General features: G+C 43.5%; 9 protein-coding genes and 1 pseudogene across 25 annotated transcripts; 4 read left to right on the top strand and 6 right to left on the bottom strand.

The window, feature by feature from the left end:
* The first annotated feature begins 7,429 nt into the window (after window positions 1-7,429).
* On the top strand, window positions 7,430-12,331 carry LOC135553713 (desumoylating isopeptidase 1-like; annotated as a pseudogene).
* A 71,004-nt stretch (window positions 12,332-83,335) lies between these two features.
* Window positions 83,336-164,843, top strand: LOC135554194 (protein shisa-8-like). 2 transcript variants are annotated; one of them, XM_064986330.1, is made up of 5 exons: window positions 83,336-86,234; window positions 109,480-109,595; window positions 146,388-146,504; window positions 157,206-157,283; window positions 157,460-164,843. In XM_064986330.1, the coding sequence occupies exons 1-5, from the start codon at window positions 85,693-85,695 to the stop codon at window positions 157,993-157,995; spliced, it is 1,389 nt and encodes a 462-aa protein (XP_064842402.1). In that variant the 5' UTR covers window positions 83,336-85,692; the 3' UTR covers window positions 157,996-164,843. The 2 variants fall into 2 exon arrangements, with proteins under 2 accessions (XP_064842402.1, XP_064842401.1); XM_064986329.1 differs by having other exon boundaries at window positions 157,457-164,843.
* A 3,092-nt stretch (window positions 164,844-167,935) lies between these two features.
* LOC135554193 (myocardin-related transcription factor A-like) lies at window positions 167,936-216,196 on the bottom strand. 6 transcript variants are annotated; one of them, XM_064986323.1, is made up of 19 exons: window positions 215,987-216,196; window positions 214,379-214,528; window positions 213,494-213,544; window positions 205,703-205,899; window positions 192,540-192,605; window positions 179,376-179,431; window positions 179,151-179,226; window positions 178,710-178,925; window positions 174,600-174,877; window positions 174,210-174,463; window positions 173,920-174,085; window positions 173,367-173,819; window positions 172,451-173,251; window positions 172,096-172,305; window positions 171,872-171,988; window positions 171,375-171,524; window positions 171,179-171,268; window positions 170,966-171,023; window positions 167,936-170,865 (listed from the first exon to the last, which is right to left on the bottom strand). In XM_064986323.1, the coding sequence occupies exons 4-19, from the start codon at window positions 205,860-205,862 to the stop codon at window positions 170,270-170,272; spliced, it is 3,747 nt and encodes a 1,248-aa protein (XP_064842395.1). In that variant the 5' UTR covers window positions 205,863-205,899; window positions 213,494-213,544; window positions 214,379-214,528; window positions 215,987-216,196; the 3' UTR covers window positions 167,936-170,269. The 6 variants fall into 6 exon arrangements, with proteins under 6 accessions (XP_064842395.1, XP_064842397.1, XP_064842394.1 ...); XM_064986325.1 differs by lacking the exon at window positions 214,379-214,528 and having other exon boundaries at window positions 213,494-213,547; XM_064986322.1 differs by lacking the exon at window positions 214,379-214,528.
* A 5,130-nt stretch (window positions 216,197-221,326) lies between these two features.
* si:ch211-237i5.4 (slit homolog 2 protein) lies at window positions 221,327-224,097 on the bottom strand. Of its 2 annotated transcripts, none has more exons than XM_064985664.1 (3): window positions 223,797-224,097; window positions 222,987-223,357; window positions 221,327-222,762 (listed from the first exon to the last, which is right to left on the bottom strand). In XM_064985664.1, exons 2-3 carry the CDS (start codon window positions 223,257-223,259, stop codon window positions 221,983-221,985), a joined length of 1,053 nt encoding a protein of 350 aa, XP_064841736.1. In that variant the 5' UTR covers window positions 223,260-223,357; window positions 223,797-224,097; the 3' UTR covers window positions 221,327-221,982. The 2 variants fall into 2 exon arrangements, with proteins under 2 accessions (XP_064841736.1, XP_064841737.1); XM_064985665.1 differs by having other exon boundaries at window positions 223,801-224,097.
* Window positions 224,098-228,124: 4,027 nt separating this feature from the next.
* Window positions 228,125-238,055, bottom strand: LOC135554192 (protein LSM12 homolog A). The gene is made up of 5 exons (XM_064986321.1): window positions 237,892-238,055; window positions 231,203-231,336; window positions 230,537-230,646; window positions 229,831-229,957; window positions 228,125-229,725 (listed from the first exon to the last, which is right to left on the bottom strand). The coding sequence occupies exons 1-5, from the start codon at window positions 238,016-238,018 to the stop codon at window positions 229,633-229,635; spliced, it is 591 nt and encodes a 196-aa protein (XP_064842393.1). The 5' UTR covers window positions 238,019-238,055; the 3' UTR covers window positions 228,125-229,632.
* A 410-nt stretch (window positions 238,056-238,465) lies between these two features.
* On the bottom strand, window positions 238,466-326,609 carry hdac5 (histone deacetylase 5). 6 transcript variants are annotated; one of them, XM_064986319.1, is made up of 26 exons: window positions 326,449-326,609; window positions 309,996-310,233; window positions 290,340-290,422; window positions 269,444-269,739; window positions 269,194-269,338; window positions 267,230-267,338; window positions 266,765-266,898; window positions 265,604-265,735; window positions 264,508-264,620; window positions 261,200-261,319; window positions 256,090-256,327; window positions 255,773-255,978; window positions 255,314-255,616; window positions 252,733-252,886; window positions 251,418-251,551; window positions 249,450-249,570; window positions 247,516-247,565; window positions 247,163-247,270; window positions 246,869-246,924; window positions 246,583-246,670; window positions 246,232-246,449; window positions 245,948-246,066; window positions 245,488-245,621; window positions 245,229-245,313; window positions 244,924-245,089; window positions 238,466-244,708 (listed from the first exon to the last, which is right to left on the bottom strand). In XM_064986319.1, the coding sequence occupies exons 4-26, from the start codon at window positions 269,705-269,707 to the stop codon at window positions 244,669-244,671; spliced, it is 3,237 nt and encodes a 1,078-aa protein (XP_064842391.1). In that variant the 5' UTR covers window positions 269,708-269,739; window positions 290,340-290,422; window positions 309,996-310,233; window positions 326,449-326,609; the 3' UTR covers window positions 238,466-244,668. The 6 variants fall into 6 exon arrangements, with proteins under 6 accessions (XP_064842391.1, XP_064842390.1, XP_064842392.1 ...); XM_064986318.1 differs by lacking the exon at window positions 290,340-290,422; XM_064986320.1 differs by lacking the exons at window positions 290,340-290,422; window positions 309,996-310,233.
* A 23,349-nt stretch (window positions 326,610-349,958) lies between these two features.
* LOC135554189 (transmembrane ascorbate-dependent reductase CYB561) lies at window positions 349,959-358,842 on the top strand. 3 transcript variants are annotated; one of them, XM_064986313.1, is made up of 6 exons: window positions 349,959-350,239; window positions 351,087-351,300; window positions 353,552-353,650; window positions 355,781-355,884; window positions 356,087-356,244; window positions 357,147-358,842. In XM_064986313.1, the coding sequence occupies exons 2-6, from the start codon at window positions 351,090-351,092 to the stop codon at window positions 357,340-357,342; spliced, it is 768 nt and encodes a 255-aa protein (XP_064842385.1). In that variant the 5' UTR covers window positions 349,959-350,239; window positions 351,087-351,089; the 3' UTR covers window positions 357,343-358,842. The 3 variants fall into 3 exon arrangements, with proteins under 3 accessions (XP_064842385.1, XP_064842384.1, XP_064842386.1); XM_064986312.1 differs by having other exon boundaries at window positions 351,083-351,300; XM_064986314.1 differs by lacking the exon at window positions 353,552-353,650 and having other exon boundaries at window positions 351,083-351,300.
* Window positions 358,843-358,897: 55 nt separating this feature from the next.
* LOC135554188 (protein TANC2-like) lies at window positions 358,898-499,199 on the bottom strand. Of its 3 annotated transcripts, none has more exons than XM_064986309.1 (28): window positions 498,774-499,199; window positions 463,641-463,749; window positions 429,650-429,746; window positions 403,893-404,075; window positions 384,163-384,311; window positions 382,172-382,367; window positions 381,572-381,811; window positions 375,195-375,320; window positions 373,893-373,928; window positions 373,186-373,467; window positions 372,297-372,418; window positions 370,326-370,557; window positions 369,887-370,131; window positions 369,468-369,671; window positions 368,981-369,312; window positions 368,695-368,803; window positions 368,451-368,573; window positions 368,116-368,352; window positions 367,731-367,916; window positions 367,562-367,655; window positions 367,332-367,465; window positions 367,046-367,169; window positions 366,640-366,815; window positions 366,290-366,422; window positions 364,708-364,799; window positions 364,443-364,589; window positions 363,360-363,460; window positions 358,898-362,846 (listed from the first exon to the last, which is right to left on the bottom strand). In XM_064986309.1, the coding sequence occupies exons 3-28, from the start codon at window positions 429,711-429,713 to the stop codon at window positions 360,875-360,877; spliced, it is 6,039 nt and encodes a 2,012-aa protein (XP_064842381.1). In that variant the 5' UTR covers window positions 429,714-429,746; window positions 463,641-463,749; window positions 498,774-499,199; the 3' UTR covers window positions 358,898-360,874. The 3 variants fall into 3 exon arrangements, with proteins under 3 accessions (XP_064842381.1, XP_064842380.1, XP_064842383.1); XM_064986308.1 differs by having other exon boundaries at window positions 498,802-499,199; XM_064986311.1 differs by lacking the exon at window positions 373,893-373,928 and having other exon boundaries at window positions 498,802-499,199.
* Window positions 499,200-506,953: 7,754 nt separating this feature from the next.
* On the top strand, window positions 506,954-507,833 carry LOC135553711 (gamma-crystallin M3-like). The gene is made up of 3 exons (XM_064985663.1): window positions 506,954-506,980; window positions 507,164-507,403; window positions 507,558-507,833. Exons 1-3 carry the CDS (start codon window positions 506,954-506,956, stop codon window positions 507,831-507,833), a joined length of 543 nt encoding a protein of 180 aa, XP_064841735.1.
* Window positions 507,834-510,035: 2,202 nt separating this feature from the next.
* Window positions 510,036-515,585, bottom strand: LOC135553710 (zinc finger BED domain-containing protein 4-like). The gene is made up of 3 exons (XM_064985662.1): window positions 515,509-515,585; window positions 513,308-513,647; window positions 510,036-513,190 (listed from the first exon to the last, which is right to left on the bottom strand). The coding sequence occupies exons 2-3, from the start codon at window positions 513,636-513,638 to the stop codon at window positions 511,806-511,808; spliced, it is 1,716 nt and encodes a 571-aa protein (XP_064841734.1). The 5' UTR covers window positions 513,639-513,647; window positions 515,509-515,585; the 3' UTR covers window positions 510,036-511,805.
* Between the last annotated feature and the right edge of the window lie 9,788 nt (window positions 515,586-525,373).

Here is a 525,373-nt window from a genome sequence, read left to right as displayed (position 1 = left end):
AATAAATAAATAATAATAATAATAATTTTTGCTAATTTTCTACGTGAGGATTATTTGATAGAATATAACTTTCGTAATGTTTAGGTTGTTGCGAATGCACTGATATAAGTGAACACACGTGGTATTTCGTCAACTGAAAAAAAACTACTTTATATTGGAGTTGTGCCTCTTGTTCACACGCGTCTCTGCCCTCTCATTGGTTAGAATGGTCCCACCTGATCGCGCCTTCTCCCGCTGCCTTCCATCTTTGAAGACATGCATTTCCATTGTTAGAATGGCCACTCGACTATCTTGTCAATATAATTGATCATCTTTGGCATGCCCGGGTCTTTCACTATTACAAAACACATTATTTCAATAATATGTGTATTATTCTATAAACTCTTAAATGCGTTTTATGGGTTGTTTTCTTTAAATACTATTGAGGAACATCTGTCCTATTTTTGGCACATGACTGTTTTCCATATTGTTAAAATATCCAGGATAATTATCTAATGTCAACATAATTCCAGGTCCCATGTGATGCTAGGCTATCTATTATCAAGCTACGTACATGCCTCTATCCCGAATTAATAGGAAAGATAGGTACTAAAATTATGAAATGAGATGGTGCCTATTTTATTTCCCTATTCATATGGAATTGATGCATAAACTGTAACTTGATCTACACAACAGATGGCATGAAACAGGCTCATCTCAACATTGAACCAACAGAGAACGTGCTTAAAATCTCTTTAAACAATTGGGGATCTGATATCCAGAAGATGTCTGTGCACCTATTTGTGTGATGGTTAGGAAATTATATTGTATATTGCAAGAATATAGTTTTATGTAACAGTTGAATGGACAGGAAAGATCTGAATTGGAAATGAAAACCTTCTGCAGTTTGGTTGGGGAATGTCTACACCTCCATCTGTGTGCATAAATGGTTCCAAATATAGCACTCCGGCCATTAATTACATAGCAAGGGGCTTCTAAAATAACTAAAAGAAGGCATATTTCTTCTACAGTACATGTAACCAAAAACCAAACAAGATAAGTACAAGATTGGAAAAACGACAATGGTTTCTAAAGGAAATAGGATGATGTTTTTCAACCAAAATATGTAGAGCCTCATTGAATAATAATTTGATTGATAACACAAATAATTTTCTTACACAGACTTGCCCCAACCACACTCTTACCGTAGGGTAATTTGATAGAATGTTTATTTCATTTCTCCATGTACAACACACAGTGGTGACCCGCCATATCGGGTAGGCCTACCAGTTTTTTTTGTGTGTGCCTGTTTTGCATGTTATTTTGGCCTCAATATGTGTCACATATCAGTTTGCAAACAATGTAAAAAAAAAAATTAAAATAAAACAATATAATTGAGTTAATAAAGCCACATACAAACATGGTCTCTTTTTTGCTTTTTTGAATGAGGCAGCTCCAAAATGCAGGTGTTTCAGCCGAGCTCAGTGCTTTCTGTGGTGGTGGGGCAGCCAGCGAAAATACAGAGCGTAGGGGTTGGTAATGTTCTCTAGTTGCACCATGATTGGCTCAGGTCATTGGCCACAGATACAATTAAGTCAAATCACGTTATATCTGCAGTAGCTTTAATTGGACTGATAATGTTTACATCATATTTCAAAATCTTAGCTAGCAGTCATCATCATGAATCAAGTTGACAATCTACTGGTAAATCCTTGTCATATGAAGAGAAATTATAGATAAAACGTATTGGTGCTCATCGCCCATTGGACATAAACATTACACAACAAGTTGGAAATTGCAAATTCAACAATGAGTGGTTTAGAAGGAATCAGTGGCAAACTGCAAGCATTGCAAAGCAATCACTAGCATGCTATTCAGTGGAGTGAACAGTCATCCAACTCGGAATTCCAAGTCGGAAACTCGGGCCTCTTTCTAGAGCTCCGCCCTGAAGATCACTAACGTCATGATTAGACCTTGCTTTTTTTCCGAGTTCCCAGTTGTCTTGAAAGCACCATAAATCCAGAGAATGCCAGACTTTGATGACAAAATTTGCCCACGAAGGACTGCCGCGCCACCTTCCTGTTCAAGTGAGCACAGCACAAGGTGAGACCTTTTTTTTTATTGTATGCTGCTGCATACATGATGTAATATGCCAAGGATATATGTATACTGTAGCTAAGAAAGTAATACTAACTGTATGTTGTGTAGTAAGCTGTTAGTAGACGATGTGCCTCACCCTAATAATTTGGTCGCTTTTCCTCTCATAATTTAGCCTACTGTTCTGACCTGGTGGTTCACATGTAGTCTATAGCATGTTTTAGAGAAATGTCATCAAATATTGTAAGAGCTTTCATTGTCTGCGTTTATGCCCCCTTTATATGCTTATTTGACCCCTAACCTGGAAATCTGTAAGAACGGCCCATGTTCTGAATTCTGTCGCTGTACATTCCAAAAGTGCAGATTAAATAATTATATTGACTATGTCCATCCTAACTCGCTCATTACTGTCCTAATCGAAATTACGGATTGCCTCATATCTGCTCGTCATTCCCTTATGCCATAGTTTGTACATCTCCATTATCAGTACAAACCACATTTATTTAAGCAAGTCAGCCATATCAGGTACACTACCATTCAAAAGTTTGGGGACACTTAGAAATGTCCTTGTTTTTGAAAATAAAGCAACATTTTTGTCCATTAAAATAACATCAAATTAATCAGAAATACAGTGTAGATAATGTTAATGTTGTAAATGACTATAGTAGCTGGAAACGGCTGATTTTTAATGGAATATCTACATAGGCCCATTATCAGCAACCATCCCTCCTGTGTTCCAATGGCACGTTGTGTTAGCGAATCTAAGTTTATCATTTTAAAAGGCTAATTGATCATTAGAAAACCCTTTTGCAATTATGTTAGCACAGCTGAAAACAGTTGTGCTGTTTTAAAGAATCAATAAAACTGGCAAGTTGAGTATCTGGAGCATCAGCATTTGTGGGTTTGATTTTAGGCTCAAAATGGCCAGAAACAAAGAACTTTCTCCTGAAACTCATCAGTCTGTTCTTGTTCTGAGAAATGAAGGCTATTCCATGTGAGAAATTGCCAAGAAACTGAAGATCTCATACAACCCTGTGTACTACTCCCTTCTCAGAACAGCGCAAACTGGCCCTAACCAGAATAGAAAGAGGAATGAGAGGCCCCGGTGCACAACTGAACAAGAGGACAAGTACATTAGTGTCTAGTTTGAGAAACAGATGCCTCACATGTCCTCAACTGGTAGCTTCATGAAATAGTACCCGCAAAACACCAGTCTCAATGTCAAAAGTGAAGAGGCGACTCCAGGATGCTGGCCTTCTAGGCAGTTCAACAAGCTGCACCTTTGAAAGCATCTTGACTGGCTGTATCACCGCTTGTTATGGTAACTGCAAGGCAGCTGACCGCAAGACGCTACAGAAGGTGGTGAGTACGGCCCAGTACATCACTGGGGCCAAGCTCCCTGCAATCTAGGACCTCTATACTAGGTGGTGTCAGAGGAAGGCCCAAAAAATTGTAAATAATTCCCAATCCATAGACTGTTCTCTCTGCTACCGCATGGCAAGCGGTACCAGTGCACCAAGTCTGGAAGCAGCAGGATCCTAAACAGCTTCTACCCCAAGCCATAAGAATGCTAAATAAGACTGATAAATAGCTAATCAAATGGATAACCAGAGTACTGCATTGACCATTTTTTACACTAACTCTCTTGCACTGACTATGCACACACACTGGACCACACAGTCACACATACACACACTACATACGCCCACACATGCATACTGACTACACACACACACACACACACACACACACACACACACAACTGTCTTATCTATCCTGTTGCCTAGTCACTTTATAGCTACCTCAATTACCTTGTTCCCCCGCACATCAACTCGGTAGCGGTACTCCCTGTATATAGCCATGTTATTTTTTACTCATTATTGTTATTTATTATTCACTGCATATTTATTCCTCGTGTCACTATTTCTATTTGCAATTTTATTTTTTATCTTTAACTCTGCATTGTTGGAAAAGGACCAGTAAGTAATCATTTCACTGTTAGTCTAAACCTGTTGTTTATGAAGCATGTAACAAATACAATTAGATTTGATTTGAATCTATTGGGGAAGCCCCAAGCTGTATCCACTTTTGTCCCAGGCTTTGCCCCATTGTTGAAAAGCCTACATACTCCTCCCACAGCATCCTCTTTAGACCTGGGTCTCTTGCATAATCGACAATCTCCAGATGTCATGGAAACTGTTTCCAAGGTGACCAATGAAAAGCAAAAGGAGGTGTTGGTAGATCAACCTCTCTACTTTAACCTTTGACCTTTGCTAGAGTACAATAAAACTACTGTTTTTATCATTCCAAAATGGATAATACATGATACATTGATTGCTCTACTGGACTGAACATGTAAATGAAAACAGGCAGGATATGACTCATGCAAGCACAAGCGAATGGCGTGCGCACACACAAACACAGTGCTATATTGGCACCCCTATTAAAATCTATAAATATTCCTTTTGTGATATAGTATAACACTGATATACAGCATTGTTCAATCACAGGTTCCAATATGACTTATGGTCTGGCTGTGGACAGTCTCTTTTCAAGAGTGAGTAAATTTACTTTGCAAATCCTTAAGTGGTCTAAACAGTTCAGGCAAACAGAGCCGATGGAGTCTGTTTGCATCACTCTCTACGTAGTCTATGTACATTTATGTGTCTGCATTTTTGGAACGCGATGTAAACGGACCTTGGTCGGATCCATTTGCGTAGACTGTGTAGAGCCCTTTACAGTGGGTATCATAAGTATTCACTTAAGAGACTGTCCCCAGTCCACCTGGTCGTGCTGCTGCTCCAGTTTCAACTGTCCTGCCTGTGGCTATGGAACCCTGACCTGTTCACTGGACGTGCTAACTTGTCCCAGACCTGCTGTTTTCGACTCTCTGTCTCTAACTCTGAATGATCGGCTATGAAAAGCCAACTGACATGTACTCCTGAGGTGCTGACCTGTTGCACCCTCTACAACCACTGTGATTATTATTATTTGACCCTGCTATGGACGTTTGAACATCTTGGCCATATACTGTTAATCTCCACCCGGCACAGCCAGAAGAGGACTGGCCACCCCTCAGAGCCTGGTTCCTCTCTAGGTTTCTTCCTAGGTTCCTGCCTTTCTAGGGAGTTGAGTTTTTCCTAGCCACTGTGCTTCTACATCTGCATTGCTTGCTGTTTGGGGTTTTAGGCTGGGTTTCTGTATAGCTCTTTGTGACATCGGCTGATGTAAAAAGGGCTTGATAAATACATTTGATTGATTAATTCACCCTCCTTTTTTCACCCTCGTTTGTTGAGTTACAAATTTTGATTGAAATATTTCATTGTGTGATTTTTTTTTTGTCATTGATCTACACAAAATAATTACATTTCAAAGTGAAAAGGAAATTTAAATTTTTTATTTTTATTTTTTTAAATTTTACCTTTATTTAACCAGGCAAGTCAGTTAAGAACAAATTGTACAACAATTAAATAAATGTACAACAATTAAATAACTAAAATAGTCATTGCATAAGTATTCACCCCCCTTGTTTAGGCAAGCCTAAATTAGTACAAGAGTAAAATGTACATGAACTCACTCTGTGTGAAATTAATAGGGGTTGGAGTGATTTTTGAATGACTAACCCTTCCTCTGTCCCCCATACTGTACATACAACATCTGTATGGTCCCTCAGGCAAGTATTGAATTTCAAGCACAGATTCAACTACAAAGACCAGTGAGCTTTTCGAACACCTCTTAAAGAAGGGCAGTGATTGGTAGATGGGTAACAACAACAAATCAGACATTGAATTTCTCTTTAAGCATGCTGTGGATTATACTGTATATTAAACCACACAGAAACAGTCGTCCTTCTGAACTGAGCTGCAGGACAGTAAGGAAACTGATCAGGGACGTCACCATGAGGCCATTGGTAATTTTAAAACGGCTACAGAGTTCAATGGCTGTGATGGGAGAAAACTGAGGATGGATCAACAACATTGTAGTGTCTCCACAAAAATGACCTAAATGACAGTGAAAAGAATAATACAAATATACAGAATACAAATGTTCCAAAACATCCATCCTGTAAGCATTGCTAAAGTAGGGCAAAGGAATACAATTTTGGCCTAAATGCAAAGCCTTATGTTTGTGGCAAATCCAACACATCACTAAGTAACTGCCTCCTTATTTCCAAGCATGGTGGTGGCTGCAGCATGGTATGGGTATGCTTGACATAGGCAAAGACTGGGGAGATGCTTCAGTCTGCTTTACACCAGACACTGGGAGAGTAATGTACCTTTCAACAGGACAATAACCTACAACACAAGGCCAAATAACCCAGACAGAAAGACCACGCCACTTTGACAATAGAGTATATTGTGTTGATCGTTGACAAACAAATTACAATTAAATCCATTTTAATTCCAATTTGTAACACAATAAAATGTGAAGAAATTCAAGGGTGTGAATACTTATGATAGGCACTGTATGTGACAACAACCTTCAGACACTTATTTAGTGAGTAAACCTGTGGGTGAACAAAGTGGGAGTGAACTACAAGTTCCTGATGGATCATAACCGAATATGTAGAGGGTTGTGTTATGCCAACCAAAAGTATACAAATGTAAAAATAGTTTTATATGAGACACTTGTTAGAACCCTTAACTCACCTGTCAAACCTTGTGAAGTCTCGAAATGCAATCAATGTTGGTTTTGCTGTCCAATTCCATGATGTCCACAACACTGCAATCACTATGCCCTTGGATCTGAAGCTTAGACTCAAGTGCAACAATAATACACACAGAAATATGGGTGTATTGTATTTACTTGCTTTAGACTTGGTGGAGGACAATCACATCACCCCCAACTAACCTTTGCACTATGAGGACAAATGAAGATGCTGATGCACTTTCACCTCATAATAGCTAGCCCATTACTAAAGGCTGCCTTGATTTTGGTTGGGGTAAGTCTTACATGTTGATGGTGTTTGAAGGGCTAAGACTTCGTGAACGTTGTCATGAGTGTAGAAAGGTACGATGTTGTTCAAGTAAACAAACAGGCTAAAAGCAGCAAAATGAGATTCAGCACCATGGACAGCGGCGGGAAAAGTAAATCCGAAATTCGGCTCCCGGACAGTGGAGAGCGACTGTCTCGCGCAATGGTCACTCCCCAGTCCACACTGGGTGAATCCCATTTAATAGGCTAGAAGGACTATTGATAATGTTCAGATGCGAGGAGCTGTAGTTGGGGATTTGATAGAGAATACCATGGCAATGCTTTTTTATAAGAGAGACATTCTACCACAGAACCTCTACAGTGCTATATGGACGCATGGAGGCGCTGATGCACTACCATGCCCATGAGATGCCAATCTGCAATTTAATGGGGGACAACTGTCTCTGGCAGCCAGGGTACTTGTACATTGTAATCAGACATAGAAATATCTAACGTCATAGATACAACGTTCAGGTAATTTAGCTGATAATATAATCTCGTGACATTTTTCAGTAGACAAGCAACCTTGCAAAACCAGCAGTCAGTAGAAAGGCAAGACAGCTAACAAACACATATTTGGGTGTTTAACGTAATGGATAAAAATGACACAACAACATACAGTGTACAACTGTGTATATATACGACCTGTCAAGAGGAGTGGCTCGCAATCTCAGCCCCATCATGTTAGGTAAGTGAAGCTCAGAAACGACACATTCCCCAGATAATGAAGCTGTGTAGCTATAGTAGCTAGGTGCCGGTTGAGATTGATTGAGCACGTCGGCAAGCCTTTGATCAAGTTGATGGCTAGCTAGCTAGCTGGGTTGGCCAACATTACTCTTGCAATGCATCATTTTTTGTTTGTTATTAACTTGATAGCTAGTTCCATACAACCTGCCAATTGAAGTACGTTTGAGCTTGGTTTATACAGTGTGTATAGTCGAGCTATTCAAAGGCTTATTCTTCAGAATTTCAGCTCAACAATATTGCAACCTTAGCTAAAGGTTACGTTAGCTAAAATGCTAGCTAGCTAGCTACACACAAGACAAGAGTGAAACAGGTGTGTGCGAGCTTGATTGACAAGCATGCTAATCAGCAGCATCAAGCCTCGGTCACACACATACAGTTGACGTCGGAAGCTTACATACACTTTGCGCATGACACAAGTAATTTTTCCAACAATTGTTTACAGACAGATTATTTCACTTGTAATTCACTGTATCACAATTCGAGTGGGTCAGATGTTTACATACACTAAGTTGACTGTGCCTTTTAAACAGCTTGGAAAATTCCAGAAAATGATGTCATGGCTTTAGAAACTTCTGGTAGGCTAATTGACATCATTTGAGTCAATTGGTCTACCTGTGGATTTATTTCAAGGCCTACCTTTAAATTCAGTGCCTCTTTGCTTGACATCATGGGGAAATCCCCCAAAATCAGCCAAGACCTCCACAAGTCTGGTTCATCCTTGGGAGCAATTTCCAAACGCCTGAAGGTACCACATTCATCTGTACAAACAATAGTACGCAAGTATAAACACCATGGGACCACGCAGCTGTCATACCACTCAGGAAGGAGACAATCCCAGAACAACAGATACAAAAGTATCTATATCCACAGTAAAACGAGTACTATATCGACATAACCTGAAAGGCCGCTCAGCAAGGAAGAAGCCACTGCTCCAAAACCGCCATAAAAAAGCCAGACTACGGTTTGCATCTGCACATGGGGACAAAAATCACACTTTTTGGAGAAATGTCCTCTGGTCTGCTGGAACACAAATAGAACTGTTTGGCCATAATGACCAACGTTCTGTTTGGAAGGCTTGCAAGCCGAAGAACACCATCCCAACTGTGAAGCATGGGGGTGGAAGCATCATGTTGTGGGGGTGCTTTGCTGCAGGAGGGACTGGTGCACTTCACAAAATAGATGGCATCATGAGGCTGGAAAATGGTGGATATATTGAAGCAACATCTCAAGACATCAGTCAGGAAGTTAAAGCTTGGTTGCAAATGGGTCTTCCAAATGGACAATGACCCCACGCATACTTCCAAAGTTGTGGCCAAATGGCTTAAGGACAACAAAGTCAAGGTATTGGAGTGGCCATCACAAAGCCCTGACCTCAACCCTATAGAAAATTTGTGGTCAGAACTGAAAAAGCGTGTGCGAGCAAGGAGGCCTACAAACCTGACTCAGTTACACCAGCTCTGTCAGGAGGAATGGGCCAAAATTTACAAACAATTTAAAGGCAATGCTACCAAATACTAATTGAGTGTATGTAAACTTCTGACCCATTGGGAATGTGATGAAAGAAATAAAAGCTGAAATAAATAATTCCCTCTACTATTCTGACATTTCACATTCTTAAAATAGTGGTGATCCTAACTGATCTAAGACAGGGAATTTTTACTAGGATTAAATGTCAGGAATTGTGAAAAACTGAGTTTGTATTTGGCTAAGGTGTATGTAAACATCCGACTTCAACTGTATCATGTTGAATCATGTATTGAATCATCATCATCTATTTTAATGTGTTTCAGGAAAACAACTTGATGGCATTTGGTAAGAATTCTCCCACCTATATTTTTGTGACAATACAATTAATCCACACAATGTTGTCTTTACTGTCACTGCAATCCTTCAAATGATTATTTTCATGTCCATATTGTAACCATCCATTACTGTACACTCAGTCTTGTGTTTCAATTGTCACAGGCACTCTGCCATTGTGGTTTATGGAGACGAGTTCTACTTTGGAGGAGTGGGTATTTCCAGCTGTTCACTGGTAAGCCTAAAATGATGTATTGGCTAATATCCTCCTAATATTTGTTAAGACCTACTTCAGTGTGCCCTCTACTCTTTATCATAGGTTTGCACTAGCTGACAGTAAGACTCGGCCTACATTGGTATGACCTTCAAAGAGGAGGGAAGTTAAACACATTGGATATACAAAGAAGTTTTGGGGGTTGGTGTTTTGTTGGATAATATGGACCTTATGCATTTTAGGGTGGAACAATGCTTGGTTCCCCAGACATTGTGGTGAAATTGGGAAACACAGAGGTGACAGAGGAGATCTTCATGGACTACCTGTCCTTGCTTGGAGAGAACACATACAGGTGTGTATGTGTCAGAAAAAAAGTGTTGTTTTTGGGTAACTCACCTCATACATCACCACCTTGGTGGACACATCAGCCATGATTTAGATCTGAGATTGCTTTCTGTTGTTATTCTTCCATAGAGGTGACAAGTATAGGTTGTTTGAGCACAACTGTAACACCTTCACTAATGAGGTGGCCCAGTTCTTAACAGGCTGGAAGATCCCTTCTTACGTCACAGACCTGCCCTCCGAAGTGCTCTCCACGTGAGTCTACATACTTAATAGCTGAGCGACAGATACTAGTAATGCATTACTGACTTGTGTACCTCTCTGACCCTCTGACCTGTTCCTCTGTCTAACCATTTAGACCCTTTGGTCAGATACTCCGGCCTATACAGGACTCCATCCACATCGCTCCTCCTGGGGGGGAACATCATCAACGGTCGCCACAGCTAAACTGCCTGAGCTGCACACAGTAGAATTTAGATATGTTCACCTCAAAATGGAGGTGGGTTATTGACAAAACCGTGGAGGGTGAATCTCAGTGAGTCTAGTCAGTCACACTGCTTTTGTACTGTGTATGCTTGCTTTTAGTATGATTGTTTTGTAACTCCCCACCAGCATTGCTCTTGCCTTTTGAGTATATTTAAAAAAAAATGTCGATTCAGTTTCTAGTTTTTGTTTACGGACCTTCCTTGTTCAAATCAAATTTATTTATATAGCCCTTCGTACATCAGCTGATATCTCAAAGTGCTGTACAGAAACCCAGCCTAAAACCCCAAACAGCAAACAATGCAGGTGTAGAAGCACGGTGGCTAGGAAAAACTCTCTAGAAAGGCCAAAACCTAGAGAGAAACCAGGCTATGTGGGGTGGCCAGTCCTCTTCTGGCTGTGCCGGGTGGAGATTATAACAGAACATGGCCAAGATTGTTCAAATCTTCATAAATGACCAGCATGGTCAAATAATAATAATCACAGGCAGAACAGTTGAAACTGGAGCAGCAGTACGGCCAGGTGGACTGGGGACAGCAAGGAGTCATCATGTCAGGTAGTCCTGAGGCATGGTCCTAGGGCTCAGGTCCTCCGAGAGAGAAAGAGAGAATTAGAGAAAGCATACTTAAATTCACACAGGACGCCGGATAGGACAGGAGAAGTACTCCAGATATAACAAACTGACCCTAGCCCCCCGACACAAACTACTGCAGCATAAATGCTGGAGGCTGAGACACCTTATTGCCTCTAATGGTATGATCCTGATCTGAGGGAAAGTTGCACAACATTAACTTTCTCACAGATCCTCCAATATCATCAATATGATTTATATGAAGGTTGGCGTGTATCTCAAGTCAGGGTTTCAGCATGACTTCCAATGGACTACTCCACCTTCCACCAGATGGTGTGTGCTTTAATATACACCTCTATGCCTTCACCTCTCTCACCTTAGTGTTAATGATGCTGATAGTGTGATATGAATGCTGAAGTGCACAAAATCTACATTAGTTCTCTGGATGAAGAAACAGACCATGCGTATCTTGTATGTGTTTGAAATCATCTCAGAAATGTGATTTATTATGAAAAAGTTTGTACAATTTTGGGGTCAAGTTTGGCGTCAAATCATACATATTGTATAATTTTCATTGGGCCATCAGTGGGAGCAATAACTCTTCACATATCTATACTTATTAGACTAGGCATTTCATATAAGTCCTCTTATTAAATGCACATATTCACTGCAACTCCTAGCACTGGTTAACTATAGCGTCATTCAGTAGAACAGTACAGTAAACTGTATGTTCTGTAGAAGACAGCACCTCTGGTATCGCATCAGACAGGTAATTACAGCATAGCATGTCTCAAATGCCACGGTGACACTATCTCTTCATAAAAGAATGACTCCACCAATAGGTGCTTGTATCTTTTAGTGAAGGAGACAAGGCCCTTCACCTTGGTATGTTGCTCACATAACCACCTTCAACAATCAACCTGACCAATGAAATGTATTGCACACCTCATCCCTATGTGTAGTTTTATTTATTTCAGAATCAGTTGCTGGCTGCTAAATGTAATGATACATTTAAGTTAATAAATATGAATACAATATTAGTTAGGTATGGATGAAATTGTTTTTGAACATTGTTTGCTTGTTGTTTTGTAATTATATTTCTAAATAAAGCCATTCACTCCAAATATTACTATGTGCGCAGTTCTGCGAATGTGTCGGTGTTACTCTTCCAGTGTTAGGCAAGCAAAGTGTTGGTCCCTCAATCTGAATTTGAAACATGTTTTTGATCCATTAAAGGAACTACAGTTCATTAGATAAATGGTCTCCATATTATATCTAAAGAACAACTTTAGACTGACAGCTTCCTGTTTTGATGTTGATTAGATGTTGCAGTTCACACGGCTGTTGTCAGCAGGACCAACCAGATCACTAGTAATCATGTGAAGGATAAATTGTCCAAACAAACTTCAGTGTACTTGCAGTGACCTTGACTGAAGCATCATTTGCTCAGGCTACTGTCACAGTGTGTTAGAGGACAAAGTCTTCAGTCATACTTTTTGCATGCTTGTTATGTTTGTGTCATAATATAATAGTTGTTCTGTTGTCATGGCCCTGTCTCTAAGTGTTAGTAAAACTTCATATGAAAGTACAGCTGTCAACAAGATTGCGTTTATCTGCTTCTTATCTGAACCTAGAAATCCACAGTTCATTGGAATAACAAAGCATTAATGGATTTTATTTTCATGCAGAATATGGATGATAGTATGTAGAAAATGTTGTTGGGGAAACTAATAGTCCTTGTTTTATTACCTCATTGCTCCATCCTTGTAAGAGCTGAAGACGCACAACGCACCCATGGATAATTCAAGCGCATGTGAAGAGAGAGCACTTGGGCTGTGCTTTGGTGATAGACCTGTCAAGACAAATAACACCATGTTTGCATTTTGGGAACACAAAAGTAGGTATGAGGCTTGGTGCTGTTCTGGGGAAGGCTACCTTGAGGTGCTATGGCTATTTATCTTTACCTCAATCCCCCCATCTCTGCTCTTTACACCAACTTCTTAGACTGGTGTCGGAAATGTTGAGGGGGCAAAGTTGTTAACATGACACTACCTCCGTGAGAGAGACTCTGAGTCACACTCAGTGACAAACCGTTATTTGACAGACCTTTTTTATTTATTTCCTTTAATGTGACTCAAAGGGGTCATGGACGAGTATCCAAAGGGATGGAAGTTGGTGACGAAGAGGCAACTCTAAGTAAACACCACCTACAGTGGTTGGAGTTGGAGTTCTGGTCATGAATGCCAGGAGGAGCCACTGTATTAGGAACTTGACTTGGACTGCTACGTTTGCATAAGTACATGTAGGTGTTGCTAGTTAATATTCTGTGTGTGAGGACAGATGATGGGAGACGAGAAGCAAGTACAGGGAGTGAATATTTAATAAATTACAGACATGAAACAAAACATGGACCGCATCTGGACAAGGGAAACATAACGACATTAATGCTGACACTGGGATCAAACAGGAATAGACAGATAAAGAGGAGGCAATCAATAAGTGATGGAGTCCTGATGCACGTAATGATGGTGACAGGTGTGTGTAATGATGGGCAGACTGGCGCCCTCGAGCACCTGAGAGGGGGAGCGGGAGCAGGTGTGACAGTGTGTGATAATAGTTCATTACAAAATAAGAATTCATAATTAAAACCTCAGGCCAAATAATTTGAGTTTGCAGATTGCCCTAATACATTTAGGATTAATTAACTCAAACCAAAGGTTAGGATTTTACTTGAATGTGTATACACACACACACACACACACACACACACACACACACACACACACACACACACACACACACACACACACACACACACACACACACACACACACACACACACACACACACACACACACACACACACACACACACACACACACACACACACACACACACTACTCCTAAATACTCCTAAAACACTGCTTGTTCCTGCAGCTATGAATTTCACATTGAAGGATTACATAACGGATAAAATTACACTGTTGCACAATACTACAGTATAGTACAGAGTACATGGAACTCTCTCCTGTATTACTTTGAATTTATACAAATTGTAATTGATCACGTCCAAGCACCCCATCACGCAAGTGCTCCACCATGTAGCAATCACATTTAGTTTGATGTAATGTTTATACTGTCCAATCAAGCTTGTTTAAACATCTCTTCATCTATCTTACGTGTCAGTTTGCATGACTGACAATTTTGTCACTCCATCCTCTCTCCAACATCCAGGGATTTCCGTTCTCCCCTCCCCCTCAGCAAATTTGAGATTCCTTATGTAATGAAACATACTATATAAAATACATATACATTATTATTATTAACCATTTGTGTCCTCTCAAATCCAACATTCAATTTACACTTTGTTTGTCTCAATGTGTGAGAGTTAAATTTAGTCTCAAAGAAATGTAGCTTTTATCATGACAAAACAAATGCTAATTGTTTAAATAGAAAGAACCTTGACTCTCCACTTCCTCTCTCTAACTTTCCACCTCAGGAAACGCCCAGCTGTCAGGGTCACCATATGGGAGATCCCATGAGAAACAGACCTGCCTGACCTCAGAGTTTGAGTCACGGCAGATACTCTAAACTCCCATGCATCTGCATACATACATAAATATAAGCATCTTTGTCCTCTCCTCCTTCTGGTGGGTCCATCACTGAGCCATTTCCTGAAATGCCCTTGGGTTGTCCCATCCGGAGAATGTGTGTGTGTGTGTGTGTGTGTGTGTGTGTGTGTGTGTGTGTGTGTGTGTGTGTGTGTGTGTGTGTGTGTGTGTGTGTGTGTGTGTGTGTGTGTGTGTGCGTGCGCATGTATATGAGAGTGAATGAATGCTCTATAATGGGAGCTCTGTGCAACCTTGCTAATGCCTTTAATAGTTTTGTTCATCAGATCCTAAACGTTCTACCCTCTGGCAACTACCTGCCAGTATACATATTGTAATGGCTTGCTGCACATTTCGTACATATCCCCAAGCACGAATGTATGCACACAGGCGATCAAGCACACACACTACAAATGTACCAGCGCTTTGAGATTTGTGCTGTTATTCTTTTTTTCTTGGGACAATACCCTGCTCGGAGGACACGATTGGAAAGCATTGCATCAAAATGAGCTGGATTCAGGAAATTGCCTTTTTCCCCCATCCGCACTTACAGTACACAGGGTCGTTCCACCAATTAGGTGCCTTTTGTCATAAAGAGCACATATTCAACTTAATAAAACATTGTTTTTCCCATCTCAGGAGGTTTAAAAAAATACTATAGTAAATGTCTATTAAGTGTCAAATAAAGTAACAGGGTTGACCGTAACAGTGTTGTGTGTATGATTTCATCTTAAATCAGCCATAAATCCTCTTGTGACAGGGGGAATGGAAGCTTGTTGTGTGTAACATGGAGGGGCAGTTGACAAAAACAATAGAAAACATTTCTAGCCTGTCTATCTATGGGTAAAAGGGTTGTCGTGTTATGCTCATTTTCCACCACAAAACACAAAACAATTCCCCAAAAACCTGCTTTTACACTATTACTTGACTATTAGATGTTCAATGTTTCTTTAGAAACAATGATTTAAAAAGCAATAGTTTCACCATATTAAAACACAAAGGTTGACCTTGAATAGTTTCACCATATTTAAACAACAGGGTTGACCTTAAAATTAGGGAAATTATTATAGATTTTTTTACAAATAATTGGAAACAAAAATATAAAAGATAAATAATAATCTTCAGAAATGCTTTGTCAAAGAAACAAAATGACTCGGTCTTTACAGAGGATACACAGAGGGTTCAAATGCTGACTTTTGGCACATTAGCACTTTAGTCTTTGTTCAAATATAAAAATCTATCAGATTTACTGAAGTTTCCATGTGGTCTATATTAGGCTTTTAAAATATTTGAGCACAATTTCTACTTAAAATATAAAATGTACGCAAAAGGTACTCATTTTGTGGAACGACCCAACAGCAGTGGCAAATCGATCTACAGCTATCCGCTTTGGCTGCTATCGCAGTAACACAGAGCTTTACTCTGTATGACATGCCAAATCCAGAGAGGTTATATACGATATCGACAAAATGCAAAATGGAAGGCTCATGGTACTTCACATGGAAAGCTCTGTCGTTGCCTCTGCTCATGTCACAAAGAGCTGAAAGGCAATAGGTTCTGTAAGGCAGTGGTTCCGTAACAGTTTTTTAAGGAACTCAGTCCGGCTTTCAACGTACTCTTGAAAGTTGTAATAGTAGAATGCACAAGGTGCAATTCCAAAATTGGGTAGTGCATCGTTAGTTTTCCTCTTGTCATGTCAGTCATTGCATACCTTAGAGAGCTACAGTGCATTCGGAAAGTATTCAGACCCCTTGACTTTTTCCACATTTTGTTACATTACAGCCCTATTCTAAAATTGCTAAAAACATTCTTCTCTGCAGATCCTCTCAAGCTCTGTCAGGTTGGATAGGGAGTGCCGCTGCACAGCTATTTTCACGTCTCTCCAGAGATGTTCGATCGGGTTCAAGCCTTGGCTCTGGCTGTGGCTGTGTGCTTAGGGTCATTGTCCTGTTGGAAGGTGAACCTTTGCCCTAGTCTGAGGTCCTGTGCATTCTGGAGCAGATTTTCATCAAGGATCTCTTTGTACTTTGCTATGTTCATCTTTCCGTCGATCCTTACTAGTCTCTCAGTCCCTGCCACTGAAAAACATCCCCACAGCATGATGCTGCCACAGCCATGCTTCACCATCTGAATGATGATCAATGGAAACAGGATGTACCTGAGCTCAATATCGAGTCTCATAGCAAAGGGTCTGAATAAGTATTCAGACCCATAAATATGGTATTTGCAAAAATTTGCTAAAACCTGTTTTCACTTTGTCATTCTGGAGTATTGTGTGTAGATTGCTGAGGAAAAAAATGTATTTAATCCATGTTAGAATAAGACTGTAATGTAACAAAATGTGGAAAAAGTCAAGGGGTCTGAATACTTTCCAAAGGCCCTATATGTATAACTTGTCAGAAATGTCCAGATCAACGAGCCCATGTCAGCTAATGTTTTTTAGCTGGGTATTTTAGCCCATATATTTTGTAGTAATGTTCCCCAATACTGGAGGGTATTGAAAAGTTTGGGAACCCCTGCACAAGACACATTACAAAACAGACCCTCTCTCTCGCTCTCTCTCGCTCTCTCTCTGGCAGAACTAACATTCAGAAGGTATTGATATGCTTAATGGTGATGGGATTGACACAGCAGCCTGTGTTTGCTTGTGTATGTGAACAACTGAGTGTGTGGAATTTCCCCCTTGTTGCCATGGCTAAAACCCTAGTCTTGAAAACCTGACCCAAGGCAACACGGTGACTAGGGTCTGGTTTCAATGATGAACTCTTTCCCGTCAATAAAATACAAAATAGTAGCTAGGAAGTTGGAGGTTATTTTTAATGAGTGCATTCAATTCACATCTACTTTCTTAACTTAAACCACTGCAAAGCAAAAAAGGTTTTGCTTGGATCTTTGGCATGTCTGCCTCTTGATTCGTTGGGAGAATTCCTGGGACATTTTTCCCTTTATCGACTTAGGCAGTGACGTAGTTCCTCTATCCAAAAAGAGTCCATCATTGAGACCAGACCCCAGTCACTGTGTTGCCGAGTCACTGTGTTGCCTAGGTTTGAGTTTTCAAGACTACTAAAACCCCTCCATTCTCAAAGTCCCCCCCCCTCACACCGCTTCCCCTTCAAGTTAAGTGAAGGAAATGCAATGAAGGCCCATTAATTCCACCCATTAAGAGAGGTCTGCATAGTGCACACAGAGATGCTATGTGTCAGCCTTAAGGGAGCTGCTCTGGTCCCCAAAGTCCCACTTGCCTCTGGACTGGAGGCACCGCTTAGAGGGCAGCTCTAATTACCCATGGGGCCCTGGGTCAGAAAGAGGGAAACCAAGAGCTCCATCATCAGCACTCTGGATTTTTCCCAGTGTTTTATTATTTATTCACATTTCATCAAGCATTAGTAAAACACCAGCTTTCCTTTCCCCCTGAGCTGCCTTACAAGTGACTCTGTGACCTGCACTCAAGGACACCGCCAATCTCCACTCTATTAGAGAACCAGCTAGTTGAAATATGGCTGTTTAAAATTCCACTATGACACGCCGTTTAGATAATACGATGAGTATGCTTGGCTGCCACTGGGTGGCGCTAGCTGAGAGCAGTTGCAATGGGGGAGCCACTGATGAGGCTCTTTAATGGAGCGATCTCAAGGCTATAGGATCTGAGTTTGATACATGTAGTCCAGAATGACATAACACTCTTTATGGTTGCTATAGTGTTACTTAAGTTCATGCTTTCCATTGCAACGGGAGACCCATCTCTCTTACTTTAATTTGAATGGAGGGAGAAGTGGCATACTTTGTGAAGTGATTACGTTCACCCTTGTTTAATGGGTTGTGAGAGACACTCAGGTTACAGAATCTATTGATACACACAGTGCATCATGGATCCGACATCAATTCATGTTCTCAACTTAGCGAATGGGAGCATCTGTAATAACCTTCCCTTTGTTCTGTTTTTGGGCAGATTGATGATGAGAGTTCCCTCAATGTTTCTTAAACATTTCCCCCTGCATTGAATGTGAAGAGTATCAACACTGGGTTGCAGAACTGGTTCCTGACATGTCTTTCTCTCCCTGCATGACGGCGACACGGGAACCCAAGAGCAGCTGCTGACCTGTGAATCAACAACATTGTGCTTTAAGACACAAGAAACACTACAGCTGAAAAGTATTTAATTAATTCAACACCCTCTCTCTCAACTTTAAAAAAACATATGCTGATGGGATGGGATGAGATGGTGACACAGTCACTCCATAGTGGTACCAATACCATTGCTGCTTTCTCTGTGGAGAGCGAAAGGGTTTAACCACGCCTACAATCTGTGAGAATTGTTGATGAACTCGTTGACTGCAGTTCTCTATGACCTGAAGGACTTACCTGCAGAGGAGTTCTTTCTGATGAAGAAGGCAACTTCTGGCGGATCCAGCTGTGGCAGGGTCAGAGTGTGTTCTCAGCAGGGTCATCGGGTCAGCATTTGTATGGGATGATGGGTAGCGGAGCAGCGCGGTGTGTCTCGGTGTGGGAGAGGGGCATGACCCATAAAGGGAGGCTGACAGATGCCCGCTGTAAATAGGACATTAACTGGGGTGACCTGAGAGAATGGGGGGTAAGGAAGAGGACCTAGACGAGAAGAAAACAGAGTGATTGGGAGAGAAAGAAATGCTTAGTGGGCAATTTCATGGAGCTTATAACTGAGGGGAAGCAATCCCATAGTCTCTGCGCAAAAAGTCAACCAAAACATTTATTAACTATCTGTGTCAGTGGACACCTGCAGACTGTCCATAGTCAAACATTGTTAAAAGTTTTCTTGAGGTACTGGAGATGCTTTACTGGTGTTGAGTTTCTCTATGCTCGATAAAATGATTTTGGCAGAGGACATAGATCTGAAGGAATCCAGGATTTTAAATAAACTGTGAATTAAAAAAAGATATTAGCAAAATATTTCATCTCCACCATTATTTAGCTCATAATCATAGCTTGAATGTGCTGAAACAAAACAGAGGAATGAGAAGTCAATAGCTGAACTAGAAAAGCAAGGCAGGGGTATTGTCATGATACAACATGTTTAACTATTTTTATTACTCCAAATGAGTAGCCTTTAGCCAAAATGTGACAACAGAGAGCAAAAGAGAGTGAGAGAGAGATGAGGAATACGTATTGGGCCTTCAGACTTCAGGGCGTCACTACCACTGAAGATACTACTATTGTCAAATGTTGTTGTTTAATTGGATCCAACCATTAAAAGAAAACATGCTAACATGTTTGCAGGGAGGGAGGCAGGGACTGTGAGAGAGAGAGAGCGAGAGAGAGAGAGAGAGAGAGAGAGAGAGAGAGAGAGAGAGAAAAGAGACAGTCAGTCAGAATTAGTTGTTCCACTTTTCATAGGAGCCTGAGCCGCTGTGTGTGGCCCTCGTTAGCTCTCCAGGGACCCGGCAGCAGTGCTGGAATGGATGGATATATGGAGGGATAGATGGCGATGGGCTTGTTTTGTTGCTCTGTGCCCAGAGCTCTGTGGGCGCTCTGAGTGAACGGGAGGGCCCCCGAGCAAAGAGTGTACCAGAGACAGATCGCAATGCACGGCCTCGCACTCATCAGTCTCACCACAACATCAACCCTTCATTCTCCACTCCCAACCACCAAACATCTCAGCTCATCTCTACTAAAATACCATTTCACATCTCAGCCCTGACATACATTCACATTATACTGGATCTTATTCACTAATTAGACACTCTTATCTACACTAAAGCCACTTCTAGCAATGTACCTTTTACTACACTTAATGACCAAAAGCGCCCTCTTTGATTGACCTCATGGGTGGAATGTTATTAATATTTTTATGTTATTAAAATCCGGTGTTTCTATGTCAAAAGGTTTTGTTATATTTCAGTCTTCCGTGATGTATGTAAGAGAAATAATGGGATGCATACTCAAAATTGAATACATTTGAACTCTATATCTGACAGGGTACAGTTGTCTTCTTCAACAACTTTGGATGAAATGTGAAGCCACAATCCAAAGATTTCTGACTGAACATTGACTCCTACTGCTAATCTCCATTCCGCACCCTTTGCTTCCCTTCATTGAATGGGGCTCCGTTGTTCTATTAAAAAATATATATATTTAACTAAGCAAGTCAGTTAAGAACAAATTATTATTTACAATGACAGTCTACTCCGGCCAAACCCTGACGGCACTGGGCCAATTGTGCGCCGCCCTATAGGACTCCCAAACATGGCTGGATGTGATACAGCCTGGATTTGAACCAGCTACTATAGTGACACCTCTTGCACTGAGACACAGTGCCCTAGACCGATGCGCCACTCGGGAGCCCAACCAATGTGTTCAAAGGATAAAAAAGGTTTGAGACTGAAAAGCGGTGAAAAGCCCTTGACCAATGCGTCCTTCAGGATGCACAGCCACCAGCTATGGTTTTCATGCCCTGGCGAAGGATGCTGTCATGCAAGTGAGGTGATTGGAGTTCAATGGTCCCCAGTGGTAAGTATACCGGTAGCTAGACCATACACTACTGGTTTTATACAGTGCATTCGGAAAGTGTTCAGACCCCTTCCCTTTTTCAACATTTTGAGTTTCAGCCTTATTCCAAAATTGATTCATTAATGTTTTCCCTCATCAATCTACACACAATAGCCCATAATGACAAAGTGATTTTCTTTGCAAATTTATAAAAAATACAAAACAGAAATACCATATTTACATAAGTATTCAGACCCTTTGCTATGAGACTCAAAATTTGCTCAGCTCAGCTGCATCCTGTTTCCATTGATCATCCTTGAGCTGTTTCTACAACTTGATTGGAGTCCACCTGTGGTATATTAAATTGATTGGACATGATTTGGAATGGCACACACCTGTCTATATAAAGCCCCACAGTTGACAGTGCATGTCAGAGCAAAAACCAAGCCATGAGGTCGAAGGAATTGTCCATAGAGTTCAGACACAGGGTTGTGTCGAGACACAGATCTGGGGAAGGGTACCAAAACATTTCTGAAGCATTGAAGGTCCCCAAGAACACAGTGGCATCCATCATTCTTATTAAATGAAAGAAGTTTGGAACCACCAAGACCCTTCCTAGAACTGGCCTCCAGGCCAAAGTGAGCAATCGGGGGAGAAGGGCCTTGGTCAGGAAGGTGACCAAGAACCTGAAGGTCACTCTGACAGAGCTCCAGAGTTCCTCTGTGGAGATGGGAGAACCTTCCAGAATGACAACCATCTCTGCAACACTCCACCAATCAGGCCTTTATGGTAGAGTGGCTAGACGGAAGCCGGCCCTCAGTAAAAGGCACATGACAGCTTGCTTGGAGTTTGCCAAAAGGCACCTAAAGGACTCTCAGACCATGAAAAACAAGATTCTCTGGTCTGATGAAACCAAGATTGAACTCTTTGGCCTGAATGCCAAGCATCATGTCTGGAGGAAACCTGGCACCATCCCTACGGTGAAGCATGGTGGTGGCGGCATCATGCTGTGGGGATGTTTTTCAGTGGCAGGGACTGGGAAACTAGTCAGGATCGAGGGAAAGATGAACAGAGCAAAGTACAAAGATCCTTGATGAAAACCTGCTCCAGAGTGCTCAGGACCTCAGACGGGGGCAAAGGTTCACCTTCCAACAGGACAACGACCCTAAACACAGCCAAGACAACACAGGAGTGGCTTCGGGACAAGTCTCTGAATGTTCTTGAGTGGCCCAGCCAGAGCCAAGACTTGAACCTGATCAAGCATCTCTGCAGAGAAGTGAAAATAGCTATTAACTAGCAGCATCAAACTCAAACCAACCCAGTGCCATAGTAAAATACGTCACAGTTTGTTGCATAGTGTAACGCCTTCACCGGCCTGAATCTAATCCAATCTGGAGCCAGTCAGTCTACCTATGTAAAGCATAGCATTAGCTTCCAAACAAGGTGATGTTATTTCTCAAGCTATGTTTATAATTGAGGGATGTTGTTGCTGTTTTTCTGTTAGACAAAGTGCACAGCTGGGTGCCAAACGGATCCCCTGGTCATGAACGGAGGCCGAGACCTACCAGAAGGAGCAAAGGTGGGTGTCATAACATGTCCAGCAATATGGTTGCAATGGTTTACCGACCTCAAAAAAATAATTGTATTCACTGTTCACTTGTTACTTTCACAGCTTGTCAGGCAAGACCTCAGAATAAAACCGTGTCATGCGACAAGTACCCTCTCCTAAATTGTTGCCAGTGTCTCCCTTGACTCCCATGAAAAGGACACGCCATCATGACGCTTCTGATAGTGACCCGAGTTACTGCCCTGATGACACAGACGGCGTCATCAACAACGACAGGTAATGTGTGTTATGTACAAAGTTGTATTAAAAAATACCCAGCTTGATAATATATTAGGTTAATTCCTCAACCAATCAGAGTAATTTGTGCATTAGCCAAAAGCTTTGTCCTTTCTTTAGAACAAAATGCAATTTACCACTTGGCTATTTATTGCATCAGCCTTTCTCTGACTTTTTGTGCCAGGGACCAGCAAGACAATGGCCTTCTTGTTCTGGGGACTGCTTTGGGGAAAAAAACGTTGGCACTCGCTTTTTCTTTATAAAAAAGACTGATTTCATTCATTTCTTTCTTCACACAAAATGTATGAATTATGTATTTTCTTGGCTGCCTTCATGGTTTGTTTGTGCCATCTTCATGGGCAGTGTCTCTCTATGCTTTCTTCATAGGCTGTCTTCAGGGGATGTTTGTTTGCCAGTCTATTTGATGGGCTGTCTGTTTACCTGTCTATTTGATGGGCTGTCTGTTTGCCTGTCTATTTGATGGGCTGTCTGTTTGCCTGTCGATGTGATGGGCTGTCTTCAGGGGATGTCTGTTTGCCTGTCTATTTGATGGGCTGTCTTCAGGGGATGTCTGTTTGCCTGTCTATTTGATGGGATGTCTGTTTGCCTGTCTATTTGATGGGTTGTCTTCAGGGGCTGTCTGTTTGCCTGTCTATTTGATGGGCTGTCTTCAGGGGCTGTCTGTTTGCCTGTCTATTTGATGGGCTGTCTTCAGGTGATGTCTGTTTGCCTGTCTATTTGATGGGATGTCTGTTTGCCTGTCTATTTGATGGGCTGTCTTCAGGGGCTGTCTGTGTGCCTGTCTATTTGATGGGCTGTCTTCAGGTGATGTCTGTTTGCCTGTCTATTTGATGGGCTGTCTTCAGGGGCTGTATGTTTGCCTGTCTATTGATGGGCAGTCTTCAGGGGATGTCTGTTTGCCTGTCTATTTGATGGGCTGTCTTCAGGGGCTGTATGTTTGCCTGTCTATTTGATGGGCTGTCTGTTTGCCTGTCTATTTCATGGGCTGTCTTCAATGACAAACAATACAAACATTTACAGAATCTCCATAATTATTTCTATATACGTTATTAAAAACATGAAATTCTACAAGATGATTGACACACCTGAGTGGCACAGTGGTCTAAGGCACTGCATCTCAGAGCTAGAGGCGTCACTACTGACCCTGGTTCAATCCTGGGCTGTATGATGGGGAGTCCCATAGGGCGGTGCACAATTGGCCCAGTGTCGTCTGGTTTAGGGGAGGGTTTGGCTGGTGTAGGCCGTCATTGTAAATAAGAATTTATTCTTAACTGGTGTGGCTGTCTCTTGGACACCAACACGATGGAGGAGAGGGACACTCAAGGTGTTTTCAACAGCCAGTCTGCTGCAACATTTAGATTTTGTTGCAGCAAGAGAGGAGAAGCTGGTACATCTTAAGAATGTAGAATGAAAGGGGATGAAGGTCTTCACTGCCATCTTGCTGAGTTGCGGGTATTCTCCATTGCTGAACAGCCAGACCATGGACAGGCACATCTCATTAAAGCAAAGCTTGGTCACAGGACAGTTCCAATAGTTTATCCTCAAGAACCGGTGACAATCTGTGAGGCTCTTCAGTGCTGGTTAACAGATTACGCATCCACTGCTTTCCTGGGAGTAGATCAGATTGTGAGGGAAAGTAATCCTAGAATTTAAGCTGAGTTTGGCTCAGATGTGATCCATTTCTACATCACTCTCGTCAGCCAGAGTTGAGAATAGGGGGAACATATCGAAAATGCCTCTATCCACTCTGTCTCTCCAGACTAGAAGTTGACCGATTATGATTTTTCTACGCCGATACCGATACTGATGATTGGAGGACCAAAAAAAGCAGATACCGATTAATCGGACAACTTTTATTTTTCATTTATTTGTAATAATGACAATTGCAATACTTAATGAACACTTATTTTAACTTAATATAATACATCAATTAAAATCAATTTAGCCTCAAATAAATAATGAAACATGTTCAATTTGGTTTAAATAATGCAAAAACAAAGTGTTGGAGAAGAAAGTAAAAATGCAATATGTGCCATGTAAGAAAGCTAACGTTTAAGTTCCTTGCTCAGAACATGAGAACATATGAAAGCTGGTGGTTCCTTTTAACATGAGTCTTCAATATTTCCAGGTAAGAAGTTTCAGGTTGTAGTTATTATAGGAATTATAGGACTATTTCTCTCTATACGATTTGTATTGCATATACCTTTGACTATTGGCTCACTGGAGAGACGCTATCGGAGTCGGTGCAGCCAGCTGGTTTCTCCACGCATCGCGCCGACAGAAACAAACATCATTCTGGTAAGAAGAGGGGAGGGGGCGTATGCCTTATGGCTAACGAGACGTGGTGTGATCACAAAAACATACAGGAACTCAAATCCTTCTGTTCACCTGATTTAAAATTCCTCACAATCAAATGTCGACCGCATTATCTACCAAGGGAATTCTCTTCGATTATAATCACAGCCGTATATGTTCCCCCGCAAGCAGACACATCGATGGCTCTGAAGGAACTTTATTTGACTCTTTGCAAACTGGAATCCATACATCCTGAGGCTGCATTCATTGTAGCTGGGGATTTTAACAAGGTTAATCTGAAAACAAGACTCCCTAAATTGTATCAGCATATCGATTGCGCAACCAGGGCTGGCAAATCTTGGATCATTGCTATTCTAACTTCCGCGACATATATAAGGCCCTGCCCCGCCCTCCTTTCAGAAAAGCTGACCACGACTCCATTTTGTTGATCCCTGCCTACAGACAGAAACTAAAACAAGAAGCTCCCACGCTGAGGTCTGTCCAAAACTGGTTCGACCAATCTGATTCCACACTCCAAGACTGCTTCCATCACATGGACTGGGATATGTTTCGTATTGCGTCAGACAACAACATTGACAAATACGCTGATTCGGTGTGTGAGTTCATTAGAACGTGCGTTGAAGATGTCGTTCCCATAGCAACGATTACAACATTCCCAAACCAGAAACCATGGATTGATGGCAGCATTCGCGTGAAACTGAAAGCGCGAACCAGCTGCTTTTAATCAGGGCAAGGTGACCGGAAACATGACCGAATACAAACAGTGTAGCTATTCCCTCCACAAGGCAATCAAACAAGCTAAGCGTCAGTATAGAGACAAAGTAGAATCTCAATTCAACGGCTCAGACACAAGAGGTATGTGGCAGGGTCTACAGTCAATCACTGATTACAAAAAGAAAACCAGCCCCGTCACGGACCAGGATGTCTTGCTCCCAGGCAGACTAAATAACTTTTTTGCCCGCTTTGAGGACAATACAGTGCCACTGACACGGCCTGCAACCAAAACATGTGGACTCTCCTTCACTGCAGCCGAGGTGAGTAAAACATTTAAACGTGTTAACCCTCGCAAGGCTGCATGCCCAGACGGCATCCCCAGCCGCGCCCTCATAGCATGCGCAGACCAGCTGGCTGGTGTGTTTACGGACATATTCAATCAATCCCTATCCCAGTCTGTTGTTCCCACATGCTTCAAGAGGGCCACCATTGTTCCTGTTCCCAAGAAAGCTAAGGTAACTGAGCGAAACGACTGCCGCCCAGTAGCACTCACTTCCGTCATCATGAAGTGCTTTGAGAGACTAGTCAAGGACCATATCACCTCCACCCTACCTGACAATAGACCCACTCCAATTTGCTTACCGCTCAAATAGGTCCACAGACGATGCAATCTCAACCACACTGCACACTGCCCTAACCCATCTGGACAAGAGGAATACCTACGTGAGAATGCTGTTCATCGACTACAGCTCGGCATTTAACACCATAGTACCCTCCAAGCTCGTCATCAAGCTCGAGACCCTGGGTCTCGACCCCGCCCTGTGCAACTGGGTACTGGACCTCCTGACGGCCGCCCCCAGGTGGTGAGGGTAGGCAACAACATCTCCACCCCGCTGATCCTCAACACTGGGGCCCCACAAGGGTGCGTTCTGAGCCCTCTACTGTACTCCCTGTTCACCCACGACTGCATGGCCACGCACGCCTCCAACTCAATCATCAAGTTTGCGGACGACAACAGTGGTAGGCTTGATTACCAACAACGGCGAGACGGCCTACAGGGAGGAGGTGAGGGCCCTCGGAGTGTGGTGTCAGGAAAATAACCTCACACTCAACGTCAACAAAACTAAGGAGATGATTGTGGACTTCAGGAAACAGCAGAGGGAACACCCCCCTATCCACATCGATGGAACAGTAGTGGAGAGCGTAGTAAGTTTTAAGTTCCTCGACATACACATCACAGACAAACTAAATTGGTCCACCCACACAGACAGCATCGTGAAGAAGGCGCAGCAGCGCCTCTTCAACCTCAGGAGGCTGAAGAAATTCGGCTTGTCACCAAAAGCACTCACAAACTTCTACAGATGCACAATCGAGAGCATCCTGGTGGGCTGTATCACCGCCTGGTACGGCAACTGCTCCGCCCACAACCGTAAGGCTCTCCAGAGGGTAGTGAGGTCTGCACAACGCATCACCGGGGGCAAACTACCTGCCCTCCAGGAAACCTACACCACCCGATGTAACAGGAAGGCCATAAAGATCATCAAGGACAACAACCACCCGAGCCACTGCATGTTCACCCCACTATCATCCAGAAGGCGAGGTCAGTACAGGTGCATCAAAGTTGGGACCGAGAGACTGAAAAACAGCTTCTATCTCAAGGCCATCAGACTGTTAAACAGCCACCACTAACATTGAGTGGCTGCTGCCAACACACTGACTCAACTCCAGCCACTTTAATAATGGGAATTGATGTAAATTGATGTAAAATATATCACTAGCCACTTTAAACATTGCTATCCAATATAATGTTTACACACCCTACATTATTCATCTCATATGTATATACTGTACTCGATACCATCTACTGTAGCTTGCCTATGCTGCTCTGTACCATCACTCATTCATATGTCTTTATGTACATATTCTTTATCCCCTTACACTTGTGTGTAAAAGACAGTAGTGTTGGAATTGTTAGTTAGATTACTTGTTGGTTATTACTGCATTGTCGGAACTAGAAGCACAAGCATTTCGCTACACTTGCATTAACATCTGCTAACCATGTGTATCTGACAAATAAAATTAGATTTGATTTACTTATAGACACTTTAGTATTGCCAGTGTAACAGTATAGCTTCCGTCCCTCTCCTCGCTCCTACCTGGGCTCAAACCAGGAACACATCGACAACAGCCACCCTCGAAGCAGCGTTACCCATGCAGAGCAAGGGGAACAACTACTCCAAGACTCAGAGCGAGTGACGTTTGAAACGCTATTAGCGCACACCCACCTAACTAGCTAGCCATTTCACATCGGTTACACGAGCCTAATCTCGGGAGTTGATAGGCTTGAAGTCATAAACAGCGCAATGCTTGAAGCAAAGCGAAGAGCTGCATGCAAAACGCACAAAAGTGCTGTTTGAATTAATGCTTATGAGCCTGCTGCTGCCTACCATCGCTCAGTCAGACTGCTCTATCAAATCATAGACTTAATTATAACATAATAACACACAGAAATACGAGCCTTGGGTCATTAATATGGTTGAATCCGGAAACTATCATCTCGAAAACAAAAAGTTTATTCTTTCAGGGAAATACGGAACCGTACTGGATTTTATCTAACGGGTGGCATCCCTAAGTCTAAATATTCCTGTTACATTGCACAACCTTCAATGTTATATCATAATTATGTAAGATTCTGGCAAATTAGTTCGCAACGAGCCAGTCGGCCCAAACTGTTGCATATACCCTGACTCTGCTTGCAATGAACGCAAGAGAAGTGACACAATTCACCTGGTTAATATTGCCTGCTAACCTGGATTTATTTTAGCTAAATATGCAGGTTTAAAAATATATACTTCTGTGTATTGATTTTAAGAAAGGCATTGATGTTTATGGTTAGGTACACGTTGGAGCAACGACAGTCCTTTTTCGCAAATACGTACAGCATCGATTATATGCAACGCAGGACACGCTAGATAAACTAGTAATATCATCAACCATGTGTAGTTAGCTAGTGATTATGATTGATTGATTGTTTATTGTAAGATAAGTTTAATGCTAGCTAGCAACTTACCTTGTCTTCTTACTGCATTCGCGTTACAGGCAGGCTCCTTGTGGAGTGCAATGTAGTTAGAGCGTTGGACTAGTTAACTGTAAGGTTGCAAGATTGAGTCCCTGAGCTGACACGGTAAAAATCTGTCGTTCTGCCCCTGAACAAGGCAGTTAACCCACTGTACCTAGGCAGTCATTGAAAATAAGAATGTGTTCTTAACTGACTTGCCTAGTTAAATAAAGGTGTAAAAAAATCATGTAAAAAAAATCGGCGAACTCGGCGTCCAAAAATAACGATTTCCGATTGTTATGAAAACTTGAAATCGGCCTTAATTAATCGGTCGACCTCTACTCCAGACGCCCATTGAGTGTTCCCCTCCTACATCCCTCTGACATTTAACCTGTTGGTGTCCAAGAGACAGGCATACCAGTTAAGAACAAATTCTTATTTACAATAACGTCCTACCCCGACCAAACCATCCCCTAACCCGGACAACACTGGGCCAATTGTGCACCGCCCTATGGGAATCCCGATTCAACAGCCTGGGATCAAACCAGAGACTGTGGTGAAGCCTCTAGCACTGAGATGCAGTGCCTTAGACCGCTGCCCCACTTGGGTGAGTCAAACATCTTGTACTATTTAACGTTTTTTAATAACGTACACTGCTCAAAAAAATAAAGGGAACACTTAAACAACACAATGTAACTCCAAGTCAATCACACTTCTGTGAAATCAAATGGTCCACTTAGGAAGCAACACTGATTGATTGCTTTCACTCTAGTGGTAGCATGAGACGGAGTCTACAACCCACACAAGTGGCTCAGGTAGTGCAGCTCATCCAGGATGGCACATCAATGCAAGCTGTGGCAAGAAGGTTTGCTGTGTCTGTCAGCGTAGTGTCCAGAGCATGGAGGCGCTACCAGGAGACAGGCCAGTACATCAGGAGATGTGAAGGAGGCCGTAGGAGGGCAACAACCCAGCAGCAGGACCGCTACCTCCGCCTTTGTGCGAGAAGGAGGAGGACTGCCAGAGCCCTGCAAAATGACCTCCAGCAGGCCACAAATGTGCATGTGTCTGCTCAAACGGTCAGAAACAGACTCCATGAGGGTGGTATGAGGGCCCAACGTCAACAGGTGGGGGTTGTGCTTACAGCCCAACACCATGCAGGACGTTTTTAATTTGCCAGGGAACACCAAGATTGGCAAATTCGCCACTGGCGCCCTGTGCTCTTCACAGATGAAAGCAGGTTCACACTGAGCACATGTGACAGACGTGACAGTCTGGAGACGCCGTGGAGAACGTTCTGCTGCCTGCAACATCCTCCAGCATGACCGGTTTGGCGGTGGGTCAGTCATGGTGTGGGGTGGCATTTCTTTGGGGGGCCGCACAGCCCTCCATGTCTCGCCAGAGGTAGCCTGACTGCCATTAAGTACCGATATGAGATCCTCAGAACCCTTGTGAGACCATATGCTGGTGCGGTTGGCCCTGGGTTCCTCCTAATGCAAGACAATGCTAGACCTCATGTGGCTGGAGTGTGTCAGCAGTTCCTGCAAGAGGAAGGCGTTGATGCTATCGACTGGCCCGCCCGTTCCACAGACCTGAATCCAATTGAGCACATCTGGGACATCATGTCTCGCTCCATCCACCAACGCCACGTTGCACCACAGACTGTCCAGGAGTTGGCGGATGCTTTAGTCCAGGTCTGGGAGGAGTTCCCTCAGGAGACCATCCGCCACCTCATCAGGAGCATGCCCAGGCGTTGTAGGGAGGTCATACAGGCACGTGGAGGCCGCACACACTACTGAGCCTCATTTTGACTTGTTTTAAGGACATTACATCAAAGTTGGATCAGCCTGTAGTGTGGTTTTCCACTTTAATTTTGAGTGTGACTCCAAATCCAGACCTCCATGGGTTGATAAATTTGATTTCCATTGATAATGTTTGTGTAATTTTGTTGTCAGCACATTCAACTATGTAAAGAAAAAAGTATTTAATAAGAATATTTAATTCATTCAGATCTAGGATGTGTTATTTTAGTGTTCCCTTTATTTCTATATACACTGCTCAAAAAAATAATTATAAAGATTCAGTTGTTACATTGTTTTTATTGACAGCACAGGTCATGTTATTGTGTATAATGACTAAATAATGTTTTTATTGTTTTGTCTATGAAATCTACACTTTTTTCATTTGAGCTGAGTTTGGAAAATGACACGTGCTCATCCCTGCATGGATAGGCTGAGCAGCAGTCTCATCCGTACAGATCCATAATACAACAGTCCCATCATATTCCATACCCCGTTATGTACTCGTTCAGAAGACAGAATATGTCACCTGCGGTTGTATTCTGAGGCAACACTTTGCAACAAATAAATTAATAATGTACTGTATGTATCGAATATATACAAGAAGTGGACATTTATAATGTCAGTCGTTTCATCTATTTGGATTGCAAACCAATTTGATGTGCGAGTTCTTTTTAAAACCTGAGATTTCATCATCTGCCATATCCTGGATCTTATGTGTCATTCTACGTGTCATTAGAAAGTGTGATGATGCTGATCTTCGTAGCTGCAGTTGGGCCTAAAACCTCTCAGCAAGTATCCACGACTGAGGCTATGAACAGCTTTTCAACTATGGTGAAAGGAGCCTGGCACTTGAAAAATGCTATGAGAGAGTATGAAGCCTTCAGTAAATTCTCATAGTCTGTGAAATTATTGTGCAGCATTTTTGTTTGGTATGTCATCTCTTTTTTTGTAAAACAAAAACCGTCTGGTTTATCCTTGAGACTTGGATGGTTTGTTTATACATTTCTGTGTATTTTCGATGGCTTCATAGCATCATTGCAAGTCTGACATATCACACAGACCGGTTTTGGCAGGCAGCTGTCATTTGAAACAAATCCAGGGAGACTGAGAGCGTGCAGCCTGCTCAGCAGGGCTAGCTTGTGTGTGTGTTTGGTGTAGCTATACTTAGTCATAGCAACACAATTTGTTTACTGCAGCATGCATAGTTCAGTGCATTGTGCAAGTAGGCCTACAGCAAGCATTTATTCGATGTAAATACATGTATTTATTTATGACGTGGACCAAAAAACTCCCCAATCATATTCAAGACAAATACGCTGTGGACCAGCAATGTCACGACTTCCACAGATGTCGGCTCCTCCCCTTGTTCGGGTGGCGTTCGGGGGCGGTCGACGTCACCGGCTTTCTAACCTTCACCTCTCAGTGGCAACAGCTTTCAAAGGATAATCATTTGTACAAATACAGAAGGTAACCCACTTCATTACTTTGATACATTTGAGAGCCCAATTGTAAAACATAATATGTAAACTGACATTATTTGTTGCTTATTTTCTACTTATTAGGTGCATATAATAATAGCCAGATCAACTCTATTTCAAAGGAGATGTTGTACTGCATGAAGAAGCTCATGCAGCATGACACATCTCCTTTGCTTGGAGTTCATCCGGCTGGTGGAATGTTGTCCCACTCCTCAGCTTTCTCACACCAGTTACTGACAGTTTTTTTTAATCCACACCCCAGCCCTTACTTTTTTTAAGGTACAGTATCTGTGACCAACAGATGCATATCTGTATTCTCAGTCTTGCGCAAATCCATTAGAGCATAATTCATTTATTGTATTTCAGTTGGCTGATTTCCTTACATAAACTGTAATTCTGTAAAATCTTTGAAACTGTCGCATGTTGCGTTTATATTTGCGTTCAGTGTATATATACAGTGCCTTTGGGAAGTATTCAGACACCTTGACTGTTTCCAATTTTGTTAGGTTACAGGCTTATTTTAAAATTGATAGACATCCTATAATGACAAAGCTAATTTATTACAAATTAAACTGAAATATCACATTTACAGAAGTATTCAGACCCTTTACTCAGTACTTTGTTGAAGCACCTTTGGCAGTGATTACAGCCTTGAGTCTTTTTGGGTATGATGTTACACGCTTGGCACACCTGTATTTGGGGAGTTTCACCCACTCTTCACTGCAGATCTTCTCAAGCTCTGTCAGGTTGGATGGGGAGCATTGCTGCACAGTTATTTTCACGTCTCTCCAGAGATGCTCGATTGGGTTCAAACCCGGGCTCTGGCTTGGCCACTCAAGGACATTCAGAGACTTGTTCCGAATCCACTCCTGCGTTGTCTTAGATGTGTGCTTAGGGTCGTTGTGCTGTTGGAAGGTGAACCTTTGCCTCAGTATGAGGTCCTGAACATTCTGGAGCAGGTTTTCATCAAGGATCTCTCTGTACTTTTCTCCATTCATCTTTGCCTCGATCCTGACTAGTCTCCCAGTCCCTGAAAAACATGCTGCCACAGCCATGCTTCACCGTGTGGATGGTGCCAGGTTTCCTACAGACATGAAACTTGACATTCAGGCTTTAGGTGTCTTTTGGCAAACTCCAATTGGGCTGTCATGTGCCTTTTACTGAGGAGTGGCTTCCGTCTGGCCACTCTATCATAAAGGCCTGATTGGTGGAGTGCTGCAGAGATGGATGTCCTTCTGGAAGGTTCTCTCCACAGAGGAATTCTAGAGCCCAATCAGAGTGACCATCGGGTTGTTGGTCACCTCCCTGACCAAGGCCCTTCTCCCCCGATTGCTCACTTTGGCCAGGGAGCCAGCTCTAGGAAGAGTCTTGGTGGTTCCAAACTTCTTCCATTTAATAAGAATGATTGATGCCACTGTTTTCTTGGGGACCTTCAATGCTGCCGACATTTTTTGGTACCCTTCTCCAGATCTGTTCCTTGACACAATTCTGTCTCAGAGCGCTGTGGACAATTCCTTCGACCTCATAGCTTGATTTTTGCTTTGACATGCACTGTCAACTGTAGGACCTTATATAGACAGGTGTGTGCCTTTTCAAATCATGTCCAATCAATTGAATTTACCACAGGTGGACTCCAATCAAGATGTAGAAACATCTCAAGGATGAGCTCAATTTCAGTCTCATTGCAAAGGGTCTGAATACTTATGTAAAAATGGTATTTCTGTTTTTAATACATTTGCAAAAATGTCAAAACTGTTTTCACTTTCTCATTATGGGGTTGTGTGTAGATTGATGAGATGTTTTATTTATTTTATCCATTTTAGAATAAGGCTGTGACATAACAAAATGTGGAAAAAGTCTAGGGGATATAAATACTTTCTGAATGCACTGTATATATTTTTCAAGAGTTTTGGAAATTCTCCACGACCCAATTTTCATATCAGGTGACTCCACATTGGGTCGCAACCCCTAGTTTGGGAACCGCTGCCCTAGAGGCCCCAATCAGGTCAAGAGAAAGCATCTGGATCTCCCCAAAGAATTCAGAGCCGTGGTGAGGAATTCTGTCCGCAATGATATGGGACATTTAGGCTATGAGAGGACTCTTGATCTAGCCCATGCTTGGTTCTACTGGCCCTTCAGGTCCAGAGACATTGAGTTTCACTGCAGGTCATGTGCATGGTGTGTGCAGTGGAAGACACTGCCCACTAGATTAGCAGGTTTAGTGAACATCACCACTATGGTCCCCCTAGAGTTGGAGTGTATAGACTTCCTCTCTCTGGAGAATGACACGAAGAACATCAGTAACATCCTCGTAGTGACAGATCACTTCACTCGCTAAGCCCAAGCTTACACCACTAAAGACTAGAAAGTCAGCACTGTGGCCATGGTGCTTTGTAAGAAGTTCTTTGTCCATTATGGCCTGCCTTCCTCCATAAACTCAAAGTAGACTCATCCAGGAGGTCCTTCAGCTGGCTGGGGTGAAGAAGTCATGTACATCGCCTCCCGCATTAACTTATAGCAGATTAATCCAGGAGGTCCTTCAGCTGGCTGGGGGGAGGAATTCACGTACATCGCCATACCATCCTCAAGGGAACCCACAGCTGGAAAGATTTCATTGCACACTGCTCAATATACATGGAACTCTTGGATCCAATCAAAAACCCACAAGGGGTCAGCAATTGGGGTTCCTCATCCATGCCTACAACTGCAACCGAAACGACACTCCCCTTACTAACTGATTTTTGGGTGGGAGGCTAGACTGCCATTGATCTGTGCTTCTATGTCGACCCGGATAGCAACTCCAACCAAGACTACCTAAAGTACAGGTCCACCTTAACAGAATAGCTAAAGGAAGCATATCAACTAGCCTCCACAGCAGCTTCGAGCAGAAATAAGGCGAATAAAACAAAATATGACAAACGGATGAGACATCAAGAGCTCCAGCCTGGCAATCGCGTCCTTGGGAGTCCCAGGAAAGAACACAATTGCCAACAGGTGTAAACCTGAATAACATGTGATAGTGCAGAGGCTACCTGGACTGTCCACATACATGTATCAAGTACAGCCCAAAAGAGGAGGACCTATGAGGACACACTATCGAGATCACCTGCTTCCCATTGGCCAGCTGACTGGTGAAGATGACAGTGAGACCATACAACCTAAAAAAAAAGGATGGAGACACGTCATCAAAAGCATCTTCAGCCCTTTTCAGTTTCTGCCACTAAAGACCAGAAAGCCAGAACTGTAGCCAGGGTGCTTTGGGAGAAGTTATTTGTCCATTATGGCATGCCTTCCCACAGAAACTCTGATCAGAACAGAGACTTTCAAAGTAGACTCATCCAGGAGGTCATTCAGCTGGCTGGAGTGAAGAAGTCACATACATCGCCATACCATCCTCAAGGGAACCCACAGTCGGAGAGATTCAATCGCACACTGCTCAATATACATGGAACTCTTGGATCCAAACAAAAGTCCACATGGAGTCAGCAGTTGGGAGACCATAGAACCTAAAAATAGGATGAAGACATGTAATCAAAAGCATTAATGGTCCATCTCAGTTTCTGCGCCGCCATTTGATGAAGATAAGGAGACAGTTCTGTAACTCGCTAAGGGAGCTCGAATGAGGAAATGGGATTCTCTGAACCTCCAGTGTTGGATTTTGTGGACACAGTTGTCCCAGGAGCAGGTGCTAGTACAAAAGCCCCTCCTTTGGAGCAAGTTGAACCAGAGTGCCCCTCTGAAGAGGAAAGTGAATAAGTTTCTGAACTGGCAGCAGAAGCTCAAGTGACCTCTGAAGAACAATTAAATGGCCCTAGTGTGCAACAGTCTCTTGTGTTAAGCCCTAGTTCAATCCCTAGTTCAGAGTAGGTGTCTAATTCAGCAGTTCCCAAACTAGGGGTCCCTGATATGAAAGTGTGGTCGCAGGAGAATTTCCCAAACCCCCGCCCCCCAAAAATATATCTATTATAATATTGTCTTTGTCTCTCAAAATCATTGTAAGGTTGTTAACCTTAAAAATCTAAATTAAAATTATTCAAATCTAAAAGTAAAAATTCAACCAGAGAGCACCCTTAGATCGTGGGAAATGGCAGCGCTTTACCATTGCACTTGAATCATTCCCACGGGGAATGGCTAAGCCCCCTACGCTATGAAACCACACACTGTTGCAGAGACTTTGATATTACCGGCCGCAATTGATATGCTTAAAACAATGTGAGGGGAGGCAGAGGCACAGAAACTCACATCAATACCTTTGTCAGAAACACTGTGAAACTAAGAATTGATGCTATAGCTAGCAACCAAGAGGAATCTGACTGAACAACTCATAAACCCCCAGATTATGCTCTCCAAATGGACGTTAGATGTCAGGGCCAAGATGCCGGTGCATTGACTTTTGCTTGCTACATGTTGGGTGATACTATTCATGAGGACATATCATTCTGTCTCACGATTCCCGAGCATGAAACGGCACTGGGGATGTTCAGTGTGTTGCATGGCTATATTTACGGAAAATACAGATTCCATGGGACTGAATGGTGGGCTTTTGCACAGATTGGACTCCATCTATCATGGGACAGTGGGCAGGCCTCTGCACTCTAGTTATGAATGTGTCTCCCTCTGCCATATGAACACATTGTGTGACACACCCACTGAGCTATAATGAATACACCTGGAGCAACTGGTGGCAAAAGAGCTGAGCGCAGAACTTTGCTTGTGAACTACATCGTGCACTCCTGTTCGCAAAACTATGTGGAGATATGGGATCAGAGCATGACAATGTTCTATTTCACAGCGAGGCTTGGTGGTTTTCAAGAGAGGAACTGTTGTCATTCGCTATGGATGTAAAAAGAACTGACTGTTGACTTTCTCTGTAATTAAAAGAAAATGTGTCTTCTTGCCTATGTAACAGACATATTTGGGAAACTGAACAAACTGAATTCAAGCATGCAGGGGAAATACAAAAAAAAATGATACAGGTGATTGACTGAATTAGCTAAATCCGTTTGACTGTGTTCCTGCCTCAGTTGACATGCAGGTAAGTGACATCGAACGGCTGATCGGGCTGTCATGTGACCGAATGTGGCAAACAACCCATACACGGAAAACTGTGTATGGGTTGTGCTCGTCTGCATTAAAACCTATCGATCCAGGTTGGATGTGAGAGGAGAGACGTGCACTGTCGACCACACCCCCTGACTTTGAGAATCTCTGACGTGACATGTATCCAACGCGCTCATGTCATTAGTGGTGGTGAGATACTGTAAGATAAATTATGTCAGACTAATTTGCAATTGACTGTCAGAACCCCACCTTAAAAGTATATGATGGTGAGTTGAGAATACAATCAGAACTACTGTTAGACAAGCGCCAAACTTCTTAATATTATTTTCGGGGCGTCACATGGTTTTCATTGTTTGTAAAATTTTAGATTAGAGCTTTAAAAGATTTTTTAAGTTTGCTATCTTTTAAGACTATTTCTAATAGTTTTGAACTAGCTTCAATTTCTAGGGTTCTAGCAAGTAATGTTAGCTACAGTACTTGTTCTCCAACCTTCAACTGTTTACAGGGTTTCCTCCATATTTTATACATGGTTGTACATTTGCAATACTGTTGATTTTTTAAATGTGTTCATTGTCCTTTGTGATAATTGCTATATCCTTAAATGTTTTGCTTTTACATTCTAAATTCTCTTTGACCATTATCTTTAGTTTGAATAAATTCCACTATCATGGAGGAAAAGGGTACTTGTGTTTGCTATTGTGTGGGTTTATCATATAGTTTCACAATAACCGAGTTATAACCTTTAACGTGTTTATTAGGTGAATCCACCGCATTATTCTATACATGGTACATATATGTCTAATGGTATATATTCTGGTATATCTTCCCTCTGTATCGTTCATGGGCATACTGACTCATGGTAATACAGTGTCCTGTAGGCCTACATGATACCTGTAAACACCCCACCTGATAGAACCTAGGTCTATATATCTCTATATTAGTACTAGCGTAGTTAAAGTCATAACGAAACTGCTTGAAGAAACAGGGGTCACATACAGTACAGCACAAATGTCCAGTAATAGCAACCCCCTTTTCATTCCATGTGTCACTGATGAACTCTGCCTCAACTCTGCCTTTTTCTACAATGGACTGTAGATGCTTTTGCCAGATGGCAGCCTCACTCAATTGATGTGGAGACCATAATTGGGTAGGTTTTATCTGACCAGTTCAAACTTCTCCTGACCTATCCTGACATTGGTAATAGAACAGTGACAATGTGTGTATGTGTTCACATAAACGTGTATGGAGCCAGCACATAGAGACTTGCAAGATGATGTTGTGAAGTCCAGACTGACAGACACGCTTGATGCTCATGTCTCTAAATGCAGAGAGACCTGGCACTCGGAATTGACATATTACTAGAGACAACTTTTACATGTATTGTCTTTTTTAATGAATGAATGTAATGGTATCAGTCAATATGGGGAGGGAGAAACCTTGTGTATTCTGCACCAGGATCAGGGAATTCCTGTTGTATACGGGACACCACACAGGAAGGTATGACCACACTGACATGTTTGCCAAAGTGGCCACATTACCACCAGACAAAATATCAATAGGCACAGTATCTGTGTTGGCTGGGAATGACAATGAAAGATGAAATGTGCATATTGTTATATTAGCAGAACACTGCTTCAATGGTACTATATCAAGAGTTGTTTATTCTACATGGACCGGTTACTAAATATGAAGGTTATTAAAACACTTACTCTGTAGGCTACTGACCTATTCAAAGCTTCCTTCATCTCACCATACTTCTGCCTGTAGTTATTGAAGTCAACCTGCAGGAGGTTTGTTTGTTGGGGTTGAGTGAGGGGGGAACAGCTGCTGCAAGTCCTGACAGATGGGTGTGTCTTGGTGGTGGAAAGGAGACACCCAAGAAACACCCACATCAAACCACAACCCCAAACCAACTCACGTTTGACTTCTGTCATGACCGCCAGCATTTTTTGAGGATCAAGGCAAAAAAACAAGGCCAAATCAGCAGGTGCAGTTCCCCTTTAAGTCAATCTATTTAAGTTGAAGTTTTATCCCAATTTCAATGCTTAGATGAAAACAGTACAGGATGATTTTTTTTAAAAAATCCAAAGTATTTTCCACGTTGATTCCGTGTCACATTACATTGACAAACTACATTGAAACAACACTGATTCTACCAGTATGTGCCCATGGAATATGATGTACAGGATGACATAAAGACATGACATGGTATGTCGATCCATTAAAAGTCATTATGTTGATCTGTATTTCAATAACACATGTTAAATTGTATTTTAAAAAACACATGCTGAAGGTGTGGCAAGCTGAACATGTCCATTGTTTGGACATTTCTAATTAAAAAAATTATGAACTCAATGAAACCCCAGAAAGTGCTGACCTTTAAAAAAATTATGCATTTCCGCTATGGGATCCCTGCTTGTAGCATCTGTTTAAGTATTGTTTACTGAAGAAAATAAGTTATGAGTTAATGCCCAATCCATGTCACGGATCCCTCCGGAACTGTGTCATTACGCACACCTGGTCCCCATTTCCTTAATTAGTATTGTATAAGTGTGCCCTTTGTTCACCATGGACTTGTCGATAATTGTTACAATGTCCGTTGGTCGTGTGAGTACCTGTGCTTTGTTGTTTTGGATTTCGTGCCGCGTGTATTGAGTGGATGATTACGGGTCTCGTCCCGTGCAGTATCATTGTACACTTGTGTATTTATTTGAGGTACTCCTCGCTCTTTTGTTTGGGTCTCAGACCTGTGTTTTGTATACGTGTTTGTATGGTCTTCGTCCCCGTGCCTTTACATGGCACGCTATAATTTGGGTAAAATAAAAAAACTATTACGCATTCCTGCGCCTGTCTCCCGACACCTTATACCAACGTGACAATCCACCCCCATTGATCATAACATATGTTAGACCTTACCAGACGATGGACATTGCAATGCAGAATGAAATAACTCACTGTTCACAGACATAACCCGACATGTCCTCCAGTGTCAATGACTAAAATCCAAACCTAAAAAAGTGCAGGATAACTCACCATCTAGAGAGCTCTGCCCTCTTTGGCAGCCATTGACTGGTTATGTAAGAAAACCCTTTTATAATACAGCTCCTAGGTTACATTAAGGTTATGCAACGCTTATGACACCCAACTATGGATGTGGTACAACATTGTTAACAAGAGGTTGATGTGAAAAAAACTAAATCAAGAATTCACCTACCCACATGCACACAATGGGTAAGCAAATGGCGCAATAAGATGATGGATGATTAATTTGTAGCGCTCTGAAAGTGAGTCACTGGAGGGTGACGATGTTTGGGAGACAACTGTGGGGAACAGCACAAAGCAGAGCAGAGCATGCACACACGCCGGCAGTTTACACACACAAAGACTTATGTATGGGCCTATTAGATGGGCCTTCAAGGCTATGTCGTGTCTTAGGCTATGCCGGATTCAGTAATATGACATGCTATTCTATGAAATAATTTCTCTGTAATTAATATTACCTGATTAAGCTAATAAGGTAAATAATTACCTAGAAAGTTGGGGCACCACGAAAGAATGTTTATAGAGCTGTTATCTTCCGAATAAACTCTTAAAGACCTAGTAATCTTTTACATCAATAGCAGTCAATATTTAATCGTTCCCATACCTTAAGGGAACATTTCGACATTTTCTGTATGGTTAGTGAGACAGTCCATATTGCAAATGTACCGTCCCTTACTAGACGTCCGAAAACATTTGTTAAATTCGGGGACGGCGTCGGGCCGAGCGGCAGGGCCAGACCTACCGGGAAGTCATCAAATGAACTTTGTCGGACATTCGGTTTTCGTTTTATAAAATAATCAAATTTTGGTCATTTTTCCGCTATCCCGGAAAATCCCACAAGAGGGCATAAGCAATCATACTGCAATTTGACAAAACATCACAAATCACGACGGGCCTTATCTCGAAAACTGAAAATATTTCAAAGCCGAAACTTGGTGAGCATAGGTTTGGCATAATGGGCAGTTGGCCCCGAACAAGATGGCGTCTAGGCCTCAACGGTTTTTGAGTTATGGCCATTTTTCTGGGATTAAAGGTCCAAAATGAAAATAGAGAAATTATTTTTTCACTTCACGTCAAAGTCAAGGAGCCTCCGGTGTCAATAACAAAAAAAATCAGCCATTTATCTATTGTCTTTTAAGAGAAATCGTACAATGACAGATTTGTGATGTTCAAATATAGGTGTTTTTTTTTCAACAGTTACAGATCCAGTTGCAGGGTGTTCATACGAATATTTTTAAAGTGTGCTGCGGAGCTCTGCGAGATCTCTGTGATTTTCTATGATTTTCTGAAATAACACACACTCACTAAACCCTCCGTAAATAACTCAGTTCTGAACGTAAAGACTTAAAACTCAGGATTCTGTAAAGGCATACCCCAATGAGGATATGAGTTTATTTATAGCTTCCTGTGCCAACAGGAAGTGCTTTAAATGGTGTCATAGTGGCTGTATCCAAGGGTTAAAAGGTCAGATCTTTTCAAAACTTCATATGTGTGATTAGGCAACCCTCCTGAACTGTAAAATCAGCCATTTCTCCCAACAGATGTCAAAGAAAAGCTCTCACACACACACACAGCAAGGATGGAGTGACAAAGCGCGGTGTTTAAAGACACAGAGAGCAGGCAATGGCATAAACATAATCCCAAGGCCGTGCCGAGTTCAACGAGACGCCCCGCTTGACCGTAGCTCGCTCGGTCTGAGCGCAGCGACCATGAGAAAAGTAGGCCCAAAATGAAGCCTGCACCACAATGTCATTTGATTTTGGGTGACAGTGGCGGAACCGTTAGGTTTAGAAGGACAATTCAAACACAGGACTGTTCCTAAGGTCCTCCCGATCTGTGCAAGCCTAACGTTGACCGTGTGGCATTAACCCTTCACAGTTAAAAGAAGGTGTTTACATCAAACAGTTTGCATTGACTTCTCTCCCCTCCTCTAAATTCAACCTGAGGCCTATGTGGGTTATGAATGCCTTATGAACCTGTCTTCTATGACAGTCCATCAGACCACTATGAGGTCTACCTGTGTCGATTCTAAGCTTCCTGGAGCAACCGGAAGTGGTTAAATTCACCCAAAAGGTATTTGGATGTACATCACCAGTAAAGGTGAAAATGACTCTGCATTCAACCCTGTGTAGATCAGTCAATTCTCAACTTAAAGACTTAAAACTCAGGATTCTGTAAGTGTCTATGTCAATCAAGACATGTGTTTACTTATAGCTTCCTGTGCCAACCGGAAGTGCCTTTAATTGGGTCACACTGTCTGTTTTGAAGGGTTAGAAAAGTCACATCTCTCCAAAACTTCATATGTGTGACTAAGTTACCCTCCTGAACTGTAAATCAGTCATTTCTCCCAGCAGATGTCAAAGAAAAGCTCTCTCTCACACACACAGCAAGGATGGAGTAAAAAAGTGCGGTGCCTAAAGACACAGAAAGCGGGCAATGGCATAAACATAATCCCTAGGCCGTGCCGAGTTCAACGAGATATCCCGCTTGACCGTAGCTCGCTCGGTCTGAGAGCAGCGAGCATTAGAAAAGTAGGCCCAAAATGAAGCCTGCACCACAACGTCATTTGATTTTGGGTGACATCGGCGGAATCGTTAGGTTTAGAAAGACAATTCAACCACAGGAATGTTCCTAAGGTCCTTCCGATCCGTGCAAGTCTAAGTTTGACCGTGTGGCATTAACCCTTAACAGTAAAACAGGGTTTTTTGATCTCATAGAATACAATGATATCTCTCCCCATAGGAATACATTGCCTGCTCCACTAAATTCAACCTAGAGCTTATATGGGTTATGAATGCCTTATGAACCTGTCTTCGGTACCAGTCCATCAGGCCACTATAAGGTCTACCTGTGTCGATTCTAAGCTTCCTGGACCAACCGGAAGTGGTTAAAATCACCCTAAAAGTGTATATCCATAACCTGCCTGCAGTTTGATAGACATAGTGCATTCAACCCTGTGTAAATCAGTCAGTTTTTATGGTAAAGACTTAAAACTCAGGATTATGTAATAGAATACCCCAATGAGGATGTGTGTTGAGTTATAGCTTCCTGTGCCAACCGGAAGTGCCATAATTGGTGTCTCATGGGCTGTTTCGAGGGGTTAAAAAAATCAGATCTTTCCAAAACTTCATATATGTGATCAGGCAACCCCCATGAACTGTAAATCAGTCATTTTTCCCATAAAATTTCAAAGGAAAACTAAATCACACACACACACAGCTTGGAAGGAGGGACCCATTGGGGTGCGTAGAGACATACACTCCCTGCATTAGTTAACCTTGTTGGAACTTTTAAAGAACCGTCAGACCTAGAGTTCCGAAACTTTAGAATCCTGTTCTAGACCTCAGGTCGATAGTGTGTGGTGAGTTACGTCACTCTAGAAGGTTCTCGGACCGAGAAACAGCCTCGTACATTTGCAATGGCTTCAATTCATTTTGACCATTACAAAAATGTCGACATTTAGAAATGTCCCAGAGTCACAAGACTAGGTGCATTGTGACCGTCTCGGCCCATAGAGACAGAACCCAACGTTTCTGTCCGATAGCTCATTCAAGGACCCCGTAGCAAGTCATGGAAAAAAGTGGATTTTCAGCACCAATTAGGGTTTTGCTCGGACACCAAATTACCTATCAAGCCGAAACTTGGGATTAGGGGTTGCCTCAGCTAGGCCTACACATAACACAAGAAATGGACCCGCAGCTAGAACGTAACTACGTGTTTTATGTTTTTTTTATGGTTTGAACCGAAGGCGTTGTGAATTTTGGGCCAGCTCTGAAGTATGTGATACTTGGCTCCTAAACGAGTTGGGAAAAGTGGGTTTGGTGTCAGTTTGTATCAGTTTGGTGTCAGAATGATATCAAATTGACTGATGGACGGTGACTTGCTGGTGACTCTTGTCCATTTGCAATGTGTTTAAACGGTGAGGTACCATCACCAAAAGTGACATTCTGAAATCAACCCTAACGAGCGATGGAGAGGTACCAGAATCACTGCCCAGCCATCCCGAGTTCATCGGGCCAGTCAATTTGGCATTCCTGCACGATTTTTATAGCATGACAAATTTGTGATGGTGAATGCCCAGTTAACCATATTGCAAATGCACAGTGACTTTGCAAGAGTGAGAAAACATAAACAAATGGAAATTCTGAAATCAACCCTAACGAGCAATGGAGAGGTACCAGAATCACTGCCCAGCCATCCCGAGTTCATCGGGCCAGTCAATTTTGCATTCCTGCACGATTTTTATAGCATGACAAATTCGTGATGGTGAATGCCAATTGAACCATATTGCAAATGCACAGTGACTTTGCAAAAGTGAGAAAACATTTGCAATATGTTTTAACAGTGAGGTACCATCACCCCTAACGAGCGATGGAGAGGTACCAGAATCACTGCCCAGCCATCCCGAGTTCATCGGGCCAGTCAAGTTTGCATTCCTGCACGATTTTTATAGCATGACAAATTCGTGATGGTGAATGCCCATTGAACCATATTGCAAATGCACAGTGACTTTGCAAAAGTGAGAAAACATAAACAAATGGACATGATGAAATCAACACCACGAGTGATGGAAAGGAACAACAATCACTGCCCGGCCATCCCGAGTTCATCAGGCCAGTCAATTTTGCATTTCTGCAGGATTTTTGAGCATGTCACATTTCTTATGACATTTGGCCCCCACAAAACATATGCCTTATGCACAAGTAAAAAAAAAAAAAAAAAATTATGATAATAAAATATGACTAAAGTATGTTGATACAGTTCTTATATGTGTGTAATTGACATAAAATTCTAAAGAATTTCGAAAAACGGTCCAGAAAGCACTTTTTAAGGGTGTGTGAAGTGTTTTATAAAATTGAGCTATTTTTGACTTTTGACTTCCTATGAAATCATATTCCAAATGGAGAAAACATATGCCTAATGCACAAGTAAAAAAATAAAATAAATTATGATAATAAAATATGACTAAAGTATGTTGATACAGTTCTTATACGTGTGTAATTGACACAAAATTTGAAAGAATTTCGAAAAACGGTCCAGAAAGCACTTTTTTAGGGGTGTGTGAAGTTTATGAAATTTTGCAATTTTTGACTTTTGACTTCCTATGAAATCATATTGCAAATGGACAAAACATGTGCCTTATGCGCAAGTAATTAAAAAAATAAATATGAGAATAACATTGGACAAAAGTATATTCATACAGTTCTTACACATGTGTAATTGACAAAAAAAGCGAAAGAATTTCAAAAAACGGTCCAGAAAGCACTTTTTTAAGGGGTGATAAGTTTTTGACAAAAAATTCATTTTTTCAAAAGTTGGCCTTTGTATGTTGACTTGGGGTCCATTTCCTTTATGAAAAACCATGGTGGAGTGCACACGCAACCTGTTGGATTTTTGAAGTGTTACAACTGGCAATTGCCATATGGCATTTGCAAAACATTTTGCATGAATCAACGCCGATTTGGGTGGTATTGTCCATCGTGTACATGGTTTGTACTATGCCAATGTTTTCCCATTCATTTTTGTCCATTTCAGGGGGGAATTCCCTTACTTATTTAGTCACATCTGAAAGTTGAAAAACACAAACCCTGGCTAACAAGTTGAATCAGCAATACAACATTTGGTTAAATTATTTATTTACTAAATGCCTAAATAATCACACAGAATTACATATACACAGAATGTATCATACATTGATTACAAATTATGTCATAAAGGAAAACGTCCCTAGCGGACGGAACAGATATTACAGCTGGTTACACAAAGAAAGGGGGTTGGGTTTTGAATGAAAGAGCAGGAAGACAGAGGAACAAACGGAGATGCTATAGCATCGGAGAGATAATACCCTCACAAGTATTACACAATCACCATTGACTAAAGCTATCGAAGCCCACGCTGAGTCCTGTACGACTACATTATTCTTAAAAGTATACCAGTGCTCACTAGTGTAAGTGTATTCATACAGACACACATACAGTAGGGTGGAAGGTGTGGCTGTAGTCTGGTTGGGTTTGAAATCCGTGTTGCCTGAGCCCTGTGAATAAAACTCTCAGAGGACTAACCTGCTTGAGGAGACACCTGATTAACTCAGTGACATGAAACATGGAAAAGAGGGCTGAGCTGTCAGCTTCTTTAGCCCTCTCCGTCTCTACAGTATCTCCCCCTCCATCCCTCCCTCTCTCTCTCATCACACTATCTTGCTAACTCTCCTCCCTTCCCTCCCCTTTCCTCTGTTTCTCAGCTACCCTCTCCCATTCTATTGCTCTACTTTCCATCTCTCACCTCCCTCTCTCACAACTCCTTCAATCGTTCACTCTCTCTCTAACAGCTCCTTACCACTTCAGGTGACATGCTCACACACACTGCATGCACAAGTTCTTACACGACCACTGTGTCTCCCTGTATGCAAATTCACACTCGCATACACACACTTACTAAATCCATCCCCAGAGCTTCTCAGCACCACGAGGCCGGGCCGAGACAACACGCCGTGAAGCAGCCAAAAGTGAATCTCCAGGAGCTTTGATGCGATTGGGTGGAATTGGTGGGGGGCCTCAAAGCCCCTCTGAGAGTGACGTCAATGCACGCCAGTGTGTCTACAACATATGCACACGCACACACAGGGAGGAGCTGGGAGGCTGCAGCTGGAGTTGACGTGTGGGCATTCATGTTCCTTATGGGGGTGACATTGACAGCGTTGATGTTTTGCTTTGTTGTAGCGTGTGCAAGCTGTCGTTATTTCTGACTAGAAATATGCCACCTCCGCTGATGATGATGAGAGTGTGAAATGTAATCTGGGCGAGAAAGGGGTTTAAAGATTATTTTTGTTGTGCTGAATCTGTTCAAGTCCCTTTTGGGAGAATGACAGGCAGAAAGCCTCAGGGTCAATATCATCTGGCTTAAAATGACAGAAACAGTTTGAAGTGGCAAATATCATTCTGAAATATCCCTGCAATGCCGGAGCGAGGCCTACTCTGTTCGAAAGCTTATACCTAATTCTCATATCCAGCTTGAGATGTATGGATTGATGGGAACTGAAGAAGAAACTGCATGCCGAAACATTGGTTCGGTGTACCCATTGAATTGTTGGAAGCACATTTAGTGTGCTACTTTATTTTTATTGATATGAACTGATTAAAATGTGCTGCTACAGACTGGTTAAAGTCTCCCCCTACACCAATTGAGAGAACAACTCTACTATCCCAACCACAGATACAAATTCGCCATCATCTTGCCTCCTCGAAACTACTAGTGCATCGTGTTACTGTCTTCAAAGATACTGACAGTACATGCAATGTAAATGCTGACGCCATGTCACTTCAATTCCATGCAGAGAGAGAAAGAGAGGGAGAGAACGAGGGGACAGTGGTAGAAGAAAGAAGGAAGAGAGATAACGTGTGAGGTGGAGTGGGGTGGGGGGGGGTAGATGGGTTGGGAGAGGAAGGTGGAATGGGGAAGACAGGGGGGCAGGAACATTTTAATTCCACCTCGACCTGACTGCAGTGCCTGACGGGCTGACGGCATTGTTAACGTGACAGACAGAGGAAACGAAAATAGCCCCGGCCCATTATGACCTCCACTAACCTGGCTGTCTCTCTGGCTTCTAATTACTGCTGAGAGTCAGCAGGAATGACACATTCATAGGTGGGCTGTGTGTTTATGTTTCTGCAAGTCTCTACAGATGTAGGATCTTAACTTGAGTCAGTTTGCTACAGCAGGGAAATAATCCTGCAGCAACAGGAAATGTGAATTATTATGTGGATTATAATCAATGGGCATTTTTGTAGAGGTTGATACAAGGGGAAATCAAGTCTGACATCAAAGTGGAAATTACAAACTTCAGAAGACTTTTTAAACCTCAAATACACTGCACGTTTCGCATTTCAGGCATTGCAAGAATGTTCTCTTGCAACAGAGTGATCAAATGAAGATCCTACATCTGTGTTGATATGTATGTGTGTGTCTCTCTGTATATGTGTGTATGTGTGCTGAGATTATAACTCATACATTAAACCGCCCAAAAGAGCAGGAGCCTGGTGAGAGGGCTTACAGAGCATCTAATCCACTGTCTTAATACGACGGGTGGATTTCTCTGAAACTGGCATCATTATTAAACTGTTGAGCATGTCTGAGATTTGCAAGTGTGTACTTGAATGTGTGTGTGTGTGTGTGTGTGTGTGTCTGCTTAAGCAGCCACTGAGAGCAATGTAGGTCAGGCGCTCTGCAATTTGTGAGTCTGTTCTCTTACTTTTGCCTGAAACACAATGTTAAACAAGATTATACAGACATACATGCAAGTTGCACACACACACACATATGCACGCACACACACGCACACGCACACATGCGCACACACACGCACGCACGCCTGTAAGGCCCAATCGTATCTAGGTCAGTCTTACGGTGGAGACAGCACTGACCTTTAGACACACAAATAGGATCAGTCTGAGTGCCGCCTGGTTCTGAGGGCGTGTGGCTATCAGGGCGTGTGACAAACAGGAGCTATGCCCAGGTCTGTCTCTGTCTACCTGTGGCTCTGTGCCAGGATGAGTATGACTTCTCTCTTATTCATGATTAACTACTGCTTTACTACTGTCTTATACCTTCCTATAAAGATCCTCAAAATCATCAATAACATCAACTTCCCAACCATCTAAATGACCTTCATTGTCTCTGATGACATTACATATATCTTGTTATTCCCGGTAACAAACTAGAGTAATGCTCTAGGATGAAGTTGTGTGTGAGAGCTTACTTAAGGGCGTATTTACAGTTAGTTTTTCTTTCAGTGCTTTGTAATATGACTGTGTTCTGCTAAGCCTATAAGCTAAGTTAATGTGAGAGTACATGACCCCTAACGAACAGGGTGCTACGATCCACAACACATATCACATGTGGTGGTGGACATCTCCATCCTTTCCTTCAAACATCGGATTTAACGTAATTAGTTTAATGTTGCTCTTTGCATACTTTGACATTTTGAACTTTTGTGTCTTTAGAATTTTTTAACTGCACTTTCTTATTTTAGCCTTTGTTACTATAATCTTACTTGCGATGTTTGTGTTATGAGGTTGTTTCACCTCCCTTGGTTGAATGCTCTTAATTGTAAGTCGCTCTGGATAAGAGTTCCTGCTGCAGTAAGTAACTAACATGTAAATTGTGAATGTACAGTACATGGAAATACACTCACAAGTAAGATACAGAGAGGGAACGAGATGGAGGAAGAGAAATATAATGATATATATATGTATGAGAGAGAGAGAGAATGCCTTAATGTCTTCACCATCAATCTCTCCCCATCCTTGTTAAACAGCAGAGGCAGCATCATATGCTAGGTGACAGCTCCCATTTGTTTCTGGATGTCTCCCTGAAGTCCCTCAGCTCAGCAAAAAGACTCAGCTCAGCATATTTGATCAATCTTTCCAGTGAGAATCATGCTAGAGACCCCCATTAAGTCATGTGACGTCATAGATAATCCAGGTGTACCTCCACTCAGCCAGATAACTGATGTCCACTCTGGCACCCATAGGATCCTGGCAGAGGGCTGTGGGATTAGTGATGGCGTGGGAAGCGGAAGTCCCACTTGACATGTGAAGTACTGTGTAGAAGTTGTGCTCCCTCCAGCTCTCTACGTTAGTAGGGCGCTCCTGCAGCTGAACTCAGACCACGGCTAACTGAAACCCCACAACATGACAGCATTGTCAAGTGTGGAAGCACAGATGTTCAACCGAGAAATGCTTTTAAGATGGCTCCCTGTTTGCATACCGTTCCAATTTCTTAAGCAAATATGCCACTCTGGGCATCATCAAGCTCTTGTTGAAACTTATTAAAGCTGAATGTGGAACAGAGAATGCAGATTACTGTCAATCAGAATTTGGACCCTCCTCTAAAACAATTTATGTGCCGGGGGTTAAAAATACACTTACAGTTTTCAGAGAAACAGAAGTAGTAAATGATTGTTCATGTCTGCCTGTCTAGATACACAGTAACAGGAACATATACAGTGTATGTACAAGGTATGGTGTGTACTGTCTGGCTATATGTGGAAGTGTGTGGACCTTGTTATGTGTGTGTGTTGGGTGGGGGGGGTTGGGGGTTGGGGGGAGGTACATGGGAGGTCCACCCCTCTCTTTCTCACTCCTTCTACACATTCCTTAATTTCCTCCCTTTTCCTCTCACAACCTTTTCCTCTCAGAACCACAATTTCAATTTCTAATATTTTTTTCACAGGCCAGAGAGGAGCCTCTCAAGTGTTGCCAAAAGCTAAGAGACAATGTGACTGAGTAGTGATGCCTGCTGCCGAACACGCACAGGAAATCACTACCGCAATGAGCCTTTCCACTTCACCCATTTCACTATCCTCTCCCTCCGTCATGATTGGACTCACACCTCTTCTCTCTCCACCTCTTCTCTCCACCTCTTCTCTCTCCACCTCTTCTCTCTCCACCTCTTCTCTCTCCACCTCTTCTCTCTCCACCTTCTTTCTTCCCTTCTTGCTCTCTCCATCTATTTTCTCCCTGTTCGAGGAAATTATAGTTGAAATGATTAATTATGTATACATTTTTATTAGAACCATTAAGTTTTAATACTATTATGTTATGGTATGAAATGTATGGGTTTTTGGTTAAACTAGGACTGAAAATATAGGTAAAACGAATGAATTGTCTGTACCTTGCGGGTTTAAGGGAGAAGGAGGGTATATCTCTTTAGACAGATAAGAATGTTCTTTGATGTTCCATTAGTGGAGGAGAGTATGTCTTTTAGACAGATTGGAATGTTTGCTTTATGAGGGGAGTAGGAGACAATCTCCAGACCTGAAGACACTGCGCTATTGTGTGGATCGGAGAGAGTGTGAGAACTGATGACGTCATTTTTATCTTCTCTTTAAAATGTAATGTTCTTTGTATTTTGGGTCAGTACTCATCAAGAATAAATGCTGAACTTGTTTTTAAGACTGGTCTCTCGCTATTTCATGCAAAATGATAAACTTACAACTTATCATGAAATAGATAGAGTGTGAATATGGTTTTGGCTACAAAACATATAGGAATTTAGAATTCCTCTAACAATTGGTCCTTGAGCCGGATCTAAATACCCCTCCCTGTTATCTGGAGGTAGTATGCCGAAAATCGTGCACGGACGGGTCTTGACTCGTTTACAAAAAGACCTGGCCTCCGAATTGAGGTTAAAATACAGGTCTGCGTATTACCACAGAATACAGGAAAGGTGACTAGATACAACGAACATTGCTTTCCCAGTCGGTGATAAGGTCTTGATTAAGAGGGAATGATTTAAATTATCATAGGATGGATTTAAGTTGTTCTCGGATTGAAAGTCAACTCTACAAATAGGCTATGCTTGGAGCGACATTTTAGTTCAAAGTCTTATAGGAACAGCGACTTACTGTATATTCCTACAGTGATCACTGTATACGAGTGAAAACTAATGTCAGATCGAACGATGAATGGACGGGGGGTCTTTCCCGGTTTTCAGTAGTCTGTGTTCTTGATAGTGAAAAGTGATTGTGTGGTTGAGGTTCCGGGGAAGAAACGGAACAGGTGATTTCATACCATCAGCTTTCAAGAATAGACACTGCATGATTGGTTTTGGGACTGGCCTCGGTCCATTTGTTTTCGGTCAACTCTACAAGTAGGCTATGTTTGGAGCGACAGAGTTTAAGTCAAAAGACCTATAGGAACAGTGATTACTGTATACGGGGGAGTTAAATGTCAGATTGAACAATGTATCCAATGGAAAGACAGAACAAGTGACCCCATAGATATATAGTTCTTGATAATAGACACTGCAGGTAAGTGGTCTTTATTTAGATTATGGGGAACAATTGAGTTGCTTTCCGTTGGTCATTTTCATTCAACTCTACAGATTAAGCTATATTTGGGGCGACATTTTAGTTCAAAGTCTTATAGGAACAGCGATTTACTGTATATTCCTACAGTGATCACTGTTTACGAGTGAAAACTAATGTCAGATTGAACGAAGAGTGGACTCTTGAGCCTCTGTCTATTTGTCCTCGGTCAACCCTACAAGTAAGCTGATTTGGACCAACAATTTTAGCAGAAGTCCTATAGGAACAGTAATGTATTGTATACGGGTGAGACTTAATGTCAGACTTTAGTAGATGAGGATTCCAATAAAGAGAAATTAACCATAAGGTGTTAAATATTGGAATTACTAGGCGTGAGTAGATAAGGATTCCAATAAAGAGAAATTAACATAAAGTGTTGAAGATTGAAATTATTAGGAGGGGCAGGAATTTATTATAATGGGTAGTAATCCCTCTAAACTGCTTTCTGAAGAGACGGAAGATTACCGTTATATGAAACAAAAAGATCGAAGGAATGTAGATTTCTATACTAAATGGGGAAAAAAAGGTATGGTTTTGACGGACGCCTAGATGTCGAAAAGTTTGAATTTCTGATAAGACAAATATACAAGGATTGTGACAAAGATGTGAAGAAGCAGAGTAAACTAGGTTTAAACATAGCTAGGGCCTGGCTCTCGGAAGCTAGGAAGAGAGTGGAAAAAAAAGAGACGAAAAGAGCCAAAATATCTTGCCCTCTGCTCCCATAGCTGGAAAAAGTGATCAATTGGGTGGGGGTGGGGATCAAAACCTATACCCTTCTATAATAGACCAAGTTTACAGGGATAATCTCGATGATGAGGTGGTGGTGACTCAGAGGAAAGCAAAATTACCGCTTCGTGCTGAGCCCCCCCAGTTTATGACCTGGGAGCGGATGGCGTGAATACAGAGGAATTGATTAGGACAATATTGAGAAAAGTGGATAAGGCGAGTCAAAAGAAAAAGAGAAAATGTTTTAATTGTAACGAAATTGGACATTTCGCCCGGGAGTGGAACACTCCCTGCAAAAGACGTCACCACCAATATTGTAATTTAACTGACGGGAAGGTCAGAGGCGACAATCGGGTAAAGAAAAATAAGGGTCAGATACAAAGAGAGCGAGATTAATGAGAATCCTAACTGAGGGAAAACTTTGGGCGTTTAAATTAGGGCTATTTTCTGTTGTTCAGATGCCGGAGTAACAAATACAGATAACTGTAAAAATGGGTCTATTTGCGGAGAATCTCAGTCAGTTCCATACCATTGGTGGTATAGTGGTGAGCGTAGCAGTCTTACGAACTACAGTCCAGGGTTCGGATCCCAGCCGAGGCGTTAACTAAAAAAATATATATATATATCTGAATTTTTGGTTGTAATTAAACTAATTGTTTTGCAGAGAAATTTATAGTCACTAGTATTGGTATAAGATATAAACTGAACTTTTTAAATTGTTTGTTTGGTTCAAATTGAAAGACTAATTCATTCAACTTAAAATAAGAACGAAGCGAATTTTGATGCAAGACGATGTCTGTTCACTAAATGATCTGTTGGGAATAATATATTGGGAATAGAGTCATAATTAAAATGTTAAATCAAAGATGAGACAGTAACTTAAATCAAATGAATTCTGAATAATAACGGAGAAACAATTACGATAGATTTGTGCCCATCGAAATGTTCTTATAAAATTAGCGAATTGGGAGGTGAGAGATGTTGATTGATGTTGTAAACTATAATTCAGGATTCAACAGATGTGATAAATTATGTTTGGTTTATCGAACCCGAAATACTGTTGCTGCAGACAGCCAACAATTATTTACAATTCATTGAAAATCGTTGCGAATTGAGTCGAGGTTGAGCGCTTGTTGATGACATCACTCACGAGGCACTTTTGTCGCCACGGAAATGATGTCGTGACTGGGGGTAACGGAGAAAATGGTTTGTGTCTTATAGAAGGAAAATGCGTGCATTATTGTTTTGAGTCACTTTTCAGAAGGTGATAAAAATGTCCATATACATTTTTAAAAGGAGTATGTGAGTCGTCAGAAAAGATGCTAAAAACTAGCAGCTGATTCGCTAGGTGGGCATCATTGATTTGTGGCGTTTATTTGGAATGTAATTAGGCTATGAGAAAGGAAGATTGAATGTCTGAAACCCTGGGTCTCGACCCCGCCCTGTGTAACTGGGTACTGGACTTCCTGACGGGCTGCCCCCAGGTGGTGAGGGTAGGCACAACATCTCCACCCCGCTGATCCTCAACACTGGGGCCCCACAAGGGTGCGTTCTGAGCCCTCTCCTGTACTCCCTGTTCACCCACGACTGCGTGGCCACGCACGCCTCCAACTCAATCATCAAGTTTGCGGACGACACAACAGTGGTAGGCTTGATTACCAACAACGACGAGACGGCCTACAGGGAGGAGGTGAGGGCCCTCGGAGTGTGGTGTCAGGAAAATAACCTCACACTCAACGTCAACAAAACTAAGGAGATGATTGTGGACTTCAGGAAACAGCAGAGGGAACACCCCCCTATCCACATCGATGGAACAGTAGTGGAGAGGGTAGTAAGTTTTAAGTTCCTCGGCATACACATCACAGACAAACTGAATTGGTCCACTCACACAGACAGCATCGTGAAGAAGGCGCAGCAGTGCCTCTTCAACCTCAGGAGGCTGAAGAAATTCGGCTTGTCACCAAAAGCACTCACAAACTTCTACAGATGCACAATCGAGAGCATCCTGGTGGGCTGTATCACCGCCTGGTACGGCAACTGCTCCGCCCACAACCGTAAGGCTCTCCAGAGGGTAGTGAGGTCTGCACAACGCATCACCGGGGGCAAACTACCTGCCCTCCAGGACACCTACACCACCCAATGTTACAGGAAGGCCATAAAGATCATCAAGGACAACAACCACCCGAGCCACTGCCTGTTCACCCCGCTATCATCCAGAAGGCGAGGTCAGTACAGGTGCATCAAAGCTGGGACCGAGAGACTGAAAAACAGCTTCTATCTCAAGGCCATCAGACTGTTAAACAGCAACCACTAACATTGAGTGGCTGCTGCCACCACACTGACTCAACTCCAGCCACTTTAATAATGGGAATTGATGGGAAATTATGCAAAATATATCACTTGCCACATTAAACAATGCTACCTAATATAATGTTTACATACCCTACATTATTCATCTCATAGGTATACGTATATACTGTACTCTATATCATCTACTGCATCCTTATGTAATACATGTATCACTAGCCACTTTAACTATGCCACTTTGTTTACATACTCATCTCATATGTATATACTGTACTCGATACCATCTACTGTACCTTGCCTATGCTGCTCTGTACCATCACTCATTCATATATCTTTATGTACATATTCTTTATCCCCTTACACTTGTGTGTATAAGACAGTAGTTTTGGAATTGTTAGTTAGATTACTTGTTGGTTATTACTGCATTGTCGGAACTAGAAGCACAAGCATTTCGCTACACTCGCATTAACATCTGCTAACATCTGTGTATGTGACAAATAAAATTTGATTTGATTTGATTTGATTTTAAAACATCGTGATAATGGATTCTGAATGGTTATTGATTCCTGGTTTGATTGTTTATGTAACACCAGTGAATTTGAGCACTGTTTCCATTATGTGGAACAATGTTAGGGTATTAATGTTGAAAAGCAACCTCTATAGTAAAACATAATTGCATATGTTTCGGGAAACTAGCTAGGTTGAATTTGGTTATTTGAGCTTTTCCCTTGATACGTAGACATCTGTAACAGGGGCAAGTTGGTTTTTCTGGAGGAACACGCAGATGATATTTTGTTTTATTGAGATGTAAACGTGAGTCTCTGTGTAATTTTGTCACCTGAAGCATTATAGTAGTGAGTTTTTGCTGATAAAAGTGGTTTGTTTATTTGGTTACTGAAGATTGGTTATTCTAGGAGTTGATTTAACTTAATTAAGCATTTGTTCTGGTGTGTTTAAGTAGGATTCTTCATACCGGGACGGATGGAAGTTATCTAAAATATGTGAGTTGAAGGAGCCAAGGGGAAAATACGTTTACATTTTTATTAAATATCTCGGATTAAATTACGGATTTCTTACACTGAGAAATGTACGACATTTGCGGCAGAGGAAAAAAGTAATACATTGGATAATAATGTCATCGGGCTAATTGTATCTAAGGATAGCATGTTCATTTAAGTAATCATATACATTGACGTTGTTTAACTCAAATCATTAATCATAAGTTTTAAAGGGGAATTATCATTAGGTTTAGTTTATAGTTCACTTTTGAGGTTCTGAATCGAAGTAGCATAGTGAATGCGAGTTAGGAGTGTTGTGTTCTTCTGGGAAAATTGATGTTTAGGTGTCTCAATTTTGGATGTTTCCTGGGATTATAATCTTGGGGAGAATGAGGCCATAAACGACCAAATTGAAAAAAGGCCTGGAAGTTTTGATTAATCATTAAGGTTTGCAAATATATACAGATAAAACATTTGTTAGGACTATTTGTTTTAGTGCAAAGGTATTTTAAAGAGGCACGCTCACATATGGAACTTTATGAGTTTTTATTTTATGAGTTTTAATTACACAAGTGAATTGATTGATTTTAAGGATAAAGGGTTCTTTAATATATCTAATGTAGTATGGAACATTACTATACAAGGGTGGAATGACCTTATCGTGACTACTTACCTTGACCTTATCGTGACTATCTTTTGAGGTCTGATTAGCCTCAGGGGAGAGTCATTTGTATAATGAATGTGGTCATAATGAGTTACTAGTTTTAAGGTAAATTCATTATAATGGAGTTTTGGTTAGGGGTTTAGTATTATTGTTTGAATCACTGAAGAGAAAGTGTTTCAGGATTCTGATTTACGATTTACAATATTAGCTATGACGTTTTTGAATGGGCTATTATTGAATTGTTATTATAACAGGGAAAATATTCATATTTATCATTGAGAATAAATAGGGGAAGATAGTTCATGGAAACATGTTATAGCTCACATCATGTGAGAAGGCTACATAAATCTACATACCCAGCATGGAAGGAGATGGAGTGTAGTGAAAGTAAGGGTTTCAGTTGATAACCTAGTGCATTCCAGGTGGAAAAAGTTAGAGCAGCTGATTGCTCTATAGTCAGCAGAATACAAGCAGAGTCCCTGACAAAGCAGATACTGACTGTGGAGTTGTCCAGAGCCAAGAGCCGGTGTGGATAGTTCAGAAATCAAATTATTCACCTAAGGGGAACAGCCTGTATGGTAAAGCTATTCATGGAAGCAGGAAAGCCAGATAATAAGTTGTATGGATTTGCACTATTTATATGCACTATTTATATCCACATGTTCCTCTGAAATCTGAGCTTCCTCCTTTCACAGAGGCAATGGGAGACTGTTTATTATTTGATTCAGTATAGTACTCCTGAGAAATATGTGGGGCAAAATCAGTACTGCAATAGGACAGATAATGTTACTTCTGATGCGACCAATGAGTGATTTGGCAGGCTGGTTGAGATCTGGGGATTTCAGTAAGATAAGGAGGCCCAGGGCTCACATCTGTTGATTGTGTGGGAGAATGACATGATGGCCGAGTATTACTGGCTAATTGAACAGAGGTATGTGTACTGGTACATTTGAGAATGACATGGTGTTGACTAAACGGGAGAAAAGAAGTACTCCGACTGGGTCTTTTGATGATAGGGTTTGTATTAATAACATTGTGGTTCCAAGGGTGGCAGATGAGATCAAAGCTATAAATTAGATCCTGGTAGGACTAGAGTCAAGTATTTTTTGGTGGTCCACTCTCAATGAGAATGTGGATTGGATCAATTATATCTATTGAAAATCCACAGCGCTTCACCAATTATATTAGAGATGTGTCACGCCCTGGTCTATATTTATTATGTTATCTTCATTTATTGAGTCAGGCGAGGGTTTCGTCTTGGGGTCAGGTTTCGTCTTGGGGTTGTGTGGGGTGTATAGATTAGTCTATGGCTGCCTGAGGCGGTTCTCAATCAGTCAGGTGATTATCGTTGTCTCTGATTGGGAACCATATTTAGGTAGCCTGGGTTTCACTGTGTGTTTGTGGGTGATTGTTCCTGTCTCTGTGTTTGTTACACCAGTCAGGGCTGTTTCGGTTTTCGACATTTGTTGTTTTGTATTGTTCGTGTTTTTTCATCATTAAAGATGTATCGAACGAATCACGCTGCATTTTGGTCCGATCCTTATTCCACCTCTTCGTCAGAGAAGGAGGTAGAAGAAACCCGTTACAAGATGTAATGAATGACTTGACAGAATAGAATAGTCTTGGATGTTTGCTGGCTGAAGAGGGTGGGAGTGAAGGGGATTTGACTCCGGGATATACAGTTGGGATGGATCAGTGACCAAGGCCTTGTCTGGTTTACACACCCTAGTTCACGAGTTGGAAATTAACTCAGGGGTGGATACTTCTCTGAATAATTGTGTTGACAGTGTGTTTGGAAGATGGAAAAATTATGATTACTGTGGTATGGCCTACTTTCACCTTTGTGACTGTGTTAGTTTTGTACGGACGTGGTTGATTGCGTGTATGAAAGTTATCATTTCCAGGACTCTGGAGAAATCGATGACACTTCAGATGGAGATATATGGACCAATCCTAAGCTCTGACCAGTAGAATACAAAATACATGGCTTGGACGTAATAGAAGAATCTGGATCCTTTCACTCGCGAGGAGACCATATTTGATGTTTAGGAAATTTAGATGTTTTCTTGTTTCAATGTATAGACTGTTTTTTCATGAAGATTAACAGAAAATCCTGATAAGTAGAATTAAAATTCTGATGTAGGGTTAAAAACAGTTGGTGTTAAGGTTAGATTTGATTAATGATGGGTGAAGAGTCTGATAAACCTTTATAATAAGGTTAATTATAAGTCTATTCGTATGATAAATCTGATAAACCTTTATAATAAGGTTAGTTATAAGTTTATTCATATTTTTATTTTTTATGTTTGATAAAACTAGATGTAGATTTGAATGTATAATATTTAATCAAAGGGAGGATTTGTTGGAGGAAATTATAGTTGAAATTATTAATTATGTATAAATTTTTATTAGAACCATTAAGTTTTAATACTATTATGTTATGGTATGAAATGTATGGGTTTTTGGTTAAACTAGCACTGAAAATGTAGGTAAAACAAATTAATTGTTTGCACCTTGCGGGTTTAAAACTTCTTCAGGATTATGTACCTGTACAGGAACCAAATCAGCGGAAATTCCAGAGCGCCAACTAAAACTAAAACTCACATTTTCATTAAAATTCACATGCAGGGTACTCAATTCAAGCCACACTCGTTGTGAATATAGCCAACATGTCAGATTTGTAAAATGCTTTTCGGCAAAAGCATGAGAAGCTATTATCTGATAGCATGCAGCCCCCAGAAACACACAAAGGGGACGTAAACAAAGAAATTAGTGTAGCCGGCGCTACCCAAAACGCAGAAATAAAATATAAAACATTCATTACCTTTGACGAGATTCTTTGTTGGCACTCCTATATGTCCCATAAACATCAAAATTGGGTCTTTTTTTCGATTAAATCGGTCCATATATACCCAAAATGTCCATTTATGAACACCGAGAAATCCATGGAAAAAGTCACGTTTCCGAACGCGACGTCATTTTATAAAATTCATAAAGTTGCCTATAAACTTTGACAAAACACTTCAACCTACTTCTGTAATCCAAGTTTAGGTATTAGTAAACGTTAATAAACGATCAAATTGATCACGGAGAGATCTGTATTCAATAGCTAGAAGTTTACAAAACGAAGTCCAGTTCCTCACGGACATTTTTTTCAGTTGCGCACCTGAAGACCGGATGTGCTATTGACTAATATGACCAAGGATAAAGGGCCCTGGTAATCACAACACTGGCGACATCGTGTGGAAGCTGTAGGAATTGCAAACACAGTTCCATCATTTATGGCAAGCCATAGACAATACAAAGACTGGCGGATGGATTTTTTCTTTGTAGATTTTGTGATCAGGTTTTCTTGCGATTTTGACAACAGAACTCGTTCTGTTATAGTCACAGACACCATTGAACCAGTTCTAGAAACTTCAGAGTGTTTTCTATGCACACATACTAATCATATGCATATACTATATTCCTGGCATGAGTAGCAGGACGTTGAAATGTTGCACGATTTTTAACAGAATGTTGAAAAAAGTAGCTCGATCTCCAACAGGGAGAAGGAGGGTATATCTCTTTACATTTACATTTAAGTCATTTAGCAGACGCTCTTATCCAGAGCGACTTACAAATTGGTGAATTCACCTTCTGACATCCAGTGGAACAGCCACTTTACAAGACAGATAAGAATGTTCTTTGATGTTCCATTAGTGGAGGAGAGTATGTCTTTTAGACAGATTGGAATGTTTGCTTTATGAGGGGAGTAGGAGACAATCTCCAGACCTGAAGACACTGCGCTATTGTGTGGATCGGAGAGAGTGTGAGAACTGAACTGAACTGATGACGTCATTTTTATCTTCTCTTTAAAATGTAATGTTCTTTGTATTTTGGGTCAGTACACATCAAGAATAAATGCTGAACTTGTTTTTAGACTGGTCTCTCGCTATTTCATGCAAAATGATAAACTTACAACTTATCATGAAATAGATAGAGTGTGAATTTGGTTTTGGCTACAAAACATATAGGAATTTAGAATTCCTCTAACACTCCCCTCCACACCCCCCCATTAACAGCACCCCCAACCCGTAAAACACAATTAAAACCCTCTTGTTATTTCTCTCTCCATCTCCCTTAATGTATCCATTATTCTCTTTATAGTTCCTGAGCACAACAGATGCACTCGCTCCAAGGCACTGGAGGCAGGTTCACACACACACAGAAAAAGACAATAATAGGAAGACAAATAGAAATGGGTAAAGTGAGCGGTATTAATAGTAAGATGGAAGGAGAGGGGACAGTTTGAGGAAGCCAGTGAGTGACGTACAGTATATGGAGTGAGAGAGAGATACAGAGTGATAAAGGACATGCTATTTAGAACTTTTCTAAAACTTAACAACGAAAAACATCTTACGACTCAGACCCTCTCTCACTGACCCCACCGCTGGAACCCTCATTCACGCCTTTGTTTTAGCATGCCTGAACTACTGCAACGCCGTTCTTTACCGACTCCCCGCCAAAGCACTGGGCACATACACAAAATTCACATACTCAAAACTGCATGAGTACTCACACACACACCAGACCTTGGGACCACATCACCCCCACTCTTGTCAAACTCCACTGGCTCCCAGTTCAATACAGGATCATCTTCAAATTACTCATGATCACCTACAAAGCACTCAATGGACTGGCGCCCACATACCTTACTGACCTCATGCACCCCTACACTCCCACCTGTTCACTGCACTCCTCTGACACGGGCCTCCTCACCATCTCTCCTACCAGGCTCCGCTCCATGGGAAAACAGGCTTTTAGTAGTACAGCGCCCCAAATCTGGGACTCCCTCCCTGTCAGAGCCTTTGTGAGTCGTGAAAAGCACTTAACATTTATTATGACTATTTTTGTTATTATTATTATTAATATTATGTCTACGTGGGGAGGCCATGACATGCTTTCTCAGGGCTAACATGGCACAGGGCTTTATTGTTGCCAGCCTGTGTGCAAGAGAGAGAGGCCCCATGTGGAGTGCCACTGTGCGGCTCTAAAACTTCTTCTCTCCAACCCTCCACCTCCACGCTGCTAGCCTCTCACCACCTCTAATGTACTCTGGGTACCGATGATGAAGACTAGGGAAAACTCACTGAGACACCAGCCAGGTGTGGGCCGTCCTCACCAGCACCACAGTAATTGGGGAGACACCCCAACCGGGAGGGCCGATGGGGGGCCCGGCGTCCTCCAAGAGCTCATCTCTCACAGCTCAGCAAATCCTTTCATGGTACAGGTGGCACGACGGAACTGAAAAACACAACTAGAATTCAAAGCATGATTGTGACTGTTGCAGCATTGTCAGGGTTTTGATACTGTATATTACTACGGCAGCTCTGGGCACTAGCATGAGCTAATTGAAATCAATAATTGTGGATATTGGCGATGGAGGAAAATTGATACAGTTACATATCGGGATATTATTGTTGATGATGATTCATGTCGTAGTGTTTTGACAGTATTTCTCAGCCCTAGTGGATATAATTACCTATTAAGATACAGGTGGTTGCGGTTCATTAAGAATCAGCAACTCGTTGCTTGAAAATAAATGATCTCAATTAAGACACAGGGAAGCGTTGATCTTGTTACCACTGTGTGACTGTTAACACTGTTTTAAGGCGGAAATTACATTTGAACGATTTCTCATGTGTTACATTGGCCTTATCAAATCCCTCTTCAACAATAGCACTGAATCCCATCTGACATCATAGATATGACCGTCGTCACAGACATAAGACGAAAGACCCCTTTAAATCCTTTCGCTTTGCATAGAGATAAGAAAGGAAGCTCTGTGAGAGAAGTTCATTTTAGCGGGAAGAGTATCAGCAGTCTTAGTCTTTCAGTATCCAAACGGCACGGGAAGTGTTACGTCGTCGCCATAGCTAATGTTAAGAAGGAGCATGGCAGTGGAATCGCTTATCAACAGATTGAATAAGACATTATTAAAACAAGAACCTAAACCACAGGGAGTATTTCATTACATTTTATATTACAGGAAACATACTCATTGTTTTGATCAAGTCACGGATAAAGCGAATCACATGACTTAACCCATTGTAGATAGTCAGCATCCTGAACGTGGGCATGCATCCATTCATTCAATGTCAATTAACTTTTTATTGAAAAACACTGAGCCAATGTCATGTCGGCAAAGTTTCCAGAATAACACTCAAGTAAGAGGTCACAAGATCAGTAGGGTCATTGAACAAACATGTATAGGTAAAACGATAACGACTAATGTCTGCGTGCTAATCATGCATTTTCCTTTCCAGGGAGTTGCAGTAACAGGGATATTACAGAGGCCTGTTGGTGGCTTGCATGCACAGAATTTATTTCCAATATATGCGTTAGCAGACCAAGCTCTTTGTGCCAACTCACTGGTACTTGCTGTCCACAACAAGTAAACACATATGCCAATCAGTACACAAAACATGCAGCCATGGATACTGTTGTGCAGGTGTTCTACTGACCATGCCTTTAGAAGATAGAAAGACATGGTTACTGCACACTGAGTCAATATACACCAGCAGTCTTCAGCCATTACATTTAGAGAATGAATGGACTAATGAGTCAAACATAATACGTAAACAAAACGAGACATACACTGAATGTACAAAACATTAAAAACACCTTCTTAATATTGAGTTACTATCCCCCCCCCCCTTTTTTAGCCCTCAGAACAGCAGTGGCATGGACTCTAGAAGGTGTCAAAAGCGTCCAACAGGGATGCTGGCCCATGTTGACTCTAATCCTTCCCATCCTTGGGTGGTGGACCATTCTTGATACACACGGGAAACCCAGCAGTGCAGCATTCCTTCCTACTACCAATCCCCCGTTCAAAGGCACTTCAATCATTTGTCTTGACCATTCACCCTCAGAATGGTACACATACACAATCCATGTCTCAATTGTCTCAAGGCTAAAAATCTTTCTTCAACCTGTCTTTTCCCCTTCATCTACATTAATTGAAGGGGATCTAACAAGTGGCATCAATAAGGTATCATAACTTTCCCCTGAATTCAACTGGTCAGTCTATGTCATGGAAAGAGCAGGTGTTCCTAATGTTTTGTACACTCAGTGTAGATACGAATGGTAAACAGTTACGTCATGGTTAATAAACAAATTCAAACTCATTTATAAGCAGTTAATGAGTGTTCCCCAGAGCACACAGGAAACCAGAAATAACTCAACACATCCACAGCCCCAGCCTACCAAAGCATAAACCAACAATCCAGCCCATATACACTACATGTTATGTGGAGAACAGAACAGAACATAGAACAGCGCTGAACATTCTGATCCTCGTGTGAGTGGAGCAGTGGGTTCCCTTCCCAGCAGCCTCCTGGCGGCGATAAGACTGCCGTTTTCCATGCGTCTCTCCCATGGCGCAGGCCGTTTGAAGTCACAAACACTGGCGGCTCACTCAGCTATCACCTCCACGCTTGTTATTCTGATTATTACCATAGCATCAAAATATAATGCGCTAAACTGCAGCTTTGGTATTTTAAGAAGGAAGGTTAGGGTGGGTGAAAGAGCAAGGGTGGTTTGGTGGGGAAGGGAAAGAGATGGAGAGTGGGGTGTCTTTGTATTGTGGAATTGAAGATCACAAAAGAAGATACAGGCAGGAGATGGTGGAGTTGTGGCGAACCAACATAGCCAAGCAACCATATAAACTCAGCAAGAAAAGAAACGTCCCGTTTTCAGGACCCTGTCTTTCAAAGATAATTAGTAAAAATCCAAATAACTTCACAGATCTTCATTGTAAAAGGGTTTAAACACTGTTTCCCATTGTCACAACTTCTGCCAAAGTCGATGCCTCTCCATGTTCGGGCGGTGCTCGGCGGTCGACGTCACCGGTCTTCTAGCCATCATTGATCCATTTTTCATGGGTTTTGTCTTGTCTTCCTACACACCTGGTTTCAAGACCATTAATTACCTGTTGTGTATTTAACTCTCTGTTTCCCCTCATGTCTTTGTCAGAGATTGTTTGTTGTTCAGTATTTGTGTTGTTTGTATTGGTGCGCGACGGGTCCTCGTACCCACTTTGTTTTATTGTATTCATGGTTTTGGGGTTATGTTTTTTTAAAGTTATTAAACTACTCCATTTCACCAAGTGTGATTCCATTCTCCTGCCCCTGACTTCCCTGCCACCCATACACACGACTCTGACACCCATGCTTGTTCAATGAAATATAAACATGTAATGAACGTGCATCTGTGGAATGGTCGTTAAGACACTAACAGCTTACAGACGGTAGGCAATTAAGGTTACAGTTATGAGAACTTAGGACACTAAAGAGGCCTTTCTACTGACTCTGAGAAACACTAAAAGAAAGATGCCCAGGGTCCCTGCTCATCTGCGTGAATGTGCCTTAAGCATGCTGCAAGGAGGCATGAGGACTGCAGATGTGGCCAGGGCAATAAATTGCAATGTCCGTACTGTGAGACGCCTAAGACAGCGCTACAGGGAGACAGGACGGACAGCCGATCATCCTCGCAGTGGCAGACCACGTGTAAAAACACCTGCACAGGATCGGTACATCTGAACATCACACCTGCGGGACACGTACAGGATGGCAACAACAACTGCCCGAGTTACACCAGTTTATACAAATATTCATGTTAAATACATGCTAAGTTTGCTGAGAATAAACACAGTTGACAGTGGGAGGACGTTTCTTTTTTTGCTGAGTTTATAATTAAGCTGCAGCATTTAAGAACATACAATTATTTGACTCCTGCTCTCATGCAGACAAACAAAATGCTAATGACAAGGCCCAAAAATCGATGTACATCGACAGCTATCCAGCAACAAACAAACACACACACACACAGCTTATCACAGCCTATCACATTCTATCACAGCAGCACACAGTGAAAATGCTGATGGACACAACGACACGGGAAGTATAATAGCAGGACAGTGAATGAGTGGGGGATCAAAAATACTAATCAACACAATTTGCATTGACCCCAAAACAGCCTTGCTGCCGGCAAATATTACGAAGACAACAATCACAATAAGAGCTCCATAACAGATAGTCAGAGAAGGTGGGAAGTGAGAAACAAGTGTGATCAGAGGTGAGAGAGGAGGTATAGAGAAAAATGGGAGCGAGAGAAGAGAGGGGAAATGTGAGAAAGGGAAAGGGCGACACTAGTCCATTGTACAACTGAATGCATTCAACTGAAATGTGTCTTAGAAGAGAGGAGACAAAATACAGGGGCTCTAAATTTAGCAGCGGCGCTATTGTTTTCAGGTTGGAGGGGATCGGGGGGGGGGGGGGGGGGGGGTGTTGGTGCACCAGCGTTTTGCAGCTCTGAGCAGACGGTAAAGCTATCCAACAGATCACCCCCCCCCCCTACTCTCCTATCCCTCACGAGACTGTGCTCCTCTTTTGGCTTTTAAGCTTCAAAAACAGCCGCAGCGCATCACATTATTATGATCATTATTCAGACGCTTAGCAGACGACCTTATCTCACGGTGATGTATGGGTGCAAATATATTCTCTATGATATACTCTATTAATATCCACCCGCTGTTTGGCTGGCAGCACCTCCTAGGCAAAGTGGTTTGTGACAGTTTACTGTTGAATGTTAACCTTGGCCATCCCCCAAAAGTGCCTTGATCAAGCACACACAGGAGTTTACACAGGTAATCTGGGGAATTCAAATTGGGAAGTCAACCTGCAACCTTGTGTTACTGAGTCACAGGCCTATTTGCTAGTCGATGCTTACAATACAACCTCCGGTCCCATTTCATCTCACAGTATGGGATTATGACCAGACGTTTGTGTCAAAATAAGATGTGTGTTGTACATTCACTGTCATTAGCATTGATTGGGCCTGTCTGGTCGATGGATGGGATGAGAATCGCGCATGACTCCACACAGGCTGCTGGAAGAATCGATGCCCATCCACCGTGTTATGCAATCAGGGTTGACCCCAGATTTTGCTCCCTGTGCCATATTCTCACCTTTTCTCCTATTTTCTTCTTGTCGTGCTTCCATTCTCTTCAACTCTGTTCTCTTCCCTCCACTTTCTTTACCTCTCTTCTCTCCTCTCCTCCTTTCTCTTTACATTTCTTCTCCTCTCCTCTCTTCCTCTTCCTCCACTGGCTGGGTAAATACTCTGGGGCTTAACCCTCTTCCTACCACCTCTTCCTGGTCTCCACAGTGACAACTAAATGGTTACCAGGGCCACTACCAATCACGTGACACTGTGAAGGGCAGACGGTACAGTCGTCCACTGCTTCTGTCAAGAACACCAATCAAAAGGTGTTATGGTCAGTGGTATGGTGTGGTGTACTTGAGGAACTGTACTTGTTACCATCAGTTCCAGATCCCCAGTGACAGAGCTGATCAGCGAACCTGTGACTGAAGCTTATTCACTTCACTACTCACATCCTGTTGGATGAATATAGTGGGAATAAAACTATCCAGAAATTATGACAGGTTTGAGCACTGGGCACTAAATAGCTTTAAAAACCTTTAAAATCTTTGAGACCTTAAAATGACCGCCCTCCCTCCCTTTTCAACCTTTAGTTGAGACATTCAAAAAATCAGAATTTTCCAATGTAGCCTTTTTTTATTGCAAGTGCGCCTCAGTGGCACGGTGATTGCACAAATAAAACAAAAACAACAACTGACCACAAAAATTCTGGAATAATTTAGAGCTACACACAACTTTGACTGGAGTAAATCAAGCTGAGGACTACATAAAACAACAGTCACTGCTTCACAGCTGTTTGAAGGAAGGTGGTGGGGTGTACACTAACTGCACTAAGTTGAGCGTTGCATAAATGGAAAATATATTTAATTGCAAAATAATGGGATCCCGTTCACTCACTGTGACAAAACCCTAGTGTGTGTTCCGACCGCCAGTCTCTCCTTATGGCACTTTCTTTTGTGGCAAACCTCTTCAAGGTTAGGAGCGTTTGTCACAAACTAAGTGGTAAACTGTCACCAAATCACCCAAGAATGAGAGTTCTTTCGAACAGGACAGTACCTGTGTGTTTGTTTCTCCGTCCCGTTTATTAGTTCTGCTCTCACATATCTGCCATTTACCACTCGACGCCCTTCTTTGCCACACTTTATATCGCTTTTATACTGCTAATTCATTCCTATTCTGTCACTAATTAATTTGCCACCACTAATTAAACAAACAATAATGAATGCCAAAATAACATTCAAAACAGGCAAACATATATATATATCATTTAATTGAATGTATTTTTATTTGACTAAACAGGAGGGGCTCAAAACTCTGTCCCACCTGCCCTGAATGAAGTCATTGACCCATTATGATGTTATGGTCAGTGGTATGGTGTGGTGTACTTGAGGAACTGTACTTGTTACCATCAGGTCCAGATCCCCAGTGACAGAGCTGATCAGCGAACCTGTGACTGAAGCTTATTCACTTCACTACTCACATCCTGTTGGATGAATATAGTGGTAATAAAACAAATTAGACAGATTTGAGGACTGGGTAAGGCACTAAATAGCTTTAAAAGACCTTCAAATCCGTGAGACCTTAAAATCACGTCCCCCCATAACCCTCTTCTCAACCTTTAGTTGAGGCATTCAAAACATCTGCTTTTCCAAATTGAGCTTTTTTATTGCAAGTGCAAAAATACAACAAAACACAAAAACGATGGAGCATTTTAGAGCCACACACACAACTTTGACTGGAGTAAATCAAGTTGAAGACTATGAAAAAACAACAGTGGCTAGTTAATAAAAGATATTTGGACTAATTGCACAATGTTGAGCGATGCAGAAAGGAAAATACATTTAATTGCAAAATAATGGGATCACGTTCATTCACTGCCAGTGTGTGCTGGGACATTCAGTCACTCCTTATGGCCCTTTCTTTATAGCGCTTTTCACTGCTAATTAATTCCTATTCTGGCTCTAATTAATTTGCCACCTCTAATTGAACAGAGGCACCTTCCATTCAGGCTCCCCTCTCTTTCTATCTTTCTTTGTTTTTGTCACTGAACAATTTAGATGACAAACTCAGTAACTTGATCCCTGGCGCTGGTGTCAACTCAGTAACTCGTTCCCTGGAAGTGTCAACTCACTAACTTGTTCCCTGGAGGTGTCAACTCAGTAACTTGTTCACTGGAGGTGTCAACTCAGTAACTTGATCCCTGGCGCTGGTGTCAACTCAGTAACTTGTTCCCTGGAGGTGTCAACTCACTAACTTGTTCCCTGGAGGTGTCAACTCAGTAACTTGTTCACTGACGCTGGTGTCAACTCAGTAACTTGATCCCTGGCGCTGGTGTCAACTCACTAACTTGTTCCCTGGCGCTGGTGTCAACTCACTAACTTGTTCCCTGGAGGTGTCAACTCAGTAACTTGTTCACTGACGCTGGTGTCAACTCAGTAACTTGATCCCTGGCGCTGGTGTCAACTCAGTAACTTGTTCCCTGGAGGTGTCAACTCAGTAACTTGTTCACTGACGCTGGTGTCAACTCAGTAACTTGATCCCTGGCGCTGGTGTCAACTCAGTAACTTGATCCCCGGAGGTGTCAACTCAGTAACTTGTTCCCCGGAGGTGTCAACTCAATAACTTGTTCCCCAGAGGTGTCAACTCAGTAACTTGATCCCTGGAGGTGTCAACTCAGTAACTTGATCCCTGGAGGTGTCAACTCAGTAACTTGATCCCTGGAGGTGTCAACTCAGTAACTTGATCCCTGGAGGTGTCAACTCAGTAACTTGTTCCCTGGAGGTGTCAACTCAGTAACTTGATCCCGGGCGCTGGTTTCAACTCAGTAACTTGATCCCTGGAGGTGTCAACTCAGTAACTTGTTCCCTGGAGGTGTCAACTCAGTAACTTGATCCCTGGCGCTGGTTTCAACTCAGTAACTTGATCCCTGGAGGTGTCAAACTCAGTAACTTGATCCCTGGAGGTGTCAACTCAGTAACTTGATCCCTGGAGGTGTCAACTCAGTAACTTGTTCCCTGGAGGTGTCAACTCAGTAACTTGTTCCCTGGAGATGTCAACTCAGTAACTTGTTCCCTGGAGGTGTCAACTCAGTAACTTGTTCCCTGGAGGTGTCAACTCTGTAACTTGTTCTCTGGCGCTGGTGTCAACTCAGTAACTAGTTCCCTGGAGGTGTCAACTCAATAACTTGTTCCCTGGCGCTGGTGTCAACTCAGTAACTTGATCCCTGGAGGTGTCAACTCAGTAACTTGATCCCTGGAGGTGTCAACTCAGTAACGTGATCCCTGGAGGTGTCAACTCAGTAACTTGTTCCCTGGAGGTGTCAACTCTGTAACTTGTTCTCTGGCGCTGGTGTCAACTCAGTAACTAGTTCCCTGGAGGTGTCAACTCAATAACTTGTTCCCTGGCGCTGGTGTCAACTCAGTAACTTGATCCCTGGAGGTGTCAACTCAGTAACGTGATCCCTGGAGGTGTCAACTCAGTAACTTGTTCCCTGGCGCTGGTGTCAACACAGTAACTTGTTCCCTGGAGGTGTCAACTCAGTAACTTCATCCCTGGAGGTGTCAACTAAGTAACTTGTTCCCTGGCGCTGGTGTCAACTCAGTAACTTGATCCCTGGAGGTGTCAACTCAGTAACTTGTTCCCTGGCGCCGGTGTCAACTCAGTAACTTGTTCCCTGGAGGTGTCAACTCAGTAACTTGTTCACTGGAGGTGTCAACTAAGTAACTTGTTCCCTGGCGCTGGTGTCAACTCAGTAACTTGATCCCTGGAGGTGTCAACTCAGTAACTTGATCCCTGGAGGTGTCAACTCAGTGACTTGATCCCTGGAGGTGTCAACTCAGTGACTTGTTCCCTGGTAACTTGTTCCCTGACACTGGTGTCAACTCAGTAACTTGATCCCTGGAGGTGTCAACTCAGTAACTTGATCCCTGGAGGTGTCAACTCAGTAACTTGATCCCTGGAGGTGTCAACTCAGTAACTTGTTCCCTGGCGCTGGTGTCAACTCACTAACTTGTTCCCTGGAGGTGTCAACTCAGTAACTTGTTCACTGACGCTGGTGTCAACTCAGTAACTTGATCCCTGGCGCTGGTGTCAACTCAGTAACTTGATCCCTGGAGGTGTCAACTCAGTAACTTGTTCCCCGGAGGTGTCAACTCAATAACTTGTTCCCCAGAGGTGTCAACTCAGTAACTTGATCCCTGGAGGTGTCAACTCAGTAACTTGATCCCTGGAGGTGTCAACTCAGTAACTTGATCCCTGGAGGTGTCAACTCAGTAACTTGATCCCTGGAGGTGTCAACTCAGTAACTTGATCCCTGGCGTTGGTGTCACATAGCACAACAACAAAAAATGTTTTCCCTTTTTATCCCCCTACTGAGGATCACTCTGCCCGGGGTGATGTTCCTTAACTTTAGTACCATATAAGCTCAAAATTCATAGTTGCTATTATAAAGATGTCTCTGCTAGGCAGAGTTCAGTTTATTGTGTTATTAGCAGCTAGTTTCCCAATCACTCTTCCCCTTATTGCTATCATGTGCTAGCAGAAGTAAGACTGGAACATAGCAACAACAGAAACTCTTGGTTCCCTTTATCCATCTGTTACTCAAAGTATAGTTTCAACACACAGACATATGACTTTGTACAGTTCACCTTTTCATGCACTTGCAAGGTCTATCACTGATCCTTAATCTCAAGCGAAAGCAAAACATCAATCATTGTGCTTTTGTAATCACAAGTAGAATTATAATGTATAGATATAATAACAGTTCTTACAGAACTTGGAAGAGTCAGTAAGGGTTTGACCTGAGGGGGTTAACCGGATGAAGTAAGCTACACACATGATTACTGCTTCATTGTTTTGTTTTTTTGTTGTTGAATTTTTACCCCCTTTTTCTTCCAAATTTTGTAGTATCCAATTATTAGTAGTTACTATCTTGTCTCATCGCTACAACTCCCGTACGGGATTGGGAGAGACGAAGGTTGAAAGTCATTGCACTGCACCCGGCCCGCCACAGGAGTTGCTGGTGCGCAATGAGACAAGGATATCCCTACCGGCCAAACCCTCCCTAACCCGGACGACGCTCGGCCCATTGTGCATGTGTGTGTGTGTGTGTGTGTATGTGTGTGTGTGTGTCTGTTATGGCTGTGGATAGGTTTTGTTCCTGCAATTGATTATTGAGCATTCAGACATTCTACATACAGTACATGTATCTGTATCTGAACAGTATTTGTACATGAACTTTAATTTGAATCTGAAGAAGTGTCAATGTTCGCCTCGTGTGTGACCGTCCATGTGTGCATTTGCAATCCACCTTTTTGTGTCTTTCGGTAGGTTATACCAAATCATAGATCGATTGAAGAATATGTTGATATTAACAAGTTGGATGTATTTGTTCTCAGTGTTTAATGTGTCAATATTAAATTCCAAACAGCACTATACACATCACTTCTATTCATGATACATCTATATTCCACATTCAATTACTGGTTGTATCCATGAACACATGTTGGCTGGCTACATTCCTGTTCCCTTTCAGGATGAGGTGACATCCCTGAAGGGGCCATGATGTTCATGAGGGGGGGTCATGATATTCATGAGGGGGGGGTCATGATATTCATGAGGGGGGGTCATGATATTCATGAGGGGGGGTCATGATATTCATGTGACTGTAACCAGACACACTGAACACCTGAGAGCAGCTCGTCTAACATGTGGGACCACTGGACTGGCTCCTTTTAAAACTAAATGACGTAGTGACATGTGTGACAAAGTCTGTCCTCTATGGAGGGATGTCAGGTTTGATCAACAGCTTTCTGCTGACACAGCGGTCACCATGACAGGAGTACCAAACCTGTCCTCAGCCTCAATGTGGAAATGAAACTGAAACTGTAACTCAAGACGTTCAAGGTAGGAGGTGTAACTGTGGGGTTGCTAGGCTAGCTGTATAGGTCAGCTATTACTGACAGTAAAGAGAATAATTAGAATTCAACATGAATGCTTTGTTAAACCTAACATACGCATTTTTCGATAAGACTTCCACAGTTTAGGAGACAGATCAAATGTATATATTTGGAATCTGTCCAGTTATCCAAGTCTCTTGAGTAAGATATAGTTTAGTCTTAAGGGGATAGTTCAGGATTTTGGCAATGAGAGGGGGCTCATGGGTAGGCATCAGTAAGAGCTGGGAGAGGTGAGATGAACTGGAGAGTGAGAGAGTGAGGCAGAGGGAGACAGAGGCAGAGAGAGAGAGGGAGGGGTTGCAGAACATAACAGTATGCCAGTGGAAGGGCGGACAGTTGCAGGTGACCCATCAGTGGTTTGTGACGAATATGATTTCCAATTCAGTTGCAGTAATTACGAGTTTTAATCACGTAATTATGAGTTTTAATCATTTAACTAATAAACACACAAATCACATTAACTGATTGGTAGATCTACCATTACTTGTTACTTCGGTGAACATTCATTATTCTCCCTCCTCAATAGGGAGAAAAATGAGAAATGATATACAAAAGTATGTGGACACCCCTTCAAATTAGGGGATTTGGCTATTTCAGCCACACCCGTTGCTGACAGGTGTATAGAATTGAGCACACAGCCATGTAGAATGGCCTTACCGAAAAGCTCAGTGACTTTCAATGTGGCATAATCATAGGATGCCACCTGTACAACAAGTCAACTCACAGAACAGGACCGCCGAGTGCTGAAGCGCTAAACGTCTAAAAAATCATTTGTCCTCAGTTGCAACACTCACTTCCGTGAACTGTTCATCTGGAGCTTCATGGAATGGGTTTCCATGGCCGAGCAGTCGCACAGAATGCCTAAGATCATAATGCTCAATGCCAAACGTGGCTGGAATGGTGTAAAGCTAAACGTCACTGAACTCTGGAGCAGTGGAAACGTGTTCTCTGGAGTGATGTATCACGCTTCACCATTTGGCAGTCCGACGGACAAATCTGGATTTGGCGGATGCCAAGAGAACGCTACCTGCCACAATGCATAGTGCCAACTGTAAAGTTTGGTGGAGGAGGAATAATGGTCTGGGGCTGTTTTTCATGGTTCGAGCTAGGCCCCTTAGTTCCAGTGAAGGGAAATCTTAAGGCTACAGCATACAATGGCATTCTAGACAATTCTATGCTTCCAACTTTGTGGCAACAGTTTGGGGAAGGCCCTTTCCTGTTTCAGCATAAACAATGCTCCCGTGCACAAAGCCAGGCCTAATCACCAAACATCAGATCCGACCTCACTAATGCTCTTGTAGCTGAATGGAAGCAAGTCCAACATCTAGTGGAAAGCCTTCTCATAAGAGTAGAGGCTGTTATAGCAGCAAAAAGGGAACCAACTCCATATTAATGCCAATGATTTTGGAATGAAAAGTTCAAGAAGTCGACAAGTTCGAGAATGAGAAGTTTGAGAAGCCCATATACTTTTGATCATGTAGTGTATGTGGGTTTCTGGTAACAGAATTACAAGGCACGAGCCAATATTCCTTAAACTTACAGAAGGTTAACAATTTCTCTACAACTCATTTTAAGTGTTGATATTAGTTGAAATATGTATGCCAAGTTGGAAACTTACATTCAAAATTCAAATGGTTAGCCATTATGTGCAATAAGTTGTGATGGTAAGATAAAATCATATACTTTGCAAGCTTTTGTATGTGGTGTCATAGGGAGTGAGTGTATTAAAGGGATAGTTCCATGGAGTCAGATAAACTTCTGGATACCATTTTTATGACTCTGCGTCCAGTACGAAGGAAGTTAGAGGCAGTTTCAATTAATAATAACTAGCATTAGTGCTATCTTAGCGTGCATCGGGTACAGCATTGCTAACTAGCTTATCGCAAAGATGCCCTCACTCCCTATGACACCACATACATAGACGAAGTGTATGATTTTAATTTACCATCACAACTTATTGCACACATTTTTCAATCGAAACATGGCTATCCATGTGAATTATGAATGGAAGTTTTCAACTTGGAATAAATATTTCAATAGACTGAATGATTTATTTGGCCTAATTTTGAATATTTCAAAGTGAAAAGTGAAAAGTGAACATTAGATAAAAACTTTTGGACTTCCCTAGGAATCCCAAATTAGATTAAGATGAGGACCGGCTTATGTGAGAGAGTGGTATAAGGACTGGGTTATGTGAGAGAGTGGTATAAGGACCGGGTTATGTGAGAGAGTGGTATAAGGACCGGGTTATGTGAGAGAGTGGTATAAGGACCGGGTTATGTGAGAGAGTGGTATAAGGACCGGGTTATGTGAGAGAGTGGTATAAGGACCGGGTTATGTGAGAGAGTGGTATAAGGACCGGGTTATGTGAGAGAGTGGTATAAGGACCGGGATATGTGAGAGAGTGGTATAAGGACCGGGTTATGTGAGAGAGTGGTATAAGGACCGGGTTATGTTAGAGAGTGGTATAAGGACCGGGTTATGTTAGAGAGTGGTATAAGGACCGGGTTATGTGAGAGAGTGGTATAAGGACCGGGTTATGTGAGAGAGTGGTATAAGGACCGGGTTATGTGAGAGAGTGGTATAAGGACCGAGTTATGTTAGAGAGTGGTATAAGGACCGGGTTATGTGAGAGAGTGGTATAAGGACCGGGATATGTGAGAGAGTGGTATAAGGACCGGGTTATGTGAGAGAGTGGTATAAGGACCGGGTTATGTTAGAGAGTGGTATAAGGACCGGGTTATGTGAGAGAGTGGTATAAGGACCGGGTTATGTTAGAGAGTGGTATAAGGACCGGGTTATGTGAGAGAGTGGTATAAGGACCGGGTTATGTTAGAGAGTGGTATAAGGACCGGGTTATGTTAGAGAGTGGTATAAGGACCGGGTTATGTTAGAGAGTGGTATAAGGACCGGGTTATGTTAGAGAGTGGTATAAGGACCGGGTTATGTGAGAGAGTGGTATAAGGACCGGGTTATGTGAGAGAGTGGTATAAGGACCGGGTTATGTTAGAGAGTGGTATAAGGACCGGGTTATGTTAGAGAGTGGTATAAGGACCGGGTTATGTTAGAGAGTGGTATAAGGACCGGGTTATGTGAGAGAGTGGTATAAGGACCGGGTTATGTGAGAGAGTGGTATAAGGACCGGATTATGTTAGAGAGTGGTATAAGGACCGGGTTATGTGAGAGGAGGAAAGAGTTTGTTACTTGACTTTTCAGAAACTAGGGCGAATCAAAAACAAAATACTCCTGAAATTCCATTTTCATTATTTTACCCCTTGACTTATATACATTTCTCTCATACTACGTGTTTGTGAGGACTAATCTTTCCCCCCTTTAACTGGTAACACAGACTGACCCTTGAAGTGTTTGCTTACTCATCTATAACCACCAGTTATTATAGTCCATGAAACAGTTATTGTACTATAAGTAGCAGAGCAAAACAAACAGCCTACAGCAGCAAAGGGGAAAATATGTGTGATGTCACCAGCCACAGCACTGTCAGATGTATGTGGATCAACCAGATGTAGGAGATGTATGAGTCATCAACCAGCTTAAGACACAAGGACTAAAACAAGAAATCTGACTCAAATAGACTAATCCCGTAATGCACAAACACAAACATCATGCCCATAAACAGGCCACTGATGAATGTCAAAAAGAAATCACATAAAACATCAGCTGAAAAAAAGAAAACAGCAATTACAAAAACACATATTCTAAAAGTTCTAGATGAATAATACGCATATTGCACAGATACGCTTGCCGTGTTGCAGATACAATCTGCAGTATTTAAATGGTGCCAGGGTGGCAGAGGCAGACACCGAGATCTGGTGTTGTCCTGTGGCAAACATAGGGTTACATTGTGTCATGACCCCATGCTGTGTCAAAGCGCTTCAGTAGCAGTGCTATTCTGGCCGCAGGACTTGAGAACCATTCTTGATGGAGCTGCTATAGGCACAGACTGATATCTCTAAAATAACAATCTCACTTTATTGATCTCTCTTTCTCTTTCTCAGCTTTCTCTCTCTGCCTGTGTCTCGAACTCCTCTTGCTCCCTTGCTGTTCTCTCTATCCATCTCCCTGTGTGTTCCTCCCTATCTCCACTGCCACCTTGGGCCTCTCTCGTTGGCCCTCTCGGACCATTCTTTCTCTGTGTGCGGGGAGGCTGGTGAAAGATCTCTTTTTGGCTGATTGGTTTACTGGTGCCAACACCGTTGATGGGGCCAGCCATGCAGGGGTAGTAAGACAACTTTGCAGGGGTATTAAGACCACAATGAGAGAGATGAATACAGACAGATCTCATGGCCTGGCCAGGAGGTAAGTCCACTCTATAAGTGATGAGAGACTGACTGACTGACTGGCGAGGTGCATCAATACTGCAATACATTAGCACTGCACTGTTCTCATTGAGCTGGGTCAGGGAGGGAGGGGACGAGTGGGATAAAACCTATTAATGGTTGAAATATGGAGAAAAGGGAGGACAGAGAGAGTGAACATGCAAAGGGTCAATGATGATGAGATGTCATGAAGTGATGGGAGTTTTGAAGGATTTAATAACATGCCATTTTACACAAGAATAGCTACAAAACAAAAGGTTAATTATACACAATTAGCTTGATGTATAATAACAACCACAAATAAATACTAACAACTTCTTCAAGGTTATTGGTCAAAAATGCAAGATGTACATGTCACATTCTGACCTTTATTTCCTTTGTTTTGTATTTATTATTTAGTATGGTCAGGGCGTGAGTTGGGGTGGGCAGTCTATGTTTGATTTTCTATGATTTGGGTTTTCTATGTTTCGGCCTAGTATGGTTCTCAATCAGAGGCTGGTGTCATTAGTTGTCTCTGATTGAGAATCATACTTAGGTAGCCTGGGTTGCACTGCTTGTTTGTGGGTGATTGTCTATGTTAGTTGCTTGTGTCAGCACAGTCCTTATGATAGCTTCACGGTCTTTATTTGTTTATTGTTTTTGTATTCAGTGTTCAGTCCTTTCTTTAATTAAACATTCATCATGAACACATACCACGCCGCATTTTGGTCCTCTGATCCTTCTCGCCTCTCCACTTCAGATGAAGAGGAGGAAGATCGTGACAGTACAATAGATTTTTGTCCCACATTATCTTACAACCTGAATAAATTCAATCACCTTTCACAACAGATTGGGTTTCTGGGCGGTTTCCAAAGCCCAGTCTTTCCCTTTGGAAAAACACTGGGCCGGAAGACTGAGATATTAGAGCAAATGGGCCTGACCTGTCACACATTTCTGTACTGGCAATAAGTGGGCCAGTACATTTAGCAAATGAATTAAATCTCCATTCATTACCATGAGAGAGTTTCTCGGCCATTGACAAAGCTCTCTTGTTTATAAGTGTTAGGTGTGTATATGGGAGGCAAAGTCAAATGCAGGAGAGCGGATTAAAGTAAACAGGCGCATTTTAATACCGGTCAACAACCAACGACAGCACATAAAACATACTAGTGCCAAAAACACCTTAATAACCGTGTAAAACGAACACACAAAGGTATGTACACACCATGTGCTCACACGCAAACACTTTTTCTCGCACAGGAATGAACAAATACTGGAAGTGCTCTGATTGTAACGGTAAGCCATTCACAATCTCCCTCTACTATACCATGTCACTTCTAATTTTCAACCCCTCCTTCCAATCATCCTAGGAGGGGCACAACCTCCTTCAAAAAACAAACAAGATATGAATGTCTGGAGCGGACCAGATCAATGCTGGGTGTGCAATGTCTATCCCTGTAGTCAAATGCGTGGGTGTCGGGGGGCCACTCGCTCGCATCGGTGCTTGCAGTATCAGAGCGATCAGGAAAAATGGTAGAATAGCCAAAGACATCAATCAGCGTCCAGACGTAACAGTATTTTAGGCAATAAACTCCCACTGTTTCCTCCCCGAACTCGGCCTGGCAGCTAGGGCCTCTGAACCAGACAATATGCTCCTCTCTCTCTTGGTTTAGACTGTAGGCAGAGTTAAGTCATTAGAGTTGGGTTCAGCCCACCTCTTTTTCTCAATTTTCTCCACCTGTCCATCTCTCCGTCTCTCTTTGTTTTTTTTTCTTTCTAGCTATCTGTTTCCCGCCATCTCTTCCTCTCACACCCAACATCCAAGAGACCAGAACCAAAACAAATCTATAGTGAGTGACAGTTACTGACTATAGGACTGATGCTCTGTCCCCTGGCTAGAGAGAGAGACAGAGGGAGGGAGAGTGACAGAGACAGAGGGAGGGAGAGTGACAGAGACAGAGGGAGAGAGAGTGACAGAGACAGAGGGAGGGAGAGTGACAGAGGCAGAGGGAGAGAGAGTGACAGAGACAGAGAGAGAGAGAGACAGAGGGAGAGAGAGTGACAGAGTGAGGGAGAGCGACAGAGACAGAGTGAGGGAAAGCGACAGAGACAGAGGGAGAGAGAGTGACAGAGACAGAGAGAGAGAGAGACAGAGGGAGGGAGAGTGACAGAGACAGAGGGAGGGAGAGCGACAGAGAGAGGGAGAGAGAGTGACAGAGACAGAGGGAGAGAGAGTGACAGAGACAGAGGGAGAGAGAGTGACAGAGACAGAGGGAGGGAGAGTGACAGAGAGAGGGAGGGAGAGTGACAGAGGCAGAGGGAGAGAGAGTGACAGAGACAGAGAGAGAGAGAGACAGAGGGAGAGAGAGTGACAGAGTGAGGGAGAGCGACAGAGACAGAGTGAGGGAAAGCGACAGAGACAGAGGGAGAGAGAGTGACAGAGACAGAGAGAGAGAGAGACAGAGGGAGGGAGAGTGACAGAGACAGAGGGAGGGAGAGCGACAGAGAGAGGGAGAGAGAGTGACAGAGACAGAGGGAGAGAGAGTGACAGAGACAGAGGGAGAGAGAGTGACAGAGACAGAGGGAGGGAGAGTGACAGAGAGAGGGAGAGAGAGTGACAGAGGCAGAGGGAGAGAGAGTGACAGAGACAGAGGGAGAGAGAGTGACAGAGACAGAGGGAGGGAGAGTGACAGAGAGAGGGAGAGAGAGTGACAGAGGCAGAGGGAGAGAGGAGAGAGAGAGGATGGGGAGGATTAAGAGGTACCGTATAGTGGACATAGGGGACAGCGGGTGGAGGGAGCGAAATGAATACAGAGGGATGGAAAAAGGAATGATGATGACATGTAATATATTTTGACATTCATCTTTTATTTAGAGCGATGAGAGGGGGAGATCCAGCATGCAACAGGAACAGCTCTCCACTCTCTGTTTAGGAGGGTTTTTTGATGGGAGCAGATTGGTACAATGTGTGCTGCAAAGGCAAAACCAGGCTAAAAGAAATATGAGTGCCACAGGGGTGGTATCAGACCCGGTGAACGGAAATAATAAAATGATTAAAGAGAGAACTCTCATCTAGCCTGTACCCTCTCTGCCCTCTACCACCCCCCCCATCCTACCATTCCATCTTTCTGCCGCACCATCCATCTCATCTTTCCCTCTCTCCACTCCTCCCTCACTCCTTCTCCCCCCTCCATCTCAATAGATAATTGCAGGCAGCAGTAAACACGAGTGCAATATTTCACAGAACAGCAACATTGCCTGACGTCTTTATCAACAGCATACTTTCTTACTGCAGGCAATTTCACACTAGACCTACAGTCTAGTATGATCCTCAACACTGGGGCCCAACAAGGGTGCGTTCTCAGCCCTCTCCTGTACTCCCTGTTCACCAATGACTGCATGGCCCAGCACGCCTCCAACTCAATCATCAAGTTTGCAGACGACACTAGAGTGGTAGGCTTGATTACCGACGAGACGGCCTACAGACGAGACGGCCTACAGGGAGGAGGTACGGCGAGACGGCCTACAGTGAGACGGCCGACAGGGAGGAGGTGAGGGCCATCGGAGTGTGATGTCAGGAAAATAACCTCACACTCAACATCAACAAAACAAAGGAGATGATCATGGACCTCTCCTTATCCTCATCAACGGGACAGTAGTGGAGAAGGTGGAAAGTTGTAAGTTCCTTGGCATACACATCACGGACAAACTGAAATGGTTCACCCACACAGACAGCATGGTGAAGAAGGCACAACAGCGCCTCTTCAACCTCAGGAGGCTGAAGAAATTTAGCTTGTTACCGAAAACACTCACAAACTTTTACAGATGCACAATCGAGAGCATCCTGTTGGGCTGTATCACCGCCTGGTATGGCAACTGCTCCGCCCACAACCACAAGGCTATCCAGAGGTTAGTGCGGTCTGCACAACGCATCACCGGGGGCAAACTACCTGCCCTCCAGGACACCTACAGCACCCAATGTCACAGGAAGGCCAAAAAGATCTTCAAGGACAACCCCCCCCCCCCCCCAAAAAAACAGTTTCTATCTCAAGGCCAAAAGACTGTTAAACAGCCATCCCTAACATTGAGTGGCTGCTGCCAACATACTGACTCAAATCTCTAGCCACTTTAATAATTAAAAATTGGATGTAATAACTGTATCACTAGTCACTTTAAACAATGCCACTTTATATAATGTTTACATACCCTACATTACTCATCTCATATGTATATACTGTACTCTATACCATCTACTACATCTTGCCTATGCCACACGGCCATCGCTCATCCATATATTTATGTGTACATAATCTTATTCATTCCTTTACACTTGTGTGTATAAGGTAGTTGTGAAATTGTTAGATTACTTGTTAGATATTACTGCACGGTTGGAACTAGAAGCACAAGCATTTCAATACACTTGCATTAACATCTACTAACCATGTTTATGTGACCAATAAAATTGGATTTGAAGTCAGAGAAGAAAACAAACATTAATGAGAGGTTGATGAGATGGAGGAGATGTGAGACTTGGAGAAAGAGGGTATATGTTGCGGCATGTTGCGGAGTTTGTGTGTGTGCATGTGTGTGTGCCAGAGTGCCTTAGTGTGTGTATGTCTGTATGCGCTCTGCCAGAAATCCGAAGTGAATTTGGGAAAAGAGGGTTGGTAAGGGTGAGACAGAAGGAGATGCTGTGCAGGGAATAGTGATGGGTAGGCGAAACGACAGTGGCTCAAAGAGAGAAAGAAAGAGATGGAGAGATGCAGATATACAGAGAGAGAAGAAGACGGGGGCAGTGAAATTAAACAAAATAAGAGGGAAAAAAAGGAAAATATGAATATTCAAAAGGAGTATAATGTCTACAGCTTTGAAACAGAATAAAATATTTAGCAGCATCCCTTCACTATTTTGCTATGTATTCTGATGAGGATGCACATTCGCCTAGAACACACGAAGAAGACCCAACAGCACTTCTTCTACCAAATCTAGTTCATGTACTACATTAAATCAGGGATTATTCCAAATTCATACAATTTTGCATCTCTCTCTCCTTTCTCTTTGTCCCTCTCTTTTCATCCTAATCTCTCAGGCCTTGCTCTCTGCCTTTCCTGCAGAATATCCTTTTCCTAGCCTTCAATTATCTCCTTTTCTCTAATCTCCCACGCCACCTTGTCTCTCACTCTTTCGTCTGTTATCTATCTTCCCTTCCTCTACTACCTGGCTTGCTCCCTCTCACTCTCCATCTATTCCTTCTCCTTTCCTTAATCCCCCTCCAATCCATCCCTCCTGCAATCTAATAATTCCTCTCCCCCCTGCTCTCCAGTCCCTGTTCCGTTATTTATTTATTTATTTATCTCTCTCTCCCTCCCTCTCCCTCTCCCTCTCCCTCCCTCTCCCTCTCCCTCTCCCTCTCTCTCCACTCTCCTTTGCTCACCCCCTCCCTCCCCTCTCTCTCTCACTCACTCCCTCACTAAATCAAATCCTGCAGCACATGTTAGAGACATGCTCACACAAAGACCAGGGGGATGCATAGGCATTAGCACAAGCATGCTCACATAAAGACCAGGAGGGTACATAGGCATTAGCAAATTCACGCTCACACATGGACACATGCAGTCAGCACCACTGCACTCATCTGTTGAACCGAGGGGGGTTTAGAAAGAGAGGAGGGGGAAATGGATAGGGATAGAGGATGGAGGCAAGGTAAACAGAAAAGGTTAGACAAGGGGGTACAAATAAATGAGGGGATAAAAAAACAAAAGAGAACAGAACGAGAGAAAGGAAGAGAGAAGGGGAAAGATGTAAAGAGAGAGATTTGGAAGGAGAGAGTACAAAAAACATGGGACACAGCCTAGGGAGGAGGGTGTCAGTGACAGAGAGAGAGGGGGGAGGGGGAGTCAGCAAGAGAGGTGCGCTCATTCGCTCACGAGAGCGAGTGAGAGATAGCGAGAGAGAGAGCGAGAGAGCGTGTGAGCATTTAGTCCTGCCAGAGCACAGTAGTGCAACATCAACGGAAGACGGGATAAAGAAGCTCTGTGCGAGGGACAAGGGAAACAGAGGAAGACAAGAAAAACAAAGAGGGGATGGAATGAAAAAAAGCATCCTACTGCTGTTGGTTATCCTGTTTCATCCCATTTCTGTTGGAGAATTCCATAAGCAAAGAAACAGAGAAAACACATACATGTGATATATATCTAAAATTCCTATACATATATATCAAATTATGCCTGTTTTCACAGAAGCTGCTTTGGGGGAAGGACTGTGTTGAGGTCCCTTGCATAACAATTGGAAGACTGCTTTAATGTGCAGCATTTGGTAAAACTGTTGCATATTAATGCTTTTTGCACATGAGCGTGATAAAAGACCACAAACAACACAAACAGCTTTGCTGCAGTTCCCATTTTTGAAGGCTTCTTGAAAACAGGATTTTGCATTGCCTTTTGTTGTCGCCTCTCCAGTTATCCTGCCCTTGGAACAGGCTGGGGAGTTGAGGCTTGGGTGTGTTGCATGGACCGCAGTCCACAGGCTCAGTAATACCCTCCTGTATTCACAGCAGTAACGCGGCAGCAAGCCTGCTCTTTAGTTGTGTCTGAAAGAGGGAGAGGTAAGTGAGGAAGACAGAAGAAAGCAGAGAGCAAGAAACAACAAAAAGCATCAGAGAGGGATTATGGAGTCGTGGTAAATAAACGAAGACAAGGAAAGCAAGGAAGGGACTACAGTAAAGAAGTGGGACACTACGTAGAAATGTAATTACAGCACATGTTTGCTCAAAAGTGAGCTTCTCATAAATTTAGACTAGGGTGGACTGGACTAGACTCCACAGGCTGGGGGGATTGTTCAGCACGCTACCCTTGTCATTCCCCTATCCCCTGCTTGGTAGCACTTGTGGGGTTGTAGTTGTCTGGCAGCAGAGCTGTATTGGTGACCCCATCCTTTTAGGTTCCCTCTCAGGTGTGGTGTGGAGCCGATCCGACAGCACCAAGAGAAACCCACAACAACAGAGAGTGACTGGAACCCCATCCCTCTAAACCCATTAAGCCAAACTGACACTGACGGAGCGCTGTCGCCTATGGATTTGAATGTGTGTGTGTGTGTGTCTGTGAGAGTGTGTGCATGTGTGTGTGAGCGTGTGGGATAAAGGCTGCCTGCCTCAGGTGCTGAGGACTGCTTTTAAATCTGGACTAAATCATGATTTCAGTTTAGATCTCGTAGGACAATATTGAAGAACTGCAGGCTGTGCTTCCGCTGGAGGGGGTGGAAACAAAAACCCACATACTTTTTTTTCTGGCATAATACAATATTGAAGACCAATTGTAGAATAGCATCTAACTGGAATTGCACATCTGGAAAGGAAAGGAATGAGAGCATCATGTTTCACTTAGCAAAGGGATTAAAAAGGTCTACAAGAAAAATAACAAAGAATCAAATGAACATTCAGGTGAAGACCAGGCAGTTGCTAGAGGCAAGATAATCTGAGAGGTGAATATCAACAACTAACATATTTATAGATTATGACAAGTGGATTATCTAGAAGTTCCATTGCTTTGCCCTTTCCCCATCTTCAGCATTGATTAATGCTTGGCAGGGCAATTATTAAAATCTGTGTGTCCCTCTCCTAAATGAAGACGTTTACAGAAAGGAGCTTGGAGCCTTGAGGAATCTGCTTTTCCGCTGGCGCTGCTGGGATTCCAAATCTCTCTGGTTTACGGATAACATTTTTTCTATTGTGGTGAGATTTCTTTTAAATGCAACGGGCCAGTTCATTTCTGGGTGACACCTCCTAAACTGGAGGTGCTCCAGATTTCAGATCACATCTGCTATTGACATTTGGCAGAAAAGGGCGGTATTTTTGCAACGCTGCCAGAACTGTGTGTCTGAGTCTGGGACTGAATCACTGGGGACTCATTCGTGAGGAGCAGGTTGAGATTCGAGGTTAGTTTGTTTCACTTACTTGCTCATCCCCCTTCTTGATGGCAATTTATTACTTCACAAAGAGCCTCCTGTACCTGAGTGTCGTAATAACTCTCAGCAAGGTAATTGAAAACTATTATTCTTTCAGGCAGCTGCTATGAATATAGGCTAATCCATAAGCTCTCAACTCCTTTCCAAATCTCTAGTGTATGAAATACTGAAAAGGCTATTTTTCCATGTAAATTTTTTTGGGCCAGTAAGAAGCCTGCGTTTCTGAAGTTGGTGTTAATTGGCCTGCACCAGCTTTGAGACACTTCAGCAACTGAACAGAAGCAGCATCCACAGGTATCAAACATGGCTGCCCATTCTGTGCTCATCTGCCTCGCCTTCAGCTTTCTGCTGGGCTTCACTTCACTGGGCCAGAACTCTAGGGAGGCTGGGGCCGATGCCCAGGCCACCAACCAGACGGCAGCCACCTCTAATTCTCTGGAGGCTACGCTGGCCACGCCGGTAGCGGAGGACCAGACCATCCCAATGATAGGCAGCCGCTGCCGGGGCTACTACGACGTCATGGGCCAATGGGACCCACCATTCAACTGCAACGCGGGTGTCTACCTGTTCTGCTGCGGCTCCTGCTTTTACCGCTTCTGCTGCCAGTTCAAGGTGCACAGCCTGGAGCAGGAGTCCTGTTCCAACTACGACACGCCCGTCTGGGCCAACACCGGCAAGCCGGCGGTCCCCGTCACTGAGGTGCAGGAGGAGCCCGACCGAGACCGCACCCACATGATCGTCTACATCATCTGTGGCGTGGTGGCCATCATGGTGCTGGTGGGCATCTTCACCAAGCTGGGCCTGGAGAAGAGCAGAGGTGGCCAGACAGACATGACCAACTCTAGGTAAGAGAGTAGCAGGGGTCATGGGCCAGTGGGACGGGGTAGCTGGGGGCAAGGTGGATGTGGTTGTGTTCTTACAAGCGATAATAGGTGTGAACATGGAGTGTTTGCGTAAAGCTATTTGTGGAGAGCCCAGACTATGGCTTCTAGTACACTGTGAGGGAATTCGAGCTGTTTTTTTTTTTGGTGGACTATTGACATGCGCTGGCTGGCGCACTCCCAAGGGCTAATTCTAGTTCAGCGAAAGTGAAGGGAGGGCTGGGTGTGACTGGCCGTACTATTGGTTGTTAAGAATTAGACCACAGGGATGGCGTTAATACAAGTCATTACCGGATCTCTCAATTGGGGGAGGAGGACTTCAACCACACCAGTAATATTATTGAGAGAAAAGAGGGCCCAGTAACATCCTCGCAGGCTCTGTTTTCTCAGAGGAGACAAGCTGCAGGGCTGAGGGGGTGAGAGAGAGAGACAGGAGCCTCCAATACCCGAGTCATCTGCTGTGTTGATGAGTCCAATGACAAAGGTGGGGGGGAATGGAAAGGCAATCCGTTGGAGCGCCAGGCTGGGCAGCCATAATTTCCCCTGATTTACTGTAGTGCGCAGGGTTGTTTTTACGAGACTCGATGAAGGCGTCCTGCCATCCTACAACAGGCGGGGTGTGGGGGAGGGGGACAGAGAGAGGGGCAGAGGGTGGTATCCTATTGATCAGCAGGGAGAAACCCAATCAGGTCAGTCAGCCAGTTGTCCCAGTCACTGGGCCCATTGATTCACTGAGACCCCAATTTCAAGGTTGTGGGCGGCTAAAACACACACACAAACATTGTAGATGCCTGGGGATAGTTTTAATTACGTTACTTGAACAAAAACATACTTTAATAAACTATGACTTTCCAAAGTGTTTTAGCTATTCCTGAATTAATCTATTGAGCCTAAGTTGAAGAGAATAGATTGATTTAATTTGATATCAGAAAGGGTATGATCATAAGTATGAAACAGGGCCTTTAGATCTGTGATATATTAGAAGGAAGGAGACAGTTGTCTGTGGGAAACTGTCATTCAAGGCCAATCTCTTTAGTTGTGCTGTGAGTGGCTCATCACAGGGGTACTGTATCTGGAATTTGCTTCTCTCTCTGTGTGTGTGTGTGTGTGTGTGTGTGTGTGTGTGTGTGTGTGTGTGTGTGTGTGTGTGTGTGTGTGTGTGTGTGTGTGTGTGTGTGTGTGTGTGTGTGTGTGTGTGTGTGTGTGCGTCCTGCGGTAAAGCTTTCTTACAGCGTAACAGAATATGTCTGGTGTTTGTTGTGCATTCAAAGAGTAATTGATTTTATTTATTCAAAATGCCTTTCAACGGCTGAATGTTATTGAATGCTGTATACTACAGTATGGATGGGAGATTGAGTAAGATGAGCACACATTTTAAGAACAGTTTTCTGTTATCAGATATTCTATTGTTGAAAGTGTAGTAAACTACCTGTGAAATTGATAATTCATGCTTTCTAAGTTGGACATGTTTCTAAGATAAAGAATGTAAGTGTGATGTACCAGTCAAAAGTTTGGACACACCTACTCATTCAAGGGTTTTTATTTATTTTTACTATTTTCTACATTGTAGAATAATAGTGAAGACATCAAAACTATGACATAACACATATGGAATCATGTAGTAACCTACCTGTGAAACTACCTGTGAAATACATTTGGATTTGTTGAAAACGTTTTTGGTTATAACATGATTCCATATGTGTTATTTCATAGTTTTGGTGTATTCACTATTATTCTACAACGTAGAAAATATTTAAAATAAAGATAAATCCTTGAATGAGTAGGTGTGTCGAAACTTTTGACTGATACTGTACTTGTGTGAGAGAGTGTTTTTATAGGCCAAGTACTGCTCAGCTTGGGAGAGTTTACCATCACTGTACCACTGCTTGCAAGACACATATCCCATCATTCCCTCAGTAGTTCTTTCACCATTTTTATTCAAACCACTTGCGTTTGAACCGCATCCCAGGCCTCCTTGCAGCCCTGTTCTCCTGCACCACGGTTCTCCTGCACCACAGTCCCCCTGCACCACGGTTCCCCTGCACCACGGTTCCCCTGCACCACGGTTCTCCTGCACCACAGTCCCCCTGCACCACGGTTCCCCTGCACCACAGTCCCCCTGCACCACGGTTCTCCTGCACCACAGTCCCCCTGCACCACAGTCCCCCTGCACCACGGTTCTCCTGCACCACAGTTCCCCTGCACCACAGTCCCCCTGCACCACAGTCCCCCTGCACCACAGTCCCCCTGCACCACAGTCCCCCTGCACCACGGTCCCCCTGCACCACGGTCCCCCTGCACCACGGTTCTCCTGCACCACGGTTCTCCTGCACCACGGTTCTCCTGCACCACGGTTCTCCTGCACCACGGTTCTCCTGCACCACAGTCCCCCTGCACCACAGTCCCCCTGCACCACAGTCCCCCTGCACCACGGTTCCTGAGCGGGTACATGTGTTTGTTTGTTCGCTCATAGCGAGCCTCATAGTCTCCAGCACACATTCAGTGAAATGCTACACAGAGATATAAAACATGCATCATGTCCTTTAATGCGCTGATTCCGGTTCGGGTAGAGAATTATTAATGTGCCAAGCCAACTTCAACTCAAGCTAATCTCGTGCATGGCTTAGTCTGATGTGGATGAGCGGGGAGAGAGTGCGCTGCGTTTCCCTCCAGATTCGCATATCGAACTGGAGGGGATTTATGGCCCACACCATTAGCTCCTGACGTTTCTAGCAGGTTGTATGTGCAGCACAGCAGTCTTAGTCCCTCGATGAGGACAAAACATTTCATAGTTTGAAGGGTGAAATATTTCAGCTCTGTCTCAAGCTTTAAGAAATGTCATTTAATGTCCTGTGTGCTTACAAGATGCTTTTACCTACCAGTGAGTGGCTCACCTGTTTAAATACGTTACAATGGCTATTCCAGTAATGCGGCTGGATATTCACCTTGAGCAATTCAGCTTATCCTCAAGGGCACGGCAGCAGCCTGACCCACCAGGAATCTAAACAGCCAATACTCAGAATACTATTCTAACAATTCCCACCACTGCTCTTGATCATTCATATCCAATGGTTGCCTGGCTACCCATCCACATCTCTCTGCCCAACTGATGTTTCTTTTCTTCTTTGCCTCCCTCCCCGACGATTTCTAGAATGCAAACACACTCTGACCGCTTGATTGGTCCCAGACAACGATGGGTTGGGCCAGAGCTGGCCTACATGATGACATTATCAAATTTGATACTCTGATTGGTCAGACTTGTTAGAGACGATCCAATCGCTGATTCATTTCTTTGCCCCTCATTTTGAAGTCACACAAATGACTTTAGGATGGAGGTTTTAAACTGAATGTATGTAGTGATCGATAGAGCAGTGGAATTCAATGCAGGGTGAGTCATCAGGCAAAACCAATGTCAGCTTTGAAGGACAGAAAAAAATATGCAAATATTTGAAAACAGAGAAAAGAATGAGTGGTTGCCTTCACAAATTTAAAGGACAACAATTGATGCGAAGGATATTCCTCCAGTATAGTCTTCAACAGGGGATTTAACATTATGAATACTGTCACCTCTTTCTCCACAGACGTCCCTGATGCAGTAAAACAACATTCTCTGCCCTATTATTTTCCACTAAGCGCTTAAAACAAAAACCCAAATGAACACTGATGCTTTCTCGAACAACAAAATAACCTCCCTCCCGCAGTGCAGTCAGACCAAATTCTTTATCTCATGAGCCCCCGCATTCGGTGTAGCTGAGCGAAAGAAAGAATCAAACTTATTCCAATTAATAATGCATGGGGGCTTGAATGGAGCCATGCATCGTCTGCGGCTGGCCTTGTGGGACCGAAGCCACTGTCCGTCACTTCATGTCAGTCACTGCACCCTGAGTGTACTTTGGTGCTCGATAACGCTCTATTGGAAAATAAGAGGCCTCAGACAATGATTCACTGACAGCCAGAAGCTCGTCTGATTTGTGGATCTACTCAGTGAGGGGTTGAAATATTGTTTCCCGGGGACAAACATTGCCATCCATATATTGAGGCTTGAAAACAGAAACTCTACAGAGGAATCCATGCGAGGGCAGAGCCATTATGGCTCGGGTGTGGACACTGTAGATCAGAGATGCCAACAGGTGAACGACTTTAGGCTTGAGTGCAAAAACTGGTTCCAGTGTGGAGCAGTCATGCACAATCTTCTATTTACCTTCTGTGGACACCCACCCGCTCACACATGCACACATACACATGCACACACAAACACGTGTTCATAATAATTGATTCTGTGTGCACTTCACGGAAACATTGGCAATGCACCATTTACAGAAATACACCAGCCGTATACCTATGACGACATGGTTGCTAACATGTATCAGGGCTCAACACGCCCTAGAACACCTTCCTAATACTGCGTTGCACCCCACCCCCACCCCCATTTGCCCTTAGAACAGACTCAATTCGTCAGGGCTTGGACTCTACAAGGTGTCGAAAGCGTGCCCATGCTGACTCCAATGCTTCCCACAGTTGTGTCAAGTTGGCTTGATGTCCTGTGGGTGGTGGACCATTCTTGATACACACAGGAAATTGTTGAGCGTGAAAAACCCAGCAGGATTGCAGTACTTGACACAAACAGGTGTGCCTGGCACCTACTACCATACCTCGTTCTAAGGCACTTAAATATTTTGTCTTTCCCATTCACCTTCTGAATGGCACACATTGAAGTGTTTTTAACAAGTGACATCAATAAGGTATCATAGCTTTCACCTAGATTCACCTGGTCAGTCTATGTCATGGAAAGAGCAGGTGTTCTTCATGTTTTGTATACTCAGTGTATTTTTAATTACTGAATGAATTACTCCAATCAGAACTGGATAAGAGGCCAACATTGGAATAATATTCAAATCTATTTTTCATGTTCTAGGGAGTTTTTCCCACTGTGCTTCTACATCTGCATTGCTTGCTGTTTGGGGTTTTAGGCTGGGTTTCTGTACAGCACTTTGTGACATAAGCTGATGTAGAATAGTTGAGGGAATTATTTTATAAACATTTACTTAATATGCCAGTGAAACCAGCATTTTTTTCATATTCTATTGGTTTTTAAATCAAGGTGATTGTATTGTCAAAAGGCATAATCCTAGTCACGTTAGAAGGGTGGTGTGTAGTTAACAACCCCGCTAATAATCAGAAAAACACTTTGTCAGTATTTTTTTTTAACACATTCAGTGGATGCCACGAGTCTTGCTCAACTGTTTAATTCACTCAACAAAACCATTGAGATACTTTGATCTAATATTTTGTCATTTAGAAAAATATCCCCTAGGGCAATCAATGCAAGTCAATGGCACGTATACTAGCATTTTTCAAATCATGTCCAAATCAACTATAAATTACTTGAGTTACACAATCAATTTTGAGATACTTCAGGGTGATTTAGACAGGAAGATCAAAAATAATCAAATAAAAACTCATAATAGTGAGGATATTAACAGTGAGATGTGCAATGTCATTTTGTTCCAATATTTAATTATTTAATTAAAATAAGATAACTAGACTTAACTTCTAATCCGAAATAAAACTTGTAAAATAGATTTTAACACACTAGTTTTCAGGGGGCGTTTTGCACTGATAGTGGGGCAAAATGCCCCCTTTCTAAAAAGTTTTAGTTTTTATTGAATAAAAACAAAACATTTGCTCACTTATTTCGCTTCAAATTGTGTGCCTAATGATAGCCAGTATACACATATATCTACATCTTACCAAACTAGACAAAATAGACATTTCCTTTAATGAAAAATTAACCCAAAACCAATCCTTCCCTTAATTTACAGTGACAAATGACACTCATACTTGAGAACAATATCTTTTGGAGAACAAATTTTTCATTTTGGTATTATAAAAAGGTCGGTAGCAACATGGAATAACATTGTTGAAATCTGTAGCATCTCAAGTTGACTACAAAATCCAAAATGCAACGCTCTATTGGGTGACTGGCTAGCAAATATAGCTACACAGAATAATACCAAAGACAATATCAGCATGTAAAGTAGATAGTTAGTTGTAAAGTCACCTAAACAAACTGCACTATCAATTTCCGAGTCTACAATCTCACCATGTTCAACCTGCAGATCGATGTGCCTCTCAGAGTGGAGACTGACATTTGCAACGGCAGACATACTTTTGAGGAGAACATTACAATACAAGACTTTTTGAACAATTAAAAAATCTGTCCTACTAAAAAAATGTAATGTCAAGCCCTGATGTATGCACACAAACTCATATGCCTACACACACAGACACACACACAGACACACAGACACACAGACAGACAGACACACAGACACACAGACACACAGACAGACAGACAGACAGACAGACAGACAGACAGACAGACACACACACATACAGATAAAACACTTTTGACAGCAGGTGGTCCCTAGGCTTTTCCTTTAGCCTTTCCTGGTATATCACTCCTCACTTCGAATTGTCCTGTCCTTTCACTCCCTTCATCCATTGTCTCTATCCTTTACTCTCGGGCCCCTTTCTGGTGGCCCCCTGTGTGCCGTCTGTCGCTCCAGATCAGTTCGGGGGAGCGGTCCGTAAAGCAGTCAGGAGAGATAGGGAGAGGCTGCTGCTTCAAAGTGGATTTTGCATTTGGTGTGTCCTGGATACGGTGGGACTGGGACCACCTCCAGGGTGTAGGTAATGAGGGCAGGCAGGGACACTCAGATGTGCTATGTGCGCGGCATTAGTTGCAGTCTTTTCCACGCATACACACACATGTGAGCATACAATAAAACTCAACTCAAACTGTCTGCTAGCACTAATAAGTCCTAGAACACCTAGACACCACAGGAGGCTGGTGGCACCTTAATTGAGGAGAACAGGCCGTGGTAATGACTGGAGTGGAATAGGTGGAATGGTCTGATTCCATTTGCTCCGTTCCGGACCTTTATTATGAGCTGTTCTCCTCTCAGCAGCCTCCACTGCTAGACACTGTTAAATGCTCCCAGTTTTACTACACCAGGATTTTATACAGAAACAACCCCAGAACGTTTTATCCCAGGCTTTGTGGGAGTGACATCACTTAGAAGGCCACACCACACCCCAGTGCAGAGCCTCACAGTGAGAGCTGCAGAATACTGAGGACCTCTCACACACATTATCCTAAAGGCAAACTAACACAGCATAGATAGACGCATACAAGACATGAGGTTTACTAAAACTGTACTACAGCGTGGTTTTGACTTGAATATGAAGGTCAGTAGATAACTCTTGATAGTAGGCTTTTTATTTATGTAACTAGAGACTAACTGCTAAAATACTGTATTTTTCGTTGTGAGACAAGCCATTTGAGTAGATGGAACATGTGCATAGTAACACATAACACTACAGTAATAATTCAGTATAGGCTTTGCAAATAGTGAGGACTACAAACTGCCGCTATGTGTGTGTGTGTGTGTGTGTGTGTGTGTGTGTGTGTGTGTGTGTGTGTGTGTGTGTGTGTGTGTGTGTGTGTGTGTGTGTGTAGAGAGTGCATATGATTGTGTACACCGGCGGCTGGGACATGCAGTACAGCCCGGGTCCTGTTTTCACTCGACTGGGCTGGGTAATGGGCAAGACCAGGGAGGATTGACACAGTGCCCAAGCCACAATGACAGAACATCAACAGCTAACTTGTAGCGATTTGTTGGAGCGGACTCAGTACCAAGCACTATCAGAGCCTCAGTCTTTATCGGACCAGCAAACCCCAAACCCATCAGTTTACCCTCCCATCCATCCTCAACCCTCTCTCCATCCTCTCAGTAATCACCTAGGCCCTTATCGTTCACACCATCGGCTAGAGCCTGAAAAACACAGCAGACACAAGAAAAAACAAGAGAGAGATGAGTATCAGTGAAACTCTGCTCGGGCCTCGAGGGGGAAACGGGCAAAACAGCGTACTTCTTTATTTTCCTTTCATCTGTTTCTCCCTCCCTTCCCCTCGTTCCTCCTCATTCCCCCTCGTTCCCTCCGCTCTTCCACTGCTCATTCATCCTGAACTCTTCGGTGGTGTTAGGGACGGCAGTGTGACTGAAGGCCTTTCTAAGACCAAATGCCGTGTAAATGGTCACAATGACAGACCCATTAGGGTTAATTTGCTGTGGTGTAGAGAGACCAGAGACTGACTGACCCCACTGCAGGGAATAACGACCCCGGGGTAGGACCGGCCATGGCTAGATCTGCACATCGCCTGGTACTGATTTATCTTTTGTCCATTGTACTGTGCTCTCATTTCAAGCTAAATGTACAGAATGAAAGAGGAGCATGGTCTGTAAAGCACACATTGAGAAATATTTTCAGAACTGTAAGTGAAGGGACCCTGTTGAAAACCAAAGCACCTCTCTGCTTCCAGTTACATTACATAGCCTGGGCTTCGACAAAATATCTCTTTCAACGCCTAAAGCCTCACCTGAATGCGGATGTCCACTCTCAAAATGCCTTGTGGAGTAACGCCCGTCTGTCTGGTATAATCACCCCGGCAGTTTCTCACTTTTTCGCTGGAATGCAGTAGTCATTCATCTTGACTGGGCTAGATTTCCCTCACGATCTCACTCCGATGTTTGCTGAGGCTTTGGTGCACTGTGATTGATGGCCAGGCAAACCCACGGCTGGTGCAGACAACCCCGGTAATCATAGTCTCTCCAGCCGGTCTGGAGACGCTCCGAGAGACGGCCCCTTGTCTCCCAGGGGGCACTTATGTTTGAGGGAGGTTATATCTCTAATATCTCCTATATCAAATGGAGGAGGTCTGGACAATCAAGCGTTAGCATGGGGGATCCAAGTGGTTAAAAATAGCACTCAGTTCCATCCAGTGGTGTATCTTATGAGATCTGTGAATGGTGGGCGGAGGCGTCTGTTTCTGGGGATTCAGTTTAAAAGGAACTTGATACACTTCTTAGATCCTCAACGTGGTGAAGGGGTCAAAACACTATCTCTCTGATCTTAATCACTCCTTTCATCTGTTTCAGGGTTCTTAATGACGACTAAGACTTCCTTAGTGTGATAATGATTAAATACACTGTGCACCACTGCACCTAAATCCTTAAGCACCTCCTCAATAGTGATGCACGGGTCAACTCAGAACCACAGGGCCCACGGGTTTCAGCAGTGTTCAGGAGTGTATTTTTAATCATGTTTTATATTCTCATACACCTGCAAGATACTTACTAGAAGTACATCCCTTTTCACTTGAAAGATTTGTCATTATGATACTAACTCTACTACCTTGACTCTTTTCATTCAAAATACTATGTAAACACTGCCCTTCGCACTCCATAAACCATGCTGCTTTCTAACTCCGGAGGTTTGAAAGCTGTTGTACAGCTTGTACAGCAAAATTGTACACACAGTGAAGTTCAGCAAAAGTGGTACTGCCAATACTGTTATGCATAATAATTACTCTGTGGTCATATCAATGTAGCCAATGACAGTGTCACAATGTCGCAACAATCAGATCAATGACAGAGGGTTCCCACACTGATAGCTACTGTATGTGTATGAGTGTGAGTGAGAGAGAGAGAGAGAGAGAGAGAGAGAGAGGGGGGCGATGTGCCCTTGAGCTGGACACAGGACACAATATAATACTCCCATTGGCCCAATGAAAAATAAGAAGTCAATGAGAAGCGACATGAAAACTAAGATACAACTATACCAACGACCACATCCCCCACACCCCAACAGCACCATGGCCAACCCCATTGTACATATGCTTCTGTTTGTTCCTTAAATGGAAGAGCGAGTAGAGATACTATGTTACATAGCATGGGACTTGGCTTCAGTGAGAAGAAGAGAGAGGACTAGATAGAGAGAGAAGGGAATAGAACAAGGGAGAGGGAGAGATGTCAGGACATAAGTCATCTGATCACTCTGTTGCAGGAGAACATGTCAACTTTAGGTTTAAAAAGGCTTCTGAAGTTTGTAATTTCCACTTTCAAATTTCAGACTTGATTCTCCCCTTACGAAAAATGTATTAACCTCTACAAAACAAATTCCATTCATTATAATCCACATAATAATTCACATTTCCTGTTACTGCAGGATTGTTTTCCTGCTGTAGCAAACTGGCTGAAATTAAGATCCTACATCTGTATGAGAGATCAAGCCCAGAGGACATCTCCTCCTCCTCCCTCTCCTCCTCATCCTCCTCTTCCTTCCTCTCTTTGGCAAAGCTAAAGCACATGCTTTTTGATTACCAAAGAGTTGTTGTGTGTCTTGTGTCCTTTGCTGCCGGCTCTCAATGTGACTAACCCCCTCCTCTCCCCCATCGCCCTCAACCCCTCCTACCCTCACCCTCTTTCTACCCAGATCCCCCTTACGTTCACAAGGCATCAAAAAGAATGTGAGTCACCCTGACATGTGTTGGGGGGCATTCGCATTCGGAGCACATAGATCTGCCCTCCGCAGAAAATATAATGATAAACCATGAGGAGGCCTGCTTTGGCAGTGGGAGACTTTTCAAAAAAAGCCCTCTGTCTTCCACACCACCCTGTTCACACACTTCTGAGAGCCGTCCTCCTCTAGATGCAGCAGCCTTCAATTCAAAACCAATCCTCGGTTTTTGGCAGGTGCAAAGACTGTATAAGTCTGTACGAAAACAGGAAGTGTCTGTTGTGTGGCTCGACAGACATGATCATTTTCTTCTCTCATCCCAGTGCATTCCATCTGCTCCAAATACTCTCGCCACCACAAACATGAGCAGACAATACTGTGGCACGTGTAAAAACAACAAGTCCCTCCTTCCCCTCCCCTTTTGAGTGGCTCTTTTTCCCCTCTCTTTTCTGATGTAGCGTGTCTCTTTGCTTTCTCCCAAAACTCTTTCTGACGTCTGCAGCCCTGAAGAGCGATGAGTGTATGATGTGCTCACTTAGTTTGACACGGGGGCAAACACAAAAACACGCAGGAAGAAAAACACACTTAACACTAAATCACTGGACAACTTGCGTACACAGTCGTCACGAGCACATTATTAAAGCACACGCACGCACGCACCCACACGCACGCACGCACCCACCCACCCACCCACCCACCCACGCACGCACGCACCCACCCACCCACCCACCCACCCACCCACCCCCACACACACACACACACACACACACACACACACACACACACACACACACACACACACACACACACACACACACACACACACACACACACACACACACACACACCAAAAATACAAATACACCAGGTCTCCTCAGCAAACAGATGGATGCTCTGCATTACAGCAGGTCACTAGACCAAGCATGTGAACTGCTCCTCTGCCAGTGGTGCGGTTTTATTTAACCACTGCTCTAACCGTGATCCCTCGCTCCGTGTGACGCAGAGCACTTGACAATTGTGTATGTGCTGTCTGTGCCGTCGTGACACGCTGGGCTGGCCACCTATTTATGAGCTTGGGGACCGTTTGCCCTAATGACTCTGTCTGGCTTGGCTGGACTGGCCTCGGCCCAGTTTGGTGTAGCTGTCTGTAAGTGTGTTTCTGTTTGGTTGAATATTTGGGTGTGAGAGGATGTGTGAGCTGACCCTGGCTACGCAGAGTTGTGTTTGGGTAAACAGCGGGACAGCCCTGCGAGAAGACTGCATAAAGGAGTATTGATTGTGAGTGGGAGATGTCAGCATGCTCCTGGAGGGACTAGCCATAAATCCCCTTAATGACGGGATACATTATCAACGGCTTAGCAGGTGGGACAGTCATCACTTAGAGGAAGAGAGGCAGAGAGAAAGGAAGGAGAGAGAAAGATAAGAAATGAAAGAACGAGGGATAATATGAAAGAGATGGAGTGAGGGACAAGGAGATGAAAAGGGAATGGCAGAGAGAGAGAGAAGGACAGAGAGAGTGCGTGCGCGAGAGAGAGAGAGAGATATATAGAGGAAGGGGTGTGCTCTTGGATATTTGACACAAACAGACAGAGTGAGTGGGGGAGTACGGTAAAGCTGGTTCAGCCCCATTAGCAGGATATTGCATATGTTAGCATTTTAAAGCACTAACGTGATTGCTTTATGATCTCCTGGCTGTGAGTGGCCATGCCTGCCATAGAAGAAAATGTGCCGGCTGCCTTCACACATCTTGACTTTAAGCGTTGCTTGTTAAATGTATGTTTTACAGTTTACAGTAGATGCCAGTACACAAAATATGTGCGCAAAATGTAGGAATGCAGGTACGCGTATGTCTAACTCTTTAAAGATGCTACAGTTTGCCTCCACATCTGTCTAAAACTATGTCTCCGTGTGCCTCTGTAGAAATGGACAACCTTTTAAGCCAGTGTATGTTTCTGTGTGTAAAAGGCCAAATCTGTGAGTGTGTGTTTGTCTGTGAGTGATCTTTGCCCAAGAATGTCCTCTGTGTGTGTGTGCGTGTGCGTGTGCGTGTGTGTGTGTGTGTGTGTATGTGTGTGTGTGCGTGTGCGTGTGCGTGTGTGTGTGTGAATCAGAGGCCAGTTTGTCATGTTGCTGCTCCAGAGCCCTGATCCAAGCTGACAGGTGAAGCTGAGCGCAGCTAAACAGCACACGTAACAGGGAAGGAGGGAGAGAGAGCATGAGAAAGGGAGAGAGAGGGAGGGTCTGTGGGAAAGTAGAGATTAACTATAGAAGGAGATCGAGGTTAATTGGCATTTTATCAGAGGTTACTGGTGGATGTTCATTTTTCATGGCTACATTTTCTCTCCCGTGGCGTTCTATTATTGTCTCTTTAAACTCATTTGTCAAGGCATGAATATTATTGCCATGCCAATCAGTCACTATGAGGGGAATGGAGTCACACAGAGGACGGATACTCAATTTAATTGCTGAATGACTGTAGCATACCGATACAGTCAGTGGACATAGCTCAAGGACTGCATGGAAGACCAGAGAGTGGGGAAGGGAGAGCGAGAGAGAGAGAGAGAGAGAGAGAGAGAGAGAGAGAGAGAGAGAGAGAGAGAGAGAGAAGGTTGGACAGGTTGATAAATTACAGTCATTGATGTGACCCACCCAGTAGATACACATTCACTCATGTAGAAAGAGTAGTACAGATAAGGCATGTTTTTGCTATTAGGAAAAATGAGAAGCAACCATTTGATGTGAGTGTAATATGCAATAGGATATTGTCCTGCATTGTCAGAGTATGCTTACACTACTTCTCCCCCTCATATTGGTATTTGGGTGGGTGTATTTGAATAAAAATCATGACATTCTGTATTCTGAGCGTATCCTAACTCTGTACATGCATGGGAATACTCTGATATTATGTATTGTGAGAGGTATACCCATCTGTGTGTGTGTGTGTGTGTGTGTGTGTGTGTGTGTGTGTGTGTGTGTGTGTGTGTGTGTGTGTGTGTGTGTGTGTGTGTGTGTGTGTGTGTGTGTGTGTGCGTGCGTGCGTGCGTGCGTGCGTGCGTGCGTGCGTGCGTGCGTGCGTGCGTGCGTGCGTGCGTGCGTGCGTGCGTTAGCATTAATGACTTTATAGGTCTACGGATGGTGTATTTTTGTAAGTGGTACATTGCCAATGTTTGTGTGAAGTGCACACAGAATCAATTATTATGAACACATGTGTTTGTGTGTGCATGTGTGAGCGGGTTGGTGTCCACAGAAGGTAAATAGAATATTGTGCATGACTGCTCCACACTGGAACCATTATGGATTTGCACCTGCATCCATGCTTAAACCCAGTTTCTGCATTGAGGCCTTAAAAGTCATTTATCTGTTTACATCTCTGAGTACAGTTTTTAAAATAAAATTAAAATAAAAACATTATTTCTCCTTTATTTAAAAAGGTAGGCAAGTTGAGAACAAGTTCTCATTTACAACTGCGACCTGGCCAAGATAAAGCACAGCAGTTCGACACATACAACAACACAGAGTTACACATGGAATAAACAAACATGCAGTCACTAGTACAATAGAAAAAGTCTATATACAGTGAGTGCAAATGAGGTAAGATAAGGGAGTTAAGGCAATAAATAGGCCATGGTGGCGAAATAATTACAATATAGCAATTAAAACACTGGAATGGTAGATGTGCAGAAGATGAATGTGCAAGTAGAGATACTGGGGTTCAAAGGAGCAAGATAAATAAATAAATACTGTATGGGGATGAGGTAGTCGGATGGGTTATGTACAGGTGCAGTGATCTGTGAGCTGCTCTGACAGCTTGTGCTTAAAGCTAGTGAGGGAGATATGAGTCTCCAGTTTCAGAGATTTTTGCAGTTCGTTCCAGTCATTGGCAGCAGAGAACTGGAAGGAAAGGCGGCCAAAGGAATAATTGGCTTTGAGGGTGACCAGTGAGATATACCTGCTGGAGCTCGTGCTACAGGTGGGTGGTGCTATGGTGACCGGTGAGCTGAGATAAGGTGGGGCTTTACCTAACAGAGACTTGTAGATGACCTGGAGCCAGTGGGTTTGGCGACGAGTATGAAGCAAGGGCCAGCCAACGAGAGCGTATAGGTTGCAGTGGTGGGTAGTATATGGGGCTTTGGTGACAAAACGGATGGCAATGTGATAGACTGCATCCAATTTGTTGAGTAGAGTGTTGGCAGATATTTTGTAAATTACATTGCCGAAGTCGAGGATCGGTAGGATGGTCAGTTTTACGTTTGTTTGGCAGCATAAAATGCTTTGTTGCAAAATAAGAAGCCGATTCTAGATGTAATTTTGGATTGGAGATGCTTAATGTGAGTCTGGAAGGAGAGTTTACAGTCTAACTAGATACCTAGGTATTTGTAGTTGTCCACATATTCTAAGTCAGAAAGTAGTGATGCTGGACAGGCGGGCCGGGTTGGGCAGCGATCGGTTGAAGAGCATGCATTTAGTTTGACTTGCATGCAAGAGCAGTTGGAGGCCACGGAAGGAGAGTTGTATGGCATTGAAGCTCGTCCGGAGGTTAGTTAACACAGTGTCCACACCAGAGCCATAATGGCTGTGCCCTAGCATAGATTCCTCTGTACAGTTTCTGTATATAAGCCTCAAAAGATGGATGGCAGTGTTTGTCCCCAGGAAACAATATTTCAACCCCTCACTGTCTCTGTTGGTTTGCTGTTGCTCACTGAGTAGATCCACAAATCAGACGAGCTTCTGGCTGTCAGTGAATCACTGTCTAAGGCCTCTTATTTTCCAATAGAGCGTTATCGAACACCAAAGTACACTCAGTGCGCAGTGACTGACATGAAGTGACGGACATTGGCTTCGGTCCCACAAGGCCAGCCTCAGACGACGCATGGCTCCATTCAAGCCCCCATGCATTAATAATGGCGGAAGGTTGGAGTCATCCTTTGCTCAGCTGAATGTGGGGGCTCATAAGATACATCATTTGATTTCACTCTGCACTGCAGGGAGGAGATTATTTTCTTGCTCGTGAAAAGCATTGAAGTGTTTATTTTGGCTTTTGGGTAAAGTGCTTAGAGGAACGTGTACTCATATGGGTGGATGTATTTGAATAAACATTGTGACATTCTGTATTCTGAGAGTATCCTCACTCTGTACATGCATTGGAATACTTTGATCTTATGTATTGTGAGCGGTATACCCATCTCTGTGTGTGTGTGCAAGCTATGAGCTTATATAGAGTGTCCTGTGTGTGTGTGTGTGTGTGTGTGTGTGTGTGTGTGTGTGTGTGTGTGTGTGTGTGTGTGTGTGTGTGTGTGTGTGTGTGTGTGTGTGTGTGTGTGTGTGTGTGTGTGTGTGTGTGTGTGTGTGTGTGTGTGTGTGTGTGTGTGTGTGTGTGTGTGTGTGTGTGTGTGTGTGTGTGTGTTGTAAGCCTAAGGTTTAGGGTTGGGGTTAAAGTTAGGCTTTGGGTTAAAGATAGGATCAAGATTTAGGGTTAGGGATTAACGTTAGGGATAATGTTCGGGTTAGGCTAAGGGGTTATGGAAAATAGGATTTTGAATGTGTTTGTGTGTTGATGGCAGGAGGGTCAGGACAGAGGTATGACTAATTAGATACGTGAGATTCCCCTGTGGGAGGCGTAATAAATCACCACAGAGCATTTAGGAGTGCTGCTACCATGCAGGAGACTGATAACAATCGGCTTTAAATGGGATTTACGAAATGGGGATGGACCAGGCGGGCTGGACACAGGGAACAGGAAACAGCCACAGCACTCGGCAGAGCAAATGGCCACTACGCCATGTGTCCCTGCGGTCAAAACAGGTCTGTTCACCTCGCCCGCTAACATGCCGGAAGGCTATTACAGGGCCATTACATTGACATGGCGAATGGAACGATGCTATTGTTAAGTCATGAAAACCCTGAGCCCCGTGGCAGGTCGGTAATATACAGTGACATCTTAGGCATGACACGGCCAGTATGGGACTGGAACAGTTCTATAGGAAAATGTCAGGGGGAGCATTGATCGCTTGTCCATACAGTGGAGATGGATGTGTGTGATAGAGCTGATGATGGGTCATGGAGCGATAAGGCTATGTGCTGGGGCAGGTTGTCATGGGGATGATGGTCAGACGACGGCCAGTCTGTAGCGTCACTTAGATAGGGACAGTATTAGGGCCATGTGGACCTTAGTGTGTCCTCATGGGATGACTGTATCCCTGGGAGAGGGTCTGTGTGTTCTAAAGACCCAACATTCATTTGAGTAGGAGTCAGTGGTTGACATTAATTAGCTCCTATTAGGGTTGAATGGCAGGACCCGGTTACCACGATTTACTGCCCAAAACCACTCCCTTTTCCTGGGATAAATAACTGCGAGAAACAAATTATACATAATTATTTTTATGAAAAGCATGTGTGAAATGGAACTTAAATTATATGTGATGTCTAAACCTGGCTTCTCTATGGCCTCTGTATGATGAATCATCAACGCTCAGGGTTGGGACAGCCCATCTCAATATTGAGTACAGTTCACAATGTAGACCTTGCATCTCACCATGGTCACTTTTTTTCTTGTGAAAGTTAGGCCTTCATTTGCTGCAGCATAGTCTATGCTACAGTAGTATAAAAACTGAATACGTTTCTAATTTACCCATCTCTAGCTGGCTATCGGGGGTCACCTTATTTTTTTACTTGTAAAGATTTTTTTTTTAAATGTTTTGCAGCTGCAGAGTTTTAAAACACTCAAATATCATTGCTTTTTAAATCAGTGCACACGCAAGCACTCTCTCGCATTCTCTCTCCATCAACTCCATTCAAATTGCCTCCAAAATAGATAATCCTGTTGTAGATTGATATATAGCCCTATATATAGCCTACCTCTTTCAGGTAATACATTCAATGCAGCATTAGCCTTCTATTTAGCTAATTAATGATGGGTTATGCATAATAAGCTTCTAACTTATAGCCTCTGTCTCTTGCACAATACACACACACCTGAGCTCCGCTGGTCTGTCTCCTTAAAAAAACACTCCTTAGCTCTTGGAGTCCCATGCAGGAAAAGCTATACTAGAAGAGCTTGCTGGACGTTATATTTTTTTGCATTTCTTATACCAATAGACTATCCGAAGAGGGACGCAAGTTCTTGTTAGCTGAATGTTAAATACACTAGCCAATAGAATTCAAGGATAGTTTGAAAGAAGAGTGAACGAGCGATGGCGGTAGGCTATAGCAGTTATTTATTCAGACCCATAACCATTCAATCTTTGTGAATAGAAGTGAAAGCCTTCTGCATTTAAATTGTAGTCCCATACTATTCAAGCACGTCATTAGAATGATGACGATAAGGACAACTAAACATATTTCATTTAACTGTTGAAAGAGATGAAGGAATGATGAAACAATAGAGAGAGAAAGAGAAAGTAGGCTAATAACATTAGGGGAAATATTATGAATGGCATATATGTGACAGCCTACTAATTATACAAATAGACCCTGTTATATTCAGACATTTAAATCATTTTCGCTATCCTATAATTGTAACTTTGTAGGCCAGATGTGCTGCACCAGAATTGCATGTTCTCTCCCTGCTTTATCATGGTTTGAATAATGTGCGTAATTCCAGTCCATATAATACAGTATAATAAAATATAGTACAGTAATACAGTTCACACTCCAAAAGACTACTGGAGCTAGTTTTTACCCAAGAGAGCATACAGCTATCTGTGGGCTTTTATGTTTTTTTGTCGTGCATAATGAGCAGTAGTCTATATCACATAGGCCTATGTATTGGTTAACGGCACATTTATTTTGGGCTCATTAAATGTCGTTCATGTAGTGCTCATTAAACTAATTTAATGTATGGCTCCTCAGGCTCAGGTAGAATCAGGCTTGAATTTTCTATCAAATTGTAATCAAATCCAGACATAGGCCTATATGCTTTATAACACTTTCTGTTTTGGCTGAAAATACCGGGTTACCTGGGAGAAAAGTGATTTATTCCGGGAATGGAACATTGGTAAGATACAGGGAATATATTCAACCCTAGCTCCCATGACATCTTTGCCCAAAGCCTAGCTTGATCTAAGAGGTGCTCCTCCAGAGTCCAGTCTATCCAATGGTTGAATGTGAATGAGGTGCTGGAATTAATTTTCATCCTAGGAATGATGATGGGTGTAACAAATGGTGTGTGTGTGTGTGTGTGTGTGTGTGTGTTGTGGAGACGTAGCTTCAGCAACTACATGTACTATACACATTTCACATACAGTGCACACACACACAACTCCTCAGAAGGGAACTAGGCCACTGCAGACAGCACAGTCATGCCCACCCACCCAAATACAAACATAAACATACCCTGGTATAGTCACACAGCCATGCTAAGAGGCACTATTTGGCAGCTGTCGCATCCAATACCAAAGTAGGGGAGACAGTGGCAGGCAGCTGCAGGCACTAACACTGCTGGGGCTCACTATCTGGCAGTGGTAGCTATAGCGTCAGCCTCCCTGGGTGAGAGGGTACTTGACTCTGAGGACCGGGGGCAGGAGACTCAGTACCCAAAACACAGGGTGTCAATTCTGCTACTACATCCCTCCCTTAGAGAGCACCAGGGAGAAACAGCCTGAATTATTGATCAAGGGAAACAGGGTTTAGGGAGAGCTGTTGGTTCTGTCAGCCTAGAACACCAAGACAAAGAAAGAGCAGAGCTACAGATGAGGAATGTGTACAAAATGACTAAACTTTCACGCCTGGTGAGTGACGCTGGCTGTTGGGCTCTATGATGGCACTTCAAATCAAATCAAATCACTTAGGGAATGAAATAATGTGAACCAAGCCATTGTCGCACCATGCAGTCCAGAATTAGTTTTCTGCGCTGGAGGGTTTATTTTATCTTTTTGTTTGGGAAACTTTTCTGGTAGCTCAAGTTCCCCACCCACACTTAGCCTCGGCAGCACACCCTCAGTGGGATTTGGGGGTGACTCAGTGGGGTGTCCTCATAATAACCCCGGTGGACTGAACACGAGGTGGGGTGCCACAGATAAAACCCCACGTAGAAATAAGACAAAGTGTATTAACAAACACTATAGCTAGTGGTGGATGGTAGAGGCAAATAAAAACACACTAACCTGGTGTGACAGTGGTGGTGATTCAGACACTACAGTGTCAAGAACAAAGGATTTCAAACATACTCCAGAGCAGTGGAGAGTAAAGGTGATATAAACATGCAGAAGTGTTCTGTAATTTACGCCTTCAAAGGACAATAAACAAAAATCTTAAATCTGAATTATTTTCTATTTTACTGTACTGTACAGTAGTGGACAGCAGCTGGGGGTAAACAGTGAGACACCCTGGCTTCTGGCTGGGACTGCAGGGGGTCACAGCAGGCCTCTTCTGCTCAGTGGGCTCCAGCTGTCTGGTGGTAATGAACTAAAACACAACACCACTCACTTTGATTGTGGCCTTACCACCCACAGGGAGTGGAGAGGAGATAGAGAGGCCTCACCCTTACCACCCACAGGGAGTGGAGAGGAGAAAGAGAGGCCTCATCCTTACCACCCACAGGGAGTGCAGAGGAGATAGGCCGGCCTCACCCTTACCACCCACAGGGAGTGCAGAGGAGATAGGCCGGCCTCACCCTTACCACCCACAGGGAGTGCAGAGGAGATAGAGGCCTCACCCTTACCACCCACAGGGAGTGCAGAGGAGATAGAGGCCTCACCCTTACCACCCATGGGGAGTGGAGAGGAGTTAGGGAGGCCTCACCCTTACCACCCACAGGGAGTGGAGAGGAGAAAGAGAGGCCTTATCCTTACCACCCACAGGGAGTGCAGAGGAGATAGGCCGGCCTCACCCTTACCACCCACAGGGAGTGCAGAGGAGATAGAGGCCTCACCCTTACCACCCACAGGGAGTGCAGAGGAGATAGAGGCCTCACCCTTACCACCCATGGGGAGTGGAGAGGAGTTAGGGAGGCCTCACCCTTACCACCCACAGGGAGTGCAGAGGAGATAGAGGCCTCACCCTTACCACCCATGGGGAGTGGAGAGGAGTTAGGGAGGTCTCAACCTTACCATCCACAGGGAGTGCGGAGGAGATGGGAAGGCCTCACCCTTACCACTCACAGGGAGTGCGGAGGAGATAGGTAGGCCTCAACTCCAACCTGAACCCCCACTGCCTCCAAGAGGGCGATGATAAATTCTCAGAGTAACAGGACCTTCATGCCCATCCCAGAGCCGTTTATAATTTAATATAATTGATCTAAGAAAAGGAATCTAAGTAGCGTTGCCTCATGCCTTTGTTCTTGTGTAGTGCATCAGCAAGAAACTAAACAATTAGCGACAGATGGTTGAAATCACAACAGAAGTTATCATTAGCATAATTTGATTCATGCTTGAACAATACCAGAGGAATCCAGCTTTGAGTATCAGACCTTACTACAGTCTAATTAATTTTACTCTGTAAACCTGCGTGCACTACACTAGCATCCATCAATGAGTGAAGCATCTCACAAACTTAACTGAGTGTAAAATCGTTCAAAATAATTGAGTCTATGTCCTTTGTTCAATCATTCAATCTAGTTGTCTGTGGCGTAAACAAGTCCTCGCCTCACCTCTCCTAGAATAGCTGTGTTTCAATGATTGTAGTCGTTTTCACACGTCACATGACCTCTAGGTGCTTCAGTAGTGCTCCCTCTATGTGTGGACAGCACAGACAATTTCATTAGCTTCATGTAGTGTGAGAACCTAGTTGGGGGACTTTCAAACGGCTGGTTCCAGGCTTATACGGCTCTAATTAACACAAGACAATCGTAATAATTACTTTACTGAATTGTGATGGTTTAATTAAGGGCAACATGTTTCCCCTTAAGTTGACATGCTGTGTGAACATGATTTAAGATCATCTTTTTCTATAAACCACTGAATAATCAATGATTGCGCACAGCCAAGATGTGCGCTTGGTTGAGAAGATGATGGATAGATTGTGAAATCCATTTGATGTAATTACCATCCATATTTAATTGGTGCGCCAAAAACACATTTGCACAGAGGCTTTAAGCTCTTTCGATTTGTAACCATTATGAATTTTACCAGCCGAGTAAGTGCTGAGTTTCCACCTGTCAATGTTTTCACGTGTTCGTTCCCTTCAAATGCCCCTCAAAGCAACTGTGGAAACCCTGTCAACCCTGTGGAAACCTCAGACACTACTACTACAGTACTACAGAAGTAATCATCATCAGGACCGGCCAACCAGCATATGAAGGAAATAGCAACGTTATGACTCAAGAATTTCCGGGATCTTGCCTCATACAGTAAAGCCCCTCAGGTCGAACTTAAACTTTCCCAACTTAACTTTTCTCTTTTCTGCTGACACACTACCGCTGATGAGGGAGCACCAAACTTTATGGGTATCTTTAATTCATTAATCGATTCATTTCCTTTCTTGTATTACAGCACACAATCCATTTTAAGTAATTAAACTGCAAATGAATCTCTCATCTGTGGCCCTATCTGACTCAACCTCAAGATAACCCCTGTAATGTATAGAATCTGGAAAACAATGTTGCCCCCTCTCTTAACGAAGTGGCACAGTGTGTGAGTGAGAGAGTGAGAGAGAGAGAGAGAGTCTAAACATACTAATGCCTCAATGAACATCTTCAGTGACAAACTACAAGGGCTTTTTGAAATGTACAAAGCCATAAAATCACATTTTCTAAATCTGAGTAGCTGACATTTGACCACTGCAGTAGAATTGGAAGAGCTATCTAACACAATTTCCTTTGTAACATTCCATTGTAATGTTTGAAACAACACCCAGAGAAATACTGTATTTCTGTCAACCCTGAGAATTGTGTTTGAGGAACACTGGCTTGTCCAACACTTTCACAAGTTCTTATGATAAAAAAGACAGATCCCGATTGGCTGTGCATGGGAATGTATCTGTGCATGGGATTCGCCAGAGCACTTGGCTGCCATCGTGGTTTAAACATTTCCTTGCCCTTGTAATGTCTGAGCCTAAGAGAGGGCTCTGGGAATTTTTCTGAAAAGTCTTGCAATGTTCTCACATCAAATCACATCATCCCTTTACATCTTTACATTAGCTAGGAGATGTGACAGTCCTGGGGGGTTAGAATACGGGTTCAGAGAGCTGACAGCTGTGTTGAGAAGGTGGAACAACCAGCACTCCACAATAACAGCACCCTCAGCAATGCCCGAGAGAAAAGAAAACAGAGAGGATGAGAAAGAGAGAGAAATGCTTTAGCCAAGCAGGAGGTGGATGAAACAGAGGGTATGAGTGAGAAAGACAGACACTAGCCAGACAGACAGAAACTAACTGGTGGTAATGAGTTAAGGAGTAGAGTGTATGTTTGTGTACTGCTGAATGGGTGACTGGAGGGCATTTTGGAAAGAAACCCAACAAGTGAAAAGAAAAGCATGAAAAACAGAGGGACAGTATATCAGCATGGCCTCGGGACTTAGTCCTTGTCTATCCCTGCTGTCATTCAGTCTGTCAGCATGATCTACATATTAACCCTCTTTCCTATCACAACAGTAATGACCAGGGCTCACGTTTAGCCAGCTAAGCTGTCAGCAGGCATGGACCATTTAAATTCAACCGATTTCTTTAAAAAGTTCCAGCGGTCAGTACTATACTACACTATGATTAAAGAGTTTGTTTTACACACCAATGGACATCACATATAAGAGGGCTTTCATTGGGATCAAATCACACAGATTAGGAAATGCACACTTCCATTTGATTTGATGTTGTAGAAGGAGTTTAATTCTATGGTGATCTCAATCAATTTGACACAATGTTCTCTCTTCTTACTGATGGGTGATCTTTAACCTAACACTTGTCTTTCTCTCTGCAGGGCCTTGACAGAGTTGTTGAAGCAGCCCGGAGAGGTGGGCGGAGTGGGCGGGGCCGGGGGTCACCACCCCATAGGGACCAATGGGATCTCTGGCAGGTCACTGCGCAGCAACAACGGTAAGCCTGTTTCTTTGGGAGCACATGGGTTATTACAGGAGATGTCTCTCAGTGTTATTAAGCATATCGGATACTGATCCAGCAGAGCTTTGCAAGCACTCTCACAAGGGCTCTTTTAGTGCTCAATGTACTAATGAGGACACTACTAACTCTGAATAGGGTTCAACAGACTATTTCAGACTCTGGCAGTCAGAATTGAGGATTATTCAGTCGTGGCCAAAAGTTTTGAGAATGACACAAATGTTAATTTCCACAAAGTTTGCTGCTTCTGTGTCTTTAGATATTTTTGTCAGATGTTACTATTGAAAACTGAAGTATAATTACAAGCATTTTCATAAGTGTCAAAGGCTTTTATTGACAATTACATGAAGTTGATGTAAAGAGTCAATATTTGCAGTGTTGACCCTTCTTTTTAAAGACCTCTGCAATCTGCCCTGGCATGCTGTCAATTAACTTCTGGGCCAAATCCTGACTGATGGCAGCCCATTCTTGCATAATAATCAATTCTTGGAGTTTGTCAGGATTTGTGGGTTTTTGTTTGTCCACCCGCCTCTTGAAGATTGACCACAAGTTCTCAATGGGATTAAGGTCTGAGGAATTTCCTGGCCATGGACCCAAAATATCGATGTTTTGTTCCCTTAGCCACTTAGTTATCACTTTTGCCTTATGGCGAGGTGCTCCATCATGCTTGAAAAGGAATTGTTCGTCACCAAACTGTTCCTGGATGGTTGGGAGAAGTTGCTCTCAGAGGTTGTGTTGGTACCATTCTTTATTCATGGCTGTGTTCTTAGGCAAAATTGTGAATGAGCCCACTCTCTTGGCTGAGAAGCAACCCCACACATGAATGGTCTCATGATGCTTTACTGTTGACATGACACAGGACTGATGGTAGCACTCAACCTGTCTTCTCCGGACAAGCTTTTTCCGGATGCCCCAAACAATCGGGAAGGGGATTCATCAGAGAAAATGACTTCACCCCAGTCCTCAGCAGTCCAATCCCTGTACCTTTTGCAGAATATCAGCCTGAACCTGATGTTTTTCCTGGAGAGAAGTGGCTTCTTTGCTGCCCTTCTTGACACCAGGCCATTCTCCAAAAGTCTTCGCCTCACTGTGCGTGCAGATGCACTCACACCTGCCTGCTGCCATTCCTGAGCAAGCTCTGTACTGGTGGTGCCCCGATCCCGCAGCTGAATGAAGTTTAGGAGACGATCCTGGCACTTGCTGGACTTTCTTGGGTGCCGTGAAGCCTTCTTCACAACAATTGAACCGCTCTACTTGAAGTTCTTGATGATCCGATAAATGGTTGATTTAGGTGCAATATTACTGGCAGCAATATCCTTGCCTGTGAAGCCCTTTTTGTGCAAAGCAATGATGACGGCACGTGTTTCCTTGTAGGTAATCATGGTTGACAGAGGAAGAACAATGATTCTAAGCACCACCCTCCTTTTGAAGCTTCCAGTCTGTTATTCAAACTCATTCAGCATGGCAGAGTGATCTCCAGCCTTGTCCTTGTCAACACCCACACCTGTGTTAACAAGAAAATCACTGATATGATGTCACCTGGTCCTTTTGTGGCAGGGCTGAAATGCAATGGAAATGTTTTTTGGGGGATTCAGTTAATTTGCATGGCAAAGAGGGACTTCGCAATTAATTGCAATTCATCTGATCACTCTTCATAACATTCTGGAGTATATGCAAATTGCCATCATACAAACTGAGGCAGCAGAATTTGTGAAAATTAATATTTGTGTCGTTCTCAAAACTTTTGGCCACGACTGAATTTTAGATGCACACACACGGTACTGGTACCCTGTGTATATAGCCATGGTATCATTACTTATTGTGTATTTATTCCTTGTGTTATTATTTTTCTATTATTTTTCAATTCTTGCCCGTAAGTAAGCGTTTCACTGTTGGTCTACACCTGTTGTATACGAAGCATGTAACAAATCAAATTTGATTTGACGCGCACGCATGCAGACACTTGTTATGAAGCTAGTTGGAAGGCTCAATTCCATAGAAAACCCTGCTGTCTCTCTCCATGGCTGAGCGTAAGTGCAGGGACAGGCTGGTCATCTTTAATGAAGGTGTAATTATCTTTTTTCTGGACCGGAACCTGTTGATATAGCACCACGCAGTTCATCTGTTTACTAATTAGATCCCCTTAAATCCCTCTGAATCCCATTCCTCTCCTACACACACACACACACACACACACACACACACACACACACACACACACACACACACACACACACACACACACACACACACACACACACACACACACACACACACACACACACACACACACACACACTTTGCTTTCATCTTCACTCTATTGCACAATTCCTTACTCTGTCACGTTCATGCCAACCTACACCGATCAGTCTCCACCTTCCCTCATCTCTACTCCTCTTAATTATTTTGCCAAACAACACTCACTCCCCATCTCTCCTTCCTTTCTCCTGTCTCTGATTAGCGTTGACCATTAAATGAGTCTTTACTTAAGTGGTCATTATCGGTGGAGGGCTGATATAGTGGTGCGTGGAGGCCTGAGAGACCCGTCTGTGTGCCCCCCCCAGCTCTCAGCATGGTGTCCCCGCTGGCCACACAACCACAACCTGCCACCACCTGCATGACCTTCATGAAGAGCCACAGACCAGAGAGAGAGAGAGAAAGGGAGGGGGAGATGGAGCAAGATGAAAGAAATGGCTCATTTGAGAGAGAGTGAGAGAGAGAGAGAGAGAGAGAGAGAGAGAGAGAGAGAGTGAGAGAGGGAGACAGAGATGGATGGGGACAGAGAGCATGTGTGTGAGAAAAGGGGGCAGGTAGAAGTAGGGAGATGGAGTGCAGAGGATGGAAGAGGAAGAGGTGGAAGAAAGGGAAGGAGGAGTTGGCAGAGAGATAAGAGGGGGAGATGGATTTCTGGAACAAATATCAAAGGAGAGGGCAAGAAAGAAGTGACAAGGTGAAAGAATGGGGTGGAAATGAGGGAACGTAGGGATTGTAATAGATAAGGGTAAAAACATAAATGCAGACATTTAAAAAGATGAGAGAGACAGTAATGATGGGGTGAAATATCCATTGAGGAATTCCCAGAAAGATATAGGTAAAAAAACAAATAAAATAATACCACATGAAAGAAGGACATTGACTGGGGTGTGACATTGTGTCATGATGAACATTAAAGAGAGGACCTACAGGTGCTGCCTAGTCTACTGAGGTGGATGAGAATGTAAAACTCTGGCTCTGCACATGTTTTCATTATTGTTATTCCACCCCATACTGCTCTGCCCTGTAATCTCAGTGCTTTATCTGACATGATCTGGTTAAGGCTGCATCTAGATCAGTATCTGAGAGTGTGAGGATGTGTATGTGTGTGTGTGTGTGTGTGTGTATAAGTGTTTGCAAGTGTGCTCTAGTGCCTTTGCAATAACAACTGAATATACTGTGCTGAGTGTTGAGACTGTTCCCTGAACAGCTCAGTATGTACCATATGTGAGGCCAACGTTGGTAGAGAATTATAATGTTTGTGCATGTGTGTATTATTCTTGTCAGTGAGTGGCTATAAGCTGGTGATTACAGTGTAGAAGTATCTACATGAGTTGTGATGGAATTGAATTGTGTGTTCCTGTGAGTGTGAGGGTGTTTATATTAGAGTGTGTTTGGCATGTATTATATGTACTATAGGCTTATTTGAATGTAATGTGTGTGTGTGTGTGTGTGTGTGTGTGTGTGTGTGTGTGTGTGTGTGTGTGTGTGTGTGTGTGTGTGTGTGTGTGTGTGTGTGTGTGTGTGTGTGTGTGTGTGTGTGTGTGTGTGTGTGTGTGTGTGTGTGTGTGTGTGTGTGTGTGTGTGTGTGTATTCTCATGGCAGTGAGTGGGACAGCTGGACAGAGCTGCTCTGTGTGGAGAGCTGCCCTGAGGGTCAAACAGCCCCCAGTGAACAGGCCGTGCGTGTTCCTCTGTGAAACAACGGAGGGAAAGAGACAGAGACAGAATGACAAATGAAGAGACTGACATTTTATATCGATTTTGGGGAATAGAGAGAAAGACGAGAACATGAAGAGAACGAGAGGAAATTGGGTAAGGACAGAAACAGAGGGACTGAAAGCAGGAAGTGAGAGGCTAACAGATGGAAAGAGAGAATGATTGAGAGAGCACAAGGGCTAGCCTATCCTAATCCCACTTGTTTCTGCTGTCTGTGAGCTGTATTTGAGCACCATGGACAGAGCTAATGGTTCATTACAAAGCAATAGACTGGCTGGTCTAAACTCCTTAGAACTGCACCATGAATTATTTAAACTTTACTATATGCTTCAACAGACCAATCTCAACATTCATCATTTGTTAATGTTTTGGCAATAACGAGAGTTACACTACTGTTATTGAACACGATGAAGACAATGCCCCTGATGTTGTTGATGACGCTGATACTGTAGTGATGACAAAGTTGATCCTGCTCATATGGTGGCTAACCGTTATCTAAACAAACACGTTCAGAGGAAAATACCCCTGCGGGGAATAATCTTGGCTGGGCGGACTGTGTGAAACTTCTATATTGGCACTGTTCCTGCTCTCTTTGTAGATAAGGGGGATCTGCATTTGTGGAGCGTGTGTAATTTACATGTTGCAGAGGCAGTCTGTGAGGGCGAGAGCGATAGCATCAGTGGGACATTGAAATCAAGACAAGAAAACAAGGGAATTGTGATAGGAGGAGGGGGTGTTAAGTGAAAGGGGGGGTTGTATATGCATGTTCATTTCTATGTACAGTTGAAGTCGGAAGTCTACATACACTTAGGTTAGAGTCACTAAAACTCATTTTTCAACTACTCCACACATTTCTTGTTAACAAACTATAGTTTTGGCAAGTCGATTAGGACATCTACTGTGTGCATGGCACAAGTAATTTTTCCAACAATTGTTTACAGACAGACTATTTCACTTATAATTCACTGTATCACAATTCCAGTGGGTCAGAAGTTTACATTCACCAAGTTGACTGTGCCTTTAAACAGCTTGGAAAATTCCAGAAAATTATGTCATGGCTTTAGAAGCTTCTGATAGGCTAATTGACATCATTTGAGTCAATTGGAAGTGTACCTGTTTTTCAAGGCCTACCTTCAAACTCAGTGCCTCTTTGCTTGACATCATGGGAAAATCAAAAGAAATCAGCCAAGACCTCATAAAAAACTATTGTAGACCTCTACAAGTCTGGTTCATCCTTGGGAGCCAAACCCCTGAAGGTACCGTTAGCAGCCGTCATACTGCTCAGGAAGGAGAAGCGTTCTATCTCCTAGAGATAAACGTACTTTGGGGCGAAAAGTGCAAATCAATCCCAGAACAACAGCAAAGGACCTTGTGAAGATGCTGGAGGAAACCGGTAGAAAAGTATCTATATCCACAGTAAAACGAGTCCTATATCGACGCTCAGCAAGGAAGAAGCCACTGCTCCAAAACCACCATTGAAAAGCCAGACTACAGACTACGGTTTGCAACTGCACATTGAGACAAAGAATGTACTTTTTGTCCTCTGGTCTGTTTGGCATAATGACCATCGTTATGTGGAGGAAAAAGGGGGAGACTTGCAAGCCGAAGAACAACATCCCAATCGTGAAGCACGGGGGTGGCAGCATCACGTTGTGAGGGTGCTTTGCTGCAGCAGGGACTGGTGCACTTTACAAAATAGATGGCAACATGAGGAAGGAAAATGATGTGGATATATTGACATCACAGTCAAGGTATTGGAGTGTCCATCACAAAGCCTATAGAAATCCTATAGAAAATTTGTGGGCAGAACTGAAAAAGCGTGTGGGAGCAAGGAGGCCTACAAACCTGATTCAGTTACACCAGCTCTGTCAGGAGGAATGGGCCAAAATTCACCCAACTTATTGTGGGATGCCTGTGGAAGGCTACCTGAAACGTTTGACCCAAGTTAAACAATTTAAAAGGCAATGCTACCAAATACTAATAGAGTGCATGTTAACATCTGACCCACTGGGAATGTGATGAAAGAAATAAAAGCTGAATTAAATCATTCTCTATACTATTATTCTGACATTTCACATTCTTAAAATAAAGTGGTGATCCTAAATGACCTAAGACAGGGAATTTTTACTAGGATTAAATGTCAGGAATTGTGAAAAACTGAGTTTGTATTTGGCTAAGCTGTACGTAAACTTCCGACTGTATTGAGTGTGTCTGTTAGTGAGTGTGTCTGTTAGTGTTTGTTCTGTCAGAGTGTGTCTCTTAGTGTTTGTTCTGTCAGAGTGTGTCTGTTAGTGTTTGTTCTGTCAGAGTGTGTCTCTTAGTGTTTGTTCTGTCAGAGTGTGTCTGCTAGTGTTTGTTCTGTCAGAGTGTGTCTCTTAGTGTTTGTTCGGTCAGAGTGTATCTGTTAGTGTTTGTTCTGTCAGAGTGTGTCTCTTAGTGTTTGTTCTGTCAGAGTGTGTCTCTTAGTGTTTGTTCTGTCAGAGTGTGTCTGCTAGTGTTTGTTCTGTCAGAGTGTGTCTCTTAGTGTTTGTTCTGTCAGAGTGTGTCTGTTAGTGTTTGTTCTGTCAGAGTGTGTCTCTTAGTGTTTGTTCTGTCAGAGTGTGTCTGCTAGTGTTTGTTCTGTCAGAGTGTGTCTCTTAGTGTTTGTTCGGTCAGAGTGTATCTGTTAGTGTTTGTTCTGTCAGAGTGTGTCTGTTAGTGTTTGTTCTGTCAGAGTGTGTCTCTTAGTGTTTGTTCTGTCAGAGTGTGTCTGCTAGTGTTTGTTCTGTCAGAGTGTGTCTGCTAGTGTTTGTTCTGTCAGAGTGTGTCTCTTAGTGTTTGTTCTGTCAGAGTGTGTCTCTTAGTGTTTGTTCTGTCAGAGTGTGTCTGTGAGTGTTTGTTCAGTCAGAGTGTGTCTGCTAGTGTTTGTTCTGTCAGAGTGTGTCTGTGAGTGTTTGTTCAGTCAGAGTGTGTCTGTGAGTGTTTGTTCAGTCAGAGTGTGTCTGTGAGTGTTTGTTCTGTCAGAGTGTGTCTGTTAGTGTTTGTTCTGTCAGAGTGTGTCTGTGAGTGTTTGTTCGGTCAGAGTGTGTCTGTTAGTGTTTGTTCGGTCAGAGTGTGTCTGTTAGTGTTTGTTCGGTCAGAGTGTGTCTGTTAGTGTTTGTTCTGTCAGAGTGTGTCTGTGAGTGTTTGTTCGATCAGAGTGTGTCTGTGAGTGTTTGTTCGGTCAGAGTGTGTCTGTTAGTGTTTGTTCTGTCAGAGTGTGTCTGTGAGTGTTTGTTCGGTCAGAGTGTGTCTGCGAGTGTTTGTTCAGTCAGAGTGTGTCTGCGAGTGTTTGTTCAGTCAGAGTGTGTCTGCTAGTGTTTGTTCTGTCAGTGTGTGTCTGTTAGTGTTTGTTCTGTCAGAGTGTGTCTGTGAGTGTTTGTTCAGTCAGAGTGTGTCTGTTAGTGTTTGTTCCGTCAGAGTGTGTCTGTGAGTGTTTGTTCCATCAGAGTGTGTCTGTGAGTGTTTGTTCAGTCAGAGTGTGTCTGTGAGTATTTGTTCAGTCAGAGTGTGTCTGTGAGTGTTTATTCGGTCAGAGTGTGTCTGTTAGTGTTTGTTCTGTCAGAGTGTGTCTCTTAGTGTTTGTTCTGTCAGAGTGTGTCTGTTAGTGTTTGTTCTGTCAGAGTGTGTCTCTTAGTGTTTGTTCTGTCAGAGTGTGTCTGCTAGTGTTTGTTCTGTCAGAGTGTGTCTCTTAGTGTTTGTTCGGTCAGAGTGTATCTGTTAGTGTTTGTTCTGTCAGAGTGTGTCTGCTAGTGTTTGTTCTGTCAGAGTGTGTCTCTTAGTGTTTGTTCTGTCAGAGTGTGTCTCTTAGTGTTTGTTCTGTCAGAGTGTGTCTGTTAGTGTTTGTTCTGTCAGAGTGTGTCTCTTAGTGTTTGTTCTGTCAGAGTGTGTCTGCTAGTGTTTGTTCTGTCAGAGTGTGTCTCTTAGTGTTTGTTCGGTCAGAGTGTATCTGTTAGTGTTTGTTCTGTCAGAGTGTGTCTGTTAGTGTTTGTTCTGTCAGAGTGTGTCTCTTAGTGTTTGTTCTGTCAGAGTGTGTCTGCTAGTGTTTGTTCTGTCAGAGTGTGTCTGCTAGTGTTTGTTCTGTCAGAGTGTGTCTCTTAGTGTTTGTTCTGTCAGAGTGTGTCTCTTAGTGTTTGTTCTGTCAGAGTGTGTCTGTGAGTGTTTGTTCAGTCAGAGTGTGTCTGCTAGTGTTTGTTCTGTCAGAGTGTGTCTGTGAGTGTTTGTTCAGTCAGAGTGTGTCTGTGAGTGTTTGTTCAGTCAGAGTGTGTCTGTGAGTGTTTGTTCTGTCAGAGTGTGTCTGTTAGTGTTTGTTCTGTCAGAGTGTGTCTGTGAGTGTTTGTTCGGTCAGAGTGTGTCTGTTAGTGTTTGTTCGGTCAGAGTGTGTCTGTTAGTGTTTGTTCGGTCAGAGTGTGTCTGTTAGTGTTTGTTCTGTCAGAGTGTGTCTGTGAGTGTTTGTTCGATCAGAGTGTGTCTGTGAGTGTTTGTTCGGTCAGAGTGTGTCTGTTAGTGTTTGTTCTGTCAGAGTGTGTCTGTGAGTGTTTGTTCGGTCAGAGTGTGTCTGCGAGTGTTTGTTCAGTCAGAGTGTGTCTGCGAGTGTTTGTTCAGTCAGAGTGTGTCTGCTAGTGTTTGTTCTGTCAGTGTGTGTCTGTTAGTGTTTGTTCTGTCAGAGTGTGTCTGTGAGTGTTTGTTCAGTCAGAGTGTGTCTGTTAGTGTTTGTTCCGTCAGAGTGTGTCTGTGAGTGTTTGTTCCATCAGAGTGTGTCTGTGAGTGTTTGTTCAGTCAGAGTGTGTCTGTGAGTATTTGTTCAGTCAGAGTGTGTCTGTGAGTGTTTATTCGGTCAGAGTGTGTCTGTTAGTGTTTGTTCTGTCAGAGTGTGTCTGTGAGTGTTTGTTCGGTCAGAGTGTGTCTGTGAGTGTTTGTTATGTCAGAGTGTGTCTCTTAGTGTTTGTTCTGTCAGAGTGTGCCTGTTAGTGTTTGTTCGGTCAGAGTGTGTCTGCTAGTGTTTGTTCTGTCAGAGTGTGTCTGTTAGTGTTTGTTCGGTCAGAGTGTGTCTGTGAGTGTTTGTTCGGTCAGAGTGTGTCTGTTAGTGTTTGTTCTGTCAGAGTGTGTCTGTTAGTGTTTGTTCTGTCAGAGTGTGTCTGTTAGTGTTTGTTCTGTCAGAGTGTGTCTGTTAGTGTTTGTTCTGTCAGAGTGTGTCTGTTAGTGTTTGTTCTGTCAGAGTGTGTCTGTTAGTGTTTGTTCGGTCAGAGTGTGTCTGTGAGTGTTTGTTCGGTCAGGGTGTGTCTGTGAGTGTTTGTTCGGTCAGAGTGTGTCTGCTAGTGTTTGTTCTGTCAGCGTGTGTCTGTTAGTGTTTGTTCGGCCAGAGTGTGTCTGTGAGTGTTTGTTCGGTCAGAGTGTGTCTGTGAGTGTTTGTTCAGTCAGAGTGTGTCTGTTAGTGTTTGTTCGGTCAGAGTGTGTCTGTTAGTGTTTGTATGACGGAAGCCTCATCTTCCTTTACTGTGTTTGTGAGTTGATGTAATGGCTGCCTGGCTGTGTTCATGTGTGTGTTCTCGTATGTGTCAAACGAGGCAGATGTGTTTGATCACAGCACAGCTTCTCTCCAACGCCTCTGGCACTCTTCTTCTGACCCCTCCAGCTGTCTTTACAAAGCCACAGACCTCCTACTCTCCCCCTCAATCTCTCCCCCCTTCCTCCCCCTTCAGTCCTGCCCAGGGGCGTCTGCAGGCTATAACTGCTGGTTGCTTCTGCTACGTCTCAACAGGCTAGACTGTGCAGTTTAAGGAGGGTTGGAGAGGGGAATAGGATTATAATGTGCACAGGGCTTTTGGAGTGCAGCTAATACAGACAGTGCCCCCAAGTCAGTTCTATTTTGATACCCTTTCAGCCAATGAGGTGTAGATTTGCATAGAGCAGCAGGTCCTGGACCAGTGCTGGGTCGTCTCTCAGTGCCCTGTTGAGGATTTGGACTGACAGTAATGCACTGCCACTGAGCTGTGGTTGAGGGGATTTGCATCGCGTAGATCCAGCACCCGGGGTCCTTTCACTCTGTCATCTCAAGGACATCTCACACTACGGGCTACGGATGACACTGTAGAGTCTTAAGTGATGCAATATAGACAAATTATGGATATGGGGCTATAGGCACACTATGGACATGCTCTTAACCTTATCGCCTCCTCCCCACTCTCCACTGTAGCTTTGGGCTCCAACAGTTATGGATTGACACAGTTTTAGCTTGACCTTAAAAGGGCTGTAATGGTGATTGGGCTGAAGCAGGCTTTTCGTCGATCCAGTGTGTCTGTGTGTAGCTGATAGGGGGGAAGCTGAGCCCCTCAGAGATGTGTGTGGCTATACATGAAATGACTGGGATAAGCCAGGCTGCCGCCGTACTGACATTATGGCTTCCGGGCGGTTGAGTGGGGATGTGGCTCCATTCTGGCTCTGTTATTCCGTCATAATGAGACCTAACCCTTTCATAGATGAGCCTCCATAGCCAAAAGAAGTCTACAGTTTCCACCTAACCCCTACAAGTCTCAAGCCTATCATTACCAGTGGGGTTATGTGTTTCCGATTGGATGTGTGCTGAAGAACAAGCGGCAGAATCCTCAACATACACTGAGTGTACAAAACATTAAGAACACCTTACTCATAGTGAGTTGCACCCCTCCCCCTCATTTTGCACTCAGAACAGCCTCAATTCATCGGGGCATGGATTCTACAAGGTGGCGAAAGCATTCCACAGGGATCTTGGCCCATGTTGACTCCAATGCTTCCCACAGTTGTGTCAAGTTGGCTGGATGTCCTTTGGGTGGTCGACCATTCTTGAAACACACGGGAAACTGTTGCAGTTCTTGACACAAATCGGTGTTCCCGGCACCTACTACAATACCCCGTTCAAAGGCGCTTAAATCTTTTGTCTGGCCCGTTCACCCTCTGAATGGCACACATACACAATCCATGTCTCAATTGTCGCAAGGCTTAAAAATCACTTTTAACCTGTCTCCTCCCCCCTTCATCTGCACTGATTGTGAAGTGGATTTAACAAGTGACATCAATAGGGATCATAGCTTTCACCTGGATTCACCTGGATTCACCTGGTCAGTTTATGTCATGGAAAGAGCAGGTATTCCTAATGTTTTGTACACTCTGTGTATATTTCAAGGTCACAGCGTGTTCCCGTAATAAACACCACAAATTGTTCTGTGTTAGACAGAGTCATGTCCAGCCTGAGTGTCATTATCAGGCATAATGTTACACATTGTAAAAGAAAGTGAGACCACTTAATGGCCCAACATAAAAGCAGAACTTAGTGAAGAACCACATGGGGGAATGAAAGAAACTGTGACAGGGTATCTGTTTCTCTATTTCATGAGATCCTAGTCCCGTCTAGACTGAGGATGCACCTACAGTCACCACCAGGGAGGTTATAGTTCAGTGCCTGAGGCCCAGAATGATTGATCCCAGTACCAGTTATAGGGAGAGTGATGTTTGGAGCGTACAGCACCACGGTCCAGGACCCATCCATCCATCACTGGAGAGTGACAGGAAGGGAAGGGCTTGCTCCAGAACCCATTCAGAGGGAGTCCATCAAAGTGCTGCATGTGCACTGCTGTGTGAGAGACAGACTTCATTTGTCAACAAGCCTCTGCTACAGCACTAGAGCTCTGGAACAAAGGAAGTGACTGTGGACAACCCAGGTTTTAGTCAAGAGAAGAGGATGGAGAGGTCTCCAAAACCACAACTGGAAGGGTAGTGCCCATGCTTGCAGTGTGTGTTGCAGTACATTCATTGCCATGATTGTATTTACCAGACAGTCTTGTCCAAGGTGAAGGTGATTAAGAAGGGCTACCTGTCAAAACACATGGGACAGAACAGCAAGAGTCATTGGTGACACACGGAGAGCCAGTGTCAAACACAGTCACTCGGCACAGTGTTAAACTACAGTGTGCTTACTCAGACTTCCACTGTTTTGATAAGGGTGTACAGAGAGTGGATTTTCAGATCTCAAATCTCTGAGCCATGCAAGCGCTCGGAGGAGTTGGTCCAGGGAGAGAAGCCCCCTCGTGGAAGTGGTATTGATCTTAGCACACAGTGCCTAGAGAGGTGTTTGCAGAGAGTCGGATCTGACACCACGATCAGGCAGCATTATGGGGGATCAAAGAGGCCCTGGCCTCCCAGTGATCTGACAACAGCAAGGGAGGAGTGAGAATTTCCTGTTGACTGACGCTCCAATCCCGCGGCTGTCGTCGAATGGAGCCTCTCTCCATCCAGCCTCTCTCATTCATCCGAACACAGAGGAGGGTGGGGAGACAGATATGGAGAGAGCGGAGGGATACAAGAGGGATACAAGGGAGACAGAGGGATGGAGGGGGGAGGGTTTGTGAGGTGGCAGAAGAAGGTGAGAAACAAAGAGGGACTAAGGGAGTAAAATTGGAAAGAAAATAGAAATAAATAGCAAAGAATGAAGAGTGGCAGAGGTAATAGAAACTGGTATGGAAGACCATGCAGGAGGGTTAGGGGGACAGAATTTATAGAGCCATTGGTCAGTGTTCTGGAAAAGAGACCCCTGGAAACCCATTCGACCCCCCTCTCCCTCGTCCTCTCTGTCCTCGCTCTCTGCTGCAGTGCTGCTTAAATGTCATTGGACAGCTTACATGTGGTGGGTGCAAAATGGGTGAAATGTCAAGCATGGTAAAGGGTGGCGTGCCTGTGTGTCATTGTGTGTGTGCCATGTGTGTGCCTGTGTGTTTGTGAGAGTGCATGTATTTGCCACATGCATGGAGTGTTTAATTAAGTGTGAATTCATGTAGTATTCTATCTGTGTACCTTAGTATCATTCTGTGTGTGAGAGCATGTGGATAGGCAATATAAGGTTCCAAGGGAGTCTTTACTTGAGACATGTGTAGGTCTATGTTTTGTAATAAACCCTGCAGCTGTACACTTCATCTGCTTTCGTCAAAAGGGAGCTGAATCACTGATTAAAAATGTCACGGGCAAGTCTTTGGCCTATGAAGTCAGAAAAATAGTGCTATTATAGCAGCTGTTGGAATTAAGTAAGGATGACGTTGTAAAAACATGTACCATTCATTTTAATGCTGCTTTTTATGATATGAAAGTTTGTTTATCTTAATTGCAATGCCTCATTCTACTTTTTATTATCAAGGATGCATAATAATAAATACAGATGTTATGTTAGAAAGACAACAGTTGCACAATGATCTCATTAGAGACATTAAACACATGTAATTACTATGCGGTGCACAGAGCCTGTGTCCCAAGCCTCACTATGAGATGGAACAGCGATTCCACAAATCAGAGCCTTAAAGGCTCAATGCAGCTGTTTTTAATCGCCATATCAAATCATTTCTGGGTAACAATTAATTACCCTACTGGGGATTGCTTTCAATTAAAATGGTCAAAGAGAAACAAAAATAGCTTCTTAGCAAAGAGCAATTTCTCAAGCAAGAATTTAGCTAGGATTGTCTGGGAGTGGTGTGTGGAGTGGGAAACTGAAAAATAGCTGTTATTGGTAGAGATGTTATCTTATTGGTCTATTCAAACACCTCTTACACTTAAAGGGCATTATAATAATGTTCACAACCTCATCGTGTGGAAATATATTTTTTTAAACAAGGAAAATCACGGTTGACTGCACTGGTTCTTTAAGAGAGTGGGAAACAGAGAGAGAGAGAGAGTAAGAGATAAGAGATAACAAAAATGAGACAGAGATAACAAAGAGATAACAAAATGTGAAAGATGGAGAAAGGTCAAAAGAGAGAGACATGTAAGTCCAGGAGAAAGCATGATAGAAATAGAGACAGGTTGAGCATCCACCAGAGAGAGAGAGAGAGGGAGAGGGAGAGGGAGAGAGAGAGGGGGATAGAAGCAAAGTATGAGAAGGGAACCATTACAACAAGGGGAAAACATGAAAAGAGAGTGATCGTTATTCTCAGTGACAAGAGAGCAGCTGGACGCTGTGATATACATTTCTCTCAGTCTTCCTCTTTTTAAATGTCTCTGTTAGCCATCTGCTCTCCCTTTTTTCCATGTAGTGTCCCTCTCCCAGTACACATTTTTATGCCTTGTGCTATTCCGCAGTTCTCTCACAATGAGCCTCTCACCCTTTCCCTCTCTCCTCACAGACACGAGCAGAGCGTACAGTGTGGTATATCATCTGCATGGGGGCTTGTTAAACCCTAACCCCCGCCCCAGCCCCCAAGCCCCCAAGCTCAGTGACCCATTCCGACACCACACAAATCAGGTTCTAGCCAGAACATACCAAGTCAGGAACAGAAATAGGGGGTTGACGAGGTAGGTGATTTGAAGGTCAAAAGACTGGGCTGTCTGTTAATGCGTCTGCAGTACATCAATCACAGTTTGCAATGGTGCGTGGTCATGCAAACAGAGTGCACACGCCTTGCACATGCTTGAGGGCTTTGCCTCAAATCAGACCGTGTGTGTGTGTGCGTGCGTGTGTGTGCGTGTGTGTCAGTGTCAGTGTGGTGCAATATAGAACAAAGAAAAGTCCCAATATTGAATCTACTGGTTAACACAGGATGGGTTTGAACACCAACTCTCGTACCAGAGCTGATGTATACTGAACAAAAATATAAGCGCAACATATAAAATGTTGGTCCCATGTTTCATGAGCTGAAATAAAAGATTCCAGAAATTTTTCAAAAGCACCAAAGCTTATTTTTCTCAAATTTTGTTAACTAATTTGTTCACAAATTTACAAAGCATTTCAACTTTGCCAAGATAATTGATCCAACTGACAAGTGTGGTATATCAAGAAGCTAATTAAACAAAGCTGATTAAACAGCATGATCATTACACAGGTGCACCTTGTGCTGACCCCTCTAAAATGTGCAGTTGTGTCACACAACACAGTGTCACAGATGTCTGAAGTTTTGAGGGAGCGTGCAATTGGCATGCTGACTGCAGGAATGTCTACCTTAGTTGTTTCAAGGGAATAAGTCACCTTTTTTAGAGAATTTGGCAGTACATCCTACCAGCTTCCCAACCACAGACGACGTGAATGGCATGGTCGAGTGGTTTTCTGATGTCAACATTGTGAACAGAGTGCCCCATTCCATGGTGGCGGTGGAGTTATGGTATGGGCAGTCATAAGCAACAGACAATGAACACAATTGCATTTTATCAATGGAAATTTGAATACAGAGACACTGTGATGAGATCCTGAGGCCCATTGTCGTGCCATTCATCCGACACCATCACCACATGTTTCATCATGATATTGCACGGCCCCATTTCCCAAGGATCTGTACACAATTTGTGGAAGCTGAAAATGTCCAAGTTCTTCCATGGCCTGCATGCTCACCAGACTTCACCCATTGAGCATGTTTGGGATGTGCTGGATCGACGTGTACGATAGCGTGTTCCAGTTTCTGCCAATATCCAGCAACTTTGCACAGCCATTGAAGAGGAGTGGGACAACATTCCACAGGCCACAATCAACAGCCTGATCAACTCTATGTAAAGGAGATGTGTCGCGCTGCATGAGGCTAATGGTGGTCACACCAGATACTGACAGGTTGTCTAAGCCACGGCCCTACCTTTTTTTTTAAATACAGCTGAAGTATCTACAGTTGAAGTCGGAAGTTTACATACACCTTAGCCAAATACATTTAAACTCAGTTTCACAATTCCTGACATTTAATCCTAGTAACAATTCCCTGTCTTGGGTCAGTTAGGATCACCACTTTATTTTAAGAATGTGAAATGTCAGAATAATAGTAGAGAGAATTATTTATTTCAGTTTTAATTTCTTTCATCACATTCCCAGTGGGTCAGAAGTTTACATACACTCAATTAGTATTTGGTAGCACTGCCTTTAAATTGTTTAACTTGGGTCAAACGTTTCGGGTAGTCTTTCACAAGCTTCCCACAATAAGTTGGGTAAATTTTGGCCAATTCCTCCTGACAGAGCTGGTGTAACTGAGTCAGGTATGTAGGCCTCCTTGATCCCACACGCTTTTTCAGTTCTGCCCACAGATTTTCTATAGGTTTGAGGTTAGGGCTTTGTGATGGCCACTCCAATACCTTGACTGTGATGTCCTTAAGCCATTTTGCCAAACCTTTGGAAGTATGCTTGAGGTCATTGTCCATTTGGAAGACCCATTTGCGACCAAGCTTTAACTGATGTCTTGAGATGTTGCTTCAATATATCCCACATAATTTTCTTTTCTCATGTTGCCATTTATTTTGTGAAGTGCACCAATCCCTCCTACAGCAAAGCACAACCACAACATGATGCTGCCACCCCCATGCTTCACGGTTGGGATGGGGTTCTTTGACTTGCAAGCCTCCCCCTTTCTCCTCCAAACATAATGATAGTCATTATGGCCAAACAGTTCTCGTTTCATCAGACCAGAGGACATTTCTCCAAAAAGTACGATCTTTGTCCCCATGTGCAGTTGCAAACCGTAGTCTGGCTTTTTTTATGGCGGTTTTGGAGCAGTGGCTTCTTCCTTGCTGAGCTGCCTTTCAGGTTGTCGATATAGGACTTGTTTAACTGTGGATATAGATACTTTTGTAACGGTTTCCTCCAGCATCTTTACATGGTCCTTTGCTGTTGTTCTGGGATTGAGTTGCACCTTTTGAATAAAAGTACATTCATCTCTAGGAGACAGAACGCGTCTCCATCCTGAGCGGTATGACGACTGCGTGGTCCAATGGTGTTTATACTTGCGTACTATTGTTTGTACAGATGAACGTGGTACCTTCAGCCATTTTGAAATTGCTCCCAAGGATGAACCAGACTTGTGGAGGTCTACAATTTTTTTATGAGGTCTTGGCTGATTTATTTTGATTTTCCCATGAAGTCAAGCAAAGAGGCACTGAGTTTGAAGGTAAGCCTTGAAATACATCCACAGGTACACCTCCAATTGATTCAAATGATGTCAATTAGCCTATCAGAAGCTTCTAAAGCCATGACATCATTTTCTGGAATTTTCCAAGCTGTTTAAAGGCACAGTCAACTTAGTGTAAACTTCTGACCCACTGGAATTGTGAAACAGTGAATTATAAGTGAAATAATCTCTCTGTAAACAATTGCTATAAAAATGACTTGTGACATCCACAATGTAAATGTCCAAAACTATAGTTTGTTAACAAGATATTGTGGAGTGGTTGAAAAACAAGTTTTAATGACTCCAACCTAAGTGTATGTAAACTTTCGACTTCAACTGTGTCTGTGACCCACAGACGCATATCTGTATTCCCAGTCAAGTAAAATCCATAGAATAGTGCCTCATGAATTTATTTCAATTGACTGATTTCCTTATATGAATGGTAACTCAGTATAATCTTTGAAATTGTTGCATGTTGTGTTTATATTTTACTTCAGTGTAGTTAATGTATGAGGCGTCAGATTGAGCGAAAACGGATGAGCTAATCCTCTGATGGGCTCTGGCGACACACACACACACACATTCTGGGGATAGCATGATGGAGAGCTTGTGTCTTCCACCTCATGGAAAAAGCTGTAGCTTTAGCTCTGCACATTTGCCCATACACTCACATCAGGCCTACAATTAGCCAGAACACGTCTGTGAAGCTCACAGCTCAAAGTACGGTAGCATGTTCCAGTCATGGCGACAGCATGAAAGGTTAACAACGGCACTATCAAACATCCATGACCTTACATAGACAGACGCACCCACACACAGTGACATGGATACACGGCATCATTTCACCAGGGACTGTATGAGAATTACAAGTCAAATCAAATAAATGTATTAGTCACATGCGCCGAATACAACAGGTGTAGACCTTACAGTGAAATGCTTACTTAGGAGTCCCTAACCGAAGTGCAGTTTCAAAAAATACAGATAAGAATAAGAGATAAAAGTAACTAGTAATTAAAGAGGAGCAATAAAAAAATAACATATACAGGGGGGTGCCGGTACAGAGTCAATGTGAGAGGGGCACCGGTTAGTTGAGGTAGTATGTACATGTAGGTAGATTTAATTAAAGTGACTATGCATAGATTACAACAGAGAGTGGCAGTGGTGTGGAGGGGGGAGGGGGGGGGCAATGTGAATAGTCTGGGTGGCCATTTGACTAGATGTTCAGGAGTATTATGGCTTGGGGGTAGAAGCTGTTTAGGAGCCTCTTAGACCTAGACTTGGCGCTCTGGTATCGCTTTCCGTGTGGTAGCAGAGAGAACAGTCTATGACTAGGGTGGCTGGAGTCTTTGACAATTTTCAGGGCCTTCCTCTGACACCGCCTGGTATAGAGTTCCTGGATGGCAGGAAGCTTGGCCCCAGTGACGTACTGGGCCATTCGCACTACCCTCTGTAGTGCCTTGCCATAGCAGGCAGTAATGCAACCAGTCAGAATGCTCTCGATGGAGGACCCATGCCAAATCTTTGCAGTCTCCTGAGGGGGAAATAGGTTTTGTCGTGCCCACTTCACGACTGTCTTGGTGTGCTTGGACCATGTTAGTTTGTTGGTGATGTGGACACCAAGGAACTTGAAGCTCTCAACCTACTCCACTGCAGCCCCGTCGATGGGAATGGGGGCATGCTCGGTCCTCTTTTTCCTGTAGTCCACAATCGTCTCCTTTGTTTTGATCACATTGAGGGAGAGGTTGTTGTCCTGGCACCACATGGCCAGGTTTCTAACCAACTCCCTATAGGCTGTCTCGTTGTTGTCGGTGATCAGGCCTACCACTGTCGTGTCATCGGCAAATTTAATGATGGTGTTGGAGTCGTGCCTGGCCGTGCAGTCATGAGTGAACAGGGAGTAGAGGAGGGGGCTGAGCACACACCCTGAGGGGCCTCTGTGTTGAGGATCAGCATGGCAGATGTGTTGTGTTGTTACCTGCCCTTACCAACAGAATTACAAGTGGTAGTGGAATGACATTGTCAACAATTGTATTACTAAATGTAATATTAGGCTTATTTATTTTGTTCAGCAAACAAACATAGCTTCATCTATGACTGTCAAATTGTAATCTACATAAATGAGTTTGATTTGTGTACAGACTTTGTGAGATCTAGTGATCTTTCGGAAACCATGACACTGTCATTCTTTTTAGATGTGTGTGTTTGTGTGTGTGTTATTTCTCTATGGTGTTGTGTGTGTGAATGTGGCTATGAGAGGCTGGATATGTGTGACAGTGACATAATTGTTACTATGGAGAAGCAATTGCCAGCAGCGGGAAAGGCCCTCACTAACAAGCAGGGGGCAATAGGAGGAAACAAAAACTACTCGACTGAGGGTTACCCCACACACAGACACCACATATCACTGTCATCTACCATTAAGCATCAAATTACATCACAACAAAACCTTTCCAACTCACCGCCAATGAGATGAGCCAAAAGGCAAAGGAGAGCTGACAGCTCTTATATAACAATATACCACATTCACAATTTACACTGTGACCACTAGACAGCCCATTTGAACAATTCGTGGAGTAGAAAACCACCATCACCACCAACAAGCTGTGTAGTAGGCCCTACGTAGGGTACTGCAAAACTCTCTCTAATCCACTTCACACCTCCCCACCCCGAGTACTTTCCTTTGCCTTCAACGTTCTGGCTAGTAATATTTAATAGAAACATTAATATGCATACTGACTGCTCTTTCTTCTTGTGTGAAACCATGAATAATGAATTAACAGCTCAATGTTTCTTGCTTGTATAACTTCTAGAAGATTAGGAGGAAGCATGTCCTCTGAGCCTTTTTGCCCTGAAATGACTCTCTCATTATCCTCTATTAAAATATCTGTCGCCAAATGATGCTGGCATGACATCAAGTAGACATTTGACATTCATCTAAAATGATAGATTATTTCTGTCTGAAACTGACTGCATTACCCTTAGGACACTGTGCTACTTTGGCTAGCTAGCCTACTTGTAGGTATAAACAGGGTTAGCCCAAGGGCGTAGGACTTTTGCCCTCTAGGGCCTATGAAAAGTTGTGTTCTTCATCAATAATTGATTAATACCCTGCAGTTACCTACCTGCCTTGGCCTTGCGAAATACATCTTGCGTAGACTAACGGCCGGTAGATGGCGCTATTATTCATTTTACATCGTTTGTCATCTGCGTCCAACTGGAATGTATGCAGTTGGCTATACACTCATGTCCCCTGGCGACCGGCTCGTACATAAAACCTCCTCAATTCATGCTGCAAGGGCGTCAGTTTCCTCCTTAACTATCTGGAAAAATATGCGTACTAAAAAAAATGAACTCTTTGCCACCATCATACTAACTTTAGAGTTGCTAATGATACTTGCACATGGCATTCAGCCGGTGGTAAACAACAGGCTGCTTCTACCTGATTGGCTGAACATCAGGAAGTAGCATAAGACACTCTAGCATCATGGTGGAAAATTGTGTTTTATTAAGACAGTACACGTTTTTTTCATTTTGTTTTTGAGAGTCTCCACTTTCCATAAAGTGGAATAATAATTTAGGCCAAACCGTTCGGACGCTACTGTAAGGGTTCTCGTCCTCCTCTTCTGAGGAGGAGTAGCGAGAAGGATCGGAGGACCAATGCGCAGCGTGGTAAGTGTCCATAATGTTTTTTAATAAAGACAATAGAACACTCGAACAAAACAACAAACGATGACGTGAATATACAAAACCGAAAACAATACCGTGTGGACCAAACACTCACACGGAAAACAAACACCCACAACCCAAAAGTGAAACCCAGGCTACCTAAGTAGGATTCTCAATCAGGGACAACAATTGACAGCTGCCTCTGATTGAGAACCATACTCGGCCGAACTCAAAAACCAACATAGAATAACTAACATAGACTGCCCACCGAACTCACGCCCTGACCATACTAGAACAAAGATATAATAACAGAACTAAGGTCCGAACATGACAGCTACAGACGTTTTTGTGAGAAGACTGACTTCTGGGATGTCTCATGGTCTGACAAACACCACTGTAGCTCGGCCACCTTCCACCGCAGATGTGAACGGTCGACATAGATGGATGTGGTGGGATGAGACGCAACCCATACAAAAGAAATGTATCTCAAAATTAAACTGATGGATTTTGATGTGGATTTAAAAAGTGTTTTTACTCAGATTGAAGCACAGGTGCGTCAATAGACTCTTAAGGATCTTAAATATTGTAATGTATAGCTTGGGCTACTTCTGGCAATCGCTAAACTAAGTCCCTGTTGTTGTTGGAATAATTGTCAAAAAATACGTTGAAAGGCTAAAACATTAAAATAACAATACTAGGCCCTCTTTGGCATCTCTTGCCAATTAATCCCAAAATTAAAAGGTGTTTCTAAAATGTCCATAAAATATTTATCCAGCCAAAAGAATGGAACCTAATACGAGGCTGTTGCTTAACTGGGGTTTCTAAGTTCTCCGCTGTATAAACTGTCTGTAAGGGAAGCTTGAGATGATTGTGCAATTCAATTACTTATTTTAAATGATTAAGTCCTTTGAACTTAGAAGGGAGCACCCGGAGGTTCTGTGTGTTGTTACTTTCAGGGTGAATTATGCATCTCGATCGATCGATCGTATTAGGTTCCCTTCCCGATCGATCAATCGATAGATGGAAGACTCACTTATTACAAAGGGAATTCTATCTGGGAGAGATTCACTGGAAAATCTGGTTGAATCAACTGTGTTTCCATGTCATTTCAACAACAAATATCTATGTCTATGACATCTAATATCTATATCTATGATGTTAAATCAACTTGAAAAACTGATTGGATTTGCAAAAAGTCATCAAAGTAAGGGAATTTAGTATTTTTTCACCCAAATCCAATGTCGTAGAGAAATGTTTTGCTGATTTCATGTTGAATTCACATTAGTTGACAACTGACCTCTGTGCCCAGTGGGAAACCCTCAAACACGTCATGTATTCAAACAAGCGCATTATCTTACTCACAGTGATAGGATCTTAGGAAGTTATTGATTAAACTCGGTGGCCAGTTTATTAGGTACACCCAAATAGTACCGGCCCCTTTGCCTCCAGAACAGCTTGAATTTGTCGGGGCATGGAAACGTTGCTCAATTGGTATCAAGGGACCTAACTGGTGTCAGCAAAATATTCCCCAAACCATTACACCACTGCTACCAGCCTGTACCGTTGACACCACGCAGGATGGGGACAAGGACTCATGCTACTTATGCCAAAGCCTGACTCCGAGATGCCACTCTGAGTACTACTATTGTACTGTGCTGTTATTTTCCTGTTTGTGGGCCACCTGTTAGATCAGAGAAAGGCAAGAATTGTCCTTCGATCTCTCATTAACTGGCAGTTTTTGCTACACATGAGAATAGCTTTGCAACTATACGTGTGTGTGTGTGTGTGTGTGTGTGTGTGTGTGTGTGTGTGTGTGTGTGTGTGTGTGTGTGTGTGTGTGTGTGTGTGTGTGTGTGTGTGTGTGTGTGTGTGTGTGTGTGTGTGTGTGTGTGTGTGTGTGTGTGTTGTGTACATTGATAACTGTAGCACAGAAAGATGTCTCAGCACAGCCCTGATGACTTTGACTCGCGATGGTGCACTGAGGGGGAATTGACTTTAATGGACTATAATTCACCACGGCGTGTGTTTGTGTGTACAAGACAGAAGGTCAGAGGGGCCTTTTAAATCACTAAGTTGGGCTGGTCTGTGCTGACCGCAGCAAACCCATTGTCCTGGCTAAGCCTTCAATTCAGTCCTCCTCTCAGGTGGAGGGACAGACAGGAACTGAGAGAAAGAAGAGATATAAAGTAAACTAAAGAGAAGGAAGTGGCAAATATATGGCAAACAGAAATCTAAAATGGATGATGTTAAGAGATAGATGGGAGGGGTTGACTAATAGCAACAAGATAACAAATGTAAAACATACAGGGTCTGTAAAATGTATATAGGAACTTTTGTGAAATAGCACAGTTACAAATAGAAATCAAATTGGATGGACATCAGAAATAAATGAAGAACAGGACTAAAAACAAACCAAACATAACTATTGTAAAATTGATTGTGTCTGTAAAATGTATATAAACTGGAAGTAGAAGACTGAGTGTTATTGTTTATTAGTTTACTCCAATTGAGGGAGGGTTTCTTTTTTTAACCTTTATTTAACTAGGTAAGTCAGTTAAGAACAAATTCTTATTGGGGACTGGTAGTGAGTGTACCAGGAACAGCAGGTTAACTGCCTTGTTCAGGGGCAACATGACAGATTTTTACATTAGGGATTTAATCCAGCAACCTTTTGTTTACTGGCCCAATGCTCTAACCACCAGGCTACTTGCAGGGAATAATAAATGAAGGTATATTAAAAAAAGTGTGTATATGTACAGTTGAAGTCAGAAGTTTACATACACTTAGGTTGGAGTCATTAAAACTAATTTTTCAACCACTCCACACATTTCTTGTTAACAAACTATAGATTTGGCAAGTCGGTTAGGACATCTACTTTGCGCATGACACAAGTAATTTTTCCAACAATTGTTTACAGACAGATTATTTCACAAAAATTCACTGTATCACAATTCGAGTGGGTCAGAAGTTTACATTCAGTAAGTTGAATGTGCCTTTAAACAGCTTGGAAAATTCCAGAAAATTATGTCATGGCTTTAGAAGCTTCTGATAGGCTAATTGACATCATTCGAGTCAATTGGAGGTGTACCTGTGGATGTATTTCAAGGCCTACCTTCAAACTCAGTGCCTCTTTGCTTGACATCATAGGAAAATCAAAAGAAATCAGCAAAGATCTCAGAAAAAATTGTAGACCTCCACAAGTCTGGTTCATCCTTGGGAGCAATTTCCAAACGGCTGAAGGTACCAAGTTCATCAGTAGAAACAATAGTACGCAAGTATAAACACCATGGGACCACGCAGCCATCACACCGCTCAGGAAGGAGACGCGTTCTCTGTACCGGTTTCCTCCAGCATCTTCACAAGGTCCTTTGCTTTTGCTATGGGATTGAGTTGCACTTTTCGCACCAAAGTGCATTAATCTCTAGGAGACAGAATGCGTTTCCTTCCTGAGCGGTATGACGGCTGCGTGGTCCCATGGTGTTTATACTTGCGTACTATTGTTTCTACTGATGAACGTGGTACCTTCAGGCATTTGGAAATTGCTCCCAAGGATGAACCAGACTTGTGGAGGTCTACAATTGTTTTTCTGAGGTCTTGGCTGATTTCTTTTGATTTTCCATGATGTCAAGCAAAGAGGCACTGAGTTTGAAGGTAGGCCTTGAAATACATCCACAGGTACACCTCCAATTGATTCAAATGATGTCAATTAGCCTATCAGAAGCTTTCTAAGCCATGACATATTTTCTGGAATTTAAAAGCTGTTTAAAAGGCACATTCAACTTAGTGTATGTAAACTTCTGACCCACTGGAATTGTGATACAGTGAATTACAAGTGAAATAATCTGTCTGTAAACAATTGTTGGAAAAATTACTTGTGTCATGCACAAAGTAGATGTCCTAACCGACTTGCCAAAACTATAGTTTGTTAACAAGAAATGTGTGGAGTGGTTGAAAAACGAGTTTTAATGACTCCAACCTAAGTGTATGTAAACTTCCGACTTCAACTGTATATAGATATATTTACCACAAAAATATAAGGGATTGGAAATGATGCAGACAATTACACCGATGGAAGCAACAATCTATCTGCAATTTTAAAGCTGATCCACACCTTAAATAAAAGAAAGAAGAAAGAGACAAAGGAAAAAAATAACAAAATAAATAGAGAAGAAAGTGGGGACTGGTAGTGAGTGATAAAGAGAGAGAGCGAGTTGGATAAGACAGTGTGATGTGGAAAGAGCTAGAGAGTGAGAATGAGCAGCAGAAAGCTGATCTCCCAAACACATCCCTATAAAGCTTTTCAAGTAAGCACAACAGATGGCCCAATGCACACTCCATCACAAGTACAGGCAGGCAGGGTACTTAGCGCTCTGGAAATTAGAATCTTCTCATGTTTATATAGGGAGGGCTTACTTCAGCTGCCAAACCCAAGCCACATTTGTGTGAGTTTAAATTGAGTAATTTCAGTATACAGAAAGGGAGAGTCTAATGATAGTAACATATGTCTGTGTGAGAAAGAGAGTGATTTCATTACTTGAGTTTTAGTTGTTAGATTAGAGAACTAGGCAGGTGTGTGTGCTTGAGAGAAAGAGAATGTGTCTGTGTGAGAGAGAGACAAAGTGTGTACAGTATGTATGTGAGTGTGCGCACACATGCGTGTGTGAGTGTGAGACACTGTGATTTCAGTGCCCCAGTTGTAGTTGAGAGGAGAGGAGAGGCAGGGTCATTTTGTCACAGCACAGGAGTTTATTGCTAGGTGTCTTAATCTGCAGTGTAAGGGCATGCGAATGCTTTTCAGGGCTAATCAGCTTACTGCAACAAACTGCACTAGACGGAGAGCTATAGGGGGAAAGAGATCTGTGAAGCTGAACAAGAGAGGCAGGGAGTGAGAGAGAGATGGAGAGGTATAGAGGGGGTAGATGGAAAGAAAGATAGGGAGAGGGAGAGATGGCGAGGGGGGTAGAGGAAGAGAGATGGAGAGTGGGGTAGAGGAAGAGAGATGGAGAGTGGGGTAGAGGAAGAGAGATGGCGAGTGGGGTAGAGGAAGAGAGATGGAGAGTGGGGTAGAGGAAGAGAGATGGCGAGTGGGGTAGAGGAAGAGAGATGGAGAGTGGGGTAGAGGAAGAGAGATGGCGAGTGGGGTAGAGGAAGAGAGATGGCGAGTGGGGTAGAGGAAGAGAGATGGCGAGTGGGGTAGAGGAAGAGAGATGGCGAGTGGGGTAGAGGAAGAGAGATGGCGAGTGGGGTAGAGGAAGAGAGATGGAGAGTGGGGTAGAGGAAGAGAGATGGCGAGTGGGGTAGAGGAAGAGAGATGGAGAGTGGGGTAGAGGAAGAGAGATGGCGAGTGGGGTAGAGGAAGAGAGATGGAGAGTGGGGTAGAATGAGGAAGAGAGATGGCGAGTGGGGTAGAGGAAGAGAGATGGCGAGTGGGGTAGAGGAAGAGAGATGGCGAGTGGGGTAGAGGAAGAGAGATGGCGAGTGGGGTAGAGGAAGAGAGATGGAGAGTGGGGTAGAGGAAGAGAGATGGCGAGTGGGGTAGAGGAAGAGAGATGGCGAGTGGGGTAGAGGAAGAGAGATGGCGAGTGGGGTAAAGGAAGAGAGATGGCGAGTGGGGTAGAGGAAGAGAGATGGAGAGTGGGGTAGACTGAGGAAGAGAAAGGGAGAGGGATGTGTTTAAATGAAGTGAAGCATATTTTCTGTTTATTGGGGGGAGGGGGGGTGCAACATGGCAGAACAGCCTGTCAGTGACAGATGTCTCTCTTACCCCCACTTTCTCTGTCTTTTTAACATCTTCCCTGTGGAGTTCTCAATTCTCTCTTTCTCTCCCTCTCATGCTCTCCCTCTCATGCTCTCCCTTTCACTTGCTTGTCTGCTCAATCTCTCATATTTTCTCATGAAGTGTAAAACGCCTCTTGCTCTGCGATATCAGTATTTAATCTATTGATGGTGTTGTGCACAGTCTCTCGCCCCCTACTCTGTCTCTGTGTTTCAGAGCCATGTCAGTGGCAGCTCTGCTGAAACCCTTGCAGCACTAGAGCCCTTTGAAGTTCAGCCCTGCTGAATTAGGCCATCACCCAGCAGTGTACTGCACACCAGCTCCGACTCATTCACAATGTGTACACACACACACACAAATCCAAATCTCTCCCTTGCACTCACTCTCTTTTACTCTCTGTCTTTTCTCTCTCCCCCTCTATCTAGCTCTCTGTCACACACACACACACACACACACACACACACACACACACACACACACACACACACACACACACACACACACACACACACACACACACACATAATTTGAAATTCATATCAACATACAAATCCTTATTTGCAGAGGCACTCACACTCGTACCCACTTCAAAACCGTACACTCTCTCTAAACCTTGTTCTGTGCGTACAGACTCAAGGAACCTACGCACAAACTTCATTAAAAAAAAGACACTCTCATATCCGTGGATATTCAACCCCATCATTGCAGCACAGATGGCCATCACACACAGTGTGGACACAGTGTCCAGCCCCATCCACACCACGACTACCACCACCACCACCCACCACCCCATGTCACCAGCACATAACCCTGTGGTCAAACTGGACAGAAGCCAAGGATTTTTTTTATCAATTCAATTTGTTGATTTTTCTCTCTAGATATGTCTCTCTTCACCTCTCTCTCTTGGCCTCTCCTCTTTCCACTGCTGATTAGTCAGTTAGAGTTGGATGATTTAACAGCATAACGGCAGAGTCATGTCTTAAGTGTAAAACTAAGAATGACTCAATAATTCATGCCTTCTGTGAATGCTCTAAAGTCTGGAAGTTATGGGCGGAGTTAGAAAGTTAGTTGTTAGTAGGATTACAATGTAAATGTACTTTTAACCTGTCAAAAATAAATACAAAGATACAAACAAAAGAATAATGAAAAAGAGTTGGATTTAACAAGCACCAAGCTGTGAAGACTCCGAGTGGGGCATAGCTCTGGCCAGCCAGGCAGTCGAAGTGCATTCCAGAGTTCTCAGTCAGAGGGGAAAGGGATTCCGAGGGAATCTTTGTGAGAGACAGAGCTCATTAGGGGTGCCAGCTCAGATGACTGCTGGGATTGCAGAGAGACGGGCCCCTCTTGAGAGGGAGAACTGGTGGGAAATGTCCTGCTCGCCAGAATCAAACGCTTCACAGCTCATCAGCCAGGGAGCGAGTGAGCCTTGGTGGCCGGCGCCAGTCTCACTATTCTCCTTGGGGTGGAGTGGAGTGTAGAGCAGTGGTGCATTGTGGCACGAAAGACAGTCAATTTTGCGCATGGCTCCCTCAGTGTGTGTCATAATCACATATCAATTGCACGGGGATGTGAAGATTAATTTCTAATTCAATCAGTCAATTTCAGTGTCATCCTTCCCTCGCCGCTCTTCTCTACCGCTCCTTTAGTCTCCTTGCATGGTTTCCATTGATGCGATACATAACATGGCTCAGACGATTCAGACCCCATCCAGGGCTACTGTATTGCTCTGTGTTTGGTAACTTTTCCTGCCACTAAGTGAACCAGACATAACAATGCCTTCCAAACATGTTGTACATTGTTACATAATGACCTGGAAGCACACATGGTTCACTTACAAAAAGTTATCATTCTATCTATTCACTGAAATGTGAAACATATTTAGTGACTATTTTAAAATGTCCTCACCAGGGACACACACAACAGCCATGTACAGTAACTATATAGCTTTATATAATTTAAATGAATATCCAATGACTAGTAACCTTTCAGAGAGTCTAACAATGATGTGTGAATCAATTATATTCTAAGTTGCAAAGATGCATCTAAAACGACACAAATATTTAACCCTTTGTCACCCTCTGGTGCTTACATTTGGGCAACTGTCGGTCATCTCAGGTCAGGTTGCTGTTGTTGTCATGCTAGCTAGCTTCCTCTCTTGTCATTGGCCTGAACACCAGCATCACCTCACTGGATTGGTGAGCCTGCTAGAACTTGAGGACTGCAGGGTTTCATTTGCTGTGAAAATAGGAGAGGGCCAGAGTGAACCAGCCTCTCTGCCTGTCACATTTGTTCAGTGTAAACTTTTGAGTCAAAATGTTTAGAACACCTACACATTCATAGTTTTTGTGAAACTATGAAATAACACATATGGAATCATGTAGTATCCAAAAAAGTGTTAAACAATTCAAAATATATGTTATATTTGAGATTCTTCAAATAGCCACCCTTTGCCTTGATGACAGCTTTGCACACTCTTGGCATTCTCTCAACCAGCCTTATGAGGTAGTCACCTGGAGTGCATTTCAATTAACAGGTGTGCCTTCTTAAAAGTTTGTTTGTAGAATTTCTTTCCTTCTTAATGCGTTTGAGCCAATCAGTTGTGTTGTGACAAGGTAGGGTTGGTATACAGAAGATAACCCTATTTGGTAAAAGTCCATATTATGGCAAGAACAGCTCAAATAAGCAAAGATAAATGACAGTCCATCATTACTTTAAGACATGAAGGTCAGTCACTACGGAACATTTCAAGAACTTTGATAAGTTTCTTCTAGTGCAGTTGCCAAAACCATCAAGTGCTATGATGGAACTGGCTCTCATGAGGACCGCCACAGGAAAGGAAGACCCAGAGTTACCTCTGCTGCAGAGGATACGTTCATTATAGTTACCAGCCTCAGAAATTGCAGCTCAAATAAATGCTTCACAGAGTTCAAGTAACAGACAAATCTCAACATCAACTGTTCAGAGGAGAATGTGTGTATTAAACCTTCATGGATGAATTGCTGCAAAGAAACCACTACTAAAGAACACCAATAAGAAGAAGAGACGGTGGAAATGTGTCATTTGGTCTGGAGTCCAAATTGGAGATTTTTGGTTCCAACAGCCGTGTCTTTGTGAACGGATGATCTCCGCATGTGTATTTCCCACCATATTTAGGAGGAGGTGTTATGGTGTGGGGGTGCTTTGCTGGTGACACTGTCTGTGATTTATTTGGAATTCAAGGCACACTTATCCAGCATGGCTACCACATCATTATGCACCGATACACCATCCCCTCTGGTTTGGAATTCGTGGGACTATCATTTGATTTTCAACAGTACAATGACCCGAAACACTTCCAGGCTGTGTAAGGGCTATTTTACCAAGAAGGAGAGTGATGGAGTGCTGCATCAGATGACCTGGCCTCCACAATCACCCGACCTCAATCAAATTGAGATGGTTTGGGATGAGTCGGACTGCAGAGTGAAGGAAAAGCAGCCAACAAGTGCTCAGCATATGAGGGAACTCTTCCAAGACTGTTGGAAAAGCATTCCAGGTGAAGCTGGTTGACATCAAGGCAAAGGATGGCTATTTGAAGAATTTCAAATATAAAATATATTTTTATTTGTTTAATAATTTTTTGGTTACTACATGATTCTATATGTGTTATTCCATAGTTTTGATGTCTTCACTATTATTCTGCAATGTAGAAAATAGTAAAAATAAAGAAAAACCCTTGAAAGAGTAGGTGTTTGTGTGTATGGTAGTGTGTACGGCATGTTCCACTTACAGAATGTTTAAAATCACAAGCCATACAAAAATGTCACTGTTGAACATACCGTATTAGGGCAGTTGTGGTGTCATTTCAATTATGCTTGTGTAGCAGTCACCTTACCATTATGAACAAATGAACATAGTGGATACAATCATGTTTTTTAATTGCTACATGTCTTTTGTATGTTTACATGTTGTACCCTATGTGTGTCTGATGGAACACACACAGCATTGACCCTGAACCTCCACTAGATCCCTGGCTTCCCGCTCCACATAGCCAGAACATATTAGGCAGAACATATTAGAACATAGAGGGCCAACTTAGGGGTGGGGGCCACACAAAAACATGACTCATTATGAGGTGCTGCAGTGGCTCGTGGGTTGACATGGGCTAATTGAGTGACTGCTGATGCACAACCAAATTTCAAAATTCCACCTTACGTATTCTATGCCATGTTAGCTCCCCATTAACATTACATGGGAAATATTTCAACAATGTCATGTTACTGAATGTCTAGAATGAGCATTATGATATATTTACATGCCACTTTAACATTCTGTGGCAGCCGTGTTAGTTCACCATTAACATTACGTAAGGAATAATCAACGAGGGGCTATGTGTTCTATGGAAAATAATAAACAACGTGGAAGGTGTTGGAGTTGCATTATTTTCCAGCCTAGAACCCCGAGTTGATTATCCCTTTTATACAATTCCTATAATTAACACATTTGCTCCTAGAAATGTGTTAATTTGCCAGTAGAAATGTGTTCAACATCCACGGAAGTAGCAAGTTTACTAGATACAGTTGAAGTCGGAAGTTTACATACACCTTAGCCAAATACATTTAAACTCAGTTTCCCAATTCCTGACATTTAATCCTAGTAAAAAATTCCCTGTCTTAGGTCAGTTAGGATCATCACTTTTTTAATATTTATTTATTTTAATTTTTTATACATTTTACCCCGTTTTCTCCCCAATTTCGTGGTATCCAATTGTTTAGTAGCTACTATCTTGTCTCATCGCTACAACTCCCGTACGGGCTCAGGAGAGACGAAGGTTGAAAGTCATGCGTCCTCCGATACACAACCCAACCAAGCCGTACTGCTTCTTAACACAGCGCGCATCCAACCCGGAAGCCAGCCACACCAATGTGTCGGAGGAAACACCGTGCACCTGGCAACCTTGGTTAGTGCGCACTGCGCCCGGCCCGCCACAGGAGTCACTGGTTGCGTGAGAGGACAAGGATATCCCTACCCTCCCTAACCCGGACGACGCTGGGCCAATTGTGCGTCGCCCCACGGACCTCCCGGTCACGGCCTGTTACCACAGAGCCTGGGCGCGAACCCAGTCTCTGGTGGCACAGCTGGTGCTGCAGTACAGTGTCCTTAACCACTGAGCCACCTGGGAGGCCCCTCCACTTTATTTTAAGAATGTGAAATGTCAGAATAATAGTAGAGAATGATTTATTTCAGATTGATTCAGAATGTATCATCACATTCCCCATGGGTCAGAAGTTTACATACACTCAATTAGTATTTGGTAGCATTGTCTTTAAATTGTTTAACTTGGGTCAAACGTTTCAGATAACCTTCAACAAGCTTCCCTCAATAAGTTGGGTGAATTTTGGCCCATTCCTCCCGACAGAGCTGGTGTAACTGAGTCAGGTTTGTAGGCCTCTTTGTTCGCACACACTTTTTCAGTTCTGCCCACAAATGTTCTATAGGATTGAGGTCAGGGCTTTGTGATGGCCACTCCAATACCTTGACTTCGTTAAGCCATTTTGCCACAACTTTGGAAGTATGTTTGGGGTCATTATCCATTTGGAAGACCCATTTGCAACCAAGTTTTAACTTCCTGACTGATGTCTTGAGATGTTGCTTCAATATATCCACATCATTTTCCTGCCTCATGTTGCCATCTATTTTGTGAAGTGCACCAGTCCCCCCTACAGCAAAGCACCCCCACAACATGATGCTGCCACCCCCATGCTTCATGGTTGGGATGGAGTTCTTTGACTTGCAAGCCTCCCCCTTTCTCCTCCAAACATTGTAAGTCGCTCTGGATAAGAGCGTCTGCTAAATGACTTAAATGTAATGTAAATGTAAACATAATGATAGTCATTATGGCCAAACAGTTCTATTTTTGTTTCATCAGACCAGAGGACATTTCTCCAAAAAGTATGATCTTTGTCCCCATGTGCAGTTGCAAACCGTAGTCTGGCTTTTTTATGGCGGTTTTGGAGCAGTGGTTTCTTCCTTCCTGAGCGGCCTATCAGGTTATGTCGATATAGGACTTGTTTAACTGTGGATATAGATACTTTGGTACCGGTTTCCTCCAGCATCTTCACAAGGTCCTTTGCTGTTGTTCTGGGATTGATTTGCACTTTTTGAACCAAAGTACGTTCATCTCTAGGAGACAGAACGCGTCTCCTTCCTGAGCGGTATGACGGCTGCGTGGTCCCATGGTGTTTATACTTATACATAATATTATTTGCTCAGATGAACGTGGTACCTTCAGGCATTTGGAAATTGCTCCCAAGTATGAACCAGACTTGTGGAGGTCTACAAATTGTTTTCTGAGGTCTTGGCTGATTTATTTTGATTTTTCCATGATGTCAAATACATCCACAGGTACACCTCCAATTGACTCAAATGATGTCAATTAGCCTATCAGAAGCTTCTAAAAGCCATAACATAATTTTCTGGAATTTTCCAAGCTGTTTAAAGGCACAGTCAACTTAGTGTATGTAAGCTTCTCACCCACTGAAATTGTGAATATTAAGTGAAATAATCTGTCTGTAAACAATTTTTGGAAAAATCACTTGTGTCATGCACAAAGTAGATGTCCTAACCGACTTGCCAAAACTATAGTTCGTTAACAAAACATTTGTGGAGTGGTTGAAAAACAAGTTTTAATGACTCTAACCTAAGTGTATGTAAACTTCTGACTTCAACTGTAACAACAGTAGTTACTATGGTAACCAAACAATACAGACAATACAGAGTTTAGCTAACAAAACCGTAAGTTCTAGCTTGTAATTATGAACATCGAATTCAACAATGCCAATAACGTTTTCAATTCGACTTTTGCTTTCAAAAGCAGCTCAAACATAGAATGTAAGTATTAACTATTGAATTCTACCATGCATTATAGGGTATTATAAACTGGGTGGTTCGAGCCCTGAATGCTGATTGGCTGAGAGCCATGGTATATGAGAACGTATACCATGGGTATGACAAAAAGTTTATTTTTACTGCTCTAATTACATAGGTAACCAGTTTATAATAGCAATAAGGCACCTCGGGGGTTTGTGATATATGGACAATATATCACAGCCTCTGTCTATTTTTTAAAATGCCTGTTTACTCTGTTCCATCTGACTGCGCAATCCACTGTCTCATCAACCCAGCCAGGCAATTTATAAACTTGATCTCCGCTATAAAAAGACATTATCTCACATTTCTTTTAGACTAACATTTTGTTTTCAACAGAGGAGATTTGTATAAACCTTGCTGTCTGTCTCTCCAACATTTGCAACATTGTTTCAATATTTAAATTTGATCTCCAATCAGCATAATTGTTATTGATACATAAAAAGAACTATCAATAAAAAACAGGTCAAACAAAATTAAGTGCATCTACTTTGGTGTCTTTCCATCTTCAGTTTGAAGTTATTGCGTTAGTTGTGTTGTTGGCTAGCTCCTCTGAGCAACAGTGTACTGATGAAAGAGCACGTTTTCTATGCCAGACAAAATTGTGCATGATTAGCTCATTGTTGTGGATGTATCCAAAGAAATGTCACTAGAAAACTGCTTGAACAAGCGCAAATGCAGCTAAATGGGCTCTCCTTCTCCGTGGCCGACGTGAGTAAGACATTTAAGGCTGCCGGCCCAGGCGGCATCCCAATCCGCATCCTCAGAGCATGTGCAGACCAGCTGGCTGGTGTGTTTAAGGGCATATTCAATCTCTCCCTATCCCAGTCTGCTGCCCCCACATGCTTCAAGATGGCTACCATTGTTCCTGTACCCAAGTTGGCAAATGTAACTATAATAACTATCGCCCCGTGGCACTCAATTTTGTCATCATGATGTGCTTTGAGAGGCTAGTCAATGATCATATCACCTCCACCTTACCTGCCACCCGAGACCCACTTCAATTTGCTTACTGCCCCAATAAGTCCACAGATGATGCAATCGCCATCACACTGCACACTGCCCTAACCCATCTGGACAAGAGGAATACCTATGTCAAAATGCTGTTCATTGACAAAAGCTCCGCATTCAACACCATAGTACTCTCCAAGCTCATCATTTAGCTTGAGGCCCTGGGACTCAACCCCGCCCTTTGCAATTGGGTCCTGGACTTCCTGATGGGCCGCCCCCCAGGTGTTGAAGGTAGGAAACAACATCTCCACTTCGCTGATCCTCAACACAACCCCACTAACGTTGCCAGCAAGTATTGCAATGGAAAATTTAGAACGAACAACTGGGTCATGTTCATAGATACAGAACAAAAAGGCTGAACGACTGGGCCGATAGAATGAATGACCAGCTAGCTTGGGTAGCAACCCTAGATTTGTGTCGGGATTATGTCTTGTGGAAGGATGAAATAGTATGAATAAATTAATCAAAATAACGTTTTGAATGAAAATATGTCAATAATTATTTGAATATGTTGGTAACCCGTTGTATAAAAGTGATAATGCCCTCGAAGCTGGTGTTTGGAGTATATATTGGCATGGTTTGCCTAACAACACCTGTGCCAATATATCCTCCAAACACTGGCTTTTCGGGCATTATCACTTAAATAATAAACACTCTAGAATGCCCTTCAAGCCAATCAGAAAGGAGTATTCAACAATGCCATGGTATTATTAATAATAATAATATTGATTTAATATAGGGTTTTTCATTCCAGGTAGAATCTCAAAGTCGCTTTAAAAACAAAACAAACTAAAAACGATTTAACAAAACAAATGTAGGGATCTGGCAGTTCTTGGGCGATGGTTTAGTTTAGTTTTTTAGGATCTCCATTATCTACTGCACATGCAGCAGATACTCTTCCTGGGGTCCACATAAAACGTACAGATACATGACAAAGTATAGAACAGTGATAGACAAGAACAACATAAGATATTACATTAAGTAAACACAAATAAAATTGTCTTCCATAGCTTTGGATGAAAGGCAGTTTGGAAAAGGAAGTATCTTAAGAGGAGGGAGCATAGTTGGTACAGCCAGGCAGGGAGATAGAGACATCTGACAGACAGGCCACAGAGCTCTTCATCGGGAACCTAGTCGTCTTCGTTAGTCACAGCTCCTCCTCCGTAGACAGACTAGATTGTCCTGAAATGTAGCAGCCACCTGGGTGATGCTTCAGAGATGGTATAAGCTCCAGTAAGACGGTGTTGATCCGGTGTTGCTGCATCATTCAAATCATATGAGCAAAGCTAGCTAGACGTGACATAATCAGTCCTGCAACTCCGTGGGTCACCACCAGATATTACAGTTAATCTATCAACAAGTTATTCAAAACAAAAACAATATGTACAATCTAAATATACCATAGGGAATATTTAAACAATGCTTTGTAACTGAATGTCTAGAATTCTAACAATATTCTAAAATTCTAAAAGTTGGCATAACTCTCTAAAAATATGGCTCTGGGCAGAGTTTCCATCTGCATGTCGATGCTTTGCATGTGTGTACCACAACAAACCATCCGGCCTCACACCGCCACGGGGCAGATAGAGAGGCGGTGCTCATGCACGCCAATGAGCGCCACATCCGGGACTGCAACCACTGGGCCACATTAGCATCCTTAAACTGTTCTACCTGGAACAAAAAGTGGTTCTCCAAAGGGTTCTCCTATGGGAACAGCTGAAGATAGCAAAACCTTTTCTAGTGTAGGGGAGGATATTTGACTGCCTCAATATTACAAAGGACAGTGTGGTCACATGTTTTTCTCAGCATGCATCCTTATCTTCACCAGCCCCCACTATGCACAGAGTAGATGCATAAATATACAGGTCATTAACCATTACTCACACATGGTGGTACACATGATGATACACAAGATGGTACACATGGTGGTACACATGATGATACACATGATGACACACATGATGACACACATGATGGTACACATGATGACACACATGATGGTACACATGATGGTACACATGGTGGTACACATGATGACACACATGATGATACACATGGTGGTACACATGATGACAGACATGATGGTACACATGATGGTACACATGATGATACACATGATGATACACATGGTGGTACACATGATGACACACATGATGGTACACATGATGACACACATGATGGTACACATGATGGTACACATGATGATACACATGATGGTACACATGATGATACACATGATGACACACATGATGGTACACATGATGGTACACATGATGATACACATGATGACACACATGATGGTACACATGATGGTACACATGATGATACACATGATGATACACATGATGATACACATGATGGCACACATGGTGGTACACATGATGACACAGATGATGGTACACATGATGACACACATGATGGTACACATGATGGTACACATGATGATACACATGATGGTACACATGATGACACACATGGACTAAGGGTGTAACAGCAGTTCATTCTCTCTTCTTCTCTTGCTTTCTTTATCTCTCTCCCTCTCTCTGTCTTTCAGATCACAACCACCTGAATAACGCTGCCCTCTCACCCCTGGGTCCAGCGATGGCACTCTCACACCCTCACAACAACCTTGGTCTGGGCTTTAACAAGTGCGCCTCCCTCAAGGCTGTGGGTAAGCAACTCACCACTCACTACAGACATCCTTTCACATGCACTGTCTATCAACAGACCAGTTCACATAGACAGAAATGCATTAAAACCTATCCACTCATGCAAACTTAAATAATATAAACATATTTTATGCATTTGAATATTTCTACACATGTGTATTTGAGAACTGCTGTCAATATTACGTGAGACACAGTGCCTGTGATACTCCAGTACTGAACAGAGTGTTTGTTATATGTTATATAATGTTAATGTATGTTAATGTATATTATAAACTGTGTAGCTGGTGCCCGATAAGCCTCTACAGTATTTCACATATTATTTTCTCATAAATGGAGTAGACAGCCGTATGATCCTGCGGACACACACATGTGTACGCGCAAATACACACACACACACACACACACACACACACACACACACACACACACACACACACAAATACTTGCTGATTGGCCACGGGTATGACGAGACATTTATTTTTACTCTCCTAATTACGTTGGTAACCTGTTTATAATAGCAGTCACGCACCTAATGGTTTTGTGGTATATGGCCAATATACCATGGCTGGCTGTATCAGGCCATATTGTATTGGCCATATACCACACCCCCTTGGGCGTTATTGCTTAATTATAACATGCCTATACTTTGCTCTCGAAAACATGGGTGACTGTGTGAAACGTGAGAAAAACATCTGTGACTGTGTGAAAGGTGTGAAAAACATCTGTGACTGTGTGAAAGGTGTGAAAAACATGTGACTGTGTGAAACGTGAGAAAAACATGTGTGAGTAATCAAGTAGAGCAGGGCTGCCCAACCCTCTTCCTGGAGATCTACCGTCCTGTGGGTCTTCAGCCCAACCCTCTTCCTGGAGATCTACCGTCCTGTGGGTCTTCAGCCCAACCCTCTTCCTGGAGATCTACCGTCCTGTGGGTCTTCAGCCCAACCCTCTTCCTGGAGATCTACCGTCCTGTGGGTCTTCAGCCCAACCCTCTTCCTGGAGATCTACCTTCCTGTGGGTCTTCAGCCCAACCCTCTTCCTGGAGATCTACCTTCCTGTGGGTCTTCAGCCCAACCCTCTTCCTGGAGATCTACCTTCCTGTGGGTCTTCAGCCCAACCCTCTTCCTGGAGATCTACCTTCCTGTGGGTCTTCAGCCCAACCCTCTTCCTGGAGATCTACCTTCCTGTGGGTCTTCAGCCCAACCCTCTTCCTGGAGATCTACCATCCTGTGGGTCTTCAGCCCAACCCTCTTCCTGGAGATCTACCTTCCTGTGGGTCTTCAGCCCAACCCTCTTCCTGGAGATCTACCTTCCTGTGGGTCTTCAGCCCAACCCTCTTCCTGGAGATCTACCTTCCTGTGGGTCTTCAGCCCAACCCTCTTCCTGGAGATCTACCTTCCTGTGGGTCTTCAGCCCAACCCTCTTCCTGGAGATCTACCTTCCTGTGGGTCTTCAGCCCAACCCTCTTCCTGGAGATCTACCTTCCTGTGGGTCTTCAGCCCAACCCTCTTCCTGGAGATCTACCTTCCTGTGGGTCTTCAGCCCAACCCTCTACCTGGAGATCTACCTTCCTGTGGGTCTTCAGCCCAACTCTTCCTGGAGATCTACCTTCCTGTGGGTCTTCAGCCCAACCCTCTACCTGGAGATCTACCTTCCTGTGGGTCTTCAGCCCAACCCTCTTCCTGGAGATCTACCTTCCTGTGGGTCTTCAGCCCAACCCTCTTCCTGGAGATCTACCTTCCTGTGGGTCTTCAGCCCAACCCTCTTCCTGGAGATCTACCTTCCTGTGGGTCTTCAGCCCAACCCTCTACCTGGAGATTTACCGTCCTGTGGGTCTTCAGCCCAACCCTCTTCCTGGAGATCTACCTTCCTGTGGGTCTTCAGCCCAACCCTCTTCCTGGAGATCTACCATCCTGTGGGTCTTCAGCCCAACCCTCTACCTGGAGATCTACCGTCCTGTGGGTCTTCAGCCCAACCCTCTTCCTGGAGATTTACCGTCCTGTGGGTCTTCAGCCCAACACTCTTCCTGGAGATTTACCGTCCTGTGGGTCTTCAGCCCAACCCTCTTCCTGGAGATTTACCTTCCTGTGGGTCTTCAGCCCAACCCTCTTCCTGGAGATCTACCTTCCTGTGGGTCTTCAGCCCAACCCTCTTCCTGGAGATCTACCTTCCTGTGGGTCTTCAGCCCAACCCTCTTCCTGGAGATCTACCTTCCTGTGGGTCTTCAGCCCAACCCTCTTCCTGGAGATCTACCGTCCTGTGGGTCTTCAGCCCAACCCTCTTCCTGGAGATCTACCTTCCTGTGGGTCTTCAGCCCAACCCTCTTCCTGGAGATCTACCTTCCTGTGGGTCTTCAGCCCAACCTCTTCCTGGAGATCTACCTTCCTGTGGGTCTTCAGCCCAACCCTCTTCCTGGAGATCTACCTTCCTGTGGGTCTTCAGCCCAACCCTCTTCCTGGAGATCTACCTTCCTGTGGGTCTTCAGCCCAACCCTCTTCCTGGAGATCTACCTTCCTGTGGGTCTTCAGCCCAACCCTCTTCCTGGAGATCTACCTTCCTGTGGGTCTTCAGCCCAACCCTCTTCCTGGAGATCTACCATCCTGTGGGTCTTCAGCCCAACCCTCTACCTGGAGATCTACCGTCCTGTGGGTCTTCAGCCCAACCCTCTTCCTGGAGATTTACCATCCTGTGGGTCTTCAGCCCAACCCTCTTCCTGGAGATTTACCGTCCTGTGGGTCTTCAGCCCAACCCTCTTCCTGGAGATTTACCTTCCTGTGGGTCTTCAGCCCAACCCTCTTCCTGGAGATCTACCTTCCTGTGGGTCTTCAGCCCAACCCTCTTCCTGGAGATCTACCTTCCTGTGGGTCTTCAGCCCAACCCTCTTCCTGGAGATTTACCTTCCTGTGGGTCTTCAGCCCAACCCTCTTCCTGGAGATCTACCTTCCTGTGGGTCTTCAGCCCAACCCTCTTCCTGGAGATCTACCTTCCTGTGGGTCTTCAGCCCAACCCTCTACCTGGAGATCTACCTTCCTGTGGGTCTTCAGCCCAACCCTCTTCCTGGAGATCTACCTTCCTGTGGGTCTTCAGCCCAACCCTCTTCCTGGAGATCTACCTTCCTGTGGGTCTTCAGCCCAACCCTCTTCCTGGAGATCTACCTTCCTGTGGGTCTTCAGCCCAACCCTCTTCCTGGAGATCTACCTTCCTGTGGGTCTTCAGCCCAACCCTCTTCCTGGAGATCTACCTTCCTGTGGGTCTTCAGCCCAACCCTCTACCTGGAGATCTACCATCCTGTGGGTCTTCAGTCCAACCCTCTTCCTGGAGATCTACCGTCCTGTGGGTCTTCAGTCCAACCCTCTTCCTGGAGATCTACCTTCCTGTGGGTCTTCAGTCTAACCTACAGGACAGTAGATCTCCAGGAAGAGGGTTGGGCAGCCCTGAAGTAGAGGGTGTATATTGTATATGAACAACAATGATGTTACTCCCACACATCATCCACTGCCCTCCTCTATCATGACTAACTCATTAACACACAAACTGATGCTACTACATATCCCCAAAACACATGTGGAACACAGACACATGTGGAACACAGACACATGTGGAACACAGACACATGGTGCAGTAACCCTGCCTGTAGCTCAAGCACAGGCAGTCAGGATAGTGAGTGACATGACTCCCTGTTGAGTGGCTGACAGTATGGGTCTGGATGGGTCAGAGCCGTACCCTTTGGCTGGCCCCATGGCCTCACACACATAAGCACACACTCACACATTCTTACAGTACACTGACTCCAACACACACACACATGCATTCTGACCCCAGCATACACACATGCATACTGACACCACACACTCATACACACTCAGACTCACACTCAGACTCACACACACACACACACACACACGTGATTGTATCTGATCACTCTGGAAAGACAAGGACACACTGATGATTATTTGGAAAGACAGCACGACACAGACATGCTTGCGCCATGAGATCATTGCATGTCATTAGAACTGCTCACGAGCTCCTCCTATTCTAAAACCACTAATGGCAGGGATGGAGGAGTCCACTTCATTATGCTGCTCACTGAGTAAATAAGTGTGATTGCACCAAAGGACCGTCAATAGAAAAGACAATGGATTCATATGACGTTGTCATTGACATTTGCAGTGAAATACTTTTCATCCAATTGTGATGCAACACTCTTTTTCTCCATATTCCTTTCTGCTTGATGAAAGCACATTTTATAATCCCCAACCCTGTCACCAGGAGGACCCCAAACAGAATACGGTCTGCTCTTTAATGTAGTCACTTTTAAACTGCATTCATTTTTTTAGACACTGTACACACCACACACACACTCACACACGCATAGCTGTATGTTGTACAGACAATGGCGTGGCTGCCATCCGTGGTGCCAGCCGGGGCACGGGTCCTGTGGCACAGCAGGTTGGCATGCCGGCTCATCGGGCCCTTGAGAAGGGCCCACCTCACGGCTGGTGCATTACCACAGGCAGTTGCTTCGTATTTACATCTCATTTGAATCCATTGATTTTAAGAGAGGGGAGTCTCTCTACACCTCTAGGGTATTTCACTTGTTATTTCCTCATGAATGGAGCAGACAGCCGTATGGTCTTGCGGACACACACATGCGTACCCACAAATACACACTCACAAGCACAAGCACACACACTCACAAACACACGCAAGCTTGCAGATGGCCGGAAAAGCAGGTTGACGCATGAGATTCTAAACAATGGTAATGACACATGGAAAGGCATTGAGGTACAGGGACACATACAAACGGACACACACAGACACACTCACAAGCGCACATACAGACACACTCATAAGGGCACACACAGACACACTCATAAGGGCACACACAGACACACTCACAGACACACACACAGACACTCATAAGGGCACACACAGACACACATAAGTGCACACACAGACACACTTAAAAGGGCACACACAGACACACTCACAAGGGCACACACCGACACACTCATAAGGGCACACGCAGACACACTCATAAGGGCACACACAGACACATTCACAAGGGCACACTCATAAGGGCACACACAGACACACTCACAAGGGCACACTCATAAGGGCACACACAGACACACTCACAAGGGCACACACAGACACACTCACAAGGGCACACTCATAAGGGCACACACAGACACACTCATAAGGGCACACACAGACACACTCATAAGGGCACATGCAGCCACACTCATAAGGGCACACACAGACACTCATAAGGGCACACACAGACACACTCACAAGGGCACACTCATAAGGGCACACGCAGCCACACTCATAAGGGCACACACAGACACACTCACAGGGACACACACAGACACACTCACAAGGGCACACACAGACACACTCACAAGGGCACACTCATAAGGGCACACACAGACACACTCATAAGGGCACACACAGACACACTCATAAGGGCACACACAGACACACATAAGTGCACACACAGACACACTGATAAAGGCACACAGACACACTCACAAGGGCACACACAGACACACTCACAAGGGCACACTCATAAGGGCACACGCAGCCACACTCATAAGGGCACACACAGACACACTCACAGGGGCACACACAGACACACTCACAAGGGCACACACAGACACACTCACAAGGGCACACTCATAAGGGCACACACAGACACACTCATAAGGGCACACACAGACACACTCATAACGGCACACACAGACACACATAAGTGCACACACAGACACACATAAGTGCACACACAGACACACTGATAAAGGCACACATACACACTCACAAGGGCACACACAGACACTCATAAGGGCACACACAGACACATTCATAAGGGCACATACAGACACACTCACAAGGGCCCACACAGACACACTCACAAGGGCACACGCAGACACACTCATAAGGGCACACTCATAAGGGCACACACAGACACACTCACAGGGGCACACACAGATACACTCACAAGGGCACACAGACACACTCATAAGGGAACACACAGACACACTCATAAGGGCACACACAGAAACACTCATAAGGGCACACACAGACACGCTCATAAGGGCACACACAGACACACTCATAAGGGCACACACAGCAGCTCATTTGAGATATAGGCTTAGCACTCTCATCTCTTCACAAGTGATTGTACCCCCCAGCAAGCCAATAAACAACACGGCACGTCGCCACTCGCTGTGTTGGCAAAGTCATTGAGAGGACATAGTGTAGTTCAGGGGCTTTGGCTCAGGCGTCAGCCAACTTCTGCCAGGTGTACCAGCAGGTCCTTGGACCAGGATGTAGTTGTAGCCCTGTATCTTAATTAAACACTAACGACCTGAGAATTTCTGATAGGGCACAAAGGGATAGTGCGAAAAAGTGATGGAGAAGGCGAGAAATGGACGGAGAGGGCAGCAAGGCCTCGTTGCTGGTCCCCCGCCTTCAGTGCATATGCTCTCTCACCGTGCACTTCCTGTGCAGTCTGCCGAGAACGTCAGTGATTCCCCGTGACAAAACGCATGCTGCTGCAACCCTGAGGTCACTTTCGTGCAAATCTTTCTTAGCAAGCATAGTTGTAGTTGGGTAGAACGGGTTTCGAGCATCACTAGTAAGGATAAAGAGTAGTAGTTGGGTAGCATTGGTTTCGAGCATCACTAGTATGGATAAAGAGTAGTAGTTGGGTAGAACGGGTTTCGAGCATCACTAGTAAGGATGAAGAGTAGTAGCTGGGTAGCATTGGTTTCGAGCATCACTAGTAAGGATAAAGAGTAGTAGTTGGGTAGAATGGGTTTCGAGCATCACTAGTAAGGATAAAGAGTAGTAGTTGGGTATCATTGTTTTCGAGCATCACTGGTAAGGATAAAGAGTAGTAGTTGGGTAGAACGGGTTTCGAGCATCACTAGTAAGGATAAAGAGTAGTAATTGGGTAGCATTGGTTTCGAGCATCACTAGTAAGGATAAAGAGTAGTAGTTGGGTAGCATTGGTTTCGAGCATCACTACTAAGGATAAAGAGTAGTAGTTGGGTAGCATGGGTTTCGAGCATCGCTAGTAAGGATAAAGAGATAAAATGTCAGTCTAGTCTGGTGCAATATTGTTTGTTTTTTCCTTTGTCTAATTACAGCACACCCCTACTTGGCCTCAAAATGGCTGTGGTGTGGGGATCAATGGAAGTCTTCAGAATGAATGACTTGGCACCTGATAGACTTCTTTAGAGAAGCCATCTGACAGTGTAAACCCTGTCACATGGTCTGCTGGAATCAAGCTGCTTATCCTTTTAGAATATTTAGAATGTATAAACACATGCCTGTATACAGTTGCGTTGGCAACATAGCCATTTAATCCTCCCATGACTTGCCAAACTTGTCACATGCCACAACATGAAAGCAGGCCTTTTAAGAGCACTGTCATTATCAGCATAATAGCCGTTTAATGCCTCGCGTTAAAATCATTTCCTGAAATTGCAGTGATTAGGCCATTTAAAGCAGCTTTATACATCTGTAGTTTTTCTCCTTTGGAAGAAGTGAGAACTCTCCTTAACAACACAGAGTAAGTGTTATAATGTTCTGTATTGAAGAACAATTTCCACTTTTTGATCGTTTTTCAAGGTAATGAATGTTTTATGATCTTCAAGAAATCCAGCTTTTCTAGAAGACTGGTCTGTGGTTTGATGATATTGAGTTTCAGGAACAATATACAGGTAACTGCCAAAATAAAGAACCTAATTGGGCTTTGGGCTCCCACCAGCTTCCAGAACAGCTTCAATATGCATAGATTCTAGAAGTATCTGGAACTCTATTGGTGGGATGCAACACCATTCATCCACGAGAAATTCCATCATTTTTTGTTTTTAATTTTAAGGGGTGGATCAGCTTAATATTGCGGAAAGATTGTTGCTTCCATCAATGTAATTGTCTGCATCATTTCCAATCCCCCATATATTTTTGGGGTAAATACAGTGGGGCAAAAAAGTATTTAGTCAGCCACCAATTGTGCAAGTTCTCCCACTTAAAAAGATGAGAGAGGCCTGTAATTTTCATCATAGGTACACTTCAACTATGACAGACAAAATGAGAAAAGAAATCCAGAAAATCACATTGTAGGATTTTTAATGAATTTATTTGCATATAATTTAAAAAGCAGGTCACTAGGTGTATGCAAAACCATAATCAAATAGGTAAACTGTGATATGACTAGAGATAATCAGGGCTATTATTCCACAAATAGACAGGAATTTTCTTTCCATGGTAGCAAGATCTTATCTATTTTTGCTAACTTTCTATAAAAAATTATTGGAGTGAGATAATTTCTTTCTTGTGGGATTTGTATACCGAGTATGTCCACACCTCCGTCAAACCATTTAATTGGTAAACTACATGGTAATGTAAAATTGGCTTTTTTTAGTGATCCAATACGTATTATCATAATTTGGTTTTAATCCAGAGAGGATAGCAAAAGTATCTAGATCCTCTAAGAGGCTGTGGATAGATTCTAATTGTGGTTTTAAAAGAAACCATGAATCATCAGCGTACAATGACACCTTAGTTTTTAAGCCACGGATATCTAATCCCTTAATATTATTATTTGATCTAATTTTAATAGCTAACATTTCGATGGCAATAATATATAGATATGCTGAGAGTGGACAACCTTGTTTTACTCTTCTAGATAGTTTAAAACTTTCTGAGATGTAGCCATTATTTACTATTTTACACCTAGGGTTACTATACATAATTTTAACTTATTTTATAAGAGATCCCCCAACATTTAAATATTCTAAGCATTTATATATAAACTCCAGTCGTACTTTATCAAAAGCCTTTTCAAAATCATCTATGAAAACCAGGCCTGGTGTCCCCGATATTTCATAATATTCTATTGTTTCCAGTACTTGTCTTATATTATCTCCAATGTATCGTACATGTAAAAAACCTGTCTGATGAGGATGAATAATATCTGACAATTCTTTTTAAATTCTTTGCACGCCCAATTTTTCAGTTTTTGATTTGTTAAAAAAAATTGAAATATCCAATAAATGTCGTTCCACTTCATGATTGTGTCCCACTTGTTGTTGATTCTTCACAAAAAAATACAGTTTTATATCTTTATGTTTGAAGCCTGAAATGTGGCAAAAGGTCGCAAAGTTCAAGGGGGCCGAATACTTTCGCAAGGCACTGTACTTTCCTACCGGTTTCCTCCAGCATCTTCACACGGTACTTTGCTATTGTTCTGGGACTGATTTGCACTTTTCGCACCAAAGTACGTTCATCTCTAGGAGACAGAACGCATCTCCTTCCTAAGAGGTATGACAGCTGCGTGGTCCCATGGTGTTTACACTTGCATAGTATTGTTTGTACAGATGAACGTGGTACCTTCAGGGGTTTGGCTCCCAGGGATGAACCAGACTTGTGGAGGTCTAAAAAATGTTTTATGAGGTCTTGGCTGATTTCTTTTGATTTTCCCATGATGTCAAGCAAAGAGGAACTGAGTTTGAAGGTAGGCCTTGAAATACATCCACATGTACACCTCCAATTGACTCAAATTATGTCAATTAGCCTATCAGAAGCTTCTAAAGCCATGATATAATTTTCGGGAATTTTCTAAGCTGTTTAAAGGCACAGTCAACTTAGTGTATGTCAACTTCTGACCCACTGAAATTGTGATACAGTGAATTACGAGTGACACACACACACACACACACACACACACACACACACACACACACACACACACACACACACACACACACACACACACACACACACACACACACACACACACACACACACACACAGAGGCTGAGGGGGAAAAGAAACAACAACCAGGATCATTTTTTCCAACAAAATAGGGGAAGAAAAAACCTAAATGACACAACAGTGAGGCGAACAAGGTTGTTAGTGTCTGAGGGCTGAGGGGTTTGCGGCTGTGACCTCATGAAGCAGCACTCAGGGCTCCCTCACTAATACGACACGACACACTAAACCCGCTCTATTTTTACTCCCCTCAAAACTCCAGCTTATCCGCCAGTTGCTGTTGCTTTTTTTACTTATTTGTTTTCATTCAACGTTAACGTTACTGGGCTTCAGGCTTTTTAACCCCCCTCTCAAGCACACACTCATACACAGACACACACAGAACCAAGCCCCTGTGGGTGTAAGCCGCTGTACACTCTGTGCAGCTCTACCTCCATGTCATTGTAGGTTTACCTGACAGGTTGGCTGGTTTAGGGATGATGGTGTAAAGCTACTAGTTCCTTTCATGGTATATAATACACAGCCAACGGCACAGGGATTAACACAGGGGGAGAGGTGTCTCACCTTAATTCTTCCCTTGGCAGCAGAATAGCGTACAAGTGACTCCAGAAAGGGACACAATGTCTTGTATAAATTGCCTAAGTGTGTACATTTAATTAAAACAGAGAGGTTGGGCGAGGTTAGTGATATGAAGTGATATGAGTGGGGTAACTCAACGCATTCTATTCATCTGTGCGCTTCAATTCCAGCATATTTTACAGCCACATTATGATGAGGTCTATTACGCGGCTATTACAATGTGTACAATGTAATTACCTGGAATCACACTTGTCTTTACAGCATAATAAAGTAGGGAGGAGATGCTTGTGCAGCAGATCCTTACAGATTTTCATTGTTGTTTTGTTTGTTTTAACTTGGTTTAGGGGTTTGGCCACTGGATAACAGAGCTCTTACTGTATCTGAACAAAGGAGGACATTGTTGAGGTCTCTGGGGGTACCAGGTAGATATTCTGACCCATATAACTCATTGTGGACCTACAGGTTGAGTGGATACCATGTCAAAGGAAAAGATTAAAGGTATTTGTAAGGTATTTTGACCTCTATACCATTAACTGCATTCTTCTCTCTCTCTCTCTCTCTCTCTCTCACCTTTGTCTCCTCCCCCTTCTCGCAGCAGATACGGCAGCAAGAGAAGGGTACTACAAGGGCTACCCCATGGTGGACTACTCCCGCCATCACTCCTCGCCCCCCACCTTCCAGCCCATCGCCTTTCACAAGGACAAGCCCTTCCTTCCCCCTCCAGACATCCACGCCCCACTGGCCATAACCCTCACCGCCGCCCAGCTCCCCAAGCCCAAGGTCTCCAAGCCTAACACTCACCCGCTTCCCTCCAGCTCAGCCTTCAAAGTCTGGGACCCTAGTAAGGGCCATGTCCAGCATCCAACGGCTTCCCACATCGGGCAGGCACAGCAGCAGCATCCGCAGCATTTGCAGCATCCTCAGCATCAGCAGCATCTGCAACATCAACAACATCAACAGCAGTTACATCAACAGCCCAACAGCCGCCGGCAGGCCTACTCCAACAAGCGGCAGTTCAGCATTGAGACACTCCCGGAACTCTTCTCCCAGCCCCTGGGCTATGGACAGTCGCCCCACATGCACCCCAAAAACAAAGGGCTGCCCACCAACAGCAAGACAGAGGTCACAGTCTGAGCATGAACATTTGGAGAGCAGGAGGGCAAGAAAAGAGTCTATAGGACTGGGAGTAAGGCCTGGGAGCGAGAGCTTTTTGTACGAATCAATGTCGTGTTGATGGCTGGGGGGATGAACAGGAACAGGCAATCTTCTATTGCTATTTTAATTGCAGGTTTTCTTTGTTATTGATAATGTAACACCCAAAAGGGAAGGTAATGATCACATGAAGTGACTTGCTCTCTTTAAACCTGGTTCCTTTAAATTCCCTCTCTGTCCCAGCGTCCTCCCTGTTTTGTTTTGTCTCCTCTTTGCTCCCCCTGGCACCACTACTCTACAAATCCCCCCCCCCCCCACACACACACACACACTTACACACTATCCTACTGTTTGCAGCCTGTCAGAGTGGTACACATGGGTAAAGCACCTCCAGGACCCTGAACAACAGCAGTGACAATGCCATTGTCTTGTCAGCTCCCATCACCCTCCATCCAGAACAGAGTGAGATACCATTCTGGCAAATCTGTACCAGCGAGAGAGAGAGAGAGAGAGGAAGAGAGAGAAACAGCGGGAAAGGAGGGGCTTGTTATTCATCCTGAAGCGTAAGGGATGAGGAACTAAGCCGGACAGAGGTTTGGTGCGGCAAGCACCTCCTGTTCCTCACCTGCTGGAGAAGAGCCCCGAAGTTTCAGGCCCCCTGGTCGTCAAAACTGGGGAATCTCACACAGTGGTTGTGTCTGGAGACTCCCTGGGGATCGTCAGCGTCCAAGTCTCTCAGCGTTGTGTTGTTTGTTGTTATCTTAATCGGTGACGCATGCATCGGAAAGGGCAAACAGCACAGGTATCAGCAAGGTCACCACAGTCGTGTTAAATGGAACCGTCTGTGTTAGTGAAGCTTCAGCAGAGGCCCGATGCAAATCGCAAGGGACAATAGGCGCCTGCAAGAGGGCAGGACAGGTCACTGTGTCTGTCCTGGGTAATATGGTGCCGAAGGCAATACAAGGGTGGGAAGTTGTAGTTGTGAAGTAAAGGTCATTGCTTTTTTATTTTATCTTAGCTTTGGCTTGCTGTTGAAGAATTTATCAAAACATGAATGCACAAAGGTCAGGAAGGAAGGAAAATCATACAGAGTATTTTATTAAAGTATGTCTTCCAGACTGGCAGCAATTCATGTGATGCATGCATATATTATTGTAATATTAAAATAGGCTTTAATATGATCATTTTGTTGAATGCAGTTGTATGGTTCATCTATATGTATAATGAGTCACTGTAAATGCAGCTGGGTTGAAGCTAGTGGCTAAACATAGACATTACAGTAAGTCTTTCCCAACCACAAGGATTATTTCCAATAGTCAAGCTACAGGAGAGCAAGCAACTCCTCTTGGCTCGTTATCATTTTACACTTGACCGCAAGGTACAATATATGCATGGAAATCTGATACGTCTAAGTTCACAGAAGCGCCGTCCTTCACCGTACATTTCAGTGGACTCTCCTTCAATTTAGCCCAAGCCTCAAGCTTAATGTATTATCATAAGTAAACAGGTTACGCCGCAGTGCATACCTACGCCCAGGGTATTCCAGACAGGTGGAACCGTATCAACGGATGGCAGCCAGTCAGTCGTGTTTACTAGAGTCATTCACCATTTGCTGCTACTGTTGCTCCTCCCCACCAACCAGCTTCCAGTTTGTTCCTGAGCTCCACCAGACCCCCTTTCCTCTGCTCTTCCTTTCCCCAGTGGGCTTGACTTATGGTGGGAGCCTCCAGCATCCAACCCCTGCATGGTCTTCCAAGCTGTTCCCAGCCAGGGGACACCATGCCTCCTCACGGGGGGTGCAGCCATAACTAATGATACCCAATCGCCAGCATGGCAGGCCCTCACACACTCTCACACACTAGGCATGCATGGAGTGGAGCAGGGCTTTCACAGTGTTAAATGATTTGGAGATTCATTCGGCTGCTATTGTTGAGCCATTCTGTGTTATGGACAGACACCAAGTGGTTTCACTGTAGCCTATGCAGCAGCATGATATGGAATATAGGACATTTTAATTGATTTAAACTACGTGCAGCCGATGGAGTCATTCGTGTTGGAATTGGAGACAATTATGGGTTAATGCTTATGTTACATTTCATTGGGGATTTGAATTATCTGTTCACAGTTCATACTTCAGGATAAAGCTGTTATGTAATCTACATAAGACCCACTTGGAGTTGTTGTTGTTTTTATGATATGGTTGAATAAAAGTACATCAGAAATAGAGAAGTGTTGGGAAATGCACAGTACATGTGTAAATATGCAGCATGCACATCTGCACTCATAGCTACCGTATGCAGCATGCACATCTGCACTCATAGCTACCGTATGCAGCATGCACATCTGCACTCATAGCTACCGTATGCAGCATGCACATCTGCACTCATAGCTACCGTATGCAGCATGCACATCTGCACTCATAGCTACCATATGCATCATGCACATCTGCACTCATAGCTACCGTATGCAGCATGCACATCTGCACTCATAGCTACCGTATGCATCATGCACATCTGCACTCATAGCTACCGTATGCAGCATGCACATCTGCACTCATAGCTACCGTATGCAGCATGCACATCTGCACTCATAGCTACCGTATGCATCATGCACATCTGCACTCATAGCTACCGTATGCATCATGCACATCTGCACTCATAGCTACCGTATGCATCATGCACATCTGCACTCATAGCTACCGTATGCAGCATGCACATCTGCACTCATAGCTACCGTATGCAGCATGCACATCTGCACTCATAGCTACCGTATGCAGCATGCACATCTGCACTCATAGCTACCGTATGCAGCATGCACATCTGCACTCATAGCTACCGTATGCAGCATGCACATCTGCACTCATAGCTACCGTATGCATCATGCACATCTGCACTCATAGCTACCGTATGCATCATGCACATCTGCACTCATAGCTACCGTATGCAGCATGCACATCTGCACTCATAGCTACCGTATGCATCATGCACATCTGCACTCATAGCTACCGTATGCAGCATGCACATCTGCACTCATAGCTACCGTATGCAGCATGCACAGTCACCATTTAGCTTTCTCCAGCTTCAATTCGTAAAAGTGGGGGTGGGGTTTAGACACAATGATTCTTAGCTTAACAGCCCAGCCATATAAAGTATTCTATGGAGTCTCTCCTCTATCGTTCAGGATGCATTACTGGTTGTGAACAAGCAATGGATGTGTGCAAGTAACAAGCAATATGTTCTGTCTGCAAAGCAATAAGTACCCATCTATCTGCAAACCCTCTCTCTGGAGTCTGACTTTGGACCATTCCGGAGTCCTTTAAGTGTGGGGAGCTGAGGTGGGAGCAGAGCTACATAGACCAAGATTTTTCAGGCTCTTCTGAAAGGTATTATTAAGGACTATTTTCTCAGAAACCAGACCACGGAGCTTTTCACAGAGCTTATTTTCATTTTTTCTTCTGTCTCCTCGTGCGCTTCTCCGGCAGAGGAAGTTGCATTAGCGAATCAGAACTCTGAGAACCCTTTCCACTCAGAAAAAAAGCTTGATTAGCTCTCCATGACCTTTTACTATTGGACGGATTCAAATGTTATTTTACAGACACAATTCCAGCAAGGCCATACTAAAGAAAACACAAACCTACAAGCAGTTATCAGGGCTGGCCTGCAAGAGTGGACACCTCTGAAACCTCAGCTGAGCTCTACAGGCTGCAGGCACTAGGATAGTTTTGCTAATGCTAGCTGAACAATGCTGACATTGTGACACATGGATCCTTCAGGCTCCGGGGAGTCTCCATGAGGAGGGTGAGTCTCTGAGGCCTCAAGGACAAACACAGCCTGGGGCCAAGCTGACAGCTAGCGAGGCACCAGGATGTTGCCAGGCTAGCGCCTTGGCTTGCCTCCTATAGTAGAACGAAGCACTGTAATTGGCTGAGATTCCACCTTAATGTCCCTCTTCTTCCCATCCTAGTGCTGAGCGAATGTTGACCCGCAGGTATATCTGACTCACGGGAGACAAACACTGCTGACTGTTCTAAACAGTGACACCCTACTTGAGTATCATTTACCCGGTGAAGGGCCTTTTTGGCCCACAGATATGCCAGAGTCTTTTTGCCGCAGGCCTCCGTACAGTGAATCCTACACCAATACTGTCACAGTAAGCCCGCTGGTTTTGGATTGCCTCAGTCTGTGTTGGACAGTCAAAAGTGAATTAAAGCTGTCGAAGGCTTACTGGCCCAAAGTTTTGCCTCAGTTTCTCAACACTGGACGAGGAGCAGGACAGAGGAGCCATGTATATCTCACAGTCGTCTATTCTGTGGTTGTAGGTGCTGGACCAAAATAATTCTTATCAGGAGAAATTGAGTACACGTAACTGTAGCACACAGTGGGAATGTCAGTGTGGACCATCAGCTTAGTGTGCATACTCAATCTCTATGATTACACTGTATATACGGCACTCTAAAAGAGCTGAATGACTGTTCTTTGTAAAACTTCCTTAAACGCAACTATTCTACAACAGGTTATCTGAATGCAACCTGGTAGACATACTTGGGTTTCATCCTTAGCAATATATTGTGTATAATTTTTTTGTACTGTATTTGGATTGGAAGTTCTTTCAAAAAAGTAGCGTTTGACTGACGAGAGATGAAGTGCTTTCAGATTCAAAACTTGCCACGCACAGAAAACGTCCTGTGTTTGAAGCTTGTGCTTTTTCGGATACTATGTATGGTACATACACACATGTATTCATGTCAAAAATGCATTGTATTCAAGTGCTTTGGCAACACATTAGTTAACAATGACAATTGAAGATTTGTGATTCCTGTGCAACTTATATCTGCAAATCATGTGTTGTTCCATACTTTTGGTAGTAGACTACCTTTGATTGTTACGTACTTGTGTATATATATTGTACCACTTGTCTTCTGTAAAAATGGTTAAATACTTGTTTGATATAAGGGCTTTTTTATAGACTTAAACCAGAAAAACACATCTTTCTCTCGTTTTGCAGTGAGTGGAGAGCTACCGGTGTTTGGGTCACCCAGATTGCGGTGTCCAAATTAATTTGTTTTGACATCTCCGATTTGGCCGAATCTGTTTCTTTGGGTTGTTAGCTGGCAGAAACGTTTCAAACCCCTGGTGTATGTGAAGTTATCTGACAACATGCGAGGCTAAGGAGGGGAGGCCTACTCCTCGTTCTATCAGCTAAAAGTCCCCCCTTCCCCACTCTGTAAAGCAGGGCAAATACTGGTACTATTTTTAATCTTAACCTTACGAGGGGGCCCAGTATCAGAAAGATTTCTTTACCATTAAGCCACCATACCCACCTCTTCCCCAGCACCATGAAATAGTATCCGTGGGTGCGTAAACAAGAAGACAAGAAGAAACCATAGGGAGGATTTTAATTGACGTCCTTAACCAAGCATCTATCAAGTACCTTTGCAATGCCTGTAGACTTGGTCAATAAAATAGCCCAATTATAAATGTAAAATTGGATTGTTTTAAATGAAATTGTCATCTAATTTGATTTATATTCAAGGTCCATGGCTTTTAAATTAATCCAAAAATTGGTTTGGACACCTCTTAATATGCCCAGGCTGTCGAGATAGAATGGAGATACAAGGTAATTAAGGTGCTGGAACATTGCATGTTTTGACCAGAAATGATATTAATACTGCCCGGGCAGTGTACTAATTATACTGCCCGACATCTAAAAATAATCTTTGTTGTTGCAGGTGTTCTTATGTTCTCTGTTTACATGTGGTTTTGATTATGCAGTTCTTTATTCATAGTTAAAGGCCACGAGAAATGGAGCTAAAAATGTATATTTAATGTCTAGAAACATGTGTAGGCCTACATGATGTGAATAAATGTGTACACACAAACACACATGCACTCAGTACAGTACACACTGACACAGTAAACACAATTCCAGAAGAACAGGAAAGACAAATGAAAAGCATATTGTATGTTAATTTGGAGGCTATCATTCACATTGTATAAGGAAGACAGGCACTGTCAACAGAGGAAAAAAAATTGAAGACCAACCCTTTGGTCTGCTGGGCATGTTCTCCATGAGTTCAGCATTTATCTGGGCATCCCTTTCTCCTAGTGCCCTGCATTTGTTTTGTTCTGCCACCCCATCCCAAACAGAGACCCATGCCAGCTGTCACTGATGTTTCACTTCATTTATATGTCTCCAGGGTCTGGACTGACTCCATCAGAGAGAGCAAAGAGCCAAACTCCACAAACCACATCCCTGTCTTGCTCTCTCTCACATCCTCCCACTCCAGTAGTGGACAACCTGAGGCAATGTCCTGAATTAGGAATGTTAAATGTTCAGGTTAAAAGACTCTGAAATACATAGCAGCACACTCCTATTATAGAGCATTAATATAACTACACTAAAGGTTTACAGGATGTTGCATTTGGGCAGCAGATCAGTTGATAGGAGTGTTCCAATGAGCTCCTTCCACAAAGACAGAGGACATTGATATGAGGGGAATAAAATTAAAAAAACTCCCACCCAACCTTAACACTTCAGTCCTATGCAGATTCAATCGGTCTCATAAAGACACCATCATAGCCTCAATAGGGTCCTTTCATTCCCTAGCTGTTTACTTACATTTTAAAAGAGGTTATCATTGAGGATGACGATGATGATAATGACAACAATGATGAAGATTGTTTCCATTTTTACAGCACTAATTACAATAATTTTTGAGGAAGAGTCAAGGTCAAAGTTATTGTCTGGCTTTTTAACCATCTCTTTTTAGAGGAAACCTTACTAAGTGTTCTTTGTATGAACTTGATAAAAAATGAAAATGGTCAGAGAAACCTTGTGTCTTGGCATGTTTGTGTGAGTGTCTGTCAGACAGGGAGTAAAAAAGAGAGAGAAAAAGGCTTTCTTATAGTTATTCCTAAACCAATACTGTGGTCCAGTCGGTACAAAGTACATTTCTGCTTCCTGCCCTCAATAAGTTTCACTAGCAGCTGACATGGTTTAGACCAACCTGGTCTCGGAGCATTTCATGTTATTCTGTATGTTAATCCGAGACACTCCATTTAGTATAATCATACAATACATTTCGTATGGTATGTATTAATTTGTGGATGTCCATCATCCATTTCATATGAAATGTTACAAATTACAATATATTCAGAATTTGCAAAACGTATGATATGTTACCGATTCCACTTTGTTGTGGCTAAAGTTCGCTAGATTAGGTGTTCAAATCAAACCAAATTTGATTTTCCACATGCGCCGAATATAACACGTATCTTACAGTGAAATGCTTACTTACAAGCTCTTCACCAACCATGTATTTTAGAAAAATACGCGTTAAGTAAAATAGATAAGTAAAAAAATACTAAATAAAAGTAACAAATAATTAAGGAGCAGCAGTAAAATAACAATAGCGAGGCTATATACAGGGGGGTACCGGTACAGAGTCTATGTACATGTAGGTAGAGTTAAAGTGACTATGCATAGATAGTAAATAGAGAATAGCAGCAGTGTAAAGGTGGTGGGGGGGGGGGCAATGCAAATAGTCCGGGTTAAGGTTAGAAGTTAGGTTAGTTAGGGGAAGGGTTAGCTAACATGCTAAATAGTGGCAAAGTATCTCAAAAGTAGTAAGTAGTTGCAAATTAGCTAAAATGCTAAAGTTGTCCATGATGAGATTTGAACACGTAACCTTTGGGTTGCTAGACGGTCGCATTATACTCCCACCCATCCACCCGGATTGACCATTCACCCTTCCTCCTTTTGTTTCTTGTCTTATGTAAACATACCAAACGCAACATATCATACTAATTTCAGTCTCCAGGCTTTACATTTACTATGTTACCCATAGTCTGTGAGACCAGGCTGTGTAGATAAGGGAGACCATGAACACTAAAAGGGACTGCAGTCAATAATGAAGGAAATGAATAAATCATAAAGCTATGGGAGAGGAAAAGAAAGAGAGCAAGAATAAGACAGTATGGGACAATGACAGAAGAAGCAGGACGAACGGAAGTGGGGAAAAAAGGATTGTGACATTTCCAGAAGGAAAGAGGGAAGCAGAACCGAGGGAATTGAACAGGAGAGACAAAGACAGACAGCACTAGATTAAGAAACAGAGACAAGAGCGAAAGCAAAACCGGAGAGAGCTGACTAAGAGAGAGATAAGCCCACCACATGAGGAACCAGCATTGTGATTGTAATACTGCTGATTGATTGTTAACTGTGCGGCAAGAATGGGGGGCCTTGAGGGACGGCTGGGCCTGAGGGGAGGGAGCAGAACAAGGGGTTTGAGACAGGCAACAGTAAGGGGTGCTTGGACTGCAGTCGGAGGATATCGAGCCTTTCAAACCTCCCTCTCCACACATATGCTCTCGCACACACACACACACTCACATGCCATACACTCTGGCACTCAAATACACACACGCCCAAACTCTGCAGGCCAGCGACAGCTCCATCAATCTCATTGGCTCAGTGTCTGCACAGAGCAGCTGTCAGTGCACAGGCAGGAAGGTCCCAGGCTGCAACGACAGGCTTAAGAAAAGGGAGAGAGGGAAGTGTGTGGATGGAAAACATGGAGGACAAAGAGAAATAGATAAGAGCAGACACGGGTCAAGTAACTGACATATGCAGGCGTTGTGCTCTGAGTGGTGTGGTGGTCCTGTAATGGTCAGTCACTCGGGCCGTAATAGTGTGTGGACGGCTGGACACCCTGTCTGTCTGCAGAGGGGCATCGACAGCGACCTCAGTATATTAGATGGATGGGCTCCATCGATCTTCCCATTCACCGTTTCATAAACTCAATTCAATTTGAGCACTCCTGAAGAGCTGCATAGTCCCCCTGCATTGCTATTCTCCCATTTGGAAGGAAATCAGGCACCCTTTACTTGAAGGTCACATCACACCCTGTTGGCCAGAAGAGGTAGCACAGGAAAGAAAAAAGGATTTGGTTCCCTTCCAAGTCTGTACTGTACTTCTGTCAATCAACTCAATTTGCAGCTCTACCTCTACAGGACTCCCCAATAATGTCAACCGGAGGATTGTCATTTGTCAAATTAATTCCAGAGGGAGATTGCTTCAATCCCCCAACATTGGCAGGTAGGTACCTCCACCACTTCATAAAACACTAGTGACCCTAATCAATATGTATGGTTTAAGAGGGTTGATCTGTGATGGAGTAGTGGGTGGGGTTGGGCAGCCCATAAAACCTGATGGGACTATTTCAGTGCAGAAAATGAATTAAATGGATGAATTCATTGCGATTGGATGCACCTGGAATGACTTAAGCGGGATGGGGTGGCGGGGGGTCTCGAGTGACGTTTTCAATTAGTTGGCAGAAATAAAGTACCCTGCTCAATACTCAGAGACCTGCACACTATTGTTTCAGCTTCAATTACAGTCAGGAATAGAGTAGCAAGAGGAATTCAACTGAAAAGATGGGACACTTCTTCACTGACAAAATAAAAGCTTAAAACAGATTAACTTTGGTAATTGGCCGGAAAATTAATTGGTGTTCCAGATTGGTTAATTAAATGAAAGGGACAATATGGGAGGGGCTAGAGGAGAGCTAGAGAGCTTTCAAAGAATCCTTTAATGGTTCCTTAAAAACGTTTAAGGGGGGGGGGGGGGGAAGAGGTAAGGGAAGAGGACGATGGCTGCTGTGACTGAGTCCTGTAAGGTTTTTGAGAAAGCATTAAATAAAACAATGTATACAAAGATGATACATGTGATCTACATAACATGTGGAAAACCGATACCAATAAATATACACCTTTGTGTTCCTCCTCATCAGTAAACCTGCAGACACACAGACAAAACAAAGTGAGCACATGAAAGTGGGCAGTTGCAAAGCAGGGTCTATACATCTATGGACTAGTTGTAATACAGTAGTTTGGTCATTCTAGGGCAGGGATCATCAACTAGATTCAGCTGCAGACCAATTTTTTATTGAGTAGATGGTCAGGGGACTGGAACATATTTACAAATATATGACAAAACAGATGCAATCATTTCAAACCTTGCATACATTTGTATATGAACACATACTGGATATCTCTTATGCACGGGAATTCTTTGGAACAGACTTCCAAAATTAAAATAACGAAGCAGATTTGCTCGTGTTTTTAGTCTTTTATGTCCAAAAAAAATAAATATTGTATTTTATTTTGCTCAGAAAATGTGGGGGGCCAAATAAAATCACCCACTAGCCAAATTCGGGACACGGGCCACCAGTAGGAGAAAACTGCTCTAGGGGGATTCTGGTGCTAAATGATGACGTCACAGTATCCGTTTAAAAAAAAAAAGTTCATCTCCAACCCTCATTCCATGCTGTGGCCCTGTAAACCACAATTTATCAAATTTAACCAGTTTCCCTCCCCAGAGCAATCCCCAAATCCCTCAAGTGTTGACAACATAAAATTGAGCATTTCAGAATCCCTAATACAGCAGATCGGGGCTGACTGGTCTACAATCCCTCTACCATGGAGGGTTTTCCATTCAACAGCACCAGTCAGGCCACCATAAGGGCAAAACGTCAAAGAGGAGGATATACTGGACAGAAACTGCCTGTCCGCCCCCACCACAAACACACAAACGGGAGAAGTGAGAGAGAAGCAAATCTTGAATGTATGTTTGTGGTGATATGCAACAAACCATAAAAAGGATAATACATTCAAACAAGCAAGCGATGCTCAAAATTGAGCATGTGCACATGTGTGGGTGCAGTGTTGTGCGAGTCTGAGGCCGTGCAAATGCAGACTATCACATCCAGCCGTGATTGGGAGTCCCACAGGGCGGCACACATTTGGCCCAGCGTCGTCCGGGTTTGGCCGGGAAACTATTTGTTCTTAAATGACTTGCCTAGTAATATAAGGTTCAATAAAATACAAAATTGGTTTTCTAACTCCGGATACAGAGTTCACACTGTTGACAGAATTTGTCACAGTAAACCATGTACTTCATAGTGCTCCGTTGCCTAAAATGGAAAAACACTGCATTATAATACATTTTCAGTGTCTAAATTGGTATATTACAGCAAGAATTTATAGGGAGGACATTATTATAAAATTGTTTGGCAAAGGTACTGATACAGTACATATTAATAATAATACAGTCATGATGTTAAGGGGCACCCAAAATAATAACACAGCATTCGTGATTCACCAACGCAGCTCCTGGTTCAGTAGGCATCACTATAATTGATGGAGTGGACTACAGTACACACGAAACAGTCATCTCTGCATACTTAATTGCTTATATAGGTTCAAATGAAACAAACATTCCCATCTTTGCAATCTCTTAACCATAACTTACTTTAGCCACAGCACTGGCTGACATATAGTTCTGTGCGTCTATGAAAATCAACCTACGTCCAAGGGAGATAAAGTACACTACGTAGCAGCAATACCTCTGCTACAAAAAAGCAGGTTCTTATTTTTATCAAATATATCAAATCCTATCACGCCTGTCATAATGTTCTATAGCGATATCATTAAAGCTAAGAGGGTACGACCACGTGTTCTAAAACACAAAATCATGTTTCCTGGCATTTTCAAATATATTCCAAAATACATCCCATATTATGGGAAAAAAATACATCATAGTCAAATGTCACTGTCTGTGTGTCTCTCCTCTGTACCGGGCCCCTCCTGCAGTTATCCTACTCAGTCAGAGATGCGGTCACCAGACTGCTACACTGGAGCCACGGTCTGACACCTGCATGCATTCATGCTAACAAATAGCTACTTGATTCTCCGTCACCTTGGCTTCCCTGATCATCTCCTCTAAAGTTCTCATGAAAATAAGTAGGTTGTGTTTTTTTCCCCCCCCTAAAGCTGCTAGACAGATGTGATTATCGTCTTGTCCTCACATTACTGGTTCAACATTGTTACAATATCGCCATACTATTACTAATATCACTAAGGGCAATAATAAACGTAGACAATAGTCTAGATGGGTGGCTACGGTAAGCTGCTGACTGGCTCAGATGAAGGAGCATCATCAACTACAGTCCGCAGGGTTTGTTAACAAAGGTATTACTGTATAAGCTACGCGTGTAAGAGGGCCTGCCTTATAGAACGTAAGGGTTTGCACATAAGAAATCTATCAAAGTGTTATTCAGTAAGAGGGACTGAGTTCAGAGTGCAGTAGAGCCCGTGTGTTTTTGAGTCGTTGTACCGTACGTTGAGAAAAGAGAGAAAGAGTTTGACAACGTAACATCAGCATCCATCCGTGTGGATGACACGAAGACTGTCCAGGGCTATAAGCAGGCGTCCCAGTGGAGCTGCAGGTCTGAACTGTCCAGAAAGTCTGCTGAGAAGACGCTAGGGGGAGTGTGGGGGCCCAAGGGACCCAGTGGGGCGAGCCCTGCAATCTCGTTGCTCGCTCCTCCCATGGTGATATCCAGCCAATCCATGCTGTCCAGGGCATGGTCTCCGAAGTCCAGGCCAGGGGGGTTGGCCGTGTAGCCCGACAGCTCATAGGTGTCCATGGGCGAGGATGTGTGGTCCAGGATGCTGGGGGTGCTTAGCATTTGATTGTGAAGGTCGTCAATCAGGGTCAGGGGCCCGCCAGGCTCCACCCCCAGGAGGGGTTTGCCCGTGGTGCTCTCCAAGAAGTCCTCCAGACGTCCACTTCCAGTGTGGCTTACAACCTGATGATGGGTGGCAGGCGCCTGCAGCTCCTCCTCCTCCCCTTGGTCTGGCTGGTGGGTCTCGGGTTCGTGTGGGGTGGAGGGCGAGAAGTGGAGTTGCAGCTGGAGAGGGGAGGGGGCCTGAGAGTGGGAAGGGGAAGGGGTGTTGGGGCGCAATCGCGCCAGGGAAGGGTCGGGCGCTGGTTTGAAGGTTGCTGAGATTTCTGGGAGAGGAGGAGAGAGAAGAAATGTCAACCAGTAGGAGACAAATATTGAATCAGGAAACCAGGAGGAGCTCTTCTTCTATCGGCATTCAACACTCACCTCCTGTCTGAATCAGGATGTCGAAGAGGTCGTCCATATGCTGGGTGGATCCATTATCCTGGGAGCAAGACACAGGGAGAAGAGTAAGTCCTGAACCAGCCACTGAGTTGAGAGGTGAATACAGAAGAGCAAGAGTCTTGGCATGGTTGTCCATAATGAGACCTCTGAGACACAAACATAGAAACAGAGAGACAACCAGGCGGCGTGGGTTACCTTGTCATCCGGTGGGTTAGGGGAGGGCGTCTGTTTGGGAGAAGGAGGGCTGAACAGGGGTTCATGGTCAAGACCTGGACTCAAATCCTCCTGATGGAAATAGAACAATGTTCTCATGTCTTAAAAATGTATACTATTAACTTGTCCCTTTAGAGAACCACAATTACAGTACAAGTTTTAACAAGTTCACAATTACCGTTTGAGCTGGAGGAGAGGGGGAGGTGTCTTTTTCAGAAGGGGAGGAGTCATCATTGGGGAAGAAAGGCTGGAGATTGGGCGGGGCAGAGAAGGAGAGAGCGACCCCTGGGGAGTGATTGGTTGACATCTGCAGCCCCGCCTTCTGTCCCTAAGCAAAATGGGAGATAAATCTTAATTAGCTGAGATGCAAATGAGCTGAAATCTTCATTCTGAGCTTAAAACATAAATCACAAAGATGAGGAATATCATTACAGCAATTACCAGAATAATAATCACTATTACATTGCATTAGTTATCAGCGCTTATATATATACATCAAGGATTCTGTCAGTGTATTACAGGGTTTACATCATTAATTCACATGACACATTATTGGAGTCACCGGGGCATTTCTGAATGACTCTCTCACTTAATGGGACATTAGCAACATATCAGTCAGTTGACCTCTGTTCAATGGCCATCCTACATATCAGGCTTTTAGAAACCTTCCCTTACCTTTCTGGTTGGCTGTTTCACGAGGCCTGGTTGAGTTTTCGGTTTTGATTGGGTGTCACTGCTGGACAACTGAAGAGGGGATTGACTGGGCAGCTTGGTGGGAGTTGACTGCAGTCTCTGGTTAGACCAAGGAGAGAAATAACATGAGAAGAAAAGTAAGCAGCACAAGGAGTCCCTAAACAAAAACATTAGGTTGGAGTGAAAGAGGGATTTAAATGTTTTACCTGCAGTATGATGCGATTGGATGCTTTGCCCTGTGGAGTGCCTTGTGGCATATCACTCCCGTGGCTCTCGGCACAGTGATTGGTTAGTGCGATGAGGAAATGGTTGCCGTTGCTGTCAGTCACCAGGGTAGGTGTGGAGTGTGTCTTGAGGAGATCCAAGGGGAAGGAAGTGGTGGAGCGCGACTGTTGATTGAGGAACATCTGAGACACCTGGAAGAGACAAAAGGCATTAGTCAGTGAGAGACTAACACAAGGTGACACACTGACTATTTTGACTGGGATCACATTTGTTTTGCTGTCACTGTCTGCAGCTCTTGTTGTGACAAGCCGTTGAGCTGTTTTGACTGCCACTGACCTGTTGTGACTTCAGCTGCTGCTGTTGTTGTTGTGCCTGCAATATCTGCTGATGTTGATGCTTTGACTGTAACAGCTGTTGGTTCTTTGATTGTATCTGCTGTTGTTGTTGGGAGAGTAGCTGTTGCTGCTGCTTGAGTTGTTGCTTGTGGGACTTCTTCTTCCTCTGCTGTGAGCGGTGTTTCTGCAGATTCTGCTGGTTCTGCTGTAGGAGCAGCTGCTGCAGGGCCTGCTGCTGTGCCAGCTGCAGCGCGTTGATCTGCTGTGTCTGCTGCACCTTCAGCTGCTCCAGCTGCTGTGCCTGGATCTTCTCCAGCTGCACCTGCTGAGGTGGGGCTTCCAAGGACGGCTCTACGGCCTCTTCCACATCCCCGACCTCCTGCTTGATGGTCATCTTGGTGACCTCCATGTGGCACTGGGAAGGTGTCGGGGAGCAGGCAATGGGGCAAAATGTGGAGGGGATGCTGGGGATGTCTGGGGGCTCTTCCTTCACCCTGACAAGGCTCAGGGGTTCTGGGGGGGCATCCCGGCCCCCTCTCTTGCCTTGTTCCAGCTGGACGCGCAGGGTCTCCACCAGCCGCTGTTTCTGTCTTAGCATGCACGTCAGCGCCTCGATCTGCTTGTCCTTCTCCTGCAGCATCTGGTCCTTGTTCACAGACGGGGGTGCTACTTGCAGGCGTTTCTGCAGAGCAGCCATGGAGAATTGGCAGGCTGTTGGGGCCGAGCCACTCAACTCCTCTTTGATAGTGCCACAGTGCTGTGGGGAGGGATGGAGGCTTAGCTGGGTGAGGGGAGAGCTTACCTATTTGGAAAGAGAAAAGTAGTCTCAAGATTCAAACCATACAACCTGATATCTGGGCACTATAAAAACATATAAAAAAAAGCAAGGACACATCTGATATAGAAAGGAGACCTACCATCTCCCCAAATGAGTCTCCATTACAGCTCGGCTCGTCTGGGCTCATCCCAGCTAGCGAGCGGTCCGAGGGGGCAGGAGAGACTGGCGGGGAGGAGCTAGTGCTGCCAAAGTGCATGATCTGCTGTGGAGCAGTGGTCATGAACGGGAAGGTTGCCAAGGTTACCACACCTGCATCTCCTGATTGGTGGACCACAGACGACAGGGCCTGCTGTTGGGAAAGTTGTTGTTGCTGCTGTTTTAGTAGTTGTTTTTGTTGTTGTTGTGTTGGGTGGTTGGTTTTGGAAGCTCCGGCCCAGGGCCCTGTGGCACCCCCTGCTGTTGTAGTTGTTGCACTACCACCACCCCGACTGTTCTGCTGAGCCTGGTAGTTCCTCAACCGCTCGATGAGGTCATTCTTGGTGCCTGATACAGGCAAGCTCCGCAGTTTGAGCTCATGCTTCAGTTCAGCCACCTGGAGGACAAAAGCAGGTGTCAGAATGTGAAATGTTTAGACACACAGTTGGTTTTGTCAACACAGTCAACTCTTGATAAATGCAACGGCTTTTACTGACCTTCAGGTCATCCAGGTTAGGAGGCAAACAACCTGGTGTGGCCCCTCCCACATGTGTGACATTCTGCCGGCTTGGTGCACTTTGACTGGAGGAGGATGTCGAGGAAGCGGGCACGGCCGGAGAAGGAGAGGGGCCATTGGTGGGAGGTGGTTGATCTGTTAGTGGTCTGGAGAGAAAAAAACGAGAGTCAAAACGATGATAGGATAAAGGCTGGAGTTGATGGGTATGTGAAGCAGTTGTATACACACACACACACACACACACACACACGCAAACACACACTCACTCACTTGGGTGGTGCAGGAAGGATGGTGTGGTAGTTATAGTGTTGCTGCTGCTGGTTGAGGATCTGCAGCTGGAGAAAGAGCTGCTGCTGGTGGAGGATCTTGGCGTAGGTGGAGTCCAGCTGAGGGGGCGGCTCGTGGTCGGCCTTCTGGTCCGGGGGGATGTACTGGTGGTACTTCAGCTTCCTCACCTTGGGCTTGTTGTCCTTGGGCTTCTTGGATCGCTGAAGGGGGCGCTCTGAGGTGGGCTTTGGCTGGGACTGCAGGGGGAAGAATCATTGAAACGTAGTGGATTAAACACTGGACTAGTCTACTGTTAACAGAAGTAATGCTAAACTAATAATACAATGGACTTTGGTACAATACTCAGAATTAGCTGTGACAGCTGCCACTAACCTTGATCAGTACAGGGGCGGTTCTCAGAACTGCTGTCCCATTGCTCAACTTCACTGGTTGGCAGGGCCCATGGAAGGGAGGAAGAGGAGGAGGTGGTGGAGGAACCTGAGTGAGAAACTGTGTGGGGGTGCTGTTGCAAGCTAGGACGTCGGGGGGAGAGGGCAGAGGGCCGTGGCCCAGCGGAGACTCCTGACCAATGGGCTGCTCAGGAGAGAGAGTATCACTACTGTCCTCATCAAAGGAGGATATCTCCCCAGCAACCTTGGGGAAGTCTGTCTCTGAGGGAGAGAAAGTGGGATGAAGAGAAGACGGAACAAAAGAGTGAAGAGAGAAGAGGGGGGGGGGGAAAGAGGGAGATAAACAGTGAGAGAAAGTAGAATAACAAGCCACCAGTGACAGTTCAGCCATCGTTGTTGTGATGTAGTGAGAGAGAGCCATGTAAAATTTTAAAAAGCCAGGCTTTGTGTCAAAATTAGCCATGCCATCATTCCTCTCAGCAGCCAGTCAGTCAGTCAGCGTCAACAGAGATTCCTGCAGTGGCAGCAGGCAGGCAGCAGGAGGGGATGGAGGCCTGCTGGGCCCAGGGCTTTATCATCACATTGTATATGGCTGGTACATCCCCACGCCTTTGATAAAGACCATTATGGATCTTTTATTTACAGGAGGCAGGCAGTTGGAGCGCTCAGCGAGCACCGTTGGCTATTCATTTCCCATCAGTGGGAGATGATGAATAACCAATATGGGGTTTCATTCTCTTCCTGAACCATGTGATGGCTTCCCCTGTGTGTGTACCACTGTGTGTGTGTGTGTGTGTGTGTGTGTGTGTGTGTGTGTGTGTGTGTGTGTGTGTGTGTGTGTGTGTGTGTGTGTGTGTGTGTGTGTGTGTATGTGTGTGTGTGTGGCTGAGCGTGTGGAAAGCAGCACATGTCCCTGTTCTGTGTGAATACGACTGCGTGTAATTTGATTGTTGTTATTAAGAACCACTGACAGCTGGGGCAATCCTCTGAGATTGAACCATGCTTATTCATCTCATTTATCTCACGGTTTAACAGCACAGTAGAGACTACCTGTTATGTGAAGTCTGGTCTGGCAGTACATTTACTTTACATCTAATCCAACCAACTGTGCCAAGTCATGTCTTGATGCGTGCACACACACAGCCACACACCCACACAAACTGACACTCTCACATATTATAGTGTCGTGTGAAATTGAAATCAACATGTTTCTGTGAACCGTGAACGCACAAATGCGAACAAACATTAGTATTATTAATATAATTTGCGCCCATGAGGGGCCCACAGTGGGGAGGTGGGCAACGAGGTTGGCCCCTGCTCATCAGAGTCATGAATGTACAGTATGTGTGTAAATACATATCTAAGGTTAAGAATGATATCTCCATGCTTGGCAGCAGCTTAGAAGCATCTGAAGGCAGGCAATGCCCTTCTAGATGGGCATGGTGGGAGAACACCGACTTGAACATCAATATGTTCATTTTGACTGGAGGAGATGGCCAGGAGGGACAAGCAGAGGTTCTCACGTTTAACACTCATACAGTGCATTCACAGTGTATTCGAGAAGTACTTAGACACTTGACTTTTCCCACATTTTGTTACATTTACAGCCTTATTCTAAAATGGATTCCACTTTTTTTTTTATCTCAGCAATGAACACACAATACCCCAATGACAAAGCAAAAACAGTTTTTTTTTAGAAATGTTTGCAAATGTATTAAACTTATGTAATAAGGTATTTTTGTTTAAGTATTCAGTGGACGGCTAGTCCACTGTTCATCCTTGAGATGTTTCTACAACTTGGAGTCCACCTGTGGTATATTCAATTGATTGGACATGATTTGGAAAGGCACACACCTGTCTATATAAGTTGACAGTGCATGTCAGAGCAAAAACCAAGGCATGAGGTCGAAGGAATAGTCCGTAGAGCTCAGAGACAGAATTGTGTAGATCCACAGATCTGGGGAAGGGTACCAAAATATTTCTGGTCCCTAAAAACACAGTGGCCTCCATCACTCTTAAACGGAAAGTTTTGGAATCACCAAGACTCTTCCTATAGCTGGCCGCCCAGCCAAATCGGAGAAGGGCCTTGGTCAGGGAGGTGACCAAGTACCCAATAGTTACTCTGACAGAGCTCCAGATTTCCTCTGTGGAGATGGGAGAACCTTCCAGAAGGACAACCATCTTCGCAGCACTCTACCAATCAGGCCTTTATGGTAGAGTGGACAGACGGAAGCCACTCCTCAGTAAAATGCACATGACAGCCCGCTTGGAGTTTGCCAAAAGGTACCCAAAGACTCTCCGACCATGAAAAACAAGGTTCTCTGGTCTGATGAAACCAAGATTGAACTCTTTGGCCCGAATGCCAAGCGTTCTATCTGGAAGAAACCTGGCACCATCCCTAAGGTGAAGCATGGTGTTGGCAGCATCATGCTGTAGGGATGTTTTTTAGCAGCAGGGGTTGGGAGACTAGTCAGGATTGAGGGAAAGATGAACGAAGCAAAGCACAAAGAGATCCTTGATGAAAACCTGCTCCAGGGCGCTCAAGACCTCATACTGGGGGCGAAGGTTCACCTTCCAACAGGACAACGACCTAAGCACACAGCCAAGACAAGTCAGGAGGGGCTTTGGGAAGTCTCTGAATGTCCTTGAGCGGCCCAGCAAGAGCCCGGACTTGAACCCGATCGAACATCTATGGAGAAACCTGAAAATTGCTATGCAGCGACGCTCCCCATCCAACCTGACAGAGCTTGCGAGGATCTGCAGAGAAAAATAGGAGAAACTCCCCAAATATAGGAGTGCCAAGTTTGTAGCATCAAACCCAAGAAGACTTGAAGCTGTAATCACAGCCAAGGGTGCTTCAACAAAGTACTGAGCAAAGGGTCTGAATACTTATATAAATGTGATATTGCAGTTTATTTTCAATAAATTAGCAAACATTTCTAAAAACCTGTTTTTGCTGTCATTATGGGCCATTGTGTGTAGATTGAGTGGGGGGGGCTGTAACTTAACAAAATGTCAAGGGGTCTGAATACGTAAGTCGCTCTGGATAAGAGCGTCTGCTAAATGACTTAAATGTAAATGTAAATGTTCCGAATGCACTGTACATACACACACTGAGACACACACAGATGCACAGTATTTATATGACGTGTGACTGGGTCCAGTGTGAGCAGAGTTCATATGAGAATTTATTCAGTAGCTGTTCCTGATGACCTTCATATAGAGTATCACTGGGTGGACTATTTTTGCTTATTCAGCAGATGTTCACGTCACGCGAGTGAGCGAATTTGTGAATTGTGGCAATTGGAAACATTGGGCTTGTGGAATGGAGGACTTGTTACAAGAACCTGTTTGATGCTGTTGAAATGATAGAATAGTGTAGTGATCATGAGAGCTCATTTTCTAGTGTGGCTACATAATATGGAGTGGTACTGTGCCAGCTTGATACTGCTGCTTTAGTTACCTACGATGGCCTGCTTGATGCTGCTGCTTTAGTTACCTACAGTGGCCTGCTTGATGCTGCTGCTTTAGTTACCTACGATGGCCTGCTTGATGCTGCTGCTTTAGTTACCTACGATGGCCTGCTTGATGCTGCTGCTTTAGTTACCTACAGTGGCCTGCTTGATGCTGCTGCTTTAGTTACCTACGATGGCCTGCTTGATGCTGCTGCTTTAGTTACCTACGATGGCCTGCTTGATGCTGCTGCTGCTTTAGTTACCTACGATGGTCTGTTTGATGCTGCTGCTTGAGTTACCTACGATGGCCTGTTTGATGCTGCTGTCTGTTTGATTCTGCTGCTTTAGTTACCTATGATGGCCTGTTTGATGCTGCTGCTTTAGTTACCTATGATGGCCTGTTTGATGCTGCTGCTTGAGTTACCTACGATGGCCTGTTTGATGCTGCTGTCTGTTTGATGCTGCTGCTTTAGTTACCTATGATGGCCTGTTTGATGCTGCTGCTTGAGTTACCTACGATGGCCTGTTTGATGCTGCTGTCTGTTTGATGCTGCTGCTTTAGTTACCTATGATGGCTTGTTTGATGCTGCTGCTTTAGTTACCTATGGTGGCCTGTTTCATGCTGCTGCTTTAGTTACCTATGATAGCTTGTTTGATGCTGCTGTGTACAGGCAGGATGTTCTTGTGAATGAGCTCCATGGGGCCGGGCCGGTGGGAGATCTTGTCGTTGAGGTCGTCAGCCAGACGGGCCCTCTTCAGCTGCAGTTGTTTTGCCTGGAGGGAGGGTTCCACCGACGTCTCTGAACACACAGCACACAGCGGGTTAGCCAGCCAACAACCATCAGGCACGTGATCTTTATCAGGGAACCAGGAAATCAAAGCTGTGAGTTTCAACATCAATGCTTATGTAATGATGCAGATACGAAGGTACAAGCACACAGCACAGATACCAGTTATGGCACTCAATATCAGCTAATGGAATGGAAGAGCAAACAATTGAGGGAATTTATTTTGTAGCCTACATTTTTCAGGTGCAGCACCCTATGGCTCAGGGAGGGGGCGCTGTCTGAGAAACTCACCCTCCAGAATGTGCATCCTGACCAGCTCCGACCTCTCCGGCCGACTTCGGATCTTCCTCTTTAGGTAGTCTTCAGTCTGGGAGAGGGGAGAAGAGGAAGAGAAAAGAGGAAGAGAGAAGGGGAGAAATGATTCACTTTTTAACCAGTTCACCGTTGAGGGTCAGTTTAAAAGTGTTCATCTGACAGACACCACAAAGAGTGAGAGGAGTATGAAGAGAAACTTACCCGCGCTCGCTCTAAACTTCGTCTCTGTTCGTGGAAGGCAGCTGGACTTTTCAGCGCTGGAGAGAGAGAGAGAGAGAGAGGACATTAACAGGGCAAAGTGTATGTTCATGCTGATGTTAAAAAAACAAGTGGCTAGACACTTATGTCCTCATGTACCAGGCAATGACTTCATAATGTACTTTACATTTTACACTTGACTACTCAAAACCAATAGCACATCAGTATGCCTCTAGTCATGCATGAGTCAAACAGCAGGTTTCTATTTTCATGGTCTGACATCGTCACAAGGTGGGAATGGAATGGAGACATCGAAGGGTTCTCCCTGAATGTGATTTTCCACTGTTTGAGAATTACTCCAGCCAATAGAGGTTGCGTCCTGGTCTATAGAGTAATGCATGTATTGTATATTGAGCTATCATATAGGTACCTGCAGTACCTTGTTTCTGTGGGGAGAAGTGACATGTAACCTGCTTCTGCAGTCAGAGCAGACACAAGACAGCAATAAAGAGAGTGCTAGCTAGATTGTCAGTCACGCATTAGCCCCCCCCCCCGCAATGCAGTGTGTGTTCTGACCGGGCGGGTCAGGTCAGTTGGCCGCAGGTCAGCCTCATAGTACCGACACAAGCCTCAGTTCACCCCGTTGAACATGGGCACATCACTGTTACCCCCACACCCCTAGGACTCGACCCCCGTGGCCCCTAGCCTCCTGGACGAGTACATGACCTCCTCGGGCGGTGCGGTTCCAGCGCGCCTGTCTGTCAGTGAGGAGAGAGGAGCAGGAGGGCAATGATGAGGTCAGAGCCAAAAGCCCCATTTATATGCATGAGCGCCCACATCACCGGCCTCCAACCCCCTCGCTGCTGCCACAATGCCCTGCTGTTAGGGTACAAGAGGGACTGCTACGTAGCAGTTATAACATGTAACGGTCCTGCTACGCTACAGCCATCTCAAACGTTTGTTTATTCTTCCTCTGGGGTTGATTTGAAAATTCAACTATTGTAATGAAGGGGGCGGCTCTCGGGGGCTGTGTGTGTTTAAGTGAGAAAGACACAGAGGAGAGCCAACCAGTAAACAGCACAGCCCCCTTCATTATCGAGGCATTGTGCTGACAACATCAAAGAGCCATTCCAGGATCTGAAGTCAGGAGGCCTTTGAGAGTTAGGTGTTTTCCTGAATAGTTCACATCTGGTTGAAGTCTGTTGTTGTGTTTTTATAGTGGAGTTGAACGTGTTTAGCCTGACGCTGGGTGTTTGTCTGTGCAACTAACTGCAACTAACCCCACTTTCACTCTCTTTTTCACTTCCTGTCTGGCTTCCTCCCCAGCTTCCTCCCCTTCCTTCTAGTCACAACACCCCATTATGTAACCAAGACGTGTGGGCTGAACAAAATGACCCTCATTACACCTTGTAATTGAATTTATGAAAGATAATAAAACAGTAATTGCTGTTGCTCCCACATTCTCATAGCATAGCACCCTAATCTTCTTTAATGCAATGTTAATTAGGTATTCATTGTTGAAAGAGTTTCCTGAACCGTCCTTCACCAAATAATAAAGAAAAATATACCTGGCGTCTTGAGCAAACCCCTGTACATCCTGACCACTCGCCACTGAACGAAATGCACATGGGGAAAGAATCCTTCGCTGTGCTCCTCAATGGACTGACTGGGTCTGTATCTGTGGCTGAGCTGATGAACATCATGGACCGTGATGGATTTATGAATGCAGAATAACGAGCGTCACCTCAGTGCATCTGTGAGCGTGAGGACGAGTGTTTCATGCATGCTGGTGTGTGGATCACGTCTTCTCTGCAGTTCTACTAGTAGCAGTTCTACATGTAAAGGTAGGATATCACCAGGTCTGCTTATTATAGCCCAGTTTCACACAGTGTGACACAAAACACACCCTTACACCACAGCCGGCTAACCATGCAAGCAGTCGCACAAGTACTGTTAAATGATTTCAACCATGAGAAACATGGTTGTTATTTAATTCAATACACAGTATGTGATTTCACTAGCTATAACAGCCATCTAATAAAAACATGTCAAATCATATAAAACAATAATCAACTGTCATTAAACTGTCCAAAATGGGCAATAAAGTATCTATTCTATTTTAGAAGGTAATTTTGATTCCTGTAATTGAAGGCTTGACAAAGTTTCATTGTTATCTTGAATTAGACAAATGCTTCAAATTGCAAAAATCTAAATTTCTCTCCACAGAGACATGTGCGCGCGTCCTGAATATGCTTCACTGTTTTCTACTTTAGCGCGTACAGTATACGCTATGGAAAATCCCATTACCTGGACCTAGTAATTCATTTACATACACTCGTAACAATGTGCGTAAGCAAACATATGACTGTTAGCCAATGTCCTAGAATGTTATATTATCCACCCAACAGTGCACATTCAGGCTAATGTTGGTCTGGACAAAGAGCCATTTGGCTGACCACTATTTATACAAAAGTATGTGGACACTCCTTCAAATTAGTGGACTATTTCAGCCACACCCGTTGCTGATAGGTGTATAAAATCTCCAAAGAGAAAAATTGGCAGCAGAATAGATTTACTGAAAAGCTCAATGACTTTCAACGTGGCGCCGTCATAGGCTTCCTGCCCCAATGCATAGTGCCAACTGTAAAGTTTGGTGGATGGTGAATAATGGCCGGGGCTGTTTTCATGGTTCGGGCTAGGCCCCTTAGTTCCAGTGAAGGGAAATCTTACCGCTATAGTATACAATGACATTTGAGCCGATTCGGGTGCTTCCAACTTTGTGGCAATGGTTTGGGGAAGGCCCTTTCCTGTTTCAGCATGCCCACATGCACAAAGAGTTCCATACAGAAATGGTTTATTGAGATTGGTGTGGAAGAACATGACTGGCCTGCACAGAGCCCTGACCTCAACCCCATTTAACACCTTTGGGATGAAATGGAACGCCGACTGCGAGCCAGGCCTAATTGCCCAAAATCAGTGCCCAACATCACTAATGCTCGTGGCTGAATGGACGCAAGTCCCCATATTAATTTTCCAACATCTAGTGGAAAATCTTCACAGAAGAATGGAGGCTGTTACAGCAGCAAAAGGTGGAACAACTCCATATTAATGCCCATGATTTTGGAAGGAGATGCTCAACAAGCAGGTGTCAACATACTTTTGGTCATATAATGTACGCATCTCTGAGGCGGTGAGTAGAAAATGTTGCACGCCTCCGATTGAACCAGTCCTCCTGTCAGCAGTGATCACTAACACTCATTTAGCTCTTCTCTTTTTCTGTGGTTCAAACAAAAACATTGGTTTTACATGAGACCACTTCCTCACTGCTCTCTGATTGGATGGAGTGGTGCCACCCTGGGATTGCATAAGACAGATTGTGTGTCCCAAATGGCACCCAAAAATGTAAGAGGGAATGGGGGGAAAGAGAAGTGGCTGTCTGCACACTGACAGTACCAGCAAGTAGGACCTATTTTGCAGTATAGTCTCAGACCTAGGAGGTTAAATATGTATTCAGGAGGGAAGCGAGAGAACGAGGGGGAGCGAAGGAAGTAGTCAGGGGACATGATGACTCACCTGCCGTCAGTGGTCGTTTAGCAGACCACTGCCTTTCCTGTGACTGCTACTCTTTCCCTCTCCTATCCTCTCTTCTCACACCCTCTCCTCTGCCATCTCCTCATGCCCTCTGCTCACGCCCTCTGCTCTGCCATCTCCTTACGCCCTCTGCTCTGCCATCTCCTCACACCCTCTGCTCTGCCATCTCCTCACACCCTCTGCTCTGCCATCTCCTCACACCCTCTGCTCTGCCATCTCCTCACACCCTCTGCTCTACTGTTCTCTGCCATCTTCTCACACCCTCTCCTCTCCTGTTCTCTACCATCTCCTCACACCGTCTCCTCTCCTCTACTGTTCTCTGCCATCTCCTCTCACCCACTCCTGCTCTCTACCATCTCCTCTACTGTTCTCTGCCATCTCCTCTACTGTTCTCTGCCATCTCCTCTACTGTTCTCTACCATCTCCTCTACTGTTCTCTGCCATCTCCTCTACTGTTCTCTGCCATCTCCTCTCACCCTCTCCTGCGCTCTACCATCTCCTCTACTGTTCTCTACCATCTCCTCACACCCTCTCTACTGTTCTCTGCCATCTCCTCTCACCCTCTCCTGCTCTCTACCATCTCCTCTCCTCTACTGTTCTCTGCCATCTCCTCTCACCCTCTCCTGCTCTCTACCATCTCCTCTACTGTTCTCTGCCATCTCCTCACACCCTCTCCTCCACTGTTCTCTGCCATCTCCTCACACCCTCTCCTCTACTGTTCTCTGCCATCTCCTCTACTGTTCTCTGCCATCTCCTCTACTGTTCTCTGCCATCTCCTCTACTGTTCTCTGCCATCTCCTCTACTGTTCTCTACCATCTCACACCGTCTCCTCTTCTCTGCCATCTCCTCACACCGTCTCCGCTCCTCTATTGTTCTCTGCCACCTCACACCGTCTCCTCACACCGTCTCCTCACACCGTCTCCTCTCCTCTTCTCTGCCATCTCCTCTACCATCTCCTCACAGTCTCCTCTCCTCTACTGTTCTCTGCCATCTCACACCCTCTCCTCTACCATCAACTCACACAATCTCCTCTCCTCTTCTCTGCCATCTCCTCTCACCCACTGTTCTCTGCCATCTCACACCCTCTCCTCTACCCTCTCCTCACACAATCTCCTCTCCTCTGCCATATCTTCTCACCCTCTCCTCTACTGTTCTATGCCATCTCTTCTCACCCTCTCGCCCTCTCCTCTCGCCCTCTCCTCTACGCCCTCCCCTCTACGCCCTCCCCTCTACGCCCTCCCCTCTCGCCCTCCCCTCTGCCATCTCCTCTCGCCCTCCCCTCTGCCATCTCCTCTCGCCCTCCCCTCTGCCATCTCCTCTCGCCCTCCCCTCTGCCATCTCCTCTCGCCCTCCCCTCTGCCATCTCCTCTCGCCCTCCCCACTGCCATCTCCTCTCGCCCTCTCCTCTCGCCCTCTCCTCACACCCTCTCCTCACACCCTCTCCTCACACCCTCTCCTCTTCTCTGCCATCTCCTCACACCCTCTCCTCTCCTGTTCTCTGTCATCTCCTCACACCCTCCTCTCACCCTCCCCTCTGTCATCTCCTCACACCCTCCTCTCACCCTCCCCTCTGCCATCTCCTCTCACCCTCCCCTCTGCCATCTCCTCTCACCCTCCCCTCTGCCATCTCCTCTCACCCTCCCCTCTGCCATCTCCTCTCACCCTCCCCTCTGCCATCTCCTCTCACCCTCCCCTCTGCCATCTCCTCTCACCCTCCCCTCTGCCATCTCCTCTCACCCTCCCCTCTCCTGTTCTCTTCCATCTCCTCTCACTCTCCCCTCTCCTGTTCTCTGCCATCTCCTCTCACCCTCCCCTCTGCCATCTCCTCTCACTCTCCCCTCTCCTGTTCTCTGCCATCTCCTCACACCCTCTCCTCTTCTGTTCTCTGTCATCTCCTCACACCCTCTCCTCTCCTGTTCTCTGCCATCTCCTCGCACCCTCTCCTCTCCTCCACTGTCCTCTGCCATCTCCTCATACCCTCTCCTCTACTGTCCTCTGCCATCTCCTCATTCCCTCTACACTCTCTCAAACATCCTCCCTCTCTTATGTTGAATGAGACCCTGGCCTTGTTGCTTAGTCTGGCCCCATGCAGACTGGGGTTCTCTTCTGATCAACGTAAGAAAGGAGAAGTAAACATAACAGAGAAGCAGCAATAGCAGATATAATAAGGTTGAGCAAAACAGCCCAACAAAGCTGCTACTGTGACTGTCTAACACTGTTGCATTTTAACCACTCAGAATATTTCTTTACTGTGGTATCCAACGTATCAGAGCTGTTAATAGTAGAAGGAAATGCAAGCCTTTTTTGTGTTGGCCGCACATTGAATTCAATCCCGCTGCACACAACACTGTGTGCCTTTTCACTTGTTACCAGCAAAGGTTCATGAAGAGTGCCCAGGGATGGAAGACATTGAAGATGACAACTCAAATGACTACTCTAGCCAAGTCTGACAGCCACTACCACACTGTCTGAACAGAGTGTGACTAAATTCAACAGCACCCTTTGTCTCAACATCACTAATAGAGGAGTAGATTTGAATTTGTTTCTTCTCTAATACTCCAAAAGCATGGACAATAGGCATTGTTAAATACTTGTCTAAACACTAAGGTAGTCTGTGTCAAACCATAAGACAATGAATGAAATGCCAAAGAAAAACATGTCTGCTACTGGTTTATTACTTATAAACCCAATCATGTCCATAACGGAAATGTACAATTTCCTTTGGTTCACTTGTTCTCTGAGCTTACTGATGGACATTTTGTACCGGCCAAAGCATTTGTCTACAATATGAGGTTTTGATATTGTACTATATTTAGCCTTTGGACTCATGGAGTTAATGTCTTGTTCAAAATGATCAGATCTTAATTTTTGGTACTGTATATACAGAGCCCTCCGTAATTACTGGGACAGTGAAGCATGTTTTCTTATTTTGGCTCTATACTCCAGCACTTTGGATTTGAAATTATACAAAGGACTATACGGTTAAGAAATTAAACTTAAGAAATTACAGCACTTTTTGGACCTGAAAATAGCTGTGTAGCGACGCTCCCCATCCAACCTGACAGAGCTTGAGAGGCTCTGCAAAGAAGAATGGGAGAAACTCCCCAAATACAGGTGTGCCAAGCTTGTAGCGTCATACCCAAGAAGACTCGAGGCTGTAATCACCGCCAAAGGTGCGTCAAAGTACTGAGTAAAGGGTCTGAATACTTATGTAAATTAGATATTTACATAATTATATTTACGTGCTGTGCACTTCAGCACTCGGCGGTTCCGTTCTGTGAGCTTGTGTGAACTACCACTTAGTGGCTGAGTCGTTGTTGCGCTTAGAATTTCCCATTTCACAATAACAGCACTTACAGTTGACCGAGGCAGCTCGAGCAAGGTCGAACTTTGACAAACTGATTTGTTGGAAAGGTGGCATCCTATGACGGTGCCACGTTGAAAGTCACTGAGCTCTTCAGTAAAGGCCATTCTACTGACAATGTTTGTCTATGGAGATTGTATGTTCATGCTCGATGTTATACACCTGTCAGCACCGATGCACATACTTTTGTATATAGTGTATTTTTGTTCAGTGTGTATATAATAGTGGGGCAAAAAAGTATTTAGTCAGCCACCAATTGTGCAAGTTCTCCCACTTAAAAAGATGAGAGAGGCCTGTAATTTTCATCATAGGTACACTTCAACTATGACAGACAAAATGAGAAAAAAATCCAGAAAATCACGATGGTGGAAAATAAAGTATTTGGTCACCTACAAACAAGAAAGATTTCTGGCTCTCACAGACCTGTAACTTCTTCTTTAACCTCTTACATCTATGGGGGCGCCATTTCATTATTGGATAAAAAAAACGTGCCCGTTTTAAGCGCAATATTTTGTCACAAAAAGATGCTCGACTATGCATATAATTGACGGCTTAGGAAAGAGAACACTCTGACGTTTCCAAAACTGCAAAGATATTGTCTGTGAGTGCCCCAGAACTGATGCTACAGGCGAAACCAAGATGAAACTTCAAACAGGAAATGAGCAGGATTTTTGAGGCTCTGTTTTTCATTGTCTCCTTATATGGCTGTGAATGCGCAAGGAATGAGCTTGCCCGATCTATCGTTTCCCCAAGGTGTCTGCAGCATTGTGACGTATTTGTAGGCATATCATTGGAAGATTGACCATAAGAGACTACATTTGCCAGGTGTCCGCACGGTGTCCTCTGTCGAAATTGGTGCGTCATCTTCAACTGCACGTCTTTCTCCAAGCGATTCAGAGGAGAAAGTAGACATCCACGAACGATATATCAATGAAGAGATATGTGAAAAACACCTTGAAGATTGATTCTAAACAGCGTTTGCTGTGTTTCAGTCGATATTATGGAGTTAATTTGGAAAACAGTTCGCCGTTTTGATGACTGAATTTTCTGTTTTTTTTTGGTACCCAAACGTGATGTACAAAACAGAGTGATTTCTCCTACACAAAGAATCTTTCAGGAAAAACTGAACATTTGCTATGTAACTGAGAGTCTCCTCATTGAAAACAACTGAAGTTCTTCAAAGGTAAATAATTTTATTTGAATCCTTTTCTGGTTTTTGTGCAAATGTTGCCCACTAAATGCTACGCAAACGTGAACAAAACGGAGCAATTTGTCCTACACAAATAATATTTTTTTTTAAACTGAACATTTGCTATCTAACTGAGAGTCTCCTCATTGAAAACATCTGAGGTTCTTCAAAGGTAAAAGATTTTATTTGAATGATTTTTTTGTTTTTGTGAAAATGTTGCTGGCTGAATTCTAGGCTTATAGCTATGCTAACTATCAATACTCTTACACAAATGCTTGTTTAGCTATGGTTGAAAAGCATATTTTGAAAATCTGAGATGACAGTGTTGTTAACAAAAGGCTAAGCGATTTTCATGAATAGTTAACGTTGCATTATGCTAATGAGCTTGAGGCTATACATAGGATCCCGGATCCGGGATTGCTCGACGCAAGAAGTTAAGAGGCGCCTCTGTCCTCCACTCGTTACCTGTATTAATGGCACCTGTTTGAACTTGTTATCAGTATAAAAGACACCTGTCCACAACCTCAAAACAGTCACACTCCAAACTCCACTATGGCCAAGACCAAAGACCTGTCAAAAGACACCAGAAACAAAATTGTAGACCTGCACCAGGCTGGGAAGACTGAATCTGCAACAGGTAAGCAGCTTGGTTTGAAGAAATCAACTGTGGGAGCAATTATTAGGAAATGGAAGACATACAAGACCACTGATAATCTCCCTCGATCTGGGGCTCCGCGCAAGATATCACCCCGTGGGGTCAAAATGATCACAAGAACGGTGAGCAAAAATCCCAGAACCACACGGGGGGACCTAGTGAATGACCTGCAGAGAGCTGGGACCAAAGTAACAAAGCCTACCATCAGTAACACACTACACCGCCAGGGACTCAAATCCTGCAGTGCCTGACGTGTCCCCCTGCTTAAGCCAGTACATATCCAGGCCCGTCTGAAGATTGCTAGAGAGCATTTGGATGATCCAGAAGAAGATTGGGAGAATGTCATGTGGTCAGATGAAACCAAAATATAACTTGGTACAAACCCAACTCGTCGTGTTTGGAGGACAAAGAATGCCGAGTTGCATCCAAAGAACACCATAACTGCTGTGAAGCATGGGGGTGGAAACATCATGCTTTGGGGCTGTTTTTCTGCAAAGGGACCAGGACGACTGATCCGTGTAAAGGAAAGAATGAATGGGGCCATGTATCGTGAGATTTTGAGTAAAAACCTCCTTCCATCAGCAAGGGCATTGAAGGTTAAACGTGGCTGGGTCTTTCAGCATGACAATGATCCCAAACACACCGCCCGGGCAACGAAGGAGTGGCTTCGTAAGAAGAATTTCAAGGTCCTGGAGTGGCCTAGCCAGTCTCCAGATCTCAACCCCATAGAAAATCTTTGGAGGGAGTTGAAAGTCCGTGTTGTCCAGCAACAGCCCCAAACAATCACTGCTCTAGAGGAGATCTGTATAGAGGAACGGGCCAAAATATCAGCAACAGTGTGTGAAAACCTTGTGAAGACTTACAGCAAACGTTTGACCTCTGTCATTGCCAACAAAGTGTATATGACAAAGTATCGAGATAAACTTTTGTTATTGACCAAATACTTATTTTCAATTTGCAAATAAATTCATTAAAAATCCTACAATGTGATTTTCTGGATTTTGTTTTCTCATTTTGTCCGATATATTAAATATTACATTTTGGCCGATACCGATATCCAATATTTTTTTAAATAATACTGATTTAAATGTTTTTTTTGCTGCCTTTTAATTGTTTCAGTACAGATAAATAGTTAACACACACATGGACACAGCGGTCTAAGGCACTGCATCTCAGTGCAAGAGGCGTCACTACATTCCCTGGTTTGCATCCAGGCTGTATCACATCCGGCTGTGATTGGGAATCCCATAGGGCGGGGCACAATTGGCCCAGCGTCATCCAGGCTGTCAATGTAAATAAGAATTTGTTCTTAACTGACTTGCCTAGTTAAATAAAGGTTACACAAGTTATTTTGTTAGCATTTACGTGTATCCCCATTTACCAGTAAAACCTAATCCAAACCCATTTCTTTCACTTACGTGCTGTGCTGTTTCGTTGCTCATTTGTTCAGTCGTATCATTCCCAACCAGGATTTCTAAGGAACGCCGTTTGGGTCTTTAGGTGTCAAATAACACAACAACCTGTTTCAGTAGCTATAGTTAGCTAGTTAACTATATAGCTATGTGTCATCATCTAAAATAACTAATTTATAAGACAGTTCTTATTTGATTAATGGTCGTCGGTCCCATCTATGTGAAGCTAGGCAACTGCTCCGCCCTCAACCGTAAGGCTCTCCAGAGGGTAGTGAGGTCTGCACAACGCATCACCGGGGGCAAACTACCTGCCCTCCAGGACACCTACACCACACAATGTTACAGGAAGGCCATAAAGATCATCAAGGACATCAACCACCCGAGCCACTGCCTGTTCACCCCGCTATCATCCAGAAGGCGAGGTCAGTACAGGTGCATTAAAGCAGGGACCGAGAGACTGAAAAACAGCTTCTATCTCAAGGCCATCAGACTGTTAAACAGCCACCACTAACATTGAGTGGCTGCTGCCAACACACTGACACTGACTCAACTCCAGCCACTTTAATAATGGGAATTGATGGGAAATGATGTAAATATATCACTAGCCACTTTAAACAATGCTACCTTATATAATGTTACTTACCCTACATTATTCATCTCATATGCATACGTATATACTGTACTCTATATCATCGACTGCATCCTTATGTAATACATGTATCACTAGCCACTTTAACTATGCCACTTTGTTTACATACTCATTTCATATGTATATACTGTACTCGATACCATCTACTGTATCTTGCCTATGCTGCTCTGTACCATCACTCATTCATATATCCTTATGTACATATTCTTTATCCCCTTACACTGTGTATAAGACAGTAGTTTAGGAATTGTTAGTTAGATTACTTGTTGGTTATTACTGCATTGTCGGAACTAGAAGCACAAGCATTTCGCTACACTCGCATTAACATCTGCTAACCATGTGTATGTGACAAATAAAATTTGATTTGATGATTTGATTTGAGACAAATACAATTTGATTTGATTTGATTAGCCACAATAAGGATTAGCCACAAAAGTGGACTTTGCGGTTTGCCTTCAAAATAAAAGGAATAATTCTACTACTTGTATTAATTTACATCACTGTCAATGACATACTTTTATTTTGAAGGCAAACTGCAAATTCCACTATTATGCATAATCCTTATTGTGGCTAGCTTCACAACACATAACCCGGTCCAGGTAAAATCCTCACTAACCAGATGAAGCTAGCTGGCTGCTTATAACGTTAGCTTTGGGCAACAGGGTTAAGTAGCTGGCTAGCTATTTATTTATTTTCAAGAACTGAAGTTCAATTTCAATAGGCGAACAACAAAGTGGCAACCTAGCTAAAACCTACTCACAAGGATTCCTAAATCATTGCTAAGAATAATGAAAATGACTGCAGTTTCTACTGGTCATTATTTTCAGGCTGGTTGTATTAGTGCGAGCTATTTACCAAGCTAAAGCTAGCTACCCCAGAAGTTGCGGTCAAAAAAAATGATGCGTTATTACCAATGCGGTATTGTAAATACATCGTTCGTGGCCAGGTGTTTGCTGACTTTTTTGTAAAGCTTTGACGGTGCTACTATCTTTTTTGACATGCAAAGACCCAAATGGCGTTCCATAGTATGCATGTTGTGAAGCTAATAGCAGTGACGCTATTACGGTGTAACTCCGGTAGGGCAACATCTGAAAAATAGCGCACTTGGTAGTGTTAACCGGTGCTTGACGAGGCGGCGAAAATCAACACACCCAAGACGGAGAACGGTTGATTGTCAAGGGCAATGAATTCCATTGTCTTGGTTTGAATGGATTTCGCCTTCGATTTGTTACTCTTTCAAATGACTACTTGACTACTCGCTCCACATAGCAGACATTGTGGGCTAGTTTAGGAATGCTGTGTTGCATGTGTAGCGCCAAATTTCACGTGGCGTCATTACGTCATGTACCTTCGTTATATAGGTATGCACGTCAGCTTTGACATTGGTTTTGTATATCGGGCTTTAAGCTCGACATCGGCCAATACCGGCATTCTTAGCTAATATCGGCCGATTGCGATATGTTCACCGATATATCGTGCATCCATAATATAAGGTCTAGGCAATCTATAAAACGTTTAAGATCTGATAATTTTAACATATTTACATGACTTTATTCATGAAATGTGTAAAAAAACAGTAACCCCATGTGTCCATAGTACAATACAGAAACAGCTGTAGTTCACAAACAATGAGTTGAATCATATATTTGGGCATAGAACAGGTCCTCTGTATTTACTATGTTGACACCAAATTTCATGCATTTTACAACAAACAGAATGTGTTCTGTGGCACATTCTGTTATTGTACTAAATATAGTTAGAGGATGTAAATTGGTTAAAAAAAGGTTCCTGGAACTAACTTGTATGAAACAGAGAGGAAGTCTATCTTAGCAATGTAAACATTCATCGACTGTGCAATGAACAGAACAAGTGTAATAGCTCAAAATGAAATGTGGCAATGAATTAAACATACAGACCCCAGTACACACTGAATGAGTTTAGCATTCAAAAGTCAGAAGCAGAGGAAGGAGCTCGATGCACTTTGCTTTGGAGACTGACAACGACATTTCTCAGAAAAAAGACGATTTAACCACATGCATAATTGTCAGTTTCTCTAGAACCTTAAAACATGAAGCAAAGCATTGAAAGCCATGTAAGACACTATACTGTTGTATATTAAGTGCCTGTTATGAAACAAGTGAGGTGACTACAATGGAGTAGCTTTACTGATTCTTATGGGCGTGAGGTTCGGTCAACAAACTATCCATTCACTTTGAAAAGCAAGCTAATGAGGTGAGGTAGCAGCTAGAGGAAGGGGAGATTGGTTTGGGGATGAGGTAGTTGACGGACGGGAGAGAGTTACTTACGTGGCATGATCCCCTGACTGACCAGCTCCTCACGGGTCCGTCTCTGCTGGAGTTTGAGCTGGAGCACTGCATAAGAGGGACAGCAAGAGGTCAGGTACACTACAGACAGAACCAGCAAGGGCAACAACCAATAGTGAAAGCCCAAACGCCCTACAGTCAGTTTCCATTCCATGCTCTTCTCCTTGGGAGGAAATACAAGGCCGGTAACAGCCGTGTTGTAAATTAATATTGTGCATCTTTCTGGGAGGTTGAAGCCAATAGTTGAAGAGTACCCTACTCACTGCTCTTCTGGCCCTCGCTCTCTCCTCTCTCCACCCACAGAGTCGTCTGACAGCCGATACAGAGGTTATCATCAGAGGCAGGGAGGAGAAATAGCGGGCAGATGGTCCCTGTCACACACACGCGCTTCCTGTTTCTACACTCAAACAGCAGCCGGGTTGTCGCGTTTTGACAACTTCTACCACACAGAGAGAGATAGATAGAGCGACACTTCCGCATGGCTTGAACAATGCTAATGCACAGAGGACTTCTTGTAAAAACAGGAAGGCCCACATTCACCACTCACAATTCAAAATAGAATGAGGTGTTATATTGAGAGATATGTACAGATAAATGGTAATACTTGGTATGGTAATACTGACTAAATGTATATGACATGAATAAATGTGTCTTGCTAACAGCTGCCTAATCTCAGCTGGACCAAGCCTATAGAAGGAACACAGAAAGCTAGTGATGGAGACCATGTTCTCTGCATCACATCATCATTGCATTGTGTTTACACTTCAGCCACAGCAAGTTGAGTGAAATTAGAGATGTGATACTGTACATATGAGGGGAAGTTAAGATGTTACAGTATACTACATAGCCATATAGTATGTGGCCTGGTGTTCATGTGTGAGAGTATGATTGTTGGACCAGTCCATTGTACTGTATACAAAGTGATGCTTGTGTGCACCTCCTGATGTAGTTGTGTTTGTAGCTGGTCTGCTGCCTGCATGTGAACCACAGGGAAGCATACTGACTAATAGGTCAGAGTGAGATCAGTGTGGGTGATGTGTGACTTCTTTCTCATGGTCTCAGTCTCTCCGAGCTCTGCCTCCACGGTTTTTCACATCTCTGACCAGCGTCAACATTTCTGACAGTCCTGGCTGTCGCCGCCTGGGCCAAATCATCCTCTTCTCTCTTATATGGGCGCTTGACGTAGCACTCCCAATAGTCCCGGGGGGGGGCACAAATCACAGACACTCCTCCAGTGGCAGATGGTTTGCTGGTTGTGCCAAGGACTGACGGGGGAATGATGCCAGGTGCTTATACAGAATATTTTCTAGGCAAACGCTCACTCTGAAATGCCACAATTGGAATTCATTACCGTTCTCTGTACCTTGCTTAATGTGATGTAAACGAGAACATTACATTTTCCTACCACCTGTCCCTCTCCATAACTCCCTTTGTGCTCAATTTATGTATTGTTACCGTTCTCTGTGCGTCACTTCAAAACTTCCTGTGCACTTTTTCTACAATCGCCTATTCAATCGTTTACTTGTTTGAGAATATTTCCAAAACCTTCCCTTCATCCCAACCCTGAGATGAAACCCATCCTCTCCCTGCTGGTTTCTATTTGTGTCCCACACTGTAATATTTGGGAACGCTATCTCTCTGCCCGGCCCAGCCTGTTGAATTACACGGAATATTACTGTAAATCACCCGACGCTCAAACTGCTCCGAAGCAGAAATCTAAGGCCTGGGCTCGGCCTGGCTGAATGAGGGGACACATGTGAACAGACACCCTCCTCAATCAGGGCCAAGGTATGCTGTCCACCTTTGAAACTCTGTGAAGTCAAACCGGCTGCCAAGGCAGGTGCCTTTGGGTTACCGCATCATACAGTGTCTCTGAAAGACTGTACGTCTCGGTGCAAATAACCTCTCGGTAAATCACAGTCTGTCTCAATGGTTCCAAGTCCATCTCAGTGTCTCCAGCCTGTCCCTGTTTTCCCCCCAGCGTCCATCTATGTCTTAGTATCTAAACCGCTCTCTGCGTGTCACACTAAACACCACAGTATCTTCACCAGTCTCAGTATTCCTCACCTTAACTCAATGGGCCAGCGTATCTGCCTCACAGCACATTTATGTTTCTCTAAAAGTCAGTGTGAGATTCTCAGTGTGTCACGACTAAGTCTGTTCAGGCTCTTTTTGCTCCAACTCAGTTGGTGTCACGGCCCTGGCAGCACCCACAGGTGCCTGAGCATTGTCCACTGGGCACAGAGTCCTGGCGCTGCCCCATCTGTACCAGGGCCAGAAGGTCCACTTAGTACCTGACCAGCAGCCCAGAAGACACCAGACACCCACTCAGCCGGCCTGAGCAGCACAACTCAATACACACGATTCACTGAGAAAAACTCAACTGTAAAGCTGGGTGTGTTTTGTGGAGAGCTATGAAACAAAAGCCAAGTAAGGAAGAGTAAGGATAATAAGTATCCATAATGATGCTATATCAAAAAGATCTGTTTCAAAATATATACAAACAAAGATATCAACGAAACCATATCTTCCACATCTCTTATTATAAAGATTTTGTGTGTATTGTGTGCGTAATATGAATCCCACCTTCCCTCAGGCTCTGGCAAGCCCGGCGTTCTAACTCCAATCGTATGCGTTGCTTATCCATGCTGTTGCTGATTGGAGGGTGCCCAAAAGAGGTGGGGTCTGTGTGAAGGGACGGGTTGGTGTCCAGCATGGTGATCAGGTTCAAAACAATAAATAGGTATTACTGAAAGACTGTGGTCCCATCAAATAATGTCCAAAAACATTCAAATGTAACAAAAATATAATTCTCTGTTCAGTTCTGTCCAAAACAGTCCAGTCAATATGTATTATCAGGTGTGTGATATCGCCTGGAAAAGTCACAGAGATTCTGCTAAATATATTAATGCAGGATGTCGCCCGATGGACCGAAATAAGAGCATTAGAATAGAAATGGTCCTTGTGCAAATGACAAAAATCATGAGAAGATTGAAGTTTTCCAAAAGTCCATATAAAGTGCTCTATACACAACTGTGTTCTCACTGACTTCTCCTCTTTCTCTTGTTTTTTAGCAAACAAAGTTCCGAACAGTTCAGAAAAAATCTAATTGAAAAAACAAAAACAAATTAAAAATATGGAAAAAAAGAAACGTAGAACGTGAAAATGTACAGCTGCTATGAGTTTCAAGAGCCAGTATCTACTGCAGCCAGACGAGTGAGTGAGGTGAGTGTGTGGGTCTGTGAGTGTGTGTCAAATGCCTGTGAATCCTTGATCAAGCACCGTCACAGCTGTTGCTGCAGCCACTCACTCCGCCATTGACAGACACCGACACACTTCAGCTAAACCTTTTCCTCCTATCCACAATCAAATACTTCCTCCTTGGCACCTGGGACCTCTGCTCATTCGTGCCAACATAAGAGTGCACACCTGTGAGCTTTGTGCACAATCTAGATGCCCCATATTCAACTCGTGGACTGCGGTCTGGATCCGGTCCCAGAACGGGGTCAATACAGGCCGTGGTCCAGCCTACAAAATAAATAAATAGAAACTCAGCAAAAAAAAAAAAAAAACGTCCTCTCACTGTCAACTGCTTTTATTTTCAGCAAACTTAATGTGTAAATATTTGTTTGAACATAAGATTCAACAAGACATAAACTGAACAAGTTCCACAGACGTGACTAACAGAAATGGAATAATGTATCCCTGAACAAAAGGGGGGTCAAAAGTAACAGTCAGTATCTGGTGTGGCCACCAGCTGCATTAAGTACTGCAGTGCATCTCCTCCTCATGGACTGCACCAGATTTGCAAGTTCTTGCTGTGAGATGTTACCCCACTATTCCACCTGCAAGTTCCAGGACATTTCTGGGGGAATGGCCCTAGTCCTCACCCTCCGATCCAACAGGTCCCAGACGTGCTCATGGGATTGAGATCCGAGTTCTTCGCTGGCCATGGCAGAACACTGACATTCCTGTCTTGCAGTAAATCACTCTCAGAACAAGCAGTATGGCTGGTGGCATTGTCATGCTGGAGGGTCATGTCAGGATGAGCCTGCAGGAAGGGTACCAGATGAGGGAGGAGGATGTCTTCCCTGTAACACACAGCGTTGAGATTGCCTGCAATGACAACAAGCTCAGTCCGATGATGCTGTGACACACCGCCTCAGACCATAACAGACCCTCCACCTCCAAATCGATCCTGCTCCAGAGTACAGGCTTCGGTGTAACGCTCATTCCTTCGACAATAAACGCGAGCGACCCCGACGATCACCCCTGGTGAGACAAAACCGCCACTAGTCAGTGAAGAACACTTTTTGCCAGGCCTGTCTGGTCCAGCGACGATGGGTTTGTGCCCATAGGGAAAGTTGTTGCCGGTGATGTCTGGTGAGGACCTGCCTTACAACAGGCCTACAAGCCCTCAGTCCAGCCTCTCTCAGCCTATTGCGGACAGTCTGAGCACTGATGGAGTGATTGTTCGTTCCTGGTGTATCTTGCCATCATGTACCTGTTCCGCAGGTGTGATGCTCGGATGTACCGATCCTGTGCAGATGTTACACGTGGTCTGCCACTGCGAGGATGATCAGCTGTCCGTCTTGTCTCCCTGTAGCGCTGTCTTAGGCGTCTCACAGTAAAGACATTGCAATTTATGGCTCTGGCCACATCTGCAGTCCGCATGCCTTCTTGCAGCATGCCTAAGGCACATCACGCAGATGAGCAGGGACCCTGGGCATCTTTCTTTGTGTTTTTCAGAGTTAGTAGAAAGGTCTCTTTAGTGCCCTAAGTTTTCATAACTGTGACCGTAATTGCCTACCGTCTAAACTGTTAGTGTCTTAACGACCATTAAGGTGCTTGTTCATTAATTGTTTATGGTTCATTGATGGGAAACAGTGTTTAAACCCTTTACAGTGAAGATCTGTGAAGTTATTTGGAGTTTTACTAATTATCTTTGAAAGACAGGGTTCCGAAAAAGGGATGTTTCTTTTTTTGCTGAGTTTATTTTTTGGAAGTAGGTCAAGCTTTGACCCCTGGTATCACATAAAACACACATAAGACAGGCAGGCAGAATAATGGCCCTACACAGTACCCCTGATATAGGCAGACACAATAATGGCCTCACACAGTACCCCCTGATTTAGGCAGACACCATAATGGCCCCACACAGTACCCTGATGTAGGCAGACACCATAATGGCCCCACACAGTACCCCTGATGTAGCCAGACACCATAATGGCCCCACACAGTACCCCTGATGTAGCCAGACAGCATAATGGCCCCACACAGTACCCTGATGTAGGCAGACACCATAATGGCCCCACACAGTACCCTGAATTAGGCAGACACCATAATGGCCTCACACAGTACCCCCTGAATTAGGCAGACACCATAATGGCCTCACACAGTACCCCCTGATGTAGGCAGACACCATAATGGCCCCAGAGAAGAAACTGCCACCACACAGATCCCCAAACAGAAACATGTCCCAAAGCCAAGACTGGGTCTTTGACGGTTTCGGTCTTCACCGTTCAACTTTCGTAAGCAAAACATTTGCTAGACAGTGACAGAGAGTTAGAACATTAAAATGTGAAACACGTTTTTGTCTGCCACTTCTCATTAAAACATCAATGCTAATCAAAGCCTTAAAATCATTTTCTAAAGATGAAGTACAAACACCTGCCAAAACAGATATTTAAAACCAGAAATGTATCCTACAGCTGTGTGTACTGCCAAAGTTACCATTTGTATTCAATTAAATGATGGATCAGGTGAGCTAAAATAAAGTTGGGAAGTAGCCTGGGGGTCATAACAAAGAACTATGTGAGGTAGAGGAAATCCCCAGGGAAGCGCTTCTTGATTATTATTGGCATTCACTGTGTGTTTTAGAACAGATTTGTGTAATGGCCTAGCTTTAGAGAGCCGGCCACAATAAAGGTGAACATAAGAGACTATTTACAGATGCCCACAAACTGTGTGTGTGTGTGTGTGTGTGTGTGTGTGTGTGTGTGTGTGTGTGTGTGTGTGTGTGTGTGTGTGTGTGTGTGTGTGTGACACTGGAATCAGGGTGCACAATCCTCAGGCAAAGCTCACTTTGACAAGGAAGGGGAAAATGAATCAAGACTGATCCCCCTTGCTGCAGATAAGGCACCAAACATATGCTTGCAGGGATAATCCTTCTTTCGTGTGTGTGTGTGTGTGTGTGTGTTTATGTCAGCCATAAATACTGTTGATAGGAAAAGCTAATAACTCACACGGGCTCTAAGCATATCCAAAATACCTAAAGTTGCATTCTGCTGTTTCAGTGAAAGTGGTAATAATCCATGTTAATCCGACTGAAATAGAGCTCCCTGTGGGCATCCTCTGAATACTAGATCAGTGATGTTTATGTTCGGAAATATACATGGTCAAGGTCAAATTAACTGTAAGTTAAGAATCTAGGGTCAAAATCAGCCCATAGCCCGGAACTAAATGCAAACCAATTCCCGCTATTGCCAAACAATCCGATCAATTCCTTGCTGATATAGCTAGAGAAAAACACAAAATAGCTCGAGAAAAAAACTCTTCTGTGAGGCTACTTGCCGATCCTACTGTACATGGTTATAAAGTACTGAAGCCTTATGACTTCTGAAAGGAGGAAACTGTATATAGAGTTGACCTCTGGTAGTCCCAGCAGGGGTAGTTCACCTACCAGCTGTTTCATAACCAATCCCAGAAGATGCATTTAGCCTGCAGGTTTAGTGTGACCAAGCACCGTCAGACAGGGAGGTAAAATAATCACATCTCCTAGAAGCAGTCTTGGGGGGGGGGGGTCTTTAAATGGAAGTGCTAGGACATCGCTGAGGAGAAATTATGATCTTCAGAGCCAGAGGTAACAGACACTGACAATTGTCATCATTCACTGTGTGTAATCAGGGTAACTCCTATTCCAAGACCAGGAGGAAACCACTAGGGTATCTGATACCGGCCTGGGTCCGGTTTCCCGATAGCGATGGAAATTAGACTAATGAGTGTTTTAACGATGAATCTCAACAACGGCAGAAGATCTAACATGAGTCTCCCAAAACACCACAGAGAGAGAACATTCGCTAAGTGTGTCGTTGGAGCATGTGGCAATACTGATAGGATTGAAAGAACGGCAGCGCTGCTCTCAGAGCAGCTTTCTCCATTCAAATCTTACCATAACATTCTAATTATTTCACAATACTGACGATGGGTCAGCTCCTAGAGAGATTTATTACCACATTATGGTTGCAAATAATGAGGCAGCTTATTCTAATGCTAACCTGACAACAATGCACTAAATCAGTTTGGGAATATAATTGTGCACATTGTTACACATCAAAATATGTTGAGTCAAAAATGACAAAAAGTAGCCTACAATTAGCTACTGTAAATAGAACTCAATACGATTCCAATATATAGCCCTAGGGCCTATACTGTATGCATCTCAGTGTTCATTTGAAGCATCGTTTTATCCTTCACTTGTTTGTAACAACTACAAAAACACTGGTAACTTTGTATTTGTAGTCAACTTTGTTCCGATGTTATCTGCGGTCACAGAGACAGATAAACATATTGTTTCTATGTTTAGCGGAGACCTGTGTATAAAGTGAAGCAGTATGGAAACAAATGCATCTTACGACCGACGCAATTAGCTGTTAAGAGTGGTATGAGGCAGTCGGTAAATAAAGAGGTGCAACTTTAGTAACAAGGCTTTTGGGAAACAGCTTGGAAATCTAACCATGCTACTACGAAGGTTCTAACCATGAACTTAATATGCTTTTGGGAAACTGGGCCCTGGCGTCTCAGTATCTGGTGGGCCTACTGTGCTTGAAACAAGATGGAGTCCACATTCAAACAGTTTACTGCTGCTGCCTTCACACCTCTTCATCGAGGTCTTACTCAGGAGGAAGGGTGTGGGGTAAACACGTCTCAAATTAAATCCTTCTCTCTGGGCCTGGGCTCCAGAATGTGAGCACCCCCCCACCAAGCCTTCCCCTCGGGCTGACTGTTTTAAATAGTAGGCCAGCTGGCTATGGGGGCTATATCCAGCTACCCTTCACTGGTGCAGACGGCGGCTAGGGTTACTCACAGATATCCCTGCACACACACAACCTGACTCCACACATATCTTGTGTTAAAGATCTAGAACCTGTTCAATATCCTCAGTGCATTTGAACACATAAAAACCCAAGTTAACACTGAAAAAGACATTTCGATTACATTAAGAGAACTTCCAAGCTTTGAGAATGAACCTCATCTCCTGGTACATAGGACATGTTGCATACATGCAAACGTCCATATAATGTGCCACAGTACTTCAGTTCCCTGTCCTTCCTCTAATGCTGTATGGCCAGTTAAAGTGTTTCTGTCAGCCACAAGATGGCAGCGTGTATCATCCCAAACAACACTGATAGTTTTAGTGGTCCACAATGTTCAATCCAGCTGCTGTGTACATATGGCAGCATGTGTTCAGGGCCAGAGATGGAAGAGCAAGTAGGGGACATGGGACTTCAGGGTGATTAAACTCTTATGAACTCTTCGTGCAGTCATCCTTACTGTCACGTCCCTTATTCCTGGTCAATCACATTCACAGTACATGAAGTCAGCTACATGGTTCAGGTGTCAAGGTTTTCCACTAATGTTTCACAGTTTGAAAAAACAACACATTTAGACTCATAGCAGCGGACTTTAAATGCCTCTTGATCTCATCTCTCTTTGCTGCCCCTCGTTCATAATCTGTTTCCTCCCAGTCATCCCCTTCAATTAATCTCTGTTCCTCCTTCTCTCGTTTGACAGCCTCGATATGTGTAAACATATCAAAATATGAACAGATAAGGAATTGAGGATACATCTACGTCGAGAACATAACTGTCGGCTGCAATTATCCAAAAATCCACATGCCAACAACCACACTCACACAATTATAGAAAAACACATCAATCAATCGCTTAATTATTCTCTGCTACGTAAGGCTCCTCGAACATGAGTGTTTCAGATAAACGCCAGGAAGACATTTCTGTTTCCATGGAAACAGACGTCTTGGAGGGTTCGGGTTCAAGTATTTTGGCCTAGTGGGAGATCTATCAACGTGCCTGTGAGCAGGGCATTGACCCTGGATACTTCTGTGTGTCGCTCTGAATGGGAGTCTGTTGGATGACTGGTATGATGTAGTTGTTGAGCGGCTTCACTGCAAGTATATTGTAGGTTTCGGATATTCAATTAAAAAAATATAAAAAATAACAGATGTCCAGTGTCTATGCTGAGAATCAACTCGGTGCTCTGTGTGGAACAGTGTCAGGAGGAGACAAACCATTTTTAAACATGGAGGAACTCGCTGAACTAGTTCATTAAGAGCACAGATGTCTGCCTCCCATTAGGAAAGGGTTATCTATGGTGTGCCGTGACCTATTAAACACGACCCAGGCACCTCATCACACCTGACTCCCTACAGACACTTCACACTCCTCCCCTCACCTGTCAGAACACCAGACTAAACGTGCACAGCATGCTCACTCATAATGGAGCCTATGTGTGCTTGCTTATCGGCAAACGTACACTGACACCCATACACCCCAATTAGCATGCGATCCATTGGTGAACATTCAGTCACAGAGCAAGATGGAGATCAGAGTGGAGTAGAGCACAGTGTCAGGGCAGCAGTGTCGAGCCCTGCTGTGTTTTGAATTACAACTGCGGTCTGGGTGTGAATGCAGTACCTCGACAACCACTACACACTTGATCTTTCAGGCGTCTTCCATAGCAAGAAGGTTGGATCCGGGCCAACTTTGTCAATAAACAGTCATGTTGAGCTGCCTGCACTTCAGTGAAATATTGGGACAAGTATGTAACCTCTAAAATCCTAAAATAATTGAGCATGTGCAGTGTTGGGGAAGCTAATCTGAAAATATAGTTTACCAAGCTACCAATTACTTCACACTGGAAGAAGATAAGCTACATTAAAGCTACCCCTAAGAAAAATATAGTTTACTGAACTAAAGTTACTTTGAACAAGAGGTTAATTACATCAAATCAAATTTTATTTGTCACATACACATGGTTAGCAGATGTTAATGCGAGTGTAGCGAAATGCTTGTGCTTCTAGTTCCGACAATGCAGTAATAACCAACAAGTAATCTAACTAACAATTCCAAAACTACTGTCTTATACACACAAGTGTAGGGGGATAAAGAATATGTACATAAAGATATATGAATGAGTGATGGAACAGAGCGGCATAGGCAAGATACAGTAGATGGTATTGAGTACAGTATATACATATGCGATGAGTATGTAAACAAAGTGGCATAGTTAAAGTGGCAAGTGATACATGTATTACATAAAGATGCAGTAGATGATATAGAGTACAGTATATACGTATACATATGAGATGAATAATGTAGGGTATGTAAACATTATATTAGGTAGCATTGTTTAAAGTGGCTAGTGACATATTTTACATCATTTCCCATCAATTCCCATTATTAAAGTGGCTGGAGTTGAGTCAGTGTGTTGGCAGCAGCCACTCAATGTTAGTGGTTGCTGTTTAACAGTCTGATGGCTTTGAGATAGAAGCTGTTTTTCAGTCTCTCGGTCCCAGCTTTGATGCACCTGTACTGACCTCGCCTTCTGGATGATAGCGGGGTGAACAGGCAGTGGCTCGGGTGGTTGTTGTCCTTGATGATCTTTATGGCCTTCCTGTAACATCGGGTGGTGTAGGTGTCCTGGAGGGCAGGTAGTTTGCCCCCGGTGATGCGTTGTGCAGACCTCACTACCCTCTGGAGAGCCTTACGGTTGTGGGCGGAGCAGTTGCCTTACCAGGCGGTGATACAGCCCGCCAGGATGCTCTCGATTGTGCATCTGTAGAAGTTTGTGAGTGCTTTTGGTGACAAGCCGAATTTCTTCAGCCTCCTGAGGTTGAAGAGGCGCTGCTGCACCTTCTTCACGATGCTGTCTGTGTGGGTGGACCAATTCAGTTTGTCTGTGATGTGAATGCCGAGGAACTTAAAACTTACTACCCTCTCCACTACTGTTCCATCGATGTGGATAGGGGGGGGTGTTCCTTCTGCTGATTCATGAAGTCCACAATCATCTCCTTAGTTTTGTTGACGTTGAGTGTGAGGTTATTTTCCTGACATCCAAAGTACTTTGTGATAAATAATCATTTCTAAATCTGAAATTTCAGATGACAAATTGCAAGAAGTTAACAGAATGTTTTTAGCCTATTAAACACACAAACTGTGTTTCAAGTGAGAATTAGACAGGTCTGATGCCAAAAAATAAAAAGGAAATTGCCTACTTCAGGGTAGCCTAGTAGTTAGAGCATTAGACTAGTAAACTAAAGGTTGCAAGTTCAAATCCCCGAGCTGACAAGGTACAAATCTGTCGTTCTGCCCCTGAACAGGCAGTTAACACACTGTTCCTAGGCCGTCATTGAAAATAAGAATTTGTTCTTAACTGACTTGCCTAGTTAAATAAAGTAAAAAAAATAAAAATGTTTTTATATATATTATCTTTTAGCTGAAAAAGTAATGTAGCTAGCCTCAAGGCAAAAAAATTGCGTTCAACTACCACCAAGCTACTGCAAAATGGAGTTAAATGACTAGTTGAACTACATGCAGTTCACTACTACAACACTGAGCATGGGCGTGTACGCTCGGGGGGATAACACAAAGTTAGAGCTGCAGTTTGCTGCTTTGGCTGCGGTAATAAAATGTTAACTATGTAAACTCACACAGCATCTGATGATCGCATGAGTGGAAAGGGTGAGATGAGTGGAAAAAGTGAACACGATTAACTTGTATTGCTCATGAGAGCATGCTGCTCTTTTTAACATTTGCTTGTCTCACAGCTCCCCTTCGCTGAGATGCTTGTGGTTTAGGATGCTAGTGTGATTTGGTGGAACAAAGTGTTTTTCAATGTTTCCAGTGCTGCTGACTGTGTTGCTCAGAATTGTAATCGGTGAACCAAAAGGCTTCTCAACAGCTTTCACCCCCAAGTCATAAGACTTCTGAACAGGTAATCAAATGGCACCTCCCAACCCCTCTTTTACGCTGTGCTACTCTCTGTTTATCAAATATGCATAGTCACTTTAACTATACATTAATGTACTGTACCTCAATTAGCCCGACTAACCGGTACCCCCGAACATTGGCTATCCGGACTATCTGCATTGTGTCCCGCCACCCACCACCCCGCTCTTTTATGCTACTGCTACTCTGTTTATCATATATTAATAGCCACTTTAACCATGCCTACACGTACATACTACCTCAATTAGCCCGACAAACCGGTGCCTGTATATAGCCTCGCTACTGTATATAGCCTCAATACTGTATATAGCCTCAATACTGTATATAGCCTCAATACTGTTATTATTCACTGTCTTTATACTGTTGTTTTTTATTTCCTTATCTATTGTTCACCTAATACCTATTTTTTACTTAAAAATTGCACTGTTGGTAAAGGGCCTGTAAGTAAGCACTTCACTGTCAGGTCTACACCGGTTGTATTCTGCGCACGTGACAAATAAAATTTGATTTGAAAAGGAGAGTCGCCCCCATGTTTAAACTTTATTGCCTACACCCACACACACACACACGTTCCTATTTTCCTCATGTCTGTAAAAATAATTTCATACACAAGCTCTTCCTCCTCATGACTTAATGAGAGAAGCTCAAGTTCAGATGGGTTTTATTCCTGCACACCAGCTTCTACTCCTCTTCCTCAAGTGCACTTTTGCAAACTGCATTCCAGGTACCCTTTGACCCAGAGTGCACATGGGTAAGACAACTCTCATCCCCCTCATTGAGCTCTTTCAGCTGGAATTCTAACAACTTTGCCATATAACTCTCCCTCCTTGACCAGAGACCACTGTGGATACTGTGCCAAGTGAGAGGATTTATGAGAGCAAACTAACGGTTCTACAGTTCTACCTACATTATACAAGTGTTTACACAACACAAAGACTCAGACTGAGTAACCTGTCCATACTTCATGGCTGCAGTCTTGGTTTTCATTTTCTACAGTTCATACCAGTAGCTTTCTGATGAAAGTGGATGGTCTTCGCGCCATATAGCATCAGTCCACCTGGGTTTTAATCTCATCAGTGGGCTTGATAGCAGTTGCCTGGAATCAGAACGGGCACTCACCGTTTTTCCTGTCTCTCAGGGGCAGCAGGTTGGGGGCGGGCTGCAGCGACAGCTCTTGCAGCTCATTGGTCACTGCCTCGCTATGTGGGCTGGGGGCGGAGTCAGACGATGCAGGAGCCGAACCACTTGGGCCTGGCTCCTCCCCTGCTTGGGCCTCCATGATCGCAGGGGTGACAGAGGGTGGCTGATGTACAGACCTGAGAGATAAACAAAATAACACATTCATCAAAAATGCCTAGAAGTCTCTCGCTATCTTACTAAACTGGATAGAACATCCCTCCTTTACTTGTATCCCCAACTGCTTCCTGCCTTACATCACCTGCCTGACACATTCCCAGGGCTCCCCTCTAGTTCACTAGCCTGACAGAGTGTATGAGCCCTAATCCAATAGGTTAATTGGTCGAGCTGCAGAACGACCAGCCTATCCCCATGGCAACCCACCATAACAGGCAGGACCGCAGATGAAACACTGGGCCCTGCCAATATTGCGGAGGACCAGCTCCTTGCCATGGCAACGCCTTACATAAACACCACCCAATGCAGAGAAATGTACAAAATCACACGCTAACGGATTCAGAGGAGCAGCCTAAAACAGACATAGCCTTGGAATGAGTGCTCAACTTGCTACTGATGGGCCACAAAGGTGCTCTTGCAAACCTCCAGCTAATCTGTCACTTAGCAGTGTGTACCGATACAGTCTCCTACACTAAATAGCAATGTGACTTGATGGAATGCAGTCTGTATCCACATGCCATTTTTGCATTAGTCATGTGGTGAGCTTTACTCATAATGCATTCTTTGTCAAACTTATTTGCAGTTTTCTCAGCAGGTAAAACAGCAGCATAGCTAAATAGCTGTGTTTTACAGAATTTGGTGCAGCAGTTAATTTTGCTGCTGTGCAATCTACTGTAATATAATGCTTTACATAGTGTTACACTGCCATCCATTGTCTTCTTGTTTAGTGCCTCACCCCATGGTTATAGGCCAAGTGCAGCCATAAAGGTGATATCCCTGTGTTTTATATATACACAAAAATATAAAACGCAACATGTAAAGTGCTGGTCCCATGTTTCATGAGCTGAAATAAAAGATCCCAGAAATGTTCCATATGTACAAAAGGTTTATTCCTCTCAAATCCCTGTTAGTGAGCATTTCTCCTTTGCCAAGATAATTCATCCACCTGACAGGTGTGACATATCAAGAAGTTGATTAAACAGCATAATCATTACACAGGTGCACCTTGTGCTGGGGACAATAAAAGGCCACAAAAAAATGTGCAGTTGACACAACACAATGCCACAGATGTCTCAAGTTGAGGGAGCATGCAATTGGCATGCTAACTGCAGGAATGTCAACCAGAGTTGTTGCCAGAGAATTGAATGTTCATTTTGTTTTAGAGAATTTGGCAGTACGTCCAACAGGCCTCACAACCGCATACCACGTGTAACCACATCAGTCCAGGACCTCCACATACAGCTTCTTCACCTGCGGGATTGTCTGAGACCAGCCACCCGGACAGCTGATGAAACTGTGGGTTTGCACAACCGAATAATTTCGTCACAAACGGTCAGAAACTGTCTCATGGAAGCTCATCTGCATGCTCGTCGTCCTCACCAGGGTCTTAATCTAACTGCAGTTTGGTGTCGTAAACCCACTTCAATGGGGGAAATGCTCACCTTCGATATCCACTGGCACGCTGAAGTAGTATGCTCTTCACAGATGAATCCCGGTTTCAACTATACCCGGGCCACATGGCATGTGGGTGAGCGGTTTGCTGATGTCAACATTGTGAACATGGTGACGGTGGGGTTATGGTATGGGCAGGCATAAGCTAAGGACACAACTGCATTTGATCAATGGCTGTTTGAATGCAATTTAAACGGTTGCGAACAATGAAAATGATGATATTTGGATGAAACCAGTTAATAGTACCCAATGATGAAAAATTATGAGCTGGTACGTTGACAAAGTTGAACATAAAGTTACTGCCCCCCCATGTCAAACACGTGGATCCAGGAGGCAGGATTTACTACCAGCTTTATACAACGTCACGTAAAGATGGAATTGTCAAACACCTATGGTAGTCTTATAATCCTAACTCATTTAAATATGTAGAACCGGAACAGTCATCACATGAGCACATCATACGGCTTTGTTTACAAACTGTAAGATAGCTGAAGCAGAATGATACATAATCCTTGTCAACTGTGACTTTTAGCAAGCAAGCTACTTACCAGCATGCTGGAAAAAGCACACTGTGTTGTGGCTGGATGCCAGTGTTAATTTACCGTTACACTATTCTCAGAAGAATGAAGACAGCTGACAGCAGTGGTTGCTTTTCATTTCAGGGGGACAGGCTGCACCGAAAATTACAATCAAGTTGCTTTATCAATTGGGGAGAACATTGCATGGGCCTTGCCAGGAAGCTAATCCTGAAGACGGCTGCTGTACCATCATGGACAGTGGATCAGTGGATGTTACAAGCTCTGACCATAATGTACGTAACAGAGGTTGAGGAGTCTGACACGGTGGCTGAAACTGTGGCTGTTTTGACTGTATATTTTCTGTAACACACCTGATAGTCACTATATGGTTTTTGTTCTTCCATCCCTAAACCACCCTAAGGTACGTATAGTATTTGTGATTGACCTCTGAAAATCATATTTTTAACATTCCATTGTGTGGGTTGTTGTCTTACAGTTAATGTAGCTTGTGTCATTGGGGCTAATCGTGATGATTAAGGGGGGTATTATTTCCATCTCCTTTTATCTTTCCACTCATCGAGCTGTAATAAGACACTGGAGAAACTCCAACATCTACCCTGTCTGCACTGCTTCCCAGGCAACCACCGCAGCAGGAATGCTGTGATACTAAATCGGCTTTAGCAAGAAAAAGGGGGATGTGCCGTAGGAATGGGGATGTGCCGTAGGAAGGGGGATGTGCCGTAGGAATGGGGATGTGCCGTAGGAATGGGGATGTGCCGTAGGAATGGGGATGTGCCGTAGGAAGGGGGATGTGCCGTAGGAAGGGGGATGTGCCGTAGGAATGGGGATGTGCCGTAGGAAGGGGGATGTGCCGTAGGAAGGGGGATGTGCCGTAGGAAGGGGGATGTGCCGTAGGAAGGGGGATGTGCCGTAGGAAGGGGGATGTGCCGTAGGAATGGGGATGTGCCGTAGGAAGGGGGATGTGCCGTAGGAAGGGGGATGTGCCGTAGGAAGGGGGATGTGCCGTAGGAAGGGGGATGTGCCGTAGGAAGGGGGATGTGCCGTAGGAAGGGGGATATGCCGTAGGAATGGGGATGTGCCGTAGGAAGGGGGATGTGCCGTAGGAAGGGGGATATGCTGTGAAGCCAGACCCAACATACTGAAAGTCATAGTTATTAATTTCAAATATAGAGCATCAGGCACTCAAAAATTCCAAATGCAAACATTGAAAAGTTTCACTACAAAGTGCACGGCCAAACCCGTCTGCCGGGTCAAATGACTTCGAACCATTTATTTCTCATGAGTATTCATGTTGATCAATATTTCAGCTATGCTGGCCTATTGCAAATAATAAAATAAACATCTGATCAATACATACAATTCTGAACATATTATCCTTTATAATGCTAATGCAAGGGCACCAATAAATTGTAGAGTATACTTATTGTATGCTGTTTTCATGTACATTCCCCTTATGTCTAATGTGACTCAGGCTTTACTAATTCTGGTGAAGAAGCGTATCAGTGAACTGTAATCTGTAATTAGTTACAAAACATGTGGTCCATTGTTTACCTGGTCATCAATAACTCGTGGCCCATTGTTTACCTTGTTACCTGGCAATGCACACAAGGATGTTTGAAAGAGCTGTCAGTCAAGGAGAACACATGAATGTAAACTCCCCGCCCACTCAGCCAGTTCTTTCGGGTTTACTGATCGTTATAGATGAGAAGGTAAAATGTATTAAATTCTGAGCATGTTTTAGTCATTAAAAGGCTACTTTTACTTGGGAAATAGGTTGACTGTGCAGGACATTTAAGTCAACATGGCAGTAACCTGAGAACCGATGGACGGATTAACACAGCTGCCCTCTGTGAACCAAAATCACAACAATAGCTTCCTGCCACTCGAGCCATGTTCCAGAGGCTTCCACCCTTACAATCTAGCTACAACTGTTGGAACAAAAACATATTATGCTGTCAGGACAAGCGAACGCCACCACTCCACACATTTCAAGCTGAAGGAGAGGTCACCAGAGAAGCACTGCATGGGAAGCCTGAGTTCACACAACCTTTGAACTCCACTGGTCTTGACTGGTGACCTTCCCCAAGGCTTTTCAATCCTTCAAGAAAACAGGTTATTTTCAAACCGGGCTCTTTTAAAAAACAGGTTCATAATATACTATGCCAGTTTCCATGGCAACCCATCCCCTTTCGTCAAACCTGTTCCGCTGCCCTCATCCACCTCTTGCCGTAGATAGATGTAGGCCTAGGCTATGTGCTGAAAGGGTGCTGCTTATTAGTAGCGAGCAGAAAATGAGTTATCCATCTTTAACAAACTGTCACACTTTTGGTTCAAATTAAACAGTGCTTTAATCAAATACACTTATGATAATTCAGTTCTACCAAAACCATCAACACAGTACATAATTAAATGGAAATAGTTTCGCTTATATTTAACTAAGCCAAATGATGCCGCAGGGACTGTCCAGGAAGCTCTGGTGAAAGTGACATGGTAACCTGAAGGGTAGTTGTGAACTTGTGATAGATACAATGATACCCGATAACAGAAGACAACAGAACGATAGCTAGAGGAGCCATAAGAATGATAAGACACTGGACTGTTGTCCAGATAAACCATGTTGACTTGACAACCAGTTGGGAAAGTCAGTCAGTCATCCCAGAGAGGAAGTCCTGAGACAAAACAGCTGACAGAAATGTTTAAACAAACCCAGAATTATTCAAAACAACAATATACCCAGAGATCCTACAGACACACTTTAATCCTGTACTTTCAGAGACCCGTTTTACTTATTATAAATGATCTTGATCATGTGCTGTTGGAGAGTTTTTTTACATTCCCTTAGAATGACAGCACGCCACACCTGTAGCATGTACTGAGCACTAATAGAATGTATCACTTACAGCATCCCTCAACAGGACCACTATGTGACTTATTTCATCATTTCAACATATTAGGCTAGGTGTTATTGTGCTTCAGTATCTTGTTCATATAATTTCTCCCAATATTTACTCAACTTTGGAGTCTTTCACCTGGAACCCAGATAAATCCCTTCATTTGATAGACACTGATCTCAAGACCCAGAGCATTGAGCTTACACTGTAATGCTCTCCTGTTATCAGAACTCTCGCCATCTGAACACTTTTTACTACCTGGGATTCTGGCTTTGGCCTTAATGGTATAGACCTACAGTAGTATATCCCCTGCCAGGTTAATACTCAGTAGCCTAATGTTCATTCTAGCATTAAGAACTCTAGAAGGATCATCCTAGATCTTTAGATTGTTTCTTGAGTTGCAAAGCAACTGCAACAGACAGAGCTTATCTTTCAAGACCTTTATTACCAATACAACTTTTGGAGATAAAGGCCATCATGTCAGGAGACCGAAACCAACTCCACACGGGCATCTACCTGCCTACCTATGAAATACAAATAAACACTGTCATAAAGTTGGCCTGGGGGTAGGTTTATGATACCTCTGATGTCAGTTCGGTTGTCATCTGAGACATTATCATCAATGATAAGATGACAAACTCTACAGTGTAAAGTCTACACATCAGAGTTATCGGATTCACATGGAATTGTTTATCAATTTAAATGTTTGAATATGAAATTATTCGTGATTGGATGAAATGTGTTTTTAGCTTCTAAAATGTGAGAATTGGGTTTTCATGGGTGAATTAGGACGTATCCAATTAACCAGCAGAGACATTCTTCAAAGGACAAAGGACTTGGTTGTGAAATACGGCCTTCCACCTACCACCAACCTACCGAAGCGCAGTTCAGAGTAAATATTTATTGCATTTTCCTTTTCCAAATGGGCGGTAATTTAGAATGCAGAAGATACTGTATTTACGATAGCACAGCTTTTCCCTGTGTCCCTCAGTCTTCCCGCTCTTTCACTCAAACCCAGCCCTTTTCCTCTGTGTAACAAGCGGTCATATCTGTTCCGCCTGCTAGGGACGTTTTCCTTTATGACGTAATTTGTCATTTTCCTTTATGACGTCATTTGTAATCAAGTTATGATTAATTATGTGTAATTCTGTGTGATTAGTTAGGTATTTAGTAAATAAATAATTAAACCCAATTTTGTATTGCTGATTCAACTTGTTAGCCACAGGGTTTGTGAAGATTAATGAATGAAGATTAATATTGACTGCTTTTGATGTAAAATATTACTAGGTCTTTAAGAGTTTATTCGGAAGATAACAGCTCTATAAATATTATTTTGTGGTGCCCCGACACTAGTTAATTACATTTACATGATTAGCTCAATCAGGAGAAATTGCGGAGAAATTATTTTATAGAATAGCATGTCATATCACTTAATCCGGCATAGCCAAAGACACGACAACACCCAGGCTCTCACTTTCTATTTCAAACAAACTTCATATTCTGTGAGGAAGTGTAGGGTCAGATTTTTGGGGTGAGACAAAAAACTGATGTTAAAAGCTGTGCGAATCTGACTGGCACAAAAAGACTAGCCTAACAACACCCAAAGCCTCTATGTCCCCTACTTTACACAACACTGCCTAACTGTGAATCCTCCTATCCCAATTCCTCACCATGGACAGTTTTTTCAACGATTCATGACAGTCGGCACCTAGAACAAGCTGGACTGAATTTGACGTGCACGGTCTGAGATTCAATGCCTTAATCATTTCCCCTGCCAAAGCAATGACATCGGAGCCCGGGCCTCTCTGCATCCCTCATGTTCAGACAGAAAAAGTCCTGCGTCACCACCACGTGGTCCGCACTTATTTTCCTACACAGTCGAGAAATAATTCAAATCAGGTTTAAGGGTTCACCATTTGTTGTGATGCATGGGACCATTGGGGCAGCATGTAGACAGCATGGCAGTCTAAAGCCCTTCCTCCTAGGCCCCTATTGGGAGTAGCCGGAGGACTTGCTGTCTCTGATGATGTCACTGGGTCACAATGCCACGTAGTCTGCCCGACATCTTAATTGCATGTGTGTAATCCCTGCCTGATGGTCCAGTTCCACTACTGACAGAACTGTCAATCATATCTACAACCAACACACTGATCATTGACATGGCATTAGCAAACCAAAACTAGCCCAGTACATGCTGTGTTTACGTACCAAGTTGTACATAACAGTGTGTGTGGAACAGTTACTAATTCAGAAAGTGGGTTCTTATTCTTAGCATTAATGTTATTATGGTGCAAACACAGTACAAGGTGTACAGTGCAATATATCAATCAAACTGTTACAAGTTTCAGCCCCAGTAATGAAACATTAGGATTCAAAGAGATTGACACTTCTATGCCAAGATTCAGATTGTATTTCAACTACCTATAATCTTGTTCACGTTGAAGTGAGATATGAACTGAACATGGATGAGCTAAATGAACTCAAGCCATGATTCAGTGGAGATGAAAGATGAAAAACTAGAGGAAAACAAAATAACAAGACCTTCGTGGTTGAAGAAAAGGGATTCACAGCACAAGTACAGCAACATGATGATGACAGCAGTAACAGAGCATAAAACTTCAACCAACAGGAGTGTGTAATCGTGAGATTATGAGAGGTGTTTGTGCATAGCATACCTGGTCTATTTCCTGTTTAACAAGGTCCTGGGTGTTTCCATTTCAGTGGGGCTGCTCTCATTGTGAAAAAGTGAAAGGAGAAGGGAGGTGTAGTGAGGATAAAAGAGAGAAAGAGATACATTTGTTACAAAATGTAAACAGATTACATAAGAATCTTAATCTCTAAACCTTAGATAAGATTTATTTTAGATCCTAATTTGTTTTATTTTAGATCCTAATTCATGTCCAAGGAGCAGGCCAACTGTTTCCAGGTCTCTTATTTACACAAAGCTCAAGCTTGATAGAGATCAGATGCTAGGTAGACCCACCCCACGTAAGTATAATACAGCATTTAGATAATCCACCTGTTCATAGGCACTGACAATAGAAAAAGTAGGCCAAGTGCAGAGGATCAGAATGAATAGGGTTATCTGTGAGCCAAATAAATATGAAGCACTTATGTCATGGCAGGCAAATAAAATCTAGAGATATGATGCAAGGATATGTTTATATTTTTAGCCAAATCGACACAAATCGAAGCCTTGAGAAAAATAAGAGGCAGGCTGCGAATCCACAACACGAGCCCGCTCCACTTTTTACAGGCAGTATTAATGCTAATTTATAAACTGGGTGGTTCAAGCCCTGAATGCTGACTGGATGACAGACGTGGTATATCAGACCGTATACCACGGGTATGACAAAACATGTATTTGTACTGCTCTAATTACATTGGTAACCAGTTTATAATAGCAATAAGGCACCTCAGGGATTTGTGGTACATGGCCAGTATACCACTGTTAAGGGCTGTGTCCAGGCACTCTGCAATATGTTGTGCATAAGAACAGCCCTTAGCTGTGGTATATTGGCCATATACCACACCCCCTCGTGCCTTATTACTTAACTAACCCAGTTCAGTTGAGAAGGGTGAAATTGCATTCTGCAATTCCTGCATGTGGGCATTCCTGCATCTGCAGGAGCCGGCAGCGCTCCAGTACAGTAGTTGGCGTTAATGCACAATAACGTGGGATGCTCGCCTCCGTCCTCCCAACGAAGGGGCTGGGGCGACAACAGTAATAATACTGGTAAACAGTGCATCAAACTGGTTGACTCTGATCTTCAGTGCGTAAAAAAAATAAAAATAAAAAAACGTTTTGCAGGCCATCTAATAATTTAGGTAAAAATGTATTGGATGTGCATTTCACATTATGGTAGCCTACCCTTTTGGCTTTACATTGAAGATTCACTTTTTTTCATGGCTCTAGGTCAATTTAAGTATTTTGAACGAAGAGCCATTTGGGGGTCAAATGAGCCAGCTCTTTTACATGAACCGAGCTCAATGCCCATCACCACGCAGAATATGTGATTACCTAGAAGGAGCTGTGCGGCCACATACAAGTTCAAATCAGACATTCACGCTTGCCATAGAGTTGAAATATTTATACTTAGCTAGCTACACATCTACCTCTAGTGCACCTGCTGTCTCGACCTCTGAATGCTTGACTATGAAAAACCAACTCCCCTTTACTTGTTGCATCCTCTATAACCACTGTGATCATTTGACCGTGCTGGTCATATAGCTATGCAAATCTTGAAAAACGATAAGGTCAGATGTCAAAGTGTCTTACCTAGCAAGTCACGTTAGCAACGGTGAGTGTTTAGGCTACCATTGTGATTGACAACTTGATAGATAGCCGTCAAACTGCACACTAACGTAAACTCACCCCATCCCGTACAAATGTGTGCAACCGCAACATTCAAACGAGGCTAAAAAGAAAACTAATGGGGCTGTAGCGACTGTGTTGACTTCAAAATCGGGGGTGTGAACTAGGTTTTTATTCAAGCGTTGATTGACATGGTAATGGCTCTATAGTATTGGAGAAAAGTTGACAAAAACGGCCCCTCTGTTACACCTAGACGTGTCATGTCGTAACGTACAGCACGCATAATGCAACTATTTCTGTCTTACAATCTCTCTCCACCAGGTGTAGCACTTCTCTCATCCTTTAAAAGAAATGGACAGTGACAGGGTAAGGGGGATACCTAGTCATTCCCCACCCGCCATTTAAAAAAAAAAGACCCGACTTGTCTTCTTCAATTATGCAGAAACGGGCAGCGTTCAGGTCATGTAATTGATTCTGTTGGTACGGGGAGAAATTGTGCTTTACAATGGTATTGACATTACAGTTCATCTGGAAGTATTACGTTTTGGGGCGCTAAAATAAGGCCAATTGTACGGACCAAGGCGATGTAAGAGTTTACGTTAGTTCCCTAAAGTTAGCCATCTAACCATTGTGGTAATTGTGCTGTAACTATTACGTAATGCGCTCGCTAGATGCTAGCTACATAGACTCATGGCTCGTGCAAGTGCAGCAGTCATAAACCAGATTTTAGCCCCGCGTAGCCAGATGTGGGTGCACTGTTTCTAAACTGACTAATCACTAACCAGCTCCCTAGTCTGATTGCGATTATTTGATAGCTAACCTAGTTGCTAACATCATTAGCGGTTCAACTCACCTCGCAAGAGGCACACGCTGCTGCAGTGCTGGTGGTATGGAACCGAGACCGCAAGCATTCGAGTGGTGACGGCAGAAAAGTTATGGTCGACATGTTCTTCGCATTTCCATTGGTCTTCAATCAAATCGATACTTTACTGACCGTTGTTAAAGCTAGCTAGCTAATAACATTCCCTCACAAACTGCTCACGCAAACGAATGTCAAACCAGCAAGAATAATAATCCTTCAGAATAAAAGTTATGTCCTGTAGTCTTAAAGTGTAAATTATTAAATAAGCAAAACAATTATGGACAATATCTTAATCATCGATATCTTACAGCAGTTAAATAGAATTAATTATATATTTGTTTGGATTCAATTGTTTCGCCCAAATGATAAAACAAAAATGTGCTTGTTCTTATATGAACTATTTCTAATGCGTGTCAAAATAAAAGTCCTATACACATTACACATCCCATTCCAGGCCCACAATATCAATTGTCTCTACACCAACATCAGTACAGAATTAGGGTTGAAAGCAGTTAAAATACCTCTTAAATCCCGATGTCTTCTGCTCAAGCAAAGATCATACAGCTCTAACCAATGATTCTCACTTTAATGGCCAGATGTTTGGGGAAACCATATTTCAGTGTTCCAACTTGCACTTGATCTACTTCCATTATTAGGATAACACCTTTGGTGTTTGGCACCACAGTAAAAATACTACTTTTATTCACATTTTTAACACAAACCATCCCCACATAAATACACCATACACTGATTCTATTGATTTTCTGGACATTACGGTTTTTCTTTTTTCCCCACTAGATGGAGAAATAATCTTCAAACCCAAAGTAACCTTAAATCATCAGATACACACTTGGAGAAGTATGCCCTCTCCTCGACTCTTTCAGAGATACTTTTGAGATGGGAAACTCCATTGGAATCGGATTAACGCCCATTGTTTGCGTAGTCCCCGTGTCGTCAGTGGGAAGTTCATTCTGGGCGATTCGGGGACAAGGAAAGCTCTTCAAGGAATCGGAGTTAATTGGGTGCTAGCCCAGATGCCTGTGTTGTTGTCCTACTAAGTACTAAGCTAACATATGGAATTGTTTTAAGATGGTCATTCCACAGATAATTTAGCTATTTGATTTGGAATTTTAGGACCCCTGAGATATAAAACAAATTATAAAAAATGTTTTGACAAAAAATAGAATTTGGACTACTACTATAGCCTATAGAAACACAGAATAACACGTTCATAAATGGCAACAAAAAAAAAGTCATAAAATGTATACTAAGGAACAAGGCTTTGAAGTGTCTGTCCTACATCTAGGAGATACTGTATAAGAAAGCTCAGGAGATAAGTTTTTTTGGAGACATTTAACCCCTTATTTTTGTTGCCACAAAACTACCTCCATACTTCCATTTGTTTTTATTTGTAACCTTCAAACAAGTCCCGTGACACTTGTGTGGGTGGTAGAGCAAAACAGAGAACACCCATGTTTGTGAGTCTCTCCCCTTTCCATAGAGTGTAGGATGTCTCAGGGTCTGACAAACACTGCTGTAGCTCAGCCACCTTCCAATGCAGATATGGAAGGCTGACATAGGCGGATGCAGTGATATCTGTAGTTTAAAAACTGACAGATTTTTATGCAGATTTTTTATTATGTTACTTAGATTGACGCATTGGTTAACAACTGGGGAGCAAGGAGAACCCCAGCTCCGCTAAAACCATTTATAACTATGTGCCGTTTTCAAGGGATTGTTAAATAAATGTCAAATAACCATTTGGTATGTAGTTAGCGAGCTAAACATCAGCTAACAGATCGCTGCAGCTATACATTGTCCAATTGTAAATAGCGCACCCAATCACCTACCTCATCCCCATATTGTTTATTTACTTTGCTTCTCTTTTGCACACCATCATCTGCTCATCTATCACTCCAGTGTTAATCTGCTAAATTGTAATTACTTTGCTACTATGGCCTATTTATTGCCTTAACTCCTCATGCCATGTGCACACACTGTATATAGACTTTTTCTATTGTGTTATTGGCTGTACGCTTGTTTATTCCATGTGTAACTGTGTTGTTTGTGTCGCACTGCTTTGCTTTATCTTGGCCAGGTCGCAGTTGTAAATGAGAACTTGTTCTCAAATAGCTTACCTGGTTAAATAAAAGGTTAAATAAAAAAATAAAAAAATAAGGAAACACGTCATTTAACTTGCATCATCAGAGATTAGGCTTTTGAAAAGAGCTTGACATTACCAGGACGAGGACCTGCCAAAGTTATCAGTCGGACTACTGTCATCACTTACTTATAGGCAAGCAAATCAAAACATATTTGGATATAGCCATCTACTGTAGCTTATCCCCTTAATGTCAATAAATCCTCTTAAGGATTAGCCCCTTTTAAATTTTCGCCTAAAATTACTTACCCAAATCTAACTGCCTGTAGCAAATATATGCATATTCTTGGTACCACTTGAAAGGAAACATTTTGAAGTTTATGGAAATGTGAAAGGAATGTAGTAGAATATAACACAATAGATCTGGTAAAAGAGAATACAAAGAAAAAAAGACATATCATTGGTTAGACTTAGAACCAAATTCAGTCTGGTCCATTTGCAGTTCCTCTGACATTCATATTTCTCTAGGACAAAATGCTCCCACTAAACTAAATACAACTTATAAAGGCTTCATAAGCACTACATAAAGCCTTAACAAATCTGTACGCATTTGTCATACTCTATAAATGGTGTATAAACATACATTGTGCATTATGTAACAATTGTAAATCAACCCTACAGAGGAAATGGCTATGTCACCCTTAATGCATCATTTATAGAGTATGACATAGTTAGATTATTTGTGAAGCATTTATGTAGTCCTTATTAAGCCTTTATGTATGCTCAGTGGTGTAAAGTACTTAAGTCAAAATACTTTAAAGTACTACTTAAGTAGTTTTTTTGGGGTATCTGTACTTTACTATTCATATTTTTGACAACTTTTACTTCACTGCATTTCGAAATAAGATATTGTACTTTTTACTCCATACATTTCCCCTGACAACCCAAAGTTCTCATTACATTTTGAATTTTTAGCAGTACAGGGAAATCATGAAATTTAAACACTTATGAAAAGAACACTTGGTCATCCCTACTGCCTATGGTCTGACGGACTCACTTGCTGTGCCCCTGACTATCCATACATTTTTAAAACCAGAAAATGGTGCCCGTCTGCTTTGCTTAATATAAGGAATTTGAAATTACATATACTTTTACTTCTACTTGATACTTAAGTATATTTTAGCAATTACATTTACTTTTGATAATTAAGTATATTTAAAACCAAATACTTTTTGACTTTTACTCAAGTACTATTTTTTTATGACAATTCTGTACTTTTCCCACCACTGTGTATGCTCTACCTAGTACATTTGGGACCGACAAAATCATCTCAAATGGTGGATTTGGCGCCCCTATCTGTCAACAGTTTCCACAAAATGTCATTTAAATAGTTTCATGCAACGTGTGCCAGAATTGGGGACACCAGAAATGCCCTCCTGGCTAATCTTCAACAGCACATTAGATCCATTACCAAAGAATGACAAAGACAACATTACTAATACATTTTAAAAAAATAGGAAAACGCATTAGAAAGCTTAAAGGAATAGTTCACCAAAATTGGTTTCCTTACCCTTTAAGAAGTCTATGGACAAGGTACGATAACCATCCATGCTTTGGTTTTACTGGCCACTGATTCAAATGCAAATTTTATAGTATTTGTGGCACAAATCCAATGCAAGTCAATGGTTCCTATATTAGCATTTCCACACTTTATGTCCAAATCATCCTATAGTATCTGAAAATGTATTGTGTAACTCAAGTTACTTACAGATTATTTGGGTTGTGGACCAGGATGTGGACATGAAGCTACAGTTATGATTCGGTTTAGGGTTGTGGGTTAGGGTTGAACTGGGATGTGGACACGAATCTAGGGTTAGGGTTGTGGGTTAGGGTTGAACTGGGATGGGGACACAAATCCAGGGTTAGGGTTGTGGTTGAGGCTAGGTTAAGTTTGAACTGGGATGTGGACACGAATCTAGGGTTAGGGTTGAACTGGGATGAAATGGGGACACGAATCTAGGGTTAGGGTTGAACTGGGATGGGGACACGAATCCAGGGTTAGGGTTGTGGTTGAGGCTAGGTTAAGTTTGAACTGGGGTGTTGAAGGTAGGAAGCTAAGGAAATCCTCTGGGTTGATTATGAATACTTTAATGTCATAAAATCCCATACTATTTTCTCTTGGCTAAATTAGAGAGGTTTCTTCAGAGACAGTGGCATCTGGTTTCTGTTGTGCAATATGAGCGAATGGAATTTATTCATGTAATTTATAATACCTTATTCTGTCCTGTGTTTAAGTAAAAGATGAGAGCTAGTGGGTATTAACACGCCCTACGCCAATCTCATCTGTCTGCACTGGGTTCTGACAACTAAAACATTGTAATACTGGTGGTAGTAGACGGTTATTATGCCACTGTTATATCATATCATTGCTATCTGATAATAGCTTTGGTCACATGGGTGTCTGGCCCATATCGCCATTGCTGAATCGCTTCTCCTTATCCAGATCCATTTATAAGGCTCCTGAGCAGAAACAGCATCAGTACTGATACAGGTTCAATTTCTGGACATTATCCTCCTCTTAGATAAGGTCTGCCCAGGGGATTTGAGCTGAGTGGCTGTCTGTTTTCTACCCGTGGCAGTCGGTTTCCTCCTCTAGTTTTTAATCATAGCCGTAATCTGCTGCTGTTACTCTGGAGGCCAGGCCCATATGCCACATTCTCCCTGTGACCTGGATTCAATCCTTTTAAACCCTGCAGCAATTTGTTTCTGGGCAAAGACCGGTGTCAGAATATGAAATCCTTCATGTCCTTTATTGGAGTCTAAAGCAAAACCGTGCACTTCCTAAAATGAAGTACTTCAAAGTGTTTGATCTGTGCTCTATTTCAATATCACCAAACCCACAGGAATATGATGTGGTTGTGGCCGAGGTCTGGCTTCTCCAGGCTGGAGGCCAAACCCACAAGCAAAACGCATGTTGCCAAACGCACATTGTCATCTAAAAGGGGAGAACATTTTGTCACATCATGGCAGACCAAGATAGATTGACACTGTCTTTAATCTGTGTGTGATCTGGAATAGAGGTGATTAATTGGTGAATAATCTGACATTGACTCAAGCAGATGTTGATCATCGAAGGGTAGTGTTTAACTCTAGTGCAGTGCATGGAACAGGGAAAGTGGAGACCCCTATACTCAAATCTGGCAAAGATTTAATCCAGGTACATCACAAGGTAGAGTCAAAAAAAAGAATCATACTTTATTACCATCTGTATACAATACATTCACTATCAAACCTATGCATGTGTTAGAAGATAATCATTCATGAGACAAAAATAACTACTGTACTTTGAGTATAGGCCTACATTTGAAACATATGACACCCATGTTTTCTCAACAGCGTGCAGAAATGGAATAGACATTGAAGAGAAAATGTTGAACAGAAAAAGAAACACTGTACTGTACCTTTAAGAAAGAAATTAACAGGATAAATTGTAGGCAGTCAAACACTTCGGGTAGTTAAATGATACACCGAAAAATAATGATGTCCCTTCCTCAAGTTCCACAAATCATACAAAACTGCTCATACTCTAAAATATTGTTTCTCAGGCTTGGAACCAGAATAGGCCATACGTTATGACCATGATGAAGTAGAAGAGAGAAGGAGTGCCTCCAACAAGTTCAACTAAATGTTAAGGAGCAGTCTGAGCCTGAGGTGTGTTATGAACTCTCACAGTCAGTTTGCTGCAGATGGGAAATGGCCCTGTTCTTTTTTTCTTCTTCAAACATAAAATGACCAGGGAGCATGGTGTAAAATGGGATCCTAGATCAGTGAGGGAAAATGCATCTATGGAACTTACTACTCACTCAGTGTCCCTCCCTCATGACAGTCACCTCTCCTGGGTCTGCGACTCAGCATCCCAGCTCTTGCCGCCATGTTGGTTCTTCTTCCGGGTGTGCTCGGCCATGACCACAGCTGCCAACACGGTCACCAGCACCGTTACGGTGATGACCAGCACGGTGGCCGTCTCTGCCATGCACAACTGACTGTCCACCCACGCCAGCGAGGCGCCCGCCAGCTGCAGAGGCTCATGGCATGTCACGTTGTAGTAGTCGTCAACGTGAAGGTGGCGCACACTCAGCAGCTTGCTGAAGACCCGGTGCAGGTCGCAGTCGCAGTTCCACGGGTTGCCAGCTAGCTGCAGGTGGGTGCCGGCCGTGTGGAGGCTCAGGAAGGTCTTGAACTTAAGGTGCTGCAGCTGGTTTCCCTCAAGGCCCAGAAGGGTGAGACTGTGCAGGGGAGCCAGAGCCTCCGTGTCGATGTGAGTGATGTTGTTCTGACCCAGCTGCAGGGCCTCCAGGACGGGCAGCATGGACAGGGAACCATGGCGCACAGCTCCCAGCTGGTTGGCATGGAGGTAGAGGTGGCGTAGGCGAGACAGGCCCCGGAAGGCTCCTGGCTGCAGGAAGGTGATGTGGTTGTGGCTGAGATCCAGCTTCTCCAGGCTCTCCAGGTGCTCCAGGCTGGAGACTTCTAGCCACTCAAGGGTGTTGTGGTCCAGCCGGAGCTCCCGGACCGAGGACAGACTGTGTGAGAAGTCCAACGGCAGCCGGCGCAGTTTGTTACGGCTCATGTCCAGCTTCTCCAGAAAGGAGAGGGAGTAGAAGGCCTGGGAGAGGAGGGTACAATAAATTATGAACATGAAAAAGTAAATCGGTATCAAACCCTCATATCCACCATCAAATCCTTATGCTAAACTATGCCACTAATGTTATCTAATGCATAGGCTATTGCAGTGTTTCTCAATCCATTACTAGTGCTGGGCTAGACCAAACATATACACAGTAGGTCCTCCATTTGTATATGACATTATATGGGTTTTGCATGCGTTACCTCGGGCTGCAGCAGCTGGATTCCACTGTCAGACAGCACCAGGACCCGCAGTGACCAAAGTCCGGCAAAGGCACGGCTCCGCACTTCCATCAGCAAGTTGCCACCCAGGTCCAGCAGCCAGGTGCCATGGGACAGGCCATGGGGCACTTGGAGGAACCCGCGCGCTCGGCAGTCCACCAAATCCGAGTGTTCGTAGCAGAGGCATTGGTGAGGGCACTCTTTTGAACCTAACACCGAAGACAGCGCCAGCAGCAGCAGAGCAGGAAATAACATATTACTTGCAAAAATGTGCACCTAAACTGCTTTATCACAAGGCTTGAGGACGTTTGGAGTGGAGTATCAGAATCCAGATAGGAATATCTGAGGAATATCTGCAAAATAAGGCACACAACCATTAGACTTAAGGTTTGGAGATACAGTATTAAACGCTGTCGCTGAGTAGTGAGTATTCGGTACGATAGAGGAACATGCACATTTAATAGCTCTGTAAACTGTAGGCTTTTAATAGCTTGAACTAGTCGACATCTCTTAAAAGACAAGATGGAAAACAGTCAGAATCCGTTACTGTACACAATACCAGCAGTGAGACCTTTGCACGTAATGTTTTACGCATAGCCTACTTTAGCGGTTTTAAATTATACGAGCTGTGGGTATTGTTGGTAATTGCAGAAATACACAATTACCTTTTTAAATACGTTACAATGTAAATAAAGGTTACTTTTTAAACCGACAAAACAGCAAGCCTATTCAATGAACGATAACAGCAACGGCACATAACTCGTAAGTAATTAAATTAAAACAATACTTTACCTACAATATTTATATCCAATCAACAATGAAAAGCGCTGGCGCCGCATCAGTAAACTAACTCCTGTGTCCTCATTACGCTCCCTCCCGCTTTTTCCGTAGAGATTAAATCCACAAATCATCTGCCCTACAGATGTTCCCATCTAATAATGGAGTTTTTTGTTGTTGTATAATAATGGAGTTTTTTTTAGTACTCCTTAGTCCCCCCTTTCATTTCACCAAAATGTATCCAGCATCCCCTTAATAGCCAGAGTAGAATAAACATCCCAGTTACCAATTGAAGACCCCTCGTTTATCGAATATGAAAAACTGACGATGGAACATCTGCCCTGCAATCCCCCAATTTTAATATTACACAATGTAGTTTTCGTGAATTTCTTCTGAACAAATGTCATTGCGTCGTATAAAATCACATTTACGCAGAGGTTACATGGTGCATCCATCAAACAGTCCAATAGTTATATACAGTGAATTCAGGAAAGTATTTGGACCACTCCACATTGTTACATTAGTCTTATTCTAAAATTGATTTAATACGTCTTCAATCTTCACACAATACTCCACAATGACAAAATAAAATACATTTTTGCAAATGTATATAAAAAAAAACATTTACACAAGTTAAGACCCTTTGCTATGAGACTGGAAATTGAACTCAGGTGCATCCTGTTTCCATTGATCATCCCTGAGATGTTTCTACAACTTGATTGAAATCTACCTGTGGTAAATTCAATTGATTGGACATGATTTGGAAAGGCACATACCTGTCTATATAATGTCCCACAGTTGATAGTGCATGTCAGATCAAAAACCTAGCCATGAGGTCAAATGAATTGTCTGAAGAGCTCCAAGACAGGATTGCATTGAGGCACAGATCTGGGTAAGTGTACCAGAAAATGTCTGCAGCATTGAAGGTCCAAACCGTGGCCTCGATCATTCTTAAATAGAAGAAGTTTGGAACCACCAGGACTCTTCCTAGATGGCCGCCCGGCCAAACTGAGCAATTGGGCTGAACAATCGGGGGATGGTCAGGCCTTGGTCAGGGAGGTAACCAAATACCCGATGGGTACTCTGAAAGAGCTCCAGAGTTCCTCTGTGGAGATGGGAGAAACTTCCAGGAGGACAACAATCTCTGCAGAACTCCAACAAAAGCAGGCCTTTATGGTGGATCGGCCTCAGTAAAAGGCACATGACAGCCTGCTTGAAGTTTGCCAAAAGGCACCTAAAGATTCTCTGGTCTGATTAAACTAAGATTGAACTCTGGCCTGAATTCCAAGCTTCACGTCTGGAGGAATACTGGCACCATCCCTACGGTGAAGCATGGTGGTGGGAGCATCATGCGGTGGGGATGTTTTTCAGCGGCAGGGACTGGGAGACTAGTCAGGATCAAAGGAAATATGAACAGCGCAAAGCACAGAGATCCTTGATGAAAACCTGTTCCAGAGCGCTCAGGACCTCAGACTGGGGCGAAGGTTCACCAACAGGACAACAATCCTAAGAGCCCGTACTTCAACACAATCGAACATCTCTGGAGACCTGAAATCAGCTGTGCAGCGACACTCTACATCCAACCTGACAGAACTTGAGAGGATCTGCAGAGAAGAATGGGAGAAACACGCCAAATACAGGTGTACCAAGCTTGTAGCATCATACCCAAGAAGACGAGGCAGGAATTGCTGCCAAATGTGCTTAAAAAAGTACTGAGTAAAGGATCTGAACTCGTATATATATAACACACACTGCTCAAAAAAATAAAGGGAACAATTAAACAACACAATGTAACTCCAAGTCAATCACACTTCTGTGAAATCAGACTGTCCACTTAGGAAGCAACACTGATTGACAATACATTTCACATGCTCTTTTGGAAATTATAGGCAATTAGCAAGACACCCCCAATAAAGGAGTGGTTCTGCAGGTGGTACCACAGACCACTTCTCAGTTCCTATGCTTCCTGGCTAATGTTTTGGTCACTTTTGAATGCTGGCGGTGCTTTCACTCTAGTGGTAGCATGAGACGGAGTCTACAACTCACACAAGTGGCTCAGGTAGTGCAGCTCATCCAGGATGGCACATCAATGCGAGCTGTGGCAAGAAGGTTTGCTGTGTCTGTCAGCGTAGTGTCCAGAGCATGGAGGCGCTACCAGGAGACAGGCCAGTACATCAGGAGACGTGGAGGAGGCTGTAGGAGGGCAACAACCCAGCAGCAGGACTGCCACCTCCGCCTTTGTGCAAGGAGGAGCACTGCCAGAGCCCTGCAAAATGACCTCCAGCAGGCCACAAATGTGCATGTGTCTGCTCAAACGGTGAGAAACAGACTCCCTGAGGGTGGTATGAGGGTCCGACGTCCACAGGTGGGGGTTGTGCTTACAGCCCAACACCGTGCAGGACGTTTGGCGTTTGCCAGAGAAAACCAAGATTGTCAAATTCGCCACTGAGACCCTGTGCTCTTCACAGATGAAAGCAGGTTCACACTGAGCACGTGACAGACCTGACAGAGTCTGGAGACGCCGTGGAGAACGTTCTGCTGCCTGCAACATCCTCCAGCATGACCGGTTTGGCGGTGGGTCAGTCATGGTGTGAGGTGGCAGTTCTTTGGGGGGGCCGCACAGCCCTCCACGTGCTCGCCAGAGGTAGCCTGACTGCCATTAGGTAGCGAGATGAGATCCTCAGACCCCTTGTGAGACCATATGCTGGTGCGGTTGGCCCTGGGTTCCTCCTAATGCAAGACAATGCTAGACCTCATGTGGCTGGAGTGTGTCAGCAGTTCCTGCAAGAGGAAGGCATTGATGCTATGGACTGGCCCGCCCGTTCCCCAGACCTGAATCCAATTGAGCACATCTGGGACATCATGTCTCGCTCCACCACAGACTGGCCAGGAGTTGGCGGGTGCTTTAGTCCAGGACTGGGAGGAGATCCCTCAGGAGACCATCCGCCACCTCATCAGGAGCATGCCCAGGCATTGTAGGGAGGTAATACTGGCACGTGGAGGCCACACACATTAGTGAGCCTCATTTTGACTTGTTTTAAGGACATTACATCAAAGTTGGATCAGCCTGTAGTGTGGTTTTCCACTTTAATTTTGAGTGTGACTCAAAATCCAGACCTCCATGGGTTGATAAATTTGATTTCCATTGATCATTTGTGTGATTTTGTTGTCAGCACATTCAACTATGTAAAGAAAAAAGTATTTATTAAGAATATTTCATTCAGATCTAGGATGTGTTATTTGAGTGTTCCCTTTATTTATTTTGAGCACTATATACCAATATATTCCAAACTTGCCACACCACAGCATTTTCTTTATCTAAAAAGCATCCATTGAAACGGTATTCTGAACAAGATTAACATCATGCCACCAGTTGCTACAACAAAAATTAATAGATGGACAATTATTTGCGCCTGGAGGGGTTCTAGGTGATGATAAATGGGAAACTTGCTGTGAATAATAGATTTATACACTGTCCAGCTGACCCACACGTGTAGGGTACGGTTTCAGATCTGTTTCGCCTCTTTCCATGGAGTTCTGGAAAAAAGGAACACTATTCTCAGCATGAATTAATGATTTAATTGAGGTTAAAAAAAAATGTCAATATGAGTGGCTAAGCATGCCATTCTATAGGGAAGAATAATTCCTTTAACTGGTTGAGTGAATCGCCTTTGTATTTTTGATTATGTGGAGTAGCCCACAAGTGCCCCTAGAAGCACTCAATTTCTCATGGCAGGTAGGCAGGCCTACTCTAATTCATTAAGTGAGTGAATAGGGAACATACAGTATTTCAACACCCTTTGTGGCATTCACCAAATTGATTTTTTTTAGATTAAATGTCATTATGTACAATTCTAACAATGTGCCATGGTTCTTTGTTATGTGGATACAATGTTTATTGAAGGCAAGACCTCAGAGCTTGGCTACTGTCTGATATGACCTATTGAATGGACATGGTCTTTGCTTGTTCACCACATACATCTCATCTTACCACCTTCATTTACATCTTACCCATACATCTCATGTCCCACCTTCATTTTCATCTACATTTCTATGATGCCCTCTGCTGACAATTTGAAGGCATAGCAAAGAACAAAAATGGTTTGGATAACTGCTGCAATTCATCCATCCCAGATGATCCTGCTCAATAAAACCTGGCTATAAAATGTTGAAATAATGCATTTGACAAAACAATAATGAGTTGAAGATTAATTCCTTTTTCATGAGAAAGGAATATTTTGATACGAGTGTGAACGAAAGACTGATTGCTACATCAACTACTAGAAAACCATGAACACCAAATACCAAAAAACACCAAGAAAGAAACGTGACAAACTGCAAACTTCGTTTTTTTCTCTTTTTTATTTCCATGTTACTAGTTATTTAAAAATAAAAAATAAAATACTGGAAAGGAAACTTGGCAACGGCAGCCTCGTTGGCACACGGTGGACGGGTAAACAACGCGGATGCCTGTCACAACTTAACCCCACTGGCCGAGCCTCCAATCAGGCTACATTGTTATAAACACGAGGCTGGGATAGGGGCCTTTGGTCCATTTGGGAACCCTGCTCCCCATCCCAGTCTCAAACATGGCAAGGTATCTTTAAGTACATTTTTTCCAAAAGTGAATACAAAGCATCCCATACAGAACTGAGATCGATCTCATCGCACACGGTTCAGTGGCACGCCATATGATATTGGCCAACGTGGTTAATTAATTTGTTTTTTCTTGTTCGAACATGGGAGGAATGCATTGAGTCGGGCGGAAGAGCAGATTTCACCTGCCAAAGTATGTCAATGGTCGGTAGACAATAGGAGTGGGAGATGGAGAGTAAGAAAAGAGCTGGATTTCAATGTGGTCCCATCGTGGAAGAGGTACTGTATTGTAGAATCAAAGACCATGAGGGACAAGGATGAAAGGGAAGAGGAAAACAGCCCAGCCTCTACTCTAAAATAACATCTTTAGCTTCCAGAGTTAAAACTATAGACAGAAAAACAGAGCAAATTTAGTTCAGGTGGGACCATGCAGCAAGAGCTTATGGGTAAAAGCGGACAGTAATGTCTTTGGAAAAAAGGAAAGCATTTCATGAAAATATTTCAAGCTACTAGAACCAAATGGGTGTTCACAACTTGTATTTTTTTAATGAAAGGACAATGGGGTATTTCAACTCTATTTTTATGTCAGATTAATAATGTTAACACAATTTGAGTGTTTCCCCAGTTGAGGGAAAACAGCAACTTCAATAACCTACTGGGTGCATGTTTGTAAGATTGAGAGAGTTCATTCACACGGCGTCACGATTGGCATCCTTTCAGTCAGCTGTTAAAAAAATAACCATGTGCTTTCAAGAAAGCTATTAAAATTTGTGTTCTTGTCAAAACAGTATTTCAATATTAGAAAAGGTCCTTTATCTCTTACCATAAATTTCTATTCTTGAAATTTACGAAAAATGACTAGAAAATAGATCAACCAATGAACAGAAATCAAGTAACTTTTCTCTGTGAAATGGAAGTGAGGAGCAGGCTTGATGGCAGGAGGAGAGAAGAAACAGAAGGAAAGGTAAGAGGTCAAGAAGAGGAGTGTGGGTGGGGAATGGTGGTAAATTGAGATTACTTTTGTTAGATTATCTTTAAAAATGAACTGGATATTTCCCTCTCGGTTGGGACCCCCTTTTGTTCTGTTCAAAATGTTGGACACCTATGATGGAGGTGTGTGTGGGGGGCGGGGGAACACTGGCATTGGTCTGATGTTGAAGAGAGGGGAAGAGAAAAGAACAAACCAAAACTTCCTTTGCCGTTGTGACCTCCCCCAACCAATTCCCCCTCCCACACACCCTACTGAACCTCCGGCTCAAGATGATAAAGTGGAGTCTTTCTGTGTTTGCTGTGCTTGTGGCCGTTGCACTGACTTCTGGCTCTCCACATCTCTAAAATGTTTCTCCACCTGCAGGGGACAAGACCAGTAAAGTTTTATCCTCAATCAACTTTCTGGTACTGCCATTCCTGTATTCCCTTCAATAGTGAATGAATGGTGGGAAGGAATACTCACTATTTTGCGTACGTGACTTAAAGCACTACCCTCTTTGCCTTTGCAGTTCTCCACCTGGTAAGGTGGGGATATGACCACGTCGTCCATCACCATGATGTTCTTCTCCTGCCATTTGCAGTCTTTGATGCTACAGAGAGATTGAGAATGTTTTAGAAAAAAGCACCCAGTAGCTGCCTTCAGTCAGGATACTGGGGTTAAAGGTTTCAGGTCACACATTTAGACAGATGACTCCATGCAGCAGGTATCGGATGGTGGACAGGTGCATATCGAACAGCAACAACACTGAAGAAAATGTACAAATAAATTAAACAAAAGAACATTACAGAATGAACAGCTTATATCAGAAATTGGTCAATCAGTGTTGGTACTGTAAGACTTACGGTCATAGGTCACTCACTGTAGTCTAGGCCAAATCAGGGATCAACACTACAATTGCATTACAACCAAGAGGTATAATGGAATGCATACGATTTGATATGGTTTAAAACAAAACATTACTGAATCAAAGACTGGCATTCAAACTGGTCAATTAATCAGTGAAGGCAATTTCAACATCCAACGAGACTATTTAAATGCATTGGGTAGCACATTTTCTTTAAAACAGCCTTTCCTGGCCACTGGGGACCGTCATAGTAAGTAAATAACGGATGTTTCTATAGATGGAGGCAGCAGAGCCCCAGTATTAGAGACAGGAGACGATACTCACGTTTTATGTATGGTCTGGAATAGCTGTTGGCCCTCCACAGAGACTCCAGCACTAATTGCATATGCTTGGGATAACTTGTCTTCCTTTTCCGACCGTGCTCTGTTGGCAAGCTGCAGGCGTGTTGGAAAAGGAGAACCAAAACGTTAGAGCTGTTTACAACTGAGAACCCCAAAAGCCCTTGGAAGTTAAAGTATGTAAAAGGAAAAAGTTATGTTTGGCATTGAAAGGAACTAAGGAATTTCCGTCCGTTAGCAATACAAATAATTAGAAACTGCTCACTGATAATTTTAGTCAAATGTGGAACAGGTGGGTTTTGTTTTATGCCGACAAACGTTGAAGGATATGGTGATGGAACATTTCAGGATTTTTTGGGGCAAGACAATTGCCATTCATTCTTTAAATATGCAAACAATCCATTCAGGTTAACCATATGGTTCCAATCAACATGTGAAAGCATCCAGAATTACACAATTCGTTGACTCTGTGTTGGGACAAAACAAATGAGTCTTTAGTCTGACTGAACCACAATTAGCTGAATCAAGTGACTTAGTGCAGGACTTATTGCTAAAGCTAATGACAAAATGACCAGATGTCTGATGATTCGTCACTACTTGGTATGAGAAGGTGTCAAGGAGGGTGTGAGGAGTGGTGATTGGCTGGTCTTACCTTGCTGACATTCAGAGATGCTAGTGGAGGAGGAGTTTCAGTGCGGTCATTAATGATGTCCACCTCAGACACGTAGGCTAAGTTAATCAGAATCACGTCGCTGACGTTTGCCTTTCCACTGGAGGGGGCGCATTCTGAAAGGTCAGTGGGTCAAGGCAAATAGGCTGTACGACACATTCAGAATGGAGGTCAAATTAGCAGCAGTTAGCATTAGACTAAATATACATGCAGGACTTGTATGTGAGTGAAACAATGGATCAGCTGGAATCATAATTCTATCACTTCTTCCACAAAACATTAGGCTATGCCAGACCTGAGGTAAATCAACATTTTTATGTTATTGAGCTTAGGGAGAAGTCAGAACACACATTCTAAATGGCATACTGCAGCTAGTCACAATAGTGCAATATAGTCGCTCAATAGTGAACTGCTGACAAAATAGGCCTAATAAGGGAGCACAACATATGCTGCTCTAGTAGAACACAAAATCAAAGCACAGCACCAATCCAACTTCGCCAGGTGCTGGAGAATCTTCCTCTTTTTCCCCCCCCCCTATTCTGCCATTCAAGTTCAGCCTCCTCACAACAGAACATCCTGGGATCATGCTTCCCCATAACCTAGGAAACAGGTCCAGGGTTCACCACGGCACTCCAGGAACAGCCTCTTGCCCAAGAAACCATGCAGACAGTTACAACCCAGAATAGAGGTCCTAAACATAGGCTAAGCTCAGGACTTAGCAGTCAAACAACCCACCAGCAACTAAACAAAATTAATAGCCCACTCAGAACATCTCAAAGGAGATGTTAAGAAGCAAGCATTTCACAGTCTACACCTGTTTACGAAGCATGTGACAAATACAACATTTGTTTTGAAGACGGCATGAGGTGTATGCACTCCACCCGCAGGTCCCCTTTCAAATCTGCTAACTTAAGTGAGGGGACAAAGAGTCCAATGCATTGTTTGTAAGGGAGGAGGTTGGGTACAAATGAGCCACAATTCATCATGTGGATATCAGAAATACTGTGGAGCGAAAGATGGCAAATAGCCTACTAGACGGATACAAAATTGGCATACAAAGCACAACTGCCAAGAGTAGCCTTCACGAACACCCAACTGTGTTAAGAAAGCTCAAAGAATACTATCTAGTAGCAGCTCACTGCCCTTGAGACACGGTTTATCGTCTGGTGACAGACAATTCACAGAATCAGTCTGTGACCTCATGCAACAACAGAAGGAAGCACAGAACTTGCCCTTCAACTGATTTCCCGAAAACACCCTCAAACCTGAGCCAAGCTAATTATTTTCCTAATAAAAGCAGGTTGGATATGAGTTAGGGAAGTAGGTCTGTGTCTTTACTATGGTTAGACACGTAATCCCATTACAAGGCAGACAGAGGTAAAGTGCTCAGAGCTGAACTCATTCAGGTTCCTTCATTTTATGGCTGCTGCACTTCCTCCATAACAGTAGAGAGCTGTGGATTTCCTGTCTGACATCATGACCTTTCAGTGACTCACCAGCCTCAAGGGAAACAACCCAACATGCCATGAGGGTATGACTGGATCTAGAAGCTTTATTTACCCCCTGCACTATACTATGCAATTGTGTCACCCTGAAAACACATCACACTGTGTGCTTCCATAAGCAAAATACCTCAAGTGAATAGGCCTACATGATACACATCTTGAAGAGTGACTTGTCCCCTTTTACCTGGGCCTTAGCATTGTGAAAACACCCTCTATGCACCTCACAACATCCACAAAAAAAAGTAGACTGGATTTAACAACCGTAACATTGTAGATCTGTACTCCAGGCTAGTCATCAACTGACATTGATAAAATGCCTCTAATTTAATAAGATCAAATGAGCAAAGTCTGAGGATTCTGAGGCAGTGCTACCTTCCAGCCAGGTAATGGAGACCTGTTTGACATCCACCGGAACGTGAAGGTATGGAATGCACACTGTTGAAATCCACAATGCTGATGCAGTGTGATAACAGCTGACTGACAGACATCACATTCTTTCCCCTGGCTGTGGCTGCAGTTGTTCCACTACCACAGAGTTGTCTGGCTCTGGGCCGTTCTGTCCTATACCAGGCAGAGGTGAAAGATTGGCCCGCACAACCAGGCAAACAGAATTCTTAGTGCTCTGCAATGTATGTCTGTGTGAGCAAATAGTCCACATCAAATGGCTTACTTAGAGTTCTGCAGCACTTTTCATGACTGTCTATTTCTCTAAGCAGTGCTCCGTGCAGGCCTGAAAAGGAATTTAGCTGGGCTAAAGGGCTAAAAGCACAAGTTAGTGTGCAAGAGATGAGGTATTATACACAACTTCACCAAACCTATATTGTATGAGGTATTCTCCAAATGTTGCCTGTAAAACATCGACATCCCTCATGACTAAGTTTGTTTTACTCACTGCTTTAGCCTACTCCTCCAACCCTGATGTCCTTGCTGTGTCTGAATCCTGGCTTAGGAAGGCCACCAACATTTGAGATTTCCATCCCCAACATCTTCCATCAAGATAGAACTGCCAAAGGAGGAGTTGCAATCTACTGCCTCATTGCCTGCATCCGCTATTGGTCCGCTGTCAAATGACCACCCCTCATCACTGTCAAATGCTCCCTTAAACACTTCTGTGAACAGGCCTTTCTAATCGACCTGGCCCAGGTATCCTTGAAGGACATTGACATCCCGGTCGTTCTTTAAAAGTAATTTCCTCACAATCTTAAATAAGCATACCACTTTCAAAAAATGTAGAACTAAGAACAGATATAGCCCTTGGTTCACTCCAGACCTGACCGCCCTCGACCAGCACAAAAACATCCTGAGGCGGATGCACTAGCATCGAATAGTCCCCGCGATATGCAACTTCTCAGAGAAGTCAGGAACCAATACACGCAGTCAGTCAGAAAAGCAAAGGCTAGCTTATTCAAACAGAAATTTGCATCCTGTAACTAAAGTCCATAGAGAATAAGAGCACCTCCTCCCAGCTGCCCACTGCAAGGAAGCTAGGACACACTGATAAATCCACCCTAATCGATCATTTCAATAAGTATCCCTACGGCTACCCCAACCCCGGCCAACAGCTCTGCACCCCGCAGCATGCCCAAGCCTCTCCAACTTGTCCTTCACCCAAACCCTGAAAGCAGATGTTCTGTAAGAGCTGCAAAACCTGGACCCTTACAAATCAGCTGGGCTCAACAATCTGGACCCTCTCTAAAATTATCTGACGCCATTGTTGCAATCCCTATTACCAGTCTGTTCAACCTCTTTCGTATCGTCCGAGATCCCTAAAGATTGGTGAGCTGCTGCGGTCATCCACCTCTTCAAAGGGGGTGACACTCTGGACCCAAACTGTTACAGACCTATATCCATCCTGCCCTGCCTTTCTAAAGTCTTTGAAAGCCTAGTTAATAAAAAGATCACTGACCATTTCGAACCCCACCGTACCTTCTCCGCTGTGCAATCCGCTGTGCAATTAAACAATATAACCGCCATTGATAAAAGACAGTACTGTGCAGCCATCTTCATCGACCTGGCCAAGGCTTTCGACTCTGTCAATCACCACATTCTTATTGGCAGACTCAACAGCCTTGGTTTCTCAAATGACTGCCTCGCCTGGTTCACCAACTACTTCTCAGAAAGAGTTCTGTGTGTCAAATCGGAGGGCCTGTTGTCCGGACCTCTGGCAGTCTATGGGGGTGCTACAGGGTTCAATTCTCAAGCCGACTCTCTTCTCTGTATACATCAATGTCGTTGCTCTTGCTGCTGGTGATTCTTTGATCCACCTCTACGCAGACGACACCATTCTGTGTACTTCTGGCCCTTCTTTGGACACTTAACTTCTCTGGGATAGGGGCAGCATTTAGAATTTTGGATGAAAAGCATACCCAAATTCAACTGCCTGCTACTCATCCCCAGAAGATAAGATATGAATATTATTAGTAGTTTTGGATAGAAAACACTGAAGTTTCTAAAACTGTTTGAATCATGTCTGAGCATAACAGATCTTATGTAGCAGGTGAAACCCAGAGGACAAACCATTCACTCTTTTCAATGGGTTCATTTGGGAATCCAGATTTCTAAGGGACTTGCTTGCAGTTACATTGGTTGAGGTTATTCCTTTGTGTAATGAAGTACGGCCATCTTGAACGGGGGTCACTTCTTGTGTACTGTTTGATAGAGGCGCATGACCAGAAAGCATGTTTCAGTTTGTTTTCTTCCTGTATTTAACACAGATAATCCCGTCTTCAATTTTATCAATTATTTACTTTACAAAATACCCATAGTTGTATGAAATGTTTTGGCAAAGTTTACAGGTAACTTTTGCGCAAGTTGGAACCAGTGTTTTTCTTGCTCAAACGCGCCAAATAAATGGACATTTTGGATATATATGGACAGAATTAAATTTAACCAAAAGGGCCATTTGTGATGTTTGAGTGCCGACAGAAGAAGCTCGTCAAAGGCATGATTTATATTTGTATTTCTGCGTGTTGTGTCGCACCTGCAGAGTTGAAATATGTTTTCTCCCTTTTGTTTATGGAGGAGCTATCCTCAGATAATAGCATCGTTTGCTTCCGCCGAAAAGCCTTTGTTGGCTGGATTCACAACCCATGTAGCTTTAATTTGGTATCTTACATGTGTGATTTCATGAAAGTTTGATTTTTATAGGAATTTATTTGAATTTGGCACTCTGCATTTTCTCTGGCTTTTGGCCAAGTGGGATGCTACTGTCCCACATATCCCAGAGAGGTTTAACAAACCTCCAGACGAGCTTCAATGCCATACAACTCTCCTTCCGTAAGGAAGTAAATGCATGCTCTTCAACCAATCACCGTCCGCCTGTCCAGCATCACTACTCTGGACAGTTCGGACTTAAAATATGTCGACAACTACAAATACCTAGGTGTCTGGCTAGACTAAACTCTCCTTCCAGACTCATATTAAGCATCTCCAATCCAAACTTAAATCTAAAATTGGCTTCCTATTTCGCAAAACAAAGCATCCTTCACTCATGCTGCCAAACATACCCTCGTAAAACTGACCATCCTACTGATTCTTGACTTCGGCGATGTAATTTATAAAATAGCCTCCAACACTACTCAAAAAAATTGGATGCAGTCGATCATAGTGCCATCCGTATTGTCAGCAAAGCCACATATACCACCCACCACACTGCGACCTGTATGCTCTCGTTGGCTGGCCCTTGCTACATATTCGTCGCCAGACCCACTGTCTCCAGGTCATCTATAAGTCTTTGCTAGGTAAAGCCCAGCCTTACCTCAGCTCACTGGTCACCATAGCAGCACGCGCTCCAGCAGGTATATCTCACTGGTCTTCCCCAAAGCCAACACCTCCTTTGGGCCGCCTTTCCATCCAGTTCTCTGCTGCCAATGACTGGAACGAATTGCAAAAATAGCTGAAGTTGGAGACTTCTCCCCTCACTAACTTTAAACATCAGCTTTCTGAGCAGCTAACCGATCACTGCAGCTGTACACAGCCCATCTGTAAATAGCCCAGCCAATCTACCTACCTCATCCCCATATTGTTTTAATTTACTTTCCTGCTCTTTTACACACCAGTACTTCTACATCTACACATCTATCACTCCAGTGTTAATTTCCTAAATTGTAATTACATCGCCACTATGACCTATTTATTGCCTTACCTCCTCACGCCATTTGCCCACTGTATATAGACTTTTCTATTGTTACTGACTGTACATTTGTTTATTCCATGTGTAACTCTGTTGTTTGTGTTATACTGCTTTGCTTTCTTGTCCAGGTCGCAGTTGTAAATGAGAACTTAATGAAATAAAAAGGTGAAAAAAATAAAATATATATATATATTTTTAAGGTTATAAAATACAAGTCTGCACATTCACATAACCTATTTCACATCTTCCAATATAGCTACAGCTATGAACATGCATATAGCTAACGTTAATGTATTTCTCAAGTCCGCTACAAAACACTTGACATGGGCCAAGGTACTTGGGTAGGCAGTTACTCCCTCACTACGAGCTAATGTTAGCTTGAGTAGTTAACCCAATAACTGGACAGTCACTCCTTTCTAAACTGTCACCGGTGAATCCTTGCGTGTCAGTTTCGACAATGTAAGCTAACTTAGGGTGGGTAGCTAGCTACATCATTTCATGACTAGCCATCAATAATGTTCTTTAAATAACCATTGTTTTAGAGCATAAGACAATTCTAAGCGTGATCTGCTAGTTAGCATGCAGCTAGAAAAAGAGCTAACCGTTACTAAGAATTTGCCAGGCATAACGCCCCTTGGAGCTGCCAGATAGTGATCCATACAAGGACTGACTGTGCTATCGCTGACCACAATAGCTTGTGTTAGCAAGTTAGCTAGCATTATGACACAATACCATGCCAACTTCGATAGCTAGCTGGCTAACAACAAACATTAACTCAAGATCATACCGATTCTAAACTTACCATGCCTGACATGAAATAGAGAGTAACAAGGTTTAAAGTAACTGAACGGAACAGTATTAAATCGTGTGGTTAGCTACGTTTTGATCAAGAGTAAGCTAGTAAGCTCCCGAGCTAGTCTCTTGACTACGCTTGCGCGGATCTCAATTTGGCAAGAGCGACCCGTTACCCCCAGGCCCCTTGCAGCCTGGAAGACCACCGATTTAGTGACAACGGAAAATTGTAAAAAGGATACTCAAAGTCAACATCTTGGACTGATAGTCAAAGGCAACGACCTCTCCTTGCAATTGCTGCCCCAAGCAGGTGAGGCAGGAGACATGGCTCCCGACACTGAAATACTCCCCCGGTCCAGGAGCCGCCATCTTCTCCGCCAGGAAACTGGAGCGCCAGATTTACGTAAATATACGCCGTGGCGTCACTGACTATCGACAGGGAATGTTGATGGACGTGTCATAGATCATTAATCAGTCATGAGGTGATGAATTGGACCGCCCAGGGAAGTGTGATCAGAGTTGAACCGATCTGGACCTTTAAATTGTCCTGATCTCGTAATATTTTATTAGAAGTCCTTCTCGCCACAATTAAAGTCATACGTTTTTTCCTTGTCAAATAAATTAATGTCAGACTTGCTAACTGGTTGAACCCGGCACGTGTATAACTGCAACCAGTTAACAAGTCCGACTACTAGCACATGAACGGCGGCAATAGTACTTCTCAAGATGTTGCAATATTGGTGGGTAGACCTATGCATAAAAACATTTCGTTAATTCCCCCCCCCCCCCATCCCACAACCGACAATGTAAATGAAATATTTGTACTCCTCTTTGTATTGGAGCAGTGAATCGCTTTATTGAGTTTCAGACAATTAACAGGCCCACTTTAAAAAATATTTACTCAAATAGGATGTCACAACATTACAATGAGTAATAAAAAAGGGCTTTAAAATTTACACAAAACCTGAAATAAAACAGTAATCAGACTCAACATTCCCTTTAAGATCCTTGCTAACCCACAAGGTGGCGTTGTGCACAATGCAACTCATGAAAAAAATTCTTAGGGACAGCGATTTTCATCCATAATAGTCACAGTAATAGATTGTTCAAATAGCGTGTATTGCACATGTGTACACATATATGCACTTATACACGTGAGTAGCAATTAGTATAAACACATTTGTATTGTCGCAACAGGAAAGCATTTGAAAGAATACATGAAATTAAGGAATGTGCTTTGATCAATTCAAAACGTCTGCATTAGTTATGACCAGAAGAGATAAAGAATATATTTAAAATATAAGGTAAAAGACGGTCACATATTCAAACATCCAACCACAGAAAGTGGAGATTGAAACACCAGCGCAGTGGAAGGACAATGTAAGAGACACACTTCTCTTTCCAAAGTCAAAAAATATACAATTACTCTTTGAACCTTGACGATCATAGGTTACTACATATACACAACGTATGAAATATCAATAAATATACATTATTTACTGAATAGCAAAATAGTGTGGCAGCAACAATAAAGCTATCTTCAATGGTGGATAAGTCGATATAATTTACAAACTTGGATGTCTTCCAGTATCTGTTTAATTTGCATGGTTGCCACTTGTAGTAGTTGTTTTGTCTAAGGCAACACACAAAAACATCCCTTTATTCAGAGTAGACTTTCTTGATTTGAGTGTTGTTTTTTGCTGCCCCTCCAATATACCCACAGGAAAAAAGCTCTGACCTCCAAAACACACATCAGTTCAATTAAAGAAAAATGGGTAATTCTGTCATGCCATCTCACCTACAGGACAGCCCAATAACCCTTATATGCCATACAAGGTGGAGGTACAAAACTATGCACCAAATCTCAAAAGGTCAATGATCTACATCAAAACATAAAACAAGGTCACAGTAGTCACATGTACTGAAAGCACCCCCCACACCATAGCCACATGTAAAAGGAAGTAGGAACTACTGTGTACATTACATATGTGAGTACAGTGGCATCCACCAACAATTTCGCAAGTGTAGAGTGTTTCAATTCCTACTCTGGTGACATGATTGTGACAACACCGTGATTAGAGTTCGTTCAAATGGCGAATGCCTGTTTTTTCTGTGACATCAGGTCACATGTGCTCCGTCTGGGAAGTAGTACCACTGGAGAACACAAAGAGCAAACCATGGTCGGTATGACAACGGGAGCTATGACGTTAAAGGGGTAGTTCACTCACCATTCAAAGTTTCAGACCTCAAAGGTGCTCCAATGTCAACATGATTCCAAGTCCCACACCATTGGTTAAGTAGCTCCAGCTGTAACGTGCATTTGGAAAGTTATTAGACGGCGTCACCGTTTCCATATTTTGTTACATTACAACCTTATGACATTTATTAAATGGTCCCCCCCCCCCTCAATCTACACACAATACCCCATAATGGCAAAGCAAAAACAGATAAGATTATACATTAAAAAAATAAAACGTAAATCACATTTACATAAGTATTCAGTCCCTTTACTCAGTACTTTATTGAAGCAACTTTGGCAGCAATTACAGTCTTGAGTATTATTGGGTATGACAGTACAAGCTTGGCACACCTGTATTTGGGGAATTTCTCCCATTCTTCTCGGCAGAGCCTCAAGCTCTGACAGGTTGGATGGGGAGCGTCGCTGCGCAGCTATTTTCAGGTCTCTCCAGATGTTCGATCGGGTTCAAATCCAGGCTCTGGCTGGGCCACTCAAGGACATTCATGGACTTGTCCCGAAGCCCCTCCTGCATTGTCTTGGCTGTGTGCTTGGAAGGTGAACCTTGACCCCAGCCTGATGTCCAGCGCACACTCGAGCAGGTTTTCATCAAGGATCTTTGTATTTTGTGCTGTTCATCGTTCCATCGATCCTGACTAGTCTCCCAGTCACCGCCACTAAAAACCATCCCCATAGCATGATGCTGCCACCACCACGCTTCACCGTAGGGATGGTGCCAGGTTTCCTCCAGACGTGATGCTTGGCATTCAAGCCAAAGAGTTCAATCTTGGTTTCATCAGACCAGAGAATCTTGTTTCTCATGGTCTGAGAGTCTTTAGGTGCCTTTTAGCTAACTCCAAGCGGGCTGTCATTTGCCTTTCACTGAGGAGTGGCTTCCATCTGACCACTACCATAAAGGCCTGATTGGTGGAGTGCTATGGTTGTCCTTCTGGAAGGTTCTCCCATCTCCACAGAGGAACCATCGGTTTCTTGGTCACCTCCCTGACCACGGCCCTTCTCCCCCAATTGCTCAGTCTGGCTGTGCGGCAAGCTCTAGAAAGAGTCTTGGTGGTTCCAAACTTATTCCACTTAAGGATGATGCAGGCCACTGTGTTCTTGGGGACCTTCAATGCTGAATAATTTTTTGGGTATCCTTCCCCAGATCTGTGCCTCGACGCAATCCGGTCTCAGAGCTCTACGGATAATTCCTTTGACCTCATGGCTTGGTTTTTGCTCCGACATACATTGTCATCTGTGGGACCATATTTTTAACAGGTGTGTGCCTTTCCAAATCATGTCCAATCAATTGAATTTACCACAGGTGGACTCCAATCAAGTTGTAGAAACATCAAGGATGATCAATGGAAACAGGCTCAATTTCAAGTCTCATAGCAAAAGGTCTGAATACTTATGTAAATAAGGTGCTGCTGTTTTTTTATTTGAGATACATTTGCAAAAATTCTAAAAAGACAAGTTTTTGCTTGGTCATCATGTGGTATTGTGTGTAGATTGGTGGGAATTTGTTTTTTTAAATACATTTTTAGAAGGCTGTAACATAACAAAAAAAATCAAGGGGTCTGAATACTTTCCGATAGCACTGTATGCTTGAATCCCAAATAAAATGGGAAAGATTATCTGATTTCAACATTTTAGACAGTGCCAGTGTCCAACTTTCCCATTCATTTGGGATTGGAGCATAACGCTTGATCTACTTGAGATGGACATGGAGTCATATAGACTTCAAATGACAGGGCTGAAAACCTCTAATACAAACTTACATTTTGTATTGAACTCGGCTAGCCCTTTGTGTTCCATATGAAAAAGGGTAACTAGTGAGAGAGTTAGGCGTTGACACCCATTTAACGTTCATGAAAACGTCGCCACTGTATAGTTATTACAGTATGTAGAAAAGTTCAATATACAGTTGTGTGACAAAGGGACAAAAGTACCTTACGATGGTGAGTGGACAGGTAGAGAATTAAATATATCGTTACAGGGAAAAACTAGAAATAACCTATTCCTTAATGATAGTTTACCTCAATAAAGAGGACAGATGCAGAAGACTTGGTCAGTGTTATGTTACATTGTTTGAAATAAAACAAAATTATCAATGTAGACAAGCTCTGCACCACACATTATCTGCTGAGAGTATGCTGGTTAAAAGAGATTCTCCGGTACTTTTTAACCGGTAGCTCTGAAAGTTGTGCCAACGAGCAAAAAGTGTCCCCCAACAATTGTGTATTACGTCACATATGCGCAGATATGTGCACCATGTCATTGATCTCTCTTTCTCTGCTGTTGGTGTACCATGTACATTTCGCTAGCTGACGAGGGGCAGAAGCTCATTGGTTTTACTCAAATTGCTAGGGGGCTGGCCCAAGTGGGGGAAAATAAGGAAAATGCTGCAGCACAGCATCCCCCCAATAAGTGGCTTTTAAACTAGGGATTGCGTAGCTAATTGAGGTAAGACAGTAATCTGCTCATAGATTATGCATGCATGAACTACACATTGACACATCCTGCCTAAAGCCGGAGGTTTAAAAAAATACTTAGTAGTCGCCAAAGTTCCGGAGCATGTCTTTAAGGGAGGTGTCGGTTACCATTCTCTAGTAGATATACTTGATTTGTATGAATTCCTCAAGCATGATGATAGATTGGAAAATATATTTTTCAGTGGGACAAAGACATCTTAGTATTTAATTTGTTTGATCATGTGTCAAGTGCAAACACTTTTCATTGATTGAGAAATATAAATATTGATGACAACAACAGAGACCAGATAACACAGCACCTGGACACTAAGTCAAACAAGGGGTTTATGACAACTGACAAGTGGGCAACAGTTGAGGGATTGGGGTATTGCAGTGTAAACATCTAAAGTGGTGCTTGCTCATGATTATTTGCCAAATGAGATTAATCCACATGTCACCAAATCACAATTTCTGTTGTCTTTGTTTTTTGTGTGGAAAAAACAAATGGCACTTAGAAAAAAGGACAAAACATTGATAGCAAATCTAACACAATGTGTGCTTAGGTGGCTTTAACATTAAATGTTTTTTTTGTTTTTTACTCTTCTCAAATGTAATATTCATACCCAATTTGATAAACACTTATTGTCATTATTCATATACATCTTAGATTTGATTTTTTACAAAATAAAACAATTTTTTTTTACAAAAAAGTGACCATGTTCAGTCCTTCCTCTCTAAATAATTGGAAAAACAATGAGTTCGTTATTGAACCGTCTCAAGTTGAGGGGTTTGCCAGAGCAGAACAGGATGCAGTATTTACAAGTGACAGGAAGTGACATAGCAAAGAAAGTTGGTCGTTGTAGCATTCAAATTTCCTCACAATCATACCGTCAGCCGCATATGTACGGGTCCGGATTGATAAAGGACGCAAAAAAACCTCAGTTGTTAAGGCCACACTGACCTTTGACCTAGAGTATTACACAAACCCAGAAAGAGTACATAGGATTCTACTCCCATCTCTGCGGAGATAGCTAAAATGGTGCATTCTCTGGAGGAAATTAAGGCATTTTGAAAGAAACAAACAAGCAAACAAATATATACAAAACAGACATGAGTGTAACAAGTGTGTGGATTTGTCTTTCTGTCCTGTGTTCTGCTAAGTGGTGGTGTAGTTGGTGTTAACAGGGATATTTAATATAAAGGCACCAAGTTCTTCTAAAAACGTAATTCTCCAGTCTCATGACCACCACAAGTCTCGCAGTCGCAGCAGCAAGCGTGAGACAAAAGTTTATAATCTAAGCATTATTCCACAAAATCCTTCCTCGTCCAATCCATGGCCTTCCATTGCACCAAGCGGTAAATTTGATTCTGGGTATGCATGTGTCCTTTTTTGATAGTCCAAACAAAGTAGAATGGTAAAAACCACCTCAAAATGCATTCTGTCCCATACAAAGTGGAGGGAGCTGAGGCTTCCTGAAGAAAAAAAGAAAAGGCTGTATTGGAGAGATATGTTGTCTCCTTCAGCCAGTAAGTCCCCCTTGGCAGGATCAACAGCTCGACCTCCACAACCACAGCTGATATCGGATACAGTGAAAGGAATATACAGTGTGTAATATATATATATATATATATAAACACACACACACAAATATACATATCATATGTTTGTGTGCTTCTTTGAACAGATTATTGAATAGACGCACGATAATACCAAACGACAGACAAAATAGGAACAGAGGTCCGCATGCTCTGAAAGGAAGAGCATTATTCATTGATACAACCCCATTGTTGTTCCGCTGTCGGGAACTTAGTGTGTATAATATAATGCGGGTGTGTTTGAGTGTATTTGTGACTGTTGAAATATTTTTGCTGCTTGTTGGCTTTTTCAGTTCTAATGTTCCTGAAAAGTATAAAGTATGACAAGAAATGTACAAAGCTTCTTGGGCCCCAGAGCCGAGGTACCCTCCTGGATCCACTGCCTTCTGCTTACAAAAAAAGATTCAAAAGAAAAAAGCAAGACACACAGGCTCCTCAAAAGGTACCGCCTCTTCCTGCTTTTCCACCAATCACGGATATCCGCCGCTGCCCTCTTTAGGTCTGTGTGTTCCCGCCTCTCCTCTCCCACACACACACACTTTAACAAACTCACCTCAGTGAGTTGGAAAGGGAGGCTAGTACAAGTCCATCATTCCTCAGGAAATGGAAAAAGGTGAGGCGAGAGCTGGAAAGAGGAGAGGATGACAGGAGAAGGCTAGTGCCGAAGGACTTGGAGACAAAGGTGTTGCGCTGTCGTGACAACTCCCCGTTTCCTCCTACAAGACAGGCTCCTCTTCCATTGGCTCTTCTGTAGACCTGCAGGTACACGAAATAGGAAACGGCATGACAGACATTAGCCTCTTAGTCATGCCAAAATAAAAGCCCTTATCATATACGTTTTGCACGACCTTCTTTGGTAAGACTCAGTGGACCTTCAGGCCCACGGCCTTGTGAATGAATCTGATATCTTAAAAACAGCCATTCCAAAACCACATAAAATCACCAAAAGAGTGAATGGTGCAGGTGTTTACCTGCTGGTCTCCGTGGAGACGGTGGAAGCGGCGGCCTGCTCAGTATCCACGGTAAGCGATGCCATGGCGGTGACCGTGTCGGCCTCGTCCTTCTCTCTCCGCTGGGCATCCATTAAGGACTGGCCCACCGTGGGAGCCAACCTTTGGAGAGAGCTCCAGTGTTTACCTGCAGGGAGAGAAAGATAAGGGAGAGAGAAAGTCGTGGCAGTTTTAAGGGTGACGTGATACACATGACGCAAACACAACTAAGTGCATATGTGCATGAAAAACACAATGATAAATTTGATTTTAGCGAACTAACTCACTCTGTATCTCGATGACCCTCTCCAGAGAGGCAGCAGCTTTTGGACAGGGCTTCTGTTGCAGGACAGCCTGTGGCAGGGGGTCCAACTGACAGAGAGCGTGAGACAGAGTGTGTGAGAGAGTGTAGAAGGAGGGAGATCGACAGAATGGGATGTAAAAACAAAGAATTTCCTCTGAACAATTACATCCATCTCTACCAAATAACATGTAGTGTATGTGACATCACGCCACTCTCCCCTCCTATAGCAGATGATGTCATACCTCATCGCCGAGCAGGGCCGCCACGCAGGACTCGGAGGCGTCACAGATGGCCGTGAGGTCGTGACCTCCTTCTAGCGCCAGGACCACACGTCCCCCTGCCAGCTTCATCAGCTGCTTGGTGAGGTGGCTGAAACCTGAGGATGGTTCAACACTGTACTGACCCTGTACTGAGTATAATCTGAATAAATCATGAATTGATGTAAATAGGAGAGGTCTGCACGGGAATTTTAGTTTTGTGCAGGTTTATGAAGTAAAGGCCCCTTATGATAGGAAATAATTGACGTACTTCAATATTCCTATGGAGTCTCTGGCTTTTCTTCTAGTGGTTAAGTACTATTCTACCAGCAGGGGGTAGTAGTGTATATACAATTAGCTGGAGGACCCTCCTATAAAAGCACAAACTATGGAAAAGGCTAGGCAGAAAAACTGACACGTAAAGACGGAGTAATGTTCAACTTACATTTAGCAGTGACGTTGTATCCTCCCAGAGGGGACTGGTGGCCCTCCACGGCATCAAACCCAGCGGACACTAGGACCACGTCAGGGGAGAACTCGTTGGCTATGGGCATCACCACCGTCCTGTTTAACAGACAAGATGGAGAGCGACATTTTAATTTCTTACGTTTCCAGACCATCTGCAAGAACTAAGCAGCGTGCTAAATAAGCAGAGCCTGTTCATATGAATGAAAGATCAGTGCCAATGTTGCTGCTCGTTCAGCTAATGACCAACAACCATCTGTTCACCTGAAGGCAGTCAGGTACTCCACGTCACCCATGGGCGGTTCTACGCCCCCTGTCCAAGCGATGTTTGTGTTGAAGCCAACACCAGGTCCAACCCCCACCTCTTCAGGAGCCCCACTGCCGGGGAAGAAGTTTCCATCGTCGTAGCGATGCATGGAAATGTAAAGTACATTGGGGTCGTTGTAAAAAGCCTGCTGTGTCCCGTTACCATGGTGAATGTCCTGGACACAGAGAATGGATATGTGAATAATAATACATGACCTGCATTGATCACATAATGTATGGTATATATTTTGGTATCATGACAACACTAGCACATAAAGGGCATCGCTGACAACATACGACCCCACTCACCCAGTCCACGATGAGGATCTTGCTCACTCCTAGTTTCTGCTGTAGCAGCTTGGCTGTGATGGCCACTGAGTTGAAGAAGCAGAAGCCCCTGCAGACAAAGACAGACAAAATATGTCCATTTTTCTTTTATCAGCAGAAACAGGGAGATTGTTGTAGGGCACTGCCCAGTAGCTACTCAAAAGAGACGTTATTGTATCAACCATCGCACAGGCCACGTCTCTATGGAACTGAAACCAACTCCCTTGAAGCCCCCTAGCCACACCCATGATTCCCTGGGTGTACTCACATGGCAGTGGATTCCTCAGCGTGATGGCCTGGTGGACGCACCACGGCAAAACCGTTCTGAAACGGAGAGGAGAGAGAGAAACAGTTTGTGAGAATGTTGAGTAGGCCTATCCATCATCAAAATCAAGTGATTAAGTGCTTATTGATCAGGGTACTACAGTGTCCACCCATGAACAAACCCACAGGGTATAGTACATGATTATTACATATTGTTTGTTTTAAATTAAGGTGAAAGGTTGCCCCTGACAACTTTCAATCAAACAGTAGTGGAACGGAGAGAGGCTGGTAATGTTACCTTCAGTTCCCCGGCGGCCACTTTGAAAGCCAGCTCGATGACGCAGCCAACAGCCATTCTGACAGCGCCGGAGGAGTGCATCTCGTTCCACACAGTGTCACTGTCCACCTGCAGAGGGCAATAGAGAACACACTCATCCCCACACTGCTACTGTTCTTCTAACACTGATAACCACATGATGATGACACTTCTGTAGGTGATGTAATGCTCTGCTTTGTGCTGCTTATGTTGAATGAATATACTACAATTAAACTGCACGACTTTCTGATACTGTATTATCGAATCTCTACCTCTAAATAAAATGCAAATGTAACTCCATTATGAATGGATGGATGGATAGATGGAACACTCACCCCAATGCCTCCACAGGGCAATACAGCATACATTTTCTGACTGATTGGACCTTAAGGAGCCAATCAGGGAACAAAGATTAGGTTGTAGTTTAAACAAGTTAAACACTATTTAGCTATATTTCAACATTTTATCACACACCTTTTAGCCTTCCAAGCAGTGAGTTCTTTTCCCAAGATGCTCGGGATACAGTGCATTCGGAAAGTATTCAGACAGACTTTTTCAACATTTTGTTAAAGCCTAATTCTAAAATTGATTATAATCTTTTTTCTTTATCAAGCTACACACAATACCCCATAATGACATTTTGGAAAATGTAATTTAAAAAAACATCACGTTTACATAAGTACTCAAACCCTTTACTTAGTACTTAGTTGAAGCACTTTTGTCAACGATTACAGCCTTGAGTATGACGCTACAAGCTTGGCACACCTGTATTTGGGTAGTTTCTCCCATTCTTCTCTTCAGATCCTCACAAGCTCTGTCAGGTTGGATGGGGAACGTCGCTGCACAGCTATTGTCAGGTCTCTCCAGAGATGTTCGATCGGGTTCAAGTTCGGGCTCTGGCTGGGCCACTCAAGGACATTCAGAGACTTGTCCCAAAGTCACTGCGGCGTTATCTTGGTGGTGTGCTTAGGGCCGTTGTCCTGTTGGAAGGTGAACCATCACCCCAGTCTGAGATCTGAGCAGGTTTTCATCAAATGATCTCTTTGTACTTCACTCCATTCATCCTTCATCATGTGCCTTTTACTGAGGTGGCGCTTCAGTCTGGCCTCTCTACCATAAAGGCCTGATTGGTGGAGTGCTGATTGGACATGTGAAGTGCTGCAGAGATGGTTGTCCTTCTGGAAGTTTCTCCCATCTCCACAGAAGAACTCTGGAGCTCTGTCAGAGTGACCATCGGGTTCTTGGTCACCTCCCTGACCAAGGCACTTCTTCACCGATTGCTCAGTTTGGCCGGGTGGCATGCTCTAGAAGAGTCTTGGTGGTTCCAAACTTCTTCCATTTAAGAATGATGCAGGCCACTGTGTTCTCTTGGGGACCTTCAATGCTGCAGACATTTTTTGGTACCCTTCCCCAGATGTGTGCCTCGACAATCCTCTCTTGGAGCTTCCTTCGACCTCATGGCTTGGCTTTTGCTGACATGCACTGTCAAATATGGGACCTTATATAGACAGGTGTGTGCCTTTCCGAATTATGTCCAATCAATTGAATTTACCACAGGTGGACTCTGTCCAAATTTTAGAAACATCAAGGATGATCAATGGAAACAGGATGCACCTGAGCTCAATTGAGTCTCATAGCAAAGGCTCCGAATACTTATGTAAACAAGGTATCTTTTTTTTATATACAAACATTTCCTTATGGAGTATTGTGTGTAGATTGATGAAAAGCTTTTAAAATCCATTTTAGAATACGGCTGTAACAGAGCATATTGTGGAATAAGTCAAGGGGTCTGAATACTTTCCGAATGCACTGTATAATTGTTTTTTTTTTAACCATCGATGTCTGCAAGTCCTGTTCTGCTCAGCCCCGCACAGAGTGAACTCACTTTGAAGTGTGTGTGTGTGTAGTCGACGGCTCAGTCACTGCAGTGCTGTTTTGCAGCTGATCCAGTCATCCCCCCCCCTCCTCTTCTATGAGACCCAGCCTAGCTATGAGTCACCCAGACGTGGGTGGACGGGCGTCTGGGGCCCTTTCCCCTCGACCAGCAGGTCTAAAAATACCCCCCCTGCGCCTGTCAGGGAAGCTAAGCCTTCAAACAATCCACCTGACTGCGTGTGAGTGTGTGGGTGGATGGAGGGGAGGGGCAGTCACTACTTTCAAGGATGCTTGGGGCAAATCTTGTTTCCACCATTCGAGCAAAATGGCTAGGGAAACACACACACACAAATATATCTGAGGAGTAAAGACATGAAGAGATGAGGTTAGGCACCTAAGAGCTTCTTGCTGTCTAGTTTCTGTCTGTTGAGGGGACTGGTGCCATACAGCAGGGTGTGGTATTCTGAATGCACAGTCTGGATCTCATCCAACGTGGCCTTCCTCCCCCGAATCCTCTGTACACGGTAAAGGAAAACGCACGTAGCACACAATACATCAATTTCATTCAGGGTTATGTTGTATTGCTAATTGGGAAGTGATTTTTAAAATGAACTTGAACTAATAATGGCTAAAGCTCATTCTCATTTCCACAAAAACAGTGGGGAGAACAAGTATTTGATAACCTGCAAAATCGGCAGTGTTTCCTACTTACAAAGCATGTAGAGGTCTGTCATTTTTATCATAGGCACACTTCAACTGTGAGAGACAGAATCTAAAACAAAACTCCAGAAAACCAAATTGTATGCTTTTTAAGAAATTAATTAGCATTTTATTACATGACATAAGTATTTGATACATCAGAAAAGCAGAACTTAATATTTGGTACAGAAACCTTTGTTTGCAATTACAGAGATCATACGTTTCCTGTAGTTCTTGACCAGGTTTGCACACACTGCAGCAGGGATTTTGGCCCACTCCTCCATACAGACCTTCTCCAGATCCTTCAGGTTTCGGGGCTGTCGCTGGGCAAAACGGACTTTCAGCTCCCTCCAAAGATTTTCTATTGGGTTCAGGTCTGGAGACTGGCTAGGCCACTCCAGGACCTTGAGATGCTTCTTACGGAGCCACTCCTTAGTTGCCCTGGCTGTGCGTTTCATGTCGTTGTCATGCTGGAAGACCCAGCCACGACCCATCTTCAATGCTCTTACTGAGGGAAGGAGGTTGTTGGCCAAGAGCTCACGATACATGGCCCCATCCATCCTCCCCTCAATACGGTGCAGTCGTCCTGTCCCCTTTGCAGAAAAGCATCCCTAAAGAATGTTTCCACCTCCATGCTTCACGGTTGGGATGGTGTTCTTGGGGTTGTACTCATCCTTCTTCTTCCTCCAAACACAGCGAGTGGAGTTTAGACCAAAAGGCTCTATTTTTGTCTCATCAGACCACATGGCCTTCTCCCATTCCTCCTCTGGATCATCCAGATGGTCATTGGCAAATGTCAGACGGGCCTGAACATGCACTGGCTTGAGCAGGGGGACCTTGCGTTCGCTGCAGGATTTTAATCTATGACGGCGTAGTGTGTTACTAATGTTTTTCTTTGAGAATGTGGTCCCAGCTCTCTTCAGGTCATTGACCAGGTCCTGCCGTGTAGTTCTGGGCTGATCCCTCACCTTCCTATGATCATTGATGCACCACGAGATGAGATCTTGCATGGCGCCCCAGACCAAGGGTGATTAACCGTCATCTTGAACTTCTTCAATTTTCCAATAATTGCGCAGTTGTTGCCTTCTCACCAAGCTGCTTGCCTATTGTCCTGTAGACCATCCCAGCCTTGTGCAGGTGTACAATTTTATCCCTGATGTCCTTACACAGCCTTCTGGTATTGGCCATTGTGGAATGGTTGGAGTCTGTTTGATTGAGTGTGTGGACAGGTGTCTTTTATACAGGTAACGAGTTCAAACAGGTGCAGTTATTACAGGTAATGAGTGGAGAATAGGTGGACTTCTTAAAGAAAACCTAACAGGTCTGTGAGAGCCGGAATTCTTACTGGTTGCTAGGTGATCAAATACTTATGCAATAAGTCATGCAATAAAATGTTAATTAATTACTTAAAAATCATACAAATGTGATTTTCTGGATTTTTGTTTTAGATTCCATCTCATAGTTGAAGTGTACCTATGATAAAAAATTACAGACCTCTACATGCTTTGTAAGTAGGAAAACCTGCAAAATCGGCAGTGTATCAAATACTTGTTCTCCCCACTGTAGCTACCACTCTTGTTTAAGTTACTGGGAAGAAATTCGCTTTGTAAATAAGGAACGGAGCTGGTCGCCATTCTAGCTGTAGTGTGCAGGGAGCCCTCACCTCACAGCGGCCCAGGAGCCCAGTCTCCTGCAGCCGGGACCAGACACTCTGGATGCGGCCGGCATGCTCTGGGTGGATGTGGGTGTTCCCACACATACACTGGTGCTTCAGCATAAAGGTGTCGTACACCAACCCTGAGATGATAGGAGAGGGAGAGAAAGAGTGCAAGAGAAAGATGGAAAGAAAGGGATGGCGTGAGTGAGATGGAGAGAAAGATAAGGGAAAGAAAAAGAGAGAAAGATGGAAAGGAGAAAATGTAGCTTTTCTAGGCAGGAAGAAGACCAACCACAGGGCAACCTCTCTTCAACTTCTCTCCCAGAACAAATGGTGACCACACCGTTCATAACCCCATTACCCAGCAGGTCAGAGCATAATAAGACCATCATCTCTAATGGCTTTTTTCATGTTAGGACTGTTGGAGATGTTAATGATTCCATGGTGGAGGATGGCTCAATGTCATCCTGCCATCCTGGTTTCATCAGATCCAACCCTGCAGGCTCTCGCTATTATTATTATCTTCTCTGCTGAAATAATTACACCCAGGCAGGCTGCTTGCCTCAGCCCTTATTGAACTCACTTAGTACACGGGTTCCTAAACTTTTTCACTCAGGGCCCGCCCCCCCCTTCCAGCATTGGGGAATGTGCACACAACCATGTCTATTTAAAGCTTATTTCCTGCAATTCTACGCATTCTGCTATTGGTTGCAAAGACAATTTCAGTTTTAAAGCTATGTTTTGGGCAATTGTATTCAATTTTTCATGTCTAATGAGTATATGTGATATTTGAGTGACTAAAACAATTAAAATAATATGGCCTAAAAAACTTTAGCCGACATGGGCTAGTTGATCTGGACATTTCTGACAAGTTATAAATAGCTCTAAGGTATGCATTGACTGACATGACAAGAGGAACTAATGATACACCACACAATTTCCAAATTACACCTTGTGCATTGTACTATTACAACTTTCAAGAGTAAGTTGAAAGCCGGACTGAGTACCTGCCGACCCCTCGCCACGCCCCACAGTTTGGGAACCACTGACTTAGTCAACACATCCTATCCTGCAAGGTCATTTGATCATGGACTGGCTAGGGGAGTGTTTGTTTTCTGAAAGTGTCTTTTCTAAGGCCAATGGCTTTCGTTGGAGTTTAATGGGGATTCATTGCCACAAACTCTACTATCTACCACTATGACAAAAAAAAAATAGAGATTCAGATAGATAACTAAGTTGAGGCAGTGTCTTTCATATTGTTCAATGGGTCCTGATCATCTCACTTTGTATGTCATCTGTTCCAAAAACCAAAGAAGCGTACCTGTAGTGAAGAGGTGCTTGATGGGGACCTCACCCATGGGAGCCCCCTTGATGCTGGCAGTGGCAGGGGAGGACTGGGCCCTTCCCAGAGGTCTGTGGGGCATGCCCGAAATGGACAGGGATGCCTGGAACACATTGAGCTGTTGCAGGTGATGCTGGTCGGAAAAATCGGGGACAAAATAACATACATTTTTAATACCAACTAAAACTTTGAATAATGTCTCATCATGAGACACTGTCTGGACTTCAGTGTGAGGGGATGGACTTAGTAAATAAAATGAGCTCTGTGGCTTTCATCATTTACATCAGATAGAAATACTGCAACCTTGAGAAGTGACATTTCACAATAGCTGCAAACTGAATCTGCCACCTCAGGCCAATGGATCGCAAAAGGCAAACACATATCCCCATACGAGCCTCAAAAGGCAGGGCAGGACAAGGACCGAGCCTTCCCAACAGCCAAAAGACTACTCTGACAATTCCCCAGCTGTAAACAGTGGCTGAGCTAACGGGGCTCTGCTTTCTGTCAATGGGAGACGCACTACACATCCAGACAGGAGCTGTGTGAGCTCTAGGAAAAAACTAAATGCGACAGATGCTCCTAACAGAGATCAAATGACAAGGTTCACGGTTCATATGCATCTTTTTTAAACTGCGGACGGTTTGTTTCAAGACCTTGAGATGGGAGCTGAGTTTACACTCGCGGACACACAGGTCCGGCAGGCCCACACCTTGCTAACCCCTTTTTAAACGAGAGATCCTAAGGCAATGCGGGCTCTCTTATGCGTCTCTCACTGTCTTTTCTCTCTCCATTGCACACGGCGGCTCAGATCCATTTGTATTCAAGGCACCACAGCAGACAAGTAGAGCAGAGTCAGAGAGAAAAAAGTTCAGCGGGGAGGTGGTGTGTGTGTGCAGGGAGGGGGGGGGGGCCCTTCCGTGTCACTGACTCGAATGCCAAAATAGGTTTTTGAGGTTGTTGTCTCTACAGAATGACTGCATACACCCCAGCTCCCTCCCTCCCTATGCCCCCCATACCCTAAAAACTCCTCTATCCCCCTAGCCCGTCACAACAGAAATAGTACTGCAGCAGCATAGCTCCCTGGTGGGAGGTGAATTGGTGTAAAGTGCAGGGGGGAAAAGGGGGGAGAAAAGGGCTGGTATGGTGAAGAGGGGGGGGGGGGAGGAGGGAGAGGGGAATGATTCACCAAGGAGAGATGAGTCACAGATGAGTCCATTCACTGAAATGAAAAAAAAGCAGCAAGGGCAGGGGAGGGAGGGTGTGTGAGCGCGCGTTGTGGGGGAGAAGACGCAGCCTGAATTCTGATGCTTTTCTCTCCTCTGATATTTTTTCTCAATGGTGTGTGGGAGTAGAAGAGGTTTATTTTATAATCTCCCTCGCTGCATTGGATCTTCCTCCCTCCAACACACAAACAGCATTTCTTAGAGGAACGTGACCACAAAACATGTCCATTCTTTTCCCCCCTCTTTTTAACATTACGTATTAATTGCTGTCAATGACCATAATTTAGAGCCAAATATGGTAACCAACAGCAACATAGCCAACTGTGGCCATTTACTGTATTATATTATAATGTTTAGGTCCTCAAAAGAGTATGAGGTGATGATGAGGATCCAAATGCATATCATCAACTACCGAGTAGAGTAGCTCTGTCTCGGGCAATGACAGCTAAACCCAAATTCAATCCATCTTGGTGATATATATATCTATATTTTTTTTTAAATAGGCCACTTGTCCTTTTGCAACTTTTGTTTCACAACTTTTAACTGGAGCTGCTTATCCTCTTGGTAATTTGTGAAAGAACTGCAGGCGATTCATTCTCGAGAGCTTGTTCCTTTATTTCCTGCTAAGTGCAATGGATGACTCACAGGTGGGTGGGAATTAAGGCTCTCGCTCTTCTGTAGGGAGCTATGACGACGATGCTTCGCACAGCGCAGCCACTCTGCCCTCCGAGAGGGGATACCCTTTTCTAAATCACCAGGCCCCCGTAAAATTCAACCCATCACTTGAACTGGGTGTGAACGCCAATCTATGTAGCCACATCGCTAATGATGACGTTCCTACCTTTTCAACTGCATAGCCTTTGCTACTGATCTTTTGGTAGGTAATTTCTGCAATCTACAACCCTCCCTGGAGTGATTGGTCATTCTAGACAGTTTCAAGTCATAAATGGCCCATTATAAGAGGTACAATGACGAATCAAGTCACAAGGTTAGTAATCACAATCACGTCACAGGAACAGATTTGGGAAGTTCAACAACGAAAGGCGTCTGAATATTTTTACTGCACTGTTTGGATCAAATAACAAACATTTCATTGCACCCGCTACAACGCCAAAAAACTTTGATTTGATTTCAGCAGAATTAATCATATTACAGGGAAAGACAATAAAACTCATGGTTTATAAATAAACAATTTGCACCTCTTATTGGCTCTCTGATTTTCTTACAGAAAGTCATCTTAATTAGTGTTAAACTTGCAAGGCAATACATTTTGTTTTTCCCTATCAAAGTTAAATTAAATGCAAAATGTCTATAAAAATAAATAAATCAGTATTTACTTGGCCGTAAGGTACGCCCTCCTCATCACACTCCCTCAGCTCGATGGCCTCGTCTTCATCATCCTCTTCCTCCAGGTCGCTCTCTGTGCTCTCGCCCTTCAGGGGGGTCAGCAGGCGTTCTGAAGGGGGCGACGTCTCCCCCGACTCTTCCTTCTGGAGCCTCTGCTCCTGAGGACGCCCCTCCCCCAGACGCTCAGACCCTGCCCCCTCCTCCTGCATCTCCTGCGTCTCTGTGAGCTCCTCCTCCGTCTCCTCGGGGTGGGTGGGCGGTTGGCGAGGAAGCTCCACCCCTTTTGACAGAATCTGGTGTGGTTGACAGATAGGGGGTTAATCACTGCTGCCACATGTAGAGTATACTACACCCCCCAGTCCAGCAAATGGCATACAACACTTTTTTTTAACCTGCAAACAAACAACCATAACCTCTAATACTGTAGAGTTTCTTGTGGTGCCCCCTACCTTGTTGAGCTGGTACTGCTTCTGCTTCTCCAGGAAGTGCTGGTGCTGCTGCTGCATGACGAGCTGCTGCAGGGCCTGGGGGCTCTGGGGGAGGGGTGCAGACTGTGTGCGGCTCAGGGGCCGGTGGCGTGGTAACTTGTTCACCGTGCGCATACTGTTGGACACCCGGTCCCCCGTCACCAACGGCGACTGACCGTACATGGGGACTGGAGAGAGGAAGAGTCAGAGAGATGTGTTTCAGAAGAGGCAGTATGCATTTATCTATATTTACCTGCAAGTAGGGATGTAAGAGTATAAATATATGTTGGTAGATGTACCTGAGAGGAGGGCACTCTGCTGGCGGGCCTGCTCCAGCAGGAGGACGTGTTGCAGTAGGGAGGAGTGACTGCTGTGGCTGTTGGGGGCCTGGGTGGAATCTAAGTCGTGTTGCATCCCAGGTGGCAGGCATGATGCCGGCAGGGACGAGGTGCTGACAAACTTGCCCGTCAGAGCCCCACCCTGACGCATGGTCTGGATGGCCTGCCTCTCCGCCTCCTGCAACAGCTTCTGATTGGCCTGAGGATGGAAGGGGGGTTAACTAAGTCAGATTGTCTACATTAGAGGGCAACTCTGGTTCAGGGGAGTGTGTGCTGGTTTCTATTTTACCTCAACTCAGTGGAATGGAGCAGGGTGAGTTTTTCTTTAGGAGTATTTGAAAAAAACATTTAAGAAGCTATTTTAGGCCAGCACTGGAAAAAAATGTGCACATTTATCTTTATGCCAACAGTGACGGGTTCTGACTTCTAAACTTGAAATATTGTTAATCATCAAGTATCCCATGTAAAGGATAAGGGCCACAGTTTGGTTGTTACAGCAGAAGTTAATGGTCATCTGGTGGAGGAATGTAAGGTTGGATATGAGCTAGGGGCTTGGAATGTACTGAGTTAAGAAAAGGCAATCACGTAGTTGTGGTCATTGTTAAGGGTGGAGAGCTGTAGATTAATGAGGAATGGGGGTTGAGGTCAGGGAGAAAGAACAGTTTATCACCCACATCACTTAACTTCCTGCCTAGCAATAAATATGTAACCTTTAGAGGGAAGGAGCAGACTTCACCTATATTGGAGTGTGTGTGTGTGTGTGTGTGTGTGTGTGTGTGTGTGTGTGTGTGTGTGTGTGTGTGTGTGTGTGTGTGTGTACGTACAGTGGGGCAAAAAAGTACTTAGTCACCAATTGTGCAAGTTCTCCCACTTAAAAAGATAAACCTGTAATTCTCATCATAGGAACACTTCAACTATGACAGACAAAATGAGGGGAAAAAAATCCAGAAAATCACATTGTAGGATATTTTATGAATTTATCTGCAAATTATGGTGGAAAATAAGTATTTGGTCAATACTCAATACTTTGTTATATACCCTTTGTTGGCAATGACAGAGGTCAAACGCTTTCTGTAAGACTTCACAAGGTTTTCACACACTTGCTGGTATTTTGGCCCATTCCTCCATGCAGATCTCCTCTAGAACAGAATCTCAACTCCCTCCATAGATTTTCTATGGGGTTGAGATTTGGAGACTGGCTAGGCCACTCCAGGCCCTTGAAATGTTTCTTACGAAACCACTCCATTTCCCGGGCGGTGTGTTTGAGATCATTGTCATGCTGAAAGACCCAGCCACGTTTCATCTTCAATGCCCTTGCTGATGGAAGGAGGTTTTCACTCAAAATCCCACGATACATGGCCCCATTCATTCTTTCCTTTACACGGATCAGTCGTCCTGGTCCCTTTGCAGAAAAACAGCCCCAAAGCATGATGTTTCCACCCCCATGCTTCACATTAGGTATGGTGTTCTTGGGATGCAACTCAGCATTCTTTGTCCTCCAAACACAACGAGTTGAGTTTTTACCAAAAAGTTCCATTTTGGTTTCATCTGACCATACGACATTCTCCCAATCTTCTTCTGGATCATCCAAATGCTCTCTAGCAAACTTCAGACGGGCCTGGACATGTACTGACTGAAGCAGGGGGACACGTCTGGCACTGCAGGATTTGAGTCCCTAGCGGCGTAGTGTTACTGATGGTAGGCTTTGTTACTTTGGTCCCAGCTCTCTGCAGGTCATTCACTAGGTCCACCCGTTTGGTTCTGGGATTTTTGCTCACCGTTCTTGTGATCATTTTGACCCCATGGGGTGAGATCTTGCGTGGAGCCCCAGATCGAGGGAGATTATCAGTGGTCTTGTATGTCTTCCATTTCCTAATAATTGCTCCCACAGTTGATTCATTCAAACCAAGCTGCTTACCTATGCAGATTCAGTCTTCCCAGCCTGGTGCAGGTCTACAATTTTGTTTCTGGTGTCCTTTGACAGCTCTTTGGTCTTGGCTATAGTGGAGTTTGGAGTGGGACTGTTTGAGGTTGTGGACAGGTGTCTTTTATACTGATAACAAGTTCAAACAGGTGCCATTAATACAGGTAACGAGTGGAGGACAGAGGAGCCTCTTAAAGAAGAAGTTACAGGTCTGTGAGAGCCAGAAATCTTGCTTGTTTGTAGGTGACCAAATACTTATTTTCCACCATAATTTGCAAATAAATTCATTAAAAATCCTACAATGTGATTTTCTGGATTTTTTCCCCCTCATTTTGTCTGTCATAGTTGAAGTGTACCTATGATGCAAATTACAGGCCTCATCTTTTTAAGTGGGAGAACTTGCACAATTGGTGGCTGACTAAATACTTTTTTGCCCCACTTTATGCATGCATGCATGTATGTATGCATGCATCTGTTCAGCTGTCTGACTTATTGGGTGAATAAACTTGGTTTGAGCTCATCATAGTTGTCCGTGAGTTTTTTTACTCAGTTTAATTAGAACCTAACAGCAGCTTTGGCTAATGTATTATAACCATTACATATAACAAATCCTAAATTGCTAAATTGCCTCTTACATACATACATACATATACAGTTGAACTTTACATACACTTAGGTTGGAGTCAATAAAACTTGTTTTTCAACCACTCCACACATGTTTTGAGAACAAACTATAGTTTTGGCAAGTCGGTTACGACATCTACTTTGTGCATGACACAAGTAATTTTTCTAGCAATTGTTTACAGACAGATTATTTCACAAAAATTCACTGTATCACAATTCCAGTGGGTCAGAAGTTTCATACACTAAGTTGACTGTGCCTTTAAACAGCTTGGAAAACAATGCCATGGCTTTAGAAGCTTCTGATAGGCTAATTGACATCATTTGAATCAATTGGATGTGTACATGTGGATTTATTTTAAGGCCTAACTAAGTGCCTCTTTGCTTGACATCATGGGAAAATCAAAAGAAATCTGCCAAGACCTCAGAAACAAAATTGTGGAACTCCACAAGTCTGCTTCATCCTTGGGAGCAATTTCCAAATGCCTGAAGGTACCACATTCGGAGGAAACCGGCATCTTCAAAAGTATCTATATAAACAGTAAAACGAGTCCCATATCGACATATCCTGAAAGGCCACTCAGCAAGAAAGAAGCCACTGCTCCAAAACCGCCATAAAAAAGCCAGACTACGGTTTGCAACTGCACATGGGGACAAAGATTGTACTTTTTGGAGAAATGTCCTGTGGTCTGATGAAACAAAAATAGAACTGTTTGGCCATAATGACCATCATTACGTTTGGAAGAAGGGGGGGGGGGGGGGGCTTGCAAGCCGAAGAACACAATCCCAACCGTGAAGCACGGGGGTGGCAGCATCATGTTGTGGGGGTGCTTTTCTGCATGAGGGACTGGTGCACTTCACAAAAGAGAAGGCATCATGAGGGAGGACAATTATGTGGAAATATTAAAGCAACATCAGTCAGGAAGTTAAAGCTTAGTCGCAAATGGGTCTTCCAAATGGACAATGACCCCAAGCATACTTCCAAAGTTGTGGCAAAATGACTAACGAAAATTTGTGGGCAGAACTGAAAGTGTGTGGGAGCAAGGAGGCCTACAAACCTGACTCAGTTACACCAGCTCTGTCAGGAGGAATGGACCAAAATTCACCCAACGTATTGTGGGAAGCTTGTGGAAGGCTACCCAGAACGTTTGACCCAAGTTAAACAATTTGAAGGCAATGCTACCAAATACTAATTGAGTGTATGTCAACTTCAGACCAACTGGGAATGTGATGAAAGAAATACAAGCTGAATTAAATAATTCTCAACTATTATTCTGACATTTCACATTCTTAAAATTAAAGTGGTGATCCTAACTGACCTAAGATTGGGAATTTGTACTAGGACTAAATGTCAGGAATTGTGAAAAACTGAGTTTAAATGTATTTGGCTAAGGTATGTAAACTTCCGACTTCAACTGTGTGTGTATTTTTTTCAGACAATAAAAAGTGCTATTTGAAGTTAATTTATTGAAACCGTAATATGAACTGGTTATATTATATTGTGGAACACAATCTTCAAAATGGCAGCACCCTCAGCAGTGGCGCTTGCTTGTAGAAGCCTATGTCTGTGCAATGACAAAGCATTGTTTTGTTCATTTAGCAGGCAAAATGCTCTTATTTCCAGAACAAATCAAGAGACCTATTTTATTGTAAAATAAAAAAAAACATGTAAAATAACTAAATAATACATAACAGAATATTGTTCAAAATGAAAAAAAGTGATACGCATCTCACGTCTGGAAATTATTCTTACAGAGTGATAATTTGGAATGGGGCTCAATTTGGCGAGGTGAAATCATTTCAGGGTTACAAACCAAAATCTGTCTTCTTTTCGATATACAGACATTCAAATGTGTTTATTCAGCCTGTACTTTGGTATTTTCCAAATGGATTAACAATTCCACATTGAACTCTGCATGGGGATGAATCTGTTTGGTGAGTAGGCTTAGGCTTAATGATTCTGATAAAAATGTTTAGGGTGGCTATAGCCTAGGCTAACCAATTCTCAATGGCACTAGTAGTTCAAAGTAGCATAAGTGGAAAATAGACAGGACACAATCTTTCCAAAACTGCAGCGCTCGTTGTTGGAACATATTTCCCTACTTCAGCCAAGCAGTCCATTAAGAATTTGTGATAAAACTGTCGTCATTTGGCAAGGAATGAAGCTTGTGTATCCCATCAGTTAGATACGTTTTTAATAGGCCTAACGGGAGCTTGAGCTTGAGTGTGTGTGTGTGTGTGTGTGTGTGTGTGTGTGTGTGTGTGTGTGTTTGTAGAGGGAGCGGTTGGAACGCAATTGAGTGAGTGAGACACGGAGGGGAAAGGGAATTTAGGGAGAAGAACTGTGATTCTTGGCTTGGTTTTCTTTTTGTTGTGCCACGCAAATGCACATGTACAACTGGAACTAGAGTCAAAGCAAATTAACATGGTTTTCTAGACAACATTTTGATGGAGTTTTTACATCCATTTGAGTACTCATGCCCTATCCCTAGTTTGTGTTGTTCAGAATGTCAGTCCAGTACTCACGGTGAGGTGCGAGTTGGCTGGTAGGCCCAGGGAGATGTTGGGCAGCGAGGGGGATGTGTAGAGGCTCAGCGGACTGACTGTCCCATCGGCGTTAAGGGTCTGGTGGAGGGACCGCAGCTGCTGCACAGAAAAGAGGGAGGAAAAAGTGATTGAGTGAGAGAGAGCGTGTGAAAGGGAAAAGGGCGAGAGAGAGCGAACAGAAGAGGAGCAAGGGAGACAACCAGCAGGGGTGTTGTCAAAGAGAGGGAGAGAGAGTGAAGTCTTCCAGCTCACTAAAACATCCCATCAGTGCATGTATATTTAATCTACCCTAGCAACAACGAGAGGGGAAGAAAGGAATCCATCTTGTGCTCTCTGACCCTCTGCAGTATAAACAGATAGGACAGGAGCTCTAACCGTAGTGTGACTCATTCTTTCAGCTTGCACAACATGTTTCTCTCCAGAGGCCGCCGAGGCTTCCAGTTCACTTTGAACAAACGGCTGTTATTTGATGTTTGTGCAGGTGCGCTAGCTAGTACCATTTCAGGAGCTTTTCTTACTTGCCATTTAGACTTCACCTGGCTAACACTGTACAGAAACCCCACATACTGTAGGCTGTGTCCGAAATCGGTCTTGCCTACTACTTACTAAAAATACATACTGTGTACTAATAGTACTACATACAATTTAGAACGTATGCTTTAGTAAAAACGTATGCCATAAGCAACAAATATCAACATACTAATCATCCATTATGAGAAGGCATCATGTAATGTGCAATCGCACTTGTTCCCTGCCAGTTGTTTATTTTAGTAGGCCATATTCTGATTATCAGCTGTTGTCAAACACAAGGGAACGCAAAAAAGACGATACTCTTCCTCAATAGTGTGCAGCGATTTCTACTCGACGAAAAGATGAAATGAGTATTACATCCTAGAATTTAATTATCAGCTGTTGTCAAACACACGTGATTTTTTTTTAATGTTTGAAACATTTTACACACATTTTACTTTATTTTCACATAACCATATTGTGTTCTAAATATAATGCTTTTTGGGTACTTGGACACAGCCATATTTCTCCCTGCCTTCAAGGGCCCTTCTCTTTTTAAGAACCCCCCCAGCGGGTGTCAGCCTTCTTCACACGTTCTCACTGATAATGACGTTATTAGGGGAAGACTGACTCAACAGGATCTTGAAACAGGGAAAATAAGGGGGTAAAAAGTCACCATGCATCCCAAATAAGGTGTTGATACATGGCAAACTGCCCTATTTGTTGTTAAAACAATGTCAAAGGCTCTCCTTTGTGTGCGTCTGACCATTTATCGGCCCGGATCTGCTGGGGCGGCGATGACGCAATAACGTTCTGGATGAGGGTGGCTATTTGGGAAAGTTGCACACAGCAGGCTAACAAAGCACTTATGTCATCAGCGGTCGACTGTTTCTCCGCTTCGAGAGAATGGCAGTAATCAAGTATTTTCAGGGAGGGGGGGGTAGGGAAAATAAATGGTCTCGGAGATTGACTATTGCTTTTTATTTTTGTTGTCCTACTTTTGGAGAGAAGAGACAGGAAGTATTTTTGGGTGTTATAAAATGGCAGGGGGAAGATGGCTGTAAATTGAGTGTTGAGAGAGCGGTCTGAATGAGAGGACAAATGCTCATTTGAATTCAAATCATCAATCATGTTCTACCAAATAGAAAACACAGTTATCCATTAAAACACAGGTCTTCTAAAACAGATATTTGAAGAGGTAGATATGGAGAGTAAGAGTACCTGAGAGCTATAGTGTTCCAGCTACAGCTATTCTGTAAGTAGCCTGACTACCAGGAAAAACTCCCAGAGAAAGGAACTGGAAGTTCTGATCAGTGAACTTACAGTATGTTCTGCAATGAAATAGCTAAGGCAGCTAGGCCTATATTTATCTTGTCTTACAAAATGAACAATGGATCAGGTTTTATTATCAAAATGGAGGATAGCAGTCATTCAGAACGCTATGGCTAGCCCTATGTCCCGCCTACATCCCCTCGTCATCTCTCTCGCTCCCAAGGTTAAGATGCTCCTGGGGCCACTTGATGCTCAGTGTGCATCAGACCAACCCCCCCAGTCTACCAAAGCTTATTTTCAGGCCTTATTCACTGCACTCAGCTGCTATCCTCTCGCCCTAGTTTACAATTCAGCCAAGCGTAAAGAATAAGCTACTATTAGCCCTAAAGAACACAGTCTAACTAGTCATGTAACACTCCTCATAAGTCCCCATTGCATTTGATCTATAACTAACAGCAGGGTTGATAAAAACTAAACCAAGTCACCAGGTAGCCTATTGAATCCCCAAGCGGACAAGGTTATAATCTGTCGTTCTGCGCCTGAGCAAGGCAGTTAACCCACTGTTCCCCGGGCACTGACGACGTGGATGTCAATTATGGCAGCCCCCCACACCTCTCTGATTCAGAGAGGTTGGATTAAATGTGGAAGTCACAATTCAGTTGAAGGCATTCAGTTGTACAACTGACTTTCCCAATCAGAATGGGTTCCATTTGCATCTGTCTTTCAACACTTTTATACCAATGCTTCTAATGTGATGAGACATTTTATAAAGCATGCACTCTGTTGGTCCCTGGTACCACAGCAGTAGGTCATGGATTTTCCATGGTGTGTTATAAAAATGCATCACAGACAAACAGCAACACATATTTCAGAAGGTAGAATAGAAGGTAGAATTTTATATATATATATATATATATAAAAATTCTACCTTCTATGGAACTTATATAAATACATATATTTTTTTTGTGTGTGTGTTGAATTTTACCCTTTTTTCTCCCCAATTTCGTGGTATCTAATTGTTTTAGTAGCTACTATCATCACTACAACTCCCGTACGGGCTCGGGAGAGACGAAGGTTGAAAGTCATGCGTCCTCTGATACACAACCCAACCAAGCCGCACTGCTTCTTAACACAGCGCGCATCCAACCCGGAAGCCAGCCGCACCAATGTGTCGGAGGAAACACTGTGCACCTGGCAACCTTGGTTAGCGCGCACTGCGCCCTGCCCGCCACAGGAGTTGCTGGTGCGCGATGAGACAAGGATATCCCTACCGGCCAAACCCTCCCTAACCCGGACGAATCTAGGCCAATTGTGCGTCGCCCCACGGACCTCCCGGTCGCGGCCGGTTACGACAGAGCCTGGGCGCGAACCCAGAGTCTCTGGTGGCACAGCTGGCGCTGCAATACAGCGCCCTTAACCACTGTGCCACCCAGGAGGCCTGTAGAATTATATTTTGCAGAGGCGAGGCCCCCCGAGCATCCTCCCGCAGCCCTCCCCTCTCTTACCTCTGCGTGAATGTTGGGGACGGAGCCGCTGGAGCCGTTCTCTGCGATGGCGCTGTTGGAGCTGTTGGGCGAGCTGGGCCCGGAGCCAGGGGCACTGCTGCACATGGAGGACACTGCAATGACAATGGAACAGGCCACTCAGACAGAACCAACCCAGCATCCCAGGCAGACAGACACCACCGCCAAAACCATTGTGTGGTATGGCCTTTCTCCAATCTTGCATCAAACTGTACAAATGTGAAGATTAATGTCTAGGTTTTATCAGGCTGTTTTCTATGAGTATACAGAAAAGGTAGAAACAGAATAGACCATCATTGGTGACATATGACTTCCTGACATTTCTTTGACTGTTTCAAGAGGCCAACATTCTAAGTCCTAATCTGAACTTCCCCAAAAACCCTGTTCCCCTTTTCCCTGCTCCACTGCCAGCTAACACCCGCCCCCCCAAACCCATCCCCTTTTGTCCTATTCAAGCCTTATGTATTAATCTATATCCTACCCTATAGTCCCTGCTATTTTTGTTTGCCTCCAATAAGTCCCTATATTTTGACCCAGAAAAGTTTCTGCTTTCATTAGCAGATGAAACGGGCGAGTTAAATCAAAAGCCTCTATAAGCATAGCTTCTGTTGTGGTCTCGAGAACAACCAGCATTTATACGATCTCATATGTTTACATACTAGTTGCCCATGACATGGAAACTGGCTAATAGGGCAAACCCTTAAACCTAGCATATGGTAGCGAGCTCCAGTACTTGGTCTGGAAAGGCACTGTGTGGCATGTGTATATAGCCAACCTGGCTAAGTGGGTTATGTAACTAGGTCCTTCTGGGAAATGAGCTTGAGTTGTTGAGTGCCGTGGCCCCTCCGGATGTCTACTTTTACCATCAGGTAAATGACCATTTTATGTTAAGTAGGGTGCTATTTTAGATGGTTTATGGTTCACCCAACCGGATGCTTCTCACTGGGGTTGGTTTACAACTATGGAATGGCACAGGGTGTGGAATTCCAGTTAAAGAGTGTACAATGTATTTGTATGCGAGTATGTAAACGCATGACGGATGAGAGTGTAAATGCATGGTGTGTGTGTGCGCTCTCACCAGAGATCTCGATGGCTCTCTTTTTGAAGGTGCTTATCACTGTCCCGTCCTTCCTCCTCAGCAGAGGACTGCTCCGCCTCTCTGCTACCTTCTGTTTTAACCGCGAACGCACCTTCAGATTGGGCTCGGAGGCTGTCGAAGAGAGAGGGCGCGAGAGAAAGAGAGGCGAGTTTAAATGAAAAAGATATACAACAGAAACCATAAACGAGCAACAGCTCATACAGAGTCTATTCAAAACTACTATGGACGGCTACAAATGGGGCTATTTATACAGCTTATTGACTGGGGACACCAAGACTGAAATAAACGTCCATTTGCAACTAACCCCTCCTTCACACAACTGCTTTTTCAGCCCATTGTTGATTCGATGAACGACAGACCAAATTAGACAAATGGAAGTAAATAAAAACAGAGGGATTGGACCCCAGGAAGAATACCTGCTGCTTTGGCAAAAGCTAATTTGTATCCAAATAAACCAATAAGGAGGGAAGGGAAAAAATAGGAATTGGGGCAATTAAGCAAAAGCCCCGGGTTTAATTTAATTAGCCTCCAATAGCGGTGCTTTCCACTGGACGTCACACACTCCACCCACCTATGTAGACCAGCCAAGACCTTTAGCCCTGATAACATCATGGGCTTTAGTATGGCTTTCATTTTATTTGAAATCAAAATGTTTGGGGTGAGGACGATCAGAGAGAATAAGTAAGGAGAATGCACACGCACTCAGAGTTATACCTTTCAGTCACAAGTCCCAGTAAGCACAAGCTAACAAGTCTATGGAAACAATACCAAACAACAACACGCAATACAATTACATCTAGATCCACAGCAAGCATATATTTAAGCATGTGTCATGGGTCATCTTCTCAGACCCAGATTAAGCTTAATGCTGGACTAAAACACGTTCATTGGAAAGTCTCCAACCTCCATTTAGTAACCACCCCACTCCATTGGCTTGTCTGTGGGTGGGCTTAATTATTTATGTGAGTGAGTGTGTAGCTATTGCCCACCAGTCTTCACCAACACTGCTGCGATGACTCATTCTGACTCATACCAGCAAAGGAGAAACACTAAAATGTACACACATACCTACTGTCAGACATGGGTAGGTGCCTCAAAGTAATGCAGACCTGCAACCACACACACAGTGCATCCACTCACCAGTCTTCCGGAGAGGGAAATCATCCCTGACCTCGTAGGACCCCAGTAGCGGGGGCAGTTTGTACGAGGGCGGCGTTCCCGGAGTGTTACTCTGAGGGGGGGAGTTGGGGTCCAGAGAGGTGTGGTGGGCCCCCCTGATGAAGCCATAACAGGTAAGATAGCAGAACTAGGTGATACTACTTGTGATGTAGACAAGACATTCTCTGACTAGATTAAAACCTCTTTATCCATTTGGCATGACACCCGCTGAGGAAGGTAAACAAGACATACCACTCTCAGAAGCTCCAAGTATTTTTTAACAGTTCACTCCGGGTCAATGCATGTGTAGGAGCTCTAAGAGTCCTCGCTAAGGTGTAGCCCTTCCTCCATATTCATTAACCATTAACGTCCATGGCTCTTGGCCAGTCTGCCAGCTAATGTTAGCCAGCCTCAGAACTCAAATTAGATGTTGATGGTTAGGCTCACCAGCATTTCTGGGGGAAGGAATGGTTTAGTCCGCCAGGTGCACCAGGCTCTTTTTTGCTCAGGAGGAACTCCTGGAGCTTCAGCTTCACCTCCGTACTGGCAATGGCACCTTCCGGAACAAACCATCACAACACAAAGCTATTATAACTCTAACAAAGACCAACAGCTATGGAGTATGAGGATCTAAACTAGAGCAATAACAGTAGCACTGTATAACTCTTAAGTAAAAGTGTCTGATAAGACATAGCTACCGTATATTTCAGTGTTTACTTTCTGAAAGCTTCTCCTCATACAGTGCCTTGCGAAAGTATTCGGCCCCCTTGAACTTTGCGACCTTTTGCCACATTTCAGGCTTCAAACATAAAGATATAAAACTGTATTTTTTTGTGAAGAATCAATAACAAGTGGGACACAATCATGAAGTGGAACGACATTTATTGGATATTTCAAACTTTTTTAACAAATCAAAAACTGAAAAATTGGGCGTGCAAAATTATTCAGCCCCTTTACTTTCAGTGTAGCAAACTCTCTCCAGAAGTTCAGTGAGGATCTCTGAATGATCCAATGTTGACCTAAATGACTAATGATGATAAATACAATCCACCTGTGTGTAATCAAGTCTCCGTATAAATGCACCTGCACTGTGATAGTCTCAGAGGTCCGTTAAAAGCGCAGAGAGCACCATGAAGAACAAGGAACACACCAGGCAGGTCCGAGATACTGTTGTAAGAAGTTTAAAGCCGGATTTGGATACAAAAAGATTTCCCAAGCTTTAAACATCCCAAGGAGCACTGTGCAAGCGATAATATTGAAATGGAAGGAGTATCAGACCACTGCAAATCTACCAAGACCTGGCCGTCCCTCTAAACTTTCAGCTCATACAAGGAGAAGACTGATCAGAGATGCAGCCAAGAGGCCCTGCAGAGATCTACAGCTGAGGTGGGAGACTCTGTCCATAGGACAACAATCAGTCGTATATTGCACAAATCTAGCCTTTATGGAAGAGTGGCAAGAAGAAAGCCATTTCTTAAAGATATCCATAAAAAGTGTTGTTTAAAGTTTGCCACAAGCCACCTGGGAGACACACCAAACATGTGGAAGAAGGTGCTCTGGTCAGATGAAACCAAAATGGAACTTTTTGGCAACAATGCAAAACGTTATTTTTGGCGTAAAAGCAACACAGCTCATCACCCTGAACACACACCATCCCCATTGTCAAACATGGTGGTGGCAGCATCATGGTTTGGGCCTGCTTTTCTTCAGCAGGCACAGGGAAGATGGTTAAAATTGATGGGAAGATGGATGGAGCCAAATACAGGACCATTCTGGAAGAAAACCTGATGGAGTCTGCAAACGACCTGAGACTGGGACGGAGATTTGTCTTCCAACAAGACAATGATCCAAAACAAAGCAAAATCTACAATGGAATGGTTAAAAAATAAACATATCCAGGTGTTAGAATGGCCAAGTCAAAGTCCAGACCTGAAACCAATCGAGAATCTGTGGAAAGAACTGAAAACTGCTGTTCACAAATGCTCTCCATCCAACCTCACTGAGCTCGAGCTGTTTTGCAAGGAGGAATGCGAAAATTTTTCAGTCTCTCGATGTGCAAAACTGATAGAGACATACCCCAAGCGACTTACAGCTGTAATCGCAGCAAAAGGTGGCGCTACAAAGTATTAACTTAAGGGGGCTGAATAATTTTGCACGCCCAATTTTTCAGTTTTTGATTTGTTAAAAAAGTTTGAAATATCCAATAAATGTCGTTCCACTTCATGATTGTGTCCCACTTGTTGTTGATTCTTCACAAAAAAATACAGTTTTATATCTTTATGTTTGAAGCCTGAAATGTGGCAAAAGGTCGCAAAGTTCAAGGGGGCCGAATACTTTCGCAAGGCACTGTACATACACCAGATATCTACTGCTCAGTGTATGAGTGTGTGTCCTCTATGTGTACTACTCACTCTCTTTGCCCTTCTCCTTGTTGCGTAGCATGAGGAGCTGCTGCTCCAGCCTCTGTTTCTCCAGCTCTTCATGCCTCTGCTGCTCCAGCTTCCTCTTCTGCTCCAGCTCCTGCTGCCGCTTGGCCGCCAGGATCTCCTGCTGCTGCTGCAGGGACGCCAGGGGGAAGGAAAGCCAGAGAGAGGGGATGTCAAATGAAGCTCAAACTGACTGACACCCCCCCCCAGCCTTCCTGAAGCGTATCCCCATTACCTTCAGGTGCTCCTGCAGCTGAACCTCATGCTGGCGTGTCAGCACCTCATGCTGCTTCTGGAACTCAGCAAAGAGGAGCTGTTTCTGAAGCTCCTGCTGCTGCTTGAGGAGGAGCAGTTCATGCTGCAGTTGCTGCTCCCTCATGGCTGGGTCCACCCCTCCACCTCCTCCGCCCAGGGGTCCCAGTCTGGGATCTGTCCTCAGGTCCACGGGACCGCCGCCACCGCCAACACCCTGCTCACTGCCGCCCACAGGGCTCTGCATCCCCGAGGGGAGAGTTGTCTTCACCTCCACAGCTTGATGGAGGAAGGGGTGGAGAGCGGAGAGAGTGGGAAGGAGACAGAAGGAAATGAGAGTAAAGGAGGGAAAGAAGAGAGGGAGACATAAGGTAAAGGAGGGGAGCAGACAAAGAACAAGAAAATAGTTTGTTAAATGGTGATCAAATAAACCACAAATAAAGATGAAGTACAGCAGTTCAAAATAGTTTTTTTCCCCCAATCGGAAACAAAATCTTCTGATATTGCGGAAATGTTGAGGTTAAAGTTCAAGGACTGAAGTAATTCCCTTTGATAGAAATTACATTTAACTTAGTTTGACTACCATAATACATATGTCTTTTAGCCATGAGGCTTGGCACAGATCTACTGTATCTCACTGAGTGAAGTCAACAAGGGCACACCGAGTAGGTTATAGACATTCATTGCAGTGATAACCAGTTTCTATAAGGACAAATATGTCCCATCTAATAGAGTGACCCTGGAAACCGGTCGGGTCCATCTTTCAGTGTATTACTGCTTTCAGAAATCAGACCAGGAGTTCAATAATGTTTGGCATGCTAGCTCTCTCTGGAGCAATTGCATAACTCCACCATGACAGTGTTCAGTAGAGTTGGACACACTACTGTCGTACAGTACACACATCAGGAGGAATAAAGTTTGGGGCCTGTTCTCTCTGCTGGCAAAAGTATGAAGGGTGCAAGTTGTATTTAGAACACTTAGGAGAGTGTTTAAGTGTACTATTTTAAATGTATGATTCCACAGAAGTGTGTGAGTGCTTATGTGGTTCCTGAATAATTAAATCACAGTATGTACATTTATACAGTACATACTTCAATGACTGAAGGAGCGTTCTTGGAGTGTTTCCGTGCGACTTAGTGTTACGCAAAGAGTCATCACTTCATCAGCTAATGAAGAAGAGTAACACCATTCATGGTTTACTAGTTATTCATTTTGTATGGCACATGTTATCGCTATGAATTACAAGGAATCCATCCCTATCACACTAGGTAACTCTATACTAGTGTGTCGATGTATGCATTTTGCTCAATAGGAGACAGTATTGAACGGTAGGGATGGGAGCGGACCTTGCTAAAAATAGCCAGGGCGACTATCGATACAAAGAGGGCACATCATTACATAACCTGGGAGGACCACAGTAGGCAGGGCCGGGACGAGGGCAGAAGCCAGGGTAGAGCCAAGACCGGGGCAGAGCCAAGACCGGGGCGAGGGCAGAGCCAAGACCGGGGCGAGGGCAGAGCCAAGACGAGGGCAGAGCCAAGACCGGGGCGAGGGCAGAGCCAAGACGAGGGCAGAGCCAAGACCAGGGCAGAGCCAAGACCAGGGCAGAGCCAAGACCAGGGCAGAGCCAAGACCAGGGCAGAGCCAAGACCAGGGCAGAGCCAAGACCAGGGCAGAGCCAAGACCAGGGCAGAGCCAAGACCAGGGCAGAGCCAAGACCAGGACGAGGGCAGAGCCAAGACCAGGACGAGGGCAGAGCCAAGACCAGGACGAGGGCAGAGCCAAGACCAGGACGAGGGCAGAGCCAAGACCAGGACGAGGGCAGAGCCAAGACCAGGACGAGGGCAGAGCCAAGACCAGGACGAGGGCAGAGCCAGGGCACTCTACGACACTCCAGGAGCTTTGTCTCTGATACATTAAGCACAGAGTTGGCAACAACGCACAGCATCCCAAAGCCACTGGCAAGTGCTGCTGCCAAACAGACAAGCACAGCCACCTGGCAAGGGCAACGCTACTGTTTTAGACCTTTCCTTAAGTCGACAGAGAAATCAGGGATTGGAATGGGCTATTGGGCTATTGTGTGCCCCAAGGTGGCTTCCAATGCACCCAACTGTTTCCATTATCCATTTGTTTCACATTTCATTAACCCTCAATGGCCACAAGGCTTGACATTGGTGCAGGGTCAGAACTGAGTAGGACAAGACACTAAGGTTTAACATCTCAAACAAATGCAGAAAAAAACAATGGAAGAGATTAGTGGGCAGGCAGAGAAGCACTCAGTCTGCAACAATAGTCAAGGGTAAAGAGGTTGACTGCCGCCCATGCATTGGTGGATGTAGAGTATTGGATCCCAGCTGTAGGCTAGGACCTAATGAGAAGGCACCGATTCTGTGTCACAGATGGTTAAGTCACTCAGTGACCAGATAATGAGAGAGAAGAGATAGGCTAACTCCTGTGGAAAAAAGAAATGGGAGACTGAGGGAGCAGCTAGCACTAGCTGAAAAGCACTGCTTTGTGAGTTTGATTCTGAACGCAATGGCATCTATGAGTGGACCTCCAAGCCTGGAGAACTAAACCAGTTATTTTTCATCGAAGTTGCATGCAGTTAAAGACAATTATAAATAAAATAAAAAGTAATCTAGGGTCAGATAAGGCTGGGAATTGCCAGGGACCTTACGATATGACACTTCGGAACCGATATGTATTGTGATTCACACACACACACAGCAATTCGATTCTGTGATTTTATTGTGATTTGAAGTTCCAAACATATTGCTCACTCATGGTTTAAATTAATCTTAGATTAGACCTAATCTAGAGTTTGTAACTAGGTTTATATAATTAAGCAGATGTTTTGCACCATTTACTTTTTAAAGACTAGATTAGTAAAACACTAAACTACAGGTGTATTTCTAAATTCAAATCTGGAGTGCCAGAGTGTGCTCTGGGCAATCATAAATCCAGAGTGTTTTGCTCTGGCTGAGGAGTAGGGTTGATCCGAGCGTTCTGGCACTCAAGCACCCAAGCTAACTGGCTAATGTTGGCTAGCTACTTCCAGACACAAATGAGAGAACACCTCACTGACCATTTTACTCACCCAAGCAAAGCTGGTTAGGCTGTTTTCATGTTATCCAGAGCGTTGGTGACTCTGTGCTGCTGGCAACAATTTAATTATGCTTTTTGCCCATGTTTACTGACACCGGCTATATTCAACGAGTGTTGAGTCTGTCAATTCATCAGTTATTCTGCGCTCTGGCACACTCAGACGAGAGTGCTCTGCTACTGCAGGGCAGCTCTCTAGGCCCTCTACTCTTTAATATTTTTATCAATGACCTGCCACTGGCATTAAACAAAACATGTGTATCCATGTATACTGATTATGATTCAACCATATACGAAACCACAGTTTATGAAGTCACTGAAACCCTTAACAAAGAGTTGCAGTCTGTTTTGGAATGGGTAGCCAGTAATAAACTGATCCTGAACATCTCTAAACCTTAAAGCAATGTATTTGGTACAAATAATTCCTTATGTGCTAGACCTCAGCTAAATCTGGTAATGAATGGTGTGGCTGTTGAACAAGTTGAGAATACTAAATTACTTGGCGTTACCATAGATTGTAAACTGTCATAGTCAAAATACATAGATTTAATGGTTGTAAAGATGGGGAGAGGTCTTGCTGTAATAAAGAGATGGTCTGCTTTTTTGACACCACACTCCAAAAAGAAAGTCCTGCAGGCTCTAGTTTACTCTAATCTTGATTATTGTCCAGTCGTGTGGTCCAGTGCTGCAAGGAAAGATCTAGTTAAGCTGCAGCTGGCCCAGAATAGAGTGGCACGTTTTGCTCCTAATTGTAATCAGAGGTCTGATATAAATACTATGCATGCAAGTCTCTCTTGGCTAAGAGTTGAGGAGAGACTAACTGCATCACTTCTTTTCATAAGAAACATTAATGTGTTTAAAATCCCAAATCGTTTGCATAGTCAATTTACACACAGCTCTGACACACACACTTATCCCACCAGACATGCCACTAGGGGTCTTTTCATAGTCCCCAAATCCAGAACAATTATATAGAGCCCTTATTGCATGGAACTTCCAAATAAACAAACCAGCTTTTTTTAACTGGTAAAGCAATGCCACTCCCCTATTTGACCGAGATAGTGTGTGTATGCATTGATATGTAGGCTACGTGTGCCTTTTTTTAAATTAATGTAGTTCTGTCCTTGTCTAATGATGTCATTCTGTATTATGTTTCATGTTTTGTGTGGACCCCAGGAAGAGTAGCTGCTGCTTTTGCAACAGCTAATGGGGATCCTAATAAAATACCAGAAAGCCAGAGTGAATTTACAAATGTACCCTATGACTAGTGAAACATGTCAATGGATTTACCATAGAAATAGAATTTGAACATATTTCTACAGAAACAAACCAGCACTGGTCATTGTTAGTTTGTTAGCTAGCAAGCAAAGTGAGTTTTCACTTCGGGCTAATGATTAAATAAATTTTTTACATTTACATTTGACACTTCAGTCATTTAGCTGACGTTCTTATTTTTCATCTAGTCGACTCGGGTTACTGGCCCAATGTTCATAACCGCTAGGCTACCTGCCAGTCAAAGAGTGAGCCTGCGAGTTGAGTTGTTTATCAACTGAAAATAAAGATCATACAATGACATTTGATTATCTTAAAACCTCCTCCTTTGGTAGTTTTTATTTAATCCCTAAACTAAGTTTAACAGTTATTTTCAAAACAATGGCACAACAATATTATATTAGAAGTCCAAATGAAAAGTCCAAATGAAACTTAGTTTAGAAGGATTAAATGTAACTATGATTAGTTTAAAACTAGGTTGAAAAACTTGGTGCAACAAGATAAGAGTTAATCCATGTTGGTGCAGCCCACCCTATATGTCAGCTGCAGATAGAAGAGAGCACAAAAAAACTAATTTTGATCAGGCAGTGCTGAAAACATGTTAGATCAAAATTTTAAAAAGGAAAACAAGCTATAGGATGAAAAAAATACCTGAGTTTTGGCACAGGTACAAATATCGATATATTGTCCAAAAATAATTTTGCAATATGTAACTAAAACTCTCCTCCCCCCCCACCACCCTCTTGCTCTCCCTCCCAGGTGAATGCTGAGTAGGGTAACTATGCCAGACTGAATGATAAATGAGTAGGTACAACTGTGCTTCAGAGGTAGCCCTTTATCAAAATGCAAAAACGAATGATTTTGGGTGTGAAACAATTACTTAAATCAGTGTTTTTGTCCTGCAAGCAAGTAAGAGTCCAAAGTCAGCAACTACCCATTAAGATTGCAAAAATGCTAATACAGGGAAAATAAAATGGATATCGATGACGGTAAAGTGGAATAACAGTTGTTAACCACAATAGCAGTTTGCCTCAAGTACTTTAGGCCAGAGGCTTAGGGTTTGGAGCACTTTGGGATTAGGCTTCTGAGGTAGACCAGAGAATAGCATACTTACAATTTCATATTTGGAAGGTGTTCCTAATGTTTTGTATACTCGGTGTACATTCACATTGTATGTCACAGCATTAGGCAGGATTTTCACCTTAGAGCTTGCTGATTGGAGCATGCAGAGTTAACCAACAGGGTAATGATCCAATAGCTCTGTTGGTGGTCTGGCGGAAGCTTTCGGCTTATTCCAAATAAGATTACTATCCTTTATCAGTCGGCTTCTAAATTGAACCGTCCAGACAATTGTGTGTGTCGTGTGTGTGTGTGTGTGTGTGTGTCAGCCATTTGACATCATTGCATCCCTTTCTTAAGTCGCCAGGAAAACTTTGGTTGTTGGGTGCCAGCCAACCAAATGAGCTTAACATCGATCACCCAAAACACCTCAGAGAGAAAATAGGGGAGAAGGCATTGAATGAATGAGCCAAAGGGAGAGTGCCTATTGCGATGTACCAGGTATGCCAAATGATCGCCGAGGCCTTCCATTCGAGAAACAAATTTACAAATCTGAAATCTGTACATCAATAATGACTTGTAAAAGCCATCAATGGTACTCAATTACACCAACTTTGGTGTGACAAGATTGGTTGTTGTCAGAGTGGTGCAATGTGCAAAGAAGTATTGGGCTGCTTTGCAGTGTTCAAATCCTCAATGAATTTGTAGGCACACAAAATACATCAATGACACTGTCTGACTGTGCATTCAAAGGGAATCATTTGGTGTTGCCTGCCCCACTCTGTTTCGAGACAGTGAGCAGAGGGAGTCTGAGGAAAGATACATTTTGATGATCGGCCCAAATTATCAAACGAGGGAACAGCCGCCAGGAGAACTCACAGGGGAGTTGCATCTGAGGCGGAAGGAACTACCATCAGTCCCATATTAGCAAATCAGCTGTGCCAAACAGGTGTGGCTTTAACTCTGCAGCAAAAAAATAGAGCAACACTTTCTATGAGGTGCTGCATGGTTAACTACAGATGAATAATACATTTCTTCCTAGCCCAATTGATTATCGAGGCGATAACATGCTTGAGGCGTTCATTTTTCATCCAAGAACTCCACCACCTTGTCCTAGACAGACAGTTGCTAAACTTCTGGGTTCAACTTTGGTTCAGAAGTCTACTTCAAAAGAAACAAACCAGACAAAACAAAAAAGCACAAAAAAAGGGAGGGAAGAAAAAGATAAACAAGAACCAACAGACTATTTTTGGTCAGAAATGGGAAAGTAATATGGATCTTTCTTTTTAAATGAGGCAAAAAGTTGCTTGTAAAATCCTTGGCCTTTATTTAACTAGGCAAGTCAGTTAAAAGAACAAATTCTTATTTTCAATGACGGCCAAGGAACAGTGGGTTAAACTGCCTTGTTCAGGCGCAGAACAACAGATCTTTACCATGTCAGCTCAGGGATTCGACCTTGCAACCTTTTGTTTACAACTCTGACGCTCTAACCACTAGGCTACCAACTTTCCTGCAACAGTATCTACCAGGAATTGTTTAAGTTATGCTTGTACTCACCTTTAAATTTAAACCACAATTTTCCTCTAAGAATTCTAATGATATAACCAGAGACGTATTGTAATTTCTAAGTTTACTGTAACTAAGCTCTATTCTTTACCATGCGAGTCCTTAAAACAATAATTAAAGAAAGCGAGGAGAATGCTCTTGGAGAAACAGCTAACTCAGAATTTAAAGTTTACAAAAAAAACATATTACAGTGTGTTCGCAACCTGACAAGGTGAAAATAGAGGCAAGGGTTGGGGGGGTACCTCCTCGTTAAAAATAAAAGATATTGCATTGTGTGGTGTTTCAAGGCAGAAACAGAGGAAGAGGTGGGAGGGAGATTTCTGGATAAGGAAGCCAACTAGGCCTAATCAATGAAAGGGTAGATACCCTGGGGGAGGGCCAGGAAGCAGAGCACTCAAATTTACTCAGATTATATTTTACTCCATGGATTACTGTAATCGCCTGTAAATGAGTCTAAAAATAGCACTCCCCCCGTCTCTCCCCCCATGATGATGGCTGTCTGCATAAAGGGTGTGTGTGTGTGTGTGTGTGAGTACACACACGTTAGAGGGAGATGGAGAGTGTATGCAGGATTTTAGGGTTAGCTCAATATTAACTTGGCTAAAGCCGTGTATCTAGTCTGTGATAAAATCAAAACATACTGTATTCACTCAGTGCCCCTGCCTTTGCCAACAGGCAACACGAGTAGACCTAATATTGAAACTATGCTCAGCACTCTTACAACTGATGAGAGGCCTTACAGTGCAATTGACTGAATAAAAGGGTCTATTTAAATGCTTTATTTTGTGTGCCATCATTGGGGAGAGGAAGACCAGTAGATGGAGACCAGCTAGTTTGCCACAGCCTTTATGTACGACAACCAAAGTTCCCCCAATTAAGACAGAAAGATCCATCTCCCAAGCGAGTATTCTGGCTTACACACTCCACTGCCAGCTTTGTGTCGCCTAATTATGCCAACCACTCCCGCTCTTCCAGAGCTGGGGGTCATTTTAAACCTCCACTCAAAGCCGTTAGTTAAACGAAACGCTGTCACACAAAGACATGGATTATGCCTCCTCTGCCCCTTCTTCCTCCAATAACATGGAGGATGTGAGTCTTCTGGAGAGAGGGCTAGAGGAAATCATTCTTTCTAATCAAATCATCACATTAATTAGGCCCTAGCCAGACAAGGAGAGGAGAGCTACAAGCCAGGAGAGCATAGCAGGAGTACAATAAGGGTACAAAAAAGGTTTGACATCCAGGGTACCCCCGGTCCCCTGTTCAGATTGTCGGACTGGATGGATCAAAGAAAAGTATCAATGAGATCAATTTTGTTGCCGCCATGAATTATGCAAGCCATTCAATTCAGCCAATAGACGAGCACGCTGCTGCTAACTGGATGCAGAAGCATTTTAGACTCCAGGGTATCTAGTGGGAACCCCTGCTGTGTTTGACATTGGTAATTTTATTTTTATTTAACTAGGCAAGTCAGTTAAGACCAAATTATTGTTTACAATAATGACCTGCCCCGGCCAAACCCTAACAACGCTGGGCCAATTGTGCACCGCCCATCACGGCCGATTGTGATACAGTCTGGAATCGAACCAGGGTCTGTAGTGACGCTTCTAGCACTGGGAAGCAGTGCCTTAGACCGCTGTGCCACTCGGGAGCCCCAATAAACATGTCAGTAAGTAAGAAGTGTCTTTTGGTCTTCTTGTAAAAGGCTTCAATTAGTTTCAAGTTGCGGCTTGTCACGCAATATGTACATTTTCAATTGATATTGTACATTTACTTCTCCGAGGAACCCCTTTGTTTACTCTCAAAATGGCTGCACCATAGATAGAAGCAGATCTAGGCTATACTATAGCTGGAGCCAACGGCACTCTCCCTACACCTGCAATCCGTTCCTTCTGCTCCTCCATTTTCAGAGCGCCCCCGACACTCATCTCTCGCTCTTCCCTTTCTCTCTCGCTCCCAGCAGAGATTAGACACAAGCAGCGACAGAACAAAGTCTGCCTGCGAAAAATGTCTGTTATAAATAACCCTGGATTAATAATGCACTGGGGGGGGAGAAGGGGTAGCACACTGCGCTTTTAAAAGCGCACGCTTCTATTTTGGGTTTTTCCAAATTTTTGATTGCTGCTCGCTCAGTAGCTTCCAGCTCATCCCTGCTATCTCCGTCTTGGATGCGGATGCTGCAGAGGCAGCTACAAAAGGGAATATGGCATTCCCTTGCAGAGTACAGGCTTTGATCTAGCTAGATCTGGTTATGTGGAAAACACAAAGAGCGACTGCCCCTAAAAATAAAATAATCCCTTTGAAAAACAGAGTCAGAAACATTTATTATAGTGTGAAAATTGACTACAAAGTGTAAATAGGATAATTTGTCATAAAAGGCAGTCATCTAAAACGGAGTATGGAGCCTCAGTGCGTCACAACGCGTAAATGAAGGTTGGGTTTGGATTACAATTGTCAACAGTTCATGCCCACTTTTGCCAAGCTCCATGTGCAAAACGCCCCCCGCCCTCTTCCCTTCATTGAACGTGGCTCCAATATTTCATCACCCCCAACACGTTCCAAGGATCACGTGCCCTATACGACGAGATCATGCCTCCACAGCCAAAGATCTATGTTTTGCATGCCCTGCCGAAGGAACCTAGCTAGTATGTGGAATAGACCTAGCTTGTGTGTGGAGTGCTTCAGTCCCCAAGTCTGCACCAGTAACGCTAGGATGATGTGCAACGACCGGTGGTCGTGAGTATAACCAGAGATAGTGGATAGTGCCTTCAGAAAGTATTCATACCCCTTGACATATTCCCCAAAAATAAATTGTTACAGCCTGAATTCAAAATGGGTGAGAAAAAAAAAGTATTCCATCTACACACAATACCCCATAATGACAAAGGGAAGACATGTTTTTAGAAATGTTTGCAAATTTAAATAACTATTCACACCCCTGAGTCAATTCACGTTAGAATCCCCTATAGCAGCGATTACAGCTGTGAGTCCTTCTGGGTAAGTCTGTCCATTAATATTCTCTAAGCACTGTCAAATTAGTTGTTGATCAATGAGAAACAACCATTTCAAGTCTTGCCATAGATCGTCAAGCAGATTTAATCAGCTATTTGTAACGTTGGAAGACATTTTCTGACCGATGCATGCTACATTTGGTTTGGGGTCCGCAAACCGATGCAGTCGTATCTTAAAACATTTGAATTGGGACCGATCGTTACATCCCTACAGATATTCGAACAGTTTGTTGGTTTGGGACTGTGGACTGGGGATTATATGGTGACTAAACATAAACATCAGAAACTTAGTCCCCTGTCTAATCACAGAATGGATTTAACAAGCCAGCCAGGACCAGAGTAATAAGCTTGTAGGGGATCTTGCCTTTGTGGACTCATTAAGCTAGTACTGCAATGACCAGCTGCCCAAGATACTAAACATCACCCCTTCAGCTATGATTAGCCCGTCCCTTAATCTCCCCATGCTTCCAAGTTAAAGGAGGTCCAGATGGTACGCTACATTGAGGGAGAATCATGGGTGAACGGAGAGCATGTCGGGGAGAGGACTGAGGAACTCTCCTTGGCTGCCCTCATTCTAGTCAGTGGCTGTCTCAAGAGACTCACTCTTTAATCCAGAAATTGAGGTGCAGAACCATAGCCACCAAAGTCACCGAACAGAGCTCAGTGCATGCCGGTACACTCAGTGCATGCCGGTACACTGACAGGACTCAGTGGCCAGCGGAGTGGCACTAGCAAGGTGGGAGGCCCTGGGAGGGACCTGAAGGTTCATTTTTTTAAACACCATGCTCACCCTGCGGACTGCGCATTCATTAGGCTCTCAGACAGCAAGGAAACATTTGCGAATCTTATCGCACCATAAAAACGGGGGTGACAATGGCTCGGCCCACAGTGTGCTGGAATAGAAGTACAATCTGCTTATTTGACAAAAATGGTCAACCTCTGTACACAGTCCAAAATTCTGCAAAAAGTACAGGTCTTGTTAAGAGTTTTATTAGCATAAGTATAGCTAAGCACTATATTTATCACTGTTGCGTTCTCTCTGTCCATGAGTCAAACACATGGCTGTGTCAATAGTCAAGCATGTGCCACCTCCTCGTGACGACTGATCGATCATTCCACTCAGCTAGGAACGTAGTCTGAAGTGCAGCCATATATTATTCAAGTTGTTACAAGCTTTCTTTACAGTCTCTTTTTTTTAGGTCTGCAAAACAGAGGGTGCAGCTTACGTCATGGTTCTTTTCTTTAGCAACGCTACACCAACTACACTTTGGAAAGACGAGAGAGTAAGCAAGACACAGGGGGAAAAAAACACAGAAAAACAGCATGAATATTGCTTTCCAGAAATAGCACAAAGCAACATGAGGTAGGTTGCCCTGTCAAATCTGCTCTGCATCCTCTCCTTGTTAGCCACACACAGCGAAGAGAGAGAGCGGAGAAAGAAGGAGGCTCGAAACAGAAGCTGGCCTGATCTGTTCAGTTTTGTCAAAAATGGTGCCCAGATTAAAAAGTGGGAAAGACGAGAGAGAGAGCACAGGCAGGGTGATAGCCTATATTTACGTCCTTTGGAACAGTCTTATAGCGGTCGGAGCCTCATCCTGATGCTAATAGGAGAGGAGGTTGTAAATAGCCTGTGTGATTTATGTGCCTCAGGAACCCCCAAAGCCTTGGCAGGCCTTCTGCAGGGGTTGCTCCTTGCTCTGGGAAAACAAGAAACTAGTTTTTTTCTGAGGAAGCCCCCCCCCTCCCAAAAAAGACACTTATTGCTATGGCTTGGTTGTAAGCTAACATTTACCCAGTAGCTTGCCTGTTCCTTTGATATGCAACTGTTGATCGCCATGTAGCAATGCATGGATGTTCGAACATAATGGGCCTGGAGCGGATTACAGATTGCTGCTGCCCGGATAGAGTCATGCGACGGGGACATGGCTAGCTGAAATTCAGGCCTTCACCCAGATTAAAGAATTTGAAAGGAAAATTCTGGGAGCATTCTGAGTTTTCCTACAGCAAACAGCTCCCTGTTGCCGTCTCCGTTTTACCTGAACCATAAAGAATGTTGAGCCTTGAACATAAGGCACTCTCCTCCAGCACACTCCAAACACTGTCCCATTCAAATGAAGTAGCCTACACAAACACACTCTGGTGCACACAATCCCTGAAGGGTTGATTTGTTAGACACATGGGATAGCCTTCCTTTTGAAAAGAGGGGGGGAAATTATGGAAAGCATAAACATTGAGACGATGAAATGTCATCGCTAAGCACTGACCTGAGAGTCTGCCACTGTTTACATGTTCTATAAATGTTCCGGCATTGACGTCAAACGCTTGCATGAGAGGAATGTTGTTTTCTGGGTAAACTTCTATGTGTGGTGCGGAATTCATTTCATACCACTTTTTGCGGTAGGGGAGGGTTTGGCTCGGTTTGAATATATCCCAGTTGAAATAGAGCTCCTCATACCCAAATAAAAAATAAAACAGACCAGCATTTTATAGTGACGCACGTAATTATTTTGTAGTAATATGATCCCTCAGAAGCTGCAGCTGCGTATTGGCAGTGGCTTAATTTACAAAGAAAATCCCTGAAACATAAGTGAGTTTTTGTTTTGAAGCGTATCCTTTTCTTTAAAAATCTAGTGTCACACTCTCTTAGGGGAACCTTGGAAGCTTCCAAGGAAAACATTTGTATAGAAACATTCATCATAGACCTCAACTTTAAAAACAAATTATCTTGGGCATAGCCAAGATAGCCAGTAAAGGCCTCTTGATATTAATGGGTGTGTATTGTGGCCTGATCCAGAGAAAGTCCTTCAGTTGCCCATCTGCTCAAAAGAGGGTACCATCCCCCTGGGCTAAAAGCAGTGATCATGGACCCCTTCAGGATTCACACAACATTATTTGTCAGCGATATAAATAGTACCAGCCTTTAATGAAGTCTGACTTTCTCGGAGCTAAAATAGAACCCCTGTGGCCTCGCTGCTTCTCAGCCACAACAGTGGAGTCTGCAGCAGGATCAAGTTACATGTTCACACACAGAAACACGTGATACCAGTGTACTGGAGACAAGAACCAAGAGAGGTTGAAGTGTGTGCCACCTCCTGCTGGATTCAACAGCAAAGCATTTTGCCCTCCTTGGCATCTGGGGTGTCCATGGAACGTACCCATATAAATGCCAATCCATTTGGGTTTGAATAGTCACCACAGTGATTTGTAATGTAGTCAATTGCTGCGAACCACTAACCTCAGATGCCCAAGATAAATTTGTCCAACACCACAATAACACATGCAGACATCAACACACCCTAACATTCTCTCTCTCTGTTGGATACACATTTTATAACAGTTGCCCTTCAAAACAGATATTAAAAGACAGTCCTTGGGTTCACATGCAGGAGGCAAAAAGGCGCTGAGAGGACCCTGGTCCCTCCCAGAGGGAGCTCCGCTCAGTGACAGTTTCAGCACAAATGCATGAATCAATATTTGGAGAGCAGATCGAGTCCCAACTGGAGTTCCCTGGCCCGCAGCGGAGGACTCTGTGTGGGTAACGAGAGTCTGGGGACAGCTGGTCCGCCAGGGCGTCTCTGGTGTCAGCCAGGATGAATGCTTCAGTGCACCAGCCACCCACCCACAACCCTGCCACGCCACCAATGGGACACTTCCTATTGAGGTAGTCCTGGATCCCCGTCCCAGGTGTGACGGGCAAAATTGCACATACTTGTATCCGATCTGTCTAGGGCTTTGAATGCTAGGAGGGGAGCATCAATAGTTGTATCCAGGTCTGGTCTGGTCTTTACACCATTATTTTTTATCTTTATTTAACTAGTCAAGTCAGTTAAGAACACATTCTTATTTTCCATGACGGCCTAGGAACGGTGGGTTAACTGCCCCGTTCAGGGGAAGAATGACAGATTTTTACCTTGTCAGCTCGGGGATTCAATCTTGCAACCTTACAGTTAACTAGTCCAACGCTCTAACCTCCTGCCTTACATTGCACTCTGTGAGGAGCCTGCCTGTTACACGAATGCAGTAAGCCAAGTTAAGTTGCTAGCTAGCATTAAACTTACCTTATAAAAAACAATCAATCGCAATCACTAGTTAACTACACATGGTTGATGATAGTACTAGTTTATCTAGCGTGTCCTGCGTTGCATATAATCGATGCGATGCGTATCGTTGCTCCAATTTGTACCTAACCATAAACATCAACGCCTTTCTTAAAACCAATACACAGAAGTATATATTTTTAAACCTGCATATTTAGCTTTAAAAAAAATCCAGGTTAGCAGGCAATATTAACCAGGTGAAATTGTGTCACTTCTCTTGCGTTCATTGCACGCAGAGTCAGGGAAAATGCAACAGTTTGGGCCTCCTAATTTGCCAGAATTTTACATAATTATGACATAACATTGAAGGTTGTGCAATGTAAAAGCAATATTTAGACTAATGCATGCCACCCATTAGATAAAATACGTAACGGTTCCGTATTTCACTGAAAGAATAAAACGTCTTGTTTTCGAGATGTTCGTTTCCGGATTCGACCATATTAATAACCGAAGGCTCGTATTTCTGTGTGTTATTATGTTATAACTAAGTCTATGATTTGATAGAGTAGTCTGACTGAGCAGTGGTAGGCAGCAGCAGGCTCGTAAGCATTCATTCAAACAGCACTTTTGTGCATTTTGCCAGCAGCTCTGCTGTTTATGACTTCAAGACTATCAACTCCCAAGATTAGGATGGTGTAACCGATGTGAAATGGCTAGCTAGTTAGCGGGGTGTGCGCTAATAGCGTTTCAAATGGTGACGTCACTCGCTCTGAGACTTGGAGTAGTTATTCCCCTTGCTCTGCATGGGTAACGCTGCTTCGAGGGTGGCTGTTGTCGTTGTGTTCCTGGTTCGAGCGAGGAGAGGGATGGAAGCTATACTGTTACACTGGCAATACTAAAGTGCCTATATGAAGATCCAATAGTCAAAGGTTAATGAAATACAAATGGTAGCGAGAAATAGTTCTATAATAACGACAACCTAAAACTTCTTACCTGGGAATATTGAAGACTCATGTTAAAAGAAACCGATATAAGATACAATACTGTGCAGCCGTCTTCATCGACCTGGCCAAAGCTTTCGACTCTGTCAATCACCATATTCTTATTGGCAGACTCAACAGCCTTGGTTTCTCAAATGACTGCCTCGCCTGGTTCACCAACTACTTCTCAGACAGCGTTCAGTGTTTCAAATCGGAGAGCCTGTTGTCCGGACCTCTAGCAAGTCTCTATGGGGGTGCCACAGGGTTCAATTCTCAGGCCGACTCTCTTCTCTGTATACATCAATGTCGTTGCTCTTGCTGCTGGTGATTCTTTGATCCACCTCTATGGAGACGACACCATTCTGTGTACTTCTGGCCCTTCTTTGGGGCGGCAGGGTAGCCTAGTGGGTAGCCTAGTGGTTAGGTTGGACTAGTAAACAAAAGGTTGCAAGTTCGAATCCCCGAGCTGACAAGGTACAAATCTGTCATTCTGCCCCTGAACAGGCAGTTAACCCACTGTTCCTAGGCAGTCATTGAAAATAAGAATTTGTTCTTAACTGACTTGCCTAGCAAAATAAAGGTAAAAAAAATAATAAAAGAATCTTTGGACAGTTAAACCACCAGCCTCCAACTGCTCTTAAATGCAAGTAAACGAAATGCATGCTCTTCAACTGATCACTGCCTGCACCTGCCCGCCCACCCACCCAGCATCACTATTATGGACGGTTCTGACTTATCTGGACGGTATTTGTAGCGGTCCACATATTCTAGGTGTCTGGGTAGACTGTAAACTCTACTTCCAGACTCACATTAAGCATCTCCCATCCAAAATTAAATCTAGAATTGGCTTCCTATTTCACAACAAAGCATTTTTCACTCATGCTGCCAAACATACCCTCGTAAAACTGAGCATCCTACCGATCCTCGACTTCAGCGATGTCATTTACAAAATAGCCTCCGACACTCTACTCAACAAATTTGATGCAGTCTATCACAGTGCCATCTGTTTTGTCAAAACCCCATATACTACCCCCCACTGTGACCTGTATGCTCTTGTTGGCTGGCTCTCGCTTCATATTCGTCGCCAAAACTACTGGCTCCAGGTCATCTACAAGACTTTGCTAGGTAAAGCCCCGCCTTGTCTCAACTCACTGGTCACCATAGCAGCACCCACACGTAGCACGTGCTCCAGCAGGTATATTTCACTGGTCACCCCCAAAGCCAATTCCTCCATTGGCCGCCTTTCCTTCCAGTTCTCTTCTGCCAATGACTGGGACAAATTGACCCCCCCCCCCAAAAAAATAAAAAATAAAATAATCACTGAAGCTGGAGACATATCTCCCTCACTAGCTTTAAAGATCAGCTATCAGAGCCGCTCACAAATCACTGCACCTGTACATGGCCTTTCTGTAAATAGCCCACCCAACTACCTCATCCCCATACTGTATTTTTCTAGCTCCTTTGCACCCCAGTAGCTCTACTTGCACATTCATCTTCTGCACATCACGCCAGTGTTTAATTGCTATATTGCAATTATTTCACCACTATGGCCTATTTATTGCCTTAACTCCCTTATTTGCACACTGTATATAGACTTTCTACTGTATTATTGACTATGTTTTGTTTATTCCATGTGCAGCTGTATTATTGTATGTGTCGAACTGCTTTGCTTTTATCTTGGCCAGGTCGCAGTTGTAAATGAGAACTTGTTCTCAACTAGCCTACCTGGTTAAATAAAGGTAAAATAAAAAATTAAATAATTTGTGGGTTTGATTACAGGCTCAAAATGGCCAGAATCAAATAACTTTCTTCTGAAACTCGTCAGTCTATTCTTGTTCTGAGAAATTAAGGCTATTCTATGTGAGAAATTGCCAAGAAACTGAAGATCTCGTACAACGCTGTGTACTACTCCCTTCACAGAACAGAGCAAACGGGCTCTAACCAGAATAGAAAGAGTAGCGGGAGAACCCGGTGCACAACTGAGCAAGAGGACAAGTACATTAGTGTCTAGTTTGACAAACCGACGCCTCAAGTCCTCAACTGGCAGCTTCATGAAATAGTACCCGCAAAACACCAGTCTCAACGTCAACAGCGAAGAGGCGAGAGTGGGATGCTGGCCTTCTAGGCAGAGTTGCAAAGAAAAAGCCATATCTCAGACTGGCCAATGAAAAGATTAAGATGGGCAAAAGAACCTAAGTTTGTGGTGCTCGGATAACAAAGAACATTCGTGAGACGCAGAAAAAATAAAAAGATGCTGAGGAGTACTTGACGCCATCTATCAAGCATGGTGGAGGCAATGTGACGGTCTGGGGGTGCGTTGGTGGGAGTAAAGTGGGAGATTTGTACAGGTTAAAAGGGATCTTGAAGTAAGGCTATCACTTCATTTTGCAACGCCATGCTGTACCTTGTGGACGGCGCTTAATTGGAGCTAATTTCCTCCTACGACATGACAATGACCCAAAGCACAGCTCCAAACTATGCAATAACTATTTAGGGAAGAAGCAGTCAGCTGTTATTCGGTCTATAATGAAGTGGCCAGCACAGTCACCGGATCTCAACCCTATTGCGCTGTTGTGGGAGCAGCTTGACCGAATGGTACATATGTGCCCATCAAGCCAATCCAACTTGTGGGAGGTGCTTCAAGAAGCATGGGGTGAAATCTTTTCAGATTACCTCAACAAATTGACAACTGGAATGCCAAAGGTCTGCAAGGCTGCAATTGCTGCAACTGGAGGATTCTTTGACAAAAGCAAAGTTTGAAGGATACTTTTAAAAAATGTAATCATTATTTATAACCTTGTCAACATCTTGACAATATTTTCTATTAGTTTTGCAACTAATTTCATGTATGTTTTCATGGAAAACAAAGGACATATCTCAGTGACCCCAAACTTTGAGTGGGCGCACTCACATAACTGCTTTTCTGCAATAATATCCTGCCTCTAAATATACCCCCCCAACCATAATAGAACTACTCTAATTACTACCACTAACAATATCAGGTAAGAGTCAACTCCCATTACGATATTTTTAGCATTAGTATGGGATAAAATGTTTGTACATTCCTATTATTGATGTTTAAGAATTTCTGATCAGTAATGGGCCTACCACAATCTAAAAATCAGAAATTATTTTAGATAAAGAGTTGATTAAGAGAAAGGATTCAGCAGATATGACTTCTATTTGACCAAGACCGATTGAGTAAATTACACAATAAACCTAATTATAATCCAGTCAGCTCAACAACATAGCATATCTAGAGCGAAGGTTGTCAGAGACTGTTGGTCAGTAGGTAATGCTTCATGACAGCCAGCTGAGGTGAAGACAGTTCCAGGACAGTATCTGTGACACATCCCATTGATCGTGGAGTGCAGGGCAGGTAGCAATGTAGGTAAGGTAAGAGATGATTGTCTGGGAACACACCACGCATGTACAGACAAACACACCCACCCAACTCCACCATCCCAGAGATGGAAGAGAGCACAGCAAGGGGCTGGTAAACAGGCGTGACATGCCTGGGCGCCCATTATAGCACTGGAACATAAGAGGGGGGAGTGCTGCGGGTTGACAAGCCCTGGTGGTGACGGGGGTGGGGGGGCATTGCTATATTTAAATTTGTCTTAATTTAGCAACCTCTAGGAAGAAAACAAGCTTAGTACTCAAATAATGCTCTGAATATTCCCCCACACATCACTGTTGGTAGGTAGCAAAGGTCCTCTACTTGTGGAGGTCCTCTACTTGTGGAGAGCAGACTATAAGACTCATGTACAGGACAGCAAGAACACAGCAGGCCTGCTCCGCAGTCAGTCCCTCCATACATTTTTACCCCTCACATAACTCTTGCATCCATCTTGAAACTGAAAACATACAAAATTCATAAAAAACTGTTACCCAAGGCCCCATATGATTCATAATGCGGTTTGAATGGACTAAATAAGCCATTTTGGATCCGTCAGGAAAAGGACCACAACAAATCAAGCAGCGTATGACTAAACGACAAGAGGCTTTAAGACAACCCTTTAATTAGGCCTATCACAAGGCACATCTAATTTGAGCATGGCACATTGAAACTAAAATCAGGGATTTCTAAAAAAGATTAGGCCTACTAAATTAGCTACAATTCAAACTACCAATCATAATATCCAAGGAACCAGCCAAGCCTAGTACCTTGCCTGCATAGAGTGGAAGAATGAGGGCTAATGGTGGGATCATGGGTTGTGGGTGTAAGTGGGACTATCAAACATTCCATCTCAATAAGGATCTGGGCCACATGAAAGGCCCTAGTGATTCCTGGTTGGATCACAGTTCCGACGCATACGTCTGCACTTGCCTGCTCATAATTACAGGTCCCCGTTGCAGTGAGGGTTGTGGGCAGCCCCCAGCAGCTGGCTGTAGTGCGTAGCCTCGTGCTAGCATATTACCTGCTCTAAGAAAAACATCTGCAAATGCCAAAACCGTTTAGACGTAGCAACCGGGCAAGAGGCTCAGAACATGCAGGGCTTTAAAAAAAATGGCTCCAACTGTATAGCTGGATTGCAACAGTCATGACAGAGTTGGCAATAACTGAACTCAGGTTTCAATACGAGCCTATTAGCTTCTCAGCCTGATTAATTGAGTCTTATTGAGAAGAACGTTTTTCAAATATGTACAATTTGCATCGTGATTACTGTGATCACTTTGTGACCAATGGGCCAAAAGGAGGAACAAGGCAGTGAACAATTACAAGGTAGTGACTAGTGACTGAGGCATAACTGTGACAAAGCACCCTGTGCCACTAAACCAATTGGTTAAAATGCATGACTGTGAAAGTGTTTTGTGGCCTAGCGACCTTGTTCTTGGCCCTATATGTAAGCCCCAACAATCCCTTGTTGACATCACCGCAGCATCATTCAAAGAAACTGGAACAAATCAATGTTCTACCTCTTCCAGTGAGAATAGACCTCTGACCACTGTACAGATGTACAAAGCAAAGTGGAGGGTGGTGACAGCCAGCTGCAGGAAGAGGGTGATAACATAATGAAGTCACAGGCTGATCACTGAAAGTTATCATGTTGAAGTGAAATGACCAAGAGGGAGAAACAGATTCATGTTTGCATGCCAGTGATTTCACATGGTGTGTTACAATGATATAGCCTAATGATGATATAAACCTCCAAGACAATATCAGCTTTATCAGATCTCCAAGTGTATGCTGCTCCCAAGTCTAGCCACTAAGTCTAGCAAGACGAAGGAGCTGATCGTGGACTACAGGAAAAGGAGGGCCGAACAGGCCCACATTAACAGCTTCCACCCCAAAGCCATAAGACTGCTGAACATCTTATCAAAACGGCCACCCGGACTATTTACATTGACCTCCCATTGTTTTTACACTACTGCTACTCGCTGCTTATTATCTATGCATAGTCACTTTACCCCTATCTACATGTACAAATTACCTCAACTAACCTGTACCCCTCTACACATAGAGTACAAGATAACCCCTGTATATAGCCTCGTTATTGTTATGTAATTTTCATGTTACTTTTAGATTTTTTATTTAGTAAATATTAACTATTTATTTTAACAGCATTGTTGGTTAAGAGCTTGTGACAAACATTTGAAGAGTTAATGTTGTGCTGGAGAATGTGCCGTTTACTGTTAAATCTCTTGAAATACAGTAAACATTGAATAAGTCTGAACATCTCTTAAATTTACTTTAACACGCAATGACATTTCTGATGCTGATTCTTAAAATACAGGACAAGTAGCCTAGTTTGTGTGCATAAACATGTCGACAACTCAGTAAGTTATATAAATACAGGAGGATTTTCAGGAGACCAAGCCAGTGACAAATCAATCTAGTTTATTTAGCTTACCTATCACCTAGCTGTAATTGCCACCCGACTAAGGAGTTCACTCATCATTGATTTTGTCTTTGAAGAATGTCAGTGTGATTTGTCTGAAACAGAATGGCAGGTTTGACAGGGTCAGGTATCTGGTTGCTGCAAATTCATTCAGTCACCCATTCAGTTGCAAATCTGTAATCCATCTAATCCCAAATGATTCCCTCTGATCTGCAGCAGTAAGTGCTGCTTTTCCATGTTCTAAATCAAGGTTTGATTAATACAAAATATTGCCAAGCCTCTAAAGTGTCGCAGCGGTCTTCGGCACTGCATCGCAGTGTTGCGGCGTCAATAAGGCCTGGGGTTCATTCCCAGGCTGTGTCATAACCGGCCGTGACCGGGAGTCCCGTAGGGCGGCGCACAATTGGCCAAGCATCGTCCGGGTTAGGGGACAGTTTGGCCCGGGGGGGTGGGCTTAACTTGACTCCTCTCGCTCAAGTGACTCCTTCTAGCGGGCCGGGCGCTTGCAAGCTGGCTTCCGGGTTAAGCGAGCAGGTGTTAAGAAGCACGGCTTGGCGGGTCATGTTTTGGAGGACGCATGACCCGACCTTCACCTCTCCCGAGCCCATTGGGGAGTTGCAGGGAGAAGATGGTGATCATGAGATTGGGTATAAAAAGGGGGTAAAAATGACCCACAAAAAAACAAATAAATTACCATATGCAGCAAGAGTCTACTGCACTGGTTGAGCGTCAGTCACAGACAAAGCCTTTTCCTGTAAACTAGAATGCAAATCAGACAGAGCCATCTGTTGCCCACAGTGATAGTCAAACCAACACACACACACACACACACACACACACACACACACACACACGCCACCTGATGACACTTTTTCTCCAGTGACAAAACAGCTTACTGCATGCAGCTTACACACAAACAAATACACCAGGCACAGAAACAAAGGCAAACCATTAAAAGGTATAGGGTAGACAGTCGTACGCCTGCTACTTATATAACCACAGTTCACATCATGGAGTAAATGGCAGATGAGTCTCAATACGTCAGGGCATATGGAAGGAGCAAGGGCATAGATTCACTTCCAGCTGATTAGAATGGTCAGCACCAGTTATGGAGCCCTTCAAGTCACTGATATCATGGAGGTTGGATTATCATACACAACCGTTCAAGTTTCTGGTCACTTAGAAATGTCCTTTGTTTTCCAAGAAAACATACATGAAATCAGTTGCAAAATAGGAAATATAGTCAAGAAGTTGACAGGGTTATAAATAAGGATTTTAAATTGAGATAACAATTAATAATAATTGTGTTCAAACTTTGCTTTTGTCAAAGAATCCTCCAGTTGCAGCAATTACAGCCTTGCAGGCCTTTGGCATTCTAGTTGTTAATTTGTTGAAGTAATCTGAAGAGATTTCACCCCATGCTTCCTGAAGCACCTCCCACAAGTTGGATTGACTTGATGGGCACATATGTACCATACGGTCAAGCTGCTCACACAACAGCTCAATAGGGTTGAGATCCGGTGACTATAATGGAGTGGCCAGCACAGCTAGAATAACAGCTGACTACTTCTTAGCTCCAATTAAGCGCCGTCCACAATGTACAGCATGGCGTTGCATAATGAAGTTATAGCCTTACTTCAAGATCCCTTTTAACCTGTACAAATCTCCCACTTTACTCCCACCAACGCACCCCCAGACCGTCACATTGCCTCCACCATGCTTGATAGATGGCGTCAAGTACTCCTCAGCATCTTTTTATTTTTTCTGCGTCTCACGAATGTTCTTTGTTATCCGAGCACCACAAACTTAGGTTCTTTTGCCCATCTTAATCTTTTCATTGGCCAGTCTGAGATATGGCTTTTTCTTTGCAACTCTGCCTAGAAGGCCAGCATCCCACTCTCGCCTCTTCGCTGTTGACGTTGAGACTGGTGTTTTGCGGGTACTATTTCATGAAGCTGCCAGTTGAGGACTTGAGGCGTCGGTTTGTCAAACTAGACTAATGTACTTGTCCTCTTGCTCAGTTGTGCACCGGGTTCTCCCGCTACTCTTTCTATTCTGGTTAGAGCCCGTTTGCTCTGTTCTGTGAAGGGAGTAGTACACAGCGTTGTACGAGATCTTCAGTTTCTTGGCAATTTCTCACATAGAATAGCCTTAATTTCTCAGAACAAGAATAGACTGACGAGTTTCAGAAGAAAGTTATTTGATTCTGGCCATTTTGAGCCTGTAAATCAAACCCACAAATGCTGATGCTGCAGATACTCAACTAGTCTAAAGAAGGACAGTTTTATTGCTTCTTTAAAATCAGAACAGTTTTCAGCTGTGCTAACATAATTGCAAAAGGGTTTTCTAATGATCAATTAGCCTTTTAAAATGATAAGCTAGGATTAGCTTACAACGTGTCATTGGAACACAGGAGTGATTGCTGATAATGGGCCTCTGTACGCCTATGTAGATATTCAATGAAAATTAATTCCACCGTTTCCAGCTACAATAGAAATGTACAACATTAACAATGTCTACACTGTATTTCTGATCTATTTCATGTTATTTTAATAGACAATTTTCTTTGCTTTTCTTCAAAAACAAAGAAACTTCTAAGCGACCCCAAACTTTTGAACGGTAGTGTATGTCTGGAGAAACAGTAAGCCCATATTAGGCTATCAGATTTATCATATGAGAAAACCACTGATATGGTGTGAGGTTGGATCATCATAAAACCTATATGTCTGGACTGAGCAACGGTAACCCTGCTAAAACAGGTGCAGCCAGGAAGCTTCCGGTGGAGGGTAACCATTGTTGCCGCAGGTCAGGTCCCCGTCACGTTATGATCCTGGTTGAGCCGATCAAAGGACCTGGCATTCCTTTATTTCCTGTGGTCTTAATGGTGGAGCTTTTTAATAAACATGTTACGTGTTAAGGACTTGTCTACTGCGTCTCAGTGGGCAACAAAGATCTCCCTTCACAGGGTCCAGTTTTGGTAACAGGCTGGCATTTACAAACCTGAGCAAAAACACCTTCAGTAGCACCTCACACTTCGAGGGAAATTCTACTAAAGTTACTAAAACTTTTCACAGGATTAAAGTACAAGGTGTCAAGACAGTCAGAGCAGAAAAACCTTGGTGCATTTTGTAAACTCACTACTTTTTCCCCACTTTACTAGCGCCAACTTTATCTTGAGCATAGTCCTTGACACGATAGAACATGTATGCTCATTGTTGTAATAGGAAACACCTTATTTAAAGAAACAGCCTTTGCCTAGCCTATTATCTACCCATCCATCTATGACCTATTTTACAGGAAAACACAAACCAGGTAAAGTCCCCAAAAAGGTCCTGTCCCAGATTCTAATAGCTCTTTAAAACATGACTAAATCACCATTACCAAATGTTAGCACTATCCGGTCGTGTTTTTCACAATTTAACCGTACCAAGGTCAGTGCCAGTGGGACAATTCATGAAGGTTAGAAAACCAAAGGAAATGCGCACATCCACTTATTTGAACAGGTGTCGGGTAAACAAGGGGAGCATATGCAAGAGAACCACCCACATGCTGCTCTATAGCCGCTCTGCTCTGTTGATTTAAGCACGGGTGAGCAGTAAATCCATCCCCCCATCCTCTCAGCGCACACTAGGACGTAGAAGCTGTAGAAGACAGAGTCCAAAACTTGAGTGGCCGTAGTCAGTTTCTATGCATTCCTTTTAAAAAGTCCTTCCCTCAAAAGCAGCCTCAACAATAACATGGGGTGACAGACAAAAACACTATACCACTAGTCACAACAGTCCTACAAAAAAATGACATCCTCTCAGGTGCTCAGACATGCACCCACCCCCTGCCCTCAACCCCCTGCATGACTCACCAGCACTGGGCATGGCAGACACCTGGGACTGGGGCAGCAGTTCCAGAGGTTGCTCCCTGCTGGACACGGCGTCTGAGGAGAAGCAGGACTCGGTCTCATAGATGGTCTGCAACATTGCGCACAGCCCCGGCACGGTGGGCTTTAAAAGCATGCCAGTGCAAGGGTGTCCTTCCAACACATATGAAAAAAAAAAATGAAAAAAAAAAAGAAAAAAAAACACTATCCAGGCAAGTATAAGCTAGCAGAAAATGAGAGAAAACCTTGGACTAGATGAGAAGGTGAACACTGCGAAATCCCTCTCAGATCTTTAAAGAAAACTCCATAATTCCTCTTCTAGAGATTAAACTACTGATGGAGAGAGATCCTTGAAGTTCCATGGCTCAAACAGAACTGTAGTGTCTCCAGGTGAACAGTGAGAGATGTTCCCAGCAAAGGCTACAGAAGAAACAAGACAAGTAGTTTGGCCAGAGGCGAGCAGACCAGCACTGAACCACTCAGAGGAGCAAAGTTAAAATACACACCGCCCTCTTAGAGTTACGTAGCCTTCTCAAAACACCACGAATGAAAAACTGTCAAGCTGGGGAAAATAAATAGCAGGCAGCACACAAAAAAAGTCTGCGAATCTCATCCAAAAAGCACCAGTCGTCTGTGTCGCAAGCAGAGTAGACGTGGACACAGTCAGCTCAATAGTCTGGCTGTCACTGTGTCGGCGAAGATCTGAGAGCGCCACGGGAGAGATCAGCGAATGGCGAGAGGAGAGTGAGAAGGAGGAGCGAGATAGAGAAGAGGGGGAGAGAGAGTGAAGCTGAAAATAGATCACTAGGAGGTTGTGTAGACGGTGTTCGGGAGGTAGACTTTTGTTGACAGCATTGAATGTTAACCTCCTAGTCTCTCCTCCTACTGCAGCGTGTCCTCCTCGTTCCCGTCGCAAAGGCAGCGCTGCTGCACTCTGCATCTGCCACAGAGGAGAAAGCAGTCAGAACGTGCCAGAACCACCCATCACCTCAACCAGTGGTAGACGAATTAAAACCTGCAGCGTCTTTCCAAAAAAGGGGTTGTCCCCTAGCCTAGATCTCCTTTTATTTTTTTCATTTGTTCATTTATTTTTCCAGTAACTTCTACCCCCCTCACCCTCCCCGCTGTGTTGCAGATCACAGAGGTAGAAGAGGAGCAGTAGAGTTTACAAACAGACTGGGCTGCTCAGGGCGGCTGGAAATAGCTGCCGAGTGGCAGGGGAGGGGCGGGGCTAGGGCTATAAATAGAGACGAGAGCTGAGGGTGTTTGAGAAGGCAGGGAGGGAGAGGGAATGGAGGGGGCCTTGTTCATTCAAATAGCACTGAGCCAATCGAGCGCTGTTCCCAGTGGCGAGGTGGGGTGGGGGGTTGCTGATGGAAAGGGGGGGGTTACAGTGCCACCATTGGAACCTTGAAGTGCGAGGACAGACAAGCAAAAATGGCTAATGCAGGCAGACACACAAAGTCAGTTAAACACTCACATCCTGCAAATGATCAGAAAAGCTTTGCTAGCACCAAACGCTTCTGCACATTAGGGGTAAGTAATTATTATCGAGGCTAACTGCATCAGCAGCTCACTCGTGTCACCATTCCACCAACACAAAGTGGGTTAGACTCTGAAGCAATCTGTCCACAGATGTCAAGTGTAGCACAATTTGTTGCACCAGATATGTTAAAAAGTTATTTAATTAGTTAGCTGCTTCTGGATGAGTAGCCATTAGGCATTTACAGGCTAAGTACTAACCAGCAGGACAAAATGCACATGAAAATAAATTTGCATCAACATTTTCATATCGTACCATCACTGTATAGAATCAAAGCAAATATATCTATATATACACACACACACACACAATACTGCAAAATGATTCAGAATAAAATGCCACAAATGATAACAAACACTTCGATCATAATATTGTCTGTGACTCCACCAAGGGCAGCAGCTGGGCTAATAAACAACTGTTAATGGCCTGATGTGTTCAGATTGGAGTGAAACAATGGATGACATTGCACTAGGAATCCCAAAAATCAGCCATACCTGGCTATGTTAGCCACTTTATTCTCAGATGGTCACAGCGCCATTTTAAACTTAAACGGTTATGAGGGACTTTGCCCCTGGGACCAATCAAATGGGGGCTTTCTCCAGTCCCCATTGGACCACAGCAGATGTGATAGGACTTTCCAGCCGTGCCAACTAAAATGCGCCCTATTAAATGTGTAGCCAAACTCTGTGTGTGTGGTAAATCTCCTTCACTATAGTGATATATGCATATTAAGAAGCATCCCCTTCTCCTTAACCAGTAGCTCTGGCCTCGTTGAAATACATAGCAAACACAGATTCAAAATGAAAAAGACAGTCTTAATTAGAAGTTAACTTTCTCTTAAAGACAGAATCCATGGTACAATTTAAAGACAGTTGCTGCTTGGCATATTGACAAGAGCCAAGTGCTTTTTTGAACTTCTGCCACTGGGCTGACCCATTGGGCAACCAGCTCAGACCACCTCCGACCAGCTGTGGCTCTCTAAGCTGTGAATAGACTGGATGCACCACCTGCCACTCCAAAACGACCATGACTACAATTGGCTAAAAGGCAGTTGGTGAGAATTCCCACCTGACAAAAGGAGAGTGGGATTCAGCTAGGTATCTCAGTTTGAGAAAAGAGTAGAGCTGCAGTCTGTGCATTGCCAAAAATCTAATCCAAACCCCTGCCATTACTCTCCACTCACCCCCATTATTTACAGGTGAATGTATCTTTCTGGCTTCCTGACGTACATTGGGCTTATATTAGCTTGAGGCAAATGGAGGGGTGGGGAGAGGCAACAAAGTTGTTTTTTCTGTACCTTTTTTGGGCATAGGATGAACTTGCGCAGTTAATGTCAAGGACTTTGGCGGCTAACTTTGTTTGACAGAGGACCTCTGTGTTTGGCTTAAGCTGGGCTTGACCCAATTAAGAGCTAACCAATCCAAATAGACAACCCTCACCTGCAAGAAACTGGAGGGAGGCAAAACACGCTGAACAAACTGAGGTTTTGTAAATCTTGGGCTGTGGATCAAGCTGGGCTCTAACGGAGGAGATTGGTCTCAAGACTGCATTCCTCTGCAGTCTTAAGGCCAGGGCTATTCTACTGGCAGCCCAGATACAGCCCATTTATTAATTTCGCCCTGTGATCAATTTTGAAAATTAATAAAAAAGACCTGAAAAAAAAATAAACATCCCTGCCAAAATACAGACATTCAGTGCCAAAATGACAAGTACTTTGGTGGTCGTCTATAGTGTAGTTTCTAGCGTCTATTTTTGTTCATATGAATTTGTGGCTAACATTAGAACAGTTTAAACTAAAATATTATGACCCCATTCCTGAACTCTACGACTCAGGAACACATATTTGCCTTCTGTTTCCCTCAGACTCACAAATACTCATTAGAAGGGAGTGTGAGAAAGAAAATTTAAGACAACCCTAATGACTGAGGGAAATGAATTCAAAGAATAGTCCCTTCAGACCGGAATTTGGCATGACCTGATTTGACATACGTTTGTGTTATTTATTGAGATGCTTAGGTTTTCAGATGGTCATTTTAAAATTATCTTTAAACTTCTTCGGGATCGGTGTCCCTTCCACGGGACGGTTGAGCTTACATAACATTAGCCTGAGGAACATTTCAGAACATTTCACAGGACAAACATATCCGATATTGGCAGAAAGCTTAAATTCTTGTTAATCTAACTGCACAGTCCAATTTACAGTAGCAACTAGTGAAATAATATCATGCTATTGTTTGAGGAGAGTGCACAGTTTTGAACATGAAGTTATTAATTAACAAATTAGGCATATTTGGGCAGTCTTGACAACATTTTGAACATAAATGCAATGGTTCAGTCGCTCTGGATAAGAGCGTCTGCTAAATGACTTAAATGTAAATGTTCATTTGATCAGTCAAACTATGCACACTGCTGCCAGCTAGTGGCCAAATTCTAAATTGCAGCTGGGCTGGAATAATACATTATGGCCTTTCTCTTGCATTTCAAAGATTTGTATTTTTTTGTATAAAGATTGTTTTCTTTCTTTAAATTTTTACCATATCTATTGTGTTATATTCCACAATCTAAAAAAATATGTTTCCTTTCAAATGGTACCAAGAAAATCCTTGATTCAAGGCCCAAGTTACAGGCAGTTAGATTTGGATGTCATTTTAGAGGAGAATTGAAAGTTTAAAAAAGGGGTGGATCCTTATCTTTTAATAGCTAAAATAGTAAGCGAGCACTGCGCCTCGTTCTTTACAATGAGAAAAATGTTTTGGATGCACCTCAACTTACGTTGTTTGAGCGCCCTCCACTTTCATTTTAAGAAAAGTGCTTTATTGGTGTGTGGGCTCGCGCTTCTTTTTTTAATACATTTCTTCGAAGAATAACTGCATGTGGAAAATGTCTGGACTGCCTGCAATTCACTTTTCTTTTTTTTTCACACACATCTGGCCCCCGTAAGAATATAGTTAAATAGCCCTGGGCTAGGCTGTATCAACAACTCCTCAACAGTGCGAAAGACAAATGGTCATATTCTGGAGCTTATTCAACCTGAATCTGGGAAGGTTCTAGGGATTACTCAAGACTGAAGGACAATGTCTGGTCTTGAATTTACATATACACACACACACACACACACACACTTGAGGAAGGAATCCCAAAGTTTAAGACCAGTGAAAACCTCCTGAACGTCAATACCAAAATTAAAGCAAAGCAGCAGAGATAGTCAGACACGGAAATGTAGTCATGCCGTAACAAAAACAAGAAAAAGAGAAGCTAAAAAATAAAACACCCAAGATGGACTGCAAGCAATTGCAGGAAAGGCCTGCAATGATTCAGAGCCATGAAAATCCTTTTGCGACATTCCCATTCACACTTCCTCAGTGGGTGAGTTTACTGTGAGAGAGGTGCAGATAACTGCCCCACTGAGGACCGGCTCTGACGTCAGGGCGCGCAAATGCAGAACTGACACCAACAGTGTCAGAGCACGTCAACACGTCAAATGTGATCTATATGACTGAGCAGAACTCCCCTATCAATATAATGGTAATTATGAAACTAACGGTTAGAGAATATATTTCGCTAACAGATACTTGCAAGAAACAGAGGATGAATTTGTCATTTCCCAATTTGATCAAAAATGCTTCTTTGCCCACATAACCAATAGGGCTGGGAATTGCCAGGGACCTTTCGATAAGATATTATCACGATACTTAGATGCCAGTAGCATATGTATTGAAATTCTCTTGATTCTATATGTATTGCGATTTCATGTTCCAAACATATTGCTCACTATATGTATGCTACAGAGAGAGGAGAGAGAATGGGAAAAACGAGTTTCAGTCAGGGAAATAAACGTGCTGAAAACATTGGCTCAGTATTTAAAAATAATCTTGAGATCAAGCTATAGGATGAAAATACAGGAGTTTTGGCGCAGGTACAGACGACAAGCTTAAATTTTTTTAATAAAAAAATAAACCCCCCCCCCCATTACTAAAACTCTAGGCCACATAAGCCGCTGCTAGTCAATTGACCCCTACCTATACGTACAGTACATCGCTACCTCAATTACCTCATACACCTACATATCAACTCTGTTCCGTTACTCCCTGTATTTAGCCATGTTATTCTATATACAGTAGAGGTTGACCGATTAAATCGGAATGGCCGATTAATTAGGGCCGATTTCAAGTTTTCATAACAATCGAAGGAAAAAAATATATCGGTGTACAAAAATATTTGGCCATTTTGTTTTTTACACCTTTATTGAACTAGACAAGTCAGTTAAGAACACATTCTTTTTTCAATGACGGCTTAAGAACGGTGGGTTAACTGCCTCGTTCAGGGGCAGAATGACTGATTTTCACCTTGTCAGCTCGGGGGATCCAATCTTGCAACCTTACAGTTAACTAGTCCAACGCAATAATGACCTGCCTCTCTCTCATTGCACTCCACAAGGACACTACCTGTTATGCGAATGCAGTAAGCCAAGGTAAGTTGCTAGCTAGCATTAAACTTATCTTATCAACAACAATCAATCATAATCACAACTACACATGGTTGATGATATTACTAGATATTATCTAGCGTGTCCTGCGTCGCATATATTCTGACTGAGCATACAAGCATCTAAGTATCTGACTGAGCGGTGGTAGGCAGAAGCAGGCGCGTAAACATTCATTCAAACAGCACTTTCATGCGTTTTACCAGCAGCTCTTAGTGGTGCATCAAGCATTGCGCCGTTTATGACTTCAAGCCTATCAACTCCCGAGATGAGGCTGGTGTAACCGAAGTGAAATGGCTAGCTAGTTAGCGCGCGTTAACAGCGTTTCAAACGTCACTCGCTCTGAGCCTTGGAGTGGCTGTTTCCTTGCGCTGCATGGGTAACGCTGCTTTGAGGGTGGCTGTTGTCGTTGTGTTCCTGGTTCGAGCCCAGGGAGGTGCGGAAGCTTTACTGTTACACTGGCAATACTAAAGTGCCTATAAGGACATCCAATAGTCAAAGGTTAATGAAATACAAATGGTATAGAGGGAAATAGTCCTATAATAACTACAACCTAAAACTTCTTACCTGGGAATATTGAAGACTCATGTTAAAAGGAACCAGCAGCTTTTATATGTTCATGTTCTGAGCAAGGAACTGAAATGTTAGCGCATATTGCGCTTTTACGTTCTTCTCCAACACTTTGTTTTTGCATTATTTAAACCAAATTTAACATGTTTCATTATTTATTTGAGGCTAAATTGATTTTATTGATGTATTATATTAAGTTAAAATAAGTGTTCATTCAGTATTGTTGTAATTGTCATTATTACAAATACATTATTTTTATTATTATTATTTATTTTTTCTATTTCTTATTTATTTTTTAACCGGCCGATTAAATCAGTATCGGCTTTTTTGTTCCTCCAATAATCGGTATCGGCGTTGAAAAATCATAAATCGGTCAAACTCTAATATAATAGCCATGCTATTTGTATTTGTTCTTTTTATCCACGTCACCATTTCACACACATTTTTCTTTAACTCTGCATTGTTGGAAAAGGACCCGTAAGTAAGCAGTTCACTGTTAGTCTACACCCACTGTCTACAAAGCATGTAACCAATTAAATTGTATTTTATAACTACACCAACCCCCCCAAAAAATTAAAAAGCTAAGACAATTTAAAAAGAATAAAACCTTATTTACATTACATAGTCAGATATTTTGCTATGTGACACAAAATTCAGTTCAGGTGCATCCAGTTTCATCCTTGAGATGTTTCTACAACTTGGAGTCCACCTGTGGCAAATTAAATTAATTGGACATGATTTAGAAAGGCGCACACAAAATGTCCCACATGGCTGAGCAAAAACCAAGCAATGAGGTCGAAGGAATTGTCCGTAGAGCACCAAGACAAGATTGTGTTGATTCACAGACCTGGGGAAGGGTACACAAAAAGAATTGTCAGCATTGAAGATCCCAAGAACATAGTGGCATCCATCATTCTTAAATGGAAGATGTTTGGAACCGTCAAGACTCTTCCTAGAGCTGGCCAACCTGAGCAATGAGTGGAGAAGGGCCTTGGTCAGGGAGGTGACCAAGAACCCGATGGTCACTCTGACAGAGCTCCAGAGTTCCTCTATGGCTATTATGGGAGAACCTTCCAGAAGGACAAACATCTCTGCAGCACTCCACCAATCAGGCCTTTATGGTAGAGTGGCCAAACGGAAGCCACTCCTCAGTAAAAAGGCACATGACAGCCCGTTTGGAGTTTCCCAAAAGGCAACTAAAGACTGACCATGAAAAACAAGGTTCTCTGGTCTGAAGAAACCAAGATTGAACTCTTTGGCCTGAATGCCAAGCGTTCTGTCTGGAAGAAACCTGGCACCATCCCTAAGGTGAAGCATGGTGGTGGCAGCATCATGCTGTGGGGATGTTTTTCAGCAGCAGGGACTAGGAGACCAGTCAGGATCAAAAGGTAAGATGAACAGTACCAATTACAGAGATATCCTTGATTAAAACCTGCAGAGAGCTCAGGACCTCAGACTGGGGCGAAAGATCACCTTCCAAAAGGACAATGACCCTATACACACAGCCATGACAACGCAGGAGTGGCTTCGGGACAAGTCTCTGAATGTCCTTGAGCAGCCCAGCCAGAGCCCGGACTTAAACATCTCTGGAGAAACCTGAAAATAGTTATGCAGCGACGCTCCCCATCCCACCTGAAAGCGCTTGAGGATCTGCAGAGAAGAATAGGAGAAACTCCCAAATACAGGAGTGCCAAGCTTGTAGCGTCATACCCAAGAAGACTCGAGGCAGGAATCACACCTAAAGGTGCGTCAACAAAGTACTGAGTAAAGGGTCTGAATACTTATGTAAATATATACACTGCTCAAAAAAATAAAGGAAACACTTAAACAACACAATGTAACTCCAAGTCAATCACACTTCTGTGAAATCAAACTGTCCACTTAGGAAGCAACACTGATTGAAAAAACATTTCACATGCTGTTGTGCAAATGGAATAGACAACAGGTGGAAATTATAGGCAATTAGCAAGATACCCCCAATAAAGGAGTGGTTCTGCAGGTCGGGACCGCAGACCACTTCTCAGTTCCTATGCTTCCTGGCTGATGTTTTGGTCACTTTTGAATGCTGGCGGTGCTTTCACTCCAATTTGTAAGTCGCTCTGGATAAGAGCGTCTGCTAAATGATTTAAATGTAAATGTAAATGTAGTGGTAGCATGAGACGGAGTCTACAACCCACACAAGTGGCTCAGGTAGTGCAGCTCATCCAGGATGGTACATCAATGCGAGCTGTGGCAAGAAGGTTTGCTGTGTCTGTCAGCGTAGTGTCCAGAGCATGGAGGCGCTACCAGGAGACAGGCCAGTACATCAGGAGACGTGGAGGAGGCTGTAGGAGGGCAACAACCCAGCAGCAGGACCGCTACCTCCGCCTTTGTGCAAGGAAGAGCACTGCCAGAGCCCTGCAAAATGACCTCCAGCAGGCCACAAATGTGCATGTGTCTGCTCAAACGGTCAGAAACAGACTCCATGAGGGTGGTATGAGGGCCTGACGTCCACAGGTGCTTACAGCCCAACACCGTGCAGGACGTTTGGCATTTGCCAGAGAACACCAAGATTGGCAAATTCGCCACTGGCGCCCTGTGCTCTTCACAGATGAAAGCAGGTTCACACTGAGCACATGTGACAGACGTGAGAGAGTCTGGGGATGCCGTGGAGAACGTTCTGCTGCCTGCAACATCCTCCAGCATGACCGGTTTGGCGGTGGGTCAGTCATGGTGTGGGGTGGCATTTCTTTTGGTGGCCGCACAGCCCTCCATGTGCTCGCCAGAGGCAGCCTGACTGCCATTCGGTAGCGAGATGAGATCCTCAGACCCCTCGTGAGACCATATGCTGGTGCGGTTGGCCCTGGGTTCCTCCTAATGCAAGACCTCATGTGGCTGGAGTGTGTCAGCAGTTCCTGCAAGAGGAAGGCATTGATGCTATGGACTGGCCCGCCCATTCCCCAGACCTGAATCCAATTGAGCACATCTGGGACATCATGTCTCGCTCCATCCACCAACACCACGTTGCACCACAGACTGTCCAGGAGTTGGCTGATGCTTTAGTCCAGGTCTGGGAGGAGATCCCTCAAGAGACCATCCCCCACCTCATCAGGAGCATGCCCAGGCATTGTAGGGAGGTCATACAGGCACGTGGAGGCCACACACACTACTGACCCTCATTTTGACTTGTTTTAAGGACATTACATCAAAGTTGGATCAGCCTGTAGTGTGGTTTTCCACTTCAATTTTGAGTGTGACTCCAAATCCAGACCTCCATGGGTTGATAAATTTGATTTCCATTGATAGTTGAATGTGCTGACAACAAAATCACACTATGTAAAGAAAAAAGTATTTCATTCATTCAGATCTAGGATGTGTTATTTTAGTGTTACCTTCATTTTTTTGAGCAGTGTATATAGTGGGGCAAAAAAGTATTTTGTCAGCCACCAATTGTGCAAGTTCTCCCACTTAAAAAGATGAGGCCTGTAATTTTCAAAAAAATTCTGAAAAACACATTTCTAATGAATTTATTTGCCAATTATGGTGGAAAATAAGTATTTGGTCAATAACAAAAGTTTCTCAATACTTTGTTATACACTCTTTGTTGGCAATGACAGAGGTCAAACATTTTCTGTAAGTCTTCACAAGGTTTTCACACACTGTTGCTGGTATTTTGGCCCATTCCTCCATGCAGATCTCCTCTAGAGCAGTGATGTTTTGGGGCTGTTGCTGGGCAACATGGACTTTCAACTCCCTTTAAAGATTTTCTATGGGGTTGAGATCTGGAGACTGGCTAGGCCACTCCAGGACCTTGAAATGCTTCTTACGAAGACACTCCTTCGTTGCCCGGGCAGTGTGTTTGGGATCATTGTCATGCTGAAAGACCCAGCCACATTTCATCTTCAATGCCCTTGCAGATGGAAGGAGGTTTTCACTCAAAATCTCACGATACATGGTCCCATTCATTCTTTCCTTTACACGGATCAGTCGTCCTGGTCCCATTGCAGAAAAACAGCCACAAAGCATGATGTTTCCACCCCCATGCTTCACAGCAGGTATGGTGTTCTTGGGATGCAACTCAGCATTCTTTGTCCTCCAAACACAACGAGTTGAGTTTTTACCAAAAAGTTATATTTGTTTCATCTGACCACATGACATTCTCCCATTCTTCTTCTGGATCATCCAAATGCTCTCTAGCAAATTTCAGACAGGCCTGGACATGTACTGGCTTAAGCAGGGGGACACGTCTGGCACTGCAGGATTTGAGTCCCTGGCGGCGTAGTGTGTTACTGATGGTAGGCTTTGTTACTTTGGTCTCAGCTCTCTGCAGGTCATTCACTAGGTCCCCCCGTGTGGTTCTGGGATTTTTGCTCACCGTTCTTGTGATCATTTTGACCCCACGGGGTGAGATCTTGCATGGAGCCCCAGATTGAGGGAGATTATCAGTGGTCTTGTATGTCTTCCATTTCCTAATAATTGCTCCCACAGTTGATTTCTTCAAACCAAGCTGCTTACCTATGCAGATTCAGTCTTCCCAGCTTGGTGCAGGTCTACAATTTTGTTTCTGGTGTCCTTTGACAGCTCTTTGGTCTTGGCTATAGTGGAGTTTGGAGTGTGACTGTTTTGAGGTTGTGGACAGGTGTCTTTTATACTGATAAGTTCAAACAGGTGCCATTAATACAGGTAACGAGTGGAGGACAGAGGAGCCTCTTAAAGAAGAAGTTACAGGTCTGTGAGAGCCAGAAATCTTGCTTGTTTGTAGGTGACCAAATACTTACTTTCCACCATCATTTGCAAATATAATCATTTTTTTTTTAATCCTACAATGTGATTTTCTGGATTTTTTTTCTCTAATTTTGTCTGTCATAGTTTAAGTGTACCTATGATGAAAATTACAGGCCTCATCTTTTTAAGTGGGAGAACTTGCACAATTGGTGGCAGACTAAATACTTTTTTTGCCCCACTGCGTGCGTGGGACATACACACAAAATTCTAAACCTTTATTTGCTTTGTCATTATGAGGTATTGTGTGTAGATAAGTCCCCCCCCCCCCACCTCAATCAATTTTAGAATAAGGCTGTAACAATTTTTTTTTGAAAAAGTCAAGGGATCTGAATAATTTCCAAATGCACTGTAGATAAATTATAGATCTTAACTAATTTTGACTGACATCAAAGCAGGATGAGGTTCACTTTTAGTACAACTGTGCAAAATTGCTCACACATAGAAACTATACACACACACACACACACACACACGAGGACTCAGAGATTCAATTTCCTCAAATAGAACGCAGTGATGACTCATTCTCTGCAATGTTCTGCTGAAGCAGATGACACCTTTATTTATTAAAATAAAATGTTCAGAGAATAGCTTTATCCTAAAAACAAAAATTAATTTACCGCACTTGGAGTTCTAAGAGGCGGAACTGTCAATATTTCACACTGCATTATTGACATCCCTATTTACTTCCTTGAATGATATTCCAATTAAGATGCGAGTCATATTGTAAACATAGCCATAGAAATGTGGAGGAGTTACAAATAAGTGATGATTTGGAATATTAATTGACACAGAAGTCATTTAGAGAAATCCAGTCATTGAAATATTCATGACCATGGTAGAAAGTTGAAAATGGCGGGAAACAGTTCACCTGGTACAAGTCTGAATCCAAACATTACACTGTAGATTTTATGTACATTTACTGTACTTTTCACAGCATTTGTCAATAACGAAATCTGAAAATACTCTGTATACATTCAGTTACATAATAAGAATATTCATTGCAGTTGGTGCAAGAAGGGTTTGAACTCATACAAGTTGCGTGTTCTCTACTCAAGTTACTCTGCAACGCTCGCAGTAAGCATGTAACGCATGTCATCCTTTGGATCAAACATAGCGATCATAAATGTTTATACTGTAAATTACATGTTGTTTTCAAATATGGAAATGTTAAGTGCACATTTGGACTCACAGGTGTTTGGTTTGCTTGTATGACAAAGCGGCATTATAAAACACTCAATGTCTCATCTTTCAGAACACATCATCTCCTCTCCCAGACAATTTCAAAATGTAGTCCATTTAGCGGGCGGGATGAGGGAAACTTGTCACGCACTGTGCTCAAGTTTAGAATAGCCGTCAGTCAAAACCATGTAAAACCGATACGGTGCTGTGAAGCGTAGAATCTGAGCTCTGACGTCACGTATAGCATGTTACTCTACAGCCACTATGTTCCAATCCGCTTATCAATGACAAACTGTCATTTTCAACCCGTATACAGGATGACAGGGACTGTGCAAGTGGAAAGGTCTTCTGATCATAACAAATGGGAATGTAAGAATACCTTGATAGGGTAGCCTATAAAAATTGGGGGGGGGGACAGAATGTGAGAAAGAAGGACAACGAAAGAAAGGAGAATGTATGTAAGCGGCTGGTTTAGCTTGTGTTGATTGATGCAAATCAATATGTTCCTGCAGTCAAGATAGGAACTTGCCACTCATATTGGAATGGAGTCAAACCCTTTCTGGAAACAAGCATGTTCAAAAGGAACATAGAGGCCCTTAGTTTTAACTCCTTATACAGAGAAACTAAGATTGTAAATATGGCTGTGATTGTGTCTTTGCCCAGTGACGGAGGGCTCATCTATTGAAGATTGGTTGGTCATATTATACGTACAAAGCACTAAAGCTGCGCGATATGGACAAAAATCCATATTGTGATAAATTCCCTGAATAATGATAAATAGAATGCTAAGTTTAACTAATGTGTACCCGTTTTTTTATCCTTTAAAACTACTACTTGTTTGATGGTTGTAGCCATCAATTGTCCCATTAACAAATCCCACATACAGTACCTTCAGAGGGTATTCATATTAAAACACCCCTTAACTTTCTTGTTTTACAGACTCAATTAACTTCTTATGGCTTGGGGGCAGTATTTCCAATTATGCATATAATTGGTAGATTTGGATAGAAAACACTAAAGTTTCCAAAACTGTTAAAATAATGTCTGAGGAAAATCCATCCAGGAAGTGGGATTTTTTTGATGTGTGTATTTTCAATTGAATGCCTATAGATTATTTATTGGGTTAGGACCCAGGTTGCAGTTCCTATGGTTTCCACTAGATGTCAGTCTTTAGACATTGTTTCAGGCTTGTTTTCTGAAAAATAAAGAAAAATTAGACCTCTCTCTCAGTGGACTGAGGAAGAATGCAGAGCTGGTTTTCGCACGTGACCGATTGCGCGCCATTCGTTTATTTCCTTTCCATTGAATACGCTATTGTCCGGTTAAAATATTATCCATTATTTAGACAATTGACAATCTGAGGATTAAACATCATTTGACATGTTTCAAACTTTCCCGGGAATATTAGGATGTATTCGTCTGCATGTTTTGACCGCCTTTGTGCCAGTGGATTACTGAACAAAAAGACAAAACTCAAAAGTGAGTTTTTGGGATATAAAGAGGGACTTTATTGAACAAAACAAATGTTTATTGTGTAGCTGGGACTCGTGACTGCAACCATATGAAGATCTTCAAAGTAAAATCGTAAAATCACAACATCAGTGATGTTCAGGTGGGAAAGTCAGGGCTCAAGAAAGATGCCAGAATTTCCACCTCAGATGACCGTTTTTATTCCCCATAATATTTTTCAGTCAGATCTCGTTTTATTCCGAGTTCCCAGTGGGCTTAAGTGCATTGAAGTCGTAGATGTCCAAGTTCCTAGCTGTTTTGAACACAGCATTAGTCTCAGCAGAGGGAGGGAAAGAGCAGCAGAGGGTCAGCCTCTCGTGGTCCCTGCTCTCTCCTTCCTTTCTCTGGTCAGTCTCACCAGAGGAGATGGGACAGTCTTCCACCTGATGGGGAAACTCTAGTCGCACCACATCTGCCCCAAGCACAAATTAAAATGTTGTTCCTATGACCAGAGACAGTGAAATATTCAAATCGACACGACAAACTGCTAATAGCAAAAACTCAAGGCTATCAATACACTTGGCTACTCATTCATTGCAGCGCGAGTAGGAGTTTTGAATAAAAATGTGACAGTACTGAATAAAAAAAGAATTCAACATGAACTCCTTTATAAAAACAGCACCTCTTCGCTGTATTATTTGACCGTCTCTCTCTGGTCATGTTTAAAAGTTATGAAATATCACATAGCTCAAATCAGTGCCTACAAGTTTGATACGAGCCTATCAGATTGGCCAGCGCTGTGGGCTCAATTTAGCAACAGATCTCCAGGTCGACCGAAATGAAATAGTTCAAATGCGAACACTTATGGGGTATTGTGTGTAGATGGATGACAAAAAAATAAATAGATGAAATATATATTTTGATTTCAGTCCAACAACAAAATGTGGAATAAGTCAAGGGATATGAATACTTTGAAGGCACTGCATTGGAAAAAGGTATTTCATTTCAAACTTCATATTTCTTGTAATGAATGACAAAAATACAAATCGGAAGACTTTCCTGCCCTACTGCTTCAAATGCTATTAAAAAGAAAGACAACACGCACATGATATATTTCCAAAGATACGAGCTACACACATAAGCTACTTACACAACTCATACTCATTGCACAAAAAAAAAAAAAAACATCAGTCATGTTCGCTCTAGTGTACTGTCCAATGAGCAGACAACCCTCCAGGCCTTTCACAGAGCAGTCAGGGTTGCCACGGCACCCAGTGACATTCAAAGACGTCATTAGGGGGATGGGAGGTTAATAAAGGTCTGGTCAGTCGTCAGCGGTTCTAAATATAGACAGAAAAAGATTGGAGAAGAGAGCAGCCAGTAAAATAATCCACAGGTTGTTGTTGTTGTTGTTAGGATTTATTCTGATATAGGATAGCCCATGTGTAGAGGAACTTCAACTGGAATCATGAGAGCAAGCCTAAAAAAAGTATATTGTTTAAGAGACCCATAAACACATCCTACTACTGGAGATTATTCTGAATTATCCCTCCAGTTTGCCGACTTCTTTAAGATAAAAGTAATAAAGTTTAATGGTGAACCATACAGCCACCATGAAGCACCGGACTTTGAGATGCTGGTTTCCTGTCGTCAAACAAACTTGTAAATTACTCAAGGAAATCACAAAACATGAGTAATGCCCTGAGGGGAGTTCATGGACAGGATCAGAGGGGTAAGAGGTCACGGGAGGGTGGGCTTCTTTGGCATTTCATGAAGGGAAAAAAAGCTGGAGGAAAGAACCAGACTTACCTGTGGTGTTAGCAGAAATGATGAACGGAGAAGCCAGAGATGATTGCGTTAGTGGTCTTTGTTGTTCCAAAACTCAGTCAAGTTGAAGGTACTAAGAATTAGGATAATAAAGCCTTAGGGCCAGTGTGTATTTGGGAATGGACTGAAGGTTCTAAAGTGGGTCTTCGGAGTCAGCCATGACTTTAGTCCAGAGGTATGGTGGATCAGTAGGCTCCTCCCCTTCTTCAAATCAATCCCACTGCAATAGTTACAAATGAACAGGAGTTAGCCAGCTGCAGTTCAAGGATCCTGGTATCCATAACTCCTCACACTCCTGGCCACTGCCGATAGCATGGCCAGCATTCATTCAGTCATAAGTAATTCAGTAATGTTAGTTTGATTCCATTTTTGCTTAGTCAGGCAATGACACAGTAGGTGATCTGCCAGTCAAGATTAGTTGTTACGCACAGGCCAAATAAGCAGTTGGGCTACCTCCATTTGCAACTCTCCCTCCCCAACTACCACCATGATAAACAGAGATGACCAATGATTTTACATTATTCCACTCCTGACTACCATTAAAACACTTTCTTTTTATCGTATAAAAAAGTCTAGTTGCTAAAGACAGTGTCTGAAATGTGGAAAATTGTTTTGCTTTGAGGGGGGAAGGTGAGGGAGTCAGTTTGCCTCCACCGAAAAGCACTCGCAGAGCTGTTAATGGAATGAGTCATGCAGCCTGGGGTCTGCAGAGACGAGAGACACACTACAATACCCACACTCCCCCTGGGGATGGCAGAGGAGAGGCATAGCGCTGCAATAGCCATACTGGCCCCCAGTCTCACCTGGGGTCACTGAGCATGGTAAATGGACAGTGTCAATATGTGCCATCTTTCTAAGATGGGCCTCTTTTCTAAATCAATAGGTTACTTAATCATTTCATCACCGTGTGAATGTGAAAACACACATTCTAAATTACTTGTGTAAATTTCTCCCTGCTTATGTATGATGGTCTATTTCTTAGGTCGCGAAATAGATAAAACCTTAGTCGTTGCTTCCTTGATCTCTAGTATAGCTATTATATCCATGACATACATTTGTTACAAGGGGATTTCACCATGGGAGGTCTGATTTCATCCATCTAGGGTTCTGCTCAACATAAATGAAAATCTATTTTCTCTTTATTCCAATTAGCCTTAAAAAAAAAAATGCTGGAATCCATACTTGGTGAATATGCCACGTCCCTTTGCAATATTACAACAGAAGTTAGATCAAACTACGGACAGTTCATTTCCCTCAGACATTGCATGCACGATATAACAGCAGAGGTACTGCACATTTTTTTTGTTGCCAGATGCTCCTCTCAGTTTCATCAACAAATCAAAAACGATAAATGCTCTGGGGCGAGCAGTGGCGCCGTTTCACCTTAACACAAAGCAGCAAATATTCTAAATCACTTCAATAAACTCCTGTCAAGGTAGCCTAATCACAAGCAATAAAATGTGCATTATGTTCGAGTTGATTTTACAAAGAAGTTATTCACGCACTTTGCAGACAAAAACCAGAGCAAATGACATTATACAAATTGACATATTTTGTATTCACACAGCTGGATGAACACTGGCACAGTGCCAATTTATGTCTTTTTCATTCATTGACAGCGATGAATTTTGGGTATTTGAACATGCAACATCCCGGTTAAATCCTGAACATGCAACGTTGTCTCCTTACGCCACATTGTAAAAGGTCCAACAAAGTGCCTGCTTTATGCTTAATCCACATTCATCTCGGTTTGCTCTGCAGCTGCTGTTGGGTCTACCTACATCCTACAGGAGTCCTGGCAGTTCCACAGCCCACTGGGGCACCCTACATTTTGGACAGTGTCCCTCCCTGGACCTGCGGCCTCACCTACTGGGCAGAGGGAGCAACTGCATGGGCAGGACGTGGCCAGACATATTTTTCATAGCTACATCTTTTTTCTTTAAATAGGGAGACACTGTTTTCAGCACTTACAGTACCAGTCAAAAGTTGACACCTACTCATTCAAGGGTTGCTTTATTTTTACTATTTTCTACATTGTAGAATAGTAGTGAAGACATCAAAACTATGAAATAACACATATGGAATCATGTAGTAACAAAACAAGTGATATATATATATATATAACATATATGAGATTCTTCTAAGTAGCCACCCTTTGCCTTGATAACAGCTTTGCACACTCTTGGCATTCTCTCAACCAGCTTCATGAGGTAGTCACCTGGAATGCATTTCAATTAACAGGTGTGCCTTCTCAAAAAGCTCATTTGTGGAATTTCTTTCCTTCGTAATGCGTTTGAGCCAATCAGTTGTGGTATACAAAAGATAGCCATATTATGGCAAGAACAGCTCAAATAAGCAAAGAGAAACAGTCCATCATTACTTTAAGACATGAAGGTCAGTCAATGCGGAAAATGTCAAGAACTTTGATAAGTTTCTTCAAGTGCAGTCGCAAAAATCATCAAGCACTATGATGAAACTGGCTCTCACGAGGATCGCCACAGAAAAGGAAGACTCAAGAGTTCAAATCAAACTGTATGTCACATGCGCCGAATACAACAGGTGTAGACCTTAGTGAAATGCTTACTAAAAAGCCCTTGACCAACAATAAAAAAAAAAGTGTTAAGATCTGATTTTCTAAAATAAACTGAAGTTAAATAAAATGTAATAAGAAACATAGTTAAAGGGCAACAATAAAATAACAGTAGCGAGGCTATACACAGGAGGTACAATGTCAATGTGTGGGGCGCCAGGTTAGTCGAGGTAATGGGGGGGGGGGGCAGTATGACTAGGGTGGCTGGATTCTTAAGCAATTTTTAGGGCCTTCCTCTGACACCGCCTTGTATAGAGGTCCCGGATGACAGGAAGAGTGGCCACAGTGATGTACTGGGCCATACGCACAACCCTCTGTAGTGCCTAGCAGTCTTAGGACGAGCAGTTGCCATTCCAGGCGGTGATGCAACCAGTCAGGATGCTCTCGATGGTGCAGCTGTAGAACTTTGAGGATGTGGGGACCCATGCCAAATCATTTCAGTCAGTTGAGGGGGAATAGGCATTGTCATGCCCTCTTAACCACTGTCTTGTTGTGTTTGGACCATGATAGTTTGTTGGGGATGGACACCAAGGAAATTGAAGCTCTCAAACTTCTCCACAACAACCCCGTAGTGGAACAGTAGTCTTCGACCATCTCCTTTGTTTGACCTCTGCTGCAGAGGATAAGTTCGTTATGGTTAACTGTACCTCAGATTGCAGCCAAAATAAATGCTACAGAGTAACAGACATCTCAACATCAACTGTTCAGAGGAGACTGAAATCAGACCTTTATGGTCAAATTGCTGCAAAGGAACCACTACTAAACTACACCAATAACAAGGAGAGACTTGCTTGGGCCAAGAAACACGAAGAAAAGGACATTAGACTGGTGTAAATCTGTCCTTTGGTCTGATGAGTCCAAATTTGAGATTGTTGGTTCTAACCGCCGTGTCTTTGTGAGACGCAGGGTAGGTGAACAGATGAGCTCTGCATGTGTAGTTTCCACCGTGAAGCATGGAGGTGGGATGGTGCTTTGCTGGTGACACCGTCTGTGATTCATTTAGAATTCAAGGCATACTTACCCAGCATGGCCACCACAGAATTTTGCAGCGATACTCCATCCCAGCTGGTTTACGCTTTTTGGGACTAAAATAATTTTTTTTCAAAGGCGCAATGACCCAACACACCTCTAGGCTGTGTAAGGGCTATTTGACCAAGGAGAGGGATGGAGGGCTGCATCAGATAACCTGGCCTCCACAATCACCCGACCTCAACCAAATTGAGATGGTGTGGATGAGTCGGTGTGGATGAGTCAGACCACAGAGTAAAAGAAAAAGCAGCCAACAAGTGCTCAGCATGTTTGGGAACTCTTTCAAGACTGTTGGAAAAGCATTCCAGGTGAAGATGGTTGAGAAAATGCCAAGTGTGCCAAGCTGTCATCATTGCAAAGGGTGTCTATTTGAATAATCTCAAATAAACTACATTTTGATTTGTTTAACACTTTTTTGGTTTCTACATGATTCCATGTGTTATTTCATAGTTTGTCTTCACTATTATTCTACAATGTGGAAAATTGTTAAAATAAAGAAAAAAAACTGTTGAATGAGGTAGGTGTCCAAACTTTTGACTGGTACACACACAAATAAAAGTTAGTCGGCCAAAAACGTGAACAAATCCAGATTATTTTTAGGCCATGTCGCCCAACCCTATTTACTACTGCAGTGTAATTCCTGGAAAGCGGATCTAAGTCCCACTCATCAGTCGCGGAAGTCTCGCCTCTAAGCCGTATGATTTAATGGATTGGAGTTAGCGCTGAAAGCCCATGCAGTACCTCCATCCCTGTGCCTTCCGCACTGAAGCAAGGCTCTCAGGCGTCGTGCCCAAACATGTCGCTGATCGTTTAATGCTCTTAAAACTACTCTCCTCAGCTGTCCCCTCCGGTTTAACAATGGCCTCTTGTCAGCACATCGGCTAAATATATTCATCTTTCTCTAGGGTTTTGTTTGGTTTTGCAAGGTTATCTGGGAACAGTCATGAGGATTAGACTAAACGACAAGAACATGTCACTTTAGTCGCTCATACGTTTAGATACCAAAATCACCAAGGCCAATTTGTGACAGGATGGCATTGTTGCACCAATTGCAAGAAATATCTCAAATTGAAATTATACTTTTTTGACATTGTTAATTTTATGCAGCCTTTCTAAAGTTAGGGACAAAGTGCCATTAACCTTTCTCCTGTACACCCACAGAGGATGACATTTCCTCTAATTGCATACAATATGTCAGCTAAATCTGAAAACGTGTCTGGAGTGTGTTATGGGGCTAAGCAAATGGCTCTCTGTGTGATATTCCAGAAGTTGGTAAGCAACTCTCCCTGCAGGATCCCAAGGCACTCGGTCAGATGACATGCTCCGGCAAGGGCCTGGCTTCATCACAGCATACACAGAAAGCTTGGTTATAGAAACCGTGTCACAGGGATAATGGGATGCTTTGTCGCAGGTTTGTTTTAGAACCTTTAACCACCTGTGACTGCTGGCCTAGCCACTTTCACAGGCTGCATTATCCTAAGGACGTGCGACTGGGGATAAAAATATCAGCTCATCTTTTTTTTTACCCTTTGCAGTACGACTGCGTGATGGTGCAAGGAGACTCATCTGGAGAATATCCTAAGTGGGGGTCTCCGCCTCCTCGCATTATCACTGAAGACACCTCCAACCTCCAACAGCCAGGATGTGCTGCTAAGTGACATGCTCTGTCCTCAGACCTTGACATCAGCTTATGCTTGAAGCCATGACTTAAAATGGTTCAACATATGAAGCACAGAAATTGTACAGCAAGAAATTCTTAGAATTGCAGGGGGAGCTTTAAGCAGGAGCAAATCAATTTGCAACAAGCAAATATGATTCATGTTTAAATTGGCTGCGGTCAACTTTAATGCATAGCATTTATGAATGCAATGGCCTTCCAGCAATGCAACAGAAAGGCCTGTGGCACTGAGTCAGGTCTGGTCCAAAATCAGAACCACATAAGGAGGATCCTTTGTGCTCTTATAAACAGAACCAAAGATGGCGTCTGACACTCAGTAACCCAGCAAAAATGTGTGCTGCTGCTGCACATCCCCCTCAGCCAGCCCTCAAAGTCAAGGCGAGAGAGCGACCAGCAGATTCTCAAGGAGAAAGGAGGGACGCTGCACTCAGCAGCGCCTTTCCCAGTAGCAGGGACGAAATGGCCCCATCTCCCCTTGACGCCATACCTTACATACAAAACAGAGAACATGCAGGCTCTCAATGGCAGTGTGGCACCTTTAACTTACCTTGAAGCTAAATTGTTCACTTAAATAGCAGAGAGAGATAGGTCTAGTTAGTTGATTAAAAAATGTAGTCCAATGAAGCATGTCTAGGCAATGGCCTTATAACTTGTCCAAGGATGTTTCATTAGGATCCAGACACCAAACTACTCACTTCAGTCAAATGATTTTCCCCAACACTGAAGTGCCTCACAGAAATGATACAATCAAAACAATTTCGGGTCAGCACATTGCTCAAGGGTAGGAGGATGGCACCTATTCCTTCTGGAATTTGAACCAGCAACACAGCCTAAGTCACATGCCCATTTCTCCAAGAATAGGCTTTTCTGGGGGCTAGTATTGTAAACGTGCATGGAATATTGGGATGGAGGCTGTCAACTGTGGGTTTTATCCGATCAACACTGGTAACCAGATTTCCAGGATATAAGTATTTTTTATTTTTTATTTCAGCATTATCATTAACATACAGCAGAGGTTATTTTTGCTTCACACTATAGCCTAAAGTTTTCTACAGTGTACGAATCCAAGTGTCCATTCATTTTTGCATCGCAAACAGAATAGGCGAACATCAAGGCCCTGTATCTTCAGGGCAGTGCATGGGCAGGGCTGTTCAATAGCATTTAACACCTTGTGTGATTCATTTGGACAAATGACTCTGCTTCAAATCATTTATGAACTGTTTTAAAAAATTAAATAAGAGTTGCAATCTCTATGTGCTGAACCTACTTTGTGAAGGAGTAGGCCTAATCTCTCATGAACAGATTGCACGTAACATAAAAATGGTAGTAGCAGCAGCAGAATCTGTGGAGAGCCTGTGGGATGGCACAGACGAGCCCAAACTGGCTGAGAGTTTCCGTTTAGCGGGATTAAGACTTTGCTAGTCTCGTTAGTACATTTACACAATATTTAAATTCTGGGTGTCCGAGATCAGAGAAGCAAAGTTCGACCCATCAAGTTTAATTCAGGCAATCATTATAAAAGATACACATTTCAAAAATATACATTAGTAACCCACAGAGAAAGCACATTTAAAAAGTATACTGTTCAGTGGCCATGTTCTGAGGCAAAAGTTACTTATATCCTTCCTCATAAGGAAAAGGTCCCCTATGGAACACAGGATCTCAATGTGTGACCCTTTAAGTCTTGACATCTGGGTGCACCTCAGCCACGCTCAAGGTCCTAAACGATATCCTAACTGCCATCGAAAAGAGACATTACTGTGCAGCAGTCTTCATCGACCTGGCCAAGGCTTTCGACTACGTCAATCACCACATTCTTATTGGCAGACTCAACAGTCTTGGTTTCTCAAATGATTGCCTCGCCTGGTTCACCAACTACCTCTCAGAAAGAGTTGTGTGTGTCAAATCGGAGGACCTGTCGTCCGGAACTCTTGCAGTCTCTATGGGGATGCCATGGGGTTCCATTCTCAGGCCGACTTCTCTGTATACGTCATTGTCGCCGCTCTTGCTGTTGCTGATTCTCTGATCCACCTCTATGCAGATGACACCATTCGGTATATTTCTGGCCCTTCTTTGGAAACTTATCAAACCTCCAGACATATTTCAATGCCATACAACTCTCCGTCCGTGGCCTCCAATTGCTCTTAAATGCAAGTAAACTAAATGCATGCTCTTCAACCGATCACTGCCTGCACCTGCCCGCCCGTCCAGCATCACTACTCTGGACGGTTCGGACTAAGAATATGTCGACAACTACCTAGGTGTTTGGCTAGACTGGAAACTCTCCTTCCAGACTCACATTAAACATCTCACATCCAAAATTAAATCTAGAGTCGGCTTCCTATTTCACAACAAACCCTCCTTCACTCACGCCGTCAAACAAATCCTCATAAAACTGACCATCCTACCGATCCTTGACTTCGGGGATGTCATTTACAAAATAGCCCCCAACACTCTACTCAGCCAATTGGATGCAGTCTATCACAGTGCCATCCGTTGTCACCAAAGTCCCATAGATCCCCCACCACTGCGACCTGTACGCTCTCGTTGGCAAGCCATCGCTTCCAAACCCACTGGCGCCAGGTTATCTACAAGTCTCTGCTAGGTAAAGCCCCGCCTTATCTAAGCTCACTGGTCAAAATAGCAGCACCCACCGCTCCATATCTCACTGGTCACCCCCAAAGCCAATTCCTCCTTTGGCTGCCTTTCCTTCCAGTTCTCTGCTGCCAATGACTGGAACGAACTGCAAAAAAAAAAAAAAAAAAAAAAAAAAAAAAAAATCACTGAAGCTGGAGACCCATATCTCCCTCACTCGCTTTAACTTCACTAGGGTAGGGGGCAGTATTTGGAATTTTGGATGAAAAGCATACCCAAATTAAACTGCCTGCTACTCAGGCCCAGAATATAGGGTATGCATATAATTAGTAGATTTGGATAGAAAACTCTTAAGGTTCCAAACTGTTCAAATAATGTCTGAGTATAACACAACTGATATGGCAGGAGAAAACCAGAGGAAAATCCAACCAAGAAGTACTATTATTTTGAAAGGCTGTTTTTCCATTGAAAGCCTATCCACCATACAAAGACTTAAGACCCAGTTCACGGTCTCTATGGCTTCCTTTACATGTGGCCAGTCTTTAGGCATTGTTTCAGGCTTTTACTCTGGAAAATGAGGGAGATACAGCACTTTCAATCAGTGGCAACTTCCATTCATCAGCCATGCGCCTGATCGGGAACGCGCCTTTCTTGTTTCTCCTTTCCTATAGACGAAACTTTGGTCCGGTTGAAATATTATTGATTATTTATGACAAAAACAACCGGAGGATTGATTTTAAACACGGTTTGGCATGTTTACTAACTTTTATTGTACTTTCGTTTTACTTTTCGTCTGGACTTAGTGCCCGCGCCTTAACTTTTTAAAGCACCCATCCCGTTAGCGGGATCATTTTCATCAACACCCGCTGAATTGCAGTGTACCAAATTCTAATTACTAAACATATTTAAATTTTCATGAAATCATAAGTGCAATATAGCAAAACACAGCTTAGCTTGTTGTTAAGCCACCTGGCGTTTCAGATTTCAATACAGCTTTTCGGCAAAAGCATAACAAGCTTTTATGTAAGAACATCCCTCTCAGTAGACAAAATATTACAAACACCTAGCAGCCAAGTAGACTGTCACGGAAGTCAGAAAAGCAATAGATTAAGTCGCTTACCTTTGATGATCTTCGGATATTTTCACTCACGAGACTCCCAGTTACACAATAATTGTTCCTTTTGTTCCATAAGGATTATTTTTATATCCAAAATACCTCCATTTGTTTGGCGCGTTATGTTCAGAAATCCACAGGCTCGAGCGGTCATGACATCGCAGACGAAAATTCCAAATAGTATCCGTAATGTCCACAGAAACATATCAAACATTTTTTTATAAATCAATCCTCAGGTTGTTTTTAAAATATATAAATCGATAATATATCAACCGGGATTGTCGCTTTTTCAATAGGAGAGGGAGAGACAATGGCTGCCCCACTCTGTTGCGCAAGCAAAACTCATGCGAACACCCAGCTATCCACTTACGCGATGTTATCTTTCTCAATCATTTTTCAAAATAAAAGCCTGAAACTATGTCTAAAGACTTGACACCATGAGGAAGCGATAGGAAAAGGAATCTGGTTGATATCCCTTTAAATGGAGCGAAGGCAGGCTATGGAACATGAAGCTTTCAAAATAGAAGCCACTTCCTGGTTTGATTTTCCTCGGGTTTTCGCCTGCAATATCAGTTCTGTTATACTCAGACAATGTTTCGACAGTTTTGGAAACTTTAGGTGTTTTCTATCCTAATCTGACAATTATATGCATATTCTAGTTTCTGGGCCTGAGAAATAGGCGGTTTCAAATGAGTACGTTTTTTAGCCAAAAACAAAAATCCTGCCCCCTACACTCAAGAAGTTAAGCATTGAGATTACTGGACAAAATGCAAACAAAAAAGGAGGTATTTGGTCATAAAGAGGGCCATTATCGAACAAAACAGACATTTGTCTAACATGGAGATTTGGGAGTGCCACCAGATGAAGATCAAAGGTAAGTGATTCATTTTAATGCTATTTCTGACACTCTCCTTGGCTAGAAAATGGCTGTATGGGTTTCTGTGGCTAGGTGCTGACCTAACAATCGCACGGTGTGCTTTCGCAGTAAAGCCTTTTTGAAATTGGACACTGTGGTTGGATTTACAATACGTTTCTTTAAAATGGTGGATAATGCTTGTATGTTTGAGGAATTTCAATTATGGAATTTCTGTTGTTTTGAATTTGGCGCCCTGTAATTTCACTGGCTGTTGTCGAGGTGGGACGCCAGCTGTCAGAGCAGCTCACAGATCACTGCACCTGTACATAGCCCATCCAACTACCTCATCCCAACAGCGCATTTATTTAGCTCCTTTGCACCCCAGTATCTACTTGCACATTAATCTTCTGCACATTTACCATTCCAGTGTCTAATTGCTTTATTGTAATTACTTCGCCACCATGGCCTATTTATTGCCTTACTTCATTTGCACTCACTGTATATATATATTTTCTCTTCATTTCTCTACTCTATTATGTTTGTTTATACCATGTGTAACTGTGTTGTTGTATGTGTCGAACTGCTGTGCTTTATATTGGCCAGGACTCCCTAAAATGTATCAGCATATCGATTGAGCCACCAGGGCTGGCAAAACCTTGGATCACTGTTATTCTAACTTCCGCGACGCATATAAGGCCCTGCCCCGCCCCCCTTTCGGAAAAGCTGACCACGACTCCATTTTGCTGATCCCTGCCTACAGACAGAAACTGAAACAAGAAGCTCCCACGCTGAGGTCTGTCCAACGCTGGTCCGACCAAGCTGATTCCACACTCAAAGACTGCTTCCATCACATGGACTGGGACATGTTTCGTATCAGGCAACAACATTGACGAATACGCTGATTCGGTGTGCGAGTTCATTAGAACTCCTTCCAGTTCTCTGCTGCCAATGACTGGAACAAACTACAAAAAGCACTGAAACTGGAAACACTTATCTCCCTCACGAGCTTTAAGCACCAACTGTCAGAGCAGCTCACAGATTACTGCACCTGTACATAGCCCACCTATATTTTAGCCCAAACAACTACCTCTTTCCCGACTGTATTTAATTTATTTATTTTGCTCCTTTGCACCCCATTATTTTTATTTCTACTTTGCACATTCTTCCATTGCAAATCTACCATTCCAGTGTTTTACTTGCTATATTGTACTTACTTTGCCACCATGGCCTTTTTTTGCCTTTACCTCCCTTATCTCACCTCATTTGCTCACATCGTATATAGACTTGTTTATACTGTATTATTGACTGCATGTTTGTTTTGCTCCATGTGTAACTCTGTGTCGTTGTATGTGTCGAACTGCTTTGCTTTATCTTGGCCAGGTCGCAATTGTAAATGAGAACTTGTTCTCAACTTGCCTACCTGGTTAAATAAAGGTGAAATAAATAAAATAAATAGAACGTGCGTTGAAGATGTCGTTCCCATAGCAACGATTAAAACATTCCCTAACCAGAAACTGTGGATTGATGGCAGCATTCGCGTGAAACTGAAAGCGCGAACCACTGCTTTTAATCAGGGCAAGGTGACTGGTAATATGACCGAAAACAAACAGTGCAGCTATTCCCTCCATAAGGCTATCAAACAAGCTAAGTGTCAGTATAGAGACAAAGTAGAATCTCAATTCAACGGCTTAGACACAAGAGGTATGTGGCTGGGTCTACAGTCAATCACGGACTATAAGAATAAATCCAGCTCAGTCACGGACCAGGATGTCTTGCTCCCAGGCAGACTAAATAACTTTTTTGCCCGCTTTGAGGACAATACAGTGCCACTGACACAGCCTGCAACGGAAACATGCGGTCTCTCCTTCACTGCAGCCGAGGTTTAGTAAAACATTTAAACGTGTTAACCCTCGCAAGGCTGCAGGCCCAGACGGCATCCCCAGCCGCGCCTTCAGAGCATGCGCAGACCAGCTGGCTGGTGTGTTTACGGACATATTCAATCAATCCCTATACCAGTCTGCTGTTCCCACATGCTTCAAGAGGGCCACCATTGTTCCTGTTCCCAAGAAAGCTAAGGTAACTGAGCTAAACGACTACCGCCCCAGAGCACTCCCTTCCGTCATCATGAAGTGCTTTGAGAGACTAGTCAAGGACCATATCACCTCCACCCTACCTGACACCCTAGACCCACTCCAATTTGCTTACCGCCCAAATAGGTCCACAGACGACGCAATCTCAACCACACTGCACACTGCCCTAACCCATCTGGACAAGAGGAATACCTATGTGAGAATGCTGTTCATCGACTACAGCTCGGCATTTAACACCATAGTACCCTGCTAGCTCGTCATCAAGCTCGAGACCCTGGGTCTCGACCCCACCCTGTGCAACTGGGTACTGGACCTCCTGACGGGCCGCCCCCAGGTGGTGAGGGTAGGCAACAACATCTCCACCCCGCTGATCCTCAACACTGGGGCCCCACAAGAGTGCGTTCTGAGCCCTCTCCTATACTCCCTGTTCACCCACAACTGCGCCGCAATGCATGCCTCCAACTCAATCATCAAGTTCGCGGACGACACAACAGTGGTAGGCTTGATTACCAACAACGACGAGACGGCCTACAGGGAGGAGGTGAGGGCCCTCGGAGTGTGGTGTCAGGACAATAACCACACACTCAACGTCAACAAAACTATGGAGATGATTGTGGACTTCAGGAAACAGCAGAGGGAACACCCCCCTATCCACATCGATGGAACAGTAGTGGAGAGGGTAGTAAGTTTTAAGTTCCTCGGCATACACATCACAGACAAACTGAATTGGTCCACTCACACAGACAGCATCGTGAAGAAGGCGCAGCAGCGCCTCTTCAACCTCAGGAGGCTGAAGAAATTCATCTTGTCACCAAAAGCACTCACAAACTTCTACAGATGCACAATCGAGAGCATCCTGGCGGGCTGTATCACCGCCTGGTATGGCAACTGCTCCGCCCACAACCGTAAGGCTCTCCAGAGGGTAGTGAGGTCTGCACAACGTATCCCCGGGGGCAAACTACCTGCCCTCCAGGACACCTACACCACCCGATGTTACAGGAAGGCCACAAAGATCATCAAGGACAACACCCACCCGAGCCACTGCCTGTTCACCCCGCTATCATCCAGAAGGCGAGGTCATTACAGGTGCATCAAAGCTGGGACCGAGAGACTGAAAAACAGCTTCTATCTCAAAGCCATCAGACTGTTAAACAGCAACCACTAACATTGAGTGGCTGCTGCCAACACACTGACTCAACTCCAGCCACTTCAATAATGGGAATTGTTGGGAAAGGATGTAAAATATATCACTAGCCACTTTAAACAATGCTACCTAATATAATGTTTACATACCCTACATTATTAATCTCATAGGTATACGTATATACTGTACTCTATATCATCTACTGCATCCTTATGTAATACATGTATCACTAGCCACTTTATCTATGCCACTTTGTTTACATACTCATCTCATATGTATATACTGTACTCGATACCATCTACTGTATCTTGCCTATGCTGCTCTGTACCATCACTCATTCATATATCTTTATGTACATATTCTTTATCCCCTTACACTTGTGTGTAAAAGACAGTAGTTTTGGAATTGTTAGTTAGATTACTTGTTAGTTATTACTGCATTGTCGGAACTGGAAGCACAAGCATTTCGCTACACTCGCATTAACATCTGCTAACCATGTGTATGTGACAAATAAAATTTGATTTGTAAATGAGAACTTGTTCTCAACTAGCCTTCTTGGTTAAATGTAATTCAACTGGGCACATGCAGATGTGTTCCAAAAAAGTATCCAGATGTTTGCAGATAAGATCAGGTTAGGGTTATCTGATAGCCAAGAGGGCAGAAATCAAGAGTGTGTGACAAGACAACCCTTGAGCAAAAAGCTGATGCTGGAGATGGTTTAGCCAGTGGTTCTTCGTTTACTTGGAGTGACTTAAAATGAGGGCAATTCCACAGCAACTGTGATGCTGAGATTTTTCATTTTAAAATGCATGCAAAACAAAATCCAATGATTAAAGTTAAACAACCCATACAACTCCATGCACAAGGACTTAAGTGTCCTTTTTCATTGAAAATGGTTACTTGTAAGGCCACTCGAGGACTGTGAGAGGCATCCACACACCCACACACAACCACACACATGAGAGAAGCAGCATTTCTGTCAATCAACTGATCTCTAGCAAATCTTTGACACCTAATCAAAGACAGGCATTTGTCATCAATTTCATTTTCGGAGAAAATCCTTCTTCATTACCTCTGGCTCCATCCAACTTCTGCACAATGGAGCTGTGCAAGACAGCCAAATGACTTGCGAGCCAAAACCACAAGCAACATCTTTTCATAGGGTTTAGGGTGGCCTGCAGGTAAAATGTTAGCGTGTACATACACAGAGCAAGCTACAAATCAAAATCTTACTTTGGAATCCACTGTAGACTATACATTGAGTGTAAAAAAAAAAACATTAGGAACACCTGCACTTTCCATGACAAACTGACCAGGTGAAAGTTATGATCCATTATTAATGTCACCTGTTAAATCCACTTCAAATCAGTGTAGATGAAAGGGGGGGGCAGGTTCAAGAAGGATTTTTAAGCCTTGAGGCATGGAATGTGTATGTGTCATTCAGAGGGTGGATGGGCAAGATAAAATATTTAGGTGTGGGGGGAGGGTATGGTAGTAGGTGCAGGGGGGGGAGGGTATGGTAGTAGGTGCAGGGGGGAGGGTATGGTAGTAGGTGCAGGGGGGGGGGTATGGTAGTAGGTGCATTGGGGGGGGGGGGGGTATGGTAGTAGGTGCGGGGGGGACTGGTTTGCGTGTCAACCGCAACGCTGCTGTGTTTCACACTCAACGGTTTCCTGTGTGTATCAAGAATGGTCCACCACCCAAGGGACATGCAGCCAACTTGACACAACTGTGGGAAGCATTGGAGTCAACATGGGCCAGCATCCCTGTGGAACACTTGACACCTTGTAGGCCATGCCCCAACAAAGTGAGGGCAAAAGGGGTGTGCAACACAATATTAGGGAGGTGTTGTAGTGTTTTGTACACCGAGTATCTAGGCATACCTTTGATAAATGTCATGTTCCTTTCATAACCATTATGACTATCATGAAAGTAACTGTAAAAATACAACTTTGCTAGCAGACAATCCATTGTGATAACCGACACTGACCATAAATGGAGAAACTATTCAGACATCTCTACATGAGGAGGAAACCTACTGGTCTGTACTTCACTATCTATGCCTAAAAAAGGTGCTTCCAGTAATGCAAATTAGTATTTTGGGGAGCAAGGAAGGCACTGATATTGCATTAATTGGCCTAAGCCATTATGACAAGGTAAAACTCTGTCGTTCTGCCCCTGAACAGGCAGTTAACCCACTGTTCCTAGGCCATCATTGAAAATAAGAATTTGTTCTTAACTGACTTGCCTGGTTAAATAAAGGTAAAATAAAATGTTATTTAACTAGGCAAGACAGTTAAGAACAAACTCTTATTTACAATGACAGCCTACCAAAAGGCCTCCAGGGGGGACTGGGGCTGGGATGAAAAATAAAATATAGGACAAAAACACACATCACGACATAAAGAGAGACTTAAGACAACATAGCACGGCAGAAACATGACTACACAGAATGGTAGCAACAACGTGGGACAAACAGCACAAAAGGGCAAGAAGGTAGAGAGAACAATACATCACGCAAAGCAGCCACAACTGTCAGTAAGTGTCAATAATTGAGTGAAGTGAATGAAGAGATTGAGAAAACTGTCCAGTTTGAGTGTTTGTTGCAGCTCATCATTTTAATTAGCATATATATTGAATATGCAAAAACAGGCTTCCGACTGTGCGGGGTCCTCGCTCTCTCACACACACGTTAGGCATATTAACTGTATACACCAATAGAAACAACTAGCAGGGAGTGGGACCCCAACTCAGGTGGCACCATCGCCTTAAAAAAATGCGGCGTCGCAAACTAGCTGACGACTGCAATGGGGGTTACCAGAAGAAGTGGAGATTGCAGAAGTGGCAAACTAACTAGTCATTTCAACTCGAACAAAATTTGCTAAACATGGACACAAATTGCCATGGAAGGCACCGACGGGTGCGGTACTGCTTTTAGCACCCACCCTAAAAAAAATGTATCTAATGTGATAGCGAAGTTAGCTAGTAACGTTAGCTATCTGGAAGTAGGCTGCTGATAAGCTAACGTTAGCTAGCAAGCTAACTAGATGTCTGGGAACATTTACAACCGGGCTAACTGACGCTTTAAATCAGATGCCAATACTGTGTCAGTTTGTTAACTTGGCATTTTCCAAATTAGAACAATCCATTCATGCACATGTACATTAGCTAAAGTAACTTCATTGCTGGTTAACTAGCTATCAAAACTTCATAGCGTTCTCTCAGCTTGTTAGCTAGCCAGGAGTAACCAAACGCATCAGATGAAAATATCGCTGTATAAAAACATTTCTTACCAGCAGTAGACGAAAGATACATTATCTCCCAGAAAACATAACGTACCTGATTGTCGTTCTCCTTTTCGCTGCTCGGAGATTGCCTTTTCGACCGTTACACTTCTTAATCGGTTTAATAATATTTTGGGGGGATGAAATGTCTAATTTTCCCTGTTACAACTCTCTTTCCTCCATATTTTGAGCTCCTCCACCAACAACATGAATGACGTTTGTCCCATGTCACGTGACCCCATCTGTTGGCGCTAAAAATAGATTATACACCCAATGAGTAACTCAGTACTGCAGGACAGATACCCAACACAGTCGCAGTTGTAGACACTCCTACCACGGTCGGAGTGAGTAGTAAAGGACTGCAAGTTTCCTACCAAAATCTTGGTTGCGCAGAATGTGCAGCGCATCATTTTGGGAAGGCTATCAATGTCAATCTTGGGCGCCACTATTAGATATACTCAGAACAGAAAGTTACAGAGTATGCTAGACTAGAGCATGGGAAACATGTTTACATTGCCAAAGCATGTGGAATAGATCATAAACAAAAGTGAAATAAACAGAAATTAACAGTTAAAGCTTTAAAATAATAGAGCAATTTCTATTACTGGCTATGTATAGTGTTGTAGCAATGTGCAAAGAGTTGAAGTAAGAAATGGAAAATAAATAGTATGTGGATTCTATTGGGAAGTGTAGGTAGCACACGTGACGATGTTTTTCTCTTTAGGGAGTAGAGATAATTTCCTTAATTAGTATTGCTAACCAGATGTAAAATTATGTTTTGATTAATTTAATGGAGTGGGTTAGGTCTGCTCTATACCAAATGAGTCTCTTCCCTGTTTCACACCTGGTAGTTTGGTGGACTACCAGCTCTCTCTCTCTCTCACTCACTCACTCACTCACTCACTCACTCACTCACTCACTCACTCACACACACACACACACACACACACACACACTTAATCTCACTCGCCCAAGGGTGGTAGACCTTGCATTTGCACGGTGTTGTCACCTTATACATGCAAACTCTTATTCTCAAACTCTCTATTCTGGCCACATAGTGCACTGTCTTACTGCACAAGGAGAGAGATTGCCCTACACTCTCACTGTTACTGTTTGGTTTCCTGTGTGCCCATAAGTGGGGTCTCGTCAGTCTGTCTGTCACAAACCAATATTGTCAGTAATGTGAACCCTCCTACAGAGGTGGGAAAGGACGTCATGCCTCCCAGGGAGCCAGCAATGGCTGCCTCTCTTACGTCAGAAAATGCCATTTGTGTGAACATGGTGAGGTGGGATCGATAGATTCACGTTGAAAGACAAGATAGAAGCTAAAAATAACACAGGCAGTGCTGCAAAACAGGCTAAAAGCGAACAAAAGCAACCGTTTGTTCCACTGGTCTGACAGCAAAAGAGAGAGAAGGGAGTGGAGGAGAGAAGAAGGTTGAAAATAGAGGAAATAGGTATATTCTGACAGGGATTTTTACTCATGTTGGCCTGACCCACAGGTGTCTTGGATTTTATGGTGTATTTGCCTGCTTTTGATTTGTCAGGTCACACAAAGTAGTTGGAGAGATTTGAGGCTGCATTTTCAGTGCAAAATAGCCAATTAATTCTACCTATGAAGAACAATAAGGATGAGATTGACATGTGCTCCGAGAGAGAAAGAGAGAGATATATGAAGACACCGTAGCAATGACTCATCATTACCTCATTATGATTGCGCAGAGAGAGAGATATGGGTAGATGCATTGTCTTACAGCGTGTCGATTCCGTAGGACTCGGGGGTACAATGGGGTAGGGATAGGATGATAGTGGTTGTACTGTGGGGTCCTGTGTGGCTCAGTCAGTAGAGCATGGCGCTTGCAACGCCAAGCGTCGTGGGTTCGATTCCCACTGGGGCCACCCATATGCAAAAGTAGTGGCCCCAGCCGACTTGTAAGTCGCTTTGGACAAAAGCGTCTGCTAAATGGGATATATTATTATATTATATTTACTCATTATGATATACAGATGATGCCCTATATATCAACATTATAATCAATGAAAATGTAATGGGGTATAAATATGCTACAAATGTTGATCATTAAATCTAAACAGGAACTTTAGTTATCTTACAATTCCACGTTACAAGCATAGAACCTACAGAGATCCCCTTCAGTCAAGGTACTGTCCCAATCTACAGCAGGTGACCTTACCAGAAGAAAGGATAAGGGAATCTGGAATCAAAACTCCATGTCATGCAGAACAAGTCATGCACAGTGTGTACTATGACCACCTAAAGAATGAAGAGAATGAGACAATGCTAAAGCATAGCAATATATGCCTCAATGTCATTTGCATATCTAAGTACAACAGCTGCAAGGAAATGGTTAGATGGATGTTATGATTGTTTGTACAAGCTTCAGTCAAGATTCAGGCATTCATGACTAGGGTAAAGTGACTCTTGATATGAAAAATGTATTTCCAAAACGCTATATCCATTTTCAGAAATGTTGGTAAATTAGCTTTTGTTGTTTAAAAAACGTTTTGTGTTTTTTCACCATCTAATCATGGCATGGGGTTGTTCAATGACAGACATGTATTTATTGGAAATGTATCACTTGATGGTTTCATTTCAGATAGAAAAATAACCGTTGTTTTTGCAAAACGCTATATAACTTCCTCACTCTCCAATAAATAAGTAGTACTGCTAGGTTTTACAGAGTCAAATGTAACAAAGAACTACTTGTTTCATAAATAACTTTCTTTACAAATGATACATTTGTGAAATCAATATAATTTTGTTTAAATTAATCAATATGGTAATATAAGATCTGTATGTAAACATGTACATTTGACATTTTAGTCATTTAGCAGATGTTGCTATCCAAAGTGACTTACAGTTACTGGGGTCATCTTAAACCTCAAACTACTGACTGGGGTCATCTTGACCCTCAAACTACTGACTGTGGTCATCTTAACCCTCAAACTACTGACTGTTGTCATCTTGACCCTCAAACTACTGACTGTGGTCATCTTGACCCTCAAATTACTGACTGGGGTCATCTTAACCCTCAAACTACTGACTGGGGCCATCTTAACCCTCAAACTACTGACTGTGGTCATCTTAACCCTCAAACTACTGACTGTGGTCATCTTAACCCTCAAACTACTGACTGTTGTCATCTTGACCCTCAAACTACTGACTGTGGTCATCTTGACCCTCAAACTACTGACTGGGGTCATCTTGACCCTTAAACTACTGACTGGGGTCATCTTAACCCTCAAACTACTGACTGGGGTCATCTTAACACTCAAACTACTGACTGGGGTCATCTTAACCCTCAAACTACTGACTGGGGCCATCTTAACCCTCAAACTACTGACTGTGGTCATCTTAACCCTCAAACTACTGACTGTGGTCATCTTAACCCTCAAACTACTGACTGTTGTCATCTTGACCCTCAAACTACTGACTGTGGTCATCTTGACCCTCAAACTACTGTCTGTGGTCATCTTAACTCTCAAACTACTGACTGGGGTCATCTTGACCCTTAAACTACTGACTGGGGTCATCTTAACCCTCAAACTACTGACTGGGGTCATCTTAACCCTCAAACTACTGACTGGGGTCATCTTAACCCTCAAACTACTGACTGGGGTCATCTTAACCCTCAAACTACTGACTGGGGTCATCTTAACCCTCAAACTACTGACTGGGGTCATCTTAACCCTCAAACTACTGACTGGGGCCATCTTAACCCTCAAACTACTGACTGTGGTCATCTTAACCCTCAAACTACTGACTGGGGTCATCTTAACCCTCAAACTACTGACTGGGGCCATCTTAACCCTCAAACTACTGACTGTGGTCATCTTAACCCTCAAACTACTGACTGGGGTTATCTTAACCCTCAAACTGCATATTTTTTATCATAGCCCAAATGTGGTTTATTAAATTCCTCCACATTTTTAGGACTTTCTCAATCGACTTGTTCTTAATCAATCTAAATCATTGTTTAGTGTTTATGTATGAATATGGATTTGACAAAGTTCAAGTCCTTTGGGCTCATTTTGACCCCAGCAAAAAACACCCAATTCCGCCTATAGTGATTTGATAGATAGGACATTTATTTAAATCTAGGTTTCTCTGGAGACATAATAACAAGTTATCATACTTGTGGAGGGGGACCTGTATCAGAGATTTTGACCAGCTAGACAGATCATTTCGAGAGATATAGATCCCCATGTACTCGCCTAAGATGGTACTTTTTATACCACGTATCATATGACCGTGTACAACATTTAAAAAACACCTGATATAACTGCAGTACAGAACTCAGATATGCTCTGAATCTGTATTGGCAAATCTAAAAAAAATATAATAATATCTATTAGGTTTTACATATCCTCAGAGGGTGTAGGGGGACCTGTTGGAGTGATCTTGACCTGATAGACAGATCACCTGCAGCGATGGAGCTCCCTATGCACTCGCCTATGGTTGCAACTGGTTATAACTAGGTATGACTATGTACAAAATCAAAATGACCTTTAGATATATTCTTAGTTTCCATCAAAAAAGACCATATAAGTCTGTCAGTGGTATGAATAATTGGTAGAACTGTAAAACAGAAAACAGCTACACTCTGAATATACACATAGTGCAGTATTGGTGTGTATTCTCCGAAAAATTAAATGTAATATGAATACCAGCATTCCTATAATATCTTTTAATATTCTATATGTGCAACTTTTAATGGTATTTGTGTTCCTATAACACATACCTCGCCATGGGCATGCTTTTCACAAGCAGCAATGCTAATGCTGGCTGCGGGGTAAGTAAATAAAGAAAACTCAGCCATATTTTTGGTCATTATCTCTCAGGATCAATGGATGAAGATTGTTTTATCAATAAAATGAAGTATATTTAAAATGTTGGTGTACTGTCCCTTTAAATTGTAGTAGTTTTTTACCATATATAGTGCCTTCAGAAAGTATTCACACCCCTTGACTTATTCCACATTTTGCTGTGTTACAGCCTGAATTCAAAATTGATTAAATAAAAAAATGCTTACCCATCTACACACAATACCCCATATTGACAAGTGAAAACATGTTTTTAGAAATTTTTGCAAATTTATGCGCATCAAATTTCCTTTGGTCGTCCTTGAGACGTCACTTCAACTTGATTGGAATCCAACTGTTGCCTATTAAATTGATTTATAAAGAAACACACCTGTCTATATAAGGTCCCACAATTGACAGTACACGTCAGTGCAGAAACTATACCACGAAGTCCAGGTAAATGTCAGTAGATCTCCGAGATAAGATTGTGATTGAGGCATATATCTGGGGAACGATATGAAACAATTTCTAGAGTGTTGAAAGTTTTCAAGAGCACCGTGGTCTCCATCATTAGAAAAACCCTTGAATGAGTAGGTGTGTGCCCAAACTTTTGACTGGTACTGTATGTATAAATGAAAATTGTTTTCCCTCAAAGCTGATACAGACCCACCCAGGATGACTCAAAGCTGTAATCGCCGCCAAAGGTGCTTCTACAAAGTATTGAGTGAGGGGTGTGAATACTTATGAAAATTATATATTTCTTATTTAATTTTCAATACATTTGGTGAATATAGCATTTTGGAAATCAACTCTTCAATATTGAAATATTTTTTCAATTTAGAAATCTAAAGGGGGTTCTGTAATAACTTTTATGAATTGATTATAACTATTTCTATGCTTTGCCACTCGCAGTCTCTTTAACCCTTGACTGCGTATGTTTATGATATCTTGTCTGTGGTTCCTATCTGTCTCTGGTGATCATTCTCCCCAAGCTCTTGCCAGTCACCACTTACCCCAGCACTTCACAGTGATGAAGAGCCTGTTACCATGGTGATACCGCACTTGCTATGCCACGGGTTAGCGTCGGCGTGCACTGGAAACAGATAGAGCTGTCACGTCATCCGCAAATGCAGAGTAGGCTTAGTCATAGGCAGCATTTGCTGCAGACTTTGTGTTTTCATTAACATATTCATAGACATTACAGGTGAATTTTGATAACCGTAGCACAATTTTCACCAATGAGAAGGACTTCTTGCCTTGACCAAAAATGTATATCAACCACCAATGTCTTTTTCTTGCTCTCTAACACATACACACATTATATTGAGCTTGCAGGGCTCATTCCTAACCTCAGTGACCTTTTTAGTCCAGATGTCATTCAGGGTGTGCGTGCAGGTTTGCTGCATCCATTTCTTCCCTGCCTTTGGCCTCAGGGTCAGAGGAGCTGTCAGAGGAGCTGATATGAGGAGAGGTTTGGTTTATTTCCTGTGTGTGAAACTGTGAATGGACCCTGGACTGCTAAATTTGTAAAGAAAGCAACGAGCGGTGAGTCATAAATGAGTCATGCCGTTACCGAGTCATACTCAAATGTCATCTTCCGTTACTCTCATATCCTCCCATCCCCGGTTGTGAGACAGGAAAGGAAAAACAGAAAATGTGAGAACGCATATATTACTTTTACTTACATGAATATTCAAGTGTATTAATGGATCTTTTGGGTATGTCACTATAAATAATAAAACAGAGACATGATCAGTTTGTGAGGTTATTATAGATTAGCTAACATACACATAAGCATGTACACATAAGTTACTGGGTTTGACATTAAAGAAAGACATTTCAAACTCTTTATATTGTTCTTGCATCACTCCACACAATACACTCTTTGAATTGTTGGAATATTGTTGTGGCCATACTACACTGAGCGTACAAACATTAGGAACACCTGCTCTTTCCATGACATAGACTGACCAGGTGAATCCAGGTGGAAGCTATAATCTCACATTGATGTCACTTGTTAAGTCCACTTAAATCAGTGATGAAGGGGAGGAGACAGGTTTAAGACATGGATTGTGTATGTGTGCCATTCAGAGGATGAATTATTTTTGTTATTTTTTTTATTTCACCTTTATTTAACCAGGTAGGCTAGTTGAGAACAAGTTCTCATTTACAACTGCGACCTGGCCAAGATAAAGCATAGCAGTGTGAACAGACAACACAGAGTTACACATGGAGTAAACAATTAACAAGTCAATAACACAGTAGAAAAAAAAGAAAAGAGTCTATATACATTGAGTGCAAAAGGCATGAGGAGGTAGGCGAATAATTACAATTTTGCAGATTAACACTGGAGTGATAAATGATCAGATGGTCATGTACAGATAGAGATATTGGTGTGCAAAAGAGCAGAAAAGTAAATAAATAAAAACAGTATGGGGATGAGGGAGGTAAAAATGGGTGGGCTATTTACTGATAGACTATGTACAGCTGCAACGATCGGTTAGCTGCTCAGATAGAGGATGTTTGAAGTTGGTGAGGGAGATAAAATTCTCCAACTTCAGCGATTTTTGCAATTCGTTCCAGTCACAGGCAGCAGAGAACTGGAACAAAAGGCGGCCAAATGTGGTGTTGGCTTTAGGGATGATCAGTGAGATACACCTGCTGGAGCGCATGCTGGGTGTTGCCATCGTGACCAGTGAACTGAGATAAGGCGGAGCTTTACCTAGCATGGACTTGTAGATGACCTGGAGCCAGTGGGTCTGGCGACGAATATGTAGCGAGGGCCAGCCGACTAGGGCATACAGGTCGCAGTGGTGGGTGGTATAAGGTGATTTAGTGACAAAACGGATGGCACTGTGATAAACTGCATCCTGTTTGAAGAGGGGGATGACTGCGGCAGCTTTCCAATCCTTGGGGATCTCAGACGATATGAAAGAGAGGTTGAACAGGCTGCTAATAGGGGTTGTGACAATGGCGGCGGATAGTTTCAGAAATAGAGGGTCCAGATTGTCAAGCCCAGCTGATTTGTACGGGTCCAGGTTTTGCAGAACTTTCAGAACATCTGCTATCTGGATTTGGGTAAAGGAGAACCTGGAGAGGCTTGGGCGAGTAGCTGCGGGGGGGGCGGAGCTGTTGGCCGAGGTTGGAGTAGCCAGGCAGAAGGCATGGCCAGCCGTTGAGAAATGCTTGTTGAAGTTTTCGATAATCGTGGATTTATCGGTGGTTACCATGTTACCTAGCCTCAGTGCAGTGGACAGCTGGGAGGAGGTGCTCTTGTTCTCCATGGACTTCACGGTGTCCCAGAACTTTTTGGAGTTGGAGCTACAGGATGCAAATTTCTGCCTGAAGAAGCTGGCCTTAGCTTTCCTGACTGACTGTGTGTATTGGTTCCTGACTTCCCTGAACAGTTGCATATCGCGGGGACTATTCGATGCTATTGCAGTCCGCCACAGGATGTTTTTGTGCTGGTCGAGGGCAGTCAGGTCTGGAGTGAACCAAGGGCTATATCTGTTCTTAGTTCTGCATTTTTTGAACGGAGCATGCTTATCAAAAATGGTGAGGAAGTTACTTTTAAAGAATGACCAGGCATCCTCAACTGACGGGATGAGGTCAATGTCCTTCCAGGATACCCGGGCCAGGTCGATTAGAAAGGCCTGCTCACAGAAGTGTTTTCGGGAGCGTTTGACAGTGATAAGGGGTGGTCGTTTGACTGCGGCTCTGTAGCGGATACAGGCAATGAGGCAGTGATCGCTGAGATCCTGGTTGAAGACAGCGGAGGTGTATTTGAAGGGCCAGTTGGTCAGGATGACGTCTATGAGGGTGCCCTTGTTTACAGATTTAGGGTTGTACCTGGTGGGTTCCTTGATGATTTGTGTGAGATTGAGGGCATCTAGCTTAGATTGTTGGACTGCCGGGGTGTAAAGCATATCCCAGTTTAGGTCACCTAACAGAACAAACTCTGAAGCTAGATGGGGGGCGATCAATTCACAAATGGTGTCCAGGGCACAGCTGGGAGCTGAGGGGGGTCGGTAGCAGGCGGCAACAGTGAGAGACTTATTTCTGGAGAGAGTAATTTTTAAAATTAGTAGTTCGAACTGTTTGGGTATGGACCTGAAAAGTATGACATTACTTTGCAGGCAAGACAAAATATTTAAGTGCCTTTAAACGTGGTAAGGTAGCATGTGCCAGCAGTTTCCTGTGTGTATCAAGAATGGTCCACCACCCAAAGCACATCCAGCCAACTTAACACACCTGTGGGAAGCATTGGAGTCAACGTGGGCCAGCATCCCTGTGGAATGCTTTCAACTTCTTGTAGAGTCCATACCTCCAACAAATTGAGGCTGTTCTGAGGGCAAAAGGGGATACAACTCAATATTAGGAAGCTGATCCTAATGATTTGTACACTCAGTGTATATTGGCCATTGAATTATCATATAAGCCTACAATTAATCCTACAATTTCTTGTTCATTCTATGATCCCTTACATATTCATATAATTCAATCTTAACCTATAAAATATAACATAACTTACCATATAACATAAATGATAACTCAAAGACAAACTCTAGAAGGCAATAATTTATTCAAAGAACAAATCTATCCATAAAAATCTACAGAAAAATATAATAATTTGCAGAAATACTAAAAGGACAAATCATTCAAATAAAATCTCTGAGTGGATACATGCATGGGAAGGGACGACTCCCATGCGTATATCCAATAGGAGGTCAAAAAAATCTTCCTGCCTATCGTAAAAATTGGAATGTCAAAAAGCTGTTGAAATTTAAAAGGGCATGCATCAATAAATTCCACAGGCATGGGGAGAAAGGCATGAACTAACAGCTCACCTAACCATAGGAGTCAAAGGTGTCAACCAATCTTCCTAATGGTAGGGGTTTAGAAGCTGTATATGCCTGAATGAAGTGGTTCACTCAATCATCAAATCAAATCAAATTGTATCAGTCACATGCGCTGAATACAACAGGTGTAGTAGACCTTAGAGTGAAATGCTTACTTATGAGCACCTAACCAACAATGCAGTTTAAAAAAAATACAGAATAAGAAATAAAAGTAACAAGTAATTAAAGAGCAGCAGTAAAATAACAATAGCGAGACTATATACAGGGGGGTACCGGTACGGAGTCAATGTGCGGGGGCACCGGTTAGTTGAGGTAATATGTACATGTAGGTAGAGTTATTAAAGTGACTATGCAAAGAGGATAACAACAGAGAGTAGCAGCGGTATAGAGATCCTGGATGGCAGGAAGCTTGGCCCCAGTAATGTACTGGGCCGTTTGCACGACCCTCTGGCGTCCGAGCAGTTGCCATAACAGGCAGTGATGCAACCTGTCAGGATGCTCTCGATGGTGCAGCTGTAGAACCTTTTGAGGATCTGAGGACCCATGCCAAATTTTCAGTCTCCTGAGGGGGAATAGGTTTTGTCGTGCCCTCTTCACGACTGTCTTGGTGTGCTTGGACCATGTTAGTTTGTTGGTGATGTGGGCACCCCGAAGGAACTTGAAGTTCTTAACCTGCTCCATTGCAGCCCCGTCGATGAGAATGGGGGAGTGCCCGGTCCTCTTTTTCCTGTAGTCCACAATCATCTCCTTTGTCTTGATCACGTTAAGGGAGAGGTTATTGTCCTGGCACCACACGGCCAGGTCTCTGACCTCCTCCCTATAGGCTGTCTTGCCATTGTCAGTGATCAGGCCTACCACTGTTGTGTCATCTGCAAACGTAATGATGCTGTTGGAGTCGTGCCTGGCCGTGCAGTCATGAGTGAACAGGGAGTACAGAAGGGGACTGAGCATGCACCCCTGAGGGGCCCCTATGTTGAGGATCAACATGGCAGATGTGTTGTTACCTACCCTTACTACCTGGGGGCATTCTCACATAGGTGTTCCCTTTGTTCATGTGGGACAGGGCAGTGTGGAGTGCAATAGAGATTCCATCATCTGTGGATCTTTTGGTGTGGTATGCAAATTGGAATGGGTCTAAGGTTTCTGGGATAATGATGTTGATGTGAGCCATGACCAGCCTTTCAAAGCACTTCATGGCTACAGACGGGCAGGTAGTCGTTTAGGAAGGTTACCTTAGTGTTCCTGGGCACAGGCACTTTGGTGGTCTGCTTAAAAGATTTTGGTATTACAGACTCAGACAGGGAAAGGTTGAAAATGTCAGTGAAGACAGTTGCCAGTTGGTCAGTGCATGCTCAGAGTGCACGTCCTGGTAATCCATCTGGCCCTTTGGCCTTGTGAATGATGACCTGTTTAAAGGTCTTACTCACATCGACTGCAGAGAGCGTGATCACACAGTTTTCCTGAACAGCTGGTGCTCTCATGCACATTTCAGTGTTATTTGCCTCGAAGCGAGCATAGAAGTAGTTTAGCTCGTCTGGTAGGCTCGTGTCACTGGGCAGCTCGCGGCTGTGTTTTCCTTTGTAGTCTGTAATGGTTTGCAAGCCCTGCCATATGCGACGAGCGTCAGAGCCGGTGTAGTACGATTTGATCTTAGTAATGTATTGATGCTTTGCCTGTTTGATGGTTCGCCGGAGGGCAAAGCGGGATTTCTTATAAGCTTTCGGGTTAGTGTCCCGCTCCTTGAAAGCGGCAGCTCTAGCCTTTAGCTCCATGCAAATGTTTCCTGTAATCCATGGCTTCTGGTTGGGGTATGTACATACAGTCACTGTGGGGACGACGTCATCGATGCACTTATTGATGAAGCCGATGACTGATGTGGTGTACTCCCCAATGCCATCGGAGGAAACACAGAACATATTTCAGTCTTTGCTTGCAAAACAGTCTTGTAGCTTAGCATTTGCTTCATCTGACCACTTTTTTTATTGATCTAGTCACTGGTGCTTCCTGCTTTTAATTTTTGCTTGTAAGCAGGAATCAGGAGGATAGAAATTTGGTCAGATTTGCCAAATGGAGGGCGACGAAGAGCTTTGTATGTGTCTCTGTGTCTGGAGTAAAGGTGGTCCAGAGGATTTTTCCCTCTGGTTGCACATTTAACATGCAAGTCCCCGGCTACCAGGAGCGCTTCTGTGTGAGCATTTTCTTGTTTGCGGAATACAGCTCATTCAATGCTGTTTCAGTGCCAGCCTCTGACTGTGGTGGTGTGTAAACAGCTATGAAAAATACAGTTGATAATTCTCTAGGTAGGTAGTGTGGTCTACAGTTTATCATGAGATACTGTACCTCAGGCGAGCAATATGCAAGACTTCCTTAGATATTGTGCAGCAGCTGTTATTTACAAAAAATACATAGTCTGCCACCCCAAGTCTTCCTAGACGCCGCTGTTCTATCCTGCCGGTGCAGTGTATAACCAGCCAGCTCTATGTTGATAGTGTCGTTGTTCAGCCACGACTCTGTGAAGCATAAGATATTGCAGTTTTGAAGGTCCCATTGGTAGTTTAATATTCTGCGTAGGTCATCTATTCAATTGTCCAAAGAGTGCACGTTTGCTAGTAGAATGGAAGGAAGTGGGAGTTTAATCAAACGCCTACGAATCCTCCGAAGGCAGCCCGCCCTCCGGCCCCTTTTTCTCCACCTCCGCCAATCATGGGGAGTGTTGAGTACTCAAAGCCACCTTTCAGATAAGAGCTGGACTTAAATCATGGGTACATTTTCACTATCAAAGCCTCATTGAAATTTGGTAACACTCCGGGCAATTTATGATGAAATAGTAAAAAACAAATAGTGGAAATGAAGAAAAAAAAAGTACAGAGAAAGTAAAATTAAAATTAAAATTAAAAAGTAGGCCACACAGCCATAGGTGAAGCAGTGTCTCAGAGTCTTCAGTGCTCTCCTGAAGAACCCATGGATTTCCCTGTTTTTATGGGACTGGACTTCTTTGCCTGAGAAGAAGTGGAAGAAAGTGTCACAGTTCATACATGTGGAGTGTGAGTACATAGCACCAGTAGCACCAATCTAGCATGTAAATCTTGGTGGGGTAAACAATTGTTTAACACAATACAAAGCAATACATTTAATTGCACTATAATGGTAGCAAACAGTGCCCACAAATTGTTAGGGCCTCCATAAAGCTCTCCAAACAGCAGTCCCAAAACCTTACCACCGCTACACCCGGCTATCAGCGGAGCCTTGTCTGGCAGCGAAACAGTTCATTCAGCCTAATTTACTGCCTTTAAAAAAACATAGCTTATATGGCTGACTTGCTTAAACAAATGTGGTTTCTACTGGAAACTGAGATGTACAAACTATGGAATAAGGGGATGACAAGCGGATAAGAGACAATAAATAATTTTGATTAAGACATTAATGAGCGAGCTAGGACGGACGTAGTCAATATAACTATTAGTTCAGCACTTTTGAAATGTACAGTGAGAGAATTCAGAACATGGGCCGTTCTTACAGTATTCTCCCTGTACACCAAGTCAGAATAAAGGATAGGATAGGATAAATAAAGGGGGCATATAAGCAGACAACGAAAGCTCTTACTATATTCGATTACTTCTCTAAAACAGGTTGTACTGTAGGCTACATGTGCAACACCAAGTCAGAACAGTAGGTGACATTGAGAGGGGACAATAGACCAAATGATTAGGGCTATTAACAGATCACTACACAACATACACTTAGTATTACTTTCTTAGCTACAGTATACATATCTCCCTGGCATATTACATAATTTATGCAGCAGCATACAAGACATCTTTGGACTCACCTTGTTGTGCTGTGCTCACTTGAACAGGAAGGTGACGTGGCGGTCCTTCTTGGCAAATTTTGTCATCAAACTTTGTCATAAAGTCTGTAATTCTTTGGATTTATGGTGCTTTCAAGACAACTGGGAACTGAAAAAACAAGGGTGAATCATGAGGATGTCAGTGATCTTCAGGTCGTAGCTCTGGAAAGAGGCCCGAGGTCCCAATTTACAATTTCGAGTTCGATGAACATTCAAAATATATTTTCCCAGTCGGAGCTCGTTTTTTCCCCAAGTTCTCTGAACTCACCGAGCACCGATACGTTTTATCAATCATTTATTTTCATATGACAAGGATTAAAAAGGATTTGTGTAATGCCCGGGGTGTAGTGGGGAAGAAGTCAGGCGCAGGAAGCAGAGAGTTCAGGGTAGCGCTACTTTTCAATGCACCACAACGGTGAACAGACGCCAACCCAAACAAATGCCCCAAACACGGAGGACTTAAACAGTCCAGCAAAAATCCAAACACACGGACAACCGTGACATACAGCCATGTACACTGAAATAATCCCGCACAACCAGTAGGCGGGCCGGCTGGTAAATAATGCCCAACTAATTAGCCTAAACTGAACACAGGTGCAGCCAATAAACAGAAAAGGGGGAAAAAGGGATCAGTGGCAGCCAGTAGGCCGGTGACAACAACCGCCGAGCGCCACCCGAACAGGAAGGGGAGCCACCTTCGGTAGGAGTCGTGACAATTTGCCAGTAGATTGTCGACTTGATTCATGATGATGAATACTAGCTAAGATTTTGAAGGTATGATGTTGACATGATGAGGCCAATCAAATCAACTGTAGAAATAATGTGATTTTACGTAATTTTATCTGTGGCCAATGATCTTTAGCCTTCATGGATGGGCACTACTAATGTAACTCTATGGCAGCGCCTAAGGGGCTTTAATTTTCGAGCTCTCCCCATAGATTTTGAGGTGACGTAGTGTCCCCATGAGTGACAGAACACTGAGCCAAACAAGGTGCAACTAGAGAACATTACCAAGACCCACGCTCCGTATTTTCCGCTGGCTGCTCCACCACCACAGAAAGCACTGAGCTAGGCTGAAACAGCTGCATCTTGGAGCTGCCTTACTCAAGAAAGAAAAAAAGAGACCATGTTTGTATGCGGCTTTATTAACTCAATGATTTAAAAAAAAGTGTTTACATTGTTTGCAAACTGATACGTGATTAAACAAACGGCCACCGGAATATTTACATTATTTTATTGTGTTATTTTTTTATAATATTTTGAACTGCACTGTTGGTTAAGGGCTTGTAAGTAAGCATTTCACAGTAAGGTCTACACATGTTGTATTTGGCGCATGTGACAAAGAAGGTTTTTGACATGTATTAATGCCAAAATAACATGCAAAACAGGCATCCCCTGCCCAACCTGCCCTGAATGATGGGTTGCCACTACATAGCACTAAGATCCATCTTCACTATACTGTCTAACTGAAACATCTTATTCCCATGGGCACATATTCCCCCTGGAATATAAAAGTCTGATTGAATTGTAAAAGGAGTTGAATTTTAAATTGTATACTTGTCTTTCCTTCGCACGGAGCAACTCATGTGGTTTTCCCTGCTCTAATTCGTTGATGATCATGGATTCACACATTAACTCAAGTCCTGAGGCCTTCTAAGGGTGCAAGGACAGCTAGCACCTCAGTGTTGTCCATGATGATTGTGGCAACATTATCACGTGGTAGTGTAGTCTGGTACACAGATAAATCATGACTTTGGACTTATTTTATCAACACCTCAGGGATGGCCTCAAACAGCCAGTCTTCTCTCTGCTGGTGCTTGCTGGATAGCCTCCTGAGAACCTGCCCCCTTGAGCAAGGTGCTTTGGATATTGCTGGCCTATTTGTCAAGGAAGGATTCCAGTATAATGTCATCCTTTTCCACCATGACAACATCAGGATTTCTGGTGGGCAGTTTGTGAGTCTTATCAATCACACCCAGAGTGATGAGATTGAGCTCTGTTCTTTTAAAAACAAATTATGTTTAATTGAGCCTTTATTTAACTGGTGGGCAAATTCAGCTCTTTCACATAGGTGTCAGCATTACAATCACCTGGATGGATCCTTTTGAGAAGGATGGGTACAAGTTCATCCAATGGAGCCCAGTGTGACATCATGTCCCTCTCAGGCAGATGATCTGGGTGAATATAATTGGCCATAACTGAGTTGCTGATCCATTTGGTTTCACTTGGTTCAGGGAAAGGAAATCCATAATATCTTTCTCCAGAAAAGGATAAACGTTTGAAACCTGTTTGTACTTTTGTTTCATTTATTCTGTCAGCTTTGTGGTCTTCTGGGTGTGCCATTCAGGAAAGTTGAGGCCCTGTAGGAGCATTTTCTTCGTCAGTTAATAATAATAATAATAATAATAATAATAATAAGTTTCTCCACAACTTTCACAAGAAGTTGGTTATAGTGGACTGTGACCTCACTATCATCACTCTTAGAGCAAACAGACTTACTCCCACTGGCAAAGGAAAGTGACTGTTCTAGCTTTCCTGGTTCAGGAGTGGACACTTTTTTGGACTCCAGCACACACAATACAGACTTTGAGAGTGGATTTTGGAACTTCTGGAGAACCACGCCAAGCTCAACCACAAATGGGCTGAGGCTGTGGCTGATTTTGTGACACAGCTCAAGATAGATGTCACCTACAATAGAGACAATAAGCTAGTCATTGGTGTCATCAGGGAGAACCATATTGTGGCCTTTAAGAGCAAAATACTCCTTTGTCTTCTTCAGGATCGCTCTCAAGGCTTGTCTCAGGTCTATCCAGTGGATGGTGTCCCGGGAGACAGAAATAACTTCCTGACTTAATAAATGTTTTAGTTGACTAACTACAGCTGTAGCCATCTCCTTTTTGACATTCAGCACAAGTGGTGTCAATACTGTTGCCTCACAAGTTGACAGTGTCAGAGCCTTGGCCAATGATTTTTTTTAAATATATTTTATTTCACCTTTATTTAACCAGGTAGGCTAGTTGAGAACAAGTTCTCATTTACAACTGCGACCTGGCAAAGATAAAGCATAGCAGTGTGAACAGACAACACAGAGTTACAAATGGAGTAAACAATTAGCAAGTCAATAACACAGCAGAAAAAAAGAGTCTATATACATTGTGTGCAAAAGGCATGAGGAGGTAGGCGAATAATTACAATTTTGCAGATTAACACTGGAGTTATAAATTATCAGATGGTCATGTACAGGTAGAGATACTGGTGTGCAAAAGACCAGAAAAGTAAATAAATATAAACAGTATGGGGATGAGGTAGGTAAAATTGGGTGGGCTATTTGTGCTATTTACCGATTGACTATGTACAGCTGCAGCGATCGGTTAGCTGCTCAGATAGAGGATGTTTGAAGTTGGTGAGGGAGATAAAATTCTCCAACTTCAGCGATTTTTGCAATTCGTTCCAGTCACAGGCAGCAGAGAACTGGAACGAAAGAACTGGAATGGCCAAATAAGGTGTTGGCTTTAGGGATGATCAGTGAGATACACCTGCTGGAGCGTGTGCTATGGTGGGTGTTGCCATCGTGACCAGTGAACTGAGATAAGGCGGAGCTTTACCTAGCATGGACTTGTAGATGACCTGGAGGCAGTGGGTCTGGCGACGAATATGTAGCGAGGGCCAGCCGACTAGAGCATACAGGTCGCAGTGGTGGGTGGTATAAGGTGCTTTAGTAACAAAACGGATGGCACTGTGATAAACTGCATCCAGTTTGCTGAGTAGAGTATTGGAAGCTATTTTGTAGATGACATCGCTGAAGTTGAGGATCGGTAGGATAGTCAGTTTTACTTGGGTATGTTTGGCAGCGTGCGTGAAAGAGGCTTTGTTGCGGAATAGAAAGCCGACTCTAGATTTGATTTTAGATTGGAGATGTTTGATATGAGTCTGGAAGGAGAGTTTACAGTCTAGCCAGACACCTAGGTACTTATAGATGTCCACATATTCTAGGTCGGAACCATCCAGGGTGGTGATGCTAGTCGGGCGTGCGGGTGCAGGCAGCGAACGGTTGAAAAGCATGCATTTGGTTTTACTAGCGTTTAAGAGCAGTTGGAGGCCACGGAAGGAGTGTTGTATGGCATTGAAGCTCGTTTGGAGGTTAGATAGCACAGTGTCCAAGGAAGGGCTGGAAGTATATAGAATGGTGTCGTCTGCGTAGAGGTGGATCAGGGAATCGCCCGCAGCAAGAGCAACATCATTGATATATACAGAGAAAAGAGTCGGCCTGAGAATTGAACCCTGTGGTACCCCCATAGAGACTGGCAGAGGTCCGGACAACATGCCCTCCGATTTGACATACTGAACTCTGTCTGCAAAGTAGTTGGTGAACCAGTCAAGGCAGTCATTAGAAAAACCGAGGCTACTGAGTCTGCCGATAAGAATATTGTGATTGACAGAGTCGAAAGCCTTGGCCAGGTCAATGAAGACGGCTGCACAGTACTGTCTTTTATCGATGGCGGTTATGATATCGTTTAGTACCTTGAGCGTGGCTGAGGTGCACCTGTGACCGGCTCGGAAACCAGATTGCACAGCGGAGAAGGTACGGTGGGATTCGAGATGGTCAGTGACCTGTTTGTTGACTTGGCTTTCGAAGACCTTAGATAGGCAGGGCAGGATGGATATAGGTCTGTAACAGTTTGGGTCCAGGGTGTCTCCCCCTCTGAAGAGGGGGATGACTGCGGCAGCTTTCCAATCCTTGGGGATCTCAGACGATATGAAAGAGAGGTTGAACAGGCTGGTAATAGGGGTTGCAACAATGGAGGCGGATAGTTTCAGAAATAGAGGGTCCAGATTGTCAAGCCCAGTTGATTTGTACGGGTCCAGGTTTTTCAGCTCTTTCAGAAAATCTGCTATCTGGATTTGGGTAAAGGAGAACCTGGAGAGGCTTGGGTGAGTAGCTGCGGGGGGTGATAAGCTGCGTCTTAACTGGTTATCCAGTCCTTTTATCCCACCAGTGTAGGAAATCTCAGCAACGTTCAGGTAAACAGAACGGATTATGTTCTGAGCCACAGCAGACAAGTTCACTATTAATTCTTTACTGTCTCTGAATGGGCTGGTCAATTGAGGAGCTCAGGCATTTAGAGGTAAAGCACTCCCTTCACTTGCTCTGCCATCGGGTTCTTCTGACTGACCTCTATACATCAATAGACTGTACAGATGGCAGCTGGTAGACGTGAGTCCTGAGATTGTCATGTTAATTGTGGGCTCTGATGCAGTGTCCTTAAGCTGCTTCTGCATCTTCTCCACCACCTCCAGGACTCTGGTGTTGTCCTGCTGGGAGACTGCTCTCTCACCTGAGAGGATATCTTCACTGCTGAGCCTAGTTTGGATCCAACTGACACACAGAGTGGTGGGTTCTGACTGAAAGAAGTGGACTAATTAGAAGAATGGTCATCCTGTTCCTCAACCAACAGAGTTGAGGATAAAGTCCCGGAAATCTTAACACAGAGATGACATTTTCAAATGTTGATACCTTCTCCAAGAGGGATGCTCCTCGAGTGGCTGACATAAAGCTTGGTGGAAGATGAGTCTTTAAAGTGAGTAGGGGAGCCTCAATGCTCTCAATGATCATAGGGGGAGATATATCCAGTGATTCTTCTTGACTGAAACACAATGACGCCATCTCCACAGCTGTCTGAAGCTCCTGCACAGGGCTGCTATGGTCTGAACAAGCAGCTGCAAAGGAGCCACCAATACAGGAATCAGGAATTTTAATCTAATTTCTACTGTCTGAATATTTGCCAGAGACCAGGGAGGTTCAGCTGGTTGAACCATGGCTAAGAGGTATGGCCATTGCTAGATCCTCACTGGAAATCAGGAAGGCTCTGCTGTTTAAGCCCTGGTGGGAGGACTTTTTACAGGAGAGGAAATATGTTTGAATGGCTGGAATTCTGTTTAAGGGAGACCAGAGAGGTTATGCCTTGGCTGGGGGGCTCTTTTACAGAGACCAGTGAGGGTCTGTTGGTTGTGCCTTGGCTGGAGGGCTATTTTACAGACCAGGGAGATTCTGCTGGTTGAACCATGGCTGAAGCCTGGGAAAATGTAATATCAATCTCATTCCTGAGTGCAGGGAGATGTGACTAGAGCCCTTACTGAGAGGGAGGGCCATGGCTTGATCCTCACAAGACACCAGGGAGGTTCTGCTGATTGAGACCTGGTGGGAGGGCTCTTTTACAGATATGGAGGAGTTCTGCTGGTTGAGTCCTGGCTAAGAGGTGTGACCATTGCTAGTTCCTCACTGGAAATCAGGGATGCTCTGCTGTTCGAGCCCTGGAGGGAGGACTTTTTACAGGAAACAAGAGAAGTACGGATATTTGAACAGCTTGTGTTCTGTTTAATGGAGACCAGAGAGGTTCTGCTGACAGGGCTCCTGTTAGAGGGGAAGGTGGTGCTCAGATCAGCAATGGCAGTGACTAGGTCCTCACTCTCCGCTGATGTGTTCTCCTTTAGATCCTCCGAGTCAGCCATGGGAGGGATGACATTGACACTTACCTCCTCTACTACCAAGTACTTTATGCCTCTCACCATATGCAGCAGATCCCTAAAGGCTAACTGAATATACAAAAAAGGTTTTAGATTCAAATGAATTTACCCAGAAAGCTTTTTTTAATAGAGGCAGATAAAGTACCGTAAAAGCTGCCTGACAACATCGTAACACAATACATTTTAAATGCTGACAATACAAATTTAGTGACTAGTTTAGTGGAGTAGTGTCTGCATCTATAAATGCTCCTACTTTTTTCATATGGGTTAAGTCTGACAAAGACCGTCTTAACCTTTTGGGATCATTCAAAATGTGTTGGTACCTTTCTTTCATAATAATATATTTGGGTGGAATGACGTTGCCGCAGGCTTTTTTGTATGTTTATGGTCATGTGACCGCCACAAAGACGAGAGAGATTGATAAGGCATGGTGGTCACAGCCTTGTTTGGGGGAGTAACCATAGCCTACTCTACCTATAGCCATGTTGATGTATGTCTTATAATATGCAGTATGTGCATGTTCCTTCTACACCTTTCATTTTCCTTCCATTACAAGTAAAAAAGCTCAAACATGAACCAAATGGCTATTAGTTAACTTACTGATGTTTGTCTCTTTATCCGTTTTTTTCGGCATCATGGGGGTAGTGCCTTCATCCACACACCTAATAAGAGAGAGAGCCATCTTCAATTGAAATATGAAATGTGCCCCACTTAGAACATAAAGTAAGATGTCATAAGTCAAACATTGGCCTAGACACGTCAATTGAGTTTCAGTAAAGCAAAAGTTGGCTGTTTTTGTACCTTCCCATTTATGACTATCTACATGATACAAATAGCAAATATAGTTATTTTAGAACAATCAACAGAGTGTGGGAATGATCAGTCTGTCTGTCTGCACACTAGCCTACTAAGGAGGGAGATCAACCATAGAGTGCAACCTTCACATAGGCTACAATGGTTAGTTCCCCGTGACGCAACATCACTTCTCTGAGACCTGGCCCAATAGGTCTAATGAACCCAACGTGCTACTCAAATTTTGGGGACTTGAACTGTGGCTCCTGAGGTAGCATACAGAGGCAAGTTTCTAACGGACTATGCCAGAATAACCCAGACCTCTGGACAAGAGCAGCAGGGCCGGCTCCAGGGATAAGCGACATAAGCAATTGCTTACCAGAAAATAATTCTTACAAAACCGTTTTACTACGTAGGGGTCTTAACCTACAGTTGCAATAGTAGAATACACAAAGCGCAATTTAGAAATTTGGTTGTGTTCTGTTTTATGGATATATAAATGAGTCTAGCCAGCTATCTAAACTTGTAGTAACCATGACTGAATACCGACCGTGCAGGCAGGGCATGTGCCTAGGGGCCTTGACTTCTAGGAGCCCCCATTCATTTTGTTATTCACTCTCCCTCAGATATCATTAACATGGCATATGTCTTGGCAAAATGTGTTGAATTGCAGGAAATATGCTGTAAAACTGCAAAAAAATATCTCTGCCCCATGGCAAAATGAGTACAGCAAATTCCATAATGTTAAATCAACCCTGAGTGTCTGTATGGGTCCACATTTTTCAGTGTTAAATTAAATTAACTTACTTAAGTGTAAAGCCTGAGTTCCCAGAGTGCCTTGTCTTTCGAGTAACCTGTAGAGTTACCACCCATGAGTGCATTTGTTAGTGACAGAGAAATGGAAGTCCTGCGGCCTTTTCAAAGTGAGATTCTAAGTGAACATGTTAACATTCAAATTAAAATGATTTAATAAACATAATACAACAAGTATTTAATGAGGTCTTATTTTGAGGGCATAGTTTTCCTTTACTACAAAACTTTGAAAGTGTCTGCTTCTATATTAGCCTACTCCCGGAAATCACATTGGGGCTACGGCAAATTTCCTTCCGTGAACTATCAAGCGTAACGCAGCCTTTGGTCACGAAGTCCTGAAGTCTTTGTCTCCCTCTTATGGATAATTTGGGGAAGTGGTATATTCACAAGCGGAGCTTCCAAATTCTGCCATCGAATGTTTTGGTGTGGTGTTTTGCTGAGATGTGTGATTTGAATGTAGACTCAGCTATATGACGTAGATTCAGAATGTAAACAGCATAGCGGGTCAATTTCCGCACAAAGTAAGCGGCATAGTGGGTCAATTTCCACAACAAATAAGGGCGCGAGGCTCAACTTCTCACATGCGCAGATATTGATTGTGACTGCGTGAGAGAGAAGTCTTGCATCTCGCTCATCTCAATATCTGTGGTGCTCCTCGTGGCAACATCATTTCGCGAGGTCTACCTTTAATTAACTAAATGTTCTAATTAATATTATGCATCCAGACAAAATATTTTTTAGACCGATTTGTGGGATAAACCTAGATTTTCAACATTAAACCTAGCAGATGAAGTTGCTAAACTATTCAGATAGCCATGTCCATAATAATTGGCACCCTTGATAAAAATTAGCAAAACATACTGAGCTAGGCTGTATTGTATTCTAAAAAAAACGTGGAAATCATATTAATTTATAATAATACAGTTGCTCAGAGAAAAAAACGTGTTTAACAAGTTAACCCCTGGTTTCAATACACTAGTACCCTCCCCTCGCGATGATAATGACACAGCCTTTTTCTAAAAAGTTTTATGAGATTGGAGAACTCATTGGGAGGGATCTTAGACCATTCCTCCATACAGAATCTTTCCAGATCCTTGATATCCTTCCTCTGCTCTTATGGACTGCCCTCTTCAATTCAAACCACAGGTTTTCAATGGGGTTCAAGCCCAGAGACTGAGATGGCCATTGTAAAATGTTGATTTTGTTGTCAATTAACCATTTCTTTGTGGATTTTAATTAGTGTTTGGGGTTATTGTCTTGCTGGATGGTCCACTTGGCCTCTACCTAGCAGAGGCAACCAGGTTTTGGGCTAAAATGTCTTGGTACTTGGTAAAGTTCATGATGCTGTTGACCTTAACAAGGGCCCCAGGTCCAGTGGAAGCAAAACAGCCCCATAACATCAATGATCTACCACCGTATTTTACCATAGGTTCATAGCCTCGGGAAGTAGGGATGCTAAGGGTGCTGCAGCACCCCCTTAAAAATCATACTAATAATACAATAAAACAAAATATTGATATAAAATATTGATCTATTCTGGATAAAAATTTTCTGGCAAAAATGTTAGTCTGATTAGTCAAAAGACCAATTCGTTTAAAAAGTTCAGAATTGGGCTGTCTGTCTAAACGAGCAGACAAGATCGCACAGCCCATCTTTATCCAATATGCATCAGTATCAATTAAAGCAGTCAACTAATTGGTCATTATGCCTTTTTAATGGATTGTTTTGTTTCAATGCCGGTTCTGCATCTGCAAGGACGCTCTGAGTAGCCAAGGTAATAGACCTTTGGACATTTTCGTCAGTGCGGTGCCAGACATCATCCTCTCTGAAGGCTGTTTGTGCTCCTCCCTCCTCTACATTTGATGCTAATTGAAGGGAAGGGGAGTGTATAACGTATTTCTCTGTCAACTCAACGTTTAGCTGCGCCACTGTTTCTGTCACGACCAGTCGACAGATCCACCCACACGGGCGTTTTTTTTGGAGCGAATAATATAAAGATAAAGCTTATTGTGAAATATTTAGTGGCAGGCCTATGCTATAGGACTTTATGGTGTTTCTTTAGTAATGAGGTAACTACGAAAATTGTAGGCGTATCTAGGAACCAGTCCAAAACACTCAAAAGGAGCGGAACAAGGATATCCACTCCCTCTCAGACTTGCTGGGAAAGCAGGTTATTTGAGGACCAAACGGTAAGTGGAACATGTCCTACCATACGGATGTTTGCGCTTGAAGTTGTATGAGGTTAGGATAGAGCTCCTGGACGTGTGGTATCCAACATTATAGTCGAGGATAGCCTATAAATAGTGTTTTGTTTGTCAATATTTTGCGTGCATTTAATTACATGTCTCACACCATGCGCGATATTTGGTTCTTGTTTCTGACGTGCATTCATCTCATATCCAATCAGTAGCCTAAAATAAGGGTTGTGACGTTTCGTAGCAGGTTAACTATTTTCTAACCCAAATTATTCTAACCTACTAGCTTAATTCTCCTAACCTGCTGCAAAAGTTCTCACACTTTGGATAAACGCTGTCCTACTCTTATAACAAATATTAAACTCAATACACAATCACAATGACACTTTGAATACAGTCATACTCATAGCCTTTAACAAACTGTTATTCAACTGAAGAGCAAACACCTAGTCATGTAAGTGTTTTTCACATGGATGTGATCAAGTTTCCCCAGTTTAGAGCTCTGCAGTCTCCCATCACATCATCAAATAAGCCCAGAAGCAGCGCAGGAAGAGGACGCTTGTGTTTCTCAATCCCGGAGACATGACTAGGCTGAAACAATATTTGGTTATTTCTCTGACTCTTTTAGGTTGGTGACTGGTAAGAGACGAGGTAAAGATTCAGATCACAGGTTTTGTTCATCCATGAGTCAATGGTCTTTTCAGAAAGCTATAGGTGGGATTTAACAGGGGCCTGGAGGTTTTCCTGGTTGTTTCAGTCAGGAAACTAGTCATTATGCTTTTTTTTCCACCACTGGACAAAACCATCATTCTCCCCCTCTCTTTCTATCCCTTCAAGACAGACCATGGAAGATAGCCCTCAGCGGGCTGTGCAAGGCCTGGGCTCCTTCCCGTGGTATGTGGGGGGGACTCAGGTTCTGGGTCTGGCCTGTGTGGTGATCACGGGCGTGTGGATGGGCAGCTATCATGGAGGCTACGCCTGGGATGGTTCAGGACAGGAGTTCAATGTACATCCCCTCTGCATGGTCCTGGGCCTGGTCTTTCTCTATGGAGATGGTAGGGCAGAATTAAACCAACTAAAATTAGAATGAACCATTCCTCCAGGAATTTTGTTAATTAATGGCTCACTGTCCCAGTGATTGAATTGGTAATGTAGCGCAATACAGTAGCTCTCATTACTGCTGCCGTATGTACACAGACAAGGATGGAACACTGGTCACTTTAATAATGTTTACATACAGTTTAACCCACTTAATATGTAAATACTGTATTCTAGTCGAGGCGCATCTTATTTAACTATTGCTGTACATATACTATTAATATCAATGTATTCTTCAGATATTCTATCCATATACTGTCTATACATCCCATCATACATGTATACAATGTTGAGTCCGGTGTATATATCTCACACACACACAGGACTCGACATTGCTAGTCCTAATATTTCTTCACTTTACTTTTAGTTTTGTGTGTATTGTTAGATATTATTGCACTGTTGGGGCTAGGAAAACGAGCATTTTGCTACACCCGCAATAACATCTGCTAAATATATGTATGCAACCAAAATAATTTGATTTACTGGTAGCATGGAGAGATGGCGGTAAATGAACAGAGGGAAGCTGAAGCCACAGTGTGTCTTTGAGCCACAATGGCAGTTGTCTTCTCTGTCTGCTCTGTTAGCCCAGGGGTCTTCTGACCTATTGCATTAGTGTGATGCTAAGCTAATGCTACACAGGGCTCAGGCAAAGGCCTAAGGGCACACCCTGCAACAGGAATACATCCTAATGCTATTAAGGTGGGAGGAGCCAAGACTATTTTTTGTTTGTTTCTAGGCTGTTGTTTTTCCCCCTCTGTGTGAGAGAAATGACTATTGCAGGGATTTGTTCCCATAAATAGTACTATGATAAAGTCCAGTTCTCTGCTGCCTGTGACTGGAACGAATTGCAAAAATTGTTGAAGTTGGAGACTTCTCTCCCTCACCAACTTTAAACATCTATCTGAGCAGCTAACCGATCGCTGCAGCTGTCCATAGTCAATCGGTAAATTTACCTACCTCATCCCCATACTGTTTTTATTTATTTACTTTTCTGCTCTTTTGCACACCAGTATCTCTACCTGCACATGACCATCTGATCATTTATCACTCCAGTATTAATCTGATAAATTGTAATTTTTCACCTACCTCCTCATGCCTTTTGCACAATGTATATAGACTCTTTTCTTTTCTTTCTATGTTATTGACTTGTTTATTGTTTACTCCATGTGTAACTCTGTGTTGTCTGTTCACACTGCTATGCTTTATCTTGGCCAGGTCGCAGTTGTAAATGAGAACTTGTTCTCAACTAGCCTACCGGGTTAAATAAAGGTGAAATAAACATTTAAAAAATAAACACTTACTGGAAAACAGTTGCAATGAAAGCAAAAGTTTTCCATTGGTCCCTGAATTCTGACTGTAATGACAAAAATAAGTTATTCAGCCACTGACAATAATGTAAATAAAATCTCCTTTGTGGTGTCAAATAAAACAGCTGCTTGTTAAGTCAGCTGTAGCCTTTTGATTCCTAACCTTGCGACAGCAATTGAATTAGGACATTAAACTAATGTTCTCTTAGCCATTAGTGTGAGCGGTCAGTCCAAATGGAGCTGAAATTAAAACACCCTCCAGGGAAACCAGCTGTCCTTAGTGGGATCGGGAGACACACAGCAAATACATTTTGCCTGGAACGTTGTTTGTGTTTCTGCAAGGTTAATGTCTTAATAATTGTAATAATACAGGAACTCAGTTGAAGAGTTGTTTGTTGTGTTCTCTTAGCATTTCTGCAACATTTTTATGCTAACCAACCCTCTTGGTGGCAGCGACTTGTCAAGTGTTTGAAAATGCATTCCAGTGGTCTTGTTGAATGACTTCTGCCCCACTCAAAGCCTCAGCTTACTTAACCTTCACCTCAAGCTCACTGGGACTAAAACACCTCCATAACTACCCTGATTCACCCTTTCTTTTGTAGCCTCATACCTGTTATTGCCCTTGGTGTGATTATGGTACTATGACAAAAGTAATGACTAACCTTTTAAATGGTTACAGCAGATTAAGGTGCAAAAGCAATGCTTTGACGGTTAACTGTTTTATTTCAAATTAGTGTATAATCATGTTACAATTAATTTACATATTCCATGTACTACGTGTGAACGTTGTAAAGTCTGATCACTGTATATTTAGACAGACTTCATTATTATCATGTTGTGGAAATGATTCTATTTGAATAGTCTTATGTGAATGTTAACCGGCCTTGTTTGTCTCTCACAGCGATCCTGGTGTACAGAGTATTTAGGAATGAAAGCAAACGCAACGTCAAGGTTCTCCATGCTGTGCTCCACCTTCTTGCCCTCATTATCAGCATAGTGGGTAAGGCCTGTGTGGGTGTCTGCCTATGGACAAGACTTGTTGTTTTGACCCTTTCCCCTTGAACCCAAACATTCTAAACTAATTTAAATTCGTAGCTATTGTGTATAAAAGGAAGATGCCTAACCTAGCTAGTTGAAAATATTATATATATGTGACATGTCTTACATGGTGGGGCAAACAAGTGGACTTATCTATCGGAGGGTCATAAATAGGTTTTCTAGGGCCAGATCAGTCATTCAGACTAGAGGTTGACCGATTAATCGGCTTGGCCTACTAATTAGGGCCGAGTTCAAGTTTTCATAACAATCGATAATCGGCCTTTTTGGATGCCGATTACATTGCAATCCATGAGGAGACTGCGTGGCAGGCTGACCACCTGTTACACCAGTGCAGCATCAAAAGGACCTTGTGGCAGCAAGGAGCCAAGGTAAGTTGCTAGCTAGCATTAAACATATCTTATAAAAAATATTCACAATTACTAGTTAACTACCTTGTCTTGCGTTGCAGTGCCTGTTAATTTATCATCGAATCACAACCTACTTCAACTTCGCCAAACAGATGACTTAACAAAAGCTAATTTGTGAAAAAAGCACAATCGTTGCACAACCATAAACATCAATGCTTTAAAATCAATACAAGTATATATTTTAAGAAATTCATGTTAGCAGGTAATATTAACTAGGGAAATTGTCACTTCTCTTGCGTTCAGTGCAAGCAGAGTCAGGGTATATGCAGCCATTTGGGCCGCCTGGCTCGTTGCTAACTGTGTGAAGACAATTTCTAACAAAGACCGTAATTAATTTGCCAGAATTTAACATAATTATGATGTAACATTGAAGGTTGTGCAATGTAACAGCAATATTTAGACTTGCCACCCGTTCGATAAAATACGGAACGGTTCCGTATTTCACTGAAACTTTTTGTTTTCGAAATGATAGTTTCCGGATTTGACCAGATTAATGACCAAAGGTTCGTATTGCTGGGTTTATTATAATTAAGTGTATGATTTGATAGAGCAGTCTGACTGAGCGGTGGTAGGCAGCAGCAGGCTCGTAAGCATTCATTCAAACGTCATTTTACTGCGTTTGCCAGCAGCTCTTAGCAATGCTTGAAGCACAGCGCTGTTTATCACTTCAAGCCAATCAACTCCCGAGATTAGGCTGGCAATACTATAGTGCCTATAAGAACATCCAATAGTCAAAGGTATATGAAATACAAATGGTATAGAGAGCCCTATAACTACAACCTAAAACTTCTTACCTGGGAATATTGAAGACTCATGTTAAAAGGAACCACCAGCTTTCATATGTTCTCATGTTCGGAGCAAGGAACTTCAGCGTTATATTTTTTACATGGCAAATATTGCACTTTTACCTTCTCCAACACTAATATTTAAACCAAATTGAACAGGTTTCATTATGAGACTGAATTTATTTTCTTTATGTATTATATTAAGTTAAAATAAGTGTTCGTTGATCATTCAGTATTTTTGTAATTGTCATTATTACATATGTATAGAAATAAAAATCGGCCGACTAATCGTTATCGGCTTTTTTTTTGTCCAATCGGCATTGAGAAATCATAATAGATCGACCTCTAATTCAGGCCCACAGCTAGGGTAGACGCACAGATCATCGTTATTTTGTTCAAGTTCGCTAAGAGATGGTGAGCCAAGAGATGGTGAGGAGAAACTAATGGTGATGGCATGGCTCCTCAAAATATAAGGGAACTGGCAAAAAGAAGTACGAATGTAGTAGGCTATGAACATGGGTAACATGAGATGACTGCGCATGCTAACCACGAATCAGTGGTGCGGCATGGGAGTGTAAAGCTGAATCACAGTAGCCTGCGTCATGTACTGAGGTCTGGAGTAGTCATGGAAACAGGCAGGTGTCTCCAAACCGGTCATCAATGTAAATGCTGCAATCTGGCTTCAGGCAATCCTTACTGACTCAAACATTTGGTTTGCAAGCAGGGTCATCATGCCCTCATATCCATACATGGAGGCAGGTAAAAACCCCCACTAAAGAGTAACATTCATTGATTATGTACCAAGTCATAATTGATCAACATAGTTCTATACAAAATGAATGGGAAAGATTGACAGCATGTCTCATTGCATCTCCTCAGGTATCGTGGCTGTGTTTGACTTCCATAATCATAACAAGATCCCCAACATGTACTCCCTCCACAGCTGGTGTGGCATGCTCACCTTTGTTCTCTTCTCTGTACAGGTCAGCCCTCGCCTCTCCTGTGCACACATGCAGTCACGCGCACACACAAAAACCAAGCTAATAATTTCAACTTTTTCTTTGTATCAGAATACCAATTAATGTATTGTTTGCACTGAGAACCTAGCTGTATACAGGCAGTAGCTCTCATATTGCGTTCTAATAGGCATAATCGTTTAATAACGTTGGTCCTCTACTCCCTCAGTGGCTGATGGGGCTTGGTTTCTTCCTCTTCCCTGGGACGTTAATGGCGCTGCGGAGCTGGTACCTGCCACTACATGTCTTCTTTGGGCTGGCCATGCTCGCCATGTCCCTAGCCACCTGCCTATTAGGCATTTCAGAGAAATTGTTTTTCAGTATCCAGTGAGTATTACTATGCAGGGGCTCCGTTACAATATACTACCACTACGTACAATTAAGAAATGTATACAAATGGCTTGGATTTGAAGTGGTATGCTAAAATACAGAAATGCACACATATTGGGTGCAAAGTCATTTGTTGGGCCTCCCGAGTGGTGCAAGGCAGTGCATCAGTGCCACTAGAGATTCTGGGTTCGATTCCAGGTTCTGTCGCAGCCAGCCGCGACGGGGAGACCCATGGGGCGGCGCACAATTGGCCCAGAGTCGTCCGGGTTAGGGGAGGGTTTGGCCGGCAGGGATGTTCCTGTCCCATCGTGCACTAGCGACTCTTGTGGCGGGCCAGGTGCAGTGCACACTGACGCCAGGTGTGCTGTGTTTCCTCTGACACATTGGTGCGGCTGCCTTCCGAGGGGTAAGTGGCCGTTGTGTCAAGAAGCAGTGCGGCTTGGGTTGTGTTTCGGAGGACGCACGGCTCCCGAGTCCGTAAGGTAGTTGCAGTGATGAGACGACCAATTGGATACCATGAAAACAGGGTTAAAAAAAAGGTCATATGGTAAGAGACGTGCCAGATGTTCAAGTCAGTGGTGTGTTTGTCACTTTGGATGATGTTGAAGTGCTACTACTTTGCCCAGCTCTACCCTGCTAAATCATAGGGGAGTTAATTATTGTACAGGGTTTTTGTGGAAAGCTGGGTTTTTGCTGTCTGGGCTATCTTTATGACAATGTGGTCAGACATGGATTTTAATGATGTTGAGTCTTTGCACATGATGACTCATTCTCCTGTTTGGTGCCATATGTTATGCTTAAGATCCTCTTGATAAGTCACATGGAAATATAACTAATGATTCTTTGTACTGTATCATAAAACTCCATTATGATATAATACAAATCTTTTTTCTTCCCAGACACACATATTCACAGTTTGCCCCAGAGGGGATCCTTGGTAACATGCTAGGACTGCTGCTAGTAGCATTTGGGATTCTGGTAGGCTACGTGGTGACACGTGAGGACTTCAGGAGACCCCCGCACCCAGAGGAAGAGGCTTTATCTGTGCACTTTAAGACCCTGACTGAGGGGCGAGGGAGCCCCACCTCACCTTAAACCAGGAAACACTCCTGTGTGCTCAGGCTTTTATTTAAAACATGTTATTTTTTTTAAAATCTGGTGTATATGAGCTGGGCTGGAACAAAAGCCTACACACCCAGTATCTCTCCAGGACCAGCTGGACATCTGGCTGATGATGCTGCCTTTATTTCATGTCACATCGAGCTGTTCTACACCCCCTTTTGATGAAATGGAGGTATGACAGGATTTATTTGACTGCTGCCACAGATTAGTGCCATATTAGGGCTCTAAAAACAAAATAGCCTTTGCTAAGTGTTCGGTGAGGACAAAGCCAGTTAGTTGTGCCTTCATCTAGGGTAGTAGGGTTATACTTTGTTTAACAAGGAGTAACTTCCAAGTTTGTGATAAATGAAGGAGTTGTGCAGTTCATTCAGGAATATGTTCATTATATTGTTATGTTCATCAAAATATTGAATGAATCTGTTGGCAGTGTTGAATTTATGATAAAGGATGCACAAAGTTGTAACTGAACAATGCCTGGATTGTTGGGGTTGAATTACCCCTAGGCACTCTTGAAGCAGCTTCTTCACCAGGGATTCCCAAGCCCCCCCCCCCCCCAGAAGTTTCACCCCTAAAGCACATCTGGCTTGGTTCCTTGACTAATTGAATCAGGTGTGCCAGTTAAAATGTCTGTGAGGGCCCTAGGAGAGAGTTGGGAAACCTGCTACCACCTATCCAATAGTTTCAGGCAATTGGATTATATTTTAGCATTGGGTATTTCAAAACAGAAAATTACCCAATCAAGATTAAAAGTGATTAGGATACTCTGTAGAGCATTGCGCTTGTAGGATAGTGGGTTCGATTCCCGGGACCACCCATATGTAAAAAAATAAATGTATGCATAACTAAGTCGCAAATTTTGATCACACTTGATGGGTGGAAGGCACTACAACCAAGACATTTTGAAGGTGGGGAGGTTTAAACGTTCCTTTTGTTAAATCAACTGCAGTATAGGTATGTGGTCAGTAATATTGAGAAGTGTCAAATAAATGCATGTTCTGTGATATGCAAACATTTTATCTTAGTTACTTTGTTTCACTATGACAGTGTAGAAGTAGTCATGACCTGTAGAGGGCAAGGTGTAGGCCTACTCAAAATCCTGTGAGTGTAATATTGCAGGAACTCATCTTTTTTTGGAAAACCCCCCAGCTCAATTGATATCTTGATTTACAGAATCATTTTTCTGGGGTCAATTTGGTAATAAATGTAAAATGCTCAGAGCTAGTGTAATAGAAGGGAGTTAATTGGATTTAAAGCTGCTTATATCTGTGTCGATGGTTTTGGTGTGTCGATGGTTTTGGTGTATGAATGTTATGTATTGTAATTTGCTTTGTTCAAAGCATCTACTTGTCCGAATAATTGAACTAAGATTACTTGATTCAATATCGCTGCCTCTTTTTACTTGTGGAAACTTGTTCTATACAATTATTAAACCTATATTGCCTTCCTATTACTTATTAAAGATGCATGACTCAATAGGTGTTTGTTAGTCTGTGTCAACGAGACGTTGCTACTGATGGTGTGAACAAGCTAAAAGTAAGAGCCGACCCACATTTATTTTCCTTGAAGTGGTAACCAGTTTTAAATAAGTACATTTTACAATTGCATGTTTCTTATTACCTTCTCGTTTCAAAAACACCACAACTCACACATACAGACAATTTACAGAACTCTGCTCAGCAAGCCCAAAAAAACTATTAAAAAAAGATTTGCCTCCCTCGCAGAGAACAAACATGCATTTCTATGCAGCACAGCATGTACAATTATTTACACAAACATATAAAAAAAAGTTTATTGAAAATAAATGTTATTTTGGGTGTTAATCCAGACATGAGAGGGTATTGACTGTAGGGATAAGTCCCTCCTGCAACAGGCTCAGATGTAGGGTTAACCTTTGGATGCACCGCTTGTTAATATCAATCAACTGGCTCATTCACTTCCTGGTTGGAGTGTTTATGAACAGTCTGATCAGAGGCTCCACCTATTACCAAACAATCAAGCACACCCATACACAGTAAATAATTATAAATACAAATAAAACTGTTAGCCTAAAGTTTTGACATTTTAAAGTAACAAATGACTGAGTAAAAATGACAATGAAGACTACAGTAAGTAAAAATGTAAACTTCACAGATAAGGGGTTCATGTGTTCTTGTAAGAGAAGTATCTGTTTAACTGATTGTTGTTCATACTAAGTGTCAGTAAGGGATAAAGGGCATTACCAAACGGGTGGGTAAACTGCACTGTAATTGTGTTGCCTGAAATCCATCACAATTGACAACCTTGTATAGATAGATCATAATCTAGTCCAACCATGTAATGTAGCCTAGTCTTGACACCACTTTCTTCAGTGTATTTTTTCAAAACATATCTAGTTTCATGAAAATGCACTAAAGAAAGTGTAACCAAAATGTAGACGTTGGATGGTTTTGTACGTTTCTGAATATATCGGCTGACTACAATTGATTACTCTGTTTACACCCTTAACCTAAATATTAGCTTTGGACCCATTTCTGTTCTATATTGAAGACAACGTCTGACCACCTAATTTTCATTGTTTTATGGATGGAAAAAATAGTCCTTCAATGACCACTTGGGTCATTTGAAGTCGTGTGCATGCAGCCAACATCTTTGACCCTTTAGTGGCCAAAAGTGTATGTAGTACAGTGTTATGTTTGAATAACTTCAGATTTGGCTGGTAGAGATAATTCAACTGTAATAGGAAACATTCAAGTTATTGGAAAATAAGAAATGCCCGTTTCCCAAAAGCTTCACAAAGCCTGCTGCATATCACTTCTTGAGCAAAGAAAAAAAAATACAATCCAATGGAAATAATATATATAATGTATTTACAAACATAACTTAAATGATAAATATTACTTTTTTTGTGTTGCTTTTCCTATGTACAAGTATGTTGAAGTCTCTTTTCAGTCACATTTACAGCAGAGAACATGGCCGCCCTTCACTAAGATGACCTTCTATTGAGTTGTTCTGAAGAAGGCATTGAGAGTTTGGACTTCAACAGGTTAAGCAGGGAAGTGCCCATGGCTTGAGTGTGACCATCCCAGGACAGGCATTCAAGGGCAGGGAGAAAACTGCAGGCAGCAGTCTCCCCTGCTTGAGATCTGGAGGTTTCCAGGTCAGGGTGTGTGGTATTAGTCCTCCTACATGCTTTTCCAACAGACTCCAGTTCCTAAAGTTGTGGATCATCCCTGTCCCTTCCACTTTGACTATACAAACTACTCTGCAAACAGAAGGCCAACATATTCTGGTGTACTGGAGGTGTTGGATTCACCTGGCAAACTGCAGTTTTAGGATTTCTTGTATTCATCCATAGTAAATGGCTGTGAAGGACAGAGGCAAAGAAGATGCATGGGAGGAGAGTTTAAATGTGTTTGTCTGCAGTAGTGTTGCCTTCCCAGTCTCATCACATACCCTTGGGGTTGTCTCTAAGTCATTGCAAATCAAAATATCTGCAGGCTTATCAGTCCTCTCCCTCAGTCCCTCCCTAAACGTTTGACTCCACGAAAGGTCTCTTTGGTTTGATAGGGGACGTTGGGCCCTGCCTGTCCCTGGAGTGCTGCATGTACTCGCTGTCCTGGTAGGCCTGGGCCACAGGCAGCGTCCGGGCCACCTTGACGTCTGGGTAGGATGGCGTCTGGCTCACACGGCCCATGCCATCTGCCCTGCCATCCCGTGAGCTGTTAGCTGGTGGCTGGTAGTAGTCATCGTCCAGGAGGTGTCCGTTGTGGGCATTGTTGGTGCGGTTGTAGTAGGCGATGTGTCCCAGGCTGGGCTGTTGGCTGTAGCCATGCTGATGGCCAATGTTCCCTGGAGACGTGGTGGAGCTTGTCACTACCGTGTCCAGGGAAGAGATGGCCCAGGAGCGCCCTATCGTCTGCGGTTGTGGTGGCAGGTACTGGTGAGTCCGCGCCGTCTTGTCGACAACGCCCATGAAAGGTGTATTTCTGGAGCGGAGTGCCTTGTCTGGGTACGTCCCTCCCACCACCCTTATGTCGCTGCACTGCGGAGGAGACACAGGCGAGAGGTCGTCGCAGTAGACGCTACCATCCTCGTAGGACAGCTGTAGAGGGATTTCCATCTGCTGGGCTGAGGTGGAGCCACGGAAGCCGGGGGCTAGATTAGCTGCAGAGACCCCACCCAGGCTTGTGTTGGAGGGGGAGAAGCGGAGGCCTACGCTCTGGGAGTGCATGAGGGGCCGGGGAGTGGGTGCGTGTGGCTTTTGCTCTGCGTTGGTGGCACTGACAGGTCGGCGCAGGCCGTGGTGGTTCTCCGGTGATCCCAGCGCCGCCTGGTGCTCCATCTCTAACTCCATCTCCATCTGAGGTGAGACAGGGTAGTACGCTGCCGACTGGCTGCGGCTGATCTGGGGGGCCTGGCTGTAGCGCGGACCTCCAGGCCGGTAAGCTGAGGAGGGCCGCTGGGGGAGCTCGTCCTCCATTGGGACCATCTGGATCCCACCATGTTGGTACAGTGCTCCTGCACTGAGGCTGGCCTGCACCTGCAGCGTGGGCCTCCCTTCCAGGGCACTGGGGTATATATTCACCCCGTCCCCCAGCTCGGCCAGGTCGGGGGGGAGGCGGGTGCTCATGGAGTGGGCCATCTGGCTGTACGCACTGGTGCCCAGCACAGCACTGGAGTGCACAGCGGAGCTGGGCTGGTTGGTGCGTACGATCTGGGCCTTGGCAGGCTGCAGCCACTGGCCCTGCTGGGGAGGCTGCTGCTGGGAGGGCAGCTGGAAGGAGCGCTGGCTGCTCATCTTAGACAGCGGAGACTTCGGCCGGCCGGGTATCTGCTCCGACTGGTAGCGGGCTGAGGCCGACTGTGGCCGGTACAGACCTCCTCCGCTCTCTGAGGTGGGGCTGGCGTGGTACTGCCCCCGGCGGAGAGGCGAAGGTGGTGGGCTGAAGTTGTACTGCGTAGCGGAAGCCTGGTGGGCTGTGGAGGTGTGCGGAGGGCTAGGCCGGTAGTGGGAGCTCTGGTGCGTCGGGGAAAGTGATGGGGAGGAGGACTGGTAGCCTTGGCGTGTGGGGGAGGACATGGAAGGGGGGCTAGGGGGCAGCTCGAAAGCCTGGACTATGGAGGGGCCTCCGGAGAGGTAGGGCGAGTTGCGGTGGCCCGGGGAGGGCAGCAGGCTCTGGATGAGGGGCAGGCCAGAGGGGCTTGAGCGGGGCTCGGGAGTCATGCCCATGGGCAGGCTCTCTAGGTCCTGCTCCAGGTAGTCCTCGTCCTCTTCAAACAGGTCCTGCACTGGCTGCATGTCCTCCAGGCGGGGCTCCAGGGACTGGGGAGGGGGTGGGGCCTGCTCTTTGGGAGGGGATGGGGGAGGGTCCAGCTCCTGTTGCTCCTCAAACTGAAGACACTCCTCCTCCACCCTCTGCAGCAGGCGCTGGATCTCCCGGTTGTTGGGGCAAAGGAGGGTGGCCTCATTCAGGTCCTCCAGTGCTGCGTGGAACTGCCTGAGGTGGATACAAAAGGGGGTGAAGAGGGGAATATCAAGAGAGAAAAGAGGGAGATTGAGAAAGAAGAGAAAACATTATGAGGGAGGAGCAGGAGAGGTGGAGGAGGTACAGATGAGCACGACAAAGCATGAAACCAAAGACTGAGGGAGTAGCATGTGGTCAAAATGACAGCACCACAACTGTTCAAACTACTTGCCCTCGCATAGTAGTCAGGCAAAGTATACTAAAACATTAAAAAAATGAGCCATGACAATGAGCAAGAGAATGAACAAGTCATAGGGCTAATGTGATACAGGATGTGTAAGCAGACATAAAAACCACTCAACATGACATAGGGTGAAAAACATGGCCAAAATGCTCATGAACTCTATGTCCCCCTGTAGTCATCTGTTGACAGTGCATTGGAAACCTGGTGATCATGTGACATGAGAGGGCCCAATTGGATCCTAAGGCTGAGCTCACTCTGCGCTAGGCCTCCGCCTCCCTGTTCCCCCCCATCGCTACGGTTACCTGCTGCTGCGCTTGGCACGGGCTCTGGCGTAAAAGGCCTCGTACGATTTGGATTTCAACTCTAGCGCCTTGGTAGCAAACTCCTCAGCCATCCCAAAGTCCTGCAAGCAACAACAGCAACAGGGCCGACAGTCATTCACAGAGCCACGCGTGGAGCGGTACATGAGTCAGAAATGAGTCAAGAGGTGAGTCAAAAATGAGTCAAGAGATTAATGGAAAAAAGGTTATAGATGAGTCGTACATAGAACCATGTACAGAGTGAAACATGAGTCATTCAGGAGTCTTGTATCAGTCATACATATAACCATACAGAGTAAAACAGAAGTGAATAACTGAGTCGATGAGATCGATGGAAACTTGGGTTCAGATAGAAGACACCCAAGAAAAAAAAACTGAAAGACAAATGGACGACACTGACAAATAAAAAATAATACAACACCCATGAAAGGTGTCCATGACGATACCATGTAAATTGAGCAATTAAAAACATTGATATGAACAAACACAGGACACAGACTTTGAGACATACAAACACAATAGACAAACACATTCACACGCACAGAAACCGCTGTTGCACTGCTCTGTCATTAGAACCTCAGCTGGCCACTATGTTCTGACCCAAACCAACCTCCCCTTGCACCTCCTCTAAAGTTACCAGAGCTACAAACACAAACCAAAACCAAGCCAACTATAAGAGGGAATGGAAGATGCAGGGATATGGGCCGAGGTTAGATGAGGCTAGAGTTGAGGGAGATTTACCTTCAGCTATTAAGTTTGATCTACTGTACATTTGTGCACAATATCGCTGTCAACCTTTTGAAACCAATATTTTTACACTGCTTAAATCCGCGTGCGGTTTTATAATCTATCAGAGGAGCTAAATATCTTTGTTTGGGTTGTTGTATTGTAAGCACAATGAACAAGCATACATCCCAATGAGGGATAATAAAGTTGTTTTGTATTGTAATGTCTTGGTAAACCTTGCAGATGGTAATGCTGTTGAGTGTAAGCAAAAAAAAGCATCTCCAGTCACAGCCAGGTGGGGTGAGGGGATAGAGGAGGGTGCAGTGGAGTGTCACTCACATTCATTTTCCTCCGACAGCGGGACAGGTTGAGGAGGAGGGACACCTTGAGCTCTCTGAAGGTCTTGAGGTCCTCGCTGAAGCCCTCGCGGGGGAACTTCTTTAAGGCGTACTGGTACCGCTGGGCCGCCTCCTTCACTTTACCTTTCTACAGGACGGGTAGAAGAACAACCCTCAGAAAGGCGAGAGACTAGCACGGTTTGGCACCACAACAGTAGCCCTCAATGACCACTGTGCTATATTGCTATATTCTAGGAAGGGCTGACCTTGTAGAAGCCATCTCCTTCCTCTATCAACTTGCTGAGCAGGACGATCATGATGTCGGGTTTGGAGGTGGCCATGGCCCAGGTGGCCGGACCTGGCGGAAGACAGCAGGGGGCATGATGGGTAACGGGAAGTGACCGGAGGAGAGAGGAGGGTGGCAATGACAGGAAGAGGGGGCGTGTCTCAGAGTACAAGGACCGACAATGAGAAGGACGAGAGAGAAAGGAGTAGGGTGAAGTTGCCCCTAGACGCTGATCTAAGGTCTGTTTTGTTTTTTCCCTCCATTAATGGTTTACGTTAGCATTTGGAGAGAGCAAACTGATCCTAGATCTGTAGGTAGGGGCAAATTCACCTCGGAGTGGAGCGAAACCAGTTGAGAGGTCGAGATGATGAAGCTCTACCCAAGATAAATATGGCGTGACTTACTGAGACAGACAGGTTTGGGGTTTCTTTGCCCCTGCATGTGCCATTTAAGCGCTCAGTTAACAGATGGATACATAGATATTGATGTCATACCTGGTGCAGGAAGGATCTGACTCAAGTACAGAATCAATAACTTAATCTCTAGTAAACCACTGGGAAAACAATCAACTTATTTATGCGCCAATGCCAATCTCACCCAACATGAATATACAATAGTATCTCATTATTAGCCAGAGTTATTCTGTGTTATTCTGCATGCTATGTGTACAGGGGACAGGCAAGCACAAGCCATGCCAGAGCAGAGGGGGTTCACACATGCATTTATGGCTTCCCACCAGCAGGGGGAATGCATGGACTGTGGGCCTTGTGGTGTTTGTCTCAATCTCTTATCGGGCAGTGGATGACTTGAATGGTTAGCTCACTTCACAAAGCCACATATAAAGAGAAAGGAGGGTAAAAAAAGAGGATGAGAGAGTGAGATCAGAGATGTATACAGAGAGAGGGCAAACTGTGTGTTACCTCGCGGTCGGCTGGGAAGAGTCTGATATCCTGATTACGGAGAGGGGGCGGAGCCAGGGTTATGAGTGACAGGTTAGAGAAGGGAGTTCGGTGGGTGAAATGAGAGGAAACATAATGGAACCAACCCAATAAGAGGAACCAAGAGAGAGTGTGTGTGTGTGTGTGCGAGAAAGTGAAAAGTGAGTAGGGAGGAAGGAGTGAGTGAGATGAAGAAAAGAACAGAAAGAGGCAGAAGTGAGAAGCTGTGGCCAAAAAAGTGTGTCAGCAAAAGAAAAAGGTGCAACAGCAATGTCAGCAGCAGTAGGAGCAGAGGGAGGGGCCTCACATCCACCATTATAAACGTGGTGGAAACAGAGGAGGGGGGTTAGTGGTGACTGGGGAGGAAGGCATGGCGAAGCCTTGGTGAGCACCAAACCACATAGGGAAGAGATTCAGGCAGTAGTTGACAACATTCTAGGAGTCAATGGCCACTATAGTCCTACCGAGGGGAAACACCAGTATACTGAATAGAACTGTAACTGACTAAAGTTGTAGCTAAACCACTGAAGCTACAGTAGAACAATATTGCACAATTAGAAGACAGTCCTTTACACCAGTGTTTTTAAATCTGTGTGTGACTAGTGACCTCTAGTCAGTTCGTACCCATCTTGGCTCCCTTCTTGAGCAGAGCCACCACCACAGAGGTGTTCCTGCAGCCCACGGCCCGGTCCAGAGGTCGCATCCCACTGTAGTCCACATGCTCTATCATCGCCCCGTGGTCCACCAGATACTGCACCTGGAGACAGACAGACGGGGGATAAGAGAGGGAAGATGGGAGTTAAAGGATGAAGAAAATCTGAGGGGGAAAATTAAGAGGAGGAGGAGAGAAAGAACAGAAGAGCATTCTTCCTTCAGGTACTTATTCCAATCAACGAATCAATCAAAAGTTAAAACGTTCTCCGTGCTGCACTGCCATGGGGAGGTCATCAACGTGGTGACCAGCGACCACTTACCACTTCTGAGTCTCCGTAGAAAGAGGCCAGGTCCAGGGGGGTGCGTCCACTCTTATCGGCGTGGGCGGTGGCCGCACCTCTCTCAACCAGGCAGCGCACCAATGGCATGTGGCCCTTCAGACACGCCCAGCTCAGAGCAGTCAGACCCTCCTTGTCCATCAGGGCCAGAGACGCACCTGCAAGAGGGGGTTAAAGGTCATGTTTCCATGGCAGCCAGGGTCATTACATGGCTACTTGGCAGCTGTTTTTGTCCATTACTAAATATTACACATACTTTATGTATTTGCTACATGTTGCCCATGTGCAAGTCAAACCTACACTTTTGCAGTTGCCTTTGTACTTTTACTGAACCAATGAGAGTAGTAGAGTGGGTGGTGGTGATGTTGAGGATGAACTGAACTCTGACCTTGTGCCAGTAGGAACTCCGCTGTGCCGAGGTGGCCCTCTGAGGAGGCCATCATGAGTGGCGTGCGGCCCTGCTTGTCTGCCATGTTGACGTCAGCTCCGTGGTTCAACAGCAGGTCCACTATCTGAGGAGGAAAAAAACAGATAGCATGTAGCTACGTTAGTATTGTTTGTCACCATTGTTCTCTATCATTGCTAGTAGTGTATTTTAATATTTCAAATTCAAGTTGCATGGCTTTGTGACTTGAAATAATAAATGGGTGCGAAATTCAAAAGTGCCCACCCACCTGCCAATGTCCCTGGCGCACAGCACTGAACAGAGGCACGATGCCCCGGCGGTTAGGCTGTCCAACCGCTGCCCCTTGTTCCAACAGCAGCCTACACACATCCAGCTTCCCCCTGCCTGCTGCTGCAGTCAGAGCTGCAGTGGGAGAGGGGGAAGCCAGGGTCAATGTGGGTAAAAGCATTCGACAGACTTTGATACAGTCATACACAAACAAACTAATATAACACGTACCAGTCTCTCCCCAGAGTGTGTCAAAGTTGTTGATCTGTGCTCGCTCCTCCTCCTCCTCATCCTTCTCTGGCAGGTCCAATAGGTAAGAGGCGATCTGTACAGGAGACAACATTCAGACTTAGTGTGTGTACAGTGTGTGTACAGTGCGTGTACGTGTGTGTGTGTGTACCTCTGTGTATCCCATGCTGGCCCCTGCTATAAGGGCCTGCTGGACAGCGTGACTCTTGGTGAAGGCTCCTTGAGGCTGTCCGTCAGGGTTCCAGTCACTCTGCATCAGGAACTTGACCACCTGCAGGTGTCCTCGCAGTGCAGCGTGCACCAGCGCACACTGACCGTTCCTGTCCAGGTGGTCCACCTACACACAGGGAGAGAGAGGGCCATTATACACATGCACACACACAGATGTCACATGCAGACAGTGTTCAAAAATACCTATTGGTACATTTTGCTACCAGAGAGTTATATCGTGTTGTGTAAATGCATCATAATGCTGTTGTAATAAACCTCAATTGCCAAAGTGACAGTATGCACAGTAGTGGTGGTTGGTCTCTGACCTTGGCCTTGCAGGCGCAGAGCGCAGTGACGATGGACAGGTGTCCAGCGGCGGCGGCGTAGCCCAGCGGGGTGAGGCCGCTGTCGGACTCCCCGTCTACGTGTGCTCCGTTCTCCAGCAGCAGGCCGGCTGTCTCCGCGTAGCCCAGGTGGGCATGGACACACAGCAATGGGGCGTTGTTCAGAACCTCAGAACGGTAATTAACGTTGGCGCCGCCTAGGACCAACAAACGACTCACCTAGAGGGAGGAGTGTCAGACATATAACCAATACACCAAACATGTAATGCAATAGTGCTTTGGTTAGGCCACTGCTGTTGTGAGTGTGTGTCCAGTACCTTGATGTTGGGTGTGTAAAGGTTCCTCAGTGAGGCCAGAGCAGTGGAGAGCCCCTCTGTGCTGTAAGAGACCCACAGCCCCTGCAGGACTGACGAGGAGACCCCAACCTTCTTACTCAGGCCCTGTGGAGAAGATAACAGTAATATCAACAACAGTGTTACTGCACAGTGGGTAGAACCTATTGACCCAGATGTTGGAGGTGTGCTAGCATGCTGTAGTGATTTTGTGGTGGTGTGTCGTTACCTTGAAGATGTGTGCTTTGAGGATGTGGTGGCCCAGCTCTATGGTCTGCTGCCGGTTCAGTTTGCCCTCCTGACGTGAGAACCAGAAGGCCAGGAGCGTGTGGCCACTCCTACAGTGACAGAGAGATGGTGAGGAGGAGAAGGGAGGAAGAAAAGAGGGAAAGTAGAGAAAGATAAGATGTAGAGAGAGGGAGAGAAATTAAGAACAGAAAGCATTGATGTTCCAGGTACACACTGGCTTTGCAGAGGGTCTGTTTGTTCCTCTCAGGGGACCAATGTCTCCCTACCTCGGGTCACAGAGGAACTTGGTCTTCTCCCCGTCCTCCCTCCAGATGAGCCACTCCCTGAAGGAGGGGTGTGTGAACATACGTGTTCCGTCCCTCCTCCGCACCAGGAAGGGCGATAGCAGCTCCAGTCTCCCCTGGAAATCTTCCCAGTCCAGGGCGGGGCCTCGCACAGCACCAGCATTCACTGCCCCATACGCCTGCTCGTCCGTGAGGGGGTGGAGGGAGGCCACGGCTACGTTGAGCAGGGGGAGGGCACGCTCGAAGGACGACTGGGTGGGGAAACGCATGTTGAGCTGCAGGAGGTACACCTCAGCCAGGCTCACCGGCACCACCTGGGGGGAGACATGGAGAAACACCTCGGGTCAGTTTTGTAAGGAAACATCATAAAAACTTTCACAGAGACAGATAAACAGGCAGAGTATGGAACACAAGCAAAAACCTTGAGAGACATACAGTATATAGCTCCAGGACCGAGACACAGACTCACCTTGAAGCTGGAGCTCTTGAGCACCAGGTAGCCCTTCTCGATGAGGTCCAGCGTCAGCTTCAGGTAGAGGTAGGAGCCGCGGCTCAGGGCCTTGAGGTGGGTGCTCAGCTTGGCGAAGGCTGCGTTGTCAAGACGCCCGTTGAGAGACACATTGCTCTGGATCTCAGCACTGCCCTGTATCCTCTGCAGCAGGTAGCCCTGCAGGTCGGGAAGAAAAAGGAGTTCAGCATCATGATAACTTGGGGGGGGGGGGGGTGTAATACTATCACCATGACCGCTTTTATCACAATAGTTGATAATCGTTTTAAACCACGGTTGACTACTTTTACTACAATGATTGAGGTTGAAGTGAGAGATGACTATCAGAGAGTAAAGACGTCAGACAGATGGTTTGGTGTAAACGTAAACCCTACCTGCAGGTCCTGGTCTATGGCATCATTCTCCTCCAGGCGGTCAAGAGAGATACGGTGGAACGGGAGGGGATGTGTGATCTCCTGTAGGGAGGTCCTGACGGTGACCACCAGTTTGAGCCAGGGAGGAAAGCGTTCCATGGTCTTACACAAGAAGGAGGTGATGGTGTCGCCGTAGTCCGGCTTGTGGAACTCTGCCTCATTCAGCCCGTCTACCAGAATGATCAGGTCCTCCTCACATGCTATCTTCCTCTCTGATGAACACAAAGACAACAAGGTTGTTTATCAGGACAAGGAGTGGAAAGAATTGACTATTAACTACTGAGATGAGGCATTTTGTTGTTTTTTGGAAAACATGAATGGAGCTGGCCCAAACCCTGAGAGAAAATAACAATTTATCAAATGCACAGCTCCTGTGCAGTTCCATAAAACCTTGAACACCCCTGACCTCTGTGCAGGATGTCGAGGGGCTCCAGCACGCCCCTCCTGAAGGCATTGAGGGGGTCCTGGACACAGGAGCGCAGACTGAGGGTGCTCTGCAGGTGGGGCTCCCGCAGAAGCTGCTCCCTGTAGGCCATGAGCTGGGGTGCCCGGCACAGCAGAGCCGCTACGTTGTGGACAAACTCTGGCACCAGGCACGTGTATGCATTGTCCGCCTGGCAGTAGTGGTATGCCACCACCTGGGGGCGATAGAGAGTGGAAGTGAGATAATAAAAATAATAAAAAGATTACTTTTATATAGGTGATCCCATTGAAATTGAACATATATTTAATCTAGATATTCCTGATTATCACACTTTATTTTTCCAAAGAGAGAGGTACAATTTAACTGAATCCACAAGCATTTCGCTACACATGCAATAACATCTGATAAACATGTGTATGTGACCAAAAAAATTGGATTTGAAGAGGGTGCAAATCAACCCACACAAATATATTCCGTCTTGAATCTTCAGCACGTAACAATCAAATAAAACACGAACCAAACAGGCCTAGGTGACATTCTGTGCCAACTAACCACTATTATCTTTATGACACAAGAGAGTTAAAGCAGACTGAAGCACAGCTACAGATTGAGCCTTCATTAAAACATTGTTGAAAAACAATACCATGTTACATTATTCATTGAAGAGTGATGACTGCTGTGTAGCTTGTTGTGACTGTCAGGTCTTTGTCTCTAGTTTATCTGAGGAGTTGACTGGCACTAAGACCCTGGGGGTGGTGAAATGGTCCAGGATCAGATCATTTTTAACCCCCTTGTTGGATATTGTTAGGCAGTCTGATCCTAGATCTGTAGTTGAATGTACAGTATAATACAGCGCCGCCTTGGATAGAGTGGACTTGGCGTGCTGAAGAAAGCCAGTAGGCTTCACAGACTGGCTCCAACGTAAAGCTTCCCTCATGAACATTTCAGACCAGATTAGAGAGCTTCACTCCGAAGGTCATACACAGATTCATAGCCGTATACTTCTGGCAACTGACATCCACAGGGATGTGTGTAGTATTTGTGATGCTTGTGTGTGGTAGAGTTGTGTGTAGTGTGGGTGTGTAAAGTGTGAGTGTAAAGTGTGTGTAGAAAGTGTGTGTGTGGGTCAACCACTGGAGCAGGCTATCATTAAGAATGCATGTGGCCGCTAAGGGGATCTAATGGCTCGGCTGGAACACTACTCCCTGGGCCTATGCATATTTCATTAGGCCATAGCACAGAGAGACAGAGGAAAAAAGATAGAGACAGAAGAGAGAGAGATGGGGGGGAGTGAGAGCTACCCTTTTGTTTTTCTGCTGTGTCTGCACAACACCACCAGTCATGAAAATGGAATGGAGAGAGATAGACAGAGAAAAAGAGACGGAATGAAGAGCCAGATTGGATAGCAGGAGTTGACAGTGGATGGAGGAAGAGGGAGAGAGAGAGCGCTAAGTGACTAAAGGAAGATATTAGCATCAGTGTTGCTAGACAAGATGGGGTTAAGGACATAGGGAGAGAGCATGGAGAGAGAAAGGATGTAGAATGAACAGAATGCAGACAACGGAGAGAATGAGAGAAGAGCGGCAGCGGATAGAGAGAATGAATAGAGTGAGAAGGGAGAGAACAAGGCCACAAGGAGGTCAGAGGGCAGAGACAGTTACCAGACCAGAGACGCTGTAGGAAAAAGCTGCTGACACTGAAGAACAAAGGAGCAGGTGAGCAGGCTTTGACAGCATCAACACACCTTCCCCCTTAGCAATGTCTCAATGACCAGTTAATTAATTGAATCCGGGCCACGTTCAGTAAGGCACACCGTTGTAGAACGTTCAAATAAAAATAGAACATAGTGTAAACCAGACATGTACCTCTTAGCAAGGATTCACCCAGCTAGTCAGGGGGTTTTGAATGGTACTTAAGACTACTGAGTGGTGTGGTGGTGTAGTAGTACTGTACCTGTGAGGCGAGCCGCCGTAAAGCCTCCTCCTGGCGTCTCCTCATCTCGGGGGTGCCAGGGCAGCTGCCCCCCAGGGTGCCATGGGAGTGCTGGGGCTGGGTGAGGGGTAGGGTCTCTCCATCTGAGAGAGAGTGAGAGAGAGAGAGAGGGAGGGAGGGAGAGAGAGCGAGAGAGAGAGTGTGAGAGAGGGGGAGAGAGAGAAAGGAGGGAGTTGAGTGCATTTACTGTGTGCATTATTTACACAGACACGAATGCTTTTTATACGCATCTTAAGACACATGCCCAGTGTCTAATGACTTTAAAATACTAAAGTATTTTTGGGGGGTATCTGTACTTCACTATTCATATTTTTGACAACTTTTACTCCACTACATTCCCCCCCAAAAAGAATATACTTTTAACTCCATACATTTTCCCTGACACCCAAAAGTACTTGTTACATGCTGAATGCTTAGCAGGACAGGAAAATTGTCAAATTCACACACTTATCAAGAGAACACATGGTCATCCCTACTGCACTGCCTCTGATCTGGCAGACTCACTAAACACAAATGCATCATTTGTAAATTTTGTCTGAGTGTACCCCTGGCTATCTTTTAAAAACAAGAAAATGGTACCATATGGTTTGCTTAATATAAGGAATTTGAAATTATTTATACTTTTACTTATGATACTTTTACCAAGTATAGTTAGAACCAAATACTTTTACTCAAGGAGTATTTTAATGGGTTACTTTCACTTGAGTAACTTTCTATTAAGGTATCTCTATACCTTTACTCAAGTATGACAATTGGGTACTTTTTCCACCACTGCCCAGTACAACAGGCCCTTCTAGCAGCAGCCAGCATTGTTATACACACACACTCCTGTAGGACGGTATAAGCATACGTTTGGGCGAGGCGTGGGGGCTGTCCGAGGCGATCTGCCTCATGCGGTTGCCGTGGCAGCTGAGTGCCACCAGGCGGGAGATGATGGCAGTCTTGCCGAAGCCCACGTTGCCCACGACAACCACACCTCGATTGGCTGCCGAGTCGTCGCCATGAAGACGGGCGTCCACTTCCTGGAAGAGCCACTCCCTCCCGGTGAAGAGCGAATCAGCTGTCAGGCTAGGCACCTCGAACAGAAGGGGCTTGAGGGCGATATCCGGGGGGCGGTAGGGGGCAAAGCGTACTGGAGAGAGAGAGGAAGGGGACAGATTATAGGTGAGGGAAAAGACACAGGACTTGATGTTTAGAGTCCACTGCACTGTCATTGTCATTTCCTCAGTGCAACGTCAGCTTGTCACCCATAGAGGGGGATGTTCATCAGAATAACACACACCATGGGTGAACGCCACCATTGGGCTTCATACTAAGAACTACATAATGAAACAGAACTACTGTGTGTATGGGTAGATACTGCCTGTATATAAGAAGTACATATGGTTAGCAGAGCGAGGGGCAGGAGATTAGATAACATATTGTAGTAGAGGGATACTGTACTCCTAATACAGCACCACTAGTTTAATAAGCACATCATTATAACGTGGCATTAACTGATGTAGAACAGTATAATGCCTTATAATGGGAGAAGAGAAAGAGAGGAGCATCACTTACGTGAGTTAGATTGCCAGGCATGGCTGTAAGCAGAAGCTGAGGCAGAGGACAGAGGAGAGAGACAACGCAAGAAAGGAGAGAGAGACAAAGCATGAGAAAGAGAGAGAGAGAAATGGAAGGGTAGGGAAAGAGGAGGAGAAAGGGGAAGATGGATGGGAGGGTTGGTGCAGCGAGCTAGCAGAGAAGAGGAGAGGGGATGGTGAGAGGGAGGGAGGGAGCAGGGTGGTGGGGAGCCACACCCAATATTTCATCCCTGATCCTAGGATGAAGCCTCAGACACATACAAATATCGTTTGAGCATTTTTTCTTGTTGTTGGAGCCCATGTTTTCTGTATGTGCCTCAGAGCCGAGGTTGTGAGAGTGTGTGCGTTCAGTAGTTCTGTACTGAGGAGTAAGAAAAGCAAAGGTAAGGCGATATCTCTGAGTTTTCATTCCCGGTGTGGTCTGATCTTATGGAGAAAGTGCTGTGGTAAGCATGATAGTGTGACAGGCAGGGGGCTAAAAATACAGTCAGAGAGAATGTAGGGAATAGAGTGGGAGGAATAGAGGGAGAGGTATAGAGAATTGGAGAAAGATGGGGTGTGTGCGTTTGTGTGTATACATCTGAATATCTGTGTGTGTGTGTGCGCATGTCTGTTTGTGCATGCTCATTGTGTGTTCAGTGTGTGTCTTTGCTAGTGTGAGTGTGATTTAAGCCTTAAAAAGCCTTGGCCATGAGTGATGGGACCTCAGACAGGACCCCTGCAGTGATAGATGAGCCAGGGAGTGGTGAGGAGCGAAGGTCGATAACATTGATCTGGGAGGGGAGACGGATTAAGGTGTGTGTGTGCGTGCGTGTGGTGTACCAGGCCCAAAGGGAGGGTTACATCACCCAATACCAGGCAGGGATAGGGTTTAGAGGGACTGAGTGCACCAAGTATGTCTACACAGATATACACTCACAAATCATACTTACTAACACACTGACTTACAAGTATACTCCAAGACACACACAATCTCTCTCTCAAACACACACACACACCTAGACAGATTTTGGGAGTGGTATAGGCAGAGTGGAAGTAAATTGGAAGATAAAGCAGATTTAGCACACACACCACAAAATTACCCCTCACAACCCCAGTCCCTAAATCACCCCACCTCCACTCCCTGACCCACACCCCAAAATGCCCCCACCCCCATTTCCTCATCAATCTACACCCCCCCACCAGTATCCCACACACTCAGATCCTAAACAAGCCCATTCAGATTCTAAACCAGTCCACTTATCCACCACACCCCCACCCAGAGTAATATGAGGCATACCTCTGAGGTCGTGTCCGGAGCGCCCGGCCCCAGAGTTCTGACGGGGCATCCTGAGGGAGGTCCTCAGGGGAGTGTGTCTCTGCTCATCCAAGTAGGCCAGGTCCTCCAGGTGGGCCGAACTCGTGGCTAATGTGTGTGTGTGTGGGAAATGGGTGAAACAGATGAGAAGAAAAACAGAGTTAGTCAAACAAAGCCAGGAATCACTGAACAGCCCAAACCTGAATGCTAAATTGCTAATGCTAACAACAGACACCCTTGGAAATACACAAACATATCAGTTCCATACCTCCCCATTGAGATCCACTACGAACCAGACCCATTTGAAATCCAACCCAAAGCAAACAGAAGTGGTTTAAAACTGTCAGTGTCCAAGACTAATGTGTGTAGCTATAGCGTGGTAGAGTGTATGTGTGTGAGAGCCTGTGTGAAAGCGTGTGACCTCATACACACCAAACACACTTCCTTCCTCGGACGACCCCTTTTCCAGATAGTTTGTTTAGTTGTTCCCCTCTCTGTTAACAATATACCCAAGTCTAGAGCTCTTCCAGTTGCCCCAAAAACCACCGTCTTTCAATAGGGAGAAAAAAAGAGTAGGAAGATAATGCAGGAAAGAGTTTTTATCTTTAGGATAAGAGCTTTATGGAGAATTACAGAGATAACCTCGTGTTACAGGGAGGGACTAACAACGCACCTCCTTCCTTCCTGTCAGGAAAATAATGTAATCCTGTTTTTTTAATGGGCTTCAATAAAACCCTGCATACCACAAAGTTGTGAACCACTGGGCTAGCTGGTGCTAACAACAATGAAATGGAAGAAAATAAGTTCTACCCACCACTCACCTAAACTGCAACCCGTAGTCTGTTTTACCTATGGCAGGGATCCCTCCCAGACTACTACCTTTCCACTACAATACAGCTAAAACTGTAGCAGGTATGTGGCGAGTGGGATCTCAGATTTACGGGGACCTTGGTTTGGGCGAGCAGCTGTATTAGACTTAGATTTTAGATGAGTTTATTTGTCACATGCACAGGGTCGCAGATGTAATTGCAGGGTAAAGTGAAATTCTTAAGCTCAGAGCTCCAACAGTGCAAGTCAAAAAGACAAGTGAAACAATAATACAAATAACATTTGATCCTCTGCAGCAGAGGAAACTCTGGGTCTTCCTTTCCTATGGCGGTCCTCGTGAGAGACAGTTTCATCCTAGCGCTTGATGGTTTTTGTGACTCCACTTGAAGAAACGTTCAACTTTTCCAGATTGACTGACCTTCATGTCTTAAAAGTAATGATGGACTGTCGTTTCGCTTTGCTTATTTGAGCTGTTCTTGACATAGCCCTATTTGGTAAAAGACCAAGTCCGTATTATCTTCTGTATACCACCCTACCTTGTCACAACACAACTGATTGGCTCAAATGCATTAAAAAGGAAAGAAATTCCACAAATTAACTTAACAAGGCAAACCTGTTAATTGAAATGCATTCCAGGTGACTACCTCATGAAGGTGGTTGGGAGAATGCCAAGAGTGTGCAAAGCTGTCATCAAGGCAAAGGGTGGCTATTTGAAGAATCTCAAATGTAAAATATTTTGATTTGTTTAACACTTTTTTGGTTACTACATGATTCCATATGTGTTATGTCATAGTTTTGATGTCTTCACTATTATTCTAAAATGTAGAAAATAGTCAAAAATAAAGAAAAACCCTTGAATGATTAGGTGTTTCCAAACCTTTGACTGGTACTGTACATATTTAAAACATAATCAATGATAAATGTCCATGGTGGTAGCCACTGCCATAGCTCATGGGGCTTGACGTGGAGCTACGGAGACATTTTCACACTCTACCACGTTGCTTAGGTGGAGTTGGGTTTGTGTTTTATGTATTTTTAATAGTCATTGCTATGTGAGAGATGTGCTGAGAGAGAGAAGGAAAGTGGGTGGAAGGCGTGCGTTTCTGCAGAACAGAATGTCAAGGCTCATAAGGTAGCCTCTCTATCAGTTGGAGTAATCTAGTGCATTTGAACCAGGAGATCAGAGACATTTTGAAAGTGAGCTTGACTACATAGGATGAAAGAGAGCAGACAGAGACGAGAGAGGCAGGAGGTAGAGATTGAAGAGGAGGGCAAGAGAGAGGAGAGAAATAGACGAGCTGGAGAGAAATAGACGAGCTAGAGGGAAAGGGGAGGGAGCGAGGTAGAGGTAAAGAAAGAGGATATATGGAGTGAGTGCGGAGAGCTTCTCGTTCAGAGCCCAGTGTGGGTGGCTGCCCCTGCTCTGCTCCTGAGGCGCGTAGAAGGACAGCAGACCAGAACATCCCTACCTACTGCTCCCCTGCTCCCTCTGAGCAATGACCCTCACTGAATCACTCCTCTCCTCTCCTGTCAGTGGCGTGTGTGTGATTATCAAAGCTTTCTATACAGTCATTCAATCCACCATTTCACAATGTCCCCAGTTTACAAGATGCCACAGGGTAGGGCTGTATTTATATGCTGACATACTTAGGTCAGTACAGGTGCATCAAAGCTGGGACCGAGAGACTGAAAAACAGCTTCTATCTCAAGGCCATCAGACTGTTAAACAGCCACCACTAACATTGAGTGGCTGCTGCCAACACACTGACTCAACTCCAGCCACTTTAATAATGGGAATTGATGGGAAATGATGTAAATATATCACTAGCCACTTTAAACAATGCTACCTTATATAATGTTACTTACCCTACATTATTCATCTCATATGCATACGTATATACTGTACTCTATATCATCGACTGCATCCTTATGTAATACATGTATCACTAGCCACTTTAACTATGCCACTTTGTTTACATACTCATCTCATATGTATATACTGTACTCAATACCATCTACTGTACCATCTACTTGCCTATGCTGCTCTGTACCATCACTCATTCATATATCCTTATGTACATATTCTTTATCCCCTTACACTGTGTATAAGACAGTAGTTTAGGAATTGTTAGTTAGATTACTTGTTGGTTATTACTGCATTGTCGGAACTAGAAGCACAAGCATTTCGCTACACTCGCATTAACATCTGCTAACCATGTGTATGTGACAAATAAAATTTGATTGATTGAAACCATTACAGACTACAAAAGGGAAGCACAGCCGAGAGCTGCCCAGTGACACAAGCCTACCAGACAAGCTAAACTAATTTTATGCTCGCTTCAAGGCAAATAACACTGAAACATGCGTGAAAGCACCAGCTGTTCCGGAAGATTGTGTGATCACGCTCTCCGCAGCCGATGTGAGTAAGACCTTTAAACATGGCAACATTCATAAGGCCGCAAGACCAGACAGATTAACATGACGTGTACTGCGAGCATGCACTGACCAACTGGCAAGTATCTTCAATGACATTTTCAACCTCTCCGTCTGAGTCTGGAATACCAACATCTTAAGCAGACCACCATAGTCCCTGTGCCCAAGAACACTAAGGTAACCTGCTTAAATGACTACCGACCCATAGCACTCACATCTGTAGCCATGAAGTGCTTTGAAAGGCTGGTCATGGATCACAACACCATTATCCCAGAAACCCTAGACCCACTCCAATTTGCATACCACCCTAACAGACCACAGATGATGCAAACGATTGCACTCCACACTGCCCTGTTCCACCTGGACAAAAGGAACACCTATGTGAGAAAGCTATTCATTGACTACAGCGCAGTGTTCAACACCATAGTGCCCTCAAAGCTCATCAAAAAGCTAAATACCCTGGGACTAAACACCTCCCTCTGCAACTGGATCCTGGACTTCCTGACGGACCTCCCCCAGGTGGTAAGAGTGGGTAACAACACATCCGCCATGCTGATCCTCAACACAGGGGCCTCTCCGGGGTGTGTGCTCAGTCCCCTCCTGTACTCCCTGTTCACTCATGACTGCACGGCCAGCCATGACTCCAAAACCACCATTAAGTTTGCAGATGACAACAGCGATAGGCCTGATCACTGAGAATGACGAGACAGCCTATAGGGAGGTCAGAGACCTGGCCGTGTGGTGCCAGGACAACAACCTCTCTCTCAACATGATCAAGACAAAGGAGATGATTGTGGACTACAGGAAAAAAGAGGACCGGGCACACCCCCATTCTCATCGACAGGGTTGCAGTGGAGCAGGTTGAGAGCTTCAAGTTCCAAACTAACTTTTAAAAAAAGTATTATTATTATTTTAGCTAGACAAGTCAGCTAAGAACAATTGATTATTTACAATGACGGCCTAGGAACAGTGGGTTAACTGCCTTGTTCAGCAACCTTTTGGTTACTGGCCCAATGCTCTAACCACTAGGCTGCCTGCCTGGTCCAAGCACGCTAAAACAGTTGTGAAGAGGGCACAACCAAACCTATTCCCCCTCAGGAGAATGAAAAGATTTGGCACGGGTCCTCAGATCCTCAAAAGGTTCTACAGCTGCACCATCGAGAGCATCCTGACACGTTGCATCACTGCCTGGTATGGCAACTGCTCGGCCTCCGACCGCAAGGCACTACAGAGGGTAATGCGTACGGCCCAGTACATCACTGGGGCCAAGCTTCCTGCCATCCAGGACCTCTATACCAGGCGGTGTCTGAGGAAGACCCTAGAAATTGCTAAAGACTCCAGCCACCCTAGTTACAGACTGATCTCTCTGCTACCGCCTGGCAAGCGGTACCAGAGTGCCAAGTCAAGGTCTAAAAGGTTTCTAAACAGCTTCTACCCCCAAGCCATAAAACTCCTGAACATCTAATCAAATGTCCACCCAGACTATTTGCATTGTCCCCCCTCCCCTCTTTTACACAGCTGCTACTCTCTGATGTTATCATCTATGCATAGTCACATAATAACTTTACCCACATGTACATATTACCTCAACTAACCGCCCCCGCACATACTCTGTACCGGTACCCCCCTGTATATATATAGTCTCGCTATTGTTATTTTACTGCTGCTCTTTAATGACTTGTTACTTTTATTTCTTATTCATATTTTTTTTTAAACTGCATTGTTGGTTAGGGGCTCATAAGTAAGCATTTCACTAAGATCTACAACTGTTGTATTCGGCGCATATAACTAATACAATTTGATTTGAATGCTGCAGTGGGGGACTTGGGGCGCTGCACTCGTTCTCTCCAACATTCACACTTCTTTATCTCGCTCCGCTCCCTCGTTACCAGGGTGCCTCCCTCCTATCTTTCTTTCTCTCTCTGTGTGATTCTCTCTCTCCATCTCCCCCTCCGTCTCTCCCCCCAGTCACCAGAGGGACTATGCCCATGGCTTTGATGTTTCAGTGCTGCCTGGGCCAAGCCTCTCCATGCCCGGTTTATCCTCCCTCCTTTTCCCTATCCATCTTTCTTACGCAGACTCCCCTCTCTCTCCACTAAACTAATGTTGCTCATTCCTTCCAGCTTACTGATGACGAGAATCTATGCCACACATTCTCCCCTTTTCTCCTATATGCGTTTGTCTTTTTTCCTTTTCCTCTTTCTCCATTTAATCAGTGTCCACCCTACTGTATATCCATCTGCTGGTAGTCCTTTCTCTCTTTATTCCTCTATCAGTTTGTCTCCCTCTCTTTACATCTCCATTCCTTTCCCTTTCTCTCTCCTATATCAGTCTCCTCCTCCATTCTCCCACCATGCCCAGCTTTCTTCCCCGACTCTTCAATAAGCTTTGTTTGCACTTCTCTCCTCTCAATGGCCTCTTAGAGGGCATGTGTCAGAAGTCAAAAGAAAAAGGCCAAACAACGTAAACCCCTGTATGATCGACCCCTTAAACACTGCTAGCCCAGCTCCATTCATCCCACTGGATAGGCCAAGTCAGAGGTGAGGAGCTACAGGCTTTTTTTAGAACCAGCTTGCTATGCTGCTATTATATGCCCCCACATAGAGAGGACATTGAAAACACATGTTTGAACACTTTTAGGGGGATCTGTGGGGCTTTCCTCACCCTGAAGGAATGTTTTTACCCTGGCATCTGCGGTATTCACCCCCCACCCCCAGGTACTGTGAGAACATTAACGTTCCCTATTTCCATTAAAGTTAATGTTGGAGGGGCACAGGGGGTTAAATAAGAGCACCTAAATGAAGTGGGAACACTCAGTCAGTCTCAGATGCTGAGAAGGGGGTCAATTCCAACTTGGTAACTAAATATCACACATTTATGAAAGTAATATAGCCAAACCCTATAAGGATTTTCAATTAATTCTGAGTTTCAGGTCATTGTCTGAATGGAAATTGATATAGAACAGACCCAAACTTTCAAAGGGTAATGAATCTCCTACCTTTAGCAGCACATTCATTTTTATGCCACTTTGGCCTAAACGTGTGCAATGAAATGTGTTAAACAAATAAACAAGAGGTGTGGCTGGAATAGTGACTCACCTGCCACAGAGTTGGGCCGGGGCATGAGGTAGAGTGGGATGGAGTGGGCCGTCTCCAGGCTCCTCTCTGGGATCTTGTTCAGGCTGTAGGTGGAGGCAGCCATGTTCTCATCCACGCGGTACAGGAACGAGTCTGTGCCCGAACACTTCTGGGTCTGCCACAGCTTCAGGCTACCCCGCGAGCCCTCCCCATGCTTCCCCCCACCCCGGTCAGCATTCTCAGAGTAGCTGGTCAGCGTGGCTGTCAGATAAAAGGTAGTTTAGACAAATATATGCCGTGTTACAGTTCTTTAGAGACTCTGCCTAGTTTAATACTGATTAAGGCCCATGGAGCAAGGCGAGTTTACTCTTCATTCAATTACACGCCTCAAAGTCAATGTTATAACAATAACAAAAATCTCCCAACAGTAGAGCACATAAGGATATAAAGCAAACATATTTAAATACAGCTCATCCTATCACCTGGCTTTTCCAAAATGTAAAGAATTTAAACATGAGTATATCAAATTGTTACAGAAAACATGTCTTTCAGTGGCATGCCAGGAAATACATGGGAAACATTACATAACTTCCACAAAATAAGTGAGCGTCTGTCCCTCACCGATGATGCCGCTGTCCCTGCTCTCCAGGGTGGAGGTGGGGCTGGTGATGGAACCATAGGCGCAGTCTCTGGAGGCGTGATTCCCGGGGGCCCCTCCGGGGGGCAGTGTGGAGCAGGGGCTGCCTGCAGGGGGGGAGGCTGTGCTGCTGGCCAGGCTGGAGCAGGGGCTGATCCGCTGGGTCACTGACATCATGCCCTGGTAGGGAGGGAGGAAGGGTCAGGTCGATACTGAAGTACAGTGATACACCGGACTGCATCATCCCATGAGAAATGATCAGGTAAATTAGCTGTGATTAAATTATGATAAGGTACAACCAGTTGACATATCTCATGTACTAAGTAGTCTACACACACGTGCACCCACACACCATAGACCGACAAGACGAGGAAGAATGCTAGGATCAGCAATCATTGATACGGTCCTTGCCTGCCCTATTATTCCAGTGCATGTGTAACTGTAGAGTCATCACTTTTTAATATATTTTGATGACTCATGCAATTATTTTCACGAGTGAACCATTTTTTGCAATATAATGAATTCTAATTCAGTAGAATATCAATACGTTTAGTGAGCAAAGCAAGTAGAATAGATCCAGTTATACTTTGATCTATTGAGCAGGGGCAGGGAGAGAGAGAGGCAGGCCCACCTCCGGGCATGCTGGATTCTTATTCCAGACAATCTGTTCATCAATTATCCATGGCCCTGGCTCTAAATGAAAAACGAGTTGATTTGAACATTGGTCATTTGAAAATAAATCGGGAGATTAGTCAGAATAGCATAGAAATTCACAGGAGACCAGGATGTGAGCAGAGGTGTGAGTGACTTCTTAGGGAAGGTTTGGCGCAAGACAGAGGGCATCCAAGTATGGAATGCTCCTTGGTCATGATAACAACTCTGCTGTGATTCGGATGTGTTTAGGGAGGCTCCGTAGAAATGAATATAGAACGGGAGTTTCCCTCCCACCTAGCCTACCCAGACTGCTTGCGTGGGAGTGGCAGGCCTCTAAACTGGGACTTGAGAAAACCAGGGCTGGGTTTTTGTTACCACTGCAGTTTGGCACGAAGGACCGAACCAAAGGCATACTGCTGAGCTGTGTAGAACAAGGGGTGCATCTCAATAGTCTAAACAAGCTCTCCTCTCCTCGTCTCCTTCCACTCATCTCAACAGATCAGAAAGACCGATAAAGGCAAAATGGGCCAGAGTCAGATCATTGCTGATGAAGGACACCAGAGGTGGAAGGCACTAGTTAAGATGCACACAACGTGTGACGTGTGGAAAGTGGGTCAGGCTTTAAGGCGGAGTCGCTCCAGCACTGTTGGATCTGCCATTGGATAGGCCTCCGTGGAGACAAGAGAATGTGGCATGCGGCGGGCAGTTTTCACGACCGAGGTAGCAGGTTACCATCCCCTGGCCTCAGCTGCTCTAGGTCACGGTATGTTGGTTCTGCTCTGCAGGAGTGAAGGAGAGCCTAGCGCCCCTCACCCCGAGCAAGGTTATCCATAACTCATAGGATTGATCTTCACAAACATCTTCTGAGCCAGCGCATAGTGGTGTCAGGGGCCATTGAGTTCGCCGTAAACAAAAGACGTAATCTACAAAATAGTCCACTTGGTTCCGACGCTTAAGAGGCCTTGGAAAGTGATTTGCACATCCAACTGTTTGGGGGTGTGCTTCTATAGCTGGACCACATTGTGTGTTGGCCACCTACAGTAGTGACTACTCATCTTGGAGAAAGCCTGCACTTTGTATCATGTTGCCATGATGGGTCTTTAAAGACTCCAAAGTATTGACAAACTAATAATAATATACTGTAACAGTGCATGACAGAAGGGTGTGTAACCTACCTGTCTGTGGTCGTGTTCGTCCATGCTCTTACTGTACTCTAGTGTGTGTGTAGTGTGTGTGTGTGTAACCTACCTGTCCGTGGTCGTGTTCATCCATGCTCTTACTGTACTCTAGTGTGTGTGTAGTGTGCGTGTGTGTAACCTACCTGGCTGTCGTCGTGGACGTCCATGTCGTACTGTGAGCCCGGCTGTCCCTCGTTCATCTTGTCTCCCAGGAGGAAGCCCAGGCGCGTCATCAGGGTGTTGGCTGCCTCGTCCACAGAGGGAGGGGGGCCCAGCTCCTGGCTCTCCTCACCTAGAGGGAGAGTTGGAGAGATGGAGATGGGGAAGGAGGGTGAGAAAGGATTCAGGTCAACACCACAGTACAGCGATACAGATAGCAGGACAATTATGTATTGATCTGCAGCAGATTAAGCCTGAGGGGATCAATTCTCAATCCGGGACCATAATGAGGCAACTCCTTGATCTAGTCAAAGAGCCGTTGGCTTGCTCTCAGTTTAATTGAAAGAATCATGTGCACTGCTCAACCACCAAAGACAACCACCAAATCTCTCACCACAACGCACACATAACTTAGAGATTAATGTACAGAGCTCGTAACAATTCCCCCAGACACAACAACACTACAGTTCCTACAACAAATCCCCTTGGAGGAAGTTCCTGTCCCTTACACACCCTGGAGATCAAGCTGTCCTTCACAACAAATGTAAGCTATCCCACCATCCCCTGCGGGAGGACGTCGGGGGGACTGTACATCGATCTTACAGTATGTGAAAAGCAGAGGGATGGAGCGAGGTGAGCAAGGCTTTGGGGAGAGCAAACGGGCTCTGGGACACTGAGGAAGACCAGAATAAACAGGGGAGGGCTTGGAAGGATTAAGAACCCATTTCTATTATTCAGACCAGGACCCCTCCACAAAAATAAGTCTGTAGATGACTTCATTTTGCCTCACTGTTAAGGGGTCGGTCATGAGCATTCCAAGCAAAATTTCTGCCACGTATTAGTAGCTGTCCTTGCTTAAATATTCCCCTCTTTCACGTCTCAATGCTAAGGACAATTTGGCTAATCTTCTTGATTAAACAGCATGTTCATATTACATCAGGCAATCAAGTTAATTAAGCTACTGGAATGCTCCGAGCATGTGCTTAATCCTCTGTGATCTTATTCAACTAGCTGACAGTTGTATTAGCATAAACAAGCGTCAGTGTAGTCTGCACTCCGAGCCAATAGAAAGCCCTAGAACGGCTCTCATCATCACTACGTGTTTAACACCCAAATGAGGTAGCAGTCAGTCCAACACCAAGATGGCAGATGGGAGAGGACCAACGCCCCGTCTCAATGAAGGAGTGGAGCGGAGAGAAAGAAGGAAGAGAAAGAGAGGAGTAGGCGAGGTGACACTTACTGCTCCTCTGACAGACATGTTGTTGGTCCTATGGGCAGGTCAAAGGAAGTAGCGGAAACCAATAAAAACAGGAGACTGCCATCTGGACACCTGGTCTTTGACCTGTGGCCACCAGCCACCGCCCCTACACCACCACAGACCATAAATGTGTATCAATGGAGACAACCCTGTGTGTCGACTACTCCGCTGTGTCAAAATAAAACTTCTCAACAATGGGCACACATGGCAACAGACAGTTGTGTTTTTCTAAAGGCTCAAAAAACAAAACAAAAAAACACCACCAGTGGACATTCTAGAGTGGTGGGAGTGTTATTTACTTAAAACATCATAGTACTGTCACTGTTAGAACACACACCTACACTGGCTATAAAATGGCTGATTAGTCACCTATGCCTAAGAGAGAAGGATATGGTACCACAGCTGAGAAATTAGACTGCATAGAATCATTGATCTTCATTTTAATGTATTCTCTCGACCTAAATATGCCAACTACAAGCATATAAAAAAATAGAACAGCTCTTTAGAGATGATATTTTCTTTCAGAACATGTGAGCCTAAAAATGGCACAGAATTTTTTATAATAAACACATACAAATCCAGACACTCGTTCACCAGGATGAAACATATAGACCTGAAAAAGGAGCACGTACATTACAGTGCTCTGGTGGTTCTCCTTTTTCTCCCTCACGCCACAGAATCTCACCCTGCTGAAGAAGTACAATAATGCAGATGGTCGTCATGGCAACTATCAGTGCAGCACGGAATGTGCTCCTGGTTGCGCGAGGGCGTCTCTCTTTCTTTCCATTTCTCTCTCCAGCTCTAGCCCTTTCACACAGCCTCTCAAGACCTCATTCTTTGTCTTTCTTCCACTGGTGGACTATAATTACTGCTGGATCCCACCACTGACACCATTATGACAGTAAATCTCTACAAGGCACATGGCTGGAAAATGTTGTTCATCAAACATGTCTGTTCAGAGGTTTCTCAAGCAGTACAGCCGCTAACAATGACATTCTTTATAACTGAATAGCGTTGGATCCTTACTAGGACGGACACTTAATGTTCCCCCTAGAACAGAAGAGACACACACATGAACACACATCTATACTAGAGTGCGCTGTTAACCTCTCCTGGAGAGAGATGTAGACAGTGGCCATTAAATAGGTCAGACTGGCTGCAGGGTGCTGGAGACTGACGGGGGTTAGAGGTGGGGGGTAATTTCAGCAACAGGAATTTTAACAGGGGAGCAGGGGAGATGGATGGATTTATGACTAACAGGTTATCCCTGTTTGAATGACCCCTGTTGCATTCATCTGCCAAGGAAAACACAGTTACAGTGGTCCAGAGAACACACTGCAGACTGGAACTAGCTTGTTCTGGGCAGTTTAGGCCAAGCTTGGGTCACTGCAAGAAACCTCAGAAATGGCAATCTAGTGCATTGACAGAACCCATCCTCGTGAGCTGCCCAACATTGTGCTAACTAGTGACTGGCCATGTCTGTAGTAAAGGGAGTTGGACAGCAGAGGGTCACAACAACTAAATTAACTATGTTCTGTTGGTCTGCCATGATGCCCCCCTTTTCCACACTAGTTAATCCAAACAATAACAGCAGTAGCGTCTCCTCAGCTCAGATGTTAAAGTCATTCCACTCTGGGATACAAGACCCATGGGGACCCCTCGTAAACATCCCAAAGCACCGTGGTCCCCGCCTCCTCCATCTTCCAGCAAGCTCTACTCTAACCAGGCGTGGTTCCCGTAAGAGACACCGTTAATTATTTGTTTGTGTTTACGGCAGAAAAAGAAAAGATCAGTTAGGTTGAGGAAACCTCATGCCTTCTCTCTCAGCAGCTGTAATGCGCAAAGGTCTCAAAACAGGAGATGCGATAGCAATTGGCTAAGTGGTTTTTGAGTGATGGCATATTAACCAATGACTGATATATATCATATCATAGCTGGCAGAGGTAGTCAGGCTTCAACCCCAACATTTGAATGGCAAAGCCCTTGGAAAGTAGACCCCTCCTTCCAAAGCCAGTAGTGACTAAGCCTTTTGAAACAGCATGTGAAAAAAGCTTATGTTGCACTGAAATAGAACACCCCACCACACAGCAGTGCATTTAATAGCTACAGAACGCTGACTGACGCTAGGAACCCTTAATCTAATAATTTTATTCTCATTCCAATGGCACTGACACATTGTTTCCAACTCCTCTGGAGTAGGTTCCCAATGCTTTGAAATCATTACCGTTCTTCTACAAATCACAACTGTCTTGTAACGCAACTGAATAAAAAAAAATAAAAAAATAGTATTGAAAATAAAATGCCATCATAGGCAGCAGTTTGAGTGGCGGGTCATCTTAACAACACATACTGAACTTGTTGGCAGGTCACCCATTGTTTGGATTACAGTTTTGGTGGAGAGTCTGAGTTGATATTCTATTTTTAAGACAGACAGACGCAGACAGAGAGAGACAGACAGAGATAGACCTATAGGGGAGGTAAGATCACAATGCCCGTAAGCGCTATGCTCCGAAAGTACATGTCCGAAAATAAGTCAGCAAGCTGGTTTGAGTTAGTGGAGTTGCACAGAGTGGAGTGACTTCAGAGGTTCTGGGGGTGGTGGAAGAGCAGCAAGGCTGGGAGATGAATGAGACGGGTCTATCTGTATGGAGATCCAGGAATAAATACCCTCAAAATATGCTGGAGACAGTATTAAAAACAGTTGTGGAGACAGTAACTTGAGCAATTAAACAATTAAATGCTGCACTTCCTGTGCCAGCAAGAGTTAACAAACCACCTATCATTTGTTTACAGTCATCTGTGTTACAGTTAAACTGTGTACTCAATACCTCACAAATGAACTGAAATGACATAAAACCTCAGTTTAATACAATATTCTTCCTGCTCTAGAGACACTATCCAAATGTACATCTCTCTCTCTGAACACCTTATGCTGTGATCTCCCTCCATTTGTCTCCACATGTTCAACTAAATCTCCCGTTAATCGAGACGGATGACATCTCAGCCATGCCTCTGGTCCATCTCCATCTCTCATCGTGACACACAGAGGCATTTCAATGGATCAAATGTAATGAGCTGACAGAGGCGATAATGACGGAGGTCAAATATATGTCATTATCACAGGGTTTATTACAGACAGATGCCATGCCTCATCATCCACACCCTCCTGTCTCTCACTGATACCTTGCTCTGGTGAGGGGAGGAACGAGGCCTACAAACTACAGAACACAGTGAGCGGTTACTGTCAATCATTGAGTATTACTATGGATCGTCTAATGGAGTCAGGTGGGGAGAGAAAGAAGAGCTTTGAATGAGCTGCGATGGACAATGAGACAGCGATTGTCCGCATTCAATAACTCTCTCCTCCTCTTCTCCATTTCTTCCCTCTATTCTCACCTCCTTCTCTGTCCATTTCTTGTCCATCACTTCCTCCAGTGTGGCCTGTCTCAATGCGAGGCAGCTCTGAGGTGTGCCCATGGGAAAAACAGCAGATATCCAACAACAATCTCTGGAGTAACGAGGCAGCATGACCGACTCCTGCTGCCATAGCGTCGCCTACACAACCCTGTTCCTGGCGCCGCAGCAAACACCTTTGTCTCGAACACCTCACCCCTGTGCGGACACATGTCTTCCTCATTGACGCGGTGCAATCCATGATAGGTAAGAGTGTTGTACCCCCACAATGAGCGCAAAAGCAGCTCTTGCTAAAATGGGTCTGTATAGTTCCAGTAGTCTGATGTAAAATGAGCTGGTTCTTTTTTCCTACATTGGAGCTGGGACGGGACAGTGGAGGGGGAGGCGAGGCCTGCGCTGGCGGTTTGGTTGTTCTGTAAGGCTTCAGAGAATACCACTGGCTGAGACTTCAACAGAAACCATAAGGACTCTGAAAGGGTTGGAGTCCAAACACCACAGAGCAAGGGAAGAAAGGAGGGAGAGAGAGAGAGAGAGGGAGGTGGGCCAGCGAGAAACCACCAAACTCATTCAACGACCTCAGCAATGCTCTCTGCCTTTCTTTATGTAAAGGTGCTGTTAAAGTTGGGAGAAACGTCACACACACACACACACACACACACACACACACACACACACACGCGCTCTCTCACTCAGACAGATCAGGTCCTGACAGACCGAAGGGGTCAGGCTTATCGGAACAGTGCATATCCAGGTCAGTATTCTTGGCACAGGGAGAGGTTAATGTAGGGAGGCAAAGCTCCAATCCCCCCCCCCTACAAGTGTACACATACATTCACAGAGAAAGGCAGACAGAAAAAGGGCAGGGAGCCACAGATAGGAGGAGAGAGGGAACCACTAACCAGACAGCGAAAGAGAGAGAGGGCTGGCTTGTGAAGAGGAGGACCAGAGCACAGATGGTAATGCTTATGGGAAGTGTGTCAACCCAGGCTGTGCAGGGGGAGGGTAGTTACTCTGTTGTTGAGTCACGGGGACGGTAAAACGAGGGGCCCAGGGTCATCACCCCTTTAACCTTCCTTCCCTGAGAGCCGTCTGCAGCGTACAAAGGGGTGTTGGAGTCAGGGTGGTTCATGTGTCACTGCTTTTAAGAGATGACCAATCTGTCATCCCTGCATGTCTGGTAGGGTCAGTGGATGGCCTTGTCTTGTTTATGCAACAAGATATCATACCTGCTGTTTGTTAGCTTTACCAAGACATCTATATCCAGCCACAACAGCTGCACTTACAGTAAGCACTGGGTGTCGTCTGATGGAGTTTGCGTATGTGTTTAAGTTAACACACAAAACATAAGTACGGTAACTATAAATGTTGTTGCAACAAGTCTAGAGACAACTCTTGAAAACAAGTATAAAATTAGTAGGAACAGACACAGAATTCAAACAAAAATATGCTGTTTCTCTGCCGCAGGGAGGGGATAACAAAGGGAGTAATTAGGAAACATGAAACTCAAAGCGAAAAGTTTAAGACATTTTAGTGGCAATTCAAGCATGCATTCCATTAATTGTGGTTTGAAAAACAAAAGCAACCAACTAAAGCATGTCTGTGTCTTTGACATGTGAAAAGAAAGGGGAATGCCCACAAACTGTTAAGAATAGATGCTCCCTGAGATTTAATGTAGCAGTATTCTGACCACAGCAGGTTTTTGTCCGGCTTTCACAATGTGAGAACAGTGGGAATATTTATAGATGGGACAAGTGATTACAAAGTGAGTCCTTCCACAGTTTGTTTCTTGACAAGCAGATGTGAAGACTGAGTTCACCCGGCAGCTTTTGGAGATGCCAGCCAGTGCACCAAATCGTGGCCTACTATGTGGAGCTGGAGAGAGTTGAGAGAACTAGAAGAGAATCACACTCATGGCTGTGGGGAAGCTGTTTCAGACGAGAGTGTCATTTGGAGCGAGAGCCATGTCTTTATGACAAACACAGCTTCCTAAGAAAATGTTTAAATGGATGAGGGAATAAAACAGACAGGAAAATCAGCTAATGGTCAAAGACCGCTCTCCTATAAGCTTCCAGTGGGCAACAGTTAGGAGGAGACATCATCCTCTCCAGAATGATATAAGACAGAAGTATTCCAGCTGTGCTATTGCAGTCCTTTCTTCTCTCTTTTTAAAGTAACTGTCCAGCGTTTCCAGATTTCTATGAACTATGACCTATAAGGATTCATTACAATGAGTGAAATAATTAAAACATTTAGTAAGGAAAACTAGGTTTGTTAAAAAGCAGCTTTCTGTGTTGGAAGGGTCGGGTATAGAACCTTACGGAACACCTGAGCACACCTCTATGGACGCAGATTTCCAACCTTCTGATATTAAATATTGGTTTACAAATTACCTATCAAATCGTACACAATCAAGGGCATGACCAGAAATTCCACAACATTTTAACCTTTGCACTAACACAGCATGGTCCACAGTGTCAAATGCCTTCAACAAATCAATAAAGACAGACACGCAATGTAACTTCTTGTCAAGAGCACAGTGGATGTCATTTAAAACCTTCAATGTTGCTGAAACAGTGCTGTGGCCAGACCTAAAAACCCAATTGCATTCCATTTAAGATCTTGTTTTCTCCAGTACCTTTGACAGTACAGACAATTTTGATATGGGTCGATAGTTGTCAAGTAGCAAAGGATCTCCACCTTTCAGGAGAGGCAGTACAAAAGCAGATTTCCATAACTTGGGCATTTCCTTAACATCAAGCGTGAGGTTAAAAATACATGTTAAGGGGGAGCAGTGATGTCTGCAGCTAGGTGTAGGAAGCGGGGGTCTAGATCATCAGGGCAAGGGCAAACGTTTTTCCATCAATTTCTTTCAGGGCTTTACACACTTCTGAAACAGAGAAGGATGAAAAGGAGAACCTGGTGAAGGAGAACACAGGGGTGTCAGGTAAATTCATAGGGGGCTCATATATTACTTGACCTTTTCAAATAAACTGCCTGCATCTAAAAAAAAATGCTGATTCAAGGCTTTCAGAATGGAGGTTCTCAGTTACAATCTGTGTGTCTACCAACAATTGTTTAGGAAGCTGTGTATCCTTTTGCACTCCAAACCTTTCACTACATGCCAAAATTTGGATGGATTATTTAAATTAGTAAATAGATTTCAAGTAGTGGTCTGCTTTCAATTTGCAGATCATAGCCACACCCATATTTCGAAGACATTTTAAAAGCCATCCAATCGTCTGCCGAACCAGTCCCTCTTGCTTTAGCCCACATAGCATTTAGTTCCCTTATGATTTTAGTAAGATCCATAGTAAACCAAGGGTTCTCCTTATTCCTGCATTTTTTTTAAAGGGGCCTACTGCATACATCCTGGAATGTGTTGTGGAAGTAAGAAAAGGCTAGTTCAACATCGGGGATTAATTCCATTCTATTTAATGCTTGATACATCATGTAAAAAAACCTTGAAAATCAAACCGCTTCCTTTCTTAATGACATGTTGAGATTTCTTTGGAATTTTACCATCTCTCACACAGGCAAAAGCACAGTGATCAAAATAGCAGAAGCATTAAAATGACAAGTATTGGTTAAGATCAAATCAATCAAAAAGAGGATTTCAGAAGATACTTTATTTTCAACCTCGTTACGCTGTTGACAATCTGAGTGAGATGATGGGTAGTGCATAGATTGTAGAGTTGATCAGAGCTAGATGTTAACCTGTCCTGATTCAGATCACCCATCAGGACAAACTCAGAATAGACAATCTGTGATAACGATTTGAAAATACAATCCAGAGAGCCAACAGTAGAAGATGGTCTATAACAACAAGATACAACAATATCTAAAGATGTGCCAAGTTTTAGGTTCAAAGACAAATATTCAAATTGCTGAGGTTTAGAAAGTTTTACGTATACAGTGACACCACCACCCTTAGATTTACGATTTGTATGAAAAACATTGCAACCATTTATGTCAATATTTTTGTCTGTAATAGATTTTTCGAGCCAGGTTTCAGAAATAATAAATACATCAGGGTCGGCAGTTTCTATCCATATATTGTCAAAATCAAGTTTCGGCAGAAGACTTCTTATATTCATATGCAAAAACTTCAGGCCACTCTGACTACTTAATTTGGAAAGGGTAAGAATGTCAGGACCTGGATTAGATCGCACATTTCCAGACAATAGAAGAAGCAAGATAATGGCAGGTCTAGATCGAGGGTTACAACATTTGGATTGACAGACAGCACTTGAAGGAGAATCCAGAGTCACCAGTCTCTTTAAAGACACATATTTCAGGAGAAGTGTGAAGTCCAGAGACATGGTTAAGTACCAAGAGAACAGTCCTGAAATGTAAGAGCCCCATTTCTCCCATATTGTTTGGGAAAAATGTGCATAGTTCTCATGTGCATTGCCGGAGCAAGCGTCGGGTTTCTCACCATACTCAAGGGAGAAAGTCATATATTTCCTCAGTCACAGAGTAAAGGGCTCTAAAGGTATCGGCAACATTGTAAAAGCCAAGGGTAGACAACAGCAAAATCAACAAGAGCAACATGTTAGTTTATATTGCCCTAAGAGTCACTAATCAAATTGTCCAACCGCAGATCAATAAAAAGTCAGCGATGTATGTGTATGATGTAGGCGAGCAAAGCTCCGGAGAGAGAGTGGCGAGGACACCTGTACCAGAATGAGAGGGACAGACCAGGGCAGGCGGGGAGCAAACAAGTAGAAAGATCAGTTCTCTGGCCAATAGCATAGATGAAAACAAATAATCAAAGAGTTAACATTATTTGGGTAAACAGTGTATTTGTAAAATATTCAGACCCCTCAACTTTTCCCCCCAAAATTTCACTACAGCCTTGTTCTAAAATAGATTAAATACATTTTCCCTTATCAATCTACACATAATACCCCATAATGACAAAGCAAAAACAAATCTATTACTAGTATTCAGACCCTTTGCTATGAGAATCAACATTTATCTCTGGTGCAACCGGTTTCCATTGATCATCCTTGAGATATTTCTACAACTTGGACAGAGTCAATCTGTGGTAAATTCAATTGATTGGACATGATTTGGAAAGGCCCTGCCAAGCCGCACTGCTTCTTTACACTGCTCTCTTAACCTGGAATCCAGCCGCACCAACGTGTCAGGGGAAACACTGTACAACTGGCGACCTAAGTCAGTGTGCATGCGCCCAGGAGTCTCTAGAGCGCGATGGGAGAAGGACATTCTGGCCGGCCAAATCCTCCCACAAGGACGACGCTGAGCCAATTGTGCTCCACCTCATGGGTCTCGGAGTCGCGGCCGGCTGCGACACAGCCCAGAATCGAACCTGCGTCTATAGTAACGCCTCAAGCACTGTGATGCAGTGCCTTAGACCGCAGCGTCACTCGCGAGGCTCCGAATGCACTGTAAGCTAACAGAATATTAACTTTTAAAAGCGAGATTTTCACTGGACAATTACTTTAAGACATGTAGAGGGTATGAATCCCTGAAAAGTGACAGCGGTTGATCAGTGAACTCTGGAGTTTGACTGGAGCTCTGCTCTTGGGTATACAACATTTCTCAAACCATCTGTCTGCTGGGACGAGCTGTCATTCGTTACATGGGAGAAAACCGCAATATGATTTACCCCCGCCCCCCCGGGCAGCACTTCAACGTGTTCAGAGCTCATATACTTCCATCATCCTTAGGCCAGAAAAAAAGACCGTGAAATCTGGCATGAGAGCTACAGTAGTTGTCTGGGCAAGAGTAGCCACGCTCCTCAAAAGCTAACAAAGAACTATGTGCTGTTTCAAGGTCCCTTGCTTGAGTTTAGCTGGAGTTCAACTCCTTCCAGGGGTTTAAGGAGAGGTTCTGTGAGGTAAACGTTGCCAGAAAACTGATTGCAGCTTGAAGAGACAACATAGTCCTGTCATGTAGAAACACTACTCTTGATACCTCCCCTCGCTTTTGAACCAACCAATGTGTTTACTGACTGTGAATAGGGTTACTTGTTTTCCAAGGAAGTGTCATTCTAGGAATAAAATCGTTCCTCAGGTTAGAACAGCATGGAGACGTCTTCCTGGTGGATTGGCACATGCCTCCATGCTCCACTCTAACCAACACATTTCAAGGTGACAAATCCGGTCTGTCATCTTTGCTCTCTCCTAGCTTGTTTAATACTCCCAATATAAAATATTTAGTGTCTATTCTCTGCAATAGCACTACCTCATTATGGCTGAAGAGCTGAACAAACACAAAAAAGGAGATCTGAGTGCCAGATGTTGCATCTCTATTTACATGGTGAGATATTTAGAGACAGAGAATTGGGTTAAGAACCACTTTCTGGCATGCAACAACAACTTACAACACCGAACAGTGAATACACTGGTGCAGAGCACAAAGAGTTGAACCAGTCACATTGCAGGCACTACTACAAAAACTACTGCTAACAATTCTACGTCCTTGTTCTCTCCTAGCTATTCCTCATTGGATGGAGATGCTAACTCCGAGAGAGAACCTCCCCATCGCACCAGAACGCCAAAGGACACACCTTCCAATAAAGCTTATGCTTACAGTTCCCTTTGGTCTCCCCCTGGAGCACTCAAAGGAAGCCAATGAGAGGAAAGGAGGAGAGTGTAGGTTAGCGGATGGGGGCAATACGAGGGGAATTAATAAGATGGTGTAAGTGCATCATGGGCGTAGAAAATCCCTCCAGGGACAGATGACATTTCTCTGCGGCAGCACTTTCCAGGAAGAGAAGGGGCTTTACAATACCCTCCTCTACAGGGGGCTGGGCTGTCACTATGATGGATTCACAAATCCTGCTAACGAGATTACAGAGTAAGAAAATGTTTGTGAGCGAGCGGTCTGCACAGCACCCACAGGCCGGCCGAGTAGTGTGTCACGTGTGCAATCGTGCGTGTGCAGCACTCGTTTGTGTGTGAGAAGAGGATATTCCTTATAGTCAAGACATAGTTGAGAGATGGATTAAAAAGCCAGTGTCTCTGAATAAATGTCAGTGTAAGTACATGTAGCCCAGCACATACTTTATCATATGTCGTGCATCTCTTCAATATAGCTGGAAGAGCGTGGATGAATCCATAATACACCCTAGGAGTAAGAGTCTTGTCTTGATCATTCATTAACAGGAACTGGTGGGGTTGAATAGATTTCACAATTAGAACCTGCCATCTGCACTGGGCTACAGGATCAAATTAGCCACGAGACATGCTGAACGCCAAACCCAATGTATTGAATCCTAAGAAACAACACTATGACAAAAACAAAGCACTTCATAAAAGCAGACGTGATGCTACTGTACCGCAAAACCAACTCCACTTCTTTGATCTAGCATTGCTCATTCACAATGGCAGATGGGGGGAAAAAATGGCGGTGGTAGCCAGCAAATCTATCACAATCCCATCTACACACACCTCCGCTGTCACAGGCTGACCCTTCTTCTCCGAGAGGCCTGGGATATGAGCCGCGGTAACACAAGCCCCACATTACTGAGCCATTACTCGTGAGGTGGCTACGAGGTGAAGCCTCCCGCATTGGGTCATCCATCAGGCTAGTTGACTGTGAGGGTCACCGCCATATTGTGTACTGGACTGTGCAACGCCATAATGGCCTCCGTAAATACAGCAGAAACACGATCACTAGCATACATGCTACAGTACGAGAGCAGCGCTAACAAGCGAGTAGTCACTAGCGCCTGCTCGGTGATAGATGGCAAGTGCAGACGATTAGTCCACTGCTATTGTTGAGGTTATTATCCAATTAGCTGGCATGCTTAGTTGGGTTGACGTACAAGAGCAATTTTCACCAGCACAAGACATTTCAGTGGGAATAGCTCTGGTAGGTCATATTACAAAAACAATAACAGGTCATATTGAACAGCCCTGGCTGGTACAATGAGAGTCATCATTTATGGGGTATTGCATGGCTATGTAAACAGAACACAACGATAACAATAAGAAATGGATGCTGTGACAATGACATAGGCGCTCACTTAAATAGCAATAATGTTTACAGGAAACAAAGGAAGAAAAAGAATGGAAAACGGGGCAAACCTATTGACTTTTATGATTGGGCTTAAAAAGCACACTGTATGACTTCAATAGGACCTTAGAGGCCTTTTCCTATGGTTTTCTATCGCCAATAGGGTCCCTGGGAATGCAAGAGTAAAAAGTGTAAAGTTTAAATACCAGAATATCTACTGTACTGTGCATTTTACAGATTTAGTTTCTACAGTGACCAAAGCAAAAGGGTAAAAAATGGAAAACAGGCAATCCTCCAAAACACTCTGAAATACAGTGTTAGACTGCTGAAAAAGATTACAGATGACATTGCGATAAGACCCCAGTTGGGTATGACCTCCACAGTGGTAAAATGACCAACACTAGTTAGGTTTCCATCCAATAGGTGACAGATTTTCATACACATATTCTAAACTCTGCATTAAAAACAATATGCACATTTTCCCACCAGAGATGTTTCCATCAAATTGACTTGTTGCAGATAAAATGCTGTGCGTGATGACGTAGCACACATAAAAATAACTCTTGCAGTTAAATTCCCATGTACCCAATAGAAAATACAAGTTAAATGGGTTTTTATTGCATTTTATACTCACTCTACTGATGTGTTTCCTAAAATGTGTTATATAGAGAATGTTCCCACTCTGGTTTTGGCAAGTGTGCTCTAGCCATCAGCTTGCAGATACAGTGCAGGTATAGCCTACAGGATGAGATTATTATGGACCAAAGAGATTGATTATTTTTATTTGTCAAACGGTAGCCAAGCATCAATGATCATGTCACCAGAACATCGATATTTATTGGAAAGAAGCATCAAGCTCATCACCTTGCACTTTCACCACCCTGTAAAGTACATCATAACTTAATTAATCTGTAGCCTAATAAACTGCCGAGTCGTAGTGGGAAGAATACAACATATCATCCCGTGAATCCAAGTTTACTTTGATATGATGGTTATTATATAAAAATATATTTAAATCTCCATTTCTCACATAATTAACTTTACTGACACAAAAAGATCCCAGTTTGTCTAGCGTATTTTGGAAAGTTTACCGACAAATTTCTTTTCACGACATGTACTTTACTTGCATAAAAAGGTTGGACGTAAACCTGCTTACTGTCTGCATTTTGTTCTGTCTGAGCATTAGACTTTAATAAAGAGCCCATTTCTTTCTTATTAAACCTCCTTTGAGACAGTCTTCTTTACATTTGACCGTGGCCATCTGGTCAGTCCATTGCTGCCAGTGTCACTGTTGATACATCTGAGATGATATGGAGTAGTGGTGGAGATGGTGTAGCGTGATTAGTCTCCCTAACGAGGACTGACTGTTCGTTTACGTGTGTGAAAGAGTGACAGCTGCCCGTGTCCCTGAGGGTGCCACTGACTTCCTTCCTCCGCGTGGGTTCTTATGTAAGCTGTTTCCTTGACGACCGAGAGGTGCCTCAGAGTGTGTCCCGAGTTGCCATGACCGCCCACACCGGTCCTCATTGGCTTTGGCTTGGCTATAGGATTTCCCAGGGGAATACACCTGTGGGTTGAGGTGGTGGCTTCTCTGAATGTCTATTGGCTACAGTATATTATCTTGCAAAGGCCCAGACACAAGTATGTTTTCATTAAAACACACACTTACACACAGTCAGAGAAATATACATACATAAGACATGCAACAAACATGCAATTATAACATATTCAAATAAAAATCACAGCATCTCCTCACACACTGCCTTCCAGAGTACGAAAGAGATAGAACTAGAAGAGAAAAGCAGACTTATTGGAAGGGTTCTCACCATTTAACTAAATCCTTCCCTCAGTAATGCTTGAGAAAATAAAACCCAAATTTCTTACGTTCTGCATGAATTGTTGACAAGCAACCCCGGGAGAGGAGGATAATCAACTTTCCATTCAAACCAATCCTCAGCTCTGAGCAGCGTCTTTCCTCTGCTCTCAAACTGAAGTCTAATGCTGTGTCCCTTCACAGATGACGTGTGAAGTAGACACAGAGGGAGTGAATGAGAGAGAGGGAGAGTAGAGCATGTTTAATGGCAGTCACCTGACTGGAGAGGCGAGGGAGGAAGTGAGGCAGTAGCATCCCTCCAATCACGTCATACCCCCCAGGCTCCCCCAGCCGGTGATGGAGGGAAAGGTGGGGGGGTAGAAAGGAACTCGTCCTCTAAACATTCCTTTATTTCCAGAGCCTGCTGTCATTAGTGTGGTGGTTAGTGTGGTGGTGGTAAAAGAGTGTGTTTGTACAGGGCATGGATAAATGAGGGGGAGACAATCAACAAGTATACAGAGCCTTCTGAAAGTATTTATTCCACATGTTGTGTTACAGCCCGAATTCAAAATGGATTATATTGTGTTTTCCCCCCTCAACCATGTACACACAATACCCTATAATGACAAAGTGAAAACATGTTTAGAAATTTTTGCAAATGTATTGAAAATGAAATACAGAAATCTAATTTACATAAGTATATACACCCAAGTCAAAACACATTAGAATCACATTGGCAGCGATTACAGCTGTGACTGAGTAAGTCTAAGAGCTTTGCACACCTGGATTGTATAATATTTGCACATTATTCTTTTACATTCTTCAAGCTCTGTCAAGTTGTTTGTTGATCATTGCTAGACAGCCATTTTCACTGTAACTGTAACTCGGGATCATTTAACGTCGTCTTGGTAAGCATCTCCAGTGTATATTTGCCCTTGTGGTTTAGGTTATTGCCCTGCTGAAAAGTGAATGTGTCTCTCAGAGTCTGTTGTAAAGCAGACAACCAGATTTTCCTCTAGGATTTTGCCAATGCTTAGTTCTATTCTGTTTCTTTTTATCATAAAATAAACTCCCAAGTCCTTGCTGATGACAAGCATGCCCATAACATGATGCAGCCTCCACCATGCTTGAAAATATGACATCCACATTTTTTGCAGTTTTACTTTAGCACCTTATTTCAAACAGGGCTCCTGAAATTATTTAGACTTGCCATAACAAAAGGGTTGAATAGTTAGACTCAAGACATTTTTTTATTAATTAGTAAACATTTCTAAAAACATCATTCCACTTTGACATTATTGGGTATTGTGTGTAGGCCAGTGACAGTCTCAATGTAATACATGTTTTATTCAAGCTGGAATACAACAAAATGAGTATGAATACTTTGGCGGAACTGGATGTCTAAATCCAGCAAAAGAAGTGTGCGTTGAACTTTGTTGTCACAGTAACAATGTGGGAGGCAGAAGGAAAGGAGGAGGTGTAAAACAGAGGGGGGTGTAAAGGACAACGATTAGAGAGTAAACAATGCTGAACGCTATTGCCAAAGGCAGGCACAGGAAGGAAGGTGGGAAGAGAGGGCCGGGCAAAGATGGTTAACTAGAAAGTCTAATGTGGTTACCAGGGGAACATGACGCCCCTCTTTTCTCAGTCTCTCTCATCATTCACTTTCCTCAAGTACTTAATCAGTCTCATAGCAATAGGTTATCTTTAGGGATTATTCCTAATAGACCACCACTGAGTCGAGAACATTCAAGGCAAAAACCCAATACCATTTTTCCTTAGGTGGATGGCAACATGAAAATGGGGACAAGAGCATAGCTACATGGGGAGGCTCGCTCCACCTAAATTAGACTAAGGGGAAACACTGCCGCGCTCTGGGCACCCAGGCCTGTGTTGAGTGTGGTCTGGCAGCTCCCAGGGGAGTAGAATGGCTAGGCTACACCATAGTGACTGCCACCAACAGCGGGAACACTCAAGCGGTCTGCGCCACATGCCTATTGACTGGCTGCCAGGCTCATAATTGAATCTCCAGCACTGATTCCGCTCAGATACGGTTGGATTAGCTAACCGGCCGCTACACTAATGGTGTCTGGGTGAGTCATTCTCCCTGCGTCCTCATCTCTCTCCACCCACTATCTCTTAATCTCACACTCTACAGGTCTTTCTTTGTGCTCCCATTTCTCTCTTGAGCTCTTTTAGATACATCCATCCTTCTTCTCTAGCTTGAAGTAATCAAACATGAAATAAAAAGGAGCTTCAGCTTTGTTTTCACCGATTCCAGTCATATCAGGTAAGTGGTTATAAGATACCTCATGGAAGGGAGTTAAGAATAATTATTTTTTTATAGTCAAAACAATGTTGTTCTATCTCGATTATTTCTCCTCTATCTGTGTGTGTGTCTCTGTGTAAAAACAGAACCACAGACAAAGCCTTTAATTCAAGCAATGGGGTCAACTTCAGGGGCTAAGAGGTCAAAAGCCAATATTCAGTCCTTGGCAGGAGGCATCTTTCCCATTGATTGCCATCATTAGCGTGTCTTTGCACGCCATATAGCCAACCCTTTTTGTTTCCAGGGTGAAAAATGCAGGAATAATGCCTTGAAAACATTTCAGTGTGAGACGGATAGGAAATCCAATTGGCTATCAGGATCCATCCATCTCAGCTGCCTGCTGGTGTCCAGTGAGAGCTGCTCCACTTAAAACCTCATCAGTAATCACTGTTTAATTCCCTCCCTAACAGGCCTGACCCAGGACAAAGACATTAAGAGATGATATTATCTTAAGTCCACCAGAGCATATTGGACACGCATGAGAGAATAAAGCTAGATTAGATATGGACGCATGGGAGGTAGTTTGAGATAATACGCTTTGAGAATATTACTAGGCTATTTTATGTTAGTCAAACACAGATGGATACAGAAAGCCGTAGACAGATAAACAGACCTTGAAAACAAGGCAAAATGAAACCCCTAACAATGGCTAGGGCACAAGTGCATCTACAATGCATCCAATACAAAGTGATGCTCGGCCCTAATATAAGCTAAACTGAAGACAATGATCCTAACAAGACCATTTCAAAACATTCCAAACCTCAAACAATTCCTATAGATACAGGACAGTATATATACAACAAAAAGACTTGAACAAATAAATACCAGATAAAATGAATGATATCTGTGACTGAGCTCAGGTCGCATACTGTATGTTTATTAAATAATCAAATATACATTACTCGGCAGAGAAAGCCTTCCATGCCATAACAATCCTAAAACAGTTCATATCAGTTATGATGCAGGCAGCAACCATTTCACACACACTCCCACTACACTCACACTAGCAGACGAGTGGGAAAAGGTTACATGCAACACACAGTTGTATTTAATTTTTTATTTAATGTTTATGTAACTAGGCAAATCAGTTAAGAACAAATTCTTATTTACAATGACGGCCAACACCCTGGAATCAAACCGGGGTCTGTAGTGACGCCTCTAGCACTGAGATGCAGTGCCTTAGACCGCTGCGCCACTCGGGAGTCCCCATGACGTTTACAAAACATAATTGAAAACAAAATCATTGTAAAGCGGAAGAGTGTTTGGTGGGGGAAAGCCCAACAGAAACAACCGTTTGGAGTGGAACAATGAGTGTTGGTAAGGGGTCAGGAAAACATTGAGATGTTGGGTGCCTGCCAATACCTGTGGGATTCAGAAGAAGCGTAACAGGGGGAGAGAAGAGAGAGCTAGAGAGAGAATGTTGACATTAAAAGACATATATACTGTATATTAATATTCAAATCCGTGTCCTGGTCCACTTCCTCCAAATACACATCACACCCTTCTGACATTCTCACACATTTGTTTGTGACCTCTGAGCATGGTGAAAACCCCGACCAGTCACTTCATAAGGTGGACAATTAAGAGTGTTTGCAACATTCCCGCCACATAATGATTCATCGGCTGTCTCGCCCTCTCTGAGGATGGAAGAGGGAAAAGGGAGAGTGAAAGAAAAAACCCAGACTAGTACACCCTGGTGGTCTGAACAGAGAACTACACTGTGAGCTCCATCTTATCTTGGTGGAGAAGCTGTATTGAAAATAACTATCCAATTAGAGCCTTTCATCTTCACAAGCCTGTTGTGGTCCTCGCCTGTTTTGATGGCCAGCTTGTGAAATGGTGGCCTGTTGCCATCTATGGGGCAGATTTCAGAGAGACGCCTTGTTATGTTATCTGGGCCAGACAGTGTTGAGGAGCGATGTCACAGTCGGCTTACCAGCCTCTTTAACAGCCACAGCTTCCCGCCGAGATGTAACATTATGCATTTCCCACAATGCAGCCTGAACTAATCGGGGGTGGGGTAAGTGATGTAGGGTTATGGGGGCTAAAATGGAAGATGGGCCAACTCCACCCTCATTACGTTGAACGCTTATTTGTGAGAAGGATGGAGGATTTGACATGGATAACTTTTGGGCTTCTTGAAAGCCTCTTAACTATGACATTGCAGGGAGATGAATAATACTGAGGAAAACTAGTTCAGACAAACAAGAACTAACAAGAGCTTCTCATGGAAATCCCTCACTTGAAATAACTGCACATGAAAAACAAACACATTGCTATAATAATAATGATAATAAATAATATGTACTTTTATAGTGCTTTTCCAGGACCACATTCACATGACATGCCATCAAAACTTCTCTCTCGCACACACACACTTCCATTTTCTCATACACACCAGCACTTATCCACTCCTATCCCCATCACACACCGTCTCTCCACTCCCTTGGAATTACACACAGCCGCCCCCCTGGCATTAACCATCCTGGTAGGGGGGTATGAATTTACCCCAGTGGAATGGTAAAGCAGAGGGGGACTCAGCGAGGGGGCCGAAAGTGTTGTGATATAAGCAGAGCAGCCCTCTGTGAATCTAATTGGTTCATCTTCAAAGGGGCCGGGAGCTACAGTGTGCTACTTGAATAGGATGAACTGGCCAGAAAGGTATTTCAGTTCATTGTGACATGTCTGACTCCTGAGACCCTGAAAACAGTTAGAATCAAATGGGAGATGTCGTCAGCGTTACGCAACCATCTTTTCACTTTCAATACCAAATCTACATGCAGCAGGCACAACAAGGCTCCTTGATACTTCTCGCTTTGTCCACGCAATAGCGTAAGTTTGTTTGTTTATGCCAAACCTCCCCTAGTGAGTCTACAGACCAAAACCGAACTAGGACCAGTGGTTGAGAAACTACCTGGGAGCCTCTTGGTGGGCTGCAGTCTCATGTTGAGGGCCTGGTGGGAGAGTAGGGGGGAGGAGGGCAGCGAGCGTGACACGCCCTCCATGATACGGATGTGCTGCATGCCCTCGGTCACCGGGAGAGGAGGCCCCCCGTAGTCGCCCTCAAACAGCCCGTCACCCTCTGTGGAGCTGCCGCCTGGGAAGAAGACAGAGAGGTGTCATATATTCATGTATACTACATTCACACACAGCGACAGAATTTTTCATCTGACATCAACTACTGTTCACAAGAGACCTAAAACCAACACACTGACATACTACATTATCACCACTCACAATATAGTGCAGAGACACACACATCGCTCGCTGACACATTTCATTAACAGCACCCTCAGTATCATCTCCGCCGTGTCAACACCTCCAGTTTTAGACACAGTTCAGGCTGCAGTTTCACCATACATGCTGGCAACCCTCTGCAACTGTCATGCTAGTGTTAACGGATGGGTCCATTTTGTTTCTCTCCCAGACAAGCACCTGCCTGTTGTCTGGTAGTGAAACAGCAGTCTAATTAGGATAGGGAAGGATAGCACAGCCACTAGGGATGCTGGAATGTCATCCTACCACATATTAAAGTGACAGAAAATGTCAGCTGGAACATTCAATAGCTCTGACTGTGCCAGATATCCAAATATAGCAGAAACTGATGATCAGTAAAAATGTATCCAATTGATCAAGAATAAAAGGCAAAGACTGAATGTGGCATTACTCTATCCTCCCTCTCCTTTCTACAGCACACTAGACGTTTCCCCCGGCAACAACAGGTGGCCTAGTGGAAAGGTTGCTGGTTCAAATCCCCGAGCCGGCAAGGTGGAAAAATCTGCTGTTCTTCCCTTGAGTAAGGCAGTTAACCCTCCCAACAAGAAATGCTCCTCGGGCACCGATGACATGGACGTGGATTAAGGCAGCCCACCCGCACCTCTCTGATTCAGATGCCGGTGGGCTCCCATGTGACACAGCACAAGGCCACACTAATGAACATGTATTAGTAGACAGGGAATGGTGGATAGCAAGGTGAAAACAGGCTGTCACAGACAATTCTACACAGAGGAACAGCAGTTTGATTGGAATACACAGTACAGACACACACACCATGCTTGGATTATGTTTTAGCAATTTGAGTCTGTTGATGTTTTAATTGTGTGTGATGTGACTAAGTGTGTGTTCAGCCGTGTGTCTGTGCTAGATGTCTTTTCAGACTTTATATGAGTCATCCTGCATACAGCATCAACAACCTGCCACTCCCTTCCCAGCAGCCTTAATGCCTTTCACCTTCTCAATCTACGTCTGGATCTGTGCCTATTGGCTAACTCTAATCTAACCACTTCTACATCACTAGGAGGATCGGGTATGGTGAGGGGGGCTGAGAGAAAGGGGATAGGGGTGGTGTTCGGGGGATGAAATGCCATTCTGGGCGTTTCAATTCACAGCCAATTAAACTGGTAATGTTATTACTGTGCTGCTGTAACGAGATATGCCACTAGCAGAGATCTCTATCCCTGATCATCTATAATGGACACCCTGATATATATAAATGAGAGAGAATGTGTGTGTTGGTGTTTCCGATACATGTTGATGTGAATAGTTCTAGGTATGTTGGTGTGTGTCTGGTCTAAACAAGTCCACAGACTAAACAAGGCCATGTGCAGGTAGTCCTGCTGCTTAGTGTTTTCTATGGCTGCAGACAGACATAGTACGGCAGAGTGAGACTGCTGCTCAGTCTGTTCATCAGAGTAGCTCTTGTTGTGAAGGTCTCCATTTCCATGTAAAAGTTCTCTCTCTGCTTAATGGCACACTGTAGGCTAACTGAAGGCATGCTAGCAATACAGTATTGTCGTATACACACACACACACAACAGGCCTCCCGTCATGTGTCCCCACCTAGCCCTCTGGCCCCTCAGAGACAGTATATCAGTCCCTGTGCCCGAGGCCTGAGGCAGAGGTGGGGGAATAAGATACGGATGATGCCGCTACGCCCTTCAATGTCACAAAAGGTAATCTGCCAGCCAGGAGAATTTGCAGTGCTGCAATAAAGAGCATAGCTTTAACCTCATGGGAGCCAAGTGTATCTTACCGGTATGTAGCAGCAATGACTGTCTCTCTAGGGTGATGGAGTTAAAGGTATGGAGACATCACACAGATATGGGCAATGACTGTATGTACACTACACCATGCTGAATGTCCATGTTGACAGCACTACATAACCACCAGATGAATTGATACAATCGCCACACCATCACAGAGATACAACGATGAGCTCCACAAGTTATTTTCTTTGAGATCGTACTGTAGATTATGAGCAAAGTGAGCCATGTGTCTGGAATGCACAGTGAAAATGGGAAGGATGGTCCAGACACTTAGTATTGCATGTCTAGTGACAGAGATTAGAGTTAATACAACCCTGAGGGAGAGAGGGGGAAAGAATGAGAAGGAGAGCAAAAACTGTCCGAGTGTTTGAGCTCCGGTTGCACTCCTAGTTATGAAACAGTAGATGGAAAGGAAGGGAGGATGAGTGGAAGTTGTGCCCATCCTGTTCTGTTTTTTAATACTGCTACGACTGTAGATCTCTTCAGTACATCTGCATGGGAAGGTAAAGTATAAGGTACCACACACACACACACACACACACACACACACACACACACACACACGCATCAGATGGCATCAGACAGGAAGCTGGCCTGTTGTGTTGAGCTCTTCCGAACGGCTCGGCCTCCAAACAACAGATAGACCGAGCGGACGGATGGCCAGTTACACAAGAGGGAGGGCCGGCCATGTGGTGTGTGTGTGTCTCTGTGTGAGTGAGAGAGTGACTGAGTGAATGACGTGAGAGAGCGAGATATTGAAGGAGATGGAGACCACAATTTCCACCACATGGCCATGTCTGCAATTAATATAATCACTGTAACTCTACTGCGGAGGTAAAATGTCACACCCTTTGCTCCACATGAAAATGCCTTCTGGAGCTTCTCTCACAATGTGTAGGAAGAGCCTTAACCACCTGAATGGACGAATGCAGAGACATGATAGGAAATGCACCCCGTCACTAAATGACTTCAGAGTCCCAGGCAAGCAGCTCTAAGCCTGGGAGAGCAAGGAGGGAGCAGACTAACCACCAGTGAGAACTGCCACGAGGGAAGGAGGTAAAAAGTGGTAAAAAAGTGTCACTGGAACGGAACTGCAACAGACTGTGTGAAGGAATTCATACGCTGCTTTGATCAATAACCCACCACACAAATGGCCAAGGATGTCAGGGAAAATCGGATTTGCGGTATGACACAGTGTTAAAACACTAGCTATGACTGAGGTGTTTTCTGTCCCCTCAGGGAGATCAAAGGGACTCTAGAGTGTTGTGGCAGGAGAGCTTTCCCCCTAACGAATGGTCCAGGATCAGCTATATTATAATGGTTAGGGGTAAGATTTGAGGTTGTTTTATCTGATCCTAACTAGGTGATTATGGGGAAACATTTACTTTGAGTGAATTTTACAAGGCTGACAGTGGAAAGGACATTCAGTCACCCTGACAAAATACATAGTGTACTGAACAGTGGTCACAGTTCGGAAGCAGTCAAAGAAACGAGGCAAAGGACAGGAAAGAGTGAGCAGTTGAAAGCGGGGGAAAGGAGGCTAGTTTGTGAGTGTTTGTTCATGCATTTGATCATTTGGTTGCCTGTTTGTGTTGTCTAGCCTAAGCATTGCCACACATTTCCTCTTTTAGTATAGGTTTTGTCAGATGAATTTATGTATTAGAATTAGGCCTAGCTGACCTCTGTGTAATAGGAGGACTACCAAGGCCCATAATGCACTGTTTTCCACACACACACTTTTTGTTGAAATGTAAGAACATTTTGGCGTAGTATCTTTTCACCATTAAACATACTATTTTCCCTAAACTAACCCTAACCTGATTCCCCAAAACCCTAACCCTTAACATAGTATTAGAACAAATTCAGGACCTGACTTTTCAAAAAAGTTAGTTTTTCTACTCAGGACTTTAAGGTGAAGTGTTAGGACATTGCGGTCCTGACACACACACAACACACACACAATGCTCTGAAAACAATGACTCCACAGGATGGGGGAGTAGTGATAGAAAGCGGCAGAGATCTCAATTTATGTACAATGTGTAGAGAGACTGCACACCTAATGAAAAAAATCACTCCACTAAAATCTGAGTACTGATCTGCCTAGTGTCCTTGAGTCTGAAATAGAGAGCAGGACAGGGGTTACAGCATCATCCCACATCATTCAACTCTCCCCCTCTCTGCTCTATTACCATAGCACGGGGAGAGCAGCATTGTGAGGCAGAGGACAGAGAAACAGGGAGAAAGTAAAGATGAAGAAAATAAATAAATGTTGATCCTATCATTTTTAATTACCTAAACCTCACAGTTTAATAAATACTTCCATGTTGTCTATGGACAAATTAAATAAATTATCTAGGCTAATTACCTACAATATGGGTTGACTGGAAAAGTTCCATACAAATTTCTCCTGTAGGTTTGATTACATCAGGTCCAGCATGCTGAAAAGCAATTGTTCTAGTACATTACACCCCCCCCCCCCCCCAGAACCCAGCAGCTTGGGTCCTATGTCCAAAGCATGGCATGAACTTGCTCTGTGTGGCACTGCCCAAAGTCCCAACAACCACCCCAACACCGGGGGGGGGCAGAAAGAGAGCCATTGGCAGAAAGTGGAACGCCATACGGTGCTCTGGCATAAAGCCACGTACTTGACGCAACTCTCCCTAGTCACACACACGGCGCAGAGGGGGCGGTTACGTCAGCTGCTTGTGTCATGGGAACACATGTTCCATCCTGTGTTGTCATGTAGCCTTCCCTAAAGGCTGTTGCCTATAACCAACCGACGTGCCCTGGAGCACTACCCTATGGTAGCCTTTCCCACATGGTGGATCCCAACCAATTACACTGGGTTGCAGCGTAAGACTGGGCTGTGGCAGGAAGAATTGCTTGGTAACACTATTTTTCAGTTGGTACCTATGTAGTTTATTTCCACACTTATAGTGGGGTATCAATGGTTACTTTCTGGCACTTTGAATAATTCAACATGCCTGGTGCCTCTTCACATCATCTAGGCTAGCTTAATATTCAGAGACATTCTCTCGTTCTCTCCACTTTGTCTGGTGAGACACACCACATGGATCAATATGAGAGCAGCCCTGACATCCAAGAAGCGGACGCATTACAGTGACGGGGTGTTCACTCACACTCTTAATTAGGCAATAAAGGGGCTCTGTGGAAGCCACATGTATGACGTATTTACAAGACAGGTGGGATTCAATAACTGTAAATGTGATACTAGTAAACTGCAAGAAGTCTCTATTTGAAATGGGTGAAGCAAACATTTGAATGAATTCCTCTAAGAAATGTCCAATACCACCAGTAACCATAGACACAATGTACACATACGTAGGGTGAAAGTAGTAATTAATCAGACATGTCAAATTAAAATTATATAGAACTTGTAATAAATGCATGTACTTGTCATAGCTAGAGAATGCAAGACAATCTATTCTAATTATGTGGACTGATGAATTGTACTCTGAAGTAGGGGGTTTACACTTAATGTATCCAATATGCACATTAGGAGTGAACCTATACCTATTTGGACAGGGCCAGAGACCCCTGATGAAGACAAATGTCTGCTCTGACCTTGGTCTACTCTGAGCTGAAGGTGACCAGCTTGTGTTCCTCCAGTTCCAAATCAATCCAATACTTTTTCACATGCTTCGTAAGCAACAGGTGTAGACTAACAGTGAAATGCTTACTTACGGGTCCTTTTCCAACAATGCAGTTAAAGATGAAAAAATATAGGAGGAATAAATGCAGTGACTAACATATAATAATGACGAGTAAAAGTAACATGGCAATATACAGGGAGAAGCAGTATCGAGTGGATGTGCAGTGGTACGAGGTAATTGAGGTAGCTATGTACTGTACATATAGGTAGGGGTCAAGTGACTAGGAAGTACTGTATGTGTGAGTGTGTGTGGGGGTACAGTATGTAGTGTGTATGTGTGTGTTGGGGTGTCAGTGTAAGTACTGTATGTTATGTGTGTGTGGGGGTACAGTATGTAGTGTGTATGTGTGTGTTGGGGTGTCAGTGTAAGTACTGTATGTGTGAGTGTGTGTGGGGGTACAGTATGTAGTGTGTATGTGTGTGTTGGGGTGTCAGTGTAAGTACTGTATGTTATGTGTGTGTGGGGGTACAGTATGTAGTGTGTATGTGTGTGTTGGGGTGTCAGTGTAAGTACTGTATGTGTGAGTGTGTGTCCATAGCGTCCATGAGAGAGAGTTTGTGCTAAAAAGGGTCAATGCAGGTAGTCATTTGAAAAGCTATTTTAGTGGTCTGGTTAGCAGTCCCTCTGAGTGGGACACAGAGGCTTTAGACCAGACTTATAGGGTCTGGAGTTTTTCCCAGCCGAGGGTTAGCTTGAGGTACCGTATGATAACCTTACTTGCCAGGCTTATTTTGTTACTACAAATACTAATTATTTTTCTCTCTAAATATAATTATACATGGGGGAAACAAGACCTGAGGTGCCATAACTCAACATACAATTCCAATCATCTGCTGTTTTCTCTTTGCTGTGGGGAATATTGGCCTGCTTGTTTGGAGCATGTGAGGAGCTAAGTGTTCCACATGGTTCCAGATGTTAAAGCCTTGTACAGCCTAGCAAACATTATAAACACGCACTTCCAGTTGTAACGTGTGACGTGCTAAGGGATGCTAGTTAAGGTTTGTGTGTGTGTTTCTGGCCTGGGGATAGAAGCAATGCTTGGGCGTAGACCTGCGCTGTTGAATAATTCAGCGTTCTGGCTGGTCAAGGGGAGGGCTGTGTGTGCGTGCGTGTTTCTGGGCTGTGTGTGAGCGAGAGCATGAGGGAGTGGGTTAGCCCGCGAGAGGAGGAGAAAATAGAGGAGAGGAGATGAGACAAAACCCCAGGCTGTGAGCCACCACTCCTCCACTCCTGTTTTCTATCGGTTCTGTTCTGTTCCTCCTTTCTGTCCGTCTGTCTCTCATCAAGTGCTCCACTGGGCTCTCTCGCTCTCTCCAAACAAAGCATGCTAAAGTTCATCTGGTGGCGTCTGCTACAAGGATGGCTTCGCTAGCAGAGCACTGTTTATCCAAGGTTATAATAGGGCCCAGAGGTTTTCCTAACCTGTTCCTAAAAATTCACTGAGAGGGAAGTAACCAGACATTCAGTTTAAATCGAAGGCATCTGCTAGCAACAGACAAAAGCGAATGGCAGAGGTGTAGACAATGGCATCATGCAGTGTCATAAGATGGTTGCCTCAATGGACACTACAACATGTTCCTGGGAGTATTGATGAAACCATGGCTTAATGACAGGGGGGGGGCAATCCTGTGCTTCAAAGGATGACATTGGGAGACATTTGAGCTTCATAGAGCTTCATGAGCCTGTATTGCTGTAAACAGGGGTGGTAAGTAGCTGATGAATGTTGTGAGAGGCTGTGTGGATCCACAGTGTTTGCTCCCTGTTGTGCTCAGCGGCAGGCGTTGCATGATAAAGCCAATAAATCCAGCAGCGTCGGCATAATTCACTGACGGGAGGAGAAGGAGAAGAGGGGAAAGAAAAGGAGGAGAGAAGCGCGTCACAGTAACCTTGTGTACCATGATGCTACATATATGGAGTTAGCGGGACCCAAGAGATACAATGTGAGAACATTAAAGCAACGTTGTGACAACATTATTATACAGATGATATGGGACAGTATCAGTGTGTAACAGAAGATTACACCTCACAAAACCCAGACATAATTCGAATGGAGTGATAGCCTTCCTTCTTCAAGATCCCTTTTACTCTGTACAAATCTCCCACTTTACTAGCACCACCAAAGCACCCCCAGACCGTCACATTGCTCCCACCATGCTTGACAGATGGCGTCAAGCCCTCCCCCCCAGCATATTTTCATTTTTTCTGCGTCTCACGAATGTTCTTCTTGGTGATCCGAACACCTCAAACTAAGATTTGTCTTTTTTTCCAAACTTCCTCTGTCCATGGTCTTTTTTTTGCCCATCTTAATCTTTTCTTTTTATTGGCCAGTCTGAGATACGGCTTTTTCTTTGCAACTCTGCCTAGAAGGACAGCATCCCGGAGTTGCCTCTTCACTGTTGACATTGAGAAGTGTGTTTTGCAGGTACTATTTAATGAAGCTGCCAGTTGAGGACTTGTTCGGCACCGGTTTCTGAAACTAGACACAAATGTACTTGTTCCCTTGCTCAGTTGTGCACCGGGGCCTCCCACCACTCTTTCTATTCTAGAGCCAGTTTGCTCTGTTCTGTGAAGGGAGTAGTACACAGCTTTGTATGAGATCTTCAGTTTCTTGGCAATTTCTTGCATGGAATAGCCTTCATTTCTCAGAACAAGAATAGACTGACGAGTTTCAGAAGAAAGTTCTATGTCTCTGGCCATTTTGAGCCTATAATCGAACCCACAAACTATGATGCTCCAGATACTCAACTAGTCTAAAGAAGGACAGTTATTGCTTCTTTAATCAGAACAACAGTTTTCAGCTGTGCTAACATAATTGAAAAAGGGTTTTCTAATGATCAATTAGCCTTTTAAAATGATAATCTTGGATTAGCTAACAACGTGCCATTGGAACACAGGAGTGATGGTTGCTGATAATGGGCCTCTGTAGACCTATGTAGATATTCCATTAAAAACCAGCAGTTTGCAGCTACAATAGTCATTTACAACATTAACAATGTCTACACTCTATTTCTGATCAATTTGATGAGAAATAGGCATCCCCAGCCGCGCCCTCAGAGCATGTGCAGACCAGCTGGCTGGTGTGTTTACGGACATATATACTGACATATTCAATCAATCCCTTTACCAGTCTGCTGTTCCCACATGCTTCAAGAGGGCCACCATTGTTCCGGTTCCCAAGAAAGCTAAGGTAACTGAGCTAAACGACTACCGCCCCCGTAGCACTCACTTCCGTCATCATGAAGTGCTTTGAGAGACTAATCAAGGACCATATCACCTCCACCCTACCTGACACCCTAGACCCACTCCAATTTGCTTACCGCCCAAATAGGTCCACAGACGATGCAATCTCAACCACACTGCACTCTGCCCTAACCCATCTGGACAAGAGGAATACCTATGTGAGAATGCTGTTCATCGACTACAGCTCGGCATTTAACATCATATTACACTCCAAGCTCGTCATCAAGCTCGAGACCCTGGGTCTCGACCCCGCCCTGTGCAACTGGGTACTGGACTTCCTGACGGGCCGCCCCCAGGTGGTGAGGGTAGGCAACAACATCTCCACCCCGCTGATCCTCAACACTGGGGCCCCACAAGGGTGCGTTCTGAGCCCTCTCCTGTACTCCCTGTTCACCCACGACTGCGTGGCCACGCACGCCTCCAACTCAATCATCAAGTTTGCGGACGACACAACAGTGGTAGGCTTGATTACCAACAACGACGAGACGGCCTACAGGGAGGAGGTGAGGGCCCTCGGAGTGTGGTGTCAGGACAATAACCTCACACTCAACGTCAACAAAACTAAAGGAGATGATTGTGGACTTCAGGAAACAGCAGAGGGAACACCCCCCTATCCACATCAATGGAACAGTAGTGGAGAGGGTAGTAAGTTTTAAGTTCCTCGGCATACACATCACAGACAAATTGAATTGGTCCACTCACACAGACAGCCTCTTCAACCTCAGGAGGCTGAAGAAATTCAGCTTGTCACCAAAAGCACTCACAAACTTCTACAGATGCACAATCGAGAGCATCCTGGCGAGCTGTATCACCGCCTGGTATGGCAACTGCTCCGCCCACAACCGTAAGGCTCTCCAGAGGGTAGTGAGGTCTGCACAAAGCATCACCGGGGGCAAACTACCTGCCCTCCAGGACACCTACACCACCCGATGTTACAGGAAGGCCATAAAGATCATCAAGGACAACAACCACCTGAGCCACTGCCTGTTCACCCCGCTATCATCCAGAAGGCGAGGTCAGTACAGGGGCATCAAAGCTGGGACCGAGAGACTGAAAAACAGCTTCTATCTCAAGGCCATCAGACTGTTAAACAGCAACCACTAACATTGAGTGGCTGCTGCCAACACACTGACTCAACTCCAGCCACTTTAATAATGGGAATTGATGGGAAATGATGCAAAATATATCACTAGCCACTTTAAACAACGCTACCTAATATAATGTTTATATACCCTACATTATTCATCTCATAGGTATACGTATATACTGTACTCTATATCATCTACTGCATCCTTATGCAGTAGATGATATAGAGTACAGTATATACGTATATAACCAAATTATCCTTATGTAATACATGTATCACTAGCCACTTTAACTATGCCACTTTGTTTACATACTCATCTCATATGTATATACTGTACTCAATACCATCTACTGTATCTTGCCTATGCTGCTCTGTACCATCACTCATTCATATATCTTTATGTACATATTCTTTATCCCCTTACACTTGTGTGTAAAAGACAGTAGTTTTGGAATTGTTAGTTCGATTACTTGTTGGTTATTACTGCATTGTCGGAACTAGAAGCACAAGCATTTCGCTACACTCGCATTAACATCTGCATACCATGTGTATGTGACAAATAAAATTTGATTTTAAAAAATGGACCAATTATTTTTGTCTTTCTTTTAAAAACGAGGACATTTCCAAGTGTCCCCAAACTTTTAAGTGGTAGTGTATGTCAACAATCTTTCCTCCAAAGGACTATTCTATGGCTTACATTTTGTGAAAGTCCCCCAAATCATGGTATTTTTTTATCTGGGTTTTGTGAGGAATCACTCAGAAATGTTGTGGGAGTGCAAGCGCAAGAACAGTTTGGAAATGTAATGTTTCTGCTGAGCCACTGTACTGTGTGGTGGGCACTTATCTAACCAGCCGCCCCCGGCAAACACTCAACCATGCCCACCTTCACCAGCCACTCACGACACTCATTACCCACATACTCTACACACTCATACTGGGCTATGGATTGGCCAGAAGAGAACAATACCATTAGCTGTATTTTCTCTCTGGGTGGTTAATGATGTGATGATTTTAAAGCCAGTCATTTCCTCTCTATTCAGAAGCCATCAGTGCTTCCCTGCTGCTAGGCATTAGAGCAAAGTTAAAGCAGAATAAGAGCAGCAGAGAAACTTCACAGGCAGAGCAACCTGATCCCATTGTGCCCTGCCTCTCTCTCTCTCCCTCTCCCTCCCAAGAACCGAGAGTAGGCGAGAGATACTGACAGTGGAGGGATGTGTGTGTGTGTGTTTAGAGGGGAGAGGCAGAAAAGGATAGGGGGACTATGTGTGAGAATGAGAGTGTGGGACTGTGCATGGGAGGGTGAGGGGTGTGTGTGAGTAAAAAATAAAGCATGTTGATGGGATGAGTGTGTGTACGTGATTGGATGAGTGTCTCCAAGTGACATCAATAAGGGATCATAGCTTTCACCTAGATTCAACTGGTCAGTCTATGCCATGGAAAGAGCAGGTGTACTTAATGTTTTGTATACTCAGTATGTGTGTGTGTAACACGTCTGTGTGTAACATGTGTAACACGTATGTGTGTGTGCTCTGCCTTCATCTGCAGGAGCTTTGTGCTGCTAGGGAGGGGAGGAAACAGCTACTTCGCATCATTAGGCTGCCCGTGCTTGCGACTCGCCAGAGAAAGATAAATCATACATGCAGCTCACACAACTCTGTGTGAGAGACGTTCCATGTTCTACACACCCCAGCCCCTTCCCCACCCATAACCTGTCACACCAGAGGAAGAGGGGGAGCAGGCGCATAATGGTCTGGAGAGAGAAAACGAGAGCAGTACGAGGTAGAATCAGAAACCGAGAGAGAAGCATTTCATAGCATAGAACCACACTGAAAAGATCAGAACTGGCAGTCATCCTGATTGACATCCAGTGGGCAGTGCTACACTAGCTAGCTAGTACTCAGAGGCGTGTGCATCACAGAGCAGCTAAAGGACAGTCATCCCAGCAGTCTCAGCAGTAAACACACACTTCTCTGAACCCGATCACAACTACCTGTCCCTTCTCTATGGCCCCTAGACCCCCCCCACCCATAGAGTACACCCTCCTATGTAAAGTACCCTAGCCAGGTAAAGCTTGAGTCAGTCTCACCTTAGTTAGTAGAAAAGGGCTGCGTCTCCAGCTAGTAAAATCCTGTACCATGGTGGACTACTTGAAGGACGTGACATAGAGATATGGCAATAGAGGCACACAAATTATGAGGAATAAAAAAGGAGAGGGAAGAGGAGGAGAGGAGTAAGAGAGAGAGAAATGGAGAGCTGTAGACAGAGATTGAGCTCTGCAGTGTTGAAAGCCAGTGCCAGGTATTGGCGCACGCGCAGGAACACACACAAGGACAGACACACAGGAACAGGCAGGCGGGTGAACTCGCCCTCTCCCTCCCCCTCCTTCCCTCGCCCACTCAATAGCAGCAAGTTAGCTCGCTCTCCCTCCTCCCTCCCTCAGACACAGAAAACACTCGGAAGCTCTAAAAGGCAGACTGACTGCAATGTCCTTCTTGATCAACCACATAAACGCATCACGCTCAGCAAACCCAGAAATCCTAATAACTGTATAGACAATAGTACAGACACATACTTGATCCATGCATCCTTATGTAAGCCCACTCCGATACATATATAGACCCCCCCACACAGGCATAATCACGTAAACATGATTATTCACAAAACAACTCGTCACATCAAAGGGAACAGTGTTTGTGAACACAACCTTCAATCCAAGTGAGGGCACATCCTGAATAGCCGTGCATAGGAATATAGTGCCACTGAACTACAGAGTGGTAGTAGGTTAAAAAAAAACTATTTCCGGGTATCCAGAGGTGTTGAGATGAAATGCTATTTTAAAATGAGAAGCCTTTCCTTCCTCTCCAGGTCGCTCTTCCTCTGAACTAGAGAGGTTGTTTCTGTACAGGCACAATGGTGATGAACACACACACAGAGTATGTCTGCTGTGAACCTTATACATTGAATGTGAGTATAAATGACAGTTCCCTTGCTTACAAAGTTTGTGCATGTGTGTGTCTCTTTGATTATGTTTGTGTATGTGTGTGTCTGTGCGAAAACATGTGTTTTAGCATGTGTACGTGCACAAAGTGAATATGGATTGCATACGTATCCATCTGTAAACTCCATGAAGAGTTCCAGCCGATGATCTGAGATGACACTTTCCCACGGGGCTGAATTCCAAAGAGGACAGGTGCACACACACAAGCTGATGGTGGAGCTTTATAGTGCTGTAAACAACCCTATAAACCTGTAATGCATCAACACCACACCAAGACGTTACTTGAGTCTGGCCATGCGTAACCTACTGAAAACTATAGGCATCCTACCAGACCACATGATTACAATGGTAGGTAGTCGGCATCAGAGTCGATAGTACAACAGCAAAGTAAACTGCCTAGCAAAAGGACTTAATCCTCCTAATCAGATCCTAGATCTGTGGTTAAGGGCAACTTCCGCCTTTACCAATAGAGAAGGGGAATAACAATTTTACAACAGCAGCTTGTCTGGTCTCCACCTACTGAATCATCTACTATACAAGTTTGAATCACTTACACAAATCATGGAGACAGATCTGAATCATCTACTACACAAGTGTTAATCACCTCTATATGAATCATGGAGACAGATCTGAAACAAATCTACAGGGGTACCATTCGGTCAATTTTCGCTAGGCTACTGGCTGGGTGTGAGGAGGTTAGGGTTGATGACATTGATAAACCAGTGAGCTAAGCGAGACTGGGGCAGATCGTCTGCAGCCTCGGAGCCACGTGACACTGCGTAAAGCCTCGACTGGGGAAAGGAAGGAGAGATTAGGTCTCTAATGACTGTATCAGTCACTTGGAGGGCTGGGTGGAACATCAGTCACACACTGGGCCTCCTGGTGCAGAGTTCCATGCCAGAGTCTAGTGTCTGTTACTACTGAACTGAGTTTAGACTGGTTTAGAAGGAGATACACCTGGTGCATGCTCTTTTGGTGCAAGATTGTACCAGGGTAGAGACTGCCCAGAGAGGGTATTGTTAGCAGGGGAATATGCTCTACTACATCCTCCCATTTTATGTAGCTGGCACTGACTTTCATAATATAGTTTCTCTCTGTTGTAGACTGACTGCAGTGAGCAGTACACTCCTATGTCCTCTCCGGTAGCTTGTTCCTTTGGGGATTTGAGCGAGCTATGTGCTATGATGACCTGCCAAGTTACATAAGGTGATCCCTGTGTTGAAGCAACACCTGGTGTTTGAGAAGCATTCAGCTCCTATAATCCCCACACTCCTCTACGTTGTCACTCATCATTCCAAGGGATCTAAAGGTTCTACACACAAAGGTGGAAGGAAGGGTTCCCTAGAGAGAGACTGATGTGATGGATGGGAGAAGAGGAAGGGTAGTGAGGTTGTCTTACAGCTGAGCCCCTCAGTAGTGTTGCAGGCAGCGCCTGAGCCGCACAGTAGCCCCCATCTTCCTGGCCTCGCTCCAGGGATGCTTACTTTCCACACACAGGCAGCAGGGACTCTGGGGGGGGGGGGGGGGGAGTAGAGCTGGGGAGGTAGGGATGGAGGAATGTAGGTGGGGGCCAGCAGTTCCGCCAGATTAATGGATCCTGGCTGGATGGGCGTCCACCCAGGATTTGGGCAGTGGGCCAGAGCCTGTCTCACGGCATGGGCAGTGAGACGGAGAGAGAGAACCATGGAGAGAAGCAGATCAGGGAAGTGGAGAGAGGGAGAAGGGGAAGTGGAAGGAGGAGTGTGGACTGATAAGAGTGAGGTAGATAAACGCATTAGCGCCAGAGATTTGATAGAGCAAATAAATAAAATGTGTCCGGTAGTCTTACTACAGCCTCTGTTGGGCAAACAAGAGGACACTGAATTACAAAAATCAACTCCATTAGCACAATCATTTAGAGGAGGATACATCTTTGGAGAAAATATAATGCGTTTGATTCAGACAATGGTGCACCTCAGAACAGAAACCATTAGTAGAGCTGCATGTCTTGGTTGTAAATCATACCTGACAAGCTGCCGGCTTCAGCACCATCATTCCCACAAGTGCTATTTAAAGAGGTAAAGTAAATTCTGCGGAAAATAACCTCATCACCAAACGGGAAGTAATGAATGAACATGGTGGGGATGATGGGCGGGGACAGCCTGCCTAGTAACTAAGGTCCACAGCTGCTGTGAAAATCTCTAATTTTGTCGATGTGCACAGCTTCCTTACATAACGTGTGGCTCTGCGCCTGATTGGTCTCGGTTGCATGAGCCTCTAAATTTGATTGGATTTCATTGACGCCGCTGACAAAAAAGCTTGCAATTAGCAGGCGGTGCTGGGACAGGCACAACGGCCTTGGCTGGCAATGACAGTCACCAGAGCCATTGAGCGGCGTTAGCCAGCAAAGTTTGCTGCAGCTGACACACAGATCCCCTGGTCCCTTTCCATCATCCGCTTTCAAGGCTGCATCCATACAAGCTGCTTAGCCATAGCACACCGAGTCCCAGTGCTGTAGTCGTATGCTGCATTTTGGAGAGGAATTAGCATCCACCAGAATGTGTATATAGTGGTATAAAGTGGGTGACTGAACCCCTTCTAATGGGGTAGGTGAGGTGAGGCATTTACTCTTGTGGATAAAATTGTCTGACTTAACTTTAACACTGAGCTCTACAGCAGTGTAGAAATAACCATTGAATACAGAACTGCCTTGGCTTGTTCCAGGAAACCCTGCGGATCTGCCTTACAATCTACACGTGTTATGACATGTCCTAAATGTTTACCGCAGTCTGTGCAGGGTTGGGAGATTATGTTTCTTTCTCGCTCTGCACACAATATTGTACCATGTTGCAGTTGGCTGTCGCTAGCGTCAGCTTTGATTCTTATCCAAGAGGTTAAGGAATCTGGAGGCTAGTAACCATCAATCCCAAGGTGACATGTGTTTTCCAGTGTGGTGAGATTGTTCATGATTACTTGGCAAGTGCTGGTTGCTTGGATTTAATTTATGCCAAACATATGCTGAGGATATTGAAAGGCTGCTGGATCGAATCACCGAGCAGACAAGGTAAGGAAAAAAAAAAACTGTCTTTCTGTCCCCCGCTAGCGGAACCCCTCAACAACATTCCGCTGAAAAGGCAGTGGGCAAAATTCAAAAATATTTTTTTGAAATATGTGACTTTCATACATTCACAAGTGCAATACACCAAATGAAAGAATAACAATAAGTTGATCTGCCCATCGTGTCCGATTTCAAAAAGGCTTTACACCAAAAGCACAACATATGTTAATGTTAGTTCAGAGCCTAGTCACAAAAACATACACAGCCATTTTCCAGCCAAAGAGAGGAGTCACAAAAACCAGAAAGAGGTAAAATTAATCACTAACCTTTGATGACCTTCATCAGATGACACTCATTGGACTTCATGTTACACAATACATGTTTCGTTCGATAAAGTGCATATTTATATCCAAAAATCTCAGTTTACATTGCCATGTTACGTTCAGTAATGTTTTGCTTCCAAAACATCCAGTGATTTTGCAGAGAGCCACATCAATTTACAGAAATAGTCATCATAAACTTTAATATAAGATACAAGTGTTATGCACAAAATTAGCGATCTACTTCTCCTTAATGCAACCGCTGTGTCAGATTTCAAAAAAACATTACGGAAAAAGCAAACCATGCAATAATCAGAGTACGGCGCTCAGACAATAAATCGAGCCATACAGATATCCGCCATGTTGGAGTCAACAGAAGTCAGAGCATTATAAATATTCACTTTCCTTTGATGATCTTTATCAGAATGCACTCCCAGGAATCCCAGTTCCACAATAAGTGTTTGATTTGTTCGATAACGTCCATAATTTGTCCAAATACCTCCTTTTTGTTCATGCGTTTAGCACGAAAAGTCAAAATAGTCATATTACAGTTCATAGAAACATGATTCTATACTTTGTTTTGACAAACTTTAGGATGTTTTTATCATAAATCTTCAATAAATGTTCCAACCGGAGAATTCCTTTGTTTTCAGAAATGCAATGGAACTCAAGCTAACTCTCAAGTGAACACGCGTGGTCAGCTCATGCTTCTCTGGCAGACCTAACTCAATCCCCTCCTATTCCCCCCTCATTTACAGTAGAAGCATCAAACAAGGTTCTAAAGACTGTTGACATCTAGTGGAAGCCTTAGGAAGTGCAATTTGACCCCAGACACTGTATATTTGATAGGCAAATAGTTGAAAACTACAAACCTCAGATTTCCCACTTCCTGGTTAGATTTCTCTCAGGTTTTCGCCTGCCATATGAGTTCTGTTATACTCACAGACATAATTCAAACAGTTTTAGAGACTTCAGAGTGTTTTCTATCCAAATATACTAATCATATGCGTATATTAGCAACTGGGATTGAGTAGCAGGCAGTTTATTCTGGGCACGCATTTCATCCAAACGTGAAAATGCTGCCCCCTATCCCAAACAGGCTAACCCCACAGTTTCCCGGGCGCCAGTGACGTGGATGTCGATTAAGGTTGCCCCCCGCACCTCTCTGATTCAGAGAGGTTGATGCATTCAGTTGTACAACTGACTAGGTATCCCCCTTTCATTTGCGTACAGGTTGAGGGAGGCAGCATACAAACCCTATAATATGTCTTTGAAACTAACAAAATAAAAAGGACATGGGAAGAGAGAATGCCAGTCATAAATTAATTGCCAGAACTAGTGGGAGGTCTTTCATCTAAATAAGAGAAAAAGCAGCAACTGCATCCCAAGGAAATTTGAAACAGACCATCCTTGGGAGAAAAAAAGACTGCATTACCAAGACCAACAGTTGTGGTAGTTTGGTGTCACGTTAGATTCTGTGTCACATAACAATCTTGTATTCTAAATGCTCCTTGATGTTGGCAGCAGTACAGCATTATGGTCAACAGCTGGCTATGATTGAGCCCCTAACATCTCAAGAGTGAAAATTAGTAGACAGGAGTGCACCTCATCAACGCCAGGCTTGGTACAGAGCCCAAACACCTCTGCTCCGTGTCCCACCCCCCACCTCATCACCCCCTGCCAGCCCACGACAAAACCACATTGGCCTCTCCCACAGTGCATTACATTCTTCTGTTTGAATTGGAATCTGCGATCTCTCTCTATTTCAACAGTATCCAAAAATACTTTCTGCTTCAAGAGTATAAGGCCAATGAGTTCATTTTCAGGCCCTTCAACATGCGATTTCTGTGGTACACAGGCATAGTATCTTGTGACCTCTAATGACCTTGTATTACCCTAATTAGCCATCTATGGCCTTTCATAACCATCTTTGGTCTGACAAGACAAGTAACTGAGGAAATCCAAAATGGCTTTCCGGTAAAACAGATACCACAGGGTTTTACCATAACTACCCTTGATAAAAGGAGAGGTTATGAAACATGAAAACCATTGCTTCAGATTTAGAGCCTGGACTACACTTGCCGCTCTGAATGGACAAGCCCATTTGCCGAGTCACATTTCTCATTCTGTTTGGCTGGAACTGAGGAGCGCTGAACACACTGGGTGGCACTGTTCCGAGGGTAAACATAGTGTAGGGCCGGACACTTTCCTCTCAGCACTGGCTTTAGGAAGAAAATCATATACAACCGTCGAGTAGTGGCCAAGATCGACCACACCTCCCCACTGAGGTGCAGAACACATTCATGACTGAGGTTGCACGTTGCCACGAAGACAGCCTTTGCTATAAGCAACTTCAACAACATACAGCGACATGGAATTAAACGTCAAGTATAGAGGTCGACCAATTATGATTTTTCAACGCCAATACCGATTATTGGAGGACCAAAAAAATCAGATAGCGATTAATCGCCCGATTTTTTAAATTTATTTGTAATAATGACAATTACAACAATACTGAAAGAACACTTATTTTAACTTAATATAATACATCAATAAAATCAATTTAGCCTCAAATAATGAAACGTTCAATTTGGTTTAAATAATGCAAAAACAAAGTGTTGGAGAAGAAAGTAAAAGTGCAATACAGTGGGGCAAGAAATTATTTAGTCAGCCACCAATTGTGCAAGTTATCCCTCTTAAAAAGATGAGAGAGGCCTGTAATTTTCATCATAGGTACACTTCAACTATGACAGACAAAATGAGAAAAGAAATTCCAGAAAATCACATTGTAGGATTTTTAATGCATTTATTTGCAAATTATGGTGGAAAATAAGTATTTGGTCAATAACAAAAGTTTCTCAATACTTACTTATATACCCTTTGTTTGGGATCATTGTCATGCTGAAAGATCCAGCCACGTTTCATCTTCAATGCCCTTGCTGATGGAAGGAGGTTTTCACTCAAAATCTCACGATACATGGCCCCATTCATTCTTTCCTTTCCATGGATCAGTCGTCCTGGTCCCTTTGCAGAAAAACAGCCCCAAAGCATGATGTTTCCACCCCCATGCTTCACAGTAGGTATGGTGTTCTTTGGATGCAACTCAGCATTCTTTATCCTCCAAACACGACGAGTTGAGTTTTTACCAAAAAGTTACATTTTGGTTTCGTCTGACCATATGACATTCTCCCAATCTTCTTCTGGATCATCCAAATGCCCTCTAGCAAACTTCAGACGGGCCCGGACATGTACTGGCTTAAGCAGGGGAACACGTCTGGCACTGCAGGATTTGAGTCCCTGGCGGTGTAGTGTGTTACTGATGGTAGGCTTTGTTACTTTGGTCCCAGCTCTCTGCAGGTCATTTACTAGGTCCCCCCGTGTGGTTCTGGGATGTTTGCTCACGGTTCTTGTGATCATTTTGACCCCCGGGGTGAGATCTTGCGTGGAGCCCCAGATCGAGGGAGATTATCAGTGGTCTTGTATGTCTTCCATTTCCTAATAATTGCTCCCACAGTTGATTTCTTCAAGCTGCTTACCTATTGCAGATTCAGTCTTCCCAGCCTGGTGCAGGTCTACAATTTTGTTTCTGGTGTCCTTTGACAGCTCTTTGGTCTTGGTCATAGTGGAGTTTGGAGTGTGACTGTTTGAGGTTGTGGACAGATGTCTTTTATACTGATAACAAGTTTAAACAGGTGCCATTAATACAGGTAACGAGTGGAGGACAGAGGAGCCTCTTAAAAGAAGAAGTTACAGGTCTGTGAGAGCCAGACATCTTGCTTGTTTGTAGGTGACCAAATACTTATTTTCCAGCATAATTTGCAAATAAATTCATGAAAAATCCTACAATTTGATTTTCTGGATTTTTTCCCCCCTAATATTGTCTGTCATAGTTGAAGTGTACCTATGATGAAAATTACAGGCCTCATATTTTTAAGTGGGAGAACTTGCACAATTGGTGGCTGACTAAATACTTTTTTGCCCCACTGTATATGCTATGTAAGAAAGCTAAGGTTTAAGTTCCTTGCTCAGAACATGAGAACATATGAAAGCTGGTGGTTCCTTTTAACATGAGTCTTCAATATTCCCAGGTAAGAAGTTCTTTCAGTGAAATACGGAACCGTTCCGTATTTCATCTAATGGGTGGTATCCCTAAGTCTAAATATTCCTGTTACATTGCACAACCTTCAATGTTATGTCATAATTACGTAAAATTCTGGCAAATAAGAGGCCCAAACTGTTGCATATACCCTGACTCTGCGTGCAATGAACGCAAGAGAAGTGACAATTTCACCTGGTTAATATTGCCTGCTAACCTGGATTTCTTTTAGCGAAATATGCAGGTTTAGAAATATATACTGTACTTGATTTTAAGAAAGGTTTATGGTTAGGTACACATTGGATCAAGGACAGTCCTTTTTCGCGAATGTGCACCGCATCGATTACGCAGGACATGCTAGATAAACTAGTACTATCATCAACCATGTGTAGTTAACTAGTGATTATGATTGATAGATTGTTTTTTTAAAGATAAGTTTAATGCTAGCAAGCAAATTACCTTGGCTTACTGCATTCGCGTAACAGGCAGGCTCCTCGTGGAGTGCAATGAGTCAGGTGGTTAGAGCGTTGGACTAGTTAACTGTAAGGTTGCAAGATTGAATCCCTGAGCTGACAAGGTAAAAATCTGTCATTCTACCCCTAAACAAGGCAGTTAACCCACCGTTCCTAGGTCGTCATTGAAAATAAGAATGTGTTCTTAACTGACTTGCCTAGTTAAATAAAGGATAAATAAAAGGTATTAAAAAATATGTTTAAAAAAAATATATAAAAATAGGTGAAATCGGTGTCCAAATATACAGATTTCCTGAATGTTATGAAAACCTGAAATCGGCCCTAATTAATCGGCCATTCCGATTAATCGGTCGACCTCTAGTAAGGCTGGACTTCAGCCTTGAAAACTTTTCTGGCCCTTTAAATGGTGGCTATTAGCGACCTTTCAGCTTAATTGAAATGACAACGTGTCAAGAGTGGACACAGTGTGGGCTTGTGTGGAGCAGAGGGTCTCTTGTAATTGGTTGGCTGAGGTTCTCTTAGGTCAGTTTATGAGCCTAAAGAACCTACTGATATGTACACCAGTGACCTGAGCCCTAGGACCATGCCCCAGGACTACTTGACATGATGACTCCTTGCTGTCCCCAGTCCACCTGGCCGTGCTGCTGCTCCAGTTTCAACTGTTCTGCCTTATTATTATTTGACCATGCTGGTCATTTATGAACATTTGAACATCTTGGCCATGTTCTGTTATAATCTCTACCCGGCACAGCCAGAAGAGGACTGGCCACCCCACATAGCCTGGTTCCTCTCTAGGTTTCTTCCTAGGTTTTGGCTTTTCTAGGGAGTTTTTCCTAGCCACCGTGCTTCTACACCTGCATTGCTTGCTGTTTGGGGTTTTAGGCTGGGTTTCTGTACAGCACTTTGAGATATCAGCTGATGTACGAAGGGCTATATAAATAAATTTGATTTTGATTTTGATTTGATTTTGAATCTCGAGTCCTGAGGAAAAGCAACTTGGTTGATGATAAAAGAGTCCAATGGTGGTACTTTACTTCCTCAAGTCATTGACAGTACTGACCAACCTAGAGCACAATGTAACACATTTTACAAGGGATGTCTTTTCAGCATTCTAGTACAGTTAAATATTTCACACACACAGCGGTCGAAGGCACTGCATCTCAGTGCAAGAGGCGTCACTACAGTCCCCGGTTCGAATCCAGACTGTATCACATCCGGAAGTGATTGGTAGTCCCATAGTGCAGAGCACATTTGGCCCAGCGTCGTCCGGGGTTGGCCGTCATTGTAAATACGAATTTGTTCTTAACGGACTTGCCTCGTTAAATAAAAGGTTACACACACACACTCCCACCAAAAAGTTACACTGCTCAAAAGAAATAAAGGGAACACTTAAACAACACAATGTAACTCCAAATCAATCACACTTCTGTGAAATCAAACTGTCCACTTAGGAAGCAACACTGATTGACAAATTTCACATACTGCTGTGCAAATGGAATAGACAACAGGTGGAAATTATAGGCAATTAGCAAGACACCCCCAATAAAGGAGGGGTTCTGCAGGTGGGGACCACAGACCACTTCTCAGTTCCTATGCTTCCTGGCTGATGTTTTGGTCATTTTTGAATGCTGGCGGTGCTTTCACTCTAGTGGTAGCATGAGACAGAGTCTACAACTCATACAAGTGGCTCAGGTAGTACAGCTCATCCAGGATGGCACATCAATGCGAGCTGTGGCAAGAAGGTTTGCTGTGTCTGTCAGCGTAGTGTCCAGAACATGGAGGCACTACCAGGAGACAGGCCAGTACAGGACAGGAGACGTGGAGGAGGCCGTAGGAGATGTGGAGGAGGCTGTAGGAGGGCAACAACCCAGCAGCAGGACCGCTACCTCCGCCTTTGTGCAAGGAGGAGCAGGAGGAGTACTGCCAGAGCCCTGCAAAATGACCTCCAGCAGGCCACAAATGTGCATGTGTCTGCTCAAACGGTCAGAAATAGACTCCATGAGGGTGGTATGAGGGCCCGACATCCACAGGTGCAGGACGTTTGGCATTTGCCAGAGAACACCAAGATTGGTAACTTCGACACTGGCGCCCTGTGCTCTTCACAGATGAAAGCAGGTTCACACTGAACACGTGACAGAGTCTGGAGACGCCATGGAGAACGTTCTGCTGCCTGCAACATCCTCCAGCATGACCGGTTTGGCAGCGGGTCAGTCATGGTGTGGGGTGGCATTTCTTTGGGGGGCCGCACAGCCCTCCATGTGCTCGCCAGAGGTAGCCTGACTGCCATTAGGTACCGAGATGAGATCCTCAGGCCCCTTGTGAGACCATATGCTGGTGCGGTTGGCCCTGGGTTCCTCCTAATGCAAGACAATGCTAGACCTCATGTGGCTGGAGTGTGTCAGCAGTTCCTGCAAGAGGAAGGCATTGATGCTATAGACTGGCCCGCCCGCTCCCCAGACCTGAATCCATTGAGCACATCTGGGACATCATGTCTCGCTTTATTCACCACAGACTGCCCAGTAGTTGGCGGATGCTTTAGTCCAGGTCTGGGAGGAGATCCCTCAGGAGAACATCCGCCACCTCATCAGGAGCATGCCCAGGCGTTGTAGGGAGGTCATACAGGCACGTGGAGGCCACACACACTACTGACCCTCATTTTGACTTGTTTTAAGGACATTACATCAAAGTTGGATCAGCCTGTAGTGTGGTTTTCCACTTTAATTTTGAGTGTGACTCCAAATCCAGACCTTCATGAGTTGATAAATTTGATTTTGTTGTCAGCACATTCAACTATGTAAAGAAAAAGTATTTAATAAGAATATTTCATTCATTCAGATCTAGGATGTGTTATTTTAGTGTTCCCTTTATTTTTTTGAGCAGTGTATTTTGTTGGCATTTACGCATGTCTCCATTATCAGTAAAACATAATCAAAACCTACTTATTTAACTTACTTGCTGTGCTGTTTCGTTGTTAATTTGTCCAGTCCTTTCATTCCCAACCAGGATTTCATCATACATGTCCAGAAGTGAAGTTTCACCTGTGTCTGTCCGTGGCCTCTCTTCCTCGGTGGCACTGTCACTGTGTCCGTTTCCATCTTGTCCAGCTATGTATGTAACATTTCGCGTTTCTTGTCTGCATCGAAGTAGCGGTCCTTGTACATGGCATCGAGCATGGTGGCGAAACAGTAAAGAGAGAATGCCACTAAATCGCTGGTTCACAGTCTGTGTCGGCAGTTTTGTTGAGCAGGCGTTTCAATGCCATGACAGAGGGTATCACATCTGCTGCAGGCTCAGTTTATGATCTTATTTCTCGAGTCAGTTGTTCGAATGGAGCTCGGAGTGTGTTCATGTTTCCAAGTTTCAAACATTTTCTCAAATTCCATTGAAATGGCAGGAGCGGTATGACAAACAGCACAATCATGAGCAGGAAATACGACTTTCCTTAGTACGAAACCCACTGTGCTGTCAGACTCATAATGCTCATGGGGCTGATATCGCTGGTCCAAATGTCAGTAGTGAAGCTAATAGCAGTGATGTTATTACTGTGTAATTCCGGTAGGGCAACATCTGAAAAATTACACACTTTGTAGTGTGTACCGGTGCTTGACCAGTCGGCGAAAGCAAACATCACCCACGACAGAGAACGATTGATTGTCAAGGGTAAGGAATTCCATTATCTTGGCGTTAATGGATTTCGCCTTTGAGTCGTCTCTCTGAAATTTTCTTACACTTTCAAATGACGCTCGACTTCTTGACTGCTCAATCCACACAGCAGACATTGTGGGCGAGGTTAGGAATGCTGTGTTGCACAACATTTTACGTGGCATCAATATGTCGTGTACCTACGTTATATAGGTATGCACGTCAGCTTTGACATTGATACAGTCGTTGGCAGATACAGTCGTTGGAATCTTTAGCTAATATCAGCCGATTCCGATATGTTCACCGATATATCGTGCATCCATAATTTTTATGTTGCTAACATTTTGAGCCTGTAGGAACTACTGTAATGAAACTACAAAATTATATTCACCATGCTGCAAAACATGTCCTTGGTCAGACAAAGGCAGTAACAGAATTGTGAAACTTACATTCATATAAAGTTTCTTCAAGTTAAAAGGAGCTAATGGTGGGAAACAATCCATCTCCAGTTTCATGGGGACTGAAACCCTTTGTGAATGACCTCAAACCTCCGTTTCCGGGAGATGAGTAACTTGAGTAAGAGAAGAGAGTGCTTGGTGTGAACTGTATAGCTGACTCTGCACTGATTTTTAAAGACGTGAACATAACCAGCTGCATCCCAAAGACGTACTTTACCAAGCTTCACACATCTCTACTGGTCATGTGGCACGCTCCACTCCTAGTCCTTGGAGAGGGTGCCAAAGCTGTGTAGTCACAGGTATCTCGTTCTGAACTCAGCAGCAGTGAAACGCCTCCTGTACCGCGAGTCACGTTTTATCCCCCTAAAAAAAGCTAGGCAGACACCAACTTGTGAAAGGAGGCAAGTGCTTAGGTTAATGACTTGGTTCCTCGTGGCAGAGAGACATCACTGGTAGATCTGTGACTTCAATAGCAGGCAATAACCACAGTTAGTAAGTCATATGTTATATTGTTGAAGCACATAGTTAAACTGTGAGTGGCAAGCTTTACACACATACAGACAGACACACCACATACACAACACTGGTCAGACTGACTTACCACTGTTGCGATTTTTGCGGTTGGACTTGCCGCCAAGCAGCATCTTCAAGCTGTTCCTGAACATGACAGCATCGGTCTGCAGCAGCTATAGAGAAATCTGAAAAAGAAAAAGGGAGTGTTTTTAATGTAATGTAGGCTATATTTACTGATGCTGGTTATTATTTGTTGTCAGCAGTATTCACTTGGCATCTAAAGCTGGGACCGAGAGACTGAAAAATAGCTTCCATCTCAAGGCCATCAGACTGTTAAACAGCCACCACTAACACAGAGAGTCTGCTGCCTACATACAGACTTGAAATCATTGGCCACTTTAATAAATGGATTACTAGTCACTTTAATAATGTTTACATATCTTGCATTACTCATCTCATACGTATACACTGTATTTTATACCATCTATTGCATCTTGCCTACGCCGCTCGGTCAATGCTCATTCATATATTTCTATGTATATACAGTAGGGCAAAAAAGTATTTAGTCAGCCACCAATTGTGCAAGTTCTCCCACTTAAAAAGATGAGAGAGGCCTGCAATTTTCATCATAGGTACACTTCAACTATGACAGACAAAATGAGAAAATAAAATCCAGAAAATCACATTGTATGATTTTTAATGAATTTATTTGCAAATGATGGTGGCAAATATGTATTTGGTCACCTACAAACAAGCAAGGCTCCTCTATCCTCCACTTGTTACCTGTATTAATGGCACCTGTTTGAACTTGTTATCAGTATAAATACACTTGTCCACAACCTCAAACAGTCACACTCCAAACTCCACTATGGCCAACACCAAAGAGCTGTCAAAGGACACCAGAAACAAAATTGTAGACCTGCACCAGGCTGGGAAGACTGAATCTGCAATAGGTAAGCAGCTTGGTTTGAAGAAATCAACTGTGGGAGCAATTATTAGGAAATGGAAGACATACAAGACCACTGATAATCTCCCTCGATCTGGGGCTCCACGCAAGATCTCACCCCGTGGGGTCAAAATGATCACAAGAACGGTGAGCAAAAATCCCAGAACCACACGGGGGAACCTAGTGAATGACCTGCAGAGAGCTGGGACCAAAGTAACAAAGCCTACCATCAGTAACACACTACGCCGCCAGGGACTCAAATCCTGCAGTGCCAGACGTGTCCCCCTGCTTAAGCCAGTACATGTCCGGGCCCGTCTGAAGCATGCTAGAGAGCTTTTGGATGATCCAGAAGAAGATTGGGAGAATGTCATATGGTCAGATGAAACCAAAATAGAACTTTTTGGTAAAAACTCAACTTGCCGTGTTAGGAGGACAAAGAATGCTAAGTTGCATCCAAAGAACACCATACCTGCTGTGAAGCATGGGGGTGGAAACATCATGCTTTGGGGCTGTTTTTCTGCAAAGGGACCAGGACGACTGATCCATGTAAAGGAAAGAATGAATGAGGCCATGTATCGTGAGATTTTGAGTGAAAAACTCCTTCCATCAGCAAGGGCATTGAAGATGAAACGTGGCTGGGTCTTTCAGCATGACAATGATCCCAAACACACTGCCCGGGCAACGAAGGAGTGGCTTCGTAAGAAGCATTTCAAGGTCCTGGAGTGGCCTAGCCAGTCTCCAGATCTCAACCCCATAGAAAGTCTTTGGAGGGAGTTGAAAGTCCGTGTTGCCCAGCAACAGCCCCAAAACGTCACTGCTCTAGAGGAGATATGCATGGAGGAATGGGACAAAATACCAGAAACAGTGTGTGAAAACCTTGTGAAGTCTTACAGAAAACGTTTGACCTCTGTCATTGCCAACAAAGGGTATATAACAAAGTATTGAGATAAACTTTTGTTATTGACCAAATACTTATTTTCCACCATAATTTGCAAATAAATTCATTTAAAAAAAATCATACAATGTGATTTTATGGATTTATTTTCTTATTTTGTCTGTCATAGTTGAAGTGTACCTATGATGAAAATTACAGGCCTCTCATCTTTTTAAGTGGGAGAACATGCACAATTGGTGGCTGACTAAATACTTTTTTGCCCCACTGTATTCTTATTCCATTCCTAAACTTGTGATGTGTGTGTATTAGGTAGTTCTTGTGGATTTGTTCGATTACTTGTTAGATAATGCTGCTCTGTCGGAACTAGAAACACAAACATCTCGCTACATTCACAATAACATCTGCTAACCATGTGTATGTGACCAATAACATTTGATTTGATTTAAATTGCAAGTGGTGGGATAGTGCAAGGGGCAGATGAGGTAAAGATATTGCAAATTCCAGAAAAATCACCACAACGGTACAGAAGGTAAATTGTACTATTCTGTCACCTAGTAAATGGTTTCGCAGAATTCAGGTACTTAAGAACAGCAATTTCTCACAGATAAATGATTCATCCTCTTATACATACTGTAGTCTCGTAGTCTTCGTAGTCTCTATGAGGAAGAGGTGAATATAACATTAGCAGCCTGGTTGGGGGGGGGGGGGGGGGGGGGTTTGTTCCTTCCTGTGTGTTATAATAACTCTTCATTCATGAGATTTGTCATGCTTCACTGAATTACTGAAGGAATATTTTAGTACCTACGTCAAACAACGTTCACACCCATACGACTGATAATTACTGGTGTGTGTGAACGTATAGGTGTATCTTTGTTCAACAGACTTTGAAATCAGGTTCATTTGTAACGTGCAAAGTAGTATCAGTGCATATGTATGTTTCTGAGCTTCTTTTTAGCTTGCATCCGGGTGCTTTGTGTAAGTATATGAGAGAAAGACCAAGAGAGATAAAAGGAGAAGGAGAAAAAGATTGTGTCCGCTGCCTATCCTTTCTCTTGCTGCCACGCTGCATGATAATTAAGCAGGAGAAAGAGACAGTTGTGGAATGAGTGGAAACATTGGCTCTCCTCAACGCAAATAAAGGAGGCCTAAAATGCCGCCTGAGCTTCGAACAGCAATCCCTTTACTAAGTATCGAGTAGACCCACGCGTTTAGTGTCTTGGGAATCTTTGGTACCACACTGTTAAAATCCTCCTCTGCTTTCTTTGGTCACATTACAGCTTTTAGAAAGAGCCGACTGTGGTTCCCTCTCATACTTACCATCTTCAACTTCATCTTTAGAAAGTTTGGATTAGCCATTTTGGCATTTCATGTATTCTCTCGTGTTTGACTAATGTCGTACATTTTTCACACAAGGTGTCAAACATGGAGAACTACGACCACGCCTCCTCCAGGTCGAGGCAGAAGACAAGGAGCTTTTTGAGCCGACACTAGGCTTGGGCGGTATCCTAATTGTCATACCTTCATACTGACCTTGCGCAATACCTGGACATTCAGTAATAACAGCACTGAATAAGGGCCGCTGTTTTCAAATCCCACTGAGACTCTGTACTCCAAAAGGTTAGCAATGCTAACAAAAATACATGTAACATCCCATAAAGAATTTCATAGAGTCTCTTGACCTAAATTATACAAGTAACTCAGTTTGCTGCACGTACAAAACAAACTGATCCAGGAGGGGATTCTCTGCTGTTACCAAGCAAAGCTTGATTTTGGAAGAAGCTAACCACTAGATACTGTAGCTAACTAGCTATTAAATTAGCAAACCAAATGCACAACTGCAGAGCATTCAGCGAATTCTAGACAGTTAACTTAATAGTTATAAGATATCTAGCTGGCAAACATTTAGTTATGAATTCCATATTGTAACTAGATCACCTGGCACAATGCTGTACAACAGTGAGTGACTCACAAGGCTCCGGTCTCTCGTCTTTGTGTGCTTGTAAACAAACACCATGTGACTGGAGACAACCGGTTAGCTTTCTTATGAAAAATGATGTAACAGGTGAAATGAAGAAGGCAATCTTCTTTATTTCCTAAAGTACTGCACAAATTGACTGCAACTATTTCCTTAAAAAGTAGCAACAAATATTGACATGTATATATTTTTTTAAAGAAATAGTTAAAGGTATTGAAAAATACCCCGGTATATGATGTATCAACTAAGCCTATCCGACGCACAACCAGTTCTGAGCTGAGCGCACAAAAAATAGAGGCAATTAGCAGCAGGAGTGTTCCTGATATTTGAGAAAAACCAGAGACCTTTAAAAACTCTTTCAACTGGTGTCAGCCAGTCAGTGCCACAGAGTCAAAGGGAGAGGACTCTATTCCAGGGAGACTGTAGTTTCAGTTTGGCTTGGTGCTTTTGTGTTGTATGCTGGGGGGGGGGGGGTAAATGTACAGTAACAGATGTTCTATGTTAAAGCTGGGGAATGACTCAGCGAGACACTGGGCCCTGTGGCTTCTTCTGGCAGCCCACGATGCCAAACAACATCAACAAAGACAAGCCAGCGTGAAGCTCCCCGGACCTAGTCTCTCCTACCCTATCCTGTTCCTTTCTCCCTCCACCCCCACACCTGTAGCCTCTCTTTTCCAATGTTTTCTTCAAATCCTCATTTCCCCCCCGTTTTTCACTCCAGTCAATCCTCTTTTCAATCTCTAGTGTCTAGGTTCTTCTAGACACGGTCTATTCATCTCCTTTCTCTTGATCCTCCATTCCGCACGCTTTCTCAATTTTTGCTAACAGTACATGTTCCCTCCATATGTCTGTGTATTTCAACTAACTCAGACCCCACTCCCTTTGTCTCTCTCTCCCCCACAGGGGGTCTGTGGCCGTGGTCTGACCGCAGTCGGCTGTCCCTGGTGCCATTTCCTGGAAGCCTCTGCTTCGCCCGTCTACTTTACCACCACCCCCATGACTGTAGCAGCGTGACGTGGCAGAAGAAATAAAAACCAACAGCTTCCTTCCCTTTGACTCCTTTAATCTGTTCGATACAATCCAGAGCTCCCCTGGTTCACCCTCTCTCAATGTCTAAAAACCTGCACAGCGAGCCAGATCGGACTTAAAGCACAGCGAGGGTGGCTGGCTTAAACAAAGGCAGCCATTCTGAGCCGAACAGACTTCCTTTAACGTTTTTATCTCAACGGGCAAAGCTACATCTTCTTCATTACCTGCCGGGAAGTGTCTGTTCTAGCAGGTGCCAGGTATAGGAGAGAACTCACAATGAGCAAACTTTTTTTTCAACACATGTTCAATTAAACGAGCAAAGCTAATAGGAAGTTGATAGCAGTACATACTGTAGTATATATGTGTGATTTCATTACTTTAAATGTAATTCGCATTGTGCATTTACTGAGTTATTTGTCAGTCTACTAAACCGTAGGCCCATGTCTGAACCCCTGTATATTATGTACATTACAATAGCCTAGTGACTAGCGGCATGCTGGTCAAGGTATTAGTCAGGCCTGATTATGGCAGAAGCCCAGCAAATGCAACACACATGGGTTGGTGGGTGGTAGGTGGAGGGAGGGAATAGCGACACATTTTTGTAGTAAATCAAACCATTTTTCTCATACAACAATCCAATGACCCAGCCCTCCTTCCCTATCTCACAGGGGAAGAGTGGGGAGAAAGCAGGGAAATTACTTGGCAACCTCCAAAAGAAGCACACTGCTTGAAGTCATTCAGAAGCACTTCACACAATCCTCCCGCTACAAGAACACTACCTGGTGCCCAACAGGACAAGCACACCTCGACACCTCCAAGCACCTTCTAGGCTTTAAGTCAACTGCCATGTGACGTCATGGTCCTCCTAGCCAAGTCTATGCCGTATGTGTTGCCTTCTCTCCTCTTGCTGTTGTGCTCTTCATGTGGGGAAGGAAAAGGGTGCCCGGGTGCCCACTGGAGCGTGGTACTGTGTAATTAATGAGCCGCAGCGTGGCGGCGCAGCCCTCCACCATGACCTTACACAGCAACTTCGTGGCTTACGCTAACAGCGTCAGCAGAAAAACAGGCCCGGCATCAGGGCCTGTCAGAGACGGGCACCTGTCGTCGACAAGGCTACAGGGACATGAAATGAGAGCTGACGCTGAATCCAGATTAGGACGCGATGTGACCTTATCCAAATGGCATAGCATCCGAGAAGAGAAGGGGCTAGTTTGACAATCTGTCCCAACAAGTGAAAAGTTAACAGCGATACATTTGGGCAAGTGAAAATGAGTGACTGGTAATTGACATGCAAGGAGAGTAGTAATCTAAGACCATAACCAGTCTGCTTGTTTGTTTGGTAGCTTGAACACAGAGGTGCGTTTATGCGTCTGTTTGCAGTACAGAAGGAAGCATCTTCCCTGAAAGCTCAGCAATATGCTATCAGCAGCCCCTCCTTCCCTCCCCTTGGAGGCCTGATCACAGATGCAAGGCATATGTTCTCGAAAATGGCAATTGGAGGCTGAACCTTCAACGCTATTGTGTGTTCACTCAGACATCAACCGATCCTGAGGGGCACAGAGCATCCTTGGAGCTGAAAGAATTGTCTAAGACTATCTTCCCAGTGCTGCCTGGCCTGCTCAGAGGCTTACTCACGTGCCACAGTAGCACCAACGGCATTAGACCGGGCTGACTGTGTTTTCACCGCTGCGCTATAGTGCAATCAATACTGTTATTCTTTAGGATTTGCTGCTGCCACAAAACAGGGCTGAAATGGGTGTGAAAAGTGAAGGGAGGTGTACAGTACTACCACGTTGGTTGAAAGGGTACATATTTTAACAGGCCTCTGTCGAAAACTAAGGGGGGAGGTTTTAGAAGTTGTCATAATTATCCCTGTTATCCTAACAAATACACGCTACAACATCAACATCCACTAATCACGCTCAGAGGCCCATCCGAACCGTCGGTTTAGGCAGTCATTAACGTTAGTCATTGTTGGTTTTTCAACATATCTGCTCCTTTACGACATCACAAAGGCCATGGAAAAACCATCAGATACCTGTATGATTGAAGATAATGCCCTACAATTATGTGCCCACCTGCAACCATTTTCGAATGATAATCAAGGGACACCTGTTAGCATGTTTACCTAAAAGATACCTAAAAGATATTTGAAAGATAGTTTCAGCAGCAAAATCACCCCTCGTTCCAGACTATGCCCCCACAAAATAAAAGAAACAAAAACAACCCATCCAACTCCATGGTAAAATCCCCCACTTTAACGGACAAGCAGGAGGGTGGCAGGAGGGATGGGGGCTAAACCCACATAGGGTCCGTCCCTAAGCTGCCACGCACACTGGCAACCGCTCAGATGTCCATTTCAGTCACGCCACTGCACCTCTTTAGCAGTCTGGAGACACTGCCCAGAGTGACTGCTTTTCGGAGGGGGGCGATAGATTTTCCCTTCACAAGGCCTTTCAGATTAGGCTCAACTCACATCACATCTTTCCCCCTCTATACCAGATTATGGAATTCTCTGTTCCTCTCACACTAATAGGAAAGCGCTTTAGAAGAGGCTAGCTGAGGGCCAGACAATGCTTCTCTCCCCCCCCCCCATCGAGAGCTAGCGGTCGATATCACTGCCTGGTTTGAACAGTTGGCTTATTGGCTCACCGATCATTACCTGCCTTCTAGTCAAGCATAGCAAGCTCTACTGCACCTGAAAAGGTGAGGGAAGAGAAAACAAGCTTTAAACTTGACCGAGTGAGGGCAGGGACTCCTGCAGAGACTTTGAAGTAAACTAAAGTAATGGAATGGATGGTATTGCACAATGAGTTCACATCAGACTCACTATAGTACGTTTTTCAGAAAGGCTTTGGTTTTGGAGAAGCGTAATCATTTTTGAACAGGGTATAAAACATGTCATACATAGAGAAGGTTTACAACCCAGAGACAGGATCCCCCATCTCTCCCTTTAAAAAGTTGCAGTCCTGCCCCGCTTTCTTTGAATACACTGGATGACTTGATGCTGAACTCTCAGTATGTCCTAAAAATATGATTCTTTCCAGTTTGAGGTGACTAGTATATCCAAAACTAATAAGAATAAGAAGCACAGGGAGTCTGCACAAAAGCCAGTGTGCTGAGAAGTGCACACACACATTTGCTTCCTCCCATCAGAGTAGGCTACATCTCTGATAACACCACATTTATACAGGGCGCATTAGTGGTGACTAACAATCACCTCTAAATCGATGGGATGAAAGCTTTTGGTTTCAATGCTGCAATTGCTCAAGAGAGAAAATTAGTTTCAGCTCAAGGATTCCATTTTCCGAAACTCTATATAGCTCTTATCTCAGAGTTGGGAGGCACTGAATAAGACCTTTATACTCCAGACTCAAATCTGACTTCTATAACAGACTGTGGAGCATTGTTGTGTTTATCGGTCTACAAGAGCTGAGAAGCATTTATGATAATCCGCTATCATGGATCAGGGGCTAATGTGAATATATATGATATTATCAAAATGAATGGGTCCTGCCTGGTTGAAGAGGAACTTTTAAGCCATGTGATTGTCCTCGTGGAGATGAGCCCTGTAAGCCTATTTTTGTGGTTGTGTGCTACATACTGTTGTCTCAGTTAAACATATAGGCTAATTTAGCTTAGTTTGTAACTAGCTGTATCCCAGGGAGTCTGAAAATAAAACAAGTCATGATCTTGCCAGTATGCTGCCTGCATCACAACCTTGCATATTGCTTTGACCATCTATGCTCTTGTAGTTCTCAGTGCAGTATTCCCTTTTAGATCACATTTCCTAAACAGATTCATTTGCATTTTATTGCAACCATATAGCCTAACTATCTAGCTTACCTGTCCTAAAACTGTGTACCACACAAGCATAGCCAAGTGATTCAAAGAGACAGAGAGAGTCGGTGTGTGTTGTAGTACCCAGCTGCTACCTCAGCATGACCGTTTCACACTGCCAATCCACTTCCCACGGCAGAACATAGGGAATACAACAGGAGTGTTACAGCAATCTCAAGTTGTTTGTTGTCAACAGACTGGGAGAGAAGCACCGACTCATAACATTAAAGAGGTGGAGGAGGTTGTGCAGCAAGAGTATGAAGCTTTACAGGAGGCTTGGTAGAAAGCCAAGAAAGAGAACCAGCATTAAAATCACTTACTCTCCTCGTCCCTCCTCTCATTACTCTATATGAATATGTTCATTACAAATACAAGTTATGAAAATAAATCACCTCCACCATTTTGATGGTGTTAAATTAGTTCATTGTGAAGGAAATCCAAACAGTAAATGGTTCAGTGTTACCATGGAGAGGAGTAGTTCAGGATAAAGGAAGTAACAAAGGACAGCCTCCACAGCGTGCTGTAAGTAGAGGGAGAGCGGGTCAAGGCCGTGTGTCAGGTTGTGATATCAGAGATCCCCATGACAACAGCCTGGCACTGACACCATTCAGTTCTCTCTCTAGGGGGGGACTTTTTGAGCTCTGAAAACAAGATGTCACTGTTGACCTCTCGCCCCATGAAATGGCGGGTCATTGTTACGCCCAGGAGACACTGTGGTGTGTCGTATGATCTGTTCCCTTTGGAGGGTCTCACATGTCGCAACATGACACTGTTTGCTTTTTGAGCTGATGGGTTATTCTGTTTCTATGCACTGAATGGGGTGGGTGTCATCGGGGGATGTACAGACACTTTAGTGCAAAGGTTCAGGTATTGTTCAAATGGGGTCCTGCTGCCTCTTCTCCTTTATCTGTCATCTTTGACTTGTGCACACAACCAAACACGGATGAGGAAGTCATCTTATTGTTATCCCAAGGTAAATACCATTGAATACAGAATCAATGTGCTGACGTTTACACTAGAATGCAATTTAAATTTCATCTTAACCTCACTGTAGCAGTTACTATACACATATTTTCGGGGAGATATGATGGCAGAGAGGCCTCAACTTGCATCACCTCCAGTGGGGAGAACAAGTATTTGATACACTGCCGATTTTGCGGGTTTTCCTACTTACAAAGCACGTTGAGGTCTGTAATTTTTTATCATAGGTACACTTCAACAGTGAGAAACAGAATCTAAAACAAAAATCCAGAAAATCACATTTTATGATTTTTAAGTAATTCATTTGCATTTTATTGCATGACATAAGTATTTGATCACCTACCAACCAGTAAGAATTCCGGCTCTCATAGACCTGTTAGTTTTTCTTTAAGATGCCCTCCTGTTCTCCACTCATTGCCTGTATTAACTGCACCTGTTTGAACTCGTTACCTGTATAAAAGACACCTGTCCACACACTCAATCAAACAGACTCCAACCTCTCCACAATGGCCAAGACCAGAGAGCTGTGTAAGGACATCAGGGAAAATAATTCTAGACCTGCACAAGGCTGGGATGGGATACAGGACAATAGGCAAGCAGCTTGGTGAGAACTGTTGGCGCAATTATTAGAAAATGGAAGAAGTTCAAGATGACAGTTAATCACACTCGGTTTGGGGCTCCATACAAGATCTCACCTCGTGGGGCATCAATGATCATGAGGAAGGGATCAGCCCAGAACTACACGGCAGGACCAGGTCAATGACCTGAAGAGAGCTGGGACCACAGTCTCAAAGAAAACCATTAGTAACACACTACGCTGTCATGGATTAGCGCACCAAAGGTCCCCCTGCTCAAGCCAGCGCATGTCCAGGCCGTCTGACGTTTGCCGATGACCATCTGGATGATCCAGAGGAGGAATGGGAGAAGGTCATGTGGTCTGATGATACAAAAATAAAGATTTTTGGTCTAAACTCCACTCACCGTGTTTGGAGGAAGAAGAAGGATGAGTACAACCCCAAGAACACCATCCCAACCGTGAAGCATGGAGGTGGAAACATCATTCTTTGGGGATGCTTTTCTGCAAAGGGGACAGGACGTCTGCACCGTATTGAGGGGAGGATGGATGGGGCTATCTATCGCGAGATCTTGGCCAACAACCTCCTTCCCTCAGTAAGAGCATTGAAGATGGGTCGTGGCTGGGTCTTCCAGCATGACAACGACATGAAACGCACAGCCAGTGCAACAAAGGAGTGGCTCTGTAAGAAGCATCTCATGGTCCTGGAGTGGCCTAGCCAGTCTCCAGACCTGAACCCAATAGAAAATCTTTGAAGGGAGCTGAAAGTCCGTATTAACCAGCGACAGCCCCGAAACCTGAAGGATCTGGAGGTCTGTATGGAGGAGTGGGCCAAAATCCCTGCTGCAGTGTGTGCAAACCTGGTCAAGAACTACAGGACACATATGATCTCTGTAATTGCAAACAAAGGTTTCTGTACCAAATATTAAGTTCCGCTTTTCTGATGTATCCAATTATGTCATGCAATAAAATACAAATTAATTACTTAACTTCTTCGATATAGGGGGCGCTTTTAATTTTTGGATAAAAAAAACTTTCCCATTTTAAACAAGATATTTTGTCATGAAAAGATGCTCGACTATGCATATAATTGACAGCTTTGGAAAGAAAACACTCGGAGTTTCCAAAACTGCAAAGATATTATCTGTGAGTGCCACAGAACTGATGCTACAGGCCAAACCAAGATGAAATTTCAAACAGGAAATGGCCCAGATTTTGAGGGCGCTGTCTTCCAATGTCTCCTTACATGGCTGTGAATGCGCCAGGAATGAGCCTACACTTTGTCGTTTCCCCAATGTGTCTGCAGCATTGTGACGTATTTGTAGGCATATCATTGGAAGATTGACCATAAGAGACTACATTTACCAGGTGCCCGCTTGGTGTCCTCTGTCGAAATTATTGCGTAATCTCCAGCTGTGTGCATTTTACCATTTGCTTCAGAGGAGAAAGTCAACTGCCACGAATGATTTATCATCGAATAGATATGTGAAAAACACCTTGAGGATTGATTCTAAACAACGTTTGCCATGTTTATGTCGATATTATGGAGTTAATTTGGAAAAAAGTTCAGCATTGTAATGACGGAATTTTTGAGTTTTTTTCTTAGCCAAACGTGATGAACAAAACAGAGCGATTTCTCCTACACATAATCTTTTTGGAAAAACTGAACATTTGCTATCTAACTGAGAGTCTCCTCATTGAAAACATCCGAAGTTCTTCAAAGGTAAATGATTTTATTTGAATGCTTTTCTTGTTTTTGTGAAAATGTTGCCTGCTGAATGCTAGGCTAATGCTATGCCAGATATCAATACTCTTACACAAATGCTTGTGTAGCTATGGTTGAAAAGCATATTTTGAAAATCTGAGATGACAGTGTTGTTAACAAAAGGCTAAGCTTGTGAGTAAATATATTTCTTTAATTTCACTTGCAATTTTCATGAATAGTTAACGTTGCGTTAATGTAAATGGTAATGAGCTTGAGGCTATGATTACGCTCCCGGATACGGGATTGCTCGACGCAAGAAGTAAAATATCAAACAATGTGATTTTCTGGATTTTTGTTTTAGATTCCGTCTCTCACTGTTGAAGTGTACCTATGATAAAAACTAGACCTCTACATGCTTTGTAAGTAGGAAACACTGCCGATTTTGCAGGTTATCAAATACTTGTTCTCCCCACTGTATTCTACAGTAGAGGGCTCCCCAACTAGGTGGGGGACTGGGGGTGTGGTCTCTGTAGACTAGAGCACACCGAGTTATGCAGGATTAATGGACAGCATGCGATCAAAGGGTTCACTTCTTCAAAAATAACTGAGTGTGCTTGTTCCGTTAGGTTTCAAAGAGCTCCACATCTCACTTCTCTACCCTTTTGATTTTTGTACAGTTCACATATTTGCGTTCCTGCGTCCAGCCCAGCTACAGCCACTGTATAACATGGCATGCAAAGTTTCAGTTTGATCTGCATTGCTGAGAACCATCATAAAAAAAGGTTGTCAATTAACCAAAGGGATGACAACAATAGCAGTAAGGAAGTGTCTAAATATAACTTGCTTCATCTAATTAGAGGACACTCTACTGTATCTTTTCAGATATTTACGGTATTTTGATGATGGCTCTGAAGAACAGACATTTTCCATTGTACTAACAATAGCTGAAGCGAAACACATTACCGTACCACACTGGATTTGAATGCTCTATTTTGTTTTAGAGGAGATGAAGGGAGAGAAGAGCCTGAACAGATTGAGCTTCTGCCTTCTCATCATGTTTCACACTTCCACCTTTGAAGCCACTAGGTGGTGAATGACAGCCCACAGGCTTGAGGACCAAACTGGAACAACACATGGCCCTCTACTGTTATTCTGCGGGAACCTCAAACAATAAATCAGCTGCGGGTGCAGAGTCCAGGGAAGTGGGAGGGGAAACGAAGAGCAGCAGAATTTACAGTACTGGTCATGGCACCATTTCCTGTGTTTGGTTTTTGAATGAGCTCTGGGGAGGATCAAGGTGCGCATGGATTTTAGCACTGATCCAGTGAGCAACAGTAAAGCTGATAAGAGAATGTCATTTTAACAGCAACTCCAGTTTCTGCAATCTCATGTTGATTTTCTGGTAAGTAGCCATGTGTGGTCTGAATTAGGAATGTGACAAGTGGAAAATGTTCCTTATCATTTAAACTGCCATTTGTTTGATTGTTTTTCCTTTAAAACGATATGACATTTTCATAAAATTTAATGCAAATTCACATTGCAGCTGCCAGCAACAGTTTCGGTTTCACAGTGCATCCCCTTCAGATGGTTAAGCACTGCATCTGTACTACCATTAATGTACCTCAGTTCCACCTCGCAAAGTTTACATTTCTTTCTCATTTAACTTCTCAAAGTATTCCCATACAGGACTTCGCTGCTGTCGCTTGCCTTTCTCCGGTATTTTTCCAAATGTTAATGAAGATGACGTAGTGGTAGAGTGTCAACGCCAAAATAATTGTTTCCTCGACTCCTGCACGTTGACGACTCCCATTTATAAGTGTCAAGATTTGATTCCAATAGGATTATTTTTTTTAAACGGAGGAGACTGAGTAGCTGCCGTACTTCCAAGAACAAACACTTGCATTTTTAATAGCGAGCTAGCAAGGGACAGGAGAGAGGGGGGGGGGGGGGTGGCACAGCACAGGCAGGTCAACCACCAGGCAGACAGTCAGAACCGTGTACTCGGCCCATCAATCAGCAATCAAAAGTTGTATGTTGCAATGGTACAGATGCAACACTTAGCTCTTACAGTCACACATAGCATCTGCGCATGTGCCCGGGTCCACTTGACGCCGTTCACAGCGTGGTAGCCAGGGCACCAAACCCTGGAGAAGTTGACCTCGCACTTCACTCTTAGTTGTGGAAATTGACCCACTATGAGGTTTACTTTCTACATCGACTTCATATCATTGAGTGAGTCTACCTTTAAATTACACAACTTTCCCCAGGCCTTTATAGCCTAGCATCTAGTTAGGCTGACACAGAAAACATTTTTTGTGAGAACTGCTCTATGAATTTAATTTTGTAGGGGGGGGGAACTAAAATCAGTTTTTTCGGTTAGGGATTTTTCTTAACATTAACAATTCCAACTTCGTTTTAACGTTTAAAAAGTTCCCACCCATAGTCTCAACGCCTTCTAGGCAGGTAATGATGTTAGTACAAGACCAAGGACTTAGTTAATCTTCCTGCATCAGTATCACATCCTTCCCCAAAGCATAGGTATTGGTGAGAATTATCTAGACTACAGAAAACAAAAGGAGGGCTGGGAAAAATGTCAGCAATATTGGACATTCCAGCTCCTGAAGCTCCAAGAGGAAGAACTCTCGTAATCCTCCTGCTGTTGTGATTAAGTCATACTTTGGTAGATGACAATGTCTGACATCATCTCCCTGCCGAAGCGTTTCATGTGACATGTCAAACCCATGCTTTACTCACAGGGACACATATCATGTCAGCACGCAGCTTTCTGACACCGTCGTTCTCTCAGTGACAGCATTGTGCCCCTCATGCCCCATGAGTCCTGACACGGTAGCAGCTGACTACTGTAGCAGGCAGAGGGGAGCTGCTTTTTGCTCCCCAACCTTGTGAGGTCTCAGAGTGATCAGTTACAATGGCAGGAGAGCAAGCCTCTGTGCCAAACAAAATGGCAGGGGGTGGAAACCGAGAATGTCTTGGATTAATACGGTTTGATGGGTTTGTTCTGCGCTGCTGTTTTCACCACGGGAAGGCTCCTGTTGGGAAGATGCCCCGCCGTGAATACATTTCCCACTGTGGAGACATTTCATGACAACCCAAAAAAAGCATCTTTACACCATTGTAAAGTGATAGGTTTCTCACGCCACAATATATTGTATTGTCCTCTCTTTTCCTTGCAATGTGAAAGCAGTGCATGTCTAACAGAGCATGAGCTGGTGCATTTCTACAAAGCAGTCGATAGCAGTAGATGTCGATGGTCAGAAGGGGGGAAGGGTGTGTTTATAACACGCTTACCGTGGAAAGAAACCGTGACAAAACCTTTCGGCGGAATACAAATACGCCAGCAAGGCAATTCCAGGAGATGATAACGATTCAAATTGAAACTAATTATAATGCATCAGTTAGTGACAGTGGATGGTTGCATAGCAACAGTGGTACCAGACTGCTATAAAATGGAGGGAGATACAGGCTACACTGTATATGAATGTGTGTGCATGTCCATGTCTGTTTGGTTTGTTTAGCAAGAGTAAACACACCAGATGAGAACCAGAGCCATATAGTTAGGCCAACTTTTAGAATTTTGAATGTTGGACTATTTCTAGACTTTCAGGGACAAAGCATTGTTGAAATATTCCCCATGTAATGTTAATGGGGCACTAACATGGCTGCCATAAAATGCTGAAGTGTAATGTAAATGCATAATAATTAAGAAAGCACACTGGCCCAACTTTCTATATGGCTCTGATAAAAACTATATTTTCCATTACTAGGATAATAATTTACATTTATTCATGCATATTTGTACAGTGAGGCAAAAAAAGTATTTAGTCAGCCACCAATTGTGCAAGTTCTCCCACTTAAAAAGATGAGAGAGGCCTGTAATTTTCATCATAGGTACACTTCAACTATGACAGACAAAATGAGAAGGAAAAAAAATCCAGAAAATCACATTGTAGGATTTTTAATGAATTTATTTGCAAATTACGGTGGAAAATAAGTATTTGGTCAATAACAAAAGTTTCTCAATACTTTGTTATATACCCTTTGTTGGCAATGACAGACGTCAAACGTTTTCTGTAAGACTTCACAAGGTTTTCACACACTGTTGCTGGTATTTTGGCCCATTTCTCAATGCAGATCTCCTCTAGAGCAGTGATGTTTTGGGGCTGTTGCTGGGCAACACGGACTTTCAACTCCCTCCAAAGACTTTCTATGGGGTTGAGATCTGGAGACTGGCTGGGCCACTCCAGGATCTTGAAATGCTTCTTACGAAGCCACTCCTTCGTTGCCCGGACGGTGTGTTTGGGATCATTGTCATGCTGAAAGACCCAGCCACATTTCATCTTCAATGCCCTTGCTGATGGAAGGAGGTTTTCACTCAAAATCTCACGATACATGGTCCCATTCATTCTTTCCTTTACACGGATCAGTCGTCCTGGTCCCTTTGCAGAAAAACAGCCCCAAAGCATGATATTTCCACCCGCATGCTTCACAGCAGGTATGGTGTTATTTGGATGCAACTCAGCATTCTTTGTCCTCCAAACACGGCAAGTTGAGTTTTTACCAAAAAGTTACATTTTGGTTTCATCTGACCATATGACATTCTCCCAATCTTCTTCTGGATCATCCAAATGCTCTCTGGCATGCTTCAGACGGGCCCGGACATGTACTGGCTTAAGCAGGGGGACACGTCTGGCACTGCAGGATTTGAGTCCCTGGCGGCGTAGTGTGTTATTGATGGTAGGCTTTGTTACTTTGGTCCCAGCTCTCTGCAGGTTATTCACTAGGTCCCCATGTGTGGTTCTGGGATTTTTGCTCACCGTTCTTGTGATCATTTTGACCTCACGGGGTGAGATCTTGCGTGGAGCCCCAGATCGAAGGAGATTATCAGTGGTCTTGTATGTCTTCCATTTCCTAATAATTGCTCCCACAGTTGATTTCTTCAAACCAAGCTGCTTACCTATGCAGATTCAGTCTTCCCAGCCTGGTGCAGGTCTACAATTTTGTTTCTGGTGTCCTTTGACAGCTCTTTGGTCTTGGCCATAGTGGAGTTTGGAGTGTGACTGTTTTGAGGTTGTGGACAGGTGTCTTTTATACTGATAACAAGTTCAAACAGGTGCCATTAATACAGGTAACGAGTGGAGGACAGAGGAGCCTCTTAAAGAAGAAGTTACAGGTCTGTGAGAGCCAGAAATCTTGCTTGTTTGTAGGTGACCAAATACTTATTTTCCACCATAATTTGCAAATAAATGCATTAAAAATCCTACAATGTGATTTTATGGATTTTTTTTTCTCATTTTGTCTGTCATAGTTGAAGTGTACCTATGCTGAAAATTACAGGCCTCTCTCATCTTAAGTGGGAGAACTTGCACAATTGGTGGCTGACTAAATACTTTTTTGCCCCACTGTATGTGTTCACCCATCTATCCATGTACGTATGAGACACCCTAATGACATTTTTCCTTTCAGGTTCTGAACCGCTAAACTTGTGACCGACAAACACTTATAGCCAATTGAAGTAGCTAATGAAGTGTAGGCACTTTCCAAGAAGTCTCATTCCTTCTCTTTGTGTGGTGTGCTCTTTCACTTGTACCCTTTTGTCTCTCTCGGTTTGTTTCAAATCCACACAAGTTTGTTCCATTATCCATGGGCATCCATCTGAATCCTCAGTGCTGCTCCAGCTCTTTAGAGGGGAGTAATTCCTCTGACATGCTTTTGTCCTCAGCTTTGCATGACAAAGGACTGCAAAATCACACTTGGGATTATGAAAGGGAGAGGACAGTGTTTTATGTAGGTGTGTGTGGCTGGGCCGAGAATGTATTGAAACGGACTGATGAGAGATCCTGCAGCGCATCATTTTTTGGGGATGGCGCAGATCACTTTAATACTCCTACCCACACAGCTGTGTGCACTGCACACTCACTGGCACATTCAAGTGCACATCGATCCACACACACACACAAAATCATGCCTAAAGTATCAGGTTAAAAACACACAGATCAGAGGTCGACCGATTATGATTGTTCAACGCCGATACCGATTATTGGAAGACCATAAAAGCTGATACCGGTTAAATCGGCCGATTTATTTATTTATTTGTAAGAATGACAATTACAACAATACTGAATGAACACTTATTTTAACTTAATATAATACATCAATAAAATCAATTTAGCCTCAAGTAAATAATGAAACATGTTCAATTTGGTTTAAATAATGCAAAAACAAAGTGTTGGAGAAGAAAGTAAAAGAGCAATATGTTCCATGTAAAATATGTGCCATGTAAGAAAGCTAACGTTTCAGTTCCTTGCTCAGAACATGAGAACATATGAAAGCTGGTGATTCCTTTTAACATGAGTCTTCAATATTCCCAGGTAAGACGTTTTAGGTTGTAGTTATTATAGGAATTATAGGACTATTTCAATCTATACCATTTGTATTTCATTAACCTTTGACTATTGGATGTTTTTATAGGCACTTTAGTATTGCCAGTGTAACAGTATAACAGTCCCTCTCCTCGCTCCTCCCTGGGTTCGAACCAGCAACACAACAACAATTAGCGCACGCTAACTAGCTAGCCATTTCACTTCGGTTACACGAGCCTCATCTAGGGAGTTGATAGGCTTGAAGTCATAAACAGCGCAATGCTTGACGCACAAGGAGGAGCTGCTGGCAAAAAGCACGAAAGTGCTGTTTGAATGAATGTTTACGTGCCTGCTTCTGCCTACCACCGCTCAGTCAGATACTTGTATGCTCAGTCAGATTATAGGCAACGCAGGACACGCTAGATAATATCTAGTAATATCATCAAACATGTGTAGTTAACTAGTGATTATGATTGACTGTTTTTTATAAGATAAGTTTAATGCTAGCTAGCAACTTACCTTGGCTTACTGCATTTGCGTAACAGGCTCCTTGTGGAGTGCAATGAGAGGATAGGCAGGTCGTTATTGCGTTGGACTAGTTAACTGTAAGGTTGCAAGGATTGGATCCTTCGAGCTGACAAGGTGAAAATCTGCCGTTCTGCCCCTGAACAAGGCAGTTAACCCACTGTTCCTAGGCCATCATTGAAAATAAGAATGTGTTAACTGACTTGCCTAGTTAAAAGGTGTAATATATATATATATATATATATAACACCTTTTAACTCAGCCCCACCCCCCGTGGCTGAAATATATATATATTGTTTTTAAAATCTGCAAATCGGCGCCCAAAAATAACGATTTCCGATTGTTATGAAAACTTGAAATCGGCCCTAATTAATTGGCCATTCCGATTAAATCGGTCGACCTCTAGACCAGACCATTCTCAAAACCCCACTACGATGTGCTACCTTGCAACACTCAACATCGATATAACCTTCGATTTCCAGGATGGGGGAAGCCATTTAAAGCTTAGTCTGTACCACCCAGACAAGATTGTTGCTTTGCATCATTGTATTCTCAGCCAAGCACACAGCTAAAGAGAGTTTGAGGAATTATACCATTAAACATGCTGTCAGGATGGCGCAGCGATGCGCTTAAACCTACCATTGCCACAACACAAGGGTGAAAATCAGAGATCTATCAATCGTACAGGAAGAAATTCAGATACTTTGAGTACAATTAACAGATACAACACGGCGCCGACGTCGTTGGCAGGAGGTTGAGGGTTTTAGACACTGTAATCCTGACATAATGCATACAGAATCGAGCCTAAGTGGGTGAAGGCCACTGAATCAAACTGCTGTGTGTGTTTTCTTTACCTTTCACACTGCTAAGACCCGGCACAGCTGCCTCTTTGATGAGGCCATTCCGCTAACACCCAAGGACAGGATATCCTTCAGGAGAGTGGGTGTATGGCAGTGTGTATGTGAATGTATGGGGGGGGGTCTGGGGGTCTTTTGCACTCCCTTATAATACAGTCGGTCAAGCGGATGTAGAATATGGAAGTAAAGACCACGTCCTAAAACCAAATCGGGAAACACTTGACGGTTGAAGGTTCCCCTCTGATCTCACAAATACAATAGTGGTGTAGTGAACCCCTGGATTAGACATAATTTCACAGTATTACTGTATAACAGTAATGAGACAGAAATCATTAATGGCTCGCAGTAATTTACCAGTACTAGATTATGTAATCTAGCTCTAAGAAAACAAAGAAAGTAAGACTTAATTGTTCAGTCAACGAGGATGTTATTTTGTGAAGTCGCAAGCGGGTTTATAGGCCGTCAGTGGCCTCAAGGTGATGTGTGTAATAACTAACCTGGAGTAACAACCCCCACCCCCCGTGGCTAATGGCTGTAAATGGACAGTCACCAGAATCAATGCATCATTTTCTGAAACCTGACCTACTTTCTTTTCTTCAGGGAAACCAGCAGATCCAGGGCTATCAATAATACTGTCTTGATTCATTACACCAGAACAAAAAATATATATTTTCCCCAAGACAGCCAGGGGTTTGGAATAAAATGTGGAATGGGCCTTCTATCATCTGGGTTGATGTATAATGTGATTTGGTCTAGCAAGATAAATGGGCAGCTGTGTTGTAGTGACTAGGGAGAGGTAAACAAAAAGCTGCATTTTACGTTATGCTGGGTCAGCACATTCCCTGAGGGAAAAACTGGATTGAAATCATGTAATTCCAACCCGTATCTACTGGGATACTAGTCAGTAGGGGTGGTGATGTTGGGAGGCAGAGCAAACAGGTCCTTTTAGCCAGGCTGTCTGGATTGACACAAGCCCCTGATAGAAAGGATAGGACAGGAGACAGGTAGACAACCTCATTGGATCTGACCATAGCGGCAGTAGATGTCTGTTCCCTTTCAGACCCCCCCAAGTGTCACTTGCTTTATCCTCAATGTGAAGGTGTGTTTTGGTGGCTCAGCTGTGATCTATTTAGCAGATTGACTTGTTGAGCCAACACCCTGTTCCAGCTAAGCTAGACCCGGCCGAGCAAGGGAAGGCCAGCAGCACTGGCCAGACCAAGATAATAATATCATGAGCTGTTATCAAAGAATGGCTCGACTTAGAACACACTTTGGGCAATATAACTCCCTTTAGTACTGTATGATTTTTAGTATTCCTCCGTTTAGATCTTTATCTGTAAGGCGAGACGGAGCACGGCAGGGGAAATTCTGTACGATATGTTCTGAAATCTAAGCAGTCTGGTGGTAACACAAAGCGTCTTGAACCACTAAAGTGTCATCAAGCCGTCAACACAAAACCACTACCACAGAATGTGCTATAAAACGCCTTATTCCAGCATAAGACAAAAGAGGCTGATAAAGCACCCTGGAGTCTGGCACCATCCAGTCTAGCCCCCTTTGGCAGAGCACAGCACTATCAGATACAGTAGCAGAGTAAATATCAACTTCACTGCGCACATTACAGTGCTATGGTATATATTGCATTGACAGCATGTAAAGCCATTTGGCAACATCTTTATCCTTGTCAGAGTGGCCCTACAGATGGAGATCAACAGATCTGCAGTAGCTGAGGCCTGTACTGTAAAAAGACAGTGATGTTGATTGCTGCACTATAAGTGTTTCAAGGATAATAAGTTGTGTCACTATATGTCCCTCACAACCACACCATAACTCCTGTGGGGCTTCTAGAATCCTATCATGAAATGCTATAATGTCACCAACCATGAGTTGCAGATGAAATGTGACATCGCCTTGGAGATTTCTCAGAAGTGTGCAGATAACAGAACATTTCATTTTCAGCCAGAAAAGTTTGTTGTCAAGCGCGTCATTAAAGACGTAGGCTTAGCAGTCTACACTCGAAGTACAAAGAACCGTAGTGGATTTGAAACAGACAGAGAGAGCGAGAGCGAGAGAGAGAGAGAGAGCTACTCTGTGTATAACCCATAAGAGTCTAAGCCCTGTCTAAGCCTGGGGTACTACTAAGCTGTATGGAATCGTTGCTATTTGATTTGGAATTTTAAGACTCCTTGAAGCATCCCAAAAAATATATTTAAAAAAAATACTTGATGAAAACAAATGTTTGGCCTTACTGCTATTAGCCCATTCAAACGCATTGAATAACAGATTCACTACATGGAACAACAGTCCCTCCCAAAAATCTAAAGGAAGTTTGTTCTAAAGTGTCTGTCCTATATCTGAGAGATAAGAAAGATCAGGATTTTTTTTAATTTTTTTTTAACACGTATTTAACCCCTTATTTTTGACACTAAAGAAACTCTTTAAATGCTTCCACACATTTCTTTCAACAGGAGACGTCTTGTGAGCCCTGTGGACGTCCTAGACTGACGTCCTCGTGAGAGTATCACCTTTCCACAGATGGCTCATATTAGTGTGTTGGCCAAACTGTTCGGACGCTTCAGATGATTTTGTGAGAAGACCGATTTTAGGGATGTCTCATGGTCTGACAAACGCCACTCTAGCTCTGTCACCTTTCACTGCAGTTGCATTAGTGTGACATAGGCGGATGTGGTGGATTGAGATGCATCCAATGTAAACTAACACAATCTTTTATTATGCTAATTATATTTCCATGGGGGAACACAGACATTGACCTTAAGGGGATAACCTACCATTCATGATGCCTGTAAGATCACCCCAAAAAGATTCCCACAACACTTGACATGAGTGAGAAACTAGGTGTATAGCAGCGTTAGACCCTCATGCTATACTGTATAACAGAATATGAACTGATTTACAAGAATGTTTTTTTTTAAATAAATACCTTATCAAAGGGAACCAATTTGAGGCCGTTTGCGTGGCATTATAGCCTGTATTCATGTAATGTCAGAGTACTAAAGTCACATTCATTCAAATTTGATTTTTCATTTCAAAGTCGCTAAATTGTGAAAAGCTTTGAAAACTGATGTCTTCAGGGAGCAGGCCTATATAAAACACCACTGATGGCCACAACATCCCAAGGGGGCTTTAGTACACACAAGCTGTTAATCAATCACATGGGCCAGACGACGTGTCCCTCAAGACTCTGACAGACACACAAACCCACATCTCACAGACATGAATGTGATGATGCTGAGATGTGAGTGAGTGACGACACAGACCTATGGAGCAAGAGATAGCAGAGAGAAAATATTATTTTCTTTAAGAACAAGAAAATGGAAAATGAAAAATGAAAGGTTTGTGGCAAGTGTTGTCGATAATATGCAGATTGGGAGCTTAGGAATACAGAGGACTTTTCTCATCACTGCGGTGTCTGTTATTACGGTGACATTGGAATCTGTCAAATGTTCAGATGCTAGGTTACTTGCTAATTATAACATTGGAAATACTGTAATGTCTCATCTCATTTGAGGATGACTTGGCATAGAATCTCTTCCCTAGCCGTTCTGTAAATCAGAGAACAATGGATGCATCATTTAGACGTAAGTCAGTCTGATGTGCTCCTCCATTAAGCCTTGAGCCAAAGAAGAGATGCAAGGGTAGACAAGGGTCTGTAGATGGTTCCTACAGCCTGGTAAAGGTTGTGTCCATTCCCTGAGAGACATGTCATACCCTATCAGGAGGATGAGTCTTCTCTACATGAGACAGCCTCCGCTTAGGCTATGGGCAAAACTATTGAACCCAATGGCAGTGAGCTCTGGAAAGGTTGTGGTTGAGAGGCGAGCCCTGGTTAAATGTTACCAATTTCACCTCTTCCCAGAGGTGAAGTAGAAGACCGAACCTTCACCTGATTGCAGCAGAACCACATGAGTGTGTGTATTTCAGCAGCTTAGACAAATGACAGTATGGGATAAGAACCGTCTTCGCTGCACTTACTCTGGTTGTGGCCTACCAACAATGGTTTGAAGTCAAAAGCAAATAGGTTCCTTTCTTTCTGAGAGGGGCAGGTTGATGGTGCCTTCGTTGTGTGCAAGGTGTAATTGTAGCCCCAACAAACTGCAGCATTAAAGTCTGGGGGCCTCTGTCGTAAACTCTGTACAGTCTAATGAGCCCTCTCTCTGCAAACTCTATTGACTTCCCACATCCTTGCGCCTGGGGCGAAAAACCAAGGCATTCATACAGCAATTAGTGAGGGGTATGCTTTGAACACTGCCGCTCATACGAGTGACACCCATGTTTACAAGATGTCTGTGTGGAGTAACAAGCAGGCCACTGACATGATGAGAAGAGTGGGGCTGCAAGTGAAGCCGTTATTCAAGGATCTCTGAACACTGAGGGGGGTTCCTGTCAGCGGAGCAGGGGTGAAATTGGTTTCCAAAAGCAATCCCCCTTCCGTTCTCTGTCCAGTAGCTCAGCAAACACACTAAGCAGTCTGAGGAGCTCTGGAAATGGAAAGAGAAAAACGTCTGTCCACAGGTAAACCATCTACTGCTAAGACTATAACCACAGCTTTCCCTCGCTTGTGTTTCTCTGAAACATAATTGGCTTTTCTGCTTAGGAAACTGCATTTAACTTACATTTGCAGTCAGACAAGGTAACCATGGTTCAGAGGTGAGGGAGCAACTGTCCAAAACAGATTAACACACCCCCACATACCGTAGTTTTAAGGGCTTATTGACTGAGAACTTGACTCTTTCCTCTACAGGCCAAACATGGGTGCAGGTTTGTGTGGATAACGAACAATAGGCTAACCACAAACACATTCAAAACAATAAGAGAGGGAGAAGGGGATAATAAGAGGGAGAAGAAGAAGAAGGCCATGTTGTTTGCATGTAAAACGCCTCGCACCCTTTCACTGCTGCTCCAGTATTGCTATTAGAGACCTGGCTCTGTCTGTCTGTGCGAAAGAGGAGTGACTGAGTGGAACCAGATGAGGCCAGCCAGCACCTCTAATTAAAGTTAAGCAGCACTAAAACATTAACCTCGTTGAAAAGAGGCAGCGAGGTACAGAAAGGTACTTGCTTTTTGGTCGATTACTCATGAGTCTGGGGGTTCCTGGTAACACATCGTTGTGGTGATGGTCAATTCTCAGAGGCTAACACAAAGCTAAGTGGCCATCAATTAATTAGCCTTAACCATAAGATACAGAAGCTATTTGGGGTAAGGAAATAAGACATACTATGTTACTAAATGCTTACCCAGTGGACAAAAATATGAACAGAGAAAAATTGGCACAATTTCCAAAATTAACTTCTCACTAATGAGCTTCGAAGTGCTAAATACATGCTACATTGTTTACAAAGTACCCTACACAGAAGTGTTAAAGACAACACTGTGAGGGGGACGAATTACTTAATGTTAAAACTTACAACGTGCAAATACCAACCAGAAGCCTTCACAAATGACTTTTCCAATCTGAAAAAGGAGAAGGAGCTTAGATTTTGGAACAACTGATTGTACAGAATTGGTGTGTCTCCATCTGGACATAGCAACTAGGCTACCTGACAGCCAAGCTATCTTCATTTGGTAATAAACAACCTTGCTTGACACTGGCCCTTCTGGACCTCCTAATGGAAACCATGTGTTGATCTGAAAATGAAGTGTCCTTGGCAGGAATAGACACAGTGAGCCAAAATCCACACAGATACAAGGACTGTTTGGATTCCTAGCTAGCCTAAATATTATTTGACTACAAACAGATTACTTTTACCACTGTGATGCGGAACTAAACAAAAGTTCTGTATCTAGCAAGAGCTTCCCAAGATCCTCTAGCTGCCATCGTGTGTCCTTTGATTTGAAGTCAATGCCTTTCTACCTGGTAAAATGCGTTCCTCCTCCCCCTGCGAGTACATCTATATGGGCATGTCAACATCCACAAACTCCCTGTGGTCACCGAGAGGACCAATAGAGAGAAAACCCTGACCAAGACAAAGGGTTAGAGGCAGTGCTTAATTTCAGGCGGATCCTGACGAAACAGGGTCCGGCGCCTTTCGGATTTTACTTTGTTTGTTCCGGCACCTATTTGCCCGGATCTAGTACCTCAAGATGTATTAAGTGTGTCACTGTTCGCACTGTAGACATTCTAATGAAAGCAATCAGTGTTAACTTCTTAGGCATAGGGGGCAGTATTCGGAAGTTTGGATGACTGAGGTGCCAAAAGTAAACTGTCTGTTACTCAGGCTCAGAAGCTAGGATATGCACATAATTGGTACTATTGGATAGAAAAAAGTTTCTAAAACTATTAAAATAAATGTCTGTGAGTATAACTGATATGGCATGCAAAAACCCGAGGAGAATCCATCCGGAATTATTTTGAGGGCACCACCCATTGAAATGGTTGTCTATGGGAAAATCAAAGGAAACCCTCCCAGATTGCAGTTCCTATGGCTTCCACTAGATGTCAAGTCTTTCGAAAGGGTTTCAGGCTTGTTTATTGAAAAATGAGCTAGAAATTTGTAGTTTGAGCGGTGGCTCACATTTTGACTGTAGTCTTGTGGCGCGCGTGGATGAGGGCGCGCACTTTGTTATTTATCTCCGGTAATGAACATACTATTCTCAGTCTTAAATGTTATTGTTTATTTACATATTAGGGTACCTGAGGATTGATTAAAAACTTTGTTTGACTTGTTTGGACAAAGTTTAATTGGTAACTTTTGGGATTCCTTTGTATGCATTTTGAACTAAGGGAAAAAGTGGATTACTGAATCAAGTGCACCAAATAAAACAGACTTTTTCAGTGCAACCACCGGCAAAGTACTCAGAGCAGGTGCAATTTGCAGTTCAAGAACAAGCAAATGAATAACCCCTGGCTTGTCATGCAGAATTAAAAAGTTGGGCTGGACAACATGCAAAAAGGTACAGAGCTTGGGTCTAGAAATGACTGGAGGGATTAAACTAGCAAAATAGTGGGTGGACTGTACAGTAAATTAAACAAAAAAACAAAGCCCACAGAAAATAGTTTTTTGGACATGCCCGAACCAAGGTGCATTTGGTGGCAGCAAGCCTTATAGACGAGGCTAAAGAGACACCCAGAGTATAGTTAACACTACAGCCAGAGTCTTCAGAACAGCCTTAGAAGGAGGCTAAACGTCACAGCCACTGGCCCACTCATGGCTTTGCGCAAGAAGTTGACCATTGGGAGTTTTAAATGAACTTGACATGGGGAGAGTCATTGTGGGAGGTTTTGAAAACTAAGGTAGGGAAAAAAAAGATCCTGTACTGTGAAGGTAATCTGATTCATATTATCACAGGCAGGACGCCTATATATGCTCATATGTGTTCTACTGTAGCCGAGTGGTTTATTTTATTTTAAGTTATATTCTGATATTGTGATATTTGTTCTACTGCTACATCGATGTCTTGAAAATGATATGAAAGTCAGGTCTTGTAAGCCCCACAGCTGAGTATGTGTGCATATGGCCGGTGTTCTGCAGTGTTAAAAATGTTGCTGTACATTGATGTCTAGAAAATTAGGATATAAGAAATTCGGACATGAGTATAGCTGCTGGGTTTACACAAGTATGTGGGCATGCATACTGCAGTGGTATCTAAAATGCTTTGAATTAATCAGCACCTTGGAGAGTGCTGTACATTTCACCACCGTAGACAGCAGGCTACTTGGCTGTTTGTCTACTGCGCTGCTACCTCAGAGCCCCCGGATAATCAACCCTCCCCCCTCACTATGTGTTCCGGAACCTCGCGATTTACGAATTAAGCACTGGTTACAGGGTTTAAGTAGTGGCACTGAAACAGTAGTAGTGGCACAGGTGACCGACCAGCAGATCAAGTTAGTGGGAGTCACAGAGGTACTGGACACTCCATTGAGAAGTCTTTGAGCAGTACTAGATGGGCTGTAGGAATGCATGTCAAGTCTGTCAGTAAGACTTGACTATTAACACCAGCCATTGGCTGATTCAATCTGCTGCAACACGAGGAAATGAGTAGGAAATACAAAATAATCTGACAGCTAGGGTTCTATTTTTAGTTTAAATTATTCATCGATTTCGATTCTTCCTCTTCAGGTGGAGGAGGTGGAGGAGGCTTTAGGGGCTCAGTGGGTTGTCAAATCAGATATTTCTGTACCCATACACTGGTAGAGAGCAGAGAGTATATTCATCATAATCCCCATCATCATCATCATCATCAATATCAAATGTAACCAACATCAACATCATCCACATTATCATCAACATCAGACCAGTTCAATCCGTAATAAAATGCCCTAGGTCTCAAAAAACAATCTGTTCTTCTCTGCAGCCTGGTAGACCATCTCTCAGTACAGTTGTGTTCTGGAGTTTACAGGCAGTGTGGGAGGACCAGAAGCCAAGGTTTCAGCTTACACAGCCGGTCAGAATGATGCACGAGGACAAGATGAGGTAATATGAAAAACAGAAAGAGAGATGGAGTGGGGGAGGGGCAGTTGGAGAAAAGAGCAGTAGAAGAGACCTAGAATAGTGACTGATCTTGGACAACTTTGATGTAAAGAAAGTACATTCTTTGTGGGCACTGAACCGAAGGGAAAGGTGTATCATGAGATGGGGGAATTCAGGGGATTGCTATACCTCCCCTAGGGGGTGTTGAGTGGCCTATAGATGCACAAGGGCTGTCGGTATGGAGGGTGATGAGGGGTTTGAAAAGAGCGGTAGTGGGATTACATTGGCTTCATCACTCAAGTGATCAAACAGGAAGGGGGAAATGGCATCCATTTGTAAATGTGCTGGTGTGGGGGGGCTTTGTCTAAGGTGTGTATATTTCGTGGGAGTCTACTACTACACACTTGAGTGCATAAACCTCTTGATAGTACATATGTCTAACCCATCAACTAAACAGTCACGTCAATGACGTGAAATAACAACGCCACTGGCAGATCTACTGCAGTCTGCATCAGGAGAGACCCCCGCCGAACGAACGCTTCCACTGTGTACTTGACCGCCTCGAAAAAATAAATCTGCTTCATGCCGCAGCTCTCTGTTAATTTTTTTCACCTTTATTCATCCAGGTAGGCTAGTTGAGAACAAGTTCTCATTTACAACTGCGACCTGGCCAAGATAAAGCAAAGCAGTGCGACAGAAACAACAGAGTTACACATGGAATAAACAATAAACAAGCCCATAACACAATAAACAAGTCAATGACACAGTAGAAAAAGTCTATATGCAGTGTGTGCAAAAGGCATGAGGAGGTAGGCAATAAATAGGCCATAGGAGCGAATAATTACAATTTAGCAGATTAACACTGGAGTGATAAATGAGCAGATGATGTGCAAGTAGAGATACTGGTGTGCAAAAGAGGAGAAAAGTAAATAAAAACAGTATGGGGGTGAGGTAGGTAGATTGGGTGGGCTATTTACAGATGGACTATGTGCAGCTGCAGCGATCGGTTAGCTGCTCAGATAGCTGATGTTTAAAGTTGGTGAGGGAAATATAAGTCTCCAGCTTCAGCGATTTTTGCAATTCGTTCCAGTCACTGGCAGCAGAGAACTGGAAGGAAAGGCGGCCAAATGAGGTTTTGTCTTTGGGGATGATCAGTGAGATATACCTGATGGAACGTGTGCTACCGGTGGGTGGGTGTTGTTATTGTGACCAGTGAGCTGAGATAAGGCGGAGCTTTACCTAGCAAAGACTTATAGATGACATGGAGCCAGTGGGTCTGGCGACGAATATGTAGTAAGGGCCAGCCGACTAGAGCATACAGGTCGCAGTGGTGGGTGGTATAAGGTGATTTGGTAACAAAATGGGTGGCACTGTGATAGACTGCATCCAGTTTGCTGAGTAGAGTATTGGATGCTATTTTGTAGATGACGTCGCCGAAGTCAAGGATCGGTAGAAGAGTCAGTTTTACGAGGGTAAGCTTGACGGCGTGAGTGAAGGATGCTTTGTTGCAAAATAGAAAGCCGATTCTAGATTTGATTTTGGATTGGAGATGCTTAATATGAGTCTGGAAGGAGAGTTTACAGTCTAGCCAGACACCTAGGTATTTATAGTTGTCCACATATTCTAGGACAGAACCGTTTGATTTGACACACTGAACTTTTTCTGAGATGTAGTTGGTGAACCAGGCGAGGCAGTCATTCGAGAAACCAAGGCTATTAAGTCTGCCGATAAGAATACAGTGATTGACAGAGTCGAAAGCCTTGGCCAGGTCGATGAAGACGGCTGCACAGTAATGTCTCTTATCGAAGGTGGTTGGACAGCAATAGATGAAACAGGGGAGCCGCGGATTAGTCGCTACTACACTAGAATGCGGGCGACACGGCATTTAAAGTTAGCAGGCCGGGGCTAGTAGAAGTGTCTGCTCCGACAGAAGCCGGTTGAAGGCACAGTGGATGGAGTAATTAGTCGGCAGACCAGTCGTGGTGGTGCGGCGGGGCATTGTGTCGACAAAGGATCCAAGCCAGATGGCCAAATAGGTATTGTAGTAATTTAGTTTGCTAGCCGGGAGATGCGCCTGGCTCACGGCTAACTGGTGCCAGCATTGGGGCAGGGGCGTTAGCCACTATAGCCACTCGGTAGCAGCAGTAATCCGGTGCCAAGGTCCAGAGCTTACAGCAAGGATCCAGTGGAGTAGTGGATTCTAGCCGTGTTTGGGTGGAGTCCGGGTGGACAACTGAGTAGGCCGGAAGGTGGGCCTGGCCTGGCTCAGGGCTAGCGTCGGTACTGGGTCACTTGGTGGCAGCTAGCTAGCTGTGAAGACCAAGAGAAATGGTCCAGGGTTTACATTGTAGTGGAGAAACAGTTCGATACTGGTAGGCTGGCAGGTATTATCAAGGCTAAAAAAAGGGCTGGTATCTGTGCAGAAGGTAAAGGCCGCTAGCAATGACTAAATAGCTTGTGGCTAATTAGCTGGTTAGCTGCTGATGGCTCGCTTCTGATGGCTAGGTGGTTCTGGCTACAAGGTCTAAAAATGTTTGAAATAAATAGCGGAGCCGTATCACATTGGGTGAGGCAGGTTACCGGCAGGTACAGTGCCTTGCGAAAGTATTCGGCCCCCTTGAACTTTGCGACCTTTTGCCACATTTCAGGCTTCAAACATAAAGATATAAAACTGTATTTTTTTGTGAAGAATCAACAACAAGTGGGACACAATCATGAAGTGGAAAGACATTTATTGGATGTTTCAAACTTTTTTAACAAATCAAAAACTGAAAAATTGGGTGTGCAAAATTATTCAGCCCCTTTACATTCAGTGCAGCAAACTCTCTCCAGAAGTTCAGAAAGAGAGGGAGGGCTGTGACTATGTCAACATCCATGATGGCACGAATTGTCTGACAAAATGTCTGCTGTGAGCTCTGCCGTGAGCTCCTATCCGAGTTTAACCACGGCTTGGGCTGCTCCAATTTGCAACAAAAAACAACAACATGATAATTGCTCATGTTGCTGCCGGCCTGATGAGTGACATCACTAATGCTGGACCTGGAAGGATTGTCTAATCTTGAGTGAGCATCCAATGACATGAGTATCCAATGACACGACGTAAACGGTTGGACAACGAGGGCTGAGGCGCTCTGTCAATCCAAACTGATTTCCTGTCCACCCAGACCCCCAAGAAGGCAGATAACTAATAAGCACTCCAACGCCTGAGTGGGTCTCAGCAAACAGACCAGGCCTCACGCAGACAGTCTAATTGGCTATCGGAGCTAAATAAATTGTTAGTTGTAGTGAATGTACATGACAGCACAATCATGCTGGGGGAATACAGTATGCGTCAAGGGCGGCTTGTTTTGCAAATCATACAGGGGGGAAAACAATTCACTTTACCTAAAAGATAGGTGAAAATTATTTCGTTTGAAAACATTTGAAATGCTCATGACAACAGCGAAGGTTGTCTAAATTAATGAATGTGCATAAAAGCAAACTGACTTGCTTGAAGACAATTAAAAACAGCAGACATTTGAGAAACAGATGCCTGTGCTTAAAATAACACACAATAGCTTTGTCCCTTGATCACAGGTGGCGAGCTAACACCTTAAACACAGCGGTGCTCGAAAGCAAGACGTCGCAGTGGTTCTCGACGGCCGAGTTTAACTATTTAATTGCGGCAGAATGTTTTAAAGGCTTTAGGCTAATGTTAAATGCCGAGCAAATTAATAGCCCTTCTGATACTTTTCATGAACACGTCATTAGCACAAGCATTTACTAAGTTAATAGTATAAGTAACACAGCAGCTATCTCATCAAGGAAAGGTATAAAGCAGTGGCGCTGAGTTGGACCACTTGAGCATGGGTTACAAAATCTTATGGAGCGATTTTATCCATGGAAGTAGACCCTAGGGATCTATCACACTTACCTGATTGTAAAGGTTGTTTGATAAGTCATTATTAATAACCCCTTCAAAAGGCATTAGGTCAGTCTCTAAACCTTATAAAACATTGGTAATGTTTTCATCCCTCCATGCCTCATCATGTGCTCTTGCGTAACAAACAGATCAAACCACAAGCAAATCATGAGAGGTTTACATCCTAATCTCATGAAATCCGCAAGAAATGGTCAAACAATTAGCTAGGCACCAGCCTGTCCGTTCATTTGACATGTCAATAAAACGAGTCACTGAAAATACAGTGAAATACTTTTCCAATTATTCTCTCCATTAGCCAGTATGATTATATAAAGCATTGGCCTACTACAGAAGTGCCTCTAGAAATCAGAATTGGTTACATTAATACATATTAATTTAAGATAGAAATACCCCAGAAACAATTCAAAACTGTCTTTGTTTTATGGATTTCCATCTACAAATAAACCACCACCATGAAAATCCAGTCCCTGAATGTTTCTTTCACACTACCCCATTCAACCATCACGTCTTATGCGAACAGCACAGTATATCTTACTCTCCTTGACAACAGCCACAAAAGAAATGAGTCAGTTGGCTGCCTCTCAGCTAATTGCCCTTCGCTTAGCTCCTCCCTCTTCATAACAGATCAAAGGTAATAATCCGCTGCTAATCCACTGTGGTACGCCTGCCCTCGCTGTTGTTATGCTCATTATGGCCGCCTTGAATTGGCCGGGCTGGATACGCCATTCGTATCCTACGTATCATACGCCACTCCTCCTCCTCGCCCAGTCCTTGTCCGTTCTAAAGAAAAGGGACCTTGCGACGGTCTCTCAAAACGCCAAGGTCTCCTCCAGCCACACTGGCTCAATTTCACAGCCAAACGCCAATTTCACGGCTGGGCGGCCACTGGATAATTAGATGAGCCTTGAGCGGACATGGTGATGCTCGCCTCAGCTCTGTGAGAAGACAACAAGAGAGTGTTCTCTTTAGAGAGGCTAGGGAGATGGCTACTGAGCTCATCACAGGGCTGGATTTGTTTGGGTCTCACTTGTCTCTTTATTGCATTAAATGAGTACGGGATGCGTGGCAATTCTTGGTGGAAGTTTGTCTTTCTAGTTGTTGCAGTTTTGTGCGTTATTGGAGTCGTTTGATATCCGTGAGCAGTGAGATGTTTTGATCAGTCACTTGTTGCTTCCTACCCATCAATTAGCAACGTGACTGGATTTTGTTGTTCCCAAAACAATGTCGCCAATCAGGACAATGAATTCTAGCTTGTGGCTATAGCAGCATTGAAAGGAGAGCTTTGTTAAGTACCTGCCTTGCTGTTGTTTTGAAAAACCAGGTACATGTAAATGACATAGCCCATCTCTCACAAATGTACACATGCTAAGTGTATGGCTGGATATACAACTGACCCATCATCTTTGACAGCTCCAGCATCAGATGTTTAGAAAATCTAATTTGCATCTTCAATTTTCCAATAGATATTGAAGTTTCTGTAGAGAAAGTAACTTTTTATGAATTGAAAAGTGTTTTTAGGCTTAAATGCAAAAAATATTATATTCTTTGTCACGAGGAATATAAAACTGCAACACATGTGGAATTACCATTGCCTACCTTACCTCTGCCAACAGTTCTATCTCGGGAACTATTACCATTTCTTGGTCGTAGTTGGAATAGTGTAGAGAAAGAGTAGTTTGGAGCTGAGAGAGGATGTACATTTATAGAAGTTGAACAGTTTCATCCAGACCGTATAATGGGGACATAGCCTCTGTTGTTTCCCTATCAAAAATGTCAAACGTGGTTTTGTAGAGTTGACAGTTTGATGGACAGTTAGGCTACTCACAACAGACCAACTTCAACCAGATATTCAGTTTCTCACAGTCATGAACACTGTCCCTGTGCTCAGACAAAACTGGCATTGTTTGTAGCGACTGTCCCCGGACTTTTTCTGTGGTATACCATGACATATAAACAATAGCACATGACATGCACATCACATGAAAAAAAAAATTTCTGGGATGTAGGCTGTGGGGACTTACCATGAGTAGGAGACAAAGGCCTCACAGTGAGACGGGTGGGGCAGCGACAGGCTCAAGCCTAAGCCCTTCTCCCATCTCCCATCTCCCAACTGATGCACTCTGGTATATCCTGCAAAAGGGAAATCATCAGTAAGTGATTCATAGTGTCAACAGTCAGCATTACATCCGACCTTTGCATAACCCACTAAATGAATAACACCGTCTCATTTTCGATTAAAGTTTATATTCTCAGACTGCATGGCAGACAACATAGGAGATTGGGATTTTTAATTAAGACATTAGCTTCATTTGAATATGGGGCACAGTAACACATGGCGAAGTCAGGATGAGGACACACACCAGACTCCTGCATTTCTTGCTATTTGGGGTTTTAGGCCGGGTTTCTGTATAGCACTTTGAGACATCTGCTGATGTAAAAAGGGCTTTATAAATACATTTGATTGATTGGCTCCTCCCCTGGGAGAAGAGAGGGAGAGAGAGATTCTGCCAAGGCCGAGCCATGAAAAACATGAAGAAAATAAAAACTGTCAGAATCCTTTTTCAACATTCTGGCCCCGTTCCTGGACACCCTTTGTTATTCTACTCTTTCTCCCCCCTACATGTTTGTGTTCATGTCATTATTTATTTTTTTTAATTTTAAAGAATAATTCAAAGGCGCACCTTAACATGCTGACTACACCGCTCACGTCGCATGCGGGAGCGTTGCAAAATAAATTTAGACATGCAATTATTGCACCCACACTGCTAACAGGCGCCAACGAGCGTCTGCATTGCCAAGGGCTAAAACAGAAGTCAGTTCTATTTCTGACGCAGATCGCGCTGCAAGTCCTGCCTCTCCCATCTCCTCATTGGTTTATAGAACCAGATACCCACGTGCCATCTCCTCATTGGTTATACCCACCTGGGTGACTGAAAGACGAACGGAGGTCGGTGGTGGTAATATACATTTTATGAAAGTTAGTTGCCAATCACTATAGAAGTCCAAAGAAGACTAGACTAGAAACGATTCGGTTGACCGTTTTGTGTGTGGATTAATTGTCGGAGTAGAGGATCTTATGCATTTCAGGTAAAATAACAACGTTTATATCCCAGGACAAATTAGCTAGCAATAGCAAGCTAGCTAAATAGGACCTATTAGCTAGCAACTACAAGCTAGCTAGCTAAATTTCCATAAATGTGTTTCGACCTGTCCCCAAATTAATATAAATTGGTTCAGAGCTTGTTTTGATATTTTAACCTGCGTATCTTAATCGTGTTTGGTGTGGGGGGACAAAATCAATTTGTGCACGATGGCGCGTGGCTGGTTTGGGTAAGGTGTTACAGCGCATGGAAAGTCAACAAATGTTCCGCACAAGAGGAGACATACATAAAGGGGCCTTACCTCAGTTTTCTAAAAGTGAACTTACGGGCAACGCTAGGCTCCTTTGCGCATGCAACACACAACGTTATTGTGGTGTGTGATACAGATACGACTGAACTATAGCCAAAACACCAGAGATGACAGATGAGAAGTGGAGGAGCAGCCCGGTAGACTGGAGCGAGTTAAGGGATTTCAAGTAAGCGACACCTGAACCTGCTCAACTGCAAGAAAGTTGCACATCCTCTATGATGTCATGATTTCCCCCAAGGCATCAAAGGTCCCCATCTCTTGCAGCACTGGCTTTTATGATAACAAAAGAAAGGCTGCGTTACATATGTAGGTATATTCCCCTCAATCATACATGTGGAAGAGTAACACAATGCTCAGACTTAAGAGGCTTGCACAAACTGTACTGGCTGACATCTCATGCGGAATTGATGTGGTATTTTCGCATTTAGGTACTAGTCAAAAAAAGTGCTCTTGGCTATTAAACTGGCCAGGAAAGGCAGAGAGCAGAAGGGTGAAAGAGAAAAGAGTAAGGACAGAGCAAGAGAGGCGTGGCTTTGTTATTTATGTTTTATAGCTGTTGACAGTGCAGAGTAATCCAATACTAGTCAAAGTGAAGAGATATTTCCCCCAAGAAATAAGTTACATACAAGGATTCACACAAACACATGCACAGGCAGACACAGAGGGATATTATTCAATACCCCGAATCCACTAGGGGAATGGGGTGATTTTCCAGTTAAGTTATTTGTCTTTGGCTGAGGGATTAAGCTTATAGCCCATCCACTCAGAGAAAGCATACACACTGGACTAGGGGAATTTACATCACCCACAAGTTCAGTCATCCAGAGAATGAAAGTAAGAGGATGCACCTCAATAGTCTAAAGTAGCTCTCTGACAATTTAAAAAGCAGGAAAGATGAAAGGATTTAGCCTAAAAGCTACTGGAAATTTGCTTTCACCTCCACACATCAGCGCAGACAAAGGAAAGAAAGGTGCTTGGATAATTGAGTTGTATCAAGTTGAATTCTGGACAGCGTACAACAGGTTGGCAGCGTAACTTCAAGTAGCCTACACCATCATCCACCCACCACCAGACAATAGCAGGGCCAGAGTTAGCCATATTACAGTGAATGCTTTAACCAACTCACTGACAATGCATACTGATTCTTACTCAAGCCACAAAATGGCCTATGTGTTGGTGGGTTGCGATCCGCGGGTCCCTATTCAGCTGAATGAGAGGGCGACTGTATTTCTGGGGGGAGGATTGAGAGGCGATAGAGAGATCATTCACTTTCTCTTAGAGGGCACCCCTTGACTCCTACATGCTCTGGCGGGTGTTGGCCCCGGGCGGGGAGGAGAGAATATGGGATCTGTGACACATGCAAATCCTGGCTACGAGTCGCTTGGCACTCTGAACAGAACAGACATTATGTGAAGAGCTAATAGGAAAGAAAGAAGGAGATTTGGGTGGCGAGAGCAAGGAGGAGTGGAGATAAAGAAACGAGGGGAAGGTATAAAACAGGCTGCACATGAAGATGAAAGACCCAGATGAAGGGGCAGAAACGCACACACCTGGACACACAGGAAGCACACACAAACGCTATGCTCAAAGAAACCACAGAGAACGAGACAAGCCACACAGCACAATGGACAAAGTCAAAAGGAGAAGAAAAAAATTCTCCACCCACCCACAGACAGATACTCAATCCACACACACACACACACACAAAAGACATGCTGTGAGACACAGACGAATCCTGCTCAAATCCCTGGGATTTGAGAAGGGAGCACAGTCGCAGGGTTGCGCTGCCATAACAACAGGATCGGAAAAAAGGGGGTGAGGGTTTGGAGGTGCTGAGCACAGCACGAGGATTTCCACACTGGAGAAGCTCTGAGGTGTTTGTTTGTCCTGTGTTTAACAGAGCCCCTCTCGACCACAGGGCACCCAAGACCTCCAGTCAGTCAAGTGGGGCAACTCCAGTCACAGTCTCTTCACAACGGAATCAAGTAGCTCTTACAAAAGCAGCGTCAACTCGTACTACATATCAAATGTAGGCCTACTAGCTAATTAAAATCACGAGATTGGACATGGCTATGGAAGGCTATCCAGTTCTTGAGTTGTCATCAGCAGTCCTGAGGTAAAGGAGACTAGAGGCTGTTTTAGGGCTGCCACACCCAAACCTCCTTGTACGTGGGCATCCTCACCATACTCCTACACAGAGTTATGAAAAGAACTTCTAAGTTCCAGACGTTTGGGTGGCAGTGTGTGTATTGCACTTACAGTATGAAAGCCTCGATTGTTGCTTCCTCAGAGTAGAGCTGGCTGAAGTGAGTTGTATAATGGTATGCAGAGAGAAGGATAATGAGGTATGGCAAACCAAACCACACAGCCAACAGTGAATAGATGCTCATTCAGATCCTCATTCTTACTGGGGACATTTACTGAAGAATGGAGATGATAGAGGCAAAGAGTCAATTGTTTCCAGTATCTGGTCTGGTCCCCAGATGTAGCATTATGTGGCCCTCCAGAAGATGAGCAATGGTTAGCCTACATTTGGATATCTTTTTGTGAAATGAAGCCCGGATTATATTTTACGCTGCAAAAAACCTTATCAGCCCATTTGTATTTTGATACAAAAAAACTGTTCAGTAATGAGATGTTACCAGGATTAGATACGCATGTTAAAAACCAGTCGGTTTCTGGGCTCGTTTTGAGGGATCTGAAAAACCCAACACCTTGTAGATACAGTAGGTATTACAGTTCCAGTAGAGCACAATGACATGGCACTTTGCCAGCTTAAGTTTCCCAAGTGCTGCACTAATTTTAGCACAGCTCTTGTGCTAGATGGATGACCCCAACTCCATGGCGACTCCAAGGCTCAGTGAAGTAGGGGGGGGGGGGGGGGTGAGAGAGGGAGGTGGGTGGGTGGGTGTCATTCCGTACGTCTGGATAACTCTGGTCTAGACACGCATACTGGAGCTCAGGATTGGAGGGGGAGGGAGCTCTCAGGCAAACCATCTGTCTTCGAGCTGATCAAAATCTTGAATACAAGATGATGTGGAGTGGGATTCGGACAGCCTGCATCTTTAGGATATTCATCCTAAACACTACAGATTAACCCACAACACATGGGTCATATGATGCATTCAACATATACAGTGGAGCAAAAAAGTATTTAGTCAGCCACCAATTGTGCAAGTTCTCCCACTTAAAAAGATGAGAGAGGCCTGTAATTTTCATCATAGGGACACTTCAACTATGACAGACAAAATGAGAAGGAAAAAAATCCTGAAAATCACATTGTAGGATTTTTAATGAATTTATTTGCAAATTATGGTGGAAAATAAGCATTTGGTCACCTACAAACAAGCAAGATTTCTGGCTCTTACAGACCTGTAACTTGACCTGTGACTTCTTCTTTAAGAGGCGCCTTTGTCCTCCACTCGTTACCTGTATTAATGGCACCTGTTTGAACTTGTTATCAGTATAAAAGACACCTGTCCACAACCTAACAGTCACACTCCAAACTCCACTATGGCCAAGACCAAAGAACTGTCAAAGGACACCAGAAACAAAATTGTAGACCTGCACCAGGCTGGGAAGACTGAATCTGCAATAGGTAAGCAGCTTGGTTTGAAGAAATCAACTGTGGGAGCAATTATTAGGAAATGGAAGACATACAAGACCACTGATAATCTCCCTCGATCTGGGGCTCCACGCAAGATCTCACCCCATGGGGTCAAAATGATCACAAGAACGGTGAGCAAAAATCCTAGAACCACACGGAGGACCTAGTGAATGACCTGCATAGAGCTGGGACCAAAGTAACAAAGCCTACCATCAGCAAGGGCATTGAAGATGAAACGTGGCTGGGTCTTTCAGCATGACAATGATCCCAAACACACCGTCCGGGCAACGAAGGAGTGGCTTCGTAAGAAGCATTTCAAGGTCCTGGAGTGGCCCAGCCAGTCTCCAGATCTCAACCCCATAGAAAGTCTTTGGAGGGAGTTGAAAGTCCGTGTTGCCCAGCAACAGCCCCAAAACATCACTACTCTAGAGGAGATATGCATGGAGGAATGGGCCAAAATACCAGCAACAGTGTGTGAAAACCTTGTGAAGACTTACAAAAAAACGTTTGACCTCTGTCATTGTTATATACCCTTTGTTGGCAAAGTATTGATAAACTTTTGTTTTTGACCATATACTTATTCCTCCTCAGAGCACCGCTGCTATTCAGTACCCACTGCCCGCTCGGCAGACTGCATTTGTCGTCCTTTAGTATGAAATAACATTGGTCCCCCCACTCCTACCCCCTCATGTTCCCTCTGACACCCCTCTCAGCCATCCAACTTCATATCTCATTCCCTTAAAAGCAGTCTGATCTGCTCTCATTTCCTGTTGGCCTGCTGTGCCCCTGCCAGGGAGGGCTAAGCAGGGTTAATGCCCCAGGCAGAGGGGCAAGGGGTCTGTGGCGCGGGAATGGCTTGGCGGGAAGCCAGCCCGGTTCTTTCTGTGGTCAGTGACAGGTCAGTAAAAGATTTTTAAAAACCTGTCAGGGCTGATGCGTGAGGACAGGCAGAAAAGAAGGGAAGGAGAGGTGACAGGTAGACACCCAGTCCTCCATCCTCTTAGCATTCTGCCAGGACCCAACACAGAGCCAAGGGTTACGCCTGTCAGATGTGTCAGTCAGGACCGACCTTCCTGCGGTCGCTCCACCAGCTTTCCATGTCTGTATGTACCGAGCACATTTAATCTCAGTCTTTCCCAGCAGGGGGTTCTTGTTCCTGGGCTTAGACCCACATTTTAGCCATGCCTCCCTTCTCCCGGATCCTTGTCTCTTATGGCACAGCAGGATCTGTGCATTATATCCATCTGTGCTTTAGTGCCTTTGGTTTCATTATGATGTAATCATGGAAGAGCTCCTCTCAGAGTCCAATAATAACTACTTAATTTTGCATAAAGTTATGCATCATTATCTTCTAAATGTTTTGTTTTGGAAAGAACATTACCTAGCTTGCTATTAAAATACTAGCACAAAAACAAACCATTTTAGTGTTACCACATTTAACAACACTGCGGTTGTGAAGCTAGATGTAGTTTCAAACCCCTAGAGAAAGGCTGTCAGTATAAGAGTATAAGAGCTCAGTTCTACAAATTTAATCCCACAAAAAAAAAACTACATAATTTTTTTTTTTTTTTTTTTAACTAGTAAGCATCTTTCTCTCACACCCAGCAATAGCAGAATGCAAGTAGCAAACTTAATTACTGTTAACACAGAAAATACCAACCGTGCGCTTAGAGGTACCCATCAGGGCAACAATAATTATCTTCAGCTCCGATAGCATATGGCACCTGTCATCATAAACAAATCATTTCAGGAACAACACAGTGCTCTGAACTAATATAAAGCCATTATTTTGATAACACAATTCAATGATTTTGAGTTTTGTGCATATAAGGCTGATGCCTAAGCAGAGACCTGGACCTTCATTTGTGGAGGCCTGAGTTGCTGCCAGTTATCAGTGCACAGCAACAACAACAAAAATCTGAGGTCAGAAATGCATCTGATATCTCCATAAATCCAGTCTCAAATTTGCAGTGAGGTGTTCAGAACAAAAACGTCCCATAACATTGGCGGCATATCCAAACAACACAAACAACATAAATCCCTGGTCTATCCTGAGGACTTGGGTTACTCCTTGAGTGATCCTCAAGACCAACAGTCCAAAGACGTCAAGTAGACAATAGGACCCTAGAAATTATGAATAGCGTGAGACTACTTTGTGGGTCAAGAAGTCAGGATGTGCCTGAGAAGGACCAGTGTGATGATATAAGAGCCTTCTCTGGGCTGGAGGAGCTCTACTGGCGCCTCGTTTTAAAATTAGCCATCCCCCATCCTTTACCATCCCTTCCAAAAATTCATCTCATTAAGTCAATTACACATCGCCGTGCCACCAGAGCAGAAAATTGCAAATTCACAGTTAGTCCCTTGGGACTGTGAGGAGTAGCACTCTGCCTGGCGAGACTAAAGTCTCAGTGTGAGCAGTCAAGGGTGAGGAAAGTCATAGGTGCTGTGTTTAAGACGTCAGAGGAAGCGTGTAGAACTTTGACATGTCTTGCTCTGAATAGCCTGAGGGGATAATAAGTCGGTGTTGGATGGTGGAAGAACACGCCAGGACTGTAGTCAGACGTTGCCACAGGAAGTGTGAGAGGATGGGGATTCACACCTGATGGTCTCTGTCTGACAACTTGGTCAGGGAGAAGACTGGCTGCATATAGTAACAATTCAATGGCCTTCAACTGAAATGTGTCTTCCGCATTTAACCCAACCCCTCTGAATCAGAACGGTTCGGGGGGCGGCCTTAAATCAAACATCCCCGTCGTCGGCGCCCGGGGCAACCGTGGGTTAACTGCCTTGCTCAGTGGCAGAACGACAGATTTTTTACCTCGTCAGCTCAGGGATTCAATCCAGCAACCTTTTGGTTACTGGCCCAACGCTCTAACCACTAGGCTTAAAGCCACACAAGCTAAGCCAAAACAAAAAGAATGATCCCTCAGCTTGGAGGTGTTAATTTCCTGACATGCAAAGCCCTTAGAGGGAAAAAGCAGATTCTACTGACAAATCTCAAACTAAATTTCCCCCCCCATGAGGAACAATCTCTCAGTTACTCGAAACTGGAGCGTCATGATATCACTCTATTCCGTGATGTCCCTCTAAACTGAAACTTGAGTGAATTAAATGAGTCAATTAATTTATCTGATTTCTCTTCATTCCTTGAGGTTGAAGTCATCCTGGTTATTAAAACAGCCTATTGTAATGGTTTTTGGTATCCGTAAACTATGATAGATGTAATTATTTTCATATAGGCTTAGACTGTTAAGCCACTAGTGATAGTTATCAATTCAGTAACACGTCGGGATATTATTTTTGATGTTTTGTATCATTTTGAGAATATCACAATATTATTTTTGCACTAGTTGGCTGTACCAGCACCACAACTCCAGTATTGTTCCTTCATAACTTTTTCTCAATCTTCTTTTTACAATAGAGAGCCAATTTATTTACAGCACTTTTATATCCATGACTGATCAAAAATGACTTTTTCATGGCTCTCTTGTCCATCTGCAGCAGACACAAGGTGAACAATATGTTTGGAACATCGGATCGCAATAAAATTGCAGTACTGAATCGCAATACATATAGAATTGTGAGAAATGGCAAAACAAATCATGCACCCATATGAGATAATATCGTACTGTAAGGTCCATGGCAATTCCCAGCCCTATTCGCCACCATTCCAAATGTGAGTATTTCAGTGGCTCTTCTGTGGAACAGGATAAGCAACCTCCTCCAGAGTGTGATCTCCAGATCTCAAGAACATATAATGTGGTTCTTCAGATTCCTTTTCTATTTCAGACCCATGCATGCTTCCATTCTGCACACACAGGGACATACCGGGAGAACGACAGTACAAGACGGATGACCTTACACACAGGTATCGGTTATTATTGCAGCAATCCAACGCATGCCTTTATAGAGAGTTGTAGCACTGCGAGTCAAGATGGCCACAGCTTCCCAACATGTGTGCTGCTGTGACTGTGTGTGTGTGTGTGTGTGTGTGTATTAGGGATGTGTCAAATCCCTAGAAATGTGCATCCATTTCAGATGGTTAAGCATTGCACCTGTACTACCATTACTGTACCTCAGTGCCACCACAAAGTTTACATTTCCTTCTCATTTAACTTCTCAAAGTATTGCTATATAGGACTTTGCTGCTGTCGCTTGCCTTTCGCCACCATTTTTTCAACTGTTAAGAATGAGTGGTGGAGAGTTGACTCCTTGCACGTCGACTCCCATTTCGGAGTGTCAAGATTAGATCCCACTAGGAATCGACTCTTAAATTTCATATTTTTGGAAAGGAGGAGACAGTGTTCTCGGAAGTACAGCAACTAATCAAAACACTTGCATCTCTCATCGCGAGTTTTCAAGGGAAGGATAGGCAGGTCGGCAGACAGAACCATGCACTGCGCCAATCTAAAATCGGCACACAAAAAAAAAGTGGGGGGGGGAATGCGCTGAAAAACATGGAGCGCATGTCTTGGTAATCTGTCTTGCATGCCTCCCAAATTCACTTCTTCCCCTCTGTTTTTTTTTTAATTACACAACTTCCCCAGCCCTTTATAGCCCATTGTCTAGTTAGGCTATAACAAGGAAAATAAAGTTGTGATAACTGCACTGTGATTGTAATTTTGTGGGGGGGAAACAAAAAAACGGTTTGCGTTTCTTAACGTTAAAGATCCCGATTTCATTGAAACGTTTTAACGTTTAAACGTTCACACCCCTAATGTGAGGCCTAACCCACTGAACGAGATGAGGTGTATGAATTTGTTTCTCTCATTTGCATGACAATTTGTTTGCCACCATCCCCAGAAGGCATTGTTCATGCTAGCATGTACAAACAAACCAAAAATAATGGTGGAACTATATTCATGGATTTTTCATTTTCCCATTGATTGCTCAAGCATGTACCTTCTTTAAATAGACAAAAGAAATAATCTACTTTTAGGTCAAATAAAAATAAAATAACCGTTAAAAAACACTCACTGTCATTTTTCTCACTGTAAATGTGAGGATAATGAGGGAAAGAGATGATATCTTCAAAAACATTGACCTTTGTTAACTCTGGTAGACAGACACATAGTGAGCTTTAGTGATGGGTAAAAATGAGATTGAGCTGGAGCTGAGCTCCAATGTTGCTAAGAGATTTTACTAGGCCTAATTAATCTCCTGGAAAAAAGTGCCTTATCCATTTCCTTTGCCCCTAAAGCATGGGGATATGGTTGGCATGTCTTCCATAAGTCCATCCTCCTAATGAAACCCACAGTAACCTCAGTGGGACATCTGTTGAGCTGGCCTCACCCAGTGCTCTCCTGGAGATGGCACTAGATTGGAGTGGGAAAGTAGGAGCCTTTGCTTGAAAAGTCAATTAAGAACTCAGTAGCCCATCCATTAGCAGATGTTGGCCCATGAGGCCCCCTCTCCATCTGTACATGCTCTCTGTGTATAAAAAATAACCAGATTTTTTTAAAGGGACCATATGCATGATCAGGTAAAATAACCCAATGTTCATCTCCCAGGACAAACTGCTAGCAACAGTTCAATGTCCATGAATGTTTCATGCATTTCAACCTGTCCTGAAATAAATATACAGTATTTTCAGAAAGTATTCAGACCCCTTGACAGCCCTATTCTAAAATTGAATAAAAATTGTACTTCAACTTACACACAATACCTCATAATGACAAAGTGAAAACAGGTTTTTAGACATTTTATTTTACAGAAATCAAGACTCTTCCTAGAGCTGGCTGCCCAGCCAAACTGAGCAATCGGGGAAGAAGGGCCTTGGTCAGGGAGGTGACCAAGAACCCTATGGTTACTCTGACAGAGCTCCAGAGCTCCTCTGTGGCGATGGGAGAACCTTCCAGAAGGACAACCATCTCTGCAGCACTCCACCAATCAGGCCTTTATGGTAGTGGCCAGACGGAAGCCACTCCTCAGTAAACAGCACATGACAGCCCGCTTGGAGTTTGCCAAAAGGCACCTAAAGACTCTCAGACTAGTGATGCACTGATATGACATTTTTGGATGATACCGATAACCGATATTTAAAATGTTAGTGGCCTTTGAAAAAATTATAGTACAGTTAAATAGCTAACACACACACACATAAATAGTTACACACACAAGGCACAGCACCTCAGCGCAAGAGGCGTCACTACAGTCCCTGGTTCGAATCCAGGCTGTATCACACCTGGCCGTGATTGGGAGTCCCATAGGGCGGCGCACAAATGGCCCAGCGTCATCCAGGTTTGGCCAGTTAACTTGTTCTTAACTGACTTGCCTAGTTAAATAAAAAGGTTAAATAAAAAAATAGTGTAGTTGGTTCTGGTATTTGAACCTGTGTATCATGATCGCATCTAGTGGGGATAGAAGAAAAAAACACACACACATACACACACACACTGTAACCAAGGTGTAAGACTCTCTCTCCTGTCTTAATGACATTGACCTTAGAGGGAGAAGCCTTTTGGGGTAGCCTACTGTACCAGCCAGGAAGATCTCAACAAAAGAAGATCACCTGGCAGAGCTTTCCTCTAATAGCTGCTGCCGAGTGAGCCATCAAGATCAAAGAACAGGGAGAGCTCAGTTGCAGTACATCTAGATATTTTCTTGCAATAGCCTGAGGTTTGTTTTAGGAAGTGGAAAAGCAGATATTAGTTCATATTAGTGTGGCAAGAAAAACATGAATGACGGAAGTTCGTTTTAAATCATGTGTGCAACATCCTTTTGATTGCATGGTTGCACTAAAGTAGCAGCCTGTATCACATCCACAGTGTAAACAATCCCTTCTCCACTCCCACATCTATAATAACCTAAGCTTCTGGCTGACAGAGAGGAGTGCTTTGGCAGAGTAGGCTGTGGAGCTCCTGCGTTGGAAGTGCTTTAGTGTCTCTGTATTCTGGTGCAACCCAGGGGGGCGAAACGCAGCCTACTCCCCCTCCCTCCATCGCACCCTCTTCTCCTCCTCCTCCTCCCCCTCTACTGCTTCGCTCTCCCTCCATCTCTCTTCCCACTCCCACGCTGAGGATTGGATGCTGGACCAGAGGGGCGGAGAGGTATTTTTAGCCAGTACCGTGTGCTGAAACAGCGGAGAGCCCTGTGCCCTAGCAAGGACAAAATCCACCATCCGGAAGAGGGAGAGAGAGATTGGAAGAGAGAAAGATATTCAGAAGCAAATTTCATTTCTGTAGCCCCTGGGGAAAAGGCTTTAAAGATGGGAGCCGGTGTCACGTCTAGAGACACCGATAAAGATACATTTATCTCTAATATTCTGTTCAGGATGATGTTTAACTGCATTTTCTCTAAGAGGAAAATGTAGGCCTAATCCAATTTATATTTATTCCTCCAAAATGGCACACATATAAAATCACATCATCTGCCTATGCCTTGATTCTAATGTTTGAACCATTCTGAGAAGAGCCATGAAGTCTGAAATATCTTATGCTAATAGGTCTATAAATAAATGGCCTATGAGAGTGCAGACTTGCACATCAGCAAGAGTGAAAGCTGCAATATCAGTCTTCAGCAACCCATTTCTATATTTGAGTGCATCTCATGTCTGTTCATTACACTCCGTATTTATTTGGACAGCAAAGCAAAAACTTTAATTTTGGATTTGAGATCAAATGTTTCATATGAGGGTAAATAATGTCCCCTTTTATTATAGGGTATTTTCATACATATATGTTCTACCACTTACAAATAAAAGCACTTGACCTTCTGAAGGTGTCATAAGTATTTGGACAAATTCACTTATGTGTTAAAATAGTTGAAAGTTAAGTATTTGCTCCCATATTCCTAGCTAGCAATGACTACATCAAGCTTGTGACTCTACAAACTTGTTAGATTCATTTGAAGTGTGTTCATTTTGGAGTCACTTTTTTGTGAATAGAATATGTTTTTGAACACTTAATGTGGATGCTATAATCATGAATGCAGAGTGGCGCAGATGTCTTAGACACTGCATCTCAGTGCTAGAGGCGTCACTACAGACCCTGGTTAGATTCCAGGCTGTGATTAGGAGTCCCATAGGGCGGCGCACAATTGTCCCAGCGTCATCCAGGTTAGGGTTTGTCCAGGGTAGGCATCATTGTAAATAAGAATTTGTTCTTACTGACTAGCCTGTTTTTTTTTTTAAAGTGCGAAAGACACAAAATTATACCCCAAAGACATGCTAACCTCACCATTGGCAATAACAGGGGTGGTTATGATATTTCTAAAACAGATATACATGAAAATAACCTCACATAAAAGGTGACATTCTGTACTGTAGACTCACATGAAACATTTGATCTCAAATCCAAAATGCTGGAGTACAGAGCCAAATTAAAATGTTTTAGCTTCACTGTCCAAATAAAACCGTAGGGGAGTGTATGTCAAGGTAAACAGCCCTCATTGATTGAGCTTATAGCTGAAACGAGGCAAGCCACCAATGTGTGTCAGTGTGCTAATCTCTGCATACAAAGGAGAGTAGGGATGATAGGATCACGCCCCTAAGCCTTCTTAGCCTGTACCCAATGCCAGCGGCTGAGGGAACAAAGCAACAGTAATACTAATCTAATACTAGTCTATGTTCCAAAACAGGACAAAACCCGTTTTTACATACCAATGGAAATAGGCCTAGCTATTATGTATGACCAGAGAATATCATCAAGGCCCTCCGTGTCTGCCTGGTTGGAAGGCTCCATCCATCTGCATTCATAACAGATCATTGGTCCTCCTGTATAATTTCATTTTTTGTCAAACCAAGCTCTAAAATCCCTTAGGTACAACACTGAACAATCCCTCACTCGTGCTCAGAGAACAACAGCCAAGAAAATTAGGGATGTAGCCTAAAGCGAGTAAAAACCAAACAAAAAAGCCCTGGCCTCATTTTAGCCTGTCGATTCCCCTGACCAGAACCCTAGCCAGAGCTTCTTAAGCGCTACTGTTTTGAGAGAATATAAGGCAGCCTTTTGAGTGGTGACTTGAGCCACTCCAGATGTTGTTATCTGCCCTGGGGCTAATGCTGCTTGTAAGCCTTGGTAAGAAACTCCAGGTTTACCATCTTGTTAAAGTGCACTCTCACACACACGAAGATATGTTGCCCGCCATGTCTCTGCTCTGCTTCTATCGGAGCAATGTGTCTGAGGGCCAACAGGGTGTTGTTTATAGTCCTGGCTTCCGACACTGCATGTCTGTCATTCTCTTGTCGTACCAGTAATACACATGACACACAGCTACGAAAAAGCCAAAACAAATGTACCCCCATAACGCACATAAGCCTAAGGGTGTTTGCACATTATCAAAAAATATTTTGTGCCTACAACAGAAATCCATCAAAGATTCCTAGTAACAGCTAGCGGTCGCGCCCTCCGTTTCTCTGTTCTAGTTATGATAAATGCATGGTCTCAAAGTTAATGTATTGTCATATCAAAGAGTTCCAATGCAGTCTGGCAAAGATAGATAAACACTAATACGTCTTCGTATCAGAGATTGGTCAGCTGTTTGACTACAGTGTTGATGAATTGAGCACGCTGCAGAATCAGCAAATTCACCAAGGTTTGACACAGCCAACACCATAAAGCAGAGATGAAATAAATTGGGAGATCAATTCCAGTACAGGCTGCAGTGGCTCCATGCTGGTGCCTTCCAGGTCCCTACTGGCTATTACCTTACTGATTCCAGTCCAGGCAGAAGGATCAGCCCGTGACCGGCGGTGTCCTCTCTGTCTACCTCTCCTTCTCCTCTAATATTAATTTCATCCCCATCTCTCTGTTTGGAGGCGTTTTTAAACCAGAGTGACTGCCTCTCTCCATTACAGTCAGCCCACAGGGAGGAGGAGGAAGAGTGGAGGATGGTGAGGAAATGGGAGGAGGGTAGAGGAGTTAAAAAGAGACAGGGAGCAGGTTGTTTTATAAACTAATTCCAGGAAACAGACATGGGTAGGAACATTATGATTTCTCTCACTGTGGAGTGCGGGGGCATGGTTTTGGCCCAGGTTATTAATTTATCTTTATTTCTTATCAGGCAGTGCTTCCTGCACTTATGTTGACAATAGACAGTCCTACATTCACACACACACACACAGAAACCACTGTATGACTCATCCTACAGGTCTGCTCATGGTATCTATAGGGCTTAAGTGCCTGAGAGGGCGTGGTCTTCCAAGATACCCTTTAGAAACTGTAAATACAGACCTGAAAAACCACAGACAAATGTTCCCATCTAAACTGCTTTCAGTCAGCTTTATGTGAGTAATTATTTCATTCCAAGCTTTGTGGACAAATTTAACAGGGAGGGTGACAATGATGGAAAATGGGCCTAGTTGATTGAAAGTAAGCGTAACAAAGTATTCAAGATGACAGTGAGCAAGAAGAGTGATGAATGTGATAGAGGCCTCTGATTAATAAAAGTTGCTTTGAGCTCTGTAAGTATATCACAGTAAATGTAGCAGTAACAATGGTGTGCATCCCAACTCGAAGGATGTCCTCCAATATATGTTCCACTGTATTCTCCAGTAGCGGTCGACCGATTAAATCGGCATGGAGCCAAGGTAAGTAGCTAGCTAGCATTAAACTTACCTTATAAAAAACAATCTTCACATAAATACTAGTTAACTGCATGCACATGGTTGGTGATATTACTAGGTTAACTAGCTTGTCCTGCATTGCATGTAATCAATGCGGTGCCTGTTAATTTATCATCAAATCACAGCCTACTTCGCCAAATGGGGGATGATTTAGCAAAAAAAAAGCACAATCGTTGCACGAATGTACCTAACCATAAACATCAATGCCTTCCCTAAAATCAATACCCAGAAGTATATATATATATTTTTTTTAACCTGCACATTTTAAGAAATTCATGTTAGCAGGCAATATCAACTAGGGAAATTGTGTCACTTATCTTGAGTTAATTTCACGCAGATTCAGGTCCGCCTGGCTCGTTGCGAACTAATTTGCCAGAACTTTACAGAATTATGACATAACATTGAAGGTTGTGCAATGTAACAGCAATATTTAGACTTAGGGTTGCCATCCATTCGATAAAATATGGAATGGTTCCGTATTTCACTAAAATAATGAACGTTTTGTTTTTGAAATTATAGTTTCCGGATTTGACCATATTAAATGATCAAAGGCTCGTATTTGTGTTTATTATATTATAATTAAGTCTATTATTTGATAGAGCTGTCTGAGCGGTGGTAGGCAGCAGCAGGCTCGTAAGCATTCATTCACTCTTTACTGTGTTTGCCAGCAGCTCTTTGCAATGCTTGAATCACAGCGCTGTTTATGACTTCAAGCCTATCAACTCCTGAGTTTAGGCTGGCAATACTAAAGTGCCTATTAGAACATCCAATAGTCAAAAGAGAAATAGTCGACACGTCATAATTCATATAATAACTACAACCTACAACTTACAGTGCCTTGCGAAAGTATTCGGCTTTATGTTTTGGATCATTGTCTTGTTGGAAGACAAATCTCCGTCCCAGTCTCAGGTCTTTTGCAGACTCCATCAGGTTTTCTTCCAGAATGGTCCTGTATTTGGCTCCATCCATCTTCCCATCAATTTTAACCATCTTCCCTGTCCCTGCTGAAGAAAAGCAGGCCCAAACCATGATGCTGCCACCACCATGTTTGACAGTGGGTATGGTGTGTTCAGGGTGATGAGCTGTGTTGCTTTCACGCCAAACATAACGTTTTGCATTGTTGCCAAAAAGTTCAATTTTGGTTTCATCTGACCAGAGCACCTTCTTCCACATGTTTGGTGTGTCTCCCAGGTGGCTTGTGGCAAACTTTAAACAACATTTTTTATGGATATCTTTAAGAAATGGCTTTCTTCTTGCCACTCTTCCATAAAGGCCAGATTTGTGCAATATACGACTGATTGTTGTCCTATGGACAGAGTCTCCCACCTCAGCTGTAGATCTCTGCAGTTCATCCAGAGTGATCATGGGCCTCTTGGCTGCATCTCTGATCAGTCTTCTCCTTGTATGAGCTGAAAGTTTAGAGGGACGGCCAGGTCTTGGTACATTTGCAGTGGTCTGATATTCCTTCCATTTCAATATTATCGCTTGCACAGTGCTCCTTGGGATGTTTAATAAAGCTTGGGAAATCTTTTTGTATCCAAATCCGGCTTTAAACTTCTTCACAACAGTATCTCGGACCTGCCTGGTGTGTTCCTTGTTCTTCATGATGCTCTCTGCGCTTTTAACGGACCTCTGAGACTATCACAGTGCAGGTGCATTTATACGGAGACTTGATTACACACAGGTGGATTGTATTTATCATCATTAGTCATTTAGGTCAACATTGGATCATTCAGAGATCCTCACTGAACTTCTGGAGAGAGTTTGCTGCACTGAAAGTAAAGGGGCTGAATAATTTTGCACGCCCAATTTTTCAGTTTTTGATTTGTTAAAAAAGTTTGAAATATCCAATAAATGTCGTTCCACTTCATGATTGTGTCCCACTTGTTGATTCTTCACAAGAAAATACAGTTTTATATCTTTATGTTTGAAGCCTGAAATGTGGCAAAAGGTCGGAAATTTCAAGGGGGCTGAATACTTTCGCAAGGCACTAACTGGGAATATTGAGGAACTGGGAATATTGAACCACCGCAACTTCTGGGGTAGCTAGCTTTAGCTTGGTACATAGCTAGCACCAATACAACCAGCCTGAAAATAAATGACCAGTAGAAAATGCAGTCATTTTCATTATTCTTAGCAATGATTTAGGAATCCTTGTAAGTATTAGCTAGGTTGCCACTTGTTTGCCTATTGAAAGTGAACTTCAGTTCATGAAAATAAATAGCTAGCCAGCTACTTAACCCTGTTGCCCAAACCTATTGTTAAAAGCAGCAAGCTAGCTTCATCTGGCTAGTGAGGCTCCACCGGACCAGGTTGTGTTGTGAAGCTAGCCACAGTAAGGATTAGGCACAATAGTGGAATTTGGGGCTTGCCTTCAAGATAAAAGTATGTCATTGACAGTGAAGCAAATGAACACAAATAGTAGAATTATGCCATACTTTTATTTTGAAGGCTAACCACAAAGTCCACTATTGTGGCTAATCTTTATTGTGGCTAGCTTCACATAGATGGGTCTGACCACCATTAATCAAATGTTTTATTTATTTTACCTTTATTTAACTAGGCAAGTCAGTGAAGAAGAAATTCTTACTTACAATGATGGCACGGACAACGCTGATCCAATTGTGTGCCACCCTATGGGATTCCCAATCACAGCTGGATGTGATACAGCCTGGATTAATTGTTACGCCTCTTGCATTGAGATGCAGTGCCTTAGACCGCTGTGTCCATGTGTGTGTGTTAATTATTTAACTGTACTAGAATGCTTAAAAAGGCAGCTAAAATTTGAAAAATCGGTTATCAGTATCAGGGTTTTTTTGGCAAGGAAAATATCGGATATCAGGATCAGCCAAAAATGTCATATTGATGCATCACGAATGAAGAGAGAGCATTATGCATGATGTCATATACCACATAATTAATCTGCATGTCAAAACACTTGGTGCAATCTAGTTTCAACCTGTTTCAGCAGAATTGACCATACCTCATTTACATAATGGTTTCATGTCTTGGGAAAATATCCCTTCAAACTGTAGTTCTGATGCTGCTGACCTACATCTTAAGCTCAGCCTCAGGCCTCCAAGACTAGGATCTGATAAATACAAGCAGGATATTCATTTACGGTACCTTTCATAACAACAGTAGTGGCCCTAATGATGCAGAAGAGAAGGAAATGCACCCGTGGCACTCTGTAGCCCAGAGCTACAAAACCTGGTGATTCAGAGCTGATTGGGCCAGTTGATTGAGAAATTATCGAACACCACAGAAGGGTGATTCAGGGCTGATTCCTAAAGTCATTGCCATCATCCCACCATTGGGATTTGATTTTGATTTGATTTGATCCCACCAGGCTGAGAGACAAGAAACAGAGAGCTCTCATCATGGTCATGCATTACACTGCTGCTGTAGCTCTTTCTGGATTGGGACGAACCTGCTGGAGTTTCACATCTGCCAGGCAGCAACCTCCATCCATCCGAGTTGCAGTCCCAGTTGAGATCCCTGACAGGAGGAACTCCAGATGTGAGCCTCCCTCAGACTAACAGCGATGTCATGATGATCCACTATCCAGCTTCCTTTTATGTCACATTGAAATGGCAGCAGGTGTATGCCTCTCTCTACCAGAGATCGGCAGCAGGCGGCCCACGGACCAAAACCGTCCATGTTTTTTTTTGCACCCCAATTTTATTTATTTAATTAATAATATATATATATATATTTATTTGAAATCTGTATGATTTCTTTCAAAGTAGGCTATAGGCTATTACAGGGAATAAATTACTGATAAAGTAGCAGTTGTTATGTAAACAGTAGAAGGACAACATAGGCCTCTTTGTGCAGTGCACCAGAAGCCAGTTTAAGGAACAGGTAGAGTAAACAGAGGGCAAAGCCTATATCTGTCTATTCTCCTATTGTAGGAGGGCCACACCCTAAAGCAGAAACAGGTGACACACAGAATGGTGTCTTCTTGTATAGACACCTGGTGAATACTTTAAGATAGTTTTCTGTCTATGGGGCCGGCTGTGGTCAGACCTGCCTGCAGTCTATGGAGAAGTCTCCACTGTTTAAAGAGCCATGTAGTGTAGGCCAATTGTAACTCAGCCCATGAACCTCCATTACAGCACTAAGCTCTCCATTTCCTCCACCATGTTATTGGGACTGTTTTATTTTTACCCTCTACCTCCTAACCCCTCTCCCATTCTTTTCTGTCCATATTTGCCAGTCTTCTCTCTGTCCCTCTCTGTTCTGTCTCTCTGCATGTTGGCCCCCTCCCTGTCCCTGCTACAATCTCAGTAATGATACAGCAGAGTGCAGGAATCCACCAGCCCCAGTGGGAGGTCACTGCTCCACTCCACCAGTAGGAGATACAGAACTGGCTGGCTTTCCCCCGTTCATATAGACAAACAGGAGACGCTACATACTTTAGCAATAGCAGTTATATAGCCTAGATTAAAATCAGCACTCTTCTGTAATCTAGTATTAGGTATAGTTGGTATGAAGAGAGAAATGCAGCAATGAAAATCAAAGGCTTCTGAAAGAGCCCAGATCCTCCCTCTACTCTGAATTTCAGAAGATTGTCTCCTTTTTTCCTTCCCTGTCTCCAGCAGAAGCGACAGAATGGGAACGTGGTGGAGCTCACTCCCCCCATAAACCTGCATAATAAACAGGCCCGTGCTGATCACATGGGCTCGTTGGAGGTAGTTCAAAGTCAATGATCACTGGAGGCTTATGGAAGGCTTGGTGGGAATGAGCTGATGAGAAACGTATGGAAGGCTGTGTGCTCAGGGGACAGAGGCTGATTCTATTACCTCTAATGAGGGCAGGGAATGGGGAGCAGTGGTCACTGCGGGTTACCAGTGTATATGGACACAACCCGAGGTAGCAATAGCACTGTGTTAGCCTAATGCATAACAAAAGGCCATCTCCTAGCACCACGCACAAATGGTCATATTATGTAGATGTGGGAGAAAATAAAGAAGGCAAAATCATCCATTTTATGCAGGGTAATGGGCTAAAAGTGGTGTCCTCTTTCTCAAGGCCGCCGTATAAAGCAATTAAGTTCGATGCCCATGTGAGGCATTATCCTTAAAACAGGATGGCTTGGTGGCACATCCACTCAATGAACCTGATTTGAAGCCATTTTATCGCTATCCAGTCTTCAGCACTATGATATGGTTTTCCTTCATGAAACAGAAAAGAATCCCATGTCTACACTGTGTCTAGCATAGTGCAGTGTATGCCGTAATATAGAGACGTATTGTCCAGCCCTGCTCTTTAAAACTCAATCCTGCAGGGGACCACTAAAGCAGATACCTGGACGGATGGTGCTACCGAAAACTGTAACAGCTGTGTGTTTGGGGATCATGTCAGTTTCTGATTATCTGCAAAAGGAAACAGATGTTTAGCGATAAAACACTCATCCTATATTACTACTTCAGTACACACCTTTTCTAATCATACACTGTGCGTACACACCATTATCTACATACAGTTGAAGTCGGAAGTTTACATACACTTAGGTTGGAGTCATTAAAACTTGTTTTTCAACCACTCCACAAATGTCTTGTTAACAAACTATAGTTTTGTCATGTTGGTTAGGACATCTACTGTGTGCATGACACAAATTGTTTACAGACAGATTATTTCACTGTATCACAATTCCAGTGGGTCAGAAGTTTACATACAGTAAGTTGACTGCGCCATTAAACAGATTGGAAAATTCCAGAAAATGACGTCATGGCTTTAGAAGCTTCTGATTGACTCAAAGGATGTCAATTTGCCTATTGGATGTGTACCTGGGGATGTATTTAAAGGCCTACCTTCAAACGCAGTGCCTCTTTGCTTGACATCATGGGAAAATCAAAATAAAATCAGCCAAGACCTCAGAAACAAAATTGTAGACCTTCATAAGTCTGGTTCATCCTTGGGAGCAATTTCCAAAAGCCTGAAGGTACCACGTTCATCTGTACAAACAATAGCAAGCAAGTATAAATACCATGGGACCACGCAGCCATCATACCACTTAGCAAGGAGACGTGTTCTGTCTCCTAGAGATGAACGTACTTTGCTGTGAAAAGTGCAAATCAATCCCAGAACAACAGCAAAGGACCTTGTGAAGATGCTGGAGGAAACAGGTACAAAAAGTATCTATAGCCACAGTAAAATCAGTTGAAAATTCGAGATAACCTGAAAGGCCGCTCAGCAAGGAAGAAGCCACTGCTCCAAAACCACCATAAAAAAAACAGACTACGGTTTGAAACTGCACATGGCGACAAAGATTGTACTTTTTGGAGAAATGTCCTCTGGTCCGATGAAACAAAAATAGAACTGTTTGGCCATAATGACCATTGTTATGTTTGGAGGAAAAAGGGGGAGGCTTGCAAGCTGAAGAATACCATCCCAAACCGTGAAGCACGGGGGTGGCAGAATCATGTTGTGGGGTGCTTTGCTGCAGGAGGGAATGGTGCACTTCACAATATAGATGGCAACATGAGGAAGGAAAATTATGTGGATATATTGAAGCAGCATCTCAAGACATAAGTGAAAGCTTGGTCGCAAATGGGTCTTCCAAATGGACATTGACCCCAAGCATACTTCCAAAGTTGTGGCAAAATGGCTTAACCTCTAGCGTCGAGCAATCCCGTATCCGGGAGCGTAATCATAGCCTCAAGCTCATTAGCATAACGCAACGTTAACTATTCATGAAAATCGCAAATGAAATAAATATATTGGCTCACAAGCTTAGCCTTTTGTTAACAACACTCATCTCAGACTTTCAAAATATGCTTTTCAACCATAGCTACACAAGCATTTGTGTAAGAGTATTGATAGCTAGCATAGCATTAAGCCTTGCATTCAGCAGGCAACATTTTCACAAAAACAAGAAAAGCATTAAAATAAAATCATTTACCTTTGAAGAACTTCGGATGTTTTCAATGAGGAGACTCAGTTCGATAGCAAATGTTCAGTTTTTCCAAAAAGATTATTTGTGTAGGAGAAATCGCTCCATTTTGTTCATCACGTTTGGCTAAGAAAAAACCCTGAAAATTCAGTCATTACAACTCCGAACTTTTTTCCAAATTAACTCCATAATATCGACAGAAACATGGCAAACGTTGTTTAGAATCAATCCTCAATGTGTTTTTCACATATCTATTCGATGATAAATCATTCGTGACAGTTGCCTGTCTCCTCTGAACCATATGGAAAAGTGGACGCAGCTGGAGATTGCGCAATAATTTCGACGGAGGACACCAAGCGGACACCTGGGTAAATGTAATCTCTTATGGTCAATCTTCCAATGATATGCCTACAAATACGTCACAATGCTGCAGACACCTTGGGAAACGACAGAAAGTGTAGGCTCATTCCTGGCGCATTCACAGCCATATAAGGAGACATTGGAACACAGCGCATTCAAAATCTGGGGCATTTCCTGTATGAAATTTTATCTTGGTTTCGCCTGAAGCATTAGTTCTGTGGCACTCACAGACAATATCTTTGCAGTTTTGGAAACGTCAGTGTTTTCTTTCCAAAGCTGTCAATTATATGCATAGTCGAGCATCTTTTCGTGACAAAATATCTTGTTTAAAACGGGAACGTTTTTTTTATCCAAAAATTAAAAGAGCGCCCCCTATATCGAAGATGTTAAGGACAACAAAGTCAAGGTATTGGGAGTGGCCATCACAAAGCCCTGACCTCAATCCTATAGAAAATATGTGGGCAGAACTGAAAAAGCATGTGCGAGCAAGGAAGCCTACAACCTGACTCAGTTACACCAGCTCTGTCAGGAGGAATGGGCCAAAATTCACCCAACTTATTGTGGGAAGCTTGTAGAAGGCTACACGAAACATTTGACCCAAGTTACACAATTTAAAGGCAGTGCTACAAAATACTAATTGAGTGTATGTAAACTTCTGACCCACTGGGAATGTGATGAAAGAAATAAAAGCTGAAATAATTCTCTATTATTCTGACATTTCATATTCTTAAAATAAAGTGGTGATCCTAACTGACCTAAGACATGGAATTTTTACTAGGATTAAATGTCAGGAATTGTGAAAAACTGAGTTTAAATGTATTTGGCTAAGGTGAATGTAAACTTCCGACTTCACCTGTACACACTGAGTGTACAAAACATTAGGAACACCATCCTAATATTGAGTTGCACCCCCTTTTGCCCTCAAAACAGCCTCAATTCATCGAGGCATGGACTCTACTAGGTGTCGAAAGCGGTCCACAGGGATGCTAGCCATGTAGACTAACGTTCCCCACAGTTGTGTCAAGTTGGCTGGATGTCCTTTGGGTGGTAGACCATTCTTGATACACATGGAAACAGGAGTGTGAAAAACCCAGCAGCATTGCAGTTCTTGACAGATTCAAACCCGGGTGCCTGGCACCTACTACCGAACCCCTTTCAAAAGCACTTTAATCTTTTGTCTTGCCCATTCACCCTCTGAATGGCACACATACACAATACATGTCTCAAGGCTTAAAAATCCTTCTTTAACCTGTCTCCTCCCCTTCATCTCCACAGATTTAAGTGGATTTAACAGGTGACATCAATAAAGGGACCATAGCTTTCACCTAGATTCACCTGGTCAGTCTGTGTCATGGAAAGAGTATATTTATATTCCGGACAGTGTTTTGAGACTGTGTGTGTATTGTTTTGTATTGTTAAATATTACTTCACTGTTGGAGCTAGAAACAGAAGCATTTCGCCGCACCTGCAATAACATCTGCAAAATATGTGTACATGACCAATAAAATTTGATTTGAAAAAAGATACAGGGTCTACTCTATAAAATTGGAGGGGAAAATAAACCATGGCCGTCTTGAGGAGTGTTTTTTATTTTGTTACTTCAGGAGAAGTTTGAAGGGGATGTTGTAAAGTCGGGTGAGGGTCGAAAAGCTCAGATTTCGAAAACCACAAACACCAACAAACATGGGCTAAATGCTTGCTGCTTAGGCCTATCCATCAGAGAGAATAAGAGAGGTGCAGATGAAAGAATCAATACTTGAGCTCATAATTACCCATTTGGAGAACATATTTACAAATGGAGATAGGTTGAAATTTACACACAAAAGATAAATAGGCTATTGGATTAGATGCTTCTCTAGAACAGCATTTAAAACTGATTGTTTTCTCATACCGAGTACGACCAATCATTACAGATTAGTGTAGCCTCCAGACACATGAATGCACTTGCATTGTGAAAGATTGCTCTTTAATGGTCAGTCTTGATTGGTTCTACCAGGAAGCGGAGCCTCAAAAAAAAAAAAAAAAAAAAAAAAAGTGCGCACACACACAGCCTTACCTGGTGCATGATGTTCTGAAATCAATGACAGATTATCTATAAATCAGCTTTTCAAATGGAAGTAATTCAGGACCATGGAGAGGCTGTATTTTCAAGTGCAGGGGGAAAGGAAGGCACTGAAGTGCTTCAGTTTAAAATGTAGGCTAGGCCAATATACATCTAGAAGCAAATTCTATGCACTCCAGTAATTTTTTAAATAATATCCAACATAGCCTATCTGGTCAAGCGACATATTCAAATACGTCATTGCCAACCACCATGCAAAGCTCAATCTGTATCCCCTCGGGCAAATTTGTTCATAGGTGAAAGCAATATGTCTGGTAAAAGAACATGTAGGGTACTGTCCAATGTTACAACTTAGATCGATGAGGACAATTTAAGACCTGTCCCTTTTGTTCTTCCCTCAGACTTCTTTGTATTGAGTTCAGATGGTGGATCTGCAGGACCATTTCCATTGAAACAGTGGCTGCAATTGAGCTAAGAAATAGTACCCCTAGTCTTTCTTTACTCACAAGCTGGAGCCAGATTAACTTGAGGTATCATTAGAGATATAAATAGTAATATTAGCCATTTCTTTCTGGTGTGAGAAAACGCAGGACTTCAGCTAGGGTGTCATTCTCTAATGAAATAAAATAATTCAGAGAGGAAGTAGTCATGTTGATGCAAAAGTCGACAGTGGAGAGCTTCAAGTTCTTCGGTGTCCACATCACTAAGTATCTAGCATAGTTCAAACACAAAAACACAGACGAGGGCACGACAACACCTCTTCCAAAAGGATCCTTAACTGCTTCCACCACAAAGCCTACATGTACAGTGGAGCAAAAAAGTATTTAGGTCAGCCACCAATTGTGCAAGATCTCCCACTTAAAAAGATGAGAGGCCTGTAATTTTCATCATAGGTACACTTCAACTATGACAGACAAAATTAGAAGAAAAAAAATCCAGAAAATCACATTGTAGGATTTTTAATGCATTTATTTGCATATTATGGTAGAAAATAAGTATTTGGTCAATAAATCCTCTTGGTACTAGGGGGCAGTATTTTCATTTTTGGGGAAAAAACGTTCCTGTTTTAAACAAGATATTTTGTCAGGAAAAGATGCTAGAATATGCATATAATTGACAGCTTTGGATAAAAAAACACTAACGTTTCCAGGACTGTAAAGATATTGTCTGTGAGTATAACAGAACTGATGTTGCAGGCGAAAGCCTGAGAAAAATCCAATCCGGAAGTGCCCCAGGTTTTGAAAGCGCTGCGTTCCAATGAGTCCCTATTAAGCTGTGAATGTGCCATCAACGAGCTGACGCTTTCTACGAATTCCCTAAGGTGTCTACAGCATTGTGACGTAGTTTTACGCATTTCTGTTGAAGAATAGCCGTAGGCGGCCACATTGCGTAAGTGGTCACATGGTGGCTCCGAGAGAGATTCTCGCGTAAAATACAGAGGTAGCCATTACTCCAATCGGTACTCCTGAAAAATTAAGTGTCCCGACGGATATATTATCGAATAGATATTAGAAAAACACCTTGAGGATTGATTATAAACAATGTTTGCCATGTTTCTGTCGATATTATGGAGCTAATTTGGAATATTATGCTGCTAGCAAGGCATAATGCTATGCTAGGCTATCGATAAACACAAATGCTTGTCTAGCGTTGACTGTAAAGCATATTTTAAAAATCTGAGATGACAGGGTAATTAACAAAAGGCTAAACTGTGTCTCAATATATTTCATTTGTGATTTTCATGAATAGGAATATTTTCTTGGGATATTTATGTCCGTTGTGTTATGCTAATTAGTTTCAGGCGATGATTACGCTCCCGCATGCGGGTTTGGGAGTCACAAAAGGATAACAAAAGTTTCTCAATACTTTGTTATTTACCCTTTGTTGGCAATGACAGAGGTCAAACGTTTTCTGTAAGTCTTCACAAGGTTTTCACACTGTTGCTGGTATTTTGGCCCATTCCTCCATGCAGATCTCCTCTAGAGCAGTGATGTTTTGGGGCTCTTACTGGGCAACACGGACTTTCAACTCCCTCCAAAGATTTTCTATGGGGTTGAAATCTGGAGACTGGCTGGGCCACTCCAGGACCTTGAAATGCTTCTTACGAAGCCACTCCTTCGTTGCCCGGGCAGTGTGTTTGGGATCATTGTCGTGCTGAAAGACCCAGCCATGTTTCATCTTCAATGTCCTTGCTGATGGAAGGAGGTTTTCACTCAAAATCTCACGATACATGGCCCCATTCATTCTTTCCTTTACACGGATCAGTCGTCCTGGTCCCTTTGCAGAAAAACAGCCCCAAAGCATGATGTTTCCACCCCCATGCTTCACAGCAGGTATGGTGTTCTTTGGATGCAACTTTGTCCTCCAAACACGACGAGTTGAGTTTTTACCAAAAAGTTCTATTTTGGTTTCATCTGACCATATGACATTCTCCCAATCTTCTTCTGGATCATCCAAATGCTCTCTAGCAAACTTCAGACGGGCCTGGACATGTACTGGCTTAAGCAGGGGGACACGTCTGGCACTGCAGGATTTGAGTCCCTGGCGGCGTAGTGTGTTATTGATGGTAGGCTTTGTTACTTTGGTCCAAGCTCTCTGCAGGTCATTCACTAGGTCCCCCCGTGTGGTTCTGGGATTTTTGCTCACCGTTCTTGTGATCATTTTGACCCCACGGGGTGAGATCTTGCGTGGAGCCCCAGATCGAGGGAGATTATCAGTGGTCTTGTATGTCTTCCATTTCCTAATAATTGCTCCCACAGTTGATTTCTTTAAACCAAGCTGCTTACCTATGCAGATTCAGTCTTCCCAGCCTGGTGCAGGTCTACAATTTTGTTTCTGGTGTCCTTTGACAGCTCTTTGGTCTTGGCCATAGTGGAGTTTGGAGTGGCCAGGTGTCTTTTATACTGATAACAAGTTCAAACAGGTGCCATTAATACAGGTAATGAGTGGAGGACAGAGGAGCCTCTTAAAAGAAGAAGTTACAGGTCTGTGAGAGCCAGAAATCTTGCTTGTTTGTAGGTGACCAAATACTTATTTTCCACCATAATTTGCAAATAAATTCTCATTTTGTCTGTCATAGTTGAAGTGTACCTATGATGAAAATTACAGGCCTCTCTCATCTTTTTAAGTGGGAGAAATTGCACAATTGGTGGCTGACTAAATACTTTTTTGCCCCACTGTACATGTATAGTATTTCAAAGGACTGATTTCCTTATATGAACTGTAACTCAGTAAAATCATTGAAATTGTTGCAATCATATCTTTGTTCAGTATATGTACGAGGTCTCTGAAGACGAGGTGGCACCAATGCATGGATGGCGGGAACGAGATGATGGCCTCAGAGGGGAATAGAAGAGGGAGGAATGGGGTCAAAACAGCCATCTGATCAGAAGGCTCTGGTGGCATGCTCCATTGGAGATAACATGTACTGGGACTTCAGTGGAGTCCTGGAAGTCTGAGCTAGAGACTGAATAAACCTGGAGGTAAGGTTGCCAGAAAGGATCTGTAAGATACTCCTCTTAAGTCTACCTGCAGTGCTAGGTGAAACATACGCCAGATGACACTACCGTTTATTTTCTAATCCTGAGCTTGAGTCAGCTTCATTTTAACAAGTAAAAAAGACAAAAGGGGAACAATTATGGCTTTGTTAATGAGGAGACTTGGATGAAATTGGTCTCAAAAAAGTAGAATATAAGCAAACAGATAATTTGGCAAACTGAAAGATGTGAACGTTTGAGCTGATGTAAATTAGGCTAATTCCATGATGGAGCCGGGAGTCTTGTCACCTCGACATGGTTGAATCACACTGGCGTCCTGATGATGTGCGGTGACAAGGGCCGCTTCCTGGAGTGACTGCGGTCATCCCTCACTGATAACATTTATGAGAATTTAAAAATCCATTCCATTAGGCAAATGCTGCAGTCCAGTGAAAACGGCTGCATTCACAGCTGTTTTTCCCCTCTGAAAGCAGATGACACATTGCTTGTTGTAGTGTAGACAGTATTGTTCAGTGGTCCATTTAAATTAAACTGCTGTGGAACAGAAAAATAAAGAGAGGGATGTATATCTTTCACTCTTGCTAAAAACAAATTGTACTGCATCAGAGACTTGGTTGTCTGACGCTAGCTGAATTATTTTCCCCCCATCATTCAGCTGAGCTCTTATGGTGCAAGTCAACACTTCTTCAAATCAAGTTGTTTTTATATTGCTTACTGAGGAAGGAGAGAATACAATAGAACTACATATATGTCAACATGCAAGGTAACTCAGCATTCTCTTGAAATCCACAACATGACCCCAAAGTAAAATGTTGACAACTTTTACTTCACTACATTCCTAAAGACAATAATGTACTTTTTACTCCATACATTTTCCCTGACACCCAAAAGTACTCTTTACATTTTGAATGCTTAAGCAGGACAGAACATTTTCCAATTCATGCACTTATCAAGAGAACATCCCTGGTCATCTCTACTACTGAGAAATGCCACCTTGACTGTGTGGCAACATAAAAATCTTTGGCGATTGAAACAAGAAACCGAGTTTGGTTGACTAGGGCCTGTTCTTATCATATTATTATAAGGGAGGGGTATTGGTCTGTGCTTTAGTAACCCCAAATAATCCAAACATTCTCTCTCTCTCTCACTCAGGATGGTGACTCAGGATTCGATATCAGGAAATAATAAGGCATTGTAACCGAAAGTCGTGTCTGTTGGTATCTTGGAACCAGATCGACGTTGGCCCACATAAAACAACAAACGGAAGACATGCACGCACGCACGCACGCACACACACACACACAAAGAAAACAAAGCATTAATGACCCTGATGTGTGGTCTCAACAGGAACTTTTAGCCTCCTCGTTAGTCTCCTTATTATTAGCACTAGTTGAGTGGCACTGACAATTAAATCTAGCCCACAGGAATGCATGCTGCATAGCCCTAGACTTGAGAGAAAAAAAGTGCCAGACGCTAAACCCCCCCCCTCCCACTCTGTCTATGGGGCCAGCTGAATAGTGTCCTGTAGGAAGTAAAGTTGAGCATGGAGATAAGAGGCAGGCGACAGCAGAGAACCCACCTGCAGGAGGTTGTGGGTAATTGAGAGTCAGGGGGTCAGGCTGTCTCACAAGTTGGCCTGGATTCAACTACAAAAAAACAGTCACTTACAACAACTTTGCTGCTTTTTGAACTTGAAGGACCTCTTTAGGTTATGTTGATAGTTACAGTCGGTTACAATCCCTTTATTGTGATTCCACACAAACATTTTTAAGGAGAGACGTCAATCGTCGTTCCATAGTTTGGATGCATAGGCACCCAATTCTGTAATAACATTCTGTTATAAATGACATAAATGGGAAAACATCTGAGAAAGACTGTCCTACAACAGTATTCAGCCAAACATATTGAAAGACCATTTTGGAAGAGTAGGACAAGCCAAACCTGCTGCTCGAACATACAGTCCGTCATACTGCGCGGAGCACAGCAATATGCCATCTCCAAATGTGACTCAAGAGGAAAATCTACTTGCATGTCAGATTCTCAACCATTTTATCGCTGCAGCAAACACCAAAAGGTGAAACAGCTGTGACCATTGATAATCTCATCCCAATCAAAGCAAAGGGAGAAAGGTGTGGGTGTATGAGTGTGCGCATGTGAGTCCGACAAACAGGCAGCCAGTAAGATAAACCTGAGGTGGGAGGCTTGAGAGCAAAGGGATGAATTGAGATGTGTTAGTGAATGCAGCTTCACTTCATGGCATGGCCTTTAATGACCCTGCAGTAAAGGCATGGCAGCAGCTCAGGTTTTCCTCTAAGTATTGGAGGTGTGGCAGTTATGGGGATTTACTACATGCGAGAGTCACAGCAGCTCAACAGGCACGCAGCACAGACTTCAATTTACATATCTGACTGCAGACAGACAACACTGTGTGACTGTGTTTAATAATCAAGGTTCACCTAAACGAAGAGTAGCAGCTGGGACAAATCCATAACATTGCCCCCCTTTATAATGTTGTGCAAAGAAGCCATTTATCAATCAAATAGTCTACTAGGCTAAATGATTGGGCTGCATTCGGAGGTACTAAAAACATCTAAATAAATCTTACATTGTTTCATAACATTCTACTGGAAAATGGCTTCAGACATTTTTAAAAGGATGCATTAAGTCGCTTGGCACAACTGTCTTAGTTGTGATGACTTTACTTTCCCATCATAGCAGTATATCTTGGTAGCAGCCAGGTGTTAGTTGTAGTGCACTCTTAGCAGGAGAGGTGCTTCCTGAGTAGAGGTCGACCGATTATTGGAGGACCAAAAAAAAACAATGCCGATTAATTGGCCAATTTGTTTTTTGTTTTTTAAATGTATGCGTAATAATGACAATTACAACAATAATGAATTAACACTTATTTTAACTTAATATAATACATCAATAAAATCAATTTAGCCTCAAATAAATAATGAAACATGTTCAATTTGGTTTAAATAATGCAAAAAAAAAAGTGTTGGAGAAGAAAGTAAAAGTGCAATATGTGCCATTTAAGAAAGCTAACGTTTAAGTTCCTTGCTCAGAACATGAGAACATATGAAAGCTGGTGATTCTTTTTAACATGAGTCTTCAATATTCCCAGGTAAGAAGTTTCAGGTTGTAGTTATAGGAATTATAGGACTATTTCTCTCTATAACATTTGTATTTCATTAACCTTCGACAATTGGATGTTCTTATAGGCACTTTAGTATTGCCAATGTAACAGTATAGCTTCTGTCCCTCTCCTCGCTCCCCCTGGGCTCGAACCAGGAACACAACGACAACAGCCACCCTCGAAGCAGCGTTACTTATGCAGAGCAAGGGGAACCACCACTCCAAGTCTAAGAGCGAGTAACGTTTGAAACGCTATTAGCACGCACCCCGCTAACCATTTCACTTTGGTTACACCAGCCTCATCTCGGGAGTTGATAGGCTTGAAGTCATAAACAGCACAATGCTTGACGCACAACGAAGAGCTGCTGGTAAAACGCACACGAAAGTGCTGTTTGAATGAATGATTACAAGCCTGCTGCTACCTACCACCGCTCAGTCAGATACTTGTATGCTCAGTCAGATTATATGCAATGCAGGACACGCTGGATAAACTAGTAATATCATCTACCATGTGTAGTTAACTAGTGATTATGATAGATCATTTTTTATAAGATAAGTTTAATGCTAGCTAGCAACTTACCTTGGATTACTGCATCCGCGTAACAGGCAGTCTCCTTGTGGAGTGCAACGAGAGGCAGATGGTTATAGCGTTGGACTAGTTAACTGTAAGGTTGCAAGATTGGATCCCCTGAGCTGACAAGGTGAACATCTGTCGTTCTGCCCCTGAACAAGGCAGTTGTCCCACCGTTCCTAGGCCGTCATTGAAAATAAGAATGTGTTCTTAACTGACTTGCCTAGTTAAATAAAGATTAAATAAAGGTGTAAAAAATAATAATAATAACAAATATTTAAAAATTGGCCAAATCGGTATCCAAAAATACCGATTTCCGATTGTTATGAAAACTTGAAATCGGCCCTAATTAATCGGCCATTCCGATGAAATCGGTCAACCTCTAATCCTGAGCACTCTCTGACGAAGGCCATGCTGCCGAAACGCGTCGGTTTAAAAAAAAAAACGTTGTTTCTAATGAACATGCCATACTAATAAAGGCATTTAAATGAATTATATGAAGAGTGCATTGGTCCTCCTTTCTTTTTGATAACTAAGGTAACCTTGTAAACCTGTAAGTATACAAGTAGGAGGGCCTTCAGAGTGGTGCAGTTGTCTAAGGCTGTGCCACTAGAATTCCTGGTTAGAGTCCAGGCACTGTCGCAGCCAGCTGCGACCGGGAGACCCATGGGGCGGCGCACCTTGTCCCATCGCGCACTAGCGACTCCTGTGGGGGGCCGGGCGCAGTACACGCTGACACTGTCGCCAAATGCATGGCATTTCCTTCGACACATTAGTTCGGCTAGCTTCCGGGTTAACTGGGCATTGTGTCGCACGGCTCTCGACCTTCGCCTCTTCCGAGTCTGTACGGGAGTTGCAGCAATGCGACAAGACTAACTACCAATTGGATACCACAAAATTGAGGAGGAAACAGTGTAAAAAAATATATATATACAAAATAGAGAAAGAAATAAAGTATACAAGTAGGCCTATGGCATCAAGACTAGCAACTTTGAGAAATCACACTGCTCAGGACTGCTGGAAGTATGCTACTTGCCAAAGTCACATTTAATCTAGGTCAGATCTAATTGGCTTCACTCAGCAGCCTGTACAAAATCTTTACACTGATTGCATGTTAAAAGGTAGAATTAATAAAAGTAAGTCAATGTCATAAAACCTTTCACTTGGTCTAGTGTGGTCCCAGTTCACTGTTGTTTTGCTACGGCCCTTCCATACTCATTCATCATGAAGATCCAAGCAGCCACTCCAGCCGGTAAATCAATTGGCTGAACTTAATTATGATTTTGTTATTTCCTCAACAGATACCCCAATCTGGGACAATTTCATCATTGCTGATGTCTGCTGCGACAGCTGGCTCTATTTCTGTGAAGTACCTTGCTAAAGCCCCCAACCCTAGACTGCACATCATTTCCCTAATCACTTTTCCACAGCTGCCCTCCAGCACGTAAATGAAAGTTACAAAGAAATTGCTACATGTCAGTCATAAAAAAATCTCACCCTGGAGGCACTGGCCAACTGTGATTATTTAATCTGGGTTGTGTTTTAGTTAAGATAGCCTAGCCAGTAGGCAGTCTGACAGTATTTGATTCATGACACAACAGTGTTAATAAGTAGGAGAAAGGGGGCTTAATATGTTTAGAGGGATGGTTCACCCAAAATACAAAACTCACCTCATCTTATTGATTTTAGGCTAGCTCATTTATGGCGTCACCATGAGGAAATTTGACCATGCTGTTTGAAGACTGCTGTTTGGAAACGGGATTAGCAGAATTAGTAAACAAACCCAAAAATTGGGTCCCTGTGTCCATGGACTACTCTACTGTAGGTAGCCTATCCATAACGGTCGCTTCAAGAAAGATGAGTGATTGAGGAAAAGTTTTGGGAATAAAGAGGTTGCAAAGAGGTGTTTGAGTGAATAATTGATCATTGAACGTCAAAGAATGATTGTACAGTAGCCTACTGAAGCATTCTCAGCTGCTAGGTCTATTCACACACATGTAAAGAGTGCACATTCAAAGAGCATGCATGAGGGTGTGAGCCTCCCTTAGGCCTACCAGTCGGTAATAGTTGTGTCAGCATGTGGTCCTGTGTGATGACAAATGTAGTAGTCAGAATGGATCAATATGTAATATCTCGATTTGTAGCGAAATATAAAAGATTTCACAATGGGGGTCAAACTAATTTTAGAGCCCAAAACGGCAGTCCCATTATTTTTAAGGCCGTTCTGGCGATCGTGGACAAAATCAACATGCGCGCGCGTGCACACACGCACATGCGGTCTGGTCAGCATGTTAAATTAATCGTTTTTAAGTGCAACGTTATGAAGGGAAACAACTCAGATATTAAACTATGCTCCTACGAAGGTTCAAACCAGGAATTTAGCCTTAAAAGTCTATTTCTAAATTGTTCAACTTCATAGTCTCCAGCACCACCCCAACATCAAGAAAACATAGAAACACGCCATTTGATATATTGATGTTGGTCTGGTGCTAGATATCATGAATATGAAGATTTATTTTTACATTTCTCTTTAAGATGCTTTTGGGGAACCAGACCCAGTTCTGTCACCACTGGAAATGTAAGAAACACATAACCCATCATGGCAGTAATGCATTCACAACCCCCATGCATTTTAAAGTAAGCTGGTGCTAGGACATTGAATGCACAGAAATTAAGCATTTATACATTTGGTTTTAGAAAGTTATTCAGCAAATGCCATGGTATAATTCACCAAGAGTATAATGAATCTTAATAACGTTGCACAGCTTCTCTATTTAACTAACGTTAACCGGGGGGGTTACAGTAAAAAAACATGTTCGAAAATTATATGGTTGTCAAATAGCGAATACTAACTATGTTAGTTTGCTAGCTACCTGCAATACAATAGATGATTGGGACACTTCGATGCGGATATACAGCAAGCGCCAGCTAGCTAAAACAGTGCAGCACAGCAGACACCGAACGCTAAAGAACATCACATTATTTGGCTAGGACTAACGTCATTCAGCCAAATCATTCGAATTTCGTGTTTCAAATGTAACATTACCTTGTAATTGTCATTCGCTGTCACGTACCTTGATTTTTTTTCACCTCCTCCACTGTCAAATAAGCCGAGGCAAGAACGTCCCACTGACCATTAAACCCGTGTCAGTTCGTAGATAAACGTCAGTGCAATGGCTAGCTAACGTTTCAGCAAGATTTCCAGTAAGCAGCTGGACCACAACACAGCCTTCGCGAGCGTGCGTAAAGATTCGACGTATTCGATCGTTTCGTCCTTCTCCCACTGAGGTACCTCCTACTCCAGGTTTTGAGGGAGGAAAAAAATCCCGGAATTGCGCTCAATTTGCCTCCAATAATATCCACCCAGTGAAGAAGAAAGAACTATTTAATTACGAGACTGCATGAGAAGAACCAAACATTGCCTACGAAGATGTTTGTGTGTGTTGAAAACGCTCTCATACAGTAGCATGAAGCGGAGAGGCTGCTGAATTATTAATGAGGGGCGGGTGCTCAGATCCTGCGTTCAAATACAAGTGGGAAGGTGGTATTTAGAAGGGTGCACTTGCAGCCAATAGTGTGGGGGCGTTCCTGCATGTGGGCATTCCTGAATCTGCAGGAACGACTCTCTATACTTTTATTGGTCCATTTTTAAGTTAGGACAGGCGGGATGCAGGGGCGCTCCAATACAGTAGGTGGCGTTAATGCACAATAACGTTGGATACCAGCTGCCGATAAACCTCACATGCAGGAATGCCCCATATTGCGGGCTGCAGTTGAACACTATTGGTATTTACCAAATACTGACTGGGAAAAATCCACTTGAATGCTCCGACTTCTCCCACATGCTGACCTCTCAAGTAACCTACTAAGAAAATGAGGCTACCTTGATAACAGAATTTCCGGTAGTTAAATGCAACAACAAAATATTATTTATAAAAAACAATCTATTAATATGGTTTTTGAACACTATAATTAGTTTACAAGCATGATAGTTGTACTTTTAGTTTATGCTTGATGCAGCTTGTTGGCCATTAGCCAATCAGTGTTACTCAATGAGTTCAAAGCATGTGCACTCATCCAACTAGTATTTACAACTTCACAACGGGTCATTTTCACCATCCCACGTGGTTATGAATGCAGCATTGTCAAAGTAACCCACTGTAAAATACAAGGTCATGTCAATCAAATGTACATTATTTACGGAATAACTGTAGTAACAAATAGTATTGTAGGTACATAGAACTTGCTCTGTAATTGCAATAGAGGTTATTTGCACAGGTGGAGGGAGGTCTGGTGGGTTACGTAGCCAGTGTCTCCAATCTCAGAATGGGTCATGCTGGCTTCATCTGACACACACACTGCTGCAATCTCAGAGCTTTGTTTTGTCTAGGAAAGCTAACTCTTGATAAATACAGGCATTAATTTGACTTCTGGTCCATCCTTGCTTTGACTTGTCATGGAGTTTTCTCATAGCGAAGATGATGATATCTGTCTGAGATCCACATACCTTGCTTACTCCTGCTTTAGATGTGTGTAATCTCTGTGAATCTTTGTGTGGGAAATATTATACTCACAAATTGTAATACCCACATACTGTAGAGATGGAACACTACAATGTACAATCAAACAAATGAAGATCGTCTTACCCATCAAATCAAACTTTATTTGTTACATGCGCCGAATACAACAGGTGTAGGTAGATCTTACCGTGACATGCTTACTTTGCCAGTCACAAGTTGGAACATTAAGCTAACTATTTCCTAACTATTTGCTTTTTCTTTTGATTCAACTCCCTCTTACCTATTATATATTACCAGAATGAATGTGATAAGATAATGAGGGTAGAGAAATTAGCTTTGCCCTGCTGCCAAGTGTAGCCTACAGATCTAAAAGACAGAAATCAAATTATTTATTTCTGGAAAGAATGAAAACATCTGGATCAGTCCTAGGGGCTGATCAAACAACAACGGTTTCTGAAGGCCTCCACCCAGAGGTAAGGTGAAGAGAGACATGCAGATGAGGCTGGGCTGCATTTCTGTGCTATCTTCTCATCATAATACAAATATATGAGTCCCCTATCACTAACCAGAGATAGGAATGTCATTTCTCTTGGTGTCTGGACTATGTTTGAGAGATGCCAATCGTTCATGGGAACACAGTGTATGAAATACATCTGGGGTTGGACATTAATTACCCTAACAATGGCCTATTCCCTCTCAGTGGACTCAAACAAAATATAGTTCTGTTCTAGAATGCATTTATTCTATTTTTGTAAGTCCTCCAAGGACCACACACATGCCATGCTGTCCCAAAAAATAGACACTAAAGCTTACTGAAGCCAGTTTTGCAAACTCACTGAACCAGTTCTTCAGCACACAAATGAACCGTTGACAATACCGTGGCCTACATCTTACTCTTTATGTAAATCAAGTGAATCATGTGACAACGTGTCTGGTCAAAGTATCCACACACGTCCTTCCATCTGTGATTTACATGTGTACACAGACTAACAACGACACATTCCTTTTGAAATGCAATGTGTAGAGTCAAAAGACTGTGCCGGGCCAAAGTAATGGACAAAGTAAGGAAAAAGCCTAATGTAAAATAGATTAGATTCCCAGTTGTTCAGTGCCAATGCTTAATTGAATAAAACAGCGGGGATTGATAAGTCTGGTTTGCTGGCTGAGGCTTTGAACTGGCCTGAGAGAATGGATGGGATTTTAATGCTTTACCACAGTGTTTCCAAACCATTTCATGCTTTAGACTGGTGACCAGTTCCTCTGTGAATGTCCCAAACCAGCTCTTAGCACCTTCAAATTGTGTTTATGATTACCAAGCTGTGCTGTTTGTTAGCTGCTTACACTAATATATCTTAACATTTCTATACACCCAAAACATTGTATTGAATGTGAGAAAATCTGTTGATTACGATGTCAATGCATCATTTGCATCTCTGCTCTATAACCTGGAGTATAGCCAAGTAGAGAGAGAGGTTATAGAAAAGAGGAATGCATTAAATGTGATTATGGAGCCAGACAGGCAGATAATTACAATAAATAAATTAAAACACCCATAACATGTTAGTGACTTAAATAGAGAGAACAGGGAATAAACTGTGCTTACTTAAATATTATTTGATGGATATGTTAAGCCATGTGCATTTCCCTGTATATTTCAATAGATTGTTCTCCGTTTTACTGTGTAAGGTCCACAATTCAACCAATCTTGATTTGAAATTGATACTAGAATTTCCCGGAGTCCAACTCCGCTCAACAGACAATGGCTGCCAGTACGCAGTAGGCAGCCATTCCATCAACGTCAGTTGGTTGACATTGACTTACTGTTTTAAGTTGCTTCTCTTAATAAAAGTAATACCTGAGAAGGTCACGAGCCCCATATATCTAGTTAAGGGAGCCCTAACAAAATGTCACTTCCCACCTGCGTGGGATGAAAAGGCAAACTCTGATGAAAAATTGAATGGACTGCTGAAGGAATCTTCGACCCATCCTCCCACATAAATACAACCTGAGGCCAAATTGAATTACATGTAAGTCTCCTCACACAACACACATACACACAGTTAGCCTCTCCATTCCTCTGAGACACATCTGCAACACACAAAATTCTGAAGTTGTTTACGTGTCAACGGTGGGTGTAGCTGGTGCAGGGAAGTCAGGCGCAGGAGAGCAGAGATGAATGGACAAAGCACTTTACTTAGGCAATCATAATACAGAACGCAACAGCATCACAACACAAAATGCCCAAAGGACAAGATGAGGCAGCAAAACTACAAAACCCATGTACAAAGTACCGGCTGCCACAAAGCACGGGTAATAAAACAAAACCTGGCGCAAACCAGCCGGAAGCGTGCCAACCTTGACAGTAAACAATACCCCACACAGACATGGAGGGAACAGAGGTTTAAATACACATGTAATTAGTAGGAGATGTAAACCAGGTGTGCAGGAAGACAAGACAAAACAAATAGAAAATTAAAGGTGGATCGTGATGGCTAGGAGGCCGGGAGCGGCGACCACCGAAAGCCGCCCGAACAAGGAGAGGAACCGACTTCAGTAGAAGTCGTGACATTACCTTTGGTCACAGGATAGATTACACATGCTCCAGACCCCAAGATCCCAAGTCCCGTTACATTAAGGTCTATACCCACAGGTGGGTATCGGGACTACTGCAATAATCTAAATTGTATTTCCTTTCTGCAAGGCTGCACGTTTCATCCCCTTCTCCGAGTCAGATCTCCCTGGGTGTCTGACTATCTACTAATCTATCCCGCCCAGTTAATTTATTTTGCCCTGGCCCCTGGAGCGGAAACCCTGCCAGCCCTCCCTGGATGGATTCAACAAAGCAACATGGCAAAGCAGGTTGCTGCTGTTTACTTCCTGTCCCCTGTTGAACCTTTCCTGAGTCCATGATTAAAAGGTACGGTAGCCTTAGTAACAGGCTCAAAATATAAACAAACCTTAAGACTCACTCAAGCATAGTTGGATTCATTATTTGTCAATGATTTGTCATGTGTCTAACATCATCTGTCATGTTTCTATGTCAGATTTAAGGGCTATGAAAATAGATCTTAAAACAATGATGTAAACATTCCCATAAACTATTAATCATTTGCCAACATCTAGTTAGGAGATTTAAGGCAAGTCTATCAGATGAGTAGAGGAACAAGAGGTCTCTTGGCTTCAGGAGCTAGTTAGTAAATGCTTATGATTACCTTTGCTCACTGTATTGAGGCTGTGTGCCCTTAATCAGTCAAATTCAATCAGGTTGACTCTCATGACAACATTACCCTTCATGTTGAACTGAGTGGGTTATACAACATGTTGCAGCATTAGCCACAAGATAGCAGAAGGAAGGTTGAATATTTTGGGGAGTTTTTCGGATGTTGCTTATCCTGTTGGCATTCTCTTTCTTCCTTGGAAGAACCAACCTCAGGGGTGGTTGAGATGACATTGGTGGAGCCCCCCTTTGTGGGTGCTGGAGATAGAAGACTTATTTTGAGCTCCAGGCAGCATCCTTCCTATTGGTCCATGCCAGGTAAGCACCATCAGAGATGAAGCACATGCCAATTGATCCTGCTAATCATTTTATCCCACTCTGGTATATCTGTTTTGGAGGAATTTAGGCCAGCCATCAGTGTCACATCAAAAGTTGTGATTGAAATGGGTATAACTGCTAAATTATCTCTCTTTAGCAGGCCCTATATTGTCCTTAAATGTATCTTCATTGGTATGGTATGCACTATGTAGCCTGTGTAGGCATATGACTTTGCCGTTGTGAAGGTCATTGTGCATGCAGTTATTGACGATATGATTTATTTATTTACTACGGTTATAAGGCATGCAAAAATGGTTTCATTTGAAGAGTGTCAGGTCAGGTCATATTGCACGATGGTCCATAAGTCTCTCACAGTCACTTTGTGTCTTCTCAACTTGATCAGTGGAACTTTAGTTGTTGTACTGCTACTGTGACACAAGGATAAAGAGGGGCAAGGGGTCTTCTTTCTGAATGGTATGCAATAGTGACGTGGGTGCTCAGTGCGTGTGTGATTCTGTTTGTTGGAGAGGTGATCATCACCACCAACTGTTAAAAAACATGTCATTCTCCGCATGGCAACAGGGCAGCATAGCAACTAGTTGCTAGGGACTGGGGCTAAGGCAAGCCCCCTGTGGTGCTGACGTGAGTCTCTGGCAAGCGAACCGTTAAAAGGAGGAATTCCCCTGGACAGTGGGCTATCGCATGCCACTAACCTGTTGCCATGGTAACCAGCATGTGGAGGTTGACGGTACAGACGACGGGGACCATTAGCGTCCGTGGAAGAGGGTCCTGGAGGGGTGCAGGATGTGGGCGTCTGTCTCATTGAAGGGCGAGATGCCAACACATACAAGTGAGGGTCAACACACACAAGTGAGGGAGTGGTAATTGTGACACCCTTTCTAGGTACCACCCAGTCTCCATTGGCACGACTTACTTCACACTGATAAAAATTATTATGCAAATGTCAGGACAGCAGCCAGGTGGATTTGGGATTATTTTTGGATCAACGCTGAGAATAGTGAATTACCTACAGGGCTGTACTTTCTGAATGCTAGGTGTTTTCCCTCTACACATACAGTAGTGTCTGTGTATAGGCATCTATTAGACAGGTTCAAACCACTGATTGTTTGGTGGCACAGTACATTTACCATTGAAGCCTTGTTTAAGTTTTGACTACAGTCAGTGGTAGGATGGTAAGAGGACAATTGTCATCCCTGTATCAGGACAAGAGAAGAGAAGTGGTGACCCCTTGGCCTCCACTGGCAAGAAGAGGAACAGGTGCCGAAAACATCTCCACCAAATTCAACCAACCGTATGTGAGTCAGTCAGGTACATGAAAAGGCTCTTGTATCAGCCTATCTGGACATCAAGCTCCCCATCCAAACATGGGGTTCTGTTTGAGAGGGATAATCATGTATGGAGCTATTGTTTGATTGTGCATTGTGTAGAGAGATCATAAAAAGAAAGAAAACAAAAAAGGAACAACGATTACCTTACTGGGGAAGAATGTTGCTTTTGGCCGGCGAGCAAATAATTGATTTAGTAGTGAACCAACTGCCTCTTTAGAGGAAGAGGAAGGACTGCATGAGGCCTCTATCAGCACAGTAGAGTGATGACCTGACCTGGCATAGCAAAACAATATGTGCCAAATTTAGCTCCACACCACACCTCTAAATATCTACAGTATCTACATACTGGATCTCTAACTGGATCAGTGCCTAGCACTGGGTCAATCCAGGCGGGTGTTTTTACATAAGAACCTTCCCAGCTGGTAACCCAGACTCTGCGATGCAACACGCCTGGTACTCCAAAGTATCTTGGGAATGTGCGATGTTAAAAATAGTTGGTACTTGATGCAAAGCAGAACATTTCCACCCTATAAAAAGCCCCCACAGAGAGAATATGTGAAAGATGCAGGCAATGGCAGATAGCCCTTCTAGCATGCCTTTCTCTGTCATCACAATGTGTGTGTGGGATATCTAAGAAGGGAGCGGTTAATAGAGAGATGGATTAGTAGAGAGGTGTGTGTGTGTGTGTGTGTGTGTGTGTGTGTGTGTGTGTGTGTGTGTGTGTGTGTGTGTGTGTGTGTGTGTGTGTGTGTGTGTGTGCGTGTGTGTGTGTGTGTGTGTGTGATTGCCTTGCCTAAATAAACCCAGACTGTTTCATCACATTGTTTGCTGTAGATCAGGGGAAAATATGATGTTTTCATAACTTCAATATTGTAAAAACTATCCTAATATGGACTTTTGGGGGCAGAGAATTTAAAAAATCGACAAATATTTGTCACTCATGTTAAATGTGAGTGAATGAACTACTTTACTAAGTCTATAGAGTATTATAACAGTCTATAAAGTACTATTAACTGTTATTAACTATTTACATACACTTTAATAAACCCTTTCTAAAGGCTTCTTTAAATAAGTGTTAACTCTTTTCTTTTTAGTTTTTATAACTCAAGAGAAATTAACAAATTGATGGATTATTAATGTATTGAAAATATTTTTTAAATACGATTGAAAGTTTTGTAACAATTTCTGTAGTATCATGCTATGAACCATAAATGTTAGTTAAGTAACAACTCACTTTTGATGATGTATTCACTGGTAAGGAATGTCAGTCTACGTGAAGTCCACTGAGGTTTACAAACAGTTAAAACAGCACACTGAACAAAAGACGAGTAATAAAACATAGTTTAACCTAAAAGGTTAACCCCAGATTTTCACTCTTTATTCAATATGTGTGATTTCTGCTAAATGCCTTAAATCAAAAGGGTTTACAATATAATATTGAGCCATTTATCAACAATATTTTATCAAATGTATCTTTCAAATAAGATTACAAAATGTAAAAAAGTATTGTGCAATGTATTGTACGGAGAACATTCAATTTCAAGGCTGTTACAAGCTGTTGTAAACTCTCAAAAGGCTTTATGTTACTTTGTTTGAGAAACAGACAATTGAGAAACAGTCTTTCTAAAGACACTGAGGGATCCAGTCACTGGAAATATGGACGTAACCTCAGTGGCCTCTGCAGGCTTCCATAGCATGTTGCTGGGTCAGGGGTTTGAACAATGGAGCTGGGAATTCTTTAGGTTTGGTCAGGTATAAAAGAAAGGGTTAAACCAGGTAGGAATCAGTTCAGGAGCAGCAACCAGCAGCACAGTGAGCAAACATGTCCACCAGCATGAACATGGGCAGGGTAAGTTTAAAACCAAAATAAATGCTTTCATTTTCATATATTGTTATGCAAAAGACCTCTAGTGCTCTAGCACCCCCAACTACAACATTAAAGATGAAGTGTGACTGAATAGCATTGCAGATTTCTCCAAAATGTTTGTTCCATAAAACATTTTAATTCATAGAAATTGCCCTTTATTTTCAGGTCGTCTTCTACGAGGACAGGAGCTTCCAGGGTCGTTCCTATGAGTGCAGCAGCGACTGCGCTGACATGTCCTCCTACCTGAGCAGGTGCCACTCCTGTAGGGTTCAGAGCGGCTGCTTCATGGTCTACGACCGCAACAACTACATGGGAAACCAGTACTTCATGAGGAGGGGAGAGTACTCTGACTTCCAGAGTATGATGGGAATGACTGATATCAGGTCCTGCCGCACGATCCCCATGGTAGGCCATATGATATTTAGTCTGCTGTTAACAGCCCCGCTCAAAGTAGCTTTGTGAAGTCCATAATTACACAAAACATATTGGCTCTGTGAGCTTTTCAACAGTCTGATGTATTCAGTAATTCATTCAACATACTCTTATTTCCTCCTAACAGCACAGAGGATCCTACAGAATGAGAATCTACGAGAGAGATAACTTCGGAGGTCAGATGCACGAGATGATGGACGACTGTGACTCCATCATGGACCGTTATCGCATGTCCGACTGCCAGTCCTGCAACGTGATGGATGGCCACTGGCTGATGTACGAGCAGCCCCACTTCAGAGGCAGGATGATGTACATGAGGCCTGGAGAGTACAGGAACTTCAGGGATATGGGCATGAGTGGCATGAGTTTCATGAGCATGAGGCGTATCACTGATATGTGCTAGATATGTTATGTTGACCAAATAAAAGTGATTGGTAATCCATAACAATTGAGTGTTCTACATCATTTCAATATTTGGTGTTTTGTGTTTACATATGTAGGTATGATATAATATAGGCCAATTATAAACACTACCGGTCAAAGGTTTTAGAACACCTACTCAATCAAGGGTTTTCTTTATTTTTTACTATTTTCTACATAGTAGAATAATAGTGAAGACATCAAAACTGGGAAATAACACATATGGAAACATGAAGTAACCAAAAAAGTGTTAAACAATCAGAAATATTTTATATTTGAGATTCTTCAAATAGCCACCCTTTGCCTTGATGACAGCTTTGCACGCTCTTGGCATTCTCTCAACAAGCTTCACCTGGAATGCTTTTCCAACAGTCTTGAAGGAGGTCCCACATATGCTAAGCACTTGTTGGCTGCTTTTCCTTCACTCTGCGGTCCGACTCATCCCAAACCATCTCGTTTTGGTTGAGGTCGGGGAATTGTGGAGCACAGGTCATCTGATGCAGCACTCCATCACTCTCCTTCTTGGTAAAATAGCCTTTACACAGCCTGGAGGTTTGTTGGGCCATTGTCCTGTTGAAAAACAAATGATAGTCCCACTAAGCACAAACCAGATGGGATGGAATATCGCTGCAGAATGCTGTGGTAGCCATGCTGGTTAAGTGTGCCTTGAATTCTAAATAAATCAGTGTCATCAGCAAAGCACCCCCACACCTGCTTCTCCATGCTTTACTGTGAGAAATACACATGATCATCCGTTCACCCTCACCTCTTCTCACAAAGCTCGTGTTTCTTGGCCCAAGCAAGTCTCTTCTTATTATTGGTGTCCTTTAGTCATGTTTTTTTTTGCAGCAATTCGACCATGAAGGCCTGATCCACAGTCTCCTCTAAACAGTTGATGTTGAGATATGAATGTTACTTGAACTCTGTGAAGCATATATTTGGGCTACAATTTCTGAGGCTGCTAACTCTAATGAGGAGTTATTTGCAGCAGTGGAAACTCTGGGTCTTCCATTCCTGTGGCGGTCCTCATGAGATCCAGTTTCATCATAGCGCTTGATTGTTTTTGCTACTGCACTTGAAGAAACGTTCAAAGTTCTTGAAATGTTCCGAAATGACTGACCTTCATGTCTTAAAGTAATGGTGGACTGTCGTTTCCCTTTGCTGATTTAAGCTGTTCTTTGAGCTGTTCTTGCCATAATATGGACTATCCCAAAAAGGGATATCTTCTGTATACCCACCCTACCTTGTCACAACACAACTGATTGGCTTAACTTTTAAGAAGGTACAATTGTTCATTGAAATGCATTCCAGGTGACTAACTCATGAAGCTGGTTGAGAGAATGCCAAGAGCATGCAAATCTGTCATCAAGGAAACGGGTGGCTATTTGAAGAATTTCAAATATAATATATTTTTTGATTGCTTAACACTTTTCTGGTTACTACATATGTGTTATTTCATAGTTTTGATGTCTTCACTATTATTCTACAATGTTGAAAATAGTAAAAAATTAAGAAAAACCCTTGAATGAGTAGGTGTTCTAAAACTTTTGACCGGTAGTATAATATAATTGACACCTTCCATTCGATAACTGATGTTAAGGGGGCATTCATTATCATCATTCAGACATTTCTATTTCAACAATAGTTGTTTCTATACAACAATAGTTGTTTTCATTTTTACCAGAAAGATATGCGTAGCATTTAACTTCTACCCTATACCAGGGTATCCTAAACTCGGTCCTGGGACCCACCTGGGTGCACGTAAATAAATGTAAGTAAAGCAACTAAAAACTAATATAGAAAATTCAGTTTGATAAATTACCCTCCAGCCAAATTATTGGTCCTGTGTGGTTCAGAAATAGTGTGGTGCTAAATTTGTTTCCCTCAGGGATTACATATACTGAAGTGTATGCACTCACTGTAGTGTACATCACTTTGGATTAAAGTGTCTGCTAAAGGGAATTTTATTAATAATATTAAAATATGTAACATTAGCAATATTGGTGTGATTTCTATGACGCTCATGTTGTACGTCATAGGACGATACTTGTTCATGGAAGACATTCCCCTCTGTATGTTTTCAACATAATCCTTATGACAGCCTTTGTTTGTGGTTGCACTACACGTTACATATTTTAGATTTTCTTTTTACATTTCATGAAGACTTCCAAAAGCTCATTGACAATTTAATTGTTTTTGTGTTCACATACAAAACACAAGGACGTGCTCCATTAGTTGAAACACCGTGCAACTGATTGTGGGTCCAATGCAGCATTATGATGATGTTTAATGGCCTTGCCTCATTGGAAAACTGCGTACTTCTTCTCAGTCCAAGTAAACAAAAAGCCTTAAATAAATGTAGCTCAAAATAGAGCTTATTTCAATCCACAAAATTGTGCGTGTTAGGTAGATAACCTAAAAAAATGGGCGGAATAACAAGCTTTTGCTGCAGTGATATCAGGCACACCATTTGCAAAAACTCAACACAAAAAGTATCTCTGATAAGACTGAAAGGCAGAAGCTCAACAGGATTCAGAGTAGTCTTCCAGGATTGTTTTCATAGTAAAAACTTAACATCACCCCAACCAAAATGGTAAGTACACTCGTATACATTTTACAGTGGCCTTCCCATTGAGCTTACATATTACAGTGAAGGTCTGTGAAATATGTATCGTTTTAAGAGTAAATTGAAAATCCAGTATTAATGTGTGCTCTTTACTTTTTAATGACTGGCTCAACAACTGTTCCCTTGGCAAATAGTCTGGGTAGCCATTTGAGGTCTCCTTGGCAACCACTTCATTTATTCACCTGTTGTCATTTCAAACTTGGGCTCACGAGTGGCACAGTGATCTAAGACAAGCCATCTCAGTGCAAGAGGTATCACTGCAATATCCTGTTTCAACACCAGGCTATATCACATCTGGCTACAATTGGCCCAGTGTTGTCTGGATTAGGCCATCATTGTAAATATGAATGTGTTCTTAAACTGACTTTCCTAGTTAAATTTAAAAAAAACAGTAGAATGCCTCCAAGCAATTTCCCCCCATAATTTTCAAGCATGAACCTCTTCAAATGCACATTGCCCTCTGTGTCAATTGTACTTCGTATACCAGCTTCTGACTTGCATACATCACTATTGTACCTCCAATGAAAATGCCATTTAGCATCATCCCCACCTGCATCAATAGGCATTGGATAAACCATCAGAAGTGAAATAATAGTTTCTTGACCTTAAAAAGCACTCAAAAGGCATCAAGAGAAGTCCATACGTGGTGATATGAATGTGAAATAACATCAATTACACTTGGCACAACAACCATCTCGATTACATGACAATGCAAAATACTATTCAGTGATTTTTACAATGTTTTAAAATATATTTTTAACACTTATGGTGATGTATAGGCAATATTGAATTCAGTCCACCCAGTAATAAATCAAAAGTAATTGAGAACCATAAACGTACACCCTGCCAGGTTGTTAGGCAGTGCAGCATTGTCCTCTAGTGGTCAAACGGCCTCCTGACAAATGTTCAAAATGTAAAAGACTGCTTCTCTTTTTATAAAAAAAGGCAATTTTAACATACTTTATACACAAACCAGGAAGAATACATTACAATGCATTTGGTACATTTAATAGTCCTATGTTACATACAGGCCAAACAGCATGAGAAGCACCGTGGATAGTATGCTGCTTGTGCTATACGAGACCTTTATTCAACAGCATTATCTGCTCTACAGCCTTCATACTGAGGCAACTCTTTTTATTGGATAAGAGCGTCTGCTAAATGACTTAAATGTAAATGTAAATGTAAACACATCTCCAGCTTTGGTGAATATGCGCTCGCATGGCACAGACGAGGCGGGAACGCTGAGGTATTTCCGAGCCAGCTGGAACAGGTGCGGGTACACCTTGGAGTGCTGCTCCCAGTAGTGCATGGGGTTCTCCACTCGGTTCAGGTACGGGTCACTGAGGTAGTGTTGTACCTCCACCGCTGCATCCGCCGTGCTGCTCTAGACGCTCTGTGTCTCACACACTTTACTGTCAAACATCTCCCACAGACCCCCATCGTGGGACTTAGATGGAGATGTTGCCATGGAGATGGAAGCTGTTTCCATTGCCCAGGAGGAGGTGATGTCACCGAGGGCGTCGTTGACCTGGTGGTGGAGGGCGGTAGAATGTCGTCCTTGTCGGGATTTATCCGGATTAATGAGGCGCACTCGGAGGTGAGGAGCTTCACCGCCTGCTGAGCGTAGCCTTGGTTCCAGAAGGCCAACATTTTGAAGCGCGGGTCTAGGAGAGCCGAGAGAGCCAGGATTGGCTCGGTCTCCACCATACTGCAGCTCGTCTTAAGCTCCCTCTTCAGGTTAGACGCCAGCTGTGTAGCCGTAGAGTGTATGATGGCACCGTGCTTCTTCTCAAGGGTTATCTTCAGCATCCGGACAAGAGGAATGACCTTGGAAGCCGAGACGCGTTTCTCTGAGGCGAGCTCAGCTGTGACCTGGTTGAAGGAACCCAGCACTCCGAGACACTGGTGGATGACCTCGTAGTCAGCAGATCCCAGAGGGATGATGTCCGTGTCCAGGGTGCTGAGAGCAGCAGCCACAGACTCCCTCTGATCAAAGACGCGTTCCAGCATAGAAAAGCTACTGTTCCATCTCGAGTCCACTTCCTGGATCAGCTTCTGCTCCGGCCTGCCTAGCTGCCCCTGCACCTCGGCTAACCTCATCTCTGCGTTCTGATTCGACTTGAAGAAAGACACGATAGCTTGGGAGTGGATGTCCTGCAGCTCCAAAGTAGCCTCCATGGACCTCTTAATCACAAGGTTCAGGACGTGTGCAAAAGAGGGCAACTGGAGGATTCCTAATTTCTGAACCGTGGCTACCATATTTTCGCTGTTCTCTGTGACAAATGCAGCGACCCTGCTGTGAAGGCCCCAGCTCGCCACCAGTTGGTTTTTGGCCTCTTCAATGTGGATAACTTTGTGGTTTTCAGGGAGCTTAGAAATCCCAAGGAGGAAAGTGGATAACTGGGCATTTTCTGCTACCAAATGCCCCGTCACTGAAATGTAACTGTGCTTGTCTATAGATGTCCACATGTCCGAAGTCAGGCTGAAAAAGTCAGAAATTACCATCTGAGATACAACATTATCATTGATGAATTCACACCGAGACCCAACCATTTTCTTCAGTGCTTGCTTGTTTGGAAGATTGGAGCTTGGGCATAGCTTTTGGACGAAAGCAGTGAATCCTTCTTTCTCGACTACTGAAAATGGCTGGGTGTCTTTAACCAACATGTTGACTTGGGCATCATCCAGGTCCTCTTGTCTGGTGGTCCTGACTGTGAAATAAAACAGAATAATCAATTCAAATTGAATTAGATGTACAATTAATGCTAATCTAAATATAATAATTGATTGAAAATGGATGAAAACCATCTATTCTAAAGGAAACATACCTTGGATGTGGTGTCCAGCAGCAGCACTGTTTGTAAACATTGAGTTTAGTCCTGTAGTACCAGAGAACGATGAGTGGACTCCAGAACCAATAATTATTGAGTTTGAGAACGTTGAGTGGACTCCAGATGTTGAGTTGCTTGTGCGGGCCCCAGATGTTGAGTTGCTGTACCAAGCCTCGCTTGGGTGCCTTGATCGTAGGTGCCTTAACATGGCGGAGGTGTTTTTGTTGAAGCTAAGCCGTTGTGAACAGAGGGCGCACTGGACCTTATTGGGAGTCACTAGAGTGAAGTGATCCCACACCAGTGAGAAGGCTCTCTTAAATTCAGTCATCGTAGGAACCTGCAAAATAAAAAAGAAACAACTTTATCAATCATCTTGCCGCAGCAATGTAGTAAACAGATCAAAATTATTTTGGTTGCTGATGGGAAACAACTGTTACTAGCTGCAAATAATTAGGCTTGTGTGCATAGGTGTAAATCCCAGGGGGAAGGAAGGGACACGACCCCCCCCATCCTGGGGAAAAAATGATTTGTCCCCCCCCAATATATCACCGTAAACATAACTATGTAATTTGAATAATATTAATAATACGCAATGAAAGCACTGGTGCTGATTATAGACACTTAATAGCACATTTTTAAGTTTCAAAAGATTGCAACCCCCCCCTCCCTTTGTCTCACAATGGTTTGATCCACTGCCAGTTCCTTATCTGGCAGGTAACAGAGGGTTCGTATCTACTGTCTGAAAGGCACTCAATGCACGTAACTGACGTGAGGTTAATCCAGTCAATCGCGCCATAGCAATGTTTTATTTTTATGTTGGCAGGGTTTACACACACACTAGCTGAATTTGCAGAGCTAGCGGGCAAACATGAACTATTAAGCTAGCTAGTATCTATTCCATTTATGTGATGTCGTCAAATATGGAATCGTTGCTATCGTCAGTTTATTCCAAGATCAGCGTGCAGCTGTAGTGCTTCAAAGACCCTGTGAAAAGGTTAGCGATAAACTGAACTCCCAACTCCCAACTTCTACCATTGTCTTAAATATCTTTAATGGTCTCGTTTTAGTACATGACAGTACACATACTAATTATTTATTTAATTTAAAATTGCATACTTTGTGTGACATACTTGTCCATAGCTGTTGTTTGAAGAGTTGAGACACTGACTGAACAATAACTAAGTATTTATGAGGGATATTTTGGTTAATTTGTTTGGGTATTCATTGAAGTAGTTATTTTGCTTTTAGAACTGTACTTATTCTGAGCATTTTGTTCTTGTAAAGATGTTGCAATAGACTCAAACCATTGGCACATATTTAATGACTATATAAATGAATCAGAAAAAGTTAAATAAAAAGGTCAGTTCAGTGCAGAGACCAACTTCGTGATCGTTCTCAATGGAGATTCTTTGAGATGAGATGGCAACATGTTCATTGTATTTATGAAACCTGCACCCATAGTGTACAGTACCATTACCACCTACTGGCCTTGCTTGGTATTGCTGGTTGTAAATACAAATACCTGCATTCATACTGGACTGATAAGGAACACTGCTATAACTATTATTATTATTATAATGATTTAAACATTTTAACAAGTTGGGACAACCCTTCAGTTAACTACTGTACCTATCAATTATCCAGTAGTAGTAATTATGGTTCCTCAATATACATTTAACATATTACAATGTAGGCTGTGTTACAGCACTACTTTTGGTGTCCCCCTCAGGAATTGCTCTTGAGAAAATGTCATGTAATTGTCCCCTCCAAAGTTGATATCAGATTTTCGCCCCTGCTTGTGTGAGCTAAGTGTAACGTTATTAGACAACGTGTAGTGGGCGTGATTTACACTACGAAGAGAAAACAGGACATCTAGCTAACGTTACACTTCTACGAATCTGAACAGCGCTTGTGTGTAGCGAGCTAAGTGGCTAGATACATAAACCTCAAACAGGTCAGAAAATGAAATAAAAAGGATCAGGAAGGCACATAACGTTACACCTTCAGCTGACATGATGGGGTTCACACGTCCAGGTCTGTACTAGCCATAGAGATCCATTCTAATGCTATGGTGGTCGTAACTAGTTAACGTTAGCTAGCTGTGTGGGTCTGCTGGACAAGCTAGCGTAGTGTCTGTGTTTGGCATCGTTATTTTATTTGAAAACAACAAGAGTGCATGTTTGCAAATATTAACTTACCTTTGATTGTTCGTAATTTAATGTAAAATATAGTCATTGAGCGCTGTGCTTCTGAGCGCGCGATTTGATGATGTACGTAGCAGAATTACGTCACCTCCGATTTTCGAACCGCTTACTGCCACCTGTTTTGATGCGTTCGAGTTTATGTCAAATCCGATGGTCACCGCCATTCAAAGTGAGTTACATTATGGGGATAACATTGTCCGACTTGCGCCTACATGTCGACTGCATGAACGTTACAGAAATAATGTGATCAAATGTCATTAAGTTTTGACTGCAGTCGACAGCAAGTTTCTGCAGTTGCTCTTCACCAATTTCATCCTGCAGCCATCGCCTGAATAATGGGCGACTCTAGTGTCAACCAGTCATTACAGTGCTGTTTGACCCACCTGAATGTGACCAAAGACATGACTGAAACAGTAATTGATTGTACAATGAACACACATATGATTTCAGTTTGTGAGTGTGTAATATGGGGGTCGGAACAATGTTTATTTTGACATTGTAAAGAGAAATTTCTTTATCAACACTTCCATGTTGATCTGAGCCTTGCTGTTGGAAAACCACATTAGTGTCCTACTTTCAGATGTCACAGATGCACCTCCCCTGACTTCACTTCTTGTCTTTTGCCTTACTACTCAAACGTGCCCAGTGTCTTTTCTAACATTAGCAAAAGTTGTTTCAAATCTTAGTTTAAAGTTTATTCCTTTTCATTAATTTATTGTCATCTATTGACAGTCTATTGTAAACTTGTGTCACAGTTAGTCTGTGCTGGGACTGCTCAACCCAGACCCTATAGGCTGGGAATTCCACGATAATGGAATTAGGCTTTGACGAAGATATTTCACTTTAAAATGTATTCCTAACAAAAAACATTGATTTCAAAGTTTAACAAACCATACAATCCTATGCACAAGGACAACTTTGAACAATTTGCACAGAACATTTCACAAAAGCACATTCACTGGAAGAACTGTGCAGATGCAAAGTAACAGAATGATGGTAAAATCTCCCTCAGTTTTTTATGCGACCAGATTATAAAAATATATATCTGCTCTGAATTAAAATTCGAAGATGTCTGCAGAAAGAATGGGATGTCAGCTATGACATGACACCTTGAGTTTGAATACATTTATTTTGGTTATTGAATTACAGTAGGTGAAGTGGATTTACATCTGGTAACTGAATTAAGGTAACAGAATTACATCATGGGTCCCTGATCTGTACTATACAGAAATGCATTATTATGGAAAGGAACATCTGAATGCAACAGCATGCAATGACATTCTAGATGATTCTGTGCTTTGTGGCAATAGTTTGGAGAAGGCCCTTTCCTGTTTCAGCATGAAAATGCCCCCGTGCATAAAGCGAGGTCCGTACAGAAATTGTTTGTCGAGATCGATGTGGAAGAACTTGACTGGCCTGCACAGATCCCTGACCTCAACCCCATCGAACGCCTTTGGGATCAAGTGTCGTGAAAAGGGCACGACAAAACCTATTCCCCCCCAGGAGACTGAAAAGATTTGGCATGGGTCCTCAGATCCTCAAAAGGTTCTACAGCTGCACCATCGTGAGCATCCTGACTTGTTGCATCACTGCCTGGTATGGCAACTGCTCGGCCTCCGACCACAAGGCACTACAGAGGGTAGTGCGAATGGCCCAGTACGTCACTGGGCCAAGCTTCCTGCCATCCAGGACCTCTATACCATGCCGTGTCAGAGAAAGGCCCTAAAAATTGTCAAAGACTCCAGCCACCCTAGTCATAGACTCTCTCTGCTACCACACAGAAAACAGTACCAGAGCACCAAGTCTAGGTAAAAGAGGCTTGTAAACAGCTTACACCCCAAGCCATAAGACTCCTGAACATCTAATCAAATGGCTGCCCAGACTATTTGCATTGCCCCTCCCCCCCTTTTACACCGCTGCTACTCTCTGTTGTTATCATCTATGCATAGTCACTTTAATAACTCTACATTCATGTACATATTACCTCAACTAACCGGTGCCCCCCACACATTGTCTCACTATAGTCTCGCTATTGTTATTTTACTGCTGCTCTTTAATTACTTTTTACTTTTATTTCTTATTCTTATCCATATTTTTTTTAAACTGCATTGTTGGTTAGGGGCTCGTAAGTAAGCATTTCACTGTAAGGTCTACACCTGTTGTATTTGTTGCATGTGACTAATAAAATGTGATTAGATTTGAATGCTGACTGCGAGCAAGGCCTAATCGCCAAACATCAGTGCCCGACCCCACTAATGCTCTTGTTGCTGAATGGAAGCAAGTCCCTGCAGCAATGTTCCAACATGTTGTGGAAAGCCTTCCCAGAAGAGTGGAGGCTGTTATCACACCAAAGGGAGGACCAACTCCATATTAACGCCCATGATTTTGGAATAAGATGTTCGACGATTAGGTGTCCACATACATTTGTGTAGCTTTCATTTGACACCCAATTTGATGTGTTCCTATGAACTTCATGTTGGTTCTCACGGGTCCTTTTAGATGTACATGCCCTAAAGCTACGCCCTGTAAGGCCGATATATGATGACTCTATAGTAGAGGTCGACCGATTATGATTTTTCAACGCCGATTATTGGAGGACCAAAAAAGCCGATACCAATTAATCGGCCGATTTAAAAAATATATATATATATTTTTTTTTTAAATGTATTTGTAATAATGACAGTTAAAACAATACTCAATTAACACTTATTTTAACTTAATATAATACATCAATAAAATAAATTTTGCCTCAAATAATGAAACAAGTTCAATTTGGTTTAAATAATGCAAAAACAAAGTGTTGGAGAAGAACATAAAAGTGCAATATGTGCTATGTAAGAAAGCTAACGTTTCAGTTCCTTGCTCAGAACATGAGAACATATGAAAGCTGGTGGTTGCTTTTAACATGAGTCTTCAATATTCCCAGGTAAGAAGTTTTAGGTTGTAGTTATTATAGGACTATTTCCCACTATACCATTTGTATTTCATTAACCTTTTGACTATTGGATGTTCTTATAGGCACTTTAGTATTGCCAGTGTAACAGTATAGTTTCCGTCCCTCTCCTCGCTCCTCCCTGGGCTCGAACCAGAAACACAACGACAACAGCCACCACATCGAAGCAGCGTTACCCATGCAGAGCAAGCGAAACAACCACCCCAAGGCTCAGAGCAAGTGAAGTTTGAAACACTATTAGTGCGCGCTAACTAGCCAGCCATTTCACTTCGGTCCGGAGTTGATAGGTTTGAAGTCATAAACAGCAATGCTTAAGCACAACGAAGAGCTGCTGGCAAAACACATGAAAGTGCTGTTTGAATTCATGTTTACTCGCCTGCTTCTGCCTACCACCGCTCAGTCAGATACTTAGATACTTGTATGCTTAGTCAGATTATATGCAACACAGGGCACGCTAGATAATATCTAGTAATATCATCAACCATGTGTAGTTAACTAGTGATTATGATTGATTGTTTTTTATAAGATACGTTTAATGCTAGCTAGCAACTTACCTTGGCTTACTGCATTTGCGTAACAGGCAGTCAGTCTCCTTGTGGAGTGCAATGAGAGAGAGGCAGGTCGTTATTGCGTTGGGCTAGTTAATAACTGTAAGGTTGCAAGATTGTATCCCCCGAGCTGACAAGGTGAAAATCTGTCTTTCTGCCCCTGAACGAGGCAGTTAACACACCGTTCTTAGGCCGTCATTGAAAATAAGAATGTGTTCTTAACTGACCTGCCTAGTTAAAAGATTAAATAAAGGTGTAAAAAAAACTCACTTGAGCAAAGTACACAACCCTTCGAACAAGGTTTTACCTATTAGAGTCAAGTGCTTCATTCGATATCTAGATGACTCCTGATATCTCCAGGAGTGATAATTATAAATGTTGTCTTTATCTGTTGTCTAGTACTGTCTTTTTGCTAGCTAGGGCTATCAATTTTAAGTGCTGCCTGTCTTCCCAGTGTCCTACTTGGTGTGTGAACTGCTGAATGCTAATAATTTGCAGATAATTGTTGACACATTGACCAGGATCAAGGGGCAGGGCAATTTGTGACTTGTTTTGGTAGGGGTGTGGGTGGTTTCATCTATTTTCTGAGTGTATATAACCATCTGTGGGCTTCATGCTATTGCTAGTTATTTACAGACTCTCATTTTGCTCTTCTGTAGCATTGTCAACTATGTGTGTGTGTTTTCTATACCTGTTCGCACCTCTCTCTGTAGACTTTAAAGACGCTCCCCACCACTTGGCTTCAACCCTTCTAATTTAGTGTACCCTGCGTGCCCAACACATGTAAAATTCCGGGTCTCTGGCAGCGTTTGGAACTGCCGATCTGTGGTCAAGAACACTGAGTTCATCTGAGCCTATGCTGCGCTTCTTTCCCCTCCTTGCCTCTTTTGACCTCACCCTTTCCCAATCCCCTCCAACTCACAAGGCAGGCAATACGCTTGACTTCATCTTTACTAGAGGCCGCTCGCCTACTAATCTCATTGCAAACCCCTCCAGGTCTCTGATCACTACTTTGTTTCCTTTTCTGTCACCCTTTTCTTCAACCCTAACCACTCAGCCCCTACCCAGATGGTCATGCACCATCGCAATCTTCTCTCTCTCTCTCTCTCTGCCACTACTCTGTCCTCTTCTAACCTATCATCTCTCCCTTCTGCTAAATCCTTCTCCCTCCTGTCTCCTGATTCTGCCTCTTCGACACTACTTTCTTCTCTTTCCACATCCTATGACTCGCGCTCTCTCCTTTTCTCCCAGCCGGCTCTGCTCTCCCCTCCTGCTCTGTGGCTGAGTGACCCATTGCGAGCTTACAGAACAGGGCAGCGGACAGCTGAGCAAAAATGGAGGAAAACGAAACTTCCGGAGGACCTGATTCAGATACCCATGCTAGATTATGGAGACGTAATTTATAGATCGGCAGGTAAGGGTGCTCTCGAGCGGCTAGATGTCCTTTACCATTCGGACATCAGATTTGCCACCAATGCTCGTTATAGGACACATCACTGCACTCTATACTCCTCTGTAAACTGGTCATCTCTGTATACCCATCGCAAGACCCACTGGTTGATGCTTATTTATAAAACCCTCTTATGCCTCACTCCCTCCTATCTGAGATATCTACTGCAGTCCTCATCTTCCACATACACCTGTTCTGCCAGTCACATTCTGTTAAAGGTCCCCAAAGCACACACAACCCTGGGTCGCTCGTCTTTTCAGTTCGCTGCAGCTAGCAACTGGAACGAGCTGCAACAATCACTCAAACTGGACAGTTTTATCTCAATTTCTTTATTCAAAGACTCAATCATGGACACTTATTGACAGTTGTGGCTGCTTTGCGTGATGTATTATTGTCTCTACCTTCTTGCCCTTTGTGCTGTTGTCTGTGCCAAGTAAGGTTTGTACCATGTTGTGCTGCTGCCATGTTGTGTTGCTACTGTGTTGTTGTCATGTTGCGTTGCTACCATGCTATGTTGTCGTCTTAGGTCTCTCTTTATGTAGTGTTGTGTTCTCTTGTCTTGATGTGTGTTTTTGTCCTATATTTTTATTCAATTTATTTAAATGTTTAATCCCAGCCCCTGTCCCTGAAGGAGGCCTTTTGCCCTTTGTTAGGCTGTCATTGTAAATAAGAATTTGTTCCTAACTGACTTTCCTAGTTAAATAAAGGTTAAATAAAAATCATCCTTTCACTCCCTCCTCTCTACGTTCTCTTCCACTTCCTCCTCCGCTGCTAAAGCCACTTTCTACCACAAATTTTCAAGCTTCTGCCTTTAACCCTAGGAAACTCTTTTCCACCTTCTTCTCCCTCCTAAATCCTCCCTCTCTGTGGACAGCTTTGTAAACCACTTTGAAAAAAAGGTTGACGACATCCGCTACTCATTCACTCAGCCTATTGAGTCCCCTGGTCTCACTCACACAGAACTATCCTACGCCTTGACCTCATTCTCCCCTATCTCTCCAGACAACATCCTGCGACTAGTGAGGTCTGCCCCCCCCCCACCCGACAACCTGCCCGCTCAACCCCATCCCACTCCTTCTTCCTCCAGACCATCTCTGGAGACCTTCTCCCATTCCTCACTTCCCTCATCAACTCATGCCTGACCCCTCTGACTTCAAAACGGCCCGAGTTGCTCCCTTCCTCAAGGAACCAACACTCGACTCATCTGACGTCAACAACTATAGACCTCTATCCCTTCTTTCTTTTCTTTCCAAAACACTTGAGCATGTTGTCTCTGATCAACTTTCTCTCTCAGAATGACCTTCTTGACCCTAACCAGTCAGGCTTCAAGATGGGTCACTCAACTGAGACTGCCCTTCTCTGTGTTACGGAGGCTGTCCACACTGCCAAAGCTGACTCTCTCTCCTCTGTTCTCATCCTCCTAGATCTATCCGCTGCCTTTGACACTGTGAACCATCAGATCCGCCTCTCCACCATCTCATGGTGGCGTCTCAGGCTCTGCACACTCTTGGATTGCATCCTACCTTGCAGGCCGCAACTACCAGGTGACGTGGAGAGGATCTGTGTCTGCACCACATACTCTCACTACTGTGTCCCACAGGGCTCGGTTCTAGGCCCTCTCCTCTTGTCTCTGTACACAATCCTATCATTGCTATGCGGATAACACTCAACTACTTTTCTTCCTCCCCCCTTCTGACACCCAGGTGGCGTCATGCATTTCTGCGTGCCTGGCAGATATCTCAACCTCGACAAGACGGAACTGCACACTCAAAAAAACTCTCCATCATGGTTGACAACTCCACAGTGTTGCCCTCCCAGAGTGCAAAGAACCTTGGCGTGACCCTGGACAACCCTCGGTCATTCTCTGCAAACAGCAAAGCAGTGACCCGCTCCTTCAGGTTAATGCTCTAACATCCGTAGAGTACGACCGTACCTCACACAAGAAGCGGCGCAGGTCCTAATCCAGGCACTTGTCCTCTCCCATCTGGACTACTGCAACTCGCTGTTTGTTGGGCTCCCCGTGTGTGCCATTAAACCTCTGCAACTTATCCAGAACGCTGCAGCCCACCTGGTTTTCAACCTTCCCATGTTCTCTCATGTCACCCCGCTCCTCCACACACTCCACCGGCTTCCAGTTTAAACTCGCATCCACTACAAGACCATGGTGCTTACCTACGGACCAGTAAGAGGAACTGCCCTTCCCTACCTTCAGGCTATGCTCAAACCCTACACCCTAACACGAGGACACTGTTCTGCCACCTCAGGTCTCTTGCAGTTCCCGCTTAGCCCACTCCAAACTCTTCTCTGACCATGCATCCCAATGGTGGAACCTGCTTCCCCCTGAAGCTAGGACAGCAGAGTCCCTGCCCATCTTCTGAAAACATCTGAAACCCTACCTCTTCAAACAGCATCTTACATAATCCTCCTCCTCAACTCGAACCCCCCCCCCATTTTTTTTAAATAAATAAATAATACATTTAAAATTAACCAGGACTTTTACTTGACCCCCCTTCTAGCTCTCTACTGACAGCTACATTATTGAGGAAAATGTACTTTCTATGCCTGTGCTGTGATATGTGGTTGTCCCACCTAGCTATCTTAAGATGAATGCACTAACTGTTAGTCGCTCTGGATAACAGCGTCTGCTGAATGACTAAAATGTAAGTACTTCCCTCTGGACAGTGGCCCTGCCAGTAGCCTATATTTACAATCACCTGCATCAGGGTCCTGGTAAATTGGTAACCCTTCACTCTCACTCACATTTTGCCCTCAAGGCCACGGCGATGGCTCAGTAATGTATGCCAAGAATGTTGAAGTCTGTGGGCCTACTGAAAACAACACACAATGACGGCCTCCCAAGAGACTCACACAAAATAGTGCTTCACACAGACTCAAAGCAGGCACTGACAGAAATCACCAGTGAGACGTGTTTAGTGCCTTTCTAACAATATTGCAATCAAATATGACTTGTTTGTCATGTTCGCATATCAGCTGATTATTTTGTCAACATCAAGTTAGGCAAAAGCTAATCAGAATAAAAAAACAGAATAACAATTTCGCACTTTGAATGTGGATTTGTTCCTGTCTCAGACAGGGAACCATTATCCAAAATATAGTCACAATCTGGATGGACACTTGTGACTTTCTGCCTCCCCAAAAGCATACTTATTATTTTCACTAGAGGTCGACCGATTAATCGGAATTGGCCGATTAATTGGGGCTGATTTCAAATTTTCAACAATTGAAAATCTGTATTATTATTTTTTTTACACCTTTATTTAACTAGGCAAGTCAGTTAAGAACCCATTCTTATTTTCAATGACTGCCTAGGAACGGGGTTAACTGCCTTGTTCAGGGGCAGAACGACAGATTTTTACCTTGTCAGCTCGGGGATTCTATCTTGCAACCTTACGGTTAACTAGTCCAACGCTCTAACCACCTGCCTTACATTGCACTCCACGAGGAGCCTGCCTGTTACGCAAATGCAGTAAGAAGCCAAGGTAAGTTGCTAGCTAGCATTAAACTTATCTTATAAAAAACAATCAATCAATCACTAGTTAACTACACATGGTTGATGATATTACTAGTTTATCTAGTGTGTCCTGCGTTGCATATAATCGATGCTGTGTGCATTAGCGAAAAAGGACTGTTGTTGCTCCAACGTGTACCTAACCATAAACATCAATGCCTTTCTTAAAATCAATACATAAGTACAGTGGGGCAAAAAAGTATTTAGTCAGCCACCAATTGTGCAAGTTCTCCCACGTAAAAAGATGAGAGGCCTGTAATTTTCATTATAGGTACACTTCAACTACGACGCTAAATAGATTGTATTTATATATTAAAATAAGTTTTCAGTATTGTTGTAATTATCATTATTACTAATTAATTAATTAAAAATCTGCCGATTAATCGGTATCGGCTTTTTTGGGGGGGTCCTCCAATAATCTGTATCGTGTTGAAAAATCACAATCGGTTGATCTCTAATTTTCACACATTTGATATATTTTCCCATAAGTACACTTTTACTAACTTAAACCCAGTGCTTAATTTGTAAATTGGGAGGTTCCTGGACAAAAACTGAGCCAGAGAGGAGGGTGACTTGGGGGGCTCTGAGGTACCTGAATGCATGAAAAGAAAAATCACTTTTATAATAAATCATTGCATGCATTATCATTGTATTTGCGTACTGGCATAGACCAGTAGAGTAGAGAGAAAAATGGCCTTTATAAATGCATTTCATACAATTCTACATCATTTTAAATGATGAGACTTTAGCAGAATCTTTTTTAATACCTCACAAATGCTCGAAATGACATGCTGTACTTTGACACTGACAAACTGAGAATCTGAAATCAATGACAACGACCTTGTCTGGAATCCATCAATAGCCCAGGCATAGGTGTGTGGAGACACACATATTATACAAAAATGGTCCTAAAAAAGCTTTAATTTCACTGACTCGCTCAATGATGCGCAGCTCACTCACCGGCGATAGCGGGTGTGCTCGTGCCAAAAGCTTATCTCTCTCTTGTTTTACTTTGTAATGCTGTTCGCTCAATAGGTCTATTTGGAAGTTGATAACTTGCTAGCCTACAGACATATTAATCCTTTCTATTCAGCAGGATCTGTGTTGACCCGCGTTTGTATTTGAAATATCGCGAAAAGCCTGTTTTGGCTGACAGCAGTAATTCTATAACTTTGACTAAATGTATCAGGTGTTCTGTGATACCTCCAGCACCCTTCCCGCGGCTATGATTCTAATAGGAAATACATGATTAAGTGCAAAGCTGGAGAGATGAGTTGCATGCTCATGTCTATCAGAGCAGGGAGAGAGATCGTAGAAAGTGAATCTCATTCTAGTTCTGTGAGGCGCACTTCTCTCTCTCATCACAGCAATGGCCACGC

Source organism: Oncorhynchus masou, chromosome 14 (assembly GCF_036934945.1).
Source record: "Oncorhynchus masou masou isolate Uvic2021 chromosome 14, UVic_Omas_1.1, whole genome shotgun sequence".
Taxonomy (NCBI): Eukaryota; Metazoa; Chordata; class Actinopteri; order Salmoniformes; family Salmonidae; genus Oncorhynchus; species Oncorhynchus masou.
This window is presented reverse-complemented; position numbering and strand designations above follow the sequence as displayed.

Bases quoted from the DNA above. Each gene is read 5' to 3' on its own strand.
- LOC135554194 (XM_064986329.1), top strand. From the start codon at position 85,693: ATGGCTGCCCATTCTGTGCTCATCTGCCTCGCCTTCAGCTTTCTGCTG. The intron at 86,235-109,479 runs GTAAGAGAGTAG...TTCTCTCTGCAG, and splicing joins ACAGACATGACCAACTCTAG to GGCCTTGACAGAGTTGTTGA. The intron at 109,596-146,387 runs GTAAGCCTGTTT...TCTGTCTTTCAG, and splicing joins GTCACTGCGCAGCAACAACG to ATCACAACCACCTGAATAAC.
- LOC135554193 (XM_064986323.1), bottom strand. From the start codon at position 205,862: ATGGAGGCCCAAGCAGGGGAGGAGCCAGGCCCAAGTGGTTCGGCTCCT. The intron at 192,606-205,702 runs GTGAGTGCCCGT...CCTCTTATGCAG, and splicing joins CCTGAGAGACAGGAAAAACG to TGCTCCAGCTCAAACTCCAG. The intron at 173,252-173,366 runs GTAGGTCTCCTT...CTTTCCAAATAG, and splicing joins GAGACTCATTTGGGGAGATG to GTAAGCTCTCCCCTCACCCA.
- si:ch211-237i5.4 (XM_064985664.1), bottom strand. From the start codon at position 223,259: ATGTTATTTCCTGCTCTGCTGCTGCTGGCGCTGTCTTCGGTGTTAGGT. The intron at 222,763-222,986 runs GTAACGCATGCA...CTCCTCTCCCAG, and splicing joins TCCAGCTGCTGCAGCCCGAG to GCCTTCTACTCCCTCTCCTT.
- LOC135554192 (XM_064986321.1), bottom strand. From the start codon at position 238,018: ATGGCGGCTCCTGGACCGGGGGAGTATTTCAGTGTCGGGAGCCATGTC. The intron at 230,647-231,202 runs GTAAGACCAGCC...ACACGCCTGCAG, and splicing joins CATCTCTGAATGTCAGCAAG to CTTGCCAACAGAGCACGGTC. The intron at 229,726-229,830 runs GTGAGTATTCCT...TGTCCCCTGCAG, and splicing joins TAAGTCACGTACGCAAAATA to GTGGAGAAACATTTTAGAGA.
- hdac5 (XM_064986315.1), bottom strand. From the start codon at position 294,334: ATGCTTTTAAAGCCCACCGTGCCGGGGCTGTGCGCAATGTTGCAGACC. The intron at 246,067-246,231 runs GTGAACAGATGG...TCTGTTAAACAG, and splicing joins GAGTACCTGACTGCCTTCAG to GACGGTGGTGATGCCCATAG. The intron at 244,709-244,923 runs GTAAACACCTGC...GTGTACCTGCAG, and splicing joins GTCTCCACGGAGACCAGCAG to GTCTACAGAAGAGCCAATGG.
- LOC135554189 (XM_064986313.1), top strand. From the start codon at position 351,090: ATGGAAGATAGCCCTCAGCGGGCTGTGCAAGGCCTGGGCTCCTTCCCG. The intron at 351,301-353,551 runs GTAGGGCAGAAT...TGTCTCTCACAG, and splicing joins GGTCTTTCTCTATGGAGATG to CGATCCTGGTGTACAGAGTA. The intron at 356,245-357,146 runs GTGAGTATTACT...TTTTCTTCCCAG, and splicing joins AAATTGTTTTTCAGTATCCA to ACACACATATTCACAGTTTG.
- LOC135554188 (XM_064986309.1), bottom strand. From the start codon at position 429,713: ATGTTCAGGAACAGCTTGAAGATGCTGCTTGGCGGCAAGTCCAACCGC. The intron at 366,423-366,639 runs GTAAGTGGTCGC...GTCTGTCTCCAG, and splicing joins TCTACGGAGACTCAGAAGTG to GTGCAGTATCTGGTGGACCA. The intron at 363,461-364,442 runs GTGAGTGACACT...TGTTGCTTGCAG, and splicing joins GCTGTCGGAGGAAAATGAAT to GACTTTGGGATGGCTGAGGA.
- LOC135553711 (XM_064985663.1), top strand. From the start codon at position 506,954: ATGTCCACCAGCATGAACATGGGCAGG. The intron at 506,981-507,163 runs GTAAGTTTAAAA...CTTTATTTTCAG, and splicing joins CCAGCATGAACATGGGCAGG to GTCGTCTTCTACGAGGACAG. The intron at 507,404-507,557 runs GTAGGCCATATG...TCCTCCTAACAG, and splicing joins CCTGCCGCACGATCCCCATG to CACAGAGGATCCTACAGAAT.
- LOC135553710 (XM_064985662.1), bottom strand. From the start codon at position 513,638: ATGACTGAATTTAAGAGAGCCTTCTCACTGGTGTGGGATCACTTCACT. The intron at 513,191-513,307 runs GTATGTTTCCTT...TTTATTTCACAG, and splicing joins TGCTGGACACCACATCCAAG to TCAGGACCACCAGACAAGAG.